Source organism: Falco cherrug, chromosome 1 (genome assembly GCF_023634085.1).
Source record: "Falco cherrug isolate bFalChe1 chromosome 1, bFalChe1.pri, whole genome shotgun sequence".
Taxonomy (NCBI): Eukaryota; Metazoa; Chordata; class Aves; order Falconiformes; family Falconidae; genus Falco; species Falco cherrug.
In genome coordinates, this window is record NC_073697.1 from 103,526,949 (window position 1) to 104,103,664 (window position 576,716).

A 576,716-nucleotide genomic window follows, 5' to 3' on the forward strand; every position below is an offset into this window, starting at 1 on the left:
AAACAAACAAAAACCTCCCCTCTCCTTTTTCTTCTGGCTAGGTTCATACCTTCAGTCTCAGAAAAATTATGTTGAATCCGACTGAGTGAGAAAATAGATGTTATTTCAGCCTTCTTGCAGATTTTCATTTTTTTTAAGCTTTGAGGTCTCATTATAGCCAAGAGTTTGAGGGTCAAACCAAGTCCCAGTTCCCACAAAAGAGATTCTGGGACAAGCAAAGTCTGTAAAGTCAGCCTTCTTTAGGAATAATCCCACCTTGACAAGCCCTCCCATGCTTCTCTGAGACAGCCCCCCACCCACTCCCCCAGCAAGGGACCATGAATTATCCCCCCGCTGGACATCGGGGAGGCTGTGCTGGCCCAGGCGGGAGCGGGGCTGCGCCTGCACCGAGCCACGTTCACCACTGACCCTTAGACAGACATTAACAAAAATGACTTATTTTCCATGCTGAAATCAAATGCAAAGGAAAAAAAAACCCAAAAAACCAATAAAAAAACCCCAACAAACCAAACCACCAGTCCTGAGTAATTTTGCAGCTTAGGAATATTTCACATACTTCTTTCACCATAATGTGAAGGCCAGATATAACTTTCTGATTAATGGGGGCCACGGAGTGCAGTAAATGCAGCTTTAAAGGAAATTCATTTCACAGCAAGCACAATCGGTCTTTCAAAACCCCACCCCCTGTACACGCTGGGTGTTTTTTTTGCCTGCAAATTTAAGAGAGCCTAAGAGAATTAGGTACCCAGCTCCCACTCGGAGTCGGTGGGGTTGGGAAGTTGGTGGGGTTCTTAGAAATGCTTCTTCTGCAAACCTCAGCCATCAGGCTCTGCATCCCTGGCTGCCCTCGCAGAGGAGGCACCTTGGGCTCCCTAAGATACGCGTAAAACCTTTTCACTAGTTGACCTTTTGTATTACATTTTACTACCGTAAAAAAAAAAAAAAAGCTGCTGGGGGGGCAAGCTGGGGTCCCAGGGAGCACCATGTGGGTGCTGCAGCTGCAGAGATCCCCCCCAGGGCACCCTCACCGCTGTGGCCAAAGCAAACCGAGCTGGGCAGGGAGGCGCGTCTCCTGTGGAGCTAGAGCACCGCTGGTGCTAATGACAGATCTTTAATTATCTTGGGATGTAGCTGATGGGAGATGTCTCGCTCTACAGACCTGAGCACCTCACAAGTTTTTCTGTGTTAATGCATTCATTTGTTCTTACTCCTTTGTAAAGTAGGAGGTTTTAAAGAAGAACTAGAGAGATTAAAGAAGTCAGGACACCCTCAGGTTTAAATACCACAGTAGGAGGGCTGGTTGCTGAGCGCCAGGGCTGCAAGGCTCCTCAGGCAAGCACCGGGTCCCTGCCTGCCTTGGATGAGGCATCTTCCATAAACCTCCTGCCTTTGACCCCCCCTTGCTGTTCTGCCCACTGACTCTCCCCGTTCCACAGCAGCAGAGGCGTCAGTAGGCACACTGAAGTTAACGAAGCCAGAGCACTCATCCTGCATTTTGGGTCTCCTTGCACCAGTGCTGTTCCTGCTCGGCCACTGTGGCCCCAACTTATCATAAAACCCCCTCAAGACTGGGCTCAGCCTGACAGTTTTGAGCCTTTGAGCCATTGACATATTGCAGAAACAGCTGCTATTTAGTGAGATGAATTCACTCCGCACTCCCTTCTGACAAACGTGAGCGTTTGAGTAATCTTTAAAACCAGTAGCATCATACGTAGGAGGTGCCACGAAGCATCCCGGTACCCTGCGACAGCCAGTGGTGGGCTGTCTTCTTTTGGGCCGGACAACGGCGATTCTAGCTTGGTTTTTCTGTAGTGAACTGGCACTTACTAAAACGTGGTTCCACGCTGTATAATTTCTATGGCTTTTATTAATGCGGACAGTATAGGCTCCATAAAGAAGAAAAATTACCAGTGGAAGATAAAACTAAAATACTAGTTGCATTACAATCACATTCTAGTGCTGCAATAAATTGCATGAAGCCAATAAAGCAAAACTAACTGAAGATATTTGACACAAACCAAAAATGAAATGAGAGTCATTATGCAGTCTGCTACAGGGACCTGCCTTGATGTAGTTAAAGCAATAAACTACCTGGGAGTAATCTTTACTTATTTTAAATTGCATATTCCAATTGCAAAGCTGTTTCTGGCATTTCTGCCACACTTACTTTACTCTGCTCAGAAAAAGAATTACATGTCTGGATAAGTCATGTCCTATTAAATGTGCATCATATCTGCAGCACTCATAAGTCACTTGAGTCATAATATTGTTTATTCTAACATTAGTCATTATTTTCTGTCATAAATTAGCTATTCTCCAGGAGAGTGGGAACGAGATTGAGCCAAGGTTGCAATTATTTCCCACATCCATGTTGGCACACGGAATAGATTAAGTGGCTATCTCTACAGAGGAATTATCATCACTGGGCCACGGGTCAATTATAACAAATGTATTCATGCCGTTAGCCCCCAGGTATCTTCAATAATAAGAGTTTGCATTCCTTTCTCTCCCTAATTATTCTCTTCCATGGTCTCGCTGACCCACACATGTGTCAAAATAAGCAGAAGCAATGCCTTTTGCGATATCCAAGGTTAAACCCTCCCAGCCATCCTTCCCTGCCAGCCCCCTCAAATACTCCCTACCCTACAGGATATTTACATGCAAATCAACGGTGGCACGGTGTGTCTTTTCCATGCAACCAGTCCTGCTGCTAATTAATTGTCTGTTATTCTGCCTTTTTGTGCAGAGGTAGCAGCCCTTGCCCCCCTGCTGGGAGAGAGGGAGGGGATTCAATTCCACTGCCTTTCAGTCATCCCAGTTTTAATTTGGCCAAGCGTGCTGGTGTTGGTATTTCCCTGCCTTTGTGTGGCTTGGAGCATGCCCAGGCCTGGCCCCTCCAGCATCCTCGCATCCCAATTTTGAACCCGCGCAGACCATGCCAGGGGACCCGCCAGGCTGCAGGTCGGGGTTCTGGAAGCACATGCTGATGGAGCAGGGAGAAGGGGCATTTCTGGTTGGGATGCATTAAGTCTTGTTTATATACAAAACCCTTTTAGTTAAAATGGAGTGTTTTGCCCCAAAGGGAGCAGGCCATTATAGCAGTGAATGGTGCTTTATTCCCTTAGGGAAGAGGCAATCACTTGCCCCAGCTGAAGGCACATTCGTACTTGAATTAAAGACCTTCAATAGCTATTTTTTTAAATTGCCTCTTGTACAGAACTAGATGCATTGCTTAAAAAAAAAAAAAAAAAAAAAAAGGGGGAAAGAAAAACAAAAGACAACCAGACAACTTGCACATCAGTTTGTTCCTTAGTAATGCATGTCATCTCCCTGGGAATTCGTGCTCATGGAGGAGCAGAGTTCTGCTTCCTCAGGCTTCAAGTGCCACTCACCAAAGTGGGACCAAGAATGCGGACGAAAGGCTGGGCTGACCCTGACCCACCAGCTCCCCTCCGCTGGGCTCCAGCACAAACACTCTTGCTCCCTAGGAACACCGCAGGAATTCCCTGCTTGCAACGCTGTCTTTGCTTTTCCCTCTTCTGAAGGAGCAGGACGAGCTAAGGAGTGCCGTGAGGTGGGAGATGTCCTCGCCCATGCCCTGGTGGGGCACCGCCACTTGCTGTCCTCCCCTGACCGCGGACGGCTGCGTCGCACGTTGCCACCGGCCAAGCCAAAACGCGGCTGTAACCGGCACAGCGAGAGGCCAAGCCGAGGAACCAGCACTTACAGGAGCTGCCTCTGCCCCTGCACCGTGGCCACAGCTCTGCACGGTGGGAATTGGCCCGGTTCACGTGAAACACCTTTTTCAGAGGGGAGCAGGGGGGCTCGGCCCCCTTCGCCGTTAAAACTCCCCCTGTGCTTACAGCAGAAGGTGCCCCACGCCAGCCCGCGCAGGTATCCTGCTTAGCTAAGCTCCTGCGACTGCCCTCAAGGGCTGGATGATTTACCTTCTGCCTTGCTCTAATCAGGGCTATTTTTGCTCTGCCCTCACCCAAGCTGCCTTGCTAAGGGGGAGATGAGGAGGTGGCTGTTGCGTGTGCCATTCCCTCCTGCCTTCAGCACAATGGGGAGGACCAAAGGTCCGTATAATATCCAGTTTGGGGCACTGACTAAGAGCAAGCATCTAAAAAAAGACTGTAAATCCAGGGCAAGCCCATATGGACAGATTCCCTGCATAGTCTCTCCACATCTGGTGATCCACAGCTTCACACCTCCAGGGACACAGATAATGCCATCACGTTTAACAGCCGTCGACAGATTTTTGTCCCACAGGTTCAAATCATAATTGGATAAAGTTGTGTCAATATTTTGTACCTGAGGTGTTCTGTGAGAGCAGCTGCAGCTCCACGGTGCACGAGGTGCAGCAGTACCTCCTTCAGCAGGACTTTGGCCCAGCCTCGTTTGGTGGCTCCAAGCCCACGCCTTCGAAAAGATGACTGAGTGGAGGGATGTCCCCTGGGCATCATGCTAAAGATGATTTTTTTAGACTTTTAAAAAATGAAATGGCTCTCAGGCACCAAAGTAACACTAAACTCATGTCCCAGGACATCACCTTGTACCTCACTCCTTTTTCCATGCAGCTTCCACTGCTTGCCCTTGCCAGACTCACTGTGCTCACTGCTTTACCTCATTTACAATTAAAATTAAAAAAAGTCTTCTACACCTAGCGAGTACCTTCTCTAGTGCCTTACAGAAATGAATTCACTGTCCTTTCTATGCTGTCTTGCTTGGCTTGGAGGGAACTGAGAACCATCCTTGCTTCCACTGAAGCCTGTGGTAGCACACGGACCAGCTTCTCCACTTCTCCGGAGAGCTGGGTAAGACACTCATGAGTTGATGGGAACCAAAAAAAAACAAAAGAGAGAGGAAACCCAAGCAGATTTCCTAGAAGGAAAATACCACTTTTCACAACCACCCTAGCTGCTTCTCAGTTTTGCTGATTTACATGTAATTTCCATATAAACACAGGTATACACACACACGGCAGGGGGAGGTGGGGTTCTCAGGATGGAAGGCGCCACATTTGCTGTATTTACATGACATTCCCAAGCTTTCTGACCATGGGATTGCTGTTTAAAGGCTGGGACTTGTTTTACCTGGCCAGTCCCACCCCACGCAGTGCCGGGCTATGCGGCTGCACTTGGAGCTGTTGGAGGCTAAAGCCACCTCAGCTTCTGGTACATCAGTGACTACTTATTTTATGAAAACGTTTGCCCATGCACAGCTGTTGAGCCCACCTGAAGCTGCCTTGTGAAGGTGGGTATGAGCAGGGCACGTGCTGGTCGGCCTGGGCACCCGGAGCCCTCCGCAGCAGCGCGCCGTGGCAGTAGCAGCCGCTCTCCCTGGAAGTGAGCGGGGCTGGAGTTTTTGCTTTCTGTTTGCAGAGTAAATAAGAGCCAGAAATGTGCAATTTCACTTCAGTGTGGGATCAAGAGGTCTCATCTTGCGACCGAAGCATTCAGAGTGCCGAGCACAGGTGCCCCCCTATTCACCTTTAAAGTCTGCATCCTTTCTGCGCTTCCCACGCGTCCTTTGCCTTCACCTCCAGGATGTCTGTCTTGCCTTTGAAATATCACTGCTCTCCTACTGTTAAAGTATGTGAAAGGATGAATCTTTTATCTCCCTTTTCTATTAGGGAGGTTGATTCTGGGTTCATTGGTTAGGTTTAAGATGTTACAAAAGCATCTGCCTGGTGGGATTTAAAGATGACAACCCTCCAGTGTTATTTCAATGCAGGTAATGGCAAGTAGATCCCCCTGCTTTCTTTACTCCCTGTTAGGAGGAAAAGCCTGTCTGGAATAAGGATGCAGAGATAAGAAGAGATTAGAGACTGAAGCTCAGGGTGGCTTGCTCACATGGAGAGAGCCCAGCTGAGCCCAGCTCTGCTCCCATGGGCAGCCCTTCGGCATGCAACGCCCCGGGAGCGGCTGCGGATGCACCTCCTGGCTTTGGGGGATGTTCCCCTCAAAAAGGAAGGATCCATGCAGATCCCCAGCCCGAGCCCTAGCTGCAAATCCTGGCCCGAGCTCCATAACAACACGCAGTAAACTCTTTCTTCTCCTCAAAGAGATGGGTCCAGCAGAGCCAGGCGTGGTTTGGGCTGCAGGCTGCCGTCAGGGGAAGCTGCTTTAAACCATCACGTAGTCCTGAAACGCTTCCCACTAGAAAAACACGGTTTTGGATGAAACTGAAATTGCTCAAAGAAAATTGGAGAGATTTCAGTGGCGTTTCACGTATACAGAGAAGGACTTATGACAAAATCAATTATTTTTGAAAAACGTTGATGTTGTTTCCAATGCACGCTATTGTTTTACAATTTCCTTGGTCGTAAATTTTCCGCTTTAGCCATACTGCTTGGCATAACCTGAGACCTTCACTCACGGTCTGAAGCACCACGCTGACTAACACTGCACAGCTCACTCCTGAACGCCTGCCCGCATGTAATAGCTGAGAGCATCTCCCACTTGATTTTCCTTTGCTTTGTTTCTCAAATGCTAAGGAGAGCTCCAGCTTCATACGAAGTTGAAGTCATCTAGTTTTCTGGATCAAAGTGTCTCCTGTTTTTGTTGTAATGAAGCAATTTGACACTTTTGGTAATACAAACATTCCCAACTCTAATTAGAAGGGCAGCTGTTTTCAATATCTCCAGAAAGCTTTTCCAGATTAACACAAGAATATGGCCAAAAAGCACAGGACACCAGAGGGTGGGAATATTCCCTCCGAGCAAGGCGCTTCCATGTGCTCCAATTCCCCATCCCCCAGCTCCATACTGACAGAGAAGCTACAAAAAAAGCACTGTGGTTGCAGTGCAGCAGTGAGGCCGTGGGGGAGCATTGGTGCAGGCTGATGACCAGTACTGAACTGGTCAGCCCCTTCAGGCTCTGCAGAAGATCCTCAGAGGCCCAGTGCCCATCTGGGTCTGCATTGCTGCTGCTACCCCAGAGCTGCCTGCCTGGGATCCAGGAGGGAAAGAAGCAGATCCAGGGAAGGGGAAATTGGCTGCCTTTGTGTCATGAAGCACCGGAACGGCTCGAGACGTGCCCAAGAGCTTGCCCTCAGCATCGCCGCTGGCTCGGGGCTACATGTCAGGATGGGGTTTTGGCTGCGGATGGGTGCTCCTGTCACCATCACGTCACGCACACATGGGGGCTGGGAGGAGCAGAGGCTGAACTCAGCCTTGGGGCAGGATGGAGCAAGGGAGCATGGAGGGGGCAACTTGAACCAAGACATGGAGCTATCAACCCCAAACCTGAGGGAGACAGGTTTTGATTCTGCTTCTCCACGAGCTGGTCAAGGACCAGCAAGCTGCAATCCTGCCTAGTGCCTCAGCTTCCTCGTGGAAATTGGGGTGACGACAACAGTTTGGGAAGACCTCTGAGAGCTGCTATTGCAAGGAGCTCGGTGGGGCCTTATTCGGGTTGTGTCCTGGGGAGATGAGCAAGGCTCCAGCCCGACCCTGCGGTGGGGGCGCGGATGCTGCAGGGCTGGATCCAAGCTGCGGGTGCCAGTGAACCCTTGCTCGCGCCTGCCTCTTGGCTCAGGCTGTGGCACGGAAGAGCGATTTATTCATTTTGTCTCCTGAACAAGTATTAAGATGAATATCAAAACATAATTGTCTCAACAATCTTTAGGCTTTTACTTATCAGCTGATGATAAGGCTATGCCGCAATATGTTCATTTGTCTGCAGATCTCTGTAATCCTATTAAGTATAGAGTGATAACTATTAAACTGTATATATACACCCCCATGTGCACATTTGTTGAGGGAAGTATTTAACACACACACACACACATATAGACACAGTCTCAGTAAAATTTACTGCTGTGCAGAGAGGGTAAGTGCCTCTGTATGGACAAGCGAAACAGCCGGCCTCGATTAGCACCGCAACACGCAGGACCAGGCACCTCTCCTAGCACAGCAGGAACACTGCAGGAGCTAAACCAGGCAAACATAAAATTGCCCTTTGTATGTTATTCTGAATTTCCTTCAGAGCCGAGGAAATGTTCCTGGCTCTGTGTTTCATGCCTGGAAGCCGTGGAACTGGGCTGGGGCAGAGCCAGCCTGACCCGGTGCTCAAACCCACCACCGGCGCCTGCATCGGCACTGCCCGCGGGCTGCATCCCTCTGCAGCACCCCTGGACAAATCCACAGGGAACAGGAGGTTTCGCTCCTCTTCCATGCCATATCTAGGTCAGGAAAGCCCATCCGTGGAGAAACCGCAGAGATTTTCACCCATCAAAAAACCAAACACCCCGGGCTTCAGTGGCAAAGGAGGAGGGAAGCTGGCGTTTGAAATCAAAACCTGGCAGTTTCTCGGTTGGGCTTTTGCTGCAAAAGCTGAATCCTCATAGTTGGTGCCCAGGTACAGAAACCTCGTGCAGAACAGCCTGACACCACCTTGGCCCAGCGGTGCAAGCCGCTGCCCGTGGGGACAGGGACAGGGACACGGCCCCGCTGTAATTCAATCTTCACGCCAGCTCGCTCCGGGGTCTCTGAGCAATGACCGTGGCCGTGCTGCCGCCACCGCTCCGGGCTCTCTGACACATCCGGGAGCTGCCGCCGCCGCCTTGTCCTTCTCCTCCTGACCTCGCCGTCTGCTGGGAACAACCCCCAGCCACAGGAGCCGTTTCCACATGGTGCAGCGCTGTCCTAGGGATTTGTGTGGCACCAACGCGTTGCTCACCCACGCGTGTGCTCCACATCACCTCCCTGCCCTGCCCTCCCAGGGCGGTACAGCCACACCAACATCCCTATTTACAGCCGGTTCTCCCCCCTGCCCCTTCGTCCTGGTTATTCTGGAGCACCTTTGCACTGTGCAGGCGTACAGCACTCTTCTAATACCTACTGCAGACCTTTTTCTGTATGTTAACTCCCTCAATTACTGTGAATTCTGCCTCAATGGTAGTTTCAGACACCTCCTAGATTTAAATACATAATTTTCAAAACAAAGCAATCGCAGCCAGCAAGCTGGGAATGAGGACTCACATCCCTCATTTCTCCCTCCAGAGCCTCGGCTGTTGCACGCCGAAGGAGCCGGACAAGCCTCACATGACCACCAAGCCAGCACACATCCCACTCACACAGCATCTCCCTGAATTTCCAGACTCGAACCTTGACTTCAGCTAGACATATTTGTCCAGGGCTTTCCATTTTTAACTCTCCTCTGCCCCACACATGCATAAATATCTGCTATATAGTGGCCCAAGGGCAGCTGGAGGTTGCCAGTGCCTTGGGACCAGGACCATCAGTAGCAGACAGTGTGGGACATTCTGGATTTTGAGCGTCGGTGAGCTCCAAGCAGCTCGCCGCTTTCGTTAGCGCTCAGCATCACTGGCAAACCTGGCTGCTGCAATGCTTTTACTGCCTACCATAAAAAAGCCTTCTCCCTGCTGTAATGTGGAGAGGGTGCCTGGGCCGTATTTCCTTCTTAATTGCAGCCTGAGAGGTACAAAGATACACTGAATGGAAATGTAATGCGCTGAGATTGGAGTGAATGGGGCTGTCAGGAGGCAGCCAGGAGAGCGTTCGTTCGCCGTGAAGTTGGCAGGCAGAGGAGCAGAGGCTTCTCCCAAGCTCTTGTTGAACACAGAGCTGAAATGCCAAGAGGTGATGGAGAAATATAAAGAAAATAACCCAGGAAGTAGCATTAGAAATATTGATAACTCAGGCAAATCACTCCTATGGACCTTCTTTGATTACATTATCTGTTCAGTCTTCCTTACAAAGCGCCGCTACCACATAAGCATAATAAAACAAGAATATATAAATGGAAGGAATTAAGAGTCATCCTATTGGGACCAATTTAATCTTTGCTTCATTTAAAAGGAGAACATGGCTCCCTTATCTAATGTACATAAAATCACTCTTTATTCCCCAGGTTTACATATAGATGACAGATCATATAAATATGGATCCGCTCCTTTTCCCTGTTCTGTTGTGAGAAAAGCCACCTTCTACCACATCTATTCTCTGCTCTAGACGCTTGAAGGAGAGTCTCCCTCCTGCCCTATGTTCTTACTGTGAATGGAGAGCACGAGGATACGGCAGCGTCCTTTGGAGGCTACAAGCTTCAGCAGCTGATGTTTGAAGCAAAAAAAGCAGCGAGAGCAGTCACAGGTTGCTCTCTTTCAGAGGCGTCTGACATTGATGGGAATAGGTTAGCTAGTCTGCAGCCTGGGACTGAAACCCAGCCAAAACCTGCCCTCCCCAGAGCTCTCCACTCCCATCCATCTTTGCTAGTTTTCCTTTTAGGGACTTTCAGAGTGAGCCCGCAGAGGTTTCCGTGCAGTACAAGACAGGCAGGAAACCACAAAGTCTCCTGTGAACTGTCATGTTTGCGCCACTCAGAGGGAAGTGGAAACACAGAGTTTTACTGCGAAGCTACCAAAAGCGAAGGCTCACCCATGCTGGGATGGGGGTCCTGCCGAGCTGCCACGTAGGTGGGAGCATCCCTGGGCAAATCATGGTCCCAGAAGTGTTGGGAGAAGGTTTAGAGCAAAGGCCAAAAGCCATTTCAGTCTTCACAGTTTCAGGTTTTTAAGTTAAAACTCAAAGTTATCCCCAGAAAGCAGACTTTCCCACACCCAAATACAAAACCTGAAGTTGAAATGTGGATCTCTGTCAAGTGCAGCATCCCTGCTAAACTTTTCACTGTTCCCATTACCACAACTGAATAAGACCCCGAGTCACTGTGAGTTCACATCCTTGCCCATGTGAAATCATGTCCTTTTCTACAGGACACATTCAGAAACGTGCACATGTTTCCTCTTTTCCTCACCTCTGAGCTGGGAAAAAAAGTGGTATTTGTGAATCAGCTATTGCTTTCTAACATGCTGAAAGCATCAGAGGACTCCCTGCTCTCTCAAACCTACTATCATAAGTGCAATTTCAAAAGTGTTTCTCTCTCCTAATATCCAGCAGCTTTTTAAAAAGCAGCTAACAGCAGTGCTGGAATGGCTAATGCCTAATTAGCTAATGGGCAACGATGCTCCTGTGAATGAGGCTGACATTTTACTCTATAATTACCATCTAGCCTCACATAACGTCCTGCAGCGGGCAGTTGCAGGTGCCTTGGGACAGGGCTAAGGAGCGGGCAGGCCTGCAGCCATGCTGCCCCCCCCCCCCCCCCCCCCCCAGGGCACCCACACCAGCCGGGTGCACCCTCAAAGCTGCGGCCACTGCTGCCGTTCCCACCTGGAGCAGCACAGAAAGCTGACCGTGGCTTCTGCATGCCTGGCTTTCCCCAGACGTACGCTCATTTTCCACTCCCAAGTTTATATGCCTGAGCTGAAGAAGAGGAATTTAGTCATTTTGTGGGGACTCGCAGCTGCCTGGCAGGTCTGCGTCTCCACCGAGGAGGCAGTGGAGGAGCTGAAGAAACCACCTTCTGCCTTGCCGCGACTCCTCGTGGAGCCTCGTCAAGTAACCACCTGGCGTAATCCCCTCAGGCTAAAGGCTCATATGCTGTATTAGCCCTCAAAAAGGCAAATTCATCTCTTTCAGAAGATTTGGGGTCCAGCAAAGTGTTGGGAAAGATCTGCTCATACCATGGGTTAATCTGCAGACCACCGTGTCTTCTTTTTTCTTTTACTACGGTAAATAACAAGAGCAACTACAGTTTGTTCCTCAGGCCATCAAAGCATGAACAGCAATCCACGGGCTTCAGGGGTGGGTGGGTAATTCCAGTGTGATTAAATGCAAAATCCACGCCCTCGGGTCCCCACTTTGCCCTTCCCCAGCCACTACCCTACCCACCCCGCCAGGACACCAGATGAACCTTCACCCTCAGGGTCCACTTCAAAATCTCCATTGCCAATTGCAGCTCTTAGAAAAAAAAACTCACTAGAAGATCTGCAAGAGGAAAAAAAAAAAAAAAAAAAAAAAAGCACCACCACTAGAAACTTCCATCTAGTTTTCTGGAGCTTTAGGGATGCCACCAGCCTCATGCTGCCACAGCGTGGAGCAGCTTTCCAGGAGCTGTGCCAGGGTGCTGAGCCTGCACCCTGGCTCTACTGCACAGACACGGCACTGAGGGATCCCAAGGCAGCCTGGTAGGTTTTTCTTCTATAACTCTTACAATCTGTAGTTTCATGCACTGTAAGTTTGACTTTCCAGCACGCTAAGTGCTCCCAGTTAAAGAAACTTGCTGCTTGCTGGAGCTGAGCATTTCCAAGGGCAGAACTGAGACACCCACAAACCGTGACACTGAAGCGGAGATGCTCATGAGCTGGGACAGCCTGCTCCTGCCTTCCCTTCAGCACACCTCGGGGAACAGGACAGGACACACACCTTGCACAGCCTTTTCCACTTCAAGTTTCTGCAGAAGGTGGGGAGATGTGTAAGTGCCGGCGGAGGCGTCAGAGGCCAAGGGGGCGGGAGTGAAAAGAGGAGTTCACCCAATACAGCACTTGATTGGCAGATTAAGTTAATAATAATAATAATCGTAATAATAATAATGTCAATAACAACAACAGAAATCCCACTATTAATAAGCAGAAGGAGCACATGGACTCCTGGGAGACACATTAGCTGTTTGACAGGCAGATATTTTTGTCCCTCCTTCCCCATGTAATCAACATTTATTTATTTCTTTATTTAGCTCAACACTCGCCCTTTCAGGAGAAGATGAACGTGTCAAGATGACCCTCTCCTTATCACACCCTGCACAAGGGAAAGCTTTGAAGATCTAATACGCAGAAACACCGGGCTCTCTGGTGACTTCTCCAGATTTAATTAGCCCGACCTTCTGCACGGATCCTGCCTCCTGCTCCAGACAGCCTTCCTCCCCCTCCCCAGCTGCAGATGAGCTTCTGGACTCGGCAAAATAGCAGCTGCTCAAGCCCTCCCTTTAATTCAGACCTTGGCTCTCCAAGATGAGCTAAAAAAAAAAAAAAAATGCCACCCCAAAGATGGAGCTGCTTTTAGCATTATACATGAGCTGCGACTGCCAAGGAAAGTTTATCTTGGAGCCAATGTGAGCCCTGTTGCTCCAAGTTAAATATTTCCATTTTAAAAGTAGAATGAACTATACTATGGGACTTCCAATTGCTTCCTGAAATATTAAGAAGGAATATCTTTAAACATTAATATTTTGTTATAGTGCTGAAGTCTTTCTAAAGGAAGGTTATTTTTTAGAGCTGTGTATTTTTCTCTGCATAATTGCAGCCTCTGATATGTGGCTGTACCCTCTGTTTCCAAAAGTCACTGCAAAATACATCCCTCCTTCCAAAGTAATCAATAAAAATCCTTCATTTTTTGTCTTCACTGTTATTCTTGCTGGTAGGAGGCACATGCAAAGGACACCCACAATAAACCCTTTGCAGTAAGTTCATCATCACGTCCTGCATCCTCAACAAGCCCAAAAACTGAGGGCTGCCAAAAGCCAGAGCTGTGTCCCTCTGCTCATTTTGGTGCATCTGCACCCACCAACACATCTGTTGTGCTGGGATGGGTATGGACGTGCTCCCACTGCCCATCCCTGATGGACCGGCAGTGGGAGCTGCCAGCCAGCCGGGTCCAGCGCATCCCCCGGCACTGGTGAGCGGTGCTGTGCGGGACCAGACACCACATCCCAGCCCCAGCACCTCTCTCTCAGCCATGCCAACGCACCAGGATGGGAGTGGGACAACTCCCACCCCCCTGCCCCAAGCTTTGCTCCACCACCGGCCCATCCATCCTCCCTGACACCAGGGGAGCAGCTATTGAAGCGGCAGATCAGGAGAGCAGATTTAATGCTGCTTTCGTGGTAAGGAAGAGGGGAAAAAAAAAAGAAAAAGAGAGAAAAATGATGTTACTTCCAGGCCATTTACATGTTCGTTTCTCAAGAGAATGTGACACTTTATCCTTTTTCTCAAATTAACTTCTGTGTCACATGCGGAATAAAAAGAGACGATAGACGGGAACTGAAACATAGCGAAATAAAAGGCTGCGAGTCTGCATGCACGGAGCATATGTTTGTGATCTATAGGAGCCGGGGGAGGGATGGGGAGGGGAGCCCTGCTATGTCAACCATTGTTCAGCAGCTTGGTATGTTGGCTTAATCTTACAAGGTCTCCCAGAGGTCCTTTTTTCCAGATTTTTTTTCTCACCCCCCTTCAGGGCAAACAAAGTGCTTTCCCCAGCAGGCAGTTGGAGCTGCTTAACCGTTCGCGTGCTAGCTGGGAGAGCCCCCAAGGATGAAGGGCAGGTCCTTGGCCAGGATGGTCAGCTCAGGGATGTCAAAGCCAATGGGCCAGCCCCAGCGCACGTGGCTGCAGGTAGGAGCTGGTCCTCGCCCGGGGGCGAGGACCAGCTCCTACCTGCAGCCACGTGCGCTGGGGCTGGCCCACTGATGGCAGGGGTTTGCATCAGAGATGCACATAGCAGCTATGCAAAACAGCAGAAAAAGTGAGAAAGGATTAGAGAAAAAAGGGGTGTTTAGGATGCACTAAGCAGGCTGACATTGCGTGACACTCAGCTAACATCACAGCTCAGCTTAAGCTCTGATTTTGTACCAAGAGCACCCACAGTGCCCTGCTGAGCCCCAGGACCCATCAATTTTGCTGTCCTTGGGTGACTACAGGCCCTTACCATGCCCTTTTGAAGCACCCCACGGCCATTACCCTTTACCTGGTGGGTCATCCTGATCCCAAATGTGCTTTCTAAAGAATAAGAGCAAAATGAACCGAGTCCTGCGTGCCTGTCCCGCAGCATCACTGCCCTGGGCAGCCAGAGCCCAGCTCAGCTGGTGGAGCACAGGATGGTCATGAGCAAGTCCTTAACCCACAGTCCCTGGCATAACGAGGACGTATTTGATGTTAATTAGTTGTATAAGTTTTGCCTTTCTGACTTTTGGCTTGGCTCTTGGCTTTGTTTTACAGTTTTAAGTAGTTTAAAACTGGTTTTGCTGTGGCCAGGGTTCCTGTAATTCTTGGGCGCTTGGTGAAACAGAGGTACCAGTATCATCCCCGAAGGAGAGATGGGATGGGGGCAATGCTCCCTGGCATGCTGCTCTTCAAGGCCGTTTGTAGAAGCCTTTTAGACACCTGTCAGAATTCCTTTTCACCTACACATACTAACCTAGCAAGTGTATTAAAGATTTAGTTACAAGCTCACATTGAGGAGACACGTCAGAGTTGAATGCTCTTTTCTGGCTGGTTGCAGAGGGTTTCACCCAGAGATTTTCCTTTAGGGAACAGCAAGAGTCAGAAATCACAACACGAGAGGCTGTGCAAGTCAGAAAGAACTGTTGCTCCTGCAAAAAAAGTCTCTCCTTCCCCATCCTTTCAGATGCTGAAAAAGGTGGCTGGATTTTCTTTGAGCTTCACTAAAAGTTGGCCAAGTGTCACAAGCGGGCTCGCAGGGACCACACTGGCCTCCCAAGAGAGAGGAGCTGTCAGCTCCTCGCCGGCCTCTCACCTGGGTATTGGACATCACCTACAAGGCAGCATCCCCCTCTGGAGAGGGCCAGAGAGGCTGCGGGTGCAGGATTGCAGCACGGCCATCCCGCTCCAGCTCCACAAACGCAGGGACCTCCGTCCCGGGAGGAAGGCTCCAGTCAGCTCGTGCAGCCCACCTTGCTCCTGCGTGCCCAGGCACTGCTCAGGTCGTTGCTCTCCCTGCTGCCAGCTCCCTTGGTTTCCCAGCTCTCTTTTTGTTCTGCACGGGGCCAGATTTGCCATAGCAGCAATGCAACCGTTGCACCCACCCCTGCCAAACGGGCTACGACTGCAGCTGAGCTGTGAGGTGTCTGTGCCAAGCTGCGGGCACCCAGGACAGGGCTGGGGACAGTGGGACACCCAGGCAGATGGACAAAGTCAGAGCTAGTGTCTGTGGTACGATGCCCTAGCCAGGCAGCAGGAGGTACACAGCATGAGGAAAACTGACTTCATTCCGATTCAGAGTGAACAATCAATGATGCTACACAGGCCTTTCATTAAGAAGAAGAGCCCCAGATATTTTGGGTGCCTCCTCTTCTTCCCTCACGCCACCTCTTCCCAAGGTTTTGGTTTGGATAAAGGGTTAAATCCTCATTTCCAACAGACACGTTCACATCTGGGTTAGGGCAGCCCTAAGGCAGTGGGCAGCTCCTGATGGGATCCTGAAGGGTCAGCAGCAGCCTTTCCATCATATCCCACAGCCTTGGCCCATCAGGAGCAATTTCTCTGCTAAAGGGAGCAGAAACCAAAAATCACTAAACTTTGGGTGTGGGTGAGGAGGATTGAAAATTTGCCTTTTAATTGCAGTTACCTGCATCTCAAAAATCAGGGGTATTTGGTGGGGGCTGGAGGGGAACAGGGAAGGGAGAGTGCAGAACAAGAGATTGTTTCCCTGGGAGGTTTGGCTTCTGGCTAGCTGAAGCACTGACCCCCACAGCTCTGCTAGAGGGAAGTGCAGCCAGCTCCTCTGGGTCACATATGGTTTGGGGTTTTTTGGAGTTGGGGTTTTTATTATTATTATTATTGTTACCTTGCGTGCTCATGCCCTCTGAAACCAAAATTCACCACCCTGCCTTCACATTTCCTTTCTGCAGCAGCAAAGGGTGTTACAGTTCATGCCTTCAGCTTCAGTTAAAGCTTCATAAACTACAACGTCCACTTCAACCACATTATCCTTCTCAGTTCTGTTAAGATGGCTCTGAAAAACCATCAGGTCTGAGGCAGCAGAAGCCTGTCTGTCCTTCAGGCATCCCCGTTCCTTGCTGAACGCAATACCTTGGCTATGTTTAGGATACCACGTATATATGTTTTAGGGACCTTCTGCACATCCAGCCCCATCCAGGTGGGCTGGACACCCATCACCATAGGCTGGCACGGTGCAGCCCCAGTGCAGGAAACCTGTGCTGAAAGGGACGAACCTCCAGCTGCTGTTGGTTTGGGGCAAGACAACACGCTTGGGCACAACAGGCAGCCGGGAATAATTTTGGCTGTCTAGAACTGGAATTAAACTCAAGAGCCAGAAGTGGTTAAGTACTTTAGTTCAGGGCTTGGTGGTTTCAGGGTGTGCAGCTGGAGGGACCGGAGAAGTGCTGATGTTTTGCTGGTGCACCCAAGTAGGGCAAGGGGGGGCTGGGCTCCTTCGGAGGGGTCCAAGGCATCCACAACATCACTCCAGCTGTGGGATTTAATTTGAGTATCCATATCTCGTTTAGTTATATCAGAGCTCACCTGTGCGTGCCTGGGGGAGAGTGGGTGCTCCCAGGACGTGACCCCCCTCACCTAACAGGGGCATGTCACATTGGACAGGAGGACTCCCATGCCACATGGCCGGTTCCTCCCCAGCGCTACAGGGGCTGCAGGACAGCCCTGGCAGAGGATCCCATCCCACAGGGTCTCTTTGCCAACCTCAGCCCCAGCCTTTGGTCCACCAGCAAAAAAGAAAAGCAAAATATCATTACTTGCAGTATTCAAGCTGAAGAAGGGAGTTTGAGGAGAATTTCCACTTTTGAAGAAGAAAATATATCTGCCACATCAACAGCACTTTCTAGTTTGACATTTCAACTCCCTTTTGCAGAAGCTTGAAAGAAGGGAAGCCAGAGAAAAAGCAAGGCTCTCCTGCTCCGCTTCCAGCAAAATTCAAATGGACGAACCTTTCCCACCAGCTGCAGTTTATAGGTCAAGTCATGCATGTGCTCTCTGGGACAGGGTGGAAAATTGGACAGGGACAACAGATGAATCTCCCAGTTCCCCTGCTTGGGCCATCCTCCTGTTCAGGAGAGGACAAGAGGGTAGGCTGTGTCTCTACCTTGATGCTGATGATCTCCCCACACCCAGGACCTGCACTGCTTCAGTCTGGAAAACAGCCCAAATCCTACCCCAAGGAAATCACAGCTCTTCTAGTTAAAAGGAGCCACAAAGTATTTTCTCCAGATCAAGTTCAACTCCTAATCAAAGACAGCTACAAAGGTAAACTCTGAGTTTAAACCAGACCCTAAATCCACAAAACACTTTTCAGCTGGCCGGCGTCATAGGAGCGGAAAGTGTTAGAGGAGCTGGGGAGCAGACGGCCACGGTGGCTGTGGTTTGTGTCTGCCCCGTGCTGATGGGCTCCCACCCCACCCAGATGGGGCAGAGGGCTTTTTGCATCTTCACCTGCTAAAAATATCCAAGGCTGGAAGTTAAAAGAAATTAAATATTTAGCAGTTGCATAAAGGCACCTTGGGATGAAAGCATTATGGATACAAAGCTGTCATCTTATCCCTTCATCATCATATTTTTTATGTAGCAGGCATGTGTCTTGTTGGCAAGGCAACTTCTCTGTTTTAAACCAGCCTCATAAATCGCATCAGGATGCCTCAAAAGAAGTCACCAATGCAAAAAAAAACCAATCCAGGAACAGGCCCCCTCTGGACCCCACTCCGGGTCCCTTAGGACTCTGCTCACCAAAGCTCTCAGCAGGAGCTTGTTGTACACTTCCCACTGAGATGTTTCACACTGCCTCGTGAGATGCCTCCAGCAGCACCAGCACGCACACCTTGCTTCGTTAGAAAGGCTCCTGCAGATGTAAAATGTGCATCGGGTCACACCCAGAGTTTGCTTCCCCACTGTAAACGCAACAGAACAAACCCACTCACCAGCTTGCGGCCAGCGAGAGCTCTGCACTGGCAACCTTGTCTGGGCTTCACATCCAGGTGGGTGAACAGGAGACGTGTTCTGAAGTTCAGACCAGCTCTTACACGTCCAATGGCAATGGCAGCCTTTCTGGATGTGCCACCACCAGGAGCTCCCTCCACGGGGAAAGGAAGGTGGGCTGACCCCTGGCCATTGTGAGGTCAGGTTTTTAACTGAGATGCTTTGGTTACCCTTAGGCAGAATTAAATAAAAACCAACTAGTTTTCTTGAAGGAAAGCAGAGCTGTGGAAAACACACTTACAGTTAGGAATTATTTTTTTTTTAAGATGCACAATATTGTATTTCTGGGGAATCTTTAATTCAAACTGATTAAATAATGATCTCCTGTAGTGATCTACCCTTTCAAATACCCACTCAAGGAGTAATTCAGCACGCTGGCAGCACAACAGGCTCACTGCACATCTTACAGGAACTTGCAGGACTTTGACAGATTCTCCTAGTGGTGATGCCTCCCTCTCCAACAGCACAACCAACTTCAGTGGTAGGTTTGAGCCCCAGATACGCTTTCTGTGCTCAGGCTTGCTGCCTCCATGATGTTTGGTGGCATCTGGCCCACAGCTGCTTCCCAGGGAGTTCCATCAGCCTCTGAGGAGCAGAGATATATCTCATTTTCCTGGCAGCAGAGTCCATGGGAGCCACTATCACCCTCATCCGAGTGTTGGGAGGAAGGGCTGCAATGGGGACGGATGGAGGCCACACTGCACCCGCAGGCAGTCCATCACCAGCCCATCTGCTGCATGCGTGTGCACGTGGTGCTTCATAGACAGCTGCATCCCAAATCAACACAACCTGCTGAGCCTCCTCAGAGCTCAGGATGGCATCTTACCACCAGATGCAGGTTTGCCAGAGATGTGCTTCTTAAAGGGAGCTCAGGTCCCTCTCCCTGGAGCTTGCTGGTCACACATTGATGAAAATGTTCCAGAAATTAGGATTTTGGGGGCAAGGAAGAGGAACATTTGTTTGGATGGAAACGTTCTCTCCATCTCTGGCTCTATTAGGAGAGGGCATTTCCATCTGTGAGGGAGGCAGCGTTTCCCAGAGGCAAAGGAGGCAGCTCCACAAAGACCCAACGCATCAGATTTGCTCTGCAGGGCGGCTCTGCCAGCGCTCTGCTTCCTGTGCCCCCACTTGCTGCACACTGGCCACTGAGGCCAAAGGAGGCAGATTGGGCATTAAAGGGAGGAAAAACGCTGCTGTACTTTGGTTCCTGGTCTGCAGCCTCCCCGAAGCCCCTGGGGAGGCAGAAGGCAGGGACACTCTCTGGCACACTCGGCTCTGAGCTTTCCCATGCCCAGCACAAGGCTTCCTGCAGAGGCATAAGCAGAACGGAAGGACCTTGATTTTTCTTTACTGGTGAAGGCAGTTTTCTCAGACCATGATTCATAACGATGCCAAGCTCGGTTTGTAAGATGCATTTATGTATTTTTGCCCAGGGCCGCATTTGGGATGCACAGTGCCCCTTTCCCTTGCTCACAGCACACCTCAGGGACCCACGTGTCGGATGCCAGTGGGTTTAGGAGGCATGTGCAGGGCCTGGCTGTCAGCAGAACTCCTGAAAGGAGCTTTTTTGGAGGCCATTCATCCCGTTAAACTGCACCCAGCTCCCTCCCAGTCAGCAGCAGGCACTGCCCACCCCCTGCAAAGGGCTTGTTGGAAGTTGCCCTCCCTCAGGTCTCCAGCGCTGCAGGATTTAGCAGGTCCTGGGAGGCCACGGCCACTTTTGGGGACACCCTTTGAGACACACTAGTGGGTTCACTGTTTTTCTCACCAATTTCATGTGCTTGGAGCAAGGTCAGTTGTTTTGTCCCGCTGACACAGGCAGGGCATGGCTCTGGGGAGTGGAGGAGCCTGTGCACCCACCCAAGCTCCTGCCCTGTCCTGCAGCAGTGATAGGACACCGGGAGCAGCCGGAGCCTTGCACAGCAGTACAGAAATGCTCAAATCAAGATGTTCCTGCACAAGCAGTCCCCAGAAGGTGGGCAGGTGTCCTGCTGAAAACCCTTTGCATGAAAACCCCCGGAATCCCTCTTCCCCAGTTTTCCCATGCTCCAGCCCAAGAGCATCCCTTGGCTGCTTGATTTATGCTGTGCATAAAAACGCCTGGCAGCGCTCGTCAGTGGGTATACCCGTTTCCATCACTAAACCATGTCCCACTGCCCAATTAGTGCCACGCTGCTGGTGCACAGAAAGGAGGCAGCTCCCAGGTACCGGCCCCCCAGCCAGGAGAGGCGGCTCAGCATGGCCTGTGGCTACATAACGCATCACACCTCGCCTGCTTCTTACTGTCTTAGGTTAGCTGAACCCCATGAATATTTCAATAGTCGCTGCCTGCTCAGGATACTATTAATTTTGGAGTCCCTATAATCCAATTCCTTTTCCTCCAAGTGGGTGGTGATTATTAATTTCACAAGCTATGCTTCCATCAGCTCCTTCCTAGTCCCTTGTGGCTAAGGAATATTAATCCACATTCATACTGTCATTCAGCTGCCCAGGAGACTCTGGTGTGAATAGTATTATTATTAATACCACTGCTTCACACGTGGTTAAAGCAACTTAAAGGCACACAGGCAGGTTGCAAAGGTCATTTGCAGAACAGCACCTCAATGCTTATGCTCAGAGGAAAAAAAAAATGGGATCCAGGTAATGGTTTTTGTGGAAGTTTCTCTGCATCCTGGACCTGCTCGATGCTGGTCCTGACCTGACACAGGGGACAGACAGCCCCCTGAGAAGGTCTGTGAGGAGAAGATCAACGGCAACCTCGTTCCCAGGCATCCTGGCAGCCAGCAAGGAGCAAATGCTTTTGTCTTTTTTAGGGAAATTGGGAAAAAATCTCCAAACAAACATGATCTCTCTACTTAAATAAATAAAGTGCTATGAAGCTCTGGAACGTAATCACTTTTGACACCTCAACCTTATTATCAAATCTGCTTGAAATTAGGCAATTCGTTTGAGTTCTGCTGGAAAGGTAGAGAGTGGAAAAAGGCAGCTGTTGTATTTCTTTGCAGAGCAAGACAGCCTTACCCTGTCAGACAGGTGATACACATTTCAATCAAATATCTCATGGAAGGATTTGACAACACATCAAGGACTTCTTCAACACAGGGCACAAAGTGGCAGAAAGATAAATAGGAAAAAAGAAAGCCAAGAAACAGTGCATTAAATAATAAATAGCCCTAGAGGTCTCCTGTTCACTAACAAGGGTCGGGGCATGCATTGCCTGACAGAGAAAGGAAAGGGTGGGAAGCGAGGCAGTGCGAAGGGAACTTCAATGGATTACAGGCTAAATATGTGGAATATCTGCATCACTGCTGGAGACCAAAGCTCGGATGCCCCAGACTGGCAGGGCTGCCCTGGGGGCTCCTGTGGAGCAGAGCATCTCCACAGCCCCAAAAATTCCCCATCACCCAGTTCCTCTCTCTCAGCCAACACCTGATGTGGTATTTTACAGCAAAATAAACAGGAGTGCCAGCAAGAGCCTGCCTCGCACCCTGGCTTTTCCCATTTGCACAGAGGTTGTCACACAAGTCTCGGTGGGAAAAGGCCCCTTCTCGAGATGATGAAGCCCACGGCCTCTGAAAACAGAGAGCATTTTGGTTTTGTTACTGAGCACTTCTGGCAGCCGAGATAGGCTGGAGACTTCACAGATGTAACTACTTTCCCAGTTTTTCCTCCTAGAAGAATGCAGCCTTCCCAAATTGTCAGCACTTCAGCCAGCACAGTCCCAGCAAACACACCAACGCAATTACAAAAGCAGAGGAGGAAAAGATTACTCCCTCCCAGCCCTCGCCCTGAAAGGTCGCAGACAAGGAGTCAAATCCCAGACCTGCTGAGCCCCACTTTGGGTGGCAAACTCTTGGTTTTCCAGATGTTGCACAGCCTGGGCTGCCAGATGTCCCAAATTCCCAACCCCACAGCCCCTGCACGCACAGAGCAACTTGGCATTGTGCAATGACCCAGATGGGATGCATCAGCCTAGCAGGGCTGATGTGGGCAGCCCCCCGAGCCAGCAGCCCCCCAAGCCAGCAGCCCCCATTCCCTTCTTGTGCAGTGAGTTGTGGAAGCCAAGGAATGAAACCTCTGCCTGCACCAGCGCAGCCGGGTGAACTGGGGCATGTTCCAGAGGTTTGGCACAACTTGGAGACCAGGAGCGGTGTGGTATGAACAGCAGAAGCTGGCTGATGTGCAGGGAGTTGGAGGGGAGGAAGGAGGGGAGGAAGGAGGGGAGGAAGGAGGGGAGGAAGGAGGGGAGGAAGGAGGGGAGGAAGGAGGGGAGGAAGGAGGGGAGGAAGGAGGGGAGGAAGGAGGGGAGGAAGGAGGGGAGGAAGGAGGGGAGGAAGGAGGGGAGGAAGGAGGGGAGGAAGGAGGGGAGGAAGGAGGGGAGGAAGGAGGGGAGGAAGGAGGGGAGGAAGGAGGGGAGGAAGGAGGGGAGGAAGGAGGGGAGGAAGGAGGGGAGGAAGGAGGGGAGGAAGGAGGGGAGGAAGGAGGGGAGGAAGGAGGGGAGGAAGGAGGGGAGGAAGGAGGGGAGGAAGGAGGGGAGGAAGGAGGGGAGGAAGGAGGGGAGGAAGGAGGGGAGGAAGGAGGGGAGGAAGGAGGGGAGGAAGGAGGGGAGGAAGGAGGGGAGGAAGGAGGGGAGGAAGGAGGGGAGGAAGGAGGGGAGGAAGGAGGGGAGGAAGGAGGGGAGGAAGGAGGGGAGGAAGGAGGGGAGGAAGGAGGGGAGGAAGGAGGGGAGGAAGGAGGGGAGGAAGGAGGGGAGGAAGGAGGGGAGGAAGGAGGGGAGGAAGGAGGGGAGGAAGGAGGGGAGGAAGGGGAGATTTCAGCCCCTCATTTACCTTCCCAAAGAAGTATAAATGGTTTGGTTGGAAGGGACCTTTAAAGGCCATCTAGTCCAGCTCCCCTACTATGACCAGGGACATCTTCCACTCAATATAGTTGCTTCGAGCCCCGTCCAACCTGACCTTGAGTATTTCCAGGGATAAGGCACCTACCACTTCCATATCAAGCCATTCCATAAATAATAAACAAACAACTCAAGGTACTCGTCATTGTAAGTAGCTGCCTGGTAGATGTTCATGGAAAACCATTGCCTTCCTCACTTTTCCTGCCAACACAGTGAACTCAGAGCTTCTGGTCTCAGTTTTTTCCTCCATCCCTGCCTGCAGAGCCCAGGCAATCAACAACTAATTAGCTTCCCCTGGTGTGAAGCTTGCCCTTGATTTCTGCTCGAGGCCCCATCACCTGAACACAAGAGGTTTTACCATGAGCTGGTGTAGCTGACCCGATGGGGCTGGAGTAAAGCAGCTCCCTCTCCAGCAGAAAAACTCTGCAGGATGGTTTAAGATGGCACAAGTCTTCAGCATCCACTTTTTTTGGTGTTACTTGCCGTCCAGGCAGGATAAGCTTCGGCTCTGCGGCCTCAGGTCCTAGCCCTTGGCTGACCTGGAGTCTGCTTGCACCCCTAAGCATTCCCAGAGCATCCCACGCCAACACTAATGCTATGCCAGGCAATGGTCTCATTAACCTCATTAACCCAAGTAGTGAGATTTTCTGTAAGGGCTCCCAGGAAGATGTGCTTCATTGAAACTACTACAAGGTTCCAGGCCTTCTCCAGAGGTTTGGAGAAGCACTATGTCCTGGAATTCCACCTCAAAGGAGCATCTCACCTCTGCACTGATCGTTCACACCAAGAGCTGTGCTAGGACACGCTTTTCCTCAAAACCATTATTTTAAGAAATGGAGCTAATCGGGATGACTGTATTGCTGATATTAGTGTTTTGCATACAACACCCTGCTCTAAATGAGCTTAATTACAATTCATGCACAGATTAATAGTAGGTGGAAAAAGGAAAACTATTTATTTTTTTATCTGTGCTGCCACACAGCAATGGGCAGACTCTTCCATCTCAGCCCTACTGGAGCCATCTCCTCCCCTGCATCCGCCGCTGCAAACGCGGGCACGTGGCAGGGCAGCGCGAGGCAGGCTGCTCTCTCTCTCCACGAGCACTCTAACCAATTACACGTATGTAAGTACATTGCAAATTCTTTACAGCTACACTAAATCAATTTTTCATACAGCAGGAGGAAGAAGTCAATGCACTGACAATAATGCCTCAAACCTTTCAGCGCTTCTCCACGCGAGCTTGGAGCAGCATTGGCTCTGGGGATTCCTGCAGCAGCTCTCGCTGCCTCCTCCGGGCACTGGGATGGAGCCGTGAGCTGGAGGTCAACTGAGGACAGCAGGTTCAGGGTCTGCACATCCTGTACATGGCATATATTTTATGAAAAATAGAGGGGCCAAGTGCAGGGATAAATCTTTTCTCTCCCCTTAAACTGTAATTTTGCTGGTGAGTTCAGTAGAAATGCAGCTGGGCACCGGGAACTCTTTTTTTTTTTTTTTTTTTTTTTCCTGCACATGAGCAATACTATGAGGGAGAGATAGGGTTTTGAGAAGTGAGCCCACAATTCAGTGTTTTAAGTGATACAGGCATTCAGGAATTAAAATCACATTGAGCCTCATTTGCACTTAGATTCTTGTATATCTAAGTAACATCTCAATAACATTTGAAGCTGATTTGGATGCTCATTATAGAATGGAATGGGCAGATGTAGAGTCCACGGTGTCTAGAAATCCTTCTGGGAAACAGAGGGAAACAAAACCTTTGGTCCTTAATCTGACTTCTCTTGAAAGATTATTTGGAAATCCAAGGAATCTCTTAAGCTGTGCCTGGAACTTTGTGAAGGTCCTGTTTTAACGTGGACCACATAGATGGGCATGGAGACCTTCACCTTCTTCTGCAGGCCCTCACATGAGCATTGGCCCGAGCACTCAGCTGCAGGACCCGGGCATCTCGCCGTTTTAATGGGACTTGCCCTGTTTCAGGGGTCTTGAAGGATGGGGTACAAGGCTGGAGCCAGTCCTGCAGGGAGCCTCTCCTGGAGCCTTGTGGTCCAGGAATGCGCTAAAACTCCCTCTGAAATGACACTGCCATTCATTGGAGAGTGAGAGATTTGAGCATGTCCTTAAGTGTTGGCTTTAGAGATATTTAAGCAGCTGATCATTACTTGTACATGTAAAAGGCAATAAAAAGGAAAAATTAAGCCAAGAGCGATGATCTCACTCGCTTTTATTAAGGGAGCCATTAATTCCGGCATGCTGTGGGTTGGTAAAGCCCAGTCTCACATGAGCACTGCTGTTGTCTGAAGCTGTCCCAGGGCAATGCCAGTTTGGCTCCAGCCTGCAAGGTGTGGGATGCAGGGAGAGGTCAGGGCTGCACCGCGCTCCGAGACCCAGGCTCCTCCTTGGGGGTCTGCACACTGGCGAGAGCCAGGGAGCAGAGCTTGGAGAAGTAAACTGGGTTTTTTAACTTTGTTTTCTTAGGGGAAATGGGAACGTCTGAGGGTTATAGAGGATATTTGGGAAAAGTGTGAATCCAGCTGAACCACACAGTCCTCTTTCCTCACAAAGCGGCAGTTTCTTTGCAAGGCTGAGCTAATTCAGGGCACTCACTTGCCATGTGGTCATAGCCCAATTCCCTAAGCCCTGGCTCAGTTTCCCCATTACAAAACAGATTATAGTCCCAGCCCATTTCACAGCATTAATCCACGATAGATTGCAGAATACTTTTTTGTTTGCTCTCTATAATTAGCAAGACCAAAACACCCTGGTACTATCACAGTAGAAACAGTGGGTAGACAGCAAAATGCAAGAAAGAACACCAGTTGCAATAGCAGAGCCTTTTCTGCTCAAGTGCATCCTGGTTTTGGCATCAGAAACAAGACACTCATGGACTTACAGGTGTTAAGAGGCCGAGTAAACACTGGTTTCCTCTGGCCTGCCTCCCTGCTGCTCTGGATGGGAATGCACTGGTTTATACAGCGTGCCTGACCTGACGGACTAAGGGGTACAGTGCCCTGCACCTCCTGCTCTCCTTGCCTGCTGAGCTGAATTCAACGTGGAAACAGTTGTACGTTATCTCCATGCCTTCCCAGAGCCAGAGGAAAACCAGAATGTTTTATTAAACATATTACAGCAATAACACTGTCTTGTTGGGATATTTCCTGGCAGTTAACATCTTGCTGGATTGAATACCTTTGGCTTTGCCTGGGGCCCTCAGATTCTCCAGCCATTTAACAGCCAGGAAAAATACCCACTCTGTTGGTGACTACAATTTAATTAGCAAAGCTTTTCTAAGGTGTAGGATCAGGAGACTTCCATTTTAAGAAACACCTTTCCCCCTGCCAAGTCATCCCCAAGTGCTTCACACAGCACTGAAGGATGATAGCAATAGTGCGATGTCCAAGCCAGCCAGCCCAGCAAGCACCAGGTATTGCTCTCACTCACCCAGCAGGAGATGACAGGATTCCTGAGGAGGACCGTTGTCCTAAAACTTAATGTTTTGCTCTCTAAATTTACCTTTGGTGCACTAGTCTCCTCCCAGGCAGGTTTTGCTGCATCCATCTTGTACTGATAATGGCCAAAGCCAAAAGGATGCTGGTCTGATAGTAGCTGTGAAGCTGGGTAAGCCTAAGGGATGAGAGGGAGTTCGGTACCCAAATTTCCATCAGTCTGTGCCCCTGGGGCCCTTTCACAGCAGTGGGTGGGGATGGGAACGTCCCCGAGCACCCAAACAGGTTCAGCCTGTGTCTGTGGTTAAGCTGCTGCGTGGTGCCTGACGCAGCCATAGCACCTGCTGTGCTCCTGGTGCCTTGGTAGGACTTGCTCCCACCAGGCATCCTGCACCTACCACCCCATTTCACAAGCTGCAGACACACGCACACGTGGGCCCTGGCATGTGAGCTTTTGTGCCCCGGGACAGCCCTGGACACAGATTTAATTTGTTAGCCTCAGTGCCACATACCTCCTTCCAGCCAAGTGCAGCGGTACCCAGCAGCAGTATCTTGGAAACACTGATTTCTCTTTATAACCTGTTGCAGCACTCTCCAAACTATCAAGCTGCAAAAAGGTCTATTTACCACCACATACCAACATACTCTTCACGCCAGTCCCTCTGCTGCCTTCTCCTCATCTCATCCTGAGCATGTGTTCTCTCTCCTCTTACTTCTTCCTCTCCCCACTTCTTCCTCAGCTGCTCTCCCTTCACTGGCTCTCAACCACTTCACTTAACCAGCCACACCTGCACCTTATCTACATCGGCCAACCCACCCCCCACCCCTGAAGCCAACCTACAGTTGTATATCATCAATGCTAATTAACCCGGCTTCATTCCACTACACTTTCCCCCTTTTTCTTTTTTATGTTTTTAACAATCACTCCAACCTTTTTACAAATAAGTTTTTCATATAGTCCTCTATAACTCCTCTACAATAACCCTTCTGTGAAGTCCTGCTCACCTTGCTTCACACAAAGGGGCAGCTGAGGCAAGGAAAGGCCAAGCATCTTATAAGACATTCACAACAAATCCCCACGCTGTGCTGGTCTCCCAAAACCTCATTGCATTAGTGGCAACAAAGGAAGAAATCTGATTCACCAAGTGTGCTTTTTCTGGTGTTAGGATTTAAATTCCTATAGGGCAAAAAGGCATCTAAAGAGTCGCTGGGGGCAAAACTCTTATTAAAACAGCGTCTGAAGAGTGGGGCTGCAGCTCTGCCTGCTGCCATATGGAAATGCCAAGCCCCTGCTCTGCCATGGAGCAGATTCCAGCTTCACTCAGCACCTCACCCAGCTCTGACGCCTGTAAAGAGAGGAACACACACGTTCCCAGCGCACGTGGCAGAAATTACAGAATGTATGGGACTGAAGATGATTATTTAATAGAGCTGAGCCAATCCATTCATTATTTAATGATTTAATTGATGACCACAGCAGAAAGCTGATAAAAGCACAGCCCTGGCCTATAAACCACCTCTTGCTCTATTTATTAAGTGCAGTGACACAACATATTGAACTGAATATATTTGAATGTAAATAGGGCATTCTTTAGCATACAGGTAATTATTGCATTTAATAACTATTGCTGCTATAGGTACCTTAGATGAATTTAGCACCACTCACACGGAGGGAGGCAGAGTGGGGTGTAAACACACACAGGCGTGAGCAGCTGCTCCTACAAAGGCACAGGAATCCCTTTACCCCAGTAGAGAAGAAGGGCACACAGCAGCTGCTTCATGCTTGCCCATCATTATATGCCAATGCTTCCACCCAGCACCAGTCGCTGCTGCTGCATCCTCCCAGGGTCACAACTCAGCCTTTATGGTCCCTGGCTCGCAGGGCTGTCCCCTACAGCTGGCTGTGCAGGCTGAGCTGCAAAAGCTATCACACAAGAGTGAGGTGGGAACCATAAACCACTTTGCTGATAGCAAATATGTTTTGCATTTGTTTAGGAAAGGTAATGAGGGATGATCTGTTGCTATTTACCTTTGTCCTTTGAGGAAATCCTTGTTCTGAGTGGTTTCCCATGCAATGGTGGTGGTGGTAGAGGCTCTGGGAGGCAGATGGTGTCAAGGGCTTCCAGCCCCAGCCTCTGGAGCCAGGAGAGCTGGCACGGGGCAGGGCAGCTGCCTTCAATCACCTTGCTGAAGCACCCTCCAGTGAAATGCTCTGCTGCGCTAACACCAGGCAGCCGCCTCAATCCATCACTCCTCTCTATATCCCAGCGTGAGTGATTCCTACTTTTCTACTACCCAAGCAAACAGCCGTTATTTATCTTTGCAATAGCCCGATGGGGCTGCAGAGCAGGACGTGACCCAACAGAGCGGAGCAGACAGGAGGCACCAACAGCCCACGCGAGCTTGGTATAACATGTATAGCAATGCAACAGCTGAAGCTCACTAGTACCCAGCCTGGCCATCCTGAAAGGTGTTAAGACACAAAGGAGTTTAAAGGCTTGTAAAACATCCTGTTGTTTAACAGGTTATGCTGCACCAGCAAAATATATCGAGAGCGTTGAAGCTGCTCACAGCTGCATCCAGAAGAGAGTGGTTCTGCTCAGGTTATACCTTTAATGTCTCTTGTAATCTGATTTGATGTTGTGCTGACGCAGGCGCTGACAATGTCCCTTCCTCCTTCCTTCCCCACCCCTGATCCTCTCCCCCTCCGAAAGGCACACGCACATCTGCAGCCCTGCTGCAGAACACAACGCAAGACCAGGGCTCTAGCCCCGCAGAAATCGGTAGGGAAATGTATTCATTAGGAAACACTGGGATGGCGTTAGACGTACAGATTACAGGTGCAATTTGAATGGCAATGCATTTTGGCAAGATGCTATTATGTATTTATTTGCACATGGTATAATAAAGATGACAATCAACAGATTGTGTCAGAAGCAGGGTGTTCAGAAAGGATTTCAATTTAGCAGAAAAGCCAGCACCTGGTTAACTTCTGACACCTGGAAATCACTCCCAGATGCTTGTGGGCTACCTTGGCCAGCCTGGCACAGCATCTTCATTGACATCAGCTTAGTATGATGCTCAGAAGGACTTACTAACTGCTTAATGCTTTAGAAGAGAGAGGTGTAAAGGCTCCTTTGTACTTTGTAGAGTAAAAAGTCACCATATTTCAACTTCCCTCCATTCCTCCCTGCCCCGACAGGTCCAGGCTGCCAAAGCAAAGGTGACCCAAAGCTGGAGGAAACTCATGTCCTGCATGCAAATATTCCTGTGAGAATTCCAAGGCTACCAGGAAAGTCCTTTTGAGTGGGTGTCAATGGGTGACAATGACTTTTCAATTACAGACAAAGGTGGATTCTTAGTAGCCCCAGGTGGCAAAGCACCTTCCTGGCCATGCTCACAAGAGATTCTCTGGTACACACTCCCTTAGAGATGGATGCTATTGCCATCTCACAGGTAGGCTGCATGCCTCACCACAGGTGCCATCCATCTGTCCAGTGATGTTCTTAGCACCATGGCACATGAACAGGCACGGTTACACCTACCCTGTGTCCAGCTGACATCAGTTTCTAGGGAGCAGTTCACTGTGAGATGCTGTAAGTCAACAGCCACGGGGTAAACCCTTGAGCATCCACATGTTGTTACTCACTCCACACTTTCCACTGGGGAAACCAAGGCACGCAGCCGTTGGGCTGTTATTTCTTAAGTTATGCTAATGCTTTTGGTCTTTAGTAACACTCAAAGCCAAGTGGATGGGATCACAGGAGACTGCCTCCTGTCCCCATGTCCCCACCTCCAGCTGAGTGGCTCCCTGGCAGCCAGCCCACCCTCCTTGCACCCACTCCCATCAGCATTATTGCTGCGGGAGCTCCCTGCCCAGCTTCTTGTGTTTACATGATTTCCCAAACCTTGGGCTTGCCTTGCCTGGGTGTGAAGTCCTTGCTATTTCCGTAGGTGTTCAAGGGAGGTGAAGGGAGCATCTGATCTTCAGTCAGGCTCGTTTTCTGTATCTGCACATGAGTATGCCCTAAATGAGAGAAGATAATACACCAACCTACTTTACATTTCACATTTCATCCTCTTAATGAACGACGGCTAATTATGAATTTCTAATTTCCACTGTTTATACAAAGCACTTTTGCTTTATTTCCTTTTGACTTTCTGTCTTCAGAAACCATAGGAGCTCGCGTAGCCTCTGGTGCCTTTATGCAACAGGAAATGCAATCAAATAAGGAAATTTATGTAAACCCTGGCTTTGCAAGAGGAAGATGTGCTAGTGTGTGTGAGTTGGCAATGAACAGGCTCTCATAATGTATTCCTCATTGCTTTCCTCTTCCTTTGCAGACAGTCAATACCCTTGAGAGAAGTTAATTAGATCCGCTTCACTCTGTTTGGTCCTACCACTCTAAGCGCTGAATACAGGGGAGAGGGAAATCCCAGCAAAGCAAATTGACTCGATTAGAGTAAGAGACCACTGAACAAACGTTTCCATTGTCTGTGATCACAGAGGATGATCTACTTTAAAAGCAAGCATGAAAATTTTAAAACAATTATTTTAAAATATTTGTGCAAAATCCCAGTTCACTAACAGGATGCAAGTGGAAATTTAAAAGGAGCCGTTTTCAAAGGCCCCGGTGTACACAGCATGTTCATAGAGCTGTACGTGGGGTGTGTAGCTATTTGAAACCACTCACCACGGATATTAGTATTTCTAAGTAGCCATTTGCACATCAAACTAATGAAGGTGATCTTACGTACAAAGCGGGCATCTAATGCATGTGCACTTCTGCCTGTATCGCTGTAAAATTGGCTGAACGTAATGAAAATGTACAATAAAATCACACTTCATGTAAATTTTTTTAAAGGCTGTTTAGAAGGCTGGCAACTTGGGAATACCCACCTCTGTTTTATTTCCCTTCCAACGGGAAATTATTTTTTCAGCCCACAATTACAGTATACATCTACTGTATTTTAATTAGTCATCCTTTAGATATGGCCTGACCAGCTGTGAGGACAGAGATAAAGATCTACAGAACAGCTGTCTGCATTGAAAACTCCCAGTTGCCTTTTCTTTTCTTTTTTAACAGGCAAATTACTCCTAAAGTCCCTAATCAGGACCCCATGGGACCTATACAAACACGAGTGACCTTATCAAATCCCAGGTGGCTGTGGCTGGCCTGGTTACAGTTAAGGCAAACAAACATCAAAATGAAGGAAACTTGTCTCAAATCATCCAGGTGATCCGTGAAAATAGCTGGGGCCCCAAGCTCCAGCAGCCCTGCTTGGCTGCCCGCACTCTGAGACACTCTGTTATGCAGCACAAGTCCAAAATGCACTTTGTAGGGCAGAAACAGTCTTTCTCGATGGGGTCAGATAAAAACCAGCTTCTTCAATGGCTTCAGTGTGGCCAGAATTAAGACTGGTTTTGAGTTGGTTTTCTCTGGTAAAAAGACAGATGCATACAGGTGTGCTGAAGGGAACAGCCTGTAGTTACCAGCACTCATTAGGAGAGATGAGCTGCCAGAAATTTTAACCAATTTGACAGAGGGGCAGAAGCCTCAGAGGCATTAAACTCCTACCAATGTTGTAACTCGGGGCAAGACTTGCTGGAAAGTATCAGCTAAAGCCCAGGCGCTGTGTAACTGTCAAGAGCAGGCTTGCTGGGGAAAGCCATGGGACAAATTCAGCCTTGGGGAGTACAATCCCATTAGAGACAATGAAACAAAAAATGTGAGGTACGAAGCACCCATGAGCATTAGGAGTAAGTCATCTCGTATGAGATACTCAGAGTATTTTACTGAAGCCCAGCACTGGGAAGCTTTGTTATCTCTTGCCAGCCCAACCAATGGGAATGGAAATGGCCTTTGGGATGAATTGGAAAGGATGGATGCTTGCCTGTTAGAAAACACCTGGTGCAGACACAAAGCAAGAAGAATTGCATGTACGCCTGACAAAGATGAAAGGAGACCTTTTACTAGGAAACTACACCCCATCTCCTGCCCTGGACTGGTCATTGTGGGTAAACACCATAAATGAACTCTTTGGTAGAGATGAGTTGGGTGGCTCAAGAGAAAACAAATCATCTTAGAATACAATTTCATATATGCAAAATATGTATTTTATGGTCTCCCTTAATGTCACTGTTAATCCATCACATCGGACTGCACCTGCTGCCTGGGCGTCAGTTGTGCTGCACCACAGCAGGCAGCAGCACCAGCACACTCCGTGCACTGGCTGCAGTCCTGGCTGTTGCACTCCCTCCATCCGCACATTTAAGCGGGACCAAGGTGGCGTCATGCCTTCTCCAGGCACATTTATTAGCTTTGCTTCTGGTTTTGGACAAAATTCATGCTTCTATAATTTGTGACTGATGTGGCAAAAGCGCCCAAGGGAGGTACCAGATCCTAATGATGCTGCGAGTTCTACAAACCCAAGGAGATGAGTCCAGACCCATTGTGTTTCCAACCTATTATGCTTGCAGTACCTTCAGTAACACCTTTCTATCATTTTCAGGGCAAAAGATTCCCAGCACCTGCTTTGCCTCTCTGTTTTTCTGTACTTGTTCCCCATCAAAGCTTTGTATCAGCAACCACCACCCCTCTGGGTAGGATTAGATCCATGTTTGTCTGAGCCTTTATTAGCAAAAGGTCCAAAATGCCTCTTGGAGGGTTTGAGTCCCAGCCCAGCTCTGCAGCGCTTTCCTCCTCCTTGACAGCAAAGTCCAAAGGTGCTGCTCCCAGAAAGGCAATATGGCCATTAGAAGAGCTGACTGCTTGCTTTTGCTGTTCCTTTCCAGAGCCAGGCACAAATATTTACTCCAGAAGGATTGCCAAAGGGCAGTCCTTAAAAAACAAACAAAAAAAAAACCCAACCGAAAAACAACCAACCCACTCCAAAATAGAAAGGCTGGGTCCTCTGGAACAAAGTCGATGCTGAAGAACAGGGTGAAGAAGCAGCATTGCCTTCAGGCTCAGCTTTGCTTTTATCAAAGCTTTTTGTTGTAGCGGATTATTGTAGTGTTTCTGGGTTTTCTTTCTCTTTCCTTTTTTTTTTTTTTTTTTTTTTTTTAATAGTAAGCTATCACTTTCTTTTCTTATTGTATGGCTGCAAATCCTACCTTAGAGAAGTAGCATTTCTGGGCAGAGGGCAGTAAAAAGAGAAACAATTAAGATTATATTTTCACTCTCCATCTTGGCCTTTTATATTTCTGCTCCCTCGTCAGGGCATGTTCTAATTCCCAGAGCTGCTTTCCTCTAAAAACAGACCCCTCTGCTCTCAAGGGCATTTCACTGTGCTGGGACTGTTACTGGTTTCAAGCTGTGCTGGCATCCTCCACGCTGGCAAGGCACAGGCTGGCACTGAGAAGGCACCACAATCCTTTCCAGAGCCCTGCTTCCACGTGGAGGCTCACGGACATCGCTCCAGCCATTCCTGAAGATGCCCTTTCATCTCTAAGGCTGCCAACATGTCATCTGTGTTCTTGGCGTGACGTTTGTCACAAGCATCACCTTTAAATTTCCATACGTTCCCCAGTCCCTGAATTAGCAGGATGCTCTTGCATTTTGCCCTTTTCAGCATTATGTGCTTTGATAGGCTTGCTCGCCTCCTCCTGCTACCCCCAAAGTCCCGCTAACCTCTGGGGAAAGGGACGAAAAAACTAGCCAATAAAAATAGGAAATACTGAAAAGGTCAAATCACACTATTACAATAAATTACCATAATTCAGAGTATAAATCAGGCATTAAAATGATGATATGTTGCAAGGCAGAGATTGGCATTAGACCTAAAAATGGCACAACATTAATGCAGCGTGAGGTCAAAGATCCAACTGGGAAATGGTAAACATTTTAAAACTAGACCCTTATCACTATAATCTTGTGATCTTCTGTGGCTGTCACGTCAGGCATTACGGAATGATGGAACAGCACATTGAGCTATGATTTATTTTCCATACTAAAGACTTCAAAGCCAACAAGTGGGGGTAATTGAAAATAGAGACACAAGCAGCACTGGGTAACCTTTAAATGGTTACCTCAAGCCTTCGACAGCTGGCTGATTTGAGAGGGTGACATTTATTCTGTGTAATGTGGTAGCATCTTTTGGAACGCCTCTCTGCTGCGGCTGGGGCAGGGGACATTTAATGCAATAATGATGGCATTCACAGTGACGTTACTGGGATGGCAGGGAAGGTCCCCCTGTCTGGGGGGGGCTGGGGCTCACACCATGCTGCTGCCTCAGCTATCCTGGGGGACCTTGGACAGGTTCACACCTCAGGGGCTGGAGATAAGGATCCTGCCCTTTGGTTTAGGTGTTTAGATAAGGTGCAGTGGTGTTATATCGGCTGGAGTCTCAAAGAAAGTAAATAGGTAAGCAGGGCTGGAAAGGAAAGAAAAAAACCCACACAAACAAAAAATAAGCATGTACAAAGAACAAAGGCAAGTTGCTGCTCTCCTGGCACTGGGAGAGATGCCCCACCAGCTCATCACCACAGTACAGACAGTCTTCTGTTCTCCTCCAGGCATCTCTTGACCATCTTTGCACAGTGCAATACAGACAAGAGCAAAGCAGGGATGAGCTCTGAGGGACCCTCTGTCTCCCCGAGCAGGAGCACTCAGCACAGCATCCCACAAAATCAAACCAAAACACCAGGTTACATGTGCAGGCTCTGCCTTCTCCAGCCATTTGGTTTTCCCCACAGCTTCCCAACATCTCAGCTAGCCCTCAACAAGTCCATGAATGCCGAACAAGATCCCCCCAAGCACTCAGCAGGGAAAGTTTGCTCACATTCAGGGTGGCCTTAACTTATCCTGGCTCCAGCTCCAGTCTCCAAACCCCACCTTCAACCCAGCACATCCCAGTTAGCCCTGCACCAGGGTGTGCTGTGGCCAGGGGTGTCTTCACCCCTCCACGTTCTGGAGATCATCTCTTACAAGCCTTTGCTCATCCAGCACTCCGGTAGAGTCCTCTGAGGCACAGAAGGACATCTCATTGAGCTTGACTTTTATCAAATGTGACAGAGCAACTTTTGAGCCTGAAAGTTTGGGCTTTTTCCAACTGTACAAGTCCCCCGTCACAAAAATATGGGGGGACGACACCTCCCTGCTTTTGATGGGCTATGGAGGAAGTGTCCGCTGTGGTCCTTCTGCATTTACCTAGTCCTTGCTAAGGCAAGACTCTCTACTTCTCCCAAGAAGTAGAGAAGCCACCTCTCACCTAGAGACTGTGCAATCCAGGGACACCAGGGGAAGATCCACTCCAAAATGAACTTCCTCCCTTGAGCCATGCTGCAGATTCCTTTGATAAACCCAAGATACCAGCAGGAAACAGCAGGGATGACTGTTTTGCTCTACATTGCTTACCAAGGGACAGCAATTGTTGGTGGCAAAAAAAAAAATAAAAATAAATCTGCCCCTCTCCTATATTTTCTGGTTAGTAACAGGGGGTAGGAACAGAAAAAATAAAATGGCTAATTTTCCACAGCAGCAACCAACAAGTATTTTAATCCACAAGTCACTCAGCTGCAGAAAGCTCCTATTCTGAAAGGATTTTCCATCTTTTAAAATTTTCTGTATCCCAGTAAAGCTCTTTCATTTCACACAGATTAAGAGTTAATTCAGGTCAAATAAGGATTAATTAGTCTGTGTAAACCAGCCCCAGACACTGATGCGCTGGAGATCTTTTTTAAATTAGTTGCTGTTACTGTAAGTCTGTATCTTCTGATGGCAAGACCTCTGGTGTATTATAAATTTGCAATCAGGTACCCCACGGGATGTGAGATGAGGGAAAATGTCAGTCTTAACAGTGTTTAAATCCCTCCTGCCGCTGAACTGCAGCCTCTCTCAAATTAGGTCCTGTTGGCAAAATCAGATAAAGAGATGGAAATAAATGATGTGAACAAAGGTCATCAAAGAGTATCATTTAAATTGTTATTGACTGTGGGCACAAAAAAAAGCACAGCATGAAAACATACTTAATAAGAGGAGATAATAGGACCATGGAGACAGCTTTTTTGATTTGAAGGAATAACATCAAATAGTTTGTGTGCTTATGCATGCTTTTTCACCTAGTTTACAGGTAAGGGGGAGATTAATACGGAATATATTTCACAGACCAGGCCAAATCGCTTTGATATGCCATATGCACCAACATCAGATATTATTTATTCAGAATTTGTTGCAGAAGATGGGACCAAACCTACTGCTGTTGGAGCCATTTCCAGGATCTCTCATGATAACCTAAAAACATTTAACAGTTGCCAAAAAATCCTGGTAACGTTTTTTTTTATTTTTTTTTAATGGGTAGAGTGTGAGAAAAACCTTTCAAACAAAGGCTTATCCAAGATTATGTAGTGATTCCAAGGCACGGAGGGCTGAGAGATAGGAAGGCAATACGTATGGCATGTTCATCGCTATTAAAGGTTTGTCTTGCAGATTTAGGGAGCAAAGGATGCGCTTGCCCATGTCTCCACGAGAGCTGGCTGCACATGGGGGTTGAAAAGGGGATTGACTTGAGAAAATTCAGACCTAAGCAACTTGAGTTAAAGGATTAAAAAACAATAAATGAAAGCAATAATCTCCTAAAGCAATTGTTATCTCCTAAGCGATTTAGGACTCTATATCCTGGTTTTGGGAACAACCTCTGTCAGACCCCAGTGGGTGATGGATGCCCAGAGCAGCACTGAGGCAGCAGTCGCCTGGCACAGCAGAAAGCCCACGCATGGAGCTGGGGGTGGCACTTGCCATCTCACAGAAAGGACTGAGCAAAGTCACCAGGGGGTTGTGTGACCCCTGTTACCCACCAAAGCTGGTATCTCCTGCTCAGTCATCAGAGCTGCTCTGCTTGCTGGACTCCAGCCCACATCTGCCAAGCAGAACAGGTTGGGGCCACGCAGCACGGAGCGCTGTAACAACCAGATGTACAACCAGAGCTCACCGGTGCACCTCATGCCCTAACCCCCCCAGATCACACAGCTTCAGTGAAGACAAGGCCATGTCCACCACCTGAAGGGCTGGCCCACCACATTAGCGGCCCCAGGTCTGCAGACCCAATGCCTTACAACCTCCTGAGGACCCAGAGTTCAGCTCCTGGGGGTGCCCCCAAGTTCAGGGCACACACATTGATCTGACCTGGGCAGGAGTTGCTCCGAGCCTTGATGGGTACCAAACCAACACCTGCTCCCTCTTTGCCTTCCTCTTGGTATTTCTAAGGGACTTTCTGCACTGCTTCTGAGCTCTTAGGAGACAAACTACGAGGACCTTGCTCCAGGTTTCTCATGTGCAGGCTTACTGGCATTTTGGGAGAGCTTGTGGGACTGTCTCCTTTATTGAAAGGTAGGTCCAGTAGCCTAGGTAAAGGTGATAAAAGCGTACCTTGGTTGTTGTGTTAACGAAGCACAGATTATGATTGCACCTTTTCTGGGATCCTTAATCCTTGCTCTGAGCCATCAGGAGAGCTCTGCTGTCCCAACAAGGAGCAAACAGCTTTTTCCCAGCTGTGCTGTTAGGCAGGGGGAGGCCAGGTGGGCAAGTTTTCTTTCCAGCTGACATACGGTAGAGACTGGGAAACCATTGTGCTCTCCAGAAGCTGTCACCAAAAAATGGAAGGGCAGCAATTAAAAGGAAAGATCCTTCAGAATAAAGTCCTGCTGAGAAGAATAGCTGACATACTAGTCTCACCGTTAACGCACCACTGAAATCACTCAGTGCTGTCCTGCTAGGAGTACAGGCACTAGAAAAGAACAGTCATTCAAGCCAGGAATTTGTAATAATATTTCTCCAGACCTCTCTCTCCTCTTCCCCAGAGTGGTAAGGCATTCATTTCCACAGCTTGTCTGCAAATACTTGCATTTACCTTGGAAATGGGCCCAACCTAGAAGAGGGACTGAGAGACTTTCATGCTTTGGAGACCTCCTGATCTGGGCACGACGGGACTCCAGATGCAAATGCCTTTGTAACACGGATGCACATTCAGCCCTGGATGTGACCAAAGGAGCTGGGGCCCATTTTTCCTGCTAAGAGAGAACTGTGCAAGAAACAGGATTTGAATTGTGCTTTTTTAAGTGACACGAAATGCAAAAATACCACCATGGGACAAGCACACTCATCTTCTGAATTGGACTCAGCTTGATCCAGCTCACCACTATTGACTGAGTGATATTTTTCCTCCCTTCATTACGTTTGACAGTATTAATCTGCTGCTGCAGAGAGCTTGATCTGATGCACAGCTCCCAAAGCGCTGGGGAGCCAAGCTTGCAAGAAAGCTCTCATCTGAGATGCCACTTGAGCAGCACCTCAGCAACTCACAGAGGCTTTCCTTCCCGGGATTGTAGAAGGATGCCACTTCTGTTTTACCTACAAAGACCATGGGCACAGTGTTTGGCTTTTCAAAGGCTAACTTGAATGATGACATGAGTTTGTGGCATGGCAACTTGTTATTCAGACAGACTGCATTAAGAGTCTTTCATCTCAAAAACTAATGAAGCCCAGGCATTGCTGCTTTGTAGCAGGATGAAACCCACCTACCAGGCAGAAGCTATGGATGCCTCTCTCGGAACAGACTGCAGCAGAGATGAGTGCACAGGATTGGAAAAGCTGTTGGAGGTTTTTCTAGCAAAACACCAGATTTTGCTTCAGGTGAGGCAGGTTCATCACACAGGCAAGCTTTTTCTTTCTGCCCTGGGATGCTACTCCAAGACAACAGGTGGATTAAGTCGGGCGTTTTATAGCCAGGTATGTTGAAGTACCCTAGTACTGGCAGGGAGGTAGATGCAGACATGGGTCACATATTACTAAGTGGTTTGGGGGCCACTTCTCATGCCCACTACCAAACAGAGCTCTCCCCAGAGGGGAGCACTGGGGATCACAGCCACTTCCCATCTGAATTTAATCCCTTGCAACCCTGAGCCAGCCCCTTGCTTTGTAAAATGGAGAAATGCTTCCTTTTCCTGTTGTGTCTGCATAAATTTTAAACTCTTCCCTGTGGGTCTCCCTCCCCGAACGTTCACACAGCTCTTGGCACAGCAGGCTGCCATGAGAGCGAGGACCTCCAGGCAACAGCATAACATAAACAGCAGTAAAGACACACTACGCCTGAAGTCTGAAAAAAGGTTGACTTGAAAAGAGAGAGGTTAAAAAGGAGATGTGAAGTTGTTTTCTTGCCCTTCAGGGCCATGTCTACATGAGCCAATTTAATACCTATTACTACAAGTATTAGCACAGACAAGGCTTAGGTATCTCCATGGAGCCAAATTATATCCCTGAGCTGGCATTTCTTTTTCCATCCTCTAGCTCTAATGACCGAATCATGCACTCATCAAGGGGGATACATCTTTTATGATAGCCCCAGTCTCCTGGAGGTTTTAAAGCCCAAATTCCTGCTGAAATAAACTGTTTGTGGCTCACCGTGTAGCAAAGTAGCAGGGAATGTTGACTCATCCCTTGCATCAGGGCCATGCTGATGACCCTGTGGGTGGGTGGTAGGGCTGGGCAGGGGACAGAGACTTCCAGGTGTGGGTCTGGGCACTGCAAGGGGGAGATGGGGAGCCACCAGCTGAGCCACTGATGGGTGCTCAGCTCCCAGGTGTCACAGCACCCACAGTGAAGGGCAGAGGAGTTTTTAAAGCTGGTCTGGTAGCTGTGATCCCAGCAAGAACTTACACATAGAGGGACCAAGCTGCCTGCAGATCACCTTTGCTGAGAACACCTGGATGTGCCTTGGTGACACCAGTGCAAGGAGCACTCAGATGGCCATCTGCACCAGTGGATCAGGTCTGTGACCTGCCTGGCGTGAGGGAGGCCAGGCCATGGGTCTCCAGTTCGCAGACCACGGGTCCTGCTGTAGACAGTCCAAATGCTTCCCATGCACAGAGAGACATCACAGAGCAGAGTTCAGCCCTTCTGAAACGCAGGGCAAAGAGCTGAAAGCGCTGACTGGGGGCTTTCTGACTGAAGAGCAGTCAGCAGGAAAAGTCTGGCTCAGGGCCTGGATGCATTTAGGCTGTCGGAGCCATGACTGTCCCCATAGCTCCCTTCCCAGCAGCTCCCCTGGGAGCTCCCCAGGGCAGCTCAGGATTAGTAAATTCCTCTGCAGAGGGCAGAGCCACTGTTTCAAGGGGCTCGTCAGCTCAGAGGTGGTGGGTACAAACTGGCTGCTTGCTGCTACACGGGAATCAGTCTCCTGGAGCCCCATAGGTCACCTCCAGACTTCTAAAAAATGGTTTTAATGACTCATATCATGTCCTTCAGATGAGGCACTAAACCACGCTTCCTGGAGGGTATCGAAGTGGAAGTTTAAGGCTGCACAGCACTTTTTCAAAAGCAAAAAGGATGCAGCAGCACTGGAGCAGAGTCAGAGGCACCATCTCACTCTCTCTATCAAACCAGCTAACTCCATGTGTGAACTCCTGCTGAACACCATGGGAGGCATGACTCCCTGCTTGGTCCCCAAGCACAGACAGCTAATGCAAAGCTAAAGCACATCATATTCATGAAAGACTTCCTCAGAAGACATGGTCCTCATCTTACTCACAGGTTGTTTTATGTTCTGTAGCACTGTGCAGGCACAGGGACATTTGAGGGAGCACAACAAGTCTCCCTTAGCTGAACGCCGCTGTGTTTGGATAAAGGCTATCTGAATAAGCCAGAAATTTCCACTGCGGGAAGCACAATTTAATTTCTGAGGAGGTATGCTGGATCTGTGAGCACTGGGTATTATTCAAACACATAAAATAGACACCAAACCCCACCCCACCCCCAAAGCAGAAGGAAGACTGTAGGTGCAATTCATTCAGCAGGCAGCATTAGTACCTGCCCCTCCTCCACCCCCTGGCAGCATGGAGCCAGAGCAAATAATAGCAATAATACAATGCTGTAAACCCTGCAAGAAAGCAGACATCTGTTGCCCATCAGATATTACACCTTGGTGACCATGAAGCTCAGCAAGTATGAAAGCGATTACTTATACTTTGACAGCATGACTGCAGCACAGAAATGGGGAGCTTTGTACAGCAGACTTGCAAGGAAGACCTAGGAACAGCAGGACCAGTCACCATTTCAGCTGTACGTCCATGTTGCTCCTACTGTTGCTGCGAGACATTCATTGCAAAACAGCTGCAGGTTGATGAAGAGCATATGGACCATCTCGGGTAGTCTAGATTTCACCTGGGTGCCATTAATCAGCAAGCATCTGCTGCAGCGCTGGGGGCATCCCAACCTCCCACCCCTGACAGGACTTGCACACAAAATCACTGGAGATGGTTGTAGCTTCAGCATCAAATCTCTAATGTCAAGACAAACATTATGTTGACCTGCGCAACCACCTACTAGATTTACCTCTGTTCAACAGCACAGATAACCCTTTCTTCCCCCTTCACCTCTCATTTGCAGTCTTTAGGCACTATAAGCACTTTTGGATCACAGCTAGGTAGACTGAAATACGTTCCCTGAAGGTAACTTCTGAAGGATTAAACGCAAGCCCCCAGTTCATTTTCTGCTGTGGCAGCAGAAAGGGCTCACAGAGAAGTGGGCAAAACCAGGCATGGAAAAAGCCCAAAGGATAAAAAGGTTTTTAGGTCTGACAGTTTGCGAAGATGAAGCATATGAGCCAGTGAAAATTGTGGGAGCCAGAAGCTGTTCTTTTTGATACAAAAGCAGTAAAGTGTTCACTGGATCTGAGGTGAGGAATGTAAAAACCAATAATTAATGGAATCAGATTTAATTTTTCTGTATTCTTCTGAATTAGCTGGAGGTTGCAAGTCTTCAAGGAAAAAGCCTGGACCAGAAACCTGATCTAACAACTATATTCTTATGCGAAAAAACTCGTCTAGTTTAGAGGTCCAAGGCTGAAAGTCTCATCCCACTGTCCAAACCCATCCTGAAATAGTCTTGAATGATGCAGAAATAAGTTCCACATCTTATTTTTCTTCCCCCAGTCTCACCTCAGAAGACAGATGTAAAACCCCTGTAATCCCAGCCAAGCCCTCGCTCTTTTGCAGCCACAGCAACAGCCCAGCCCTGTCTTTCAGAAAAAGAGACCCCTGAACCACCCCTTCAGAGGGATGACATTACCCTCACAAACAGTTCTGCCCTGGCTGAGGCTGGACCACAAAGGCACGACTCAGAGGGGCCTCTCAGGTCCTTTTTCTCAGTGTCAGCTCTGTGAGATCCAGCAGATGAAACACAGAGGACACAAGGAGATGCACACTATAAAGATACACATGTGGAAACCTGGCTTCTGGTCCAACCAAGTCTGAATTATGGGTTGCTGACAAGACACCTGGATAACGTAACATTGATGCTCAAGCATCTTTGAGGAAGTGAGATAACAGAGGCTTTTCTCCACCCTGCCTTGTGGCAAAGTTCCTCAATCCGTATGTTTTCTCTTCCCTACATCATCCCACCCCAAGCTCTGCGAATCTATACCTGTGTTTCTCCCGGTCCTTCTCCAGCTAATCGCCTATAAAAATTCAAATAATGAATTGCAACTCAAAGCTTTTCACAGGCATTAGGGGATTATTAAATAGGAAATTCTAAAACTAAATTATAGTTTCCCACTGCAAATGTTTTAAAAATATATATCTGCTTTTAATTAGAAAGAAAAATAAAAAGTCCCACAGCTGACTACACGCTCCTTCCTACCTACCACACATGCAGGCTCTGGCCAAATCCTCACTAGGGACAGAGCAACAAGATCCACAGGAACTGGTGCGCTTACATCAACGGGCTCCAGCAGAGGATCTGGCCCTGCTGGCACCTTGACAAGCTTAAAAAAAGAAATCTCTGCAGAAGATCCCCTGTCTCTCCCCTTCCAGGCAGCTCAGGTTCCTGTTGAGCATCTCACACCTCTCTGCCGGGAAGCTGTGATTTATTTGGCAGCTGGGCTTTCCCTCCCAGGGAGCTTCCTAATAGATCTGTGAAAGCAAAGGTTATGTGCAGGCAGCTCCAAGGATGAAGTCACTGGCTTTGCTGTGAGACCAGAGATTTTAGCCAAGCCTGATGGTTTCAATAAAACAAAGCCCACGAGCTTGCTGTTTGCCCAAGCAGGATGAGCTTTTCTGCTGCAGCACCGGGCAAGGATTTGGAGAGAGGACAGCAGCCCCTGCACAGCCTGACAGGGTGACAATGAAGTGCCTTGTAGTGACAAGCCAGGCACTTTCCCTAAGCTGCCTGCAATTGTGTGTTGGGCCTTGATTACCCCGGGGATTTAAGGCACCAGAGCCAGCACTGGGCAGGCAGTGCGGTCCCTCCACTGCCCAAGCCCTGCAGGCAGCATCACCCACGCAGGGACCCCGGCACTGGGGCTGGCACAGAGGTGGCACTGGTTACTGGTTACTTCTCCCATCTGTCTCACCAGCACTCAGCTGCAGCGTTTGAGCACGCTGTCTTTGGGGAAAAAAAAAATCCCAGATATTCAATATCAGTCAATCTTACTGATTGCCTGCAGTTATAGCGGTTCATAGACAGAGGCTGATAAGAGGTGAGTATAATCACACAGGAGAGGAGTTTTCCTAAAGCAAAAATGCATATATATAATATGCTGCTGTATACTAGATATATATGTAGGTGCGCAGCTGAGAATGGCAGCGTGCATAAAGGAATGCAATAACATTGTCTTTTTGACCTTCTCACCAACTCATTGCCTGCTAATCCATCTCCCCTGAGACTTATTCCCAAGTCCCCATCCTTTGAACAATTTCCAGCAGATCCTACCGGGGATGGGGGGTGGGAACCCAACATAAAATGTTCCTCCATCTCAGGAAAGCAATACATCCATAGCCAGAACTACATTGGCTTGAGGGTCTCACAGGCAATTTTCAGGCCAGGTCTTTTTTCATCTTAATTGAGCATTTGCTTTTAATTTTGGAGGATTCCAAGTTAATGCACTTTGCATTTTTTTTTTGTATTTGTGTATAATTACATGCTGTTATAGTGACTTAGGCCAGATCCACATCCCAGTGAAATTAGTGTGAATATTTCCAGCAACTTCAGTAAGAAAACAGAATGCCAGCCCTCACAGAGCTGATTAAATAGTTTCAAAAAACCAATCTTGTAAATATTTTTGTGAATGAAAGTGGTTGGCTGTGACCCACAAGCATTTGGAAAACCACAGGGCATTTGGGAAATGTTTGCAATTCCCAAAAGCTTCATGCAAGTCAGCACAAATTAGTGTTCACCCCAAGTTTCATAGTCTATTATTCATTGCTCCTTAATTTAAAACAACATGGAAGAAGCGCAATACTGTACAAGTCTGGTGACCTGTCGCAGACCATATAAAACTGAATCGCAAACGCCAAATGCCCACGGAGGACACGCCACAAACCACCCGCTCATAGCATCTTTCCAGGCAAAGCATCTGAAGAATAATTACAACTAAAAACCCTGAGTCAGAAACAGTTCCTGGACAATTCACAGAGGCAGAAACTGCACATGAGCTCAATCCAGCAGCTGCAGCAATACCCAAACCCCCAGGGTCTGTAAGTTGTGGCTGTATTTATAAAGCACGGGGTCCCCCCATGCCAGAGCTCTAAGGATGCCCTTCACACCTTCTAATATCTCTCACAAGGTTTCTGGAGAAGTAACAAATGCCCCTGATCTTCCTCAGTTTGGAGGGTGAGAAGAAGTTTAACACGGCATACATACGCAGGGGAAGGGGGCATAAATACCTACAGGATATAGGATTGGCTCCCAGCCAGTCATAAAAATCAGTATTTACATGAGCCATGATTTAATTCCATCCCAAGACCTGCAGAACAAAGGAGTCTTTCAAAGGAGACACACCAAGACTGTGAAAAATGCCAGATCAAATTTTTTCCACCGGAGAAATCTAAATTTTGATCATATTCGGTATGACTGGTCCTTTAGATGACCCCATAACATGGATTACAGGTTTGCATTGTTTCATCCTCCAAGAAGCTTGCCACGCTATCTCAGTTGTGCTTCAGCACTCACGGTTACAGGGCCTGAAGAATACTCTAGCTTTGGACAACAACTCTGAGAAAACATATGAGTATTTTTTCTACAGCTCCCTCAGTCCTGAGGCTACTTACAAGCTCCAAGAGGCATTTTAAGGAACAGTTAATTAATAACAAACCTGGAAAACAGCATCATGTTTTTTTCTGTAAAGCTCTCTATGCCTCAGTTTCCCCAACAGTGAAACACAATAGCTACACTGTAATACAAATAACAAATATTTGCAACAATTACTTTGCTGGGAGTGATTTTTTTCACCCATTAAGACTCAAAGACAGACCATAGCCATCAAATCCGACTCACTCACCAGGGACACAATTCCATATTTGATATACAGACAGAGGTCCCAAGGAGCTGAGCATAGCCCAGGTAGGTCACTGTTCCGCTGCAAGGGCATGGCAGGTCTCAGTGAGTGGAGAGGACACTGCCTAAGGGAGCCAACAATTGGAAACCCTTTGTAAAATATCCTGCAGAAGTGCAAACTGAAGGAAGCCCATCTTCCCAGGTTGCTCTGCAGCAGTGAAAAAGCAAGCTCCAGTGAGCCTGCCGGGACACAAGCTTCCCAGGCAGTACCTTGGCTCGTGCTGGTCCAGGGGAGACCATTGGACTCCTGCGTGGCTACTGCTTTGAAGCTCCAGAGGCTGCTGCATCTCCACTCCAAGCTGCTCCCAGCACCAAGGCAAGATGCTGCAGCCCCTATTTAAGGGCTCTGCCCCACATCCAGCTGTGCTGCGTGACAGTGCGATTACAGCACAGCTGGCTCCAGGCACTGCTCCATGGCAATCTTCACTTGGACCCTCACCAGTTAATCAGAGAAAGGAAAAGGGGGGAATGAGAGACTGGAAGTTTAAGTTCCATGGAGTCAGACAAGTTTAGGGACGAGGCGGCTCGAGCCCTGCCCAGCCTGGCCGCAGCTCCCACTGGGCCCCGTGGGGCAGCTGGCTGAAGTGACCTGGCTGCTGTTGCACAGGCAGTCACAACCTGTAATAAATGTATTAATAAGGACTTAGTCTTAATCAAATCAAAACAAGCTATTTCAAAGAGGAATAAGGGCACGGTTTCCTCTGTAGATTGAATGAATTGGTTCAAATATCACACCCTTCGTTAAACAGGTGCAGCATCATTTAGAAAATGCCTTAGTTTCCATCAGAAAGGCGAATTCTTGGGTTTTCAGACCTGCTAGTGGAACTGGAGGAAGCGGACAAGCTACTGGGGACAAAAGCCCCTCTGTTGTGCCCTAAATCTGAAACAGAAGCAGTTCCCATACTCTTCGCTCCTGGGCCCATGCTGACAACACTAACAAGGGCTGCACAAAAATTAGGGGGGGGTCATAAATATTTTGCATGCCCCATCGTTCTAGAAATTGGGTAGGGTTTCATTTGGACTGCAATGTTTGTTTGAAGAAATGAAATTCTCAATGTAATACACATGATTTCCTTGATTTTTAAAATATTCTCTCCAAAATTCTGGGAAAAAACCCTAGAAAACTCTTCTGGCATGTTTAGTAATTTTGATTCTTCCAGAGCAGTTGAATCTGTTCTCACAGGAAACAAACGGCTGTATTTCCTTGTTTTAATGACAGTATTTTTTAACAATGTAGACTTTCAGCTTTGGGCTGAAGAGACTGAATCTTGAGGAGATTTTCCCACCTGTCCCACCATGGCTTGGGTGAGCTCTAAACACAACCTGAAGCAGTAAACTCATTTTTTGACCATTCTGAACTCTGCTCTTGATCCCTTCCTACCTCAGGGTTTGGGGGCAGGAGTTTTTTTAGCTCCTGAGAGGTGCGAATATTCACTTCTCTCAGGTGATATTCCAGTACCATTAGTTACTTGTATTGCAAATATTTACAGTATTTGCAAACAGCTGCAATGAGTGACTGTTCGTCTCCCAAGCCCAACACTCCGTAGTGCTCACCCCGACCTCCCTGAAGCATCGCTTTTGCTGTGTAATGCTTCTTTCTCTTTAAACTGTGTGAAGCCCCCAGGAATGGAGCAAAGACTTGTTATTTATCTACAAGGGAAGCCAGGGTTTCATAGAACGTACCGTGTTTGGGAGGCAAAAAAACCCCATCGTCTGCATTTTCCTTGTCTATAAAGCCAAAAAAGAAACTCTCTGTAAATTTTAGATCTAATAGCTAAAGAGGGTTGGGGTGACTTGAATCCTTTCTGTGGGCGGTGAGTCTTGCAGCCATTGTGAGAGCCAGTGGGATCGTCCATCCTCACCATCCCACTAGTGACTGCTGGGCTTAGGTTTAGTTCTTAATTACGTGACAATAATCAGCCTTTGGAGGGTGTTGTCCTGGTTTTGGCTGGGATAGAGTTCATTTTCTTCTTGATACCTGGTACAGTGCTGTGTTTCAAATTTAGCATGAGAATGATGTTGATAACCCCTGATGTTTTAGTTGTTGCTAGGTAGTGCTTACACCAAACCAAGGACTTTTCAGTTTCCCGTGCTCTGCCAGTGAGCAGGTACCAGGAGGGAGCAGAGCCAGGACTAGCCAAAGGGTTATTCCATACCACGGAATGTCATTCTCGGTATAAAAACTGGGGGGAGTTGCCTGGGGGTCGCCGATTGCTGCTCGGGGACTGGCTGGGCACTGGGCAGTGGGTGGTGAGCAGCTGTATTCTGCATCACTTGGGGTTTTTGGTTTGGGGTTTTATACCTCTGTCTTTGTCTCTCCTTTTCATTATGATTGTTGATGTTATTATTATTTTATTTCAATTATTATATTGTTCTTCTGTCAGCCCGTGAGTTTTACCTTTTTCTGATTCTCCTCCCCATCCTGCTGAGGTGGGGGGTGAGTGAGCGGCTGCGTGGTACTGAGCTGCAGCTGGGGTTAAACCATGATGGGTTATTTTGATAAGGCACACCAGAGAGCTCACACTGCCAGTGAGTGGCCTTGTACAGCCACTGGGGATGTTGGTGCAGGGAGATGCTGAGACCTCAGATCCAGTGGGGTGGCGGGGAGGGTGGACCACCAGCAGCCTTGGCAGGACGAGGGGCTCAGGTCTGGGCTGGGGGACCGAACCCTTCTGGTCCCCAGGGCAGGGGGATGCTGCAGGCCCTGAGATCTGCCTGTAAGCCTGAACCCATCAGTGTCCTGAGAACAAGCCTGGAGCTTTTCTCCTTGTCCAGATCAACCTATCAAAGAAAAACATTTGCAGCCACATTATGAATGACTACGTTGAAACCAGAGTTTCAGAAATGCTAGAGCTAGAAGTCATCCAGCATAAACTCCAGCTGCTTCCACAATTTTCACTAGTGCCTCATTTAAATCTGCTGAGTGTATATAAAAAAGAGCCATCAGGTTTTGTAGCTTTGGCTGCAGGAGGAATCCCATCCATTCAGCATCGCTGTAGCCCATGCCTGGGCTGGGTTTCCAGCTGGTGTACGTTGGCACTGCTCCACTGGTTTTAGCAGATCTACGCTGGTTTGCATCACCCCAGGACCTGACCTCGGGGAGCAGGCTGCTGCTTGCATTTACCAGGTGAGTGCATCTCATTTTGGCAAGCAACCGCTGCACGCCAGTTAACAGCCTTTTCTATGCATAGCCTGGCACTGCCTGCAATCATGAGAAGAGATAATGTCATACATTAGGGCCTGAACCTCACTGTGACACCTTTATGCAGTTAAAAAGCCTGTTCTATATATACACCCAGATAAAAATGTATATTGTAAAGCAATGAGGGGGGCTAATCTCATTACAACCTCTTCAAAATGCAGTGTGAGAGCAATAAAAAAAAAAAGACAATAATTCTGTGGATGCTGATTTCTTGCGGTGAAAGGGCATTGGGAAGGAGCGCATTACGGGTGGGACGTCAGCCAAGCTGCTCTCCCACCCTCCCTGCTGGGCTCTGCGGAGTGAGCCCATCTTCCCCGCCACCCTCTACGTGACACCCACCCCAGGGGACACTGTGGGACTTGTTGTGGGGCAAGAAGGTGAAGAGATGGGTAGGAATTTGGGAAGGTGGAATGAGTCTTGGGGACCCAGAAACAGGGCGAGACAGCTGGGCTTAATGCAGGAGGTCAATGCTAAGGGAGCCACGGGGATGCGGTGGGGGCAGGTTGTGAGAGGCAAGTTTAGAGAATCACGGAAAACTGGGAGATTCTTGGAGTCCATGGGAAAAGGATGGATGTGATAATAAGGCTCAGGACCAGCCGCTTGTCCACAGAAATGAGTCGAGGAGCATAAAGGAGCCACAAAAGTGGAGGTCCCTCAACACCTCCCAGGCAGCACATAAGCCAGTCAGCCCAGGTGCCACGTGCTCTGTCCGTGCCATGGGACATGATGACAGCAGCAGCTTTCATTTTCCATGGGGTCAAAACGCTAAAACTGCTGTGAGGACTGGTAACAAGGGCTGATGGGTGACCACCAAATTAAGGCTCTTTGCTGCTGAAGTGCTTGTGATTCTTTAAGAATTCATGATGTGGTCTGATGCTGTGTGCTGATAAATGACCTGACCCCTCAGGTATCTACAGCCATTTGTTCGTTAGCGAGCCCATGAAGATTACAGGTTCTGGCTATGGGAAAGTGAAATGAGGTTTGATCAACACCAGCTCATCAGCAGTCACCGGGTCCTGCACCCGGTGGGGGATGGTGAGCAGCTCCTTTTGAACAGGCAACCTGTCCCAAGTGGGGTCCGCCAGGGATCAATATTGGGCCCAATATTGTTTAATATCTTCATAAGTGATCAGGATGATGGGATCAAGTGTACCCTGGTGAAGTTTGCTGATGATACTAAATTGAGTGGCCAAGTGGGTGCTTTGGAAGGGAGAGACACCCTGCAGGAGGGACTGGGCAGGCTGGGAGAGTGGGCTAACAAGAACCTTGTGAAGTTCAACAGGGACAAAGTGTAAGGTTTTGCACCTAGGAAAACATAATCCAGGAGGGCAGCGCAGGCTGGGAACTACTGAGCTGGAGAGCAGCTCGGTGGAAAGGGACCTGGGGGTGTTGGTGGACAAACTCAGTGTGAGTGAACAGTAAAGCCATCAGCGGGGCATCGCCAGCAGAGAGAAAGAAGCCATTATCCCCCGCTACTCAGCGCTTGTCAGGCCACTGCGGAGTGAGCCCATCTGCGTTCAGTTTTGGTCCCCGCTAGGCAAAAAAGATGTGGCCAGGCTGGAGAAGGTCCAGAAGGGCCACAAAGGTGATGCTCAAAGGACTGGGAAGCTCTGCCGTGTGAGTAAAGGCTGAGAGAACTGGGTTTGTTCAGCCTTGAGAAAAGGCGGATTAGGGGAGACCTTAGCACCATGTTCCAGCAATTAAAGGGTGGCTACGAAGAAGATGGGGACTCCCATTTTACAAGGGGTCACACGGAAAAGATGAGAGGTGAGAGGTAACAGTTACAAGTTACTCCTGGGGAGATTCCAATTGGACACAAGAAGAAAATTTTCCACAATGAGAACCATCAGCCGTTGGAATAATCTCCTCAGGGAAGGGGTGGATTCCCCAGCACGGGACACTTTTCAGATTCAGCTGGGCAGGGTGCTGGGGCATCTTGTCTGGACAGTGCTTTCACCAAGAGAGGTTGGACCAGGCCACCTTGACATCCCTTCCAACCTGGTATCCCATGATTCTATGAAGTCAAGGTGGAGTTTAGCAGCTACCAAAACAAATCAGCCCTCTAAACTAAAAAAAGGACATACAAAAAAGTGCAGAACTGGGCTGAGAGAAAGCAGTTTGCAGGACTGTGTTGATTTAAAATGGGGCATGTGCCCGTTGGTTTTGTTCACGGTTCTGAGGTTGCATTAAAAGCCCTGTGCATGGGAGAAAGGTGGTGACACCAGTTCCTGCCATGAGCGCGGTGCCAGTGGAGCCTCCTCCGCAGGTCGTAAACACAAGGTTTCTCTGCAGCATTTGCAAAGGAGTTACATGCCAGGTTGAAAGTCTTTATCCATCAAACATTTTTTGTCATGTCTTCTGCCACTTTCATTCTGATTTTCATCTTTAACTAGTATGTTGAATAACAACATGAGCGCAATCTGTAATATCTGGGCTGAGGTTCAACTTGCTTTAAATCAGCTTCCCTCCAGGGAGGTGCGTGGTGCTGCCCTGATTTACAGCAGCCAGGCTGGCCCTTGGCTAGGACAGGTACAAAGCTGGGGCACCCAAATCCTGTTGGAAATAACCTCTGTACCCCACTCCCACTCTCCCTCAGATTGCTCTTAATTGCAGAGCTGTGATGTGTGAGATAGGGCAGATACAGGGTCTGTATCTGCTATAGGGAAGCAAAATGTCTGCGATGGAGTAGCTGTGTGCGTTAACACATTTACTTGTCATTATGAAGTGCAGCAAAGCAGATAAAACCATTAGTTATTTAAAAATTAGTTAATGCTAGGATGCAATGATTTGGGCATTTGTAATGCTGTTTTAAATTGGATCAATATTTTCCAGTTCATTTTACTGTAGATTTTTAACCCTGCTATTGCACTTGAGCTCCAGGCTCTGAGCAGCAGGTAAACTAGCAGACATGGGAAAGATTTCTGCTGGGATGTGACCAGGAAGTGCGTCAGCTCCTGGAGACTCGCTAGGTACCATCTCTTTTATTCAAGAGAGCTTAATTGTCATCCAGGACATCTGGGACGATCTCTCAGGGGCTTGTGTTGACAGAACATTAACTAACACACGAAAGCTCTGGGATCCCATGACATGATCCATCACTGAGTAAAGACAAGTTGCCTGTATCACATAGGATGAATTCAGCAAGGAGCCAAATCATTAGCATAGAAAGGTCATCTACTTGTCTGTCATTATTGTGTGAGGCAGATAGTCTATAATGTGTGCAGGAGTTCCCCATGGAGCAGCAATCAGCCCCTCACTACACTATTTCATTGTTCTTTTTAAAGCTGGTAAAGAGCTTTCTCATTGAAATCTGCAGCTGTAAACACCTGAAAGGAAATGTATAAATCTTGGCTACTTCTGTCTTCTGCATATGAGCGTGAACACCCTGGGAGAAAAAAAGTTCCTTGCACGAGTATTTCTGATCTCCACTAGACACAGTCAGACCTAAAGGTTGGAAATGGGGTCTGTATTTATTGCTTGTAGCAAAATAAGATTTCAGTTTTAAACAGCAAAAGTCTGCATCTGGACCAAAAGCTCTATCCTATTTTTCTCCCTGGTTATACCAAGAGCTGTGCCATGTAGTTTGACCATGTAGCTGCAGACGTTCACCAACAAACGTCGATGCTGCTGGTTCCTCTGGCTGTGTCTCCCAGGAGGTCAGGTAAATCTTGCCAAGCAAGCACTAGCTGGACAATTCTTTTCACCTCATCAGCCAACCTGCTGAATCTGCAAATAACATCAAGAAAATGTCCCCAAAGCAACGAATTTTGGAACTGGACAAAGAAATCAATCATTTTGCTCCATCAGTAGTGAGCGTATGGTTTATGTTGTTCCATTGCGAACTTGGATATGATCCCATTTGGCACTTGAAAAATACAAAACCAGCAGAGCTATGAATATTATTTGATTGTGACTCAGGCTTTGCAGGTTCTCCACGCTGTTCCATGGTGCTCACAGCATGAGCCGCTCGCTCCCACCTCCCTCACCGTGCCCAGGCACCTGCTTTCTGGCCCAGAACACTTCTGCCCTCTCCTACCCTGAGTCCGTAGTTGCCTCTCTGCAGCCGAGAGCAGAAAATCAGTGGTAAACTGTATGTGGGCAAGTCAGTCTTTAGCGTGTCCTTGAAATGCTGTCTTAGGCAGAGCTTCGTCCCCCCCGCACGCCAGCCCCCTGCGCATGGGCTGCTTGGGCTTTCATGCACCGCTCGCCTGAGCGATAGAGTGATCACCCAGTAATAAAGCTGCATATTTCAGCTGGTCTGAGGGTCAGGTTGAAAACTTGACCCTAAACATCAATGACGCATGTCTATAGTGGTAGTATTTCACAGACTTTATGGGAAGACCTTGGAGGCTTTATAGTGCATCCTCTCGGAGGCAAGCTGTCCTGCCTGCCTTTGCGATAACCTTGCCGGCACACAGATCTATAGCACCTCATATTATTTCATTTCAGAGGTTCCCATTCAGAAAAGAGGCAGTGAAAATCCATAACAATTGAAATATAGTAGAATTCGAACCAAGGTCGCGCTAGCTTGAGAGATGACCTGCCGTGCTCAAAATTAACCTCGGCCGATGCATGTGCTGCTCGGTTTACAAGCGGTGCTCTGAACCCCTGATATTCAGAGTAACAGAAAGAGAAATGTTTGCAAGAGAGGAGGGTGGACTGGTGGATACGAAGGTATCAGTATGATCATGGCACCTAGCCTCGCAAGTAAAACAGGCCAGCAAACATCGCTGTGAAATTCCTCTGCTGAGATCATACATACTTCTCTGAGCTCAGTTTACCTCTGAGAAGAGTCAGAACAAAATCCAGGGGTGAAAAAAAAAATCCTATTGACCTCAATAGGGCCAAAGTTCCAAGGTGCCTAGGGGCAGAACAAAAAAATCCATGTTTTTCTGTGTTACAAGCGTAACTGCATCCCTGCCCCCTGCCTGGCAAGCAGGGGCTGGTCAGTTGTGTGAGCTCCATTAATATGCTATCGGCATTTTACGCACGGAAAAGGTAACCTATTGCTTTGCCTGTTAATAGATCTTCTGCCTGGGAATGTTTCTATAAACCAGCTAAAAAGTTAGCCAGCTTTCTCTGTTCTGAGTTGCACCAGTTGACCTCAGAGTGTTATTTTCCAAAGGATTTTGCAAACCTATTGCAGAACAGCTGCGTGATGTACTTCTATCAGTTTTGTCTTAATTGACATCGACTACAAACAGGCTTAGCGTAAGCCACAGTAAGTACCCTTATGCCGGGGGAGGCTAGGCACAAGGCTGGCGGTGTGCAGGGAGACTGGTTCCAGTTTTGCTGTGGTCGAGTTCCCGGTTAAAAGACAGAGGATTTTGTAAAATGCACAAAGGCAGCACGGAGGGACGCAGGAGGGACTGTGAGTAAGCAGCTGGAGATACCCACGTTTAAGGGAGATCAGGGCAATTGGGCTTCTTGGTGTATTAGTTGCTTTCAAAGGACAGAGCTAATGCTGCTTGAAAGTTTTCTATAAATGCAAGTTCATCAAAATGGAAATTTTCTGCAGGAATGTGCCTGCTTCAACGAGGGTTGAGTCTGAAAACACCCTGAAACAAAAAGCTTTCAGCGGCAGCAGACCCTTCCAGCTTGACATCACCGGACTGGAGCAGTCGGAGTTAGTTTCCAAATTATTTTTTTGGCTCCACAACCAGAGTGTGCTTTTTTATCATTGAAAGGAACGTGCAGCCCTTCGGGCCCCTTGAAACAGAAGTTCTGGTAGACCTAATCCCCTTTCTAATTCACTCTGGCAGAAAAACTTGGAAATATCTTACCTAGAGCCTAAGTCCATGTTAATATCTTTAATTTCAAACATTTGGATGCAGTTCCTAATTCTGGCACCGTCTGGTCAACCCAATCCCCTGAACCCCACACCGACCATCCAGAGGGATGCTGCTGGTGCCACGCTTTGCCGAAGCTGCTGCAGACCCCGCTGCGGGTGGGACACCGGGGTCCCCATGGCTGATGCTGATGGCCCTGTGGCACCGACAGCAGCAGCCAAGCAGTGCCAGAATTATCTCAAGCACTGTATGTCTCAAACAGAGCTGACAAATTCTGACAAATACTGGTGTGCTGGCTTGCATTTTTTTCCTGTTTCTTCTTGATTAACAAGAGGGGGGAAGGGGAGAAGCCTAAGTAATGGATTTTTTTTCTGGTTCATTTTACTCCCACCTTCTCTGCCCCCTGTAATCTGATTTTTTACACCTCATTTATGTGTTTTTATTCAGCTCATCTTTGTGTTTTCTTTTTTTCACACCTTCGGATCAGCTCTCTCCCCATGTCTGGCACCTGTGATTATATCCTTCAGCTTCACAATGCAGACTTGCAGAGCAGCATTTAATAACAGGGAGGATTTGACTGACTGGAGCTTTGATAATGGTGGTGGGAAAGGCACAATCGCTGCCTTTTCAACAGTATACTTTGTGCAAAAAACGTTCGACAGTGTCACAATCTATTAAAAAAAAAATCCCAGATTCCACCCATAATTATACCTTCTCTCCTTTACCTATCCACCTTCTTTTCAAAACTATGCTATGTGGGTGACACCAGTCTCCAGGGAGGTGGGGGTGGTGGGACACAAACCTGGTGAGAGATAGAGAGGAGGAAAAAAGTTCAATTCACGGTGATTTTGCCATGGCTCCTCTGCCTGCCCACACTCCTGTGTGTCTTTTTTCAGCTGACACCTTGTGCTCGGCCGCAGGCAGCCCAGCCCGGTCTGTGAGCTGTGAGGTTTTGGGATGTAAAAATATCATCTGACTGGTTGCATTGGTGGTAAGCCATGGGAAAAGGAAAGCCTGAAGAGTTTCCAAGAAATTAGAAACCCAGGTGAAAGAAGAGGTTGCCCAGTGTTTGATCATCAGCTCCACTCAGAGTCCCGGCTGGGAGGAGGAGGGACTGTGGATGTCCAGCTCTTGCCAAACATAAGACGTGATGTATGTGTGCCCTGCTGCCTTGGGGCTTCTCGGGATGAAGGACCCCGTGGCAGCTCTGACCCTTTGCACAATGGAGGTGGCCATGAGGGGTGAGAGCCATGGCCCTAACGCAGCGCACAGCGCTTCCCAGCTTTGGCTGCCTCCACGCAGGTTTAAACTCTCCAAAAGTTTATAGGCACATGATGGACTGTCCAAAGCTCTCCATAGGCACCCGTGCCCACCCCTGGCAGCCAGAGATCAAAGCCCATCCGATGCCCTCACCACCACCAAGACCTCAGGGCATCCAGCTTCTCTTGGAAACATCTGTGGGTGCAGGGAGGGGGCGGGGTGGTGACCCCAGCCCTCATCCCTCAGGTTCTCACCCCATGCAGGACCAGAAGCTGAGAACCCTCCATCTTGGTCTTCTGATTTAAGCCCGCTAGAAATCCAGGGGCTGGTGGGGCTGGTGGGGCTCGGAGGTGCTCACAGCGCTGCTGCAGGCAGCGGCAGGCGCTCGAGCCAACTGCTCTGCCTTTTGCTGCTCCATCTCCGTGCGTTGACTCACTGAGTTTCCAGTAAGCCAGGACGTTGCATCCATCAACACTGGCAAAGGACCAGCATCGTGAAACGGTTTGTAAGAAGCGTCCTTGGGAAGAGATTCAAATAACAGCTGTCCTGGCCGGTGTGGACAGGGCATACCCGATTTTAAATGGCTGGGGGAGCAAGGAACTGAGCAAACATCCAGGAAGGTTTTAACGATGGCGTTACTGGCATCAACCTCTGGCTAAATACAGTAATGTGGAAAAAAAATGAAAAAAAGCCACCCTTGTGACTGTCTTAGGGCTGCCTGTTGGCAGGAGGACCTGCCCTCTGGGGTGTGATCGATGTGTTGCTGACAAGCCCGGGCAGGTTGATGGTGGCGGCTGTTGCTGAAGGAGCTGCGGCAGGCCCAGGGCACGCAGTGCTCTCCCCCACGCCCCGGCAGCGCCCACCGGCACAGCATCGGCACAGCCGGCGCAGGCAAAACGCCAGACGCGGCATCACCCATGCCTGCTCGAGGATGGGGCGCTTCCCCCAGCCCTGCCGTGCTCAGTGTCGGGGCCGTAGCAAAATCTAACCTGGTCTTACAAGGGGACGTTATAAATTCCTCCTGGATTTTCAATGATAGTTTATATAAAAACCTCCTGGATTTTCTAAAGGCAGGCGCAGCTCCGGGTCCTGTAACAGGGGATTTCTAACCCACCGGCATAGCACGACGGGCTTCGGCGCCACGACCATCCCCACGCAACGCAGGGCTCATGCACATCCGAGTGCCCCAGTCCTATTTGCCCTGGTTTATGGCCAATCTCACCAGCCCTATGGCAAATATCAGACATCTGTGACTGGGCTAGGGGAACCACGGAGTTAAAAGAAAATGCTTTTTTGTTTTTACTGCTGCTGCATTCCTTTGGGCTGAATTAGGCATTTTTCTTTCTATTCAAGCTCATTTTGAAATAACATGTCAAAAAAAAAAAAAAAAAAAAGAGACCCCCAACTATCACTGAAAACAGAATCCATCTGGTCTACGTATATACTTGAGGTCTTACTTTTTAAAAGTATCCTTGTTTTTTAAAATCTGGTTTTAGTGTTTTTTATATTATGGCTAAGGTCATGCAAATGCTCTTGGGTAAAAGAGCTATTTGCCAAAAAAATAAATCCAAGCTGGGTAATGCTGAAATCTAAAAATTTATGCCAACATCAACACGAGCATTACTCTCAAACTATTGTTCAGTTAAAATGTTTTCTAGGCACAATGTGTTTAGATGTTCTTCTTTTATATTTACCTAAACCTAACTTAACGGCATAGCTGTTCTCACTGCTGCTCCCTTCCATTCCCCAAACCAAAACACTTAATTTGTTATTGAATGAGACATTTTTGGTAACTCTGTAACTACTTTTTTGTTGGGTTTTTTTTTGGTTTTTTTTTGTTGGGTTTTTTTTCATTCATCCAGGGGAAAAAAAGAAGGTTCATCCAAACCATTACATTTTGTTTAGCCAGTAAATCCAAAAGAAATCTGTATTTCACACAGTTTTAATGGGAGCTCTTATTTTAAATAACAGAGTGAAAAAGGAAAAACCTGCTCTTAAATTGTGAATTGTCTAAGAAGTAGAATATCAGAGTAATGAAACAAAAATTAAATGATCTTATTTTTCTCTGTGTATGGGTACCAGCCCACCTTCCAGTGCGGTTGCTTCAGTTACAGCCCTAAATTAGCCTCACAGCCATGGAAAAGGATGGTGATGTCAAGAAGCCAGCCAGACACTCGTTGTGCGAAGACAAGAATATGAAACAACTCCATGATAATCACCATCTTTGTTATGCCATTGCACTATTCATTTTGGGGGAATCATCTTTTTACACTTTATTACACAGCGCTCTGTCTTTCTCCATTAAAATCAATGGCAGGCATAGGAGGCAGCCTGCTCTGTTATGGCCTTCCAGGCAGCTCAGACACTTCTGGGAATCAGGAACAGAAGAATAATGCGTTTCAATAAGCAGCTTATCGACCAAGTAGGAGTTAAGTGAACCTGTGGTGTACTTCTCTAGTTTCTCTCCTCTCAGATGATTATTGCACTTTACTCGTGCTTTGCTTTTGTTCTTTTGACGATCGATACCTTGCAAGGACTTGTCCGAGCCACAGCCCAGCACGAGGGGTACAGCGGGGTGGTGGGACGGTGGGTTTGCCTCCGGGATGATGGGTTTGCTCCTGTTCATCCCACCAGCTCCTTCCCCTCCAAAAGGCTGAAGCACTGGCTGCTGCCCAGGTAACCAGCCCACCATGCACAGCGCTCGCCCGCTGGATCTCTAGCTCCCTGACCCAGCCCGAGCTCACCGCCCTGCTCCTCAGAGAGCCACAAGGGAGGAGGAGAGGCTGCGTGAGCTTCTAGTCAAAGAGAAACGCAGGAGCCCTTGTCCCTGTTTCCTCCTAACCCCTTTACACCATTGAAATAGAGGCACTGCAAAGAAATCCATGGAGAAGAAAAGCCAAGTCAGGCACTGGGTTTTTCCAGGGTTGAAATGGAGAAGCCCAGCAAGAAGCAGTCTGGTGAGTCACTGTGAGGCCAGAACTGGGACACGACAGATCTTGTGTTTTCTATCTGGGGCTGAACTGATCATCTTTCAGCTGCCGGCTGGTACCTGTACAAACTGTGCCAGACCGACCCTCTTGGGGGATGGACCCAAGAGCAGATCTTTGCTCCAGCATGCAGAGCTCTGACCGTGATGCCCCAGATCACCGGGCTTCCCACAGGCATCCTGAAGCAGAGGAAGGAAACCTGACCGCCCTTTCCACTCCCCTGTTAAGGGAGAGACCCAGCTTTGGCGCTGAGACTGAAAGGCTGTGGGACCTGGGAGCTGCCATCTGTGAAACACCTCCTGCAGGTGACAGAGCCTGCGCCCGCAGCACAGGCAGCTGCCTGACCACTCTTTGGTGCCAGGCAGGGCACACAGCCTTCCTTGGGGTTTGGGTTTTTTGTTGGGTTTTTTTTGTTAATGCAATTACATGATGCATTTTACAAGAGTTGTGAACAATATATGGCATTCTCCAAGACGGTACGTGCCCACATATTACAACCCGTACCCTACGGCGCCTCTGTTTTGCGCAAAATAGCACTAAAAGTGTTACTTAAGCTCTAGCCAGGGACCATTTTCATTGACCAAGACAGCTAGAGGTGAAATCATGTTGTGGGTTTCTCCTGTGCACAAAAGCTGCTCCTGTGCATGCGGTGTGCAAAACATCTGCTGTGCAGGGCACCTGCTGTGGTGCAGGAATGGGACGTGTGGGAAGATTTTAATTACTCACCATGGCAACCTACATTAATAGCTATAATCCCCCATAATGAACTCGATTGGTCCTTCTCCCACATCCACAGAAATACCTCCAGGAAGGACATTCATACTGTAGATACACTCTTGGGCACCTGAAGCCAAGATGCGGAGCCTTGGCATGAGACCCCATCCAAAACCAGCCTGTCCCATCCATGACAGCTCTTTGGTCCAACATTCCTGGCCAAATCCAGGGGCATCCCACCATGTCCACCCCAAAACCCACAGCACTTCCCTTACTCCCACACCTCTGGCAGCCAAAACAAGCTCATCTTGTTGTACAATGAACCAGTCTGTCGTTGTTTCAGGATGGTTTATCCTGAACTTGTTGATCTTACCCCATTGATCTAAGTCTGGACTAATTTGAAGCTGAACTTCTCCCATCAGTGAAGACGTCCCTTCAGGAATCAATGGAGATGGAATATTGTGTCCCTCTTGCTGCACCCGGCAGCTCTGCACAGAGACACCTATGAGACCCCTCTGAGCTGTGTTTGCAAGGTACCAACCACTCTCCTGCAAAGAATTACAGACCTTGGGAAGCCCAAGACAAAATAGAAAACCCCAAAGGAAAACAGAAAATAAGTTGCCAAACTGCCCAACAGAGCCTGCAGAGATGGATGAGGAAAGTTCTGCCAAATTCAGTATAGAGCTGCTAAACACTACAAACAAAGAAATGACACAGAGAGAGGACAGGGATGCATCATGCAACCACAGCTTTGATGTTTTTACTTCTCCGTCACCTGTCTGTCAGCCCATAAAGGTGACCTGAGCTTTGCCCACTGCCAGAACCACCTCAGCCACCTTTGGCTGTCAAGTTCCACTTCTATGGCACAAAACACACCAACGCTTCCCCCAGATCTCGTAAGGCTCCTTGGGAGCAGGCTGCGGGGCCGTGAGCCCTGCAGCACCTCCTGCCAGCTCACCAGAGCAGAGCACTGTTATTTGGCCAAGGTCAACAGCAGCGGCAGCTCAAGTTGCCCATGTCTGCAGCACCAACGCTTCACATCGGTGTACTGAGCCCATCCTGGTTTCTCTCACATGAAGCAGCAGAGGGCTGCAGAGCTGGAGGGACTCTGGAAATGACTGGAGCTACAGGACAGCCAATGTGAGATGATCCAAGGTTCTCCTCACCCTTACTGGGATGGACTTTTCCAGCTTTTCCCTCGGAGCAGTGTCTGCGCTTCATCACCCATTCTGAACTGTCGTTCTTCTTTGGGAGAACTCTGTGAGAAGGCAATGACAGCCACACGCAGGGGGCACGGTGCTGCTGGTGGAGCTCAGCACCTCCCGCAGACCCCATGCGGGATGAAGAATGACCCACTCATTTTGTTATTCACTCCCATGTCCTGACACTCCCAACTCACCACCTCCCCAGCACGCCACGGTGCCCCGTCCTCTGCAGAAGCGCTGGCAGAGGGTGACATTAATTATATCGGAGGCAGATGTCTGCTAAATAAACAACCTTGGAAAAATGACACAGCATTTCAGAGGCAGCATCCTTTGCCTCACCTTGCAGGCTCTCGGAAAAGCGCGTGGCTCACGGCACGGGGCTTCGGGAAGGACTGAGGAGGGGAGACGCGCCTGCAGCCCCGCTTCCCCCCACTCGTCCCAAGGAGTTTCGCGCACTCACCTCAGACTCAGCATTTTTTGGTGTTTTTATTTTTTAAATGACAAATCCACTGACTCCAACAAAGCAAAAAAGCTTTTGGCCAGGTAAGGAGTCAGTTCTTACTGCCTTCGCAAAAACACTTTGTGCAAGTCTAGTGCTTTTTATGTGAAGATTTTAATCAGTCTTCCACAGCACAACCCTGCGAGATGGGCCAATATACTTATTTTATGACAGAGAAAATAGAAACACAGAAACTCAAGTAACCCATTTAACAACATGCATTTAGAGACACAATGTGTGCCACAGATCCAAAGCTTGAGGCCTGGCGATACTGGGAGAAAGCAAAATTCACCTGGCCCAGATTCATAGAAAGAAGTTGATCTAATCCCCCTCTGGCATTTTGTAACCAGCCCGTGAGCTCACTTGGCAGGACCTGACCATTTGAAACCTGGATGTGAGAAGAACCCCCAAGCCCTCCCAGCCATGTCTAGATGATGATGGCAGCTCTAACCTCTTTCCAAACCAAAAAGCTCTTTTCGGTGGTGCAGGTGGGAGCTGAGAGCTTTTGAAAGGATTGCCAAGATTTTGGGTGTTGCCTGTAAGGGCCATTCAGGAAAAGGAGCTAGGAACAACATTGACATGGAGAGGGTCATCCCTGCCATGAGAAAAAGGCTTTGCCCAGCAGATACCCTTCAAAGCTTTCCCTTTGCCCACATAACGCTCCTTTCCCATGATCCTTTCATGGGGACGTGCAAGACTCGAGCCTCGAAGGCATCTATCTGCTGCGGGGATGCACGTGTACCCAGCTTGGCCTGCCCGCGCCTGCGCTGCACGTGCTGGAAGGCTTGGGTGGGCTGAAGCTGGAGGTGGCCAATATAAAAAGTTGGGAGGTGGCCAAATTCCCTATAAACCAAATAAGAGCAGCCCTGAACTGCTGCCAGGCCATACAGAAGACAGGTATTAGGCTCAGCTGGCTCTTTTGCAGAGGGGAGGTGGGGTGGGGGAGTGGAAAAGGAAAGAAAGGAAAGAAAGAAAGGAAAGAAGGGAAGGAAAGAAAGGAAAGAAAAAAGGAAAGAAGGGAAAGAAGGGAAGGAAAGAAAGGAAAGAAAAAAGAAAAAGAAAGAAAGAAAGAAAAAAGAAGGAAAGAAAGAAAAAAGAAGGAAAGAAAGAAAAAAGAAAGAAGAACAATGTTATATTGTTTATAGATTACTTACTTCTCTTTTTTTTTTTTAATTAAAAGTTTAAATAGAGCCCTGAAACTTGATAATGAACACTTCAGCAGAGGGTAACCACATGGAACAGAACCTTAAAAACCATGAAAGACCTGATTTATAAGAGAGGGCAATAAAAAAACATCAGTGGAAAAACCCAGCAGTATCTGTTAGGAGTAGACTGTCATCTTGCCTTTGACCCTGTCTTATACTGGTTTGTTTCTGCTGGTTTTCATCTGGAGTTACTGGTATAACTGGAACAAAACCCCAGGACTTTACTCGTGGGAAGGGGATCGCCCTTGGGCACCAGTGAGCACCAGCCCCAGCAGACAAAGTGGGTTTGTTGTGGGCCAAGGACCTCTTACCCCCTGCCACAGGCATCCGAGCCAAATTCCAGCAGGTGATGAGCCTGGGACTGCCGAGGTAAGGAGGGGACACTGGCAGTGTTTGAGGTGGGGGACGGACCCCCAGCAACCAAGTTCTGCTGGTTTTAGACTGGATCATGTAAGATGAGGGAAGGACAGGTCTGGCTTCAGCCCACTGCAAATTAGAAGACCCAGGTTATAAACCTGTGAAAAATGAAGTTCATGAGGGAGATGGCAACCACTCATTAACTCCGGCTGAGTGATGGGGCTGCTCAAACTCTCAAAGCAACTTCTTTACAACTCAGCAGATCGCTTTTTTGGGGGGGGCAGGGGTGCGCCCATGCATTTTAGCACAAATGAGTTTCAATCTTAAATATTGCCGTTTGACTAAGGTTATGAATGTTACAATTGTATGTGTATCTGGCAATTGAAATCAATACCCCAGAGGAGAGTTATAGGTATTTTGCCAGACCTGTAAATCAAGCTTGGGAAACAACCAGCTCCTGTTGCTGATCTCGGACACCCGACAGAGCTGCCGCAGGTCCACAGGCTGCAAAATGTAGCTCAGTCAGATCCCAAGGTAACCATAAGCTGAGCACTTCTGTCATTTCAGGGGACAGCTACATACTCAGATGTCATTTAAAGCCAAAGAAACTCAGCAACTCCAGGCATGGCAAGCAGCAACAAGGCACTCGCTTCATTTCAACAGATAATTTGTGGTTTTCCCTCTTTTTCTCTTTTTTTTTTTTTTTTTTGTCCAGACGGAGCAATGCAGCAGCAAGTGCAGAAGAAGAGTAAGAGCAGTCTCTCTTTAAGGCAACTGCCTGGTTCAATGTAGGTTGATTTAATGATAAGGCACTGTTTGAAGTTAATTGTAACTGCAGGGAACAACAAGAAAGCTGGAAACTCACTGTCAGGCGAGACGGGGAGCCAAAACTGACACAGGGTCAAACTGTGATATGACTCCTGGGAATACATATCATGATACCACTCCTGGGAAGTCTGCAGAGTTAGAGTTAAAACTGGTCCACATCATCTTAAATACAGGGCAGAGAACGGCTCAAAGAATGGGGCCATTTTAAACCTCAAAGTACAGAAGGTGGATGTGTCCTGCTGAACCGGTGGTGGTGCTGAACAGGCTCAGCACAGGCTGGTTCCAAATCCCTTCCCTTCCCTGCGGTTCGGCTGCGATCCTGCTGGCATCTGTGAGCGCTCAGGACCCTACAGGGGAGGGAAGAATGGTGGGTTGGGGGGTTGGCTATTTTGGTGTGTATTTTTGATTGTTAATTGTAAAAGCCATAGGAAATTCCTATGAAAAGATATTCCCTCCTGGTTCTTTCTTAAGTGATGTCACTTGGCAGAGTAATGGGAACTGAAGTTTCATGGGTACAGGCAAAAAAAGGTTTCTACCTTTATAAATACTTCATGTTGGGCAGTGAGAGCTGTAGACCCCAAAGAAGAAACTCCAAGATTAAATTTGATGGAAGATGTTTTTTCACTGAAGCACAGAAGAGGGAAAAAGCCGGAGTGATGCTGCTAGCGCCCAGCCTGGCAGCGGGGCAGGGTGGGAACCAGATCATGGCACAGAACTGGGGGTCTTCACCAGTTCCGCAGCAGACGGCTGGCGGTCGGGAGGAGGTCAGTGTCCTGGTCCTGCCCTCTGCCTGGGTCTTGGGTCCCCACTGGGAGGGCTGCACTGACCCTGGCTGCCCCACATCCCTCCCCACGGCTCTCAGCAGTGGAGCTCCCAAGGAACTCACGGGGATGCCCAGCCCTGCCTGAGACATCCCCGTGACATACAGGCTTGCTCCTTGCAAAAAAATTAAACCTCCCTAAAAGAAAGAGAGAAAAGAAAACCTGGGAGGCTTGCACGCTTCCCCCCCGGCATGAGTGTTCCAGACGTGAAGCTGCAGGCACCTGAGCAGCATCAGAGAACAGTAACTGCAAGAAATGCATCTAGCAAATGCCAAATCATTGCAACAGGGCAGGGGTTGTTCCTCAGCCACACGGTCCCTGACTCAGCCAGGGCCTGGCTGGGGTCTCCTTGGGCTCCTAACGCTGCTGGGGACCCCCACCAGGGAACACCTCCCTAAAGACTGGAAGGACTCACGGACATTAACAGGATCAGGTCCTCCAAACCATGAACAAACTGACACCCTGTAAATCAATCATTTCAGTTTGTTTTAAAGTGTTTTTAATAGCAGTAGATTTTAACAGTGTTGGGTTTTGGTGGGTTGTTGGGGTTTTTCTCCTCATGCCACTATACATCCCTTAAATAAGACTCTCTGCAACCAAGGGACTTGGTGGCCCCAGCCAGTACGGCCACCGCTCACCACAGAATGCTCTGAATTATAACAATATTCCAAGCAATAAATCACAGTGTTTCCTCTACTGAAAAGTGGAAGGTGTGAGGAGGGGGAGAGAAGGAGGGAGGGTAGTTAAAAAAAAAAAAAGGAAGCTTATCTAAATCTATTTACATGGAATGATTATTCAATTAATTTTTTCATTACACTTGCCAAAAAGAATTGCCCGTGTCTTTAATGCTGTGTGTGAGATTTCATTAATAATTAATCACAGCAGCTCTTTCTCCTCTGTTTAGCAAGTGGGAGCTTTTGTCTTTGGAGGTCACCCCCGGCAGGGCCGTGGGGATACAGCCCTGCTCAGCCGAAGGCGTGGGGACTCTGCAGCCCCCGAGGACAAACCCTGGTGCCCCAGTCTCTGCCCACGGGGTTTCGCTGGCTTTGCCATCGGTGGCAATGTCATGCGAGGCGAACAGGCGCAGGGCTGCAGAAATGAGCAAGTCCTGGTCCCCACCAGCACCCTCTCCCCACCTGGCTCTGCTCCTCATGCCCAGCTTGCAGAGCCCAATCCTGTCCCCCCAGCTTCTTTGCCCCCCACCAACCCTTTGCTCCCTTCTGCCAAAACCACCCACTCCCACCGCGCCGCTCAGTCCTGGTGCCACCAGCTCCACCTCCTTGGCTCCTGCCCCATCTGCAGCATCAGGGTCAAGACTCTTCTTACACCGGCTGGAAGAAACGAGCCGTGGAAAGCTAAACTGTAACGCTCACACCACAGCTGCCCCAGGTTTTAGCAGGATGCACAAGGAGAGGGTGGTTTGGGTGGGATGGAGGTACCTTCCCGACCTCCAGCAACAGCCCCACCACAGTGGCAGCAGCACGGAGCTCGGCATGCTGCTGGCAAACAGCCAAGGCTCCTGGTGGAACACAGCGCAAACCTTCCCCAGCCCCAGCACAGGCCCAGCCCCACGGTGCTGGTACGCCACAGGACCATCCTGTGCTGGGAGAGCGGAGGGGCTTGGAGATGCTCACGCCATGGCAGCCCCGGGACAGCACCACGCCGCTGTGCAATGTTTACGTGACCTGAAAGTTGCACCTTGCCTGCAGAACAACCAGGTTAGTTCAGAGCAGAGAGCGACAAAAGCAGAGCGAGTGGTGCGAGCAGCAGCTATAAATCACTCTATCTCCTTCCCAAACATAACATTTGTAAAAGAGCCCTGGGTTCTTATAAATATTTAAGTCAAATTTCAGCTGTTTATGTCTTACATCTGTCTTTATCAGCCTGTAATCGTTTCTCTGTTGCATCCCATGCTGCTGCCTGTGAATGTAAGCTGGCTGCTGTCGGTGCAAATGTGTTTTCTCACCTCGGTTTGGACAACCATCCTCTGAGTTCTTCTGCCTGGCGATCCTCTCCAAAGAGGCCTCCGCTGGAGTGGCTTTTCATGGAGCAGGTAAAAAGGAAAAAGAAAAGGCCTCTTGAGACTTAACAATAACTCAACCAAATCAATTAAAATGTACATGATATCCTTCCCTTGGAACAAGGATCATAACGTGGCCGGCTGTGCACGCCTGTGCATTTTATTGCTTCTCCTTTCCTTTTAGTGCCGCACAAGCTATGTATTGTAATGATCTGGTTTCTTCTAAGAGGTGTGTGCTGCTCTGTTCAACGTGGGGGAAAGGTGGAAGGGCAAAGTTTATCCGCCAAAAGTCAGCTGGTGTGGATTATAGCCAGGGACTGCCAATTTTCTGACTTTCTAGTATTTTTTAGTAGAAAGGAAAACAAAGGGGAGATTGTTTTTGAGAACCTCTTGAACCCCACCCCCACCCCCTCCCATGCTTTCCAAGCAGCCATAGGGCTGGTGAAAACCACAAGAATCTGGCAACTCTGCATATCCCATTTCATAGAGGGGAAACAAAGGAAGGACAGGGATATCACGCAGGAGGGGACGACCCCACTGAACCAAGGCTTTTCGGGGTCTCATCCCTCCCTCTCCTCTTGGTGGCTCGATAATACAAATCCTTTGGGATGGCTGAGGAAGGTCCCAGCATCCCCTTCAGAAAGACAGAGATACCTTGTGGCTGGAGGTGCTGTTGGGCTGTTTGCTCCAAGTAAAGTGCAGGGAGATGCTGCGGCACAGTAGGGAAAAAAAACCCCTCATTCAGTGCTATTTCCCTCCTGCTAAGACTCTCCTGATTGCCTGTGATCTCCCAGAGCCCTGGGAGGAAGAGAGGCGCGATGAAAGCATGAGCTTTTCCCCGTGAGCCTGGAAACCTGTCAGAGCTCAACTTCTAGCAGCTGATCAGGAGTGTGGCTCATGTAGGAGCACCCCACGAGGCCCGGCCATTGCCCATCACAGCTGGGCCACCAAGGCACAGTGGTGGCGGTTCACCCCCGACAGTGAGCTCAGCCCGGGGAGATCGAGCATCCCAGCTCTCTGCTCCCAGCGGTGGGGTGAGATTGGCTCCCGGGAGTGGGCAGATTGGAACATGAACCCCAGCAGACACCTCCAAATCACCCTCCAGACATGCCTCTCCCTCCATCAGGGATACTTGCCCCACTGCATTACCACAAGCCCTGGTGAACATTTGATCTGCGAGCTGCTGCAGGCAGGGAGCCCACGGAGGGGGCAGGATTCACAGCCCCACCTCCGTTGGGGAGCACCAGCATGTTCTCACCAGAGCCGTGAAGCTGCTGGAGAATGGCACCGGCTCCGGCAGGTCCCAGGAGCACCAGTACCACCACGCTGCCTGCGAGGGCTGGCACTGTGTCCTGAGCTGGCTCAGCCCAGAGCTCCTGGGAGCACAGAATCAGTGCCAGCAAATGATAACTCGGCATCCCCAAACAGTGCTGGCACTTCCACCACACTCTGGGGCTGGAATTTAGAAAATCCCCAGCTCGGCTACATGGTTTTTTTGTCCCTGTGGGCAAGCAAGTAAACCTCACTGTGCTCTAGTTTGCCTTCTACAAGCTGGAGTAAGGTTACAGCCTTTTTTCTCACCACTATTTTGACTTGTCTACTTACATTACAATCTTTTGGGAGAGGAGGCTGTACGTGCACGTCTACCAAATCTAATATAAGTGATCTAATCCTGGCAGATTTCTCTAGGTATTACTGTCATACAAATTCTGAGGGTTGTGTCTATATAGACAGCTTAACCCACTCTCAGGTGCCAGTAAGTGACTTATCTCAGCACTGTGCCCATGCACCAAGGTCTCCAGTTTGCTTTAAATTTGCATTTCAGAACCTCAGCTCCAGTTCTGCAGGATTACCAAGCCCAGAGACCTGATCCTGGCAGCCCACCCCACTCCTGTGGGTGTAAGCCATTGCCAACATTTGACTCCGGAGCAGGACCTTCCCATGCCATTCCGTGTCCGTGAGAAAAATCAGCCTCAGCAAATTAATTTATATAAACAAGTTAGGTCAATCACCATTTCCTACCGATTTTATTCATTCTAGTAAATGAGCCAAAGAGGGTTATTTCTTTCCTGTGCTTTGCTTGTTCTCTTTCAATCTTTGGGACATGACTTTCTTATTTTCCTACTTAATTAAGAGCAGGACTTAAACACTTGAAGTTATCAACTTCCATACCTGCCTCCCCAAGGATGACACCATCCCACCCACACTGGCACCTGGCAGCATCTGCCACCCCAGCACTCGCCCGCCCACCCCAGGGCCAACAGGGACCCGTGGTCCTGGCAGCCAGGATGCTTCGCCGGGGGGGGTGGGGGTGGGGGTGGGGGAGCAGCACCTGCTCTGGTACCCTTTATAGCCATTTCTGCCCTCCATTTCTCAGCAGAGGTAGCACCGACTATCAGGACATGCTGTGACTCTGCTCAGGGCTCTGTGGTCCTTTCTTTCAAATCTAGCCCGGAGCATCTTGCCCAGGGTCAACCTTGCAAGGCCCCAGAAGGCAAGAGCTGCTACTGCTACGCATCTGTCCAAGGGCGACCACGCGCTCTGGCAGGAAAGCCGGGCTTTCAAAGGGATTCACGAGTGTCACAGCTCGGAGCAGTAAATAAACATGATACGCAGCTGGGGAGAAGCAAGAAGTCGCTCTCACCTCCATGTCCGCTACACAGCTCTGGTGGACCATCCCCTCCCCTCCATCCCACTCTCTCCTTTGGGATGGCACAGCCTGTTCTCTGCTTTTAATTGAGAGAAAGGAAAAAGAATGAAAGAAAAGGAGAAGCAGCAGCCTGCGCAGTAACCAGCTCCTTGGCTGCCTCCTGCACAGCTTCAGCACGATGCCATGTTTGTTCGAAGGTAAAGGGGAAGCATTGGGGATTATGGACACGGCTTTGATTTTATTTTAAAGGCTTTAATATTTGGAGCTGTATTGATTTATCTCAGCATGCCAGTGTACCGCTGGTAACTAAGCAACACCGATCCTCTCTGTATTCTGGGAGGCTCCCGGGATTTTGCCTATGAACGATATTACTTTGTGTATATGAAACTAAATGGACCATAGGCACCATTTGTAAGTGGAGGATATTTGAGTTTCATATTTTTTTTATTTCTTCTTGCTGGGGGATGGACATACTCGCTGGCACAGCGCTGCACCCACAGCCCAGGCTGTGGAGCAGGAGGACCCAGGCGCACATCCCTCCGGGAGAGGCCAACCAGAACAACCAAATACAAAGTCATGTAGATGCACCAAAAAAATGGGGAGTAAAGCAGCTGGTGTGGCGCTGCCATGCTCTTCTTTTTGGTCTAGCTAAAGAAAAAAAAATAAATTACCCCGAAACCCAAAGCCTAAAGCAGGGTCAACTACTGCAGCACTCAGAGTAGCACAGAGGGAAGCTCAGCCGCAGAGAGAACCGAGGAGAGCAGACTTTTTCAGTTGACAGGGACCTGCAGTGATCATCTAGTCCAACTGCCTGACCACTTCAGGGCTGGCCAAAGGTTAAAGCACATTAAGGGCATCGTTCAAATGTCTCTTAAGCACTGACAGGCTGGGGGCATCAACCATATCTCTAGGAAGCCCGTTCCAGTGTTTGACCCCCCTCTTGGTAAAGAAATGCTTCCTCACATCCAGTCTAAACCTCCCTGGTGCAGCTTTGAACCATTCCCATGTGTCCTGTCACTGGATACCAGGAGAAGAGCTCAGCACCTCCCTCTGCACGTCCCCTCCTTGGGAAGCTGCAGAGCACAATGAGTTCACCCCTCAACCTCCTCTGCTCCCAACTGGAGCAACGCTGGCCGCGCTGAGACCCCCAGTGCAGCTCTGCAGAGGGTTCCCTGCCCCTCAGCCCTCCGTCGTGCCCAGCGGGGACCTTTGCCCTTTGCCTGTCCACTGCCATCGCCCCCTGCCCTCCCCTGTAGCTGCCGGCAGCCCCCGCACAAGCAGCCCCGGCTGTTTCTTTAAGACGATGGCATCTGTGTGGTCAAGTCAGCAGGCAAAAGAGGCACTGTCAGCTTGCGCTGTATGGTTCAGCGGTTTGGCGTTAATGATGTTTGTTTTGGAGCCCGCCTGCTGGTCTGACCCATTTAGGATCCTTGCTGTACTACAAGCTTGCCTTTCAATTACAAGGGGTGGCAGAAGGGGTCTTTACAATGAAATCGGAGCCCACCAAGTCCGAAGCTGCCAAGCGCCATCGCAGCAAGTCAGGCTGCCATTGTGCGCAACTCCTTCCCGCTGGCCTGGGGAGGTCACAAAATGGGAGGGAAGCAAGGCACCAGCTCTGGGTGGACAGCTTCTCCGGTGTGGGACAATGCTCCTCTGCAGCACCAAGAAACCACCTTTTTCTTCAAAAGGCTTTTTCTGGAGAAGGGAAGGACTTGGGTTTGGGAGGGACACAGAAGCCCTTTGACCTTCGATCGGTATCAGAAGAAATGAAAGCCCTGTGCTGCTGGGAAAGGGCATCCCCAGAGGCAGAGGGGACCAAGGCATGGGAGATGTGTGCAGGGAGCTGGGACTGGGGACCCCCACCAGCTCCTGGGGGTGTCTTACATGACCTGCTCTGGGTCAGCCTTACTCATCCCACACAGGAACGGGCAGCTTGCAGCTGCCAGAGCGAGAGCACCTCGCCCTACATACCCAGCAGGCAAGGAGTTTGCCACAGACCGTCTCAGTGGAGCAGGCAGTGGTGCATGGCTAAACCCTGCTTTCAGAACCTCTTTGCAAGCCTGTGTTGGATGCTCTGGTTGTCCTGATCTTGCTTCAGGCCTCTGCTGCCAGAGGAGCTCTGAACACCATCACCACAGACCTCCGCTAAATCTACCTTCACCGGGAATGTGACAGCAATTGCCAAGCACATGGGAGACCTCCTTGGCCTTATGCATCACCATAAGCATATTATTATTATTATTATTATTATTATTATTATTATTGCTATTATTATTATTGCTATTATTATTATTGCTATTATTATTATTGCTATTATTATTAATATTAACCAGACCCTCCCATGGAGAGAAGGGGACCAGGTGAGCGCCGCTTTTTAATCCTTTTGCACATAAAAAGGCTGTTGCTTTTTATCTTTTCATGGCCTGGGGTGGATCCTGGGCTGTGACAAGTCACACGGCTGGGTCTGTGCCCACCACAGCCTCAGGTATGATGCTTTGCACTGACAAATACTTCTAATTAAGAAGCACAATTATATGCTTGTCAAATGGACAAACAGTGCCAACAAAAGTGCTGTGGAGAGATCCTGTGGCCCTGGCCTGTACAAATTGGTTGTTACTTTAACTTAGCTGAAAGGAGAACCACGTAGATTAGGGGGCTGGGTGTTTTTTCACGTGAAAACTGAAACCAGGCAAAATGCACATCAGCTTTGCCAAAGACCTTCCCTGAGGTCTGCAGATTTCTCAGCAAGTCTGGACTGAATTAGAGAAAGTCAAAATGATGGAGGAAACACTCAGAGGGGGACCCAGAGCAAGAGCTTTCTCCTACTTCAAACCCAACCCCCTTGTCATGGCCTCCTCAGCTCAGCTCTTCCTTGAGGAGCTGAAAATGGTGCTTTTCTGTCAGGGCTGAGCTTCTGCAAGCACCTTTTGATAGTAATAACATGGATACATGACCTACAACGGGAATGCCCAGGATCAGCAGCTGCTGGTCCTGGGCGTTCCCGTTGTAGGTCGTGTAACCATGTTAATACTGGTTCTGCACATCAGCAGCGGTGGTGCTGGTGGGCTCCTTGCAGCTTCCCACGAGCCCTTCCCAGCAGCACTGGCAGAAACCAGCACACCTCTCGGAGCCCCCATTGCCACCATGGGCAGTCCTCAGCCTCTCACGGCCTCCCAGAAATACCGACAAACAGCAGGGGACATGTCTGGTCACCTCAGCCAGGAGCACACGGTCTCAGGGTACCCTGTATGCAAGCACACACCCAACATATGATCTGTATAAGCACAACATCACCAGCGCAAACAGAAAACTCTAGAGCAGCCCCCATCTCTTGTGCCTGTCCACCTTGGTTTAAAGCACCCAAAGCGATCCATTCCAAAATCCAACTAATTAAAAAATTATGGTAAAAAGGTAAGTACTTTGGGAACAGCATTGTTGATGTTTCACCAAGTTTCACTGTTGCTCAGAGCACTCTAGAATTAAGCAGATGCTTAGTTTTAAATTATCAAAAAAAATCTCACACCAGAATAATACTTCCCTTCATTAAAAAAAAAATAATAAAAATGTTAATGGCTGCTTACGCACCGTCTGGCAGCATAACAGAGGAGATGCTGGGATGCAGGGACAGATGAGCCAGTCTAGTGCATTAGGGACTGCAGGCTCCCAGGCACAGCATTGGGCAGCAGCAGCACAAACCCATCTCTTCCATTGAGTCACTGCGGCTCGGGCGTAAAATCCCATCACACTTCCTATTGCAGCTAATTGCTCAGTCTCTCCTGCAGCCACCTGCAGCCCCACAGCTAATGGGGAGGGCAGAGGCAGGTTTAGGTGAGGCAGCTGTCTACCTGCTGTTGGTACCAAAACGAGCTTCACATAAGCAACAGAGTAGTGATTGACTGATAATACTTTTCAGCAGCATGAGTTGGATTTGCACCAGCCATCTACCAGCAAAAGCCTCTGACTCCCAGTGAGACTTGATACTAAAAGACATCGGGAAGGAGTCGAGGCTCAGAGAGGAATGACCCTGGATTAGGGAAAAGAGAGCTCAAACCCATCAAGTGTTTCAAAGTGAAACAAAATCTTTGGATGCCGTTTGGCTGCTTTTATCTGCACATTGAGTTTTATCTGTGGGGGAAGAAAAATAAACCAGAAATGCTTATTACGGTGGAAAAAATAATGTTAAATTAAGCTTACAAAAATGTTTCTCTTTCCGAAAATCTTGGCTGGCGACAAATGGCTTGTGCCAAGTTATAAATCAAGCGTTGGGTTTCTTTTAACGCTCAGCATCCCCTGATTTATGATGCCATCACAACCTCTCGATTGATTTCTGACTCGGTGATCCATCTTCCTCCCTAGGTAGCTGCCCATTATAACGCCTTTTCCTGAGCAGGCGGCAGGTTTCGCTTCCCAGAAGGGCCTTGCAGCAGAGCGGCCTGCACGGAAGGCTGCATGCTGGCGGAGCAGGGAGCCGAGAGGCCGAGGTGGCCACAGAGGCCAGGAGATGGATGGGGGGTGTGTGCGGGAGCAGCACTGCTCACTCGAGTACATGCACTGAGGGGTCCCGGTTTGGTGGCCGTTGAACTGGCATGGCCCTTGGCAGCACAGCCATGCTCCTGGAGACCCCAGGGATGACCCTCCTTACCTGGTTTGGGTGACTACAGCCTCCATGCTGCCGTGGGGTTTAGTGCCCACCTCGGCCATCCCTCACGGGTGGAACAAATTGAGCCTTGCAAGCTAGAAGGAAGACTCAAGCTCTCCAAAACCTCTCACAAAACAGAAAAGCTTTTCCCTCTAGGAGCATCCAACCCCTCAACAAGGCCTGTTCCCACCAGCTCAGTGATCCAAGGACATCAGGGCTTACCTGGGACTTAGAGCACTGACACTGTGACAAACTCCCGTGTGCTGCAATGGCCATTGTGCACCTTCCATCAGGTACCAGCTGTGCGGGAGCTGTACCAGAGCTTGTCCCTGCATCCTTGCTTGGCTGCAGAGGTCACCAGCCTCACCTGTTCAGAGGCACCTCCCCTGGACATCGCAGTTGCACAGAGCACCCCCTAACCCACTTGGCCAAACAAGCCAGGTCACCACAGTGCAGCTACTGATAGCGAGCTTGTTTTAACCAAAGCGAGGGTGGGGGTTGTGAGCAGGGGGATGCTGGTGGGGAGCAGCTGGGAGCACTCACCCCCCAGCCCAGCCCAGCCCAGCCCAGCTGGAGGCTGTTAAGGAGACCCAAACACCTTGGAAATGAGAGATAACAGGGATGCCGAGGGGAAAGGTGGCAGATATTGGCCACTCAAAGCCCTCTGAGGTTTCTGGACTGCAGGGGCCCATGGGTTAGAGCTGTGTCCCAGGCGGTGCACCAGCCCTTGGGGGAGCCTCCGCAGGGATCAGGAACGGGGGCTGGAAATCCCTGGAGTGCCACAGTTCACTGGCTACGGAGCCATGCCTGTATCAGCCAGGTTATACAACTTTATCTAAAGCACAGTCTCCTAGATAAACAATTTCTTGGGGACTCCAGAAGCGGTTTGTCCACTCAGATGGTGCCTTTTTAACTTCCAAGATAAATAGGGCTTTTTTGTGTCACTATAAGGCATTATTTATAGTGCAAAGGGCCTGTAAATGGCGCATGCTGTCAGTTCAGTATGTAAATGATGCCAGCTCCGTTCGCTAAATCCCATCAATTATTTTCATACACTTTTCTTTGCCTTCGTCTGTCAGAGGAGAAGTCACCTTGATGCCTTGAAGTGGTTTTCTTCTCCCATTTCCTTTGGTGTGTGACTCTACTTTGAGGCTTGGCAGGGAGGAGACCATGGGATTTTCAGAACCAATTAAGTGAGTTGGGAGTACAAGCCCTAATGGCCTTTGGAGCTCCAGTAAGCAAGACTGAAGAGCTCTCGATTAAAAACTGTGTGCTACGGGGTTTCTTCGTAGAAGCTTCAAGGATGAGGTGGCCCTGACCTCATGGAAAGGGTCGAATGGCAATGCTCACACCAGCAGGGTAGGCAGGATTGGGCCCTCAGCATCACCCATGTGTATTTTTTTCAAAAAGCCTTTGCTCATCCCATTCTTGGAAGTGGAGTGCTGCCAGCTTCTACACTCTTGTGGTTTTTTCTCCAGGCTCAACTCTCTACTTTCACTATGAGTCTTTGGGTTAGACCGCCTACTTCCCACACTTATTTTGGGTGTCTGTCTCCCATTCCAACCCAGCACCACCAGATCACCCCCAGTTAGACCCTTAGCTGGTATAAACCAACTTTCTTGGCTTGGTATTAGCAGTTATGGACCTGACCCAGTTACCTGTCCCCTTACAGAGCACTTCACAGGGGTTCAACAAAAGGCTTGCAGAGTTTTTGAAAGCAGAGACATCCCATCACTTCCCCACATCCTTACGAGCAGGGCTCGTTTCCATGGATGACCCAACTTCAGCTGCTCTGTCCCCCTGGCCCGCAGACAGGCAGGCGGCAGCGCTGGAGCTCAAGGTGCTCACTCTCTCTTCTGATGTGGAGAGAGGGAAAAAATAAAATAAAACAAACCCATAAATCACAAAGCCAGCAAATGAAAATAAATACACTTAACAAATATTTCCATGCCGCCTTTTATTATTATTATTTATAATGGTATTACAGAATTTTGTAAAATTAAAGTAAATGTCAAGCAGAATGTAATAATTTTCCTTGGGGTTTGGCACATTTGTGTGCCTGACAGTTTCACATTTTTCTTTATATCCGTGAAGACAGGAGCCTGACAGGGCTATATTTTGTTACCCACTTTGTTCAATTTTGTCATAAATTGGAGCGAACAAAACAGTGAAAACACAGACACCAAATTAATCAAAGAAATTACATTTTAAAGCACCTCATACAAACATGTATGAAATAATCATACTGTGCCAGGAAAGCCCATGAAAAAACCCCAACGTTTCCCCCTCCCAACCACACGCACTTTGCCCCGAGAAGGGCAGAGACCTCATGCCAGAGCCGTTGGTGTTACGCACCAAGACGTTGCTCCTTGGCTGCTCTTGCCTTGCAGAGCCCTCAATTAATTTCTCTCCCATATATTTCTCTAACTGGACCTGAAGCTTACACAGATTTCAGCTGTTCCCATATCCCATGACCAAGGAGCTGCATCTTTTAACACCATGGTGGGTCCTTGACACGCAGCAGCTGATTTGGGGTGCCGGTGCACATGGCCACGCTGTGACCTTTCAGCGTGGTGCATTCAAGGTCACACCTTCATCCTCCCACTCCTGTAGCTGCCAGCAGCACCTGCAAACCCCCTTCACCAGCAGCACTGCCAGGCCACCTGGGACCCGCTGTTCAAAGCAGCGTGGCTGTTCCTGTTGTTTGAAGGGAGACATTTGCGGTGGCACGGGAAGAAGCATCATGCATAAAGAATTGCAATTTCCATGAGAATGACAAGGAGAAATGCGAAGCAAGTGGCAGGGCTATCCTCAGGCCAATCCTTTCTGCCTGAGTAAATTCGATTTGAATTCCTCTTGAAACACCAGCTCCGCAGCACTTGGACTATATTGAAAAGGTCACTGGAGGCAATGTCAGACATACTCTCCAGTTGCACTACGAGTGCACTGATAGAGATTCATAACAACGTACTACTGCAGCTGGAGATCCAAAGTGACTCTCGGAGGAATCCTCTCCACTTATCTGGCTGCAGCAGCAGACTATTTCATGACTCCCCCTTAGAGCCGGGGTGCAGGCATCAGTGCCTTCTCTCCCTGCTCCCCAAATGCTGACTTGGAAGCACTTCTCAGAGCTGGTGAGGAGTTGGTGGGGTCTTGCAAACCTGAAGTGTCTCAGCCATTGGAAAGGGCCGTGTTGGTATCTCAGTTCCCCTCTTCCTACCTGTCTGGGCTTCAGAGGACTGCTTGGATATCCATCCATGAGAGCAGGAGCCCTGGAAACTCACAGCTGCTGAATCAGCTGTCCCCTCGCATTGCGCGTAGCACCAACAGCATCTAAAATCTACCTCTGGCATGGGCAGAAGTCTTGTTATCTCCTGCTAGAAACAGCGATAAAACCTGAAACAGAAGATGTTTCCTTCCTTCTGAAATGTAGTATTTTGCCCCATGACCCTCTGCTATGGCAACATCAGTTTTCCGCGATACCAGCCAACAACCACCCCTCCCCTGTTGAGCCAGCGGCGCTGGCCACGGGCAGCAGGCGCGTTGCAATGGGTGCATGTGCTCACCCACCCCAAGGCGCTGGAGAGCAGCAGCATCGCACAGAGCGCGGCGCAACAAGAGGGCTGAGCAGCAGAGACCTGGAAAGCTGCCACCTTCCCTTGCGAATGTGGAAGGCGTTCAGTGGCAGATTAAGGGCTGGGGTTTTTTCTACCCAAACTACATATACCCATGAACATACAGCAAAAATGCATTTTAAGCTTATTTGTGTATTTATTGCTAAATACCATAATGGTCTCCAGCTGTATAGCAGGAAGGCCCACTCACTGAAATTTTACTGTTGATTTTATTTTTTAAAACATTTTTTGCTTTTCTTATTGTACTATAAATGCATTTCCTCCCATTTTGCTCTGTGCCTGTAGAATGCCTGACGTCTCCTATCACACCTGTTTTCTATTATTTGTCATCCATTATTTTAATTCCCCATCTATTGTGCAGAATCCGAAAATTGTCTGATAAATCCCGTTCTCTATTTAAAAAAAAAAGCCCACAAGATGGTTTTAATAAGTGAAATTTGTATTTTTCCACACTGTGTGCAATGAAAGCGTCCAGTGAATAACCCCCGATTGTCAGGTGTTCACATTCCCATCATCTAAGCAGGGGGATAATTAGCAGAGAAACGAAGGTTTACAATTCTGCAAATATCTCAGAAAGACCATTTGGCTGCTTGATTGGTAGAAGGATATTTTTAAAACTGCCATTTGAGGCTCAACTGTATTGCTAATTAAATGAGAATTTCATAAAAATAATCTGAAAAAAGTCTCTGTTAATTGGAGAACGATAATGAACAGACTTGCTAAACAGAGGCATAAACGTCAAACAATTGAAGAGGCATAATAAAGTGCCATGTTATCATGTAATGCCAGGCAGCTTTCCTACTTCTGTTTGAAGTTTTAACTTTTAGCCATTTTTTTTTTTTTTTAATTGTGAATGGCATCCAAAACTGTGCATTGCAATCGTAATTTCCAGAGCTTCAATTCAGTGTTAGCAAGGCATGGGTAACAGTCACTGTCGTGTTAACAGCGTCCTTGCCTTAAGACTCCTTGTGTTCTTAACCTTTTGTGTTCTGCAATGAATACAGGGGGGTGGGGAAATGCATTAATATTGTATGGATGTTATTCATGCAGGATAGTGGCGTTATTGAATTAGTGATTCTTTGTAATAATAATGACTTCCAGGACTGTATTGTAGAGTAAAATACACGGAGTCAGGAAGGAACTCATGAGCCCAATGGAAGACTCAGACACAGCTTTGTTGGTGCTAGTCAGCGCTTGGTTCTCACGCGTGCACATCGCTTCCCCCCACGCCATCAGATTACGATGGATCATATATTTATAGGGGCAGACTCTACCTATGCCGCTGCACCGCAGTAAGCGCTGCCAGGATGGTGCTCCTCAGCCACCCCGTAGTGGGATGAAGGTGCCACCCCAATTCCACAGCTGGCACGGGGTTGTGGTCTTGCATTAGCAAAAGGCTGGCGGCTTGCAGCCTGCACTCTGCCTTGCTCCTTCCCTGGCCCTCGGCACTGTGTCACAGGCACACAGCAGATGGCACAGAGCTGCACGGAAAACTTTGCAGGAAAACCTTCATGCCTTTTACACTGGCAGAGAGTTGTGCAGCGGTGGCTGCCTCCCGCAATGTGGAATTTGCTGTGCTGCCTTCGCACTCTCACAGCCCAGGGCAAGCAAGGGTGTGAAGCAAAGGCATCAGCCTGAGCATGAAGTGTCTCTTGGATATTCCACTTCAGTGAAAAAACCAAACCAGCTTTGTGAAAGCCCAGTGTAATGAGAATTGACTGCCCTCCATGAGAAATATCGATTAATTACTCTGCAGTGGAAAAAAAAGGCAACTGTGATGATACACATTTTCCAACTGCAGCACAAACAATTGGTTTTGAGGCACAGAGAGCCTGTGCTGAGAAACCTAACAAAATGAAGTCATCTCCAGGGTGGAGACCACAGCCAGGTTTACTGGAGTGCAGAAAAACAGCTAGAGAAGTTTTGGGCAAAGAGGTTTCCTTCTAACAGTGTTTGAGGCAAGATCATCTCCCGTGCTTTTGGCTCAAGCTCAGTTTCAGATTTTCTAGAAGAGTTTCTTGGTGGAAACGCATGCTTAAGCAGTTGCCTCGGTTCATGGCTCCTGAAGTACTCTCTGGGGAACACTTGAAAGTTTCTGCCTTGTTGCTGTGCTGGTGGCAGTGCCTGGCCATGCCACCCTGCTGCAGGCCTGCGTCACCTCCCTCATCCACCTACAGACCGCAATGGAGCCCCTGACTGTGACAGTCTGACCCACGCTAGAAGTAGAAAAATCATTGGAAAATGGTATTTCTGGGAAGTAACAAGAAAACTCAATTTTGCAGGGCTGGTCTGATAATGAGAATGGGAATCAAAAAGGCAAATGAAGGAATCAGCTGCACATCTGGTCCAACTGTGGACATGCCATGCCTCTCCTGGTAAGCCCTGGGAAATAGAATATGTTTCCTGGTGACCTGCTGTTCTCCGTGGCTTCAGAGGTAGGGCAGAACTTACAGCGGGCTCTTCTTCAACCGTGAAATCCTTCTCCTGGCATTACATCCAAAGCCTACGTTGTAACACTCAGTCCCTGCCGGGAGAGCCCCAGGCTCAGCTCCTCTCTCTGACACAGGCCCTGGGTGACCTTGGTCATGTCACTTCATCTGCCTCCACAGAAACTCCCCTTTGGGCAACTAGATGTAGTGCTTCTTCTAGGCATGCTGGGAAGAAAAACACATTATGGGTGGTAAAAAGTCAGGTAATTGGATAAAAGCCGTAACAGTGCAGAAGACAGATAGAAGATTCCCCCATGCCTTCAGGCGCCTGCTTCGTTCCCTCCAGGGACGGATTGTGTAGGATTGTGTAGGTGAATTATTGGACTAGCTGATTCTCGGCTGCATCTCGGGTCCCAAGTGCCACAGGTAGTAGCTGCTCTCTGGGAAGCACAAATTGCAAGGAACAAGCTAAATTTAATGTACACCTTTCTGTACTACACACTCACAAGGCAGGGGGGAAGCCTGCATTACTAATAATTTGCAAAAGTTCTAAGTTCATGTTATTATGGTCTACGTTTAAGCAGATTACCAGCCAGGTCTCTGCCTGCCAGCAGTGTGCCCCGGCTGCTGCCACGCTGGCAAGGTGGGGGTGGGGGTCCACGTGGTTCACTTGTGTCCAGACTCACAGTGGGACAGACACGAGGAGTGTCCCTCCGTGCCCCTCCCAGAGTTCCTCTGCTGCCAGATTTGGGGCTGGCTGTAATGGTGCAAGGAGACACCTGGCTCAGCCCTTCTGCAGCACCACGTACTACACTCCTTCAGGACCATGGGTCTTGGTCATCATCCCCTACAAGTAGCTCACAGGGCAGACCACAGCCAGATCACAGCAAAGTGATTTAAGATGTGGATTTTTATGACATTCTTATACCACCAAGAGCCTTATTGTAGACAGAATTATGTGGGAAGTGTTGGCAGAAACACAAGATCGGTGTCAGTGCCCTAACCCCCACCTCCTGCCTTAGTGATGGGACTTCTGAAGCCACCCGTCGGTTCCTCTGGTGCCTCAGGGAGAGTTTATGTGGCACTGCGTGGGTCCATCCTGGCTCCACACACTGGTTTCAGAGACACTCCAGCTTACCCCCACCGAGTGAATAATGCTGAGAAAAGCATCTTTGTACCAGTATCACTAGGTCTGAATCACAGTCACAGTATGTTCACTAGTGTTACGCATTGGGACACATGCGTGTATGTAGAACTACATTGGTAAAAGCATGTCCTTCTTTCCTCCCCCTGCCCGAGATCTGTAGCAGCATACAAAATGCAAAATCAATAAACTGTGGAGCATCTTCTTTTTATGCTTAGCAAATCTTTGAGCTGCCCACACACAGTCCAGTTATGAAGGTCACAAAAGGTCTGCTTTGTAGGTAGGCAAAACATAAGGCGCAGCCCTTGGACAACTAGCCAGAGAAATATCGTGTCATGAAGACACGTTGTTGAATCCTGGTGGCACCTTGATTAGACCAAGAGGCTAACCACAACCTTTAACTCTGTCTTTCCTCCCCAGATGTGCTCATGATGGCCAACATGGAGTTGGGAGTGAGGAAGGGATGGAGGACATGTGCCATCGCTTCCCCAGCGCTTGCTCCAGGAATGATGACCTCTCTGAGCAGCCAGTGAGTCCTGCCTGCTGGAGATCAAGGAGCTGTGACCCTAGGAAGCAAGTGGGATCTTTCTCCCACTTAGCTTCTGGCACATCAAACAAGTAATTCCAGTCAAAATAAGATCCTAACTGTACTGGCTCAGAAGGGCAGTGGTGGTCCATGAGAGCAAAGGTCCTGAACTAGTTATCCAAGATTTTCCTAGCCCGGGGAAAGAACAACAGGCAGGGCTGGATGAGAGGCTTATTTACAGCACTGTATGCCCAATATTTCCCTTTTTATAGTTTGCTGCAGTAGGGCTTTTTTTTTTTTTTTTTTTGAGTGGCACATAGTGATTCTAGGCACAAACCAACCAGCAATTAATTGGATTTGTGGGCCTCACTTCCACGCACCCCTTTGAAACGTTCCCTCAGGAGATCATAAAAGACAGGGACTGAGCAAAGTAGTCAGAGGAAGGTATAATGTGGAGAGGACCCTTTTGTTAATCCTGTTCTGCCTATCTTTCATTAGCACACCTTATTATGACATCCTATAGATTTGCTGCTTCGGCTCTGCTGGTGAGAGGCAAATGATGTCTTAATGAATGATGGTGCCTCGAGCTGATAACGGACTGCCCCTCTCTCCCACTGAAAAGACATTGTGTTCGGCACAGTATGTCCAACTGCACTTAACATAATTGGATGAAACTTGTAATAGTTTGTTCACTCCAGGTGGGTACAAAAGTCACGGCAAAAAATCCCAATGATAAAATATCAATTGCTCTCTCTTGCTTAAGGATGTAATTGTGGTTAGTGGTACTTGCAGCGCAGTGCAGAGCATATAGGATGGCAGATAATGTGAGGAAGGACTCACCCTGGCATGTAAAGCACAATGCAGAGGCATCTTCAGCACAAAGCCACTAAAGCAAGGGGCCAGAGCAGGTGACAGGTGTCCAGACACCAAAACTGCTTTGCAGACTGTCTCAGCTAAGCAGCATTTACTCATCTTGTGCTCAGAGGATACTCAGCAGTCTCGTGCAGCTCGGTCCCAGTATGCACTCCTTCCTGCTGCTCTGGGACACACCTGCTGCAAGAACGATAGCCATGCCAGTGCCCGCTCCAGCCCCGCGTGCCACAGCCACCATGGTTTATAGCACTCTCCCAAAGACATTACTTTTGCGCCCTGAATGATTACTTCATTTAGCACATACATCAGAACTAAAATACCCAATATTAGCTCATTTAAGTTCATGTTCAGTGATGGATTAATCGTTCCTGTTTTCTGGAGCAAAGCCCAGTCCATTTCGTCTAAGGACTGAGGAGAAATGTTCCCTTGTCTCTTGAAGTCTGAGACATCTGCTGTGCTTTGCATATCTGCTTGCACAAAAAAAACAGTGAACACTTAAATATATATATATTTTAAAAAAATTGCTAAAGCTATAGCTCACACCCATTTTCCCCCTGCTTTCAGAGCAGATGCAAAGAAAACATATCAGCAGTGCAGGCAGCGTAAGCCTGTGTCTCCTTTGAGGTTTCTGATGTCACATCATGTTGCAGTGGATATTGCTTTGTGATGTACTATGCTGCATCACAGGCCATACAGGAAAGTGCAGAGAGCAAAACAAGTCCTACACGGACAAATGCAGTGCTAGGAGACACCTCCATTAGCTCCGACCAGGCTGAAATGAAAGGATCCCCTATGCTAAACACCATGGCCAAAATAAATTAAAAGCAATGGGTGAGTGACCAAACCGAAACGCTCGAGGTTCCCTGTTCCCCAGAATTAACAGAGATGTTGGTGAGTCAGTGCAGTGAGTAAGTGATGGGAGGAAACATCCCTGTCTGCCATCCTTGTGGGCAGCAGACTTGTAGCAGGAACCGAGGCTGCATCTTGCCACGCATGCAGGGGGCCAAAACTGGAAGGCATTGCTGAGCCAAAACCACCTTGGCTCCAGCAGGTTTCTAACCTCGAGGACCTCTCTTCCATGGAAGCTGTGCTTGATGAAGCCCATTTTCTTCTAAAGCATGGGCAGCAGGCTGTTTCTTAAAAGTTTTTTCTTCTTCAGAAGAGCTGTGTGCTCTGGTGGCAATGAGACCTGGATTTCGGCGCCCCAGTGGCTCCTGGGGTTCACTCACGTTATTCATCCCCAGTGCTCAAGGTCTGGTCCTGGCAGCCAGGGCTGTACCCTGCCTCTCTGTGCTGGACGTGGTGCAGGAGCCACACAGCCCCGGTGTCTCCAGGGCTCTCAGGTCCTGCTGCCCTGCGCCCATAGCGAAACACGGCTGTAATTGTGATTAATTGGGTTTGTTCATCTGCCTTTTAGTGATCCGTAAAATATCAGAGGATCGTGAATGGCTGGTGAGGAAAGGGGCACACGGAAGTGGGGCGGGAGCTGAGATGTTCTCAAAGTGTCACTTTGTTATTGAGATCTCTCAGTCTTGATTGCCTCTTGGCATGAGCAGCAAACCTCTCCTCTTGTTTGGTCACAGACCAAGAATGCCGCTGTCTTTTTTGCATTGTGAAAAAAATACGGAACAAGAAAATAGTGCTGAAACATTTCAGACAATCTCCTTTATCCTGCGCTCAGCAATTACTCTTATTGTCAGCAGGAGTAAAGAAGCATGTACCATTTGAAAGTATTTAGAACCAACTGTGTGTTTTCAAAACACAGGATCTTTCAAAGGACTACTCTCTTCTCATTTGGTGACACAGGCAATTAAGTTTTTAAGAGGTTCTCTGTAGCATTAGCAGACTATATGATATTCTTGAAGGCACCTTTATAGCATCCTAAAGACAAATTGCTTGCATCTTCCTTGGAAAATAAAAGGCTAGATTCCAGTACTGGAAGCTGACCAAGTTCCACTTTGTGTGCAATCCAAGCCGGCCAGCTATGCATTGCTGCTGTTCCCCGCTCTGCCGTGCAGCCGTGGCTCTAATTCACCATGGGGAGCTGCTCCCCAAAACCAATGCCCTTACCGGGGAGGGAAGGCACAGTCCTGCCCCTCTGGCTTTGTCCTGTGTCCAGCTGCAGGGAGAGGGAGTCAGGGAACACCGGGGTCTGGATATGTCCCCTCGTTCAGCTCTAGCTAAGAGCAAGGTAGAAACCAGAGTAAAAAGAAGCAAAAGCCTATACCTGGGACTGGCCCTCAGCTGCTCTAGAAGTATATTTCTATTAGACACTGCCATCCTTCCGGGCTGTAATGTATTTCCTCATTACGGTAAACATTCACATGGCATTTGTGATCATTTCTGGAATGACATTGCACCAAGTTGGGTAATAAAATTGCCTCTGATCTCACAAAGCGCAAGGCTCAAGACAAATAAAGTCTGTAAACAGTTCTGCACTTCAGGATGTTTTATGAGCTGGACTGCCGTTTACTTAGGGCTAAACCTGAAGAAGTTCATTTCATCTCCTGGGAAAGGCACCGTGCCTGCAGGAGCCTTCGCTCCTTGGGGTGCATTGGCATGGTTACTACAAGCAAACTCCCCACTACCTTTTTCCCTTTGCTGCTTGCAAGTCCATGTCATTCATTCCACATTTCCCTCTCCCAGCAATACTTCCGTGATATTTAGAAATGTATATAAATGTCAGCAAGCCAGCAAAAGCCCACAGGACTCTGCAAGCAGCAAGTAGGTATGGAGTTCATCGGGACTGCATTACACTGAAACCCCAGTACTGCGGAAGGGGCTGACGTTCCCCTCCCAGCAGAGGCAAAACCCCAAAACTTTGCAGGTTGCCGGAGGGAAGTCCTAAGGGAAGCTGACACTGGGCAGCAGCAGATGGATTGTGAGTGATGGGCATCGCATCTCACCATTACCTCCAGCAGGGCCGATCTGATGTGTGCAGGTGATGGGCGAAGCCAAAACTATGCAGGAGATGAAGACAGACCCTTGTCTGAAGCCTCTGCACTGCTGTGGCAACTGGAGTGGGGACATTCATGTGAAGTGATGAGAACAGCATGAAGATGCTTCCTTTGCGTTGGGGCTCTGGGATGTTACTGGCCAGGCTGTGCTCCAGCTGAGGCCAAAAACCCTTTTGCTCACTCCATGAAGGCAAATGGCTTTTTGAATTTTAAAATACATCTGCCAGTTGGGGCACATTCCAGAAACAAAAGGGCAAGGCTAGCATGGCACTGAACTGCCCAGCCTGGCTGTCCCACACCCGTTCCCAGGGGCTGCTGTGCCCCGCACCTGCAGGGTGCTGGCTAATCACCCTCTGCAGGTAAGGGAGACTGAACATCTCACCACATCCGACAGTGAAGTCAAGAGACATCACCAACCTGTTCCCCAGGGTGGAGCTGCCATTGGGAAGCAGGTGGCTTAAAGGGTGGTGACAGAGTTTTCTCTTTTCCTGCTGGCTTTGGGAACGGCTTTTTGGTAGGGCGCCGTACCCAGCACCCCACTCCTGATTCCTGTTTTGAAGCGTTGCACTTGTAACACCAGCGAGAGCAAGGACAGCGCCAGCAAGACGCATCCTGCAATGCTGAATCAGAGCCACAGCATTCAGAAGTGAGTGGCCTGACCTGGCAGATTTAGCTAGGGCAGGACTGGGCTTCTGCTCGAAAGCTTGAACCTAATGCATCACTGCAGACTGAACCAGCAGTGTCATCCCCGGTGTCATACACAAGTCACGCCAGCCACAGTTAAACCCACGACCCCCAGACCAAGCAGCATCAACTTACCGGGTTGCCTTGTCCAGCTGAGTTTTGAACATCTCAAAGCCTGGAGATCCTACAGCCTCTCCGGGCCCCGTATCTGCCATTTGGCCATCTTTAGGGTGGACACTTTTTACACCGTATCTAATCAGAATTTCCCATGCTTCAATTTGTGTCTGTTGCCTCTTGTCTTGTCGCTCTACATGTCTGAGGACAGCCTGGCTCTGTCTTCTGCACACTCTCCTATTAAGAGTTATAGACAGCAATAAGAGGTCCCTTTTGCCTCCTCAGCCTCCCCATTTTTCTCAGCCCAGCCCAGTACATTGATGCCTTTTTGCAAGGGAAACCCCAGACTGGCCACGCTACCTCTGGTGTTGAAGAACACGTAGAAGCAGCCCTGGGATTTGCATCTGCAGCCCTTGAGTAGCTCCAGCTGTGCTGCACTAATTCATCACCCACTGGCGGGTGTCAGTAGCTCCTGGAATAAAGCAGAAGTCGGAGAACTTTCTCGGCTGGTTCCCCTTTGACAGATTTAAAGCATTCACTCTTCTCTCATCTGGCTATTTGTAAGGGGTTCACATGTCTATAGCCGCTCCGTTAGAGCTTGTCTTCACTGCTGGAAAGCTTCATTAGTCCAGGACAGCTAGTGCGTGTCTACTGTTCAGAGGTAAAACCAGCGTGTAAGACAAGCCACGTTAGTTCTACCGTGAGGGAAACTCATTAGAGTCAGGCTCAGCTGCAGACTTAGGCTGACTTTACCTTCCCAGTGTCTTTACCTTAGGATAGCAAGCCTTTGTTACACAGGCAAAAAAAAATAAAAAAATAATATTTTTTTGCAAGAGGCTACAGAAACCTCTTACAGATTATTTTGGGACACACCAAAACAGGCAAGGCATCCTGGAGGGAGAGGGAAGATGCCCCTAGGCAGCACCAACAGGGTGAAATGCCATTAACCCACCAGCTCCCCTGTCATACCACAAACCTTTTCCTTGGGAAACCCCAGAAGGGGCCAAATCCAGCATGTGAGAGGAAAAAATCCTGTTTCTAATAAAGCTGGGACAGATCTTTGTCCGGTTTACAATCGGTTCTTGCAGCTTGTACATACCTGGGATTACGCACGTGACACGGTTGCAGCAGATGCCATCTGGGATTCTCCTACACCTTTAGTGACTTTCTTCACTTGTTTGAGCACCAAACCAGAGATGGTGGAAAGACAGGAGGTATTACTGCAAATGGCAACCATCTCTCTGGAAAGGGAAAAGAAATGGCCTTTTGCAGGCCTGAGTGAAAAATGGAAAGTTCCCAAGTCAGTCATCCTTCTGGAAACCTCTGGCCTCAAAATACACTTTGCCACTGATCTGTCCTAATTCCAGGAACAACACACTGAGCTGAGGCTTAGACCTTGGGCAAATTCGCCTTTTGGCTGAAACAGCAAAGATCTTTAGCTGGAAATGCCTGCTGATGACAGCCTGCGCGATGGCTGCATCCCAAGCACTGCTGGCATGGCCCTGGTGGAAAAAATAAAATAGATTTCATTCCCCAATGGTCATGCTGTAATGGCATGAAATTAGAAACTCTAATCAATAGCGCTTTACACAGCATGACTCTCATGTCAAAAGAGCCCGTGGTTTAAAAAAGAAGAGTCACAAATAAATATGAAAATCAAGGCTGTGAAGCATCAGTAATGAAGTATAATTCTGTCAAGTAATCCCAGCCAGTGATTCTCTTCACAAAACCTTCACTCACCAAATCCTTCCTTCTCCACACCTCTCTGAACTTCCATCTCCAAATCATTTTCCTGTGTTTATTTGCCCTTCGCAGATGAAATGTCACTGATGTGAGTGTGAGTGACGAAACGGGGAAGGGAAGGTCTGCACTGCAGCCCTTGCTCCACCTCTGGGTCTTTTTTAATACTTTCACCTCTCCCTTGCTTCATTACAGGGCTTTGGAAAAGGCACCAACCTGCATCTGTTCACCTTGCTGGCGTACGCCACGAGACCGGCGACACAACTTAAGATGTACCTCTTACATTCCTGCAAAATGTAAATCCGACACAGATTATCATCATTATAATGACATCAGAAGTCATAGTTAGCCTATTTAAATCAAGACTTAAAGGCAGCCATGGTAAGACCCTTATTTTTTGCTTGTAAAGGAGACACACTGCCAGAAGAACCACCAGAGAGGTAAAGTATTCAAAAATAATAAGCAGAGCCCAAAGGGCATGAAGAACTGACAGCTACAGGGCTCTCAGTCTGTCATACAAGTCTTTCAGGAGCTGGCAGCGTTTTGTTCAGGGACAGGGGTTGGGATTTTTCCAGCACTTGTTTCAAAACTCCTCTCGCCGTGCGCCGCTAACATTAGCACAGCTTGGCAGGTGGAGAAGTGCCCTGAAAACAGCAAATTCTTGGAGTGTAGATTTTGTTAATTAGACCTTCTTCCTGCACACAGCCCCGGCTCTCCGTGCAGCTCCTGCGGCGGAGACGCAGTGATCAACCATGTGCTGGATGTTTTCAGCAGGAGAACAGATAACAGCTGCCTGACTTCAAGACATATAAATGAAAGTCCTCCAGAAAGACCTGTCTAATCCCAAGTCAGTAGGAAAAAAAAAACTTGCATGGCCTCAAGTGAAGGTCTAAATCTTTGTGATGGGTGTCCCTGGCAGCTTCTGGGTCCTTTCCCAATTTTGCTGCTGATCCACGTTACTCTGGTCAGTTGAGTTACCTGCAGCCTCATCTTTAGCACAGAAAGGTATGGTTTTTTTCACTTGAGCTCGAGATTTCACACAAAATCTCAGTGAGGACAAAGCAGCTGAGGTTTGCACACCAATTTCCTGGCCTGGCAAGGCTTTACACTGGTCAGGGAACTGAAGAGCAGTGTCTGGTGGGTGGGCAATGCAGGCTTGGCTGCAGGCAACATGGTCCTACACCGGAGCTGCACGCCAAGACCATTTTCCCAATGTAGAGAGACGTCTTGGCGAGCCTTGCTCCCAAGGCAATGTCCTCGGCTCCCCTGACAGGAGGCTGTGTGGGAGGCAGGGCTGGCAGCAGCTCCGCCACAGCTCTGCGCAGACACCAAAGCCTGGGTGGAATCAGCAAAAACACCCCCAAGTAACAGCCCTCTCCTCCAGCCATGCTGAATACCTAAAGAGAGGGAGGTATTTTGGCAAGGCCATGCCTGCTCATGCCTCTTGCTGCTGATGTGAGCCCCCAGATTCCTCCCGAGGAAGATGCTGCTGGCCCCCAGCAGAGGCAGGTACCACGGGTCAGCCCCAGCGGAGCCGTTGCCACTGTGCTGCCGGAGCGAGCAAGCTCCGAAGAACAGTTGCCTTCACTTCAGAGCAGTCACTTACATCATGCCACATCTGAAAAGTGGGATAAAAGCCCCAAAAAAATATGTCTCTCCCTAGTCCTCAATAAAACCAGTGACTTGTGCGATACATGCAAAGCTTTAACTTCGGGAACTTCAAGTCACCAAGCATCTGTTAATCAGCAACGCGCCCGTCCCCGGGGATTGTGGAGATGTTAAAAGGTTATCCTTCTCTCCCACACATTACGCTTCCGAGCTCCATTACACACAACTGGAGGATGATTTTATGTGTGGCAAAGAATTTTTGATTCTCTGGATATTATTTTAGATGTGGAAACCCAGCTGCTGAATGCTGCTTTTCAGGTTAAACAAAACTTGCAGCCAACGCTCATTCTCATACCATTAATGAAGATAATCTTGCCCTGCCATTGACTTTTTTCCAGAAATAGCAGAAGAGGGATTTTCAAATCCTTTCAGGTTTGCAAAATGTTATCTCACTCTATTCCTTTAATCTCCTGATGCTGAAAGATGGATCTTTTTCTCTTACGGCTGGATGTACTTCTATACTTCAGCAGCAAACCATGAAAGGGAATCAGGCTTAAGGACAGGAAAAAAATAAAAAGGAGAATTTGCAGTGTTAACATTTACTCAGGTTTGCCTGAACTTCCTCGGTGTTGAATTCCAACATGACTGACCAGACTGAATGTTACGCAGAAGAGACAAACAGAACAACAGGCTTTGTGTAGAAGGAAGGGAGAGAGGGAGAGGAAGGGGCTGAGCCCTTCCCTAGGGCAGCGTTGGAGAGACGAGAAGGTGGGAGCTCGGGAGCAGCCAGGGAGAGTGGTGGCTTGGCCGGGGGGAAAGATTCTTGCAGTGCTTCAGCACCAGCACTGAGTGCCGGGATACACTTGGGGTCTCAAGTGTCAGAGTTTTAAGAATGTATTAAGGAAATATGACAGGGCTGAAGCCGACTCTTCCCTGGAGGAAGAAGATGGCCTGGTAAACCTCTTGAGGTCCCATTCATTTTCTGGTTTCTAGAAAAGCACAGAGATGAACTGCACAGCTACAGTAAAAGGCAGCACATTCCCTGAGCAATTCCTCCTCCTGAATTGCACTGAAGGCACAATTCATAGACTGCTTTTTCATTTCCATGAATCTTAATTGTTCACATAATAATCGCAGAAGTATTTAATAATACAAAGCATATGGGCCAGATGTTCAACTGGTGTAAATCAATAGCACTCGGGAAGCTTCAGTGGTGCTGTGCTGGCGTAATCATTTGAAGCTCTGGCGCTGCGTTTTTAAGGTGGCTCTCAGGATTTTAGTACCTTCTTACTGCTTCTCCTAAAACCAAGTCACAGACTTTATTGCCCTCATAGAAATAGCCACCCCTCCCAAATGCTCAGAATCTAAGATCAAAAACCCAAAGCTCAAAAGAGATTGATTTAAGGTCACTTAAAAACCACTGTTTTGGCCTCTGCTGGCCATCATCTCCAAGTTTTCTCATGGCCACGTAGTTTTCCAAGTGACCTTACCCTAACTCTAGTAGGGATAGACAGAACTATTTGGTCAGATGTCCATACAATGCCTTGTTTAGTCTCATCAGCTAGTGTGAGAGCTCTCCTTTATTTGCTTCCCACTATTAAAAAAAAAAAAAAAAAAAAAAAAAAAAAAAAAAAAAAAAAGCAGCTTTTAATTCACTTCCTCCTGGGAGCTTCTGTGATGCTCATTGATCCACTCCACAAGTACTTTGCAAACACTAATGGACCTAGTGAAACTCTCCACTAATCTCCTTCTGAAACTTGGCACCAAACTGCTCACTTCTGACGGTTTCTCCTTTTACAGTTGTTTTACTTTGCTACCTGTTTCAGAGTCACTCCAGGGCTCATTAATTGTTCATCCTTTGTCCCTTGAAAATTTTCCTTTTAATCTTTCCAGTAACACGTTGGATACTGATGTGATACAGACTTCAATTTGCGGTCTTTCACACCTGCAAAGACACCATTTGAACTGATTGTGGCGTTACCAGTTGCACATGGATACATGTAATTGAACTGAAAAGCTTTGCGGGACATGTATTCATTGGACTTCTGATCTCATTTGTTAGAGAGCCTTAGGGAACGGGCAATTTCAACTCCTCAATTTATGACAACTGGTCATAGTTACTTAAATGGAATAAAATAAATCCTGCGACATGTGTCCCTTCTGGAAACCAGGTTGACAGTTGTGCCCAGAAGAGAATTATATTACTCAGTGACAGTGTGTATTGAGTGAAAAATATATACAGCAGAAAGTCAAGGTAAAGTTTTTTGTGGAGGTTCCCAGGTTAACATTCACTCCGCTAATGTGACTCACTGGTTGAGATTCTTGCAAATTTCAATAAATTGTACAGAGACTATGCAAATACGACGGTCTGCTGTAGTTGGAAATAACCTGCCCTTGTTACCGTTGTGCTAATTATATCTAGGGCTAAGCTTTGACCTACTCCACTTCCATAACTAGGGCTAGGCTTTCACCTGGCATTAACAGCTGGATTTTCAGAAGCCCTGCAGACCAGCACGGCTGGGCTTTTGGCAGCACAGTGCATGGAGGAGGAATTTCACTGGCCACCCGACTCTGACCATCAGCCCTCAAAATGCTGGTTCTAAAGCCCAATCAGTAAATCTCTTTTCTTTTATTCCTCTTAACAAGCAACTTTTTCTTTTTACCTTGGGTAGAAATTGCAATATCTGGAAATCAGAATAACTGTGTGGAGACTCAACCAACCAGCGTTGCAGCTGAGGTCCGTGTTGCCTGTGGCTCCTTGTAGCCCCCAAGCTCAGCCTGGCACCCTGTCGTAACACTTACATGGGAAGGACTGAGGAACTTGGGACTTTGCACCCATGTGGGACACCGCAGCAAGAATGCAAACTGAGAAACCCTCTGGACTTTCTTTGTCCACTCCATGTGCCGGACTGGCCTCCAGTTAGGGTCCTTAGCGGAGCATGGACCCTCTTCCAAGACAGGTTCTGTCATGCTGCAAGAGTACAGCTTCTCACCTGTCCTTGCTACCATCTCTCTTTGAGGATTTTAAGACAGATGCACCCTATGGTCAAGCAGCTGTGCTGGAACATGAGTTTTTTCCAATACCACTATTAAAAAGAAGCAGACTAAGGTCCTCAAGCTGTTCATGAAGGTAGCTGCCAAGCCCTCACTGCCACCCGAGAAGCTCAGCAACAGAGAAGCATTTTTCTCTTAGTGACAATGTCCATCTGGGTGAGACTTGTCCCCCTGGAGTAGACTTGTGCATGAGAGTTGGTGATGGCCTCAAATACTGCTGAGACCCCTGTCCCTCACCCCCGGGGCACAGACACCTTTACTGTGCAGCCCAAACCTCTCAGAAAAGATGGCAGTCTATCTCAGCAGCTCTGAGTTGTAGCTAGAAATGGCCCAAGCTCTAAAGGGTGGGATCTCTTTTGGCCTTTTAAGGAGGTTACCTGCAAAAAAAGGTTGGTTTGCCACTCCTGCCAGTTAGTGCCTGTCCCCTGAAGGCAGCAAAGGGGCAGCTCTGCTCTGAGCCCGCACACCACTGAAGGCACTTAGTCTCCTTCCCCTCCCCTAAATCCACAAGGCTGTTCAACTACACCTGCGGAACCTGGCCTGAAACGTGGCCAGGCCCTTCTGCCTTGTTGTCCTGCCCTCTGTTTCTGCTGGTTTGTTTTTCTTGTGCAAGTGCCCCACTCCCATCTCAAGTGTTCCCTGAGAAATGTGCACAGTGACCTTCTGGAGGGCTGAGAACCCATCCTGGGGGTCAGAGAACAGTTGCCACAGAAATTAATGTGCTCCTGTGTGGCAACACCAGTGTGGATCTATAAGATTATTTTAAATCCAAGCTGCACATTTCTTAATTATCAGTATTCTTTTCCTGTGCGAGAAGAATTTGCATAATTTCCCAGCAGTAGAAAACAGCAAAATCAAAACAATAGATGAAAAGATGCACCAATTCATCACGGAATTGCACATACAGTTGCTGGCATTCTTCATTTTCCTTGCATATCCCATGCAGACCCCAAGGAAAAGCGGATCCTCAACTTCGCTTCCACAGAACCACACTAACCCGTGCTAGCTGAAGAGCTGGCCCTGCATTAGCATGTTTATTCCACAAGTTCTTCACGGAGCCCAGATCATTTTGGCAAAGAATGCCAATTCAGTCAGTGATCCTGCAAATATTTAAGCACTGCACACTGTTGCTGTTACAGGCGGTGTTATTGGCACCAGCGAGACCGCTCCCAGCAGTGCAGGGAGCCAGGGGATACAGCAGGTTTGAAGCTGAGGGCTTACAGAGCAAACACATTCACCGTTTGTTTTTTAATAACGTGGGAACGGGTGGCACAGGCAGCATGTCCCCGGTGCCCAGGCAGGGGAGAGGGGCAGGGGGCAGGTTCCCGAGTCTAACAGTAGAAAAAGTAGGCAGTGGGATTTGCACAGGGACACAACTGCCTTCACCGTGGGTTTCACCCTCCAGCAGACTTGTGCTACAGCACCCTGGGGCACACGCACGCATCCTACTGCGCCAGGGAGCTCCCAGCACAGCCCCAGGCGGGGGTGGGCAGCCTGTGCCCTCCCCAGCCACTCTGTATCCGATGGTGACTTCTGCAAATGGGAATTAGGAACCCAAACCACCAAAGTGCTTTAATTCAGCATCACTTCATTGCTGCCCATTAAACGATAATGACTTTAAATCAATTTTTATCACTTCAGACAGTCCGGCTGCCCACGTGAAAACGAAACATGTGCTTTGACCCTGTCTTGTCTACATTTGTGAGTGGTTCAAACACTTGCCATCCTCACACCACATAACTCAAAACACCCTTGCCCCAGTGAGGTACTTCGAAGGGAGACCAGTCTCATGCTGTACTGTATCACAGGAATGGCAGGTCCTTGTGGTGGACATCAGCAGGAAGACGCCACTCTGCTTTTGTGTTTTAATGGCTCCAAGATATATCGTGGAAAGCGCTGCCTGATTCCAGAAACCTGAAGGCAGTCACAAGGTGTTATCGCCAAAATAAACCAGAAAAACTGGGGTAGATTTTGAATCTGACTATCCCATGACCATAGCAATAGGCAGGGGCGTCATGGAAGCATTTTCTTACGGTAGGTAGGGATGTTTCCTCACCCCTCCATCAGCTCAGCCCAGATGTGTGTTCCTAAAGCTATGCCTTCAGGATTTACCTTTTGCTTGATTTTTACCATATGCTTCAATCCCCTGGACTTTCAGTGGATTTGCACACATTTAATTTGCAGCACAGGTTTTGTTGCCATGCTACTTAGGGATGGTAATCTGGATTTTGTAATGCTGAGCTAAGCTCTGTATACTTAGAACAAGAAAAGGAGAATAGGGAAATAATTCAGCAAAGAGCAGCAAATATTTGTGAAGAACGGACACGATTGCCCGCTCACTGATATTTTTATACATCCCACCGGCATCAGAGGAGCTAACGTCAAACAAGAAGCTTGAAGCTGTAGAGGAGGTTCCACCGGTCCTCAACAGCTGGGGCCAACATGCAAGGAGGGAGCTGCAAGAAGTCGTGTGCCTTGTAAGGTCCAAAAGTGCTTGTGAAACAGATGACTACAATGTAAAGTCCTGGGTTTAAACAAGGGAAGAAAAAAAAATTAAATTCTAAGATTTCTAAGATGGCCCAATTATAGGGCAACTCCAAACCCCCAAAGTCAGATTTTCCATTTTAGAGCATCACAACGAGTGGAGTAAGCAGGGCAGGTTTCTATAACCTGCCCAAGTGAAACAAGAGTCTTGGCCAGAGGTGGAATTCCCCGTTTCTAATTCCATCATTTAACTACTGGCTCAGGCTCCATCTCCACAGATTTAAAGCCTGACACAGGCTTCTAGGCTATGCTATATAAAATCTGATTGTTACATTCAACGGGTTGTGATAAATTAAATTAACTATCAATAATAAGCTCACAGGCGACACTATCTTTTTTCAGTAAAGTATACTTCTTTAAAATATACCAGCAGCGTCAAATGTAACTAGATTTAATTTCATGCTGAAGAGTCTGTGAATATTCATTTTAAAATAGTCACCAAGAGCCTAATTTTAATTTGTGTGATGTTTCTGCTAATACCAATGCCTACTTAAAATATCCATTAAAAAGCCTTAAGAATATTAACAGGGAATTCTTACAGAAATGCACTAGAGTTTTATGTTTTGAATTAGCATTATAGGCTTTTTGGTTTAACTCTCGTTAAACAGATTTCATTATTAACAAGAATATGTGCAAATTAAAACAAGCCCATTAAAATCTAAAATTCCACGCTAAAAAAGATTAGGGACATTTGAGTTATTTTTCTTCTGAAGGAATAAATGTAATAAAAAGTGATAAGGAGTACAACCCAATACTTAGAAACACACACAACATCAACAGTGGTGAGAAGTTCTGGACGTACTTCAGAATAACTTGGTTTACACAGAGGCATCTTCCTTGGGGGTTTTGCTCCCCATCGCAAAGACATCACATTTATAAGGGCCTTGCCACAGAGCTTCCCCTGGCTCCGAGGTGCAGGCAGGGATGCAGCGGGTCAGGGAAGCAACGTACGGTCCCCACTGCCACCAGGGTGGGTTAGCTGGGCCAGAGAGCTCAGCCCAGCTAGCCAAAGGGTGGTTTGCAGCCCCCCCGCTGCCCTCTGCTCCCCTGGCTGCTGAGGGTGGCAGGGAAGGTGCCGACTTGAGCCTGAAGCCATGATCCAGCACTGGCCCTCTGAGGGGACATCCAGGGGGCTGGGCTGGGCTTCATCCTGCACGACAGGAACCAGGCGGCTCCACAGCTTCTCAGGAGCAGGCTCCCCTGGTAGGGTCCACTGCTCCAGCACTAAAATACACACACAGATACACTTCCGTGCGGAAGGTCACTCCAGGGTTTAGGGGGCACTTAAAGGACTTCACGCAGAAGTCGGGCGCTCCAAAACGCACTTCTGCTTCAGCTGCTTTTGGAGATTTTGGCTGGCAGCTGCTGTATTGATCCCCTCGGCTTCTAAATAACCCTCAGTTCAATACAGTCATCAATGAAAAGTCTGCTGTTCTAATAAATCACATGAATATTTACACTGACTTGTGTAAAATACATCTTTTGACCTATCAGTCAGGTGCTTTATATCCCTGTTCCCTGTCCAGCTACTTCTGGTCTTCTCTTTACCTGTTGCTGGGGGTCTGGGGGAGCCACTGACCCTCCCCTCAGCTCTGGCCATCCACAGTGAATTATCTGTGTGAAAACTCTCCTCTGTCAAGCTGCCAAATCTTTTGCATTAATCCTGAAAATTACAATTAATGAGTGCTAAGAGGATCTTTCCACCTTTATATATGGCTCTATTCAGTTGTAATGATCCCTGCTGCTCCATCAGCATCTGAAGCCTCTCATGGTCACAGCTTTTGGCTGTGGGGCAGGGCAAGGCACCCAGGAAAACGCGGCATGGCTGGTGGCAGTGGGCTGCTGTTTGGTTCTGCTAGGTATCCTGGGGTCAAGGATCCACTACACCAAAGATGGGAGAGACTGAGTTAGTAAGAGCCCACGGCCACTGAAGATGGGAGAGATCCGAGTTAGTAAAAGCCCATGGCCACCGAAGATGGGAGAGATCTGAGTTAATAAGAGCCCATGGCCACCGGAGCATGGGATGTCACCCCCATGAGAAAGGTCATGTCAACACTTCTGGAGTTCCAAGTAATTATCCAGATTTTCTGTGATCTGCTGTAGGTGAAAGCTGGGGCTGGTAAGGGGGTTGCTGCAGGTCTACAGCCCCACTTTGGCTGGCTGATATGACAACGTGCAACAACCTCACTGAGGCTCTGGAATTCAATTTTCCAAGCATGTTAATGCAGCTACAGAGACTTGGCTGCCTGAGGACTACCAAAAAAATTTAAATATGGTATTTTTAGTTATTAAGAACTAGAATTGGGAATCCCATTGACATGCAAAGTCATTACCCCTAAGTGTGAACTAGAGTTCTCGGTCAGGTGTGGATCAATTAACCCCCTGACGCAACAGGGAAATACTTGTTGTGATCTTTAAGATTCAAAGAGAGATCTGTCCATATTTTTAAGCACAGATATCGCCATTCTTGCATGACATTCCCATCTCCACTTGAGCTGCTGAACAGTCCCAGGAAGCGTTTCTCTTCTTCCTTTTTTTTCTTCGCTGTGACCAGCAAAAAGCTCGATGGGTGCTCAACCTTCACCGTGCAGTGAGTAACTTCCCCAGCCACCAGCAGCCACTGCCTCTCCTTGATTCACTACTCAGAAACTAAAGTATCTCCTACAATTCAATGGGCTGCTAAGTCTTGTGCTTCTACTTTCACAAACCTCTTCATTGACATTTCCTCTTCAGGACTATTTATCTGACACACTCCTTTTTTCCCCTCTGTGTGTTCACTTGACTCCAGGCTGAGTTTATACAAGGCACTTCACCGTGAATGGAGCATTTGTGCATTTCCCGTTTTTCAGTCCCAGAAATAACCCTGCAGAAATCACTAGAATTACACTGGGGAAAAAAGCAACAGATGTCACATGAGAAACAAGGTTTCTTTATTTATTTCCTTAGAGGGGAAATGTTAGATAACTAACTGCTTCCCCGAGTTAATAATTTCCACTGTCTTCAGTGGAATTATTTCCCATTTGAACTAATAATGAATTGAACTTGTAATTCCTGGGTTTAATCTATAAATTCAACTAGCAGCTCTGTGAGGTTAAGGACTTTTCCTCTCACTTTCAACGTTCTTTAAAATCAGAGGATGCAAACACAACCTGAAGATTACATCTGCTACTACAATCTACTACCCTGAGCAGACACCTGCTGGCACTATCTCTGTCAGTATAGGTGGGTACCTATAGATGGACAGGTGTCTGCGTGGGGCAGGGTTACCCGGATTAGCTCAGCACCCGGCAGTACGGAGCTGGTCAGGAGCGCACGTCCTCAGACTATGCATTCACACAATTTCAGGCACTTAATGGACTTCTAATCTCAGCTGGGGACTAGAGCTGCTGCTGTCACATAAAACTGTAACGATTTCAAGGCGAAGGGAGACATTTCACAGTAGTTATTGGTGACACTAGAAACATCAGCCACGTCCATACGCCATATCCAGGGCTGCATGCGGATGCACAACGCAGCTCTGCTACCAGGAGTTACACAGCAGTGCTGGTCCAGCACGACGTAGCTCTGCTACCAGGAGTTACACAGCAGTACTGGTCCAGCAACCTGGCACAGTGTGAGAGCTCTGGTGCCTGCACCGGTTCCTCCCGCATTCGGCTGGCTATGCCCACACGGCCATGTGTTGTGTGACACTCACAGACCTGGCTAGTCCTATTCAATCACAAATCCTGCACAGGTAATGGAGGCTTTAGTAGGAGAATTAAAACAGAGGACATTCAGTTCAACAGTGAACTGTGTTGAAGGTCTGAGCCTTATGAGCAATGCCCTCAGAGCTCCAAGCTTACCTGAAGCAGAGCGTTTTGGTGGCATTTGACACCAGTGTGTTTCCGTTAGTGGAGTCATCTACCGGGGTCACAAATGCATGCTAGGAGAGCTGAATGATTATAGAGAAAAGGCCAAGTGTGGAAATGGCAGTATTCTAAGAGGTTTGATTTGCAGAGACTTAAATACTATGTGGGAAACAGGTGGGATGGTGTGCACCTAAAAGATGTTGGATTTGGGATGGAGCAGGAAAGATGGCAGCAGTTACCTGACAAGTACAAAGACAGCAGAGCTCATCTCAAAGAAACTTTATAAAATGTATATTTTATATAAATTATAAAATGAGTCATTATAAAATGAGTTTTGTGCTACTTACTATGAAACAGTCATTCGGCCTTTCTTGGATGGAGATCACAGATGTGAGAGCAGGAGGTTGAGGAGAACACAGTGCCCACCTGAAACGGCTGGGTCCTGGGGAAGTGAGACAGAATTTGGCCAGTGGCTCCTGAATACAAGTACCACCATGGTGATGGGATCTAGTGTAACCACAAGATGGGCGATGGATTTAACACATCCTTTGATGCAAGAGGCCCTCTCAACACAGAGCATCGCTGTGCCCACTGCTCCAAAAGGAAACAGTGGTGTCTGTAAGATCACCAGCCTTCTTTACCTCCTGGCACTAGTTGTTTGGGTTGCGCGTAATTCCTCCTAGGAGAGGGAAAAATTGACTCCTTCCTGTGAGCACGCTGAAAAAGCATTTGTGGATGGAGGTGATGCTGGGATGGTAAAGCTAATAAAATCAGTGGAGAAACAGCATTTAGCAGCTGGGAGGGGAAGGAGGCATTTTTTTCAGGAACACACAAGCTCCTGCTTTGATGTTGCATTCAAGCCAAAGCAAGGGCATGTTTTAAATTCCCAGTAATTTGAGTTTCTTTTTAAGTTCCCAAGCCTGGCTGAGCTCTTAAAGACAAGAGATCTTGCTCCTGGGGTTGGCTTTCCTAGGCAATCGGAGCTCTGCTCAGAATACTATTTAAATACCAATTATTGTAATTCTCGGCAGAAATATTACAGGCATTCAGATATTTTTTTTTTAACAGCCAAAGGGAGACATTTCCAGCATCTATCAAACCTCTTTTATTTTAATCCACATTAAAATCTCTTTCCAGAAGGACTGGGCAATGGAGCATAATTTATCATTATGGTTTAAAGAGTTGTCATGGCTGCCCCGTGCCAAGCCAACCTGTCTAGAGTAACCTTCTGGGGGCAGAAGGATTGGCTGGAGAGACAGAAAGGTATTGAGGTTAACAAGTAATGGCGAGTAGGTAGGCGGGAAGCAGTAGAAGCGATACTCCATGCTTTCCCGCAAGGAGCAAATTCCCCATCTCCCACATTGTGGGGAACACACCCAAATCTTCCTCTGATTTTTTCATGGAAATGAGCAAGCAGGGCCCACTTGGGACTTGGCTGGCACCCAGTGGGCAGCCACACCAGTGAAGAACTGCCGTGACGCTGGAGTATCTCCCACCTACAGTCACCCCTCCACGAGGCCCCGGCAGTCCTCCTGCTCGCCCTGACGGGCAGGAAACCCAGAGCTCTTTGGTACCTTGCCTGCTGAGACCCTGTGTCTGAAGAACTGTTCTTCAGGGGGGTGAACGGGTCTCCTGCTGCCAAAAGTCATCGTGACGTATGAAGAGACTGCTCCAAAACCATCATTTTTGTTTCCTTCAAGGGCTGCCATCAAATCAGGGCGACTGCAATGAACGTCCTGGCACAAACATTGAGTCAAGGGTCCTGCAATGAAAGTTGTACTCGTTAACAGCCAGTACTATGAAGAATCGAAAAACAGATGTTAGAGAAGAGCTGCTGTGTTATACAGAAAAAGGTGCACTTGTAGCTCACTCCTCAAGCCAGGTGACGTCATGGACGTTGGCCACAAAGTGCAGGGAAGGAGCCTGCTCTGCTCCTGGTCTGTGGAGCTGCTGCTTCCCCACCCCAGCAGGACCCCAGCTCCTGGAAGAAATGGGGCTGGTGAGCCTGAGCTTGCCATCCAGCTGCCTCCCCACCGCCCGTTCCCCCCAACGGCTTCGGCCAGACACCCAGTCTCACCCAAATCTGGCAGAGGCAGGGGGTAAATATGAAGCCCGTGCAGGTTTTGGGGGAATCAGGGTAATGGTGAGATCCCCAGAGGATCCCGCAGAAGGGAAGCAGCACGGTGATCAGTCCGGGGGGCGCCTGCTGGGTAGGGGGGGCAGGGAGCGCACACACACTGCCCACCCTTGCAGGGGCTGGCACCCCGCAAAGTCCTGCAGGGATGCACTGCCATGGGAGCGGGATGTTCATGGCATAGGGAGAGATTCGAGCTTTGCAAAGAGGAGAAGACTTTCCAGTCACAGGGGCAACTGCAATGTTGGAGGCAGGGTAGGGAACACAAACCCCTTGCTCATGTGACAACTTGTTATTTTAACACGACAAAGCAGCCAAAACTGGAGAATGCGAGTCCTGCTCCTGCCTGAAACCCCATCAGCAACTCCCCCCGCTGTCTCCCAGCACTGGGGGGACCAGTGCCGGTGCCCCCAGCCGCTTTCCCAAGATAAGCAGAATCTATAGCTCAAGTTAAGCTCAAAGCTGTCTCTTTTCCTTCCTCTTCTTTCTTCAGCTGCACCCATTGTAAACTGAGCACAGCTGTGGTTCTGGCCCTCAGACTGTATAGGAGCTATAGCAAAGTGTTTAATGTATTCTTAGCTTTTAAAATACTATTCATCAGCTGCAATCAAAGAAGGGAGCCAGCATCATGTTGCCAGCCAAATTAATCACAGCTCCCCCATTCCCCGCTCCACACACACAGTCACGTTGTGTGCATCCGTGGTGGTCTCGAGACCACAGTTTAGCAGACACTGGAAAAGGCCAAGGTGGTAAATGTAAATCCTGGCTGCTCTTAATCATGTTCGTAATGACCATGTCATCAATCACAGGCCTTCTCAAGTGCTCAGCAACCACAGCCTAAGGGTATATTTTTCAAAGAATTCAATTCAGTGAGGTCTCTCAAAAGCTGGGTCACCAGTCTTCCCGCTCGCATGGGAGGAGGGCTGCTCCTGCCTGCCTGGCACTGACAGTGCAAGTAAGCTCAGCATCTCCCTCAAAAGCCTGACTGCAATGAGTAAAGTCAATAAAATTCATGCAACTGAAAATTTCACTGACCTTTAGAAGAAAACAAACTAAAGAAAAACAAAACATGTCAATGGAACAGATTGGGAAAAGCACAGCTTTTCTGCCATTTCCCTACTCTTGGTATTTTTCACCAGGGACATGGTCAAAACACTTGAAAAATTCAGGCTTTCAAACTTCCTAAAAATGTTGGAACATTGGGAACTAATGAAAATTTTAGTGGTTACAGATTTCTCCTACAGAACTCCAAAGGACTCGAGACCTCCTGGCTACAGACACATAACACGGAGATCCTCGTGTGAAACAAGCCACACGCAAGCAGTGCACATCCCAAATTCCCAGAAACGGTACAAAACAAGCCACACACCAGTCACCAGACACCATCATCTCCCACCTCAGCGGCAATGTGTTGGGCACGGCGTTTACATCGTGCCCCATTGCAAAGCCGATTGCGAAGCCCATCCATGAAAATATTAGAGACATTCAGTGCTTCCACGGAATGCCGGTTGTGCCGTGCTATAACAATGATTACATTTCACACCCCGGACAGAACTGCATCAGACCTGTTTGATGCCACTAGAGGAGCTGAAGGAGGCTTTAACACTTTGAGGAGAGTTCAAGACAATTTTATGGAAGCACGCCTTGGGGAAATTGAAATGTCAAGCATAATTTGGCACTTGAAACATGAAGGAGAGAGGCTTTTCATTTGTTTTCATCTGCATCTTCCCCTCCTCTGAACTGTACATGCTCCATTTCCTGCTCTTCCCTATGCTTTCATTAGGCAATGCTGAAATCTGTTGGATTTGAGGAATCTCCAAGGATAAACAAGTACCTGGTATTAACCTGCTCTGTAAAAGTCAGTTTGACATGTCTCACTATTCTTCCATTCTTGTTAGGGAAACTAGTCCAAAACAAGCCTTTCCCCTGTTATCTATCTTTTCCCATCCACTCATTTGATCTTTGATGTAAGACTGGAGGATTGGTACTCACTAGTCCGATTCTTAATAGGTAAGGGGGGGGGGGGGGGGGGGGGTGTCACTTTAAAAAAAAAAAAAAAAAAACAACAAAAAAACCCATTTGATCAAGGTTTCAGCCTGGGACCTGGTCTCTGGGGTTGCAGACACAATCCAGCAGCAGCAGTGCTTCAGCTGGGTCTGGGCAGGCAGCAGGAAGGCACGGGGCACTCAGAAAGACTGGGAAACAGATGATTTTGTTCATCCCCTAAAATAGAAGCGCTCTCATAGCTGTCAGCATGAAAGGTAACAACAGGAGTTGGCAAACAAGCCTCTGCTAGGTGCAGCTCCTGGGAATGCTGATAATGTGTTCTTGGGAGATAAATTTTTAATTCCCCCCGTCATCTGAGTAATTTCTGGTGAGACAGAGCACAGAGCCCCACGACACTCCAAATCCTTCCCACAAGGATTTTCCGTTAGGCAGCACTCACTTGCTGCATGGGAATTTTCTTGCACCAACTTTGCAATTTTAACTGACGTTCATTTTTAGAGAAAAGCCAAAACAACCTTTGATATTATAGAAACATGTTAATTTCTGATATCGTAGCAACTTCCTTAAAAATAGTCTCGTTGCATAGCCATCGTAAGATATAACTTTCAAGAAACACAAGAGTCACACCAATACGAAACATTCCAACTTTGCAAAGAAAAGGGTTTAATCAACTTGAAACATGGTTTGAGTTTAGAGGGTTTGGGACTGTAATTTTTCAGGAAATTTTTGTTCAAACGTTCTAATTTTTTGGCATGAGGATAAAAGTGGCTTTTAAGAATTCCCTATAGAGTAAAATAATCCATTTACTACAAGCCTTGGAAGTAACCTTAAGTGACCAATCTCATTTCCATCTTTGACAGGGAGCTGCAAGGTAAAGCACATTTAGTGCGAAATCCTGGCTGAGTTTTGCCTAAAAACAGAGGCAGTAAAATCAGCAAAATTTTTCTTTTAGCTCAACAGGACAATTTTATGAAGTATCACTTAAAAGCCCCTTCAGCGGCACTTGAGCAGCTCCTCTCACCTGGGGGTGCTTGCTCCATCAAGTGACCAGTGGTTTTGCATGGCTTCAGCGGCAGGAATGAATTATTTCAGGGCTTCCCTGTGTCACTGGATGCAGAGGCTTTACACTGATGACTGATTTATGTCAGTGAAAGTGGACTGGATTTGAAACAAAATCCATTGATTTTACATCACCACTTCACCCTAGCCCTGCCGCCAGAATTAATGCATGGCAGATGAAACTGTGGCTCCTCACTCCTCTCATGGAACCCCATCACCCCCCATACGCCGGGGCTCCCCTTCATCCCCCTGGCAGCTGCCAGAGAAATAACACTTAGGGCGGTGCACACCCAGCCAAACCCCCAAACCTGGGCTTCACTCATCACCCTGCCGCAGACAGCAACCCCCTTGGGCAGCAGCCCAGAGAAGCATCGAGCATTTGCCTAAGTCCTACGGGAACCAGCCTTTCGGGGTGTTTCTAGAAATCAGCTGCAAGCAAAACCAGCAGCAATGACAACACGGACCCCTGCACGCGTGGGAAATGTCCACGAGAGCCCGTCTGCAGGGCAGAGGTAAGTGGAAGGATCTGAGGTTCCACCACCCTGCCGTGGTTCCCTGTATGGAGGGGAAAAAACATTTTTCTCCGTGAGGCAGCAGGTTGTTTTACACCAGTTAAAAAAAAAAAAAAAAAAAAGTCTTTTGGGTATCGCTGGTAGACATGGCCCTGGATGCAGTACTTCATGGCTATCTCGTGAAAGGGAAAAAAATATAACCCACTTCACTGGTTAAGGAGTGTATTCCTCCTTGTGGGTAGATAAGATATCTCTCAAGTGAATTACTCTAGTATTTATTATGTCAGATTATACCACTTCAGTTACTGGTTCAGATTATAACAAAACTGGAAAAACAACCACTTACTAGATATTAATTTTATCTTACAGGTTCTATTGTAAATGGGACACAGGACCCTATGTATATACTACAGTCCTTAAAATAGCTCCATCTAAATGCAAATGTGGACCTCTGCCTAACACAGAGCTGAAAGCCTTCCCATTAACACGCCAAGAGATAGGGGAATTAATTTAATGCTTAAAAATTCCCAGGGATAAGAGGAATTTCTTCTGTTCATATCTAGCATCATTTTCTCTTCATGACCAAAGCACCCATAATATGATCATTTTTACCTTTCTCAAACTTACTGAGAAGGCAGCACAATCTCTCTATAGAAATTGCTTTACAGGCTGCACTCTACTGACCAAAGTGCAGGTATGTGTGTGCTTGGTGAGGGACGCCGGGGAAAGACAAAAATGACTACAGTGCGGAAAGGTTGTTGGGATTTGATTACTCATCTTTGCAAAGTAATCAAAAGCAGGCAGTGCTTGACAGCATCTGCCTCTCACCAGCACCTTCTTCCCTACCTGCTCCTCTAAGCCCATCAAACACAGGGAGCTCCCTGTGTACCTCACATACTCATGCAGTGTGAGATACTGATTTCTCTTTGGATGACTTCAGCTGTTGCTCAGTGGCACGTGGAAGGTGCACGTGGAATATATGTAATCCAAATTTCCTCTGCAAGAGTATTTTCGGGGGGGGGAGGGAAGAGTCATGCACTTACTTGCACGTGCATCTCAGTAGGAAGAAGCATCCACCTTACTACCCACACCATGAGGGTCTGGAACAGACATCTCAGAAGCCACAAGACTGGCAACCACTACATCCAGAGGTAGGAACATCATCATGCAGAAGCTGGACAAGTGAAAGAAATATTCAAGCCACTTGAACAGACTTGTACTCTGAGGTACGTCTCTTTCTCTAAATCAGTTCAGCAACCAAACACATTGCTGACAACGAGGTTGTCTTGATGTGAATGATAAATTACTGTTGTACTGACAGGGGAGCAGTAGTGAGTTACATCTCTGCAGGTTTGCTTTTGGATTGGTCTCACAAGTGACAGGTTGAACTTACCCCAAAAGCCCCTCTAGCAGGGCGCTGGGACAAGGAACCAAAGTGTTTCTGATGTGTTGTACATCACACAGCACTCCCCATTAATTTCTTGGGGCTGTTCTTATTTTCTGTCAGTAGCAACAGTTTTGTGCCCGTGCTGAACATGACTGGCCACTGAACTGCTCCAAAGGTTACAGCTTTCACAGCTGGGAACTCTGCAGGGGTGCCAGAGCTGGCTCCTCTCAGAAACATGGACATATTTTCAGAGTAATGAAGACATTTCTTAAGCTGTTTTCTCTCTGGACCTTGTATTTCAAGTGCTGAGTATTTTCAACGCAAGAATACAGTGGCTGGGTCTTTTGTGATTAATCATTTACAAGATAATGCCCTAAATGGCCTAAGAAAGAAAAAGATAACTTCTCAGGGCAAAGGGATGTGCCTCAATTTAGTGAACTCCACAGCTCCCGAGTACAGAGCCAGTGTTGCTGAGCATGGAGTTTCCTTTGGCAAAGCTAATGGGTCTGATCTGGCCTTTGCTCATCAGCAGCATATAATAGTGATTTAAAGAGACTTGTGAATTTTGGGAAACGAAAGACTCACTGCAGCTGTAAACTGATGAAGAGACCACTACAGACTGAAAAGATGGTGTAAAACTCTACGCCTAAGTCACTGTCATAAAAACATCATTTCCCCCAGACAGCTTTTGTTACTTCATGAAATACAACACTTTCCAGTTTATTCCTGTAATCTATAGAAGCTTTATGAAATATTGACATTACTGGCATTACTGATATTCCCATGGTAATTATCTTTCATAATAATTAAACAACATGGCATGGTATCTGGTGAGGGTTGCTCCTGATAACTGACCTTTTAGACCTAATTTACTTTCTTCTACAGAAACAAACATCTCCTTTCAGAGTCTAAAAATTGCCATTCTCCCAAATGTTTACTGGACTTTATATTAACAAGGACATTATGTGAAAGCAGGATTCTAGTTTCTCTGGGCCTTAAGCTTTTTTTCTTTTAACTATTTATTTAGCTCAGATTACATCAAAATATGAACTGAAACCAAAGACTGTGCTCAATTTTATACTCATTGAGGATGTTTTTCCAAATGGGAAGCTATTTGGAAATCCTCCCTGACCCCTACATTGCAAACACTTGCTTTGCAACAGAAGAATCTGGCCTCTCCCCATCCTCCTCAGTTTTGGGCCTTGTGGATTCCAGGTTTGGCTCCACTGTAGAGTAAAAAAATACAACATAAAGCCTTTCAAACAGTCGTTGCAAAGCACTCCAGCTTTACTAACAAGAGCTATTATTTATACCCAGGATCTAAGCTTGAAGGGATCTTGAAACATCAGAAGTAGTTGGTGAGAGCTTGAGACATTTTCAATGAGATGTGGGAGATAAAAAGAAGATACAGGAAAACCACAGGATAAAAGCTAAAGGAGAAAAGTGATCCCAAAATAGCTCTGTTTGGAGCGTTCTTCTGGAAGAGTTATTATACTGTTCAGTATGGCAAAACATCAAAGAGGGAATATTTCAACCAAATTACTTGTGAGCTGAATTTCTCATCTTCTTCCAGATCATCACAACTTGCTGGTTTTCTTAACGGGGCCCTGTGGTCAAACATGGAAGCATAGGGCTCAACAGGAGAGGGCTGTCTTGTGCCTCCAGCCTTGGCAACATGGGGACGGAAGCAGAACCATTAATTACACAGCTGCCCTTCCCCAGAAATCCTGCTATTCCACTCATAGCCACATATCAGCATGTCCTGTAGCATTTTCAACTCTGGCATTTTGCTCTGCAAGGGGCTTCCCTCTCCTTCCCATTTGCACACGCACACGGGCCCCAGCCCGGCAGGGAGTTTGTGCAAGAACCTACCTCCAGCCCCCTCCCCGAGCCGCACCGATACCTGCGGGACTGTCAATGCTCCTTCTGCTGTGGACCTTGGCTGGCTCCAGGCCTTGATGAGGAACCAGCCAAAGTACCATAAATTTCCTCTATTGCCAAAGATCAGTGGTGTTTTATTTATCTCAAGAAGTTCTAGTTGTGGCTTTAAGCATGTGATGTGATGTGTTGAGCTAAGCAAGAGATTTCAGATTTGAGCCCAGGACATTTTCCAAAGTGGACTTACAGAGCTCTCTGCCAGGGCAAACCCTGCCTCTGCATTCGTGTTTCCTCCTTGTGCCCCCCACTGCCTCTTGCTCTTGCCTACCCCTGCATTCATAGAGCAAGTCCTTGAGATTAACCACAATATGATTACATTTTAATTGAGGCCAGCTTAGTGTGGGGACATCCTTTTAACTCAGGAGGCCTCAATTCCACAGAACCATAATGAACTAATAATGAATGTGCTAAAGTCATTAAATCAAAATTCATAAAAGGGTGAATATTGCTTTCTTTTATAATAAAGCAATTAAAATCCCATACACTATAATAGATACTACTAAGGTGCACTAAGTGTTCTTTAAGGAGGTTAGTGTTTAATGCCACCACACATGAATTTGGGGATCTTTTCAAAATAGGACTGCTACACTATTAATAGATGATCAGAACTCTTTTCATGTCTTCTTTGGTTCAGCATTATTGCCTGCTTTAAGAAATACCAGCATGATTTCATTAGTAGGTTTTGTAGAATAGTTAGTTACAGGAAAACATGACTTGCAGTATAAGTAAGCAACGTTCGAGCAGTGAAGCATGGTACCATTACAGACATGCTGCTTTCCCATTTATGTTCTTCCACTGCTCCTTTCACGTGACATTCCCCTTCGCATCTCTCCTGTTCTGTTCGGGGTGTGTGTGTGTGTGTGTGTGTGTGTAACTTAACAGCCCCAATTCACAGCAGCAGAGAAAGCGTGCGATGGGTACGGCTGGCTTGTCGCAAGACAGGCCCGGCTAGAGAAGGAGTACTCCAGAAAAACCCATGTCCTGATTTATGATCACCTGCTTCTTTATGTGGTCTTTGCTCCAAGGAAGGCACAAATGAGAAGCCCTGGGCTGTCACAAATGCAGGCCTCACTGCCACAGGTATTGGAAAGCCAGTGGTTATGTATGTGGACTCAGAGAAGGAAAAGGTCAATTACCAGGTTTTTAGCTGCAGGTTCACCACGATGGTCTGGACACACCTTGTGGTTTACCTGGCCCTAAGGTGCTGCTCGGAGGTGGCTGATGGTGTGTGCTGGGAGAGGGCTGCTGTGCAGAAGCACACAAGTGGTGGCCCTGCCTGAGCCACCGCAACCAGGTGCCCACCGCGCCTGAAGTGGGGCAGGCTCAGAGCACTGTGCTCAGTCCCCCCTCCCCCTCCCCTTGGCCCTGGCATGAAACACCCCCCAGCTCCCAGCTCCACTACTCTGCTCCTGCTCAGCCCCGGCGGAGCAGCCACTACCAAAGACAGACCCCTGGGAGAGCTGCCCTCCCTGGTACCTGCACACCACAGACCCCTGCTGCCCAAAGCTCATCCCCCCAGGAGAGCCCCTTCCCTGAAGGGCTACAACCCACCCGTGCAACGGCTGAGAAGAAAGAAGAGGCACAAAGCCACTGGGGTCAGACAACCCCATCAGCAGCAAGCCAGAGCCACCACCAGCCCCCTGCTAGTGCCTGCTGTGCCAGACCTGGCTGCCTCCTGGCCTCCGTCCGGGAAAACAGTCATTATTGTGCGCCCAAAGGCCGGGATCTAAGCAGAAGACAGTTTATTGTTACTCACAAATTCACACAAGCAGCAAATGTTCTTCCTTTTAACAACACAGTCATGGAAACCTGAGACTTTGAAGACTGCGGAGGAAGAGAGACGATGGAAAGCACGTCCCAGGGCAGGTGGGCACGTGCGCCTGTATGAAAGAGAAGAACAGACTGGCAGAAAAAGAATTATTAAATAGTACATGGTGGAGTAGGGGATTATCTGGAGAACATGATATAAGAACAGACAGATTAAAGGAACACTAAATCTTTATTACAAAGTCCTTCATATCATATGCAATAATACACGCCATAGCTGCTACTGAATAATACAGGCAACAGCCAGTTGCTGAGATTGCTCTGTGAGTTGGATAAAATAGAATTAGAGGCTTTTATCCACTGGAGACCACGTGCTGTTATACATAATAATCAAAATCATTCTGAAAAGGGAGAGAAATAGCTTAGTGATTATTGTAACAACGTGAGACAAAACACACGATGCCCAGGTCACGGCAGGTCTGTGTCACTCGCAGCAGGGTGGGCAGGCGCCGGACGGTCACAGCCCTGCTTCCCCCTGCACGCTGCTGCTAGCTGAAGGGATGAGCCCAAAGGGATCCAAGGACTCCAGCCCTAAAAGGACAAAAATTGGGGGCTCCCGGTGACTCCACAGGCCAGTTCGTTGTACGCTGGCTTTAGGGTGAGGTACAGCATGTTTAAGCACAGCTGAAATTATTCTGGTTCTGTATTTCTGTACATGGGTCTGTCCTGGTTTCGGCTGGGATGGAGTTAATTTTCCTCTGGTAGCTGGTGCAGCGTTGTGTTCTGGATCTGGTGGAGAACAGCGCTGACAGCACACTGATGGGTTTGGTTGTCGCTGGGTCATACTTTTACTAAGTCCAGGACTTCTCAGTTTCTCAGGCCCTGACAGCGAGAAGGCTAGAGGGACATGGGGAATTGGGAGGGGACACAGCTGGGACAGCTAACATGAACTAGCCAAAGGGCTACCCCATGCCACTGAACATCACCCTCACTATATAAACCGGGGGGAGTTAGCTGGCTGATGGTGGTGAGCAACCGTATTCTGCATCACTTGGGGGTTTTGTCCCTTCCCTTTGGATTTTATTCCTCCCCCTTTTTTATCTCCTTTTCATTATTGTTCTTTATTTTATTTCAGCTATTAAACTGTTCTTACCTCAACCCTCGAGTTTTACCTTTTTTCCCCATTGGAAGCAGGGGAGTGAGCCAGCGGCTGCATGGTGCCTAGTGGCCGGCTGGGGTTAAACCACAACAGGGTTGCTGCACAAGTGCACTAGCACACTGTTTAGACAGTCTGACCCTAGACTTAGCAAGGAACAAAACATGTTATTGCAACCCAACTGTTTGTCTCACGAGCCCATTTCTTCTGTTCCACATACACCAGACCCTTTCAGCAGGCAGAGAGGATGTGATCTTGGGTTCCCTGGGTAGGTTAAAAATGAATTTACTTAAATGGAAAATCTCCTCGCTGTGGCAAATTAGCCCTTGACATCGACTCATATCTAACATGTTATACACAGGCAGGAAAAGAAAGGATTGTCAGAACAGAAGTAACCTGTCACCGTGCAGCTGCTTTGCATCTTCTTTCCGGAGCTGAGCCCCTCATACCGGTTTCACAGCATGGCCAGGAACTCCCAAAATGAGATTTCCATTTGGTTGTGCAATGATCACCAAGACCAAAGAGGTCCCTTTCAGCTGTGGGGGAAGGGAGAAAAGGGCTTGGGAAGCAAACTTTTTCAGGACTGGGACCTTTTAACCAGATACAGTGATTTTTTCAGAATTACTGCACATTAGTGGGTACTATCATGGAGGCAACTGGGATGGCGGTAAGACAGACACCACCACAGCCTGTGTGTAGCAGCAGCACACTACTACTGCCGATACCCCGGGAGCAGCCCCCCCATCACAGGACGGCACCATGCAACAGTGCAAGCAGCCGCACCGACTGACGCGGGCTGAGCCGGACCCCTGGCACACTGCGTGCAGGCTGCAGGCACTGCCTGCCAATATAACCCATAATAGTTAAAAAGGCCAGGTTCTCCGCTGGCTCAATTCCATAGATAAGAGTCTGGTTTATTGGCATTCAGCAGAGTAAACCTTCCCCTCTCACGGGGCTATTCCCCTATTTACTTTCGGAGGTTTTGCACAGGTGGTTCCCACTGGCACGGCAGAATTTCCCAGCGCAATCCAGCACGAAGCGAGGAGCGTGGGTCCCCAGGAGTATTGTGTTTCTTCGCTCCTCACACATAGCGAGGAGAGCATAGCTGATTCACCGCAGGAAACCCAGGTGCTGAATTCATCTAACAAACTGCTTAAAACTCTAAACAGATGTTTCTGTGTCTTTCCTGCTCCTTGAGCAGTCTGTGTGGAAGCACCAGCAGATTTACAATAAGGCAGATGCGTGAACCATGCGTGCTTTAATATCAAGGCCTGAGTCATTGGAAAATGGTTTATGACTACTGTGCGCGCATATAATTTGAGCAATGTGCCATAGGGATATCAGATCAACGTTGTCCGTAATGGAAACGTAGATCGACTGGGCTAGAGTCAGAGTGGAGGCAGCAAAATTCACACTGAAACTGAAAATTATACCTGTCTTGGTATGTTCCCTGCTCCTGCAATGACTCATGAAAATGCAGATTGGGTATTTAGGTTGGATCTCACCCAGTGCCCGGAGAGGTGTACAAACAACGCATTGATTTCACTGGGTATTTTATCAGGGTCCTTAACTTTCCAAAGATTATGGAAGGATCATAGATAGACAGTAAATACACTGAGAGCTATTAAAGCCTGGAAAAGCTAATTCTCACTTACACTACCCTTTTTTTTATACTCCCAGAGTGGTGAAAATAAGCCTCAGCATCCACAATTTCTGACTGCAGCATTACCGAGCCCCACAGTCCCCAACAGTCCTGAAACTGGCTTGAAGAGCAGACGTGATTTAAATAAACATTCCCAGAATTACTGCATTTTTGTGGTGTTTCCTGACCCTTTAGGATTTACTATTTGCAACTTCTTCATGCAAACTACTACTTTTGCAGGGAGAAGTGAAATCTGATATTCCGATGTGCTCAGATAACTTCAGGACTGAGCTTTAATGAGAAATACCAGTATCAGACTTCTAGGTTAGAGAAGGTGAATCCCACCTGAGATGACAACTGTCCCAACAGCTACACCGTGGCAGTGGGATAGGACGTGCAGGTCCCAGGTGGCCCCGTGACCTGGCCTTAGCACGCCTTTCTTGCCTTCCTTGTTCATGAAGCTGGGCCTCCTGAACTGTTATGATTATTCAAATGTTTCAACAGTGGTTCTTAAGGCAACTAGGACACATTCAAAGTAAGATAAATCAGCCAAGCACAAGCCCACAGCTCTAAGGTGGATTTAGAGATGCGTACATTTAAAATTTGGATTCCTCCCCCCCAAGTCTGTCCACGGATCAAGACGTGAGATGACGATGAGCCTTTGCAATATCATCCTGACGTTGTAAACAACTGGTTTCGAGGAAATTGCAGGTGGAGGTTAAAGTCCCAAAGCCTCAAAGCTTCTGAAGGTGAGGAGCACCTGAACATATGGTCTTCTAGGTCGCTGTGTCCCAAATTACTGCCTCTGCTGGAAGATACCATATTGACCACAAGCACCAATGAATCCTCAAGGAGCGTTTCACAAGCACCAAGCACACTGATGCCCAAGAATCACTCTTTTAATACACACAAGACAGACTTATTTTCTCAGGTAATGTGTGATAATAGCCAGTTATTAATCCTTTCAACCGTAAATTGGATTTTCTAGGTACTACAAGACATCGCTGACAGGGAAGTCACTGAAGACACTAGAGATTGCAGGAGAAATGCTGCTGTCACAGCAGTGCAGGGCGATGCTGTCCCTCTCATGGGAACATGATTTCACCTCTCCATGTGAGCTGCAGAGAATTCTACCAACAAGTCATCTCAGGCTTATCATTTCAAAGACTTTCTTCCATCACATATCCCAGAACATTTATAAAGTTATGGAGAGATTCATAGCAAGGAATGGAGACCTCTGCTTCAGTTCAGTGTTTATTTATACCCACTTATTTCACATGTTGCATTTCTTGATGAAATGTGTTCCATTATTTCTGAAATATTAAACATGAAAAGCAGAGCTATAATGTATGAATTATACAGTGTTGCAAAAGCTGTCATCATGTCCAGTATTTTTGGCATTTCAATGTGTAAATATTATACGAAGGAGCTTTTAAACTAATGGATAATTGCCTGCAGTGCACACTTAACCTTTGTCCACTTCAGCTGACTTGGTAGTGCTACCTACGTACATCAAACATCAATTCGTTCAAATTGACAACACAGGAAAGGCGTGTGGCCAGATTCCTGCTCTCCTGCAAAGCTCAGCTCTACAGGATTTGAACAGTGATGCAAAGGAGAACCCATGCCACTTACACTAATTGGGCTGGATCCTCAGTTAGCCCATTCTACTTATGCCAGGGGAGGTATCCTGAGTTTAGGTTGACGGTTAATCAGACACCATGAAAAGGCAGTTATTGGACCCAGGCAGATACCAATTAACTGCCAGTAAACAATCTCACCTGAGGTAACACACTTCTACTCCATCAAACACAAAGCTTCCTGGGAAAACAAACAAACAAACAAACTATATTTCATAAAGACAGTGCACATCCTCCTCCACGTGTAGAAAAGCCATGCTGACCTCTTCCCTCCAGGGAAAGAAAAAAACCTCCCTTAAACTTTCAGAGGAAGGCAAGATGGTAGGCTGCTAGAAATAGCCATTTGCTCCACTCCAACTCTTACACCTGTGCCCCATGAGAAGAGAGACACCGAAGTTCATCTTTGGCTTAGTAGTACCCAAGTGCACAGCACGGCCAAGCAGGAGACCAGGTCACGCTGACTCTGCTAACTCTTTACAGGGAGGAGCAAGACCTTCCTTTGCTCTGTATTCTCCGTTTGACTTTTGCCATGTCACATAGTCCCTGACTTCTTACAGGAAAGATGATTTCAGTGATTATCAAATGCCTGAATTCCCTTGTTCACACTTTTACTCCTGACCTGGAGGCTACTCCCACCTCCTTACCAGGACAGCAGAGATGATGCCACCCCTCAACCTTGCTGCAGCATCACACAAGCGGCTTCACTGGAGACTAATGCTCAAGGGCTCAAGTATCACAATAACAGGACCAAACGCTAAACAGAAAAAGTGGTTTATCTCAGACAGGGAGAAGAGTAAGCCTATATAACTCTTAGAGAATGGTCCTGGGAGCAGCTCCTTAAAGGGCTAGCAGGTGGTTCACATAGGAATTGGGAGGGCAGCTGCACTGTCTGGTTTGCTAAAGTAGAGATCGCTCAACAACTCCATCGTACAGCTTGGCATACACTAGGGTCAAATTCATCTCACTGCTCGTAGTTATTGAAGTGCAAGTGAGACGCTTTGGCTCCCTTCACAGTCAGCACAGCCCAGGGAAGCCTCACAGGGCAGTTCAACTCACCTTACAGCCACAGAGTAACCTGAACCCTGGAGGGGCTTGTTTTTCTCCATCAATTATAAAGGGACATTAAATGGCCCCTTGCAGTAGATAAGTCATCACAGACATCCTCTGGCTGCGCAGGCAGCTCTGCACAGGCCTCGAGCCTTGGTCTGCAGCCTGTCTAGAGATCCCCCCAAAGTGCCATGCAGACACAATGGAGAAAACGGGAGCTGAGACAAAACAAATACATCTGTCCAGTATCAGTACAGCGGTGTTCAGAAGCCTTTCTGCAGATAGAGGCTTTCAGTAATGAGAAGCAACCGCAGATAAATGACAGCCAGAAGAGCTCTCCTGCTGCCTGAGTGGTTTATGGATGGTAGCTGGCATCTGCAGGAAGACAAAAAGCTCATGCTCTGCCTCTCTCCTCAAAGATCTTACGGCTTCCTCCCGACCTCATTTAGCTCAGGTTGGTTCATCTGGGGCAGCATTTGAGAGGCTGATGAAGGTGGTGGACAAGCCCAGAACCGGCCCCGTGCCAAGGGGTGTAGCATGGCACACCAGGCAGCACACTTGCCATTACATCTGGAGGTACTGTGCCTGTCCAAACCCTTCCTTGCAGAATCACTTGTGCATCTTCTCTGCTTTAGTATTCAGCAGGGAGCGGTTTTCTTCATTTAAAAGGCAGGGTACCACGCTGCTGCTGAAGTGCATTCGTGACGCAGCAGAGTTCACCTTTCTTCCGTGCCGGCTCTTGCAAGAGGAGCACAGTGTCTTCCTTGGCACGTTCAGCAGGGCCATGCTCGCTGAGCACGCAGCTCCCCCAGGCCAGGCAGCGCAGCGAGCTGCCAGGAGCGCACTTACAGACTAGGAGACACCAAGCATGCACCCTCAGCTCCACACACCGCTGGTTGAGATCTACATTCCCGGTGTTATCTTTGCACTCTCATGAAGTGCAATTACCTCCTCATTTTGCAGCTCTTTGTGGCTGTTTAATCTCTCCCATTTTGTTTCTGACATCTCCAATAATCCAACCCTGACACTCCTTATAGATACGGCAATTACAATACAGAGCAGCTCTCGACAGGATGAGTTGTATTTTTGCTTCCTTTCTGTAACACTCAAGCCACCAAACATGGCTACGCGAAATGGCAAAAGAAACCATCACTGACGATTTATATGGGTCCCCAGCAGATAGTGATAGCGCTATATATCTGTCTTAGCCAATTAAATGTCTGGAAGCTACCCAGCATAGGCCAGCCGAGGTAGAATTTACATGTGTTTCTGTTTTCAGTAATAACTCAGCTGCTATTTTCCCTTTCCTTATGTTTAGGTCAGAGACTTTGCTGTTACCACTCTCCTGCCTTCCCACACCACGTCACACACTCCGCAACTGGGGGGACTCGTCCTCAGGTTTTGACATGCCCACGATGGTGGGAGGCACAGTGCAGGACATCAGAAGCAGAACAGTTCCCAGACCAGCCTTGACAATCGGGCTTTTTTCTTCAACCGTCACAGAAATGGGCCAAGGAATTAGCAGTATCTTCTGACTGATCCTGAAGATAATTGATGAGCTTGCAGCAAACATCTCCACACAATGCAAGGCAACATCAGATATTTTTCGTTACTCTTCCAGTTCCCTGTACATGCTGGGATGTGTCACATTCCCTTTTTTTCTTGGCCAAGAAACTACAACTTCCAGCTGCTTCAGCAGAATCTAAAGGGACCAGTGACTGGCTATAAAAACTGAATGGGCCTCATGGTAACCCCGACAGCTGATGTATTAAGGCTTTGCATCTTCCTTATGCCGCCTGCAGCAAAAACAGCCCAGCAAGTACCTACACAGATTCAAATATAATAGGTTTCCTGATCTTGGTGTCACTTAATCCCTAGCTAAGGTGAGATCTCAGAAATAATTGAATCCTTCCAGAACAGGTTGGATTTGTAAGAGGGCTAAAGGAATTCAGGCATTCTACTGCCACTGAGTGTGTTTACACCTTACTTATATAGACATTAATCCCACGCTTTGGGACTTCTAGCTACCTGCAGGAATCAGGAGGGATTATTTTCCCCTGCTGATGGCCAACTTGCCTTTTCAGCTGCCTCCTCATTTTCTGGCTCTCCTCCAAAGTGGTCATTTTAAACTCAAAAATACCCTCAAACCTGGAGTAAGTAGTCATTCCTACCTAGTGTGTAGGATTTGTAGCAAGACAAATCTCAGCCTTCAGCACTCCCAGTCCCTGCAGAGCATCATGCTGGAGTTGGTCCTGGCCAAAGGGACTCTGTAGGAGAAGATATCACACCTTCTCCATGAAGGAGCTCCATGCACCAGCCCGTCCCCTCAGCACCAGGGAGCTGCAGGCACCTTTTATGGACACCTTTTGGAGGGGTTCAAGGAGGGATTTTCTCCTGCAGCTCAGAAGAGGTGTGGGGATGGGTGGCTAATGAGGAGCCGGGAGCAGAGGCAGAGCCTAACATCTGTTTCTCAGCCAAGCAGTCATGCTCTCTTCAGGTGACCTTGAGCATGTGCCATCAGCAGCACACTTGGAAAATCCACTCTGCAGTGAGGATAATTAAACCGACCCGCCTCACAGGTGTTGGGGAGGCTTCTCCTCCATGGTGATTTGTGACTGTCATAGCACAGCGTACGTGCAGTGAGGGAGTAGGATTTGTGTAAGAAAAACTCAGCTGAGATTTAGCACCTCCAGGGCCCCATCCCAGCGAGGGATAAAGGACCGTGCCTGCCTTTGGGAATATCTAATCCAAGATGACAGGGCTACTAATGAACAGAAAAAAGAAACCGATTACCCTACCTGTATCTTAACAGAAGGTATCAGTAACATTAGGGTGATCATTTTTTCTTTTGTAGCAGTGTACTCGATTCTATTCCTTAAAATCAGGTTAAGTATTATTTTTTAGGGAGCTAATGAGTAGATACTTGTGGCATATACTGAAGATGCAAAGAACATACAGAGCTAGTGGGTGTTAAGGAAACCTCACAAGACCATATTAATCTTCAGAGGGACATATGCATACTAGGTGTGTTTGTTGCCAATATTACGACTGGACTAGTTATACCAGTGTGAAGTTTGCTTTCCTCTCACCCCCATTATAGTTCAACAAAATAATCCCTTTATTGATGATATAATGTGCATCCCTGTGCTAACAAATTATTTGCTGTGTGCAATTGATTTCTGCTGCTGTAATCACTACACACAAATATCTTCTGTATCATTGCTCTGTAGAAAAATATGCTTTCCAGCAAGATTATATAGAGTAATAGTGTGATTACTCAGCTTCTATAAAGTTATCTATCTGCTTAACCTCTGTGCAGCCTTTACAGAAGGTTTATACAGACATGCTTCAGAAATGTATCCACCTACACTTTGTAAAAAACCTTGTTAAACCACCTTCCATCTCAGCCTGAGGATGAACTTCCAACTACTTCACAGAGAGGGCTGTGTCTAAGAGTAATTGCTTAATTTAGGAGATCCAGCCAGCTTCTCTTTTTAATGATATTACTCTTCCAAAGTGAATTTCACACAGCTAAAAGTCTTGAAGCAGCAGCAGCTCTGTGGACTAGACTCCTCACCCGAATACAAGCCTGGTAAAAGGAGCAACATAGGTTCCCTCTGTGGCTGAAATCTGAGCTCAGCTGAAGGTAATTTGCCCCCTACACCAACTCAGATCTCGAGTGTTATACTGGGAGGATGGACAAGGTGTACAAGTTAACGACTCACTGCGTCTGCAGTCTGCTGCCCACTAGGACCATGCCATCGTTCCCAAGTGCACTGCACAGCCCTTTCAGATGCTTTTGTCCCACTGACCCACAAGAGTGGGTACTCCCAGCCTGCTGGTCAATATTTGGTCCAAGGGGAGAATTCCAGGGAAGAAGCAGCCCCTGGGTTTGCAGTGATGGCAAACAGCCACTGGCAGCATCCCTTGCGCAGTGCCCAAGCTCACCTGCTTTGCCTGCTCCACAGCAGTTCTAGATAAAGAGAGGTTTGTGGGGAGGAAGCATTTCTCACCAGCTCCCATGCACAGAGGCAGATGCCATCGATGTCCCAACCACGCTGGAAGCCCAGCTCCCAGGCCCGCTCGTAACAGCTCCTGCGTGATGTTTCTATAGATCTCAGTGGATCGGCACCTCAACTGGCAGCATCAGCACAGACAGAATAGTTTACTACAGCTGAGGTTCCAGCCCCTGTTGTTTATCCTGCTCTATAAAACTGTCTTGTAAAGGTTATTTGCCCTGCTTGTGTTTGTCACGAGGCCACTTTGCTCTGGTGTTTTCAGATGTGACTGATAAGCACTCCTGCCTGAAATGTTTCAGATCCACAGCCCCCAGACATTCCCAGGTAGAACAGTTACACACCAGTCAAAAGCAAATGCCTTTCAATCACAAGAAGAGAAATGTTTCTGCTGCATCATGCACAATTACATGCTCAACTGTTACGAATAACTCTAAAACTCCTGCTCCAAGACTATTACCACCGTATGTGCCGCTTGCTCAGCCTGCTCTCTTCTTAGAAAGGGAAGTGCATGAGAACCAGTTTTGCCCTTTCCTGCTGCAGAAACAGCCATTATTTAAATCAGCCACAGCCAGAAGGATGATTTGGGCCCTGTATGAATGTAAAATACAAACCATCAATTCACCTCTGAGGTATCAAACTGAATCTGAGCCAGGATCACGCAGTCCCAGCAAGCCCCACCATTCAAAATACACTTAGAAATCTATAGAACACAAAATGCCTACTCATCACAATTTCCTGTCTCAGGAAAATCTCCTCTTTTCCTCAACCAAAGCTGTCTGCCACTGGTACCTCTACAGCTAATGGTGCCTGGGATGCCCTGCTGTGATACCCAACCAGCCTCTCAGGAAAGGAGTCACCAAGTGATCAGCCTCCCCCCTGTGCAAGGCAGCCCAGACAAGAAAGAGCTCATTTAATTCTGGTTTGCTGGGGCTTGGTGCTGAGCTGTGAGCAATGCCTGCACACATCAGTTGGTTGACCCTGCTCCTATCTGCCAGTGTGACCATGGGTGCAATTGGTCCAGAGTCAGCGAGCCAGGCAAAACTAGTAAAAGAACCCCATCTATCTGCAGGATTTTAGGTTAACTCGGCTCAATGTGAGTCGATTGAGAGGGGAGGGATGGCACCAGCACTGCACCGGCAGATCGGAGGAGGTGGTGACAGCCATCAAGGGGAGCGCTGAGTGGGAGGAAAGGGGCCCAGCTCTTCACACCTCATGTTCTGGCTCCAGCATCACCAGCCACGTGAACACAACCATGAACACAGCCACTTGGGTCAGATGGAGCAAAGCCCACAAGCACATGTTTCAGCTCGTCCGACCTCACCACAGGCACTCCAGCATGTGCTTACCCCCAATCTAACCACTAAGCCCTCAGGACCATCATACAACAAGAACTGAACACACACACACATCCTTCCTCATCAGCTGTGCCAACAGGAATAAGAGCAATCCACACAGGGAGAAAAAAAAAAATGTAGCATTTTCCTTTTCTATACATGCGGCTGAGGAGCTGGTGAAATTAACTACTTTAGAAAAATGGTGTCTTCAGTAAGGAATTTTAGTTTCACTTCTAATTGTAAGATGTTCAACGATGCATTTAGGACAGTGGTATGTACCTTGTGAGTGATACACAAATGTTCACATACTCTGTTTGATACAGGAAGCCATCAATAATTGCTGAGCCTGCGAGTACGATTTGTCTCTTGAAAGAACTAAAAGACCTCAAGAGCACTAAGGAAAATAAAACTCAACTGGGAAAGACAGTAACCTGACAGTTTTTCCATCCAAAGATGTCTCTCAGACTCTTAATTGCTCAGATTGCTTCTGATTACATCAGGTAGTACCAGGAAGTAGGTTACTCTGCAGAAAGAGGTGACAAAATAAGCAGAATTCCAACTACAGTATCTTTGATCTAGACTCCGGTTCACCAAGACTCTCATTTCTGACAAAAATAGAAAAATTTGCATCATCACATGGCAACACCACCAGCAATGTGACTGCTTCATCCACACTGGTCCCTGCCTCAGGCCCTGGCTGCTCCTCTTGGGCACTACAGTGATGACCAAACTGGAAAGAGATTTCAAAGACTGGAAAACTACTGTACAAAATTTAGCAAAAATATCCTTGTTAAAACAGGTGGATCTGCAGGGTTGCTCAGTCCTCTGAGGGATGGGTGGAGAACACAAGAACATGAGATAAAAACATCATACACTACATCCTGAGAAAGAACATGGCCTTCATACAACTTCAGATTAAAAAATCAGCCAGCAAGGCTGGGATATATTTAGGAAAAAGGTAGGTGCTTACCTGAGACAAGCACAGCCAGCCAGCTTACCACCTCCCTGCCAGCGGTACAGTCAGGCATGAGGGTGCGATGGGTGAAGGTCAGGTTTGTGATACGGGCATGCCTCTTTTTGCTGTTTGTTCTGGCAGAGATGATTATTCACCATGGGAATACAGCTGTTGGTAAATATTCCTGGAAAGAAATCACAAAGAAATAGAGAGAAGGCATCTGGCTTTCCTTTTGCAGCCAGAGAAATTATATCCAGGATGGAAAATGGTGCCATGAACTCCCAGTGGAAGAGCACCTCGACTCAGCATCGCGGCTGTGAGAGCTGTGCCGGGTGCCAGGGTGTACCTGCTTTTTCAGGACATGAGCATCTCAGGGACTGAAATGGGCCCAAAAGTCACAAAAGCCAGAGGCACCGGCAACGTGCACAGCCTGCCTGGCGTTACCGCAGGCAACACTCTGTTTGACTACTTTCTGAACACAAACCATAAGCTGAAGGGCTTCAGTAAGTGGGTGCCCTCCTTAGGGCATGTTTGAGAAAGCTGTTTTTCACAAAGCACCTTGGGAAATGGAAAGAACTCACTTAATGTGTTTTTCTTTCCCTTTTTCCCTTCTCTGTCCTTTTCTTTTCCCCCTCCTAAGTTGCTGCATTTTCTAAGTCAAAGGCATGGAACACTCACCGTTTCAGGGCCAAGCGTGTCTCCCCAGCACTCCAGTGCAGCAGGCTGGGGATGGCATTTATAGACACTTAGCTGACATATCTTGCATGATTAACAATTAAGAAGGTCTGTTTTCTAGTTCAAATAAAAGTTCAAGTACGTTGTCAACTCCTTTTTGGTTTAATTCCATACCAGTCTACAGAATCCCTCAAATGAAAAGCAGCCTCACACTGCTGCCTCCCTGGCACACAGACCTCACCCTGCACCTCTTCCAATGACTACATCTCACAAAAAAAGAGATTTATTCCTTCCCTTCCCACCCCAGAGGCAAGGTAGGACACACCCGGATGAGCCACCCCAGAGACAGACAGAAAAAGCAAGTTGAACGAACACCAAAACCACCAAGAGGCCAGGAAGGTTTAGTAAATACCAGCCTTGGGTTTGGTGCTGCCACATTTAAATCCCTTTCGGCATTCAGGTTTGCACGGACTTTCTGAGGAAGTACCACTGGAAAGTGGTTTATGAACAGCAGAAAGTCACAGGGTCAGATAAAAACCATCCACAGGCGCACATGGAGGGGAAGGGGGGCTGCCGGGATAAAGGAGGAAATTAAAACTGTGGAATACGAAATTATATCCAGTGTCCTACACAATTCTAGGGTTGCTGAGTTAAAGGCAATGAATAAATAAGAGAAATCCAAAACCAAGCAAATCTCTAGGATGAGACAAAATTCATTCCAGGGTGTTAGAGCAGATTTGAGGAAGGAAATGTGTGTGCCAACAGCAATTACTATGGAGAACTCGCTGAGCACAAGTCTAGAAGACTGGAAAATTGGAAAATAACAAACCAAATGTGGTATCAATATGCAAAAAATGAGAGCAAGCCTGGCTCAGGAAATTACAGGGCTATCAGCTTAATATTCATTACATATAGGAAAATGCAAGGTCCCCATTGTATACAAGAGTGTAATTAAATCAAGGGGTTCTGCTGAAATCAACTGCTTGTGATGTTTATGAATTAGCAGCAGATTCCACATGCAGCCACAGCCTGAGCATTCAGCCCGGGGCCTGGTATTATTTGTTACAATCTATAAACCAGCCCTGGTGAGAAGTTTGCTCCTAGACAGTATAAGTTTAAAATCTCTTGTTCAGAGGTTTGGGGTTTTTTGCCTTTTTTTTTTTTTTTTTTTTTTTTTTTGCTTTGCATGTGATTCAGTGCTGAAGAGGATTAGCACAAACAGGCCATCTGAGGACAGTGTCTGGGGGAAAATGTTATGGGCTGATTTACGGATTAGTGCTTATTTGTTTGCTGTTTAGAGCAACGGCAGTGAAGTATACCTCTTATTCCTCCTGCTTCTGCCCCTCTTCCTCTGCCGCAGCAACATCTGCAGCTATCCACTTATTTCTTCCCAGTGCTGGGATGCAGGGCCAGACGTTTGTTACGTTTCAAAGGGGTCATTGCTTGATGCCCACAGAAACACCATCCTCCTCTTCTGCCACACACCCACTGCACCGGGTTTTTATTTGCAAAGACACGGCCCAGCTCTGCGCAGCAGGGAGGGCAACGTTCACCATCCCAGCCTTGTCTGCTGAACCAGCAACGCTCTGGCGGTCCCGTCCGAGGTCAGAGCCGTGTGGATTTATATCAAGACCTCTATTGCTGGGCAAATGTCTTCAGTAAACTTTGAATCAGGATCCCAAGTCCTGGGAAATACCAAGGATGCAGCTCAGCATTCAGATGAACTAAATGTGTTCGGTCAGGCCAGACGTCCCAAGTGATGTACATTAATCCTCACCTGCTTCTCCTCTGCAAGGAACATGCAGAAACGTTAATAAATATTTCAAAAGCTCCTACAGTGCACCTAGCTTTTAGAAATGCATTCCACAATACTTTATTACCTTTAATAACCTGCAAGAAAAATTACAAATGAACACAAAGAGCCTATTTTAAGTGTGCAGTTGCAAATACCAAACAGGATTTTGAAACATAGCAAGCAGTGCCAGAGAGAAAACACGAGTCTCTTCACTTTCATCACAAGTTTCTTACATCAAGAAAACATATGGAGAACTTACGCAGAACCTTACTGTGTTTTTTAACTCAAAGTGAGATTTTTGAAGAAATATCCCCTTTGAATCTCTGTACTTACAGCATCAACACTGGCTAAAAAAAAGCTTGCCACTCGTTTATAATGAGTTAAAATGAAAACCCCCACAACAGCCCAAACCTGGAAGGGATTTAAAATATAGATCCTGACTTCAAGATCCATTCTTATGTTTAATTCTGTCCCTAACTTTTCCCAAAAAACCTAGCAATATGGGGAAAAAAAAGAAATTTAATGGATACAACAGTTAACCCTACACTTGCTGGCTTTCTTTTGGCGAGAGGACTTGGGATTTTTTAAACCTTTCAGTCCTTTTTCTTTTTAACTCAGCTTTTAAAGAAAAAAGTCCCCTCCAACCTGATGCTGCCTCAGGAATGGCAGAAACGTTCCCTTTTCCCCAGGCACATTTTGAACCCCACAGCTGATTTCAGAGACGCCTGACCGAAGAATGAAAGCCCCAAAGAAGTGTTCGTGTGTATAGATACATTTACGAATTTCATGAAAACAAGCAGCTGGGTAGGCAAGATGCCTGGACATAGCAAAAACCAAGTCCGTGAGGGAAAGGCTACTGATTGCTCAGGACCCAGAGGGTACCCAATGTCAAGTCTCCTCAGTCCCCCACTCAGAACCGCACAGTATTTATGCATATGGGTTTGCATCCCCTCCACTCACAGTATTTACACATATGAGTTTGCATCCCCTCCACTCACAGTATTTACACATATGAGTTTGCATCCCCTCCACTCACAGTATTTACACATATGGGTTTGCCTCCCCTCCACTCACAGTATTTACACATATGGGTTTACATCCCCTCCACTCGCACAGAGGTGTGGAGCTGGTAACCCAACAGGCTCCAAAGCGGGAGGCAAAGGGCTCAGGTAAGAGCTTTAGATTAAACACGTTCGGGTGGGAGGCAGGAGATCGTGCTTTTCCAACCAAAGGTCTGGGATCCAAGATAAATCTGTTTGTCCTGCTCACCTTCATCTATATTAATAGCTCAGACTTCAACTGTGGGGGGCTGCCAGTCATTCGGGGGCTTGTATGGGTTTTGCTGATTGCCAGGTCGTTAATGAGTCTCTGGCAGGAGAGGCAGAATAAGAACTGAGCCGCCATCTCCCACGGGCGCACACGGAACAGGAACCGAGCAAAAGCAATGGCAGCATGTCCTGGCCACACAGGTCAGCACGACAGGCTCCGAGTGCAGCAGAAAAGCCCACAAGTGAAGAAAGGACCACTGCTGGTGGTCACTTCCAGCTACCACGGGGCCTTTGAGGGGCTCAGTCCTGCCCCAACCCCAACTCCCCTCTTCCCTGCAAAGACCGAGGCTGAGGCACTGGGAGCAGGTTTGGCAGCAGCTTGGGTAGTGCTGGTGGAATACGGTTTAGTTAAGACTCACCTCATAAGGGGAAAATTAAAATCCTTGAGGTCACAAATTAAAAATTGTGACTTGGTAGAACAACAATTTATAAATAGAAAGACCTATTTCTGGCAAAAATCCTGTGGACCGAGTACTGAATCAAGAGGAAAAATGCTGTTTTCCTGTTACCCGCAGGAAGGTGTTACTTCTCTAGCACTTTTTCTTTGGCACTAGTGATCAGCATAACCCTGTGGGTGCTCCACAGCCCCTCGCTGTTGCATCTCCTTCCTGTTCCAATAAAACACAGCAAGGGAAAGGGCAAAATTCATCACTCGCCATTCCTGTTACAGCACAGTAGCTGCACGCTGTCCTTCACTTCCAGATTATACAATCACGGACAGGAAGGTGGGAGTGCACCTAAAATGCTTTGCTAAAAATACCAGCGCCACCCGAGATGTCTTTGAATCAGCGACTTTCCCAACAAATTCATTACGAAGATCAAAAAGCAGCTCCCAGCCCAAGCAGACTTTGGCAGAGCCCCACACAGAGGTGGGAACCTCAGGGTCCACAGCCTGGGGACAAAAAGGGGGAGTGAACGCCGTAAAGGCAGCCTGGGCATCACTCACGTGCCATCTGAACAGCTTGGGTGGGATCTGTCTGCAGAAAGTCTTGGCTTCAGCTAGCAGAGAATCAGCTCCAATATCAGTACCACAGTGCCACGATGCATTAAAGCAGCCAAAAATCATCACAAAATAAAGTTCTCAGCATGGTTAGGGCCCAGATTTGCAGGGCGCAGAGCCCTTTCCCTAATGACTCCGTACCCACTAAGTAAAGCACACAAGCAAGAATGGGTGCTCTCTCTCACTTTGGAATGAAAGCCAAGTTCCCAAGTGGTTGCAACATGGATGGATCTTTCTGGAGCAACTCCTGCTGGATTCTCCTGCTGTTCGTTATCTCTGACGACATGGAAGAAGCATGGCCGTGGTAGACCTGCACTGTGGCCTTCCCAAGCACTGGTGGGACCAGCCCTGGGATGACTCACAGAGCAACTGGGAACCAGAAGAAACTTCAGAGGAAGGAGAGAAGGGCTGCAGTGCAATTCCGAACGGACAGGGAGAGGCAGGCTGCGACAGACTATGTGGCTGGTCTCAATCCCGAAGGTCTCTGGGCACCCTCTTCTAGCTGTGACCTTGGGCTGTCCCCAGGAGCCATCAAACCACTGTCCAGGGTCACCACCCGCCCCAGTGACCAGCTAAGCCGCACAGTTCTCCTAATTCCCTGCAGAAATCAGTGCAATGAGACACAACGTGGCCCTACAAAATGCCCCAGTTGAGCTTAGGGCTGTTCAGGGAAGGCAGTGTTCTTTTATTACCAAATTAACTTCTTTTTTAAAAAAACATCCATTTCACTTTCCACATCAAAGATCATAATCTCCATGTAAAAGAGAGGGTTGATGAAAAAAGAGGTACTTAGAAAACACATTTTAAAATTTAAAATGCTACTAGCACTGATTCTTCTTCCTTGTAAAGAACTCTGGCTTTTTGTCTTATAAAGTACTCCAAGATCTCATTTGCAAACTACCACTACTAACTACTCTGGTTTTTTGCTGGCTGCTCACTTACTCTTTGGGGATTTCATATTCTTCTAAATTTTGTAAATGGCCACTAAAGTGGAGATGAACATTATAAAATACATTTCAATCACCCTCACAATTTAGACTAATTCATTGGCAACTGTACAAAATGCTATTTACAAGGTACTTCCATCAGCTAGTATCTGGCATTAAGTATTTTGAATCAATCTACCATCATTTTCATCTCTTATTTTTCATACAAGGGAAATTATTGATCGAAGCTTTTCAGCCTCATTTAATATACTGGAATAGGCTTTAAATTTTCCCATGTAAACCTCAGTGGAGATTAGCAACTCTGTCTTGCTTAATGCAACACAAATCAGTCTCCCTGATGAGACCACAATATTGTACATGACATCATGACCACTTTACTTGTTGATGGGCCCTGAGACAGGCACCTGCTAGAAACTCCTCGGGGACTAGCGTTTGAGCTTAGTTTGACTTACTAGGCGAAGTTGGTGGCTTAAAGGGAAAAATGGTGCCTTCACCTCTCAGAGGCCATGGCAATACTGCAGAGTAATACCTGGGATGGATTGGCAGGGAGGCAGAATTTTCCATCGCTCCTATCAAGTTCGCATTCAGTTTTTGAATCGCATTCAATTTTGCATTCAGTTGCTATTGTGATGGGTGTGTTCAAAACACGAGATTAGATTTGTGTATGCTGAGGACAGAGAGCTTGGCTGAATTTTGATGAACTTGTTCTTGAATAAATAAGCAAAACATCACTGAATAAGATACTCAGCCAGCTTCAATACATAGGGTAGCGAAACAGCCAGCTAGACAAACAGGATGTATCACACTGGAACGAGCACTGATGATTTTGTAATGACTCCGGCAGCTTTCAGCATATTAGCTACTACTGTAAAAAACAACCTGCAAATGTCTCGGTCCAGTTTACAGTAAAAACCAAGTTATGCTCTTGTAACCAAAGTAGCAGTCAGTGAGTAACACAGCACAGCATGCACCCCTCTCCCTTATCAAAATCAGCCTAGAGCTAATCGGCAAGCAAGAGCTGGCACCGAGTGCGTGGGGTGCACCTTGCAAGGGTGATGCTCCCCCAGGCTGCCACGGCCAAACTTTGCTCTGGAGATCCTATCAGGTAAGGACATCAGGATGGATTGGGTGGGAATACAAAAGCATTTTCTTGGGAGGAAACACAAGACTGGAAATGCTATTACAAGCAATGCTTGTGATATAGTGAAAAAAAACCCTAAAACTGCTGCAGACAGAAGCTGCATAGACAACAGAAAGAAGGAAGGGCAGGAGCTCAGCACTTGGAGAAGGGACAGTTGGTACAGTTGGTAGATGAGGTCAACAAGAATGTAAATAAGGAGCCTTCTGATGAGGACAGGCTAACTGCTAAAAGAACACAAACTGGGGTAAAATAACTGTGGTAGTAATAGATCAGCGACCTCCCACTCAAATGGCCCCCACCCCAAAGATCCCCACCCGGGGATCATGCTGATATAGATTAAAACCAGCCCAGTGGGCATGTATTAGCTTGACATGTTTAGAGTGGACAATAAGGACTAATAGTTAGCAAGCAGATGTTTTAAGATAACGGAAACTAAATAATAAAGACTGCTAATGAGTGCAAAGATAAACAGGGACTTCAGGTACCAGGAAGATGAAAAGGACATCTTGAAGAGGTGCCAGAGGGAGGAGATTCTGAATGTTCAGAAACCTTATGTATGTAAATGACTTTGTGTAACAAATATCAGGCCGCTTGTTGAAACGGTGTGCAAGTTAGGAGGAGCGACCCCCCCTCACACCCAGCGCCTCAATAAACATACCTGCTTTGTAACTCCTCCAGTTGTACAGTTCGATTCCGCACATCACCCAACACAAGATACAAGAGCTTAAGGTTGCTGTGGCATCCACGATGCTGCATTCGCTGCAAAACAAGAGAGAATAAATGTGCTCAAGGGCTGAACTTCCAGCGGTCCATTTCATGGACTAATTTGTGTGCAGGCTGATACTTTCAGTACATTTCTCTACTAACAGAGAATAATCATAGGATAAGTAGAGCAAGGTAAGTACATATGCTGCCATTGTTTTCTTGCAGCATAATAGCATCACCAATGAAGCCTGAATGCAGCCCAATTAGCATACAATAATTAGAATCACTGCTGCTTTTTCATTTACTTTTGCACACTAGATGAGGTGTTGGTTGCAGTATGCAGGGCTGCAAACCCATAGATAATGCTGATTGCGCAAGGCATGTCTCCTGTTCTCCCATCAAAAGAAAGGAGGGAGACATTAAACTGCCTTAAGCTGCTGAAATTGCCATTTTGGCCTGACTCAGGAAAGTCGCCAGCTTATCCCAGGAATATCTCAGCGCAGGCTGTGCTCCCGAGGGATAGGCACACCTGTAATACAGGTCGCCTTTAAATGGGGGTTTTAATGAAAAATCTGATTTTCCGTAAGACACTGCCTTTTAGCCTGTAACTTTTAACACCTTGTTGACTGCTGCTTAAGAGCTTAGACAAGCCTTAGGAAGCTGGCTGAAGAAACCCTACGCAATTGTCCTGGTTTGTTATGCGGCTGCCCTTGGGAAGAGCAGATGGTGGATGTTTGGAGAGGGCTCCTTCAGCAGCCAGTAACCCGGCATTTGTTGAAGTGTGGCTCGACCGTGCACTATTTATAACCCATCTACCACTGAAGAGTCTCTTAATGCTTGTTCAGACTTAAATGGCTAACTTTTATAGCCCATTTATGGCCCATTTCAACAAAGCAGTTAAACATGTTCCAGGACTAGTATCTATATGTAAATAAAGGAAGTTGTACTTGGCTGGCACCCAGCTCCCCATCCCCACCTTCCCCCGCGGGCAAGCTGGCCTGCACAGCCCCGAGCCCTACAGCCACTCAGCCAGGCTTGGGGCACCAGGGCTGGGGACCAGCACCCGTGTGAAGAGCTCTGCGTACACAGCACCCCCTTTCCCTGCCAAATCCGTGCTGCACCCCCTGAACCTCACGGGCAGCAGCACAGCCTCGCTGGCCGGGGAGATGCCCTTACCTGCTACTCCCAGGACTTGCAGCACATCCCCTACCTCACACCAAGGGTCACACTAGCCAAACAGAGTTTAGTTAGGATCTATACCAAGGCTGGAAAGTCAGAGAACTGGTATGGAGTGGATTAAAAACCAGCAGATTTTTTATTTATTTTGTTCATACACCCCACAGGAGAAGGTATCACATGAGCCAGGGTGGAGGACATGGTACTTCCTAAGACTGGAAATGATGATACAGCAAGAAAGGGCACATAAGGAGAAGTATTGTGTAAGGTGTAGGTTTTACAAGCTTTATAAAGACTCTCTTAGCACTTGTTAGTGGCAGAAACCTCCCCGTGTGCCAACCAGTCTGAAATGGGAAGGATAGAAAAGTGCCTTCCATTTAAAGAAATGGGCTGTGAACATGCTGTCAATGTCTCTGATTCTTTTTATTGATTTACAGCGTGTATGCCATAAATCATTCTACCTTTTACTGAGCCTATAACTATGCATCACTCTGTCAGGGAAACTCCTCAAATTTTAAGGGGGACATACGTACAAGGAAACAGACTTCTCTTTCATTGACTCGCCTAGATGAGCTGCAATGGCCAAGGCTAGATTTAACACACACGGTAGGGTGGATACATATAGACAAAACACTTAATTTGAACAGCTGCCCATATCTGCCGCTCTTTATCTCTTGCAGGATTAATCTTTGGCTACAAGGGCACAGATGCAAGCCATACTTTCATTGGCAAGAACTACACAGGGGTTTGCTTCTGTTGCAAAACAGATTTCATGTGCACACAACGCCCGAAGCAGGGCAGCCCAGCTGCAGAAGTGCCTTGGTTAGGACCGAGCTAAGATGAACTGGTGTGGCTGGGGAGCGGATCTGCCCCTTGCAGCCACACTCCCCTCTGCCAGAATCTTAAAATAATAAAAATGTATTGATTGTGTTTTACAATAGATTTCAGGAGGAAAGCCTATGTTTAATGAATTTATAGACAGATTTCCAGCTGGCTTCAGTTTAAACAAGGATTCCACCTACTTTTTCCAGCTCTCAAGAAGAAGCCCTACAGAATCAGATAGCTCAGGCTTTGATCACCCACAGCATTCAGCAGTTACATTCCTGCTACAAAAATCTTACCTGAAGGCCAAGACTCAGCGAAAGACTCCTCCAAAATCCAACTGCTTTCTGCAGAACTCCCCTAGGTTCACTCCTAGCAAAGCCATGAAGTCCTCCTCTGCAACAGGAGCAGCACTGAGCCATAAGGATTTCGGGGTGCTGCACAAAACTGGGATCAGCATGAACTTCACCCATAAAGGGAGCTTGCAGGGCACCATCTATAGGCACTAACTCTTCCTCCTTTGGTAGGTCCTGTCATGCCTGGGTTGTTTTATGTTTTAAATAACCTTGCTGATCTGCCTCATAAGGCATTTCATTCTTTGTATGCTAATTTAAGCCCAAAGGCAAAAATGCATTCTTCTTCAGCAAAAGATGTATACACCTCCTTGAATCCAGTCCAGTATTGTGAGTCTGGCACAGGTGTAAAATTAAGGGTGTGATTTAGTGCTTTGCTGAGGAAGGACTGCTTGCTGCATGAGCACGGGACTTGCTGGATGGGGACCTCGCTGCTTTAAGGTTTTCTGATTAAACATCCCCACCGGATTACACTGCAGGAGGCTCCGAAGAGCAGTTCTCTGCCAGAGTGAAGCAACTGGGATAACTCAGCTCTTTTGCTTGCTCAGGTCTGATCACTGAAGGGGCAGAAATTAATTTCCTATAAACACAGGCATATTTTTTGCACTACCTTGCAAATGTCGTTGTAAAGAAGCCATTACAGGAGCTCATCTTTATGATGCGTGACGTTGGCTTGTCCCAACGGGGCATATTTTATGAGGCATTTACATAAACATATACAAATCAAAATGGCCAGCTGTGCTCTTCCTGAACCTGCAATGTATAGATACTTCAGCTAATTCCAGGTCTACATAACCAGCCACCCCGAAGTGGGATCAGGTCAGGTGTCTGGAATGCACAACCTGAAGCGAGATCTGGTATGCATCCCCAATCCCAAAACTGTGAGACTTTGCGTAGCTGCTCAGCACACAGCTAGGCACGCCGAGGCACTCAGAAATAACCAAACTATCAGACTCCCTGCGATGCCTGTCTACTGTTCGTCAGGACCCCACCACAGTTCCTCTAAAAGATGTTAGTTAAAACAGTTGGCCCAGGACTTATCTGAAAGACTTAAGAGTCTTTCTTGTTACAAGTATACTTTTGGCATCGCTTGATAGAAACTCAATAGTCAGAAAGTGTTATTGCCACGTCAGGATGAGAAACAGTGTAGGGATGAGACTGACAACATGCTTTCTCTCGGAAGACCTGGATGGTGCAAGACTTCATTTTTTAGAACTCAGTGCCTAAAACACTCCTTTGTTTGTTAAACTCGCAAACATTTATTCAGCTTGATCACCCTGGCAAGGGCAGGGAAGGAGCCAGAGGCAGAACCTGAGTCCCTGGTTTCTGCCCTGTCGTTTCCCCCATTCACCTTCTCAACTTCCATCTCCCTCCCAATCCCTTCTCTTTATCACAGTTGGCATCAGCCAGCTGGCCGACTCTTTTTCACTTACAACTGCTATTTTCTTTCAAAACATCAATCTTGGGCAGCTGATGTCAGTTCAAACACACAGACATGCCTTTGCCAAGATTCAGTCTTCAGCGGAAACATGTGCCTGCCCATCAGGTGGTTGCAAGTACCCAGATCGCTTCTACACCGTGTCCTCAAGCCAAGGTTGCTCCCGGATGGCAGCGTGTCTGTCTTTTCTGTTCCTCTGCTGATGTCCGTGGGAAGCCAGGCTTCTGGTAGGGGAAAGGGAAAAGTGCTGATTCAGCTAAACGCTGGAGCCATGGGAAGGTGTCTCAGAAGGCTGGTTGTCAAGCCAGGCTTAGCAGCTGATTTAGCTCAATTAAGTTCTCTGCCTCCTGTTTATTTCTTTAAATGACAGAGGGCCCCTTTGTACTTCCCGGTCAGGCTTGTTAAGCTTATGTCTGGCAATGATTCGTATTGATTTGACAGGCTTCCTCATGCTCACAGATCTACTCTGACCATTGAGAGTTGTTTAATTATAACAAAGAGATGAAGAATTTCTGGGAACCTAAAAGATTCATCTCAAAGGATCCAAATAGGAATTAACGCAGAAAAACCAGAGCAGTTCTGCAAAGTTACACCACAACTTCTTAACAGAGAAACCAGTTACTGTAAAAAGTAGTAGATCCTACAGAAAACAGCCTTTCACTAGATGATCTTGTAGAGATGCTCTTTCCCACCCCAAAGCAATGAAACACGCATGGGAGCTGGATGCCCCATACGTTGACCTTCCCAGGGAGGGGACCCTCTGCAAGTGAGATAACAGCCTGGCTCTGCACACCCCTCCTCTCCCCCACGGGAAAGGCACACACCGCTCACACAGCACCGCGGGGCATTCACCCAGGTTTGGGAACTACATGGACTGACTGAGGAGGACAAGGAGGCTGGTGTGTCCCTTCCGCAGCATGTGGCATGTTCAAGCCCCTTCTCTCTTCCCCCAGCTATACCATCGCTACACTCATCCTATTTGATCCCTGTTAATACATACAAAATCTCAGACCAGCTGCTCCCTGAGCATTCAGGAAATGACAGCTCAAGTCTATTCAAGAAATTAAATTCAATGAACGGGGAGAGAAAAAACACATCGCTTTGAAAGCATGGCCTGATTTCCTCTCCTTTTCCATCAAACGGAGTTCTCCAAACTCTTCTACTATTTCACCAGTTTTCGAAATAAGGTCACCTCCTTGAATAAGCTGTGTTTGATTTCAGTAGGCTCTGCAGCCTGATCAATACAACTGTCCCTCCTCACCACCTCTCCTGGTCTGTTCTCATTTGCTTGAAACTGCATCTGAACTGCACCTGTTTCTTCTTCATCTGCAAGACCTGTATCTATCAGAGAGGACCACTGCTTCCCTGCAGCTGCTGCTCCCGAGGAAGCTTAGGCAGCTCAGACTAGCCTTGTCCTCTGTAGTAAGACCGTTAACTGGTTATCTGGCCTTTTGATTACTGGTTTAAAGAACAGTAATTGGCTCCCTAGCAGGTCTTAGTATCCCAAAGGTGTAGAAGAGTGGGCTGAGGCTGAAAAGAACTTGCTGCACCATGGGTTGGAGTTGCTCTCACCCTCCTCCAGAGGCTTTCAGATCCCAGACTCTCAGTTCTCAGTGAGGCAGGACTAGCCAGGTCTGCTCTGGGACCAGATCCGGCCAGCAAGGAACACAAGATGGGATGGGACAACAGATATCTGGAGGAAGATTGCCAACTCTGGCATTTACAAGTGAAAGGGGAGATTCCTGATCTGTAACCGCCACGTATTATTCACGCAGCCCTACAGCTGGATGCTTCCCCATGCGGAAACCACCCAGAACACCCACACCCCACTTGCCTCCCTTTTACGCGGTATTTTAGGGTTGAACATGCTTTGTGCAATGTCTGGTGTGAGGTGAAGTTGGAGAAAGATTTAGGTAGCAGCTTCTCTGGATTTCTAGGACTGAAACACTCCAGTGCTTCCCTGCTGATGAAGTCTTTCCTCTTGCCCTCCAAGTTGGCTCTGACTGATCCGTGCAGGCAGGCTCAGATATACACAAACGTCAAGCCACTAAGCTTGATTACACTTTATAAATGCCACAGCGGCAGAAAGGGAAGCCTCTCCCTCTTCACGAGCCTTTAACCGGATATGAGTCAAACTGGAAAGCGGCACTGGTTTAAAATGATTCCGTAACACCTAACAACTGGGTTAATTTGAAGTTGGGAATCTGAAAGCTTTCCCATCAGTTTGCTGCTACAAAATAAACCCAGCCCACCTTTTTAACAGCTGAGCAATCCGAACACAGCATCAGTTCAAAAAGCACTCAATGGTAGTCTCATCCATCATTTTCTGTCCCTTTATTTATTTATTTTTCCTAAACTGGTGGATATTGATTACCCAGTCTACAGACTTGCATAGATCAATATCTGTTTTCAGAAGAATATTGTGCAAAGCTAAAGAAATTAGTTTATTTTGTAATGGGGAAGAAACAGGGTGTCAATCAGACCTTTGGACTTTCCTGTCAAGGCAGTGCAGTGCTCCACACTAAAGTACAAAAATATGAGACAGCAGAAATTGGCCAGGCTGGGAGGAAAAGGGACCTATGTTTTATAGGAAAGGAGGCAGCAAGGGAAGAGAAATGGAAGCATCAAGCAGAAACGCTGCCCATCCTGAGATCCTCCTGAAAACCTGCCACTCCTTTGTGCTTTCCCTGCCACATCTTTTCCTTTCCTGTAGCTCAGCAAACATGGCCCTTGGATTCGCAGTTATGAGCAATTTGTGGTTTCACCTGGAGCAGTGAGGAGGGTTATGCTTTCTTTAGTCATATGCACAGCAGGTAATTAGACGCCACCTACGTACTGCTGCAGGGCAATCAAAACCCAGCAGAACTTAAGGCTGAAATGTTCACATCTACCTAATTGCTAATAAAAATTAACAAGAAATGGAAGCTGACATCCCACAGATACCTTAAATTTCAAACTTAACACCAAAACCACAGGTTATCACAGTTCAATAGCATTATAAGAAGATCTAAATGTCACTGCCAAGACCTGGCCCCAGTTGTGTGAGGTTGTTCACCAGCACACGTGAAGAGACAGGACTTTCTCTGAAAAGTCTGACCATCTAAAGAATAGATTTAGGTTAGATATTAGCAAGAAATTATGCACTGTGAGGGTGGTGAGGCGCTGGCCCAGGCTGCCCAGAGCAGCTGTGGGTGCCCATCCCTGGCAGTGCCCAAGGCCAGGCTGGACGGGGCTGGGAGCAGCCTGGGCTGGTGGGCGATGTCCCTGCCCACGGTGGGGGGTTGGAACTTGACAATTTTTAAAGTCCCTTCCAACCCAAATCATTCTATGATCTACACTAACAAAGGTGGTGGTGTCATGATAATCTCCGTAATAACCAAGCAGAGTTCATATAAAGAAACAATACTTTATAACTGACTAAGCAAGCCTTGTAAGAGAAGAGATCTACCCTCAAAGTTTAGTCCACAAACAAGGACATCTTCCTGAAGAATTTACTTGCTCCTACCAGCCTTCTCCACAAGCAAGTTGTTTGTTGAATTTCTATCTTGGTATCACGTAGCCTGGGAGCAATTAGCCCCAGGAGACACGAGTTTTGCTTCTTTCATAAGCCCTTTCAGAGGAAAACCTTGCCAGGATCAGTGTTTGCAGTTAGAGTAGCAAAAGTCGCTGGACAGCCCACCTCTTTTCCTTGGAACTTGGTGAAGTCACCAAGGGAAAAAACCTACAAAAACTCTACCTGGAATTTGATACCGTAAAATGAATACCTCCAGCTGGCACAGGTGCTCACAGGAAATGATGCTTCTGCTGAGAAATTCTTTGGGTCCCCCTAGGTACAGCTACTTTTTTCTTTAATTTGCATCTCCTGTCCAGACTAGGCTTTAGCTAGCGTCCGTGCCACGCTGGCACAGCATTTCTATTACTCTTAAACTGTATGCCCCCTATGGGGTACAGCCAGTGCAACTGCTCTGTACTGCTCTCCAATTAAACTGCGTACCGAGAACATGTTGACATTGTTAAGGTTAATGACCTAATGATGAGCACCAGGAAACAGGTTTGCAATAAAATGGTCTGTACTGATTGCTTCCATGATGAATGCGAACAATATGTTGGACTGGGAACAATATGTTAAACAATATGTTGTGGTTTATCAATGTCACGGCGCAGCGCTGCCGCAGTGGCTGCTGTCTGGTGATCCTCAGGAGGGTCACTTTGAAACAAACATGAGAAACCGTCGGTTCTCACGGCGGAGGAATGGGTAGTACCAGCCATAAGGAAGGAAGGAGCAGAGCCTGATTCTGCCCAGCTCAGGATCATCAGGAACTGTGGGCTGGAGCTGGCATGGAAACACAGATTTGTTACACCTGCCACTAGAAATGAACCACCTTCCAAAAGGCTAAGTTAAAATAACACAAGGACTAAAGTTTAATGTAAGACAGATCTGCTGCCCCTGAGAACCAGGCACATTGATACAGAGGAATGGCTCAGCTGTTATGTGAATAGATATAAAAAATTCAAGAGCTGAAAAACAGACCTTCTAAAGTAGTATTTTCTTTCTTCATGGAAAAGTTCAATTTCTTGGGGGAAAAAAAATAATAATAAAAAAAAATCCTTCATCCTAAAAAATCTTGCTTGGAAAAGTAACAGCAGGGCCTTGGTGCAGGTGATGCAGAACAACAAAGGGCTACTTGGTACATCTCCAGGGCACAGCCGCAGAAGAGCCGGGGGACGAGTCAGCTGCTGCCACCCCTGTTGTGCAAATGCCTGCCCACCACCACCAAACCCCACGGGAGCAGCACCCACAACACAAACTCCCCAAACTCCAGTTAATTAGAACGACATTAGCATCGAGCGACACAGAAACCAGGGCACACAGCTGAGCAGCGTAACTCTCCAGCACCAAGCCGAGAGCAGAGGAGAGCACTGTGCTAACTTGGGGTGACACGCTCACGAAAGCCGGGTGTCAGGCAAGAAACAAACCTCCTGCACAGCCCCGGCAGCGAGCCCGGACCTGCAGCCTTCAGAAAGGGAGAAACACCGAAGGGAAACGACGCTCAGCTTAGCAAAAAGATGGCACTTCCCATCCGTACGTGTGAACTTATTTTTCAAATGAAGGGGAATAAAGGTAAACACACCATTAATATCGTACTAGCCAGAAGTTAGCCCCCAACTTTACAGCCTCAGCATGTACAGCCCCTACCTAGGAAGGGCACAACACACACCCCCACCCCCCCCAAAACCCACTCCCTCCCAAGCCCCATCCACTGTGGCAAGACAAACCTGAACCCCCTTTCGGCTCTTCTCCTCCACCCCCCCACCCCCCCAGGTGAAGCATAGTTACAACGTGGATGATTTCACTGGGTGAAAGGAGAATTCCAGCCTAGCTGTACTTGGGAGAGCTCCTTAAGCACGTCGAGCTCGGGGGCAGCCCCCAAAGGTTGTCTTCTAGCAGATGTCAGTAGTGAAAGATGGCAACCAGGTCTCCTCCTTGCTAGGAGTAGGTGGCGATTTTAGCAGAAGGATGTATCTACATCTGGAAGTAATCTGTGACCCCTTTGGCGAAAGACGTCGATTCAATAGTTTGCTCAGGCACAGATAACCTCACCAGAGAAGAGAAGCAAGACTGATAGAGACTGGCCAGGCTGAACCATGGGCTCCGGGAAGATGGACAAGGTTTTAGACACCTCAGCCCCGGATTAGGAGAGGGAAGGGCTTCTCCAGGGGGAATTCAGAGCACATTTGAAGAATGTGACCTTAAATCCCTGTTGACTATAAATAGACACTAACTCCTTAATTGAATTAAGTATGTAATATTTGGCAGTGCGACTACCTCCCCTCCTCCACACATGCTCTTCGTGTCAAGGGCTTGCGTGAATTTATTTGCAGCTCTTGTCTTCTTAAGAAAGGAGAAATATTAGAGCGTTGGACTGGGAGTCAAGAGCCTGTGTTTCTGCCCCTAGGTCTGAGTTAAGAAAAATCATTTAGCTCAGTGATCCAGGAAAACGAATGCCCTACATTTTGGCAATAAAGCTGGATAACAGTTTCAGATTTTCAGCTAATAGATCTTGGGCTCCTTGGTCACTTAGGAGCTTTGAATATGTTATTCTACATCTACGAGTGAGATGGATTTTATACACTGCTGTCTTCAATGCACTTGAGGCCTTCCTATGAAAAGTTCCCCATTAACACCTTTTATTTAGGGTCTTCTCTGGAAGTCAAGCTTTCCCTGGAACTCCAGCTTCTATGTCAGGTACAGAGGGGTCGACTGCAGCTCTGTGCTCTTTAACAGATACGGGCTCACCAGCATTAAGCACGTATCTTTTTTCACCTTAGTATCAGAGGGGTAAATTTTTCATAACATCTGACTTACAAAGTAAAGGAAAAATTGCATTCAGTGTAGAGAAAATGTACTCTTTGTCAATACCAATCAACTTTTAGAGCAAATAATTTAATTATAAATGAAAGAAAACAACAAAACTCAAGGAAAGCTAGTACTTCCCAGATGCAAGAACATGTCAATTTGTTTCTAACTGATTTTGACTGGTGATATATCCTACATGATCTCCAAAAGTCATTCAAGTATTTATAATGATGTTAGTTGAAACAAAGGCTTGGAAAGACTTTGGCTTTATGGAATAAATTTCAAAACCATATGCAGGGATTTAGCAGTGTGACTCCCATTAGTAGGTTCCTGGAGGCTAAAATCCTTGAGAACTGACCTCTGCCAACTTGAAGCCCTCTGTGCCATCACATTAAAAAGTTGCAATGCTAACACATTAATGCTAAAACACTCTGATGAGAATGAATAAGCTTAAAAAATACCAAGCCAGAAATCACCTTGTTTCTATTGCTCTGGAAATAGAAGGCCAGCTAACAAAAGCTCAGATTCTGCATAATTCTTGAAAAAAACTGCATCCAGTTTGAGCTCCTATCTGTCCTGAGGTCCACAGGCTTTCATCCTTTAGAGGTCTTTTAATTTCCAGCAATCTTGGAAATTCTGAGGGTTCAAACAGAGCAAATGGCGGGGGGGGGGGGGGGGGGGGGGGGGTGACGACACACGGGACGGGACACCTTGTCTTGGAAACTTGGTATGGAGCACCTGGGGGCTGCTGGTACTTCTGACCTCATGCAAACCTCTTCATCTCCCCACAGCCTCTTTTAGAAAAGGTGACGTGCTGGAAAATAAGTGCCAGCCACCCCGTGCCTTACCCGTATCTAACATCAGAGACGAGGGTATGTTGGAAAACGCGTTAACATGCTGTAGCTTACATAGTTTCAAACAGGCTGAGGCATTTTTTAAAGTATGTGTTAGATGATCTCGGGAAAGGAAAACAAATAGTTGACCAGCTCTGGTTAGCATGACTGCAAATACGATTTCCCTTGCCTATGGCAGGAATGAAAGTTTCAGATAGATGTGCTTTTAAAACTAGAAAGGTTTTAGAAACCATGACCCCTGTCTGTTAATTACTGTCCCCAGCTGCAGCCCCTGCCCAGGGGCAGGTCCATCTCCCAGCACCAGCGGAGCCTAACTGGCCTCAGTTTGCTTCAAAGTGGGTGAAGGGCTGTGACTCCCGAGCGGGGGCAGGATGGCTGCAAGTCTCCTGCCCTCACAGCAGAGTCTGCCCGCAGGCTCTGTCAGCCTCCCAAAACACTGCAGTTTGCTGCTCCCTATATCAAATTGATCTGGCACTGATTTAGGAAAGGAAACCTTAACGATGTCCTGCAAAAAGCCCTGCTCACTAAGGAGCAAGCACCAAATGCCATTCTCGAGGTCGCCTACCACTGGCATCTCAACAACGGGCATCCTGCCCGAGTTACCTGCTCAGAAGCCCTCCCCAGTCAATGGGTGATTCATCCCATCAGTCATGTATTTTGGGAGCAGATGAGTCACGCTCTGAGCCTGCCAAGCCTTCTCAAGGGAGCTGGGATGCCTGATTTTGAGAAGAGTTGAATTATGTAGGCTAGAGCTGAACTCCGGTTACCATAGTTATTATTTCATCCTCAAATCAAAAATGCAATTGTTGGGTCTGTTGTGGGGCCCTTCCCTGAGCAATACTAATAGAAAGAATCCCATCAAAATCAGCAAACGCCAGTAAAACTCATCAGCAAACAACAGCAAAAATCCCATACGTCAGGTGGGATTGGGCCCTGGTTCAGACTGGGATCCTTTCATAAAGATCACTAGTTACCCCACCAACACGTGCTTATCTACTGCTCTGCACTTTGGAAGGAAAGGGAACGGCACCGGTTCACTTCCTCCGTGCTGAGCTATTTGCCTTGCTAATGAAGACGGTGCATATTCACTTTTGATCTGCCGAGAAATGAGAAGTGAAAAATTAAAGCTGATTTCCACCACTAATATTGTCACTGAACATCACTGCACTGTCTCCTGGCTGTGATCTATATGCAGGCTACTGCCGCTGGGAGCTGATGCCACTGAAAAACATGTCAGGCTGCTTGGCCCCAATGGATGCCTCAAGTTATGAGCTCCCTGACACAGCACTGCCCCATCCTGGCTTGGTGCAAAGCTTGCCGAGTCCCGATAACAGAGGAACAAAGCCAGCATGTTCACACCAACACCTTCAATGTCTGGTTTAAAACCAGATCCCAGTCATAGGCATATATTAGGAAAAACCTGGCATACGGAGCATCCCTTCCTTTCAGTCAGGAAATCATTCCCTCTTGACCACGGTTGGTTTGGGTCTGTGATGTGGATGTGCAGTGCACGAAGGGGGTTTTGTCACTCCATTGCCTCCCCAGATGTCAGATGGCCACAAGCTGGTGGAGTCTCTTGTGGCTCAGCCTGAGGATGGGGAGACATTCAAGGGATGAAATGTCTGCTCACATAGACCGTGGACTGGATACGTAGGCGCTTCAAAATAAAATCCATCTCCCTTTAATGCAGCAAGTATCTTGTTCTTCTTTCCCAAATTTCAGAATAATGTCAACTAAAGCAGCAGAAATTGCTGTCATTCTCTGGAACAAAAGAGATCAAACCCTGTCCCACTGAAGCTCCTGGCTAAAAACTCGAAAAGCAGGCTCTGACCCCAAACACCTTGGGGGCTGATATAAAAGAAGTTAGCAGAAAAGCTTCTACGGCAGCATGACCAGAGCCTACACCGGGATCCTTGATCTGTACAAACAAAAGAGAAATTGTGGATAAAAGGGGCTAAAGCCACAGAAGGACCCAGCGTTTAACAGGGCTGCCTCTTCTTTTGTGTTGCTGAAATGGCACTGGAGGACAAGCACAAAGTCCACATGGTCACTGGGCGCTGGAAACAGGTTTGCTGAAGTCTGGGCTTTGGCATTTGTCACCTCTTTTGTACAGACCCTCCCCTCAGCCCTGTGCCCTGGAAGACACAAAATTGTCCCACACAGCCCCGAAGCTGCCCAGCATCGCCCCCCCCCCCCCCCCCCGCCCCCGCCCCGTGCACGCAGCATCATTTCATTCATGTCAAACTCCTTTTTATTGACTAGATCTGTAATGTGTGAAGGTCATTGCCTCACTTCACACGTCTCAGCAGTGCTGTATTTCCACATTTAGCCACTTCAGTTTGTCAATATTAACATCTGTTACTATTTAACACCTGCCACTGCTCTAACGCACGCGGGTTTTAGCACACAGACACACGATCCAGCCTGGCACGCTGCTCCGCGCAGCGAGAGGAGGAGGGATGAGCTGCCTGCTCCAATTCATCTGTTCACCCGGGTGCCCAAAGGCTGGCTCCCTCTTCCTCCCCAAGGAGAAAGGAAAACCCAAGCAGCAGCTCGGTTGCCGCAGGGACAGACGAGGATCAGAGCAGGATCGGTGCTGGAAGCTGTTGTTTGCTCTAAAGAAGTTGTAAGCAGCAGCTCTAGCCATGTTCCTGCCATTTAGCCAGCAGATCAATTGTTTGCATTGCAGTGGTGGGGAAAAAAAAAACAACTAACCCACAACTCCAAGCTGTGAACTTTCTGTCAAGGTTACCCATAGCCAGCATTTGGCCTCCCTGGGGTCCTTGTTATTATGAAAAAATAACAGTGTGTGAATGTTAGCAGCTCCAAATACTTGTGCAGCTCACAATTCGTGTATTTTTCACCTAACTCTTTACCGAATACATAATGTGGCCGTGACAGCCGAGTCATTGCTAGAGATGGGCTGATGCTGGAAAATCCCTTTCCGCACGAGAACCTTCCCAGAGTACAGTTCTGTTAAACTCAAAAGTTTTTATACCACCTTTTTACGTTGCTCCACCCTCACTGTGTACCACTGCAGGCCGCAGTTTTGCATAAAATCCTGCTCTCCAGCATTTCCTATTGCCCAGCATCAGCTCCCCAAGCTCCCTGGCCCAGGAGCTGGATGCTACAGCACATCACGTGGCTGCGCAGTGGCTCTCTGAAGCCCCCATCCCACCACGTCCTGAACCAGAGCGTCCCACTCCAGCTTCGTCAACACGGGATGTATCAGGCTTTGGACTCAGGCTAATGCTGGCCACTGAATGGGGCTCTCGATAGCCAAAGAGCAACTCCAAGCATTATTTTGACATTGCTTACATGGCACAGCAAAGCACAAGGCCTCTTGTATTAGCACAAGACAACTGGGAGTGTCAGATAAAGTAAGAACCGACTCCAAAGCAAACCCAGATGTTACAATTTCTCTCTAATTGGCTTTCATTTCCACGTGCCTTTGCATTTCCTGGTTGTGACTGGGAGCAGAAATACCCAGAGATAAGCCTGCTCCTGGAGAAGTGCCTGAGAAACACCCACATCCAAGGGAAGGGACAGCTAAACCGAGATCTTTTTCAACAGCTCCTTCAAGGCTCATCTGCCACTGCCCATCGCTGTCTGCAGTCATGGCAGCATCTCCAGTAGCCAGGACAAACCCACATAAATCAGAGCAAACAATACCGAACAGATGCAGCCGTTTACTGAACGCCTCTGTGACCATTGGGACAAATTCAATCTTTCTGCTGCTCGGCTGCTTCTGCTGATGAGGGCTCTTCATTTCTACATTCCCTTGAACTAGATAGGATTTCATTTTCTCATGAGTAATGTGTCTCATGAAAGCAATGTCCAACTGGGACATAATTACAAAGCCTCAAAACATTATTTTTGTAGAAAAATCCCAGTAGAATAAAATTTGTATACTACTATTTAATTAATAGTGTGGACAATTGCTTGCAGATTCTCCAAGCCATGGCAACCAGCCAAGCTCAATGTCTTTACAAGAGGTTTCAAGTATCAGAGTTTTCCACCCCCAAAACCCCCTCACTCCTCTGATAAAACAAATATAATTACTGCTGATTTACTTTACTTGTTCAGGTAAAAATCCAACATTTCCTTATAATTTCAAATCGCTGTCTTGAATTTCCATTTTTGTTTAATATCTGTTTGTTTAAAACAATTTTTATGTCTATTCAGCTGTGCCTGTCTTGTGGGAATTTTACAGACTACTGAGTCCATGCAGACAATGTCCACTGCAAACAGGAATGACGGGTCACCATGTGAAGCCATTACAGTGTTCCTGGTCCTCAGCTCCTAAAGGGGATGGGAAAGAGACAGAAAAAAAAAAGAAAAATAAGAAATAAAAAGAAAAGAAAGGGAAAGAAAATGAGGAGAGGGAAAGGGAGAGGGAAAAGCAAGGGGGAAAGGCAAGGGCGAAAGGGAAAAGGAAAGGAGAAGGAAAAGGGAAAAGGAAAGACGAAGGGGAAGGGAAAAGGGAAGGGGAAAGGGAAATATCCCTTCCCCCCACCCTCAGACTGCAGGAAAATGGCAAATCTCCATCTCTGTACAGTGATGGAAGCTGTGGCACAGCTACCCACAGCTAGCAGGGGCAATGTGAAGCAGCTGAATTTGGTAACTCGGGAAGCTGATCTTGAAGGAACCAGAAATCTAAGCGATCCTAAATGCTTTCTATTTCTGTCTTTCTCCCAGTGTCTCTTATCAAATTAGGGCCTTTCATATACAATGTTCCCCCTGCTTTCTACAGGAGCACCGCGATTCTTTCATATATGAGCTTGTCATACACTTCCTTTTATTCTTCACTAAGGGGCTGGAGGATATCGGAGGGTATCAGCTGCAGCATAACCCCGGGCACGTATTAGGGAGCACTCAACGGTCCTGTGGTGTCATCAGGGAAGTTCACACATGGAGGTCTCAGGGCCTCAGGGGAAGGAGTGATGCCTTGATTCAAAAACACAAATCTAAATGGCTGAAGCATAAAATGTTGTGAGCAAGAAGCAGTATTACAGACTGTAATGAGAAGCAGGCTAGAAATCTCTAAAGACCAGGTAAGATTCCCCGAGAGCTAGTCATATGGTGCTGCAAGGTGATGGTTAGAGCCCTGAAAAACTGAAGATGTAACAGGGAGGTTTCCAACAAATAATGCATAATACGAAGATGAAAGATTAAAGCTGTTGGTACAGTGAAGTTCAGCAGTGGAGGGGAAAAAAAGGAAAAAAGAAAAAGAGCATTTAGATAGATAGACAGATTTTCACTGGACTAGGATCATATGAAATAAAATCTGACTTTCAGCATCTTCCTCTGCTTCAGTCCTTGCTGGTAAACACAAAAGAAGAAATGTTTGGAAGATACTCTCCAGAAACAGGAAAACATACACTACTACACAAATGTGGCAATATCCAGATCTACCTCTGTCAGATCTTCTAGGGCTTAACAATTCCTCTACACAGATTTCCTCCAACTGGCCAGTCACCAATTCATACATACCCAGTGGTCCTTGACTATCCAATACCCTCAAAAGGATGAGCAGCAGCAGATTTTAGGCAGATGCCTCTCACTCACCCACCAGAAAACAAGAATTATTATGTGGAAAATGAACTCCACTAAGCTTTCAGGCCTGCAAATTGCTTCACTTGGATCTTACCTTAGAAGCAAACTCAACGCTCAGCAGCGTTAGCCAGTTCCAGGCCACTGGGTATCTGTCTTGTAATCAAAGTTTTCACCTCTCATCTGATACAGCTTTCTTCAGACATTATTTACAAACTAGAGAGAGCACCTAAATATAAATGTTGCCCAAACCAACAATTAAAAGAAGAAAAATCTTTAGAAATAAATATTACAGTTGATGGCAAACTTGTCCTGACAGTAACCCCAGCATCTTCCAGTTGTCTTCAGAAAATGGGAGATGAAAAAGGGCGAGACTTTGCCAGCATGTGGGCTGGTGGCGTCACCTTCCAGCCGATATTACCAGGCTGTGAGGACTGACAAGGCCTTCCCAGGGTGGAGAACCCACTTCTGAAACCATGATACACTCTGACCTTCAGAGCACCTCAGAAAGAAATACTCTCCATGAGGCAGAAGCAAATGCAGATCACAGGTACAATAAATTTCGTAATGGTGTGGTCTGGCTAACCCAATTCCAGCCCCAGTGGAAGGCTGATGAGGGCAAAGCCACCCAAACATTTACTCTCACTGCAGCTGTGATGCCTTCGTGGGAGGTAAAAGCAGATATTGTTTCCCTGGAAGGGAAATATTTGTTACTGTGGACAATGGCCTCTCCAGATATACTGACTTGGCTTGGAGGCCATATTTACAAGACATAGTGTTCCTCGAGTCCTTATTTCAGATAATTGCTCTCTATTTACCTCTGAAATATTCCCAGAAGACTTTGATTTCCAATGCAGTTCTAATAGTTCATGTTACTCCCAGAACATTGCAGAGGCGCACTGCTCACTGCAGATTTTAAAAGAGTTTTGCAAAAAATCAGCAGAGCCATAAGTAATACTCTTGGCACAAACATTTGCTTCTCGACTGTCTCCAGCAGAATTACAAACAGGAGGATGACTAAGAACATATCTGTGTGTGGCACAGATAGACGCACCTAATCCCACCAGAAGAAATACAAAAGGTGTGCACGAGAAAAGAAATATTCATCAGCACAAAAACATCGCTACCTGAGACAGGAGCTGGGGCTCATGATAGTCACAAAAATGCCTGGATTTTGCAGGGCTCTGGGGTCTGGCAGAGGGCCATATTCTGCCAGGGGTGGAGCAGAAAGGTGACTTTATAGGGACTCATCCCAAATAACAAGACTCATCTTTAGTATTCCCGACACACAAGAAGTAAATCAGGGTCTCCTGAGTAGGAGTTAAAAATAAGGAAACAAGCTTTCCTCATCTGTTTTTTTTTATAGAAGGGGGAAGGGAAGATGTGGAGTGACTACAGAATTACTTGTCCTTCCCAAGCACCACATGTAGTGTGCTGACAGTGGTGATCTTGGCAAAGGGAGCAAACTGGGGAAGATCATGAATGGGAATTTCATGGAATGAGAATTTTTTGGCTTTAGCTCTCCATGTGATGCTCCCACTCAGTTTTCTGTGAGCAAAGGAATTCATTTGCACGTCAAAGAGGGAGACTAGTCATACTTCTACCCGGAGAAACATGTCAGTCCAAAATGGGCATATGATATCCTAACGTAAACCTTTCAAAATGCCTAGTGATTTCAAACTGGTGACAAATTCCAGGGGTAAAAAAAGCTGTCTTTAAAGGATGCTCACTGTGGTCATCTAAAAATCAAACCACATCAAAGTGTAAGCATGACGATAAGTCACAGGTAAAAATAAGGCCCTTGGTTTTGCTCATCAAATAGCCACATTGTATGAAATGAGACTTCACCTATTCTACCGATACACACACAGAAATATAACAGTGATCAAAACTTGTAATGAGCAGAATTTGCACTGGCTTTGCCAAAAGCATGTAATGAATTAGTAATCCCCAGCAGAAATTAGAACACTCATATTCCCCGATAGATGAAAGAACGGCTGAAAGTTGTGGCAAAATGCTTTCCTACTTCAAAATGCTCTGCAGTATGGGAAAAAAAAAGGGAGAAAATGAATATGAACAAATTTTCAAGAGCAGTGTGCTCCCCTTTGATCAGCTCTGCTAGGTAGTAAATACTATATGCACAAGTACATAGCCACTAATTGAATCAGCTGTATGCTTTAATAATTGGAATTGACTGCAGAGGCTTTCAGTGGGTATTTTCCCAGGACCCCTCTCCTCAGCGTATCCGTTACATTTCTTGTCTTATTTGCTCACATTTCAATTTTAAATCCCGCCATTTGTAACATGACAGCAGCGCTTTCATGAGGCTGCCGGGGCCCAGAGAAGGCTGTCAGAGCTAACATGCTGATCCTAGGAAAGGGAGCCTGATTAAAAACCTCATTGTGTCAGCCAGGCAATCAGATGTTCATTATCCTATGACACACGACTACTGAAATGGAACATTCACATATTTTAAACTTGAGAGATTTGTACTTTAATATAATTATTTTTGAAAGATTCTTCATCAGAAAGGTTAATAAGAGCAATATAGGTTAATAACAGCACTAAGGCAGCTGACATAATCAGATAATTGACCTTATTGATATGTTAAGTGCCCTATGCTTCACCTTGGGATGTGTGACTGCTCTCCACAGTCAATTATCTTATAATGATGCCTGCTTCTTAAGGTCTTATTGCTTGAATATTGGACTTCATCCAAGGTTTTTGGTGTACCCCCCCTTTCTCCTGCAAACCCCCTCCTGTAGGATTTCTGCCCCATTTTCAGCTAGGACTGTGCTAACATGTAACAGGCACTTTTCATAAATAGGCTGATGCAGAGTATCATCGATTGCCTATAAACTCAATTGGTTTCCTTCAACAAAACTGGGGTGGATTCCCGTTGTCTCCCTTCAGCGGGGAGCAGCCCTCTGCTCCACACAGCCTCTCGGGAGCAGGGGATGCCCGGAGCATGGCACTGCCGATGCTCCTGCCCCTGTGACGGTCCTGCCCCGCTGGCTCAGCACACGCTGCTGCCCACCAGGCCGGGGAGATACAGCTCTTGAGCCTGACATGAAGGGATGCTACGTGGTGTATGAAGCCTTGCTCGCTCCCTGTTCATGGGATTTCTCCCATGAACAGGGCTGCTTGCTCAGGCTGACTTAGCAGATCCACAGTGATCCCTTTGCTCCGCACGTGTCACCAAGAATAAGAAAAAAAGCTGTAATGGTATGAAAAGGAACGGCAATTTCCCGCCCCCCCCCCCCCGTTTTTTCCTCCAGGTAGGTGTTGTGGCCCTACTCAAACCTGCCTCTCATTCCCAGCCTGACTGCATGTATGCTCACTCCAAACTGTGCTGAATTTTCCAACTATAGCACATACCCGTAGGAGTTATTAGAGTTATTAGGGACCCACCAGATTTCTGTGCTGCAGGAGAGAGGTATGGTGTTACCTGGCTTAACCCCCTCAACACTTCGCTAGAAGCAGCGTTCAGGATGCTGCTGTTGTTGATACCTGCCCTGTACTTGTGGAAAAGGACAGGCAGCCACGGTGGGGTCCCAAAGAGCTTTTGATGACCTGTCAGGGCATGGGCTGGCCTCGCTGCACACAAACGGGCAACGTCCTGCAGATGTAACACACCCTGCGCCACCCCTGCCATGACAGGGTGGTTTCTCTTCCTCCTGATAACCCAGGGAGAGCAAAGGAATTGCTGAGAAGCTGTCAGTGGCTAAAGGGCTCCATGGCCATCAGAAGGGGTCAGCACAGAGATGCTCCCGGCTCTCCCAGGCAGGCTGCCCCTGCCCAGTCCCCAGCTTCGGGAGTCTTCCCTTGAGCTGATTCTGCTCGTGTCCATGCCAATGGTGCTCTTACCCCAAGGGTGGCAACATGAATTCGTAACATGCCAGAGAGTTAAAAAGTTTTGCCTACCTTTGGGTTTCTTCTTCTTTTTACTTGAAACAACCTGTGCTTCGGGGGGAAGTGGACAGGGTTTTGGAAGAGAAACAGAAAGGCCTGAACTTTGAGCTACAGGTGCCAGGAGTTTGAAAAGCATCTGTGATCCCGGCCACAGCCTCGTGTCTCCCGTTCCCCCTCTCTACCTGCCGTCTGAGCTCCCTCCCAGGTGCCTCAACCATTTCATTTGCTCAGCACTGAATCCTCTTGTCACCTAATGGGCTTAAAATTGGGATAATATTCAGCTAAAAGGTATTAGTGAATTTTGTGAGAGGCTGGGTATGAATCGGCACTTCTGAGCACACACCAGACCGGGGCCAGCAAAGAGAGCTTTACCCTGCCACCACTGCGAAAATGAGGGTTGTAGGGGAAGCCATTATTTCCGAGGCATTTTCTAGTCCTTCCCCAGCACGTCTTTGAAGCGCTCTGTGGTATTTTAACCTCTAACTGATGTAAATGGCAGGCCAGCCTAATGCCGTCCTGCAGCTTAACAAATGTGACGGCAAAATGTAATGGCAGGCTGCTATTTAGTAACCTTTCAGGCAGGACCCTCCAGCAGCAATGTGCTGTGCTCCAGGCTTCTCACAGACACGAGAAATGAAAGATTACTCTGTGCTATTTATTAGTAAACCTGTTCTCTGCAGTTTTACCTGATGGGACTGCTCTGATCATCATAATTCAACAAATAAAATTTAATCTCTGTGTGTTGCTATCAGTTAATATCTTAACAGGGATATCTTTGCAACAGTCTTAGCCCAGTAGTCCAATTAAGTTGCACAGGCAGGGTATCTTCCATAATCTCAGGCACTTTGAAAGCTTTGGGGATGTATCTGCTGAAAGAAAATTGCCTCATCCTGGCACCAGCACTTTCAGCAAGACAATGCAGGGCTGTAGTTACCTCCATGAGCCAAAGAATAAAAATACAGAAGGTGGATTAAGCCGAGGCAAACCAAAATAGCCTGGGAAATACTAAAATAATTTCCAACTAAATTTCTGCCTGACAATCTCCTGCCTGCAAGGGCAGCGGGCACTGCCATTAGCTCTGAAGCCACGCTAGCTACGAACGTCCCCTTACTTCCCTCCCGAAACTGGCTTTTCATTTTCAGGGATGGAGGACAGATGGTCAGCTTTAGCTTGGCACTATCCCTCTTACCTTGCTGCCTTTCATTCATTTTTAATAACCACCCTTGGACTGCTGGGAATACCTGGGGAAAATGTAGATGTCTGTGATTAAGGTGATGAGGAAGAAGGGGAGACTACAGGATGCTTTTAGCTGCTTTCCAGCTCATAAGGAAACACATAACACAAGGTGATCATATCTGGTCTAGGCAGAGTACTTGTGATGGCAAGAGAGGTTGCAGTTGTGCAATATGCTTTAAAGTTTGCAGAAAAAGACTCCACACACTAATAGACATTCATATTTTCAGCACTCTCCAGTGATAAGGTTTTACAGTCCTTCTCATAACATTATCTATTAGTAGCCACAAAGCACCCAAGCAGAACAAATGGTTTTAAAGGAGCCGAGAAAAAATACGGGCTCAGAGCAACACATTTTGCTTCTGATCCATCACACGGTAGACCAGAAACGTGAGGTGAGCCCTGTTAAATAGATCATCATCCTAGGGGCACATGGAGCAGGGGGAGGCACACATCTGACCAAATCTGGTTTCAGGGAGTTACCTGTTCCACTGACAAGTAAAAACTTTACCTCAAAATATCCTGGTGCTCTAGCTCTGCTCTGAAAGGGATTCTCAGTAGCAGATCACCTTTACAGTGCTGCAAATTCCTAGTCCAGGCACTTCCCTGGGAGGAATGCAAACCAGCCAAGGATCTGGCCTGAGAAGCTCAGCTTGTCCCCATGCCGGAGAGCTCTGCTCCCATTGTCAGGGTGCTCCATGTCCCTGCAGCTCTGGCAGGCTTTCAGGGACATGCCCTGGGATAAATTTCAACCTGTGTGTGTGGCATCCATACATCTCCTCTCTGCTGTACCAGTGCATCTGCTAATGCCCAGTAATGCTGTAATAACTCAGAGGAGCAACTCCAGTGCCCGGTGTTGCATGCAAGCACTGGGAAAATTCCTGCCTGCCAGACATTTCAAGCTGGGGAGATACAGTGAACAGAGACAGCTTGCCCTCATTTTATGAACAAAAGGTTGGCTGTAACCCTTTGGATATGAACTGGATGGTAATTAAGAACCTGACTGACTTTTTAGACGCTGAAGTCTTTTGAAAAGCTCAGGGGTTTGGTTTGTTGAAATCAATTAAATTGATAGCTACTCACCGCAAATCTGGGCCACTGCCAGCGAGCTGCTGGGGCTCAGGGAGCAGCTGTAGGGCTCCTCTTCCCAAGGCGAGTCCACCTGTAGAAGGGATAAGATGTGCAGAACGGCTCAGTTGTCCTAACTCCATCCCTGATGATGCTCATGCTGGGTACTGAGTAGAGGCAGGCTTAGATCAGCCCTGAATAGCATTGACAATTCCATCTTTTCTCTTTGAATAAACAATAGCCAAACTAAGAGAGCTCATTTCAAAGCTCTATAAATATTGCTGAGTTTGCAAAAAGTAATAGCCAGCTCTCACAGAAATCACTAGGACTCTCTGGAGCTCATGAAGGGGAAAAACTGAGTAAAGTAGTGCCTTTTGGTCCACAAAATCTCCTTACAAACACTCCGGTGGGTTGGAGCTACTAAAGAAACCATGACCACATAAGGCTAGTGAGCACCTAGTCGCCTGGGAGGGAGGAGAAGGAAGGAGCAAAGTCCCAGTCTAAATGATTTGTACACCATCCCCATAGAGAAAAATGCTCCAGCATGAGCTGAACCCTAATTAGGCATGAAAGAAACCTGTGAACATCCTAATCCGTGCAAAACATTTCCATCAGAGTTCACACCACATTAGACATCAGAGAATCAAGACGAGGCACAAATCCCTGAGACAAATCCCTGAGAAGCAGCTTCAATATTTCCAATGCTTACAGAAGTGTCCCATTTGCCTGTTTTACTGCACTAACTACCAGGACATTTATGACAGCATACAAATAATACATAGCAGTGATTAATAAATAATAAAGTGAAGCATGGTACAAACTCTGAGGTGAATCCATTTCTTCTCCTGAAGTTCTACTGCACAGCAACTCCTGCAACTGTATTTCAGAAAACACACTGCTTGTACAAAAGTTGAAAAATACCACTGTCATAATTAGATTTTCCGTTCGGCTTGTGTGGCATAATTAAAAATGTAATTTCTCTGTAAGCACATAGCAGTGCTCTAGGAAAAGGGTGTCACTACGTATTAACGGCATATGCAGGTACTTTAGCTAACCACATAAATTGATTAAGTACCAAACTAGGCTATGGAGTCTAATTGTTTTGAACAAATACCTACTTACCGCATGTGAAAGGACACGTTGCCTTGCCTGTTGGAAAGTATAATTTATGCCAACAACTACTAACTTTACTGTTAAATGCCGTTTAGCATTTAGCTCTGCTCTCAGCTCCTGGTACCCAAGCATCCTTAGGGATGCCAGGGAAGCCACATGCAGTGTTATCAGACAGCAGCAGTTCTTGAAGTCAAACAACTCGGTTGAAAGCAAGAGTGTGGCAGGACTCCGTGGGCAGGACCGGGATGTTCCCTTGTCCCTCTGTGGCTCCAGGTGAGCCATGCAGCCGCTTTGGGCATCTATTTGCCCTCTGCAGACTGCAGATTGCCACAGCTTAACCCTCCTCTGCTAAGTACTAAGGGCTAACGCTCCTCCCTGTGTATTTCTCACTGAGATTTACAAAAGAGCAGAAGGGAGCCAGCTGTTAAAATCAGATAAGCTCCTCTGGAATTCCTAGCTGCTATTATTAGCCAGATATGACATAAATTTACTCAAGCAGGCAGTTGTGGTTTGTGTGAGTCCAAGTTAGGACTTGGTGCTCTGCTCTTCACAGGCATGTGGGACACTCCTGAACCTCAAAAAGCCTTGGAGGAGCCTCTGAAAAAAAAAACAAAACAAAAAAACCCAAAACAAAACCAACAACAACCCAGGGCTTATATTTCCAGGAAGGATTTCTGCAGTGTTTAGAAACTTGTAAAGCAGCAGCATTGAAACAATGAGCTACTGGCCTCTGCATCCTCTCGGAACAGTTATCAGATGAAAACCCATCCCCATTTTCACATGTGCCAGCAGACTGAAACATCATTTACTGCATGGTTCTGGTGTCAGGGCCGGTGACCTGGCTGAATTCCCGTTTGATAGCTCACCTGAATTCAAAAGCAAAGCTCCTGATGAGTTTGTTAGGCTAAATAGTCTGCTTTTTGTCGCTCTTTGCTGTTTCCTTAGGGCATGATGGTCTCTCTTTCTGCCCTGTCTTGTAAATATGGCCTCCAAGCCAAGTCAGTATATCTGGAGAGGCCATTGTCCACAGCAACGAATGTTTCCCTTCCAGGGAAACAATATCTGCTTTTACCTCCCACTAAGGCATCACAGCCGGCACTCGCCCACCAGTGCCATGCAGCTGCCCGCCTGGCTACAGCTGCCCCCGTGGTGTCCCAGCAGCACTTCAGGAGCTCCGGGAGAAAGCCGAGCTTCCCAACATCGACTTAAAATACAGCTGATGCACAAAGAAGTACCTGTCAGGCTGGTAGGACTTGAAACAATAAGCCTGATTCCCCTGGCACAGTGATTTCCTACTGTTGTGCTTACCTAAAGTCAGCTTAGCTTATCCTGTTAATAAATGAGAAGACAATCTGACCCAGCGTGTTCGTTGACAAGCTCTGCAAAAGAAACCTCAGGAATATTTTATTCCTCCCACATTAGGAATGTACAGAACATACAGAGAAATTTACCATCACATAATGATCCTTATTATGCAAAGTGAGGCTGACAAAATTTCCATCATTACATCCCTGACAAGTACTCAGAACTGCAGGGGCTTTCAGGCTTTCTTTTGAAAGAAAAGAGACCTGCAAAGTAGCTTTAATATCTTAAATAAGGAGCAGGAACTTCATCCTCTCCCTATTCACAAACACCTTAAATACATCTCCTTCCTTCACAGCTCGTTAATCCCCACTCCTCTGCTCTTCAGACATTTAAATTCCTTCGGCAGACCTAGCAGGGCAGATGTGTTTATATCATGTTTAATCAGCACTCCCCAGCTCTGGTCGCCCCTCATGACCTTACTGGCTTTTGAGTGACCAAAGATCATTACGAAATCAGCCAAGTACGATGGTGGAGACCTTGCCAGAGCCTGAAGCCCTTGTGCTGCTACCAAACCACACTCCCCTCGACACATTTTCTCCTATTTTTGCATCCAAAACTGCCTATTCAAGCGGTTCAATTATCATTGAAACATTGATTAAAATCCTGAATCTCAAGGACAAGCGGACTGGCAGCGACTTGCTCAGCATCATGTTGTTTTAGGGCAGCACAACCCACTGCAGGGTGCAAACCTGATCCTGTTACTCCTTGGTCTGGAGGCTCCAAAGGGGCCAACCCTGACCCCAGCCCTCTGACCGATGACACTGATGGGTGATCTGCTTTGTTAATGTGGTCTGCACACACAGAGCTGCCTTCCAGTGCCATTTTCATCCTCCCCATTGCCATTTGAGTACCAATATAAGAAAATATCAAAGAAACGTGTGTGAGGACCAAGCATGTGGGGCTCATAGGCACAGCATCCACTGGCTATGTTGCTTTCCTTGCCTTTCCCCGCCGCCCCCCGCCCCCGCCCCCCCCCCCCACACACACACTTTCTGTGTGCCCACATTTCCCCTCCTACCTCAGATCTGCACTTCTGCAACTCTGATTTCCTTACCTCTTCCACCATAGCTGTTCAGACCTTTTCAGCCTGGGTCTCTTTGCCTCTTTCTAGCCTTCCTAACCAGCTTTCTTCCCTCTGCTGCTCAGCAGAGGAAAGAGTGGAGACTAAGAAAGTTAATGAACATCACACCGGGAACACTGCTTCCAGCGCTCTCCCTCTTGTGCACACTGCAGGCCAGGGACACACATGAGCTCCAGAGCAGTAATTAAGGGATTTTAGGAGGGTAATGCCCTCAGAGGGCTTCAGCAGATTGACACATGGTATTTCTTCTTAATAATGACTGTCCTGAAACGTATCGGATCCGTGTGCTGCTGTGTTTCCGGCAATTTGTAGGAACTGTTCAATGTGTAGCCAGCTGGAATGCACAACAGCACATAATTGTTCTATTACTGCAGACTTCAATTGTTTCTCTTTTATTCATTAAATGGCCATTTATTGGAAGAAAGGTCCTTTTTTTAGATGCATTTTTACACAGCTCTAGATTTGACTTGCCAGGACTGAACAAGGGCAGACCTTCCCTTTCCTCACTGTGCTCTTGGAAGGAAAATGGGGAGCACAAACGCTGGAATTTTTGTTTTTTAATGGAGATGTTGAAAGCCTTTTACATTCTGCATTGAAACAAAAATGAGGCCTTTTGAAATGTTGCATGGGAGTCAAGGGAGAAGGCCACCCACACTGATTATGGGAGAGGCGAAAGCAAGGGTCTGCGTGGCAGCAGCCCCGAGTGTGTCTCCTTTGAATCGAGAGAGCATCCAAGGACTAACGTTAGGGAAGGGAGGACTGCTATTGCAAGAAGCCACACAGGACAAGGAAGAAAACCAACTGTCTGGGACCTACAGTGCTCACCTGGAATTCAGAAGACGTGACGACTTGCACTGAGGTCCCAAGTGAGTGCCCAGGTGGGAGATGGTGAGTCTCTGTTTTAGACCAGTGGTTCCACAACATGCCAGGGATTTCCTGCGAAGAAGCCTCACCAAAGCCCAAGAAACATACCCCATGCAGACTTGAAAAGCCTTATAGAACTGACGGCGCTATCTTGAGAGCTGTTTCCTGTACAACCAGTATTATCTTGATTTGCAAGTGTTTGATGCAACACAAGAGCCCAAACCCAAAGGCAGAAATCCTAGGTCTGAGATGCCCAAGTGCCAGTTCAGCTGTTGCTCCCCAGCAGAAGGTGGACACGTTAACCAGTGCGTCCTGGTCAGACCACAGGACCTGGCAAGCTGAGGCTGACCTAGACTTCACTCTACAACAAAAAAGTGAAACATCACATTAAAGCATATATACAGAAGGAAATGCCTCTTGCTCTCCTAGCCTTTCTTTAAGCTATTGAAATGGCTTTAAAAAAAAAAAAAAGAAAAGAAAGAAAAAAAGAACGACGTAATTGTTTCCTGTGCAAATGTTGTGCCAGACTTTATTTTTATGGGCTGTATTTATTGACTTTAGCTATTTTTCCAGTATGCTGCACAGCGTTAGACTTGGCAGGAAGTCCTACAAAGTGAAATAACATCTCTGAAAAAAGTGGGAATTCTCATTGTTTGGCGTGGTCAAAGAAAACTCCAGCCAAGCAAACTTATGACCTTCTCTCATGTCAGACTCAAGCCCAGGCCAGGCCAGCCACTAGATCGGACTCTTCATTCCTCTGAAGTCACCAGAAGATCCAAATTCAGGGGTCACCGAACGGCATCACCCAAGTGAAGCCATCTGTCCCCATCGCTCCTCTCCACACTCCCACCAAGAGCACCTATTTGCCAATGCAATTACAAGCAGAGATTTGTATTTCATGTCAATACCCGTTCATTTTCAGGGGAGCAAAATAAGACCCCCAGTCTCACCAGAAGTGTTTAGCGACTTAATTGCAGCTGTTTAAGACTTAGGTCTTAACATGCTTGTCAACTCCAGGCAGTTGCTACACTTCCCAGGATTTCGTATGCATCTGAGACAGATGTCTCCAAGGCAATCAGAAACGTCCCACAGTATACAGTGAAGAAGACAGAAGACAACTGAAGAGATTTATGTTGGATGGAATGACAAGCTCAAGAGTTTAACTGCACATGGCATTTCTGGAAGCTTGCCAGCTCCAAGTTTAGTGTGTTTTGTGTACTTCACTCATAAATGTTTATTGTGACAGGTAAACACTTGTTTTGAAAGCTTGCAGGCGTACTATTAAAACAGAAGTGTTCCTGACATAGTCAAGCTGTGCTGTCAAATGTTTATCTTTTGAATGATGAATGCTGGCTTTCCTTTTCTGCGTGGAACAGATTTGAACAGTCTCTCCCAACTTGTTTGGGCTCATTTCACCTGGGGGACATAGCTGAAAGCTGATGGGCCAGAAAGCAGCCCCGTAATTACCAGCCCATATTGCCAATAAATGAAGGTGATGCAGAGAACAAAGGAGGAACAATAGGGCAAGGAGAGCAAGCTCAGTGCCAGGTCTGTCTGCAAATGCAAATGCAGATGCTGAGCTTTAGAAACTAGACGACACTAGAGTTCAATGGGGAGGGCTATTTCCAATGCTTAGAGCTTCTAAGAGATGCATATTTCACAAGTCAGATTCTGGAGATTTATGCTAACTAAAAAAGTTAGAAGCAACTGTAACAAATTGTTCATATTAATTTTTTACCTTTTTTTTTTTTAAAAAAAAAAAGGAACTAGAAAATCTGGAAACAGTTAAGCCACAGTATTGGATGTATACATAGCCTGTGAAACTGCAGACAATCATAAAAGTTATTGGCAAAAATGAACAGTCTTAAGGGTGAGAATTAAAATTCTCCACTTGGTGCAAATACGCCTTCTACAGAACCAGCAGAAAAGTCCGTGAAAAAAAAAGACAGTAATTTCTGTGTATTTTAGTGTAATTGCGTATGCTAAAAGGCTGTGGAATTCAGCAATGATCCCATGGGCTTTCAAGTGGATTTCAGATATTTCACAGTGTGTCAGTTATAGATTGAGACATAAGACTTTGGGGGAAAAGTACAATCTTTGATTAGAAGAAATAGCATCAGATTTCCATGAAAATGCAAATGCTTAATGAATTCACTGCCAATGCACTTCTGCTGCTTCTTTGTTCTGTTGCAGTGGTGCTTCAGCCATGGGTTTGCTGACTTGCAACCACAGGTTTGCAGACCTGCACCGGGTGTAGCACCGGGGCCAATTTAACCAGCACCACTGTAATGGCTACCTGCTGGGGGCACGTGGACAAGAATGAGAAATCAAGAATTTACAACTGATTTGAGGAAATCAGTCTTACACACCATGTAATCTACAGAACTGCCCAGCACAGGAGGCATCGGAAGCGTCCATCTCACAGAGGAGTCACAGGAGGATTGAGTATTTGTCAGGATATTGAAAATATTAGGGTTCACAAGAACAAAAAATTAAAAACTGCTCCCCAAAAGATGTTAAACACCAAAGTGCAAGTGCTGAGACAGTATCTAATTAGAAGGGCAAAAGAAGAAAAGAGCCCCTATCACCAAATGTGTAAATTCAGTAGGTCCATGTCCCAGCTTGCTGTACAGAGGTCGGTCATACAGTAAAGCTTATACACTAAATTAGGCTATTTCAGCAGAAGGTGGAATTAGGACTTTAGTGCCTAGGGAGACACATATATTATACCTTTGATCCATGCTTAACATAGAGAATTTGTGCAGGGTTGTTACTCAGTGGAGTGATTGCTCTGAACCCATTATGGAGCGCACACATTGCATCCCTCTGGCAGGAACATCTGGTGACCCATAAACCAGCCAAAGCACCGAGCGGTGGCAGAGCCGCTGGGCAGTTTTATTTCCAGCACATCCCAGCCCAGCCGCAGCTCAGGCGGGCTGGCACTCCTGGGGGGTGCCACCACCCACCGAACGAGGGGGGTCAGCTGGCAGTGCCCGACGTGCAGCCTTCTCCAGCGGTTTGTGCCGCAGATCCCTTGGGCTGCCTTGCAGGCAGGAGAAGGGGCTGGGAAGACAGCAGGGAAAAAACCCACGGATGGGGCACAGTGGGAGCCAGACTCTGGTCAGTACTCCAGCTCCTCGTGGTTTTTGGATGAGCAGAGTGTGTGCTGCATTAGTGCTACGTGCCGTGTTACCCCGCAGGGTTGGGTATCTCAGGTCCTAAAGTCAGATTTACTTTTCCATCAAACCATGGCCCTTGTAAGGGGTGCAGTTTAGACACAGGGTGAACAAGCACTAGCCCAGCATTTACCTCTGTTCAATTTGCTCTTTCAGCCTGAAATATTTCCCCTTTCTTTCCCTCTTACAGCTGTCTCTTCAGGTGTGGCTAGAGCATGACATCTAAATATAAATCATCACAAGCAGCTGCTAACTTCAACGCACATCAGGAGTTACCACACCACGGCCAACTCCTTGGGTGCTGAGCATCAGCCCCACGCCGAACCCTGTGGAAGTTTGTACAGAAACAGGCTGGCTACAAAGGGGCTTCTGTCCTTCCTTCCCCCAGATTTAGTCATCAACAGAGCAAAATACTCCATCATTTTTTCTCCTAATGAAAAGTGTACCGCATCTCGTGCAAAACAAGAGGTGATCCCCGTGTCGGGAGTCTATGCCAACTATTGCTTTTGTCCTGTCAAATAAAAAGCATATGAAAAAGGCAGTAATAAAAAAGCATTAAGACTCACACAAGGCTTGTTCAATGATTTAAATCTTCATAATGTATAGCATTTTCCTGGTAATTAAGTTCGAGCATTGAGACGGGCTAAATGCTTACTACTGTGAGATAACACTTTAAATGCTCCCCCACAGTCAGATACATTTTCACTACCACAGCCCTGACAATCGAAGGTAGTTACTCTGAAAAGCCCAGGAATTACTCCCCATTGATGGGGAACAGCACAGCAGTGCAAAGTCCATTTCACACTCACTTTACACCACTGCACAAGCTCATTCAGACCCCAACTCGTGTAAAAAGAGATCTGGTTGGAATATGCAGCTTCTTTGTCAAAAAAAGAACAGAAAACTTGGAAAGAGAGGAAGAAAAGAGGGGTTCCATTTTTACGTGAAGTGGGAGGAAGAGGAGCTAGATGCTCTCTGCTCATGTTTCTATTCTATTTTTCTAAAGTTTGCACTGAAAACCAGTTTCAAGAGAAAACCCTGACCTGCCCTGGTAACAAGCTATTTGACCATAAGCAAAGATCAATGGTTGTTCCCATTTTCTTTCCCACTTCTTCCTCATTCTTCCTGCTGTTTTTGCCCTCCTATTTATCTGCTTTTGGTTTACACATTCCAGCTTTTGTTCTCAGCTCTTTCCTGCTTTCCTGCCCTCTCAGCATTCAGTTACATCCAGCTACACCACTCAACACATTCTTTACAATCCAGCTCTTTTTATTAGAAAAGCCTGATGCCTTCTACTCAGAAGTTCAACATTCAGATGGGAGCGTCTGGTCCCGTGCAGTAAAGGACAACCGTGCTCATCACACCTACACACATAATCCCATCACTCACAAGCCCATCTGAAACTGCATGTTGTCCAATTTAGACTGCAATCACATTTAATATTTCATTTTGAACACCACCAGGTCAAGGCAGTATTGCAAAATAAGCTAGCTAACTAGATGTGACGCACACATAAGCTTTGCAATTTGGTCAGCCAGCCTACAAAGCCCCAGCAGGCTAATTGACATTGCTAACTCTTGCTTGGCAAGGGAAAAAAATATTTAGATCTTCGGTAAATGCTTCAGGTGAAGCCTTCAACCACTTGAAGTTACACACAAAAATCTTGAAATTTAGTTCTATTTTCAAAATCCTCCCAGGCTGGCTTCATATATCATCCAAGTTGAAACTGCTCTCATGATATATTATACATGGAGACTGCACTACATCATCAGAGTTCTGACACTGCCATGTTCAGGGTATGCCAGGATACAACGTAATGAATTACAACAGTGGACATTGACAAATACACTTTAGGGGAAGTTTAAATTAATTTTTTTAGCTGCTTGCAGTTGGCTTAGAAAGTAATTTTTATTAAATAAACTAGTGGGAGAGTGGGCAGATTCAGAGCCCTTGAGAAAGGGAATGGCAGAGCAGAGAGAACACAGGACAGAGCAAGGAAGCAATTTCAGCTCTGAGATTAGCGTGCTCTGCAATTTTGGAGGTCAGCTGGGCCAAATCCTGATGGTGCTCAGCCACGAGCATGTAGCTCTGCTGAAGCCCCCACGTATCTGGATCAAACACGGATGCCAAGTTCATAGGTACAATCCCCCATCTGTGGACTGGGCATCAAACAAGTCCCACCGCTTCTGTGGGGTAATGTATTGTTGTAAGCACCTGGCATACAAGGTGTATTGTGTATCAAAGGGATGCAACAGATGGGCGCACACCTGGAAAATTTATAACCATCCAAATTTAAGAAAATAAACCAAACCAAGCGAGTAATAACAATAAGAAAAGGATAAGGTACAGCTGACAAAGCCAAACAAAAAACCTTTTTATGAGAAGCAAAAGCTAGCACCTTCAAGAAAGCCCAGAATACTAAACATCTTTTTCCTCTGAAGCAATCTTTTGTCATTTCATGGGGAATCAATTAACCACAGTGTCTTATTCAGGTAGACTTTAGATTAGTACCACATCCCTTCACTATAGATAATTAACCTCAGTTTCTGAATTAGCAGCAAAATAAGCCAGTTATTAGTTTTTATAATGACTAGAACTCAATATTTTGGGTAGTTAAACACCCAAGAGTTTAAATTAAAATAGACATCTGACAGAAATCCCTGAAGTGTTCTTCAGATCATTAATACTATAAATTCCACAGTAGATTGAACTGACAATGTTCCCTTCTCCTTCTGGAGCACTCCAAAGGGATGAGCAACTCCCTCGAATCAGCATTCAGTTTGATCTCTGAAATAATCTCTCCTTGATACCTAAAGCCTCAAGGCCAACAGCAGAGTTAAACTCATATCCTCCTCTTACCAGAAGTGTTATGTCTAGTAAAGCGAGAAGAAAAAGAAAAGAAAAAAAAAGAAAGAAAGAAAATCCTGCTTTCCTGGTCTTTCTACAGACTGCTCCATCCCAGGCAAACCAACAGGTCCTACAGCAAGATGTCAGCGAGGGTCACAGCCCCGGGCAGCCGTGCCGAGCGCGCTGGGAGTGGGGAGAGACCGTGGAGCTGCCGCTGCCTCCTGGGCCATGGGGAGAGAGTGGGCTGTGCACAGCGCCCATGGCATCCCACACGAGCCAGCGGTCCCCACACACCTCAGGGGTCCTGCGATGGAAGTGTGGGCTACAAGGGCAAGAAGCGCAGCCATGGGGCTACAGGGCTCAAGGATCTTGAGGAGATGCTGCTTCATCCCCCCTGCCCCACAGCGGTATCATCTCTGCATGTCTCATCCCTGGGAAATGCTCTTCCTCAGCATTCTCAACCCATGTTGAATGCTGCTGGCCATCAAAAAGCCTTTCTAACACCTAGCCTGCATCGCTTTTGCTGTAAAAGGAGCCTGTTACTTGATGTCCTACCTATATTTGCCTTTTATTCCCATCAACATGACAGTGAGACTTGCTGAACTTCTGGTCCAGTCTTTAATTTCCTCTACTCATCAGTTCCCTTTCTACAGAACCGCTGCCTCTTCCTCATCCTCTGTGCATTGATTATTCCAGCCCAAGTTTCATGCCTTGCACTTGTCTCTAATTTAATTCACTCTTTTTTTTCACCCCCAAACCATTTCTGCAATTTGTTGAACTAATTTGAATTCTCATCCTGTTGTCCAATATATTTGCAGTCCCTCCTAGCTTGGTGCCATCTGTAAATGCAATAAGCGTAGTATCTATTCCAGCATCCACGTTGTTAATGGAAATGTTGAACAGAACCGATTGCCTCCCTCCTCCCTGAGCATCAGTCTGTCTGTCCCTCCCGAGGGCTTCCAGGGGCTATTTCCCCCGCAGAGCTGCCAGTACCTCTGACCGACTCCTTGTGAACTGGTACATCTCCCAGAGTGGTCAGCCAGCCTCCAAGGTAGCAACACAAACCCTGAACACGCTGCTGAGTGCGCTGCAGGCCTTACCAGAGGTGTGCTTTACTTCATTCTAGCTCCAACCTGCTACGCAGAACACCAGGAAGGACGGAAGGAAGGAAGGACGGAAGGAAGGACGGAAGGAAGGACGGAAGGAAGGAAGGACGGAAGGAAGGAAGGACGGAAGGACGGAAGGACGGAAGGACGGAAGGACGGAAGGAAGGAAGGACGGAAGGAAGGAAGGACGGAAGGAAGGAAGGACGGAAGGACGGAAGGACGGAAGGAAGGAAGGACGGAAGGAAGGAAGGACGGAAGGAAGGAAGGAAGGAAGGAAGGAGGGAAGGAAGGAGGGAAGGAAGGAGGGAAGGAAGGAGGGAAGGAAGGAGGGAAGGAAGGAGGGAAGGAAGGAGGGAAGGAAGGAAGGAAGGAAGGAAGGAAGGAAGGAAGGAGGGCGGGCGGGTGGGCAGGCAAAACAAAAGCTCTAGGGGTTGTCCCACTGCAAGTAAAATGTGTATTCTAAAAGAAATTAATGTTTACCTTCCCATTTATGTGAATCAATTAGCGATAAAATATCCCCAGGACACAGAAAAGACTAACACAGATAACAAAGGATATGCCCCAAATAACTGAGGATTAGAAAAAGGCATACACAAGTCATAAAATACCAGCTACAGACGCCACTTGAGAAGATTGCAAAACAGAGAAGAGTAAGTATCTGAAGAAGGAAAGAAAGCAGAGGTGACGAGAAGATTGCAGTAGCAGTAAAGATAAATGATGAGCATGCTTTTTGAGTATATATGCTAGAGTTAGAAGAGTTCAGTGTAGAGCCAGGAAGGTCTCCAGGAGAAGAGAAGGGTAATTTATAAACAAAAGAGCCAGACAGGGCTTCCACGCCCCCCCAAAAAAGTCCTAATTTTTCCCCAGTTCTATCAGTTGCTCTAAGAAAAGATATTACCTTTCCCTACAAAGCTTACCTCTTGACAATACCAAAATAGAAAGATATATTTGCCCTGGCACTCTGAAAGGACAATGGGAAATAGATGCTGAGAGCCTAGAGAGAAAGAAACATTTTAAGAATGAAAAAGGACCAGAGTTAGAGCTTCTCAGGAATTACATTTTATCTCATGAAAAATGTCACCAAAAAGGAATAAAAATTGGTTCCCCTTTCTCAACAGCTTCATTTTTGCCAGAAAGTTTTTATCAAAAAATGCAATCTTTTCATCAAAACCCCCTAGGCCCCCAAACAAAACATATGTAGCTTTAAAGCAAACGGAAGGTTCCTATTTGGGCCTTTTAGGGTATTGTAGCATTATTGCAATACAAATCATGAAGAACGAGCATCTCAAGACAATTTAATTTTTTTTTTAACCCCCTCACTGGGCTTTCAAGATTGATTTTTCCTGGCTTTTAAGCAAAAGCAGTAATAAAAAGTGGAGAAAGGACAGAAGGTGATCTGGCTCCATGCGAGGTGGGTGGGAGATGCTGGGCCAGCGGGGCACAGGCAGCTGTCCACGGCTGGGCTGTGACAGGGGACATGGGCTTCTATAAGCCTTGCACTGGCAGCCCTTGGGGATAGGGCAAGAGGACACAGACCTCCTAGGTGTGGGCAGCATTTTAAAAGCAGGGATCGGTGCTTTTTGGTGCCAGGTTCACATATCCATCAGCATCGTCCTCTTCGGGATCTGGTCCTCCTTTGACACCCCCCTTCCCGCAGGCTCCATCTGGCCCTGGGTCACTCCCGCTCTTCTCCTCCCTGCTGCTATTGCTCTGGGCCAGCAACATCTCATCCTTGGGCTCATCTGACCCACCTGGCAGCTCTTCTACCTGGGTCTCGCTGACAGCAAAGAGCAAAAGGAGTAAACAGGGAGTAAGCCGGGAGGTGAGGGAAGCACTGTTTTCATTTGGGCTGTTTTTGGTTCTCAGCATGTCAGCAGAAAACTCAAGGCTTGTCAGGAGGCTGCTCCCAATCCAGCAATTACTGGAGGTGCCTCTAACTCGGCCCTGTCTTGATCTTACACTGTGTGATCACTTCATTATTCAGTTTTATTTTATTATTCAGTTTGATTTGGCAGCTGCCTGCGAAACCTAAGGCTACTAAAGCTGTATATTTTAAGTTATTTAAAATCTGTTGATATAAATTCTTTTAAAGTCTTCAGGCCTGAGTCAACATTGTTAATTCCGAAGCTCCAGCCCATCAGCTTGGCAGGACACGGGAGGCACACGCGCACACACGTACACGCACAGCTCGGCAGCAGCTTGAACAGGAACCTCACTGAAGAGCCCACGGCTCTTCCCCTGGCTCAGGGACATCATCTGAGGGCCTCGGCGGAAAAGAAAACATTCAGCCATTTGAAAAGTGCCAGAACTGGGCACTTACAGGGGAGAAAACATGATTCCTGGCAGGAAATTAAAAGTAAAACAAAAGCCCTGTTTACTGCACGGCTCCCTTTTGCCCTGGTGGGGATATGGGTGCTAACCTGCTGGGTCTTCCTTCAAGGCTTATAGCGAGATTTTCTCCGTCACGTCAAGCACTCTCCCTCTCCCCCTCTCTGTCAGACCAGGGGGAATTTTGGACCCTTCTCCAGGTGGAGGCTGTGCCACTGCAAGGATCTAAGAAAACCCCTCACCTCGCTTTATTGGGTCCTTGGATCTCATCTCTTCAAGGGAGAGATTTGCAGGTTGTTTAATGTTCAGGTTGGATTTCCTTCTGTACTTTGATTTCAGATTACTCGCCCTCCTCTCAGCCTTTTCATGATCAAAACTAAGATCCAGCTTCCCCCCCTGACTTCAAACAGTTTTAATCCTGCCTCCCTAACATCTATTTTCCTTCTAATTCCCTGAAGAATTTCTCTTCTGGGATCACCCCTGTTCACATTCTCTTACATGTTCAAAGTCCTTCACATTCTTCTTTCATCCATGCCACGCTCCCCCATCACAGACTCTTCTGATTCCACTTCTTCAAGGGCAGCAATGTGTATTTTCATCCACAACTTTAACAGGTTGGAAGAGCCGGATCCTCGTTGTCGCTCTGTGTTCACACATCAGAGGGCCAAAGAGAGCCCAGGAGACGATCCAGCCGCTCACACGGAGGCTTAGCCAGGGCTCTCCCGCTCGGAAACGCTGCAGCGGTGCCGAAGCCCTGGGCCATACCCAGAATTACTCCTAAGTGTAGCAGGTGCTGGCAGCCAGCTTGCACCTGGCAAGCACGGCACAGTAACCTCATCCTCTGTCCGCTGGTGGATACTGGAGGTCCTGGAGTAGGGGTCACTCTTTGTTAAAGTCAGGAGACAGAGGTGGAACTCAGCCACTCAGAATACATGGTTTTATCTGCAGGACTTGGTATTTCCTTTAACATAGCCCTGGCAAGGCGCTCACCTCATAGGCAGCAGGTTGAGAAGGTACATGTCACTGCTAAATTACGACCTACTGTTAGGTGGCTTTGTTTAACTTCTCATTAACACTTTCCATGCTGTAATCAGTCCTTTAATTAGCTCTCAGTTTGCTGGCAGCAGTGCTCCCCATCTCTTCTAGGCTTTCCAACGACAAAACCCCACCTGTGATGCCTCCTATAGGTGCCCTGTTTCCCAGCTGAGGGACCGGTGGCCCCGCAGCCCCATGCTACCTGCAGGTCTGAGCTCTGCTGCAGCTCCTGCCAGATTTGGCTGCAGCTTCCCCCCAGCTTTGACACTGCTCTTCTTTCAGCCTCGCTGGCTTGGAGTGGCTGTGGTGGTGGTAGCCCTGGGCTCTGCCCCTGTCCCCGTGCTGACCAGCGGAGACCATCCACACCAAGGCTTCCTCCGAGCTTTCACTTCACTGGGTCTGCACTGTACTGACCTTGCCACCCTCCTGTTTCCTCCATCACAAAGCCATGTTGTAGGATAATGCAGGTTGTTACACAGCTCTCTTTAAAAGGCCCTTACACCTTTTTTCCAGCAAAGGGCTTCTAACCTCCACCCCAACAGTGAATACATTATCATTTTTGCTCCTGGTGGGTTTTCTAGCAATGGCAAGCCATCTAGGTGAGGAACAGCCCTTACACAAACTGCAGTATCAAACCCCCGTTTCCTCTGATGTTCCCACAGGATAACGCCCAAAGGTTGGCAGAAATCAGTGCCAGGCCAAACCAAACCCAAGAAATCTGCCATAAGGAGTCATCCAACATAGGTTACAAGAAACAAGTCTGGAGCAGGTTGTGGTGCTGGGGAGCTGGAAGGCAGCACAAGGCACCGGGCAGCTCACCTGCGGGGAAGGGAAGCAGCACATCCCGAGCCTCGCCGCTGGCCCTGGGGAGCGTCTTCCTTGCAAAGCCTGTTTTCAGACAAGATTCCCACCTCCCCAGGTTTTAATACCTTGTGGATTCACATCATCTTTTACCTTTGAAAATATTTATGAGGGGCGCTTTCAAGGTAAAGTAGTGCTCATATTCTGCTGTTAATATTCTGGTTTAGCACTTGTGTAACTTCCAGTAGCGAATTAAGTAACGCCTAATATCTGTCATGCATGGCTTGTTCCTCCTCTTCTATGATAAAAGAGACTCCAAGTATCTAAGTATGAAATTTCCCTTTCTATTAGGTGGTGGTTTTTTTCAAGGAGACATCTGCCTAGTAACTTGGCATACTAGCCATTCTGAATCAGACCTACAGGATTATTCCTCTAGGCCATTTTTCTTCGGTGTGAAGGCACGTATATACGCATTTGGAAAAACATAAGACAACCCAACCTGCTGTTAGAACTAACAAATTCTGAGGCTATGATCCCTCTTGGCAAATCTTTCCCTTTAGGATGTAAGAGAGCTGCCAGCTCAGCATCCTCCATCATTAATACCGCTTTAAAGCGGTGCTTCTAGGTTTGCACCTGAGCCTCCATGACAAATGAGATGGCTCCGTGTTCAATAAGCACCTGATTTTCCTTCGTCTGCCTGTTGACTTCATCATATCATAGGTCAGGCCCCTATCTTGTCAGCCAGCTTTTGATGTGTGCAGGCACCTAAGACAACTGGAATCGATGAGGGTTGGATGTACGAGTATTTTGGAATAACCCTGTCGGTCGTTTTAGGGGCCCAGGTACCTTTTAAGATCTGGCCCTGAGTGATTCATCCACTGGAAGCAGATAGCTTAGCCGTGCAATTAACCCACTTGTACCCACTTTTGGTCTGGTGCTCTAACTTCCAAGACCATTCCTTCTCCCTGGTAATGCAGACGACAGAGAAAAGCTGTGTAAAGGATGAGGCATGCTCCCGTGGAGACTGGGGCAGCGTAAACTTTAAATAGCTTTTAAAATCATTAGACTAACAGTGTGTAAATGTATAAAACCAGTCAGTCTGCACAGCGCTCACAAATTTGCTATCTCTGGTCAATTGGAATCCCGGAGAAGTCAGCATTATGAGCCCTAATGCACAGTATTTAATGCTGCGGTGGGGCTCAATGTACTAATTACATGTAAGTTTTCCAAGATTTCTGCCGGGAGTATTTCACAGAAAAGATAATTGTTCTTTGGGGGGTTTCAGCACCGGTTTATTTAATTATGTTGGAGTTTTCATATATATTGTGAAAATGCTAGCAGGAAGAAAACTTAGCCAGACGTAGAGTATACTGGGGAAAAGGAACGCAGAAGAAGACTTAAAGAGGAGGCTGAAGATGATCCTGGCTGCTGAAGGCATTCAGGAGCTTGGAAGGGACCAAATGAAGAACAGATGTAACCTGTAGCAGGAGCTTCAACTTCCCAAATAGCACTGATGCTTCCTAGAGTATTACCCAGGGTGGGGAAGATACCAGCCGATAAACCCCTGCCAGCACCGCACACAGGTGTGGTACAAACACCTTCCTCAGCATCAGGTAGAAAAAATGGAAATGCTGCTAAAAAACTGCCATTATTTACCCCAAGAAATGCCTGGGAAGCTTCTGGTTTGATCCAGGTGTGCAATTGCCTTCCTCTCCTTCCTCCCACCTCCCACGTGAGCCTGAAGTGAAGGGGTGCCTCTTGTGTTTATATTTCACCCAACAGTCTTGTGGAGTCTGTTCTCCTTCCTTCTCACTTCAGTTACTAACCTGGATTAAGGACATCCAGAGCAGAAGGAAAAAAAGGCAAGTCGCAACAGCTCACTGGTGAGAAACTAAATGGGACATCAGTCTCCAACCTTGACTCAGGGTTACCTATATTAAAAGTACTGTCACATGGCAGACATCAGAAGCTACTCATTTCAGCAGCAGCTCTCACAGAGGGGAACTTCCCAAAATAGCACTGCTTTTGCATTGCTACCATTAAAAAAACAGGTTTAAACTAAATCTGCTTGCAGTCTGTCAAAGCTAGCCCTACAAAGGTCTAGTCTGATATTCACTTAATATGTCTCAAAGAGTTTCAAAGTTGCAGAAGCATCTCAATCCCACATTCTCAAAATGAAAGTTTCAGACCTAACTTTCTGCTTTGAAATAACATTTTTTAAAAAAAGTATTCATTTTACACCAAAAAAAAAGAAGCCGTTTAAAGGACGTCGAAGGTAAGGCAAAGCATTTTGTCTTACCTGAAGGAAAGGTTTCTGTTGGTCTGAACGACTTTTTCTTTCGTCATTCATAAAATTTACAAATCAGATTTTTGGGAGGAATCCTGGAGCAGGATGAGAAATCCTTTCAAATCACCCAACTTCTCATGAGTTAGGGAAGAAAATCCTAATCCTCACTGTAAGAAACTGAAGAAACATTTTGACAGGCAGCCTTTAGTCAAGGGTAACAGAAATGATTGCTGATGTCTCTTGCTGTTTCAGAAATAATCCACAAGAAACTGGTGGCTGCCAATGAGGAACAGCTGTTCATTAAGAGACCCAGTCAAACTGATAGCATAAAAACCCATTTTCTGCCAAATTAGAGGGGAATACACCACAGAAACACCTTTCATACCATGTAGGCAGCTTCTACATTTTCAAAAAGCAGCATCTGTGCCAATTTCATCCAGGTCATAAAACCAGTCAATTCTTTTTTGACTCCCAACCAGTGTAAACTGAAGTCAGTTGGATTAAGTGTAATTCTCTTACAGATCACGAGGCAATTCCTTAAACAAATGGTAGCACAAGCTAATAAAACAGAGCAGTAATAATAATGAATAAACTGCTCATTAAAATAATAATACTGCTATCACTAAAAGAATAATGAAAACCTCTTTTACATAATTCTACTTGCCCACAGGAGGTTAGACAAGGCATCTGAGGCTGCAGAGGCAGCCAAGTTGGGAAGGCAGTGAGCACCCACCACCCAGCTGACCTCTCATTCCAAGAACACCCCAGCTCACACTCCTGTATCCTACTGGCTTCACCTGTTTTTCCACTTTTTAATTAATTAATTAAAATAAATTAATCAGCCCTTTCAACTAAAGCCACCCAAACTCTTTTTTTTTTCCCCCCTAAACCCTGAAGTTTTGTCTCTGCCCACCCTTCCCTTTTCCTGTTCATCTCAGTGCTTTGGATAATTTTTTTTCTTGAAAACACCACGCTTCAAGTGAATGTGATATTCTTTATTTAAGGGTTAGTGAAATATTTAACCTCCTGTTTCCAAAAATGGGTGCTATATTAGCACCAGGAAAATGAAGCAAGCATGAATATTTGTAATCCTGGGTGTACTGACAATCCACTCAAGGCCGCGTACCTGCAAAACTTAAATGAGTTTCAATCAACTCGCCCCTCAAGGTTTGACTAAGCAAAGATACAGGCTCAGCTGTGGCTGGAGCCAGTGAGGCTTTGCCTGAGGAAGGGAGGACTTCAGGACTTGGCTCTGAACACAAAGCATTCTTGAAATATATTTACATTAACTGTAGGATTTTCAGTTCATTCTAAACCCCAAAACTGTACTCAAGCATTCAGTTTTCAAGAGCTATAAAGAGGCCCTTCATAACTCTGGTCCTTTACATACTGGGTTATTGTGGTGTTTCCTGGAGGTATGATGGTAAGTCAGAGCAGCACTCCAGAACATCAGGTTTATATACCAGTATGAAAGCAAGTACATCTGCCCTGTACAGAACTGCAGGAAGACGAACAGGTTCCACACCCAGGCCTCACGATTCCTCTCCTGACAGAAGCCTACAGCTACCTACAGGCTCACCACCCGCCCACGCTGGCTGGTCTCAAGCAGGGCGCAGGGAGTTAAGAAGCCAGGAAAAGAGTATACAAGAGCTTAGGGCAGAAAGAGAGACCATCATGCCCTAAGGAAACAGCAAAGAGTGACAAAAAGCAGAATATTTAGCTTAATGAACTCATCAGGAGCTTTGCTTTCGAATTCAGATGAGCTATCAAACAGGAATTCAGCCAGGTCACCGGCCCTGACACCAGAACCATGCAATAAATGATGTTTCAGTCTGCTGGCACATGTGAAAATGGGGATGGGTTTTCATTTGGTAACAAAATGAAATTATTATTATTATTATTTTATGTTGGACAAATATTTTTAATCCATCTAATAAAAAAATCCATAGCATTTTGAATGTATTATTTCTTTTGGCATTAAGTAAAACATTTCTTTTTAGTTGAAGATCTCACCTTCTTCTCAGCTTCCAAAAACTGCAGGAAACTGAAACCAAAGCACTTGTTAAGAGAACCGAATTATTAGAATAAATACTGAAATGGACTATGGTTTTAATTTATTCCTCCCTCTCACTGCCCCCCAATAAAGAATTTATTTTATTAAATGTTCAGTTATTTCCTTTGTTCAGAAATGTTCTCCTAGCTCTGATTAACACAAATTGACCAGAAGATAACCGACGCCCCAGAACTGGAGAACCTTGGCTTCCATAACCACGCAGCCCTTTCCCAACGCCTCCCTGTGCACGGGACTAATCCTGGTGCGGGGCTAGTGTTCCCCGGCAGCGGTATGGGAGGGAGCATCAGCTCATTAAACCAGAAACCTAAACTGCTTCCTATGGCAAAACAGTTTTAGTGAAGCCCCGTGGACAGTTTTATTAATACCTGTTGATTTTTAACAGCCTCTACTTAGCAGGAAGGGATGCACAGACCTCACTCAGGCAGCCCAGCCGTCCCCAGCGCCTTCCTTCAGGCCAGGAGTGACAATGGGCAGAGATCCTTCAGACACAGTGCACAAGGTAGGAAATAAACTTCCTAAAAGAAAGGTGGGCACACTCTACATGCAGGACCTCGGTACTGACCAAGCATTGTTTCCTTGCAGTTCAGGTCTGGAGGGGAGTCCAGAAGAGATGGGCTTTCTGCAGAACCCAAAAAAGATCAGGCTTGATCCCGCTTTCTTACCCAAGAGGACAACATCCCAACACAAAGAAAACCACAGGAGACTCTCAGGTACTCATTTCTCCCTGTTTGTACCAAGGTTGGCTTGTGTCCTATTTGTAAAGAGCCCTGGCAGTACATCTCTGCATACACAATCTACTGAGTATTTCCTAGGCAAGAATAAAACATTTATTTTAACTGCTGTACCATAATTCTCTTCTTTTAATTAGAAAGTGTGCTAAATACTCGTGTCCTTGGGGATTCTCACTGAACTAGTCAGGTTTCTGATCATGGAAGTTTTGCGTTAATGAGACTTTTAGTTTGACTTACAAAAGCTCTTTACATTTACACAGCAAGGCTTTTAACTTCAAAGTCCTTGAGAATTGTTGCTGCGCATCTGCCTTGTCTGGGGCCTTAATTCACAGTTCTGGTCTCTGTTTATTATATAGGGAATGTTTTGTTTAGTGTTTATAGATATATATTTACAGCATTTAGGGATATTAGAGCTTATACCAAGCTCCATTACTATAAACACTGATCAAAGAGCGAGTTAAGTGAAGCTGAAGCATTAGAGGAAAATATCTCTGCAGTCGCGATGGGAAAGGGCAACTGGGAGGAGGGGAAGCTGCCTACCTGGTTATGCCACTTCCAAACCCTCCAGCTCTTCTCTCTGCCACCTTCCTGCCCTGCTCACCTGCAAACCACTGACCCCAAGTGCATTTTGACAGAGCAGGGAGCACACCTCAGCTCCTGTGAAGATTAGCAAGCACACATCTGCTTGGCACTATCTATATTCAGGCGCATCCAGTGTGGCTCAAGCTCCAGAAAGCCTGTAAATACCAGGCAAGAGGCAGTGCTGAAGTTTCTGGTTTTATTATGTTTCCTCATTTCATTTTTTTTCCTGTGGGAGACAGAAAAGGAAATTGTTTTGGTGACCGTTTAAGTCAGTATAGGTCCATAAATACTTTTCCACTGTGTTTATTTATCTTATGCTTCTATGAATGTTTTCCTAGAGTCACACTAATGCCCTTGTAAGTCATATGTCACATCCATTTCCTCATCAATTTTCCTTTTAAACCCTGTCACTTAGGGAAAATCAGAGAAGTTGGTTGCAGCTTGAACATTATCTGGTTTTGGACAGTTAGCTTTTCAGTTTTATTCGGGATTTGGAGTGCAGATGCTCAGTTACTGCAGTGCAAGGTTTTGATACTGAAGTACTCACACACCTTTGCACACCTACTGTCACTCTTCCTCTGCAGTTTTCTAGATGTTCACTGCTCCTCTGATGTACTGAGGCCCCAGTTCAGACAGCTTTCCCCCACCACACACACGCTGATTAATGTTAGATAGAAAGCTCTGAGCATGGACATGACCTATATTGAATGGCTCCAGAAAAAAAACCAGGAGTTTTGGTAATTTAGGACCCTAAACGGACTCTTTCAAAATGCTGGCCTTAGATGTGGGTTGTAAGCACTTCAAAATGCATCCTTGAGGCCTTTTAGGAGGACATCAGTCTGGAATGGTAGCCACAGGGACCAGGTGGGAAGCAGCACTTCCCCAGGTGTTAGCCATGCACCCCAGAACTCCCCAAAACAGAGACAAGCAGGTACCAACTGAAAGCTGAGAGAAGATGAAGACTCACGGAAACACTGAGCAAACTTGGCCCCAGAGAAAGCTGGGGTGATACACAGGAGTGCAAATCCACCTCCCACCTTCACTGACTCGCAGCAAAGACCTGCTTGCTTCTAACAGGGCAGCCGCTCGGGCTTTGGCAGCTCTTCCCAGTGTTTCCCCAGCTATGAACTGGAGAAAATCATGTGTTCATCCTGGAAGCAAGAACCCTCCAGCAAGGAGGACTAAGCACCGTTTGGTGCATTCATAATATAGATATTATTTGGCAAACTAGTTAAACAAATTGTTTCCTTTCAGGATCCTAGTGATGTGTGTGGTTGGCAAGCCTTCCTCCCTGCTGCTCGGCCACCTGCTCTCCCTACTGCTTAGCGAGCTCCATCTCCAACCCCAGCTGCCTGCTGCAGGAGGCTGCCTTCGCTTCAGCCAGCAGCGCTGTGTCTGCTGCATATCCATGGGGCAAAGGGGTAGTTCATGCACATCACAGGCATCTTTCACCTGATGCATTATAGAATGGGCAACGTTCGCTGTCTCCCTCCGGGAACCCTGGTCGTATGGATGGGCTGGTGTAGGCATCACACCAGACTGGTCAGCGCTGGTGAGATTGAGTGGAGATGGAGTAGGTGCTGCTCCACCAACGTCCTGCCCAGGCTTAGGGTCTAGGGGCAGGGGCAACCGCAGCTCACGCTGAGCTGGAAGTGGGGAGGCTCAGACAGAGCAGCTGACACAGGAGCCCTCCCTGCCTGCCAGTGCCGAGGGCAGGGCGAACATCTCCTGCTGGCAAAAACCTCCCTCCCAAACCATTCCCTACTCTCTGTTGTATCTATTGGATTATTATTCATCCTTGTTTCCTGCGATGATAATATTATCTGAAGACCTTTGCAATCCTTACCTGAGGAGGTGCTTGTCTGCACAGCAAGACTGAAACACACAGGACCTGAAAAGCATGGACTTTGATCCTCTGCCTACAGGAGGGAAGTCCCACTGCCCGGTAGTTGGTGGTTAAATTAAATCTCTTAAGATGATAAAACTTTCTCACCAAGTGCATCTTTGTCCCCCTCCTGTGGCAGGATCTGATCATACACGTGCTGGGATGGTGGCCAGGGTTGGATGGACCCTTGGCAAGGAAAAAAGCAAATACTTCTCATTGATAGTAATGATACTTGAAGGATGCTCCTGCCTTGTCCTGCCTATATTCTTCTCCAGGGAGCAAGGACCTGAAGAGCTGGAGTGGGTGATTTCTGCTGTGGAAAGGAATCTTGCTCTCCCCCAAATACAAACTTCAGTCTCTTTGACTCTCTCAGTTCTTTGTTTCTCTTCAGAGATAACCAAAGAGTCCAGCCCGCCTCGGCTGTGCCAGCTTCTGCACTGGGCTTGCAACAAATGCATTCAGCCTGCCGCCTGCATACGCCTTTTTAAAATAATCCTTCTGCCACCTCTGAAGAGGAGAACATCCTTGAAAATTGTTAGAGCTGGCTGCCTTGTAGCAATGACTACAGCCACGTTAGGGAATTCTTTTAAAGTGTCTCTGGAGTTTGGTGAAATAAATAAATAAATGGATCATCAGGATGCATCTGCCTGGGGTTCCCACCATCCCCTGGGTGCAGCCATCGTGTGAACTCTTCTGTAACGGGACAGGAACAGAGGCATGCCAGGAGGATTTACCCTGACCCCACCACTGCCCTGCCTGACCCACCTTTGCCCTGTGAAGAGATTCTGGCAGCCAGCTCTTGAAAAACAGCCTTTTGTGTTCTTACTTTCCCCCTTTTTTGTTAATTTGCAGTCATAACCATCGCTATTTGATCCATGCAGCCAAAGATGTCCGGTTTCATTACTCAGCCTGTTTGCAGCTGAGCAGACTAGCAGGCCATGTGGACACACACACAAGCCCTGCAGGCCTCTGGGCAAGACACAACACTTGAAGTTTAACAACCAAGTGCCTTAGGATGCTGTACCTTTTGCAAATGCTTTTTTTTTTGGCAGTTTCTATGTCATTCTTACCGAACTTTGCTTCTTGAAGGTTTTTATTATGCAAGATTTTGTCACAAGAAGTCTGTGTAAAGACAGGGAATTAAACCCATGTCTCCCAAATCCAGATCAGTACCACAACCTTTGGCTCATCTTCTCGCCTCCCTTGTCTAGCAAAGGGTACGGTACAAAGGTACACAAGAATACATTACACCCCAAGGTCAAGAACACTGGATGAAAAGGATGAATATATACAAGCCCCATGTCCTAGAAATCTGCTCTGTACCCTCTGTGGATTTGCAAATAGCACTACTTAGCAGCAGAAATTAAATCCACAGCCTTTCAGCAAAGCAGGAACAGCACGTTGCTACTGCTGCTATTCTATGAACCTCAGAGGGTAACACATCCAACATCACCGCCAGCGCTAGGAGGGATGTGTTGGCTCTCTGAATATCCCTGATTAACACAGCTTTATCCCAGCATTTTGTATCATCTACATACGCACTGCAACAGGGCTTGTGTAGGCTAATAATATCTTGTACCAATACAGCAGCGGTTTCAATAATTGCTAATTCAAGTGGGTCTGCTGCCAGGCAGTGCTGCCAAAGCACGTGGAGACCACCAGCAACCCCTGTGGTCTGCGCTACAGCCGGGCCAGGAAGAAGACCCTGCGCTGCACCTCGCAGCCCCTCCGGCCACGCAGCAGGACCCTGCAGAGCCCAGCAGGTATTTGGTAACCTGGGAAAGTGCTTTAACATACCGCAGTTTCCCTCGAGCACTTCTGTAACCCGCCGGTGCAGAGGGGCTGCTGTGAGGTTGAATCCAGGCCCCTCACCTTGCCTAAAAACCCCACCATTCCTCTATGGATAATAATTCCTCTTTGAACAAAGGCTGAAATAGTAGGCACTACACAGGTTGATCGGCAGTAGAGTGGGTAGTGCTTGCTCTTTCTTACCTACACACCTTCCTTGCTCAACCTCTCCCTTCCAGAACACCAACCTCCTTCTTAAACACATCCTTGCTCTACAAGGCAGGCAACTCCTTGTAATGCAGAGAAAACCCAGGCTCCTTTTCCATGCAGGGGAAATCCTTCAGCAGCGGTAAAGCCCTAGGATGCTAATCTGAATCATCAACTCAGATTTTAAAAACAGCTGCCCAACAGGACCACGGACTCAGAGCTGCTTGGCTGCTGCTCTCCTCCAGCCCCCATGGGCTCCCCTGCCAGGCAGCCCCCTCCAGCTCTGCTGCAAGGGGCTCTTCCTCATCTCCACACCACGATTATAAATGGATGTCACCAGCGAAACATCTTTCTTTCAGGAGCTCTCAATGTCTCGCATTGAGTGGGCACCGTGAGCGTTAATTAATCACTGTGTGGGGGAGATTTGCTGGGTCCGCAGCAGCAAGTCAGTGCAACGAGGGCTCAGCCTGAAGGGAGGGCACCTGCAACAGCCAGGTGAACCATCCCGGGCACGGGGGGCTGGAGCATCTTGCTCTTTTGGGGGGTGGCAGCTTCTGGGTTTTGTGGTTGTTCCTAACATCTTTCCTTTAGGTTTCTCATAGGGAAATATCATCTCCTTTTCCTCAGATCAGAACCCAACTGTGCTGCTGAGGGGGTTGTCCCAGCCTGTGACCCTTGTACTTTCGAGACAGATGAGAACAGGGTGTTGTGTGTTGTGTGGATGTGTACCCATGTGTATAAAGTTGATGTCCCTGCTGTGACTTTGCCAGTTCATGGCTTCCTGCAGTGTTGTGGAGCAGGGCAAGCCCCGGGGAGGATGGGGAATGAAGGGCTGAGTGGAAAGCAGAGGAAGGTCAGGGGGTGAAAAAGGCTCCTGAGATGCCTACAGCCCATGGGCTCCTTCTGAAAAGCTGCAGCACAGACTGCAGGGTTTGTTGAAAGACCTGCCCCACCAGGACTGCTTACAGTAGCGCAAAGAGAAACAGAGAGCAAACAGAAACCTTTGACAAAGCAATGCTGGAAAAGAGTCCTGAGAGAATTGATGGGATTTTCAAAAGGCCTCGGCATCTGTCTGATTCTCCCCCACCTGCAATCAATGGGTGTTTTTCCGCTGACTCTGGCAGGAGCAGCAGTACGGCAAGCTCTGAGCCAAGCTGGTCCTAATCCACTTTGCACAGCCTCATGTCTTCAGTGGCCTGCAGTGATTTCCCCTCTTGCTGCTAGCAGTGAGGTGCACCTTCTGCAACTCTGTCCCTTCCCCGCACTGTATCATGCTCCATTACATTGGGAAGTAACCTCTACATTGCTCTCTGTTCAGGAATCAAGAAATTCTGCTGCACACCAAATAAGAGCTCAAATGCCCTCCTTTATACCACTGCTACTCGTCCCACCCTGCCAGCTCTGGAAAAATCACTTCCACGCTGGGCACTGTGCGCTAGAGAAGATCTTTTTTTCTGCAAAATGTTATTAACCATCTTTTTGTGAGCGCGCTACCTCCAAAATCCTTCCTTCAGCGTTAGCTGTTGGCTTCCCCCTGCAGCACTCCCTATGCCTAGTGCTGGCATTTGGTTTCAGCGGGAATTAATCACAACAAAACAAACCAAAAACATATTTGCTTTCCAAGATGGCTGCAGTGGGAGTGTGGCACAATACACGGCTCTGGGGAGCAGAGTTTGGTTCACTTAGCCCGAGTCTGAGGGTTGTGAATGTGAACACAGTTTAACATACAGGTCATCGGATAGCTGGCACAGTTCCCATGCACCTTTTGCCCTAAAGCCTGCCGTGCAGCGTGAGACAAGGGTTTGCACTCCTGGGACACGCTGTCACGCTGCCTCTTGCTGACACTATTGCCCTGAGAAATGGTGATCTCCAGGCACAGGGCTGGGCAGAGGCAGCACAGCGTGTGCCTCCCTGGTTTACCGGGGAATCTGGGGATCCTCAGCCTGGAACATAACTCTTCGTGGCTCCTGACACTTGGCATACAGCATGATTTCTGCCGAGCTTTTTAAAAAAGTCTGTTTTGAGGAAGACAGGGAAACGAGGTACATTGAGACCTGCAATTGTATCTGTGCTCTGTGTTTGGGAATGGTAGGGGTTGTCTCCCTTCTCAAGCTGATCTGACCCACAATGGTCCCAACACCAGTGTTGATGTTTCTCAGCTCTTCCTGCTCCAAAGGATGTTCAGGATATCCTGCCCCATGTCATGGGAAGATTCCCTACGGAATTCAGTAGGCCAAGGATCGGTAGAAGGAGCTCAGCCCACAGAAGACAGATTTTAGTTCAACAGAAAGGGCACCTGTATTTTCTGCCGTTGTGAGCAGTCCAGTCTGGCTTGCCTTGGAGGGCAGCAAGCAGCTGCTGCAGATGTCTCTCTAAAAAGGCACCAGTTTCACTCAAAAAACCTTAGGTTTCATTTAGCCTAGTTAAAACTACTCTGTTATGTTCTACTGCAATCATTTAAAACAAAGGAGTTCATCAACACATCAATTCTCCAGGTCATCACAGTGTCTGGGAATGGAATAAGGCAGTAGTTCTTTGTTTAAACACCAAAAGAGTGTCAGAAAAGATTAAGTGAATTTCTACAGAGGAAAGTGCTCACGGATGCAAGTGTCAGCTGGGCTGATGCTGTTTGCCACTGTAACAAATGAACACTGGCACCTATCCGTGCCCTGAACTTGCCACAGACAAAACTGAACTGCTGCAGCGATGACGGGGTATTCGCATGTGCCTCCACACCACAAACTGTAAAACAAGCAAGCAGAAGAGAGAGATGATTTCAGGGTACAAGGTGGGTGCAGGTATAAGCATTCCCATGTTTTGGTTATTTTTCATCTGCAGCATGAGAGGATTCTCTGAGGTTACAACAATCAGAGGGTTAGCAGTAAGGCTGGCTATGAACTAAAAGCCTGGACCGAACAGTGAACCAGGGAAACTTCTACAACCTGCTCTGAGATGTCCATACCAGTGAAGTGCCAACACATAGCACATCAGATACAGAGATGAGTTGCTGAGTTTCCTACACGAGTTTCATTGCTGAACGGACAGGTATACCTCTTCAGCTACCACAAAATTCCGATGCTACCACTCATGACTGTCTTGAACACCCTGTGCCACTATGACCGCCCCAAGTAAAAAAAAGAGATAATAGAACTGGAAAAGACACCAAGAAAGGCTGCAAGGACAATGAAAGGTATGGATCAGCTTTACAAGAGCAGCACTATCAGGAACACAAACACAAAGATGCAGAAACAACCTCCAGTTCAGGATGTGTTCAAATCCCTCCCTCCTGCAAGCTGGGAGGGAGAAGCTGGGAAGGGCTGCTCTGTTCACATGCTGTTTGTGCACTCGTTCTTTGAATAACTGGCCATTGCCGCAGACAGGTCCTGCCTGACTTTTAACCTAAACTAAATGCAGTTACTCATATGGCATTACACCATATGGGAATGGCAAATATTTCTTCCCCTTACTGATACAAGTCATTTTTCTGATCTCCATGCAAAGACTGGCTGTATATCAGCCCACTTCCCAAGATCTATGGGCCAGAAAAATAAATAAATAAACAAACAAACAAACAAATAAATAAATAAAAGCACCTAACAGAAATGAGATTTAGGCACCTGAACACCTTTGAGTATTTGGGTCGAGTTGTTTCCATGTGCTGCTAAAAGCTCCATCACATTCAGAGTAAACGTGAAGGCTGCAGCACAACCAGACTCGTGGTGCCACTGGGGCAGAGCCGAGGCATTTTTCAAAGGTTGTCATGTTATATTCCACTCAGAGAACAAAACGGGGAATTTCAAATTTTAATTTGTCATTTTCCATGTAAATTAAATGTTGTATATTTTCACAAGTGAATTCAGCCAGTATTTATAATAACAGAAATCTGCTGCTTGGATTTCTAAACAACAATTCCCCATGTTGCTTGTGCTTCTCTGCATGAGCTGTTTCATTTTAGGTTTTCTGTGTTCTCTCTTGGAGACTGTCTAAAAGAGTCTGTGGGGGCAAAGAAGGACTGAGCAAAAACAAGAACAACAAATAATTGTTAAGATTACTCAGCAGGATGGCTGGACGACATTTTGTCCCTGTTTTTGGTGAGCAGAACTATTGCAGTGCTTAAAATTAAGCACAGGCTTAAGAGTTTTGTTGATCTGAAGCCAGAATACTCAAAACTGTGTCTGATTAGTCTCTCCCAACCTGGTCCAAAGCCCATTAAACTGGTTACAAAACTTTATAGTGCCTAAAATGTGCTAAAGTGCCCCAAACATCAGTTGAAATCACTCGGTGCAACCACAGCCCTCAACAAGGAGACTGATTATATTTAGTCCCCTGGAAAGCAGGAGATGAAAAGTTAAGTATGTTAACATTTTCTTTCAAGAGCAAAGGAATTGGAAAAATAAAGCAACCATCAGGAAACGATGCCTTTCAGGAACCTAGAAAGACAATATTCCTCCCTGGGTTTTCCTCTGTGCCTCAGCGTTTCGTTACTATTATGTGGGCTATAAGCCACTTGGAAGGCGCAGCGTATAAAGCTGCATGAATTACAATACACAGAGATTGACTGGGTTGTAACCTGTAATGTATTACTTATTTTTTATTTTAATTGCAAGCAGTCTCTGAAACATTATAGAGCATATAGTGCTAGACACAGCAGAAGTAATTAAAGTGAGAGGGCCACATGCAGTCGGCAGTAAAACACCAAATGTAGGCAGCTTAGGAAAAATGTCATTGATTCAGCATCAGAGAGGCCGGGAGGAGAAGAGGCGGGATTGGGATTGTCAACAACAGATCACACTCAAAACACAGCAGCAACCGCTACAACTGTTTAAAGCAAAAGCAGCTGAGGAATGTATTGTCGGAGAGCTGCAAACGTCTCAAACAGGGGCTCTGACGTCAGCTCCTGAAGGTGGTTTCAAAGAAACGAGCCGAGCCTGAACACGCTGCTCTTCTCCCAGCTCTGTGAGGAAGAATCTGGGTCATGATTTCTCCCACAGGAAAAACGAAATGCTTGCACACCATATTAGAAATAGTAATAATTAACTAAAGGAGGTAGAAAAAGAATCCACGGCTGTTTGTTTGAGGGGGATGCAAAGCGATATAACCGCAGCTGGATTCAGAGCAAGGCCAGAGAGCTCATTCGAGGTGAGCCAGGAGCTGCTGGTTTGTTCAGGTTGCTTGTCGAGTGCTCCCTCCAAGCCGGACCCAGTGTGAAAATGACTTCAAAGCACGAACATACCCGTGTTCCTGCACACCCTGACAGGGTGTCACCCTGACTCGTGTTAAATGGCATTGACTGCTCTGAATGTAATTGGCTACAGCAAAGGTTAATGATCATTTCTACCTTTAAATAGTTTATGAAGATGTTTGATGCCTTCTAACAAGGCAGCTATTGGAACTTGCTGCTCTTTCCACCGACTTGCATATCATTGATCTTTCTTCTTGAAATGATTATCCCCAGGCAACCTATAAATCTCACTTACTCTGGCTCAAAAATGCTGGACAATATAATGAACTGTTACGAGGGCAAAGACAGTGGACAGGGTCACCTCTTACGAGCTAGCAGCGTACACACTTAGGCTGTGTGCTTGGACCTACACAGCTTTATGTACGTCTGAAAAAGGCAAGAAAGAAACATAAACCTTAAGGCAGATTTTGTAATTAAAGAGCATGCATTAGTTCAAAGCGCATCACTATATTACAGCTTTACATGCTGCTAAATACAACGGACTTGGTAGCAATCTACGGTATAATGTCACACCTACCATTTAATTCAAAAATTCTCCTGCTAAAAAAGTATCTGCAAGGGCAATGCCTTGCCCATCGCTTCACTTGCAATGAGCATCCTACAGGTCTGCATCAGAGACTGAGAACGGAGAAATTACAAGCTGCAAACGTCCACAGCAGTCAAAACTTTCATGAAAGCCCAAAGTCACAGTGCACAAGTGCTTGAGAATTTTACATTGAAGGGTTTTGATGGCTACAAGAGTCAGTAAGGTCCTGTGTGAAAACAAACCAAAGATCCTCAGCTATGAACTCTCCCCCCAGCTTCAGGTTGACTTCAAATGGGGGTGTGTGTGCATGTTTGGCAGCAGGGACAGTCATCATTATCTTTGAGAGGGAATCCACTGTCTGATAGGCAAGCAGTTTCAGGGACTTGGACATGTTTAGTTTCTGCTTCCAACCACTGAATATGTTCATGTGAGGGGTTTTTTTGGCAGATAGAAAAGCTGTTTATTTCCACATACCTTGAGAATAGCTTGTCAGCGAATCACTTTTTACTGCAGTAAACACTGCTTGCATTTTCTACATCTGGAGGATCTCTTATGAGAACTCTTGACCAGATCTGTCTCACAAATCCTTGAACTCCACACTTGAGCCAGGTTTTCCTTTGGAAGTTTGAACTGCTACATCCAAGACGTAAGCTACCTACAAGCTTAACACTTTTCTCTGGGGTTATAAGGAAATCAAGAATAATATTTCACAGGTACTGTTGGTCAGTAGAAATAACCCATGTTTTTATCTAGTTTTCTAGTTGGAATTGTCCACAATTGCAGGTGGTGATTGAAACAGATAACTGCAGCTCCAGTATCATCACCAGATAACAAGGAGACTGCAGGCTCAGCCTTTTTCCTTTAATCCCTCAAAGAGGAAGAAAAAGAGCAGGGAAAAGGCAAAAAATCTGCATAACATCAGCAAAGTCACGAAAGACAGAATTGAGGGAGGTGGAGGCAATGGGAAGATCCATGGATAAAGCTGGTATTTCTGCTGCCCACACTCAGGAGTATGAAGAGCAATTAATTTTACTCTCAGGGCTTCCCAGGTGTTAGGTGGATCATCACCGAGTTACCCATGCTGTGCAGCAGCGGGGGGATGAAACTGTTGCAGAGTGGTCTGCAGCTAGCAGGGAGCGCAGTGCAGTGCCTCCCTCAGCTGCCCTGTGCCCTCACCCTGATGCTGAGGAAGGAGCACTGCTGCAGGGCTCTTCCACCTCCTGTCAACATTTCAGCATGATCCAACAGAGTTAATCAGGAAAGATGTTTGTCCACACCATTATTTTTAATGAGTCCAAAAAGAAAAACCACGTGCAGTTCTTAAACCCTAGACAGTGAACACAAATATAAATCTCCCTAGGCAAACCCGGGTAAAGTCCTGATGCACTTTACAAGCTGTAAACGCTGCTTTTATTAGCCATTTATGGGCCACTTTTCACAACGCAGCTTTAATATTAAACAATAAAGGTCACAATACACTTACAAAGAAAAACAGACTCCCTCATTTACTCCTGAATTGGAAGTGTGGCACCCCTTGACCACATGAAATCAGCAGAAATAAGGTTATTCAGTTTAGGCTGCATATTTTTCATGCTTGATACCCCATGCTGTGCAGTGAGACAGAGAAGAAAAAGATCTGGAAGCCACTGGAAACCACTGTAATGAACTTTTGGAAAGTGTTGAGCAGCCCTGCTACCCACATCAGTATGCACAGACTTCAAGGAAGTATGTCCTTGTGGTTATGAGTAGTTATCATTTATAATGTGATACATCAGATCTCTCGTGTAAGATAAGGCCTGACTGTACCAGGGACTGCATGCAAAATAAGAGTAATTTCTTATTTTGAGCCTACAGCCAGAATGGGAAAGGGAAGTACTGCTAATCCTGACTATAAATGGCAAACAGGCTCAGGAGGTGAAGGGATTTGGCCAAGATTACACAGGAACCAGAAAGAGAACAAACCGCAGCATCTCACCCACACAAAATCTGTGCAAAACACGTGCTGTCCCTCAGCAGAGCTGATGCGAAGGTCACTTTGTGCCTCTAAAGAATTTCAACAGCCGGCCAGTGTGGGGAGTGATGGACACACTTGTGTGCCACCAAAATCACAACTGCCCAGGCTTTCTGGTGCAAGCAGGAGGATTTGTAATCCCACCGCACCACATGCACTGCTCTGTCCCTTCGCAGGCTCTGATCTGCTCAAGCTTGGCTTCAAGAAGGCCAAAGAAAATCCAGCTGTTGTGTTGGTTTTTTTTCAGCTGGCAGCCACACGGATGTACATACATTTGGCCACTCTTCCAACTCCAACCACGCCAGGCTGGTCGACAAGGCTTAGGGCTCATAAAAAAATATATAAAATCTCAAATCAGACGGGCCAGTCGCCCTGTACCTGGCGTTTGCTGAAGATGGCTCAGTTAACCAAAGCAGAGGGACTGAGATTCCCTTGCTCAGTAGGTGACTGCTGAAGCAAATCCAAGCTCCCAAATGAGTTTACCCATCACACTGCTGTGCACAGGCTTGCATTAGGAATATCCCAAAATAAGGAACAAATTTTAGTGTGGACTGGGCCTGGTTCATCCAGCTGAGGGGGAAAGGCAGAAGCAGCATGTTGAAGATTTCATCTATGGAAACAATTGCTCTATAGGGACATTCTCCATGGGGTCCTGCAAGTCTAGTACCTGGGTCTCCAAATCTCAGCTCATCCCATTTGCCCTCAGATCACTCTCACCCCAGAGCCCCTGAACCTAGAGGGTTTCTTTGCTTCATTAAACGAGTCTGTTCCTCCTCAAGATGTTTAAGAAACATCTCTGTTTGGAAAACAGGCTGTCCAGTGGTTTGTATACTAATTTCCTTAAACATAAAATGTTCTAACCAATTATGAGATGCAAATTTAGTGATAGAAAACAGGCCTCAACAGAGCACTGACCCAGAGTCTTCTCAAGTGTGGCACAGAGCACGATGTTATACGTGGGCTACAGTCTGGGTCTGGTGAGCTCTGCAAGCCGAGCACCAAGCAGTGCCAAAGCTCAGTCCAGAGCAGAGCTTTGCCTATTGACTCATTTAATATGATTATTAACTAAATCACATTGATACTAATTATTATGGAAAATTCCAATGATTTTGTAAGGAAATGTTTCTGAGAAAAAAATTCTACTAAAATCCAGATAGCTCTGGAAGGGAGGACGCAAGCTAGGCAAAGCCCTAGCTTCCCTGTGGTGACACTCACACACTCACCAAGTGCTCATGTGCCACTGCACAAGCCGTAGAAGTAGCAGTTAAGTCAGACTTAATTACAGTGCATATTCCAGAATGACTCTGCACTAAGTGTCTTTTGCCCAGGATGCCTCTAAAACCCTCTTACTTCCCACTTAGCTGGCCGTGTCCAGGCTGGGTTATCCACCTCGCAAGGAAAACTGTCTTCAATGGCTTAGTACGTGTTTACTCTGTGGGTGTGATACCTGATCCAAAGCCAGACAGCTGGCACAAGCCCACCCATCACCTACTTGTCCCTCACCTTAAAAGGAGCAGCGGGATCTGCCAATATGCTGCAAATATGCCCACCGTACTTACAGCAGTCATTTCTCCCCAGCCACCCAAAAGAAATGCTCCAGAATATTCAATACAACATGTTCATCCTGTTTTTTATGTTTTTTGGTGGGTTTTTTTTTTTTTTTTTTCTGGATTATTGGCTACAATCAAAGCTCAGTGCCCGGTGCCTGTGTCAGCCGCCGCCAGCGCAGGCTGACGGTACCCAGCACAGCAGGCACGGCTGTGTCCTGTTTGCACGGTGTCACCAAACAGTCGCTGAGCTGTGACCACGGACCCAGGAGGGTTGTGTTGTCTTTAATGACCAGAGAACAGAGACTGCTGTTTTCTCAACGGAGTGAGTGTGGCAAGCAGCTTGTTTTACATGGATTAAACAATTATTGACACTGTCACAGAAAAGGGCTTTTGGACTGTGTCTGCTACAAGAATAATAGAGTGAATGGATTTTTTTTTTCCCTTGAGCTCCCAGAATTTTTAGTAAATGCTGGTTATTAAAGGGGCCTAGAAAAACACTGGGGGGGGCAAAAGGAGCATGCAATTAAAACTGTGCCATTCCTAAACGTAGCCACAAATCAGTGACTAGGGAAAGAGGAAACTGGCCATTTAAAGACAAACTGCTTCTATTTAGTTAAGCTTAGGAGCTTGAAGCAGCCATTGTCAACAAGAGAATAAGGAATATTACCCTTGAAAACATACACAAATTTTAATTACAGTTGGCATTTTTGAGACTGGTGCTGAGGATTGTCATCAGATGGAAAATTGCTGTCATCTTTCTACCCTTAGGGACACAAAGACTCCAGTGGAAATGACTGTAACAGTAAACCGGGCTCCAACCTGCTTTGATATTGGCTTTGCAGTTGGAAAGGAAACCTTAAGCTGTCCTATTTAGACAACAAGCCCCTGTCCACCGAGCAAGACCTCTCCACAACGTGGCAGGGGGTGGTAAACCTGCAGCTCTCAGCAGGCAGGTCAGGTCTGGCCGTGTGGGGTGCGAGCCCCACCAGCTCTGCTCCTCCACCGCCTGGTCGCAGCCCTGGCTGCAGACACCCCTGCAGCACCGGCCATCACCCTCCAGAGATGCTGCTGCCAGGGGCTGGGTACACTGCACCCAGAAGGGTCCTGCAGTAGGGGAGGGGAGGTGGAGCTGTGCCACAGCCAAGGAAAGGGGAAATTATGGGGTAGCAGCCCGGCTCCGCCACTCCTGCCCTGGAAAGCTGCAGGGTAGCTTGGCCAGGGCTTCGCTGTCCCATCAGATGCGTGAAGCCCACGCTCCGTGTTTCCAGTCGTCTGATGACAAGTTTTCAGTGAGGAGAAAGAAGCAGCTGTGATAGTCAAAATACCAGACCTGCCTTCTAGGGACTGTGCTTTCCGAGCACCTGCCTTCCAGGGCAAACACCCACTTCTGCGTGGATTCATAGGCCAGTGGCCCACTTTGGCCTCCTGAGGATGCTGGCTCAGTCCCGATGGTCAGAGGTGGCTCTAGCAGGACCCTGAGCCAGTGCTTCCCACTGCTCCCAGCAGAACTCCCACCTAGGCACAGCCCTCACGGAAAATCAAAGCCTGATTTTTCTGAGTTTGGGCAACCCAATCCCACAATCAGAATTTTGCTAACAAAGCCAAGGCTGTGCTGCAGCACTCTGCTCCAGAACCAGAGCTGGTAACAGGGATGTGATGGCAAATTCAGACCTTCCATGCTCGCAGGTGCTATACAGAGAGCAAAGGCAGGCATCCCTGGAGGAAGGGGCAGCTACAAGACAGTGCGACTTGAAAATAGGCCCAAACTGCAGATTTCAGCTTCTGAAATAGGGACTTGGATTCCAGTCCTCTCCTTCCCTGCTCTTTCCAGCTCCCTGCAAGCTTGGAAGGGAATAATGCTGAGGAAAAAATGGATCCCAATGCAGTGTTTTACAGAGACAAACCTGGAATTACTATGAGCTTACTTTCAAAACCATCCATTGAGCCAGAGACTGAAAAATATCAAATTTCTTCTCCAAACAGGAGACGGGTCTCGAATGGAAATTTCCTATTTGAAGGTAGAAGGAAGTGAAACAAAGCAGCAGCAGCGCCCTTCATTTTAAAACCAACACAAAAGAAGTAAGGGGCTTTGGTATTGATAATAGCGTAAAAGAAACGTGTGCCGTCAGTGAGCTCAGCTTTTTGACCCACGAGACAGCTTGCCTGCTTTTCGGCGATGTCTCTGGGCAGCGTACCTGAGATCTAACACAAAGTAGTTGTCAGTTCATTGTGACTTTGACTGGAAATCCCAGTGCTGAGAGGGAAATCTGCTGGGCTTTGATACAGAGATTTTGGTGGTGTCTATGCCTTCCCATCTCAGAACACACATTTGATGTATTGTTGAGTAAGGTATTTGTTATCTTCTCAGAGAACATCCATGTAGCTTGGTAAATCTATTTCTTGTCTGCTTTCTAAGACAGATAATACAAGGGTTGTTTCTGAGGCATCAGTTTATCTGATACAGGGAACAAGGCTGGAGACAAATGTAGAGACCTCCAAAGTGTTAGCTTGACATGTCACTCCAAGGCCCTCCACTGGTTTCTTCTAGGTACGCTATGCTAGAATGCTGGGTCCCTTCATGTAAACTCTAATTTTATTTCTGTCTAGCACATCAAGGGTGTTAGGAGACAGTTCTCCTGGATCAGGAATATGTACTGGCAACAGTGGGAATGGCATGTCTCCCTCCAGGACGACTGCCCATCAGCACAGGCTGACACATTCCTATTTGGGGATGGACATGTTCCCATTGCCAGTGCCCCTCCATGCTCCAACCTAGCCACTACAGGATGAGACTGGTTACTTTTCTACCAGCATTAAATTGCAATAGGTTTTCCTCAGCCTCTGCCAGTCTCCCTCTTTGCTGTGCAAGAGGAGATCCACACTGGACATTTTCTTCTATAACTTCAGGAAGCTGAGCCTCCCTGAAGCTGTTTTGGCACACTGTCATGAGCCTCTCAGGAGGATTAAGGCACCCTGGTTGAGCAGCATGCAGCATGGCCATGCCAGCATCAGTGGTAGGTGGCAGGTCTTTTCCACACCGTTACTGCATTTCTGTTCACACCAGAGAGACATCAGTAGGTTTTGCAACAACCTTTTATGACTGCACAAAATGCCTTTGGGAAAACAACACGCAAACATCAACAGGGAAGGGTACCAACATACCTGGCCTGGGCCTGGAGTAGCCAGCACCCTTCAGTGCTGGTCCCCTAACCTAATCCTTTCATACAGGGTTGCTGTGAGGCTGTAATTCCCTGGGTCTTCCTTTGCTTTCTTTTGAGTTATCCTAGCAAGCCTCCAATCTTGCAATTTCTTCTTTTATTTCCCAGGATTTGTTTTACTAAGTTTCACCGCCCAGAGCTCCCCATTAGCTGGTGTAAGGTTTTGCTGGAGTTTTCTTGATCTTGTTCCCATGAAGTTTTAGAAATGCTTTTCTCTGTTCCATAGCACTTTTGGTATTTGTATCACACAGGTTGTGTACCTTGCCTTACCATGCAACAATAATATATAAATGAGCACCTAAGAATGATAAATAAATGAGAAGCCCAAATTATTTCACGAATGCTTAATCACACAGATAAGTTTATAATTACACCCCTTCCCACAAAAGGAAAACTTAGGCACTGGGAAAGTGTGACACCCTTCTTGAACGGGCAGCTCACAGCTGTCACTTGGGAGTGATCAAAATGTCCTTTCCCAGGAAATTATACAGTCACTGATGTCCACAGTTTGAACAATTCCTGCTTGCAATAGACCTGAGCTGCCTTCTCCAGCATGCCAGCACACCCAGAAAGGACCAGCCTGGCCTTGCCAGGAGATAAGCACCTCTTACAAAGGTACAAAGAGAGCCCAGCGTGTTTAACATCTTGCTGGATCAGCCTTGTAATGTATTTAAAACAATGGAAGAGGAAAGCATGTGTTCCTTTCAGCACAATCTGTGCCTTATAATCAAGTCTAAATGTTCACAATCCACTTGGATCCTAATGAGGAGAATGCCTTAAATGGCAGAATGTTCTGCTCTTTCTACAGGTTTACAAAAATGAAATTAAACATAGGCTTTCTATTACAAAACAATAGGCAAATTGAAGACCAATTATGCAAACCCATCAGAGAACCTGGTGAACTGTGGAGAATTTTGCATTTCTGAGGCGGAACGACTTTTCAGATGAAAAAAAAACCCTCTACTCCAAGAAATTGAGAACATCTGTGCCATCAAAGAAAGAATGCAGTGAATAATTGGACAATCATAGACAGGCAGCCATTTGAATATGAAGCTGTTTGTAATGTCGCAGTGGAAGGGAAATTACAGAATGCCAGCGTTGCTTGGCTGTCAAACGCCTGTGCTTTTCCCTTTGTGCCTATTATGGCATGTTGTGTGCTCACTTTACAAGAGTCTGCAGGGTTGACAGTGGGGTCTCCAGGGTTATCTGCTTCCATTATTTTGCACATCAGACACATAATGAAAAAGGAGCAGGCAGAGAGGTCCTTGAGCATTTACTTCCTCCAGCATCCAAGTTTAAGTACACCTTTAACCTCTCCCTGACAGACAGCCCAACCTGCAGCCGTCCCCCAGACAGCTGACATGCAGCGCAGAGCAAATATTCTCTCTCTGTCAGCTGACAAACTTCTGCGACCCTTTGCCTTGAGCAATGATATTATCCTCGTTTCCAGCAGGCAAATCCCACACGGACACTCCCGAAGGGGAGACACGAAGCCACCTCACCGCCTCCTGACCCCTCTGCAGAAGTGACCCACAGAAAACCCTTCATTGCACCAACTGATGACATCTAACCACGGGCTGGATGCTCCGAAACACAGGCTCAGGGGCCCAGGAGATCTGAGCAACACTTGAGGCCATGGTTCATCTCTGACTGCAACATCCAAAACTATTTGTTCCCAGGAACAAGAGACTGAGCTAGGCATACACTGTTCCCAGGAATGCGTACCTCTGCACCAGCTCCACGCTGCCCCTCAGCACAACCCCTCCTGCCACACAAACTCTGCTGCCACGTGTTGTGGAGCTACAGTAGGAGGGCAAATTTTTCAGGATATCTTCCAGGACAAAAAGGGGAAAATAAAAGTGATCAACTTAGTTGTGATTTCATGGCTAGTTGCACAGATATTCACATGTTACTTTGCACAGTCAGTCTAATAACCAGCTTTCAGAAGGACAGACAGCGTAATGAATGGGTTGTAAAACATGCTCATAAAAACATTATAGCATGTCTCAGAGCATTTGTTAGCTGTTTGTGATTTACTGGGCCCCCTGTTTTACATTTTCTTATAATTTGCACGTTTCCTATGAAAAATAAGCATTCAATGTGCATGCAATTTATTTTAATTTCCCTCCCCCCTCATAAGATGATAAAACTTTTACAGCCATGCAAGAATGGCAATATTGTAGTCATGAGGTTCATTATACAGTAATTAATACATGTTAGTATCCTGTAAATATTATGTTATAATGGCTTTAAGTAAATACATACTGTACATTAGCAGTACCTATTAAGTCAGCGCCACTTAAAATGAAATGTGACTAATTAATCTGTTTCAAAAGTCTAATGTCAACTTGGATATTCTTTAAAAATTACAGTACAATGTTGCAAGCATGAGCGGTGAGTCAGTCAGCATTTAATTACGGAACTTTGACATTAATGGTTACTTTCCTGGCTTATTTAAGTGGATCGGACACATGGGCCAGCATGGAAGGACCGAGAGGGGTAGAAGGAAGGTTTCATTGTTATGAGAAGCTAAAAAGCCCGAATAATACACCCCATTATCGTTACTGTGAATGGCTGCAAACTTGCACGTGGATTATTACCGCAGCATCTCATTGCAAAAGGCCCAGCCTGCCAGCACCCGATAACCTGCTCCACATGGACAATGCAGCCACAGTACTGCTGCCTTCGGAGGAGCTGTCGGGACTCCACTGTGGGTTTTGTCCATTTTAGGCATTATATCACTTTATTAAGGGATGGTGCCTGGCGCAGCCACACTAACAGAAGCGGAGGCTTTGTTCTCTTCTCAGCTAGAGGCTTAGACACTGCCTTTGTCCTGCACAATGTTTTCCTTCCCTTCATGAAAGGCAGCCCCTCACAAGACTATCAGCCTTTTAACAATTTCATTCACTCTCCACTGTCCTAAATACACAAAGGAGGAAAAAAAAACAGAATTCCCCCAATTCCTTCACTTACCCCCCCCCTACTTTTGCCATGAAGCACAAATGCAAGAGAAGGTGAAACACGCTGAATGAGGGGCCCAGGAAAGGTCATCTTTTCTTTCACCTACACACTCAGCAAGAATAGACAACAGAAGGCAAAATCTTTTCCAATGCATCTTATATGTATTAATTTTTCATAGAAGCCCTCATCTTAGGATGCAAGTGTCTAATGAATGCCTATCAGGTTAGAGTTACTTATTTACTGCTGGGGATGTACAGGTGGCCATCTTCAGTTTTATAGATGCCAAACCAACAAAATAAAAACCCACGCGGCTCTGTTGGTTGTAGCCTCAGCCTTTACCAGGAGGTGGGGGGCAGACATTCCACAAGCACACACTGAGGCTGTTATAGACCAAGGGATCAGACCCAGCTCTCCCAAGTCCCTTAACATCTGTAGCTCCAAACGGGTTATTCCTCTCCAAAGGTAACTTCACTGAAACATAACTAAGTTAACGGAGTTCTATCAGAAATGAAAGCAGTTTAAGAAGCTTGCTTTCCATTAACGGAAATTGTTAAAAAGTTCTTCTTCCAGATATTCAGACATATTGCCAGGACCACGGATGCAAGAGGTCTTGGACTCTTTCCACTTTTCCTTGGTCATTTCCTTCAGGTTTTGCCATCAGACAAAACCTGAATCAGCTTTCCTTGGAAGACAAATCTCTCTAAACATGTATGTAGTCCGCTGCTTGAGATAACAGTTTTGGTAATGCATTTTATGGGGTAACTACATCCTTCAGGGTGATGGCTGGAACAGACATCCTCCCTGAGTGGCCAGGGAAGCACAGCCAAGACAGAACTCCGAATGCTGGGAAGCATTTCAAGATGATGGGGATAAATGACAAGAGCTCAAGAAAGGCCAAATATGTGTGTGAAAACAGAAAACTCTGGTCTGGCTAAGCAATGCTGCACTACACCAAAGACAGGAAAGCAAGGTTTGAGCTGTATTTTCATTCCCCTCCTCCTGAAGCCAGCAGCCACTGTCTGGTCTCTAGGAAATCAGGGCAGTGTGAAACTATCTGAACTTATTTCCATCTGATACAGCCCAGGGAGCCATTTGGACAGCTGGGTATCATCTGGCTGTACTACCTTCTGGGCAAACCCTCTCCCCAGGCAATTACCCATCAAAAGAGATCACTTCAGGTGTGAAGCAGAACCTCTGGCTTTCTGGCTGCTTTGCAGTGAGAAAGTGGCTGGGACAGTTCTGAAACCTGGGTCCTCGATGTTACAGAAACCCCTGAAATCTTGCATTTTCTTTAATGCTTCAATATCGCTTTAGAAATAGGGAGAAGAGCAACATTCCGCAGCACGCTGGCAAATACACACGCATGGATAAACAGCACGTCAAAGGGGCAGAGCTAGTGGCTGGAGGTGGGGGATCTGCATCCCATGATGGGATCTACCATAGCTTTCTTCAAAGGTAAATCACTTAACAACCCTGTGCCTCAGTCTCCCTACTGCTAAATCACTATAACGTTTGGCTACCTCCTAAGATGTTGCTGGGCTTATCTAATTCATATTCACAAGGCATCCAGAGATAAAGTAGATTCATAAGTGTATTGTATGGCTTGTTATCTTTTGATGTTGCCATGCAAAGGAGATATCACAGAGCATGGAAATATCCCGGGAGACCTCCAAGTCTGCTTTTTACTTCCAGGAGCTCTTTTCTTGCAGTGACCCCTTCTTTTAGCAGCACATTCACCTTGGCCTCTTGTGAGTGGGAGTGATGTGCAGCATCCCCGCTACAAGCTTCCACAAGCCACGAAAACCTGCTGTTATGCCCAGAAAGAAGTAACCAGCACTATTATTTGTATCATTTGCTGAGGTTTGTAACCTAGAATTAATTTTCAAATTGAGTCCAAACGCTGCCTGTTTCACACATATCTGGGTAGCAGACAAGAGCCCTTTTAGCAACAGAAGCAAACAGCTACAATCAAGCAGCTCAAGGCACAACCCTCTAACAGTTCAGTAATCGGTAATCATCAACCCTTCTCTTTATGTTCAGGGAGACCTAATAGAACCCAGCTACTCTACAGTGAATACATTTTCTTTATAAGACTAAATGCAAGCATACGTTATCTACTTAATTAAAATCTAAATTCTCTAACTAACCATTTGTTGTTTCTCCTGGGTGCACATTACATACATTACTGGTGTTTCCCTGAAATCCATTGCTAATGAATTAAAATACCTCAATGAAATGTTTCATTTGCTGCATGTGGTTATGGAAGATTACAAAATCCTCTGATGCTGTGCATGTGGAGAACTCCTCTCCACCATTATTCCAGGACAGCAGCTCCCACTGTTTCTTCTTTTCTTTGGGGACAGGGAAAATGCAGCTCTCCCAAACACCAGTGCAACTGCTCAGGCTGGAAACTTACTTACAAGCACTCAGTCAGCAAAGTTTTCCTGAAAACTTCCACAGTACAGACCTGATGGGGCCACAAAGTCCTGGGAGCTAAAGTGAAAGGGGAAATGATAGCTACACAAGGGGAGAGATTTAAGATCCTAAATATACAAGTCTACTGTCAGGTTGGATAGGTGTGACATAGACCATATGGAGACCTGCACCTTCTGAAGTAGCAGCCTGGGAGCCAGGCAGGACACACCAGCACATCCCTAATGGCACTAGACACCCATCTTCAGGCAACAGAAACACTCCCAAGCATTCAGTCCCCTAAGGAGAATGAGAGACTTGGAGCATGGGAGCCCTCTCTATAAATCTGCCAGGCTCTGGGAAAAAAAAGACAGTAGAAATTAATTACCTGCCATGGTTTAAGTAGAAAGGAGGATTCCTATTACACGTTGTCTTTGGTTGTTTCTTTTTCTCTGACTGAATGTTGTTCCTAAAGTCTTTCTAAACAGGACTGCAGGGCCATGCTGAGTTAGTTCAGTTTGTGTGTTCGTGGCACTAGTCACCGCTGACCAGCCCATTGCCCTTGCGACCGTCGGTACCTGTGTTTGAGCTCCCAGGGCCAGAAGAGCAATCCCTCAGCATTTAAGGACTGCATTTTCCCCAGAAAGCTCAAACATCTGTAAGGATCTGAATGTCACTGCTTCACGGTGATGAAACTTCATTTCCTTGCTCAGAAAATGGGGCGCTTTCATGCCTCTTTTGCCCAGGTGAGCAGAGAACCTCCATCCACCCTCTGAGGGGGGATAGCTTCTCCAACAAAAGGCTGTGCTTTATGTCCAAATTATGAACATCTTCAAAGGATCACAATCTTTACCACTGGTGCTAAACCTGGCTCATTCTCTGGCTCTCCAAGGTTATGTTTTTTTGTTCCTGCATCTCCTTTGCATAGATGTTAAATAGCATCAGCTATTTTGAGTATCATGAAGAATCTCCTCCATAGGAAAGCAGGGAGGGGGAGAAGAGGGCTACAGGTGAGGCAGTATCAAATTAAGACTGACGGTTGCTGCTCTTGAATGGAAGGAACTTCCTGACAGCCTCACATCATTACTGCACATCACAATATTTATAGAGATGCCACCAGGAATTCTGCTTTGCTTCCAGCAGACACAAAGTAAAAGGGCACCTCCTTCAAGCCATTCAGTCTATTCTGCATTATAATTAAAAACAATTTCTATCCTCAATAGGGTTTTGATTCAGGTAACTCATTACCCCCAGGAGCCATTTATGAGACTAAATTGCAAATGCAAATTAAGGCCAGCTTTAACAATAATGCTTCTTTTTTCTTCCTTTCTGCCTCTTTTGCTAACTTCCATTTTTGGAAATTTTCTTGCCTTGGATATCAAGCTGGCGTCCAGAGCAGATTTACCAGGGGACAAAGAGGGTTCTCTGCCCCTCTTCTTAACAGATGCTCTTTCATGCTTCCTTGCTGCAACACTGCATGTCAGGCAACCCCAGCGCAGTGCTATAGCTTCAGTGAGAAACACAGAGGGACCTGCCCCTCCCCAGCTGCAGCCCTATTCCAGGGCTTTTCTCTGTCAGCTAAGAGTGGAGTCACTTGCTGTGGTTACAGGCAGGAATTCCCCTGGACATCTCCGCATTCCTACCCCAGTGAGCAATTGTTATGGATATTACTTTAATGCGAGTAGAAACATTCATGTATCCTCTGCAAGGAAACCAAACCTCTTCAACCATGGAGACTCTGCTCTGATTCCACCTGTACTTGTCACGGTTTGCTCTCTAACTAGATGTCTTCTGATTTTATCATGTCATTATATTGTAATTGTTTTGCATGCACTTCTTTGTAACTCCTGGCTATATATCCAATCTGATGTTGTCTCAAATCGGGCATAGCCAAAGGACGCCTGCTATCTTCACAAAGAGCAGAGCAGTAAATACAAGAACTGAAAAGCTTTGCTTCTGTTCCTTGCTTAGACAATACATGACCACAGTAGCAGCGTGGAGCGACAGAAGTTCTTGGATTTGGTTTAAAAGGGCAGGAGTGCATGCACAGTGATGCTGCATTGATCAAACACAGCTTACCCACATGCTCACATCAAAAGAGGAGTGAAAGTCCTCTGTGTTTCCCATCAAACACACACAAGAGGCCAAACAGGTAAAACTGACCAAATAATTATTGCTAAAAACTGGAACTAAGCCAGAAATCCTGACCCCAGGGGATGTCTGAAATGCAGAGCCAGTTGCTGCTGCTGGTCCCTGCTGGTGTCATAACAAAAAGGCAAAGTTGTTATTTATTGCCCTTTATTCCTGTAGCATTTGATGTCTTTAATGCAGTCTGCACACAGGAGTGTGATGAAGTGCTCTTACTTCCATTTCACGTATGAGGAAAGAGAGACATAGCCTCATATTCTCAAAAGGTACTTGAGCACCTAATGCCCTTGGAAATCAGTTGTAGTGGAGCTCTGAAATACCCAGAAAAAACCCATACGCCTGGCAGGGCTCATCCAGACTTCCCAACACTGGGAGCTGCGTACTGACACCTCATCCAGAGCCCCAAGAGGTGGCAAATGCCCCAGCAGCCATGCCTCCCAAGAGGAGACAGCAGCTCCTGGGGGCTGGTCTCTGCTCTCCTGGCATCCACAGGCACAGCGGGCCCTTCCCGGGGAGCCAGCCCCCCTGGGCAGGGGTGTACTGCGGAAGAAAAGCTGTCTCCCAAGCACGCAGAGCACCAGTCAGAGCACAAAGGCTGGGGGACATGTTTTAGAGCACCCCTTCTCCATGGCGTAGGTTCAGGGGCTGTCCCAGGGATTATTCCTGGTTTATAGCTAGTGGAAGAAATTTCAGGATCCTCTGACTCCTATGGGAGAATCCCAGCTCTGCTCCTGACTTTTCCATGGCCTTCAGCAAATTATTCTTAATCTTTCTGTGTCCCCATCTGGAAAAGTCAGCTACTGGTGCTAGCCTCAGATTTGATGGATTAACATGTTACTAATTCCAGTGTTAGACAAGTGCTGAATATCTCTTGCTAATCGGCAGAAACTTATTAATTCTCATTATGAGTGCTTCTCATGTCCTTTCTGATAAAGCTCACTGGGAAATACAATAGTTCTCCAGAACACAGGCACAGTCCCTTGGAAAATCAGCAGGCAAAAACAATCAGCCTATTTCTTTGCAAAAATAACTGCACATCATTCTGGGAATTTGCCCCACATTAGACTTCCAGAGGAATTTTCCACTCACTCAACTTCTTACTACGAGAGCTTTTTCCCTACAGAGAAACTGCCTTTTAAACCCACATTTTGTGGGTATTTGGACTGGAAATGGGTTTTTCATGGCAGAGAACGAAGCCGGCTCCTCCACAATGGCCAGCCTACACCCCAGAGGCTCTTCACTCTGTCCCTTGAACATGAAGCTGACGCCAGCTTTCCCAACGAGTTGCCAAATGCAAACATGGGTGCTCCATTCCCTCCCAGGACAAAGTCTCAGAGAGGATCCCACAAAGCAGAGCAACACAGCTGCTTATATTTGGGGTGAACGGTAGCATCTCCCGCTTGTGAAGGTTACCCATCACAGCTAGGAAACACCCCACATACAAATGAACAAGGTGATCTCCTGATTGAAGTCAAACGTCTAGGTCCAAATGAATCCCAACACAGAGTTAGAGACAATCCCCTCATAATGGTGTTTGCAGGATGCAGACTGGGATGCAGGTGGTGACATTAACCATACAGGGAGCTCCCACCCCAGAGCAGGGCTGGTCTCTACCGAGCAGAGACCTGGATGTATTGCCCTCTAACGAACACAGGCTTCTGTTCCCTCTCTGTGCCCCCTTTGCCAAGAACAGGAACAAGGTGGAGGGGTTGGCTTTTTATTTTGGTGGGTGAGTTTGTTCTTTGCTTTTGTTTATTTAAACCTGGCTGACATTTTGACTTTGGCTATGAGCTCCTTGGAACAGCTACATCTCTTGCTACGCATACTCATAACCACCATCTTTGCCGGCACATCAGTCATCTGGAGTAAAACAGTGGACCACAACAACCTGTGATAGCATCAGGCTCCCACCCTCTTCCAGTTGAGGTACCAGAAGAAACGATTTCAAGGCCAAGAGGGCACTTTTCCATACTAGAGATGGAGTTTTCAGTTTGACTCTCAAAGATAAAAAAATACGCACAAAACCAAACCTAAACATTTCTTTTTGATATTCTGGTGCAAAATTAACAGAAAATTGTATTTTTGGTAAAACACAGTGTTCATCTGAAGGAATACTGTAATTCTTTACCTCCCTGAAAAAAACCCACAAGACCTCCAGAATTATTCATAGAAAAAGCCTGTGTTTCACTTCTATTAATTAGTTTTCCTTAAATTCCACATGCAAATTATCCTACCAAACTCAGATGTCATTCTGAGTCCATCTATAGGAAAATCTTTCTTCCTTTTTGCATGCAACTATTACTGAAAACGTGTTTTGATTTGGAGTCTAAGTTCTCAGGCAAAGCAGTAAGCCCACATCTTGGAGAGAGAACAACCAGAACCCCTAATGTCTTGAGAAAAAAAATTAACAAGTCTCCAGATGATCTCACATATCAGGATGTGTCAGAAGCAGCTTCCTGAAAGAAAAGATTACGCAATTTACTAAATAATTTGTAAATTTGTATGTTTGGCATAAGCAAGAGTCAAGGGAGTCTCCTGAATTATAACAAAGGTCTCTTGCTCCTCCCTGCCCATTTCACTTGAATGAAACAAAGGCCAAGAGAATGTGGGCTGATTTGTCTTTTGGAACAAGATGTGACTCCCCATGATGTATGGGGGGGACTGGACAGATTTGGTCCCTAGAGCAGTTCTGCATGACGAAGCAGCAGCTTTGGCCTGTGGAGCTGCTGCCTGGAGTAGTTCAGCCCCTTGCAGCATTCCTTGCACCCTCCTATTCCTATGTACCCTCTCCTATATAATATTACATATGTAGTTGTCCCACTCATCCTTCCCTAACCCTTCCTCTGCCACCTCCAAATCTGTACTGTTCACGTTCCCAGTATGCCCTCCCCCTTACCAATTCCCCTTCTCCAAATGCAAGGGCCCAACAGGTCAGGGAAGAGGCTGGAGAGATGTGGTCAAACCCCATCATTTCCTTTTCAGCAGGCAGATGCTCCCTCCCCAGACCACATACCAAAATTAAGAGAGACCACCTCCCAGATGTTTTCCTGTTACCTGAGCACCCTGTGCACACCCTCAGTACCACCCATGAATGTCGAGAGTGAGAAGAGGGATGGCTGGACAGGGTGGGAAGAGATCCCAGGATGGGGAGATGTCTGGGCTTGCCACCTCTAGGCTGTGCAGAGCCTGGTGGTTTAAGAGCTGCCTGGAGGTGCAGTCCCCCCAAAACGCAGTTCATTTCCAAATCACCCCCCCTGGGCCAGGGTGGGCTATTTGCAGTTGCAGGCTCACTGCGGCAGCAGTATTTTGCTTGCAACCCAATACATAGAAATGTTAATAGGGTGTCTGAAGAGACATTTTAGTTGTGAGCTGTTGTCTTTCTTAGTTGAAAGCGCACCAGTGCACCCATAAAAGTAATATAATCTCTGGAGCAGAAGGAGCGCTGCTAGAAGGCTTGCTTACAGCCAGGCTGATTCCTGCTGTTTTTTCTCAGGAAAAATCCCCAGGATGACTGTGCAAGAACTACTGAGCCGGCTGCTGGGCTCAGGCCGGCTCTCACCGAAGGTCTCCTGGGTCCCTCTGCTCTCACAAGCGCTTCTCAGATTCTGCTCAGTGCCATCTAGGACCACGGAGGCTCTATCCTGCCGTATGATTAGATCCACCACCTTAACAATACATCCATTCTGTTTAAAGGACAGCTTTGGGAATCCAAGGTCTGCATTCAGTTCTGGTCCTGAAGCAGTCTTTCTGCATAACCTCGGGCAGGAGATTAAATACCGGTGAACTCCAGTTCCCCTCCTGCAGAACCGGGAGCACGCTGCTCTATCTGTTCAGACCGTCGTCAGCTCAGTGACCCAGAGATGGGACAGGGCTGGACACACACGGAACAGATGTGCATACACCAAGTAAATAACGGCGTGACCCTCTAAATATTACTGCCATACAACTGAACATTATTCTTTGGGGGCATAAAATAGATGTTATAGTCCATCCAGCCACCGTTTAGCCTAAACACTTTGTACACTTGCCTGTAGGCTCACAATTTCCATAGTATCTTTTACAGTCTACATAAAAGCCAGCAGAAAGAACATCCTGCCTTGCTAATACATCCAAGCAAACCCATTAAGCTATCCCTAACTGCAATCTAAAACCACGGGAACAGGCTGACAGCCCAGTGCTGCTGTTTTCTCTGATGTCTAGACCTCCTGTGCCATGATTTCCCCTGTGAGACCTATTGCAAGAACAAGAGTATTAGTTATGGTCACCTAGCATTATAACTAGGTCTTCAGGGAGTCTACAGCCTGCCTATCATGTGGAGCTCTAGCCTGGAGGATCTGCTAATCCACCCATGCTGATCAGTGGAGTGTAAGAGAAGCTTGCACATGGGGAATGGAAGGCAGTTTAGCCTCAGAGGTTGAGTCCTTTGACCCTGGCTGAATCATTTCACTCACTATTAAAGCAGCTACGTGCACAAAACCTAGATACTGGCCAGGGAAAGCTCAGAACTGTACCACAAGATGAATAAGGGAGGATAAAAATGAAAGCGTTTGTCCACAGCAAAAGCGCCAGGCTTCATCAGCCAAGATTTAGTTCCACGAGAGTGTTAAATTACACTCTTGCTTATGCCATCTATCGTCACGCTGCCATACCCAGCAAACTTTATTTCTGTGAGAAAACATGAGGTGCTTCCAGTGTCATTTTGAACTGGTAATGCCCGTTTCAGACTAGACAGATGGGACATGAGGACCCCTCCAAATGAGCTGGGAAACCGTTGGACCTGTCCCTAGACACACTCGCAGCTGCAGGAACTTGCACGTTTCCACTGAATACAACAGAGTTACTTCAGTTTACATCAGCTGAGAATCTGAATCAGACCAGCATTTTTCTACTCTCAGCTCATAACATTTGGATGGGATCTAACAACAAGGACAAAAACAGCTCAAATCACTAAAACCTGTAAAAAAACATCTTCCATCCCAGGGTAGAGAATGTATTTATGTTCTTCAGTGTTTGGGGTGGCTCAGGAGCATTAGTGGGGAACCAAAGCCCGTAAATCTAGACAAGGTGAATAAATCTACAGCTTGTCAAGCTGGTAAGGAAAAAAGGCGTATTTGTTTTCTGAATGAATAAAGTTCAGTTTAACCTTTGTTCCAGGAGGCTGCAATTCTGCAGAGTGTAGCAAATTCTTGCAATGGGAGCGGAGGGTACCCAGCAGGCCCCAAAGCTGTACTTTTGCGTGAATTAACAAAAACCCAGTGTTCTGTGCAAACCTTATCTGACTGGAAGCTGAGCTTCCTAATTGAGAAGCCACTTTTTTTTTTTTTTCTGAACTAGAGAACCTTTAGAATTCAGCTCTTGAGCCTTCATTCTGAATGACAGTTTGCCCCATTTCTATCATAAATCTAGTCCAGGTGCCATGCTGTCTCTGCTCTGCATTAAACCCATGGCTGCAGTGATAAGGGGCTCCCAGGGAGTGGGATGGTCATAGAAGATTCAGGTTTCAACACCACTAACACTCAAGGTTTGTCCTAGCTTTCTGCCCACGTGCAGCTCTCAATCAATCTTCCTGCTTCTTCTTCAATTAACCATGCACACCCAAGTCATGCAAATTCTCCCAGTCCCAGCTTCTCCTTGCATTTACCGTGCATGGGAAGCACAAACATCCATAACCTCAAATTAATAAGTTACTCGCTGAGCCCACTTCAAGATATTTATTTTGTCCTGACTGTGCCTTGCATGAGAGGTAGCACAATGTCATATCCCTGAAAATAGCTCCTGGGCTAATCCACGCATACTTCAGAGCAGCAGTGGTGGCACCGACAATGACAGCAACTTCAGTATTCTATGGGATCTAAATGCATTTTAGGTGCTCCTATTAAATGACAGCAACTTCAGTATTCTATGGGATCTAAATGCATTTTAGGTGCTCCTATTGCTAGCAAATGAACTCATTAGTTTGATCACTCTTTTGGATTTTTGGGGGAAAAAAGTTGGCAAGGGAGATGTGCCATCACCTGCAAGCTGAGCAACCTGTGTGGCTTTGTTCCTTCTCCTGAGCCAATCTCACAGGCACAGCTGAGATGTCATTTATTGCCCGGCTGCACAGAAGATGGGTGCGAGATGGTGAATCCACAAAGCTAGCACATCTCTTAACAGAGATTAAAATACTTTATACCTGCTGAACAATTGTTTACAATTACATTTAGTCACACTTATTTCCCATTAGCTCTTACAAGCCTTGTCTACATTTAAAGGTGCAGTGTTCTTGGGGTTTTTTTCCATTGTGCATGTTCTGTGGGGAGGGGGCTTTCTTTGTGGAGGGTGGATCTTTTAGTATGCTAATTAGGATAGTTCACACATAGTTCAAGTAATTTTCTGTTTGATCTCATTAACCATTTCATTCTCCTTGAGCTTATCCTGTTACGCCCCAGCTTGACATATTTATGGTGTCTATCCCCTCTGCCAAGGCCACGTTCCGCCGACTGGCTGTAACATCCTCTGTTTTTTAGACTCTCCTGTTCTTCACTACAGACATTCACGTATTTTGTCTAAATTTCAAGTTAAATAACAAACTGGCCTCGTATTAATCACTTATCTGCAAGCCAGCTGACTACAGCCCTGCACTAGTAAAGCAGCCTGGGGTGAAACCAGGAGAGTGGGACAGTAGGGAGAGATCCGCAGCGACAAGGAGTTACTGTCCTCCTCTCCCAAGGAGGAAGGAAAGCTTCCCACTACGCCTTGTGTAAAGGCCAGAGGAGAGGACTGGTCTCAGGCCATGTACGAGATGGGAGTACTGCAGCAAAATGGTTATTAAAGCAGAAAGGTTTGTGTGCTTCAACAAAAGTAATGAGTTTCACAACTTTTTAAGTGCTCTCTGAGTGGCATTACTGTGCATCATGATCTATGAAGAATCAGATGCTCTTCTGCTGTGCTTCATACTGGCTATTAAGAGATATATTCCAGGCTGCCAATTCGTTGTATGAAGCTATTCTAGTTTTCTTCAGAGGAAACCAATGCCTTTTCAACAAATAAAGAAAAAAAAGAGGGGGAAAAAAAAAAAAAAAGGGAAAAAGACTTCTCTTTTCTTTCTGCCATTGTTGCTAGCAATGACAAGGACTTCTAACTCTCTGACCAGCCTGCTCCAGGCTGGATCCTCAGACTCTGTACACAGGATCAGGTCATTGCCTTCAAAGCCTAACTAGCTTATGCCAGCTTGGGATTTGGCCCTGTATATTCAAGTCCGCTTCAGCTCTCTCCACATTCTCACTTGCTCTTGACTCTGCTGAGCTGTGGCCCATATCACTGTTTGCTCTGATTTTTTTGGTGTGTTTCATCTCCCTGACCTTCTTTGGAAGGGATAACAGCTTGCCTCCTTGAAAGCCAATAGTTTCCTTCACATCAAAGTAAGAAGCAAGGTCAAGATCCAGCTGCTACTAACTGATAGCTTTAAAACAATAGCTTTTGGTGGAGACCAAACTGATCTGCTCTCAGCCCTTCTTTGGGGATAGGTGGGAGGAGTGGGTTGAGAATGGGTCTTTACACCTTCTACTCAAGGCAGACAGACTGCTTTGGTGACAAACAGGAGACTGCTGATGAAAGAGATCATGGAGCTGATCACAGAGAGCACACAGGCAACCCGCCGTTTCCCACAGGAACTGATCCAATACAAACATTGCTTCAGAGACTAACTGCTTCACTTTTGCAAGAAAAAAAAATCCTTAAAAATCTACATATGACACAACCGTTGCCACAATGCTATATTTTGTTGCTTTGATGTACAGTCATACAAATTCCTGGTTTCCAACACAATCAAGATATAGGAGGTCAACACGAATTAAATCACATATAAGCATATGATGTGACCTAGTTACACCCTCAGGGATATAATCAGTTCATGGTGCTTTAAAGCAAGCATAAAAAAACCCAAACCGAAACAAACACAAACAAACCAGGAGGAATACCTGAGCCAGGAGCCAAGCAGCAGGAACATGGACAGACCCCAAAAGCCATCACTCCTGCTGAGGGGGCAGACCAGCCTGCTTGCTCAAACCAGTTTATCCAGCAAGCAGCCTGGCATGGTGTGATGGTAAGGGTTCCTCCATCGCACTCACATGACGTTCACACTAGGTAAGCCTGGGGAGCTGCTGGAACACACACAGTATGCTGGACTGCTTGTTAGCACAGTGCTGCTCCCCGTTAAACCTGCTCCTCCGACATGCTCTCAGCAGCTGCAGCTCCTGTGGGTTGAGGCATCCTCCCCCTTCCCCACAGGTGCCTTCTGATACCTGCTCAGATGCAGAGCTGGCTGTTCCCTCCGACCTTGGGAATAAGCCTGAAGACTTCAATAGGGTGTCTTTGGAGAATAAAGTAAAAGGGATTTTGGCCCTCAGCTCAGAGGGGTGACCAGCACGTCTTTCATCAACTCCCTATCTTGGGGGTTTTTCACTGGTCCACAGCCTCAACTTGAAACGTTGCCTCCTGAGCTGCTGTTGAAAGCCAGCTGTCTACCATTTATATTGTTAATTCATTAAAACCAGTTCTTTATCCTCTCAGGAAATCACGGCAGTCCTGCTTACTGGCAGACAATAACATTTGAGGACTTGCTGCTGCAATCGCTGACAATATCAATTATTTAGTTTTCTGCCAATTCCTATTAGACTTTTCAGGCTAGAGAATTTACACTGTGTTATTGAATTAAAAAACAGCTAAAAGCTTTAGGGAATCCAAACCAATTAGCCAGCATTTGTAAACCCCTTTGTTCATGGTAATTTGTTTACAAGAGTAGCTCAACCTTTTAATTATGGGCACACTCATAGGCCACATACTGTACCATTACAGGCAGGATTTTTGTTTGGTGCAAGAAGGGCAAATATGGGGAAGCTAATTTTGCTTTAATGAGCTGTGATGACCCTGCTTGGCACTGGATGACCTTAAAACATAAGTGTGTCTATAATTGTAACTAAGAACCCCCACACACTCTGGATGCTTTGAGTGGGGCAGAAAACATCAGCATCCACTTCTGTCAGCAATACAACTCCATGGCCCTGACTCTCACTCACGCTTCAGCATCTTAAAGATGTCATCTCAAGATAGCTCCTCACCCTCTTGCCTACTGCCATCTATTTGTTTTCTCCTCTACTTTAGACTTGAACGATGAATGGTTTAGTTGTTATAGAACAGGAGACATCCACACTTGCGATGACCAAGTGCCTGTTTGCACTTAACTCTTTGCAGCAGGTTGTCCTATTTGTGCTGTAATGTGTTGTCACAATCCATGACCCTGGTCTGCAAACCACTGCCACGGCAGAAGCACCATCAACATCTTACAGATCCTTTCCCTTTAGCGTGACAGTAAGGTTTTAGTTTAGAAGAAACACTACAGTTCTGACTGATACAGGATTTTTAGTCCATTAAGTAGGAAGCCGTAGGAACTGTTCGCTTTCTCTTTTGATCGCTTCACCAGACTGAGCTATCAAGCAGAACTGTTCATGGGAACCAGGCAGAAGTGTTTGGGCTGAGATCCCAGGAGTAGGAGTTTCCTGCCTGCAGCCTGTGACCATCTCTCCTTACTTACCAAGGCATGGACATGTAAATAAAGGAAGTAGCCAAAGAATGTTTCCCAGCTGTGAATGGTTTCTTCAGTGAAATGCTGATGTGCGAGGCTCCTGAGCAGACCTACTCAAAACCAACAGTGAAAATCTTAACATTTGCCTTGAAATTGACTAGAAATTCTGAACATGTTCATTTCTGGGGTAAGGGGTGGCAAAGAAGGGAAAGAAGAGGAAGCATGCAGCAGATTACCAGAAAACCTGAAATGGGAAAATTGCAGTAAAGTTCCTAGTTTATTTTTAATAGTTCCAAGAAACTTGTTCAGATAAAATCTATGTCTACATTTTTAATGTATCTATGTCTGCGTAATCTATGTCTGTGTATTTTTTACAATTTTAAGTATCAAACCTAATTTTAGAGGGAAAAATGCTAAGAAAATGTTCAAAACTGCTTCATCGCTGATACATATGTACTGCATTTGGCATCAGTTGGTCTGGTCTAACATGCTGAGTAGAGACCAACAGCCTCAGCCCCCGGGCTGGGTATGAGTGCACAGCAAGCCTCCCCCAGTCCCAGCGATGGACATGGCCCCATGGCCACCTTCACCCCTTCATCAGACCAATAACACCAGTTCAGGTGGGCCAGAGACACTGACGGCGTACTGCACGGGTGTCCTGTGGACACCATGGTCTAACCCGAGGACAGATCGGACCAGTTTTCTCCCAGTCTCTGGCACTGGTTTGCTGGGCCCCTAACCAGGTTACTTTTCCCTTCTGTTGTTCTGTTTTCCAACCTGGAAACTGTTCCCAGCTCATCTTCTATCCCACGCCTTTTAGGCACTTTGAGGTCTGCACGGATAGCGTATCGCTGGCTAAGCTTCAGTGTGCCACCTGACAGCATCACATTTAGCTCTGCTTTAAGGGCAGCTGAACATTATGTTTCAGTAGAGCGGCTGATTTAATCTCGTTAGGAATTTTGTTATGAGGCTCCAATAGCATCCATAAAAACTGAGATGGGCACAACTGTCCCTCAAACATCCAGGCCTTCCGGACCACATTTAGTTAAAATATCATTAACTGTGCAGCATGTTTGACAAGAATGTATGACAGCACTAGCCATATGGAAAGCATAAATATTAAATACTGTATATTGCAGCCATTTGCAAGAAACTGCATTAATCCCTTGAAGGTTAATGAGAATTATTCATGTGCATCTGAGGGAGAGAAGTACTTCACTTTAGAAATAGAACAGCTTGACATGCCTGATTTTTCACTTACCAATAAATATGAAAATGGAAAATGGATGGACATCTCAGCATTGTGCCTGAATGAGAAGCTCATTGAACAACTCGGAGGTTTGTTTTTTCAAATCAATATTTTACATCATTAATATTTTCAGTTCCAGGAATCAGCGAAACAATAAATCTTGACTGATCACGGAAGGTTTGCCACTGTGTAGATATTCTTGCAAGAGGGGAAACAGATGTCAAGCAGTCAAGAAAAACCCGGTTTATTTAGTTAAGTCCTGAGAGTAAAAAGGAGGAATCGATACCTGTGTAAGGCCTTGTTTGAGATCACATGTAAGAGGGAAAAGAGCAGTGAGGCAAAATTCTCCTTGACAGGCAAGAGGTACAACTGACAGCACGGAGACTACTCCATTCACACTACTGAAGCATCTCACCAGAAAACACGGACAGATTTCTGAAAAGACTTGAAGTGACTAACAAATGTAATTTCTTGCATTAATCACTATTAAAATGATTTCAAATGTTTTGGAAACAGCTTTGTTATGGTCTGTTTTTAAATGAACCACCTGCATCAGCAGAGCTATTAAAAACCTGAAATGATAAAATTTCGGTGTGTCTTTGATGAAAATAATTTCTTGTCAGGGAAATCCTCCAGCTGTGTTGCAAGGATTAATTTATAGAGATGGCTAAAATTTGTGGAGAGTCTTCTTTTAATTAAGGTGTGGCTTTTTTTTTAAATAGCATCCTTTGTAATGAAAAAACTTTCCCTTCCTTTTTCTTCCACCTTGTATTTTTTTCACAATACAGTCCCCATATTTATGCTGCATATTTTGGCAAATCCCAGCCATTATTGCTGCACAGTTGATGATATCTAGAAGAAATGAGCTCCGCGCTCACACCAGAGCCTGCGGCTCAGTATCTGTACTAGGCACGAACACCATCCTATGGAAAAGTGGAACATTTTGTTGTCTCAGCCAAGAGAAAAGTAAACTGTGAATAGAAAACACACCTTCAAAAGCCTTCAGGTTAGCTGCCAGAACAGATTTTCAGTTGATGTGAACAAGGGGAGTTCCTGCAGCTCAAAGAAGCAGTGGAGCTGGACTGATTGACACAAGTGGAAGATTTAGCCCTGCATATGCTTCCTTCAGACTTAAATGCACATGCTCCAAGCTTATTCCTGCTTAGCCTGAGTCAGGTATCAAAACAGATCATTGTAAAATACAGGGGACTGCACTATCTCTGCAGAAGCACCCGGGGAAGTGATGCTTATCCACCTGAGGAGTGACTATGGGCCATCACCGCTATAATTTGCCTGAACTCAGCCTTTGCCTTCACCACTGGCACCATGGTGTTGGTTTGGACATGGCAGCTCTCACTGGGGGCAGCAGGAGAGGCAGTGTTGAGGCCAGGAAAACCTAGGCAGTGGAAGCAAATAAGGCTGAAGCCTGCCTGAGGGGCTGAGAAACAGGGCTGACAGCCAGAGCGCACTGGGGACCCCCTAGAAATAGGGGCAGGGGAATGAGGGGGAAGCCGAGCTGATAGAGCAAACGTGTTGGTACGTCTCCGTACAAAGGGAATTGGCGAGAAGACAAAAAAGCTCCCGGGAGAAACACTGTGCTACTGGGAGCATCCTGCCCTATTTTCTGCACCAGAGCAGCCCTGCACTGGTGTGCAGTGATGCGTGTGGGCCAGCAGCAATCGCACATACAGCCAGCTACCGGTCCCAGAGGAACCCTACTGAAACATGCACAGATCCACACACAAATCTAGTCTTATGGTTATCATTAGCTGGACTTCCGAGGAATTAATGCACTTGATTCCTCCTGCACTGTGCCAAAGGTCAGGAAAGCAGATGAGTGAGAGTGTTTTGTATTAGACGTGTATTTATAAACAGCTTCTAAAGGGTTAGTTAAAGGGTATGTAGATAAGTAGTTAATCAATTTGCACAGATTATTATGAGACCAGCAGATGCATAGGTTGCTTATGAATGCTTTACAATATCAACCACAGATACACATATAACCATTTGATAGCTATTACTGAGCATTTATAAAAACATCACTAATGTGAATCTCCTTACAAAGTCAGTTAATCCATGAGACTCCGACTCACTGACCCCGAAACCGGGTACTTAGGAGAAATCAGGCAGGAGGTCTCTCCTCTAGCTTCCCTTTCAAGAGTGTCTCATTGCCCAGAAAACTGGCAATCTGTGAACTCCAGCAGAAGAGTTTTACTCTGTTTTCTTTGTCAGACACAGCACACAATCACTGTTAGACCGTACAAAGAAAAACACAGCTGGTGATTCTGGAATATGTTATATTTTTATTCTGAGTCATTTACCACCTCCTTTAAATAATCCCAGAAGCCTCCACAGGGATTTACTTTTACAGCACTGGATTGCTTAGGGTGAGTCTGCCTCTGGCCCTTTCCTCCTGCTTTTCAGTTTCCATTCTGGCCTGCCTCCACCAGAGGAGAAGATACACACAAAGTCACTCAGACGAACGTTTTAAGGCTCTGAGGATGATCCACAACTTGTATTAAGCAGAGCAGATCTGGTGGCTTCAATGAAGCCATGCACAGTCACACCAATGCTGGATCTTTAGCTTGTGAACTGGCACTGACACCGCTTTCCCAAAAAACGCAAAGCACAGCTTTGGCTGGACAGGAGATATCCCATTTCCAAGCCATGGCATGGCTTAGTTCTGTTTTGGGCCCTAGCCACAAATAGCTAAAATATAAATCGATGTCACCAATTGACACTGTGTGTTTGACAGCACTGACTGAAAATTTTAAATGCATGTTCAATTGTTCAAATCTATACTGTAGCTAAGTGCTGTTATTCTGCAAGCAAAGGAAAACAGCATATTGAATACCTAAAGATGATTTAAAAAAAAAATAAAAATTGGATGTGAAACTGTATATACAATCACTGAAATTTTGTCAGAGTATGTCATCACATCTACCAGCTACCAGCACTACCGTGTGCCCTAGGCTTCAGGTTTTATCTGGCTGCGTTCAGCAGCCAGGCTTTCCCTGCAGTAGATGGAAAAATGTCATGCACGCAGAGGGCCATTAGGTTACACAGTTAGAGGGGGGCATATCCTACAATTTTTCTTTGATCAAGTGTGGACAGTTTGGAATATCAATGTTCCAACCAGACTTCAAGGACATCAGCACACAGGTGCTACTATTCTGTAAAGGTATTTCACATGAGACACATCAGATCTTACTGCATCCTGCTTTACACTATATTTGGGTGCCCCATGAAGCCAGAAGAAAAGACTTGCTTTGCCTAAAATTCCTCTGGAAACCCACACATAGGGGGAAAACCAAAAAGAAATGAAAGTAAAGCCAATCCATCCCCTTCCTCTGCCTTGCTGCACAATATTCACTTGACAGGTTCACAAGGTGAATCTACCATGAGCTGCAAGATCAGAGACAGCTTTGGAGTAGGTGAATTTTCTACAGCTGTTTAATATTTATAGTGAGAATAACCTGTCCAGGAAACCAGAGTCCTTGCCTTGGATCTGTTGTGTCCTGTTTTGCAGAAAAGGAGCAAACAGAAAGTCATCCTGCCATTCGCTCCCTTACTGGCTTTTGGATGGGCTGCCCAGCTGTAACTAACTACAAAGCTCTGTGAAAACATGGATGCATCCTTTACAGACTGAGAATTTTTCTGTCTCACAGTTGTTTGGCCTCCAAATTAGTAATTACAGATACCAACCAGTTCTGAGTTTTGAAGCAGGTTCACCCTGTAAGTCATGAGAGAAATACCCCCTTATCCTTTAATCTGAAGGCTGGACCTTCCCTGGGAAGCGAGCAGCATCTCCTCTCAGGTTTTGTGTCTATACCCCAAATGCCATCCTCTAATCTTCCAGATGGTTAAAGCTTTCATTTCACTTTGGGGAAACCAGAACTACAAGAATCTGTGCAGTTAAAATTCAAGAAAGTGCAGCTCTTCTTTTCTCTGGGAGACATTTTGTGTGCTGCCCACAATCAGAGCAATTGGTCCCTTTACATAAGTAAAGCAATTCTTTATGGCAAATTAGCTTCTTCTTAATGAAGACTTGTTATTTTCAGTAAGTCAGCGCTTTTGGTGGGGAGATTTAATAAACTTTATTCTTCTTCCTCTCATTGTGATAAGCAAATTTAATTTTACTCGTATTAATAATATTAAGCATCTCTTGAACATGTATAGTAGGCAATTTGAATCAGTTTGTTCAGTACGAAAATCCTCTTTTCTGATATAATATTTGGGTAAATGGAAAACATTCAGTCTCTCACAAATGGGCGTTAAGGCAGAATGAAGACACACACGGCAGGTAATCCTGACCCTCGGGAAGGGGCCAATATAGGCCCACTCATTTCTAAGGGTATGGCTGATGTTCCCCTTGCCTCCAAAAAGGCAACCACTGAATAAAGAAGGCTACTGTCTTGAATTCACAAAGGTTATTTTCAAGCACTTCTGCCTCTGCCTAAGCTAGGGAGAGGTCACCTCAAAGCCCACATGCTCACCCTTCCACAGCCTGGATCCAGGCTTCGGTTGCAACACTTTTCCCAAAGATCACTGCAATATTAAACTTGACAATATGATGCTTTTGCTGTTAAGCCACAATGTTTTGTGCTTTTGCACACTGCAAGGCATTCAGTAAGGCATGGGGCTAAGATAGACAGGAGCAGAACATCATATATCCACACAGAAGCATTCTAGCTCCACCTTCGCTCTGCCCAGCTAACCCACAGATGTTATACCTGCTACCCAGCCAGTCTCCAGCACAGTTTTTTTTCCTGGCAAGTGCTTTCTGGGCTATCGTACCTGTATATCATCAGCCAGTGCACTCCCCAGGCTGGCAGCCAAAATGAGGCTGAACGTATGTTAATGAAAGGAAATATTCACCTTATGCAAAAGGTGAATCAGGGAGATAAATTCTAAAGCTTTCTGTGCCATTACTATAGGAAAGTGCTACAGAGTTTAATCAGGTCTAGAGAGAACTTAAAGGGATACAGAAACTAGTCTAAAAAAGGCTGGGTCCTATAGAGAATGAGACCTCTTCTGTGAGTGCCTTCCACCCTGGCCCTACTGCCTGGTTATCTAAAAATTCTGCATGACTGTTACGAAGGAGCAATTTTATACCCATTTCTACAAGGCATTAGTATAATGGCTTGATTGGCGGAAATTCTCCTTTTACAGAGCAATATTTACAGAGCCTAAAAAAATAATTCCTTCCATCCCTTGCTGACCTAACTATATCCTGGAGTTTCAGAAATAATCAAAGGCTTTTCAGTCACTTTGTATGTATGAACGATGGAGACTCTGAATGTATCACTTCTTCCCTCTTCAGAGAGACTTTTCAACATAACACCCTTCATTTCTTTTGGACGTACTCTTTTCTCTAAGTGTTACTGGCACAGAGACGTTGTTCTCCTTACCTCACTGTTACTAGTCATGCCTTCCTGGCTCATTTGGTCCAAACATGATAAATCAATTTCCATCCAATTAGGCTATGCCTGAAGAATTAATTTGCTACACTTTAGACTGTAGTATTTTGTATGTTCCTAAATGCAATTAGAAAACTTTAATTTAATCTTACATGCCCAATGTGATCGGCTGGTACATAAGACAATCCAGTTGCGGCTTGTACAGCATGCAATTGTAGTTGTAATTGATTAAAATTGTTTTTGCAAGTGTGTCTTGATGTCATGCATAACTTGATTTGCTTTGGGTCTTACTCTTGCAAGCACATACACATATCAGGAACTTCCTCTGTGTGAGCAGTTCATCAGACCCTGCAGGATTTTTGAGTAGAGATAGGCAGGTACAGGGCTCGCTGGCCCAAAGCATTCAATTTCTCCTCAAATACTGTTTCTGTGATCAGAGATGTAAGGACTAGATGGTAAAGATGCTAGATGGATTTTCAAAACAATGATGGTGCTTAGCCTGACATCCACAGACGCAACAGCAGGGAGGACTCATCTGCCTTGCTTTCAAAATCCGACCAGAATGCTGGGCTTAGGAGCCCAGTGGCCTTAGGATAGCTCTGTTCACAGCTGAGCGTTTCAGTTTGCAATCTTCTCCATTCGTGGTAACAGGAGTTAAGGGTGACTAGTCTTCAAAACACAACCTGGGTGGTTGATGAGGTCTAAGGGGATCCTATCAGTCCATGCCCTTGACCCCACAGCAGCGCACAGGGAACATGATCTTTAAAGTGCTGCAAGGGTCGGATACAGGAGAGGTTAATGCTTGCAGCTGAGACCACTCACCCTCAGGAGTGAGCAGCTGCCCCAGGTGGGCTCTGGCAGAGGAGGGGACCCCAGCTGCAGCTGCAGCTCCGGCTCCAGGCAGGGCTGCTGCTGTTGGCTCTGGATACACATCCAGACCCTCACTGCAACCCTTGCCAGGGGCAGATATGGCCCTCAGTACTTCTGTCACTTCAGACTTGCTGATTTTGGTGTCTAAAATTAAGTCTTGGAAATCCCACTCCATCACACATCAACGCATCTTGAGAAAACAGGCTCTAGTGTCACCAGAGAACTGGACATCTGAGTGTGTCCAGAAATGCTTCTAGACACTTCCAGCTTCTGTTCTAAATGCTTACCAAATCTGGCCCCAGGTACACAGACACTATTATAATTGGACCTAACTTTAGGTCTAGTCGTTTCTTAAAAGATCTGGAAGGATATTTCTCTCCTAGAATATATTTTACAAAAGAGCCATTTCTTTGAAACATTTCAGCAACAAAACAGCTGCTTAGCTCAGCCAAAATGACTAGATCAAAAAACCACTGCTTTTTATTTACAGAAGTAGGCTACAATGTGAAGGTTGACTGTAACCGGACATGACAGAATCCTAATGCCTTCAATTTTACTTACGCACTGCTGAGAAGTGTTTATATTTGAAATCATGGTGAGTTAACATGAGTTAAAAGCACATGCTCTCACCTCTCGATATATAAGTAATGGATTGTTCCCTGGATAATACCAGGGCTTGTCAGAAATATATAACGTAGACACTGTGATTTTTCACAGCATGTAGTTCTCACTATGTCAGTAGGTAAGAGAATTTCAGAGAGGTGGGAAAAAAGCAGAAGATACAACATGGAACTATTTTGTTCCACACAAGATATAGTGCCTGTAAGTTTGCTTCTGATTTATTATCCCTTGTTTTGTTAAGAACAGAAGCAAGAAGAGACTTTCCATTGCATATGTATGATATACTTTAAAAGACAGGAGGTTTATCAAGTATTAGACAGCACAATGAGACATGAAATGACATAATGAATGCCTGTGCTTAGGGAGACAGTTTGGGAAAGGGGGCAAAAATATCACCCAAACCTCCCTCAAAATGACTGAGAATCAGGGCCTCTGCTAATCTAGCTGTTGACTTGAAAAATATATATGCTATGTTCCTATCAACTACCACACAGCACTCTGAAAACAGAAAAAGCAGATGTTAAAATAGCAATGATTTTCTGCCCAAAGCTTCATACATTATTTCTTCAATTGAAAGCCAGCAAGCATTTTAACTGTTGTTCATTCCCTGCTGGACCATCTCAAACAGGCAGACTGGCAGCATGAAAGCCAAAATAGGAAGGTTCTGTCAATGACATTAGTACTGACATTAAATTGGCAGCACTTGCACCCAGTCCCTGGTGAGGACTGTGCTGACACCTTAGATGTTTGTGACAACACTAAAGAATAATCTACAGCCATGAATACGACGGTGCCAACAGTTCTTTTCTCAGCCCAGTATATAACTGCTGCTCCCACAATACCCAGAAAGACCATATAAACCTGTTTTTTGCTCCCCACTCCCAGCATGGTGCTTATCTCTGAAGAAACCTCCCCCATCCTACAGCCCACCTCGACTCAACCCTCCAGCCACTTCTAGTAAACTGGTGCCCCAGGCAAGGCGAACAACCTTCAGCTGGCCAGAGTGGGAGTTGACTAGACTTGGGGATAATTAACGTTAGTGTTATTGCTTTCAGCATCATGTGCCTGTGGGTGCAGTCTCCCGTGATTGCAGGAAGCAACGCTGCCCGACAAACCCTCCCAGAAACAGAGAAGCTTTGTTATAAGACTGGGTAAGCTCAATTCCCGCAGTCCTGCTGTACAGAGGCTGCTCCAGACCTTCCTTCCTGTGATAGCTGGAGGTTTGCAGTTTATTGATGGCCAGTCTATGCCTATTTGTTCTCTTCAACAGCTCTTTGCCATCGCAGCATAAACTCCCTTCCTCCCTGTGGGCTTAGAAAGAGCAACCATATCTCTGCTCAGCCGCTCTACCAAAGCTTTCTGTTTGACAGAAGCTCTTCATCTTCTTGATCACTCTTAACAGCCCATCTCTGAAGCTGTTCCAGCATGGGTTCATCCCTTTGCAGCTGTCTAACCTAAAAGTACTACTGAAAGCCAGTGTATCTACTACAGGTAAAGCCATGTCACATTTTTTTCTTTCTCTCCTTAACCTGATTTCCTGCAAAATGTGCTTGAAATTATTTTGCTTCCATTTTAGTTTCAAACCAACAAGATGGTGCAATTCATTGCAGTGAACCACTGCGGGCTGCCCACAATCCACACAGCAGAAGTCTAGTCACTGCTGTCCCACTCATGCACAGAAGACCAAAACCAGAGCAGCTCTGGCTACGTCTATCCACACAGCACCCAGATGCCCCGGGTGCAGAATAAGTCAGTCCTGAATAGGTGCTGTGTAACAGCTCTTTATTCAGTCACGCAGTCACTACTGCTCCTGCTCAACAAAACTTGTGCACCAGACTTCCCACCTCTGGGAAATTACACCGCTAAAAAGAGGCATTTCACTTTCTTTTTGAAGGGATATCATGGGGTAAAAAGAGACAATCGATGAGACCAGCTCCCCCACATACAGGGCCATCAAATAGTGGGTATGCTGGGAAAAACAAAGGGGAAAGCCAGGCACGGTATTGTAGCAATTTTTAAGGGTCCTATCCAGCAAAGTGTGTAAGCATATGCTTAATGTTGAGCCCTGCATATGAGTAATTGCACTAAAGCATCTTGTTTGCATTTCCCTAGGTGAACCAACCCTGTGATGCTACAGAAGGAGTCAGGCCAGTTTCCCGGTGCTAAACCACAGTGCATTATTGACATATTTTGCAGGATTTGGATCACGTCTTTTCTGTTTCTTTTTAATATAGCAGGTGTTAATATATCAGGTGCTTCAAATTGTACATCTAAAATATTCATTTTCCTGAATATTACATTTCTAGTCATATTATTTAAATGTATCAGGAAAGCTTCAACTAAATCTTTTAATCCCATTTGATCTACAAACAGAGCTGCAACATGACAGGTTGGATTAATGCATTTGGCATTTGTGAAATTATAAACCTCACATAGCAAACAGACAGCAACGGCTGCTGCTCTTTCCCTTCTGCTTTTGTAACACCAGGCTAAACCAAAATAAACCCTTTCCCTACATCTACATTTGATTGAAAGATAGACATGCAGGAAAGGGTGAAGTATCCTAAGTGATGGGCTCAGTGGGATATTGAATTTATGTCTACGCTTTGATGCTTCTGGGTTTCGTTTTCTCCTCCTGAGTAGAATTAATTCTGTTCCCCACAGGAGCCGATTCGGTATTCTACATAAAACCCCCATTTTATTGTTTTACATCCAACTTCCAGGGAAAGGCAAGAGGTCAAGGGGAGACAGAAGGAATGAAAGGTGGAGAGGGGACCTTTTACAATCCAAATGCTGTTAAGACCCTTTTAAACATACTAAGCTCCATTTTGTCTGTCTTGGTTTCAAAAAGAGACGAGAGCTCTTTTAAAGGGGCCCCTGAATTCTCATTTCCAATTCCATGTTCTCCCTGACAACCCTTTACCTTGTGTTCTTGACAGTTACACAACTGACAGCATTACTTTTCCCCTTACGCTCTGCAGCAAGAGGCAGAAACAAGATAGCCAGCTCCCCGCGGGGCCTGATCCAGCGTTCCTGAAGCCAATGGGGAAAATCCACTTGGTTCCAACCCCACGCTCCTGCACCGGCTGTGGTGAAGCGGGTGAGCTCTCCCAAAGAGCCCCAAACCAACAAAATGCTGCCCAGGCTTCCAGAGCCGCTCATCAGCATTCAGAGCAGGTGCCTCCATGGTGTGGAGGACATTTCAAAAAGTGTAAAAGCGGAAGAATATATGGAACAAAGCAATGAAAGGGAACAAAATAGGTGGTTGTGGGTAGGGAGGAAGAAAAGGACAATGCTATAACCCAAATGGTTTTGTCTGACAGTTTGCTTCCTATGGCCAGGTTGGAACATGATGTTGCTCCGGATTTTTCAGTGGTGTGAATGCTAAGCCAGCAGACAGCCATAGACTATAAACATCCAGGTTTCCAGACACAGCAAAACCATCCCTCCTCCAGCAATCACAGAAAACTTAAGTTAACCTCGCTGACAAGTAGCTACTCCAGAGGTGCATGCATGTGGTGTGAAGGGAGGTTTCACACATCTGCCCATTTTCTTTCCAACACACATGCCCCTGGACAAGCCAAGGCACCCAGGGCCCATGCCAGAAAGGTGCTGAACCCCTTGGCCCCAGTAGTGTCCCTGACCAACTGTGTGATCCCAACATCAAGGGATCCACAGCACAGATTTTTCCCACCCTTGAAAAGCCCAGAAAAGGGGCCTAAAGAGCAATGCCATGCCCAGGAGCTCAAAACTGGTCCAAGATCTCATCTCCTGAGAAGACCAGCTGTCCATTCATAAGTGGTCTGAAAACTAAGGACCCAAATATAAACAGTATTTACCTTGGGCTGAGTCTGCAGATAGCTTGATACAACATCTATGACCTGTACCAAATTCAAACTCTGCCTCCCCTTTGAAATCTACCGTTCTGTTGAAATTTCATCAGCAAAGCCCTCCTTCACAGGAGGATATATCCTCCTTCAGAAGCCGTGCAGAATCCCCATGGAGAGGCAGCAGGTCTATACAGGAGCCAGCATCACGCAGGCATGGACTGGCTGACCTTTCTTACCCCAGTGGGGATGTACCTATGGCCGTGGCAGTCAGGGATGCTCCTATTGCTTCCAAATTTGTTTAATCCTAAGGCCTTGGATAGCTTTAATGCAGTCCTACTTACAGCCCGCAATGTGCGAATGACTCTACTATTCTGGCACTAATAGTGTCAAATGGCATTAATTAAAACAAATCGCTTATAAAACAGGCTGGATTCATCAACAATAAGTGAGGAGGTATTTTTCTTTTTTTTCTTTTTTTTTTTTTTTAGAATTTTAATGAATAAACAGCAATTCCTATTCATTATTTATCTACTTCTGAATTTTAATGAATAGTTCCCAGTGCTCATTAACAAATCTCTGTATTTATGGAAAACTGGCACTTCATAAATATCAAATTGTGCTATTTTATGTGCTGGTTTTATATAAATATAGAAATTCTGTAATTATCACTCGAACTGATCATTAAAATTCAAAAGCAGATAAATAAGCTGAAGCTTTCTGCCTTATTATTCAGATAAAACATCTTTCTTTTCTTGTGTAAACGGTTCCCTGTCCCCCCATGCGTCATGCCCCTTCGCCAGGGTGACATGCAGCCACTGCTTGCCTTGCAGGTAGCACCTTCCTACCGTGCTATCTGCGTTTCTGCTCTGTGCCAGCAGCGAGGGACTCTTATTGGCGTGCACTGGCTTTCTCCCAGCCTCGTCACTCTAGGTCACGAGATTCCTGGTTGGCATTCTCATTCTGCACTGATCCGTCCATTTTTCCCCCTGACATTGTTATTGATTTTTGTATTATCACAGCATAAACCATTAGCCATTTCATGCAAATCCATGTGTTGAATGAAATCCGTGTCAAGCCCATAAAATCAAATTCCAACTTGCCATGCAACGTAAGTGTATAGAGCAGCCTTTGTCAGAAACAGCTGGGAGGAAAACCCATCTGATCCGATCCAAACCAAAGTAAACGAATGCAAGGTGCTCTTCATCTGATCGCTCTACTCTTCAGAGCATGGAGCAAGTCATACCCTGGTCTCAGATGTGTAAGGGGAAAGCTGAAGCCTCACTGCTGCTATCCAGAAAGCCGTCCCAGGTTTGTATCACCTCATTTCAGATTCATGCTTGTTCTAGCATCAATTATCCATATGAAGAAATAGAGCACTAACATTAAAGTAACACTTGAACGCCACACGGGTAACCTGCCCTTCAGCTGGCTATGCTACAAGCTGTGTGTAGCCAAATCCACAGAACGTGCCAACAACCTTCTAGATGTATGGTGTGATCCCATCACATAGGGCAAGGAGCTAAGGGGATGAAGAAGGTAAGAGGTATCTCCAGGGTCGCAGAGGGGTTCTGGCTCAGAGGCACTACCGCAGTGCCTGCTCAAGGGGACAAGCACACAGGCATTTAAAAGGCAGACAAAACTGTGACTCTTACAAAGCAAAATATGTATGTACCTAAAACGCAAGGAGATTCTGCAGGTATATTATTAGGGCACTGCAGCAACCGTGTTGTGTTAAAGGTTATTTCCTTAACTATCAGACCAATGAAAGCCACTGCACTTAAGTAAGGAAAAGTTTTATGTTCCCTGATTGCATCCAGCCGTGAAACCAAAGGCTGCCCAGGCTTCACCTCTCTTTTCAGAGAAGTCTCTGTGCAACATTTTCCCTAGTTTTTTGTAAGTCACACAATGTCCTTGCCACAGAGCTGGAGATATTTGTGACTTAAAAAAGTTAAACAAGATGTGATTGGCAAATGGAACAGCTATGTCTCCTTTTATTTTTAATTCTTGTTTCTTCTCTTGTTCAAAAAATTCTAATCTCTCTGGAGTTTTGCACATCAATGCACTTCTAATGAAACAGACTTCGGATCGTAAAGACTATGGCTCCATCTGAGCATCAGATCACTTATCAGGTTAGCCATGGGAAAATTCTTTTCCAGTTTCCTGACTAGGCTCAAGTGGTTCATAGTAGCTTAGTTCAAAGCTTCCCCTCGTGTGCTCATTGGTATTTATTTGTTCCCCAGAGCTAAATCAGACCAACACTGTTCCAAATTGCAGAGTCAACTGAGTCAACACTCCTTACATCACCTGTGAGAAGAAATGACACTTTTGTCCTTTTAAAATCCATTTTAATTGTAGAACAGTAGAGCTTGGAAAAAGTGTTGAGTTTGATGTGATTTAAATCTAGTTTTCCCATAGCTCTTGACATTAAAGAGGACAGGCGGTACACTAGTACTTCATTTCTTCCTCGTGCTTTCCTTTGCTTTAGATAATCTTTGCCTCTTCTCCTGCGCTGAAACTGTAACCATCCTGGAGCAGGAGGAGCGTGTTCAGTCTGTGGTGGCATGGCACCTTGCACGATGAGGCTCCGCTTCATCACTGCAGGCCCAGAAATAAAGATAAGACAAAAAGTAAACTGGATTAGCTGTGGCACTTCCCTGCAGTTGTTAAAGGCAGGCTGCAGAACCAGCTGGCCAGTCCCTGGGAGAAATCACTGAAATTCCTGCATGCAAACCTCATCTCCCAGAACCATGCCTTTCCCCACGAGGAACACTGCAGTCAGCTGTTACCAAAGGAAAAAAACCCAACTTTTTCTCTTACACACTTGTTTTCCCCTTATCCCTTTATTACTTTTTAACTCCAGCTCCACTTTTTCGGTCTGACCCTTTTTCTATTGTGTTGAGCTTCTCCACAGTGCTGGCAGCCGCTATTCAGAGAGTCTGCAAGGCAGCGGAAGGCTGAAGGTTTCATTATAGCAAAGCCCTCCTAATGTTGTGCATTGTGCATGGTTCAGCAGTGCAGTCATTAATCCTCTCCCACTACGCCCTGCCACCCCTGGGGGAGGTTCTCCTCCAGGACGAATATCCCCTTGGCCTGTCGTGTTGAGAGCCAGAAGCTCCTGAAATATTTTCAAATGTATCGTCACAGTTGCAGCAACAGAAAGACTTGACTTTTCTGTCTAAATCAATACAGGGTTTCTTCCTCTTTTTTTTTTTTCTTTTTCCTTTTTTTTTTTTAACAGGACACGTCTACACAACTGCTTCACTGCCAAGCTCTTCAAATGTGCAAACAGAGGAGAGATGTTGGATCATTCTGGTTGTAATTTCAGTAAGTCTTTAAATTGCCCATCTACAAGCAGGTCAGTCTTGTACTTTTCAACCGTATTTCCCCCCCCCCCATTCCAGGTTTGATGTTGACCTACTTTCCCATGCCGTCATTCACTAATATTTCCCTCAGCATCCAGACAATAAAGTGACAGGAAAAATCCAAATCCGACTTGCACTGAGCAATTATTTTCACGTCCGTCTGTATTCACTGTGTTAGTGCCAGGGTTTTGTTAATGCACAATAGAGGATAATGAGATCACTTTTTAATTCTCCATCTTCTTCCATCTGAAGCTCTGAAAGCACTGGGGAAAGACAAAAGCTGTCATGTTTTACCAGGGTGGTTCTTCAAACAGCAGCATGCCTCGTAGTGATTACGGCCATGTGTTTACAGGAAGGTGCAAAAAATAAGTGGATAAATAAACAAATGAATGAAAATCCTTCTGTTAAACATTTGACATAGATTCAATAACACCTCAGGCAATTTGCCTTCCTTGACAAATACTGATCCTTTAAACCAAGTCCTCGGGTAACCCCCAGACAAGACCAGCAGCAAAAGTGGGGAGATGAAGCAGGTGGGTTGTGTGAGAGACAGAAGGCTTGTTTTACAAACAGCCTGAGCTGCACATGTGAGAACACAGCACTGAAAAACATCTCACCATGGAGAATCTCTGCTTCAGGACTGTCCCTGGGAGAAGGATGCGCAGGTCCAAACCCTCCCGTCACTTAATGTGTGAGCTACATGGCGCAACGTCCTCACCCTTGTATTTAGTGCTGAAGCGAGCCTCTGGAAAGCGACCTGTGCTCAACTGCTAACTCAACTGCTAAGCCAGCCCTGGCCTCCCCTTCCCACGCCGCGAGCTGTGCCAAGCACAGAGCGGCTACCATGCCGTGAGTGGACAGGGATTGATAGGCCTTAGGGCCAGAAGAGACTGTGGTGAGCATCCAGCCTGACTCCACACACACCATATGCTGTAAACATTTCACAGATGTATTATATACTGCACAGGACTTCTGGAGGCTTGAACCTAACAGCTCTGTGTACCCTGGGAGTCTGCTGTCTGCGAGAGGCCATATGAACATTTATGACATGTTGGAGCAAAATAACGAAGCCCTCAATATTAAACAATGATATCTGAAGTATACCACACACGGAGAATGTAGTATGCTCGTAGTTTTCTTATTTCTCTGCCTTTTAGGGCTGTTATATTCCACAGCTAGCTGTCGTTTGCTCTCCCCGGTGATACACGATGCAATGTCCTCACCATCTGCTGCATGGAAATCTCTCTCCACTCCCCCTTCCAGGAGAAGACGTACATGAAATTTTGCATGCCTGCCCGCATGTGGTTTGTCCTGTGCCTGTACCTGCAGCAACCACTGCAAGAAGCACGTTTTTTGCTGTTGACAGAGGAGGCAGGGGAGTGCTGCGGCATCATGATGAGATGCGGACTTGGGAGGGAAATGAGTTTGCATTTCAGATTCCACAAGTTTTTGCAGCAAAGACTGGCTAGGACTCCAGTGTGACAAATACACACAGGCTGAAGGACATACTGGCTACATTCAAATCAAAGGACTTACGGGGGCATGCGACCTCCTCTGTCTCAAGTCACCAACAAGGATTTTCTAAATGATGTCAAAGTATGATCTTACCGATACTAGAAGCCCTTGACATAGAAGCAGAAGTTTTCCAAGCTATACTTTGTTTAAAGCATAACAGATTTTGGCTAATAAAAGCATAGTGCATTCAGAGAATCCCAAAATATGCATAACATAAGCCAGAAATAACTAGGTGAACTTTCAGATCAGATGTTTCATCATATTCTTCAAATACTTTTGATAAAAAAAAAAAAATTACTGAATAAAGTTCTGAGTAAACACAAGTGAAACAACTCTGTTGCTCTCAGTACAGCTGGGACATCTGTTTACCGCAGGATTAAGCTTGGTGCACACATTTTTACTGTTCTCAACGTCCTCTTTTGATAGAACTTCTGCATTCCTGAACTTTCAGGAAAATTCCAGAGTACAAATTCCAGGGGTAGGCAGAAAGACACTACTTCAGAAGGGAAGGTTTACTAAGTAACAAGAGTCAACTATACCATCTCTCATCAAAAATAAATTATGAAAAGCAAAATTTTACACCAAAACACAGGGTGTTTTTTTTTAAAGCAGGAGTTATTTTTAAATTGCCAGGTTAGTATAAACACAATATAGCCTGGATTTTTAATAAAAGTTAATTTTTCACTGGCAAAATGATTACAATATCTCCTCGTATTTTTTATACACAAATATTAACAACAGGTTAATCGTATGCCATTGAATCCACTTGTAATTGTTATCTCCATGCAGGCAATATTACAGTGCATGGTAGTTTCTGGTGCACGTCTGCAACCTCCGCTACTGGGAGAATTTTGTTCTGGCCTCACAAACGCCTCTAAGAGTTTTAACTGACTGGACTCATTGTCAGATAACTCTACATTATACAGATATTTAAAGTTTTTGGAAAAATTTTGAGTGCATGAGTAGCTGGTGACTAACAACAAAGGAAAGAAAGATTAGGGAAGATTTACTAGAGCACATGAGTGTGATATGCGCATAGAAATCTTTTAAATAGAATAATTAGCCTCCTCCTGCATATTTAATGATAAGAGAATAAACTCAGCTCCCAAGTTATGGTCCAAGTTCACAGCTCAAGTTGTTTCTTAGCTTTGCAGTTGGTACCCTTTCAACCACATCCAAATACAGCAAAATGTAACCTCCCAAATGCTGGGAACTGCCTGGGGGATGAGGAGACCCACCCTCAGCTGCATCTACAACCATGGCTGGACTGAAGTTAACCAAGCTCTCAGGCTTTTACTAGTCTTGCTGCATGGTCATCTGAACCCACCTTCTCCTGATTTGGCTGGGGAAGCTGTGAGCAGCTGGGAGAAATGGCCTTGGCTTCTCTGCAGCACTTACTTCTAACACAACCCCTTGATCACAATTTGAAATACAGAGCACGGACAGGCAGCCAGCCCAAACATAGGATGGCAAGAGATGCCCCTTGACAACTTGGAATATTTCAAGAGAGACATTAAAAAGTGACCATAGGAGCCAGGAACCCAAATCTTATTAACTTGTGTCCACACTGTACTTGACCTGAATGGCTCTGCGGTCCCGGTGCTTGACCCCGTGTGCCAGCCCCCACCAGCAGCCTATGCTCAGCTGGATTTCAGCTTGACTTTTTACTTTCTACTTTTTAAATCCCTTTTGCTCTGCAGCAAAGACAGAATCCTCTGGGAAAGTAATTTTTTCTGTCTGACACAGAATCATAGAATGGTTTGGGTTGGAAGGGACCTTTAAAGATCATCTAGATCCAATCCCTCTGCCATAGGCATGGACACCTTCCACTAGCCCAGGTTGGGATGTCAAAGAGCTGGAGACTGTGCAAGTGACGGGCCATGCCAGTGAAACCCATTTTCAGGATACTCTAACCAGTGGATGCACCTTGGAAATCCCATTTTCCCCCTCAGGAATGTAAACTGCAGCCTGCCAGACTAACAAGATATATATAGCAGGCCAATAAGGAATGAGAGAAATAGGTGTAAACTGGAGGCAGAGAAGATCCACCACCACCGGTACATGGCTGTGCTTCAGCAGTAGTACATTTACACATCCAAAGATAGATGAACTGTAACGTAAATCAAAGTGATATGGTTGCAGGATGAAGAGAATCTCAGGGGGAGTGTGAGCATCTCCTGGTGCCAGGACAGCCCCCAGAATGTTTTGCACATTTATTTGGAAACAGAAACCTTATGTAAAGAGATCAGTTGCAGCCTGAGACCTGTTAACAGTCATCCCAGACAGGTGCAGATCTTCACTGAATTTCTGAAGTTTCCACTAGGTGGGAAGTGGATTAAACTCAATAAATGCACAAACCTGTACAGACTGACTGACTGACATGGCAGGAGGTGGAACAGGGGGCTACGAGCTGCTGCTGAGTCACTTAGGCAGACAGCCCTCCTCTGAAGTTTTAAGTGTGGCTTCATCGAGCTTATGGATGCTTTCTCACCTTTCTTCTCAGGAACACCTGAACAACTCATGAATATTTTTAACCCTGTGAAAAGGAAAATACATCCTGCTTAATGTATGATTTTGCAGACCCAGGATTTCACCACTTCTGTAAATTTGGCAATTTTTCTGTCTGGTCACATTTTCCTCCCTATCAACCTGGGCAGTGTGATTAGTTGCCCTGGAAGAAAATCACTATTTATGTTAGCAGTACACAGCAGCAACAGTTCTAACATCTGACACAGCAGTAGTAAGTTCCTGACCTGACATTTAGAAGAGACTCTTTCTGACTCCAGTGCGCTTTGGAGTAAGCCCTAAAGACCTTGCCCATGCTTTTTACACCAGTAGTGTTGCTTGTGATCAGCACTTGACACTTCAGCTGCTGTGGCTCCTGGGGTCTTTTTATTCTTTCCGAACATTCAGCTTACAGTCAAATGTCAGCTCCTCAAAGATATGTGGTTGGCTCGTGGTTAAGGAATGGGAAGAAGAAGGCTTGGTTAATTCCCAGCTCGACCACAGAAATCCCAAATGAGACTGGCCAGATTGCTCGCAGTCTGGTTTATTCCAGAAGCACTCAACTCCCCTGAACAGAGTTGCTACCTAGTGGAGCTTTTATGTGCTCAGCATACTTGTAAATCAGGCCCTTCACATCTCTGCTAACATCAACAGCTGTAGGATAGTTACTACAACAATCCTACTGCCTTTCTCTCACTTTTTGTAAGCCGGAAGGTCATTAACAGGCACTGTTCTTTGAACTGCTTGTACAGCACTGAGCACACAAGCTCCAGTGGGTTTAACAGAGCAGCAAAAAGAAAGAGTCAAGGAGCAGAGACCCTCCCTATGAGAGGTCAGCAGAAGGGGTTCTCCCACACCCTGGGAAGCTGATCAGAACACACCAGAGGAAAAAAAAAAAAAAAAAAGATTATAATTCTCCTAAACACACTTGGAAGATTACACAGGCTGACTCGTGGGCACATTTAATGGGTTTCTGGCGAAGTGACTGTACCTCCTCATTTGAACTGCTTAAAATGAAGGCAGAATTTTAGTCACACAGAAATTACATCAAAAGGAAAAGCCAGATGTTTTGTGAATCCCACCACTAATGAGCTACAAGTGCTGCTTTTTCCATTGTACAAGAAAATTATGAATTTTTAAACATATACAAAACAAATTGTTTGCGATTACATTAGACCTTCAAAAGAAAGTGGGAACATAAATTCAGAGATGAATAGCATAATATTGGATGCTTGCCTCACTGCTTGACTTCAATAACTTATCTCAATAAATCCCCCAGCAGAAAGCATCTTATGTACTTCAAGCCTGGAGAAGATGAGACATGAATGCTGGAGGAATTACAAGACAGAGGGGCTTTCTTGCAACAGTGAACAAGCTGAAAATTACAAGGTAATGGAAACTCAGCGGGAGGCCCCCGTACCCTGCCATTAGCTAACTCCTACAACGATTGCTGCAGAAATCACTTAGGTTATGTAAGCACTGTACACTGCTTCTGCACTTTGCATCTCTCTCCACCTAAGCACACAGACAATTTAATTAGGCAAGAGGAGATACCTGAGCAACAGGGACTTTAGCTTGCAGATGAAACAGAGCTGCCTCCTCGACCGAACAGCAGCCCTTTGTCCCAACACGACCATCTGCCTGTCTCTGCTTTGTTGCACTTCCACACCAGCTGTACAGATAGGTTTATTAAAGCGTTTACCATTTTTAAGCCAATATAGCCCCGACCTCCCCAAACCACGGTACCACCATGACTGTGGAGCTCAGGAAAATGAAGAATTAACAGCAGGAGAGTATTAGGCTCGAGTTGCTTAAAGAGCAATTACTGCCTGTCCCTCATGCTTCTTATCATGGTCTCATCCCATAGAAACACTTGTTATTCCCACCTCGGATAATAAGTCAGCTTCATATAAACGTCCCTGTGCTGTGGCTCTTACTTTACCAACCAGGAGGTTAACGAGGATAAGGCACTTCTCCAGTATGAAAAGGGAAGAAGAAAGCCAACCCGGCAGGAGCAATACGCAGTACGACAGAGCAGTGTGGGAAGTGCACTTACAAGAAGGCACAAGAAAAGTGGGCAAGAAAAATCGCTTCCTCCAAGCAGATACAACACAGAAACAGATGAAATCCTCTGCTGAGAAGCTGGGAACATGAAGCATATACAGGAGAGATTATGTTAAGCTTTCCCCAGGAGCAGGGGAGGAGAAAGCAGTACTAATGGTTAATGGCATGTTACTTTGTATTGAGAAAATGACAGTGGTGCTGGGAGTGGACTTGCAATGCTGGCATGTGGAGGCACAGTGCCAGGACTGTGGAGCCAGGGCCTCGATTGGGGGCTCTGCACACTGCGGAAAGGCCCTCCAAGCCAAGGGGCCACCAGCAGAACATAGCTGCCTTGCTAATACTACCCTCTAAGAACCGCTCTCTTGCACCCTCCTTTACGCTATCACATCACGAAGCCATCAGCAATCTGTCCTCAACCCTGGCGGTTAAGGGTCATTTGGTCTCAGAAAAGCCAAGTGAATGAGATGCCCACACCAGCCTGAATTTCCTATCTCTTACCCCTCACTAAAAAGTTTAACCCTGCAAGGCCCTGAGCGCTGCTGCTGGCCATGTCTGGCTCTACCTCAATTGAGTTTTAGAGATGAAGACAGCTTCCCCTCCAGGGACCACAGCAGCCACAGAGAGAGGTTTCACTCATCATAGCATCAAGGAAACACAAGTCACAGGAGACCAAACCTGCAGCCTGTTTTTTTATCTTAGATACTTAAAGGATAGGCATCTAAATCCATATGTAGGTACTTACATGTCTCAGCGAAGTATTTTGGGGCATGACAGCAGAAAGCTTGACTCTGAGGAACTTCAAGCTAGGTATGACTTGATGCTTCTGATAGCTGTGATCTCGTACACCTGCACGTGAGTCAGGCCCAGCCTTGCCTGATGTCCCTCACAGCATCCTCTGGAGAGAGGTCAGGATCAAGCCCAGACTGGGGCTGGTTTAAAGCATGCCTTAATGGAAACTCTCGCCCTGCACGCGTAACGCTGTGGCTCTGTCGCAGCTCTCACAGAGAGCACTGGGAGTTATTTCCTCAGAGGTAGTGTCCTGCACGGAAGCCCCTTCCATGCTATCAGCATGCGCTATAACAATCAACAACTTCTCTGACACACTGCTTGCATTTAAACTCAACCCTCCTCCAGCATTTTCCAATCAATACTATGCCAGGATTTCTGAGATATGTTGGTATTTTCCAGTAACTACGACAGAAAGTATGAGATGTATTGCAAATGCCACTGAAGCCACAGGATGACATTTATCCCTGTGCTGGGTTCAAATTCAGTGGGACAGATTGTGTTCTTAGCTGGAGGAGGGATGGATTTTACTCTCTGTCTCAGAGATGCTTTTACGATGGTGACTGTTACACCCCTGGTACGAAATATGCAATTATAAAACCTTGTCTCTCACTCTATTTTAAAATAACTTTCTCTAAAATCAGTAAGATACTGGGTATTAACTATTAAATATTCTTGTCTGTCTTCTGTATCCAGCAGACAAGAAGTTTAGAAACATAGGTACTCCACATGTGAAAGTGAATCTCAGATCCCAGAACGTGCTTTGGTTTTTATGGGATTCATTTCAGGAGTTGGTTGAATTTCTAACTCAAATCAATAAAATGCATGGGTGCATTTACACACTCATCCAGCTTTCCTGGACATGTTAGAAGATTACCAAGCTTGCCTGATTTTAATTAAAAACAGACCAGTGGGCAATCAATTTGGCTTGCACCAACCTGTAATTACAACGTTTGCTTTACGGCTCTACAAATAAAGGTGGCAAGGGAGTAAGGGCTTCTGGGGGAATTTTGTGGTGCTGCCCTGAAGAACCTTAGAGCAAATCACTTGTGATAAGTTTTAGTATGAGAACTGCACTGTTTTAAAATCACCTCAGTACTACTTTATACAACAATAAAATGGAAGATGTGGGCAAGTAAAAACTGTAATATTCTCTATGAATCGCCACTTATTCCACTCCTCCCGCTGCCTGACCAGGTTACTTAGATGATGACCTGTTTTCTCTGCTTTTCATTCTGGCTGCTTGTTTACCTGCATTAGGTGTTTCTGTGAGCAGATCTCTCATTACTGCTGCTGCTTGACTATTTAAAACTGGAGTTTCATCCTCTTGTGCTTTTCCTCTTTCTCCGTCACTATTCAGGCTGTAATGAGGACAAGAAATGCAATCAAGTTCTTCAGTTCGATATCCACCATTCCCTTCTGAACTGCTTTTTTATTACGAGGATTACTGAAGAGTTACTTTCAGTTGCTGTTCGACCAGTACCTCAACTTGCACGGTCTGTGCCTGATTTAACCCAATAAGACTGTTTCCTTCCCCATCTTGGCACTTTGTTACAGCCAAAGAGTGTTTGCAGCCTCAGTGTAATATTAAGGCAAGACAACATTTCCTGTGCAATGCAGACATGATAAAGGGCTTCTTTTTCCCTGTTACTGTATGATGCTAAATTCCATATCCCACCCCCAGCAGTAGAAATCCATTGACAATTTCTCTTAATTCAAGCTCTGTCAATTAAATGACAGCAAATAAATGACAATTTTAATGGCACTCCATAACTAAAATGACTCTGCAACAATTTTTGCTTTATTGCTCACTTGTGTCATATCAAGTATCACACAATTTTGAAAAATATCCCCAGAAGAAGGAAAAAGAAATAAATGATGGAGGAAGGAAGCAGAAGTACTGAAAGAAGAGACCAGAATCTGCTCTCTGTTGTTGTGATCACTCCGTTTGTCTCTTCTCTAAGAGTGGGCACAGCTCAATCAGCTGATGAGGTGATTGGTAGATTCTTAGAGTGAAGCTGGTCTTTCACAGCAATTCACATTTCCATCTTTTATTTGTAATGCCATCACACTAAGCTATCGTCAGACACTGGGTCAACTCTGCATATTCAGAGAAAAAAAAAACACAATTCAAACTAGCAATTTAATAATTTGAAGTGCTGTACTGCCACTGCTCCCTTGGAGAGATGTGATGGATAGGAAAACCAAATTACTTACTGTTAACACTGATTTGTTTCACTGAGGATTCTTATTTGTTCTGAATGATCTTCAAGCACTGGAATGTGTTAAATGTGCAACACCAACCAGAAAATACTTCTAGTGATAGTTATTTGTCCTACATGCTCTCACCACTGGATGTGTGCAGGATGGGACCATGCAAGAAACAGAATCACTGAATAATTTAAGTTGGGAGGGACCTTTGGAGGTCTTTAGGCCAACCTCCTGCTCAAAGCTGTGCCAACTAGATCAGATTGCCAAGGACCTTGTCTGTTTTAAGTATCTCCCCTGGTAGAGATCCCATAACCTCTCTGGTCCTCTGCTTGCGTCCAATCACTCTCATAATGAAATTGGTTTCTTTATATTGGAAAGGCATATCCAAAAGGGTTATATATCTGAAAATGTTTCCTTGTTCCTTTTCCCTTATGTCACTGCAATTTCCTGCACCAAACACTGTATTAGTTACCTCTTCTTCTAGCAGAGGTAAAGCTAGAATCAAGCTGTGTGGAAACCTTTGACAGCATCAGTATCTTACAATATTCTGTAATAAGCAGGTCCTGTGCTCATATCTGGAGATGTGTTAACTCTTACCTGGATCTAAGGTCTAACTCTGAGCTTACTAAAGTTAATGAGAGCTCTCCCGTTAGTGATACCTAACATCCCTTGATGTCAGTGACAATTTGCGAATGCTCAACTACATTTCTAAATTATTAAATAAGGACTCCAGTGAAATCACTACTAGCTGGGATTTTGCTGGGCTATTGTATATGCTGCAGTAACTTGCACTGTCAACCAAATCCATGTTTTCACAAAAATAGCAGGGTGAAGAAGGATCAGTGAATTTACTAGAATGCCTGAAGCATGTCAGCACAAGAGACATGACAGTATAAGAACTGCTATCACCAGCTGAAGCATTGAGCGTCGTGGTCTGAAAGCAGCTCTGGCTGGTACTTTGCTTACCATTAAGTAGGAAGTTGTTCGGTTTCTCTCCCAATATTTGCTGCCGTAGACCTCAAATATCATTCTTTCGGAACAGGAAAGCACTCCACAGATGAATCAGTTCCATTCGCCACAAAGGCAAACTGGTCTGCTTCATAATTGATTTTCCACAGACAATTGATTTAAACTTTTCAAACCCCTCATGATAGTAGGATTAGATCTGAGTCTTTACAGTGCCCTACAGTTTGCAGGGCGAGCTCTGAGCTACATTTCTCTTTCACAGAGTTCTGCTTAATTGGACGAAGGGGACAGAGTTCAAGGGCAAGCCAACAGAAGGTGTTTAAACATAGCCCTAAAGTACTTGTAATGAGAAAGTGTCTCTCTCACTCCCACGTACAAATGACAGAAGCAATGTTTCAATTCCATTTACCTCTCCTGGCTGGGTGGTTAACACAGAAATCTGATGTATTTTATCCTACTACATTAGTTCAGAAAAATGTGTTTATTACAAGTTCCATTACAATATACTTAGCACAGCCCTTTCAAGTGATGACTAGAGGTCTATTTGGGAACTAATTCAGCACCAACTGCAGTTAAAAAGCAGCTTTCACATGTCAGTGGAAACTGCATTGGATCTTTACTGGCTGTTATAGTTAAAAATAATCAGTAATAGAGCTGAGGGAAAGCGATTAAACATTTTTACGTGCGGCTTATTGGCATAAACAGCGTTACTTCTCGCAGCGCATTATTGTTTCCACTAAGTTTTCTTATAGGATAGGTGGGAAACACCAAACCTCCATGGCTGCTCTGTGAATACCTTTCCTTCTGCCAAAAGTTTGGGTTGGCATTCCAGTGCTGGGAGTTCCCAACAGCTATTAGAAACATTTTCACCTGCATTAGTACGGTCAAGCAGCAGCAGTAACGAGACCTCTGCCCACAGGGCCACCTAGCATGGCCATACTTGGTTTGTGAGGGGATAAAAATACTAAAGTTTACCTCAATTTACAGAATATCCTATTTTTCCCAGTCCAATTGAGCACTCATGAATTTTGCTGTCCTGCAGGGGGGAGAAGTTATCATCCCCGCAGGCCCGAGTGCTTCCACTGGGAGTATTTACTGACTGGCCCAGAAAGGAATAACAGTTCTCGGTGAAGCTGTTTTAGAACATCTTTTAGATCAGTTACTGTCTGAGGTTCTCAGGCTAAGGAAAAAAAAAGACCTTGGGGATTTGGTGCCTGGCAAAGCTGACAATCATGTATAGTAAACATAGACTGTATTTATAAGCTATTTATGTTCGGAATACCATGTACAATTTGAAATTACCAGTGTTGGAGGAAATTTTCTGCAATAACGAAAATTTCTTCAAATTTCTATTGTAAACTAGCTGAGAAATATTGCTGTGACAGAAACCGAGGCAGTCAGACCTGTCAGGTAGATCAGCCCAGACCTGCTCTCCAGGACATCACAGAAGGGCTTTAACAACTAGCTGAGAAATATTGCTGTGACAGAAACCGAGGCAGTCAGACCTGTCAGGTAGATCAGCCCAGACCTACTCTCCAGGACATCACAGAAGGGCTTTAACAACCCCAGAGAGGTTTTCTTTGGACAGGGAACAGAACTAACGGCTTTTCTTTTTTTACAATACTCGGGACTGTGTGGATTAAATAAAGGTCCCCACTGTGTTCCTGGGGGACAGGTCCCTTTCCTTAAGGCTTGCCCTCAGCGTGGTGCTCAGCAGCTTGCACTCTGTGCTCTCCCCATGCTCGGCTCTGCGGTCCTGGCCCAAAGGTCTCTCGCAAACAGCCCCAGCCCACTCTGGGAAGGAAGTCTCCCATCCTTCCCAAGAGTTGGACCTGATGCAGTAGTTCCCTTTTTGAAGGCAGATTATTACGGACAAGGACATATAAACACTATCCACCACAATCAGACATTCCTCATTTCCTACTACCCCCTTTCCTTTCTCTGAATAACTCAACCACACTTCCCCTTAGGAGTCTGACCCAGAAATAGGCTTGACATTCAGAGATGAAAAACCCAGCAGGGATTTCCACATAGTCCGTCTTGCTTTTCCATCTGCAAACAGAGCCAGGGCTTGGTTTGTGAATGCTATCCCGGGGGTACTGCAGTATCTGTCTCCAGATAAAGTTGTGATAAATTCACCGATGGTCTTACTTGACCTGTCAGCCCAATGCCAGGAATCCCACTGGGTCTTCCTGATGGGAAGGGTGTCCTGTGCAGTGCCACAGGAGGGGTCCCTGCTTTGCAGGGCGGTGGAAGCCCCCAGCAGCTCTGCCTGCGTTTTTCACATCCATTTTTCATCTGAACATCCTGCAGTGCTCTCCAAACAGGCGATCATCTGTGTGCTCACTAGGGATGGGGAAAGCAATGTGGAAGGTTCCCTTGGGCTCCCCACAAGGGAAGCTGCGGGCATGGGCAGGGGGGGATGGTGGCTCCTCCTGTCCCTGACGTGGGACCACAGCTCATGGTCCCACATTTCCAGACCCACGAGGGAACACCTGCCATTGCACAGGCAGCGTCACCAGTGCTGGGTGGACAGTTGCCCAGATGGTTTCACAAGTCCAGAGGTGACCCCAAGACATCAATTCCTACCTGCTGTGTTCACATTCCTCATTCCTAAAGCACAAACTATAGCAGCCCAACAGCCTGACAATAGTGTCTGAGCCTGAGACAACCAGCTCAGGACAAAGGCAAAGATAATTGCTATTGCCTTCCCTATCATCATAGCCATGCTGGGAAGAAACAGGCTGCCACTGCCTTTCCTCGCCACATAAAATTGGGCTGTTTGTTCTTCTTCACATTGACACTATTACATTATTCAGAATTAATAGACAAGCCAGTCAACAGCAAGGTTGTTCCTTATGGCAGGCATGCAGGATACCCAGCTGACAAGGTATTTTTCACATTAGAACAGCAAGGTATTTAATAGAGTGTAAATGTCTTTAATCACCCAGGCTAAACAGTACTAAGCACAAGTTCAAGGTGACTCCAATGGTTCCTATTCAAAATCTGCATTTTCATCTTCCTTAGATTAATTCATATTTTAATTGCTCATATCACTGATTGAAGTGCTAGCGAAGGGAGCACTTTCATTCCTTTGATCTCCTGCTTTCACTACACACAGGCAAGGTTGGACGTTAGGCAAACCTACAAAATTGCTTTGCTTCAGGGAGAGCACATGGCACAAGTGTGGAATGGCTGAAATCACACAGCATGAGTGGCAGCAAGGCCTGGGGACAGGCTGCTTCATGTTTCCCCTGTTACCCCATACGTTTAATTGCTTTCACCACTACCAAAACAAGAGACACTTCATCAATTTTGTCAAAATGTGAACCAGGAAGATAGAGAATCCTTTTGTTGCAGCAAGCTTGCAAATTTCCGCACCAGGGTCAGTGCCCTGCACACAGTCTACAATGCAACCTGCCCCCCCGCCCCTTGCAACGGGTGGCCACAGCCCTGAGTCTCCAAGCCATCACATGAAGCTAAATACCAAAACAACTCCAAAAATAACTCTTCATATACAGAGACCAGTCAGTAAGCTACTGCTTTACAAAGGGGACAAACAAGAGCAGCTGCGATAAATTTAGATAACATCACAAGTAGGTTGGGGAAGGGACCATGAGACACAGCACACCACTGAGGAGCTTTCAAAGAAGTTGAAAGGAGGAAAAATTCAAAGCCAGCAAAAAGAAATATTTTTATACTGTGATTAGCCTACAGCACTCATTGCCATGGGATGTTCCTGAAGGAAAAGCAAAAGAGATATGAAAAGGCGTTGGAAATACATATGCCTATCATGGCTGTCTAAAGTTGATGGCTGTCAAAATGGGGGAAGGGATCTTAATATTTTCTTTCAGTGTGGGCTCCTGTGAGGCATTTGTTCCTCATCTGTCTGTCGGGGGTTTCAACACTTACAGTCAAATGTATCTGCTTCTGATGCCTGTCAGAGGGAAGACCCGGAGCTAGAGCTGCTGCTGGAGCACCCAGCCTGGATGGTCCTCTGTGGCTGGTAAGTACTGACATCAGTAACAGCTCATGCTGGTTAGCACAAGTACCAGCTGAAACATCAAAATATATTAAAAAAAAAAAAAAAAAAAAAGAGAGAGAGAGAGAAACACTGCATGCTTCACTCAGAAAAGCTAAGTACAACTTTTTTTCCTCCTTTTTTTTCTGGTTGCCCAGGTACTGTGGCATCCTGAGGGGCTTCCACTGAGGATGTTGAAGATGTGAGCACACCCCTTCGCAAGTGAAGCCTGATCATTTCTGAAAAATATATTCATGGTTCAAAAATCAATGTTTCTGTGTTAACAGAGGAGGTTTTGCACAAAGCACTGTGTGCACTAGCTATTTCTGCACATTTCAAAGCCCCAGTGAAGTTCTACGTACCAGCAACAGCACCCTCTCAGGCTCTAGACACGGGGACTGCAGTGGGGCTACTGTCTGCCCCTGCACTGGTGGCAGTTCTTCTGGTGAGAAGTTGCTGATGCCCTTGGGAGCTACCTCTGCCACCAGCCCCCAGTCCTCCTTTCAGCTGGGATGAAGATCTTTCACACCAACCTGTGCCTTCCTCCCTGCCAGACCAGTTTGCCCAACTTCAGATTTGCACTTCCTCCTTTAATTTGATTAGTGACAGCTGCTATTATCTGAGGAAATCTAAATTGCCTCTTCCTGTGCTAATGAATCACTGTACTATGTGTGTGGGGATTAGAGAGCAAGATGGATTTATTAATACACTTCTAATTAAAGGGACACTTCCATCCTTCCAGTGGCTTTCGGTGAAGGGGTTGTAGCGGGTTTTGGAGGTGGAGAAGAGAGCCACGGGTTGTCACTTCTAATTACAAACCACACTTGTACCGATATTTCTTCTCAGACTGCAACTAGTGAGTGGAGATACCAATTTACGTGCACAGAGCAGGGCAGCTGTATCAATGGGGATGTCACATTGAACTCTCTTGTCTGCAGGAACCAGTTCAGGTCCAGCATGGGGCTGCTGAAGCTGCACCACCTGTTCCAGCAGCCAGAATGACTTTAAACCACCAATTCTCTGGAGGTGGGAGGCTGTACCAAGGAAAGGGTCATCTTAAATTGACTCCTCTCCTACACTCCTTCTTAAGCATCCTTTATTATCTGTCACATAATAAATCACAGCTGTCTGATTAGATTTTGGGTCTGACTGAGGCCAACCACTCTTATCTAAGGTTTTTAAGTTACAATTGCTCAAGCCTCTAAAATGAGAGAATGTAATGATTTTGTTTTCAAGGTAACTGGGCACTTAAAAAAATCACCAGCCAGTTTGTAAAATGCTAGTGAAGGATTTTGTAAACTAAGCCTAATTACAGCAACAACAGACCTGTTTGCAAGAAGATGTGATCTGAATACTGATGACTCAAAGAAGTACTCAGTCTGCTCAGGAGAGTGCAAATTAAAAAAACCTGCTTGTATATATTCTTCTTATCTCATATCTAATGCAAAAAACTCTGAGAGATGTCTTCCAGCCTCCCTTTACAAAATATAACGGAGCAACATGTCTCCTGCTGTATAGCAAGAAACGGGACTGGTCCGGAGTGGCACTGCACCGTCTTCACAACCATATCCCAAACCAGTGTCCTGAAACCCCACTGATAAAAAGCACAGGGAAAAAGAAAGTCCAAGTGTACTCATGTCTCACTCCTCAAACCAGGTCATCCATGTTTTTGGAGAGGAGAATATTTAGTCTGGTGTGGCCATTCTTACACAATTAATTTCATGAGGGGAATCTTAACTTCTCCATGGGATGAGCCAATAAGGAACTCTAATAGAGGGAACCAAGGAAGATCTTGGCCCTACCTTTTATTCTAGTTCTTTTGGCTCTGATTTACCTAAATGTCAATGCAGTAACAGTAGGATTAAGACAGAACATGTTGTGAATAAAGCACATGTGGGAAGATGAGGTCCTCAGCTGTTCTAAGATGTTCACTGCAGCCTTAACTGTTCAGAAGAGCAATATTCACACTTAAGCCTCACCACACAAACAGTATTGCCTTAGGTGGCTGAGCAGTGTGACTTCATAGACTAGTAATCTTGACCCACTGAAATCACCAGAAGTGTCTTCATGGACTGTCTCTGGCTTTGGATGAGATCCTGATCCTCCTCACATGTAAATTCCTGCACCTCCACTGAAGTCACCAGAACTATGCGGGGTTAGGTCAGCTGATGTTCCTGCCCTTTCTTTCCACAGTAATTCAACATGCATAATTACTTGCAAAAACATTCTGCTGACAACAGCCTTCTCAAATGAACTATTTTCACTGCATTTCCAGGTTCTACATCTTCTCTAATAATGTACTCTAGGTGGACTATCCATCACCATAAAATCATTCATTCTTTCAGATACAGTTAATTTTAATGAGGCTGGCATGGACTAACAAGCTATTGATTCACATTTATGGATACAGTAAACAACTCTTGATTTCATTCAATCTGTACACTTGAGAGTGCTAAATAGTTTTAGTCAACGCTGCACACTGGACACATTCCCACCTTGCTACTGGGGGATACCCAAAACTTTCCTACAAAGTTATCATTGTGCAATTTGTCACAGAGGAAGAGAAACCAAGAATGAACAGACCTGCAGGATAACTTGATTTCCTGTAGTCATTTCAGATAAATGAACAAGATTTGCGTTTCAGTTATCGCATTGTAAAGCTGACTCATAGCTCCAGGAAAAGCTAAAGAAGCAGAAATGCTTTTCATTGTGGATTCTCTCTTTCATTGGAGGTTAAAAGATACGGGGAACCCAGACTGCTGTTATAACAGTCCCCAGCTTGACCCCAGCTAATTTTGCTGTTGGGGAGCTCACTGCTGTGCTCAGTAGTAGCTCACGTTGACAGCAGCAGAACTAGATGGAGAATCCTAACCCCAAAACTGCTCTTCAAAACATAAAAAGAAAAAAAAAAATTCTTCAAACACTTCTAAGCTACCTGGCCCAAACCGCTGTGCTCCATTCTCGTTTCATTTAGATGCCTGAATTCAGCCTGTATGAATCATCCTATGATAAATCTTTACCCAGACTTGATACAAAAATTATGCAATTTTCAGCATGTGAAAAGGGCAAGTCCTGGGCTTAGAAGCTAACCTGGGACCCAAAGCATGAGTGATCCAGTCAGTCTTGTATTACAGGGCCAGAAGGGTCTTCAAGACAACATATAATCTATCCCCTTACTTATCTGGCTGTATCCCGGTGTTATGTACCAGAGACTCTCACTTGCCCCAACTGCAGGGCCTCCCAGGGCCATCTGTTCCAATCCTCACCAAATATTTCACGAAAAGCTTTCCGGAGCAGGCCATCTGAATCTCCTTGGCTGCAGTATAAAGCCTAAATGTCCTTGTTCTATCTACCACAGGTAAGAAGGACAGATTACTCTCTTCCCATTTTTAAGTGTTTTAAAGATGCTTCCTCTCCCCTTATCCCTGCTCTGTCTTAAGTACGTGCTCTTCCACAGGCTCCTTATGCTTCTGTTCTTCACTGGGAATGATGGGATGGGAGCACTGTGCCTCCCTTCCTCAGAGGGACAAACACATTTAGAAGATGATGAGTTTCAGATACCACTGTAGGCAGTAGGGGTTTTTTCAAGGTACTTTGAAGTGATGGATAGCATTGTCAACTGTAAATTTAGCTCAAGCATCGGAAAACAACAGCATTTCCCTTACAACAAATTCAAGTGGTCTTCCGTATCACCCCAAGGTCATCACAGAAAAACACGCTGCAGTGTGCTAAGTGACTACTGCAGCGTTCCACCATCTCCAGCTAAAGTCAGGAGGCCAGACTCTGAAACTAAGTAATAGGAAACTTCTCTGAGAATATGTCACTTGCCTGGACATGCTCTACTGGTTTTTAGCTGCTCTGTTGAGAGGACTGAGCAGGAGGCATGCCTTGTGCATGAGGCTCCACTGGATGCAGGATGACCAAGTGAGGGGGCTCTGATGCCAAAATGGCACAGAGTAACTGCTCAGAGATCAGTTTTGTCTTTAAGCAGCAAAGGTATTTATTTCGTGCAACACTGGGGAGCTAGGCAATTCGCACCAGACAAGCTAGCTCCAAAGTTTTCAGTGAAAAGTCAGGTGTTTTATACAGTTTTCATGAGAGATTACACAACATCTTTAGATACATATTCATTTGATTTGGACACCCAATAATTCCATTCATAATAGGTGGGATCTAGGTGGGATAGACCTTTCCATTTTCTTTGTTCAATGGTTTCCTGACTTGATGGTCTCCTTATCTTCTTCAGGTGCCCACCTTATCTTTTCTAATTATTCAGAGTACATTCCTTTCTCAACACAAACAGAGCATCACCCAGAGCATTGTACCAAACTCATCCTGACTATTTTTTTTTTTTAAGACCTTGCTCTGTTTCAGCTCCCACTGCATGGACAGCACAGCGCGTGTGCTGAACCAGGCTCAAGTAACAGAGGAGCTCCAGCTCCTGCCTTCTATCAACAGGTGCATAATTCTGACATGCAATACAAACAACAATTTCTCCTTTGCCTAATTAAGACATGTTAATTTAAGTGTGGTTTCCAGTGTTTGCTTAAAGAAGCACAATTACTTCTGTTTTCACAGCATAAAGTAAGATTCTCAAATAAGTTCCAAAGACAGGGCCTTGGGTTTGGGGGTCACTAAACAAACAAACTGGCTTTGACTTCCCGGGATTCAGGGATCGTACAAATCTACTGCTTGTTATGTTCTTAGAAGACAAATTATCGAGTCTCAGGGGAGTATCTACTAAACACTATTTTAGCTCCTGCTCCCATCCCCAGCAGTAAGTTGATATATGCACAGATCAGACAAAACAAGATTTTAGACACTTAAGGAATTTGCATGTCCGTGTTTCCAGAAGGTGCAGAGCAAGAAAATGGATGGCTCCACTTTTTTTTAATAACTTAAGTGGGGCACTTAAATTTGAGTAGCATGGCTCCCCATATAACCTATGCAAGTAAGCAGTACTTGTTAAGGTCTGACCTGTCCTCCTCCTTCCCCAGACTACAGAGGGATCTCCAGGGTAGCCACGTTCCTATTTTCACTGCTTCAGTTCCGAGTTGGATAAACTTGGTTGTAATTGTAGCTGAGTCTTGAAGCAACCTGGAGGATGCCTCTCTTTTTCCCAAATCCATTCATTTACAAGGGAACAGAAATTACTACACAGACTATTTATTGCATTCACCTTGAGAGCAGCTGTCACACGATACATGGGTTTGCAAAAGAAGGCTTAAAGGAGGCACTTGGGAAGCATTTGAAAGGACACTAGCCCAGAGAATGAGCGTCTGGCCATTGTTGTTTCTTCCTTACTCCTTTATGCTGCAAGGCATGCAGAGAAGAGTAGAAAATGAAGATCCTTCTATGATGTTCAATAACAAGTGTAATCACAAAGTAAATATGGAGTGGGTACTCAAGAGAACTGTCACAAGAGCTATGTATACACATAACCCTCATCAGATCCACAGCAACGCTGTGCCCAGGGCAGTTTGGAGGTGCCCTAAGAACAGCCCGAGTACCAATGGGGTGCTGAGCCTGAGGCTCCCTCCTGTGGTTTGCACAGGAGGGACCTACCAGGGCAACATCCTGCAGTGTTAAATAAGCTCTTTAATCAGCACAGAATTCTATCCTGTTCTATAATGAAGGAAAACAGGACAAGAAATAGAGTACTTTACATTCAGGGCTCCAATAAACCAACACTGCAGAATGTGTCACTATCAGAGGGTAAGGAAAGAGAAAAAGAAGATAAACCTTGGTGGTATTAAACGCAAAATGTAAAAACATTTAAAGTGACACCTTCATGAAGAGACCTTTTAAATTATTCAGTCAATGCAATACAATCCACAGCTAATTACAGTCTATACATGCAAATGAAAGTAATGATAATCATAATTACTTTGCACTTATATACTGTAGCAGTTTTCGTCTGAAGACCTCAAAGTCTTTATAAACATTAATTAATCCTCCCATCACCCTGGTGTGCTAGGGAACTGTTACCATAATTCTCAGACAGGTAAACTGGGGTTCAAAGAGGCTAAGTGATTTGTTCATCGTCACATTTCGGTGCCGCAGGTGGGATCAGAATGGATGGTGATGTCTGGGCAGAGGGCAGCCATCGCACACCACTCCCTGGTTACAGGTGTCGGGGCTGAGGGAGGAGAGGCTGCGCTATATGGAGATGGGGCAGGCAAAGGGCAATTCTTCATCTGAGGAACAAGTCTGACAAAACCACTTCATTTATACTACAAAGACAGCACTACATTTACAGCGCACCACACTGCAGTAGTTCCACTGCTGATATCCATGCATTGACCCTGAAATGGTTGACACTGATTTTAAGGTTTGATTTTGCCTTACGTAGAGTTGTTTTATTTTGTTCCTTCAAAGAAAATGATGTCGTAAAACTTTGTCTAGGAGACAGGTTTGCAGAGAAAACAGCAAACACCAGAATCACTGCTGTAACCAGCTTTGGCTTTATCTAATAAAGACCTTTTATTTGGTGAGAGGATACGGTGCATTGCTGGGAAAAGGGCTGAATTTGCAAAAGTTTTTGGCACAGGGGTTCAGATTAAGCCAACCAAGTCAGTCCTGTGCATTCTGGTTTCTGCACATAGGTTTCAGGCTCTCAAGAAAGCTTCACCACCAGTTAAAGCACAGAAATTAAGGCAATTTGGCCTGGATGCTTCTGACAAGCAGACACCTATGGGCTTCACAAGTTAGGCATCTATTTCCCACTAACATCCCATTAAATTTTGAGACTCTGGAGGAAGGAACATTTATACTGTGCTTGGGCAGCACCTACCCTAGGGCAGCAGCGAGGCAACCTGAAAGGTGCTACCACAGTAAAAGTAATTGGTCTAATACAATGTAACCCACCCCCCCACCCCACCCCCCCAGTATAGGTTGTTGGTTCTTTCTTGGGCTAATGATCTGAGCCACAGGATGCAGATAAATAGACTTGAGAAACCCCCCTGGCAGAATATCTGACAATCCAAAAGCCAACAGAATGTAACTTCAAACTCCTCTCACCTGTATTTACTTTTCTGGATTTGCATGTCATGGCTCAGAAAATGCACTCAGATTTTGTCCTTACCCACATTTCTAAAAGCCGTTGTGTGTTAATCATTGTCTGGTACCATAAAATGCAACAGCCATCAATATCAAGCCTGCCAACTTAACAGACTCTTGTAATGGGTACATTTCTATAGACTACACAATGAGACTAATTGCATGGGCTTGCTGTAAAAGCCAGAGGTCGTTTGATTACTAGCTGTTTTGTACCATGAAAGTGCACATTAATTATTTAAAAGATGGACTTATAATTATTGTAAGCTCTAAGTAATTACCTATAATTTTGGCAAGTGTTAGAAAAACTGATAGTCTAGCAAATTCAGGTTTTAGTCATTAGTAAGCTCATAATTACATTTAAATTGTAAAATGAGAATTATGCAATTTATCTCCCCAATAATGCATAAACATTACAGTGATTGTAGGTTTTAATGGACTATATTATTACTATAAAAAGCAGAGCAGTGATGGGCAGTAAGGGGCAATTTGAGTTCATTGCTGTTATTTTACATTATAATTGCTTATCAGTGACTGCACCATGACGATTCTCCTCCTTGATTAACATGGGATAAGTCCATTCCACCTATCAAACTGTACTGGAAAATAACAAAACTTACTTAAGAGTCACTAAGAAGAAGTGATTAATCTTAATCACCTTAATACAAGACCAACTGCCTAGGTAAACAGACTAGGAATCACATGTTTACTGAGAAAAGCAGAATTCCCAAGTCATGCTGTTTTGGGTAGGGCTGCTTTTCCATTCAGACTTTTCAGGATCTGTTCCCACATACCCCTCACCCATGCCTGAGGCTACTCAGTGCAACTCCGTCACCTACAAAGGACAAGAATGAATAAAAAATGCCATCAAGTAATACACACACAAGAGGATTTTTCAAATGCTGCTATTCCAGAGCAGTCTGCGCCCATCCAATATGCCAGCATGTCAATGGCAAAATCCACTTCAACATGAGAAAAGCGGTATAACGACTAGATACAGCTTAGACAACAGAACTGCTCTGGAACGGTAAACTGTTCAGCATCCTTCCAGAAAGACGAACTTTCTAACAGTAATAATGCAAACCACCAAATCTGGTATTGTAACTAGGGATGTGTATGCTCTGATACTTGCAGATCACCATCTGCCTCCTCTTCAGCAGCAGGTGTTCACAAAAGCGTTAACCCCCCCTTAGCAAGATCCCCAAAGTCTTAACAGTGGCAGTAGAAAGCAAGTAGAAGAAAACGAGTAAGACCTGTCTGAGGCTGGGACACATTAAACTGGAGCATGGGACAGCAGTTTTCAAAACATACAGTGACGTCCTAAGAGCACTCTCACTTAATTCAAAGGAAATGTTACCATATATAGTCACAAGGGCAGTAAATTTGTTGGATTTAATAATGTCATTATTCCTTTGGTCTCAGGTGGCAGGTGAAGTGATTTCTACGTGTGGACTAAGGGCTTCATCTATCAGACAAAGGTGTCAGTCACACAAGATCTAAGAGCAATACTGGAGAAAAGATTAGAATAGAAATGTACGATATTTTATCCAGCTGAAAAGGACTGCAATTAATCCATGTTAGAAACTAGGCGAGGCAGACAGGTTTCTATCCAAAACACAGCATTTTCAGCCAACAGCACTCGTCTCTACAGCCAAACAATAATATTGGAGTTCAATACTTCCTGAAAAGAAAAGGCAACACCAACTGCTGTGAATCACTCATGCAATTTCCTTATGGATTTCCACCTTTCCTGTTACACGGACTTTACAGAAAATTGACCGGAGAGATTGGTAGAGGAGAAGACCATGCCATTTAGCTTGAAACTGGGACCTGCCCATGCAGCTAATCGTTTCATGATATCAGTGTGACTCTTGTCTACAATGGTCCCTCTTGCCATGGAAAACGTATCCCTTTATGTTGTAGAAGGAATGAAATGCTGGGAACGTACTTCCAGGCTTGTCTGCAATGAGACACTTTCACACCGTGTGCACCTTCGAAGCTGGAGTCTTGCCAGTACAACAGGCTTGGTTTGACACCAGGGAAATTTAAGAGCTGCTTTGCATTGTTATTTTACAAGCCCTTATACAATGTTTGTTTTAAATGATGTGCTGTGTGATTCAGTGGTGTTTGCTGAAATGATGAAAGCCACTGCTTGATGTGCTGCACTGTGTGACTCTTGTCTTCTCCTGGAGATGAAGTATTACTTTTCACCAGTCTCCCAAAAGGCAACAGCAGCTTTTTTAGCCTTTGGGGCACTGGATCTACTCCGACATTCCAAAAATAAAGTCCAAGGGAAACGAACATGCCTCTAGCCCAGCTCTGCACACCATTTAGCAGAGCAGCTCTTCCGGATGATGGATGGCAGGCAGCTGCCCTGCACGGTGGTTGATGCAGCAGGGACCCACAGCAGTGGTGGCAGAGCCACACCTCGGTGACCAGGGCGGTAATGCCAGCAGCACTGTAAGAGCCATTCCGAGAGCACGCTGGGAGCTTGCCCCTACACCGCTAATGTCACCGAGGGCTTTGTTACTTGCTTCTGGGAATGCAGGGTCAGGCTTTTATTAGCTGTACATTTGAAGGCCACGGTCAGATCATTTCTGGTGTCAATAGTCAGGCTGACCCCTACTCCCCTTTCTGTGAGCTGTGGCATGACGGGTCTTCTGCCTGGACAGCTTTGTTGAATCAGGCAGATCTGGCTGGTGTATATTTCTCTAACAGTGAGAACCAAAGTCACTGCCCCAGAGGGCAGATGGGAAAAGAAAGAATTACTTTTTGTCAAATGATAGGCTCTAGCTTCCTTAAGAGCAATACAGGACCCTCCCTTGGAACTCAAAAACTGATGAAATTCCTGCCCTGTATAACTTCCAGGTTGCTAAAGGGTGAAAAATGTGGAAATAACAGGACCCCGGGGACTTTGATGCTGCTCAAGAAATCTAATCCAAAACCTTCTCTCTGCCAATGCCCAGTATCAGGTGCTTCGGTGAAGATGCACTAAGCCTTACAGGAGGTAAACAAGGGATAATATTACCCCACAAAATCTACTCAAGGCTTCAGCCTAATCCCCATTTAGCAGAGTTCCATCCATATACTTGAGCATGAGAATTTATACACCTTCCAAGCCTTTTTATTAAGTAGCTTAATTCTGCATTGAAACATTCAATGCCTCTTTGCACCTCCCTAAATTCCGGTCCTTTGTAGGAACTGCCAATTTTTATTACAGACACATGAAGGCTTTGAAAAAACTTCCTTTCTCTAGCAAGCGCTCTTTGCCCTCTGGTTCAAAGGTGTGTCTGGTCACAGGTCAGTGAGTAACCAGAAGGCATCTTCAGAGAAACAACTTTTCAGCCAGTGAACATTTCCTCTTGGATGATGATAGTGATGGCTACGTGGGAACATAAGATCACTGGGCCAGCAGAGACTGAACGGATTACTGAGTCACATGCCCTGGTAGCAGAGCCCACTACATCACATAATGTTCATACACACTTCAAGCTGCATCTTTAGACAGTATTTTTGTCCTGTTATTCTGACACAAACGCTGCTCTGTTCTAGATTCTTCTTGCTTTAACGGCTAAATGATGTCTTATTTCCAGTCTAAACTAATGCATGGTTAACGTACGCCTCTTGCTTTTAACCAGTGCGTTCCTCTCACTCCGCTCTTTAAAATAGCTTTAAAAATACCTGTACGATTTTTTTAGACAGCAAGCAGACTATCTCTTGGTTTGCGATTTGCTAGACTAAACAAGCCAAACTCTTTAAGTCCCCCCTCACACAGTACATCCCACCTTCCCTTAACTGCCGGGTTCAAACCCCCCTTTCCTGGATATGACTGGCTGGAGTGGTATTGCCTCCGACGCAGACAGCTTGCACAGATGCTTCCTTTCCCTTTGAAGATGGCCTTCATCTGACAAACCCAACATCACATTGCCATTTCCATAGCTGCGGCACACGGGTGCTTTCCATGATCAACTAGCACAAAGGGAAATTTGCCCTATTTGTTTCTAACTGACGTCTGTTAATCTGCTATGAAAAAATCTTGCTTTTAGTTCAAGCAAGCACACACCTCTCACTTCGCATTTTTAAGTTTTAGCAATTAACAATTAACGTTGCAAGTTATTTAAGACTGTATTGGTGTGACAAAGCCACTTTTTCCAGCAAAAAACCGGGGGGGAGGGGGGGGGGGGAGGGGGGGGGGGGCGGGCGGGGCATGAGCCTGATTCTGATTGCTCAGATTCTTCCTACAGGTTTGGCTTACACAGCAGCAAGTTACCAGAAAAGTGCTCTGGAAGACCAGCTGCAGAAGAGAAGGAGATGTGGAGCCATGGCTTAGCTCATCTCAAGCGAGCTCCTCACTGTGAAGCCCTCAGGACTCCAGGGAGCACATAAAACACAGCAGCAGAGAGAGCTACAGAGCCCACTTTGCACGTAGCTTATGAAGGGAAAGGTTAAAAACCATTGTCCTGCCAGAACTGCAGAGTGTAACTGTCCATCAGGCACGTCTGGAAGGTTCTGCTTCCCCCAAAGCCACCATCCCTGCTTTTCTGGGCAACAAGCTCAGCTAGGCTGGTCTCCTTAGGGTTCCTCAGCAGTCTGTGCCACCCAATTACCCTCTGGAGGAGATGAGTTCTGTACACAAGGCCTAGAGCCAAAGCATTCATGAGGAGGTACCAAAAGGTTTGAGAGGCCTAATGCTGGTCTCAGTAACTCAAGTCCTAGAAACCCCAATATACAATTACTTTAAACTTACTTCTGTTCTTGCTGATATCCAGGGAAACATCTTCCAGGCAGTATTTGTATCCTGTGAAGTAGCATAAAGGCCCTTTCTTTGGTTTTACAGGCCCAGCAGCAGTAACCACTGACAGCATCTATGTATTAGAATGCACCAACAACAGAGGAGTTTTTAGGGACAAAGTCCCTGTCTAAAAAGCGAGTAATGTCCTCCAGGAGCACAGGAGAGATCTGCCTGTGTAAAAGCCACCAGTGACATTGCTGCCAGAGAGGCTCAACCACCAGGAGACTGAAGGAAACAGCTCTGAAATCCCCACCACCAGGTTTTACAGATCCCTCTCCAGCCTGTCTGGGTCTGAGTAAAGGCAGCTGAGCCTCATTAGTGAATCAGCCAAGCAGGACAGGTAGCCTCAGGTTACACTAACAAGCCAATTAAGAGGACTTATAAAGGAAACTTGGCTGAGTAACAAGGGAGGAGAAAGCCTGGCAGCACTGGTTGGGGAGGCAGAGCTGTACAGCTGAAGATGGGCTGCTGCATAATTACCAAAGCTTTTTGCATTGTGCCATTGGGGGAAGGGTAGCCTTGAAAGATTAAAGATAGCTGATTTGGGACTGTGATGTTGTTAATTTGTCCCATCAGAGCCTGAAGTAAAGCAAATAGCAGTAAATAATGATAGTCTTGCCCTATATGGCAGGATACCTTAGGGCATTTTGGAGGCAGTGCTTGACTGAAGCACCCCTGCACCCAGTGTCCCAGGACCCTGCCAATGCCCTTGTGGCCTTCTGAGGTAGCTGGATGGGAAGGTTGCCCAGTATTTTACTGCATGGTTTATTGTGGTGGTAGATGTGGCTCTACCTATCAGGCAAGGAATGGATGCTAGTTTACAAGGTTGTTGCTGTGTTTCACAGTCTGCTCAGGCAGATCCTCGCTTGCGTGCGGCGAGTCCTCTCCTCCTCTGCAGCTCTCTGCAGCCGATGGCATGGCTGGCCTGCCTTGTGGCTTGCAAGTCATTGTCAGCTGTCTGGGGTGGTGGTGAAGTCAGAATTCACCACAGTCAGGTGCTGAGATCAGAATACATACAACATTTTAAAGTAAGTGGTTTTTTCTATTAGGGAAACACTCTTTAGTCACCTCAAATTCTAAGGTGTTTGCTTTGCATTGCTTTTAAAGCTGAAGTTTCAGCTATTTTAATTGTGTCAAGAGATACACAGTTCACAGAATACCTGTGGTGTCCTGACAGCCTGGTGGCTCATGGAAGAACAATTCCATCATACAGTGGTTCCCAGTCACTAGAGACCAAATCCAAGTATACTCAGTGTTTTACAGAAAACAAACTCCAAATCTGGCCAAGTTCTCCTGTGAGGGTAGGAACTAAAACTGTGATTCCAAAGAACCTTTTCAACTTAATCCAGTCATCAGTCTGGACAGAAGATCATTGACAACAGTCTGGTGGGCGCAGAGGATTGCTGGGCTCTTTGGTTTGGGCTTGAAATAACTTCATGATTATGCAAACTGGCCTCTTTCTTTGTCAACCCATTTGCAACTCATACCTGAAGCTATTTTTAATGTCTTCAAGAATCCATTACAAAACAGAACACCCAGATCAATCCATTGGGATTTAATATGCTTGGACTGTTGAATTTCCTACAAGTTCCCTCCAGATCTGTGCGACAGATCTTTGGCCAAGAGTTAGGGGAAATTTTATGCATCTAGTCCAATGTCCTGTTTCATCCATTGGCCAATATCCAGTGCTCCTGAGTAACTCCCTCTTTACCAGCACTACTGGAGTCTGGTAAGCAAAAATGGCCCATAAAACCACATGATCATTTTACAGCCATATGAGAAGAACACAGAGAGCTCTGTTCTGAATTAAAGTTCCCAGAACACCGCTAGCATTAGACAAATAATAATAATAGCTGCTTGCACCAAGGTGCCTCAACTGGAAAGAATCCCAGCTTAATCTGATGGAACAAAGCTGCCTACAGGAAGAACAAACACAAATAGGTCCTGTGACACCTGACTGAGCTTCAAAATGCATATTCCATCCAGATGGCTATTTTCTGAGAGCACAACCTGGACTGGCAAACAGCAAAACCTGTGTTTGTGTTCAGCTCATCTGAATGATTGCATGACAGAGTGAAATCAGATCTACATGGCTGGATATGGCCAGAGAAATTGAGCAGTTTCACTTTTCAGGTGCAAGACAAGAAAACTATAAGCTCTCACTTCACAGCTTTTTCAATAAAGAATACAGATAGTCTTTTCTTATTTAAACAGATGGATACCACTCCTACCTGGAAAGAACATGCACTGTCCTTTGTAGCTGAATCAAAGTAAAGTTGAATGGATGAAATAAGACCTGCTGAGCACAAAGTATTACGGGGCAAAGAAAACAAGTGATAGTTCTAAGAGTCCTGGGTTTGGGTCTAGAAGAGGAGAAAGAGGGGAAGGCTTTCTTACAAAACATTTCAAAGACTACCAATTTGAAGGCTCCTCAATACAGCAAACACAGCGCTTCTAGTACATCCATTAGGATCTGATCTGGCTGTTCAGGATCAAAATCTCCTAAATGACTCACTGAATATACAGTTACCAGGGGGTCAATGAGTTTATCATGTAATAAAAGTTGGTATTTGACCGAATGACACTGAAAAATTGCAAAGTTTTACTAGTCTAAGGATTTTACAGAGGTAGCATATGGCTCAATATCACAGAGGATCTGTGAAATATTCATTAATATTCTATACTGTCCTTCACTGAACTCCTACAAAAAACCATTATATTAATATGTAGTCCTGCAGATATACTGAGGCTGTCAAAGCTGCCTGCAGAATCTGACATCCTAATTGCACCAAAGTTGCCAAAATTAGGTGTTCAGATATCCTAAGTAATTTTTTATAAATAGTGCTTAAAATAATACCAGAAATAAAACCACCAGAAGATGGCCTTGTGGCAACAGCACTGAGATTCAGGCAATCTAGATGCAACTGCTCTCTCCTGTACAAATTTCCGAGTAAACAGCAAGTACACTGCAGTACATAACTGTGTCCCCAATATAATATAGGGATAATAATTTTTCTCCATCTATTCTTGATTAAAAATAAAAGAAATGTAATGAGGACTTGGATAGTGTCTTCAGATGTCAGTATGTAACATTTAACTCCATACCCCAAGGATACTGTTAGGGATTCCATATATTAATCACAGAGGATGATAATCTGAGACATCACAGGCTGCTTGGCATTACCTTTTGTTAGACAAGCACAACAGATGATTAACGGAAAGGCGCTGCTTCTAAATCCTGCCTCACTTCTCTTCCAAGATCACCACAGTGATAAGAGTGTTACTGCTACTAACAACTACCTTTGCTTGAAACCCTCTTGACAGAATTACAAGTGGAATAAGAAACTTTCAACTGTGCAGGTATTGAAATAAACAGAAACAGATTTTAATATGAGATCTTCCATACTTGAACAAGGAAAAAATTCTGAAGACTTTTGACCTGCAATACTATTTCTTTGGTCTAATGTAGGTAAAAAGGTTTTCCCTTTCACAGAGTTCACAATGATTAAATCTCAGGGAGATCAAAAGAGACTCTGAATTTAATCTAAGAAATTTTTCCCCACATGGAAACATTTTATGAATCCTCTTTTAAACATGAATCTCTGAGAAGGTGAACAAGGAAAAGATGGTCATCTGCACAGGCTTTAAGTAAACCAGAAACATACAGAAGCTAATGAAACATTAAGTGAAAATGTCCCTATCCTTGGCTACTTAATTCCTCACATCTTGCTCTCTGGAAGCAAAACGTAAAGATAACAGGAATAAATCAACAGTTTTGAGAAGCTGACACTGAGGCAGCATTTCATGCAGATTGGCTCATCACTAGCTCCTGTTCAGTCATGAAGATCTAATCTCAACATCTTCTGACCCTTTTCCATAGTTCATTACTTTCTAATCACTTATGGCCCTTATCAAAGAACGCTCAGAGTTTCTTGGACTGGAACAAATCCATAAATCAAAGACAATCGCTTTTTTGCTTTCTTTACCAGCCTCTCTTTTCTTTATAATCTCATCCATCTGTTGCATTTGAAATTCACTTTGTGTACATGTATATATACTGCTAAAAAAATACAGAAACGAGGGGAAAATATTTTTAGTACAGAATAAATTGTCCATTGACTTTCTGAGCTAGTGTGAGGCACTAACCCTGGCACCAATCCAGGGAACCAAGGATACCTACTGCAATCTGTTATCTTGCTTTTCTTCAGCAGTTTCTCAGTATTCCTTTATTGATATATAGTTTCTTACCCATGGGTACACCATAGGAAAAAGGAAGGCTAACAAAATAATGAACTGACTATTTTGATAGTTGCCTGTAGTTCACATTAAAAATTTTGCAATGCAGATTAAGAACACATGCTTATTAACCATCAATCTTTGTGTCAACTTCTGAAAGCATATAACAATCAAATTTGATATTTATTTATTTTCTGGATTTCAGAGAGGGCTTTTTCCTCCTAATGCTCTGCAGTAAAATCATCCCTGTTGGGTCACATTAGGGACTTACAGATACTTTTCTGCTCTTTAAAGAAGATTACATGAGTGACATTTGTTCTAGTAATTATATCTCCTAGATCAGTAGAGAGCAACGCATTCAGACCCTTTAAAATGGAGCATCTCCCAGGGTTTAATAGATTTAACAGCACTGAAGTGACACCCAGGCAAAGAGGATGAGAGGGGCTAACACAAGCTAAGAAGATGAGAAGGGCTTCCTCTTCATGTCAGCTAGGCAAATAAAGACTACATTCTACCACTTTCAATAACAAACTTGCAAGACTTGTCAATAAAAACAGCAGGAGCTACAGCAGTGCAAAATGATGAGAAGATCTAATGTGCACTCTGCTCACCTGGGGTTTGGAGATGGGGGGATGGTCAGGTCTTTTTTTCCATATCGCTGCAAGAAGAAAGTTTTGTTTCGATGGAAATAAGGCAGAACCTGTCTAGTGAAGTAGTTCAGGAGCCATTTTATAGTTCCCTATGTGCAGAACTGACTGTATGGGAGGACAGTGGAGAGGGCAAGGAAGAAGAATATGCAGAAAAGGACAGATGGGAAATCTGCTTTTAAAAAAAAACGTTGCAAAGAAGGGCGATATAAAATGGGCTGTAAAAATCTTGTCCTGCTCTTTTTTGGACATCCCTGCCAAGCCTGGGCTGGTGAATGAATAAGACAGTCAAGCCTCCCAAAGCACACAGCAGCACAGGCCCAATGCAGCAGAAAATGCTACAGCATCTGCGCTCACCCCTCCTACTTCCTAGCTAATAAGAACAGCTCTTGTGAGATTGGTAAATCACTTTCTCTAATACAGGCATCTAAATACTCTGAAACTGGTGTTTTGCTTCACCTCAGCCTGGTTTTGAGCTGGGTATATTACCCTAGATACATGCCTGAAAAGAAACCCAGGCTCCAGTCCTGATTCAGAAGAAGCTGAGTTGATATATCTAAGACAAAACATCCATCTGGGGTTAAATTTACAGACTAAAAGCACTGGAAAGCAATAGGAATCCACAAAATAAAGATAATACAGTTCTGGAATATAGATAAATACAAGACATATACTGTAAATGGATTTAAATTTCTGAGGCAACACAAAATATCTCACCTCTGTGTTCCCTTTACCCAGACAACTTATTGGGATTTATTTGGAGCTGTCTAACGTTTTGATGACATTCAGACATCATTTATCTCCTGATGCACAGCCAGAGTTGGCAGTGTTATTTAGGAGCTGAGCAACCAAGGGATAAAAGCCCAGTTGCTTCTTAAGATCAGCCTCATTTAAAAGTACTTAGATAATTAATAGACAAGTTTACTCCTCCTTTTAAGTTCTTTGTTGTAAGTAAAACTGACAATGAAATTAAGCCTACTTGTAGCAATAGCAAAATAATAACTGGAAACACTGTTCCATACCCTTGGCACATTTCAGTTGCTGCACCAGCATGTGAACCTAAATACTTGTCTGGTGCGAGTTAGTCTGGATGGACAGCTGCTCTGCGCCACCCCTGAAGAAGCTGCATTTCTCCACTGGGCAAAATAATATACAGCTCAAGTACTTTATAGTTTTGAGACCTCTCTGGACAAACAATGCTATAAAAGATGTGCCATGTCTTGTCCTCAGTAATTCATCTCACTGTCAACTGGTTTCCATAAAATAAGACTCCAGAGCAAGTGAGGAGTAAGGTAAAGAAAGCCTGCTTAATAGGGGGGTGATGCTAAAAGTACGGCTTGTCATCTCCAGTGTTGGGTTATTTGTAAAAGTTCTGTCCTCTTTGGGGACCTAGAGGTAGAACAGATATATCTTTGAAATATATCAAACTCCTGTATCTTCCATCATATCTTCTATCTCTATGACTGTCATATTTTCCACCTTACCTTTTTGTTATATTTTTCCATGGAAAGTCAATAAATAAACTTTTCTTCCTTTGATTGTCAGCTACACTTCTGGAGCAGTTAAACAAAACCACAGCCCGCTTCAAGAAGACTATTTCATAGACTATAACATCGTACACAGACTCTCCCGGGCACAAAGGCAGAAGACTGTCATGTCCAACTTCTAAAGAGTGTATGAAGGATAACTTCCTTTACATGCTTTGTCTGACTCTCTTTCTTTTCCTGCTTTAAAGATGGTTTTCAGGTTTACTTGAGGAAAAAACATTTTCCCCAGCTGGACATAAAAAGCACAGACTATCCTGAGTTGTCACTATTGCCCAAAGCTCACCATCAGAATGCCAACCTAAGCACATGCCAAAGGGACACATTAGCACACAGTCTGAATCCAGTGAGACTCCCATGTCTGAGATGAGAATTTAGATGAGTTAGAAGTACTGAGAAGGAAGAGATCAATTTTTAGACTGTTCCCAAATGGCTTTCCCAAGCTGCATCTCCACAGAGGGACCAAGCAATAACCCAGGGGGGCAGCAGTCACATCCATCTATTTTCTGTCAACACCAACGCCCAAAGCACCTCCTATTGTTTGAAGATGCCACATGTTTGGCATGTCTGCCTGTGCACGAGAGAGAAAGAAGAAGGAAGGTTATTAAAAAAGCAGTTTGGCTAAATAAGGGAGCTCATTATGTGTGCTATTTTTGTTCCTCAAATGTCTGCCTTCCTCTCTTTCCCTTGAGGTTTCTAGAGAAATCTGACAATCAGGGCTGAGGTTTACTGTCAGCTTCCATTAGGCAAATCAACAGGGTTGGGGATGGGGGAAGGACAAGGGGAAAATTGCCCCAAAAGTAAGCTGATTCAGCACCAATAATGTCTTTGTGCATGTACCGACTACCAAAAATTACTCGGCTGAGGCGCTGTCCCGTAAACGAGTCCTTTCAGAGCCTCCTGCACTTCCCCTGTACCAGGACATGAAACACCGTTTTCTGTCAGATCCGCAGAGATGGGCACAGCTAACAGCAACAGCTTTCAATGCTCTGACAAAGCAAATGACCTTCAGCGTGTTCACCTGTCATGGAACTCATTTCCGTGTTGTAATTGATGTGTAAAAGTGATCTTCATTACTTGCACTGAAGACACGCGAGCCTGCAAAACAGAAGACTTTCCCAAGAATAAGAACAGACTCTCTGGACATGGAGCATTGGATTTGACATTTCAAAATCTCAGCATTAAAAAAAAAAAAGGAATTTTTTTCTCAATCTATTTTTCACTTTTCCTTTAGAAAATACTGATTTTCCATCAGTGATTTCACATGCATTTCATCATTTTGTATATGAAGAAGGAGTGTAAACTATTCTCCACAGAAGAGGTCCAGTTTTAAGCAGAAAATAGAAACCTCTTATTGTTTTCATTTACCATGCTCACAAAACAGGCCATTATTTCAGGGAGAGGCCAGTCTCCAATATATTGCCATTTGTCCTGGTTGTACCTTATATGTCTTCCAGTATCAGTCACTACACACACATATAGAATAGAAAAGAAAGATTGGATTCATCTGCTACAGAAAATACAGATCTTTCCCTGGTAAGAAATAGTGGGGGTTTACTGCAGAACACAGCTATTTGCAAAACTGCAGCCATCAGGGCAGGAAGGCAGCTTGTACATTATGGTTGCCACAGTAATATCACTAAGAAAAACTATTCACTTCTCCAGCTGTGAGATGTCTATGAACTGTAATCATGCATGTCTTCTTCGTCATCAAGCAGTTGTGAGGCATCATCAAATCAAACTCACAGTAAACAGGGGATTAAATTAAATTATGTATTTCCACACAGTCACAGAGTCATTTAAATAAGCCCCTGACCCACAGAAAATATCACCAGTGTAGCCACAAACATAAACCGAGATTTAGGAGCTTCCACACCACCTATGGCTTGAGGACATGTGTTATAAATGTTAATTAACTTGGCAGTATTGCACCTCCTTGGGACTATTACTGTTTCAGAGCAACATTGCATCCTTCCCAAAAATGGAAAGACATGCCTAAAGTTTTGAATTAACTGGAAATGGGATCTGAATTGAATTGCTTCCTGTCCTCCCATCCTTGTCTTGCCATACCTCCCTCTTCTCCACACACCGCAGGAGACAGCAGCAGCAAACCTCTCTCTGAGAAACTCCTGCTTTTCTCTGAAGGCTTTAGCCAGGACTTAAGTTTCCAGCCTCAGGAACATTTCTCCTCTCCAGTGTACTGAGGGATGATTCCCTTACCAACCTCCAAAGCAATGCCAGCCACAGAGAGCTACTGGTGAGATGGTGGCACAAAGGAGGAGATCGGGAACAAACCCTGTGAGCAGGGTAGGGGGACATGTCCTCTGCAGGGTGGTAATAGAGCCCCAGACAATGTTTCAGGCTCCCAGACAAGCTCCAGGGCAGGAATGCCACATGCGAAGAAACTCCTTACAGGAACTCCAGTTTCTCCTCAGCCAGACACCCTTGCAACTCCAGAGCCTCAGGGCTCGTCTCTGTTCCTGTCCTCATCTCCAGGCCACCAAGTCACCAATGCCACCCCTCCCTGCTGAAGCCACAGCCTGTGCGGTGGTAACAGCTGGCTGAAAAGCCCAAGCCAAGCCACTTAAGAGTCCACTGCTAAAAACTAACAGATGCTGTTTCTGATTCCTAAAGACCACTTGAGACTAAGCAGGAGGGACATAGTAATTGTCTGAAGCTCGATCTATACTGAGAAAAGCCAAAGTTTGGAGGATAAAGATTGTGTTTTGCCTCTCAATATGTTCTTCTTTCCTGCAAAGCCTACTGTATGCACAAGCCAAGTTCTGTAGTTATGTTTAATCAACTAAACCCAAAAATGGACAACTTTGCTAGGATGGTTTATGATGAGCCTCTTCCACTCAAGGATTTCTAAATTAATATTTTAAAGCTTAGAATAAAAGCTTTCCAATATATCTAAGTGCTTTGAGCTCCTAAGTCCCAAACCTAAGCATTTCAGTGGAAAACAAGTAATTTTAAACATGAGTCTCTTCCCATTAAAGAGTCTAAAATTTCAATATCCTGGGCCTGGATTTGTTTCTTCTTCAGGAAGAGTGCTGCTTCATTTCATGGGCTTGGAAACTGCTGCACAAAACATTAAAGAAATAAAAACTGCTGCATTTGTTTTTCTTTAGCAGAGCAATGGAAAAACAACCTTGCCTAAATCTTCATCTGTTTCTGACAGGGTTCCCACATCCTGCAAGTTAATCCCAAGGAACAGTCACATCTACCCAAGTGAACAGGTTGGGGATGGAGCAGAGCCTGCGCCGGGCAGGTCCCCCCCAGGCTGCCCCAGCTGGGGCTCAGTGTGGCCCGTGGGGCAGAGCTCCCCCACCAGAGATGCCAGGAGAGGCCTTTCTGAGGTGGTCCCATGCCACAGAAGAGAAAATTAATTTCTCCCACATGAGAGGACACTCCTGCTGCATGCTCTTGTCAGGAGTCCATTTCAGAGCTGAAGCTTACAGTGTAAACCATTCAACCTACAAGGAATTGTCAAAAAATGCAGCTAAATAGCAAACACATGTACGTCTCAGGCATTTCCCCGAGTCCCACTTGTTCTTTTTTTAGCCTCAGGAGAAAAGCACATTCTTCTGCATAATTTATTTCTTCAACAGAATTATGCAGAAAACTGCAACTAAATTGCTTTTCCTGATTAAAACTGGAGTATGTTATATTCCTTCCCCCCCCCCCTCAATTCTGGATTATGTGCTTTCTATCCTAGAGCCTCTTCTCCCTCTTTAATTTTGCCTAGAAAGAAAACAGAGCTCTGTCCGCTCCTACCTTTCATACCCCATCCCCAGGGGTGGGCAGGGAAACCTCCCTCCCACTACCCAGCCCCACCATAAACAGGGGTCCCGGCACCCCCTGCACTGGTTCGCTCCTGGCTCTTTGTGCTCTGGGCACACTTAGGTGAAGGAAGTCTGTTGATGAAAGGAGGAAGGTATTTTATCTCAAACAGTGAAACAGCGTTCTAAAATGGCTTATGCTTTTGGAATGGTGTTAGGAGGTCTGTGGGTAGGTGTTTACAGGGCTGAAAAAAAATGTTCTGTACCAGGAGGTGAACAACACAGGTGCTGGCACGGGCACTTCTCCAACAGCAGAGCCAGGTTCAACTGCTCACAAATCACCAGGCCCAAAATCAGTGTAAGAATGACCTGCATTTGGATCAAGTTACTTGCTGTTGTTCAGGTTTTCTGCTTGCGAATGTGAAAGACTCCTTTCAGCACATCTGGAAAAGGGGTTGGGGATCAGTGGTTTGTGGGAGAGCTGTCTCACCTCCCTGCAAACTCATTTCCTCGTGTAGTAGTGATGTAGTGCTTCCATTTGCATTTAGCTCTGGATGAACATACTGGCTCAGCTCTCCAAAAACTTCCCTTTAGAGACTGGTTCCAGTCCAGAGGCTGGTTATAAACCTTTACATGCCCAGTGCCATACTCTTAGCAGAAATAAAAAATGGGTGGACTTTCAATTTCATTTAACATCTTTGCATGGTACAAGGAATCTGATGTGATGAGTCAGTGCTGAGCCATGCTTTAAGGTGACTGCCTGCATATAAAAAAATAGGGCCATGGCAGTTAAGTGCAGGTACACTCAGTATTATTTGATAGGCTTTATTTTCAGAACGACGGGACTGTAGTTTTCTGGTTGTCTCTGCTTCTTCCACTGTGGGGTGTTCAGCAGCATCAGTGGAAATGAAAATGCAGTTGGTGTAGCTCTTTGGGGATCCCTGAGTTTTCATTATAGTAGTGTGGCCACCCCCCTCCTCATTCTTGTCTTTATTAATCGCGGAGTAAGTGGAAACAGGCTCCAGGTCACACTCCCAGATGATATGGGATGGGGGGCAGACAGGGGCTGTTGCTTGGCCATTAAATCCTCCTTGTCAGCTGATGAGGTTGTTTGGGTTGTTTCTAATTAGTGGAGAAAGATATCACTACTGGTCTTCTCTGCATCTCTCTCCAAGCCCATCCTTTCCCATAAACCAGGGAAAGCAGCCCGGGTAGCTGTGGTGTTTGCATTGCTTAGTGGTTGAGTGTCCTTTATTTTCAGGTTATGGAGTTACAAGACACAACAAAATGTCTAAGAAGCACTCTTAAGAGCACTGCGAGTCCCTTTCCTAAAAGGTGACCAGATGCTAGTAAATGGAAAGCCAGTCAGTGAGTTAGGCAAGTAGCAAACTATAAACAAACCTTGCTTAAATACAGAAATACATGCTGCAACCACTCAACACTCAGTCCAACTTCTCGCAACAAATCTGGGATAAAAAAATGGTTTTAAAGATGCGTTGAACACTTGTTCAAGGCCTTGTTCTGGTAAAGGGGAAAAGTTCTACTGCCAGGCATCCACCCTTGGAAAACACACATCCAGGAGTCACTTAATCATATACCAACACAAAAGCCATCACAGGAGCAGAGCTGACCTCTCACGTGTTTCTCTCTGCTCTACGAATGGGCTTATACCCCTCTACACTGGCTTGAGCTTATGGGTGCTCCTGGGGATTATTCCTCTGCCTTGCACTGACTGAGCACGACCGAGTCCCGAGATAAATATGCCAGGGGCCAGAATCCACGTGGAATAGCTGAGTCTGACCGTTGGACCTCTATCTATTGCCATCTGCATACAGCAAGTCACAACTTCAGAGATTTCTGTATACTGAGGTTGTGCTAATTTTATCATTGCTGGGTGAACTATGCACTTGGTATCATTCTGTTTATCATTCACGTCTCTACTAACAGGATACATCAGCTATTATAAACCCATCACGGCAGAAGCTATTGACACATCTAATGTGTCAGAAACATATCTCTCTTTTTGAGTAACAGATCATTAGTGCACTGATGCTGTCTTTCTTGCTTGAATCCATTAATCATTGATCTTCAGCTTAAAACTTCAAATGAACTATTTTCTCTAATTTGGCCTATTTTTTGCTCACCATTAACTTTGCTCATAATAGCATGATGTGGTCTTCTAGGGTTGTGCAAAGCTCCTGGTAGGAACGGAGTTCCTTTAACTGGAGAAAAGTAGGAAAAAAATATATTAATGGGGCAATTTTTGACCAGTATTTTGAATTAAGTGTAAATGGAGTGAGAATTCTCAAATTTCTCCAAATTAGTGACCTTTTTTGTTAGTTCCTAAGTCAATACATATGACGGCTCACCAACAGTAACTAAAGCAGTAGCCACAGATAAACATTATTTGTTGTTTTTATTTGCAAATTAGTCTGTATTATTAGGACAGCTTTATTTCTGATGACACCTCTGCAAGGTGTTCTCTGAAAACAGAACCAAAATCACGTAAGGAGCTTCTGCACTGTTCCCTTGGGAAATATTGGTTTTGTTCCCCACTTTAGACTTGGCATTGCATTATTGCAGGTTATAGCCTTTCAAGTGCAGTGATTAAATGCACAGGTTGAACAAGGCTGTACATATTGTGCTTTACATTCCAGCTGATTACATTAAATATTCCAGATTCACAGGGTCCTGCAATGCTCCGCTGAGCAGACTCATCATCAATATTTAAACGTACTTTCATATCAAGCTGCGAACAGCCCTATTTGATACGTAGCAATGGAAATAATGTATCAGATTGCAATAGGTTTCACCCTTTCACCAATATCTTCTGTAACTACAATCCCATTTTCTTTCTCCTCCTGAGCCCACCTCACTAAGGAATCTGACGTTACAGTCCACACACCTACTCTAATCCCAGAGACCCGCTGTCCTGCTAACAGAAGGCAAACGACCCCTTGATGTGATGTCAAGAAACTACACATCCATTTGACCTCTTGACTTAGGGCTTCTCTGCTCGATCACAACACGCTCCAAAGCTCCTCCTGGGCTAAGTGTTTCCTGGAGGCCTTCTCCTTCTTGCTGGAGGAGATGTGAAGCTGTGGCTCCCCTGTCTTTTAAGCTGTACACTGACTGATGTGGAATAGGCATCTTGGACCCACTTTTCCAAGCATGTTTCCCAGAATTTTTTAAAAGGAGGGGCTGCACAGCCTGTGCTGGACGGTATATTCAACGGGAGCCCATGTGCATCCTTTCCTGTGCCCTGAGACAAGCTGTAGTCCTGAGGCTTGAACAGAGACACAGAAGGGAAGGATGCTTCTCCACAGATATTAATAACTGAACTTACAGCAATAATAAAACATGATATGCTCCGTTAGATCTTTCATTTGAAATAAAATCCTGTGACACAGAAATATCATTATCATTTTTATCTCATCAGAAGTAACTATCACATTTGTGGGTAAATACAATAGATCAAAATGGATGCTTCTTAGCAAAGGAATCTGTATAAATACAAACAGTGGAGATTAAAGGACTAACAACAATGGTCTTTGCTGCTGAGGCTCCAGCAGCACCCTGTGTGCATCCCCAGCAATACATTTAAAAGGATGATTTAAAAACTAAATCTATGATATTACTTCTTCTCCCCTGTCAATAATGTGGTAGCCCTAGGCACACATGCCAATGGAAAAGCAGGCTGGAGTTCAAAGATGTGGCACATGAGAAAGTAGCAGGGATAATTTTCACCTGATATCACATCATCAGAAACTGCTACACAAAATTATTGTGAATTATGGGGGCCTGCTGTGCATTTGATTTCCCACAGCTGCTACCATAGCAGTCACTTTCCTGAAAATTAAGTGCATGTTTCATCTGCTCACAGGAAAGGAAGAGGGGGAAAAAGGTAAAGAAAGAAAAATTTATGATGGAAAACCCACTGAAAGCACCTGTGCCATACTGTGAAGCCACAGCCTGCTTCACGGCTGTACTCTGGGATGAGCGGGAGGGACATGTGGTACAGCGGCACTGGGCAAGATGGGCCGTGTCAATCAGAAGCAGAGCCAGAGCAGACCTACCAGGGCTGTGTCCAGCAACTGCAATATGTTCGTTCAATTTACATTCCCTGCAACTCACTTCCATCTCTTATCTCCAGCAAGGGACACTACACAAAGCAGATTATTCCAGCTTCTCTCCTCCAAAGCAGGCAGCAGCATTAAAAGTCCTTGCAATTGCCAGGAGCTGCGCAACAGCGTAATTAGAGGCTCCAAGCCTGTCGGAAATGAGGGGCCGTGGGGGAGTGAGGGGAGGGTGTTTCTTTCGTTCCTGCATGTGAAACTGCAACACAAAGCTCCTTCCTAAGCACTTACTGTGTGATCACTGTGCTTGATTTGAATGCCCCTGCTTGTCGGGTTGGTACTGCTTCCCCGTTGTGAAGCTGACAGGGCATAGCACTAGACTGACAGCCCCGAGCCTGAGCAGAAAGGGAATGGCACGAATGTATTTCCCTCCTCCTCCCATTATCATTCTGCTCCAACAAATGTTGACCGGAAAAGCCATGTGGTTATTTCATTTTCAGGCAGTTTTTACTAGCGTGGAAACAAAGATACTTCAATCGCACTTTTGTGTCCCAAGATCGCTGAGTGTTTCTTTGAGTGCTAATTAAATTTCACAACCTCCTCAAACAGCAGGTCAATCCATTCCGGCATCACTGTAGCTTTGTTTCCTATGGAAATGATGCAGAGGTGCCCATGCTGGCAGTCTGGGTGTGCATCTGCATGCTCTCCCCCCAACAGGTGCTGGAACCACTGGCCTATTTAAAGATTTGACAGAGAGGTAGAACTCCCAGACAAAATTAATCACCCAAATTTTTTGCGGCCCTGACCAGCATCACTTCAAGGTGCAGAAGAGAAAGGCTGTTGTGTGAGTTCATCAAGCAATGCAAGTAGAAAATGCTTCAGCCATGGAAAAGCTTCAGTCAAAGCCTGTGCTCACTTAGACAGTGCACTGAAAGAGAGAGATTCAGAGGAAACTGGACTTGGGACATTCTGGCTCATGAAAAAAAAATAAATAAAAAAATTACTGACCAGAGGAAGACGGACTACGTTAGCAAAGGGCCTTCCACCAGCTCATGCAAACCAAGCCCAGAACCAGGACCACAGTCCAGATGCCCTGACGTTTCCTTGGGCAGAGTGATGCCTTGAACCTCATCCCTGTGATGCTCACAGATATAATCACTACTTTGATTCTTTCACTGCTCCCAGCACCATAGGTTCAACTGTATGTAAAATCAGAAGCAATAAAAAGTTTTTCACTGGAGTTCTTTCTGTGTCTCAACATTTTCTTCAGCTGATTTTGACCCTAGGCCTTGAATTTTTAGCCTTTTCTTTTGAAAAGAAGATTGGTATGGGTCCTTAGAGTAAAAAGTGATAACAGTGTTTCTCTCAAAGACGACTTTTTATCAGGTAGAATGAATATGGATCCTGAGAAAAAGTGAATAAAAGCCACTGTGATTCCTGGGGCAACTTCACCCACGCAGATGGCCTTCTTCAGATCTTCCCAGGATCTCCTCTGGGGTCTGGGGTCTTCATCTTCATACAGGAGGCCTGAGAGGACAGGGTTCATCTGAGACAAGATAGGAGACTTACTGCTGCCACCTGATTTCCATCAGCACTTCTTTTGCAAAGAGCCAGGTCCTCCTTCACTACGAAGCCGAGGCAAAGAAGAAATTACTGGAACTCATTTTAATGGTAAATTTACTTTGGTATCAAGCTGGTATTTAAGACAGAAACACAGTTATTCTATGGGAGTAAGCTGAATAGCAACTGGGTTCTTCTATAATACGGGAAAGGGCTGAAAATTGGGGTTAATTAGGACTATTAAGTATAGTTAGAGAAAAATGGAAAAACAGAAAAGTGCAAACACATGATAGCATCTCCAGTATAGTGTGCAGTCAAGTGTGACATTTTTTTCCTGTCTGAAAGAGAAAAAACAGTTTGAGAGGCAGTGGTGGGCATTTCTGTGATCTGGATTGTAACTGGAGGGAGAGATATAGTGGGATGAGAAAAGAAAAGGAGTAGGATTTTGCTTTAATTCAAAGCATCTTGACCTGTTAAAAATTTTGGCCCTGTCTAGATAACAATAATGGAAGAAATTGGAAATCGCCACCCCTTGGCGATAAGTATCTCTTTTCTTTAGAAATTTCAATTCCAAAAAGCCATCCTCTGTCACTAATACGTCTGACCCCTAATAAAATAAAAATAAATACACCTCAAGAGCTTTTGCCACTTGCTTCGTTCACTGTAACCTGCTGGTTAACTTCCTGTCCCTAGAAGTGGCTGTCATTGCTCGTGTGTGCACAGACATGGCCTTCCGTCAGCTGGAACCGTTCAGCGGGAACAGCCATATCAGCCCCAGCATTATTCCAAATGCAGCAGAAGCAAACACAGAAATAACACTGAGCAGAAAACCCAGGATCATTAAGGGAGAAGGGGGGCTGCATTTCTCTGGCTTCTAAGACGGTATTGCCAACAATAGAGGAAAAGGGATTATCTTTTTTCTTCCAAGGTTGGGAGTCCTGTTTCAGGTTTTGTATAATAAGAATGGTACAGGCAGACAGCAATAATAACCTGCTCTGAAAGCTGCTCACTGCACAATGGCAAATTGCTCATGGGCAGTGATGGCAAAATTTAATCCCTGCTCTTAGAATGCAACCCACATAGCCACTCAAGACAACATAATAGCACTTTTGTAGCTCTCTGCTACAAACATCACTTTGAAAAGGATACAGCTGTGGAGGGGGGTCTCCACATGCGTCATTTTTGGCTGGCTACCAAGCTAGCAGAGCCTCAGACACACTGTGCTCCCTCATACAGCTCTGCCAGCTACTGCATAGTGACGCTTGGGGAAGGGAGAGGAAACGGATGGAGCTGTGTGAGCAGTAAATTCAAGATAAAATTAAGTTGCTTGGCCAGGTGAACAGGTTAGGAATTCATTTGCTGAAGAACTGGGATGAAAGAAAACTGGGAGACTAGCTCCAGTCTGGGATTTCATTTACAATCTATAAGGCACTGTATGGACTCACCTAAGTCTCTAAAGCTGCAGACATGTCAAACATCAGCCATTCCTTCATCAAATGCTGACCCTATGATATGGCCATGGATAGGGAATCCCAGACAAGACTAGAGACAGCACCAGCTATTTCTCTTCCCATCTTCCCTCCACTGCTTTCCTGAGCTATCACTCACACTGTTTCCAGCTACCAAATAAATCAAGTGACCAAAGGAGGCCAGAGCAGTTTCACCACTGCCGAGGTTCTGCACAACCACAGAAGTGCCCACGTGTTCTGCTCAGCAGTCAGAGCTGGGAGGACAGTAATCTCTAGAGAAAAGGACCAGCCTGGAGAGCAACAGCCTTTCCACTGTAGCACTTGTCCAAGGCCTTGAGTGCTGAGACCATGGGCTGTGCTTTGCTTGACATGCCACTGTGGTGCTGGGAGAGGAGCAGCCTGGTCCCCCTCCACTGGTGATCATCTCTCCGAGCCCTGCTAGTGAAACAGCTGACAGCAGCAGTGCTTTGCTGATGCCCTGGCAGAGCCAGCCAGTGAGCCTGGCAGCCAGCAGCGACGGGCTGCCTTTGCCTGCGGCAGGCTGGGAACGCTCACACAAGCACTGCTGGCACAGACATGTGTGTGTGAGGAACGGAGCTGATGGTCTCCAACTGGGGAGAAGGGATGAGCCGCTGAGAGCAGCAAAGTATCCAGCTGACCCTGACAGATTCAGAAGAGTCACTTCCACTCTGGGAGCAGAGTTGCTCCTGTGGACCAGAAGGAGCAAGAATTCTCTCCAGAACGGACCAAGGCAGCTTGCACTTTGAATCTCTACCAACCTGCTGCTGACTGTTTCTGAAAGCACCAAGAAGCATCAGCCAGAATTAGTTTATGAGTAACAAAACCAAGAAAACTGTGAGCTTCTTATGGATCACTCAAAGAAAGATAACGTGGCAGCATTTGTCATATAATACCACTTGGGCCTCTGCATCCAAGTAATAGTAGAAAGAATTTCTTTAGGATGGTCTGTTTCTCACACCAAACCTTTGGAGGTCTACTCTCCCTTCCTGGCACAAATAAACGATACAAGATTCTGAGAGAATTGCTTAGTAATTCTGTCATGAACTGAACTGCTTTCTCCTTCCTCCCCACCTCACCCTATTACTGATGGTAACAAGGGAGTTATTATCAATCAAGGCAAGCTACATTGTGATCTGTGCCACTGAAATCCATTTCAGATCAGAGGATAAAATGTGATTATATTTACACTTCCTTGACACAATTCAGGCAGCAAAATAACAGCCTTCTAGAGACATTTTTCTTCTTCGTATTTAGATTTGTCAGTATTGCAGAGCTGTGTGAGAAGAGAGGGAATTATTATAGCAGCTGGGATTCAGTGATACATTTTAGCTGCCTTACAAATGAAGATGTTCGGTTTATTGTGTTGTCTTCCCATCTTTTTCATCTCTGAGTTCCTTGAATACTGTCCAGAACATCCTCCAGATTGATGAGATTGCATTTCAATCAATACAGCTCTATGTAAATCTATTTTTGCTTTTGACACATCCCATAAATTATTTCTACTTATAACCTTAATTGGTCTGTATTCATCACAGGAGATGGAATTTCTAACGCATGCAGCTGTTTACAAATTAAATTTGCAATTAATGAAGAAAGTATGAGATTAAGCACTTCATACTTCCCCAATCTGAATTTGAAAAGGATATAATCATGTTTTATATGGTCAGCCTGTGCTTGGGTGTTTTTATGATAAAGGTGTAAGCTCCAAAAAATCCCAGAAATGCAGAAACTAACTTGACCCATGTAGTCTTAATCACCCAAAGGTTGGGCTTGACCTGCTGATGGGAACAAACACTGTAACAAAAGTCTCATTTCCAGTAAACAAGCTTATGTTGTCTTCTCCTTCCAACACCAGCAATGATTTTGAGCCTATCTCCTACCCAGAACACCAAAGGAGCCTCCCTTGTCATTTCAGATTAGTGCCTGACACAGAGTGTCCTAGGCACAATCAGAAAAATCCCCAAAGCTTTGCTCTAGTGTGAAAAACAACCTACTTTTAGATTTTTACATCTTCTCTTTTCAGGAATTGTATTACAACTTGTAATGTATTTCCAGGGTCTCTACAAAGTATTTCAGGGAAGGGTCATCTCCTGCTATCTCTTCAGATTCACAGAGACAGTTTTCAAATCAGTAGCAAACCTGAGAACAATTCAGTATTCTCCTCACAGCCACATGCTACGTAGCAGGAGAGCTGTGGAAAGGTAAGTTAACCAAAAGCATCAATAGCAATTTTTAAGGAACAATCATGTAGAATTACTGTTGAAACTTGATAATATGCCATAATACACAGAGTTCGTCTGCAGGATAGCACACTGAAACTGGGAAAGAATGAAAGCTCTTTCTTTTCTTTTACAACAGGAATTCAAGACCTGTTCATTGACCAATTTTCTAATACCTGCAATTTTTTTTCTCTCTTCTTCAGTGCCTTGTTCTTCTCCATCTTCAGCAGACTGCCTTAGGTAAAGCTGTGCTCCTCTCCATTTCAGTTTTTCTCTCTTTTACCTTTACCACCGAAATGGTGAATTTGAAACTACAGAGTGCAATTAGAAACATATCCTTGCCCTGTCATTTAGCACAGGCACAGAAAACTCAGGAGAAAACATAAATATATAAAAAAAATCAGCAGTCAAATTCCAGTGTAGTCACTGCTCATGGACCCAAGGTGACCAAGGCCTTCCCTGAAGACTTTTGTACAAGAACAAGTAATGCACTTGCTAATGGAAGTTTATGATATCGGTTATAGAGATGCTATACATTCCCCTACGTATCCTCTACATAAAAAATGAGATGTAGTGCTGCAAGCTTCCTCAAGTAATTCAGCTAATACAATTCAAGCGTGTCTATGTGTGTTACCTTGTGTTTAAAAAGGGCTCCACGGCTAATAATAGACTGGAAACTAGTTGGACATGGGTCTTGGGAATCACACTGACAGCTCTGGAAACCTGTCCTTATACAATACAAAAACCTCCTCAACTGAGAAACTGCTCTTTGCTTTTGGAAAGGAATGGGGTTCTGGTGCAGGAAGAAGAAAGGTTTAATAAGGAGCAGTGATTGCTGAAGGGAATACTGAGGGTAAGGAAGTAGGAGTCAGTAAATAAGCAGATGGTTAAAGAGGAAGGTTAAGTGGAGGTTAAATAAAACATTAGAAAGGCATGAACCGGAGGCTGAATCCTGGAGGAAACAGAAGTGTTAAGCAGTAACAGTGTGTCTATGCATGTGCATGTCCTGAGAGAAACCTCTCCGCTGGATTCTTTCTCCCTTTCTTTTACATCCACAGAAAGGCCCTGTGCACTTGGTAGTGCTGTACATGTCCATGGCATCTATGGAAAAGTACTGCAGGCTTTTCACAGAACCACAGCATGGTGGGGGCTGGAAGGGACCTCTGGAGACCATCCAGTCCAACCCCCGCTAAAGCAGGGTCACCTCATGCAGGGTGCACAGAGTCACATCTAGTTGGGTTGTGACTGTCTCCAGTGAAGGAGACCCCACAGCCTCTCTGGGCAGCCTCTGCCAGGGCTCTGCCACCCTCAGGGTAAAGAAGTTCGTCCTTTGTAAATGTTCTTTTTGTAAATGCACAAGACAGAAAATGCCAGGACAGGCTTATGGAAGAGGTGAGAAGTAGCTAAAAACAATTTAGGAGCTCCTTGTCTTGAAACGGTAACCTAAAAGGTTGGCCTTGTGATCACGAGCACGTTCTTGCTGGATTGGGTTAAGCCAGGGAATGCTCCTAACGGCCTGTGGAGGGGAGACGAAGCTTCGCCAGCTTATCCTCTCCAACCAACCCCTCCCTCTTCAGGGTAGCTGCCAGCAACACCAACGGGCCAGCACACACAGAAGTGTGACACGGACCATTCAGATAAAGCTAATACTCACCCCGCTTTGCAGAGAGCCCATGCCAGGCATCTGCAGAGCACCATGCTGAGCGAGGCCCACCACGTCCAGGGGCTGCCCAGGGCTGCCCTCTGCCTCCCCTCGCCTCCTGCCCCTCAGGGAACCTTCAGTTACCACATCCTTTTCAATCTCAGCTACTGACCCGTTTTCTAACTTTATCAAGCCATCTACGAGAGGAATTACTTTCTCCCCGACCTCAGTCTTGCAGATGAGTGTGTTCTGGAAGAGCAGTAACTTTGATAATGAAATACTCTGCAAGCCAGAGCATGCTCACTCCATGCTTTACCAACATATGGTTAAATTTTCCCTTCCATCAGATTTAATAAATAGTGTTTACAAATTCTTAGGCATGCCTCCCTAGCAAAATCCACTAAAACCACAACAAATATACTTATCATGGCATTAATTTGGTTAGAGATTTTCTCAGAGTATTGACAGCCATATCTAATTTCTAAGGATTTATTTTTATTTCAAAAAATGTATTTTTTTCTTTACCTACTACAATTCCTTTATAATGGTGTTCCCTCTGAAGGCATGAGGCAGCTGCTTTACAACCATCCACTGTTGGACTACATCCCCTCAAAAATATCCTTCAATAATTAATATTTTATATTTATTCACAAGTAAGAACTTAAACTTTCCAACACAGACCTGCAAAGCCCTGAGTTCATTCTTCCTACAACTGAACACTGACATTTCATGGTTCAAACACCACTCCCTGTTGGGAGATTATCTGGTACCATGGTCTAGATAGTAATATCTGCAGTCTGTGAAGTAGGCTTTAATAATCTGAAATATAAATTTTAATATAAATTCTCTCACTCATACTTGTTCCTTCATAAGAATGAAACCAAGCAGATGCCTAAAAAGCAGAGAGTTCAATTTATATTCAGTACCAGTTCCTGATGCATTTCCTTTCTCAGTCAATAAATTGGCCTCTGTTAACAACAAAATATCCGGACTAGTAGTGAACTAAGTGTCCTGCTGATAGACACAGATGCCTACATTTCTCCTAAAATACAGATGCTGGCTACCATATATATGCAAAACTCTCTTCCACCCCAGTAGTTGTAGCCTATCAGTATAGACACATCAGGGCAAATTAATGCTATCATGGCACAGACTAACCCACGGCAAGTTCCAGCATCTCTCCATTTCCCTACTTAGTTGGAGCCGGATTCTTCCTCACCTCTTTTTGCATGGAGAAACACTGCAGTAAAAGACTGCAATCAGTGAGCAGCTGCTTGGTTCCATGATAGAAACACCCACATGTCAGCCACAAGCAAAAGATTCCCACTGCATTTATACTGTTAGAGAGCTCCGAGAGTCCAGGAAAGTGCAAAGTGTTTATGATGAGTGAACTCAGGAACGGAGTTTCCTTCTGTTTGTATTTCTCTTGATGGGACTTACTTCCTCAGTTATGACAAACTCTGTTCTGTAGATGTCTGAATTGCTACAATTCAGTTAAAATGTGTGCAGCACCAAGTGGGAGAGAAATAACTAGCCTAGAAAGCAAGCACCCTCTGACATCTCGTCTTCCCCAAGGTGCTCTCAGGTTCCATCATGCTTCCCGCATCAGACTCTGTTCTTGTCCCACAAATCCACAAACAAACTTTGGAGGAGACAGAAAATCTAATTCCCTCATTGCAGTAGCAGATTCTATCAGATAAAACAAAACAGCACCTGAATTCATCCTCACACACCCTTTACCCTACTCTAAAAACACGACAGCAAACTGAGGCCAATACATCTTCCCCTAATAAATCTAACCACCTCTGTGGTAGGAATTTTCCTGAAAAAGAGGACGGAGGTTTTATCTTAGTAAATGAATAGTTCCTGGTCATCTGCTCAGTCCATTAGCAGCCAGACTGTTCTCCATTAGTTAGCTGACTCAAGTGCATACCTGGGATATTATAAAAAATTGATGTCTATCCAAAGATGATGTGAAATATTTCTAAGTATGGGGAGGAGTCCTGCAAGAAGAGTGTGAATAAAGAGTTGCTAATTTTTCATACACTCTTCATGATGAAAACTTCTTTTCTTCACTTTGATATTCAGTCATTAAGTTTCCAAGGTGAAATATTTAGGTCCAAAATTGCAGCTCACATGAAAGATCATTGCTGTATTGGTTTAGACCACTTCAAAATGATGGGCTTAGGCTTGATTTTCCCAAAGTCATGCTGTCTTTACAGCTGCTTTGGACAAAGGTTTCCCACAGAACCAGTGCTTCTCAATGACAGGAAATGCTTTTGATGTGGTTAAAAAGCTCGTAGCTCCAAGTAACCAAACCACAGTGCAAACTGCAACCTCGAAACAACTGGCACAACATTTTCTTCTGTGTTTGCACAATGTCTAGCACTGTGGAGGCCTGCTCTGTGCCACAGCCCATGGGATATTCCTGAAACAATAATTAATCACAACAGCTCTGCAAACAACAAGAACAAACATAGAAACAGTGGCACTTCGATTCTGGTGACAACATTCCCCTGAACATACCCAAACCACAGCACAGCTACCCCACAGGCTCTGCTCTATAACCCGTGCTCTTTCGGTCTGCAAGGGGCCACTGATGAAGGGGATTCAATATTATTCTACATTTGGCTAATGCAATAATCAGTAAATGTGAGGCATCCTTTACTAATGTGAACATTGTTATGTTCAGAAAAGGAGAAGTCGGTGAAACGTCATGGACATAAACATGTGCTGTCTTCCCAACCACAGCAATGTATTTTTTCCTTCCCTTATACTCCCCCTGTGGCTTATCTATTCACATCTGCTAAATACAACATACCCTTGGTTCAGTCCACAGCCTCAAAGCTTTTATGTGGCTTCTGCTCCACTCCAGGAATTTTGCAAATAAATTGCTGCACTGGATTTGTTTTAAAGAAAGCATTTGTTTGTTTTCAAATCGTATACTTGGCTAAATGGAAAGTATCTAGCTCTCTGGTTTCTCCCAGGCTGTTTGGGTTCCAGTAATCGTTTGCTGCTGTATGTTCAAAGGAGATGAAGGGGACAAGGGACAGGGCAGAACTGCAGAGTAAGCCCTGCTTCCAATTCTACATGACCTGTGCCTGTGGACAACAGCAAGCCGGCCCTTAGACCAGGGGAGAGGGAGGCTCTCTCCTCTAACAACAGCTCCTGTGCGCGTGTCAACACCTCACCCTGGTTTCAGCCAAAGGAGAAGCACATGCACTCCCAGAGCAGCTGATTCATCCTGCGTTTAGACTCCCACTGTAGAAGTGGAATTGTGCCTTAAAAGTGTCCATTGTTCTCTGCAGACTTCAAAGGGAATTTGAACAGTTAGCTCACATGAAGATGACAATGTTGTAGTAATTTTGGACTGATCAGTTCTTTTCCCAGTATTTTCCTTTATTATTTTAGTCTGTAGAAATAACAGGGATCTGTTTTGTATCTGGTATATATCTGCACCTGGGCTTCCTGCCCCCACCCCCCCCAGAATTCCCAAAACTGGTACTGACTGGACAGCTGATCAGAAAGGCACCTGGATATTTCAACTCTTTTAAAAGCTGTCTGTACCACAGATGACCATTAACATCTTAAAGCAAGTTTCTTTTTGATACTTCAGTTTACCCAATACATAAACAGGGATAAAGATATTGAAACTGATGTCTGATTTAAAGATCTTGTGCTCTGCAAGACCCAGGGACTATTAGTAGTAGTAATGTAATGGGCACAAGTAGCAGAATGAGATTTGAAATCAATGATTTCAAATGACTGATCAGAAGTTGTTTTTCAGAGAGTAGATGAGAAAGAATGAGAGCTCCTAAAATATGAAAGCTCCAACCTCAGGACCTTTGAGGACAAAGATATTGCCTGATAGGGGGGACAAAGTCATGAGAAGAATAACCTTGTAAATAGCACTATCATAATCAAAAAGATGTTTGTGAAAAGACACAGAACAAAACCACTGGAGTCAATGGATATGGGGCACATTTGGTGACAGAGGTATTTGCTTCTGTAGCCCTGAGTCATCTCAAGGTCAGGATATAAAGTTCACAGTCTGGGCACAGTCTGGCTGTATCACACTTTGATCACACACAGGGGAAACTGCTCCAGAAAGGAAGCACAGTTTTGTTTTATGCCATGATAACAGTAACCAGCACATCTCATAATTTCCCCTGTGCTTCAGCAATGGAACTGGCTCCTCCAGGTGAACAGCAGGGCAGCAATTATTTTTAGTGGCTAAAAAATTAATCTGATGCTCTCTTCTTGATGTCTTCCCATCTACCTCAGAGTTAGTCTCCATCAGGGATACGACTTCTACTTCCCTGGAATATCTTTAGCATAAGGCAGTTTCATTCTGACAGAAAGACAACTCACCAGCAATGTCCTTAAAATAGTACTTAATTTTATCATTAGGCTGACAAAATCAAGGTTGCAAATAGTCCAGGCTCAGAAGAAGATGCTGCTGCTACTCCATACCCACAACATAACCCTGCTACAATAACATATGCACATTATGGATTATCAATCCTGGAAGAGCAGAACTGGTATATCTCTTAATCAGCTGCTAAATTATTCTCAGATAGTCCCTAAATTAAACATTTTAACAGACAATCCTATAAAGAATGCTTTAGTAGGGGTTTTATGAGATCTTAAGAGCCTGATGTGCAGCACTGCGAAAGCAGAAAGAAGCACCAAGGGTTTCTGCTTGGCTTTGCCTAAGACTGGGATGCTCAGCACAGCTGAAGGTTGAGTCCGGGCAGGTATGTGAAAGGGTGCAGCTCCTCCCGCGCTTCCCTGTACAAGGCAGATACTCACTGCTACAGGAGACAGCAGGAGGGAAGGGAAGCAACTGCTGATCTGCTGGATGCCACCAGGAAAACCTGACCCTTTTTGGCCATATGTGTTTAAGGCAGGGCTGGGAACTAATAAGGATGCTGGTCTGAAGATGTTCACTTAGCCACTTAACTTCATGACCTTGTGCAAACTGCCTGACTAAGCACCATCTATAGCTATAAAAGTGGACACAGAACACAGCCTGGATGATATATTTGAAAGCATTATGCATGATGGGTGTCTGAAAGCTGCTCCTAAGCCATTTCAATACAGAAGGAAGCCATACTGTATAAAAACTTGCTACTGGCAGCCTGAGTAATTCTCTGCATCTAGAAGTTTCCAGAGGCACCTCATATTGACCTACAAACACACCATTCCCTGAAAGAATAAACACACAGCCAAATAAGAAGAAAAACGTACATATACTGAGGTATATAAATCTCTTCTGGAGGATGCAGTATAGTGACCTTTTACTGAACTATGCGTGGATTAGCTTTGCTATATTACTCAGATGTCTTGAATGAATCCCCTTCTGGAAAATCACTGCATATAAAACAAATAGAAGTGGAGATATTTAGCTGTTGCAGTATTGTTCACCTTTCCCAAAATTATTCTGTGCACATCTACATGTACCAGACTTTATTGAAAAGACACGAATTGATCTCACCTTATCCCTTTTTTGTTGCTGTCAGGGTATTTTTAATCACTTGTCTAGTATTATTAGTCATTGTATTTTCTCTTGTAAGCCCCATTCAAAGTCAAGGCTTCTTTGTGCTCCACGTGTGTGAGTGGGCCTGTTCCCTCCTCAGGCACCCCTCAGGTTATCCTCACTCTGCATATGGAACAGCCGCCGGCCACTGTCACTGCATTCTGTGGTCAGCAGGTCCTGGTCTTATTCAGGCTTGTGGGTCTTCCCCTGAAGTCACTGATTTGGCTTTCAGGCTACACCTGCCTCTCTGCTCCCACCTCCGCTGTTGCCCTACACTTACATCTGCCCTTTTCTCCTCCTCTTCTACCAGGCAGGATTTGCAAAGTGCATCTCAGGAGTGCATACACTGTTCTGAAGAGTTCATTGTCCAGGTGGTCACTGCAGGCAATGCCTGACAGAAAGGGATATTTCAACGACTGTTTGGCAACGGAGAAACTGGGGCACAAGAGATTGACTTGCACTGGGCCAAACTGGAAGATAGAAGGTGAACCCAGATTTGAACCCCACCTGAGATATCACAGCCACACAAGTATCCTTCTGTCTTACTGCATCTCTTTTAATCTGAATGCCATTATATTTACCTTTTTTTTCCTTGTTGGTCATAGCTGTTATTAGTTTATAGCATTAAACATATTATAAAATACAAATTAAATAAATATAAAATTATTAATATATTGCCTGTGTCTCTCCCTCCAGTGCACAGGAATTCCCAGTTTCACAGTGATCACAAAAGTACTGCATCTAGTGTCACAGACAACACCAAGCATTGTCGGTAAACACTCTAAAAGCAAAATGTGACTTCATAAAATCTCTATACTATTGATACATAAAAAGTTTTCCTTTAAAAAAAAAGATTGACTTGATTCCCCAGTGCTCATGCACCTGTGGAGTGGAAAATTTTCTGGATTGCTCTTGAGTGTCAGGAATTTTTTTACCCGCTCATATTTTGGTGCCTTTCATCTCAACTTCTTTCTGAAGCTGATCATCCCTGTGGTGCCTAAATGAGAGATGACAGTGAACCCATGGGGAAAATAAGGCTGATGAAATGCAAAGTAGCATTATTTATGCTGAGTCTGTGTACAAAGTGCATTTCAAACTTCCCTGATTTTTCAGTAACAACCAGTGTTGGGGGGATGGGGCAAGCCAATATTTGCATTTGATACTTCTGAATAACTCATATTTTTCTTCTTCCTTTGGCTCAGTGAAGCACAATTATTATTTTTTTTTCCATTTGACTTGAAGATCTGAGTGATAACTAAGGCTCTGCAGGAAATGTAACTAGCATCTTTGGGGTCCACAGATGGGAGAGGAAAATGGGCTGAAGAGGGTGGGTTCGGGCAACCCCTCCTTTCAGCCTACAGGAGATGAATGTCAGCTGCTCAGATTTTGAGGCATATTGCTGTGGTTGCTGTGGGAGCCTCACATTGCTGCTGTCAGTGTCATATTCCTGTTCCCCATTGAAATGAATTGCTTGACTTTGAAGTATTATCATGGTAGCTCCTCTTTAAACAAATATCCTGTCTTCCTGAACAAAAGACATCAGCTGTAAAGTGCTGCTCCAGAGTTGGCCACCTCCAGACAAGGCTGGGAAACAGCCAGCAAACCCCTCTGCCATACGCCGAGTCCAGCATGCCTTTGGCTAGGATTTTGACAGTAAAACACCAAACACTGCTCTGTCCAGAGCACCTACCATGCTCAGGACTCCACTGGTCTGAATCAGCACTATGTAAAAAATTCTCCAAAGGAGATAGGATCAATAAAATCCAGAGCTAAGTCACTCAATATTTCACCTTGGAAGTATGACTGGAGGACCCGTCTGCAAACCCAAACAGATCAAACCCTCTCAGATACAAATCTGTGACATCAGTGAAATGCATTGAGTCAGGCAGAAAGCACAAGAAAACCTTGTCCTGTTGATAATCTGACATTCTGCCTTTGCTCCTCATATTGCATAAATCAGGAGGGGCAGACTTCCTCCCACTGTTTGCATGAAGGGAGGCTTGCTAATTTTTCACATCTAGCATTACAAACACAGCAGTAAGAGAGGCTGAGACAGCCGTCAGGCACATACAATAACAGATTTGCAGCTCTCAGGCTCAAGGCTTCCCCACAGCGGTGGCTCTGTGCTTATGAACACTTGAAGAGCATCCCTAATGATCTCACCCAGCCATACAGACCGTCAGGCGGTTGCTGCTGGTTATCAGGCACGATGGTGGACTAGCTGCCCTGCTGCGCCACTGAGAATTGCCAGAAAATTGCGAATGGAGCCTCTGTCTGGGAGCTGCATTGTCTTCACCATGATTACTATACCTTTGTAATAAGCAGAAAGAAATCCAAAGGAGAGGTCTACAGCACCTTTGGTCACAGGAGCAGACAGGAATGAATCCAGTGTGTCCCCAGCGCTCCCATGGCTCTGTGCCTGCTTCCACTCAGGCTCCCCTATCCTCTATTTAAGACCCTGCAGATGACAGGGTCCCCAAATCGGCAGAACTGGCAGTTCCAAATTTAGAAGATAGCTCTGTCCCCCTGGAGTTTTGACTTGTTCCTAGTGGCACAGCAAAGGCCTTTCTTCTTTTCTCCCCAAGCTAGGCCAAGCAGCTAGTCCTCACTGAGATTTGTTTCCATATTTATGCTGTTTGTGTCACAGCCAGGCACTACAAGGATGTCCATATGAGCATGGTAGCTCCAGGCTCCCTGTTTAGATATCCCCAGAGCCAGGCAAGCTGTATCAGCTGGCAGGGAAACCAGCGCTCAGCAGTTGGAACAGGCCTGAATTCAAGCCCAATACTACAGGAATTATTGACATAACACCCCAGGCTGTGTAGTGCAGACAACTACACTAGAAAGTAGTATAGCCAAACAAAAAAGTGGTATAGCCATAGCCTAATTGTCATATTTGCATGAAGCTGAAAAAGTACGCTACATTAATATCCTGGTGCACTTTGCTGGTCTAAGTGCCATCCAAAATAAGGGCTTGATTTTACTTCAAACCATGCAGGCAATTATTTGCTTGCAACACAAACTAAATAGATTCTGCTTTAACTTTCCAAATTAACAACTCGTTGATCATCAACCAGGCATGAGAGATATCAGCTCAAACCATAAACATTTGTGAAATTTATGGTCACAGAACAGTACAAAGAAAACCATACCGCAGACATCCCTTGAAGGTTCACGTAGTGCCTGCTGCCTCCAGCTGCATCCAGTAGCGCAGCGCGGACCTCTGCTCCTCAACTGAAAGGCAACCCTGTTCTCTGGCAGGTGGTATAGGCTGTTTTTTCCCACTGGAACAGGCACCAGAGGGGAACACCACACTTCCTCAGTTTGTTGCACTGGCTTCCAAATACATAGCTGTAAAAACAAACTACGGCCTTAAAATTTTGAGTGAATGAATGTAAATCATTACTTCAAGCATGCAAACAGCAAACCTGCTTATAAGATTTATCATTGTCAAGCTGGGCAATTACAGCATGGAGTCAAGTTTGTGTTTTAATAAATGAAGTACCAAAGCTCTTGCCAAAAAGAGAGGAAAAAAGAATTAAGTCAAACTTAATCTGATCCAGATGGGCTGCACCAGGTTTTACCCAGCATGGTACTGGTTTGATAAGAGAGCTGGGTCTTCTGCCCAAAACCAGGAAAGGCTGCTCCCCTGCCTGAGGAAATGACACACTTTAGAATCCAACTGCAAGAAGATGCAACGGATTTTTAAATTACACAAATTAAAAATTAATTAGCTCTTTGGGTTTTTTGTTGTGTGATTGGTTTTGTGCTCAGGCGATTAACTGCCAGCAGGGTGGCGACCAGCAGAAATAAGCTCTGCTGCAGCCCCACAAAATGGCAGGGATCGGTAACAATACAGAAACAGCTGGTGGCGAGAGGCTCCAGCACAGCTTAAAGAAAGGTGAGAATATCCTCTCTGACTTGCCTAATTTGTAAAAGAAAACCAGTGAGACCTTCTGCCAAAGTAACTGAACTGTGTGTGTGAGAGAGAGACACTATGCTCTGTACTTTTTTTCCCTTACAAACAAGTGCAAGAGTAATACAGAAGCATGCTCATCCATCAGACACTGCCCACGGAGGAATATAGCTTAGTTTGCTTTATTTCACAGCTTCTTTTGCACAGACATACACAGCCATATCCTGACAATAAGGCACTGCTAAATGCTGTTTCGGTCCTATACCTGCTCCACAGATCTGGTGCCTCTGCCTGCAACTGAGCTCTGCATCAGCCTTCCCCCAGAGATCAGGCAGACTGCTCATGTACCAAACAGCTGGAGTCCAGACCAGAGATCCAACATCTGGGTTATTCTGTTACTGCATTTGTTTTGTCTCTTGTGGTAAAAGGATGGTGTGGACTGAACCTGCCAGAAACACAGGCATGGTTCAGCACTGTCCCAGATTAAGTCACTCTCTCACACCTCAGAGTCTAATGAAGCAGCTCTTACTTTCTGCTCTTCCTTCTGCCTTTCCTTCTGCAAATGTTTCTCTCAGGGGCAGCAAGTCCTCTCATTCTTACACCCTGACCCCACTACCATAACACTGCTAAAAAGACCAACATGAGAGCTGGGACTCCTAATGCTGACAAGGCAATTCAGCTGTGTTGCACTTTGTGCTGAGCCAGAGGATGGGGACAAATGGTACCCAAAACCCAGCAATTCTTTGCCCATTGTCACCAATGAAAATCTATTTTCTAAGAATCTAACAAACAGGTAAATTATGTCCTTGACTTGGCAACTTCTGTCCGAGTTCTATCATTGCCTTTTTTTTTCTTTTCTGAAGTATGCCATACCTTGCCACCATTTTTTTGCCTCGCTACTAGTCTCAGTGTTCAGGGTTGCAAGTAAATGAGACACATCTGCTTTCTATTTAAACCAGTAAGGAAACATTTATATTGCAGGAGAACCTGTGGCTTTGCTTGCAGTGTCAGAGGAGGCCATTCAATGTACAGCGGGAGCCTCCTGGGCACCTGCAGATAGCTAGCCGGGCTAGATCAACTCCTTTGTATTTAAGCGGCTGGCAGCAAGCCATTAATTGTGTTTGAGTTTTTGCCTTCAGTAGGTGGTTTCACTCCACTGGAGCCCAGCATCATGGGGGGGAAAGGGAAGGAAAACAGAAAGGCATCACCAGTGTATACCCAGTGTTCTGACATGCTAGTTAAGTTCTAAATTATGTTTTTAATTACTTGGCATGATTTATTGAGACAGTGCCTCAAGGTCATAAAGCACCACAAAGTGACACAAGTTGCCTGCCAGCTTGAATCTCTGCCACTGAAGTGCTCCCTTCTCTTCTGCTGACATGTTCCTTGTCCCTCTCCCCACACTACCCAACATCTCTGTGGGTGGATGGTATCAGACTTAACACTTCAGGTACGTTTGGGGGCCAGTTCGGTAGCTCTGAGCCAAGGCTGAAAAGGGAAGGTTTTGAGGATGGTAAAGCTGGACTGAAGGGTTGGGTTCCAAAGTGTGTGTAAAACAGGTCTGCCAAAGGAGTAGTTAAAAAAAAGCAATCCCATTATCAACCCTGTGATAAAGAAATGAGTACCCTAGAATGCAATCAGGTAGGAGTACAAAGGGGGAAAAAATCACGCTGCTGTAATGCCTCTCATGCAGCCAGTTCATGCAGCATGATATGGCCTGTCTGGGTAGATTAGAGAACAGACCTACAATCCACTGAACTTGTCCTGTACCAGCCTAACATAAGCAAGAGGATGGTCAAGGCCCTACCCAGTGCTATTTGGCCCCGAAGAGCTGTAAAGGAAAATTCACTGATCTTAAATGTACAGCAGGAACACCCCTCTTTCCACCCAGTGCACAATGCTGTGTTACTGCACTGCCAATTAAAGCTGATAACACCCTTCGTGCCTTTGGGAAGGAATCTGTGCCCTTCTTGTGGCGAAACAGTGCAATACGGCAAGGAAAAGACTGTGGAATACAACCCTGATGCATTTTAAGGCTTCTATAAATAATTAAAGGAGCTCATTAATTAATAAAAAGAAAGTGAAATTGAAAAAGCAGGAGGAGAGGGGCAATGAATACCCACTGGGGGATAAGAAGTATGTCCTACACTGCAGCTTACACAGACTTAAGTCTTTTAGGGAGAGTTAAAGTGGCTTTGTGGTTTGAGCTGAAGAAACAAATCTTAGCTGGAAGAAAAATCTTCTGGGAATAACAAAGCTACTTCCTAAATCCACGTTACACTTGGGAAGATTTTTCAAGATTTACACACTCAAGTGAGAACAACATGAGATATATACAGATGTATCTCTGTATTTCTCAAATAGATGAGAAAAAAAGGATCTAGCTGGTGCCTGAGGTTGGCTTGCACCAACAAGTCTTTGGGGAAGAGATAAAATACAGCAGTGCAGAGAAAAACATCTTTCATTAATTAGATCATTATTAGTTTCCTCTGGCTCAAACGTGGGCAGCTTTGAAACCCTAGCTGCTATCAAAGAAAAGATTTACAGAAGTTCCACAAAGACAGAAAGAAACAATAAAGTCTGGTAATATCCCAGTAGGCTAAGAATTGGTAGAGTACACTGACTGCAAGTTACTAATTACAGCAGCTTTGAAATCAGAAGCTTAAATCTGTGCTAAACAGCAACACAGTGCTTTGGGCCACAGTTTCAAGCGCAGAGAAGAAATGTGCCAAACACACACACCCAGGCAGAGACAAGTCATTCCAAAAGGAAATCAGGAAATTGCAGGTGCAGCTGAATGCTTGTGAGTGCACAATTACCCAGTGGGTGTTTGCAACTGCATATTTCATATGCGCAATTACCTCTTTGCACCCCTGCCTGCATATTTTTGTATGCAATTTAAATGCCTATCTTTAAGAATATGACCTTGGTATCTGAAAATACAAAACTTGCCCAAAGTGCTGATCTGAATGTCTAGTAGGCATCAGGGTTTTAAACAGGTGAAAGGGCTGTTTTATCTCCTATTACTGACACACTGCCTGACATGAAATTGGTACTTTGCCGCTGATGACTTCTCATCTCCTGAATATTTCCCTTGGAAGTTTTGGCATGCAGCTGGTGAGCCGTGCAGCACAAGTGAAGGGAGAGATGTATGTCTACCCTACAGGAAGGAAATGCAGAGAAAAGGTATTAAATGAGGTTGAAGCCTGCGATCTTGCCAAATCAAGAAAATGGAAGGTAATACAGGTGGCTGTGCTAAAGGGCTATCTTTTGCTGTCGAGCAGCCTGACATTTGCTCTGGTTTCAAATACTTATAATCTGTTGTGAAATATCCTTTGGATTTCACTGTCAGCGGCTCAGCAGAGCTGCGGGGTCTGTACCTGGGCAGGCAAGAGGGGGCTGTATGTGTATGCCCATCCCCTGCTGCCCACCCTGCAGAGCCTGCCCAGCATGGCAGCTGCCCAGCAGGGCCCAGTGCTCAGTCTCCATGGGAAAGGAGCACCCTTACCTTTTCAAACTCTGCTAGAAAAGCCTCCACCATGAAACAAACAACGTATGTCTGATGCAAAATGTATTTAAGTAGAGGGAAAAGCAGTCAATATGAAGACAATATCCTAAATAAAACTTTTGCTTCCTACTTTAGAGCCTGCATGGCTCTACACCACGACAGATGTTCAGTAACACCCAGCAAGCTATAATCAAATAGTAAAGAAGTCTTTCCCAGAGTAGGGCCAGCACAACCCTTAGTTCTAAATTTTCCTCCCCCAGTGTAAAAGGCTCAAAGCTAGGGTAACTTTCAAGTCTGCTACATCATCAGGTTTTATTGCTCTAACTCCACTGTACTGGCATCCCATGCTCCTGGAAAATGATACTTATCCTAAAATATGTGTCTGATGTAACATCTGTAACTAAAATGCTGCGAGAAGGGGTTGGGGCTTATTTGCGCTACTGCATTTGTATTGCTAGCAATCTGCCGTGTCTTCCAAGAAGGAGCAAAAGAATGGAACAGAACTTGAAGAAATCATGCTAAAGAATGGATATTAGTTGCAGAAAAGTTATATAGTTATTCATTACCACGCCACAGCAGTTTTAAAAGACTGCATAAATATAAGAATTGGTGGATGAAATGGAAAAAAAAAAAAAAAAGAAAAAAGATATTCCCACCTTGTAGTGGAAAAAAATCCCTGTCCAAAGCTGCAATGATTTATTAATATAAGTAATCAATAGCAATAGGTCCATATCAGTTTTACATCTAATTTAAACTATCAGGTCTCAATGTACTCATTAAATAATATAATAGATTTACATATTTTAATTATATTTTATGGATTCTGAACATAATGTAATTAAAAGGGTTTTTCAGCAGAGATGATTAATGAACAGGGCAGCCAGACGTTCTGTACAGCCATTGTATGAGATGGACTTCAACGCGGTATGAGCTCAACCCCTGATCTGAGCAGTAGATTCACCTACATGTATACCCACATAAAAGCACTGAACACCTGCATGCACTGAAACAAGGCAACCACAAGCCACAGTGAAGGTGCAAACCTTTTCGGCATTTTGCTCCTCCCTTAGCAATCAGTTACACCAGGAACACATCAAGTCATGGGCTTAGAAAAGCAGAGCCCAGAGAGTGTACGTTCGCTGAGTAGGACCGTGTGAAATATAGAAAAGATATTTCAGGTCTTCTGCCAAGGACCTATCAAGGTGCTATTCCTTAGACCAAGCACTGCTACTGCACACGTTCAGCTGTGTTATGTGTCTTAGAACTGGGAAACTGAGCTGTGGAAGACGGGGAATGAACTTGACCCAGGTCCTAGAGCAGGTAGGGGCAGAGCCAGGACAAGGGACAGGACTCCGTATGTCCACGCTTTTTATCCACCTGTTAGGCTGAAAGAATGATTTGACAAAAGGCTGCTGTGCCCAAAACTGCTTTTCCAACCCTATCAGACCAGCTAAGAAAAGATACTAAACCTTTCTGCAAACCCTGCATCTCTCATATCCTTAAATAGCCACATCAGTAACACCATTGCTATTTCTTCCACATTCAAGTATTAGCTATCAGTAAAACACATCTCCCTTGAACCAAGGTCAAAACCTACTGAAGTACATCCCCAAGAGCTTCAGCAACCAAAGCGACTGCTGAAGACAGAAATAAAGATTTGAAATAAAAACTGAAACAAAAACACAGAGGAAAGGAGGTCAGCCTTGCCAGCTCTCTTGACTCCACTAAGACTCCACTAAGAGTCTTTGATAATTCGTGTTTCCTCTACAGCTTCAGCTGTCTGGTCTTCTGAGCAAAGACATAAAGTTTCTGGTCCTCATCACTGTAGAGGAAAAGCTGAAAATGCAACTACAGGGCAATCAAACAAGAAAACCTGGAAGGCAGAGAGAAACATCCCAAATTTCATACTTAATGCGGCCCAAGGAGATTCTAGTCATAGTTGAAGCCTCCTGGTACTACTAAGGTATAAAACACTACTACAGAGCATAACAAAAGAGCAAGCAGTCACTCGCTTGTGATTTGTTGGCCCCTAGCATTTGAAAGCCTCTGTTTGTTGATTTAGTAGTCAATCTCCAATTACTCTCCAGCTTTCTTTTCTCCTTGTCTAAAACCATTCTCTAGCACCTATACCGAAAATACATGAATAGAACTCTGTAACAGCCCTAAAATCCATGATGTGGGATGTTTTACAGTTTTGAGATCCCGTCACTGATTTAGCAAAATGAGTCATTGTTCTCTTTTTCCTTTCTACTTCATTTAAAACAACTGTGCCCTCTGTGCCCTTCGCTGCTGTGAACTACACCATCTTCCTGCCTCGGTTACACACTTCCCTTCCCAGCAGCTCGCCAGGAGCGGGCTCAAGCATGACTGCAGGGTCTGGGGAACGCAAAAGTGGCAGCAAGATTTGGGGAAAGTAAAACATGGGTCACAAGTAGAGTTTTACTTTTACATTGTGGGGGAGAGAGACAAGGTAGCAAAAGCATTTATCTGACTGTCAGCAGTGCATAGGAGACCTGGTGAGGAGAGGGCAATCCCTCAGCCCTCTTGCCATCCTGCTCTCCAGCTGCACATTCAGGGGTTAATCAGAACACTTAGTATTTCTTGCAAGACAGACCCCAGAAATTCCCCTGTTCAGGATGAAATCTGGATTTCCTGATTTGCCATCATTTTCAGTGGCTTCCACTTTTTTTCCCCCGATTGTATTGCTTCCTTACTGTGAACTTTTGAGACTTCTGACATTCAGGTAAGGGACAAATCACGTTGGCCTGGCACAGGGGCAGACAGCAGCAATAAAAACACCCCTATTATTTCTGTTTTCCTCTGAGCCTGCTTCAGTGTCTGGCATTTGATTCAGTTTCATGTTACAGGCAGGTCCAGTGAGACTCTCAATGTGTGTTATAGCTTAACAACCTGTGCTGGTTTTGGCTGGGATGGAGTTAATTTTCGTCACAGTAGCCAGTATGGGGCTGTGTTTGGGATTTGTGCTGGCAGCAGCGTTGATAACGCAGGGATGTTTTCATTATTGCTGAGCAGCGCCTGCACAGCGTGGGGGCCCTTCTGCTCCTCACCCCACCCCACCAGCGAGCAGGCTGGGGGGCACCAGGAGCTGGGAGGGGACATGGCTGGGACAGCTGACTCCGACTGACCCAGGGGTTATCCCACACCATATGGCGTCATGCTCGGCATATAAAGCTGGGGGAAGCAGGAGGAAGGAGGGGGATGTTGGGCGCGATGGCATTTCTCTTCCCAAGTCACCGTTACAGGTGATGGAGCCCTGCTCTCCTGGAGATGGCTGCGCACCTGCCTGCCCATGGGACGTGGTGAATGAATTCCGTGGTTTGCTTTGCTTGCGTGTGTGGTGTTTGCTTCACTTATTAAACTGTCTTTATCTCAGCCCATGAGTTTTCTCACTTATGCCCTTCCAATTCTCTCCCCCATCCCACCGGGGGGTGTGTGTGAGTGAGGGGCTGTGTGGGGCTGAGTTGCTGGCTGGGGTTAAACCACAACACAACCCACAGACCTTTCCAAGCTGAGGCTGAATTTAAAAAAATCTGAGCTGGGCTTCAGACAACGCAACTGGGAAAACTGGGCAAATTAAGAACTATGAATAGCATCTGTTGACTGCTTTGGACTGTTTCATAGCAAATGTTCACATATAGTGAGATTTTTCCTGCTACTAGTCAAGATGAATTAGACCTGGCTCTGCAGAAAAATCACTTTAATAAGCTGCAAAACTTGAAGTTGGCAAGTTTTGTAAATTTTGCCTTTGATTTTCATGTATTCTCAGTTCACCATTACAGTATGCTGGCCTTTTAGTCATGGAATACTGTTTTGGGAGTAGCAACTACTGATTTAATTAATCTCTGTTACCTTCTACCCTCATGACTTCTTTCTCTATCACATAACAAGTTTATTTTCATGTTTAAATAATTCCTTGTTATTGCTCCTAATACCACTTCCCCTGACTACGCACACAGATGACAATTCAGTTTCACTGCTTTTCCTGAGAAGAAGGATTTTATATGAAGTGTAAAATATAACTAAACCACAACAAAGGTAGGAATTCCCCCCAAAATCAGCCTGTGATGGTTGAAACTGATACCCACTACAAGTTATGCTGTAAGGGGGCACTTCTTAAGAGAACATCACCAAATCTGTACAGATTCACATGGTACTTGTGTTCCAGCTCTCTGCTTGAGCAACCTCACTTTTACACAATTTCCCTGTAACAGAAAATATTAATGCCTTCTAACACACACATTAGTTAATCAAGGTCAGTCCTAGGGTTACAGCTGTATCCACTAGCACATCAGTTGGGCTTAAACATCCTCCTAGTTGAGACTGTGTCAGCCTTGACCTCTAGACAAGGTCTTTCCTTGCTCAGCTCTACCTTCAAATCATAAAGCAAGTTTCATTATCTTCTCTAAAGAACCTGAATGCATCACTTTCCCATTATTGTCCATGCTGTTACCATCAGAAACTTGTCCCCAGGGTCTCATCTCTCAGATGGCATCCCTGCTCCCTTCAGCCTTGGCTCCAATTCCAGCTCTCACTGATGTTTCTGCATTTGCTCAGTAAACACACCATGTTCTGTATAATGTAAAACATGAGCATCTCATACACTGATAAAATTACTTCTGTGCTTACACAGCTACTTAATTCCATTTTGCCATTGATTTGTCATTTTAAAGTTAAATAATAAACATGGATTGTAGCCAGGATACTGAGTGCTGCTTACTCCCCCTCTAGTTTTTGATTTATGTGTTGTTTATTTACTGATATATTTAAGTACTCCCTATTGCATTTCACACATAATCTGGCAAATCCTGAGGATTTACTTTTCCAATTGATTAGAAAAGTCAATGTTTTACAGATGGGATTAAAATGGAAAATATCTAGAAGCCTTGATGGAATCTACTTATGACAACTACTGTCTCCAATAGGCTCTCCAGCCCTTAAAAACCTTTGTGCATTGTCAAACATTGTGAAGATATAACCATTTCCTGTTACAGGTATTATGTCAATTAAAGAAATATACTTGCTCATTTGTCCATTGTGGGAGTGCCTTCTAGGCTTTTCATTTAATCAGCACATGGGAAAACATCGTTGTTTTCCATTCGCTGGTAGTTTTCTTCTCTTCAAAATTAAATCAGACAGGCTAGTAGGCGATGCTGAGGCAAGCAGTGCTTTTTCAATATTGTCACTTCAGTAATCTAAATTTAAAAATTCTAAAACTGTCAACATGTGACATTTTGTTTTTTCCTTTTTTGTTCTAGCTCCAAACCATGTATTACTTCTTCAGTTCTATTTACTTTTAAATCAGTGTTTAGAATTTTTTTAATGCTTTATGACATGGCAAACTGGTTTTTAGCTTTTTGATTCTCTGTCAAATGGTGAACCTGGATTCCTTTTGATCCACTCTCACAACCAAAACCAAATCAGTTATTCGCACACAGCTTGCTCCACAGCAGAATCATTTTCCAGATCATGAAATTTCAGTGCAGAGTGATAAAAAGATTAAGCTGGTGTCAGAGGGCAGATTACAGGCCAGCCTAGAGAAACGAATTAGATCTACTCCTAACCCCATTCTCCTGGAGCTCAGGTCCTCTTGCTTGGCCTTCACTGGTGCTGCTAGGTGGTGAAATTCAATTCTGTCGCACAGTACCATCGGTGGTTTGAATCATAAGAGGGGCTTTGTTTTGCTGTTCTTAGTGAATTTAATGCCAACATGTCGGGGGAAAGGAAGATGATTGTCTGCTGGGGCTGAGAAATTCCTAAAGAGAGCAAAGCATCACTACATTATTAGCTGACCACTGGAATTTGTAGAGGAACAATCAATATTGATTGACCTTGCCTGTTACAGAAAGGTCAAGTGAGCCGACAGGATAAGGTGATGGGAAAGTACTGTTTGTGTGCCTCGGTGCTAAAAAGTCATATGTAGCCAGAGACAGACAATGCATAGAGACCCACACAAGTCTAAGGCACTGGAAAACACCCCAATTAAGTGAAAATTACCATCCCCATTAAGTGGCAGCCATCATTACTTAACTGCTACCCAGGGAGGTATCCTGATTAAGAGCAGATGAAGTTTAGCACATCTCAGGCAGTGTGTTATTGCTTATATATAAAAGGCAAGGGAAGAAAAGGAAAACCAGAAATACAAGACCAAGGTATTTCAGTCTAAAGCTGGAGGTGTTCATTTCTGCAAGATCAAACCAGGGCAGGGCTGGGGATCCACGGAACTAGGCTATCTTTCCTCGCTCATAAGGCCAGGGTCTTGCAGGGACCGGGGCTGACACATCCCCGTTTTGCCATTTGTTTGCTCCCAAGTGGGAAAGGAGCAGGAGTTGAGTCCACCTGCTCCAGACAGACACTCAAACCAGCCCAGGCTGGACTGCCAGCCAGTCATGCTCCGGCTCTGCTTTCTCTGCGGAGCTCAAAGCAGCTCAAAACCACCAGCTAGAATCAGGCCCACTGTTCTCACCCTAAATCCCCTGGCCTCAGTGAAGACTATGGCTTTGTCGAGATAATGTGACCACTTCTTTTTTTTCCTAACCCAGGGATTCCTCTTTCATTGGAAGAGCTTTGACCTTTAAATGAAGATGCATGCCAAGGAACATCCAGAGCTTGTTATCAAGACAATCTGTGGCACAGGCTGTGTGGTAATGTCCTCCCGAGGTGATGAATCAGATCTATCAGTGTCTAGATACTAAGGCCTTTTTTATCCTTGCAAACTCAGGGCTTTCCAAATCTTTAAGCCTGATCAGAGATAGAGCACTACAAGAGCTTACTTAAATCTCAGCAAGCAGAAAAGAGGGTGAGGGGGAGAGAGCTCACATAAAATAAAGAATACCACTTTTTAAAGATAAAACATAACTCTAGGTACAATGAAAACCTTTAGAGAACAGAACAGATCTTTGTCAGGAATGTATCTCATTTAGTCCCATTGTTTCACTGCATGCTTTTAAGAAAGCCATCCATTTATCTTGCCGGGTTTTTTCCCAGGTTGGTTTTTTTCCCCCCTCCTTTCCTGATGCCAGTTTCCATTTCATTAGGAAATGAATCACTGATGAGGTGCTATTCCCGCCTCCCTGCAAGCAGATCTCAAAACCAGGGTAGTCAGGAAAAAGAAAATACAGACTTCTAACCTAAAACCTGAATGTTTTTACAAATACAGTTTTATTTATGCTGTGCTGTGTAATGGATAGCTGTTGTTTAGTGTTTATGGCATGCAGGCTAACAATTCCAAATCAGAGAACCTATGGTTAGGTACCTTCAACATGTGTTGAGGCCCAGAAGAAAAAAATTTTCAAACAGAAAAGCAAAGGAAAAAAACAGAAAAAAAGAAAAAAATTTCCACACGATTTCCCCTGTGGGTCCTGTGAGCTGAATCTTCCTGTTTCACAGCACATTGCTGGAACACTGTACCCATGTCCCTGAAAGCCTCAGAGGGATCTCTCATTTTCACAGTTGGTGTACTACACACACATTTGTCCGTGGAGTTATATGCCTAGACAAGGAGACAATCACATTTCTGTAGCTTGAGTACCCCTGTGATGAGGCATAATGCTGTCGTGGTTTTTGCACAGAGAAGCAAACTCCCAGAAAAGCCATGTCAGCTTGAGTTTGACCTTTCATTCAACAATGAAGCAGATCAGGATATTTTCTATGCAACACGGCTACATACTGAGCACACACAAGTTGTCAGATACGGTAGAGTCTACACCCAAACATCCTTAATCTGATGATCCCCAAAAGGCAAAGTCAGGACCCGCACAGCAGTTCATTTTGGCTACTTGAAGTATTCCACAGTGAGAGAGGAAGAGAGGGGACTTTGCTTTCCTATCCTCTGCACGAATTCATGCACCAGACTGAATTGGTATGACACACAAATGGAACTGCTACCAGAAATGCCCATCTTGGAGCTTGAAAAATGTGTTTGTTTTTCCCAGCAACATCAGTCTAATAAAATACACTTCTCACCACTGTCCTAGTCTCTTTCATATCCTCTGACAACACTTCTACATGACTATCATGATGCTGTGTGAGTCTTTACAGCTTCCAGCTACATTTTTGTTACATTTCAGTTGGATAACCAGAAAAGAAAGCAATTGCGTTTAACATTTGCAGAATCTTGTCTCTCAGCTTTATAAGGCTAAGATATATAATGCACACATTTATTTCATACAGCTTCTAAGTGACTAATCTGTTTCCTCCATTAAAGGGTAAGTAGCATTTTGCAAAAATGTATTGGATTGACCCACTCATAAGATGTCCATGAGTAGGACGCACCACTTTCACTCATGCCATCCAAAAGCTTTGAGAATTTTTGTACTGGGGGGTTGATCAAAGTCCTGCACAGCTACAATTCCCACAAGGACTTCTTGTTTTGATGATCCAGATTTACTAACCAGCAGCCTGATTTTCAGAAAAGCCAGAAATTCAGCAGCTTTCTGAGTCTCCCTTCCCTTTTTTTCCCAAATGCAATGCATGTACTGCATGACTTCTATTTATCCCTGCATACGTGGAATATGATGCCTAACTCCTCCACCTCTTCATACAAACTGCTTATAATCTTAACAGAGAACACATAAACAGATCAGGAACAACACCAAGAACATGCTAACTTGATGGGCACAGGCTGAGCACCTCAAGTGTTTGCAGTCAAAGATATGAATTCAGGGATGGTGACCCCAGCAGTCAGGAGCTTTAAGAACATGCAGGCTGGAAAAATGAGGAAAGCAAACCACCACCAAACCCAGAGAAAGAGGTAGCCTAGCAATGGTGTACTTAGTTGTTTGTCTTTGACCAAACTGCTTCATTTTTCCCAGAACCTCCTGTCAGATTTGTCTCATCACCCCTAGGAGAAAGCCTTCTTTGCACAATGTAGGTAAAAAGCCCAAGGTCATGGTGCAGTTCTAACTGCCTATATCCTATCAGAGCACAAAAGAAAACCCACCAAGTCACTCTTGGAACTAAATACTATGCCACCTTCTCCTGGAAAAAAAATCAGCTTTGCATACTGTGTTGCTTTCTTGCTTATTCTACAGTGAATTGGTTTGTATCTCAAACATACTTGTAACTAAGTAAACCTATTATACTGATTTTCATGTTTCATTGTTTCTTTGCATTCCCTGTCTCTCTGGCCTTCCTGCTGGCCTTTGCTTTCTGTTCTTACTAAAGCATTTCCAAGTCAGAGACTGTCTTTTTTCTATTCTTTGTTGTGTTTGGCTTATTTCCCCTCTGTATTTTCTGTGTTTCTGCATTTGTATAACTCATAGTGCAGTGAGTGTTCAGTAATGAGTTTGGATGTTTTTCCTCGTGGCCAGTTTTGTTTCCTCTGTTTTAGTTTTCTTTATGTTGGAGCAAAGGAAGAAACCTCAAATGAGCTGTGCATCAGCCCATTGATTAAGTGGAGTACCTTTCCATGCAGTAATTACCATTGCCTAAGCTATACCCAAGCACAGCAAATCATTTTTATTTCTGCTCTGCAACTTGGAGAAAGAAGCCCTAGTCATAGATAGGACAGCATATGAATTGCCAGAAAAATCCCAGGTTGTGTACAGATCATTTATAACCTAGCCAGCCCAGTGTTTGCAGAGGTTTCTACCCACTAAACATCTCATAAATCATTGACTTACTTTGAAAAGATAACAATAATTTCAAAGAGGTAAGTGGGATTGGTCTGGATCATTACGTTCTCCCTCTAGGGCAGGGAGTTGAAAGTTTTAATTTTCTTTCATCAATCTAAGTCATCACCCAAGGCTGAAGTGTGATGTTTGACTTTCGCTACTGGAAACCTTAGATAAGACGAGATCTGAACACCCTCCACAGAGGTCTCAAGTGATGTTTCTGTACTTGTTCAGAAATCTGTATCGTAAGACAACTGCCTGTGAGCAGAGTATTACAACCCTGTACCAAGCCCAGTGTGGGATCAAGGCCCAAAGCCACTAGCAACAGAGCCCACCGGCACTCGTCCTGTCATGGGTTTACAAGGAAAGAGAAGTGGGCAGGGAGATGTCATTCTTGTGACCAGGACTTTCCAAACAGGCCTGTGTGTACAGGCATTATACAGCTCAGCCACAGTGCATTCAGCATGGTTTTGGTAGCTTTGAATTCACTGCACATGTTCTGTAGAGTTGAACTGTGCCGGGAACATATCTGGGGTTTTCATGTCCGGCAACCCAAGCTATTCCTTCAAACTAGTTGAATGACATTCGGGAGACTGAATAATTGTTCAAAATCCTTCAAATCTAGGCAGAAAAAAAAACCCAAAACAAAAACCAACGGCCCCATAAACGCAGGTGTACACTACTCAGGGCAGGAGGGTTATTCCTCCCTAACAGCAGCTGAAAGCTACACTTACTCTCCCAGCATGTGACATGTTTGTGGCGGTGTATAGCCGTCTCCCCCACCAGCCCAGGACCGTATCCCTCTCAGCATCTACATCTCACTATCTGTTTGCCATTCCCATGGGCTCTGGCGCAGCAGTGGGCTTTTTTGTTACATCTGTGTAACAGAGGACCCTGGAATCCTTGTTTACAGTTTACGGCTGATGCTCTGATGTGCCACCATGCCAGCCACAACAACCTTAACAGAAACAAGTGCTGCCCTGAGCTAAACATTTTTTTTTCTGTTAATCTAGTGTGTTTTCTTTCTGCAAAATCTGAACACCCATTTACTATTTTCCCAAAATGTGCTAATTATTTAAAATAATTTGCTGAATAATTTATATGACTGATTTTCAGTATGTGCATTGTTCTGTGTTATCAACTTGGTTTTAGCCAGTTGTAATCATTCTTTGTATTCCTGTCAAGAACAGAGCACCTTGCTGATAGGAGCTGTGCAGAAAATGAGACACTGAACATCCCCTATAGTCCACAGTCTTATGTAAAAATACAACAAAAGATTGAGACAAGCAGAAGGCAGTAAACAGGGAAGCTCATAAGGCACAAGTGGGAAAGAAAAGTATTGCAGAACCACCAACGACCACTGCTTGATGATGGCTTACTTGGAGCTCCTGAGTGTTCTAGAGGAATCCTGGTAGGAAGAAGTTCAGCAGCCATACACAGGGGATGCTCCAAGCCTGAGGTACATCAGCTTTGAGCCTTCTCACGGTATATTTCACATCTTCAACCTGGAAAAGGAGATGCCATAATAATATATCAAAGGACAAAGCAAGGCAGAGCAGACAATGTTTGAAACCTATTTACTAACAATTTGACATTCTGCCAACAGCTTATGATGGCACATTGTACCAGCTACGTGAAGAACCACTTCTGCAGGCAAGGGGAAAATCAGGGCACCAAATTCATTGCTTGCTTAACCCATCTAGTGACATTGCCAACAAAGACCATCCTGCTTTTAGTACCAGATTTAGTGAGGTTTTCCAAACAACTTATTTCCTATGTGCCACAGAAGACAACTGGAGTGAGGGACTTCAGATGAGTGCAAGCAATGAACAAATCAGTCAGGTCCAAAGCACCTTTCCCAGCCTTGAAACAAGATCCACCTTTTCTGGCTCCTTGCAGATACAGAACTTGCTGGCAATTGCACCTGAGAATATAAATACAGGCGTGGCAGGAGACTTCTCTGCTGCAGAATCATGACCACACACCAGACCACGTATGGGTGCAGGGCTTAGAGGAGGGACTGAACTGCAATGGACTAATCTTCCCCACCTACTCTTAATTAAAGTGTTCAGCACCCTATTCAGGATACAGAATTGAGTTATAGTTCAATAGGAGTATCACAGAGTACTTAAATAAAACGTATTTCAATAAAAGGAAATTCAATCTGAAGAAGAGACTTGAAAAGGTACGATGCATTTCTCAGAATCAGTGTTTCTACCCTTACAGACTGATAACAAGTGATCTCTAAAATCTAATACCAACCTATAATGTTTTAAAAGGAGTATATTACATTTAGCTGCTTACCTAGATTTTCTTGTAAATTAAACTGAAGCCCTCAGTGATACTTATCTTCCTTTTGTTCTTTCCTCTCTAATTATACTGTGGCACTAATTATCTTAGGGCAGAAACAGTCTATAGATTGCTGCTGCTTCAAAAACTCAACCATTGCTCCTGCTACTCTCTCATACCTTATGAATACTTCCATTCAGTAAAAAAAAATGCAACAAAGCAAGCAAGTCTCTGACCCAAGTTTTCTCCTTTTTTGCAAGTTCTCTACCTCCCTGGTTCTCACCTGCTTGCTATCACTACTGATTCCCAAAGTTTGATTCATGTTTATCCTTGCTCTACAGCACTTCTCTAGACTAAAAATGGTACCTGTGCTCTAAAAAACATGACTGTTTCCTGAGTAACACAACTGAAATTGTTAGGAACTTTTCCTGTAGCTTTTATGCGGATGAGTAGTCTACCTCTAGTGTAATCCCATCTGGAGCAATTTAACAGCAGCTGTCAATAGTGTAACCACGAATTTTTTCATCTGAGAAAATGATTGTAAAATTGGATCATCATAGAGCACATTTCAGTGAAAACAGGAGCTTTTTTTTTTTAAGTATAAGCTCAATAAATGATGTTTCTAATGTTAAATCATGCAATGTTAACTTATTGCTAATGGCACAAACGTATGCTCACTTCACAAAATCTACCACATTAAGACCCTCTAAAGAGAGACAAAAAGGGATCTTAACAAATTTTTCAACTCATCAACTCACCATGAAGTCAACTTAAAGCATTGATTAATAGGACCCTTGCCATCCTAGCTGAACCCATAAGTAGCTTAATAAGACATAAAATATTCTGCTCAGGGTTTTTAGTTTAATATCTTTTTATTGATTTTTTTTTACCAGAAAATACAACAACATTGTGCATATAAAGCAGTCTGCACAAGGCCTTAATTTTGCACAGGCACATCAAAAGTAACACGCATTCATTTTGCATGTGTCACCGATCCACATGACCTTTAAACTGTTATTCAGCAAGAAAAATAAATATCTAGCAAAAAGCTTTGAAAGAACGATTCATTAGAGAGTACCTAGTATGTGCTACGCATTGCATCAAGTCACACACATACACACAGCTAATGGGAAACCATTGACATCTTTTAATGCCAGCGGTGAGCGTGGCAGTCTTTTTTGCGGTGAGGGGGTTATCTTGCTGTGCACACATAGGATGTAGTTGGGCATTTATGAGCCTCATGAGAAAACAAAGAAGTCATGCAACTGCACTGAGGTCATCCACCTATATGGCACTCACAGCTGTAGGGTCTCCGTACTCTGTACACATTTCATTCCTTGCTGCTCCGCAGCCCTGCATTACACAGAAAAGCCATCACGGCTGTCACCCTCCCCAGGCCTCCACACGTGTTCCCCACTCCAAACCCACTACACCACCTTCCCACCATCAGCTCTCTCTGTACCTCGAGGCTGTCTAACACGCCTACCCTCAACCTGTGCTTTAACCACAAGGCTTTCTTTCTGCCCTGCTGCGACCAGCCTCCTCAGAGCTCATTCTCCCAAACCGGCTCAGTGAAATAGCTGTGTGTTCCCCCAGCTTGCATCAAAGCGTTCAAGTGTTTCTGTTTGTTTGATTTCTGCTGGCAAGGATGAACGGCCTCATTCACCTCAAAGGCATCAGCTGCTTCCAACCACCCTCACAGCAAGCATCTAGGAGTGTTTCTACCTCCATTTGTCGTGGTGCCCATGCTACGTCACTCTGATGTCATTACACAGGGCAAGACAGGCAGCTGCCTAGAGCACAGGGCTGCTTAATGGGCGAGCAGGTTATTTTTGTTCTCTATTTTATCTCACTGTTTTTAAATGTCTTGCCGAGAGCAAAAGGCCTAGAGTCACCACCATTGGGAAGCCCCATCATCACACAGGGATCTTCTCCATGACTTGGAGCATAAGGCAGGTTTCAGACATGCTTATAATATCCTTAACAAAACTGTCTTCCCCCTGTCCAACAGTGACCCCTTTGTGACATTGCTCAATAACAAGCATAGACCTCGGGGGGGAGGGGATTGTAATCATTAAAATCGTAAATCCCTTTAAATGCAAAGATCAAAGGGAAAGTTTCAATCCAATGACACATAATTAAAAATGCAGACGTGAACAGCTTTGATTCATGAATGCTTATGTACTTTTAAATTGTTGCCAGGGAGATCAGGGCATGAGAAAATTAAAAACCATTACGCTTCAAAAGGAGAAATGATTTTCACAGCTTTCTAACATTATTTCCTGTTGCGCAGATTCTTGTGTGTTTTAACATTTCCCCCACCCTGCCTGGGCAGATTATTTCTGGAAAATGTTTTCCAGAAAATGTTCAGAACTCAATGAGATTAAAAGGAGATTAATGAACTTGTTGGTGGAGAGTTCCCATTGGTACTTAATGGCAAATGCTCAGGGCAGTTAGAGGAACCCCACCACACACATTTTACCCTTTTACCTGCATTGTAATTTGAAAGAGCTGTGACCTTTTAATTCATTATTCTTTTTCTAATTGAGCCAGTACAATACAATGTGGTATAGGCCATAAGCCAAGTCTCCCTGAAGTTAAAGGGATTCCCGTGATTGTAGTGGTTTCAGTCTGTTTGTTTAACATTTCTCCCTTGTAAAAGTCAAAGCACTTAACTGAAAGAAAAAGGCTGCTTCCCATTTCACAGATCAAAAATCGAGACATATGAAGTGGACAGAATTCTCAACTGTCATATCACAGATGCTAGACTAAGTCTAGGGCTGACAAGCTACAGCAAATACTCCCACTTCTGATCATGGTGTCTCAGATCTGCCCTGTTTCAACATGCAACTTCCACACTCTGTCCTGGTTTTGGCTGGGATAGAGTTCATTTTCTTCTTAGTGGCTGGTACAGTGCTGTGTTTTGGATTTAGCATGAGAACGATGTTGATAACCATGTTGAAAACCATGATGTTTTAGTTGTTGCTAGGTAGTGCTTACACCAAACCAAGGACTTTTCAGTTTCCCGTGCTCTGCCAGTGAGCAGGTGCCGGGAGGGAGCAGAGCCAGGACTAGCCAAAGGGATATTCCACACTATAGAATGTCATGCTCACTATACAAATGGAGTTGCCTGGGGGCTGCTGATCACTGCTCGGGTACTGGCTGGGCATTGGTCAGTGGGTGGTGAGCAACTGTATTGTGCATCACTTGTTTTTTCCCCTTAGGTTTTATTGCTTCCTCTCCCTCTCCTCTTCATTACAATTAATATTGGGGGGTTTTTTTGTTGTTTTATTGCAATTATTAAACTGTTCCTATCTCATGGGTTTTACCTTTTTCTGATTGTCCTCCCCATCCCACCAGGGATGTGAGTGGCTGCATGTTACTTAGCTGCTGGCTGAAGTTAATCCATGACACACTCCCAACTGGCACCTGAGATATCCTTTGAAGTGCTTTAAAATCATCCCAATCTTACTAGAGACAAAGAGTGCTGCCTCATATTTGCAAGCGTTTAGAATTTCTTAGACAGAAATGTATTGCTGAAGTGCACCTGTGACTTCACGGCTGCAATGAACTCTTGGACAGCATTTTTATTCGTGGCCTGAAAGTACATGTGAAAACAAGAAAATCTTTAATGCTTAATACGCATTGCTTCTTAACGACTGGCAACATGAAGGGTAAGTATGATCAGATCAAACCCTGAAACCTAAGCTAGATATTAGCTGGCCACCCTCCTCTCCCTGTATGGCTGATGGAATACAGGACTATTCATCTCATTTGCAAACACCAACTTATGTAACTTCAGATGTCTCCATATCATGTAGATGGTTTTGGTTCATATGTATAAAGTTACAGAGGACGAATCCTGCTATTCAAAATGTGCATCTTTGGGATGAAGGAGTAGAAACAGTCCCAGAGGCCCAGCTCCTCTAAATACACTAGAAATCCCATTCTGTTTCCGTGCTTTGGAATTTTGGGACTCCACTGTTTTTAATAAAGTAAGGTGCAGCTGAAATACATCTGCATCAGGCTGACTTGCTCCTGACTCTACTGTGGCATTTTTCAGCTGCCAGTCAAGCCAACGTTCACAAAATTTTCCCTGAGGGGGAAAAGCCAGAGACAAGTAGCAGCAGACTAACAGAGCACTGAACAGTTCAGCAGGCATTTGATGGTGAAAGGAAAAACCTTTTGTATTTACATTTGAACATATGAATCAGACATTGTTTCTGTTTCAGACTGGGCTGCTTCTGAAAAGCATCTCCACAGTGGCAGCCAGCTGAGTATCAGCAAAAAGGACCATCCCAAAAATGCACTGATGCCTGCCTTTGTTACCTACTGCATTCACTGAGATAGCTCCAGGAATAAGATGCCTCACATTAAGACATCTAATACATCACCCCTTTTTGTTATTTATTTCTATGGGAGTAGCAAATAAGACATGATGGATTTATCTTTTTTTCAGTTGGCCATTGTTCAAGAACACATTAATATTATTCTTTGTTTACAGTTATTGGATCAACAATGTTGCCACACAATTCTGATTCTGAAGATTTCAGTCAAAAGGAGATTTGCCAGTCTCAGTTTCTTTGTGACAGACCATAACACTCAATCCATTTAACTGCAATGCTTAGATCAGTAACTTGCATTTGACTAAGGTAAAAGCATCTGGTGTTGACTTATGGACTTGAAGAAGTAGAAAAGCAGTTTAATTTTAAGTGCCTTACTTTTTATGTGAATTTGGGCCTCTCTTCACTAACGTTGATGTCCCCATGAGCATTTTCTATGTGAAAGAACAAAACCTCTCTTCATGTTCAAGCACCTGGATCCTCTCGCAGACCTGGCTGTTGAACACTATCTTCTTCCACACACACTCCTGCAGAATGACTGTCCAGTCTTAAGGGAGCGAGACACCAACTCCTCTGCAGATTTAAATGAGCTCTGATTCATTACTGTCATCGATTTACATCACCCGTTCAGCCTTAAACTTGGCAGTATTGTAAGAGTAGGCGCTGACAACTACTGGATAGCAAAGACTCTGAACTGAGAAGTGCCCCCTCATTCATGTGAATACTTAAGACTTCTCCAAACTCCCTCAGGGAAGGAGCTGATCATACTCCATACCAGGAGGGTTGCCTGGCCAGTTCAGAGCTCCTTTGAAGTTCCTGGACCCATATACACTCAGTCTGTGGCTTAAAGGAATTCACTTAATCTAAGATGGGGTACCTAATTCTATCACTCTTTCCTGAAGCTTTTCGGCAAGTATCTGTATCGCTCTGCTCAGCACTTGCCTTCAAAAGCAATGTGCTCCTTTCAAAACAAGGAACAAGGGCGCATTTATTGCACCCCACCTCAGGCAACCTGAGAATCTCCTCTGTGGATCTGCATTGTGATTCTGCAACAGTACACTAAGCACAAGGTTTTTTCTCCTTGTAGCCAACCACCATGGCACACAGGGCCCAACATTTCAGGGATTTGCTACAATCATGTCCAATCTCATGTCTAGTTAGGACACTATATAAATACCAAGACTTCCTCCCACTCTATTTTCTGCTGCAAAATCTGTGAATTTTCTCAGAGTATATCTGTCAGCTGCTCCATTACAAGATCAGGTCTGGGATTAGAGTTTGCTGCTATTTCCTGCATTTCTTTATCCCATTCGTGAAAACACAGTCTTTCAGTACCACGACGACACCTTAATATGGTATGGATCAGGTTATGACTGACCTACAGACACAAAGAGGGATGGAATAAGAAGCTCTCTTCTGCATCAGGAGGGCACTGTCCTGAACGGTGCAGATGCCATTAAACTCCCCTTCCTCTTAGACATGGTGTACACAAGGGAGAAGGTGAACAGCAAAGATTACTTTGTCCTTCAGTACACATCTGAACTACACAGCTGAGGCTGGGAAAAGTGTGAAGGGAGGGAGAGGAGCCACAGCAATACCAATTCTCTCCAGCGTGGTACTGCTGCAATTCCAATTTCTGTTGATACCAGCTCTGTGCAGTAACGTACCAAAAGCATGTGTGCTGTTTGCATATTGGCTTGCAAAACCAGGGAAGACAGGCTCTGATAGAATAGATGCAAGGACAGTTTCCTACATCATGAATCTCTGCTCAGCCACCATGCCAAATATTGAACTATTCTGTCTCTTCCCCATAGTCAGAATCTGACTCTTACTAGGACTATAGCAGGAGCTAGCCAAGAACAGCTGTTCTGATTTCCAGCATGATTGAAAGCAGGGGCAACAGGAAATCTCAGAGCTGAACAAAATCCTTTGCTGTTTGTTTTTATTTATGTTCTTTCATTTCAGTAGCAAAACAGTGAACTGGCATTCAGACATGTAGGCCTGTTTCAGGGACCAGTGGTGTGACTTTCTTGCTCAATTCACATTAATTCTTGTCCCAGTAATGATTACTTTGTCCTAGGCTCATCACAAGTCCAAGCTCACTGCAAGTCCAGGAGAAGGAAAAGAACAAAACTAATGAATTCGAACGGTGTTTATCAGTAATAAATTTTATAAACTCCTTGACTGCAGCAGCTCCAATTTTCTGTGCTTAATTTTTTTTTGTAGGACAAAGGCCACCATACTTTCTGACACTCTCAGCAGTTTATCGGTATACTGTGGAAGAGATTTTTTTAAAACAGTTAGGTAGCCAGATGGCTAGTGTTTTCTTTTTCTTTTTAAGACCCCTTCATATTTGAAGCAATTATATTCCTTAACACTGTCAGCTTCGACAGGGCTAGGACCATTACCAAGGTGAACATGAAGAGGAAACCCTCATCCAGAGCCAAAGAGCTGCCACTGCCTTTTCTGCCCTATGGGAAATTGTATTAAGAGTTGAGAACATCTCTTATCACCTGCTAGAGTGGTTGGCAACTGACTGCTATGTCACAGAGGAACCCCAACCCACTCTTCTGTGCACTTTTCAAAAGATAACTGTTCTCCATGTTCTGCAGGTCTCCTTTACTGAACAGCTACTTAACAATATGCTTCCTCTAATCAGCTTTTCCTTGAGTTGGAGCGGTCGTTTTATACTAGGATAGACAATATGTTATAGATACGTTTTTCAGAAAGGCTAAATACATTACTGTACTGAAACTCAAGAGATTTGCATTCATCTTCTGACTCCGTCACTGGCTGACTGGATGACCTCAGCTTCATCATCTACAAAGTAGCGATGAGAATCATCAAATAGCTACTTGTGTGTCAAACACACAAAAGCTGGGGGTGAGCAGTGCTGAGGAACAGTGAGGCGTGATTACTAATAGCTTGCATGATTATTCCCAAAGACATGCAATCTCATAATATTGCCTTCATTTGGCATAACACTGCCTGAAAAAAAAACGAGAGGAAAACTCTGTTTTGCTCTAGTGTTTTATTGATAACTGGAAGGGGAGATACAAGCAGAATATCTGCACTGCCCCGGCAGACAAACAAAATCCCCACATCCCGCAGGTAATTACCATCTCCTAATTGGGTTTGAAAACAGGAGATTTGAGTCTGAATGCATGGAGTTTGCAACAAAATGAACAATTACTTGTCTGAGGGATTCAGTGGTTTCAAAACACAATAGGAAGAGACTGAACTGAAACTGAATGGAGCCTTTATAGCTGTAAGTTTGCAGATAGCCCTTACAGACCTCCACTAACAAGCTGACTACTTTTACTAGCAGGAATCAGAATCCATACTCACCCCTATTGTCATTTTTATCTACCACTCTAGACTCATTACATCAGTTTAACTAATGGCAATTAATATGAAAATTAAAATTGATAGCAAAATGAAGTACTTGGAAGACAGTCATTGTTGCTGCATAACTCTGGCATGCCTAATTACTGTTGTAACAATACCCCAGTAACCACCTACATTTTCCAGGCCAGCCCTGACCCAGCCCCAGACACCTCTTTCCTGCTGCACTCCCCAACCCAGCCCTTGTGTCTGTGAGATGATGCTCCCCATTCCTCCCCATTGGGTTCACTCACCACACCCCTGTGCAGCAGCCAAGTTTGAGAACTTCTATGATGCTGTGGCAGGCTAGTCCCCTATCTTGCTGTTGATGCATGCAAAAATTTTATAGCATGGCTTATAATGCAGAGATCAAAAATAGACATGGGCTTGTTCAATACCATCACAGACCTCTTCAGAAAGTCAGATTTTCTGCCAACAGACCATCAAAGTCCTGTACCGGATACAGGAGGAAAGGAAAACCACTAGACTTGTCCATGACCTTGGCATTTCACTTTTCTGTGGCTTGGTTCACAAAACAGCAATTTTGCCAATCCAGATGCTTAATTATTCAGAGTTAGTAGAGTAAGTTTGAAGGCACAAGCTGTATCCCAGAGTGTAAAACATTATTACAGACAGGGTTCTGATCTCTCCAGCCTTCACTCAGCAGCACTTTAAATGTTATTTGCACCAACATTATTGTGACAATAGCCTCTCACACTACATCATCAGGAATGTCCAAACTTTCCACCCATGACATACAGCTTAAAACTCATCTACTTGAAATGAGCTGGCAGAATTAGAATTATCCTCTACATTTTCCATCACCAAGGCACCAGACACACATTTTACAAACATCCTTCAGCAAGAGACTGTGTCAGTTTACTGATACAATAATCAACATAAATCTGCAAAACTCTTATGCTGACATTGTTGATAGGGAACAAAACACAGTGTTAAACATACTCAGCCCTCATTCCCCCAGTGTAGCTTATCTGGATTTGCTTTGTAGAGAGGATGTTGTGATTTTATGCCAGTGTATCCAATTTTATATTGATACCTGCTGTGTGTGAGTGGAGCTATAACTGTGTTGTGCCCAAGAGCTATCCTTACTATGCACTGACTTTGCTGTAACTACCTCCATCATATACTTATAAACGGTTCCAAGCAGCGAAATAACATCTGTATTGATCTAAAGAACATTTATTGATTAAAGACTGCAGAAGAAACCATATGAAATGCAGGCCCATTATTTAACAATGTCTTTCCAGTACCTGTGTTGGAAATACAGGAACATGAGGCTGTTAAATTTTTTATCAAATGGCTCCCATTGAGATTGCTGTTACGACGCAAAGTCAAATCACTAAGCTTTGGCTTCCTCCTGCTTCTATTCTCTTCTACAGAGGGAAAGGAAAGATCTACAGATAAAAAATGCTTTTGGATATTGACATCAAAAGGATAAGACAGGACAAAAGTGCATCTCCATACTTTCTAAGGCAAGATGGTGCACAGGTCTAGGACAGGAGGTTGGTGTTGTTGAGCAACCTTTTGGGAAGGACAGCTTATACAGATCTCCACTGGCCTGCACTTTAACAGCTTTCAATGCGTTTAATGTCAAATTAAAAAGCTATTGTGTCACACTGAAGGGCCATCCATCTTCGAGACTTTGTACATACTCTTGCAGGTAGAGGAGGGGGAGCCCTAGGTATGGCACATGAGGAGCAATTATCTATTTTTAAGGAAGCCCCGCCTGCAAGCATAGCCAAGTGTTTTCAGGTATAGCACAGAGCAGGAGAAACTTGGGTGTACAGGCACAGGGCACCAGCACAAGGCTGCCTCCTGGGAGCAGCTGACAATTCACCATACCTTTTAGTTCACATCTTACATTCCTGTTTTTCTCCTGAAGAGAAAGTCAGAAAACACCAACTGACATCTCTGCCAGGAAATAGGAAATGTAAACAAGCCACAACAGCTTCTTGGGAAATCCAAATTCAAAGGCTTTCAGACTCAATCTCCACACAGCTTCCAACTCCCCAAGACTGTGGGAGTCTGTTCTGGTATGAAAAATCCAGTATCAGTTGTTTTGCTATTGATGTGTTGTAAGGGGAAAGATACTACAAGAAGGTGACGAAAAATCCAAGTCAGGAAAGAAAACAAAATCAGTGTTTGGGGGACAGGAAGAACAGAATGTGGTGTGATCCATGATTCTCACTGTTCAATGGAGGTTTGGTGAGCTGTTACATTATGGACACATTTTGAATATTTCCAGTTATATTTATTGCAAGCAGAAAAAAAACTTGTGATTTTGATATGACAGGAATGTTAATACAGATTTTTTTTTTTAGTGCATAACAGCTGGGAGAGTCATGGGAGGAATGGAAGCCTTGGTAAAATTGGTAAAGTCAACTCCATGAAGACAAACTTTCTGGTTTGAGATTTTCTTTGTGTGTTTGTTTGGGGGGGGTAGGGTGAGGAGTGTTCTTTGTTTATTTGGTTTTTTCCCTATCTCCCTTCTGTAGTCTTTAAAACTTCTCTCTGTTGAAGAAATTAAGATAAATTATGTAAGACTGAGTGAACCCAAATTAGACAGTGAACTGAAGAAACCATTTGCTGTTCTGGCATTTCTCTGTACCAGAAATTCCAAAATACATCTTGCCAGGTTGAGACAGTGGAAGGCACTGCCAAAGCACACAGCAGGTAAAAGGAAAGGACCTGAACTGCAGCACCTCTGCCTCCAAAAACTCATTACGGTCTTTGGTAAGTCTCTTCACATCTCTTCCCATACCAGCACTGCAGATTTAATTTAGAATGGGAGACTCTGCCCTAGCTTTGTTAGGAGGTCTATTTTGAAGATTAGAAGTATTACAGAAATATTATTACCAGGGCTTGAAAGGAATTTGCTTTCCCAGGCAACACATTATCCTTTTAAATCTTATCCCACAGCACACAAAAACAGTTGTGTGTTTGTTGTCGGGTTTGGTTTTTTTTAAATAGACACACATATCTACTTAGCCTTTCTTGCACATACCCTTCCCAGATTTGGTATGCATTGATAACTATATAGAACATTTAAATAAATATCTTTTTCAGCCAGTTTGAGCTATATAATTTAAGTACTTTTGTAATAGTTTCATATTGGTATTTTTAGGAAATATAAAACACTTCATAAAAAATACTTCCCAGACAGTACTTACAAATTAATGCCTTCTTGCAGCTACCAAAAAACCCCAACAAACCCACTTTTTCAGGATAATAAACAGTAGCAAACATTCTTAGAAGGGCATTGTCCTTTAGAAATAATAGCATATGAAACTGGCAATTTAAGAACACTTTGTTCTATGTGTGAAAATATGTTTGGTGATTTGGAAGGATAAGCACAGCCTGAACATTCTCTCAAGCGATGGGTTGAACGTACATCCTGGATTCAATCTGGACTCCTCCTCAGGGAAGTGGAAATACTCTTCCAACTGAGGCACTGAATCAGGCCCCATTTCAGCTGGGTGTAGTTCCTAGCTAGACCTAAGATATCCTAAGTCATTCTGAACAGATAATTTCCCACTCTGTGATGGAGGGATAACAATGCATCTGTCTATTTTCTATAATGCAATTAGGTCCTCGGAGATTCTTGGTTTCTGGGGTACATGTGGTGCTCTGTATGCAAAGTTGTACTTAGATTAAATGTGGGGCAAGTCTGACAGGTAATACTGCAGACTGAACATGGGATCTGTAAACTCTGAAAGAAGTCTGAAGGACAGCGAGTATTTTAACCTCAGCAGTTTTGCCCCAGAAAGTTCATTGCTCAACCCCAGTTACAGCCTGAGCTGCTTCTGCAATGGCTGAATGAAATCAGAGGACTTGGAGGGAAGAACCTGTAGATCAAAATCTTTGGTGACATGCGTCCACTGAGGGAATGGCTGAGTCTGGTAGTCAGAATGCAACAAAACTGCGGAGATTCACCAAGTGAAATAGAGCAGAGGTATATTTACAGCCAGACATGAGGTCTTCCCCCCTGTGGCTCACCTGGTAATGTTTCAAGGACCTGGAAATCAACGTCAGATTGAGGACAGTGCTGAAATGCACTCAGGCTATGCAGCCTGGCAAACATGCAGGCAAGCCCCTTAGGGATGTTTAGACAATTTAATGGTGGAGGGTAATGCAAATGATGTGTTCAGAGCATTTACAAAACAAACTGATTCTCTCTTACTGTTTTGCCACTGGAAGGAGACTTTTTTTCAGTTAGTTACAGTTCATTAACTGCTACCATTGAATGGTTCTTATTTTAATTTCTTTGATCTAATTCAGATAGGTTTGTTCTTTTTCAGCATTCAGCCAGAGTGTAAGTTTTGGCTTAGTTAATGAAATATATAGCTAATTTACATTAATGACCATTACAGGACACCTAGAAACATTCAGACAGTCCAATCACTCAACACACTGAACATTTTAATCTCATCTCCTTGAAGAGAATGCTGCCTCATGCAATGGGAAAGCTAATAGCTCACTTTGGAATGAGCTTTGAAAGACGTGAATCAAAAAAATATGAATGTGTGGTTTTGGAGAGGAACCATGGGGACACTGAACAAACATGCAGTGATTCAGCCCAGCCACATAAAGGGAGACTTTACAGTGGTCCGAGATAGGAAAGACAATTTCCAGTCCGGCCTGACATCCTGTGAGAGCTTCCAGTAGTCAGGATCTAAAGGCCCATATCTGGAAATCTCAATGAAGGTTTCCAAGTCCAAGACCTGTGATACTCAGATCTAACAGGCTAAAGTGAAGACAATTTTGGAAAGAGAGCGAGTGGCTCCCCAACTTAGATTTAACTCAGTGTTTTATCACAAAGGTATTATCTATGCAGTGTATGTTCTCACAGGGCCCAGAAAGACCTTGTGTCATTTTCCTGTCATCTTCAGATTTGAAAAGTCTGCAGGAAAAAAGAGCTGCATTACCAAAGCAAGCAGACTTCAGAATGGAATAAAATGTTTGCACATTTGAGAAACAAATATATTAGTAATATTCACTCTTGTACCACACTACATACCAAGTATGGCCCTATGCAGAGCTGAATGATGGATGGAAGCCCTCTGACTGTGACAGCAATTACCATGTAAGAAAAAGGCAGGAATCAGCCATGCCTACATTTTTCTTCTTTTTACTTGAAGGGTCAAAATCTCAGAACTAAACAAACCGGTGGTGCCATGAGTCAGATGTAATAAATTGAGGGCTTCTATTAACTAAACAGAAGTTAGCTGCATAAAGCCAGCTCTTTTTATCTCTACTATCTCCTGATGCTTCCTCATGATTGAAAGGCAACTTAAAAGCCTTCGTATAAGAAAACACAGAGAATGTAGTACTCTTAGTTCTCCTGATTCAGGAGAGGGACTCAGGTTAGTACACAGAAACCCCCAGGAATTCCAAGGCAAACTTGTTGCTTTCCCATTGTTCGTCACAGGAGGGTCACAGTTACACAACAAAACAAAGCTGAAATAAGCAAAACTGACCAGGGAAAAGCATGTGTCATTGCAAAGACTGAAAAAACCAACAATTTATCCAAGTTTTATGGCACAAGTCTAACACTACTTTGGTTCAATTTTATACAAAAGAGGCAGATGGTCTCTGAAAGGGCAACAGTAATAAATATTGACAGACAAAATCTGTCCATTGAAACTTTTTCCTAACAAGTCCTCAGATCTTCACACCAGGCACAATTCCAGGGTGAGGGATCATGCTGCAGGGTAAAGCATTATACCACACGCTGATACAGTCACAATAAAGAAAAATATCAAGGGTACGAAAAGCCTTTGGAGTCCAAATTTTTAGGGGGACAGTTTATTTATAAAGCCACAAATGCTTCCAGTCAAATTCCTGTTGGTTTATATATGAATAGGGGAAGTGAAATAATTGTGGGAAAGGTGGAGTCTAAGGCAAAACAATTGTTTTGATTATTTCAACTACAACCACCCCAAACTAGTTTCCAGCTAATTTCATTGCAACTAAGCATCTGGGATTTTATTGTCATCATTTCTAGTAGTCAAAAGCTCTTTTTCTATCCCATTGAAGCTCCTCCTCCGCCTCTTGATCTCCCAGAACATTGTAAATGTGGGACAATGTAACATAAGCCTCAAAAGAGGCCATTACTTAAACAAATGGATGGGGTCATTTTCATTTATTTCATGGCAGCCATCCTCCACCCTTTGCTTTCCTTTGAGGTCGTTTTTTGATTGTCTTGTTTTGAAGCCAGGCAATTTGTCCCACACTCACTGCTGTTCATGGGCTAATTAGAATTTTTGAAGTAATTTAAACACCCTTTGCAGTGTGCTGTTAATTCCCTCCAGATTGCTGGGAACATTATCTTCAGTGTTTGTTTATTTTAACTGACTCTAAAATATCAAACACATTAGATGTTGCACCAGATTTGGGATAATTCACCTTTAACAATAAATTCATTAGAAAAGTAAGCATCCTACTTGGTTAGTATTGGCTTGCGCTCATGGGAAGCTCCACACCCCAAGAGGACTGTGTGGCTGAATCACACGGTAGCAGATCTCAGTGCAGCAAGAGGCTAAGCTGGGGAGGCACAGCCTCAGCACCCTGTAGTCACCAGAGCAGGGTCACGCAGGGCATGTGCAGACTTTACCTCTTCTTCACCAGCACAGGCTGCAGATCCAGCTTCTGGGACACCCCTGCTGCTGTCATCTGCGCTGACTGGACTGTCACTGGCATGTGTGGGTGTCCTGGTTTCAGCTGGGATAGAGTTGACTTTGTTCTTAGTAGCTAGTACAGTGCTGCATTTTGGCTATGATGTGAGAACATTGTTGATAACGCACTGATGTTTCTAGTTGTTGCTGGGTGATATTTAGACTAAATCAAGGACTTTGCGGTTTCTTGGGCCCTGCCAGTGAGAGGGCTGGAGTGGCACGGGAAATTGGGAGGGGACACAGCCAGGACAGGTGACCCAAGCTAACCAAAGAGGTATTCCATACCATATGACAACATGCTGAGTATATAAACTGGGGGAAGAAGGAGGAAGGGAGGGACATTTGGCATTATGGTGTTTGTCTTCCCAAGTAACCATTACGTGTGATGAAGCCCGGCTTTCCTGGGGATGGCCAAACACCTGCCTGCCCATGGGAAGTAGTGAATGAATTCCTTGCTTTGCTTGCATGCATGGCTTTTGCTCTGCCTGTTAAATTGTTCTCATCTCAGCCCCTGAGTTTTACATTCCTTTCCAATCCTCCTCCCCATCCCTCTGGGTGAGGGGGAGTGAGCAAGCAGCTCTGTGGTACTTGGTTGCCTGCCGGGGTCAAACCACAACAGTGGGCCACTTCAGACACCAGGTACACCTTGGTCTTTCTCATTTTTGCTTCAGACCCAAGCAGCTTGAACTAGGTGCTGGGTTTTGTATGAGAACCTTCCCCACCAGAAGTTAAACTCTGACCTGAGTCCACAGACAAGTCTAGAACCACAGCCTCCAGCACATCAAGCCTGAGCTATATCTGCTCTCCTGTGCTGTGACACGGTAGGCAACCCAGAAGGGCTGTCCCCCTCCCCATACCATCTCTCTGGGCTGCTGCAGTGCAGCAGGCATATGGCGCTCTGAGCACTCACCCAGGCTCCGGCACGGCTGCTGCTGAGCATCACGGTTCAGCCAGGCTGCGCCTCTGACAGCGGGCATTAGCCGCGACGGTGTAACATGGTACCAGAAACCCTGAACCAGATCAAACGTGGAAACGTTCTAACTGCCTTTATGTTGATACCTTTAACTGAAAATTACTGAATGCAAGTTGTATAAACAGAATTAATTGTATAAGAAATAATTATAGCAGGAACCAGCACCAGGAATTTGGGAAAGAATTAAGTAGAAAAAGATTAGCAGCAGTTTACAGGAAAGAATTAATACTATAATACATTCACAATCTGCAGAGTAATTTCATTTATCTTCTTCTACATGTCTCTTTGAAGAGAAACAATTTCACTTTAAAAAAAACCCACTACTACAGAGTCCCACACTTTGCAAATACCCTATTATTTGTGCAAACAAAAAGTTAGACTAATTCTTAGTAAAGATTTGACACCACTTTCCACAATAAGCATTATTATAAGCAATTAAAACTGAACTACACTTGTCAGAGAAGTGCCTACGGTATACATCAGCGAGCATAAACGACCACTTCTATCTGACATGTTTGCTTATGCATTAACACTCTCATTAAGTCAGCTAAGAACATCAAAGCAGCTGTACCTGGGTTCATCCAGCCAAGTACCTCCTCTTCAACAAGGGCCATAGTTGGCACCCAGAGATAGGTAAGAACTGTGCAAATGTATGTGGCACTTCCCATGTAGTCTCACAGTCTCTGACCATTTTCAAACTCAAGGAATTTCTTGATTCTAATATTATTTGTCTACCTAGTAACACTCAGTAGATGTCTTCTCCAAATGCTGCACAGGCTTTTTGGGTCCCACGTACTCTTTTCGCAAGTATGACAGTCTTTGGCAAGGGGTTTCATAGACCTACTAACACTTCTGCTGTTGGGTCTTTAGCACAGTCGCTTCAACTTTTAATGATATATTTTTATTTTTCACCTACTCCTTTTCTAAGAACTTTTGAATTTTTTGTTATTATTTGCTCTTCTGGTAGCTATAGAGCATTGAACTTGATGTTTTCATGGAATTCAAGTATACTTTGAATAGTGGCACATACTTTTTGTCCAGCTATACCACTTCAGAAATGAGCGATTTGACTTCCTAATGTGATTACCAATACATCATCGTAACTTTTAAAAGACCTAACATTTCTGTACCAGTGTAACCATATCTGTACTTGAGGGTGCTCTAATTCAATCACATTTGTACAACAGTTTTAAACTGAAACACTTTGCAAGGCACAAGCCGGTACAGAGACCAACCAAAACCAAACTATCATTTCACTGCCTAAGAAACACTGGCTTGAGCAGCACCACAAGTCAATCGGCACTGCTTCATCACAGCCACTGCACCCAGCTCTGCTGACATGAAACGCACTCCCTTACTTCTCCTCTGTTATTAATACTCTGCACTTTTTTTTACCCCCAAAAGAGCTTGTATACAGTGCTCAGAATCTAACACACACAAATCACATCAAAGTATTAATGAAGACTTTTTAAACTGTCAGGCTGGCATTGAAAGTTGAGAAACAGTTTCTCCCTCAGGTTTCCATGGTTACCGCATCTCCAAAGTGCTATTCAAGTCACTTATGTCATAATTTGCTCCAGGTAACTTCCCAAGCTGTTGCCAAAGTATCATCCCCCTTTGGATTAGTAAGTATATGGCAGGGACAGCCACTGTAACCCTAATTCTTCTCACTGATGTTCCTGAGCAGCATCCCAGGGGTGGTTGAAAGGTCTACTGAGCATGTCTTGCAGTGGGGTGAGCTGCCTTCTTCTGGGGTACAGCCAGTGAAGGCTCTTGCCATCGAGTTCAACAGGACCCACTGGGTTTTTGCAGGTTTTAGGTCAGATGTTCAAGGCTCAAACCTGGCCTGGCAGGAGGCAATGACATTTTGTCTATAGCTGAACCAGCTTTCAACTAACACATAATTACTGATGGCTTATATAAATCTGGCATTTTCCAAGAGAAAGCACAAGACTGTGGACAGCACCGCAGGCCCAGGTTGGTGACCTCCCAGGGCTGTATTTGACATGCCCAAAGGCCTTCGGGGCATCACTGTACTTCTGCAAATCCAATGTTAAAGCTCCAGAGAGCCTGACAGTCTAAAGCCAATGAGAACTCACTTAAAAAGCAGCATAAAGAAACATGAGAAACACACAGCAGCTTGTAAAATGCAAGTTTGTAAGTGTAGCTGGCAGATAACAGAACAATAGGTGAAGACAACAACAAGTATATATAAAAAAAGTCCTTAGAAAGCTGAGATTACAGATCTAATATTTTCCAGCTACCCAAGTCCCACAGATAATCCTGCAGTAATAGACATCACCAAGGAGACAATTGTGGCCCATGGGAAAGGAGCCTGTGTAGCAGAGATGCAGAAGGCAGTGCATTACAGACTAAAGCTTATAGGAACCAGTTTAAATAATGTGCAGGCAGCAGGGCACAAAGGTTCAACATGTGCAACACATTTGGGGCTCAGCCGTGAGATGGCAAGCAAGAGCTTCAGCAGATCAGTCTACAAGAAACATATCTAAACACTGATGTCCAAGAACATGGAAATTCTGTTACATATTCAGGGCTATAGTCTACCACCCCATCCTTCTCAGAACAGGGTGTCCTGTCCCAGAAACGGAAGGGCACTACCCAAAGCAGATGATCTCTTTATGAAGAACAATCATGCACAATCAAGCCAGACATTCCTAAAGTGAGATGTCATTTCAAGTTTCTGAGATTCAGGTATCTTGAAAGGCCAATTGTTGAGCTGTTGTCAGCTAAAAACAAGCCCTGCTTGAGCAGCTGAAAGTCTAGAGGCTGAGGCAGTCTTTATTCTTTAAGGATCATGGCTTAAGGAATTAATTCAGGCTGAAGGAAAGTATACTACCAAAGAAGAAATACAGGAAGGTAAAGACCTCCATGATTAATAAACACAGAAAATAATGTGAAACTTACTTCTTCCAAGCACTTTACTACACTCAATTAAAAACATTTTAATTTCTGATCAGTCTAGCTATGTTTATCTACAAACATATAAAATGACATTATATGTCCCTTCTGGTGGATAAACCGGCAAATAGTTAACAGCATGCAAAAATAATCAGGGCAGCAAGCGGAAAAAAGCTCTTTTCTACTAGAATTTACACATGGAACCTAGAAAGAGAGACTAATTGCTCCCTGGGACCCTCTGATTAGCTAAATCTGACTTGTAAACAGCTGCAAGATCATGATATCAAGGAGTGGGTACCTCTGTTTTCTGTCTCACTGGCTGCTTGTGATACATTTTTCCCCTGATTTGAGCTGATTGGGTCTCTCATTTACCAATTAGGGGATGAGACTGAACAGGGAGGAACAGAGGATGATTAAAAATCTGCTCTTTGCTATTTCTGCAACAACTGTGGACCATTCTCTTCCAAATTAAATCTGGCTTCTGGCTGGCAAGCTAACTGGCAAATGCAATCTCATTCCCCGAGTGCCAGAGCGCATCAGCTGTACATGCGCCATTTGTGGTCCATCTGCAGGAAACATGACATGCCAATTGCTTTCGGGTGGGCTGGGAGGAGGATGCAGCACCATCAAGAAGCATGTCCCTGAGCTTTCCTACTCCTCCAGCCCAAGTGGATAAGGTTTGGGAATCTTGTGAGACTGTGCTCTAAAACAACTTCAGCAATTCACAGTTTCCAAATACCCACTTTTGTCAACAGGTCTGGTTACTAAAGTATCAATCTTTAAACATGGAGACAGTGGCAATGAAATCTTTTCATTGTTTAAAAATTATTATAATGCGATCTAGGAGCTCTGGCAGGTGATGTTGTGGGAAGTGTTTGTTTTCTGTTTGTCCACTCTACCTCTTGAGCTAGGGTAGTGTGCAATGAACTGAACCCACACTCAGGAAGAAAGTTGAAACATTGCTACTTAAAATTGACTTTGAGCCAGATGAGAAGCTAAATATACATCCATAGGAAACCCATATTCTCCATAGGACAATTCTCGGGCACAGGCCTCCCACAGGAAGACTGAAGGCCGGTTTCATAACCTTTATAATTTTATAATCTCTGTTTTGGGAGGGGAGTAGTGCTCTGAGGAGTTTTTTTCTGAATAATTGTGTTGGGGGTTTTAACTCATTTTCCAGACAGAGAAATGCCATATTACATTTTATGTTGTCACAGCTTTTTTTCCAGCATGAGAGAATACTTTAGATGAATAACAGCACAGAGGTAGCAATGCCAACAGAATTACAGCTCCCTTCTCTAGCTCTGAATCAGTGAATCTGTAAAGTGAGCTGAGCAGCCTTACTGCTGTAACTGAGGCCCATTTGTCCCTCTCTAATTTGTCCTAATAATTTGTCCCAATAATTGTCATAATGGGCAAATTCAGGAGAGATTCAGGAGGAAAACTGTTCATTGTGCAGATTAAAGTGAGCTGCCAGCATTGCAAGGGGAAGCTAACAAGGCACCTGACTGTATTACACTTGGAGTAAGCTGGAACTGTCAGTCTTCCACTCTTGAGTACTCTCATTTGAGAAAAGCACAAGATCTTGAGTGCCTCTTGTCCTCTGTGATTGCATCTGCACTCTAGTGCTGCCATCCTCTTGGAGTTTGACTAAGCTCTGTGATCACCAAGAGCTTGTTTGCTGTATTCTCAATCCATTTTCTTTTTTTTTTTTTTTTTTTAATAAGGCCTTGTTTGTCTTGCCACTGCTGAAAGCAGATGCACACAGATACTGACATTGTCAATGAGGAAATTATGTCAAACACTGGTGCCCGTAATGTTGACTGCAGCTTAAGCCAAAAACTGCAGCAAGTGGCCTGACTGCACAGCACTGAATTAAAATGTTGTGCTTATTCATAAGCTTCTTTGACATTAATACGAATAAAATGGCAATAAGCCTATATTTTATATTGTCATTTCACTCTGCATGACTAGTACTGTAACTTTGTATGCTCCCACTACACTCATACAGATTACACTTACAAATTGCCCCTCTGAATAAAGAGCACTGCACAGGGATGACAAGTATTGATTTTCAATCTCCTTCCAAAATGACTCTATCATTGCAAGTAAGTCAGGCAATTTGCCTCACTTTACACTTCAGGCTATAGGCCTCAGATCACATTGACAGGCCTGATCCTTCAGGAGATGTTTAATTAGAAAAGAAATGAAAGGAATTACTGTAAATCAGCACTTAGTCAGTGGTGCAACAGAATTTGTAAAGCTCCTTTCCCACCGCCTCCCCACTTTGTGCAAACTGCCTAATTTATTCTCTTATCCTCGCCAGGAAGTTTGAAGCAGTTGTTTCACACAATTAGAACTGCTACCTTTTCTCCAGGAAACACCTCAGCACGGTCTAGCCTGCATTATACTCTCCGCTGACAGCTCATCCCACACCAGCCCTGTGGCGAAGGGGCTGGCCAGCACCCCCCAGGCCTGACGCGAGCCCACCTTCCCCACCCGCGAGGGAGACCCACACCGCCTGGCACACCTCTCTCAGAGCTATATTTGAACTTAATTACGACTAACGTGCAGTAAAAATACACCTTACTGGAGGGGGACTACAACGTGGTGAAGCGCTGCGCATGCTCAGGCTGCTCTTGTGCCCCTGCCCAAAGGCACCCTGCAGCTGCCCTGGGACAGACCCCCCCGCCCGCCGCGGGGCCGAGGCAAAGCCGTTGGTTAAATACGTTCCTTGCACGAACGACTGGAGTTTCTGACACTTTATATCGCACTGCTTTGAGATGCTCTGAGGTGGACGCTTCTTTTTTGTCTTTTTTACACAAACATGGGGTTTATCGGCTTCCTCCCCCGGCCACACTCCCGCCCGCGGGGCAGCCGCCCTCCTGTCAGCGGATGGCGGGAACGCCGCAGCCCCCCCAGCCCGAGCCCTCTCCGCCCTCGGGTGCGCGCCCACGCCAGGGAGAAGCGCCCAGCGACAGCGGGAGAAGGGCGTTGAATCCCGCCGCACGTCCAGCGGCGGCAGGGGAGCGCCGGGCCCGCTGAGGGGAGAGCGCGCCGGGCCCATGCCCCGCCACGCCGCTGAGGGGAGAGCCCGGCCGCGGAAGGGATGCGCTCACCTGCCCCGGCCAGCCTGAGGCCCGGCGGCCTCCGTCGCCTTCCTGTGCTGGCGGGACGACGCGCTGCTGCCTGGCCCGGCCGGCCCGGCCCCCGAGGGCAGCCGTGAGGCGCCGCTACTGGGCCTCTGAGGGGAGCCGTGAGGCGCTGCCGCCCGGACCTGCCCGCGGCAGAGCCGTGAGGTGCCCGCATACAGGTGAGAGGAGGCCTGCAAGACCACAAACCCCCTAGGTCGAGGCACACCTGACCCGCGGTGCTTGGCACAGCTGTGCAGCTGGGAGCGGTAGCGCCCTCCGCCCCCTAAAGCCCACGAGAGAGACTCCCTGGGGTGGGTGGGGGCACCGGGAGCCGTTGATTTGGGGCCCATGAAGGCTCCGTCCCCAGCTGAGGTGATTTAACAGCAGGAACCGAGCTGTGCACCTGTTGTGGGGGTGCCTGTGCACCCTAAAGCAGCCCCAGTACAGGTGAAGGCAGCTCCTATATTGACTTAAGCTGTGTAGCACTGGTTGCCCACGACTCGCACTGCACATCCATCCCTGGCAGCTCAGATAAACACGTGCAGAAGCCTTGGTTGTGCATCCACCGGAGAGCAGGTACCTCCTGGAAGCTGTCGGCCTCCACACAGCAGCACGCGAGGCCTGTGCTTGGTCCGGGGATCACAGGGTTGGCATCCACTGCAGTCCAGCAGTGCATCGGGCTCTCACAAAAAGAAAAATTAGAACCAGGCAGCCTTGAGTCCAAAATTTCCCTCAAAGCATGGTGCAAGTGCTTGAAACATGCCCATGCACACGTCCGCAGGGCAACAGATGGCATCATATGGGAAATCCTGGATGTGTGGTGGGTTTGCTGTAGTTTTTCATAACAAGTCAGTTTGTAGTTGTGTGAATGACCTATCAATCTTAGTATATGAAGAGACCACAGGAATAACCTCTGTGCCTTTTAACTACTCGTTAAAGACAGAGTATCTCTAAGCTAAGGAGAAGGATGTAACATCTGTGACTCTGAAAGAGGTTTTAAAAAATTACCGGCTGTTGGAATGCGGTAGGGAAGAAAAACCCTCCTGCAATTTTATTAAAACTTGTTACAAATGGTGAGTGCAATCATCCATCACCTTGTACAGATTACTTTTTCTTCTCTTTTAGTGTGAGAAATGAAACCACTTGTTTGTTGTAGCAGTAATACAACACAGAACTACTTTCAAAGCTTCCAGCTGTGCCCCGTCTAAAACTCACAATAGAAGGGACAAAAAAAAAAAATATTCACCAAAAAACCACCAGCCAACAGGTTCAGATGCTAACGGTCTGATAGTAGGCTGCACCTGAGTGGTCTTGTTTGTGCAGTACAGAAGTACTTGAAGGAGGGAAGTGTTGCATGAGCAGTTTTCAGCCTCACTGATGCAGGTTCCTCAGCCGCCTTGGAGTGGATGGAGCAGTGGAGGACTACAGGGTTCCTCCATGAATGGTGTTAGAGACTGTTCTGTGGCATGAACAGGAAGAATGCTTCTCTTTGATTCAAGGACAGCAAATCTCTAAAAAACCCCTCCAGATTAATTCCTATTTTTTCTGCAAAAAGTCAGGAAAAGGTCATTTTATTTTTATAAATGCACAGAAAATTTGAAACATCTGGAATCTTCAGTGTTTCTTTGAACACAGTGTTGTTAGTGTAAGCTCAGTTGAGCCTATGAACTTTTAACTAGTGCTTCGCTGTTAATTGGGGTCATCAAGGTCACCCAGATGACTTGGACTTCTTCCTTTGGCGGTATGGGGAATTCTGGCTGCAGAACAGCTTACTTGCTGTTGATGTACACTGACTATGTACGAAGGCTTTTAATAAATAGATTGAGCCTCATTCTAAAGCATGTGATAGTTCAGCCCTGAATTGTTGGAGTCAGTGGAGGAAATGCTGGGTAGATTTTTTTTTCTTTTGCCTGAACGATTCAAGAATTTAGAGAAGAGGAATCATTGTACTAAATAATAATAAAAACACAACACTATGAACTACTTTCAAAGTCCTTCATGATTAAAATACACTTTTCTACTCAGAATTCATTAGAACAAGAACCAAACACACACGGTGAACCTTCTGTGCTTTATTACTACCACCATTAATATTTTCAGAAATTTCCAACTGCTTCAACCATTTGTTCTGGCACTAAAAAGGAAAGCTCTGGTTTTTAGTGGTCTCAGCTAAAAACATCAAGTTTTTCTGTGAACAATGGAGCTAATGGAGTTGAGCTTCCTATGAAGCTGAGCTTTTTGTTCCTTTTTTTGCTTTCTCTTTTCACACAGAGTAACTGCAGCCTCCTTATGTGTCCTTTGTGAGAGCCACACTGAGCAATACAAGGTAGACGGTGACCCCCAAGCAGTATATATGACAACAGAGATCCACTTGCCTTTCCCCTGGCAGAGGTGCACATTCGGGTTCCTACTCTAGCTACACACTAATCGTCATAAAATTTGCAGAAATGTTGTTACCTTTGAATTGTCTATTCCTAAGTAAAATTATGTGAAGATGGGCTACCAGGTTCATAAATTTCTGGGGGGCTGGTTGTTTTACAGGTAGATTGACCACATGGTCACAAAGGCCTGTTTTCTTCAGGAGACTAGGTGACTGGATTTAAACAGCTCAAGTTGCTAGTCATTATCCAGGGAACTTCAATTATATTTTCAGGACATTCAGGAATGAGTAATTCTTCCTCACTATCAAACAGCGACTTTACACATGGGGTTTAAAGAAGCATAACGCACTGAAGGGAGCCCATAGTGTAGCATCACTGAATGATCAAGCGTACACAGAAATTTTACAGCCTGGGGTAAGAGGACAAAGTACATGATCTAAGTCTCTTTCCACAGCTGTGGAGGTCTGCTGAGATAGCTAGTACTCACCATCTGCTTCTGGAGGGATTTGAAGTCTCTGGGACTGCACTGTCTCTCCCACAGGTAGCTGTGGCTTTGTGCTGGGTAGTAAGCTCCTGCATTCGGCACCATCCTCAGCCCAGCTTGCTGGGGGTTGTTACTGCTGCAGAAGCTATGATAGCATCAAGATTACAACTGATGGAGGACATGTTTCTTGCTGCAGCTTCTGCTGATGTTTAGCTCTTTTGGAAAAGTGCAGCAGCCTGAGAGTTCCTTCGGAAGTCTTTCTAACCAAAACAAACTAGTTCTCTGTGGGTCTCTTTCCCAGTATGTCAGCAGTTTGCCATCTCTGATGGAGTGGCCATGCTAGCCAGGTAACATAAACTTAAGTTCTCTTGTCCAGACGCTCCCAATCACCAGTGCAAATACTATTTTAAAGTTGCAGAGAACATATAATTTTGATATAACATCTAATTTCATGCAGATGAGACCTGAGTGGTCCAGCCAAGTGCCTTTTCTCACTTGCACTCCTTTCCCCGTGGGGCTGCTACCATGGGATGGCTCTTCTCCCTATCCACTGGCAAGTACCAACAGAGAGCTCCCCTTCTGCTCCCTGTTCCCAGGACTTTGGCTTTCCAACATTACAAGAACATGCAAGGAACAAAATAGTAGTGAAGTCTTGGCACCTCCTTAGGATTACTTCTCAACAGATCTCTGCTGCGTTATGTGCAGACTGATTGTAAAGTCATTTGTACTTAGAAATATTTTCTGTTAGACAGCAGAATTCTTTAGCCAGTCACTTATTTTCAAGTGCTCTGTAATTTTTTATACCTTTTTACCTTAAAAAAATATATCGATCTAAATATGCCAGAATACAGGGCTGAATTTTCAGTGCAGAAGTTATTTATATATGCTGGAAAAGAGATTAGAATCACGCTTAATATAAATCCCTTTTTCCTTTTAAAGCTCTTATGATGTAGGTACAAGCTGCACTATACAAATAGGGAAAATGAGGACATGCGGAAAGTAAATTACTGAAGACCATGCAAAATTAGCAATAGTCCTGATTATCACTAAGTATTCTGTTGCCGTTATCTCAGGAAGAAGGGAGAAATAGAAAGTGTATATTCATTTCAAAAGCTTCAGATCACTGAAGAAGGAAAATGCTTTCTTATTGCCTGGCAGGAGTGACTGTTGGAGGGCATCACTGCGACTCCTTTGTTGTGCGACAGTTCTTAAATTCCATTACTCATGCTGCTGTTTTGGTTGTTTCTTGCCTAAATGCAGGCTCCAGCATTTGGATCCACTTTGGTGGATCACTAATACATGGGGTGTTGTGGGGCACTGTCTGCGCAGCTCTAACTACATGCGGTGGCTTTTGGGGCTGAGCCATTTGGAGCAAGAGCAGCCTAGTTTCTTTCCCTGTACAGCACCATGCACAGTCCTGCCTGCACTCAGCAGCCAGCACCTTCACTCTCTTTAAACTGGGAAGAATGTCCCAGCCTTTTTTTCCCCTCGCTTATTCCCCATCTCTGTCCCTTCTGTACTGAAGTAACTAACAATCCCCAGTCCCATTTCAAAGGGATATACACCTCCTTGTGCTACTGCCTTTCTTACTGAGATAACTTCCGAAGGAAGCCTTTTCATTAAACCAATTTCAGCATGCTCTATTTAGTTTTTCAGAGATTCTGTGCAAGAGAGGGAGATAAGTGACACAGGCTATTTATTGAACCAGTCCAAAATACTGCACTTTACTTAGAATTAAGTACTGAAAATGTTAACCTAATTGAAAGGATTAATTAGGTCTTTGTAAGTCTGCTCCTACTGAATAATACATGTGATGTGAGGCTATAGAGGCAAGTATTTGGATGATGGAAGAATAGCTAGTTACTAGTTGCTTACCATCTGGTCAGAGTAAGTGCTGACCTTGATTTGCACCAGTTTCCTTCCCCCAGAAAGACCCTACTTTGTGGTTTTAGTTGTTGTCTTCCTCATCAGTTTTGCAGTTTCCCTTTACACTTCTTCACTGTTTTGAGCAGTTTCAACTGATACTCTTCTCAAAGCACACCAGCCCTCTCCCACCACTACAGTATGTTTCTAAAGAGGAGAAATTTTTTTCTTGAGGGGACTCTTCAAGTCACTGGTTGTACTGGAAATCCCTTCTCCCTTCAGTAGCTGCTTTGTCCCACGTTCCTGCTCACCTATGCCTGTATATTTGGGATTCTCCCTCCTGTCTGGAGGCAAGGCTTGCTGTCATTTCAGCTGCGCTTGAGCCTGTGTGGTCTGAAGCAATCGCTTTATTTAAGCTGCAGTTTAAAAATAAAATCCTCTCCACAATAATTACAGCGTTGCATTAGAAAATACTGGCTGTCTACATATTGCATACATAGACTGTACTCTGCACTGAGATAGCTGCACCATCTGCTCTCCTGCACCCTGTTCTTCCTCCTGCAGACATTAGATAAACATGTTGAGAGAGCAGCAGGCTGTTTTCAATCATGACATATCTGAGCTGTGTTTAAAGTCAAAAGCCTTTATTTACAGCTCGGTGAAGAGAGAGGACTCATAATCAAGGGCAATAAACTAGATCCATAGCAGTTTAATGGTTCAAAGGGATGGAAGCCATGTATGTCAAACCTGTCACTTCTTTAAAATGGAGAAGGCTCCAACAAGAGAAAGAGGGGATGCAAGGCTTTCTGGTTACCATGAGACGGCCTCCAGGGCTGTGGGCTGGGTTTGGAGGCAGAGCAGTAGGACAAGTACGCACTGCTTCTCATGGACATCATAGAGTGGCCTGAAAAGAAATTCACTGGCTTTTACCCACTGCACAGGGCTGAAGCAATGAGATGTTGGCCAGAACACTTCAAGGACGACATCCCTCCCTGGGATAAGTTGCCACAGCTGCATGTAGAAAAAATGGAATTTGGGTCTTTCTTCATGCTTGGAAAGGAGGGAGATTAATGAAAGGGCAGGTGTATTGGCAGGGTGGTCCTGTAATGGCCTAGAAGTCAATCGGCCTGTCTCATGCTTCACTGCAGAAACCCACAGAAGTCAGTGTCCACCTTTGAACGTGAAGCTTGTTTTTATCAACTAACTTAGTCCAATATAGGCTCAGAGTACTTACAACTTACTGAGTAGCTTCTACATCTAAACTAATAATCTAAATCTTGCCTGAACCTGGGCACTGACTGGGTCTCTGCTATGTGAAGATGTAGTCGTGTTCAGTTGAACTCTTAGTGCTGTGAATCCAATGGAGTTAAATGTGTTGCATTGGCTGATTCACCTTTGCAGGAGTTGCTAACGGCTCTGGGATGTAGTCTTCTGATTTAGAGCTAGTGCTTATACCAAGGTAGTTGAGTAGCTAAACTGATCTGAGTAAGACTCTTACAACACAAGCTTGCCAAAAATCCCAAAGCCAGGTTTATCAAGCTGAGGTTCTCTAGCAATGTGTGTGCATTTCCCCCTGCTCATTCCATCAACCTTTCTAATTTTACTTGTTTTCTGTCTGATCCTTGGAATTCAATTGTACTGATTTCCTCAGCATTAAACATACATGAATGTTCCCCTAGTCTGCTTAATGGCCCTGGCAAAAAGTGTTTTGACTCATTGGCAATGCAATTGGAGCAATCACTGAACGCAATCTACCCTTTCAGGATTGGACATTGGAAACAGCTTTTTTTTTTTTTTTTTACAGTGAGTGAGCATGCAAAGTTATGATATTAGAAATGTCTCCTGAGAAGTGACAAATGGGCTTCAAAATGCAGCATAATGATCATTACAAGATGAGGTTGTATTTTGTTCTTGAAGTGCTATGCACATTTTATTGAGATGGGAGTAAAGATCTCAGAGCGTGAGGCTTCAGTAGCCAACCCAAACCCAATTTGGGCTTTGGCAATGAGGCATTCATGAACATATCTCTAGGATGGTGCTAAGAAAGGATGATGTGGCTGAGGTGGATTGGTGAAAAGTGTCTTAGAAAAGCTAAAGATGCAGAAAACTTCAAGTCTGGAGCATGTCACTGCTACAGCCTTGTAGTCCCTGGTGGTCCAGTGGCTGCAATATTGCAAAATCTCAGGAGTCTGAATTCTGAGTTCTAATTCTAAATTCTCTTTCTGCTGACTGAAGAAGCTGTTCTTGCACCAAACATTGTGTACTATGTACGCTTCCTGCCAGAGATTAATAAAATGGCTCTGGTAACTGAGTCACAACCTAAAATTCCAAAGATGCTAGTTCATGAGACTAGACCTATTACTCAATCAAGCTGAGCAGTTTCTTCACTCTGCTTCAGGAACACATCTGAAGCTGTTCCCAGGTGATTTCTGCTCCCTGCGCGTCTACCAGTGGCTCTGCCTGTAGGACTTTTCTTTGTTGAGCTTCATCCAGGGAATCTATCACTAGCAGGTTCTTTGCAATCCCAGAGTCCTTATCTGATTATTAAAGAAGGCAGAGGGGAGGCCGCAAAAAGCCTCTCATGGCAGTTTCAGAATGGCACAGCTGTTTTTCTGCCTAAGCTCAGTATACTGAGCTCTCTGTTATTATATGGTGCTTCTCTGCCTGCTCAGGCCAGGCAGCGTCAGCATCTGCCGGGAGGTCCTGCATTGTAGCATCATGTGGATACAGACTCCTGCCCTGGCTTCATTTGTAGCCAATGCACAGAAAGAAATAAAGGAAACCTTTCCCCTTTGTCCATCAGTATACTGATGATTCCTGTTCCTAGTGTGACTAGCGGAGAAGGCAGGACTCTCCCAAAGTCATGCTCATCAAATGCAGTCTGAGCTCTGAAGCAGAGGGAGCTCTGGGTTAGACGGCACATTCGTAACATGCACCATGCCCCCCAGAGTTAAAGCCTTGATTGTCCATATTAGTCCTCTGACAGAGGAGAAATCATCTTTGCCTGCAGAGGAAGAAGTGTAATGCCCTGTGTCCAATTTTATTTTCATTGCTGTTTTTATTATGGAAACAAAATGTTCACTGATTCTAAAATGAAAATGGAGAAAGCTAATTTTTGTAGTTCTTGCTAATAAAATTCTTAATGTTCTCTTCTCCCATTATCATAAAGATTGTTATGGTTTACTTTATCTCTGGAATCTTATTATTTTCCCCAGAATTCATTCATGGGCATTCCTTATCTTCAAACCTATTTTCATCTATTGAGATATTCCTCCTTTATCTTATCTTTATCCTCATAGTTAGTATGAACATATCTTTATTATCTGACTTTTGTTTTTGTAAACAGTAAGTAGCTATTGATCACAAAAGTGTCAGGGTCTTTAAGAAGATGAAGCAGCAAAACTACTGGAAGCACTGGGTAAGAATCTAAAGAAATTCTGGGTTTACAAGTAACCAAAAATCTGATAGATAGCAAGGTAATACAAATCAGTAATTCCAGTAGTGAGAAGTGTCAGCTTAATTTGCTGTATTACAACATGGCAAAAATTTACAAATGCTGCAGACAGTACATTGAGCTGGGGCCCTTTTCATACTGGCAAAATGCAGGTCTAGTGCGTACATCAAACATTACACGGTTTGCAGGTAGCCGAAGTATGATCTGGCTGTACTGAAGAAACCAGTCTGGCTGTGCTGCCTCGTGCCTGAGCTTACTTAAAAATGGGTTTCAGTGAGGGTTAAAGGGCGGCTCTCCGTTCATAAGCTGCTCTGCCCTCTGGAAATACTTTGTACCTTTAAGGACCTAAGTAAAACTAAAATGATGCAGCTGCAAAGATTCGTCGGGAAAACACCTCTAAGCTGGTTTGTACTAACATGTGTGATTTACAAGTACAAGAATTGTTCTGAGAGCAGGAAAAGTGAGTGTGGCCTACAACTCAGCTCCTGGTAGTGGGCACTGCTGCACAGATGTGGAGCACAAAGCCACTGATATTCTGAAAACTGAGAATGGGGGAGTTGGGCCTCTTTACAGTGATTTTCATCCCCCAAAAAACAAGAAAGAAAGAATCCAGGCTGGTTTTTAATTTGTATTGCACTTGCAGAGTGCAAGATGACTGCATTGTGTGGCCTAACCTTTGTACACATACAGTGGACGCACTGACCGCCTGCAGAGCCAAGGTGTACACAGGAACCGTCACGCTCGTCACAAGGTGTAGTACCGCTCCCTCACACTCATTCACGGGCTTCTGCCACCACCTTTGTTTGAGCTAGTCCCATAGTCCCGGCTGGTACCTACAGGAGACAATACAGTTAATCTTAAGGCATTGAAGCCTGTTTGACTGTATCTAGGTAGCAATTTAACAAAAGGAGAGAATCAGAATTGTCAAGGAATTCTGTGAATGCGAACTGTGAAATCCTAAAGCTTTTATCTGTCCTTTCCTGGGATGGCAGCAGGAGTCTAGTAATAAGCATGTCATGAAGAAAGACTGAAACGCCTCTAAGCTGTGCACCCCCCCACAGGAATTCACCTTGTGTTTCCTTTTGACACCCAGCCAAACGAGATGCCTTCTCCTGGAATAACCTGAAAGCTGGCAGCTAGGCAGGAGCCAGAGTGGTGATGGATTGCCCAGGCAGCCACTGCGACTTCAGTGTCAGCAGGTAACGAGGCAGCTGGAATCCTTCGTTTTCCAAATGTCCCCTCCATCTCCTTCGAGCCATCCGGACGTGCAAAGCACATGAAGTACAGCATGAATCAGACCAGCTTTGCTGACAGCACATGCTGACAGCAGGCGCTCTGGTTCAGACCCTCACTCCTGCCGTTAATCTTTCTTGCCCTGAGCCAAATGCTCACAGTGGCTTTTCCTCACCCTCTCTCTGTTGAAAGCAAACTGTTACAATTGCTGCTGAGGTGAGAAGGAGAGGACAGGGCAGCCTGTGCGTCAGAGGATCGAATCACCACCAGAAGGGAAAACATGCAGCCCTTGTCCTGCTTGAGCAAGGCTGGCCTCCGCGCACATTGCTATGGCAACCTCAAAGCTCTTGGGTGACTTGATGCCATCAGTGAAACCTGTAGGTTGTACTGGCTGCGAGGAGAGTGTTTTGAGGCCCTCGCCGCTATTCCTTTTCCCCACACCACTGAACTCAGACCACCACTGAACTTGCCAGCTGCTGTGAAGCACAAGCTGTAAGATTCCTGGAGACATAAGCTTTTCTCATTTCTTCATTATGGCAGTCTCTGCTACAATGTCCACACGTTGCTGTACAAAAAAGACAACGGAAGGATAAAAGCTAATTATAGCTGTTGGCAAAAAATGGTGGAGGCTCGCTCCGTGCTGGCAGTAGTTCACTTGATGCGTGATTAATGATGGTTAGTATGGGCACAGCCAAAGCTTGTACAACCCTAGATAAATAATAATGAAGTTTAAAAAGATCTATGCTCCTTGAGTTAATAATTTTAACAGGCTGTGAGAAATGTTGCTGTTCTCATGGTAACAGGAAACTGTAATTTCATCTCTAATTTGAGAATGCTTGTATAAAGTGTGCAGATAGCTTTCTGATGCGAACTTTTTTCTCTCTTCTTTAATTGAAGCCCTTTAATGAAGTGATATTATTGTGTAGTTTGGGCAAACAATTCAAAATGGACTAATTAGGACTAAATACACCATTGAAAAGTGTAGTCTGAATTATTTGGAACTAAACTGGTATTGCTGCTTGCAATCCCTGGTTTCTGTGTCAATAGGTGCCTGATACTGGTGTGCATGAGCATCTCTCAGAGCTCTTCCAGAGATTCTGAATCCATTTGCATCTCACTGGAGGCTGTATTTGTAAAGTTATATTCATTAAGAAGAAGAAATGCACCGGTCCCCAATACCTCAAGAACAAAGGCTCTCAGAGGTCAAATCAGCCCAAGGATTTTAACAGCCAATTTTTTCTATCATGGCTTTGACCCAGGTATCAAGACACACAAAGATGTCAAGAGTCTCATCCTTTCCATAGTAATCCTGAAAATATATGAATAAGGCACCTAAATATGCACTGCAGGTGCAAGACTGAGAATGAGGCTGTCTTGGAAAACCAGCAAGAATTGGGTCTGTGATTCTTTAGCACTTTTGAAAGTATTATCTGTGGTCCTTTTCAGTTTATTACAATGGCTTAGTCATGGAAACCAAATGACAGCATACATAATGAAAGCATTTCTGCTGGTTGTACAAAAGCGCCTCCATTGACTACTAATCTTAAACCATCTCCACTGCTCATTTTTCCTATTAAAGCTCTATATTCAGGTTTATTATTCTCTATCTGTTCAAGAACATTTAACTGCCAGATACTGGGACAGTTCCAAAGCAGTTTTAGAGTACTTAGAAATGTGAATTAGTGCTTTGCTTATAGGAAAACAAAATGTGACCTTGCCTCAAATGGATGCATACAGGGATTGATCTGGGACCTCAGTTACCCAGGGGTAGGAGTGGAAGTGTGGGTTGTTTGATGGGCCTTACTCACCGGAGGGAAGCTGGAGTTTAGCATGGAGGAGGAGGAAATTGCCATTTTCAGCTGCTTGTTTTTCTTTTTCAGCATAGACAGATTGACTTGTGATGAAACATATGCATTTCACAGTTAGCTTTTCAAAGGCTGTGTTACTTCAGAATCATTAACCTGGCTGAGATCTTTGCATTCTTATCTGCTTTGTTGAATATTTTCATAGCAGAAATTGGTGGCTTGCATATCCTTAAAGCTGCAAAGCTAGCATTTTAATTTATCCTAATTCAGAACCTAATTGTCTTGCACTGTTGGCTAATTAAATGTTCAAAGAAGTGATAAATTAAGCAGGTTGATCACTACAACACAAGTAATTAGTCAGTCCAGCTGAATCTGAGCCTTGAAATCCACGTTCCCTGAGATGACAGGAGTTTTGGGGATGTGCAAGAAAGCAAAGTGTGTGTCAAGGTTGAAGAAGAAAAAAACCCTTCCTTCAGTATTTCATGTGTAGTGTCCAAATTTCACATCAGTTTGGTGATCTTCAGGCTGTTTATTTTGTGCCTAAGGAATTATTGTTCTAGTGCCACTAAGAGAAGATGAAGTTCCAAGACAGCACCTTGAGATGCTGAGATTTGCAGCTAGTTTCTTGCAGGATTTGACATTTTCCTGTGTTAGGCACACAGAGTATACTTCGTGAAAATAGCTATGAGTGGGGGGTTTTTTAACAAAAAAGCAAAAGAACAAAAACTCCAACCCCCTCAACATTAGTTAAAGACCTAAACAGACAGTTATAAATGTAATCTTCCCTGCTAGGGAGCTTCTATTCACAAAGTTTTTCATACAGCGTTTTACCAAGAATTCTCCCTGGGGTCAAATCAGTTAAGATCTAAAGACCAAAATGTACATTCTGAAAATCTCAGTCTATCTGTGCACCTGCTCAAATTCTCAAGGCAACTTTCCACCAGAAAAAAACCCAACTGTACAACGCATCATCATAGCAACATGATATTCTTCCTGCTAATGTATCTAAGTGCTCTTTAGTCCTCCCACGTGGCCCAGCCTGTATGAAGGTGCATGTCTAGGGAAAGGGCATGCTGGCACGCTGTCGGCGGCACCGCATCATTGGGGACTGGCTGGAATGAGAACCTAGGGACAGTGTGCCTGGGACAGGACACCCCATCTCACCACTGAAAACAGGGATGAAAAATAGTTGGCAGAGGTACTGAGACTGTTTAATTAAAGCATGCAGGGGACCTTATCTGGGATTTTGCCTCAATAATTAGGCAGGCATGGTGCCTGGCTCCTGCCTGCAAGAGAGAAAGATGCCTCAGAAGCAATCCTTGGTGTGATCCTGTGGAATGCTGCATCCTTCCCAGCCCCTCTACGCTTTGCATAGTGCCTGGCTGTTGCAAGTCAAACTCCTCCACCCTGTCTTGCTTCCATACTGCTGATCCTCTCAGTGGGTTCAAGTCTTGGTATGTTTTTTTACCAAAAACAAATTAAGCAACTGTTTGCACCATCTCCACACAGAGCTGTCTCACTTTATTTGCAATTATATCACTCACTGTTTGTTTCATTAGTAGGTTTCTTCTCTCTCCCTTTGCGTTTAGGACAGCGAGGTTTGAGGTTTCCAGTCTTCTGCGGTGGAAATAACAAATAATTGTTAACAGCATCTCTCAAGGGTAAATTTCAAACCCAGGCTTCCCACAGGCTGTGTTTTTCTCACCCGTCCATGCTGGCGATGGCGTGGGACCAGCATTTAGATCATTCTCTCAGTGCTGCTGCAACAGCTAGACTGCTCCGTCTCCTTCTGCCTGCCTCTTCTAGAGGTGATAATAAGTTTTAAAGGTTTTCTGCTAGTCTTCTCACTGCCACAAAGAAAATGTCTTGTCATGGCTTTTCAGTTTATCTACCATTTCCTTGTGTAGTGGGTTATAACTTGTTTCCTAAACTCAGAACTCCTGCTTACTTTGCTGAATCAGCTGGTATTTCATATTGCAAATGATACTCTTAAAATTAAAGCTCCTAAAATGTTCTAATTTCTTTTTTTCCCCCCTGTGCTCTAATTGGTCTAGCTGGATTATGTTAATTATTTCTGATCAAAACTGCTTAATTAGCATGTCATGTCAATTAGTGAGGGCCTTTGGGGTTTAAGATAGTTATTTTATTTTTATTTTTAGTTATAGTGTAGGCAATTTATTGTTATACATTTTATGTTTCTAGAACTATCCCTGAATTAATGAAAAGTTAACAGACTGGGATATAAGAAAATGCTTCATAAGCATCCACCAATATCTTGCACTGGGGATCACTGGTACCTAAAATACTTCTTTAATGCTTCATCATGGAAATCTGTCTTGAAAGCAGAGTTCATGGCCTCGCAGCTGGCCCACGAGGGGGCAGGCACCAGGAGAGCCATGTACTACCCCCAGCCTGAGGGATGGGGAAAGCTGCAACCACAAGTGTTCTCCCTTCCTGTCCATAAAACACAGGGATAACAGTAATTTCCCATCTGTGAGATCCATTTGAGGAACTCCTTGTAAAATACTGAAAGGCTGCTAAACACCTTTATGCATCGGCATAGAGAGTGCCAAAGAAAAGCTGTCCATAGAATTAAGTCTCTCTCTCTGTTTTGGTTGGGTTTTTTGGTTGGTTGTTATTTTTTTTTAATATTCTAAATACTTGATTTACTTCTGTGAGCGTAGGTTTTCATCAAACCATCTTTCTCCTTAATTGAGCTAATAACTTTACTCCTGTCCTCCTCTTTGTTCCGTCTGGCAAGCAATTTCCCAGTCTCATCTCCCATCTCATATATCCACTTTTGATCTGATTATTAGCATTTAATCTGCTACAACATTCAGTGTATGATATTCAAGCCCAGCCTTATTTAATGAAGTAATACCTTTTGGTGTGCTCAGTGTCACACATTTCCTTTGTAAGGTAACAATTTTATCTTATGTTATTGCAAGTTATTTGCTCTCCATTTTCATTTCCCCTCCCCTTTTTTAACTGGTATATGACTCCACATAAGAAGATATAAATGGAAATGCAACTGCAGAATGAAAATTGAAGTACGCATAGATTCATATATGAGAAATACCCAATGAGCAAGCACTGGAGGATTTAACTCAGAAACACCCAATTTAGCTGCTTGTGAAGAAGCTTCTACCTTCGGGTAGCTCGTGGATTCATCCCCTAGCCTTTCCTTACTCCACAGGCAACGCACTGAAATGATTCCCAGAGGCCACCTGGTCAAACTGAGCTAAATTGTGTGTTACCACTGCTGTGTGTCTGGATTCATCTGTCACACAGACCTGTCTTCACGCTGATCAGTGTGGATCACCTTGCACACGTAATCCGCTAGTTATGGACTATCTAGGTGGGTGATCAGCTGTCTCAATAAGCCATACGCATGCACCAAAGTCAGGTGGGTGTAGTTAAGCAATTCTGTGCTAATTGCTTTTTATTCTGTTCCATGGCTGGCCCTTCAGCTTGAAGCATGGTGCATGCATGCAGCAGGAGAGGCAAGCTGGAGAAGAGTATTGCTGTCAGAAGCAATCAAAGCAAACCGCAAATATGTAATTTCTGGGCTAGCACAGACAAAACCTTTGGTGCACACGTACACATCACTCTGCTCAGAAACCTAACTGGGAGTACAGATCACTGAGGCTGACCATCCAGAGTTTAAGAACATTTAAATGTGGGGTGGGGTATGTGGAAATAATCAAATTGCAAGTCATCTTATAGCCAAGGAATTGTCTGTAGTGGAAGAGTATAGTGTGCACTGTTAGCAGTGGGCTGGTTTACTGAAAGGACAGATCAACTAGTGTTACCACAGCATGCTCACCATAATGCTGCTCCTTCTTCACTTACACATGTCTTTCCTTCAGCTATTTACAATAAATTCCTAGGAATCTGTTCTGAGTTTTTTCCTAGATGCAATTTGGCATTATATTTGTTTGCATCTATAAACATACATAAGAAATGGTGACGAACAAGAGGTGCGCTCTCTTAACAACTGCTGCACTGCTCACCCTTTCTCAGGCAATGACCATCCTGCTGTCACACTTGCACACTGCAGCTATCAGAAAAGATCAAAGAACCTTTTAGCAAACAAAAAAATATTTGGTACAAATACAGCAGAAAAAGCAATAAAATAAATGGCCTTCCTGCACTTCTAATTTAGTTGTCTTTCCATAGGTCTAGCTCAGCAGTCTGCCTCCCAGCCTGCATCCCAGACACATCCATTCCCCACTTCAGGAATCAAGGAACCAGATTACCAGGAACAATCTGCCTGTTAAACAGCCTAGAGTGACCATTCTTCATTCTGATAAATCAAGGCTTAAAACTTGCTAGAAAACAATTCTCAAAGTTAATGATTTGCTGTTGTTGCTTTCAAATGCATGCAGAGAATCCTTATCTGTGAAGCTACCCAATGGTCTTTCTTGTTGTTTCCAACTGCAATCCTGTCCCTATCCTATGTTGACAGAGTCTGTTTAAAACTAAGTAATTTATCATTAATCCTAGGTGTTACACAATTAACCTCCCAAATTAACAGGAAGAAGAGTTCAAAACCTATGACATTCTCAGCTCAAAGTCTTCTCTAAATAGTAAAAAAATGGAACACAATTGAACTTACCATTTAATAGGTCTTCTTCATTCAAATCTTTCCTGCAGTTATATTAAGAAAGATGTTTCCTTTGGGTTTCATATATGGCAAAATTTTAAATACAAGATTTTTTTGTTCCATGCAGATGTATTTAAGGGACATCAGTAATCAAACTCTGAAAAACAAGAGTACTGTAACATACTTCAGTACCCAACGTAGCATAGCTATAAATTCAGTAATTATGCAACAAATTAGGAATTCTTTTTTTTTTCCTCTTTCATTCCTTAAATTCATTTGTATTACAGTGCTCTCCTGATGTCCAAAGAGATACAACAATAAAAACTGCCAGTTCACCAACAATGATTTATGCATCAGACAGGCCAGTGGTGGTATTTAGAAAATTTTAGCAACAAACACTGTCAAGTCCACTCACAATCTTCACACTGGATGAGTTGGGAGACCATGGTCTGGGGTGGTTTTAGTCTTGCTTGTAAGGGATGGGATGTTGAGGGTGGGGTGGGCGGTGTTTAATTTCAGAACTGATTGGGATTGTAAATTAATAATTTGGGACTTGATTGCTAACAGCCAAGACATTATGGGACATTCTGCACTGGAAGATTTGAAGTGGCTGAGGGAAAACTGCTCCTAGTGATTAATAACACCTTTGCTCTACACTTCCTCCAGGCAACGTGCTCTCAAAATAATGTGTGGGAGGCCTGGGCTATGCAACCAGGCTCCACTGAGAGCAGGAGGTTTGTGTGCTCTTCACGCACCTACAGAACAGGGAGGAAAATCTTCGCCAAAGATGCAAGAGATGCATATTTCTTTTCTAACCAGGAAGGCCTGTGTGAATGACTAGCTAGGTAATGGTTTATTCTGGTAACTGTAACATAAATGCTTCCTCCCTGTCTGATCACACTGTTAGCTCCTCAAAGCATAACAATAAGCAATCAACATAGTAAGGCTGTGGCTTTACATCTTGCATACCACAATTAACACTTATTTTTGTCATCACAAATTCCAGTCATTCACTTGCAAGTGGCCTCCCCCTTGGAGATGATCACATATGTGTGATAATTTTTTTTTTTATTTACTTTTTTAAAAACTAGATCTTTTTCAAACAGTGTTTACTCCTTCAGTTATTCTGAGGGAAATGCAGGAGAATGTATTCAGAAAGTTGAAAGCAATTGGCTCCCATACCTGGTAATGCAGGTGGGGGGGCTCCGATTTTTCATATTTAACACTCTGACACATCGCAGTGTTACAGTATGTGTTTCGGTGCGATCCCAGCACCTCGTGGATGCTGATGAAAGAAAGGTAGCTCTCATTTATACTCTGGCAAATCCTGGTGCTATGCTTCCCCACCACATATCAACACAGCCTAGCTAGCCATTTAGCTTATCATCAATCTACCTAGATGCATATGCACAAAAATGTCCTGAAAATGCTTTGAGGCTTCTAATGGTCCTGACACTCTAGTCCGACTACAAACAGCTGTGTCAAAAATAGCAGATTTACTCCAGAAATCTACAGAAAGTGAATCTGTAACTGATAAGGAAACTGCCAGTATGAAACACTTACCATGGAACTATCCTGCCACTGTGATCCCACGCTGCTGATGTGCGCTGGGAACAGTCCCCTTCCCTGTACAAACCCTTCAGCCAGAGAGGAGTCACAACCTGCTTGTGTGAGGGATGAGAGCACTTTAATACCATGGACAGGCTGTCACTGTTGTCCTGTGGTCATTAGTGTTAATTGCAAGATATTAGTGAAGCACAAGTGATGGCAACTGGTGAGGAAATCACCGATCTTGCAACGGCTAGTTCTGTCTTTAGCTAAAACCATTTGGAGCAAAGCCCTGCCCTTTCTACTAGCTAGGAAGAATTTTCTATAGCCAAAAACTTAACCAGAAGCAGGACCAACACATACCTGGAGATGCAATCAGAGCTCAGGATAACCATCTGCTCAGTACAGCAGGGAGGGAAGTTAAAAAATGCAAAAGTATTAAGCTCCAAAAGTTTGAGAATCTGACAGGCATGAGATGGCTCACCACTTCTGGGTTTTTGCACACTAACAAAGCTGTATTCAAGCATAATGAAAATGCCTTTTTTCTCCTTCTGGAGAAACCATAATGAGAATGCAGCATTGTGTATTATTGTTTGGCTGTTTATTTTGGTTTTGGTGGTTCTTTCCTCAAATGTGTTTGTATAAAGTTTCAGGCACGGATTCTCTAACTTTTTATTGAAGTCTTCACAAGTACTCCCTCTTCAACAATGTATCTAAAGACATTTTGATGTGTAAAAGCTCATGAAGAGTGGTTAATGTGATAAAAGCAGAAGCTTGAAGCAATGACATCTAAAGAAAGTCTCAAGATCTTGAAATCAGATAGAATAAAGAGAAGGCTAAAATGACAAACATGTTTGATCTTATGTACTTCAACAGAAAATCATTTCTGAGCCCTGTCTTATCCTATAAAAGAGCTGATGAATGTCTTGGATTTAGATACATGTAGCTATATTTGCTACTGAGAAAATTACATACTTGCCCCTTTGCACTAGTGCTGTGTTTTGGGAGTTTGAGTTTATTGATTTAAAAACCCAAATCACCCACTTCATTCCTCCTCCCCTCTCTGCCTAAAAACGTATTCAAGTGGAAAACAGAAGTCAGCTCTTTTGTACAAGGAAGGAATTAATTTCCTTAAGGAAAAGCAATGAAATGCCTCCAAAAATGAAGTACTGAGATGATTTTTGGGTCAAGCAGGGAAAAGCAATGTATGCAGAAGGTAGCTGTTGAGTCAAGCGTTGTCACTGCAACACAACTATGCCATTTACAGGGGGAAGGGCAGATAATTAGAGTGAGAGAAGACAATTTCTATGGCATTAAACCTGTAAATGAAGGAAGAATATGGAGGAATAAAATGGCCTGAGCCCTAAACCTGTCATTTCTGTATTCACGTCTGGAGCTCACAGATCAAGACAAGCAGAGAGCTTGGTAACAAGGAGGTGAAGTTGATCATCCAGCCGACCTTACATTTACCAATGAACCTGTATAGCACAGACAAGCGTAGACCTAGAGCCCTTCCTTTAAACACATAGGCTCCACTCTTGCAGAATTAAAGGAAACTTGCTTAACATTTACTTGTACTTTGAAATACTTAATCCCTCAAGCCCATAAAGCATGTAAAGCCTCTAAAAATGGGGTTTTTTTTACACAAGAAAACTGATTTTTCTTCTCTGCATTCAAGAGGTTCCTAGTGCAACCCTTCCAGCTACAGAAAGGTTTTAGCATACTGCAGCCCTGATTGAGGAAAGTAGTAGTTGCTTTATTGTAAGTGCAGCATTACATGTACAACTGTGAGCTCCACATTCAGGGGCAAGGGGGCCTTGAAACTAAATGATGGTGCATTAGAAAAATTAATCTCTATTAAATGGTGTCCCGTTCTTTCATCTCGCAAGCAGGTGCAAAGAGAAGCACAGAAGGCTGAGACGGCAGTCTCTAGTGATGGATCCACCTAGCCAACAAAGTAGCCTAGCTTGTGCTTACTAGTACATTCCCTTTCTCATAAATCTGCTTTTCTTCCCCCCACCCCAGTCTCTAAAAGACCTATCTGTTCTCTTTGGTTAGTTACTGATGCCTCTGTCCACAGCCAAGCCGTTCCAACCTCCGGATGTTCTTGTCAGCAAGTCACTGTCCTAAATGCAAAGTATCTGCATACACAAAGTCTCCTAATTGTATGCAATAAAACCTGCTACAGAAGAGTAAGGAGGAAGCATCAGCTCCAGAGCAGTGGAGGCTGGGGCTACCTAAGCCACTGTGCATGGGCCACAGTCAGCAGACAGCAGCAGTTTTAATATTACTTGAGGGACTCTCCAATTCCTTACGCACCCACAACTCTGGTATTACACTGAAGTTACACTTGAATGTACAATATTTGCATTCCACTTGCTAATTCGTGTTGCTTGTTCTCTCTAATCTCAACATCACAGCACAAATCCTTTTCATGCTCTATTTCCTATGCAGTGCAGCCTCCTGGTTTTGTAAGCAACATTATTCTTCCCACTGAGGTTAATTCCTATACTAGAATATGTACTGGCTCTAACTTCCTCTCACCTTCCCCACTTTTCAGGAGGAGCTACACCAAAAAAATAGTCAAAGGAATTTTTTCTATTACCATTTAAACACCATACAGGCTACTGAAAGGGCACTAGTAACTTCTGTTCTTCATCTTCTAAGGCCTGTTTCGAAGCCGGTGAGAGCTGTTATATTCACAGGGTTGTGGACAAAACGACTTCTGACCAACAGACAATCAAAGCAGTTATAAGGCATCAGTGTGAACATACTACGGAGTCAGTTAAGGAAGATGAGAGAGACAGTCTGCTGAAGGCAGCCTTGCACCTGCATGGACTGAACCAATGCAGAGGAGGTAAACGTCAATCCTGAAGGTGGCAGGGGAGCAGAAGAAAGGTCCATGAGGAAAACTGAATGAGTCTGTGGAAGGCCATGGAGTGTGGCACAGATTTCGCAGGGTACTTTTCAATATGTGTGATGTCCCCCCAAAAAAGCCTTTTAACTCCTTTGGCTTTGCTGGCTAGGTGACACTTTCTGCAGCTGCCATGCAGGCCCACTTTTCAAAACAAGCCAACAGCTAAATGTACCTAGCCTAGATCAGCACATCAGTCTCTGTAAGAAGTTGTCAGCTGTCCCTGATGAACACTGACCAAAATACCCACTCCTTCAGTTTTGGTTTCTTTTCTGTGATGTCTGCAATGTCACATCAGAACTGGTAGATCTTAGCCTGTCCTGGTTTAAGGTCTGGTTTGGCACCCAGCGAAAGTCATGTTGAGTAAAGGCTCATTCATTAGTTTTGTATCTGCTGACTGAACACTAAGACATGATTTCGGGATGCATTTCCTAGTTCTATAGCAGAGAATATAGGATTTCTTACATACACAACTTGCAAATGCTACAGGAGAAAACACAGCCTGTGCTGTGCAGTGTAATTTAGACCATCTGTAATGACAAATCTTTCCAAGCTGTATTTTTGCTGATGCTCTCTGACATTTCTCTGTGCTGGGGTATGAGTTATGTAACAGTGATTCTCAAAAGACTTCAACAAAAGTGTCCCCAGCTTCAGCAACACTGTAGCTCTTTAAATTATGCCTCATCCGTGTGCGTGGACACATGCAATGGAAGTTGTGATATAGTCACCTTTTTTCCCTCAATGCTTGCTTCCCACTTGCACAGGAAAGGGTATGGCTTCTTCTTTTGGCTGTGGGGCAACGAGTTTTATTTCTCTGTGTTTCCTTATGAAGGTATCATTCCCGAGTATGTCAGGAAACAGCAGCAAGGCATTTTTGCATGGCTTATAATTAAAAATTCATCATGAACTTTACTTTTTACAGCATGCGGGGGCAAGGAAACATCCAGTGTTACTGTTCCAAGTCCACTTTATACTAATGCTTAATAGTAGCTACATGAGTGATGTGGAGTTAGTGAGCATTAACAGCAGCACATGCTTTAAATAGCTGCTCATTTCTGCTGTCTTCTGCGTGCTCAGAAATGGCTCAAAGTACGGCACAACAGAAATCAGCTCGGTTTTGTGTCTAAATTCCTGCAGGTTTTGCTGTGTTCAGTGAAGGTGCAGAGCAATCATGCTAGTCCTGCAGGAATAGGGATTGTATCTGTAACTTGTTAACACATTAAGTCAGTTTTGAAAGTATCCTTCTGTTGCCGCCCATCTGTTGAGGGAAATGTAAAAGGCCAAGATGCAAGGCTGGGACTCAGCCGCACAAATGTCACTCTAGATGCTCCTCCAGTTGCCACTTCAGATCAGCGTAGCTCTTTTGCAAGTCCTGTGCTACATCCCTTGGCCTGCTTTGGGTACCTCTGGGTTTTAGGCAATTGAACTTCAATTTTTAGGCCTTCAGATTGAATTTCCGGCTCTGCAACAAGTTCATCTGAGACTCATAGCAAATCTCTTGATTACTCTGCAAGACACAGGTAATGATCCTTTCTATTTAAACAGTAGGAGGCTCAAAGAAGAACAGTTACTACACGTACATCTAGATCCTAACACAGCAGGACCTCAATCTTAGCTGATCCTCATGCACTAGGCCATTGATATTTGTTTCATCTCTTTCCAAGCTGTCAGCATATTCTGGCCAAGAGAACAGCCTGCAGGCATTTCAGGGATGGAGACCGGATATTTTAAAATGTTAGTTCTGCATTAGGCTAAGAAATGTAACCATTCTGGGACAAGTCATTTTGCTGCTACTGGGCCAAGATCATTGCCACGCCACGGTCGGCAGGCTGTATTACAGAGGCATTCGACTTGAAATTGCTGACCCTTCCACTTGTGCACCTCCTGTTCTCTGAAGTACCACCATGTGCATACGAAGTGGAATATAGTACACAGCTGTATTTTTATTCTCTTCTGGGGAAAAAAAAAAGAAAAAAAAAAGAGGTGGGGTGAATTATCTTATCCCCTAGACAAAAATGCTTTCTACACAATGGTAAGCTGTCTATGTTTTTGCCTTACCCACAGCAAAGTTTCACGTTGTACTGACTTGTGGGAGAACATTAACAGAATACCCATTCCTGCCTCCAAAACAACTCCCTTTTTACCTCTGTCACTAATTCAAAATTGTAAAATACATAATTATACTACAGTTTTTCATTCTCTCTTGTATAGCACTTAAAATATTTTGTTCACTTACCAAATGTTTTCTTTCAGTATTTATGGTCTGGACGCTTTTCACATGTCTTGGACTACTATAGAGTCTCCAAAAACTCCTTTCAAAAGCCCTTATTTCTGAAACCACTTTTGTCTGTTTTTTTCCATTCACTCTGCTCTCCAGAGTACATCTTAACAAAGTCACCTGCTTTTTTTTTTAATATATATATCAACAGCAGTGCTTAAGCGTTTAAAAATAACAGATTACATTTTACTTGAGAGCCGACAGTATAAGCTTCAGCCAAACCATGAGAACAGTTTGGACAAACTGCCTTTTCTCTGGCAGATATTTTTTCAGACTTCTTAAGTGGGGAGGAGGGTGAGTGTGACCCACGCATGCGAAGTTGGGGCGAAGGGGGCAGCCTGTGGGCTGGAGCCTGCAGAATGGAGAAATTTGTGCTTTGCAAATCTCTGAGATGCAGCCAACGCAGGACAGTGATCTCTGCCACAGCCTGCTCTTTTGGAGAGCACTCCATTTAAAAAATGAGCTGGAAGAGTATGGGCTAGCAAAAGCTTAAACTGTTCTATTGAAAACAGACAATTTGCCAGGTTTGGCTGACAATACTGAGTAACAAACTAGGGATCTCCACGCCTTCTCTACATGGAAAAGACAGTTCAACGTATGGAGGCTTTTAGTGCTGTAATGGTTGAGCAGATAAAAATGGGAGGGTTATTCTCTCCTGCTTTTTCCTGTCAAAAAAACCAAGATGGGAGAGGAATCACCCTCTTCATCTCATTGCCGTGGGCAAATCTGAGTTCAGGAAACCAGTCTCTTCCCTCAGAGAGGACGGCACTGCTGGGCGGCTCCTCCCAGCCTGGGGGCTGTGGCACCTCCATGGAGGATGAAGCGACTGGAGGTGGTTTACTGCCATACAAATGTGATTGCTTTGTTGATCATCAAGAAAGATGACATGCCACTCACAAGCAGTGTGCTGGGAAAAAGAATTTTTCATGGGAACGTTTGTAGTTTACAATTTAACACAAAACCTGTTAAAGCACAAAAGCAGTCTGTTACAGTCCAGAAACACTGTGCACAGCAACTTTTGGTGTTTATTTATGAAAACAATACAGTGTGGTTCCAGTGGGAACTGATCAAGTTGCATAAAAGATTTAAGAGTCTATTCTGTAGCTGTAATAATGCTTTTAGCACTTTCTCAGATCCTTCCCTATATTCCAACATAGTGGCCTGTGGTAGTTTATCTTCTGGACCATAAACTATTTTATGCCTTCAGTATTTTGGAAGTGGTATCATGATAAAACAGATTTAAACCACAAAATAATACACACATTTGCTGTTTGGAAATGTGTTAAATCTGTTTTTGAGAAACTAACTGCATGTAAAGCCATTAGCACAGTATTGGTAATACTCTAGAATATCACTCTAAAAGTGATGGCAGGTTCTTATTAACAACTAATATGTTTTAATACAATCCTGTTGAAAAATTCATCATTGAAAAACCATGTTCAAGAAAAAAATGTGATTCCTCTTTGATATTTTAAAGCAATTTATTTTGGTTTGGTTTGGTTTTTAATAATTTACTCTAAAGAGTTCTTGGAGCTTTTTATGAAATGAAAACTAAGGGGTCTGAGGTGGGTTGGTTTTCTTTTTTTGGTTCTTCTTTAAAAATATAACAGACATTTGACCCATACCCACGCTTTTCTAAATGTTCAGCAGCTAAATATGTCAAAATTAAGAACTCAAATTTAACATTTAAAATAACAATACTCAAGGCAGGCTGATACTGTCCTGAGTTCCTGTTAGCATGGCCTCAGACAGGGCAGTTTCGATGTGTTACTCCTGTGAAGAGAATTCAGGTACTGTAGCTGGTGTGAAGCATTAGCATCGATATCCACGCTTTAGTAGGTACATGAGAAATAACCCCCTCTGCGGTGCTTAGGAGAAAGTAATTCCATTTAGGACTACATAAATTTTCAGTTTGTTAATTAGGTTAAGAGAGGAAAAATAACATTAGGAACTTTCACTGGAGTTGTATTAGCTTCAAAATTGCAAAGAAATTGAAAGAGAATTTATGTTATCCAGTAACTTTGGCAATCAGCTGTACTCCCAAACCAGAGCCCCAAAACACTAAAATCTTCACTAAGACATCTGTTCTTTCTTTTTTCTCATTTTTTTAAAATAATTTGCTTTTCATTATAATTTTTCAAAGACAAACAGCTTGTGAAATAGTTATCCAAATATATAACACAGAATTATTCTGAAATCTGTCATTTTAGGAAGCATTAGCCAAAGTAGATGTACTCAGCTCAGGTATGCCAGGTCACACATAGGAATTACCCCAGGGAAATGGCAGGCAGCTAAAGCCTCTTTTGAAATCATCAGGTCCCCCTTCAAAAATGATTCGGCATGCTGAGATCATGTCCTGTCATCATGTTAGCTTTGGTTGGGACTCTGGAAACTACTGTTAACAGGATCACCGATTGCCAGTAACCGAGATTCACTGAATCTCACTGAAAGATTTCAGGAGTGTGGAGGAATGGTCAAAAATGTTTTTGATAACGCAGACAGGAGTTGAGTCTAAATCAGAAATCAACTTTCTATTAGAAAAGTTTTATCAGTTTCAATGAGATTAATCCACTTCAAAAACTCACGGAATGGTGCTTTAGACACACACTTGAGAGGAAGAGCTTGACAAGTGGCCTTTGAATTCCCAGCTGAGGATCCTGATCAAGAGAGGGAGAAGCATGCATGTGTGTCTGTGCTGCTGAAGACCCTCACTAAGCCTTTAACTTCTCACAGGTGAAAACACATTTGTTCATCTATTCCAACATGGAATAAGAAGGACTTGGATCTCTTCTGAAAGTAGCCATGAATTTCTAGCTCAATACTTACTACGCTGAGGAAAAAAAGGAACCTATCCTTTAATTCAAATCCACTGGAGTAACAAAGCTGGCAAATGACCCAGACCTGTCTCTTGCTTACCAACAGTTACACCTGCTCTTAAAAATTCTACTTTCAGACCTGGGTAGTTGAGCTTATCCAGTGTGTTCACCACATGCCAGTTAAGTAGAAGTTCGAGTGAGGCATCAATGGCCTCACATACGACTGATAAGTCTTAGGGACTAAAGCTAGATGCCATCTCTCAGCATCTTTCTGTAAGCACTGACCCTCTTTCCGAGGTTCCTACTTCCAGAAACTCAACTTTAGGTGTTTAAGTGTTTGCAGTGGCTGAGCAGAGCAATAGTTTGCCTCAGGTGTAGGCCAATACATGACAAGTAACGTCTGCCTCGGTGTGATCCCTGTCCACTCTCCCTTTGCTGGCAGTCGAATGCTGGCAGCTCTCGGATGTGTTGCCTCGCTCGTGATCACCGGCAGGTCTCAGAACTTTTGAACCAAGCCCTGTCTAACACGGGAAATCTCAAACCAGAGCAGGCAGGATTTATCTGGGGGCAGGTTTGAGAAGTAGTCCCCTTCAGAAGACCCTCCATCAGGCTCTTTGTGGCCAAGGGTCCTTGTGGGCTGGGCTTGATAACCCACAGGGACCATCATGGGCAAAGTGGTCCTGGTGCAATCATACTTGCCACCTTCCTTAGGGGAGGAGCAGCAGGCAGAAGAGGGGGAAATCTGGGTAAAAGTTGGAAAACTGCTGCTCCAGTCTCAGGAGACAACCTCCCTTTTCTAGAACTTGTCAGAGAGGGTGCTGAGCTATGTAACGGGGGGTCACCGGTGCAAAGAGTATTCTGGCACGACTAAACAGCCTCACTTGGAACACAAGGCAGCCACAACTGCAGGAGTGCAACACAAGTACAAGGTATATACCTCAACACACTTCAGGAGTCAGCTCCATGGTGGGCATGATACCCTCCAGCTGTACTTATGTTTTCCTTTTGGTTTTTGGTCCCTGCTTGTCATCTGCAGCACATACTGAAGGGAACAACATGCACCTCATTATTTAGATTTACCGTTCTATTTGTAGCACTTCAGAGCAACACAGAAGGGTTTAATAATCCTCCCCCCACTAACTAAGGGCTGAGGAAATCGGTGGGGAACCACAGCCCCACTGTTTGCTTCCCCTGGTGGTGGGGGCTTCTTTTAGCTGCTGCCTGCCTGATACTGCTTTGTGTTCCAAGAGGCGTTTGCTGCAGTCTCTTGATGATTTTGCGTGTCAAGCAGGCATCTGATCAGACTTTTAACCTGGGGGAGGGAAGCAAAACAAAATTCTGGTGAGTTAAATTACCTTCTGCTGCATACAATCATCCAGCACAACACAGCTCGGCAATAACATTCATGTTTCCATTAATAGAAAACACTCTGATTGCACTCCAGAGATTATTTTTTTTTTCCTTTCGGTATAGAAGTGATCCATTCAGATTGGAACTGCCTGAACAAAGCCTAGGGGCTCAGACACCACCAGCAGCATCTCTCTAAATATCTCTGTCTTATTGTGTAATCTTGACATTGACTTGAAGGAAATGTGCCAATTGCTGAAGCTATAGGGCTCTGTGTATATAAAACACACTTAGCTGAGTGGCCCTATGGGGCAACATGAGTTATTTGCTGATTTAACTCAAGTAAATCATGATAATACTTCAAGAGAATTGTCTTGGCTTCAACAAAATCTGTCAAAGCATTTTTAAATAGAACATTTAATCCGTGCCTCACTCTCTCATGTTGTGAAGTAAAGAATTAAAACCATGACTATGCACTATGCTGGTACAAGCCTGAAAATTCCGATGAAACACTTGGGGGGTGGGGGTGGGGGTGGGGGAGAAGCAGGGCATTTTCTAACATGCTTAAAGATATCTTAATTTTTCTAAATAGATAATAAAAGCTTGTCTCAGGAGCTTTCAGTCATCTTGAAAAATGTATCAGTATATATAAGCATATATATAAAAACAGTAAGAAAGATGATATCAAAAGACCAGAATCCACATTTCATCCTGTATCTATAGAGGGACTGCCTCCATCAAGCTGACAGGTGCCCGTATACCTCAGAGGTAAAAGTGGCTAAAGTGCTGACAGCAGAGTAGTCACACTTGGCTGAAAGACAGCCGAGCTGTCAGGCCGTCTGGATCTGGCTGGAGGAGCGAGTGGGACTTGCAGAGGCTGGAGACTGTGGATGTGGAATTACATAACCTGGGATGTTACACTATTTTACATCCTCGGTCCCTGAAATGCACAAGGAATAGTTACAGTCCCAGCAGAAGGACACCACCCCTCCAGTCATTTTATTAATGTTTCTTTTTGGTTTAGTGATGGCTTGCATAGCTCCAGGCTGTCTGCTCTGTTAAAATCAGCAACCATGCTTTGTGATGGAAAAAATCATCCTGTTTTCTCAACGAAGGTAAATCATTCACAAATCAAGAAGGGATGCTGCAGCCAGCCCTTAATTGAATTTTGTGGCATCCTGAATGACAATGCATGAATCTCCTCTCCAAATCAGGAATGAGGAATTATTACACATAAGGATAAACGGGATAAAAATTAAAATTAATACTCCTGGAAAACAAATCAAGTACTTCTGTAAATCTGTTTACTGGCATTTCTGCTCATGGACTCGCCAGTTAAAAGTCTCTGTTATTGAACCCAGACCCATCAGAGATGATCATTGCCTAATTCCATGCCTTTTACTCCTGGTAAAAAACCATGAAGTTGCACAGAGCATTAGAAACATTACTTCAAGTAGTATGGTAAATAGACTGAGCTTATTAACCTCTGTATAAACAAGTAAGGTATGAGTTGGATTATGGAGGGTAAGACTCGTGTTTACACACATTCATCTCACATAATTAGACATCTAGGGTGGGGATAGGGTGTAACCACAAACACAGGAGAAGAAAATTGATCTATTCTCTGAAACTGCCCGCCTTTTACAGTGAGATCTAAAAGTAGATCCTATCAAGTAATAATTTGCTATGTCATTTACAACATTTAGAAATGAAAGTAGCAATTACCAGCCCTCTTTATATGTCAAAGGTTGCTAGACAAGGTTGGCTCAGCATTTTCACAGCAAAGAGCATTCAGGTCTCTCAAATTCAGATCTCTGTTGTAATCGACACCAGAGGAGTCTGTCATAAAATCAGCAGAAACAACCCAGGCAATCTAGTTTATGGACAGCTCTTCTTGTGGCAATGTTATGGAAGATTAAGGCTGGGAGACTTGCTTATTCCTCATTGCAGAAGTCCTTCCTTGTTAGCAATTTGGAAAACTTACTCTATTTTTGCTTTTACTGGGAATAGGAGTAAATAAGGAACTTCAATGAAGAAATTTTCTAATGTAGATCAACTCCACTACATACTTAACATTCTGTATATTGCAATGAGTTAATATGAGGTCACTGGCACTACTGGTGAGATTCTATCACAAGCTATTCAGGATTAACTCAGTCTCTTTTCAGAATAACTTGTTCTTAAAAACTGGGGCTTTTGCTGAGTAGTTATCTACTCTACTGAGATCAGGAAATAATGTTTGGGTTTTTTTTTAAAAAAAGTTTAATTCATAGGGTTTGTGGAAGGACTAGGGCAAGGGAATTCCGGGTAACCTGGGGAAATATTTTCTTTTTGCTTGGTCTCACTGTCTTTTGCCACACCAACTGTCCTCTCTGAAGCTGAGCTAACAAGTCAATACTTGAAAACCTCAGCTTGCAGTCTCTTGTAAAAGCAAATTGTACGCGAGTTTAGCAGACTTCCCAAGTGCTTCTTCTCCTAGCTGAAAAAAAAACATAAGCAAAACATCACAAAACAAAACTACAATTAACACTAACAGAACTTCAATATGAAAGCAATTTAATTGTAGGTTAAAAGAAATTTCACCTCAACAAAATACACTATAAAACAGTTGAAGCATACAGGATTACCCCTGTTAAGAGGTTAGGTATGTCCGTGAGATGTTTTTAAAAAATGAATAAAAAGTTGGTGAGGCTTTTGCTTTTCCTGTGAAGGATTTTTTTGCACCCATCTCATCCCTTAGGAATCTGTTTGTGGGAATGCAGGAGCAGCTGATGGCTTTCTGGGATGCCAAATATCATGTCTTTGGGGTGAGGTTATTATCATTTTCAGTTCTTCAAATGTGTTTAGTATTATCGTGTTTGAGACCACTACAATGGGAAGGGCTGTTTTACTGTGCTCCATGGTCTACTTTACACATGGGAGTCTGGCATGTTTGTGTAAGTGAAGATGGTGTCAAAATATGAGTTTCTCTCATGTAACATAGAATTTGAAGCCAAATGGTTAGGTAGATAGCAACTGGCTGGTACTATTGCAATTACATCTAATGAAAGACTTGGGTTTAGGTCTGACTGGGGTTTAGGTCTTTCCTGGTGTCTGTTAGCTGTCTATGTAGTTTTTCATTAGCAAACGACACCATCTGAAACCTTGCATTTTGTCAAAGGTTGTCTTTTATTACGAATTAATTCAAGACAAGACAAGGGGTATGTGTTAGCTGTACCTGTTGCAGGGTAGATTTGATGGTTCCTATATACGTCACTGTTCACAGCGGCAAGCATTTTCTGTAAGAAGTATATCTGAAAACCAGACTGGGAACCTTAAAAGTGCTGGGACTGGTGAGTGCCTCCTGCTCTAAGAAACAAGCCTGCTTTTTTTTTTGAAGAGGGTGCACAAGGCCACAGAAACCCAGCCCAGCAGTCTTAAGCGCAGTAGTGGGGAGATCCCTTTCCCTTCATACTGGTGAATGTGGGGGAGTCCTTCTAGCCTGGTACAAGGGTGAAGGATTTGGTTTGAAGGCTAAGCAATCAGCCTGAATCTCTGATCACGGCTCTTGACATTCAGGAATTTCAGAGCACTCATTTTCTCACATTACTTATTACTGTGCACAGCTCTAAACTATAGGATAAAGCAGGGTTAAAAAAAAAAAGCATTTCTGAGTCCCCAAGGCTTAGAAGAAATCCTCTTGTTGGGCGCCTGTTTGATGCAGATTTCCCTTTTTCTACATAGATTCCTGCTGAATTTCACCTTTTCATGATTAAGAAGGCAAAGTTTGTTCAGACCCTAAGAAGAGCAACTGCCTCTTACTCACTACTTGTGTGGAAATGTCTACATTCTTTAGATTCAGCAATGATTGTGGGTAAAAGGTCTTTCTTAGGTATGGCCCAATGCCCAAATGATTTACTGCATCAGTACTTTTTAATTGAGAGCTTTTAAAATTGAGAGCTGAATCCCCAGTTTTCAGTATCTCTACTTTGTGCCTGGCTCGAGAGCAAACTGAGTGTTCAGTGTTCCCAGTTTTGACATTCTGCAATTTTACACAATTTCACAACAGCGTCCTTTTTCTGTACACGGGTTTAAATATTTCAGGATTAAGAAAAGCTCACCCTGTGAGCTGACAGTCACACAGGGAGTGCAGCTCAGCATTCAGGAGCTGAGAAAAAAACCTTCGTATGCTGATTTTCTTCAGACTTTGGAATAGCTTATTTCTGGCCAGAGTGGAAAGAGTGAGGCTGTCAGACCGCCTTCTGCAGGAGGGAGCGACCTCAGCCCAGGGGAGGAGCAGGACAGCCATCCACGAACAGCTTGTGAGCGCTTCCCAGGCTGACTTCTGTGTCGGAAGGCGCCACAAACCAGAGTCAGCGACCGTAACAGTGCTCCCCTGCATGAGCACAGACAGCAAGCTTGGGATTCAGGACATGTTTCCCCCTCTTTCGTAGATTATTTTTTTTCCTCCCTCTGTTGTCAGCTTATTCTTAGGCATGATAAAATGAGGATGAGAATGGTCATATAATTATTTTCATTATAAAAACATTTGAGAGTTCACTACAGAGTTTATCTTTCTTTTTCCTCCCTTAAAAAAAGACACGGCCAAGAGCTCACTCCGCATAAAGATGTTTGACTCTTTCATATAAATAAGGAAAATCACTTTTGCCAATCAGTGCAGTATCAGCTTTGCGTTTGCAAGTTGGCTTGAACACAAAATGACCTTTCTACATTCATGTGTATCCACTTCTCTAGAATTAATCACCCATTCAGCTGGTAGTTTATTTAAACATAAACACACCAAAAAGGTGCAGTAAGAGTGTTTTCAGAATCCAAATATTTGCTTTCTACTTCTTTAACCACCTGCCCACCACAAGGGTGGAAGCTGCCAACTGGGAGCTGAAAGCAACATTTGGTCTTCGATTAGTCATATCTAAATTTCTTTTTTTTTTTTTTTCTTCCCTGTGAAATAGTGCCGCAGGGACGAATGTATAACAACAGAGGGCAAACTAGGTCACTTGAAAACCAACTCCTGGGGCATGTCTGGATTGTGAATGAGTTCATGACTTTCGTTAGGAGCTCTCGTTCTCCCATTGAGATTATATTTCCTGCAGACAGATCACGTTCAGTGAGCCAACAACTGCCTCTAGGCAACCAGGATATAACGCCGTGCCCTGAGCAGCACAACACTTAACCTTGTGGGATATTGTACACAGGGTTTGCGTGTGTGTGTGTGCGGGGAGGAGGGGGAGCCCTCTTAATATTACTAACACTGACGCCACAGAGCACTTTTGCAGTAGTGTGTGCTCTTAGTTGTCTGTTCGAAGGGAAAGGATCATGTGGAACATTTCGTCTCCCTCATGGCATGAGAAATGTATTTTACGGCTATTAATGTTAATCACTTGTGTTGCGGCTGGGCCAAGGATGCCCAGTGATAGACCAAGATCACGTTAGGTAGTTTACAGCAAAGGAAAAAGATTGCTTACTGAGACAGAGGCCAATTTATTAACTAAGTATCTAGGCTACAACTCTCTGTGAGCTCCAGGAGGAGCAGGGAACTATCCGGTATAGGAACCAACAAAAGAAATACCCAGATATGTGCTAATCCTGTTTGGGGAGCTGGGGGTTGGTGGGTCTGCATGTGGCTGAGCATGAGGGTCGTTCGCAGCTGGGCCTGCTGAGCCTGGATTTCACATCTGTCTTTATGAAGTCTGGAAGGCTTACCTGGAAAGATTCCCAGAGAAAGGAGCTGGATGTGACCCAGTTCCACAGCTTATTTTTCAAGGTGGCAAATTCCCATGGGGCTGCGTTATAGAAACAGCCTGGCCAAGGGAGGGGAGTGCATATCCTCCACAGGCCTGCTTAAAATTAACAAGAAACTTGAGTGTTAGAGTTGAGATCGATTGCCCTAGCACTCAGATAATTTCTATGACTAAATAAGGCATTTCTAGAAGTAGGGGCTTTTTCTGAAAGGAGGAAAACAACGTGAAGTGTCCTCAAACAGCTGCTTTAGGTCTGCTTTCTATGGTATAGCAGCGGCCTACATTTGGTGTAAGGTTAAACAACTAGAAGGCTTTATACTGTGCTGCGGCTGGTGGCTGTTAAACCCAGAATGCCTTAGAACTGTCATTAGATTAGAAAGACTTAGACCTGATTTAGATTGGCTCATCTGTAACTACTACACTATTTGGAAAGTTTCCTTGAATGTACAGAACCAGAATCTGGAAAGTCAGAGTTGCACAGCATTACTCAGCATAGGCCTACCCAAATTTGTGAACCAGCTATTGTCATTTTGTCTGACAGTAAAAAAAGTAAAGGTGGTCACAAACCCAACTTTGTTGATGAATTCAGAATGAAAACCAGTGAATTAGCACAAAATCCACAGGTATTTCTGCTGGGGTGGCTTTCAGGGCTATCTTCAAAGCCTGCAATGCTATTCATCTTCTTTGGCAAACGAAGCAGGATTGTTGCCCTGAAACGGAAAGCTTTACTACTGGGTGCAAGAGCTTCCTATTTGTGGTTGTGTGCCATGACAGCTAGGAGATGGTTCAGACACAACCAGCCACACAAAAGCTTTAGGTTAAACACTGCAGCCTAATTAGCACGTTAACTAATACCATTATCACAATAAGAAAGTTAAAGAAATAAGCATTTATCTTTAGGCCCAAATCTGCCAAATCTAAGCCTACTCAAAGCCAAATTTTCTTTTGACAATATTAGAAAATACTACAAACTCCTAAAACAGCACTACTGTACAGAAAGAAATTAGAATAGAACAGCATAGTTCCAGTGGGAAAGGGCTCACAACGGCGATCTAGTCCAAATGCCTGAGCACGCCAGGGCTGACCAGAAGTTAAAGCATATAGAAAACAAACCTCTTTGCATCACCGGCACACCTGGGAGCTCCCACTACCTGCACCGCTGCGTCCTGTCCCTTTGCAAAGGGCTGCATGGGGAACCTCAGGCTTGTGTGGGCTGCTAGGGGGACCTCCCCCAAAAACTTGGCTCCCCCAAGCTGGCTCACCTCAACAGCATCGTTAAGAGTTATCCCAGCTTCTGTACGGCAAACCGAACTGATTTCAACTCCTCCCCCCAGGCCTCCTCTCTACCCTCAGTTTTGAGAACTCAGACAAGCAGATATATTCAGCTTTCAGTTCTCAGTTCGTGCATGTTGCCAAATACTTGGATAGTTTCTCTGAGGAAAGCTTAAGAAAGCTCTAGAACAACTCAAATAGTCTCATTCATTGCAGAGCCCCCAAAGGATGTCAAATTTAAACTGAAGTCCTGCTTGGAGAGGAAATGAAAACAGAGAGGAAGGGGTTTGGGATAATCAGAGGGTTTTTAATTAGTTTGTGGTTGAGGCAGCGGAATTATGTGCTGTAATACCCCGGTGCCTGTACGTACGTTGTTCCCTCCAGGGTCAGCTCTGTGAATTTGCTGACTGACAAGAGGAAAAGGTAACCTTATTGCTTCCTCCTCCCGCACTCTAGTCTCAAATCAGCACAGCGCTGTTAAATTCTACTTTTACCTCTACCTCTCCTTGGCTTTACAAGAGTTATCCCAACGCAGCAGTGAAGAGAAATGACAGTTAGGTCATGTACATATCTCGCTTCTGGACTCTTCAACCACTATTGTGGCTACAAGGCCAGGTTGCTTTGTTTCGTTAAGTATTTAATTCAGTGATGACCTACTCTATCTTTTGTATAAGACAAACCACCTAGATCATAGCATCGTTTTTGTATTATGCCGCTGACAGAGAGCTGAACGTCACTCATGCAGCACTGGCTGCATGGATAAGAAAAGCAGCTGGTGAGGCTCTAACTTCCCCCAAATGAAACATGGCATAAATAGTTTTTAGCACTTGCTCTCCAGACACTGCTCTTTCGTAGAGAATGGGCTAAAGAGACATATAGTGATGGCAAACTTTCTATCAGCATAATGCCAGGCATTTAGAAAACTGACCTGACCTAGTTTTTGATTTGTAGAACCAAGTGACATGCAGTTTATTATGTGCAAAAAAAAAAAAAATCTTAATAAAAAAAAAATTATGTAGCATACATACTCCTTCCTTTCAATCTAATATTTCTATCATGCCGCGTATGCTGCTAATTCAAAAGGCTGATATGGTCACAGACAGCCCAGCTTCTAGGATTTACCATTCAAACATACTTGAATTGGCATGAAAAATGCAATAAAATAATTCTTTCAGACAAGTTTAGAGAGAGGTATTCCCAAAAGACAGAATTCTGGCTTCTAGTCACATAAAGCTTACACTTTGTCAATAACACAGTGAAGGAAGGCATGAATGAATTTTATTTCATTGGACAAGTGACTTGGAATACAGATAAGGCAGGGTGAGCATATAAACCTTTAAATAAATGTTTTAGCACTATCTGGAAGGGAGGAATGCAATTGATTCCAATCTTTTCTGACAGAAAATCAGTTCCTCTAAAGCTCTTGGGGCAACAAACACTAACTAAAAGCGTCTGTTACTAATAAAATCTTTAAGTACAACAAAACAAAATGTTGTCATTTGCAACTATTAGGCTACAATTAATGCAAATTATTGCTCTGTAGTTTAATTGAAATATTAAACTGTGATATGGAGTCTTTGTTTTACTATGACTTTAAGAGCCATGTAACTTTGAAGAGCTCAAGACAAACCCTGCAGAGAAATAGCTGACAAAGCCCCAGACAAAACACTGTAAAAAGCAGAATACAAAATACTCTGTTGCTCAAATGTTGGGATTTTTCTCTAATGAGCATAGTTATGTTACCTGGAATTACTACAAACAGTTAATAGAAAACACTGATCGATGATTATGCCCAACAACACTCTTTGTTCTGCATTGTGGGTGTTACTTTATACCCTTGTTTTGTGGGAAATCCTGACCTTTTCTTCCCTCTCTGCCTGTTTAACATGAGACTTTTGTTATTCTCTGCAGTGATACTACAAGCTGGAGCAGTAAAAACTGCTGTTATAATTCCAGTTTTGCTTTGCAAACACACATTATGCTTCAGAAAGAAGGGGTGCATTTAGTGTTTCAGGAGAGCCGTGTTTGGAACTTCTGCAACAGAAATCCATGGAAAGTGGCAATTTCTTCTACATTATAAATCTAACCTAAACTAGTATACTGAGTTGCAGTTTTATTTGCAAAACCACAGGTTGTTAAAATTCACAAATCAAACTCAACACTATTGTCTTAGGGGCCTGAGGACAAATGATATTGCTAGAAAAAGGAATTGTACTCGGCCACAACCTGAATTTCAAATAATATGGTACTTCATTCGCGCTGCCTATCTCATACCAGTTCAAAGGAGTCACTATAGTTTCAGTATTAAATGTTCTTTTCCTAATGCCTTCCATGATGGAAACAAAAATTGTGGAACAGAAAAAACAAAGTCTGGTGTTTGTATAAAGTACCTTCAGCTGCTTTAATGCTTTTCACCTAAGACATGTAGTAGTAGTACTACCACTACCGCAGTAGTAATCTGTTGATTAGTTTGGAGAAAAACAATTATTGGAATGGATTTGCTTTCAGATTACTACTTATTGAAATAGACACTAAGTTAGTTATTATAGCTAACATGTTTAAAAATGGAAAAAATCATACAACTTCAGGTACACGTGCTTGCTATTGTTATTATCTAATAAGGAGTACTCGTGGTTTGTTTCTGTGCCTCCCCAGCCCTTAAATCACACAACTTCAGGACCCTGACTTCTGCCTTACCACCTTAACTGCTCTCTTTATTTTTATAGATAACTATCCAACCTTTAAACTTCAGTGTGATCAGGCTTTGGCACCATACAAATGCAAAATACAAATGCTAAGGTCAATATAATAGGTATTATATAATATTATATAATAGAAAATAATATTTCTGTTTTCATACTTCTACAGTGAGAGAGGCAACAGAATCTGTTTCACTGTCTTGTTTCAAAACCAAACTTGCAGCACTCAGGGTAGCTATTTCTTAAGGGGCTGTTTTTCAGTTTTGCCAAAGAAAGCATTCAACAACTGCATGGGGAAAAAATACAAATCAAGTATTAAACAATGGCCAATGCTTTACTTATACCTTATGGGTGAGTCTATATGGTAATCTATACTTCTGCACTGCTGAACCTGAAATAATTGCATGAGATCTCCAGGGCTCAAGACTCATCTCAGAAACCTCAAAGAAATGTATCCTAGAACTGCTAACACCAGCAAAGGGTGGTGTTACGTACAACCCTTCCTCAACCTCCTCTCTGAATTGCTCATTTCTGGCAACAGGCACCACACATACATATTTTTAAAATAAATTCCTGGGTTTGAATTACACTAAAAAGTGCAAGTTTACATTCTGCAGTGAGATGACCTGGTAATTAAATCTACAAAAGAAACAGTCTTGTACTTTGGGAGCGTTTTTAATCACTAATTTTAACATTCCATTGACATGAACACAATTTCCTGCCTTGTGACAGAGGATTTCAAATCTGAAGTTTTCAAAATGTGTCTAGAGAATATCTTTCTGCTTTCATGGAAACCCTTCAAAAGTTGATTTCAAACAGAGAGGTACCAAACTTTGGTAAATCTTGATTTTCATCCAGCTTTAATGACTACAGACCTCATCAGTGATGGTGGGGTCTTTTATTTTATGCAAAAGCTGTAGGCAGTGCTGACACTGTAAATCTTAGAAAAAATCTCTTACCTTCTGTAAATTGCTTGATTAATGAGAACTTACTGAAGCTGACATGGAAAACTTTCAGTGGAGTAATTTGCCAAATATTTCCATCTTCAGTTGAAGGACACTTTTCTTTCATTAAATTTAGTTTTTAAATAGTTTTCCTTAATGCTGAAGAGAGCTAGTTGTGCTTCTGTACAGAGCTGGCTGCGGCAAATGATGGCATGAAGCAGTAATCCAGACAATGACTTCAATAAACAAAAAAAAATTCAGTGCTGCAGATTATAAAACCAGAAAACCGGTCTGACTTGTATCGCATTTCCTCTTTCAAAGCACTCCTGTTTAGTAGGAAAACATGCAAATGGAACTCTAAGGAAGAGGAAGTGTGCTTGGAAACCTAAATTAGCTAAAAGGTTGTGTGTACTGTCCTTACCGGCTGCATCAGGGCGAAAACCCACACCTCTCATCTGAAACGCCCAGGAGCAGCACCAGTTAGACACAGCTGTCCCCATCCGCACTGCACAGCGTCTGGCCTTTGTGCTCTCTAAGGCCCTGACAGCCACAGAACTTCCCTGTTCTTTCTGGTTTTGGTTCAAAATAACGGTGACTACCAGCACGGTGTGTTTACAGCACGATAAAGAGCGCACACTCATGACACAGCTGAACAGTGAACAACTACCCCGTGTCCTATCAAGAAACCCTCCCGGGAGGAAGAGCCAGCTCAGTGTTGGATATATCCTCATCATCTGCACAGAGTGCATAACCAACTAACCTTAAACCCAGGTTTATGTTTTCCTGCAGGACTACTGGGGCTCACTCTAGAAAGCCGAATGGAAGCAAACTGGTCTGTCTGCAGTATGGAAAACCGCCCTACAGCCAAGCCGGGAAATGAGGCAGACTTTGCCTTCTGTTCTCCCGCTGGAGGCATCTTCCTTAGCTTGCTGTGCCATCTCTTTCATTTCATATCCCTGCAGTGTTTCCTCTGATTTCCTGGCCACCTCCTGTTCGGCTGAGCTCCTCTATCAGCAAGTAAGCTTGTGCTAATGATTTTTCCAAATACAGCTAGTTGAAAATATTAAATGAATGCAAATCAATCATTTGTGCATACACTGAGGGAGGAATCTGGTTTTGATCAGCTGAAGCTTTTTTCAGAATGTTAAGTCTTGAGACGTTTCTGCTGACTTCATAAATAATTAAAACTTGTGGTGAGGGATTTTTATTGTTTGGGGTTTTTTCACTAGCTGCATCAAATAGTAAGGAAAAGCACCATTAAGATTTCAACGTACCCAATTGTGCATGCTCTCCTAACAACTAACCCAAACTGTTAAATTCCCTGTCAACAGAAGGCAATGATTTACGTGGAATGACCCTGACTTGCTGCACCTGTAAGTCTTTAAACAGCTACACTTTCAGCTGCAACAGCTTCCAGAAGTAAGTAATCAATCTGGAACACGTTGTTTCACAAAAATAACTAGGTGATTTTAAAGCTGCCTTTTCCCCATACCAGGCTACTGCCAAATCCAGCGAGCTGTCATTCCCATCTGCCTTCACGAAAGCAGTAGGATGCACAGTCCGCAAGGAAATCGCTGTGTGTCCCTTTAAGCTGGGAACCGCACTAAATCAGGAGGCCCAGTGGCACTAGAAGGATTCCCAGAACATAAGCCTAAAAACATACTATTACCAGGCAGAGCAGTGGTGATGATTTTGCTGTGTAATCCACGCTGACATCCCTCCAGTGCGTAAAATACCAGGCTAGTAGCAGCGTCACACAGAGCACTAATGACACACTTTACTCCTGCTGCTCTCGCTCCCTGCTGAGCAGATGAGGCTCAGGCTAAACCCCCGCCTTGTGAAGAGGGCAGTGCCACTCCGAATTCATTCTTCTTCAATTTACTGCAACACAGAGAGTGAAGTAAAACCCACGTGCAGTTTCACCATGTACAGAACTACACTACGTGTCCCACAGCCTCCGGCAGGTAAATGGCGTTATACAAACCGTACTGTTCTCAGCACAATGTAAACCAGCTGTACCCCAAGGGCACAGTTCTTACCTTCCTTTTAGGCCCAGAGAGCAGCCACAGCTGACGGCTGACGCAGACATCTAGCGTGACTGTGCTGGCCGCCTGCTCTCTGTGCTGCCTCTCACCCAGGCATAAGGCCAAGGCTCTTCCATTCCTGCTCTCCAAAAGTAGATGGACCCATTTACTGTTATTCTGCACAATCAAGAAAGAAAAAGACAAATTAATATGATATAAAGATGGAAAAGCAAGGAAAAGACAGTTTGACGAGTGATCTTAAGAAAACCAGTTGCTGTGCTGCCCACTCCCTCCCTTCCCTGCAGCACGGCTAGGAGTGGGTGCTTTTCTCTGATGTGGTTCTTGAGGGATGCTGCATGAGGTTGTCGTCCTGGACAAACACCGCTCACTGTGGCTGGATACGAGTGTGGTGGTACATCTCACCCCCTTCCCTGGGCTGCCCTACAACCTCAGGAATCCCTATGAGGCCTTAGTGTTTGAGCAATGAGTTGCACGGTTAAGCACCCCTTGATCATACCAACAACTCTTGCAGGACCACGGTGAGGAGCAGCACTGCCCACACCAGGAATTCCTGTTGCCTAGCAAAGGTGGTAATAAAAACAATAATCAGTCATCCCCTGACAGCCCTCGGACATTCCTGACCCGAACCATAGCTTGAGTGGAACGGTACCACTGGCATTGAAAAATGACCAACTCCGGTAATGGCCAGGATGGAATTTTATGGATGACTAAAGCCAGTCATCTCCAACAGTATAAACAGCGATCCAAGTCAGACCCTTTGAGCTCTCCTGGCTGCACCAGCATCCCTCCCTGAGCAGGACAGGGGAACCATCACTGAAAGCTGACGATGGAACCTGGGCTGATAGCCCTGCTCCTTGGGGTCCGACCCTTCGCCCACCGAGAAACGCAAAGGCATTCGACATGTGTATTTCACTGAGCGTGAGGGGAACTTTTTAACACATATCCCTTTGTACCACATTTGTGCATATATAATTCTATACATCTGTCTCTTTTGGTTTGTATGCATGTGTGTCTGTGCAAATTGATGTAGATAACTCGTAACCAATACAGCGTGTCATCATTTCAAATCAGTATTAAAACACTGTTATAATCAAAGTAAATCGTATTGAATCATTCGGTAAATGTTAAATTCATTGATGACTAAGTGCTGCTACAATTTTGTGATCAACCTTAAACTGTCAATAAACCCTCACTCTCGATATACCCTTAGATATAATCCATTGTCAAAGCCTGAGACTGTGACTGGATCTAGCGACACCAAAACTCTATTAAGAGTTTAGAAAACAAGGAGGTCCACTCTGAACCTCATCAACTCAACAAATTTCCTTTACTCCTTATATTCTTTTAGATATAAACCACTGTCCAAGTCTGAGACTAGGCTGGATCTAGCCACACCTGAACTCTATATAGAGTTTAGAAAGCAAGGGAGTCCATTCTGAACCTCGTGACTCCATGGAAGGGCCTTCCTTACTCTTTTATCCTACTCTTTGTATGTTTAGACGTAAACCATTGTCCAAATCTGAGACTAAGATTCGATCTAGCCACATCTAAGCTTTATCAAAGAGTTTAGAGAACAAGGGGGTCCTCTCTAAACCTCGATGGCAGGGTCTCTTAGCCCTTAGGTCTTTGATCCCTGTGTAAATAATTTTTGGCTTAATTTTAACTCGATTCTTAATCTGACTTTTCATTTGATTTTTAATTTGATGTTTCTTTGTGTGTTCTACCCGTGTAGTAAGTAATAGAGCAAACACTGCCATTGAACATAGTGAAGCCACACTCCCACAAACTCATGTGAAAACTATTTCGCTCATATCTTTGATGGTGATCCTTTAAGTGACTTAACCTAAACCACTCATTTGCGACAAGTCAGATTTTTTTGGCATTTGGAATGAGCGAGGCTGGCAGATTTCTGTTCCTGACTTTGGCACTGACCCACTGTTTGACTCCTCAGCTCATTTTCTGTGTTTCCAGACTAGAAAACCAAAAGTTCCTCCCTGTTCTCTCCTAACAGTGTCAGCTCTTGGTAGGTAGTAGTTACTGTGATCATATTCTCAATTTGAAACATTGCTAACAGTATGAAAAACAAGGTATGAAACATACAGCAGTGCATTATGGGTCAAATACAGCTTTAATTGAAATATTTTGTTGTAATTTGCTTGGCTTGGCTTTTGTTTCACATATTAAAAGAAACTGAAACAATGCACCAGAATCAAAGCAATGAATACAGCATAACTTTAAATTCTGATTAGATTTTCTTTTATAGAGGATGTGTGTGAGGAAGGAAACACATACATCATATAAACTGGCTAACGCATGAGGCATGGCATGCTAAAGCAATGAGGCCTCCTTTTCTTCTAGGCTTAATTCCAGCATTCCCCCAAGGACCAAACAAATGTAAAACCTGACTTTGTTGCTGCAACTTACTCTACTTGTTGCAAGGTCTTACACAAAGTGTAAGTGTGATTCCAAATTTCCCATTACCAATACCGAAAGGGAAACGTAATTATATACATTACGAATGAAAATTTCCTGTGCTTTGGAAGCATTTCTTTCAGCTTTTACAACTGAAGGAGGAGCTTAAATTGATATTAAATATAGCTTTATGTATCGCAAGGGCAATATGGCAAAGGCATTTTAAGAGTAAAATAATACTGACAGAAGCCTATCACCAGACTGAACCAGGGGCTGGGACATCCCAAGTGAAATCAAAGCATTAATAAAAGACAGTACAGACTAACAGAATTCATCTAAAGAAATGAGGACACAGACAATGAATCTGTGATGGGTTTGTTTCATTTTTTCTGGCCAGCTGAACTGACTATTTGAATAGGTTCTCTATTTTAACCCCTCACCACATCGATAATATTAACTAACAAATATAATGAGATCTTGTTTTTAAAGCCATGCTCACTGGCTGATACTAAATTATTGCATTTTGTAATACTAGTACTTTTAAAGTAAAGACCACGATGTTAGCATACAGCTACTTTAATTTACAGAAGAAACTTGGAAGGATGCTGGTACATTTGACAGGGCTTTGGGGACATTACGCTGCATCTGAAACACTGCTCCAACCAAGGACAGGACACTGTGTGATTAAAATTAAAGCCTCAAACCCCAGAACCTGTATCTGTTACCACAGGAACAAAATGCCAGCTAGTTGAGTGTGTGCTGTAAGAAGTCATAATTTTTGTTTACTCTATCTGTTAAATTATTTAGGAGAACTCTACATAATTTATTTCTTTCAACAAAGTATTTCCATACCTTGATGTTGTTATTTTTTACAAAACAACCTGTATTCAAAGCTAAAATTTAAGCATGAGTAGCTTTAAATATGAGTGTGTGGACTTGGGGATTTTGTTTGTTCGTTTTTTTAAAAGAAAAACTTTCAGTATTTTTGAATAGGAAATTCTGTAGAAACCAAATCTAAGCAGCAACAATACTCTGAGCAGTGTTGCTTGTTTTTCAAAAGGGCTTTTTCATAACCTGAATGTTGTTATTTTAACTACTTACTTTTAAAAATCAGATCTGTTAGTTCTCAAGGCACCAGAGTCCTCCATGATAGACAGTAAAGAGCATACACAACCTCCCGATGTCCAGTTCTAAATTTTTTAATAGGTAGCATTAATGTTCAGGTATCAGACACAGGCATCAATCCTGAATCAAACTGCTTACAAGCCCTGCCCTAGTCCTGAACTCAGGTGAATACAATTTTTCTCTTTCCCTGAACACATCATAGAAGACCACACAATTAAAATAAAGACCACACCTTAAAATAGAACATATTCCTTGTTACCTCCAGTTAAAGACAGTAATACGTTCTTCATCGTAGATCAGTTGACTGCTTTACCACACAGCCAACAATTAGTGCTGGTTATAACTCACCACTAGTTTACCTAGAATGAAATGAAATGAAATTGTCATTAAACTGCAAGACGAAGGCAACTAGCCAGCTTCTGAGTGGTTGTATTTTTTTCAACCAAGCATATCTAGTTTCAGATTTCTTCAAAGTTCTATCCTTAATGTTCCCTCCACAGGAATAAACTTGTCCCTTGTAAAGACGCTGTTCTCCTTCATAACTACTGTAGTAAGTGAGACTCTCTGTCCCTGTTACCTGCTACCAGTAATCAGAGTTTTCAAATTAATTCTCCTTACTGGAATGAAGTGCAGCCCTTACTCCTGGTTCCCCTTTGGGCACCACTATCACAGACACAAATACCCCCTGCACCAGTTCCGAGAGCTAATTCAGCTGAAAGTGAATACAGCAAAAAACATTTTAACTTCAGCCACACAGAGCAGCGCCAAAGCACGCAGGAGCAGGGCAGGGCAGGACAACAGCCACCTCGATTTCGATCAGCTTAACCCGTAACAGGATTATGTCCTAGAGTCCAAAGTCACAAACTGGTAGGACTTCAAAGAGGATGACACTTGCTGTGTGCAAATGACTTTACTGTGCCTTTTCTGCATGATGGGGCCTCTCCTCTGTCACTCTGTCCGGGTCCGGGAGTTGGTGCCTCCCTGAGAAGCAGGTCAGTGCCAATGGGCTAAACCAGCGAGCCCTGCCCAGTTCAGGTGCGGGGCAGCACTCCTGTGGCGTATGCTAACGTGCAGGCAGGCAGAAGCCTGCGATTGTGGGCTAGAGCCCAACCCACCTTTCTCCACCCTTTAGTCAATGCAGTGCCATCTTTTTATCTAATAACTTTATCTAATTTTATCTAATAACCAGGGCTGTCCGCATCCCCCAGCTCTGCCTAGATAACCTCTCTGACAGACACGCTCAGGAAACACCTCTGCACTTCCAGTTACTCTGACGTAGTGCCTGAGTGACAAGAGATCCTCTGAGCTGTTTGGATCAATCAAGACAGGAATATTTTTGGTTGTGGTCAGACTTGAAACTTTCTAGAGAACTTTGTCCAAAGAAATCAAGTGAAGAAATCTAGCTGAAATGTAAGCACACCTAAGCTGGGCATCAGCTGGGAGAGGGAAGGGCTGGGGATCACAGTTCTGAACAGGCTGTGTGTATTGGTCCCAGTTTAAATGCAGTTCTGCTGTGGGTCTGGCCTGAGCACTTTAGCCGATACACCCGTGTTTGAGCCAGCAAGTATCAGAAGACGTGGGATCCAACACAAGTTTACATCATTTCAGCTCACTCACATCCTTCCAACACATCTCTGGCTGCACAGAGTAGGGAGAAAGACCCACAGAGTATGGCAGGTGTGGTGAGAATGTGTGGGCAGCTGTGAGCAAAGATCAATGAAGTTCCACGCGCTGACCAGAGCCTTTCAAGAGAAAATACTGAAACCATGAGGCAATTTACAGTTAAACACATGCAGTTTGAAAGATATACTTTCATCTTCAAATTACTTCAAATCACCCATTTTCATTAGTTAGTGATCTTTCCTCTTTACATATAAAATCTGGACAAATGACGGCAGAATAAAACAGGTTATCTTTAAAAGGTGCAATATTGAGTGCTGGATTTGCAATTGCCTTTCCTCAGGTTGCTGCTAAAACTTTTTTTTTTCTTTCTAAAACTTAGCTCACCCTCTTCTGTGAGCAGAGCTAATGGAAGGAAAGTCAACACCACTCCTCTGGCAAGCTGTTGCTCCTGTCAGCTACTGAAAATTCATTAATGCACAGGTTGCACAACATCCCTCTCCCACTCACAGGCAGGCTCAGCCTTCTCGCTTATGAAGTTAATTTAGTGAGGTTAAATGATACAGTATATTTGCCTGCATTTTCTCACCTCCAGCTTCAGCCTTGTCAGGCTTCCCAGGTAAGAAAAGGAATGCTCTCCCTGCCTTGTTTTCATCCACGCTACAAAAGGGATTGCATTACCCCCCCCACCCCCAACCCCAATTACTAGGCTGTGGAAAGAACTCCAATTAAGTGGTTAGCCATAATAGCATGGCAGCCCTTTAGGAAACTGCTTATCTAAATAGAGATGTACAGAAGGCAGTTTTCTCTCTAATAGTGATGCATTTTCAATTTATGCAATACAAAGTGCATTGGTCTGCAGTGTCCCTGGCTACTGATGATTAATAGCCCATACACTGCAAGGGTCTACAAAGAAAAGTGCCAAGGGAAGCAGATGCAGCGGGTTTTATATTATCATGACAGCAACAAACTCATTCAGTGGTGTCAGCTCTGACTGCAGGATTCTGATTATGAAATATGATGCGTGTTGAATTTAATGGCTTTCTCTGCCCTTCTGGTGAGTTCACTGCTTTCCAATGTCATTTTGTGTTCTCATCTGAGTGGTAATAAAAGGAATATCATTGACTGTGCTAGCTCTGTAACCACTGTGTGTTTTACAATAAATTGTGTTTCAGGACCTTTCTACCCAGGAGAGTGTGCAGGGCCAGAAAGTAATATTCCCCAGTTTTCCAATATAAAGGCTTTCTGTGAGAGGACAGGAAATTATGCAGGACTGCCCTTCTCTTGAGGCACTCCTTATGTGAGCAGGACATCTCTTTTTTCAAGTGGTTATGTAGTAAAAAGGTCAGTTTGGATTGCAAATAATAAAAAAAGAAAAAAAAGAGAAACATCAAAATAAACAGCTACTGCCTTAGAGCAGAAATGATGATACCTTGCTGACAAGAGGATAAAAGTTGTTCAAAATAAAATTTAAATAAGAAGCCTGGGCATGTATGGTGTTAACCATGTAGGAATGTCAAGTCAGGGGAGACTTTAAAAGAGGGGTTTCTTTATGCAGCAAGTTGTTACTTTGTCCAACCCGTCAGCAAGCTGTGGCCTGCACTGCTGGGTTAAGGTCTCGTCCTCCGGAGAGCTGGTTTGGTGGATAGCTACAGGTGCTCCTGCAAATTCCCCCAACGCCTGCAAAGTCATTACACTGGGTTCTCGAACAAAGCAAGTCTCGCTACAAACGCACTGTGCCAGTATCAGTGTTGAAGAGCGCGCACACAAGACTTCTTCACACTGCTAACCAGCACTGCCCCAAGGCGGGGTGGTTTTACCCCACGAGGGACTATGCAGATCAGTGCAGAGAGAAAAGACAGACTCAAAGCCAAGGTATTTTGCAATGCCTGAAGGGATTACAGTATTTTCATCCCCTTTGCTCCCATGTGTCTCCTGTGTTAGCAGCTCCAGGGGCTCAGTCGCTCACACAGCTGGATCGGTCAAGGCAAAGCAAGTAACAGATAAATACAAAGAAACATTTTTGTTGAGATTCTCTGATAAATCAACTCATCTGAACTTTCCCCTTGGCTTCTGCTGCAGGCTACAGCCAACTTGAAGCATTGCAGCCACAGCTGAGTCAGAAATGGTGTGAGCTAGAATGCAAGCCCCTATATGCAGACAGGGTGAAACACAAGCGGATTCTTCCTCTTCCACCCAGGAAAAAGCAGAAATCAAAGTATTACTCGCTTCCGCACTTCACAATTTCATGACTGGCCAAATCTAGACAGCAGCAATGTCTAGAGGCGCTTCTCACACAGAGCAAAACCATCTCCAGAGAGGCAGGAAATCCCAAAACTGTACCTGAAACACCAATGGTATATTCCTCTTTGTTTATAAGGTTTTCACAAAGAACCTAGAAATGAAACTTCTACTTTTAGGGTAATCAAGAACATTTTTAACCTTGTTTTTGTCTCTAGTTGAAATGTCACTGGTATTCTCAATCATATTTTATGTATGAACACTTAAAAAGCTTTGCCTAAAGGACAAATGCGAATTTTCTTTCGTCCTTTCAGACTGTACTTCATATATTTTCACATAAAAATGTATTGAAACAAGATTTAAAACTGTTATACATTTTATTGAGATCTACCTCCAGAGGGAGAAGAAAAGCACATTAACATTTAACATGGTGGCTTTGTCTTTTTCCCTTTCCTTCACTGTTTGCTGAAAAACTTGCAACAGTTGAAAGGTAGAAATGTCAGACACAGATCTGTGATCTGCCTCAAAATTAAGTTATGTACTACCATAATAAAACAGAGCATTTGTCCTCGCTGGGATTCTGTCTCTGTAAAGAATCATCAAAGGGGTTACGAATATTCCCAGATGAAGAGATCACAGGGAACAAGGGTCCTAAGAGTATTACAATTAGCTTAACAACCCAATGGCGGTGTTTCCTTCTACACTCCATGACCCCGTCTTTTGATTTATTCTGGTATGTAGGTACAGGAAGGTGCATGGCTCAGTGCACGTCTGTGCATATGACAGCCCAGTGCAGCAACCCAGGAACCAGCCACTGTGCAGCTTGTGCTGGGGCTGGAGCTGATAGAGAGGCACCAGCTTCGCAGTTCAGCCTGCTGTTACCTGAGGAACAAAAGCAAAATCTCACGCAGAATGCAGGTCATCTTCCCTCCTGTTGTTTTCAGGGTGCTGGTATCTGCTGTCTGCAAGCACAGGAATTGCAGCCTTCTTGGAACGATACAGAAAGAGCTAGCACTGAAACATCTTCCCTGACAGAAACTGCATCCTGGAGCCTCCTCTGTGTAACAGCCCATGAAGCCCTGTTCTTAAATTTGTCATCAATGAACAGATAGACTGATTCAGCACCGAGAGGGCCAGAGTACGCCAAACGCATCCATGATGCTCCTCCCAGGCCAGCAGAGACTCCACACAGTGAAAATGAGCTCAGAAGGCCAGGGCATGAGAGTTTTAAGCAGGTAAAGCAAGGCTCAGCATGGCTAAGATAGAAGTTTCTTTAGCAGCTGGGTTACACTGAACAGGGGTGGAGGGAAGGAAGATGTGCTGCTCCCTGTGATGCCCAATGTCAGGCACGTTTCTTATTCTGGATGTATTTCTTATGTTTGAAGTTGCAAATCTGGTCCTTAATTTCACCAAAGCCTTTAATTTAAGCACTTGCCCTTATTGCACTGACCTCAGTGGGGCCTCAGAGCAGCGTGAGTGTCCCAGAGCAAGCCAACCTGTTTCACAGCCAGCGACCCAACCACTCATCCCAACACAACCACGAGGCTTACTTCACATTTACACCAATACCTAAAATTCCCTCTGTGGAAGCCCTGGTGTTCCTGCGTGGTACATGCCTCAATTTGTAAACCTCTTCCTTCAGATGAACACCATTAGCCAGGTTTCTTAATGAGCTCTGCATTTCGGGAGCTCCTGTACTTTCCCAGTAGAAGCACGAAGCCAAGCTTGATTTCACATGGAATAGCTGACTGTCAACAAGTGCTCATTAATAAGATCCAAACCTGCACAGTCTCGCTGTTTAATTTATGAAAGCTTTGTGATTACAATAAACCTGAGATGCTGGATCACTAGGGATTTTTTTTTGCTTGGGGCTGGGCAGAATTTTGTACCAATTAGGCCTATACAAGGGCACATGCCAAGAATTGTTATTTTGTTATTTTTTTTCCTTAAAGGCCATACCTGAAGTGCCCTGATAGGGAAACAGGGAAATCTGTCAACTTTCCAGCAATTCTTTCAAACAAATGAACCTTTGTAAATCTTTTAAAGCAAAAGCAGTGAACGTTCTTCCCCTTTTCTTTGTTACCATTAGATTTTCTCCCAAAATCTTGTTGTGACGTTGTTTAGCAAAACACAGCTATGAAACCTGGCATGCTTTGAGAGGGCTACACCATGTGCCCTCTACTGAGACACACTCAAATCGAGCAGCAGACTCTTCATAAAGACACGCAGGGTGCACAGTGTCAATTCAACGCAGGGGGAAAGGAGCCGCGTATTCAAGGAAGCCCCCGAGACCGTTCACCGTGTCCCTGGCAGGGTGGGTGACAGGGCAGGCGTCTCACCTCCCCCTAATCGTGGCTGTTTTAAACCAGTTGGGCACCTCGGTGCCGCTAAAACCCAGCGAGCAGGGCAGGCCTGTGCAGCCGTTAGAGAATAGATGTGCAGAACAGGGGGGATTAATATTCTTGGAGGTTTTCCTTAGTATGCAGGAAGCCAGCACAAAGGCACTAATAACCTCTTCAAGCAGAGTACATTTTCTCATGGGGATAATAGCTCAAGGATAGAAAGAGAGAGCTTTTATACTATAAAGGAAGATTATCTTTCTTGTATGAAAACTAACCATTTTTGGCTCTTCAGTGCAGAACTAAGCTACCTTAATTTTACCTGTGCATTTGCACCTGTGTAAGGATAATTTTGAAATGTCAACAAAATACGTTTTAAGGAGTCTATCTTATGCCTCCTCATTTGCACTTAATTTGTTTCATAACATAGGGATAGGAATTAAAGGCCTTCACTACAGTTTAGGCAGCTTGCCAATACCTATTTTATAGCAATAAAATATGTACAAATTAAGGAATCTCATGTGGAAAATTCATTCAACAGCCTCAAAAGCCAAATGAATGGTAATTACTTCAAACACAATGTGGTGGCAATCAGGCAAGATTGGATCATGCTTTTAAATGTATGTCTAAATTTTTAAGAACCAAGATAATTATGAATTATGAAAATAGCTCAGACAATGCTACAGCAAAGAGTGGTTGTGGAATAAGAAAGAGATCTTCTTCAAGGAACAGAGAAGACTTAATTCCAACACCTGCATGGGAATAATCAGAGAGCAAATGTGGGGCTGATATTTTATTTCCTTACTTCTAGCTGTCATGTTATACTTTAGGACGGCTCATGGATGCCTTGAGGTATGGAGCAAGTGGAAGCATATAAAATAAAATATAAGTAAAAGGATTTATCCTGTTTACTAAAAGCAATGGAAGTTCTTTCTAGTTCACATTCACATACATTGCAATGTCGAAATAAATTTGCCATCTTAGTTCTCGGTGTGAGTTTTCTTCAGTCTGGAAAACAAGCTTAATGCTCATCCACTTATGCAATGCCAACTGAATAAACACAAAGTGGGTTCGTTTCTCATGGGTAAAGCTGAACAGATTTAGATCAATATATCCATTCTTTTTAAAAGACAACTGGCAAACACTACCATACCTTTGTTGCCTTTTTGAGAAGCCTCTAGGAAACCTTTCCACTCAGGAAAAAGTGCAACAGAACAGGTCTACATTATAATTACACAATTCCAGCAGCACGTAATGAAAATATGGGTGTAAATCAAAATAGATACAAAATATCAATATTTTTTTCCCCATTGAAAAAATTTCCAGGACACTGCACTGGTTTTCCTGTAGATCTATAATCTTGTAAATTAGTGGTATCACAGAATAATTTCAAGGTGGCAAGGAGCTCTGGAGATCTCTTGGCCAATACCCTGCTCAAAACAGAGTCTACTTTAAACAGTCTGCTCGTGGCCTTGTACTGTTGGACAGTACTGTCGGTACGCGTAGCGCTGCAGTGCTGCCTCCAGTCCTTATGTCTGCACCCGAACGGGGCTGCTGACACACCAGAACGAGTGAAAAGGCTACAAGAACTCTGTGAAGTCTGCAGAGCCTCCACCTTGTGATGCATTTACAGAGAGGTCCACATCACCCCACACGGGAGTATGACACGACACCAAAGCTCGTAGGGTCAATACGGCTGCTTTAGTGGCACTACTCGCAGGCTACTTCAGGGTTCTGGCAAACCTGCCTGCGTGTGGCTGGCCAGCCACCAGCCCTCCTGCCCCCCCGGATTTACCGCTCCCTAAAGAGAGGTGGCAGAAGGTAACATGCAGCTCCGCTTCAGCTGTTCCTTCACAGTCCGGCATCAGGGCTTAACGTTTCATCAAAGTGGAAACTATGTTGGACAAGCACTCGTTTCTTCCTGCTGCCCTCCCAGGAGCACTGCCTGCTGTTACGGTGGGGGCAACAAGGAACAGGACAGCAGCACCCACTGAACAGGAGGCAGAACCACCCCACCGCCGAGGTGCATCAGCCCTGCCCAGGTGTCTGCACTGGCACTGCACTGAAGTGCGGCATACCCTGAAGGAAGCTCAGTCTACTTAGCTTTGAAAAAAAGAGCACTAAGAGGTCACTTGATCAATGGCTACAACATGTCATGTAGGGAGAGACCCTCGAGGGATAGTGTGTTTTCATCTCTGAGGCAAAAATTCTAGTGTGGTCCAATGCCTGGGAGCAGAAAGTAGGCACACTGGAACGGAAAATAAGGCAGACACTTAGGGGATAATTAAGCACCAGAACAGTTTACCTAATGGTACGGCTGAAATTCCACCTGTGAAATCGTTGGGACTGACCGTATGCTTTGGTGAGAACATGCCAAACCACAACCAGCTGTGAGGGGCTAGAAAACCCCTTGGGCAACGCCGAGTGTCAGACCGGCAGACAACAGCCATTCCGCAGGTGAGCAGCAAACCAAACCAAACAGTAAGTGTTGGGGCAGAAGGAGTGCAAGAGTGAAGTTTTCAAAGGACGGTTGGGCATCCTTAGAAGACAAATTAGGCCCAAGACTTTGAAAACCTCTCCAGAAGCATCCAGCACACTGGACCCAAACTGCGTATTCGTGCCAGGCTGGAGGGAACACTTACAGGTTTGCCTCATTTAGGTTGGTTTTGCCAAAAGACACACTCAGGGACTGAAGAGAGAATCTGCTACATGAGAAGCCTATGAAACTACAAATGGCACAAAAAAAGTGAACAAGGAAGGAAAACGTCTATTTCATATACAAGAGCTCTGGGACACCAGTGACATATTCTGGCAGAACAATTCAAATTTTTGAAATCATTCCCACAAGATGCTGTGAGTTTAAAGAAAACAGACTCAAAGAGGGATTGGACACACGTCGTGGAGAATAAATTGCTATAAAAAGTAATGGTGCAGATCTGGCTTCTGGCTCAGGAAGGCCGTACTCCTCTCCTTGCTGGGAGCTGTGGGGGCACTTCTGGGGAAAGCTCACTCACTTCCAGCTCTCAGCCGGTCCTCACACACACATTTTCTGCAGTGTCAGCACTGCAGGTCAAGTAATTTCTAAGGTAATTCCAATCAAGTCAATTCACTCCAGGGAGGGATTCATCCCATGAAATCATCTCCATCTGCAAGAACTCTTAAGCCAGCACTCTAATTTATCCAACTGTTGTACGTTGTAACTAAGTTCTAGTGGATGCAACCTACAGTGCGCAAGGCTGCAAATACAACTCAGCCAGGAGAGCAGTAGAGACTCTAGAAACCACTTACTAGGGAGGAAAAAAACATTTCTTTAGAAGTCTTTTAAAAAACCAGAATATCAAGAGACACCTATTCTCCCTCTCTCAAAGTCAGATGAGGTAGGAAAAGGTCTTTAACCACCAGACTGGGAATTCTACATTCTGTTTATTCCTATTTTTACCAGAAATTAAAATGGACTTCATAAAAAGGTCAGATAAAGTGTAAACACTGTTATTTTCCTGAGATTATTTGGTTTCACCAAAAATCAGCAGGAGGGAAAAAGACCAAACAGCAAGCAAATTAACAAACTTCAGCTTACTCAAGGTTAGCAAGGATGGATGCTTTCTTAAGAATTTACAAAATAAAACCAATCTGTAACTTACTAGCTCAGCTGTCAGCATCACAGTTCTGGACTGCAAAGCACTTTCACGTGTGCCCGGCATGCAGCCGTAAAGCCAACGGCCGGCAGAAGGCTGAGGAGTTGACACAACGCACACAAACAAGTACAATCAAAGAGCTGAAGAGAATAAACCTCCCACTGTCACCTTCAAGATCTTTTTTTAAAACCACGATTTTTAAGACATGCTTAAATCATAGGTGGGATGCAAAACCCATGCTGACTGTTTCATCCCAGTTCTGCACAGACAGACCTCCCCCTGCACACCGCAGTGCTGCGGATCAGGCTCCGGGACGCTGGTAGCAGAGGTGAGGTGGGGGCCCTGGGGCTGCAGCAGGGGGTTCGGGCAGCACGTGGCAGCCCTGCCAGGTGAACCTCAAGCTCCCTGCAGCGCCGCAGCAGCTGGATGGTGGTGCTGCCTTTGCAAGATGCTGTGCATCAGCTGCGCAATAGCAAACCCACAGTGAGATTTGCGTTGCGCATGCGCCCGGGAGCACTGGGAGAACACCGTTCCCCAACATCTCCATACAGCGCACCAACACCCAAAGCTGCTTGGAAAACCATAGCAAAAAAAATCACCCGTTAAGGTGAGGAACAGCCTAAACAGGTGGAGAGCGTCCTGTCTGTAACAAAGGGCCAGCTCAGGTACTTCACAGGCAGAACTGCTGGTTGGCTGGGCTTGCTACAGGTTGAACACAACTGCTCCATGTAACCTGAGAGTGAACCATTGTTTTCTGGGGAATTGTAATTATTTCCAAGGGAACCTTTGTTAACACCAGCACAGCAAGGTCTGACATCAATTAGAAGAAGCTAACACCCTGAGCTCCCGCTGATCCCCAGACCTCCCCGTCTCCTATCGCTGCAAACCAGCTGATGTGACCTTGGCCTGTGGTGCCACCAGACACAGTGCCCTCTGCTCACGGTGCTGGGGTGGCCGCAGCCTTCAGCTACAAGAAGGGAACTTAGAGGGTGAGCTGCGTCGCCTGCACCATGGGGAGAGGGAAACAGCTCCCGGACCCTCCTTCCTACCACCTCACCAACGCCCAAAGTAGCTGTTCACCAGTTACTGCTTCATACGCATACGTATCTGCTGGTCTTTAATTAAAGCTATCTAAATTAGCCATATCTGAGAAGCCTCTCCCTGTGGGAAGGCCTAGGATGTCAGATCACAGTGGACTCCTGTGCCAGCTTAATGCACGAGTGAGTGTAACCACCACTGGGTGGACTGCCACCAGCTGGGGTTAGGGGTGACCGTGACTGACATTGGAACAATCTCCCAGTGACAAACCTGGCCTACTTAATGCACCTTGGTCTCTCCGACGTGTGGATTTGATCTTACAGGCAGTTCAGCAGGTGCAGTACCTAGGTGCCCTGCTCGTGGGATCTTTTTTTTTTAAGCTCACTGAAGTTTTTCATCTAGAATCTCTTTATTTCAAATGCTTTTCCTCCTCTCTAGGCTATGCCATGCAACAAACATTGCTTTTCTCTTTTTTTTTTTGTTGAAGTCATAAGTGAAACCCAAGCATTTTTAGAAGATTTGCATACTTGAGGAAGGAAGTATTGCTGATATTTTTAATTATAATTCCCTCCCTTTAATCCCGTTAATAGAAGATCAATTAAGGTCAGGTGTGGGAAATATGGCTTTATTCTTTGCTGACTTTTTAGCCTCTAGCAAAGATACCTATTGTGAAACAGGAAAGAAATTACAGCTCTGGCAGTTCATAAATTCAAGAATAAAAAAAAAAAAAGGTTGGAAAGCATAGTAGCAAAAGAATAAATATGACAAAAATTTAGCCGTGAGGAAAAATTGGATACAATGAACATATTTCTTTTTCATTTAAAGCAAAACAATTTTCAAGAATACTTCACAGAGTATTTAAAAAGAGTGGAAAATTAGGCTGTCTCAACAGTGGAACTGTGAGAACATGATTATGTGATTATTTCGCTGCTTCAAACTTGGAATAGACATTTTCTTTTTCTCACCTACCATATTTTTTCTGGACTATACACATCTTCCACCTGCAACCTCTATCTCCTCCTATTGAAAAATCAAAATCATGTATATCCATCCTTGAACTCCTGATCATTTGTAACAAGAAACTTAAAACCAACCTTTTTTTGAAAAACATTCTACACCCATCATATCCCTCCAGTATTCAATCGCAGCTTGAATTCTTTCGCAGATCAGGCAACTGCAAATCCAACATGATGTCTCCTTGTTTAAGGATTTCCATTACATACCCAGTTATTGCTGAACCTTAGTTTCTGAAGCTGCCAAGTAAGTGTTCTGTAAAGTAATGAAAAGACAAACACAACGTTCAAGACATTATCTGAAAAACACCACAAAATACCCCTTTCGTAGATATTGGAAGTGGCAGATGATGCCTTGAGTGTGGAGGGAAAAAACCAAGGAGCTTGCAAGGGTAATTCTTGTCTCATTGCTAATAGATGCAGATCCAATACAAGCCCTGATTTTCCGGAGGGTTGTGCATATGTGTGCGTGGTTTAATTTAAACAGCTTGGCATTTCACAAAATAGATACCAAAATTGATTCTGCCTACTTCAGGCTAAACATGTGAAAATGCTGACTGACAGAACCACCTAAGGGTAATAAATCTGCCAAGTGTTTTGTTAAACAGCTATTCAGTTTGAAATGTATCCCGGTATTCTGGAATAACAATGGGCTACTGTAATGTATGGCGCATTAATTATATAGTTGACAAGAAAATTACCCTTCAAGCCAAGATTACTAAAAACTTTACTAGGCTTTTTTTCACCCTCTCCTGTTAAATACAGTGCTCAATGTAGCCCTCCCAGAGGTTTTGCCCACCTCCTCCTGCACAGTTAACCAGCATGGCAATAAAGTTCCAGGGAGATTTGCACTGATGTTTCACCGAGAACATCGGTTGCTTCTCCAAATTTTATTATAGCTTCTAAATGCTAAATGATGAATATAAACATTAAAAATGGCCTCCGCTTTCCTCAGTAGAAGTTTTTTCTGATAAGCAGAATAAAATGTTGATTCAATTTGTGACTGTATTTATATCCCACAACAGGAACGCTTGCAGATCTCTGACAATCTGTCTGGAAAAAAAAAAACCACATCAGTTTTCAAATGCTGGCTCACATGTTGCTGAAACAGGAAGAACTCTAGTCCTGGAGGCAATGCAGAGATGCTGCAAATTAGTATAAGAATACAACAGAAATATAAATGCACTGTTACAAATGGAACGTAATTTGTTGTTTTCTAGGCAAATACTTCTCTCCGATCCCTCTGACAGTTCTTGAAACTTTTGCAGTTCAGGGCTAACTCTGGACGCCCCCCATGGAGCAGTTGCAACGGTGCTTCTGCATATAGACACCTCACCTGTGTGCTGCCACATGTATCTACAAGCAGCTAAGCCGTTTTAGAAACATCTTCCCTAACAGCATCCTGGCTACAGGATGTAGAAACAGACACAGATTCAAAGGTCACAAAGGGTTTTGTTCTGTCATCATTTCTTCTAGTGTGTACTTTCATTTGGAAATTGTGGGATGTGAAAAATTCTGCGTACAAGATTTAAACTCTGCATCAAAGATGACTAATTCTTAATTTTACTATAGTACCTTTCTAAATGCAATTACCAGTTACACATCTGCTTTTTCAAGTTAGAAGCTCTCTTAACACACAGCACAATTCTCTAGTGAGAGTTTTCAGCATTCATGCACTGTTGCTGATATGGAAAAGCATTTCTAGTGTTGCCAAGACAGAAGTGCTTACTAGCAAAGAAATGTTCCAAAATTGTACTGAAATACACTCTACAGAGTTGACAACAACGTGTTACGACTAAAGAAAATATTACATGTGCTGTAAGTTGAATTAAAATTCCAAATCTCTTATAAGCATAAAACTGAACACTCTATTTCCTATAATTTGAGGTACAAGCATGACTTATAATCAAACACATCTGAAAAATGACACCACGGAGATTTGCCACCCTGAGGAACAGTCTGTAAGGATGCATGTTTTTAGCATAATGCCATGCTTCCCTTTAACTGGGTACAGAGAAATGTTTCAGATTTAAAGCATAATTTTAAGAAGTTATATCTTTTATAGTCTGCTTTACTGTAGGTTCTGTAAACTCACTATTAAAATAAATGAACAGGCATCATGGATTAAAAGACCACTACAGTTTCAACTGTTATAAACACCACTGTACCAAATCACATTACCTTGTAATTTATTCTAATGTAGTATGTATTTCCCGTTAAAGCCAATTTCTATTCCTCAGGCATATGACTAAATGCCTTTCTGATTAACCTCTCTGATCAGCCCACGTAGCTCAGGCAAAATCTTTCCATTTACCTCAATGAGCTGTTTATTATTCTCCTCTCCAGAAGTTGTGATGAGCTTGGTACCATGACAGTGTTTTCCTTCAAGGAAAGCTTCAGGTGAAACAATGGTGTGGACAAGATGCTTAAAGAAAGCAAATCGAAATAATGTACCGCGCTCTCACGATGACCAAGACGGGCTGTGGCACCAAAGGGAGATTCCTGAAGAGTAAGGTCAGTTCGTTAATATCGATAGATGTACTCTTTCAGGGCTGCTGTGAACAATCTGATGTGGGGCCAAGTTACAGCCTAGTTCTAAACGTCTCTGACCTCGAGGTGAGCACAGCCTGGATGTTACAGCTCGAGTCCTGTTCCTGTTTGCTCCAGCAGAAGTCAAGTCTGTCTGGTTTCAGTCAAACTGGCAAGCAGCTTCAGGTTCTTGTGTGTATCCCTGCACAATGACAGAAGGAAATGTTACAGAATTCCCCAAATGAAAGCACACTGCGCAGAAAGCCAGTTTAGGATGAGGTCTGGTTGATGGGTGGGAAGTTCAAGAAGAGATGGAAAGCAAAGGATGTGTTATGGTAATAAAACGGCACAGAGAGAAAGGAGCATTTGTCCGGGATAAATCAGTACCTGCCAAACGACGAAATATGAAACTTGAAGCCTCTCATGGCCAATGTTTTGAAGCCTCTTCCTGCCCATCCCCCACACACCCCCAATCAAAAGTACATATACACAGGCTGCAGCAGAATTTCCACAATGTAGCCCCACTTCATCAGAGCTCTCAGCTGACCTTGACGCTGAAGAGTTCTAAGTCAAGGGTCTATGCTGGTTTAAATGTATTCCCACCACCTGTAGACTTCTTTATCCCCAAAGACAGGTATTACTCACTTTAGAGAAGAGATTATGTTTCTCTTAGTCCCTGTAACATCACCTCAACATTTAATAATGCATCAAGAAAATCAACAGAGAATGGACCGAACCAAACCTACAGGCCTGAAGTCTTCCTCGCAATTTTGAGCTTACCACCACCACCCTGAGGACTACCTTCCACAGAAATCAGAGACAGTCACGCTACATCCTCAAACTTGTCAAATTTCACCTGAAAATCAGGTACATTGTTTTTGCCATCCCATCACTATGATTATCTGACTCAGTAACACAAACCAAAGCACTTGCTTCGCATCTTCATCCAACCCACAGCTTTGGCGATTCGAGCCTTGACTTCAGATTTCAGTAGCAGCCAATGCCCAACTCCCTGAAGCTGCTCAAGTGTTCAGTTACACCCACAGCCAAAACCGCACAGCTTAACCGTGTCTAGCTGTGGCTGCCCAAGGATGCTCTAGTGCTAACTTCAGCTTAAAGAGTCGTTATTATCACAGATCTCTTCCTCAAGTAATCTTTTATTCTTCTGTTCAAACAAGATAAAGAGATTAAGGGTCTAAGTCTCTCTTTAGATGGCATGATTTTCAAATCTTTCCTGTAACCCTTTCCCAAATCCTTTCCAATTTGTCAACATCCTTTCTGAAGTTCACACATGAAAATTGGACACACATTTCTAATAGTCAAGTAAAAACACTCTGAAGCTAATTACAGCAGTTCTATTTAGCAGTTTTCCATTTTACAGCAGTGCTCTCACCACTCGTTGCCTTTGGGCTGCACACACTCTGTTGGTCTACGCTTCATTTGAACTGGGCTTTCTTTGGTGGGAAGAAACAAAATGTAAATGCTTGCTTTCTTTCAAACACCGTTTAAATTGTGCTTGTAGTAGATCCTACACAATTCCATGACACCGGTTCCAAAATGAAGCATACTTAAGATTTTTGTACTGGGGGCAGGAGGAACACGGGGAGACACCAACACTAAAAAATAAAATAAATAAATCTTCCTTATTTCAGAGAAGAAATGAATGCCATGTGGCCCATTACAACCCAGACCACAGATGGCAGAGCTTTGCAACTGGCAAAACTCTCCATGAACTCTGTGCTCAGGAGCAGAGGATGCTGCCTATGTTGAAGAGGAATCTTGGCTGTGATGACTTTGAAGACATCAGGTTACAAAATGGAAAATCCATTCCCAATAGGCAGTACCGTTCCAGTTGGCCATCACAGTGCACAACTTCCAGGGATTACTGGCAACTTTTGTAGGCAACTGTGCAGCTCTGAAACATCTGGCCGTACTTCACAGGGCGATCACATACATCCCAGGCCCCGCTTCATAGTTCTGTAAGAGCAGCACTGGTTCCTGACAAATACTGCTGAGTCTCCAGGGCTGCATGATACTGTCCCAAATCAGAAATGCCACAGCAATCGAATCACAAGAGGCGTTTGTGCCAGGAACCACATAGTTCTTTTTCTCTCCCACAAAGTACAGTTTCTAGATGTCTTCCATGAGAATGCCCCCTGCACTGTCACTGCCAGAAACAACCAGACTCACTGTGACTAAACACAACTCAGGCCAGTCTTGCAGGCTGTATTTTCATGAGCTTGAAATGCTTTAATTGCATTAAATACTTAACTCCACTTACTATGATGTTAAAAGAGCTGCCAAACCCACAATGCAAAGCTTGCAGAAGGAGAGAAAGCACGAGCAGAGATTAAAACCAAGCAATAACTTTGAAGAGACGTAGCAATCGATGACAGCAGGAGATTCCAGGTACTCATTGTAAGTCAAGCATTAATGAAATAATAAAAATATCTACATTCTCCCCTGACTTAGACATAGTCATTTTCATACTCTCCCACTGAAGACAGTAAAACAACTTTAAAAGAAATGAAAAAAACCCAACAACTTTCCTACATCTACATGAGTGCAACAGTGAAAAACAATGAAAGCAGCCTGGCATTTTTATAAGACAGTTCAAATAAAAATTAATGGCACATGTAATAATAATTCCAAGCGTATTTTGTTTCCATTTATATCCAACTAAGAGACAATTTTTGGTGCATTTGATTTTATAGCTCTGTGTATATGCAGCAAAGTAACAATTCTGCACATGGGAAAATAAATAAGTGGCTATATGACTGGTTGACAGCAAGATTTGTAGAGCTAATTAGTTCAATGAATAGGAAAGGCACTCAAAACCAACAGCTCATCAAATAGTTCTTCATACAAGAGATATCTGTCACCCTGCCTAGGCTGAATAAATATTTTTACTGTCTTCCAGAGATCAATGCCAACAGAAGCAAATAAAAGCAACAAAACAAACCAGAAATAATAATAATAAAAAAACCCCAACAAAATCCCAGCACAAAAACCTGTACGGTGACCCAGGCTGCCCTCGCCAACGGCAGCTCAGTGGGATAAGAGGCTGCTGGAAATGCCAAGGCCAAACCCGGTGAGGGGCAGCCCCAGCTACCCACCACCCCAGTTCTGTAATAAACATGAACGCTGCTCTCAGTTCCAGCCTGGGGCTGGAGGTCGTTCAGAGGGCGTTCAGTGTGGGTCACCCCACACTGGTATTAAAGCCCTGAACAAAATGAACACAACAACGGGTAGGAAACGAGACTTAGCTCAGCCCCTCTGCTCTTGGTCTGTGTCCTGAGGACTCAAACCATGGCACAGCCTGCTGGATCTGCTCTAACTGCGGATGTCTTTGTAGGAGGCTCTGGGTGCATCTCAGCATCCAGACATGCATAGAACTACAAAAGCTGCCACCGTGCAGCTTGCTTATCCACCCACAAGCGTGCAGCTGCGACTGCAGGACACAGTACAATCTGGTGCAATTCAAGCCCCACTTCCAGCCGGCCACAACTGCTGGCAGCCCAGGGGGGCTGGTGGAGCCGAGCAGCAAGCACCTCAGCACCAGGAACCCAGGGACACCCGCAGAGCACCCCAGGCACCCGTCTGCAAGACCTGTTTCAAGGCTCAGGGTCTTGAAGCAAAGTGTAGCACTGAACAGATTTCGACCGGCGATGAATTACCTGTATTTTTCAGTGCTGCTCCTACTGCTGTTAGACAGCTGAGAGGAGGTGGTTCCTTAAAGGGGTTAGAAAAACTTACCTTAAAAATCTGCACTCCTACAACCTCGGCAGCTGCCACTGAAATCAAACTGCAAATACACAATGCAAAAAACTCCTGAAATTGCTCCCGGGCTCACTGAACCTGCTGTGCTGTTCCAGCAGTGGGGGGAGGGCAGCAGCGGGAGGGCTGCCCCCCGTGTGCCACCCCCAGTCAGCCCCCAGTAGCTCCAATTCGTACACCCCAATCTATGTCAGATCCCACCGGAGGGGAAAAAGGCAGTATTTACCTCTCTGTTTGCAGATGTTCTCAGGCACCACCACGTACCTCGGCCTCAGCACTCATTGCTGTTACGGAGGCAGGAGGCTCTGCCTCAAACCCCCCGAGGCAGCTGCCACGCACCCTGCAACGCGGCCATAGGGCATAGCCCGTCACACAGGGCACGAACCGCACGGAGCCCTGTTGAGCATTCAGCCCTTCCTTACGTGGGTCCCTGTTACTGACCTATTGTGTTGAAAATTATGATTAATTAGGAAGACAGAACACACCGCCAAAGCACACTCAGCCTCGGCAAAATGGCAACACCTTTTGTAGACATTTTTCAACTGAGAGTTTTCCGTGAGAGTTAGCTACAAAGTGTTGTTTCATCAAACAGAAACAGGTTTAAGCAAGTGCTTTTGTGTCAGGGGACCCAATGGGGCAATGTACTGCAGATTAAGGAAACAATCATGTTTTGAATTAATAACAGATTAAATGATAAAAATCAACAGTGTTCTAGGAAGGATGCTGATAACACTGTACTTCACCAGGGTTTTTAAAACCCACATATATCACCTGATTCAATCCCCTTCTCTAGAAAATTAGATTCTCAGGGACAGTTTTATTCCCTCGGAAGAATTTGTATGAAACACATAATTATGAGAGACAAACCAGGTTACAAGAAACCATTCTGCCCAGAACAGTTAGTTACAGCTAGCAAAATAAACAAAAAGTACTTGTCTATCTGTATCTCATACTTCTTGATGCAGAAAATAGCACACCAAGTTAATAACAAATACAAAAAAAAAAAAAAAAGAGGAAAAATAAAGCAGCAATGAGCATGCACCGAAGGCAGCTTGCTGAAGCCAAAATCAAGGACCCTACATCTGTCCTCCTCCCATCAGCAAGTGCTGAGCCATACAGAGGAGGAAAAATACACAGTTTGGAAGCAGCTGATGGGACGGAATCACTCACACAAACACCAAGAGACAAGCTCCCTCAAAAAGGACCGTGACAGCTACTTTACATCTGGCCATAAATGAGCCTGCCCCATCTCTAGCAGCTCCTGCCAGCTAGGATCAGCAGAACTGTCCCTGTTACAGAGAAATGTTATAATGTTAAATAGCCCAAAGTTATTCATGGCTTATACATTTGTATTATTGACATTCAAGTAAACCACAAGCTCCTCTGGCAAGCAATACTGCTAATTGATTTGAAATTGTGATATACCTATTATTCAATCAACCCAGTTTTGCAAACTAAATTGATATCTGAAACCATTCCAAGAGATATAATGAAATTGTAGCAGCTACATATTTAAAAGAGGAGAAAAAGTAAACAATCTGTTTGCTTAAGTATAGTAATACAAAATATATCCTTGCCATCTCTTTTGATTTTGCCACTTACTACTTTGAAGAACTACACAGAAGAAAAATGCTCAGGCTTTCATCGTACTCCCCAAATCTTAGTCCTCTCTTTTACAGCAAAGCATTACAATTCTATCCATCTTTTTATGCCTATAATCCAGAGTTTCAAGCACACCCTTGGATATAAAGAGCATCTGAGACACACACATTGGCCTTGTCTTCCAAGCATTTAAAATGATGACACCCATTTCAGTATTCCAGTTCTTCTAAAACTGAGGCACAGTAGCGAATGAAAGGAGAACTCAGGAAACTCACATCTGAACATTCATGTGTGACTTCATGTTTTTAGCACCACTTTGCCAAATCTTCCCAAGCTTCTTCAATAACAAAGCAGTGCAACAGGCACGTTTCCACCAAGCTATTGAGCCCGACTCTTAAAATGGTACAAAAAAAGGTGAATCATAGTTTCTATTTCACTTTCCTAGTGCTGACACTGCCCCCACTGAGTCCAATAACTTTTCTCAGGTTGACTAAGACAGGCGGCCAGCGTGAAGAAAGCCCACATTCACAAACTAATATCATTCATGACAAATTGTTTCTACCATGCTCACCACCTCATATTGAATTCTTCTTGTGTGTGAAAAGGTAGGCCATGGCCAGCGCTGCAACTGTAATTAAGGTTCACTGAGTTGCTATTTCCATTATCAAGCCCAATTTCCAAGATTTAATAAGTCAGCAGTTCCAATTGCACCAGGCTGAAATCTGACATTCAAGTTATCAGCAGAGACACAGTTTGTGCTTTATCTGTTTATCAACAGCACAATTTAAATCCACTCGGCTGTTGCTGAATCAGAGATCTAAAACATGTGGCCTGCATCTTCCTCTTTATTTGTTTAGGACTTATCCTCCGAACACCAAATTTCCCTCTGGCGAAAGCAAGCACTGGTGCGTTTCAGTGAAGGCATTAGAAATGCCTCCTGTCCAACAAACTTGGGGCTTATTCCCATTGCTCCCTGTTACTCCCATTGCTCCCTGTTTATTCACACAGTCTCCAAGGAACAGAACAAATTGTTTACTTAGTTTTGACGCAAGCATGCCAAAATTAAGCAAGCTGTTAATTCAGGGTGCATGGTGTTCATGACCTGATTGCATTAAGAGCCTACAACAGGCTGATAAGACATGTAGGACTTCCCAGGGAGCTCACGGGGTACGCTGACTGGGAAGGTCCCTGTGCACCCCTTATGCCAGCTCAGGGCTGGGTCCCAGAGCGAGAGGCAGCATCAGCAGCCTCGGTCACCTCCTCTCCCCCCACACCAAGGACTTAGCTCACTTGCCAAGCCAGCATCAGCTCGGCCCTGCTGCCCTGGCACCAGAGAGGGGCACGGAGCTGCGCCACAGACACATGCCTACACTGCAAACCTTTGAGCTGGTACAACCTGATGGAACTCACTCCAGGTAGGTGGGGAAACTGGGTACCGCTCTCCTCGAAATTAATAATCCCCCTGCAAACTCTGCAGTCTCCTCTGGGGTGCAAAGGCTAAGTTTGCATCTAGTCTTCCAGGGAACAGCATACTTACAACAAACACAGCCAGCTTTTTAGTGCTTTTCCCCATAATCTCTGAGTTAGGACACAATTACATTCTGAGTAAGAAAAAGCCTAACTTCTAAGTTTGGCATGTTACATGCATAAAATCAGGTAAAATTGCTAAACATAATACATACACATGCAAAAATGGAAAAGACATCTGCAAGTAGATAACACTTGGTATTCCAGGTAGCAATCTCTTCTTTGGACACAAAATATGGCAGTATCCCACAGCAGAAAGGTTATCACACATGTCAGAGTCAAACTATAAATGAGGAGCTAGCCAGTCTGATTTACCATGCTTGGTTTTAGCTTCAAAGTCTGTTCTTGGTACAGAGAGGGAATTAATTTCATGCTGCAGTACAAGTAACTGAAATGAAACACCAAGGGAAATATCTCCTAATTTCTGTCACCAAAACTATTCATATAGAATATAGAGAAAAAATAAAGGAAAACCTAATGTATTTTTTTGCATCATAAAGCAACACTCAATTTTATTTCCCAGGAACTGGAATTTTCAAAGCTGTGTATGTAGGTCAGGTATGCAAGCCCCACAGAAATGCAACAGCTTCACTAGGTTATTTCTGAAACACTTAGTCTGAAAGAACACAGATATGGAAAAATTCTTAGATAGTTAAAGTCAACACAGGCCTTTCCACAAGGGATGAAACACCAGCTGAGAGCTGACAGCTTTCATCTTTTCAGGTGTCAGAGTTTTGGCCTCTACAAAAAGGTGAAGTACAGAATCCCCCTGCACAAAAGAGAAAATGAATTCATTTCTCAGTCACGATAATGAAACCTGTAACCCTGAAAATGCTCCTTTCTCTGCTAGTCCAAACATTCAACGACTCCATCTTGTCTCAATGGCATCTTGGTGGCAGAAGAGGCAGGCACTCACAATGCAGTCCATGTCTAGCCCCAGAAGCGAGTGGGCTTGGGATATCTTGATAAAACATCCAGGTGTTGCTTTATACAGTTTTGTGTACATTGCTTTATAGAAAAAGGGCAACTGCCATGTAACTGCAACTGAACCTTTCTGCACTGGAGCAGCTGGGTGTAAATCAGGAGTAAAGCTACGCCTGTGTAAATGAGTGATGTTGTAAAAGGCAGCAGCGTGTGTCTTGTACAGGAGTGAAATGGAGGCAAGTCTGATGTACACGTTTAAGAAAGGCAACTGCAGCAATTACTCTGCATTTCTGTCAGGAAGTCAGCATAAAAAGTATACAACGCCACATGCCAACAGAGATGTTGCTTAGATCCTGTTTCACGTGTGGCAGTGGAAGAAAGAAAAAAATGGATCACAACACTGCACCCTGTATCTTTCTACAGCTTGCTTACAGAGGTAAAATTCACTATTTGGGAGTAAGTTCCTTTGCCTAATGCTATTTTGGTTTTAAGATTATTTCAGTCTGGAGTAACTCCCCTGAACTGTTGCAGCTGAAAGTATCCACAAGGGATTAAAGAAAGACTTCTGCAATATGAAGAAGAGTGAAAGATGATTAGCAAAACATTTCAAGAAGAAAAAAGTCCAGCCTTAGTAATAACAATCTTAATATGGTAACAACAGTAACACTGCTGGTATAAGCAGCATGTAAGTCTGTCATCTACTTATAATGTGACTTTCAATCTTCAATTTTTCTTCCATACTAGTGAGAATCCAGGGCATCTTCTCTCAAGCCAATCTAATTGTAACAGTAAAAAAGAGAATGAAATACTCAAATTTTGGGATTTTGTTCTCCTGCCTGCATTATGACACCTTCTTTTGTTTTAGTTGTGATTGTGAAAGCTAACAATGATGAAGCACATCAGAACCGAGAAGATGAGCACATATAACTTGCTAAACTATCTTCAATGTGTTATGTAATGTTCAATATTGATTTTGATTCAACTAGACTTCTATTAGAGTTATCTGTTCTAGCCAGCTGCCAAATATACCTGCTCAGTAATGTGTCCAAATTCATTAACAGTTTTGTTTTAATAATATTTCATTTTAAAGTTTAATTTTATCCACACATTAGCTTCATATTACTTATGCAAATAAAAGCTTTATGGCTATATTAGCAATAATTCATTATCATTCCCTACTGGCTTAGTGAAGGAATTTGTAACTTTGGAGTACATCCAGAGCTTTTAATTGAAGATACTAAGGGAAGCCTACATTTAGTTATAATCATTTGCATATACAAATTAAATATGATTAGCATAAGTCTCTCAGACTCTTTCCAGGCTCAAAGATAGATTGTCTAGGATTGGCTTTTTCCTTGAGTCCCGTCTGAAGGATAATGTATTAAGGTGGAATCCAATCCTGGGGAAAGGAGGCTGTGGCTGTTGAAGCTGGGACCTGAGACAAGAACGATCTGTTTATTGGAAGTTACTTCCCGCACTGCTCCACCTTCACTGTTAGGGCAGAGGTAACGCTCGTCCCTTCCTGTCTACTCATCTCCTGAACAGAGGGTGAGAGGAAAGCGGTGGCTCTGCCCAGCGCGATTTCCCCGCCGGGGACCCAGCCCAGGTAACAAGCAGTAGCAGGGAAGGAAGAAAATATCCAGGCTGTCTGTTCAGGTTGCAAAACCAGGTATGTTTTAGTTGCTGGGACAGAGGGGGTATGTTTTGGTGCAACTTTACTCTTTTCTGTTGCTTTACATCTTCACACCTAGCCCCAGGCAGGGAACATATAATGACTAAATATATAAAATACTGCAAATATATGGAATTGATCACAGTTAATTACCTTTTAGGTATTGCCACAGAAGTCCTACAGGGCTGGTTCTTCTAAGTTCCAGTGTTTCTATCTCCACTTCAAAGGTGAACGACTGGACCCTAAATTACTGGACCTCAAAGACTTGTTAGGAAAATCTTATTGAGGATACTCCTTTCTTTGTGCTCTAAACGAGCTCTTGTTGGATTAAGAACTGACTCATGTTTACTTTATTATGTCCCAAGTCACATAAGGACTGTGGGTATCTTCCCCATCTCCTACAGAAGATGTTTTAATTAGCCAATTATATTAATAAAAAGCAATCTAATTTCTAGGCCAAACAATAGCACGGCACAGATATTAAAATCAAATTAGCAAGACATACCAGTGTTTTCCTTTAGCATGCAAAAACGACCTCCTGCACAGATAATTAGCATTATGTCTGTGTGGTGATCTGTAGCAATGAAAAAACACAAACAGTGGTGAGTAATGAACACGATAACAGGTATAGGAATTTCCCTCTACTGTCTCTCTCCAGCTTTTGCCCTTTTAATTTCATTTATTAGTAAGCGTCGTGTGTCCTTTAAATATATATTTTAGAAAACAAACAGCAGTATTTGCAAACAAGTAGCAACGCTGCTTCCAGGAGGCAAGAGCTACACGGGATTCCAGGAGATTCAGTTCCTGGCTCCCCACAGGCTTCCCGTGTGACACCGGCGAGGCCACACGGTTTCTCTGCACCTCCGTTGCATGAGGACAAACATTTTCCCACCTCGTTCCTCCCTCCATTTCAAGCAAGTGTTGAGACAGAAGGTGCCTCGATGTGTACTGGTGTACAAGCCAGAGCAGTTAACCCCCAGGCACCTGCAGCTTAGTATGGTGAGGCACAACTGTAATGAGTTTTCTGAGAAAAAAACGCCAGCAACATAACCTTTACCTGTGGTGGGAGAAAGGAAGCTCTCCTCAGAAAACAGGCATTACAAGAAAGAAGGGGGAGAGAGGGAATAGATCTTAGAGCCTCAACTCCATACAGACTTTTCCTTTACTCACAACTACGAGTTTAAGCCGAAGCAGATAACTAAAATGCTTGATCCAGGCTGATGGGTGCTTTTGATTGCCAACTAGTGAAAGCTGAAAGGAATCTTTGAACTTGTGTCTAGAATCCACCTTCTGCAATGGAAACAGACTCCAAACTTGTTTATTTGTGAACTAAAAACCAGACATTTACAAAACAACTAGCTGCTTTGAAAATGCGTGTTTCCACCATCCCCTCAAAAGACAACAGAAGCTTGTTCTTCCCTGCCCTACAGAGCCACCTCCGCAGCATCGCGCTCCCGGGCAGCGGCTGTGCAGCAAAGCCAGCCCCTCTGAAAAGCAACGTGGATTTGTCTGAACAAGACATTTATCCTTCAAAGGCCAGGGTAGCAGCATGCCTCTCTTGGAAAAGCTAACAGATCAATTCTGCTTAACCCCTGAACTCTGAATCCTTATTACAACCTTTCACGGGTTCTGAGGTGGAAAACCACCCCTAAACAACACAGTAACAAAGTCTGCCATACAGTAAAAGGAAGAAGTGGAAGAAGGATGTTAATGTAAGAGCTGTAAGGGGCTACTGCCTGCAGAGCCCCTCGCCCTGCAGTGCGCCCTGCTGCACCAGCCTCAGCCCCAAAGGGAGGTTGGGCTCGGACTGGTCATTGCTCCCCCAACAGCATGGGACAGCCCAGAAACACCCAGGATCGGCACTGACACCCTTCTAATCTGCTCTAATACAGAATGTGATTAATCTCCCTACAAAACACATCTTAAAGATGCAGTACATCCACATATCTGAACCCAAGTTTAATCCGCTATACACTGGTGTAAGAGAGCGATTAGAGGACTGCAGGGATAATTTCTACTTCCCTGGCTGTTGCTGTATCACGTAATTCTGGCTGTATATACCGCACTGCTGAACAGAAATTCAGAGGGGATTTACAATCAAGAAGAAAGGCAAACAAAATACAAAGTATTTCAGCACTGTTCTGATGTAACTGCTGTCAACACTGCTTAGTTACTCTGCTGAAGTTAACAGAATTATACATATTTTATTTTGTCTGAAGGAGCATGAGGTCCCTTTATGATGCTTTGATCCAGAATTCCTTCCCCTTACCTCACCCAGTGTACTGCATACCTGCTGCCCTGAAAGAAACAATAGGATCATGCACTGGATTAAACCACATGTTCCACCAGCTAAACAAGAGTTGATAAAAAACTGAATTCTCTACAGGCTTTCTGGTAAAACTGCACACAGGAGTATCTATATATTTTTTGGAACTACTGACATTCAAACCTAGACCCCAGGGCTTGCTCCACTTGCTCCTGCTGAACAGTCTGTATCAATATTTTCTTAACTGGCTGTGTCCAAGGAGGGACTAACATTAGCCTCTTACGAAGACCATGGCAGTTTTCGTATTTATTAGATAGCACTTAGGTATATAATTTCTTTTGTCATTTGCTACCTACAGCAAATAAAATATTCTGAAATTACAGTTCAGTAATTCTGTAGAATTTCATGCAAGGGGCCTGCTTGCCACCTTCCCTTCAACCACGACATAATTTCTACAACCACCCCCCCAGAATCCTCCCTCATTCCACAAGGTGACCCTGCATTTTGCTGTATTTTTATTCTTGTCATCTCTGCCCCTCCTTCGACTCAAAAGGGAGTCACAGATATCTAGGCTGGGCTTAATAATCACCTAAACTAATGCTTACACACAGGAAATGCTGACAGAGCACACAGGAGGTAACGACTCCTCATTGCGTTAGCGTCCTGTTGCTGGTGTGACGGAGCACCTTTCGGCACAGCACAGATGGGCATTTCCGACACTTTGATACATGCAGATTGCCTGGCCCAGCAGCTGGAAAGCATTTGCTCAGCAATCCTCACACACATGCCCACACAAAGGCTTTGACCACCAGCGTAACTTCATTGCAGATACGTGCAGCACCTCTAGCCCTCTGTGCGAGGGGTCAGCTCAGCATAGCCACCGCTTTCCCCACAACCAGCAACAGAGGGACACGGGCAGCAGTGCCGAGCTCTGGGGATGAGCTTCCCAACAGTCCTTAAAGTGGGGACTCCAGAGGTGACCTGAGCACCACGCTGATGCTGCACTTGGCAGCATGTTGGCAGCAGGCGGCACGTTCCTGTCACCGTGGGGTAACGAGCCTGGGTGATGACCACAGTGAAGGCTGCAGCACGGGTTGCAGAAGTATGTCCACGGCACTGGGAAATGACTTGAGTCCTTGCAGCTCAGGTTTGTCTTTAGCAATCACACTTCTCACTGCAGCGTGACCAGGCCTTAACAGTGGTGAAGAGGGAAGGGAAAAATCAGTCAGGTCATCTTGGGCTTCTGCACCACAGTATGGGACTGGGATGGGCTTACAGAGACAGAGCGTACTGAGAGCACGCTGTGCAGGATCCAGTTGTGGATGCTCTGTAATCTAAGTTTTGGTGCCACGATTTTGGAATGAACTTCCCTCCCCCAGTGTTTAGCTGCAAAGTGTTTGAGTAAAGAATGCTAAATTACATGCAAGTCACATTAAGAACAATCAGTCTCATGTAATAGGGAATCTAATAGTTCATAAATGAGATGCAAATTCGTTTTTACGGGTGCACTATAATAAGCCAATTATTTCAGAGCTCTTCAATTATGCACTTTCAAAAAGCCAAATTGCTTAAAAAAAATTTTTTTAAGAAGCTTTAGGTTTTTCCATAGCTTACAAGGAAAAGAAAATATATCTGCCTTGCAAGCAACAACAACAAAAAAAAACCACCACCAAAACGCAACCCCAAAAAACATCATGCCAAGTTGCAAGCAGGCACAACACACAAACATAAAAGAATAAGCCAGCTGGCAAACCCCAGACATCGCAGACATGCAGACAACAGACCTCTGTGTCCCCACCAATTACAGACACCCGGGAACCTACAGCACACTGGGCTAAGTACGACAATGTCCTAGATTATCATCGGGAATTCTCAAGAGCAGCCCTGGTTTACCCTGCTCGCAGGCAGTGACGGCATTGCAGCTTGATGGCAATGTCTTACTGCCATCCAAACGGCCCTTTGTCACTTTCAGCACTCAGATCCTGGAAAGATATTTTTTTCCTTCGGAAAAAGAATCAACACTGAGATGTTCTTCCTGAACCCCCTGCACTGTTGTTCTTTGAAGAAACTGGGGACAGGAGAACGTATGTGTCAGTTTGGTTAAAAAAACCCAACTAATTGGAAAGATTACGCAAAGGGAGAACCATCGTCAGCTGTGCATTCTGTAAAAAAAGTGAAATAATGCAAGAATGTAACCAGGTTCTCTCTGACCTGTATGGTAACACAAAATGCAACCCACAGCAATTCAGCCCTAAGTTTGACTTAATATTTTTTCAAAGTTAAAGCCCCATTTGGAGAAATTTGACAAAACAAAAGCAAACCACTGCCTTCCAATTGGTGGCACAATTTCACTGAAATCTTCGTTTCTTCAGTTTTATTGCTGATGATTACTGAAGAGGGAAACAAAAGCATAACCAGTTCTGAACCAGAGATTGCATGAAGGAGCAAACCTCTCTTCATGATTTTATGCCTTTTTAAGGCTTCTGCTGCACTGATTGCTATATGCAGTGTTGTTCTCCACGGCACCTCACTACTGAACCTTGGCAGCTGGTGAGACATGGCTTCCTTTTGGTCTGTGATTTTCAACGGGGACAAAAGACTTAGAATATTATATGCACAACTCCTATCTCTAATACAACCCTTTTTAATTCACAGAGCCACAAAACACTTTACAGGTGTGGATCACAAACTGAACAACAATCAGAGTTGTTCAGGTCTTGGCCACACAACAATAATGAACTCAGTGTTAACATGATCGTAATGCGCAGTGCTGACCTCCATTTCTGCTACTCACCATCCTTCTTTATGCTGCTATTATTACTCATATTGTGGCCTCAAGAACAAGGAATTTTGATAAACTGTTAATACAGAACTCGGGCACTGTCCCAGTGAGGCTATAAAGTGCTGGACTCCTGCCCGATCTTTCTTGTTACCATTTAACCTTTTTCCATACAACAAATGCACATACATTAACTGAGGAAAGGACCTCCCTTTCTGTATAATGAATAGTTGCATTTTTCAGCCTTTGCTTGCAAAGTGTTTGGACCAAATAAAATGTGCACGCAGAAGTAAAAGCGCTATGAGAAATGGTAATTGCAGTGTAATGTAACCTGTACCACTCCCCAAAGGCTGCCACCACCGCTGCACAGGCTACGAGGCCAGCGGGCACTCAGGTACCCTCAGCGCTTGTTTATCCGTCCTGGGCTGCCGAGGTGACTTGTAGCAAGCGCGATGCTGATATCCACTGGCCCAAGTCACGCTGTCCCTCAGAAACGCCTTCTCCTGCACCACAGGCATTCAGAGCATCCGGAGCAGCCTCTCTCAAGGGTGCCACAACAGGAAAGCAAGAAATATATCCAGAAAAGTTAAGCTGGGACTCATATACAGAGGCCATATCCTAGACTGAACCAATTCTTATTCCTGGAAAATTTACACAAGCTTTCAGGCACATAAGCTCTTCTTTTCAGACCTGAAACAGAAGCAGCAAACTTGAAATCTGTTCTGTGCAATTGCTCTCCGGTTGTCTTTGTTTTTCAGAATTCAAGTAGGCTTACATGTCTTCAGCATATCAGCCAGGCGAGCAAAAGATACAGACTCTATCTGGATATCTTGTCTTAGTGCAACTTGACCACCAAAACTGTTAGATGGGGTTTTCTACCACCACAGAGATCTGTTTGAAGTCCTACAGAGTTACAGGATGGTGAAAGGCAGGAAAACTGACTTCTCCCCCCTCCTCTCCATGCCCATTGTAAGCCTTGATCAGGTTTGGTACCAGGCCTAGCGGAGCAAGGCTTGGTCTGACATCTCTGCCAAATCTTCCTGGACAGAACATCCTGACAGACCAAGTCACTGAGTAGCAGCAAAAGAGGCAATAAAGATAAATTATAACACAGCCTTCAATACTGTTGAAATTTTCTATAATTAATATAAAACTGACATCCAGATTTAGAATTAGTTGTTTAGCTTTGAAAATTCTTTTGACTAAGGCTTAGAACAATGAACATCAGAGTTTGAACACATGCCTATCCAAATCCACACGTACTGTTTAAAATTGGAAAATTATCCTCATTTTAACAAAAACTGTACTCAAAAACCAGAAATACAAAAAAATGTTGTGAAGCATCTAACATCTGGATCAGGACTTTTGTGACTAGAAACTGCAAAAGACTCAGAGGTACCTTTTGAGAAGGATATCACTTAGCAAAGCTGTCTTGAAAGCAGCCAGCTGACCTTCTGGGACAGAATAATTTTAATAGTATTCTGGCCTTGTAATGCTGTAAACTATATTGTGAATACATATATCAGTCTTCAGTAAGAAGCTTAATAATAAATTAGTTATTTTTTTTCCTTTAGCGAAAAGGCAGTGCAAGCCATAGCTTTATTTACAAAAGGTTAAGCATTCCTTTAATTGGATTGCTGGCATTTAAGTGTGCAGCAGAATATCCTTCAGCAGTGTCCCTTTTATTTGTGACTGGAGAAGTGCCTAGAGAAATGCCAAGGGAAGATTTCATTTTAATAAAAAAGAGAAGCTTAGGATCCCTTTGGAGGCTTATGTTACATCTCAAAACTACCATGAACTAATGAATTTAATCTAAAAGGTCCCCAACCACAGGACTGAAGAGAAATTGCAATGCGGGCGTAGCTTGACCAAGCTGGCTTGCTTTGGATGTTTGCAGTTGTATCTTTGTAACTCTACATTATGTTATGCATACAAACACAAACCTCTGAAGCTTTTAGTCATTTAAAAGATATTTTAAAATGAGAAATATGGTTGCCCTACAGCATCCTACAGACACTTCAAAGAAGCATTTGTGTCAGAGACTTGCACGTAAATAGAGCAAAAGAAAAATCCACAGCCCCTCCTCCTCCAAGTCACTGCTTTGGAAAAAAATCACATGCCAAAAATTGTACTGCCTGGAAGAAAAATAGCCCCTTGTTGGCTCATATGGGGGTCAAGCCAAGGACCCAATTCTGCATGGGGCTGGAAGCTGAGTGCACTCAGCACTGCTAGGCTGAGTTATTTTCTCACAGTTATTATATGCACGGTATGGAAGTCTCCAGGGAGAGTGGCTAATGTACGCTTTGCCTCCCTAGAAAGTAGGGTGGGAATTTACGAGGAAAGAAAATAGGGTCTATAAATTACACAAGGGACCTTTAAATAGAGGTATAGGTTTCATTACTGGAGCATGTTACTGGATGGGCAAAATTAAAAACAACTTCTAGAAAGTGGATTGCATTTAACTTTCCATTTGGGGGAAAAGAAAAAGAGAAACCATTTCAAACACAGCCTCAATTAACCAGGCAAGCTAAAGTATGAGGGCAAGTTTGCATTGTCAGTAACCAACATCTAAGTTACCATCCACCAGGTACCTCTACTTTAACATTACATTTTTCTTTCTAAAATGTGATAATTAGAACATTGCCTTAATGCTACGATGAATTTCAGAGCCAAAATTTACTTACTAACACTTTAGAGAGTATGAGTCTCTCATGCCTGGTGCAGTGGTTGACCTCTTAATATGCTGCAGCTGAAGAGACCTAGGAGAGAAGAGGCACCACTGGGGAAGAACGTGAGCAAGGACAATCCTGCCCCAGACTTTCCTAGCTCTGCCAGGATGAAGCGCAGCAGCCAGCCTTCCCCACCTATAGACCATCCCAGAATCCTGCACTCCTGAAACCCCTTACCCCATCAGGCCCACCTTGCCAGGTGGCAGAAACAAAGTTTTCTCTCCAGAAACAAAGGTTTGCCCCTTACTATACCTACAGTCTTAAAGTATTTCAACATAAAGAACAGCAGTAGTTCCAGGCATGCCAGCTCCTTTCTCTCCAGATACCAAAGCTTCCAGCCAGCATCAAACAACCTAGGAGAAACTTTCCTATCCTACAGATTTCCAGTCTTGCTCTACTGTTTAAATTCACAGCTCCCGTGCTTAGCTGACACCCCCACTTAATGAAAAAGTGAGTATTATGCCTTTGTCATGGTACAAAAAAGATGGAGAAATAACTGTGAGTAATCTAACAATCCAGAAACCAGAAGGCACATCAAAAGAATCCACAATTACATTAAAGCCATTGTTCATTATTTTCAAGTCACTAATGGAGTTTTTAAAAATTTGCAGTTTGCAGCCCTGAACTTTATGATTCTAGCATTGTACTTGAAGAGAGGAAGTCTCACCAGTCCGAAAAATCAAGATGCAGGTTTCTTTCCACCACCTTCACATAGATCTGGTGGCACTCAGACTTTCTTGGAGTGGAATAATGCAAATTTGAACAGAACACATTCATGTGTCTATTCCATCACACTGACACTTTGAAAAGATATCCTGAGAAAGGAAAAAAAATATTTCAATTTTTTTAAAATAGCATTTCACTCCAAAATGCTTATTGTTTTTAATCATGGATACAATATTTAAAACTACTTGAGGCAAAAATAAAATGTCTCATTTAAGGTTAGGCAAAGCATTCATTCAGCCTCAAAAACAATTTTTTCCCCTTAATTATTTTGTTTTCTCAGTCCTTCTAAACCAACGCTTCTGGTTTGATCTGGAATGAAAACAAATCTTTAGCAAGACACTTATTCATGCAGGGTCTATCCTCCTGTCCGGCTGTAATTCCATGTCCAGCTCACGCAAGTGGCAGCTTCCTTCTTGGGGGACAAAGTCAGTGAGGAAAAAAAGCCTGGCAATATCAGCTTTGGTTTCTTTTATTCTGTAGCCACATCTTTGTTCTTTGAGTCATGATTATTTGACTCTAGTCACCACATTCTGTACTGGATTTTGCATTTAATGAGGTTGCAGGCTGCTGCTTTCCACTATTATCCTTAATCAAGTTTTATTGATTACTGGGACGCAGCATCAGTAGAGAGAACATTACAAACAAATGGAAAAGCTGCCCAGAAGCTACTGGTATGCTTTTTGTGCTCTAGAAAAAAACCCACCCAATGTTAAAAAATAATGTCATTGCCTCTCCCATTCAATCCCGTGTGCTCCTTGCTGTGCACTCCCTGCAAGATATTCCAATGATCCTGCGCTATGATGTAACCCTGTAATCCTGACACTCCCTTGCTGAAAACCTGCTTGATGTGGGGAGACCGAACACACATGTATGCAGATGCTGAGCAAAGAGCTAGAGGCAGGAGGATCACTCATTCTCAATTTGATGTTGGCAGGTAAAAAACATGTTATTTTATACAGCCTCTCTCCCACTCACACCAATGTGCAGAAGGCTGAAGAAAAGGCTGGTGAAACACAAGGGTTATTTATCTTGCAGTTATCTATAAGCAACTCAATCATCTAAGAGTTAATGGCATAGAAATCACCTGGCCAGGTACTATCGTGGGTAACATGCTTGCGGAAAGGTAACTCATCAGAAAAAGTGACCAGTTATTCTCATTATGGAGGATTAAATGAAAATGTATTTAGTATTCTACTTTAAAATCCATGGGTAAAATCAGATACATTATAAATCCTTCATGAATGGCAGCGTACGTATTATCAAGGTAATGATAGAACAAAAAATAAGATAATTGAAGAATTTAAGATCACAATATAGTCGTGCCTGAGGGACTGAGCTAATTAAAAAAAAACCCTCTGCTATTTCTTAAACATTCATTATTATTTAGAATGGATGTTTGAATGAAAGCAGGGTAACAGCAGTGACCCATACTGACACGTGCATTTCCATGAACAGTGTTGTGAAAGGAAATGAGTTTGTTTGCAAGCCAGGATCCCATTAAACGCTGCAACCTGTTTAGATACAGGTTCTATCTCAGATTATCACACCATTCTTCAAACTCTTCCCATTCTTTTGTAGGTAAAAATTGCAATTTCCCAAGACAGTTCGAAGTAACCAGAGTTACTGCTACTCTGCCTCTACCACTTTCAACTCTTCTCTTTATTACTAAGGATTACTTTTGCCATGGGATGTTCTGTGCCTTTTAAAAACATTTTTCAAAGAAAGCACGGTTGAACTCTTGATTTCTTGATCATAAGATTCCCTACTGTATTGCATAAGATTAATGACTAACTGTTTTCTATGAAGAACAAACACATAACAAAGGGTCGTCTGCACAGAGTGGAATAAAACCTTACTTAATTTCATGTCATTTAAGTCCCTCTCGTGCCATGAAGGAAATGGATCTCTCCCTGTGCACCTAAGCAGAGATACACAATTAATAGTCAAGAACAGGGAAATAGAACTCTACATTTCTCCTTCATGCAATTACAGCGATCTAAGAAGCATAATCATACCTATGCAGTACCAATCATTACAGGAGATAAAGTAGCCAGATTTAAATAAATTAACTAGTTAAGTGCATGTCAAATGTACCAAAATCCTTATCATTATATTGATTGTTTCATCGACCTCTACGCCCTTTCTTAAGCTTCTGGTTGTTGTAGTGAAGAAAAAAATTTCAGTCTGTAGTGCTTGCAGACCGCAGATACTACGTGTTCCTTCCTACAACACTCTCGGATGGTGATGACGTTACCCAAAGAGGAACATCGGTGAAGAGGACACTGCTGGTATTCCCAGACAGCAACTTCCATGGACGTGCCCAGCCTAGATTTAAACTACAGTGTGTGAGAAGCACTTGTAGAAGACAGACCAATGCAGAGCTTCCCATCACTACAGACCTGGCCCTGAGCAAACCACCACTGCGGAGCCCTGTGTGTGCACTGCAGCCCAGATCCATCGGTGTAAGCCCACAGCCATGCTTCACCTGGGTATGGAGTGGGGCTTAGAAAGCTGAAAAGAAAGCTGAAAAGAAAGCAGAGCGTGTGCGGTTTGGAGACCACTGCAGTCTTCAAAGGTCTTGTCCTATACTTGGATGTCTTATAATTAGGTACTACCCAGCGCTGCAAGCAAAGAGCACCTTGCTCACAGCTTTGCATTACTTGTTAACACAGGTCCCCAGCCTTTCCTGGAGCTCCCCGGTGCCTCTGCAGTGGAAGTGAACATCTGAGTTTCATTAAATGGGGGACATTTTTTAGCTGTCCACATTATGAGAGACAGCAAGGCAGAGCTTAATCAGGCATGGACTGTGAATGTTTTCCAGCTGGTACCACTCATGCTCAGCACTAGATTATTTTGTTACATTTCTCTGCCCTTTGTTACTCTTTGTTCAGAGATGGTGGGATGGAATTTACCATATCTTTAAAGTGTCATTTAGTGATACAGCTGCAATGCTCATGTGCTTATCTTCTGGTTTGCAGCTTTTTTTTTTTTCTTCTGCTTTGTTTTTCTTACAATGTACATGTATTAGTAGCTTTCTCTTGAATTTGCTTTTTTAATGTGTGCGTTAATTCCTAAATTACAATGTGTCATATCCTTTCAACTGCTCATGAATGCCTTTGTAACTATGATATTTTATGGCAATTTAACTGTGGAGATTACAAATAAAATTATCAGCTAAAAACAGAATGATTAGTAAACCAAGATAAATGCTGTGAATTAATCATCATTTCATACATTGTACCAAGGTTTTAAATTTTCACATTAATATAGCAGATGCAAACTGTTGAGGTGAAAACAGTTGTAGCAATTTTAACTGTACAGTATCAGTCCTTAAACACAAAATACCCCAGAGATTGGAAATTTTTAGCTAACCTTTCACTCACAAATACTTCAGAGAACAATATCCATTTTTTAGCAGGTACTTGCCAAATCGCCACACAACAGTTATTCTGTCAGTTCCTATTCTTTGATTTTTTGGGGTTGATGTGTTGGAGAAGGTACCAATGACACAGCACGCACTGCAGCAACTGCCTCCTTTGGTCAGATTGGAAAGAATGAGTTACTTGCCTGCAAGCCTTGTTAGGACAGGACACGCTGCTCCTTCTCAGTTTATGCAACATTTGACCCAGGGGACAGTTTCTCACTTAGGAAAAGGGCCTCACGTGTGAAGGAAGCATTTTCTCCTGCAAAATACTGGAGGGAAATCTCTTAATATTAAAAGTTAACAGATGCATACCCTGATATCCTCTAACACGAAACATGCACACAACCATATTCCTCCCATCTCCAAATACAGAAACACACACACTCCCTCCACATTTTAAATTACACAGCATTGGCTCAGCTAGACAGAAAATGTGCAGGGTTACTCCCAGACAAAGATTAATCTTTCTTTGATATATTCAATACTTCACATGCTCCACATTATCTGGTGAGTATATATGCCTTGCCTTCAAGAATGTGATGTACTATGCCATACATCATTGTCTAATTTATTGAGTGCACCTTTGCAGCATGCACTGTACATCCCTGCCCAGGGTCAGGATCACATGCCAATCTTCAGTCTTGCTTTTCCCAGCCCAGGGGCTCCTCTGAGCGCCAATACTGCTATGGTGTGTACAGCCAGCTCTGTCTGCACCGCTCACCTGCACAGGCCAACACTGCTTTTTTCAGGGCAGGTGTACAATCAGCGTAAGGCTGAACCCAAAACAATCCATGACACTTGTTAAAAGCAATATCCTGGGAAAGACATTAAGTAATAGGAAAGATGGTACCCCAGCAGGAGCCACTGGAACACGCAAAGCACCTGGACCTACATCCTCAGACACCGGCACCCGAACACAGACTCTCCTAGCTTTATTTTACAGAATGAAAATCCAGCTGGGGCAGTTGAGTTTGCCATTTGCTGCACTGACCTACGGGTATGACAGCTGTCTTTTAAAGATGAGGAAACTGAGAGGCAGAAAGATGACCCTGACTCACCCAAATCAGCTGCATCTTCAGAGAGCCTTCCATGGAAATGGAGCAGAAAGCTCTTTGCATTCCTCTCAAGACACCTGCTGTGCCCAGCACTCTTCCAAGAGGTGCTAACAGCCTATATGGTTAGAAATGGGAGGAGGGAAAAACAAACAGATACGAATACAGATTTCTTCTACGTGCAATTCAGTTTATTACTCTGAAGACCTGGGGCTTCAGCAGTGCAGCAGCCTGGAGTAACGTCTTACAGTTCTTTGCTATAACCACAGAACAATTAGCCTTGTGTCATGTAATGGACACAATGCATAATGGTGTGATTAAAAAGACTAACCCCACATATGCCTTGTTCTTCGGTGTAGATACGAGCATTGTCATCTACAGCTGCACTTAAATGGAAGCATACTGCATAAATATTGATACTTGCTGTGATTAATATTGCTATTTATATTAGCAATGAATTGGGTTCACATAAAAATAATTAGCACAGCATGCCTGGGTATTATTTGCTCCTAATTATATCACAGTTCATTTCACCAACAGCAATGTGTCACCAAGTCAATAACAACCAATGATTAATACACAGAATGTATTACCTTCAAATAATACCCTGTGTAACTCCCTGTGTTATGATGGAATACTATTAGGAAGTCCCTGGATAATTGCTTCAGGTGAGTTCTGGAGTGGAGTTACTAATACTGACATAAACTGCAAATGCAAGGATAAAACCCCCAGGTGTTACTCAGCATTTCTGTTTTTCATTTTCTTGCCTGTATTCTTTTTTCCATTATTTCCTTTCACACATCAAGAGTCAAGGGTAACTGGGTGCACCAAGGCATCAGCACTACCATTCTGCAACTTGTCACCCGCAGCAGTCCTACCCCTCGGTCTGGGAGCAAGCCGGTGTCATCCAAATTACCCCATTACAGAGCAACCAGAGCCACTCCATCACCACCCCGAGAGCTCTAGATACTCTCTCAGAAAACACCTCGCAGAACAGACGGACTCAGGCAATTATGTCCCAATCACACCACCCAGGCAGCAGCATAAATATAACAAACATGTAATAAACCCAGCCAACAAAATCATCCCCAGAGTCCGCCTCCTACATCTGCCCAGCCTCACTCATCTCCCAACTCCCTTGAGCAAGTCATTTAACCACTCTCTTTGCCATCTGGAAAGCTGGGACATTGCTGCTGCTACAGTACTCACAGCTTATCAGGACACTCTGTTTACTGGAGTTTGTGAAGAAAACTGAGATTCTAGGATGAGATGAGTTGTCACGGGCTCTATTCTGCAAGATGCTGGCTCTGGCCCGGATCCAGCAAAGCACTTAAGCACTTGGTTATCCCTTAAAAAAATAGAGCAACCTTTCCACTAACTGTATCACAGAAAATATATTCAAAAAAGCCTAAAACAAAGCTTAGATTAAATAGGGCAATTTAATACAAGTGCTGATTCCAAGTCACAAGAAGAATGGTTTCATGTTGCTCCCAAAAGCAGTTTTTTCACTTTTGGCTTCTGATGGCACCTGCAACATTTAAACAGATGAAAACAGTCACATGTCAAAGTTGGAATCAAGAACTCTGAAGGATAAAGAGTCACAGATCATTTTAAGACAGCAAATACAAACTTCTCTTTGCTCATCACTTATTAGTTAAGACAAACTTGGATGTAAGTTAATACTTCTTGCCAATAACTGTCAAACATGCAGCCAGCTAACAAATATTGAATATCCCACTGTATATCGCACACCCATAAATCAACCCGGCCAGTATTACCACACTGCGGATCTTTACGGTGTGCTACTGCCCCCGTGTGCAACACACACTCCTAACAGCAGCCCTAAGACTGAGAAATGCTATCTTGGTTTTCATTATTACAGAGCTGGCAGAGTGTCGGAGATAAAATATCCTGGTTCCCTGCAGCTGAAAAAGAGAAAAAAAAATAATCAGGTGAATATTTTAGCGCAGGGATGTCTGGCTTTTTCTTAACCTGTTAATGTCAGGACAGCACTGTCCCTTTTCATTTATTCTCTAACAACTTTATACATCTAGAACAGACATTTCTAACAATCTTGTTGCAGCATAGAAAACAATGGAACTTGAGACACTTGGGTGATTTTTTTCAGAACAGTTCAACTCTTATTTAGGTACAAAAATAATCAACAGTTGAAAGTTTTCAACTACATTACCTGAAGTGCTTTTAAACATGATGCTGAGCATCATGCAGAGCCTGGCACAGCTCTAGAAATGCCTCAGTGATGGGCACAAATACCCAGTAAGAGAGAAAACGTACAACTCTCCACAGAGGCAACAGAAACTCTCAGCTCTGATCAATCTCTATGTAGCAAAGGTTTCTTTCCAAGCAGAAAGCAAGACTTTTCAGCTGCTGCTCACCCAGTGATCTCCATCTGCAGACACAGCTAAAAGTAAAAATCCAGATAAAGTCAAGGAATAAAAAAAAAAAAACCTTAAGAAAAAAACCACGTGAATCATTTAATTTTTCTTTCAACCAAAACCAATACTTTTAGCCTTAAGTGTTAATAACAATGTCAAATGACAACAAAGCAGCCCACTTTATTGTTTTGAGAACGTTAAAAAAGGGCACACTGAAATTAATCAAAAAAGGAAATTACTGCAAAAAATCCACTACCTTCTCTTGCCTACAAATCCAGTTTTATAATCAGCGTTTTTTGATTAAAAATAACATAATGGCAAAAATTCTCAACAGCTGTACTTGGTACCTTGAGAAATGAGCTACTCAGCAAGTACTTCATTTAATTTATGAGAAGAAAAATGAAGTGGCTAAAATTTGCTTCTCTTACTTTCTAAACACCTATTTCTCCCACCTAATGTAAATGAAAGCAGAGCCCATGCTCCCACAGCTGCCCCAGCTCCACTGTCATCGCCAGTCTCAGCAGGCTTGTCCCCAGCAGTGGCCCTGCAAACCAGAGGGCAAAGGGGACACAGACACTTCCCATGTTCAGAGCATCACTTGGCTCCCACTCCTGGGAGACTGGCCCAAGCCATGTGCCAAACACTGTTTGTGCCAATCTCCCAGGTGCAGTCCCATTTACAGCATATTTTTAATGAGTTGAGAATCAGTACAGAGCTGTCCTCCTCCCCCAGATTCCCAGGATTTAAGTACACGAACTGCCGTCCCTGCAGCTGAAGCTTTGTTGTTGGGGTTATCACTCTGGCCGACTGCACATCCTCGATCGGCCAAGGCAGCACCAGCATGCAAGGGCAAGTGCTCAACAAGGCCCCGTGTCCCCAGTTTTTCTTAGGACACTGGATGACCTATCTCTTATTCCCAAGTCATAGGCACTTGCCTTTTTTCCAGCAGCAGATAGGGACCGAGGAATCCCCTGTTTGCATTTGTGATCCTTTTCAAAAAGGAATCAGACCACTTGCACTACCTTCCAATGAAGTCCACAGAGCCCTGGGCACCTATGGGCTTGTTCCAAGGGAGCCACTAAAATAACTAAGAAAAGGACATTTTCTTTACCCACAGGCTGTAGAGTAACTTGCACCTATACAGGAATGCTTTTAGAGGTTACATTGGAAAAGAACGAAAAGTATTATTCTACTAAAACAGCCTTATATCCTCAGTTCAGGCCATGGGGGAAGATCTTTAACAGTCACCTTGAGTGCATCAGTGTCAGTGCTCCGAGAGCGAGCGCCCCAAGCTGAGCTTCTGGAAATACTGCAAAAACTATTGCATTTGGAGTTCATACTATAGAAATTAAGTTGCAGCTATTCTGCAGGAGAATCCAGAGCGCCAGCCCCAGACAGGTTACACCAGAAATGGTGGTGTGCCTCACGGCCAGCTCACCAGCACCTTCCCGGCTGATGTGACCTACAAGGGACCAAAGGAAGCAGAGGCTGATCCCAGCATCACACCTCCTCCTGCTTATGCCAAAGGCATAAACCCACGGAAAACAGGTGCATTTGAAAGCTCCGAAACAGACCCTCATCTTCTGGCCAGCTCTTACCTTAGCTAGAGAGTATCTCAGGTGGCAACAGGCCTCTCTGCGCCCTTTCCACCCAGCAGGAATATTCCTCTATATTCCCATTTCGCTTACAGACTCTTATCTTTCACGATGAATTAACCCTTTGATTGCAAGATTAATTTCCCAATGGAAAGTGCACACCTAGAGACAGTCAAAGTGATAATGAAGACCAACACGTCTGCCAGGTAGAAGCAACAGCCTGATGGATCGCTGCAGAACGTTTCAAGACATGCAGTCCACCGCCTCCACCATTCAGACACACATACAGCAGGAAAGACAAATGATACATGGTTACCCACAGAACTTTATTAGCACATTCCGGTTTATGAAAATATGCAGGCTAAGCTTTTTCAGTTTTCTTCTTTTTTTTAAATAAGATATTTTCCACTAACAAAACTGATTTTTAAGTATGGAACAGTCATTTGCCAGGTTTTCAAAGCCATCTGTTTTCAAAGCCTACCTTCCTTGTTGTTTACCACAGGCTGTCTATCTGTTTTAACAACCTCCACTGGGATTTCACATACCTCATTATGCAAAATCACTACTTATGCATTCACTCCAGCACTTGTCTAACTAATCTGCACTCATAACACCTTCCATAGAAGATGCAGCATCCGTCTTCAGAGGCTGCAGATCAAAAACAATAGTAGCTGGTGTCGTAGCAAGACAAAACATAGCCTCCTGTGTATTACTGTTGTGATACAGGCCTAATCTAAGACTGCTCAGAGCTGCTCAAGTATAATAAAAAAATATCATATCACAAGAGATTTTGTATCATATACAAGATAAAAAGCATCTATTTTTAATGTTGAGACTTACTCTTTTCTTCGTCAAGAGGATTCTAAGTATTCTGGTCTCCCACTCCTCATCCCTGGCAATCTGATGAGCACCCTCACCCGCCTCGGAAGTTCTCCAGAACCTGCTGTTGAGTTCATCCCAGGCAGCACACGCTTTTCTTGCCAGGTTTCCATTTGTAACAGGCAGCCCTGACACCTGACAGAGCTTAAGCTGCTGTTCACAGCCTCCCTCTGCCTCCGCTCCACCCTTCCTCCAGGTATGTCCTATAATCAGCGGATCACTGACAACAATAGACCTTCCAAACTGCTTTGGTCTACGGTGGCAGTGCCTGCTTGGGGACCCTTTAGCCACACATCATTGATACCATCCATCACATTAAGAGCTTGCTGGGGGATGCTTTAATTCACGGATTATTAACACAATAGACTATAATGTCTGGTGCCATTATGGCTGGCTGTGTCACAGAACATCCTCAGGTAGGTTAAAAACCAAAGACAGAGGAAGGGAGAGGAAAATTCTCTCTACTGGCATATTAGATCCACTGTATATAGTATTCTCCAAATATTTTTTTTAAAATCAGATTTTATTAACATTATTTTCTTAAAATTAATTCAATAGCTCATCTTCCTTGGAAAATACAGCCACTATCTCTGTTTCTCTGTATACTGCAAAATTTGAGAGCTAAATGTAAATGTAAAAGCTGCCATTCTTACATCTTTAAAACACATCTCTAAATCACAGCTGCAATGACACTGCTATGGTAAGATTTAACTTCAAAATTCAAAAAGACAAAGTGACTTTAAATTATGTTTATTTTACATGGGGAAGCAAGGGGAATTCCTGTTGAGCAAAGCACAAGAGATTGAAGCTAGCAACAGAAGACAGTGAGATTTCATGGTTGAGTTATGATTTCCCAGAAAAAAACAAAATACAACAGCCCTATAAAAGGCTTTTCATTTATGAAACTGAAGGCATTTTCTGAGTGAGGTAAGCACCACATCACTATCACATTTCACACACAAAAAAAGAGACTGGAAATAAAATCAGGGGGTAGACCTTTGCAAAAATGTGGACGTACAGTTCTGGCTGCACCTGAACTATGTGCAAACATTAAAGCCATCAACCCTGCTGCCCTCAGCTCCATGTCCTACCCCAGGACGCTACTGCATCAGTCTCAAAGCACTCCTCCAGGTCACTCCTTTTGCATAACACAGCAGCAGCAACATATTCCAGGATCAGGGACTTCCAGGTCAGGGCCTCACTCACCACACTGGGTAGCAAAGGTGATGTGAAGAGAAGCTGCCCGCTTAGACAGGCATTGGCAGCAAAACAGAGGCAGAAAACAAGGGCCGGCTGAAGGTGGTTTTAACAGCCAGTTTGGGATCTGGCTGAGATTTTAGCTGAAACTGCATCCAGCAGGGCCAGACAGCGTTGCCACAAATCTGCCAACGCCTCGTAGCAGCCTTGGTCCCCTTGAAATCAAAATGGGCTTTTCATGGAGTGAGACTCCAGAAGAGAACTACCTGTGATGTCCATGCTCGTATCTCATAGCACAACAGCGACAAACCCAGATTCAGTATGTGTATTTCTTTGTGTCTTTGTTTTCCTTAGACACAAAATGGAAAGCATACTATTCACTCACTGTTGCAAAACATTTTATGATTAAATATGCTTTTGTTTATAACAACCATTATATTGGGAAAAACTGAATTTATATAGCTGCATTAGCATTTTTAGATTCTTTGTAAGAAAAAAAAAATCACTTAAACATATTATTTGGAAACACTAATTAAGTTTGTATACACCTGTATTATACATCTCCACTATAGCATAAATTACTGTTTCTTTCCCCTGCATTTGCTTTACTTGGCTGGTCTATTGTTCTCCACAGTGCAAGTTCAACAAGTACTTGTATTTTGCTAGGTGAACACCTCTTTTACTGTCGGGTGACACAACTCTGCCAGCAAAGATGTTCACAGTAACAGCTCCACAGGCTTGATCTGCCCTGTATGCTTGCGAAACGTGTCAGGCCCATCATTAGGATTAAACACTGTCAGGCACTAACATCAGGAGACAGCAGGTATGGATCAGGATTATGCTGGGGTAGGCACTGGATAAATAGGGAATAAAGAGCAGGCCTTGCACAAAGTTGTCCAAATGATTTATATGAATGCCAGCTACAAATAGGATCAGATTAACTTTCAGCTTCGGTAAATTACTAGTTTCAGTGGAACCAAATCCTCTGCTTCTACAGACTGCTAGAAATAGCAAGCTAGCTATCCAAGACACGTTACAATTAAAACACTTCAGAATAGTGGTTAGGTGGCCCTAGGGCAAAACCCCATCAGTTTAGATTACAGGTCAGATAGCTAGCACAGACCTGTTAAATGTTTGGATTTAAACTAATACACTCATCAGGAACAGTCATATTCTTCACTGCACAGCTGGTTTTCAAAACAGCACAGAGCAGCAGAAAGCATCTTAGCACTGTTCTTAAATATTCCTTTTTAGCTCACTCACAGTGTAAGTTAGAAAACTGTTAGAATGGGAATCAGAACTGCATTAAACAAACAACAGAAGTCAAGCTGCTGGAGACAAACATTACATAAAACAAACATCCTGTAAAAAAATGAAAGATGTGGTGTCAGGAGCCTCAGCTCAGTGCTGTCTGAAGTGTTAAAAGAGCAGGCGCTGTGACACCAAGGGAGGTGGAGCACTCAGCTGGGAGCCCAGGCATCCCCAGCACAGGGGCCAGGGCAGCTGGTTAGGGCTCTGAGGAGGTGTGTGTGCTCCGCATTGTACAAACTCTCAGAGGTGTAGTTACCCAAGCAGCAGCAACTCCTCCTCCTGAGTTGATTCATGCTGATTCTGTGGTAGAGAAAGGCATCACTGAGCGTGCTGCACCGCATGCCCCATCGCTGCCCTTGGCACGGGCCAGGTCCTGCTACTCCCCTTTTCAGCACACGTTTTGCATAAGGCAGGGGCAGGAATAACCAAGTAAGGTGCCAGCCAGCATAACCGGTTTGCAGAACCAAACCATTTTGATCATAAAGTGGCCAGAGGAGGGAGGCGCATCCCTCAAATGTACTGCTGGCGCTACAGCAATAGGAACTTAGGGTTTTTTTAAGTTTAATGTGAGATTCCTGTCAACATTTATTTAACAAGCACTCACTCCCCATCTCCTCTTTGACCCCTGAAGCATTCCTCATTCCAATATTTAACCACCACACTAAAACAAAATACCAAAGGGTCCAAAGTATAGCACAGAAGATGGATATAAATATCTGTCCTTTTGCTTCTAATGGAGCTTGAAATTAACACCACTTTTCTATTTCATCACCATTTTTCAGAGCGTTTAAATTTTTTAGGACAAAGACCGCTTCCTCTTCCTCCTAGGTCTGCACAATTGTGAGGGTAAAAAGATGGGTCTTGACTACTGCAGAGATGATCAGAGGAGACACAAAGACTGCTTACAAAATACTGCCATATTGGAAAGCACAGAGAGAATGCAGGAGATATTTAATATATATGTATAAATTGAAAGATAGTTCTCTGCAGTTTTTAACCATTTCCAAGCAGAGTAACCTTCAGTATACTACTTTTAAAATCTTCACTAAATCATCAAGTGGCAAAGATTAAGCTATAAAATGCAGTTACTGAGCAAACTCCAGGAGTCAGGGTCACAGATGAGCCTTAGAATAAAGTCTGGCAGCAACCGTTGGGGAGAAACCAGATAAAACATTTTGCTCATCTGTCGGGGCACTTTCGACTCCCATGACCACAAGGCCTAACAGCCTCCCAACTCTACTCTGTACATCCTCATCCTCAGCTAGAAGAGCCTCCACTGCCATTTTGCAAAGGGAAAAACTACGAAGATTATACTATGCTGCACTAATCCAACCTACAGTAACACTACAACACCTCTCCTACAAGTATCTGCAAAGCATGGAAGATGGGGAAGTTCTCAAAACCCTTAGAGCACACAGGGAGCTTAAGTCCCATTGAACCATCAAGGATTTGTGCTCTCAAGTCAGATAACTTGTTTTAGCTGCAGCCTTGTAGGGGCTTCTCTGCCCCAAAAAGGCTGCCGAAGCCTCCCCTGCTCCTACACATCCCTCACAGCCAGCCTTGACAGTATGAGGTGAGCTAGAGAATACTTGCTGCTTACACTGCCCGCTTCCCTGCACGCCTGGGGCTAGCTTTTCAAAACCTCAAGGACCTACATCCAAAAGCTTAGAATCCAGTCACAATCTCATAAGTCACTATGTTTAAATAAACTAATAAAAAATACCAATATTCAGTAATCTTTCTTCCCTGGATAAGTCTAAACCCAGAGAAAGTGCTCCCTGATTTCTCTTTGCAAAGTGTGATCAACCAAATCTAAAGACTCCTGAATACGCTGGCGTAGGTTGGTGGCCACAGACAAGTTACCAGCACTAGTAGGAAGAAGCACTGGTGATTCACTGGAGAAACCTCGTGGCAAAGGGGTACAGCACATTTGATGTGCTCATTTTTGATACTAATAAACACTCCGGTTTCCTAACAGCCCTTCAGAACCTTCCAGTGTCAGAAACCTGGCACCAAGACTGAACCTATGACGTGTTCATATTTAAATCTTGACATCATAGGAATTTATTAATTAGACAGATGTGGGTTTGGATGAATGTTTTTGCCCCAGTTTAGTTCTAGAAATGAGTGGTCTGAAACTGCCAGCATTAATATGATGCCTTTATTGTGTAATTTAAATTTGGATTTTGCAGCAAAGCTGCAGAGAATTTAATTGACTCCTTTTATAGCTTAACTCTCAGCTACAACATCAATATTAGAAGAGGAAATGTCATTTCTAATTTAACTTAATTTTTAAAGAACATGTTTCTGTAACCTTTGGTATGTAATATCTTCTTATTTTAATTGAAAAACATCTCTTTTAAGTGATAAAGTAGGCTAATTTGAAAGCTGATATTCAGTTAACCTACATTTTCAAAGTAAACAAGCACTTTTCACATAAATGGAGGCCATCAGTCAGCTTTGGTCTAATTCCTCTGAACTCAAAAATATTACCCCAGAAAGGAAGTAGCTAAAAAACATTCTATGCAGATTTGAACTGGGGTCTTTGTGTAGGCAAAGACAGCTGCTGTCACCACAAACCATGCCACCAGTGCGTGGTGTTCTCTCAATTTCAGGGACTGTGGGCATATTTATGATTTTTAAAAAGCCAACATTCTACCCTGGGATTAGAAGCTATACATTAGCTGACTTCAATTAAAATATTTAAGCTTGGGGTTTAAATCATGCTAGCAGCTGAAGCCCAAATTCCTTGCTTCTAAGGTTCTGGTCCCATGCGAATATGTAATGCACCATGATAAAGAACAGGGAAGCAAAATCAGAACATATGTGATTTTAAAAGCACACTGCAACCATTTTAAAACTAATTATCTCTTCCCAAAAACCTAAAGAAGGGATAAAACCTCCCACTCTAAAGCCTAACTGGACTCCATCCAGTCCCCTTAGCCCAGGAATTCAAAACATGAATGCTGCCCTTCTCTAAAACCTAAACTTCTTGTTAGATTTCTCCTAGCTATATCCTTTGGGTTAAGATGGCAGCCTTAAAATGGATATTTAATGAACATAACATGAAGTAAGCTCACATCAAGTTTTGATGAAAAATTCTAGTCTAACCTTTTCTATGCTTTTGCAGTTACTGCCTCTCTCAGTTCCAATTTTCTCTCCTTTATTAACAATTGCCTTTAAATAACGTAACCATAGCAATGCTTTTCAACCTTGATGTCTTTTGTTTAGTTTGCTTGAAGACGAAGTCACAACATAATTTTCATCAACAACTCTTATGACAAACTTAATTTCAAGACTAAGACATTCTCTCAAGTGAGGTATGAGAGACAGGGGGTTTCCACAGAAAATAATAATTTACCTTTAGCTGTAAAGAAATAGAACACACAGTGTCTGGTAGTACAACATTCTTACCTCAATAATGGAGCTGATTTGAATTCTCCTAAAATTTTTCAGTCTCCAGACAGATACATACAGCGAAACAGAGGAAGAATGTGAATTACACTCTGTTGTTAGCAGTTCCTTAATGTCTGTGATAGGACAGAGCTCACAGGGTCATAAACCACACTATATGCCCATGTACTTCCCATGTACCAATGGCAACAAGTCAGCAAAAACAAGCTTGAAAGATCAGTAAAAGACTATTATAGGGGTCAAAGGATTTTATTAGCCATTTCATTGGCTTTGATAAAAATGCAAAAGACCTCTAGCAATAAGTACATTAAATTAAAAAAAACCAAACAAACAACAATTCAGCTGCATTTTTTCAGGCATGGCATAAAGTGGTTACATATAAACTCTCCTTCCATGTGGCTCCATGTACCACGCAGAATCTTGAGAGGTTTGAGAGAGCTGTGCTTGTACTTGGTCCTGGCTACACATGCGTACTCCTTACAAATCCATTATGTAACATGCAGTACCTATAATCACAATCTTACTTAAAAATTGTGTTCCTAACAAATTTTGGCAAAAAATATACTTAGGATTCTAACCTACAGAGTAGACCACACAGCTGAAATATACCGCAGATCTCCACCAAGAATATTTTGGATTAAACTGTAAGAGTGGAAATGCTACCAGAGGAAAAAATTAATTGTAACAATATAGAAGTCTGTTTTATTTAAAAACACCTTGCTGGTTACCTCCAAACTAAAGGTCACCATGGGAATGTATAAACATTCTTCAGTCATCTTTTCACTCCCTTGAGGCTGTACCAGTCTTAGCACACAGACATGGTCCTACAGAAACTGAACCATCACTTCAGTTCTGTGTCAGTTCACCAACTGGACTCCAGCCTAGTTCTACCGACCATAAAGCAGAAACACCTTGCCTTTGACAGAGCAGGAATGTTCCTTCAAACTCTTCCTACTTCTCCTACAGGTGCTACGTTGTTAGGTCACACAAACACCTACACTCAGATCTAACAAGCCACGGTCCTTGCGAACCGCTCATGTACATAAATCAACTTGTGATTAAATGCATGCAGACCCAGGAAGTGAAAATCTTTTATAATATTGGTTATGCCCAAGAAAAATTAATTTTAAACTAAAGGGGCACTATTTCCAGCTTATTGTTGGAAAGATGGACCCACTGCATGTTTTAGTACTCTTTTCACCTGAAATTAATACTATCACATTATCATTCTGCTCTGATCTTTCTTCAAAGACTCTTTCCTGACCTCCAGAAGACCCCTGTTCAGTGTTACTCTCATCCTTCAGACCAGTCACAGGATTCTCCTACACACTTGCAGGCCTCCTCTCTTTTCAGATTACTCATCACAGTAAACTAAAATCTACTGAAAGTACTAGGCTTTGTACAGACTTTGGATCAGACCTCCACACTGGCAGCAAAACCTATATGACATATCTAACAGTCTGGACAAAATTTTCCTGTAGTTTTTCCAAGGAAAGAGAGATCCAATGGCTCTTTCCAAAGGGATTTGTTTCTCACTCCTGCTAGTAAAATGCTTACTACTGTGTAGGCTGCACAAAATATTTTGCTAAGGCAACTTGCTCTTGCCAGTTGAGACCTCAGTGTTTAATCATAATACACAATCATCCACAATACACATGGGCTGCTACTACATTTCATGATTGCATGCAAAACACTGAACCCAGCTACTGCAACATTTATATTTATTTCGCTTTTTTCCCTGCAACGTCCCTACTTCTCTCTTGTATGTCACATTTTTACCTTCAAGCAAAAGTGCTAAGTACATTTAAGACTGGTAATTGCCCAGGCCTGTATTTTTTAAAAAATAAATCAGATTTTCTGCTGTTACAGACCATTTCTCTCATCTCCCTCCCTCTGGCAACAGCAACTGCAAATGGAAAGCTGATACACCAAAGCTGGTTTCCTGCGACAAAGCTCAGTGCCAGGCATTGTTCTAGCAGCATGTACCTGCTCGACTGTGTTCACATTTAGTGTTTCTGAATGCTTTCCTTCCCTCCATGGTGACAGCTCTGAACAACCACCCTCTTACCATACTCGCCAAACCTCTAATTCTGCTACTGCCACAGTTATCTTAATCAACAGGTCAAAGGCACAAGCTCTCAGCAAACAACTGAAGCTAAATACCAGCCTCCCTGGTGTGAAGCGGCTTCCCACCATCTCCTTTTCCTTTTACCTTCCATTGAAAAATCTTGAGAATCTTGCTTGCGCTCTGCAGATGTTTGCATCTCTCCCCTCTCCCACTGGTCAAAATCTGGTTTGCTTTAAAGAACTGTAAGGATGAAAGGAAAATAAAAGTCAGACTGTGGAACTTAGCTCTGCTCCTTCCCTGCCTCTCTGGAGAACCTCAGTAGCACTGATCCTTCTGCAGTGGCGGGTGCTTAGCACCTGCATGAATACGGAGTATGTACAGAGGGGGAAATGTTCTCCTGTTTTGGAACTCTTGCAAGGCTCGTTGCTAAATCATGGCCTGCAAGCTTGCTTCAGCCTGAGGGAAAACAAAACAAAACAAAAAAACATGCCTTCTCCCCGAGAATCGCACAAAGTGCCTGCAAAAAGCATCACAAGCTGAGCTGAGATGGCCTGAGGCCACCATCTGATGCTGGATTTTGGCTTTTGCCAGGCCTGTCGCAAAGAGGACTGAACATGTTGCCTTTTACTGGAGACAGCGGGACAGAAGCTTTCCCAGTTTGCCAATCCCAAACATATCTGGCATTTCCCTCAAACCACCTGCACTTGAATGTTCAGGAACTAAGCTAAGGAAAAGCATTGCCTAATTTGCAGTATTGCTCACAGTAAACAATCTCAAGATTAAAAGTTTTTTTAAAAATGTGGTGGGTTGACCCTGGCTGAAGGTGGGTGCCCACCAAAGCTACCCTATCACTCCCCTCCTCAGCTGGACAGGGGGGAGAAAACACAAGGAAAGACTCGTGGGTCAAGATAAGGACAGGGAGATCACTCAGCAATTACCATCACGGGCAAAACAGACTCGCCTTGGGAAAAAATTAATTTATTGCCAATCAAATCAGAGCAGCATAGTAAGAACTAAACCCAAATGTAAAACCCACCTTCCCCCCAGCCCTCCCTTTTTCCTGGGCGCCGCTTCACTCCCGACGCCTCTCCCCGTTCCCGCCAGCGGCGCAGGGGACGGGAATGGGGCTGGGGTCAGCCCCTCACACGCCGTCTCTGCTGCCCCGTCCCCCGCACGCTGCCCCACTCCAGCGTGGGGTCCCTGCCCCGGGAGCCAGCCCTGCGCCCCCTGCTCCCACAGGAGCCCTTCCCACGGGAGCGTCCCTCAGGAGCTTCCCCGGGGGGTCCCCGCGGGGTCCCCAGCCCTGCCCCAGCCCGGGCTCCTCTCCCCATGGGCCACGGGCCCTGCCAGGGGCTGCCCCAGCGCTGCTGCCCGCGGGTCACGGCCTCCGTGGGGCTGGCAGCTGGCTGGCATCGGCTCCATCAGGCACGGGGGAAGCTTCTGGCAGCTCCTCACAGAAGCCACTTGCATGGCCTCCTGCCACCAAAACCTTGCCACGCCAACCCCGTACAAAAAGTAAAACACAGACTCCTAAACCACCTTTGTGGATTAAGCCAGAGTTGAAGGGAAGGAAGGAGTGCAAACCCCAACATGCATTCCTGAAAAAAATAAAAAAAAGGAAGAAGCCAAAACACAATGTCCAACACTCACAGGACCACCAGAAGAAACTCAGAAGAGTGTTTTGTGTCCATGGAGAACAATTTGTATTTTTCTCATGGCTCCCACCAAATAAGGCTGTGGGAGAAACAAAAGGCACTTGTCATCACCCACAGCCCACCCACTGGGCACAGGTCACCAACCAGCTCATTGATGTGCTCCTAAATCAAGGCATTTTCTTCCCCTAAAACCCAGAGTATTTCACCTAATGCCACACTGAAAACCTTTTATTATTGTATTTCAAATGTTTTTATAAAATTTTCTCTAATTTATCCAAATATCGGGGGGGGGGGGGGGGGGGGGGGAGAATCTAGCTTTCCTAAGCTATATGCCTATTTATATATTTTAATAGGACAACAATCAAATATTAATTAAGACCAAGCTTCTAACAATTTAAACTTTCATCTGTGTAGGTGCACTTTTATGCTCATTACCTGTCTTACTTGTAAGTTGCTGGTTTTATTATGCTTTTTGTCTTCCCTACAGATCAAAAAAGAGATATAGATCATATACCACACATGGTGACTAATAGTACAGACCAAAATTCAAACATACATATCTGGCTCAGCATTTTGATTTCCCAGTTAAGCTCACCTTAGTAAGCGTGCAACAAGCAGCCTGTCTTACACTACAGGGATTTAAACCAGCAGAGATGCATGTTGTGTCTCAAGTTGATTTACGTCTAAGTAATATTTTATTTACTTTAGAAAATGAGTATTTTATTTAGGAATGGAAGGGGTGATGCAGTTTTTTATTAATTTACTGTTTTGGCTTTTTTTATGTCAAGAAAACAAATGGAGCAATATAAAAATAGCAGCAAAACAGCTAACATGGGGGTCTATAATGTAATCATAAAAGGAACACTTTCAAAGCACTTGCAAAGTTCCAGCCACATGATTCCCATTAACTGTAATGAGCACTGGACAGATAAACTCACACATGTTGCTTTGAAGATTTATACTAAATTGGCCTCATCTTTGTTAGCACTAAAGGAATACTGATGCTATACAATATAGAAGAGAAATCTTTCAATTTGCCCCCTGCAATTTTATTCATTATCCACAGAATTCTCCAGTAGCCAGTCATACTACAGATTCATAATCTTTCCAATTTTACAGACAATTAAAAATATTAACCATAGCACAACAGTCAATCTCTGCAGAATATAGTGCTAAAATGCTCCTCTGTTTAAAACACAGGCCCAGCTAGTTGTGTTCTGAAGCACATCAAAGGCCAGAACAAGTGGAACAGCACAGGGAGAAAGCTGCTGCTGTAGAAGCCAATCCATATTACCTTGCCAAATCTTTAATTGCTATGCATGTACGTTTGGCTTGATCTGTGCTGCTTTGAAGTAAAGATATTAGCTTCAATTAATCCTAAAATGACCTGAAGCTTTGGGAAAAAAGAAAAAAAAACAAACCAGAAAATGGCACAGGAGCAATGTGAGCTGCTTGCCCTTTTATTTCCTTCTTTTCCCCCCTTTCTCTTGGCTGTTTAAGAATAGGACTTAGTATTCATGGACAATGCTAAACAGACCCAGCAAATAAAGCCTCTTCTCCTCACCAAGAAAAAAGAGCCTCAAGCTGGCGGAGCAGGTAACTCCCCGCCAGCATTCCTCAGACTTGCACTGTTCTCCGTTGCCACAAGAGATGCTGGCCTGTGGCTTGAAACGTGGCAAGTGTATCACAAACACCCTTAAGCTGATGCACACAATCCAATGTCAACAACCATAAATCATGAAGACGAAACCGAAGAACCCAGGGATCCAAAACTGTTGCTTCCCATAAAGGACTTTCTAAAAGAGGAAGGATTTAACGATGTTACAGGAGCAAGCCTGCTACCAAAAGGGAGCAAACGGCCATACTATTGCTACTTCTGACAAAAGCCCTCATCACCCTCTTACTATCTACTATTTTCACCCCCAAGTTCAATGCTTCTGAAATTATTCATTTCTGGGTTTTAGAGAGGACACACCAACACTGTTAGAACCCAGATTCTCAGCCTGAAAAATCTATATATGGCTTTGCTTAACACTAGGGGGAAAAATCTCCCAATCCACCAGAAATTCTAAGGTCTCAAATAATATTCCCATACCGAACTGAGTCAGAAATCAAAACAGCAAGCATGTGCTGACAACATGCAAATGTTACATCTTCCAAAAGATAAACAAAAAAAACAAACAACCCCAACTCAAAGCACTATAAAGAAACAATTCTCCTATGCCTTTTGCTTCTGCTGTTGCCATATGCACAACTCAGACGACTGGTTCTGCCCAGAGTTGAACATCTCCTGTCCTGCAGAGTGCCTTCAGAGAACAGCAGGTGCTCTTTTTCTTCAGGATGTCACCTTCACAAGAAAAAAACTGTTTCGTATTTTAAAACAAGTAGTAAAATTGAGTATGTCTGAAGCTTCCCCTCACCCTGTTCTGTGTCCAGCAACGCACAAGGCGCACTCCTTGTGCACCGACTGCAAACAGTGCTGTGCTCGTGCGCTACAGCTAAAGCAGGCAGTAGCAAGAATAATTGCCTACTTAAGGTTTCTACTGGTTTCCCTGCATGCATTTTTCTTAGTTGGAAATTTTTTTGTTTTCTAACGTGATGACATTTTTGTGCTATTCCTTCTGACACATCAGATATAAACGTTACTGAACCTGACTCATATTTCATAGTTTCCTCCAAATCAAAAGACTGCTGAACTACTTGGAGTTATCTCTATGTCAGCACATTCCCTCGAGGGCAATTGTCTTTTTCCCTTGTCAGTTAATTTGTTCATTGCAACACAAGTTTATTGAAAGCACTCTGAGTCTTAATTAGTGCTCTTTAGTTGCTGTTTTCCATAGCTGCTGTGTCTCAGTATCAAATGCTGTGGAGCAGAATTAGGCAGAAATTTCACTACAGCTTTGGCTTAAACATTAAATACTGTAAGTACCTATAGTAACATACTTGCAACTAACTTTAAGGCGTGAAATTAAAATATTTATAACCGGACAAAAACCCCAAACATCCTTGCAATTGTTCATGCATGGACATACTCATTCTCAAAAAGTCTCTCAAGGCCAGGCACATTTCCATTTATTAACACAGAAGGAGGAAGAGTGTTCTCCTGGGTCACTGAGATCTGTCAAGCATTGAAACAGACAACTATATCTTACAGTTAGTTTGCTAACCACCACACAGGATTGTAAAAGCACATACCTGCACTGCCACTGACTTTCCTACCAGCAGATGGTTCTAAGACGTCTACCCTAAAATGCCCTAAATGCTAGAAACCTGTTCCTAGAAGTCTAAACTTGTGTTTGTCAATTTATGTGCCCTTGACCTCGCACTACTGTCGTCTATGACTTTTAAGACTTTTTCCCCCTTCTTCAGCCTTCTCTCCTGACATATTGCAGACAATGCTCGCACCCTGCCCCAGCACTCACTCTGCAAGGCAGAACAAGCCCCATCTTCTAGCTCCATCTCACAAGTCAAGCTCCTCGATCCTCCTGGTAGTATTCTCTGTAGCTGTTCCTATGTAAATTCATTTTTCTTGAATACAAGTGACCAGAGTTGAGCACAGTATTCCAGACTCAGCCTCACTCATGTCTCATACAACTGCAATATAAACACCATGGTTTAACTATCAATGGTTTGCTGTATTTACTGTAGAATTTCTCTGGTCTTCAAGATCTTCAGAGACTTCTAAATGCAAGACTCACTCACAGATGAAATCTTTATTTCTAGCCCCTAACCACTCACTCAGATTTTATACTAATATATTTCATAGTTTATTATTTCAGTCCCTAGGACCAGCCTCTGCTTCCAGTGTGATGTTCTGTTCTTTTACCTGATCTGACAGAGCTCCCCAACATCGCGTTGTCAGTAATGTCAGTAACTTCTAATTCATTCCTATTGTAACTACAGTTAGTCACATGTTGTTTTGAGGGGCATTTCAGCTTAATCTTCCCCCAGCCCAATATCTACCTTAACATCACAAAATGGGGTTGCTTTCTAACTGGTTCCTTGTACCAATGTCCAGTTTAACTAATAATTTCCCATGTGGCTCTGCAGCTAATGCCTTACTGAAATCCACACAGATTACATCTTAGAGATTCCAAAATCCCTTCATGGCTTTGAAAATGACACCAGCAAGACCTTACGGTTAATGCTATTTTGTTTATTTTAATTATGTGCTTTGTTGCATATTAGAAGAAAGCAGTCTTTCATGTTTCCTGCTCTTGTGATATGACTTAGAGCTCTCTCCTTAATGAATCTTGGGTCTGCAGGTGAGGGAGCCCAGGCATCAGCTGGAGGTAAATCAAGCACTTCTTCCACTATAAAAAAACAACCATGTTCTGCTTTTCAGAGCTCTGCTGCTCTTTGTCAAAAGCTCCGAAGTTACAATGACTGCCAATGAAAGGTTTTAGAAGAACAGGGCAATTTTTAATCCCAATGAAATAACAGATGGATGGAGTGGGAGCAACTGCTACCCGCTCTCTCAAATCCTGGCAGCTGCAGTACCCCTTGGAGCTGCAAGCAAAAAGCCTCTCCTGGATTACAGTAATTGATGTGATCTCAGAGTGCTCGAAAACTTGACCCTGACCATGCCCGTCTCCTTCCTCCTACTCACATACACTAAATTCCTAAGTATCTGCATCCATGGAAGAGAAATGCCCAAATATTTGGGCTTGCATGAAACACTAGTCTAACCTGCCTGCCTTAAGGCAGCCAAACAACAACAGAAGAGCACAGACTTCACATTGCGGGCTTGTCAAGCATACTGTAGATCTATGGTAGCACGGTATGATGTGGATTTTTCTGATGACCCACACACTAGTTTGTAACACAGGAAGCAGCCATGCTGCCATACCCATGCTGGCTGCGACGCTGTGAGCCAGACACGATTCACACACAGACAAAGCGAGGGGGAGAAACAGAAAAAATAGACAAGCTCTCAAACCAGGACTCTGCAGCGCTGAAACCTGCATACCACAGATTCTCGCCATCTCTGCATCCACCTGAGTTAGCAACAACACTGTCATTTCTCCTTCCAAACACTGTTGTCATGTGTTGTTTGCATGCAACAGGATCTTGAAGCCCAAAACACGGCTAAGGATCACACTATGCCAAACTTCCACAACAAAGAACAAGAAGTATAATTTCAAGCAATTTTGGGAGAAATTTGAAAGAAGTTTAAATTAGCCTAATAAAAATACATAACCATTGGGGGAAAAAAATATGCTTTCAAATGGCTCAATGTTTCAATGCTTTAAAAAAACTATATGAAGACTATGTGAAAAAAATCAGATAAAGAAGCTGATGTGAGAGATCCCCTGACTACATCTTCTTCAACAGAAGAAACTTGAGTGAGCAGAGTGGGGGCCAGCTTTACACTTCCCTTGGGTTTACTTTAGTAAAGGAGTTGGAGACACAGATTTTTGGTTATGTGGCTTAGTTTACAAGACAACGTATTTCCCAATATGTAAAGCATTTTGCATGTATGGTTATGCTATTCCCATTAATTTTAATCTGTTGCTCAGAAAATGCATAGTTTACCAATCACATCATCATCAAAATCCTTCCTTCCCCAAGCACAAATTTAGTAAATCATACCTGTAATTTAATTCTTAATCAAGAGGCCCTTGAGCCCGACTCCCAAGACTCACTTTATGGATTTTGTTATGCATAGCATGAAAATGAAGCAGAAATTCTAGACTTTGAACTGTTCTGGGTTCGTGCTCCTGCCTTCTGACTTTCCACCATTATGAATCTAAAAGAAAACACTATCTGGTATTCATGTTCCAGCTGTTTAAGAAATGAATTTTCAATGGAAAATATTTGCTACAATAAGGATACAAACACCACAAATGGTTCCAAGCTGAGCAAGCTCCCTGGTTCTAATGTTCTGTGACCAGAATTGAAAGCAGGATTTTGAAACAAGTTTTGCCTTGCCATTGAAAACAAGAGATGACAGTTATGCCTGGACAAACTGGGGGTGGGGGGCGGGGGGAGCGCCACCACCAAAACATCCAAACTTGCCTTTTTTTAAACCAAAACTTGGATTGGAGTCTGTAAACTATACTCAGTTGTTTGGGGTTTTCTAATAGGATAATTAATGCAATTGGTCATTGCATAAATGAAATATTTTCCTTACTTGATGCAAAATTACATTGCACTAAAAAAAAATGCATGTCTCTTTACTTATGCTTAGAGGGTGAGGTGGCAAACCAGTTCAAAATAAACCAAAACACTTATTTCACACACACACCCATGATTTCTTTCAACAATGCTGGGGATAAAATACCCAAAAGCTAGCTTTAAACTTTGAGGGCTGCAAGTAAGCAGTTTTCATTTCACGCTGTTGCAGCTCTCCCATTGTTGCCCACAGCACTAGCAGCTGGCCCAGCAGCCAGCACACGTGGACACATCTGAAGCCAAAGAGTGATGTCAAGCTGCACAGCCGGGGAGTCAATGCCACCCCATGTGCTCCCAGCTGCTTTGGAAGTAAGTGAAACAGCTCTGGGAGCCTTATTACTGCTTGGTCAGGCCTCCAGACTAATGGAATATGGTTAGGATCTCACCCTAGGAACCTCTCCAAGAACTGGAAGGGCCCAAATTTAAGCTATTTTTATTTACAGAAAGCATTTCCTTACCTGAAGTGCCCCCCCTTGCCCCAGCCTGTTATAACAGGTGGTGAGAAGCATGTGCGAAACTGGTCCCTATGGGAAGTGGCTAGAGGAAATCCTAGTAAGTCCTGTTTGATGAAACAGCTTGGTGTGAAGGAAGACGACCTTGAGTATGAATGCCAAAGCTTTCTGCAAAGTGATACAACAGGATATTCTTAGGTCTGATACTGCAATTCAAAAATCAAAATCCTGGTGATATAACTACATAGTAAAGTCCATGTTTTACTAACAGTCCAAAAAGGGAAATATCAGCATGGTGAAGGAACTTGTTTCCATGATTTCCAGACACAAAAGGAAAATTTAGAGCAATAAGCATGGAAGTGTGTGTGTTTTGTATAGATGAAATTATACCCACACCTACAGATGTGACAACACAACACTGCAAGTACACCTACTATGACTGAAAAGTGTTCTGCCACAAACCTAGCTTGGGTGATCTCTTTCATTAGGAACACAAGTCTTTGCATAACTAACAAGGGATTAAACCCATTTAGGTTCGATATCTTCTTAATCTGAAGATGATGCACCAAAATAAATGAAGTAAATAAAGAGGGAAAGATGTCCTCTTAAATAAGTATGTTATCTCAGTAAGCAACTTATTTTGTATAAAGATTTTCAATAAATAATTAAAGATAAAACATCCTGCTTTCCAGATTGGCACAGATGTTGGAAATGGTCCCACCAAATAAAAGAAATCAGTACCCTAGCTGTGTGGAGTACAAAGTGAACATTTTAATACAATCAATAATCCCAAGATAAAGAGGTGATGGCTACACAGCATCAATCAGTAGGATATAGATTTCAGGTTACAAGTCAGCAAAGATGTAATAACTCACCACAGCTGTAGCATATTCCTTGGAGGCCTACTTGCAAGCTCATTCACCACGCACAAACATTCTCAAGAGCAGATCTAAACCAGTGAAGGATGATCCTTTGCACATGCCACAGGAGAGCAGAAAATACAGTCACTGGAGCTCAAGTCACGTGGATCCCTAGAGACATGAGCCTTATAAATATGAGCAAGCGACATGATGCATCACAACACCGACTTGAGGAGCTGAACCTGAGTAACTCAATCACTGCAGCAGGGAGGTCTGCTATCCTCACCCAATAATCACCTTCACTAATCAGTGATTAAACTAACGGGGCAAGTCCACACATTATCCTCCTTATGCACCCATCTCCAATGAATGATACCTATAGACTCAAACCAGGACCTGGCACATACCTTGCACGTGAAATTCAACCAGCATCTGGAACCACAATTCGTGAAGTGTTGGTCTGACACATTTTATTTCACGTAGTACTGTTCCTTCAAATGATACAGCAATCAAATCTCCTAAAACATTTGCCAACATTTGTGAAAAGCTTCCAGAGCTTTATGGCAATTTCATTTCTTACTGCACAGGAACAAAGCTTTTGCATTTAAGACTCTGCAGGGTTGGCAGTCTACACCAGAATGAGGAGTAACTACCCCTGAAGGCATGTAAAACCACTCCTGACTGAACACATCTGAGCACAGTGGATACTCAGCAACATATCTCTATTTTTATGATTAAAATTTTTTATGGCATTTTATTGTATAGTAAGTCTCTCTAGAGTCTAGACAGAGCTGGAATCTTGTCTAGCTTGTACAGCACTGGTGGAATTGTTAACAGAGTTTTGCAGAGCAAAATTCTTTCAACTCTCCACACCTGTGTGTTTTGCTTTCCATTTTCTCCCCAGGACATGTCTTCTGCAGCTGCTGCTGCAGACTCAGAGACATTTTAGACTCCATTCCTGCAGAGCCCATTCCCAGCAGCTCTTACCAAAGTACCTGCCTAGGCATGAATCCAAGGACCTCAATTACTCTTCCTGTGCCAGTATACTTTTATAGAGGTGGTAAGCCGCTGCAAGGCAGTTAGCCACTGTTCGTATACGGAGCACAGCTATCTCTCTCGCTCTTCCTCTGATCCCTTCCCATAATCTTTCCCTCCTTAAGATAAGCACAACTGGTGGGCATAATTTAATGCACACGGAGTATATCAGTTAGTGCTTCTATACCAGCCAGCAAGAATTAAAACATGGGATTTGTACAAGAAGCACATCATGAATGACAAATGTTATTTTTAATATGATTTTCCTGCCCATTAATGGGAAACCAGGACCCACACCAAGGCAAGAATAGATGACCTTCACCATATGGAAGTTTCATTGAACAGATGAATTTGTACAGATTTTTGTAATCACCTTATATTTATGAACTTAACAAAAAGTCAACGTTAAATAAATCACTCACATATTTGAGACATAGTAAAACAGTTTACAGCATGTTTCTTCTGATTTTCAGTAACAGTTCATTTCATAAACTACATTATAGATTTTTGTAAAAGATTCTCTTCTTGTGATTGAAGATGGCAGTCACGATGTCTGCATTATCCAGATCATATTAAGCAAATAAATTGAAACAACCAGCAACCACCACTGGAGAGCTGTAATAAGATGCACAGGTCCTTGTGGCTGTTCTCAAACTTTCCAACAGAACATTTTCCCTTAGAAAAAAAAAATAAAATCAAGTTCATCAAAACATCTTAGTTGATTAATTTGGCTAAAATTCTGCTGAAAACCAGGCAGGTTTCCATTGGAAAATTACTTCATTTCCTCATAGCTCTGCTGCAATCATCCCAGCAGGCCGATGGAAACTTTGGGGATAAAGAAACCCTAAGTCTGAAACTCACAGACTAGCAAATCCACAAGCCAAGTTTGCAAGGCTCCCTGTCAACTTGGTAAATCACCAGGCAAACTGCCTTGAATTTACAGTAACCCCACTGCTTCTGAAGTCTCCAGCTCCACAGAAGCCCTTTACAGCAGTATGCAAGCCCGACTCCAGGACTCCCAGCCTTCTGGGTTTTAAGCACTCCAGGAATTTGGTCAAAGGCTGGATACATTTATTAAAAGAATCCATGTATTTGCAGAAGTAACCTTCAGCATTCCCATTCTGCAGGAAATTTCAATGCTTCATGTTTTCCTGCCATTTAGAGCAACAAATATACAATTCAAACATCTGCAAAAGAGGACTTATGCTTTCCAAGGAGTTACTGGTATCTGTTGTCCAGAATAGTAAAAAAGTCATAATGCTCTAGTTCTTTATTCAGAAGGCAACAAACTGTGTGTGGATGAAAGTCAAAGCTTCAGTTGCTGCTGACCCATTCTGAAATGACTGAACACTTACTAAATGAGGAACTGTTTCATAGCAAGTCTACTGGTCACTGTGCATCCAAACACAAATGCATGTGCCACTTTCTCTGGACTGCGTAACAGGCATGCAAATGCCACAGTAACCAGCAGTGTCTTAAAAAACTGCTGCCAAAATACATCTACTACATGACAGCTGCAAGTCTCTTCTATTCCAAACAAAATTAAAACCAAAGGAGGTAAGAGTTTTATCATCCTCATTTCAGAAACTGGGAAAACACAGCTTCTTTGTTATTCTTTTATTTCACAACTATCCTCCCCCCAAACCTTTGACAGTACATAAGCCTGAACTGGCACAGATTGTAGCATGTATTCCCATGGATGAGAACATTCCAAGCAAATTATTATAGAGTCTCTAAGAGCAAATCATAACCAGACACAAAAGGTGGACTGAAGCAACCTTTGTTCACATGCAAACTCATTTCAGACAACTGGGATTTCTGTATGAAAAACAAAGTACACCCAGTCAACCACTTTTCTTTCAGAAAAGAAAAAGACACACTTAAATTATTAACTTTTATCCACTGCACTTCAATGAAATAAGAGTATTTTTCCATGGAAAATCAATTTCATGGAAAATTTACTGATTGGAATACATCTGTCTCCTATCATGTCAGTATCTTGAAGACACTTAGAATCAAAAATTTCACACAAGCATAGCAATGCAGCGAGTTCAGCCCTGGAACATGCCTATTGTTGCACAACACAGAGCTCTGGAGAGATCCCAGAGCCAGCTCAAAACATGCCAGCTTCTGAGCCAGACTAGTAGTAGGAGAGAACCAGTGGTGTGTCTCACCTGGGCTGATTAACACCAGCCATTGTACTAACGAGCTGCTCCAGGGATGCAAATTGGCCTTTCCATATAACACCCCTGCAATACAACAGGTAGCCTGTGCTGGGACCAAACACTTGGGTGTAGACAAATCATTTTACCTATAGTCTACTGACATTTTTGCCATGCTTTACTGTAAAATCTGACCCAGAAAGGATGACACAAAACCAAAACTCAGGAGAAGATAATAAGTTTATAACTCTAGAACTGACTGACTGCACTTCATTTAACCGTGAAGTACCACAGGGAAAGGATTTATTCCAGGCCTAGTAAAAAGAGCAGAGGACATCCCGAGTTTAAATCCTAACATGCACAGTGACTATCCTTCAGCAATGGTCATCTTTGTTTGTGTTAACAGTTCTAATTTCATACATTAGGGCTTGCAAAGGGATCAATATTTATTGAGCATTGCCTCATTTGTTAACATCTTACGCTCTATGCTATCACCATACAGATGTTCTTTGTCTAACATACAGATTCTACATATAAACTCACTGTATTTTCATTCTCCAGACTTGTGCATCTCTGACTTACAAAGGCATGAATTCATCAGGGTTTGGGCAATACTCCAACAGGACACACCAGAAGTGCTGAGACTCAGAACACCATTCAAAAGGGGAATGAAAATGCACAGACTTGCAGCACCACATCTCTTAGCTGGAATTGTTAAAAATGTTTTTTTCTAGTTCTGTGGCCCAGATCTGCCAGCTGAAAAGGAATTTAAAAAAAAGAAAGAAAAAAAAAATCGATGCTCATAATCAGCTCATCTGCCTAGGTTCATGAGATCCTGTGGGAAACTTTTTACACAGTATGCTGTCTGATGCTGCAAATGCGAACAGCTACATGGCTTGCCGTGCCATCCATGTTTGTTTGAAGAAATGACAGGTACAGAAGCTACAGGTGGAAACCCTTCTTGTAGACCTCCTCTATGAGCCCTGCATTTTATGAGCCTCCAGTTTAGAGCTTGTCCCATAAGTCCAGATTTGGCAGAGGAAAAAGAGCCTGGAGCTGCTGAAGCAATAATACCTGTGACCAAGGAAATACCAAGGTAACATTATCACATCATACACCTTACAGAGTGACCCAAACACCTGTTTCAGGCAAACATGCAGCAAGGTATCCTGCTGATACATGGAGCTGCGTCTAATGGGCAACTAAAATACACTGAGGTGACACAGGCAAACAAGTCTTCTAGCTGTTGGCATGCATTGAGGTTTACATAAAGCAATAGGCACTGCACTGAAAGGAGACATTTGACTCTGATGAGTAGCTCCTTCTGTTGAGCACACCCATGCATAGTCCTTGGGCCTTGTATGCAGAGTTCCAATGCCCATACACTCTGTGGGTCCTGAACCTGTCTGCAAACATCTTTTTCCCCAAGTATACCCAGGCACTACATTATTTTAAATGTTTCACTTCCAACCAAGGGCAGGAACACGTGTAAATATTAGCATGCTGGAGAATTTGCTCTGGTTTGGAGGGACGCTAACATCCAGAGCTTGTCCACATCGGGGAGGTATGTCAGAGTGAGCTGTGGGATGTTTTACCAGGGAAAAGGTGTCTGGGAAGGTTACAGGCTTCCTCCATTCACCCTTCTGTGAAGCACATCCTCCTGGTCTCGCAATAAGAGAGTTGCCAGATACACGCAGAGCCCATGTGTACCTCTTTGTCCTGATCACAGCTGGATTTGGTGCCTGTGACACCTTGGAAAAAATCAGTTCCCTTGTATCTTGTCCCCAGAGCATCTGCACAGAGACTCAAGTACAGTATAGATAAAACACGCAGAGTTCATACCCTGCTCGCTATCTTCCCTACATAGGTCAATCTGTAAAAGTACAATAAAGCAGGGTAACCAAGAATCACTCAAACCACTGACAAATAACCAAAGCAACTCTGTATATTTACTTAAAGCCTATAAGGCCTCTTCTTACTTGCCAGAGAATCCCACAGCCTTAACTCACTGACTATATGGGCTACTGCTTATAAGATTACAAAAAAATCACAGCTTCCCCATTGGTTTAATATCTGAATACAACCTGTCATTAGCTAAGAGGGACAAAATAACTGAGTTGATCAAGTCAATCTCATTACACTGTGCTCCAGCTGATTAATATAAGCTATTTAAAAAAATTAAAAAGCTATTAGACTATTGAAAATAGTTTTGAACAATAATCTCTGGATGGATTATTTCCATGTTTAAAGACCAACTGGTAGAAGCATGACTGCTAATACAGGCTGCCTAAAATTCAATAACTGGAGATAATGGTCGATTTCTCCAATGTTACTGTCTAATTAGAGAATTCTACTTCAGCTGAAATCCATTTAAGCAAGCAACATCTGCACATTGTAAAGAAGGATTAAGAATACATTGGGTCAGGTCAAGAATCCTTATGATATGAGTAGGCAATTACAAAAGCCATCTCTGATTTACCACCTCCACCTCTTTTATTGTATTTTCTGCTGTGTCAATACAAAACAGTGGCAAGAATTGAAATCAATAAACCCACTCCCCACTTTCTTTTTTCCCAAACTGTCACAGTAGGAAAAAATAGACAGCTACCAAAAAGCAAATCTTGCAAGAAAATGCAAATCTCTGCTCTCTAAAAAGGGGAAGGAAAGAACAAATATTAGCATTCCCTCTATATAAAATTGGTGGCAAAATGGGATGGAATGCTGTACCCAGGGGAAAGGGTGTTTAGCTGTAGTTTATGGACAGCCAGTCTGCAAAGACCTAAGGTTGAATTCTCATAAAACCAGCCCTGCACATATATATGTTCATCAATAAGAACAAGTGTCTGAGGTTCAAACAATGTCCTTTTCTAAAGGCCCTTATCTGATTGCCAAGCACTGCAACAGTCCCACTGAATAAAGCAAAACGTAATTATTTCCAGCAAATTTTATAAAATGAGACTGCTGCCTAGTGCTCTGGGTAAGAAGATTTGTTTAGAACAAAGGGCAGCCACCCCAGGAACACCAGCAGAGAAGGAAAAAGTTCAAAATTTGGCAGAAAACTATCAGAAAACTGATACAATACAGCCCATAGGAAACAGTTATTGAACGATCAGCTCTACGAGGCATAAGGCTACACTCTTACATCTCTGTAATTACCCTACCTTCAAAATCCATGGAAAGCAGCATGGGATTTGTAAATCTAACAGTCCTGCAGTGGTAAGAAACTATTTTCCATGAGACACAATTGCATCATTTCATCTTGAGGCAGAAATACAACCTCACATGTCATTAATAGCGGGCAAATATACAGTTTTCTTGTGCTTTCAAGAGTATGTTATTCCTTTTAGTTTGATGTATCAAAGAAAAATGTTTTAGAAGTTCTTTGAATTTACTGACTACTGATGAACTTTTGCACATACCTATAGTTAAGACAGGGTCATGGCTGTATCACTTGCAATGGCAAAGTCTCTTAACAATTTTCCTTTCTTCCTTAACCGTGACATAGTTAATAAGAGCAAAGTAAAAGTTAGAAGTTCAGGTATTTGCAAAGTTTCCGCAACGGTCTTTCATTTCTATTTGGGCTGAAACTTCATGTATTCTGAATAATAGAAACAATGTTCAAAGCAGACTTCCCCCAACCCCCACCCCCCAGCATTATACTTGCTTAATAGTCCTTTACTTGTGATTTTGTGCATTAATTCCATATAAAGGTCACCTTTAGGCTGAAAAAAAGGAATGTGTTTCAACATGTAAAGCAAAGCTAAATAATACTGTACTGCTGGGCAATTTTCAAAGCCATATTAAAAGAGTATCACAGGAAAAAGAGGCAATAGTTACAAAAACACTACATGGCTCCTTCTCTGTGCTCTATGATTTTAAGATACTCTTTTAATCCAGCCATTTACAGTGACTCTCTCAGTAACGTGAAATCAGGCTTTATAATGTGGATTAAATGTTATTTCTTCCCCTAACTGACAGATCAAGTTTGGTGAATCTTGACCTTCACATTAGTTCCACAAAAGCCATGTTATGCTGTCATGAAAGCATTGAGAACATTGGGAAAACTATAGGAAAATCGCCTGTTTCCCTGGTAAATCACAATTGTGGCAGGATGTCTATCTATCTATGGGGCAGAGGGATACGGGTTTCCAGGAAATGCTGACTAAAAGTAATGCAAAACATCACAGGCTAGAATTCAGTGCTGTTAACACTTAAACATGCCTGTGAAACTTTCCTCATACAAATAAGCCCTATCGATGCATTCAAAAGACAGGACCTTGGCCTCCACATGTGCATCATCTGAGCACTTCCAGGATTAGGTCCATCATTACAATCACACTGCACATGAATCGTTCTCCGCCCACCGCTCAAAAAAGAACCAGAGTTGCCTTTAGAACCAAAACCACAAGACACTCTTTTGCATTTCACTGTCCTGCTGGGGAGAACACTTGGAAGAATCCAGCTCTACTTTCATACTACCCAACTGATTCTCAAGGGCTATGCAAACCAAACTTATGAAGTAGTGCTCAGGAATTTTTTTTTCCCCAAACCCACCATAGCATGAAACAGATCATGGGGCACCCCTGTAGGTGAAATACTATTAAGTACTATGAAATAAGAAAAACAAAACCATGAGATTTCACAGAAGAGCATCCAATCTCAGCTGCTGATCACTTTTGAAGCTTATCTAACCAGCCACCTGTCCTGCTCTCTTTCTTTCAGTTCAAGGTCTTTTGTAGGTCACCTAAGACCACAGTGAAGTGCAATTACTGATGTGTTATTGCAGTCTCCCTAGAGGACAGAAGTGCAGTGCAGGCAGGGCTGTACCACCACCATGTTCTTCCCTGGTGCTGCAGCTTCACCACCTCTTGGATGCAGAGCCCAGGAAAAGTTGTCTGAGAAGCCCAGAACCAGAGAAGCTATAGTACCGTAATCATCAAAGGTCTGAAAAAAAAGCCTTGCACAAACCATGAGATTTAGTAGGTCTGGCCAGGTTTTGTTCAATTTGCTTGAATTACTGTGTTCTGTGAATAACTGTCTGGGAATGGTTAAATATGGTTTCCCATACCATAGTATCCTTGGTAAAAGTCACCAAGGGAAGGAAAAAAAAAGGATGAAAAATCAAATGGCTTGCTTACCTTATCTAAACTTGCCATAAACCACTAAACAGATTCATTTAAAAAGCATAAATAAAGGAGGATAATTCAACTTCCTTGAAAATCATCATCCCTCTCTTCAGACAGTCTGTCAGCACCAGCTGGTCTCTAGATAACAATCTCTTTGCTCTGTCCAGGATCTATTTTTCAGGTTGCTTGGCTGGGTTAGCTTGCATGTTCCATCACCATCCCTCCTACTCATTCATCTCCGTCTCAGACACAAAAGAGAACAGATAGAAGTGACATTTTCTTAAGCTTTAGCAGAGGAAGAAAGGAAACACATGACTGCTATCCAGCTGCTCAAGTTGTGCAGCAGCTTCAGTACCTGAGCTCTGGGCAAGTCCATGAACATGTCAGACAATCAGAAGAGAGAACACATTGATACCTCTGCGGAACAGAATCAAGAACTACTATATGGTGACCCTAGACATAGCCCTAAGCAAGCATTATTGGCCTAATTTACACTGCACCAAGGTATCACGCTCCAGGCCCAACCCAGCCAGAGCTCCATCCCTGCTCTCCTCTTGCTTTGAGGCAGGAAGGTTGTTCCAGTAGACCCCCATGCACCAAGCAGGAACAGGCAGCACAGAGTTCAAGACCAGTTTCTTGCTCAGCTATATACGAGCAAAAACTACACAGATCTATACATTGGATTGAACATTTGGCACCTAATGCTGGATAAAGTAGCCCAAGGCTTAAGAGGAGGTTCCTTAAGGACCACACACATCAAGTCAGAAGGCAGCACTGCAAGTCTCTAACTGCCTTTTAGGTTTGCTGTCCTGCAGTGAGTTAAGAGGTGGATTTGTTCCTTTAAAAACTAAAGATCACACTGTCCAAAATCTTTTTCCAAATACTGTGCTCCAGAGCCTGGAAACTTCTAGATTATCTAAACTTGGGATTTATTCCACTGGCTTCTCTGTGGGTGCATGCATGTGTTTAATACACATATTAGATTTTAAATAGATTGCTTTTAACTAATCACATCAAGTGGCATTTTTGCAATGTAAATATTTGCTTTGTTCTTTCAACACACTTTCAATTACACTGAAAATTTCAGGGAAATAAAATTACAGCAGGCCGAATGTTAAAAGATAGGGAGGGAGAAGAACTAGAAACTAAGCTTCAAAGGGAATTCTACACTTTGATTTTAGTTTGCGTATTCCAAATGCTCACATTTTGCTACACAGATGTCAAACCAGGAGGTAGGTAATAAAACAGGTTCCTTTAAGACTAAAAAAAAATGCATTTTAAATGATCAAATCAAACCATATTCCAAGTGTGACAGAAGTAAATGATGTATTACTAGTTCTTCCCTGAACCTCATTGAACCATCTCTTTCCATCGTAGCAGGGGTCTGTCAGCTATGCAGGTCCTTGCCAAAAATAAAGAATGGCAGCATTCCCCATCTGCTGATGAGTCCAATCTAAGGAAAGACAAAACGCTGATTTTATTTAACTCTGTTCCAATTATTGTCAGGCAATACAAACAGTCATCATGACACACAGCCAGGTTTATTCATGTACCCGGCAAGCCAGGCCAGGCATAATAAAGAGATTACACACTCCGTTTGGAATACAAGCAACTTGGAATGGCTTTTATTAAAACTTAAAGCATGGGAAATACTGGGTAGTAGATTTAGGTATCACACAATCAGAAATACGTTTGGCTCAAAACCACAACACATGGCATCTTTAGCGAATGAGGGCAACTATTATTACAGCATAACAGGCCTGCCTTTCTCTCCTTGCCAAAAGAAAAGCTTGGAATAGCACAGAGCACATGGCACTTTAAACTTAGAAGAGAGAGCCTGGCAAGAGCTTTACAGAATATGAAGGGAAAAAAAGAAAAAAGGAGCTTTGTAAAGTATCTGTCCCCTTGAAAGACAGTTGCTCATAAAACATCACCAGTCTCTGTACTGAAGCGACCTTGGAAGAGAAAAGGCTCTCAACATCAAGAAACAGGACAGAAGGGGCAACAGTAGGGCTCTGCTTGATTTCTAGGGTTCTCCTGCTTCTTGCTGGCATTAACTTCTCTACCGGGCACAATAAGAGACCTGGGGAGACCGCTCAGGGCAAAGAGGTTGCTGATGTGCTGAGAGCACGTACTACCACATCAGCCAGTTCTGCCTCATCGTTTCCCTCTGCTACTCCCTCTCTATTTGTGCCCATCTGTTGTATTCTTTCTGCTAAACACTCTGGGCTGGACCATCTGCCCACCCTGAGGTTCCACAGGTGGCATACAATGTGGCCCTGACTCACAGGTAGGATCCCAAGGCACAACCTACGTAACAGCTAAGGATACGGAATTCAAAAAGTGAAAGCCTGAGATTACGAATGTAAGTCAGCCATCTCAGATGTTTACAAGTTACTTTAATCTAACCAGTCACAGTAGAACATTTTCTTGTGTAATAAGTTTCTTGCTTGTTTATTAAAAAAACCCTTCACGTGCACATAGATGTTACAACTTCTGTGGGAGAAAACATCAGTTTAAGGAAAGACCTGTAAAATAAAGGTTTCTGAGGTTTTTTTGACCCACGTCAGTGAGAGTTCACTTGTTTTGACAGGGTGGTAATCTGTGCCATGGATGCAGGAACAAACAAGGGCAGGAGGCTCTCAGCAACTACAGGGAAAAAAAAAAAAGTATCTCTGCTTGATGTAATGCTGACTGATTTTACTTCAAAGCAACCTCATATGGCATAGGAGGATGAGATGCCCAGCAACCACACAATGAGGAAGGCAGCAAGATTCTCTTTGGGGTCCAATCAAATGGATTAAAAATCTGCTGATATACAAACTACTACTCCTCCACGCAGTTCACATTCCTAACTTAACACTACTTGTAGTTTCCTCAGTAACATGTCAGTCTGTTCATTCTTCTTATTTACAACGTTCTGTCCTGTGTCTGTGTATCAAGGTGTGCAACAACGACCTTTTTACAGTCAGCAGTTGATAGCAACCTTACTCTGAATAAATCCATAACAAGACAGATGAAGTGTCTAGACAGATTTAATCCAGGCAGTAAGTATTCCATAAGGCAACAGGGTCAGACTTTAACAGGGCTGCAGCTGGGGCACAACAAAGATCAAAGAGGGCTACACAGTGATTAAATTCCCTTAACCCAACCAGAAGGTGTCCAGCCTGCACCCAGTCTTTCATGGACTACAACCACTCAAGGAATCTGCCACTTTTTTGTCACCAGTAGTTAAAGGAAGCGTTTTCACCTGTAGACCTCAGTGTGTGTTACAAAAGTGGGCATGCAACCTGGGGAAAAGAGGCTGGACAAGTAACCTGAGGTTAAAGATGAAGCTGAGAGGCACGGTGAGGCTTACAAAAAGCACTGGAGCTCTGCGACTTTAGGAACATTCTCTCGCCTTACGCACACGTGCCTGCCGTCCCAGCAAGATGGCAAGCGATAGCAACACTGCCTTCAACAGTTTGACATAGCTGCAGCTCTTAAGACGTTTTTCTCAGCCTGCTACAGCAGTCAGGATGCAACATGGGTCTCAGCTGTGGAATATGTGTTTGCTGCAATAACTGAGGCATATAACAGTTTCAAATTTAAAATCTGGTTTAAGCTGGAATATAACGTAAGTTACAGCAGATATTACAAATAGGAAAAGGCTGGAGGGCTGATTTAGATTAGCGTATTCTTGAGATAGAGTATTAAAAAAAAAAGGGCAAACAAGATGAAAAAAAGTCAGACAAGATGTTATTTGTATCACAGAATCCTTTGGGTTGGAAGGGACCTTAAAGACCACCTAATTCCAACACCCCTGCATGGGCAGGGACACCTTTCACAAGACCAGGTGGCCCTGAACACTGCCAGGGATGGGGCATCCACAACTTCTCTAGGCAACCTGTTCCAGCATCTCACCACCCTCATAGTGAAGAATTTCTTCCTTATATCTAATGTAAATTACCCTCTTTCAGTGTAAAACCACTACCCCTCCTCCTATCACTATACTCCCTGATAAAAGAGTCCCTCTCCAGCCTTCTTGTAGGCCCCCTTTAAGTACTGGAAGGCTGCAATAAGGTCTCCCCAAAGCCTTTCTTCTCTAAAGCTAAACAACACCAACCATCTCAGCCTGTCCTCACAGGGGAGATGCTCTGGCCCCTTGATCATCTTCACGGCCCTTCTCTGGACATGCTGGAGGAAGTCCACATCCATCTTAAGGTGGAGGCCTCAGACCTGAATGCAGTACTTCAGGTGGAGTCTCATGAGAGCAGAGTAGAGGGGGAGAATCACTTCCCTTGACCTGCTGGTCACACTTCTTTCGATGTGGCCTGGGATAAAACTGGCTTTTTGGGCTGTTAGCACATATTGCTGGCCCATACTCAGGTTTTCACCCACCAGTACCCCCAGGTCTTTCGCCACAGTGCTGCTCTCAATCCATCCACCCCCCAGCCTGTATCCATGTTTAGGATTGCCCCAACCCAGGTGCAGGACCTTGCACTTGGCCTTGTTGAACTTCATGGTGTTCACATGGGCCCACTTCTTGAGTTTGTGTCCAGGTCCCTCGTCTCAGCTTGGTGTCACCTGCAAACCTGCTCAGAGTACAACTTAATCCCACTGTCCACATCCCTGAAGATGCTGAATAATACTGGTCCCAGTACAAACCCCTGAGGGGCACCACTCATCACTGTTCTCCACGCAAACATCGAGCCACTGACCACAATTCTTTCAGTGTGACCATCCAGCCAATTCCATATCCACCAAGTGGTTCACCAAGAAATCCATGTCTCTCCCTTTTAGAGACAAGAATGTTGTGCAGGACAGTATCAAATGCTTTGCACAAGTCCAGAGAGCTTACATCAATTGCCCTTCCCTCAGCCAACACCGTAACCCTGTCATAGAAGGCCACCAAACTGGTCAGGCCTGATTTGCCCTTAGTGAAGCCATGCTGGCTGTCACCGGTCACCTCTCTGTTCTCCATGTGCCTTAACACAGTTTCCAGGAGGATCTGCTCCACGGTCTTGCCAGGCACAGAGGTGAGACTGACCAGCCTGTATTTCCCTAGGTCTTCCTGTTTTCCCTTTTTAAAAATGAGGGATATCTTTCCCCTTTTCCAGTCACAGGGAACTTCACCAGACTGCTTTCAAACAGGATGGACAGTAGCTTAGCAACTCCATGCTAAGTTCCATGCAGGTTTGGGTCTGGGCAGATCTTTCAGTTCTTGGGAAGTCAGTGTGGGTGTAGGTGTCCACACAGGTGTTGTTCACCTCACTCCTCCACTCTGCTGCAGACCATGCCAGCATGGGGCTGATCACCTCAGTGAGTATCACAGTAGAGAGCAGAATTTCATTCAAAAACATTATCCAAGGTGGAATTGTATAACATCAGAGTTTTTATTTTATCAACCACCATATCTGACCACAGTCCTAGGCAGGTTGTGAGATCTTCGGGGTTTGGCTTTGTGCACTAAAAAAAACAATAAAACACCATAACACAGGCTGCAGCCAGGAGAGATCAGAACTCAGCAACTCCTGGGTCCTAGCTCTGGGCATATCTGTTTCGGTTGGAGGGTATTTGTAATTCTCAAATGTGCACTGGAACAGAGATGTGAAACATCCTGAAAAATCTGGTAGGATTAAGAGCTCCAAATTTCCAGAAGAATGAATTTCACCCTAATTTCTCATTCTTAGGAATTATCTTTCCAAGCAGCTAAGTAATGACTGTATCTGATTACAATTCAATTTAATAAAAACCCTGCAGAATACCCACACATACTTGGAACAGAAAAGGGAAATGCAGTTATCTGAAATTCTCCATTCATTCAGAGCACAACGCTGCTGAAACCTGGGCTTCAATGTCTCTCACCAGTGCTCACAAGATGGTGTTGTAATTGATGCCAAAAATTCAGCAGCTTTATCATATGCAATTTTTTCCTACTGACAAAGTATTCCACGGAGCTGTATTTCAATTCTGATTCCATATGTCACTTCAATTTCTGATCAGAGCTTGAACATAAAAAAAATTATAGCCTGCCTCAATGGGCCAATAAAAAAAGGATCATTTCTTTTTACATATCAACATTTATTAGTTTCAATCATTTCAGAAATATAATCATTATAGTCCCTTTTACTGAGAACAGCTACTCCCCACACACACTCATCCTGGAGGCTCCTCCATACAGATGCTCTTTTTTCTTTTATTTCTGGGGGTGGCATGTTGTTCCCCAGCAAAATCTGCTATCATGCATAATGAAAAGAAAAATTAAAAAGGGTTGCGGGGTTTTTTTCTTATTCCCAAAACCCTGGCTCTTTAATATTACTATTATTTCCTACCCTCTCCCCCATTAAAATGAACTTTAACTAAAAAGTCAAAGGCAGGGAAATTTGAAGTCAGAAGGAACGACGGGGTTGACTATCCTGAACTCTGTATTTCACAGGCCTTTCAGTTTCTGTCGGGGCCAGCTGTGTTTAACCAGAGCATGCTCACAGCTGGCTACGGCACGTAGTCCAGCAGCATACAAGGCCCTAGCTGGAAACCATCAATACTTAGATTAATCTTGGTTTTCAGAATCACTGATCATATCTGTTTGTTTTATGCTCTTTCAGACTCTTCCCAAAGAAATTGATCCATCCTTACTACTGAAAACCCAAGATAGAGAGGATGCTGTTTTCAAAGAGACTTTTACAAATCCCATCGATACTGGAATAAAACCAGAAAAAACAAGGCAGCTTTATTGATTTACACATTAAAATAACATCTGCTTTTTGTGCATGTGTAGTCTCCCATGAGTGATAACTGGACTTTTAAAGAGAATCTAATATTGAACCTGTAAGTATTATCCATCAGTTCTCCTCCCCCTTCTCATAACAGCCACAAAAGATTATAGAGATAACATGCCTAATTAGAGTAGAATGATGTAAAAATCATTGCCTGGACTGAAACATGTGGTACAAACAAGAAATGATCTCTAGTCAACAAGAAGCTCAGTTAAATCAAACCTGGGATCTTTGTGTGTCTGGATACAGAACTGGAAGGTGGACATTTGTATGGCTTCTGCAACACATGAAACTTCTTAGTGAAAATCTTATTCTCACTAAAGACATTTGGACCAATTCTATTACTTCCACTAAAACATTTGATCATTTTCACTCAAAATTCATGTTCTTGTAATTCAAGCAACCTCAGCTCAAAAGAATTTTATCTCAGCATAGACTAATCCAAGTATTGCATGAGACGGAACAAAACCAAAACATGTTCCCATTTTCCAAGGGTAACTGTCCAGCTTCATGAGTTAGAGCAGAAACATTTAAGGATCATACTTAAGCTAGACCTAAGTTTCTATGCAAAGTAAAGCTAAGTTAACTGCAGTCTCACTTCATGTACTGCTGTTATCTCCAAAATTCACATCCTCTGCAGGACATATTTGCTAACAACCCATCATCCATAAAATCTGGAGTAAATACTGAACACTGAAATAAACTGCATGTGCTATATACATCACCCCAATCAACACCACTCATAGACAGAAAACAATTTCATAAAATAAACCAAGGATTCTGGGGTTAGGGCTTTTTTTTTTTTGTTTTGGTGGGTTTTGTTTGCTTGTTTGTTTTGGGGGGTGGTGGTTTGTTTGTTTAAATACAGGATCAATGCAGGATTCTGAGGACTTTGTTCAAGGCAGACAGAACAATATGAATCAACTGAGCTGAAAAATCATAAAGTGAAAAAATGCCTCATTAGTGGTCCCACAAGCATAGCTCTGCCCCGGCACAGAGCTGCCACAGAAGACCAGCAGCACCCAAGACTGCTTCCAGAAACGGGTCACCCAGCTTGAGCTCCCACCCCTAGTTTAGAGGAAAAGCCCCACAACCACCTTACTCTGCACAATTTTGTCCATGCCACAGTCACAAACTCGGGCACCTCCTGACTCACAGCAGGTATGGCATGGAGGACTGACCTGCCACACACAAGGAGATGCATTACCTGTCTGTGCACCATGGCAGACAGACCCATGCAAACAGGATGAAGGCAGTGGCTGTCAGGTTCCTGAACCCCAAGCATGGAGAGACTACATTTCACATACCACAGGTCCTATGCAATTTTAATTAACACTGCCTTTATTTAATAGGAGATATGGTACAACTATACCAACGCATAGCGGACTAAGACACACAAATCTTATTTACAACCTTGTCTATCTCATGGCAGCCGCCCTGCCAAACACCCTCCTGCAATAACGCCCGAAGCGCTGCCTGCTCTGTGAAGGCCACGTGTGTACAGGCAGCTCCTTTCTCTGCTCTCAGCAGGCTTTATATTGGTTTGTGTCTCAGCTTAAGTAGAGCAGCATTTTGTTTTTCCGACAGTCCTTGCATTGTCGTCACACAGCAGGTGCTTCCACATCACTACACAAGCAGTGACGAAGCCACTGCAAGGCTAGAAAAGCTGCTGCCCCAGCAGATTACTGCAATGTTTTGTAACGTATCTGCAGCAAACAGGATTACAATGAAATCGTGGTGTTTTCATTTCCTTGCAGGTTCATGAGCAGGCCTATGACCACAATTTAATTTAAAAAATCAACAAGCTAAAGACCCTTGCCTTCTGACTCCTGCCATTCTCTTAGGAGCTGTGGCCTAAGGAAAGAAAATTACTGATAAATTCCCCTCTCTCGTTGCCTCAGTGCCGCCCTCTTAAATGAAATTTTGCCACTGGCTTAAATGGTGGCAGAATTGGTACCAAGGAAGTAGCTTTTCTTTTGAAACCATAGTGTTTAAGGATGGTTGGCATGACGTAACATAAGGTCACAAAAGGAAACAGGCAGTTTGTTTTATTTACATGTGTGCATATACATAGATAGTTTTCACACATACACTACAGATGTGTAGTCCCCTTCTAGATCAGTTTAAGTTAGACTTGAATTTACAGAAGATCATCTCTGTTCAGGACAGTATTTAAACTCATAGCTTTACACTTCAGCAAAAGTCCCTGATGACTTAAAAAAAATAAAAATAAAAATTAAAGTTAATCTTCAGCCAGCAAGAAGAAACTGAAGATATGATTGCTGAAGCCTCCTCTCCAACAAAGAAAAGGAATGAAACATGAACAAAGAACGAAAACCTGTTAGTATTATTTGAACTTCTAATTTTCCTATGAAGGTTACCAGAGAGCATGATGCCTCCTACAGACCCGAGTAGGGACAGATGATCTCTGCTAGCTCTGCAGTCTCTCAGCTTTTCTAACTGACTTAAGCGACTCAGAAGCAAGAGCAGTGCTGTCAAATGCAAGTTTACTTACTGCTAAACTCAGCCAACAAATTGCTTGTTTTTGACAGATGTTTCTGTTTAAAGCCACTAGGAACCGTATGGATCATTCCACCTCACCAGTCTCAAGAGCCAGCCCAGCAACTCTGAGAGCCAGAAATTTGCTAGGAACAACAACAAAAAAAGAACCCTAATTAGATCAATAGACAAAATTTGGATCAAGATTAGAGGATCTGACATGACAACGGGATTAGACTATTAACAAGACATAACAAGGTTTGGCTATTTATCATTTCACAATCAGTTTTCACAGTACAAGGAGGAAGCACTGGCAAATCAGCATGAAAAATGTAGACACGAGAATATCCTTGTTTCAGTTTAGCGTGTGGTCCCTTTTGATGCCAAGCTCTATAGAACCAAACAGTCTATTCTTTGAGAAAAAAAACACTGCAACAGCAAAAGGAAGAAAGAATTAGAGGTAAACCAGTGGACATAAAAATAACAAAATCCTTAGAGCCAGATACTGGTAGTTGCAGGTGTACAAAAAAGCTAAAAACTAAATAAATCATTGCAAACACCACAGTTTGGAGCTCTCCATGTGGAAAAGCTAGTGCAGATAAATGTCTGGGTAGACTTTGCAATGACATTGTCATTTTTGTCTTCTCTACCTCTGTTCCAACCAAGTACTTAAAAAATGAGGTTGAAAAACAACAATAAAAAAACCCACCATTGTTGCTTCCCCCTCTTGACAGCTTGCCTGAGGGACTGAACAGGGTTTAAGGGGGGTGACTAAGTCAAATGAACCTCAGCTTTATGCCAAACTAGAAAACAGCAATGTCAACAGAGCTAACCACCACACACCATGGTTGGATGAACTAAGCTCCATTTCCTACCAGCTGGCTGCCTTCGCACAGCTCCCAAGGGATGCTCTGCTCTGACTACTGATGGGTCAGAAGATGTCTAGGTGGTATTTAGGCCAAGCAGAAAATGCCCCTGCCCCGCCCCGCCCCCAACAGTCCTTTTGTCTTATTTCTCTTCAGATACTCCGCACCTTCACCTTCTGCTCCCACATCTGGGAAGCCAAGCTTGGAAACAAACCAAGTAATCATGCTTCTTCAGCAGAAGGAGCCTCTGCACATTGCTTACCTGCTCACTGCCTCTTGTGTCACAAACAAAGCCACTTGAGTCTGCCTGGAGGAAGCTTGTTTCCTCCAAACATTCTCTCCTTGCTCATCTGGGGAACAGAGATGCAGACAATGCACTGCCTGCTTTACACACAACAAAACCATCTGGTCCCATCCCAGTGCAAACCCAAGCTGGTTTTAGGAAGTATGTTATCACCAGTTTATTTCTATTCCTAGCATCAGCCACAGAGACATGGTCAGATATGACAACATGGTTTTAAAGAAAGGAAATTAAGTCACAGAGCACTGCAGAAAAAAATTACAGATAGTGACATGTGGAGCTACGTCTCTACAGCACCAACAAGAAAAAAAAAAATGTCCCACATGTGGCTCCTCACTCTCTGCCTGCTAGGTGTCTTTTGCTTTGTATTTTAATTGCAAATTGAATTTTAGAGCAACTTTTTGCTCTAAAAGTGCACAGCATCGAGTATGCTGGAAGTCCCAGTGCACATCTGGAGAGGCTAGTAACTTAACTTACCGGCAGTAAGTTAAAATCCATTACCAGCACAAGGTACCTTGAGAAAGGCCTCCTCACACCCAGGCTGTGCTGCTAATCCTGCCAGTGATGCGTTTCCCAAAGCCTGCACACGTGATCCTGAAGGCAGAAGCAATCTCAACGTACTTGTCATCCTCCAACTCAAGAAGCTTAAGAAAGATTACAGGAGTATTTACAGTGTGTCACTAACCAAACTGCAACACCAAGCAAAGTAATTAAGTAATGATACACTACAAAATATAAATATTTCTGGGATCTTGAACTACATATCACCGTCTGTATTAAGAAGAAAAAATGTTCACAGCACAAGGAACTGCAACTTTGATCGCCTGGATTTAAAAGCTTATTTCAAGCATAGCTGATGTCAATTAATGAGGGTGTGTGCTCCACCCCAAGGTATAACTGTCTAACAGGATGGACACAGTAGCCAACTACGGAAGGTTTGGGCTGGAGATAATACAAGTGGCACAGCAATAAGGGAGAGACAAAAGATGAGGTTTTCCCCTCAAACTGCTTCATCACATCCTCAACTTTAAATGCATTACTAAAGATAAAGGACTTAACATCTGCGTCAGCGCTGAAAGCAATAAAAGGATACATTACAGCAGCAATGTAAGTACATTTACTCTTAAGTACACTGTTAAATCCTTCCACACATGTTTAAAAAAAATTCTTTGTCCGTTTACGTATGGGGTTTTTTGATACAATTAGCTTGTTACCTGGAGCTCTGGTGGTCCTGATATTAAAAGAATCTAGATACACATCAGTTCTCACTTAAGTTCTGCATTTAAAAACAGAAACAGATAAAAAATAAATCCTTCCAGTCAAGCCTATCTCTTCATAAATCCTATTAACAAGAGATATTCAGAGGTAATTAAAACAAGGCACCAGCATCTCTCCTTTCCTCAGTGACTTTTGATCTTATGCATCATCATGACCATGGAGTAGCATCCCTGTCAGTGCTAGCACCTATAAATACCATTTTTCTTTGTCTTTCAAGTAAATAATGCCTTTTGGCTTTTTTTAAAGGAAGTGTGTGCACATGAAATGAACAGGAGAGAGGAGGGAAACTATGAGAAAGGAGCAGCTCTTAATAATAGCTTTTTAAAAATATATTCTCTCCAAGCCCATGGCAACTACAACATTTCAACAGGGCACAGAAAAAACAAGTTCTGTGAGTGCCTGAGCTATGAAAAAAAATGGGGTTTTCGGGGGGTGAAAGTGCCTGAAAAGGGCAGAGCTCACACTACCACCTTTCCTTATGGAGTGGATTAGCAGGAGGGTCTTTTCTTCCCTGCTCAGCTATAGGAACCTGATAGTTTTAACTCCCCTCCTGTTCTGCTACATTTGGTGGAAGCTGGCCATTGGGATTCAAAATTGCCAGCAGGCAGGAAAAGTAGGCAGACAGCTATACAGTCACACATCCAGCACTGGCACAGCACCTTCATCTCCTTAGGAAAGCCAACAAAAACTCAATCATAGGGAACGTGTCGGAGATGTCCTAGACAGCATTTTTCAGATACATCTGGGCCATTTACATGGTTCTGTACAAAAGGACCAAGCTGTGCTGCTCAGCTGTTATGCACAAATGGTACCGAGTCCTTCTGTAGGACCCACAGAACCAACTGTCTACACAGGCTTCAAATCAGATCTCCTACAGTTCAAAACTCGGCTTTCTAAGAAATTCAGCATTTGAAGTCTGCAAACCCACTCCACATCTACTGTAGCAGAAGATAAGGCAGACCATTACAACCTGTAAAAGGTTCCTCATATTCAAGTATAAGCAGTTAAGAGTGGTAAACAAAATTAAACTAAGTTAATATGTGTAACTAACAAAAACTTCTACAGAGCTAAAATATTCCAATTACATCCCAACACCAAAGCTATGAATTTTAATTTCGTTGAACTGCTGTTGAGAAGACTACGGCAAGTGTCTTACACCAATGCAGTTCCAGGGTTGCAGGTCTTTGTCTCTCATGTACTTGCCTTCTGCACTGTGATGAATGCCACTGATTGACCGTTTAGCTACTTTTGATGCATAGCACACAAATATCTTCACCATAAAAAAAAAAAAAACAAAAAAACCAACCAAAAACAACATAAAGAAGACTCTTTATAATCACTGGCACTCATGAGGGCAAAACATGCTAAGAAAGGCTTCTCCACTTAACAGCTTAAACGTGACAATTTTAGCAGCCACATATGTACTCAGTATGGTTCAATTTCCCCCATAGATACATTTCTGATCCTAGGTAGGCAAAGCAGCTCATTTTTCCTAATTCTGAACCAGTGCATGCTAGTCTCCTTCAATCTCAATTAGCCAGTAGGAAATTTATTTAGAAAGCTGACAGGAACTATTTGGGGGATTAATGATCACTGATTTATGAATATTGAGTAGCATTTCAATAATCCAAGCAGGGTAATCACTTGTAGCTGAAGCCAGTTCTCCCAACCATTATAGTCTGTAGCAATCACTCAAAGGCAGTTAAATGATTCTGATTTATGACCTTAACCTACAGGGCCCAGTACATTTGCTCTATCAGTGTGTAAATTCTAAAAACGCAATTCCCTGCACCTCTAGAGAGCCAATTTAAGTCAACATTATGCATGAGCTGAGCATGCTTGAATTCTCAGATCTCTTATTTCACTCATTAAATTTGCACTGAACATCTTGCAATTAAAATTTCATATAGATTTTTTCTTATGATTGACATTTGGCCTTGGCAAAATGAGTTTAAATTTTGTTTCTCTAAAGACTTAGAAGGAGATAGATTGATCTAGACATTGTTTTCTGCAAGATGATGATGATGGAGCACTAATGCTTTTATTAGCATTTTGAAAAGCCTCCCTTTTTGCTGGAAGACTGTCTATCACTAATAAGTGAAAGTAATTCAGTAACCAAAGCCAAAGCCACAGCTAGTACAGCAGCATCAAAGGCGTTGCTGCAGTCTTCATGTGACCCCTTCCTGGTTTTAGGCCAACATCTTTAACTGGGGTGGAACAAATTGGGCCTTCCAGTACAAACCAATATGTGCTCATCTGCAATGAATAAACAGCAGTTCTATTATGTGATTTTGAAAATAAGCCCAGGACAACTAGAAAGAGCAGAAAAGTGCTGAAGTGATTTCAAGTCCTGATCTGAAATGGTGAACTGTTTGGATTGACTCAAACACTAGATTTCTTGTGCTAAAATCAGACAACTCCTTTATTTTATCTCCTCTTCTGTCCCTCAGGCAATGAGCTCAAAGGAAGAACAGTTGTACCCCTCGGTGACCCCGTGTACTTACTGTTTACAGAATACCTTCTATGCAGTAGAAGCATCTGATCACACAGAGACAGTCTATGCATCAAGGAGTCCACAACGTAGGGACAAACACAACAACTGAGTGAGGGGAAAAAGAATAATTTATGCCTCCACACACCAATGGCTTAAGATGACTGCAATGTTAAGAGCCCATGGACAGAAAGAAAGCACTACACAGTGCAACTCAAGGAAATACAAGGTCTTTTTGTAGAAAGGCAGCTCCTAGCACAATGCTATACTGATTTCATATAGGACTTGGAGCATCAGGGTCATGTCAATGATAAATAACCACGTACAGGGCTGCAGCAGGCATGTTAATATTAACTTTGTACCTTAAGAAGCTAATCAAGAGGAAAACATTTCAAAAACCTAAGGAGCTGACTAAAGGAAGCATCCCCTGAGCTGGAGAAACATGAATACACATTCACAATATCCAGTTAGAACCACAAGTCATGGTTCTAACCTGTAGATGTTAAGCTGTACTGGAGATGACATTTTAACTTCTTCTTCCCAACTTGCTGGCCAAAACATCATTCACATGTCAACACAGGTACTTACACACACCCAGCTGAAGCAGGACCCAAATGCTCACTTACTGAACATGCAAGTGGTAAGAGAAGGTACCCTCCTTATCACATCACAGCAACATTTAAGACGCTGCAGACTGTCATCCAAACACAGGGAAGAATGCTTAAAACCTACATAAAACACTTCCAGTTTAACCACTCTTCATTCCATCCAGCTGAGCACAGTATTTGCCTTTCAGTAAATTATAAGCAAAGGAAATAAGTAAAAATTTGTCTCATTATGGGAAGAGATCAATAGTGTACCTAAATTCCATTATGTAGCTAAAGGAAAAATCCAGTGTACTAGCCCTGGAGAATATCAATCTTGCAACAGTACTCAAGGCATATTTTACTGCAGAATAGTAAAGTCTTTACAGTCACAGCATAATTACACTAACATACCGCTATTTTAATATCATCTCTCTGAAATGAAATTTTGTTTCCATGTCCAGTCAATAATTCTGTCTCATCTCAGTGATGAATAGAGCTTAGTGAATAATTTGTTATGAATAATTTATTCACTGCATTTCACCTTTCATGTCTCTCTGAACATTTTGCGAAATTCTGGAGTGTATTCGTTACACAAAACTGTTCACGAATAGCTCCTGCTTGCAGACTGTGTGTTGATAGCTCACGGAAAATATTCAAACTGATTTGCCACTTGGTTACATTTATGAGGTGTTGTACCTGCTCCATCACCAGTTTGGCTCAGTTCAACCAAGCTGCATTTCCAGTTGTTCAGACAGCTGCAGCTCAAGTTCAGGCTCGGATATTCAAGCTTGGAATGTACACTATGCATCATTTCTCCCATTTCAGGATCTAGAGAGGATCCTGTTGTGTTCAAGGCCCCACTGTTCTAAGTGCTGTGTTAAGACTGACCACAAGAATTGAGCAGGCAAGACAGTGGGAGTTACCACTGGACTATTTTACAGATAGGAAACAAGTATTACTTCATTAAGTTCAAAGAGAACCTGTAGTAGAGAGAGAAAGCACCAGCTCACAAACACCATCAGTTTTCTACCCTAACAACCAGACAAGGCTGTAAAGCCGTGAGACTTTCCAAAGGCGTGTTAATTGAGACAGTTGGGAATTTTCCCAAGGAAACACTTTTTGTCAAAACAAAGATTACTACCTCTTCCTGTACAAAACAGTTGCTTGCCATTTTTTTGCCGCAAAAAGGGAAATTTTCCAGTCCAAGCTCTGAAGGAATTGTTACATTTAGAGCTGGATAGACCCAACAAAAACAAAACAAAGAACACCTGCCCGCCCCAAACATCTTGTTCTCCATCAGTGTAACAAACCATTACATTATGGATCCAGGGGTTCAAAAAAGCAGTTTTCTCCCAGAGGCAGCTGACCCCTTCCCAACCTCCTAGAAAATAAAAAAGCCATCACTACAATGCGGATTTTGAGGCAAGACGAGCAGTATTGTCTAGCTGTAACTTTGAACCCACAGGGACAACAAATCCTGAAGTAGAGAGGCTCCTGTAGGCAATTTGTCACTACAAAACAATTCCATTTAGTATCACACTACATCATGAGAAAATACTTTGGCCCAGATCAGTGCACTGGAATCCCAGGTTCCAAATCCATTACCAAATCTAATTTTTCATACATCTTGTTCTGTGAAAATTTAGTTACATTTCCATTTCTTGCCCCCTCCCAAGAGAAAGAAACATTGAAACACCTTTCTCATGACATTTGTCCAAGTCTATACTCACGCCAGCTAAGCAAAAAAATTGTGGCTGTTTCTCTTATGAGGACAGGAACTGCTTTATTTTAATATATCTAAGCAAATAAAATTCAGAATAAGATACACTGACAAAATTTATGACTGTTGGAAGGGGCAGGTGCCTGATCAATTCTGCTGTCCTGCAGAGTAGGGGGTCACATATCCCATCACAGGATTTGGGTGCTCACATCACCACTCACAGTTTTCAGCAGGCTCACACATAACAAGCTGAAGTCTGTGTCACGTGTCTTTGTCACAGAAGTTCCCATACCCACTTCTGCTACATCCACATTTTTATAGCACTAGAGGTACAGCTCTGGCTGTAAACAAAGGATATATGATAGCCATACATGTGAAAGGCATGCATGGGAACAGACAAGGAATATAGCTAACTTTGCAACCCAAAAAGGAGAAAACCTGATCTCTCAATGAAAGACTGCACGAAAGGAATGGTTAATCACCGGCACAGGCACCTACAGAAGTTGTGGAATCTCCATCTTTGGAGATAGCTGACACTTGACCATCCAACACTGAAGTTAGCCCTGCTTTGTGAAAGTGGGTTGGCCTGGATCATCCTCAAAGGCCTTTTCCAACCTAGATTACTTTATGCTGCTCTATGATCTCTTCAAAAAAAGAACTCAAAATGGCAACAAGCACAATATCAGCTCAGGAGCAGCAGAAGGCTCAAAATATGATCTTTCTTGCATCCATCTCGCACAGATAGTACTGGTGCTAATATGTTCTGATTGAGTTACAAAAATAAAGCTTTGTTTCATATACAAATGGATCATTTGATCCAGTTGAAACAGACTAGTTGTTTTCTGCAAAGCACTTGTATTCATTCATTCACACAAAGCATTTATACTCATACTACAGGTCTGCAGCAATGCAGTCCTGCCATGCACACACCCTGAGAATAGACTTTAAGTTTCAGGAAAGATAAAAGTAATGTACATATCACTGCAAGATTATTTCCTAACAACAACATGAAATTCTGTGTTAGGTCTACTAGTCTGTGTAGACACACTCTAAAATTCATAATTAGAACAGGAAAATTTGATGTGGAAATAAAAGGTGACACATTAACACCACAGAAGGGAAGAACCAGGTGCATTTTCAGAATCAAAGGGCTGTGACAAGCAGTCCATCCCACCCTCTCTGTGCTAAATAGAAAAATCTTAAAACTTGTATTCATGCAAATTGCACTTATAATTTGTTCTTGTTATTATCTTGCACTTCAGACTGTCCTTTTTTTTTTTTTTTGGTAGTAAAAAAAAAATCTAGGCAACATTCAGTACGCACTGAAGAGCAAGGCACTACTACAAAACAGATGGTACAACTGAATATTAAGCAACCTTGTATGAAGAACACTGCTTTTAAGAACCCAATTTAAAATTAATAGCTTATAGACTGTAAAACTGACTAGCAAAATAAAATGCATCTCAGCTTAGTTATTATTATGGGAATCTAAAGGAGAAGCTAGTCTCTGGTTTATGCAGTTGGTGGAGTCCAGTGTCCTCTCCAGCTGATGGAAAGTCACACGCCCAAGGTTTAGGCACTTAGCATGAATCTGTAATACAAACTCACCGTGCTCACCTCAGTCCCTAGGCATTTCACTACTGCACCCCGCTGCTTTGTGGAAAAGAGATGAGCCAGATTTCAACAAATTAGTCTGCCATAATCAAAGCTTTCCATCCACAAGATCACACTCCTTTAGGACTATTACAAAGCAAAGACACTCCCGAGGCTCAAAAACCTGAAAAACTGAGTCTGCTTCCTTGAATATAGCGGGAATCAAAATATTGCTGCCCTCAGTTTCCATCCTTTTCCAACCAGGGTTTAGTAATCCTCTACAGCTGCTGCCTTTACCTTTCCTCCCTTTTGCCTGCTATTCCCAGGGGCACACACACACATACCCCACAATTCCAACCAACAGAAATGAAATGCTCTTGTCTGCATACGCTATGGGTCACGAAAAATAACCTCCCTGTAGAGAAAAACAGCTACTGCACCAAAAGCAACAGGTTAGATTTCTGTGCTTATTAGTATACGAACACTGAAGGAGAAAGAATGGGATAGGACCATACAACATTTTACTATATTTTTTAACAGTTCTAATTACCTAAACCTCAAATTTAAGCAATAATACTGTGCATGCAGGGAGATGAACTGCCCATTTCCAATGGCATACCAGATTAAAATGCACAGATAACACACTCATTACACTCAAAGTTATGGATTTAAACACAGCCCGAGTCACAAGTGATGGGTGGTTCTTGGCACTTGATGGCTGATAGCATATTTTGAGTGAATCATCATTCTCACTCCATGCCTTTAACTGGAAGGGACAAGTATTCGGTGATTATCTCAAGCCATCCAATAAAGGAATAAGTAAACTTCAGGATTCCATCTCAGAGACACTAATTTGAAGCAGACCCATGGGACTACAGCTGAAATACAGATTACCAAGGCCTTTTTTTTCAGTGTCTAGGGACATTTAATTTCATCCTAACAATGTTAGCCCAAGATTTCTCTAAAAATAAATGTGTTCTTTATTTAAGGGAAATAAAATACAAATTATTCCATGAACAGCAGAATAACAAAACAATTTCCCACAGTGTTTTTCTTTTTTCCCCCTCTCTTCAAGGTTGTTCTAACAGAACTTGAAATCTTTCCCATGGTTAAGATATTTCTAATCTCTTCATTGCTGTCAATTTTCATTAAATTTGACACCACAACTTAAAAAATAACTTTGTTAAAATCTGCCAAGAGGATCTGAAGTTGTGAGTGGACAGGACGTGCTTAATACAATGAGGCTTGCTTGTTTTGGAAATCAGTCGAAGGGCTAAGCAGCACCCAGTGAGATCAAGCGACTGATGTCTGGACTAGAAAAGAGCAGCAAAAGAAATACTTCTGATAATTCCTTCTAGAAAGTTATTGTAGTTTGCATATACAGATGGAAAGCATGACACACACATACTTACTGTCGTGCAGTAACCTCAGTAAAAGGTACTTTATAATGAAATTGATGTTGTTAAACAAGAAAATTAGTAAGCTATATGTGGAATTAATCACCCAGAAAGGTGGGAGTTTACAAATGCATTGTCCAGCCTTTTTCCATGCGTTTCCTACCTAAAACCATAGGGTATACATGTCACAGCACTCTCCAAATTAGACAGCTGCAACAAGGTCTTTCACCATCTCATACCAGCATACTCTTCATGCCAGTCTCACTGCTGCCTTCTCCTCATCTTGCCTCATCCAGGGCATATGTTCTCTCTCCTCTTGCTTCTTCTTCTCCTTCTTCCTCGGCTGCTCTCCCTTCACTGACTCTCAACCACTTCACTTAACCAGCCACACCTGCACCTTATCTACATCGGCCAACCCACCTTCCCTGAAGCCAACCCACAGCTGTATATTATCAGTGCTAATTAACCCAGCTTCATTCCTCTACATACATACGAAGACAGATTTCTGCTTATGACAGGCAAGTCTGTTTTAATGGACTTCCAGGTACTTAGCCTGCCTGGTTTGCCTTTCTAGCCACCATGGCACCTCAATCTGAGGGGAAATCAGAAAAAACAGCAATAGGCTGACATGCAACAAGGGAAAAGAAAAAGAAAAAAAAAAAAGGAGTCATGACAGAATTCTAAATTCCCTTTTGAGTCCAGATTTGAAGTGTTTTGACCATCACCCACCAAGAAAACTAAATACTACTGGAATTAATCAGGTGAGCAAGCACTTTAGAATCAAGACCAAGGGTTCTTAGGCTCATCTGATTGAGGTCAGCACCCCAGTCCTTGAACTGGGCTGATAATCACACAATCAAGCCATGATCCAATGGAGGCTGGTTCAGAATAATTCACCTATTTTAGGTGAATTTTAATTTACCTATTAGGAGAAATTAGGTAGAAGAGTGTCTTGAAACAGTCAATATAGCACAAGGGGACAAGTGTAAGGAGGGAAGGCAGGTCCACAGCTGGGAATGGAGCATTCAGCATCTCAGGTCATTTAGGTGTTGAAATACTGAGAGCTGCAACTCTTCAATTCTATACAGACTGAGAATATCCACGCCATCTAAGCATCTAACCTGAGCATGGTATCTCTTCTGAACCGCCATCAAATCGCCAGCTTAAAACATGCAAGTGAACAGCCACCAAAACATAAGCATTAGAGAGCTAATGTGCAGATACACAACCACCGCAGCCAATGTATTTTCAATAGTTGTGGTATTAAAAATTGAGCATACACTGTTCTGCAATGATCCACAACACACAGCCCCACTCGCAAGGGATATAGCATGCCTTTGAAGACTGCCTGGTTAATATACCAAAACTGGGGGGAGGGAGAGAGGGAGTTATGATTTGGTGGGGGGAAGGCTTTTTTGGTTTATTTCTACACCTACCACTTCCACTTGGTACTATGTGGCTTTAGACACTTCATAGATAATGTAAATTAGCCAACAAAATAACATTCTACAAACCTAAATTAAGAACGCAGGCTATGGATAAATAAATTCAGTGTTTAGTCTGCCCTTTAAACTATGGTTATCTATAACACACATTTCATTTTCTATCGCCATGAGTTGCTCCAGAAATATTAGATAACTTCACCAAGCAATTAATAGTTATTTAACTTATGGAAGTTGAAATCTTCAGAATTATGAGGCTCTATTTCATATCTGCACTATAACAACAGCAAGATTTACAGAACTGTAAAGAGTAATTTCTTAGCTTCACATTCGTGTAATTATCATAAAAATTGAAATGTCATCAATGATACAATATGGTCATAAGTAATTAACCACCTAATTAAAATCTAGAAATTAAGAGTAATTCATGTTCAGATAAAATTGTCCTTCACGGCTGCATTTCAGTAGTCTATGAACCTAAGCATTACTGAAAATGGAAGAAATTAGAGATGCTGAACTCTTTTTTTGAAAATTTGCAATGTGAAGCAAAAAGAAACAGCAGGATCATAGAATCTAGAATGGTTTGAGTTGGAAGGGACTTGAAAGATCACCTAGTTCCAACCCCCCTGCCACGGGCAGGGACACCCCCCACCAGCCCAGGCTGCTCCCAGTCCCATCCAGCCTGGCCTTGAGCACTGCCAGGGATGGGGCACCCACAGTTGCTCTGGGCAGCCTGGGCCAGCGCCTCACTGCCCTCACAGTGCAGAATTTCTTCCTAATATCTAATCTAAATATAAGGAAGAAATTCTTCACTATGAGAGTGATAGATGGAAGATCTAACATGCCACGATGATTAGTGTTCTGTTTAATCAATGTTGAGATGTATCAGCAAGAGATGGCAGGTGTCACTTCATCGTGTTAGAATGAAGTCCGTTTTTGGAAAGCAGGAGGTGAGGAAGATTAGGTACACAAAGAGTTTCTGCAGTACTGGAAAAATCTTTGCTTATTCTGAACACATACAATTAAAACTATACAGCATTACAAAAACCCAATAAAACCAAAAAACCCAACCAACCAAAAAGGGAGAAGAAACTTTGGAAAGTCTCAAACATTAAGTTGAAAAAGCCATATTTCTTCTCCTGTCCAGCACTCTGTATTTGGTGTGGAAAAGCAGTAGCCCCCTAGTGCATAGCATCAAAGCGTTCCTGTATTTAAAGATCACAAGCTGTAGCCTACCAGGGAGAAATGAACACATTTTAAAGTATTATCTAGCTTTTCAACAAAACACTAGCAACTGACAGTTGTCATTCTATAGTCACAAAACGAAGAATTAACCACACACGCACTACTGACAGTTTCTGTGTATTCAGAGACAATGTTCTGCAACAGGTTAAGACAAATTGCTGTGATAAAAGCAACTGAAAAATATATTGTAGCTCAGTTCTGAGGTCAGGCATTGCAGGAAGCTCCCACATTTAAGTCAAAGTGCTAGAGAATTATTAATGTCAAAATTTACATAGGCCCTTAAATAAGATTTGTCATCATGAATTCTAAACCTTAGATTAATGGCAGAACTTCAGTTTAGTTGCAGGGTAATATTCTGTGCTTGAAAAAGACTCTGTGTGTTGCATATCAAATGGGAGCCACTGACAACGAGAAATTAGGAGACGCCATGCACAGTATCCATACAGACAAACTGAGGACCCCATCTTACAAAGAACTTGATGCACTTTTGCTCCAGTTCATTAAAAGAGTTAAGCATTGGCTTCAGGTTAGCACCTTTTGAGTCCGCCTGAGCACATACTCACCTCTAAGCACTCCCATAGGTAACATGGATGTCAAGGGCTTTTAAACACACACATACATGACCTCCTGAACAGATAACTTTCTAACCTGATTTTGCTAGAGTCCTTTCCTGCTGGGCCACAGCAAGACTTGTGATGTGGTTGCTTTGACATGCAAAACTTTTCATAGACTACTGGCCACCAACAACCTCTTCTGCCTGAAACACTGTTCTCTTCAGAAGGGCTAGCAGAAGACACATCTGGTTTTTACATATTTAATGTCAACTTTTTGCAGTATGGCTGATAATTAATCTGAGTAATTTCTTTCCCCCATCTCTCCACCCCATTCTTTTTACTTTCCGAAGTTTTATGGCAATTTCTACAGAACTGTATTAATCTTTCAATATACAATATATTACTAGAACAACTGTCTGCTATAACTACTCAAAGTGAATGATCTTTCGCATCCACTGAATACCACACTCAAGGAGTCTGAAATTTTAGTGCACATCTCAAAAAACCCAAGCTTTTATGTCTCCAAGTATGGTCACTCACAAGCCACTTGGAGACAAGCAGACAACGTATCATTAATGATTATGTTCCAAGACACATCTTCCTAATGCAGTTCTCATCATTACAGTGAGAACTACATTTTGCTTACTCTTATCCCACCCACTGAAGTTTACTGAAATGCTGGCTTACTGCCTCACCTTCCCCACCACCCACATGCTAGAAAGCGGCTGCAGAACAGCCAGACCCAGACACTGGCAGGCCTGTTCTGAGCGCAGAATGAGGGACTGAAGTTTATTGCAGACTTCTTCCAGTGAGATCTGGATATTTCTCAAAACTGTCAGACTACTTTGCTAAGTTTCTGTCTGCTCATTTTTAATCACCACTATAATTTCAATCTTCTCCACCTACTGTGAACAATAAATTAAAAAGAGAAGCTATATAGTCAAGGGAAGACTTTATTATTCGGGTTTTTTTCTGATTTGAAATACCCATAGCTTGCCATGCTGACTAATGTTCTTTGGTCAGTAAATAATACCACCTGCTGAGCCAAGTATGTGCTCAGAATGAACATGTGCTGCTAATTGATTTAAAAAGAACATTATTTTCCCTTTCAGTTCCATGCTTTTTTCTTAAAACAGAATTTACAGCACCCGTCTCATTTTTAGGAGCAGAGAATGCATGGACCACACATGGGTTTGTATAATAACTCTTGCACAAGCTAATTAATCCAGGCTTTACCCTAGCACCCAGCACGGAAGGCACATAGTGGCATGAAATGAGTTGCATTTCACTGCCCACAGATGGAGATCAAAAAGTTGCTAGTACTCACTCTTCCTTCTCCGCACACTGTCCTTCTGCTCCTGAACTATAGTAAACTCTCTCTGGAGCTGGAAATCCCAGAAGAGGAGCACAGTACTTCATCATTAGACTTCTCAAATGTCTGCTTGACCTTGTTATAGAAAAGGGTAAGCCACAGTCACCTGGCTCACCTTTTTACCCCCATTATTTCACGGAGTTGCTGAGGTTGGAAGGCACATCTGGAGATCCTCTAGTCCAGCCCCCTTGCTCAAAACAGGGTCACCTACAACAGGTTGCTCAGAACTGTGTCCTGTTGGGTTTTGAATACGTCCAATGATGCAGTCTCTATAGCCCCTTCAGATAATCTGTTCCAGCATTTGATCACCCTCTTACAGTACAATAGTTTTTTCTTACAATTAAGTAGAATTTCCTGTATTTTGATTTGTGCCCAATGAAGATCCATTTTATCTGCCTTGATCAAACCTCTCTTTTAAAGTGACTTTTCTTTAAATATCCCAGGGGTCATTATCTGTACCAAAGGAGATGGAAGGAAATTCCATTAAGACTTATAAATCCACATCACACCAGACTGCACAGCTCAGTGATCAAAATTGTTATACACCTTGAGAAGATGTAGCCCTGGAGAGTTTCTCTTGCCCCCCAGCAATCTTCAAGAGGCATTTGCTTCTAAAAGATATTGTCTCCTTAGCTGCCCTTGAGCAGTTTAGATCAATGTTGCTCCTTAGTCTGGTCAAGGTCATTTATTATTTACTCTAATGGCCAACAAGTTTAATTTCATCACCTCTGTGTAAGCTGGTGCAGAGATGAGTGAAGTGGATTACAAATGCTACCTGTTTTCCAATGCAATTTTAGAAGTGATTAGAAGTGGCAAGAAAATGCAGAATGATATTGCAAGTGACCCTACAGCAGGAATTGTCAGGAACAAGTCTGCAATGATTCAATTCTTCTGTCATCATCAGGTATAAGCAGTACTAGAATATTAACTCTGCAGTTGTATACTTAGCAAGAAAATCAAGTAACATAGCTAATAAGTTCTCTGAGGACCCTTGCAAAGCTGCACTGCAAGAAACAAGCAGTTCAGAAATGCAAATTGAAATTATTATTACGTATACTAAGAAATGTCCCCTATAAACTAGAAGAAGAAAATCATCTGTACTAGTTTGTTATACAAAACAAACAGAAAGCTCTCTAAGCACAATATTTGTTTTTACTTTACAAGGCAAGTCCTTAATTTTCTTCAATTTTCTCACCATGTAGAATTTACTCTTGGTTTTGTCTGTTCTATTTCTTGTTTTCTTCTTAAAAGCTACAGATCACCCATAGCAAAACAGAAAAGAAGAAAATAATTTTAAATGAACACTTCCATTTTATTAGGAGGAGCCTCCATCCTTGAAAACCATTACAAAAGAAGAAATAGATAGGAGCCTAGTAATAAATTCACATCCCCAAGTGAGACCAGCAAAATAATTTCTTATCATACATTAAATGTCATTGAGGTTCACCATGCTCACGAAGGCTACGACTGCATGGATTCAAGGGACAAAAGGAAAAAGGCCATGCATGCACAGACGTCCCCTCAAACACGCTGAACAGACTTCTCTGTAAGGTCTCAGATCTCCCCACTCCCTGCCAAGCTTTTCTTTATCACCATCTGCCTTTCCTCTATTAACTAACTTCTACCCTGAAGATTCTAAAGCTGTTCTACTTTTAAATAATAAATTGGACATTTCACAGTGGTTTAAAACATATCGCTAACTTAGTAAGACTGATTTTTCTTTGGGGAAGAAAATGAAAAAGCAACAAATGCACTTCAGCAACACTGTGAAAGAAGAGGCTATACAAATAATACATAGTTACATAGTTAAAGCTTTTTCTAAGCTGCATAATTAATTTTAAATTGTTTTATTAACTTCCACTAGTTTTAAAACAAACAAAAATATATAATTCTCATATCACACATGAAAAAAATTCCAGAGTTCTATAATATACACAGGTTAGTTAACAGCTGTGTATCTTTGCTCCTTCTACAGCAATTTTTCACGTTTAAACACAGGAGTTGGGGATATTGATTATTAAGTCTTTCAATCAAGTTCCATACACTTAGGATGTAAACAAGACTGAAATCTGCTAGAATTAGAGCTCTATAGCCTAATTTTCCCCATCACTATTTTCTTTGTTGTTGACTTCTTTTTAAAAAGCAGGGCATCCCAAAATCTTTATATGAGCAAAAAATAATTTTGAAACAGGCTGTTTTATAGCACCTGACAGCCCTAGTCATGGAGACCCTCTCCAAGACATGACTGTTGCTGTGCAGGTCAATGACAAGACAGAAGACCTGGAATGGTTTATAAATGAGCTTGACAGTATGCCAAGAAATTGTTCCCAAGCAGATTTGTGTTTGATGACTAAATTGAAGACCCAAGAGGACAGCAACGTAGCTCTAACCAGTGAAAGCACTCATCACACCTGTGATGCAATACATCACTTATGTGGTTTCTTTTACCTTCCTTTACATAACATAGGAAAGAGAGGCAATGCTTGGGGCAATTGAAATCATGTACTGGAAACCCCGACAGGGTATTTCTCTGCAGGACACCACAGCACCCCTTTTCCACGAGCTGCAGGGCTACCAGAGCTCTCCACACACCAGCAGCAACCAGGGCAGACCAGACACCCCTCAAGCAGCACAACCTGGAGCCAGATGGGAAGAAAGGTGGGTTTTGTTGGGTGCGGCTTTTTCTCCCCTAAAAGAGAGGGTTTAAAATTACAACTAAGCAAGCAAGTCAGCTGGAACCAGTTTGTCAAGCAAGTGCTCAGAGCTTCTGAGGAAAAAGACAGGTCCTGGGTATGGCTGAATCTGAACACGCAGTCAGACCTAAACAAATATTCATGGCAGGTATTATGCCATATGCACACAGCTCTGCTGGTAAGTAGATGAATACAGAAATTAGGAAACAGATTGTCCTGGGCTGGTACACAGGCATCTCAACACAAGTGTCCCAACAGGCCGTTATTTACAATTAATGGAAAAATATTTGACACTGTTTTTCAAGCACAGCCAAGAGTCACTTACGAGATTCCCACTCAGATTCACAACAGGGACAAGAGGCTGCCAAGGAAGGGTCACAGCAGCTCCCCATTTTCAGGATGAATTCACACCACGGCAACTCAGACTTTAGACTCTTAATAGCCCTTTAACACCACTCACTTGGCAAAGACAGGACGCACTCGCTCCCACTACACCTTCTGCTTCTAGACAGCTTCCCCTGCAAATTCCCAGCTAACCAGCTGTCTTCGGGTTGAACAGGAATCTGAGCTGGTATATACATACCTGGTGTGCAAAACTCCAGTTATTTTGAGCATGAACCAGCTAATCACAGACATGAAGGGTCAGCTAGGCATCCACATGCCTACTCTTTAGGCAACTATGACTTCTGAAGGAGGAGAGAGGGGGTATAGCATCACAGAAGTGTGAAGCACACAGTTTTCTCACTCTCCCCTTTGGTCAAAACAACTCCTCTTAACTGCAATATACCGTGTAGCTATAATGTCATTCTTCTTGGAGGGGAAAAACAGAGACTCCCTGCTGAGAATTAAATGATCTATTTAAGTAATACTTTCTAAAGATACTGTAAACTTTTAAATTACCAGCTCAAAAGTGTGGCATAAATAAAATACCAACAATGGAAAACCATGTGTAAATCATGCTGTTATGCAGACAGCTGTAGTGAAAAGTATACAAAGCAACCAGACCATATCTATTATTTTTTTTTGGCTTTCAACACATTCACAAACAGTAAACTTGAGAATAAATGGCCTTACCTAAACAAAAAGTGTGTGTATGAGCAAAGCATTCTGGAAAAGTTCCTAAGGGTCTAATGATAATGTTTTCCAGTATAATTCTGTTAACGTATCTAGAGTGACTTCCTGGGTCCTCTGAAGTCAGCAAGAATTTTGTCAGTGATTTCAACAGAAACAGGGTATCACCTCTGGACTTCCACACAGGGCTTAATGCTCAGAGGGAAGCTAGCTAGCCACAGAACTATGTAATTAATATTCATTCATATGGGCAGCAGTGAAATTCACATCTGTAGTTCAGATTAACCTAGGCAATAATCATATTTTAAGAAAGTATGATTCAAGCAGAAGTATCTGATCACCTTCAATCTCTATCAGTTTTAGAATAAAAGGATGGCTCAATTATCCTAAAGGTGCAATTTGTCATTCCTCCCAAATCCGAAGTCCCACTGAGCACATGGAAAGCAAGATGGGGTCCTTTGAATACTGTGGCATTGAGGTTAATGGGAGATTTAAATGCACAAGAGATGCAAGATCTGGTCATAAGAGTATTTGAAAAAGAATTATAATAGTCATAAAAATGAAAGGATATTTATTCAAAAATGCTTCAGTATCTCATAAGTTATTTCTTTTTCCATACTGCCTTCTCAGCTGGCTCACTGCTGCTTCTGCTTTCCTTAATCTTTCCTTTCTAATTCTTCTTTTAAATATTTATAAAAAAATTGCACAGATGGGGAAAAAGCTGAGGATCTGAAACAAAATTAATTTAATAAGGAAAGGACCAGAAGTCCATTATTGGTTTAGGCAGCTTCTTTTTGTGCTGTATATTGTAACTAGGAATAATTAATTTGAAAGTCCTTGATCTTTGGGAGCTTTTTCATTAATATTATTATTAATAATAATAGCAATGCACATTCACTCTTCCCACTTCCCTCTTGCTGGCTGCAAGTCCTTCAGTGCCTCTAGGCACCCACACACTGCCACAACACAGAAGGCTGGATTTAAAAGCTATTGCTCCCTTAGATGGACTGTAGTGCAGGCAGACTGCTGCAAAGACCTCTTAATGTACCCTAACGATAGCCTGTCCTGTTCTACAAGTAGGTAACCTGAATGGTGCACTGCGGTGCATTAGCAGACCCCCAGTCTGGGTGGCAGGACAGGGCTGAAGCATTAGGATACTCGCTCTTGGCTAGGCTGGGCGTTGCTCAAGAGTAGCTGGGAAGCTTTGGAGCGCAGGCCTGCACTGAGAGCTGGAGCAACACCACAGCACCTTCCTCACTTCACACATCTATGCAACAGGCATAGCCTGAAATGCAAGAGAAAACAGACAGTCCTGTGTCGCAAACGCACGAAGTGCCAGCACCTCAGCTGGCGCATGAACAGATCCAATGCTGCCAGCAACAGCCTCAGCAGATGGGGCCTGGAGCTAAGGATGGCAGTTTGCTGGGGGGAGGAGGGGGGAACAAACAGATCTTGACTTCAGTCCCATCACCCAAACAAAACCCTTTGCCACACTCTAGTAAGATGCAGAGACTACACATTTTTTTTTTAACTTCAGCATTTCCATTTGTTGTTTACACTATGACAGCAGTTATCTTTGTCAGAAGGTACAGCCCCTTACCATCATATACGTGCCCATTGTCGGCAGGAGCTGAGAAAAGGACTGCATGCAGTGCAAAACAATTCCAAAACCAGTTCAGAAGGACAACTGGCAAAGCAGCCAGCCACAGAGCACTGGATCAACTGTCCATGGTCAGCAGTAGTTCTGGAATTAGGTGCAGCATCCTCCAAGACCCCTGGGAAAATATACTCCACATTGGACCACACTGCCTGCTTCCTGTAAAGCGTCAGGTAGACTGCCATCTCACCCCATACTTACTGCCACAGGGCTCTATTCATGACTGTGGCTTCTTGGTCTTTATTCTTGTAACATGAACAGTTTTCTTCTACCTTCATTTTCAATGATCTTTCCAGTCTTATATATCCTATTAACGTACTTTCTAACACTGCCAGGACACAGCAATTCTGCCTTTACGTGAAAAAAACCCAAAACTATTCTCCTTCCGCAATTTTTCTAAAACCATTTGCAGATGCAAGGCTTTTGAATCCATGCCTTTCTGGATGCCTATCTCAGCAATCCAAAGCAAGAACCTAAAAGGCCCTCAACGTATCAGCAGTTGCTGCAGCAAGGAATGGAGGTAAACCTATCAACATATCTCAGAAACTCGACACAATTCAATTCATCCATGTTGCATCCCACTCCCATATGGTAGTGTGAAAACAGAGAAAATGTAAGGCCTCTGTTTCTCTTTGGGTCCCCGCCATGCAAAGAGAGAGAAGCAACATCTGGCCTGCTTGGAAGATTTAGCACCAGCTGTGTTGGCAGCTTGAAAGTAGCCCCTGGATGTGTCACTCCATGAGGCAGTGGATTCACCATCTGGGGTCTCTCTCAGTGCCACACACAGGGGGTTTTAAACTCCTGTTTCCTGTTAAACATTATCTACTTCTGTCTGCTTGTGAACAACAGTTGATAGAAACACCTCATGAACACCTCTCCCCAAGTTCCTGTACAGTTGCTTTCTTCCTAACTTTAAAGACAGGAACAAAACATAATATACATTTCACTTCCCAACTGAATTCCTCAGAGGAAAGAATTCCAGCCCATCTGCCACACACATACAGACTTCTTTTTATTTTATTCATGTGCAATATAAGGCTTGTATGTGCCAAAAAAAAAAAAAGATACTACAGACAAATAATCCCCTCTGTTCCCTGGCTAAACTACTAAACTACTACAAGTCAGAGCTAATTATTGAGGTTACAACTCTTCAAGTAAGGCTGGAAGAAGTGTTGGTTGCAAGCAGTTGAATCTCAGCAGTTACCTTCCTAAATTGATGAATCATCAGGTCAGCTCAGCTTCTTTCAATTTAAAAAGCAATTTGTCCAAAGCCTGAAAATAAGTGATATAGAATTATTTTGTACTCAACAGTAGACACTCAGATGTAACACATTCCACTAAGTTATAAAGACAGATATGCAAAACATAATGGTGAACCAAAATGATCCAAAATGTTAACTTTCCGAGTTTTGAAGATACTATCAACACTGGTTCATGGAGGTTTCTTTGATTTTAGAAGTCAAATATAGGGGGTTTGTTTGATTATATGTTAATTCTTCTGATACTCAGAACCAACCAGATGAGACATCTCTAGCATTAGAGCCTCAACTGAAATAGTAAAGACACAAGATACCAACACCCACACGGAACACCCCCCACAAGCAAAGGTCTCCACCAGAAAGTTCAGAGGGAATTCCAAAAGGGGAACAAGTAGCAAACAAACAGGGTTAAGGAATAGGAAGGATGGCTAAAGTATTGCCCAGGACATTTTCTGTCTCCTGAGCAAGCATACAAACCTCTCTGAACAACACAACTTAGGTATTCCCTTGATCTACCTTTTGATGCCTGAATCAGTATGAAAGTCCCATCTAATCTCTCTAGGCAGTCAATCACCAGCAGTTAATTGCACAAGTCTAAGCAAGCTGTTTATGTTTTTCTTAAGCTTATGCAGAGAAGTGGGTATGTCCGGAGGGAAATTCATCACCTATTAAGCAAGGGGTCTAAAACACTTTGGAGTATCTGAAGGGGACTCCATGTCTCCTCTGCTTGTAGAGAAGCTCAATTCCCCATTAGTGAAATGGAGCTAAAGCACTTCAGCATCTCACAAAGTGTTTTCAGGAAAAGCACAGCAGAGAATTGTACAGCATCCAGGTACTAACCATAGCAGAGTGTAAGTATGCCCTAGGTAGTTGGTATGAGCTAGTTTTGCAGTGCTCAATTTGTTTCCCTTCCAGACAGCTGAAGCAGATAAGTAATGCACATGCACTCTTCACAATGCTCTAAACCTACCATCTAAGCTGACAATAAAGAAAAATAAAAGACTAAGCAAGATTATAAAATACAGGTCTTGGGATAACACTATGGTCCCTGAGTGCAGCTGAGAGACAACAGTGGATCTAAAGAGAGAGGAAATCCATCCAAGCAGGCACTGGACTGCCTGTTGACTCCCACGGTCACTTTGCTGGTCACTCTTCTACATGTACCCAGTGGGTCAGAGGTTTCCTTCTTTTTCATAAGGACATTTGAATCTTGCACTTCCATGTGCACACAAACTACTTTTTGCTTTTTCTTAACAGACTTTTTAATATTCTAGAAATAACTGCAAAATAGACAAAGCACCACTTTGCAGGGAAGAAGAAATTCCCAGAGAATGTTTTTAAACATTCGTATTCTGTGAAATTTGCAAGATGATTGCAAAATGCATTTAAATAAGAGCAAAGCAATCATACAGTTGCAAAAGAGCATTTTCACCCTCCTTCAGAATGAGGCTGTTTCAACATACTTTTTCTTTCCTGTTTGTTTTGGTCACATTTTTTATTATGCCTTGAGGTAGGACTTCTTTCAGAACAAACTTTCTGTGGTTTTTTTTTTCTCAAGATGCAACATTTAGACCTATTGATTATTGTTCTTTGTAAGTGTTTATGCTCTGACTCCCATCATATTTTAATTCAGGAGTGTTTTCCAACTGCTAAACAATTTATTAAAAAAACCCTATTCCTGTACTGCATTTTGTCACACTGCTTTTATTCACCATAAATTAAGAAGAAAATACTATAAACTCCAAGATATGTAACCGCTCTCTAACCGAGAACTAAATACTGTTATCTTTTTCTTTTGAAGCCACAGTCAACTCCCCAAACTGTTCCCTTCACTCAAGTACTTCCAAATTTTAATTAAATTACTACAGTTTGAGGAAAAAGTTGAGTAGGTGGTATGATTTTTCTTTTCCCTGGGCACAGGTAAATTCATAATGGACCAGAGCATAATCCAGTGCTGAAGACAGACAGAACTGGTTCCCTTCCTTCAACCCGCCCAGAGCCACCAGGTGAAAAAAACAACTTGTACTGACCGTTGCCAGATCATTTAGCTGTCCCTTGTGGGTTGGATGTAGCCTACAGCTCTTAGTTTAAAAGCACTACTCTAAAGCAGAGATTACAATCTGTATGAAAATGCTCCTAACTAGTGTGATTTTGCAGCTAGCTATTATAGATGGTAACCAGCTTTACTGACAAACATTTGTGCAACACTTATTTGAATTCCCATACTCACTCTTCTTTTTTCAGTCACCACGTAACAGGCCAGTGCTGAACAGGTGCTTATTCAGACAAGACACACATTTCAGTGACACACAGAGCTTGCTCAGTCACCTACCTGTGGCACATTTCATTCAGAGTCTATCAAAAGAGCAGCCCATTTCACTAGGATTAAAAAAACCCAGCCAAACAAACAGCAGAAGTTGGATGAAATTATATTCTAACAGCCAACATGGTTCCATCAACCTGCTCTCTGAAACGAAGTCACGTTGCTGGGATTTGTCTTTAGGATAAAGCAGGGAGGAAAAGTGCTCCCAGTCCAACAAAGGAACTCAGGGTCCATCATAAACAAAATTGCAACATTATGCCCAATTCCACTGGTTTTCATATACATGGGGCTCCTTGGTAGGTGAAAGAAAAACCTCAAGAGTTGTCACCTTCATGGTTTTGAGACACTCCATCTCCCATCAGGTTCAACTCAACCCAACCACTCCGTCCTGATACCTGGGAACCACAACAGTACTGATACCTGGGAACCACGGTAGTAAACCCACAAATATTGATAAACAGAACACTACATATTTCAGAAATGATATAAATGAAAACATTTGTGAGAAAGACATACTTGTGAAAATGTGCATCTCTCATATGTGACTCATTGTGATCCGGTCACAAAATACCCTGCTCTAACACCTTTTCAATCAGTTGCCTGCTTTTGCTTACAAAGAAGAAACCCTGCAGGACAGGAAATCACATTTATTCATCCTATTTGTACTCTTACCCACAGAGTAAATTAGAACATTTTATTACCACCAGCACTGCTATATTGTTTGAAATTCCAATCCAGCAGGACTCCAATCATATGATTAGTATCAGTCAGATATAGTACTGGCTTGCCCCAGGTTGGAAAAAAACCCAGAAAAATAATGATTGTTACAGATATAGGAAGTGGCACCTTGTTTAAAGTCGCTGTGTGATACTGGGACATACCATACTTCCACGAATCCTCCTTTTTCTGGGGGAGATATATAACCACAAAATGTCTGTAGCACTTCTGAGAAGAGCTGAGTGGTAATGTCATTTCTTCAGACTCCACACACATAAACGGACCCTGAAAGCACTCTACCAGGTTTCAAATGGTAGCAACATTCCCTATTTCCAACCCATAAATCATTGCGTAAATGTTGCTGAGTCAAACCAAACCCCACAAAAGATCTGCTAGGATGCCAGAATTGACTGCATAGGAAATCTTACAGTTTTGAGCTTCTACTTGTACGAAACATGCTACATTAAAAATTATCATCACTCTGATGACCAATAATAATCCATTTACCTTAGGTGTAATTCTCCCTCTCTCTTTGATAGCTGAAACGAACAACCATTTTAACTGCCTCACTTAACATGACTTACCTGTTTCACTAAAACACTCCGTTTTAAACACTCTCCAGACTTATGGAATCAATGTGCCAGTGTAATTGCTGGACAGCCATACCCTGCTTCTCCAGCAATCTTTGTAACAGGCAAAATCAGCTAAAAAAGAAACACTTGCTACAAATAAATCATACCTTTAACTTGGTGCAAGTATTTTTGAATGGATTTAATGCAATGATAAACTAAAAAAATGGTGGCAAAGCAAAACCACAATGTTAACATTTGACTTCTATAAGCATTCGGAATTTTATCATTAGTTAATGTGGGTTGGGGTATTTTTTTTTTTTGCAGGCAGACAGCTTTACTTTGTATACCTTGTTGCATAAAACTATCATTAACAAGATATATTACCTAATTATGCTGTTCTGTTCTACTTCTAAATAGGATTGCAGCTATAAATTTCACACAGTCTATACACTGTGCGCAAAGGCTTCTGACAGGATCCCATGACCATGAAGAACAGAATATGGAGAGATAGTGTCATTCCATTTGACAAACTGACTGGTATCACTGTCAGCATAATAGTCCCAGATCTGCAGCAGAAGAGAACAACACTGATTGTCAACATCAAAAGGGTCAAGATAAATTAAATATTTATGGCCCTGGGCTGTGTTGACAGCTCTTGATGTGTTCTCAAAGCTGATCACTCCAAGCTGATACATTTCTTCTGAAAGTTGTCCCACTAAATCTGCAGTGGTTTCTGACGTTTACGTATTTATTTTCTATGCTACTGACAGCCTTGCATTGCAATGAGCCAGCAGTTCACTTCAGTCCTCCAGGAGGGCACATCTGAAAACTCTTCACTTTCTCCTGTTTTCCTTAGCCATAACCATGCATTCCTTTCCATAGGGGAGGTAAAGTTATTAGCTTCAATAAAAACATAATAAACCAACAATTGTTACACAGGACAAAAAAAAAAAAAAAGAGAGAGCTATAAAAGGAGTTTTGTACATCTACTTTTTCCAAAGCGGATGAAGATTCATGAAAAGCCTCACTGTCCCAAAATTCAGGGAGAAAAAAAAAACAGCAACCCTAAGTGATACAATTAATTTCAAGCAACACTAACCCCCGATTCAAGGCTAAGTTTGTGCATTTCCAAAGATTGCAAGAGTGATACCTTTATTCCAATATTTAATAGTTGCAGGTGAATGGAATGATTAACATGGCATTCAAGCAACACAAGACAAAGCCAGAAATATAATAAATGCCAGCAAAAGTTATTTGCTGGAGACTAGCTCTTGTTCAACAAACCTGATTTTGTCTTCCAGTTCGGTCAATAGTATAAATCATTCATATAAGACCTCTAAATTAGCACCTGAGAATACAACATGACTAAAGTACACATTAAATGGATTAAAAATATCTACCTAGCTTGAAAACATCGGCATTAATGGGGACTTGACATCTGAGGTGCCATTACTAGCAAGTTCCCAAAAGGATTGGGATGAAACCCTTTACAAAGGAATGTTTCCATCAATAAGAACTAACTAAAGCAAACTCAGCAGAGGGAATTGATATTACAAATACATGCAGACTGATGAACGAGGAAGAAATGAGAGCACTGACAAAGAACTCAGAGCCAGTTGGGAAACAGGACCCCTTTGAACAAAATACGTTTTAAATGAAAACTCACAAAAACACCCATCTGGGAAAAATACTAGAAATTCTGAATGGAAAGGTCTATGAATCACTCAAGCCCATCTTCCTACTGAGATCTAAGCCATCCAGACAGATATCTGTCTTTTTCTTGAAAATCTCTAACGATTGAGATTGCACAGGCCTGGCAAGTAAATCTAGTCTCCCATTTTCCTTCCTAACTTGAAAAGTTTCCCCCTCACATCTAGACTGAAACATCCTCAACTGCAATTTCAGGTCACATTTACTACTTAGCCAGTCCTGAGGAGGTATGAAGAACGAGGCACACTTTATCCTTGCAACATCCTCTTTCAACAGCAGCCTGCAACAATCTGTTAGCTCATCTCCCCTCAGCTGTCTTTTCATAAACAGTTTGCTCAATTTTACTTCCCTGGTCCTGGTTTCAAGATTAAGGAACAATATTCAGGAAAATAATAGTGGAAAAAGAAAGCAGGGCTTGTGGCAAAGAAGTGACCACATGAGCTCCAAGCACAGTTCTGTGGCAAATATTTGATCCATTTGTTGAAAATGTTGAAAGGAGAATAGGTAAGACTGCCTCTGCTTATAACTAGCTTCCACATTTGAAAGGAAAATACTGATATAACATATTTGGAAACAGAAAATTCACCTCTTTCTGGGTAATCCATCTCACTGTTGAAGGCACTTGCCTTACTTCCAATCTGAATTTGTCTAGTTTCACTTTCCAGCAACTGCTTCTCATTCTTTCTCAGCTAGATTGTTTTCTGCCCATACTTTACCCATCTTAGTAACCCTTCTACTACTCCAAGGGAACAGTTTCATGAGGAGGCAGTAAATTTCTGTTGCTCCCCTTCAGCACCCATAGCACTCAGGCTAACTTCTCATCACTTGTATAAACAGGTGCAAGACTCCTCAGCTTGTTCCTACACTATGAACCTCAGACTCCACTATCAAAATCATAGTCCTTCCAAGCGAGCAGGTCAAGGGCTTGACTGACAGTCAATAAGCCTGTTGACCCTTTTCTCCTTTGTTCACCTCCTTTTTCAGCCAGCTGTGCTTAGAGAGTCACGAGACTGTCTGTCCTGCTCTCACTTGTCTTTCACTTTAGCACTCGTACACTTGTACCTTGATTCTTCTCAATTTCTCATCTTTTTATATTTGATCATTCATTTTACCACTTACTCTTAGTCTCTCTCTTTTTCTACCTTTTCCCACCACTGCTTTCTCTTTACTCAACACCTTGTCTCTGTTCTGATCTTTGCATTCACCTCTTTTCCACTGCTGCTATGTGAATACCTTCTGGCTGGCACCTTCCTTCCTTCCCCCCAAGTATTACTCTCTCCCTTTCACTTCAATTTGATCCAAGACACAGTAAAGGAGAAAAGGACCTTGCCTAGTTCCAAAGCATATTTTCAAGCTCAAGAAGTCTGTCACACTTAGTTTTACACTTTATATTTAATGAATGACTTTGACGAATAGCAAAAAAGGAGCAAGGCAAAGAACATACAGCAAGAATATCTGTGCAGCCTAAGTACTACCTATCCCCATGAACATCAGCAGCCAAGGGCTGAGGGCATTCCCCAGGGAAAAGCTGGAAGCCCAAATTCTAGTCCAGCTGGCAATCATGTGGAGCAGGGCTTTGAATCTAGATCTCCATCACCTGCAGCAGGGTTTCTCTTATCTCCCTTGGGAAGCAGTTTTGATGTCACCTGCCCACTCAGTTTGCTTCCCCATCTCCTCAGTGATATTTTAATTCATGTACATAAGCTTGTGCATAAAAAGACTGACTTGAGATTATCTGCATTTGCCAACTGAAAATGCTTTAAGCAAAGTTTCCCCACCAGTTCCTACAGTGGAGGAATTAATACTAACACTACGTTTCATTCTCTGATCTGCATACAGAAGAAAGCATTTTATTTAGAAAAAAATATAATGCAAGATTACTAGGTAACAGTTAATTTCCTAATTAACTGCACAATATCTTCAGCTTTTTTCTTTACATTACTGAAAACAAGGTTAGGGCGGAGAAATGCTTTTCTACATTAATGACATCTGGTACCAGCAATTTGCAGTTATTTTGACTGGTACAGTACTTAAATTACTAACAACACATAAAACTCAGTGAGCTAATAGCATTCTGTGGCAGCAAGAAACACACTTTGTCAAGATTATATTTCCACAGGACCAGATTAAATTAATTACAATTAATATTTTTTTAGTAAATGGCACCAACAGACAGGCATAGCAAATAATTTGCGTATAAATTACTCCCACTCCTGCTCTAGATGTTATCAGCTCCAAAAAGCCACTTACAACTACGTGACCTCACTGTCACTCTCAATCATCGTATATGAAAATGTGGGCAAAATTTTGTTGAAATAATATACATCTTTTGCAAATACCATGTGTCTGATACTTCCTCAAAGGCTGCAGACTGGGCAAAAAGAAAGCAGCATTTGTTGTAACAAATGTCGATGTTCATTCTTGGCAAGACATCCCCTCCTTAGACAAGCATTTTTTAAGAAATACCATAGATCTACATTATCAGAAATAGCATCCACATGAAATTATTTTAAGGGTTCTTTGGAAGAGAATAGAAAATATTCATGGGTTTACTGTAGAAACACCTCATTGAAAACAAACACCTGTGCTGGCAGCATGGCTAACAGCACCGGTTGCCTGGGGATTTGCAGTCTGTGGCTGGGAATCCCCCCCCTCCACCTGCTTCCCATTGCCCAGGGGCTCCACCTAAGCTGAAGCCCAGGCCTTTGGCCCAGCCCTGGCTGAGTCACAGCTGTACCTGTCCCCAGCTCCGACCCCAAGTTCAAATCAGGATTTCCAGGAGTGACATTAGATCTGGTTGTTACCTTCACTTCCCAGATGTGCTCATCCAGCCCAGGTGCTGTGGGGCTCTGCCCTGCCAGCATGGCAGCCATTGCCCACCCTGTGCTGTCACCATCCTTGGCTACTGCCTTGCCCTGCTCTTGCTGCTGCCTGACATGGGAACACTTTTTCCACAGGTTAGGCATGCAAAAAAGCACTTTCCCATGGGGGGTCCAATGCGTGAAGTCACCACACTGTAGGCTTTTGCTCAAAGACTGTTCTAACCAATTAACATCATGCAGGAACACAGTAAGTCTGAGTTCCTTTCTTCAGATCTGGTTAACACTGGTTAAAAGATGCTAAAGAAATAGTCTAGGAGGGGCAAAGAGGACAGACAGACACACAGATACCATAGGACTGTATGAACAGCTGCAGTAATAATTTCATGTCATTTGTGTGTTCTTTTCCTGTCCTCCATCTTCTTTCCATTGTGGTGTAAACAAGGGAAACTCCTTTTCCTACCTTAACCTTGCCTGAAGTGGCCAAGTTCTGATTTGCAAAGTATCTCTGGTTTAAGCTGGTTTTAGATATCTAAATTAGCACTTTAAAGGCTCCAGTAGGTGAACTGACAATACCTCATGACAGCTCCTTCCTGCTATCATGCCAAATTTGTGTATTATTAATGCTGCAGACACCTCCACTTCAAAGAAATCTATGGTGCTTCAAGGTGCAGTCTCATGTATACACCTGAAATACTTTCATGATGGTTTATACATAGTTCAGCAACACTAACTGGAAGGTGCTTCCTAATGTTTGGGTCATGGTCATTTGGCATTCAGATTTCAACAGAAAACAAAATTCTTACCACAAAATTGCTCGTTACATTCTATCATCAAGGCTGTTCTTTTAGGTAGCACACAAAGCAGAATCAGGAAAAAACCTCAGGAGGTAAACACTTGAACAAATTAAAACTCAGCCAGGTAACAAGCACAGCACTCTCCATGCTGTATTTTGCATTCATAGAAGCAGCAGAGGCCATCAGTGAAGAACACCCCAGTCAACAAAACTGGAAATTATCGGTATTACCATCATGTAGCAGAAGTGAAAAGTCAACCCAAACACACCCATGCAATCTATGTGGAAGAAAAAAAGAAGAAAAAAGAAAAAGGGGGTGGGGTGGGGACGACAAAGCAAAAGAAGGCACTGGAGACTGTTCAGTTAACAAGTCAAGTGCATGACCTAATGGGGACTTTCAAGGTTTGAATACAGGATTTTAAAGGAGGAAATAAGAGTTACATATGACAAAGCTGGATTAATTCCTATGATCCCTTACTCAACAGAGATTCATAATCACTTCTCATAGCCTGTGTTTTACTATTATGTAAAAAAAATCCAAGATGATAAATGCTTGGAGAGCATAATCTCTTCCTGTAGGACTTACTCAGTGATTCACAGGAAGCCAAGCTGGAGATTAACATATGATGAACACAATTATCTTCACCTTCTCCAGCATTTCTGTAATCTGTAAGATCTGTAAAATGTAAGATCATTCATTTCATACTCAATTGCCAAAATGTTGTGATATCACATTATTAAGAATATTTTGCCAGTAGAAAATAATGAGAGGAAACCAGAGTTCCTCTAAGGAACTCTTAAATTTAGGCACCTGATTTAATGACACGCCGTCCAAAGCTGTAGAGAGCCAAGGTTTTCCTCAGGTGGAAACACAGGATGCAATAAGCAACAATGATTTCTAACCCTTAGCACTGGTTTTATTTTTAGTTGAGCCCCATTCCTTGACAGTAAAATGCAAGTTTTGACAAAATGCAAAAAAGAACAAAGTGGCCTGCTTTTGCCCATCAAACTAGCAGCACAGGCAGCAGGAAAGTGTCTTCCAAGTGGAAACATTTGGTTCTCCCCGTAAGCCCCCGTATTACACAGCTCTCTTTCCACCTCGGTTAAAGCAAAAACATGGGGGGGGGGGGGGGGGGGGGCGCGCAGGGAATCTTAGAAATATTTTGTAACATTTGCTTCTCTCTGCTTACATCTGAGATTTTCCTCAGTACTTTCCATTTCTCTTCAAGCTTTGACTCCACCACTGTCTGATCACTTACCCACTTCTGGTTTTCTGCACCTAAAAGATTCATAAATTATTGCTTTAAAGCTCCTTTTGAAATTTGTACTTGTTCTATAAACTGAGATTACAGTATTTTCACATAAACAAATTCAGCCTAACAAATTAAGACGGGTATACCTATGTTGTGCTTCAACTACTCATCCCAGGAAGGCAGTCCATATTTCCTATAGTACAAATTTACTCAACTAACAATTTCTGCAGGTGAGTCTCCTACTACCTACAGATTAATATTAGCCCCCTCCTTTACAACTCAGTGTTCCCTATCATGAGTAGCAGTGATTCAACAAATGCACCTTATCACCAGGTCTTCAGTTGAATCAAGCCAAAAGCAACACTAATGTCACAGAAACACGTGTCTTGTCTGAAACATGCCCACTGACAAAGTAGGTTCTCTCAAGGCTCCTCATAACACTTGTGCTCTAGGCCCCTCACCAGCTTTGTTGCCTTTCTCTGGACATGCTCCTGCACCTCTATGTCCCCTTGAAGCGAGCGACCCAAAACCAAACACAGTATTTGAGGTGCAGCCTCACCAGTGCCAAGTACAGGGGGATGGTCACTGCCCTGGTCCTGCTGGCCATGCTATTTCAAATACCAGCCAGGACGCTACTGGCCTCCTTGGCCACCCAGGCACACTGCCGGCTCATGTCTGGCCGGCCATCAACCAGTACCCCTAGGTACTTTCCCACCAGGCAGCTTCCCAGCCACCCTGCCCCAAGCCTGTAGCTGGGCCCACCAGCCCAGCCTGCCCAGACCCCTCTGCAGAGCCTCCTGCCCTCCAGCAGATCAACACTCCCCCCAGCCTGGTGTCACCTGCAAACTGACTGAGGGCGCACTCAATCCCCTAGTCCAGATCATCAGTAAAAGACATTAAACAGGACTGGCCCCAGCACTGAGCCCTGGGGAGCACCGCTTACGGCTAGCCACCAGCTGGATGTAACTCCATTCGCTACCCCCCTTTGGGCCCAGCCATCCGACAGCTTTTACCCAGTGTAAATATACCCGTCCAAGCCATAAGCAGCCAGTTTCACATGCTTAGGCATACCAAAAAAAAAAAATAATATCCAATGCCCACACAGAATAACAAATAAAAGCTAGGCATATACTGACAGGTTACAGCTATGCACAGAACCCTCCTGCAGATTTAGGTGAAAATTAGAAGGTAAGAGCTTGTTAAAAGAAAAAAGTTGCAAAAAGCCACATGTCATTTGTAATAGTTCTTATTTCTAATAATTAGCACCCCTAACCTCTAGCACCTGAACAACACATCTAATAACATTCTTTGGGGGGAGGTGGAATAAATAAATCCACAAAAACTTTCCACAAAAGTTACAAGACTACCTATTGAAAAACACTGGCCACATCAGAAATTCTAACAGCAAGCCGTTTCTGTACAAAGATTTTGAAATGTAAACAATTCAGTCACATTGTAAGAGCATCATTTTTCCTTTATAAATACACACACAAATTATTCATATTCTTACATGACAGACAGCTCAATGCATTCACATCACAGCCTGCCAAGATGGCTCTCTTTTATAAAGATATAGAACAAAAGAGAACAAAAGTACATAATTGCTTTACAAATGGCTTCATAGACTAATTATATCATTAGTCCTGAGTGGTTCCAGCTTCCAAGTGTTCTGCCACTAATCTTTTCAATGCATTTCTGTTCGGAACTAAGTGGGTATCACTGGAGAAAAAACTTGCATAGTGGAAAGCATATGGCTGACTCCAGCTCCACCGTTCATTGCAAAGGAGTGATTTCCTGCCCCCACTGCCCTCCAAGCCAGCCAAAGGAGGAACACCTGACAGCTGCTTATCTGTACCAGCTTCACAGCAACTATGCTCCCAAAGCTTCAAACCTTGAACTTTATCTGCCTCGATGCAGTCCATTGTGGGCAGAGGACTTCCTACAGCCTGCCTACCAACCAAGACTGAGATCAGTCTCAAAACACCAACAGGACACAGGGACCAAAACATCTGTACAGACCTGGATGTACTTGAGATCCATCACTGCCAGCTTACACAGACTCTGCAGTCACCTCTGCAGGAATGCATACCTGCACCTCTCTGTACATCCAGTTCCCTCTTCCACTTCAACTTCTGGGTAAGGTCAACTGCAACTGTATTAGCACATACCAGAGGTTATAACAGACACATCTGCAGCTACCATGACCATCTGCTACCTGATAGTCCAATACAACATGCAATAAAACACATCTGATTAGCCAAAGAGGGCTGATAAGAGATCAGTTCAACACCTGCTCCCTCTCAAAATGTTCACTTCTACAAGACCATTTTTTCCCCAAGACTACTAGATATAAAACAACACTTTGACATGAATTATTTCTATTTCTCCAGGCCTTTGTTCCTTCTTCTAAATATTATCTTTTCAGCTTGATATTTTGAATGAAAGTCCCATTTAGCTTATTGGGACAAATCTAGAGCTGCTAACAATACTTCTGACTTACAATACACTTTAGTATCCTTTGCTTTGGTTTCCTCCCACACATGGAAAGCCTTAGCTAATACCTCTGTAAAAGTTATCCCTTTTTAGAGCATGTAGGCAGAACAAGAATAAATAACATATTATTAAAGTAATGTAGGTGCTGTTACCGTGTACAATTACACAGGCTAGTCAGGCTGGCACTGAAAGCAAAAAGCTCAAACTCCCTTGCAATTATTCAGTGCACAGACAAGAATGTCTTCAGATTCCAGTTCTATCTCCTGAAGCTGTCTTCGTCAAGAGATCCCAGTTGCTACCTTATCTCAACATAAGAACCATATTAATCATGTGCAGCTCACCATGATGTAACAGCCAAATTTAATAACAAGCTGCATTTTATAATCCCCTTCTAAAATTTATAAACTATTCACTGCCCAGGAATTATTTGCTTTAAAAAGAACAGAGCAAGCATCATTTGCATACAAATAATTTCTGTAGGGAATACAGATATCACAGAATGGCAGAATAGTCACAGTTGGAAGGGACCTCTAGAGATCATTTATTCCCACCCTGCTCATGGAGAGTCAGTAGGGCAGGTTGCCCAGGACCCTGTCATCCAGGCAGGTTTTGACCGTCTCCCAGGACACATCCTTGTTTCTGCTGCACTGGGGAGCTCAGAACTGGAAGGACCACCTCCCCCTCAACCTGATGGCTACACTCTTCCTAATGCAGTTGAAGACACACTGACCTTTGCTGTCTCATGCTCAACTTCTGGTCCCCGAGAACCCCTAGGCCTTTTCTGCCAAGCTGTTTTCCTGCCCAGCAGTCCTCAGTCTGTACAATAAAAGGGACCGTTTCTTTCCCAGTTGCAGGACTTTGCACTTTGCTGAACTCCATGAGGCTCCCACTGGCCCATTTGTCCAGCTCACCAACATCTCTCCAAATGGCAATACAGTCATGTGGTGGATCAACCATTCCTCCCAGTTTTATAGATTCTGCAAACTTGCCAAGGGTGTACTCTGTCCCATCATTTATGTCATTAATGAAAATGTTAAAACAGTATTGTCCCAGTATCATCTGACCCTACTTCCACCTCTTGTATGCTTTTTATGTTTGAGGTTGGTCAGGAGCTCCATACTTATCCGTGCAGACCTCCTGTCACCTACGTTCAGTTTCCTGCTCATCCAGTTGGCCCACTCTTGAGCTTGAAGGAGATGATCCTTGAAAAGTAATGAAGCAAGTCCACGAAGAGGCCAGAGTCTGCTTTCCTGAAGCCCACGGCTGCAGTCCTGCTGTTTGCCTTGTTTCTTTCCCTCAGGATCCTGAGCTCCATCTCAAGCTTGCTGTATCCAGGGACACCCCCCAAACTCACATGCCCAAGCAGTTCATCCTTGTCTGTAAGTACAAGCACCTCCCATTGTCAGCTCCTTGGATTATCTTCGATCATCAATTTTTCAAGAACACACTTCAGGAACCACCTGCATTGCTTGACCTTGCCGCGTTGCCCTTCCAGCAGGCGGTTATAGCCCCCCATGAGGACCAGGGCCTGCAAACATGGGGCTTCTTCCAGTTGTCTAAAGGCAGCCTGACTTGTTTCCTCTTCCTATACAGACAGCCCACGGCAGACACCTGTCACAATACTCTTGTGTTGTCTGCCTGTTAATAACCTGACTGCAAACCCTCCACTGACTCATCATGTGCCTCAAAGCAGAGCTCCATGCATTCCTGCTGCTCTCTCACATACAGAGCAACTCTTTCACGCCATCCCCCAGCTTGACCTTCCTAAAGGGTTTCATCCATTGCAGCAGTCCAGTTGTGTGAATACCTTAGTATACCTCTGTGATCCCAATGAGGCTACAGACATAATTCCCAAAAGTGAGAGCACATCCCCCATCATGCTGTCCTCTCAGCAATTCTTTGTCTGTAAAAGTCATTTTTACAGCAATTAAATAAGACCCCTGGGGTATATCTCCCTCAATCACTTTGATCACAGGCTAAAAATGCCTCGCATGCACGGCTTAATACAGCCTGTACCTGACAGGTATGAACAGAGCCATTATATTGTCACATTCAATCTTCTGAAGCCATTAATGCATACAACATGAGTGACAGTGTCAGAGGCTTAGCAAGGTACAGGGGAGACTAAGCACAGGAAGCTTAAGGTGAAAAAAAACATTTTGGGGACAGATGAGCTGAATTCACTGTTTGCACAGGTCCAGACAGCAATGTTCAGAAATGCAGGTCAAGCAATCACTCAGGTGCAAGACCTAACTGGGATTTTACTTCAGCAAACCTGATCGTTTTGCAGACAAGGTACTTTTACCATGCCATAATTAAAAGACACCTGAGCAATCCCTGGAAAATTTCTAGCTTTGTAGTTTGTTCCCTCTCCTACTGATAAAACAAGCACAAACTGTATTATCTAGGCTTTGCTAAGAGAACAAGAGTTATCAAATTACCCTGAAGGTGTACATCCCTTGGTGTTTATCCAGATGTAATGGAACCATACGAAAGCTAAGAAATAACCTACGTGGTAATTACAATTAATAGCATTTACCTCTTACTGAGAGCTTTACATTTCTTAAATGTTTTCCAAACACTAATTAATTACTAAGGCAGGAGGGAGAAAAAAATGTCATTGCATTACACAGGAAAACAAGTATGTTGTGATATACTAACTAATGTATCTGTACCACTGCCTTATACTCCCTGACACCTGAGCCCTTCCGTACATATAGCCAGGGTGGTAAGTGTAGCTTGAGGTTGTTCTCAGCCATAAGGGCAAAGAGCATTTTTGGATTTTTTTTGTTGTTGTTTTTTGTAGTCTGCTTCCTTCCAACCAAAATTGCCAAATACAGATTACTCTATAACAGGAACAGTGACCGAAAAAATAGACTCCGACAAATACAGTGCCCCGGGAAGCTTCACTCTAAATTTACCACAGTGTAACATACCATAATAGCCAAACAGTTCCACAAAGTTTTCAAAACAATAAGACAACACAGCTCTTTCCACCTCAAAAGGCTATACCACAAATCAAAGACCACGTCTGCACTGTATAATCACTATTTCCAAGAGCAGAAACACATAGAGTTAATTTATTCTTTTTTAGTTACCCAAACAAATGCCTTGAAATGAAGAATGCCTATGAATCCTAGACATCATTAGAAATACTGAAATTAGTATTACTACTTTTCATCAAACTACCACTGTTTTTGAGCGTACAACGGAACGAAATTTAGTTATCAATTTACAAGACTTCCAAATGAAAATTTAATAGAACACTGCTTATTTCAGGCAAAAACCTGACTAATTCTCAAGGAAACAGCCTGCAGAGGACAACCTTTATCATTCCCCATCATTATTAAATGTATTTTTACAACTCTGGCACTCATACATCCTCCAAACACATCTCACCATTTTTCCAAGCGTTCTTTCTCATCTTTGCATAGATTAGCTAATCTACCTCTTTGTAAAGAGTCCTATTTCCTTGTGAAGCTGTTATTAGGTCTCCTCAGAATTATCTTCCTGGGCCAAGTCTGTTATGACTGTTATAACCTCAGTAAGACACATAACACAATTTAGACAAAAAATGTGAAGCCTATTGCAGAACTTAGTCTTCCAGGTTCCCAAAGGGCTTAATCTAAATTCAGATAGCACTTCAAAAGCTTCTGTAATAGAATTAAACTGCAATACTTAAAACAGCAGAAGGTTCCACCCAGAGCTCCTCACCACAGACTTCTCAACAAGATGGAAGCTCTGAAACCAAACTGCTGTGAGCATTTTGCTTGTTACCAGTGTCTGAACTCTGACATGGTAAGATAGTTTATCAATATACTTTCCTAGTGCATCAGGACAGAATTAGGGGCATTCGCTACCCCTCTTCCACCTAGTGTTCATCTTTGCCCTCTCCTTTGAAAAAAAATTGTTTCCAAGCTTAACATCAGTATATGGTTTACTTTCACAACTATCATTTTACTATAGATGCTGAATTTGAAAATCCAGTTAAAAATCCAATGTTTCAAGCTTGTTTTCATTAGTTTTCATCCTGCCTGACAATCTGAGGAAAATTAAACCCTTAACTGTCATTTAAAGATAGAAAGAGAATTGGTTTAATTTAAGGAAGTTGCTTTAGAGGACAGTTGTGTCTGAGTCATATTTTTAAGGACTTCACATGCTAAGCATTTCAATGCCCTGTTTTGTACAGGGCTGTTCAAGCCTGAATTCTGATTTTACCCTTTTGCTCATTTTGTAAGGAAAAGTTTTGGCAAAACTGACAAGCAATGGCTACTTCTGCTCCACTTAACCTGAGGAGGCAACGGCAGACTCACAATGCTATTACGATGCAAAGAACCCCTAGTTTAATTCCCTGACTCATGAGGCTCTTGGGGAAGTTAAACACATCACATGGATCAGTTCTCAGAAATACTTAAAGCTTAACTGAAATAGAAAGCCTTTAACAGTTTGAGATATATTCAAATAAAAATGCAAAAAGAAATAGGGAGAGATTTTGCAGCTCCTGAAGAATTCTTTACATCTTCTGGTGACTTACCTACCTTTACAAGTCTTGCTCTACATTCTCCATTTGCCAAAAATGGAGAATGTGAGCGTCTCCCATTCCAGAAGCATTTGTGAGGACAAAGTGCAAAGCAATCAGATATTAGAGTGGTAAGGAACATGAGTACCCAAGACATCATAGAAGTGTACTTCTCAGCAAAGCACCTAAAACAAAATGGGCTGCTTCATATGAACAGGCACAGACTGCCCCAAAATATCTTTCTTGATCTCCAAATGGATGCCTTATTATTAAAATACTGTTGCCTCTATTGAGCCCTGTGAGAGTACACACAGCACAGCAGCACTGAGCCCCATTCAGATTAAATAGCACATCACTTGCTGCCATCAAGGCCTGCACTTCAGCCACAGCTGGGAAGCTGAGAGACCTTCCCAGCTAAAGTCCACTCCTGTCTTTTTACTGACATGTCAGAGAATGTCAGAGAAGCCCAGATAACTCACTGGCCCTCAGTCCCCTCCTCAGCTGTCACGGAGGCCTTGCACTGAAGTTAACAGTGACACAGTTGAACAAGGGCATGCTTGAGGCAGTTTGTGTTAGCAACAGAACACTGAACTACCACCCAACTCTACCTACGGGTCAGCAGCATCAAAAGTTAATGAGATCACTAAAAAGTGGAGTACTATAGTTTCCAATAGTGAGAGAGCAAATCATCGTTTAGCAACAGAAATTCTTGAATGAGGGCAGCAACCGCATCTCTTTCCGTACAGTATTACTCACCCAACTCAGCAAAGCTCCAGAACACTGACTGCTGAATCTGCCAGGGCACAACCAGGAAAGGACCACTCTTACATCTTGCCTCATTTCTTATACTCTTCCCCTAAGCATCTGCTACTCACCACTCCTAAAAAGATCCTAGGACTTCTGTCCAACATGACACAGATGCTTGCATGTTCTAAACCAGACCCAAGACAAGGGGGCTGTTTGGTTTTTCCATAGGCTCTCAAGCACAAAGATTAAGGGCAAATTAGACAAAGTGAGCCCAATATTTTTCTTGTCTCATACAAAATCTCTTTACACATGATCCAACAACAGAAAATGGTACTTTAAGCTGTATCACGAAGAAAACTCTCATAAAATCTCTCTTTCAATATCTTGTCAAAATCAGCATGCTCTGTGACTAGACGACTGTCAGGGTGATCTATAGCCCCTAGCTAGCACTGTAATATAAGCTAAATTGCCTGAGTCACAAGCAATGATAGAGTCATTCTACAGGAAATTGGAAATCAATTCTTGTCATCACTGTACATAACTCCTTTATCAGAGTTCCAGTTCACCAGTGTAATGCAAGGGAAAGAAGCTGGGAACTGACAATCATGACAAGTTGAAGTCACACACACACACATATTTAAGTGCAGAAATTCTGTTTCTGGAATAGTGCTTTGCATATGGTACGTGACAGGTGTGAGCAGCCTGACTGGGTAAAATATCGAAGGTTAATGGTGGTCACACACCAGCATGCAGAAAAAATTGTGGGTGTGTTGCATCATGTTATGTTAGGAGGATGTACATACCTAGGGTGCGAGCCTGAAAATTGAGGTCATAGCCAATAAAGTGTTCTTTGTGCAATGACCCTGGCAGAAAAGAAGGGACAACCTTCTGCTAAGTCTCACATTGGAAGCCTTTCAGAAAGGTACTGGGAGATTCCTTCATAATCATGATCAAGGTGTTTCAGAAACCAGGACAGAAATACCAGCGCTCACAAGCTCATTCACAAGTTTTGCCACCTCCAACACTTTTGGTCAGGACTCAGTTGCTGGAATCAAGTGGTTAAGTCAGCTTTTGTTACCAAGAAGGAGATTTTGAAACCAAAAGAGGAACCAATAGCTGGATTCTAAAAGCTAAGAGGAAAAGGAGAATCCAGTGTGATGTTATTCTTAGGGCATGCAATTACCCTTCTGGCACTGATGTTACTCTGTACAGATGCTCTACTACGCCTCATTTTACCTAGACTCACCATCTAAACTCATTAAAATGAAGTATGAAATTTGTTTCAAAACATATGCAAATTAAGAAAACACTCTATGAAACAAAACATTTCTGCCTCCACATCCTGAACTATCCTGCACAAAAGCAAACTCATCGAGCTTCCAAATATATACAACAAAACCATAGACATTTCTTTATATAAACTCACTTTCAACTAAATACTGAAAATCTGGGATACAGGAACATGATCAGCACATGCAGAGTACAGCATAGCAAGATTCTCATCTTAATGCAGGTTCTAACCTAAAATAAGGACACCTTCCAAAACAAACTCAAATAAAGTTTAATACAAAGTATTCTGCTTAAGTAGGAAAGACAACCTTCTGCTACTATCTGGCCTGTTTGGGAGAAAGTAGTTTCTTCACATAACAAACATTGAGGATTCATCTTCATGAGAGCTGAAGAGCAGCAATCTCCTCCTCAGCAGGGCACAGCCCGTGAAGCAAACAACCCAACCTCACCAACAAATGACCCACCCATTCACCGCAAGAAGGGGCAAAGCCTGGAACACACTACAAAGGGGGCTGTCCATGCTCTGAAAGCTCTAGTTTAACACTGACTGCAACAATGTCTGGCATTAATCAGGCAAGTGGGGAGCCAACAGGCTATCAGAAGACAACTGAGAAACTAAATGCCATCATCTTGTGTTAATTAGCTGAATTTAGTTTACATAAGCCACTGATCTTTTTATCCTTACAGCTCTGCAATTCTAAGTATGATATTGTTTATATTCTTGTAACTATGTCTGGACAAAAACTCATTCATATTCAACTTTTGAAGTGTATGAATACTTTTCAGCTCTTCTGCTCCACTATTCAGAAATACAACTGTTCTATATTCATTTCTTATTTTTTATGTAGAGAGTAGTTGGGAAATTAATCCAAGTTTTCTGGTGAAATAGTTGCAAAATTTAAACAGTTTGTGAAGAAAAATACCTCTTTCTCCTTCAAAGCAAATTGAAATCCATAATACCCCAGAAAGACACCCACTTCCACTGACAAAGTCCTACTTCGGTTTAAATACACTACCCGCTTTAATGATATGCCATTATTCACTAAACTAATACAAAATTAATCTGGTAGATAGAAATTCAGTCAGATGTTTGTTTAACATCATTACACAGTTTTGAATCCATGAACCAAAGAAAAGGGGCTTTTAATTAAGGCATGCTGAATAAGAAGGGCATGAAAGCATAACATTTAATTTGCAGGGTATAGTTACACGTGTATCCCTTGGTGGCAAAGACAGCATGAGGAATTCCTTCTCCACTCCACCTCTTCCTTCTTGTCCCCATTAAAATGCTGCAGTTTCCTGCTCTTCCTTGCAGCTGTGTTGACATAACTGAATATTGTGATATAAGTTCATCACTGCAATAACCTGGGATATCATTCACTATCTCTTTAATGGTACTGGAATTCTTTTAACTGCTTCCAGAACAGCCCCATAAACTTCTCACTTTGAAGGCAGCAAACACTGGTTTGGAAACAGAAGTGACTTGATATGCAAAAAAGGTAACTCAGTGGTCAGTGTCCATAATGTACCATTGCATTAATATTGCCCCAGTTCATTATGGGCTGGCACACTGTCCTAACAAATAAATCCAATATGATGCAGCTTGCTCTTAACCAGCACTGCACAAGCCAATGGCTTCCTAAAGCTCATATTTGAATGCGCTGTCTTTGACAGGGCCAACACAAAAGTTCACCGTAGTCTGTTACCAGGGTGGCATTCTCAGGTTCAGAAATATGTGCTGTCATCTTCTCTAATGCTTCATGCCATTTCTTTTGACAGTCTCTGAGTCAGTCTGGAAGTTCCAACGAAGATTTCAGCTATCACAGGAAGCTGGGCAATGTTTGTGCCCCTGAGGAAAAGCGGCCAGCTCAAACTAGAGATATGTCCACCAGCAGACATTTCTTTCTTGACCTGCACTCTTATACGCAGAGAACATCCTTAGCTACCAAAGAGCACCAAGGTTAAAAAACTGCTAAGTGGTGACAACTGCAAATGGATTCTGGAAAACCTACAGAGGATGAAAGACTAGATGCCAACAGCATCTGTCAGCCAGCAGTTGCAAGCTTTTAACTACCCTGCAACAAGACAAAGGCAGAACGGTATTGCTTGCTAGTATGTGTTATGCACACAGACAGAAGGTATGAAGTGATCCAAAAAGCCTAACAGTGTCCGAAACAGCTCAAGCAATAGTGGGTTATTGCTTATGAAAAACTAACTGAAAAAGCAGCCTGTGGTGTTAATTATATTCATTACTGGGTCCAATCCTTCCCCCCTCCCAAACTGAGGCTTACTTTACATTACCAGTTAAAGAACTCAGGAACGAGCTACGCCCAACAGAAGTTCTACAAGTTATGAATCTTCTCCGTAACTGCCATCATAACCATGGGAAAGTATTTTATAGCTGCAGTAATTCCCTTTAAAGGAGATTACCGAAGTTAACAGCCATGATCAAAGAGTAACTGGTTCCAGCTTTGTTTCAGTCCTTAATTTAGACACTTTGTTAACTGCTAGTTATTGCTGAAGCACAGTGAATTTTGCTTGGTAAATCATTTTAAAGAGTGTTCCTCCATACATTAAAAGGCCTGAAAGAGAAGTTAGGAAAACCAATAAAATTTAAAGTATGGAAAGCTACAGACACAGAGAAATCTTTTATCAATGCACAGCATTGCAGTGACACACATCCCAACATGAAAAAGTAATTTGCATGTTTACTGATGCATTGTGGATATTTGTTCAAAGCCTTTAACATAAGCTGTTAGTTACGCAGCACTGATTCATTTAAGTTCTGATGATTTCTCAAAGTTTTAATTAGTTCTGAGAAAATGTTTTATGTAGAAGTCACAAGTCACTGCAAAGTAGACCTTCCCCTCCCTTCTTCCTGTGATTCAAAACCTCATGGGAAAAATCCTGCATATTAGATTTGGGCAAAGAGCGATAACACTCCTTAAACAGAAAGCTGCGGCACTTCCCTGGCTGCCACGCAGCTCCCTGCATTTTTTAGCACCCAAAGTATTTTACAAATAGCACATTTATCCACATTTTACAGATTAACCCAAGATGTAGAGAAATAAAGTCTTTTTTTATGGACCAATAGCTATGGTGGCATCAAGGGGAGAGAAAAACAAAAGGGGGGGGCGGAAATTGCCAGCAAAGGGTTTTCTGAATGTCAGAGCAGCATGGCTGTGGCAGTCTGGAACCCAGCGAGATGAGCAGGTGGGCTTGCAAGGCCCCTCTTCAAACCTGTGCCCCACACTGCCATCCACACAGTATCCCTGCCAGGTGGGAGCAAAGCAGCTCACATTCATCCACGCATGTTGGTACTAACACCTCTAGTGCAGCTGATTTGCTGCCTGCCTCCATCTCCGAGCCTCCTGCTCAGAATACTGCTCCCTTTTTTTTTTTTTTTTTTCCTCCCCATCTCACTGCTTTCATTCCCACGAAGTTCTACAGATGATGGTGAAAGCTGGCTTTGGCATGTGTGATTTGATGAGAACACAGATCTTCTGCAAGCTTCAGCATGTTAGTTGTTTTCTTACTCTCTTGTTTTGCAAACTGAAGTAATTCAAGCGCATTTTCATGGCAATTCAAAAGACAACTTTTCTGAAAATTGCACCTACCAGAAGAATTAAGTAGAGCAAACCCCTCCCAAATGTTTAAAAGCCTAATAAGTGCACTTTGTACATAAGCCTTTATAATCTTCTACAAGATCTCTGACATTTGAATAACATCTAATTCTTGTTTTTCCATTTGCTTTTCTATTTCCAGTTTCCACCTCCAGATTGTGTTTAGTACTAGAGCAGCAGCAGAAGGAAAAATAGCTCATGTCTTGTTGTCTATAGCCTAGTTAGATGGAAACACAGGATCATCTGGCAAAAAACTGCAGTTCTGCAAGAATCAAATTTCTACATCAAAACCATTAAAATACTGTAAACCTGAACAGCAAGCACCCACATTTTCAGATGCTTATCCAAGCTGAACTAAACCTCTGTATTCTGCCATTACTGTTAAAGATTACTATTCTAGTAATTAACACATTTTCAAAGCTTGGGTACATAATGATTCTAGAAAGCTCTGAACAGAGGAAGACTGTCATATCCCATGACAGACAGAAAAAGTGAATTAAAGGTTTCTTTAATAAGTGTCTTTAAATTTTTTTTTGTCTGAAAATGTACATCTTATATCAGCCACAATATCAATTATTTACAAAAAATCTGCACATTAGCTGCGTCACTAAACATGTTAGCAACCTCAGTACACAGAATCAAGACAGAGCTCCTTCACCCTTCTCTTTTCTCACCCCATTGCAAAGTTTGTTCAGTTTTTCTTGGATCTTTCCGGACACATCTTATTGCCTGGTACTATAAGATAGTTATTACCAATACAACTCTGGTTTTGTTTAAACCACCTGCCCCGCAGTTTAATAGGTGATTCTTGGATACTGCATTTCCAATCAAATACAGATGACCAGGCATTTCTCTGGTCCCATTTATTGCTATTAACATAAAATATACAATTCATTCAGAATTCTTACACAGCACAACAGTGGCATACCTCTTTCATACAGCGATTTCAAGTGTGCTATTTGAACAGTGTCCCTTTTTCCCCAGTAAGTGACATAAACTTAATTCAAATTGCAATTGTGTAGAAAAACCACAGTGTGATCACAGGGTTTAGTCTATCCTACTATAATCACATCAGTTCAGTCCCTGTTTGTCACATTACCATTTAGGAACATGTTATCCCTCTGTGTATAACAAGATGCTGAAGTGCTCACAGCCTGTTACATCCAAGCTAAAACTAACATGACTACACAGACAGCTCTTAGCAGGCATCAGCTATCGATTCAAAAGTTTTCAGTGTTTTTTTTTACCTTAAACCGAATTCTCTTCTCACATTTCTATCAGCAGGAAATCATTGCTATGATTTCCGGTATGGAGTCACATAGAATACCTATACATTGGCCATATTATTAAAACTACTACTATTACATTCTCAAAAGATATCATTAAGCATTACTGGTTTATCCTTTAGGCCTACTTATATGATTGCTGACAGACTAATTACTGTACCTGTTATTCTTAGGGTTCCAGCAAACACAATGAACTCCTACTCTGAGGGGCATTTCAGCTTATATTTCTGAAACTCTTCCAATTTCCACACAGATTCTACAGTCAGTGTATGACCATGGCAGAGCAGACCCTCTACATGCTGATACAGTGACACTTGTAGCATCATGCTCAGCAAATACCAACTTGCAAAGCACTTGCAATAGAAATTTTTAATCTTAAATAAAAATCACTATTAGAATCTGGACTCCATAATTCTTTACAGTCCTGCCACTTTATGGCTGAATCTATGCAAACCCCCTGCCCTTGTGGTTGTATTTGCTAATTTGCATGTGCACTCTCAATGCCATCCTGTCTATCCGTTTTCAATAAGCCAAGCAACCAAAATAGTGAAAAACCTAAAGTGAAAAAAAAGCAAAGGGATGACAGACTTCACTAGTTTGAAGGAAAACCAGAGAAAATTCCAGGTGATGCTTCTTTGTTACTATAAACCATCCAAAATTTTGCACAGCAACACTGTAACTGAAGAAAACCTACCCGAAAGAAGCATCTTTTGTCTAAGCCCTGAACTGACTGATAACAAACACACTTTAACAGCAAGGTTTTTGGATGCACTGATAAATCATTCAACAGTCATCCTCTTGGCAGCCTTTTCCCCAGCCATCAAAGAAAACCCAACTGGACAAAACCACTTGATGGCATACTTAACTGACTGTTACAGTGCTACTGTGTCTCAAATAGGAGAAAACTTCATTCTGAAACAGTTAAACTATAAACTTCTTAACAATGCCCTGGGTACTACTTGATTCTTTACAGTCAACTTTGGTTGAGAAATTTTAAACAAGCACTGACTTGTGGATAAACCCCTAAAGACAGTTAAAGGAATTCAGTAGGGGTGCAAAAAGCTTAGCTGGGAAATTTAAGTTACCACTGAGATACCCAAGTATAGTATACAGGGAAACTGCAATATCCTTAGTTATCTACATTATCATTGCTCTGTGCTTAAGAATCACACACGCACAAAAAACCAAAGGTGAAAAAGCCACATGAGTAACTGACCCGCACCTGCCTGTACATATCAAGTAAAAGCAATTATTTAGGACCTTACTCTGCTTATGCAGCTTTTCACATTGCTCTGCTAAAAACAATATGATGGCAATTACCGAATGCCATTGCAGGGCTCACAAACTGCTAAAGAAAATACTATCTACTACAATATAATGACACATGATGGTAGTTAAACCATTTACATTCACCAACTAGGAGCACACAGATGGTCAACTGTTGAAGTTTGGCTGATGAGTTGCTTGCTAAGCCACTGTAACATAGTCACTCAGGATCTTAGGAATAAATGCTAAGAGCTCCCACTGAAAAAAATCCAGGTGGCTTGTGTTCCTAATTGCTTTGGATGCCTTTGATTATCAAGCCTCAGTAGGAACTGTGTTGCTCTGTGATGCTTCAAAGAAAAGGAACCACATATTTTTCTAATGCTTCTACACATGCTCTTTGACACCGCATGTTGCATCCCATTGCTGTACCGTGACCGTCTTCTTGATGGTTGTTTCCCTGCTATTCAACATGCGTCTTGGACACAACATGCTGATGTTTGCAGAGGCTAAAGCAATAGTATCAAACAGTTTTACAGGACACTTTCCCTCTCCATATAGTGGAGCTGATTGTGTGCGTACACCACAGTAGTACCAAGCACTCAAAGGTTAAGATTATCCCCAATTTCCCCTAAGAACTGATGCTGCAGCGCCAGCCATTCTTCACTGTGGGTCTTGCTCTGTGGAGCAGGAAGCAGTTTTCTTTCCACATCACTGCAAGTCATGGCCAGAAGTCCCAAGTGACACAGCACTGCAGGGCTAGCATTGCTGATGTATCTAGCTAGAATGAAGGCTCAGTAACAGCCACGTCAAAAAAAATTATTTACTACAGCGGGGAGAATTTCTGTGAAACCACAGCGCCATCACCTGGTGAAATGCCTGTAGTGCTTTTTGCTCTTCTCAACAGCTTATTCTGAGCATAAACATTTTAATACCTATTCTCAGCATCTCACAGGACTTTACATTGTAATGTAACACATTTCATGTAATTATGTTTAGAATGAAAAAAGCAATTTGCTCAGTATTCTTTTTTACCATATTACCACTGTTTTTCATGCCTTTCTAGTTCCAGTTCCATTAATTCTCCCTTTTCCATAAGTCTCACAGGAGGGGATTTTCAAAAGCAATAGATCTTCAAGTGAGTTCTGGAAAAATCCCTCATCCAGAAAAATACAAATAAATCCCTAACCAGCTTTGTTAGTACAATGAGAAAGATAAGCATAAATCCAACTGTGGCTCAAATTCAGTCTTTTTACAGCCTAAAGTCTATTGGAAAGGAAGACCGATGGCTGCTTTACTGCAAGTTACCTGTACTATTATTTTTAAATATTTCTTAACTTTTAAATTAGAGAGCCATTCCTGCCCAGCGAAGGTTTAACTCTCCCTCCCTTGCAATCAAGTAGGATGTGATGACTCCATCTACTACCTCATTCTCTGAGGTACCCTGTAAACCTGCTATGGGAGAACAGCAGAACAGAGAGCTCTTGCCAAAGAGGAGCGTGCCGAAAGCAGACATTGTTAGATACGGGCTGGGAAATCAGATGATAAAACCCCTCAAGTCCTGTTGCCCTGAGCACCCTGAGGGACCGAAATAGCACTCTACTTGCAACTTCTACTGCTTGATCTGCCACCCCAGCTCCTCAGCCGACCCTCCCTCCCTCCCCTCTTTCCCACTCAAACAAACCTTGTTCACATCCATATGATGGGCCAGAGAAGCAACCAGGGAATTTTCTCATCCTGCATTAACAGATCTCAGAGAAACTACTACAACCCACTCTACTGTCCTCAGCTTTAGCATACCATACCATACATGCACCCTGTGTTCACTGTACTCTTATGCTGGCGCTGAAAAGCTAACCTATACTAGCAGCTTACTGCACCAGACAGTGCACACAGTTACTGGTCATCAGTCACTCCCCTTTACAGTTTAGAACCCAAGCAGACAAAACAGAGAAAGAGATACACGTGCACAGCCAGCACATCCCAGGTCTTCCACATGCAAAGGCTGCCTCCTGCTTCCATTCATGACATTTACCAGGCTGCTCAACTTCGGTCCTCTGACTTGGAGCCTCCCAGCACTGAGGCACATGACATGCTACATAGATTAGTAGTCCAGGTCACCACTAGCTTAACCACCTCCTTTATAATTATAATTATAATGCTGTGCTCAGTATACACTTATTCTGCAAGTGTACCCTTACGATTCATGTATAGCACTGGGGCCTAGAACGGGCACATGTGAAACGGGACCACCAACAGCACTGAGTCCCCTCTTCTGCTATCAAAGACAACCATAAAACACAACCCTTTGAAACCATGCAAACAAACTGAAACACAGTGGTTTTAAAGTAATCCAAAGGATTTAGACATAAGTGTCATTTAAGCTAAACTTGCTAGCAGGAGTCAGTATTAGAACATCCTTGTAAACACATTAAAAAAAAACAACCCGAACTATTCATTGGCAATAGCCTTCATTTTAAACTGCAAGCCCACCTGGATGCCTCCTTCTCTAAATAAAGCACATGAACTTCTATACTCGTGACTTCTGTTGCCCCCACCACCACTCCCGCTGCTAAAAAGTTAGGTCAGCCAATACCAGAGTTTGCATGCTACTGCTTGAAAGAGGGTTATACACAGAGCCAGCCCTGTACGGAGCTGGAGACAACGTGAGGGGAAGTAATTTTTATACACACGAGACAGGTTAAAAGTAGTCTGGCCTCTCAGCCATCCAGCTGGCCATAAGCAAACCTGCCTGCAACACAACAAATTCAAACCATGCATAAGGCTTTTGGTACCTGTCTCCAACACATCTGAAATATCAGATCATCCTGGTTCATGTCTCTTCTAAAGGCCTGACGAGAACTTCAAGCTGTTCAAACTTCCTTTGCTTTCCTTACTTGACATGCTCCCAGAACTCCCAAAAAGTAGGGGGGACAGCAGTGCAGTATACCTCACAGTACTGAATCACTGTAGAACTCAGCCCAGGCATCAGAGTTTGATGAACCCTAATCACAGAGCACTTGGACTGATGAGCAGGGACTGCATAGCTTTGAGTGGCTAATGAAGTTGCAGCGGGGCATTTACCAAGTGATTTTTAAAGTAAACATCATTGATTTCCTTGCTGCAAAATGTAGTACTTAAATGACAAATTCAGAATGGCTCAGCTACCTGGTCCCAGGGGAGCAGGGAAGTGCCGAGGACAGTAACCTTGCCAGTCACTGCAAGCATTGCTGTCTCTGTTGTCTATCCAGCTGTTGCTTCCACCTGGATTAAAGGACCATTTTGATAAACCAAAGCAAGGACTTGAGGACGTCCATCTTCCATCATGGATGAGTGCTCTGACAACCAGGCTTTTGAACTGTTACAGGGGTGCATCTCTCATGTTTGGAAGACTCACCCTAGGAACCCTCCTTAAAGGTTTTAACAAAGCCAATATGCTTCAAGAAAACATTTTTCTCATTTTGAGAAGCCAGCATTTTCTAGTATAAAAAACAAGTCACTGAAAAGTTCACAACCAGCTCCAATTATAATCCTAAATTATTATCCTATTCCTCTGGGCACCCTGGGGGAAAGTCATTTCATCATGTTTCGTAAACATTTTCAAACTTGCTCTATCCTTTTTACTTGGCCACTCTGCTTTTGCGCAGTCTCTTCAGTCAGCAGCAGTTCAGTTCTTCTGTGGCAAAGGAACAAGAGAACTGGCTGTGTTTGCTAACTGTGGGAGGTAACGCACACTCCCTTGCCTTGGGAGACTGGGCTGCTCTCAGCAACTAGAGACAGTTTGCAGTTCCCCAGCCAGAGTCTTTGCAGACTTTTACAATCTCACTCCCTTTTCCAAAAGGAAATGAGCTTCAGAACTGTTTTTCCCCACAACCACCACATGGTTCAGTCTCTTTTGAACCCTTGCACAAGCAGGCCACAAAGGCCAGTCTATGCAGTGGTTTTTCAGTATGGATTTCCATTACTTATTTCTAGTCTCACCTGAAATTATGTCAAACTGGTCTCAGCTGAATTATGTCAAACACTCACAAATGGGGCTGGTGGAAATGAACAACAGCCACATGGAAATCACACCCAGACCAGACCCAGCTCATAGGCTAAGGTTACAAAAGACAAATTGCTGCAGACCATTAGCTTATAAACTAGAAGTCACAAAGTAACAAAGGCAGTTAAGCCCCTTGAGAGTAAACCCACTGATGGAGAAGACCATAAAAATACAGTGCCAAAACATAACAGCTGCATGCGCGGGTATTACAATAGATGAACACTCTATAGCATCTCACAGATTTGTTACTGCTAGTCAGTAACCAAAACACATTTAGTAATTGAGCACAGTAATGCAGTTAAGAGCACGCACGCAAGAAGACTATGCTGGCACTGCACAGCTCATTGTTTTAGGTCACAATTGACAAGACTCCACTGATGCAGATTAAATGCAGCTGCAAGACCCAAATGGACAAGATGGACAAAGTGCTGGGGAAAAGAAACAGAAGAATGCGAAATTCAGCAGTCATATGTTATTCATGAAAGGCTATTTAGTGAACATTTCAACATGCATCTTTGGTTATTAAAGGAAAAGCAGAATGTACATTTAAGACTTAAATAAAAATTCATGAAAAATAAAGCTGCACAAGAGCACTACTTATCTGCACTAATGGCTACTAAGATATTGTCTCTATCAAGCACTTGTGTTAAGTAATAGCCACAGTCATGATACTTTGATAATAAATGAAGGATCACTGCAAACTTTTAGAGTTGCAGTGTTTCTCCTAGACAGATTTTGGAGTCTGCAGGCATTTATCTCAACTCACTAAAGCAAGTACAACTGTCTTCTGCTATATCAAAAACTGAGAAGCTGCCAGCAATACTTATGCATACTACAGAAAACATTCTGCATGACTTCCATCTGGTATTCATCAATCTAACTGGATGTAAGGATGGCATATGTTAGTGTTCTCCCACAGCCTAGAGAAAGTAATCATCTTGCCCTCCTTGATGCAAACATCACATTTTTTTGCATCAAACAGATATTTTTGTTTAGCACTTTTTAACAGGCAACAAACACTTCTATCTAGGAAAAGACCTTCTGGGCATTCTTACTGGAAGTACCAGACCTCTGAATGGTGTTACGCCTAGTTCTTCCAAAGCAGAAGTCTGTCTACAAGCAAATCAAAGAACCACGCTACAGAGAAAGTGCCAGGTGGTTTGCACCACTAAAAGATGTGGGGCTGTCACTTTGCCCACAGGGTAGAAGTCAACCTCTCTCTAAATGAAAACCAAAATTCAAACACACTTCGTTTTCCATCATTAGTAATGCCAAATTTGCTGCAAGTCTTAAACCACATGGACAAGCTAAATTTTCCAAGATTAAGGCAATAAAATTCCAAGTGTAGACCTTCCAGCCAGCTTTGTTAGAGAAGGAAAATAGCTGTCTGTGCAAAGTTAACAGCTAAGGTGTATGTATTTACTAAAATATGGAATGAAGTTTTAAAGAATTTATACCATTGCGTTTCTAAGTGCAGAACAAATGGATGAGCTAGCTGAACTAAGAACAAAAAACCAAAAACACAACACCAAAAAAACCCCAAAACCCACAAGGGTTCATATTTCTGACTGATAAACCACTGCTACAGAGACAGTGTGAAGTAAAGCCCAGTGAACTCATGGCAAGATTCTCTTCCACATAAAAGGACACCAGATCAGGTTCCAGGCTCAGAGTACGAACACAAAAAGCCTGCTCAAGTTTCAGCTAGCAGATGTGTAGCAGAGTGCTCTCTGTCAAGGAGGCGCAAGCTCGGGTTTTTGCATTTGTTTTTTCTCATTTCTTATTGATTTTGAAAGTATTGCTATTAAATAAATTAAACAACAGGAAATCCCAGACAATGTTGGGGGAGTAGACAAAAGAATCCAACTATTAAAAACCAAAACCAGCAAAAGAAATCTCAATGTTTTAGATTCTATTGAAAACAGTATTTTTTTCCCCTCACAACTATTTTCTTTGAATCTAATGTCCCAATCCTGCTCTCTGCATTCCATGGTATTAAACTCCTTGAAAATGAATGAGAAACACACAAACCCAAAGAGCAAGCTGGCAACAAAATTGTACCAACTACAGGGAAATATAATACAGCTTTCAACATCACCAGCCAAGAACAATCCAGTAAGGATTATTTCTAGCGCTTCGCATTTCACAAGGAAGAAGAATAATTTTTCGCCAGCATGGCCAGAAAGCGTGGTGTGGAGGGAGCACCAGTGCAGAAAACCTCATCCAGATAGTGTTTTCTGGCCCTTCCTGCTTTCCCAGAGTTAGCAGTGTATTTACCACTGTAGGATATGCTTCAGACATTTAAACATAAATATTTGTTTTTGAGAAATACGGACTTTGCTGAGAGACTAGGCTGGCAAGATAGAAACCAATTTATCTGAGCATGCTTGCAGAGCACAGGGAAATGCCACACAGCAGACACTTGAGCTAGCTCATTCTGTCTCCTGTTACTAGCTCTTCATTCCCCATACTGTAGCTGTAGCCCTCTTTCCCCAGTCCCAGCGTGAATTCATCTTTCTCGAATGGCAGCTTATACTTTTCTGACTACATTTTAGTTAAGGTCCTACCAACACAATGGACAATACTGTTATTATGCCTGATCTTTGTCCAATTCTAAAAAATTGGGGGGCAGTGGGGGGGAGAATATTAAGTGTCAGTCTTTTCAATGGACAATACAACTGTTTAACAGAAAGTCCTCAGAACAGAACAGGAAAGTCCCTCATTGGAACTGGAGCCTGCTACTGGCACATGAAGGTGCAATGCCCCCCAGGAAGGAAAAGCAGAGAAAATTACCTTCAGGATCCCACCTCCAGTCTACTCCTTGTGGAAAGCATTACTTAAAGGGGGCTGGGGTGGTAAAAAAAAAATAAAAAATTAGACAGTCAGATTTTAAAGTCATGTGAGAACACAAAGTCTTACCTTTTCAAGTGTGACACACAGCTTCAGCACTGTATTCCTGCGACAGGAGCATAACTTGTGTGACAATTTCTTTTAGGATTAAAGTAAACTCCTCAGTGAAGGATCCTCCTTCCCTAGAGGGATGTCCTTCTAAGGGTTAACTACTTTCAATGATAAAATTTTATACCAAATTCACAGTTTCAATACAGCAAGTTTCAGATTCTATGTCAATGAAAAACACAGGCCAATTATAACAAGGTAACAGTGAAAGCCATTTTAGGAGCAGAGCAATGGCCATATTAGTTACTGGCACCCTATTTCCCTACGAGGCTTTTGTTGTTGTTGTTGCTTTGTGGTGGCTGGTTTTTTAAATGGCAAAATCTTCAACCATGACAAGCATCTTCAAAAAGCACAGTTATCAAACTGCTGGTTCAGCTCAAAGCAATGCCTCAGAGGGAAGAGCACACCCATCTGCAGAGGTGGGGTTGTACTGCTCAAACACCCCCAATCACCAGAATCCAGGTGATGCAGATCTTAGCTCATCACATCTCTCAGGTCCCCAAGAGGTCTTCCTATACATTCTCCTTTTCTGTATTTTTCAAGACATATGCATATGAGAAGGGATCAAAAGGTAATTTTAATACAAGTTGCGAGTTATTTCACACAGACATCTTCTATAGAGACTTATCTCATAATTCTGAGAGGAAATCTATACTGCCTATGTTTAGGTTTACTATATTAATGCTTTGGAAAAAAAGCAGCAATAGCTATTGATTTCAGTTATAACTGCCCATTATTCAGTTTTCAGCAGGACATAGTTCAGTAAAATGAATAGAAACAGGAGCAATGTTCTATAGCAGTATCACATTAATGATTCGGAGACTAATCATGTCTTACCGAGCTGTGAGCATCAGCAAGCCAAAAACATAAAAATGGAAGATATGTCCTCAAGCTGCATATTTAGTCAATCTATTTAACATGTACTTTATTTTTACATCATAGCACTATACATGTTCAGTTGTGTATTCTCCAGAAGCAATTAAATCTTAATAAATTGACACCTCACCATGACACTCTCCTGTTTTGCCATCTACATTTTACATCAAGCGAGTAATATAAAAGTGAATAAAAATCTGTGAAGGTCCTTTTAACCTTGACAGTCTGTTGCATTGTGAAAATCAGAGTAGATCAAGAATTGCTCTTATTTTTCCAGTCTTGCCTCTCATCCGAACACATGGATTTAAACATTTACATGCCTATTCATAATTTATCGGAGCATTTGCAGCTCATGTCATAAATACAGGTCTAGCCTGCAGGAAAAACAATGACTAATAATTGAAAGAAAGCTTTCCAATTAGTCACCATGAAGTACATCCATGCTTACTGCCTGGTCCTCAGGTGCCGGTCCAATAGGGAAGTCTAACATCAAATATGTCATCCAAAAAAATTCATCACTTTCAAAAAGCGACAGCAGTTAGATCAGAGAGTGTGATTTTTCTCTCCTGGTACATACCAGTAGGAAGACTTATCTTTAAAGAAGTTCCCAAAGATCTGAACCCCTTAAGGAGGCTGATGGGGAAAAGCTGTGCTCCAAGTTGTGCTCCCACCGCTGGGATATGCTGCATTCCACTTCACAGGGCCTGTGCTAGACTATGTTTTCCCTCTCCAATTTCAGTGTTACGCATGGAGACAAACACCGGCGCCAGGAGATGCTGCCTCTCAGATGAAAGCTGTCACTTATCCACCACCTCGTTCTTGTGTAAGATGAGGATCCCACTCTGGCCATGCTTGCAACTCAACAGGACATGGTAATGAAGAGACCCTGTTTCCCTCAGCTGTTTCTCCTGTCACAACATGGCAGCCCTGCCAAAGGCCATTCAAAATTTGCTTGGGTGCCATCTTTGGAAACCCTGCCACAGACTGTTGGTCCTTAGATTAACAGGCTAGAAAACACAAGTGTCTCCTCACTCAGTCAGGAAGCATTTGCATGTCTCCAAATCAGACTTACTGATGAAGCCTTCTGCTTCAAGATTGTGTTCATCTCCACAGTCCTCCTTCCAAGACACTGCATCTCCAGCCTAAATCCAGACTTTAGAGATAAACAAAACCTACAGTTTGCTTATGCTCTGTAGACTTACAGCAACATAAAGCATTTGCAAATAAAAAAAATTCAAAGACAAACCAAAGGGGATGTAGATTTACCTGAGGGCTAAAGGAACCATGATATATTCCCCCACCACCACTTCCTCCCCCTTATTATTAATAGTTGGCTTAGTATGTGCTACATCATATGCCACAGCCATGGTCAGAGGCTGTGCGATCATGCTGTGCAGATGAGGACTGTGCCTGCTTTGGTTTCCAGTTGCATATGGTCACGATTAACAGCTTGCTTTAGAAAGACACAGGAACCCTGGAAACAGTGCATCTGGAAGGGGTTCCTCATATTAAACCATCTTTCTATTGCACTGAATGAGTTTCACATTAAGAGATTCCACTGTACTCTAACAGTCCAGATGACATTTCTCTAGGATTTTAGTATAGAAGGGGTTTACCCTCTTCTGGAAGATCAGGCATTTATGGATCCGAGATAGGGCCTGGTCAGTTTTTAAGTCAAGGCCCTTCTGTCTGGACAAGTGGCTAGCAACAAGGTCAGAGCACAGGGATTTGATGAATTCCAGCAGCCGCCTCCGTTCAAATAAAACATATGTTGTGTTCCTGAATACATTATGCTAAATCTGCATGTAAATGAGAAATGTATAAATAGAATTGGGCATTAACTGACATTAGATTTTTTTTTAATGGGGAGGAGGCGGGGGATGTTGTTATTAAAGGAGTTAAATTCCAACATCTGTTTTTAATTCTACCAGCTTATTTGTCTGTTTATACCTACAGGCTTTCAAGACATCATTCAACACTGCTAATTAAAGCTGACAAGTTTTGTTCACTGCGATGCTTTCTTGTATCCCTGCAAGCCACTTACTCACATCAGTGCTGTCATTGCAGGTGACACTGCTTCTTGATGCAGAGATGACAAGAGGCCAGAGTGCCTCTGTAAGGCATGAGAAGAGGTTCACCTTGTCCCATCAGAACAGGGAAGAAGCGATAGATGGCAGTGACCATCGCTCTGTCTGCAAGCCTTTGTCTCATCTCCAGGCTGAGTCAGAATCCTCCAATTTTCTACCATGGCTGACTTAAAAAAAAAATCAAATCCATGGCAATATTCTCTAGCATGTTTCTAGAATACCATAGAATTGGGACTCCAATTTAATAATATGATACCAATTATATCTGGAGAAGACATGCCATGTTAAAACACACATGAACACACATTCTATTTTTTCTTAGCAGTAAGGACCCCATGTGTAGTCATGCCCTGAGGAAACTTGCTATTTTACTTCAGCAAAAAACAGCACAATGCTGATTCAAGAGAGTAGCAGTGCATATGCAAGTAGTCATGCCTATGAAAGAATTTGTAGAAGTGGCTGATTTGGCTCAGATAAAATGATGCACTTCATAGAAGAAACCATGAGGAAAAATGCCAACAAGTTTATTCATTGCTTCATATTCTGGACTCTGGACTTCATAGATTCAGACATGAATATTATTATTCAGCCATTTACATACATTTTCCTTTAAAACAACCCCCATGCCAGCCAGAAAACACTGGTAGAAAGTCAAGCAAGCAGGCCAGGGATAGCCCATTACAAATCCCAGCCTTTAAACTCTTCTCATCACATATACTTTTCACTGTCCTAAGCACACCATCACTAATGCAACAGTCATATGGGCGATTGCTGTGATCCACATTGGGCTGAACAGACTGCAAGGCATGCAAGAAGGAGAAAACCCAGAGAGGTAATGAGTCAATCAATAGCTGCGCGCATTGTGACTCACTTTTTGCCACACAAACATTTTTCTTATTTTTACACACACAGGAGTTTCACAATTAGAACAGACTTTTTTTTCCCCCCTCTTCTATTTTTTAAACAACCAACATGCTTTCAAGCATATTTTTAAAGCTGTTTCAGTCTGGAAGAGGCCTTTTGTTACATAGGCATACAGTGCTTAGTACCTGGGGGCCTAGCTCCCTGGGTGAGGTGTCTAGACATCTCTGCAGTGGAAATAATGGCACAGCCTAGCACTGTATAGAATCCACTAGTTTTAGCATCAGGAGTAATTTCATGCTGCAGGTTGCCATAATCAAACACATCTGTTGCATGAAAATTATCCACTGCCAACCTGAGTGCAAAGCACAATACACCCAAATTATCTGTGTTCTCAAGATCAACTTTACCTCCTAAAAGACTACGTTAAATACCACACATCATAACATCATCAACACCACTTCAGTCACTCTGAAACTCACATGAAACTCAAACAGCTCTAAAAATCCACTTTGAGGAGAGATGGACTTAAATCAGGAATGGTAGCTTTGACAAGTAATATTCCAACAACTACTGCGCTGCATGCTAGGAATATAAAAATCATGTAATCCAAATACTTTCACAAAAACAGATTAAAGTTCTTCTCTCAATCCTCTAAGAAACCAACAGTCATAAGGAAACCAACTGTTAATTTAAGCCAGTTTTAGCTTCATTTGTCTACAGCTACACTTTCATAGTTCAATACACAAAAACATTATGACAGATATGCAAATCTGATATTTTCACGCAGGAAAGGTGAAATCCCTATATATGAAAGGTTGAAGTCTGATCTTTAAAAGAAGCCTGCAGCTGGTTTCTGTCATCTTAGTTTTTCTCCTTGATTCAATAGGCAAACCCACAGCTTGGGGAAAATGATGATTTTGTCCACACGAGGTAAAGCACAATAGACCTCCCCAGACTGAGGTGGGAAAACACTGGCACTTCTCAAAGGAAAAAAGGAGAGGGGGCAGAAATCAAAATCAGACTCTTGAGGTTTTTAGATATAAATTTTGCAAGTAAGAAAGAAAAAGAAAATCATATACAAGTACTTCCCACTTGAAAGTTTTTTCAGTTATTTCGTTTCCTGCTTTCTTTCCTCATCTAGTCTAGTCTAGTATTGGTACTGCTTTTCCACAGTCTTTCAGCTGAAGTGGAAGATACTTTTGGAAGTGCCACTTTTGCTCTGCAGAATAAAAGTAAATATTCTTTCTTCTCACTTTCCCTCCTCATAATTACAAGATTATTATTGCATAGTTTTTTCCAGCCTCACGTCTAAAAGAGATCATTTACATAGTAACGCTACATTCCTCAGGTCCAAGAGGCTAAAAGCACATGAATCTTGTTTAAAAAAAAAATTAACTTTTTTTTATTTATATATGTTTTACTCAACTGGTTTGGGATGCTGAGAGCCTCTGCATTTCTCTTTCAAAGATAAAACTTTGAATTTTTGAAGACTGTGATGACACAGGGTGTCACACTCTTCATTTGTAGGGCTGTTCATTATCAGAACATTTCTCTCACTGTGGCTCTGCTCTGTCCTATTTTCCCTCTTCCCAGCCAGTGCAGCTGGAGGGCTTTAACAAAATAACTTATCCAAGAAACACCAACCAGCAGAGCACTATCAGCCAGCAGAAGTGTGGACAAGTGCATCCACTAGCTAAAATTAAGCTCTTCAGCCACCTTGGAAACTCAAGTTAGGAGGCTTCCACCACAACAAACCCAAATTAACAAGGCCTAGAAAGTCCGTAACACAAAACCTCAGAAGCATTAGGCTCTCACACCAAGGAAGATACACAGCACATTCACACACAAACCTCAGAGCAGGCTGCTATACCCATTTAAAGAGTTAAGAGTTGCAGAAGAAGTTCCTTAAAGAGTTTTTGATGCATTTTAAATGTTCAAGAAAATTAACAGTAACTACAATTTTACCAGAAAATCATCACAAACAAAACATTCAGTCTAGAGGAGGCAATAGAAAACCGGCAAAGCACTTCTCCATTTTAGCAGTGCTTTGGGGATGTGAATACTCTACATTTTCTTTATAAATGTTGAGTTGCCTAATTGAAATGCAGCTCATACAGCACCCAGGCTTACTTCTGGATCACTAAGAAATTGGTCCGATTTGAAAATGTCAGGATCTGGTTAGCAATTCAAATGACCACAGCAGTAATTACGGCTTTTCATGTTCCAACATGTTGCACTGCATCAAAACTGACACAAATGCCTGGTTTTATAATATCACAGCATGGAAATAAATGTCCAAAATGATATGAAAATGTACTAGTAAGAGATTAATAACTGTTCTTCTAGGAAGAAAGATGGCTCTTTTCAACCAGTGTATTTAAAAAAAAAAACCTTCTCTGATAGCATCTCTCCTTGAGGGAAACTGAATTATATTATCACTCATAAGCTATAATCATCTCTGTCAGCACCAGTCAGAATATTTGAAGGAAAAGAGGACTAGAAACAGGGAAGAGGTTGGGGAAAATAGTGCAATGTTATAAATAAGTCCAGAGAGATACTACTTAAAGGTTCCCCTCCAGCATTTTGTTCTCTCTCCCACCCAGCAGACTAGAACATATTTCAAGTGTTTTATTTTGATCATAAAGTGGAGGAACTATGTGGATAGGGAGCAATGCATCATAAGCAATGTGCTCAGCTCTACAATCTTTGGTACCAATGTGTCATTTTGAAATATGGGCCTAAAAGCGGTATGCGTTAAGGGAAAGTTTTTTCCTTTTCAGGGAAGGGGAAGGAAAAAAGGTCTTTTGAAGTCTAATGTGCCCCCAGAAGTCTGTTTATGAAATAAAATAAATAAAGCAATGTCTTTAGTAGTTCTCTTGTGCAGCAGCCAAACCACATGCCAGACTCAGTCAACTGCCTTCTAGCTATAAAACAGTTTAAACAGAGATCAACACTTGGTACTTCTGCCTTTTGCTGAAAGTATATAGTGTGGAGATACCAGTCAGCACATCCCACGAGCAGCTTCAGTCCTGTTTTTCATCTGATAAATTACAACACACTCTCTAATCATATAGTTGACTGAGAACATCACAAATAGACTGCTGCAATGTACTCACAGGTCAATGAGCCTCAGAAGAAGACCTGTGCTTTCTCTGCAGTCTCATATTTCCTGTCCACCTAGCCAATAGGCTGGGTGTCTGTGTGTTTATCCCTGAAGTTGATGGAGAGATGTTGTGTTGCACCACACACACACACCCTCCAGTGTTGTCATTTCACAGGGCTGGTTTGTTCTTAGCAGTACCTGTATTCCCTGTAATTCAGCAAACAACAGGGGGTGCTGCTAGAGCTGCAGGTCCCTCAGCATGTTACCCCATCATAACCTGACCCTGATGCCAAAAGGAGCGGTTTTGCATTATCCATGCCTCTGGTCTCTCTTTGTCACTTGTCCTGGTTTCAGCTGGAAAAGAGTTCATTTTGTTCTTAGTGGCTAGTACAGTGCTGTGGTTTGGATTTAGTACGAGAACGATGTGGATAACACGCTGATGTTTTAGCTGGAGTAAGCATTACTTCAGCAACATGTCAAGGACTTTTCAATTTCCAGTTTCCCATGCTTTAGCAGTGAGCAGGTGCACCAGAAGCCGGGAGGGAGCAGAGCCAGGACAGCTGACCTGAACTAGCCAAAGGGCTATTTCATACCACAGAACATGCTCACTATATAAACTGGGGGGAGCTGGTCAGGGGATGCCGATCACTGCTCAGGAACTGGCTGGGCATCAGTCAGTGGGTGGTGAGCAATTGTACTGTGCATCACTGGGGTTGTTTCCCCTCAGGTTTTACTCCTCTCTCGATCTCCATTTCAATTACTGCTGGGTTTGTCTGCTTGGTTGTTTTTTTCCTATATTTCAATTATTCAACTGTTCTTATCTCAGCCCACAGGTTTTACCTTTTCCAGTTTTCCCACCCCCCTGGTGGGACAGGGAGGAGGAGAGTGAGCAAGAGACTGCAGGGTACTTAGTTGCTGGCTGGAGTTAAACCACACCACCACTCTGCCCCCTCTTAACACGAAGATACATGTTCTTGCAATCATCCTGGGAAGTGGATCAAAGCCGACTGCCCCAATCACATGAATCAGGAGTGGAGAGCAGGAGGCAGTGCAGGTTTGATCCACTTTGTCATGTGGCTTACAGGGGCATAACATAGCTGGCCAAAGTGCTCAGGAGCAGAATGTTTCCTCCCCTAACAGTGCTAGCTCAGACCACGGTAAAATTTAACAAAACTGAAGCAGAAAAAACAACAGGCATTTACTAGTCTCAGGAGGTATCATATCCACTTAGAAAAAACAGACTCAAACAGGAAAGTTTCTGCCTTGCAGAGGGAAGAAACACTCCGCAGGAAAACAGTCATGTGCTCAATACCATACAAGACACACAAACACACGCTGATACGCTAGCAGCCATGATAAGCATAGAAAAAACCCTAAAGGAAAGGGAATCTTTAGGTTCCCACCTTACTGTATGAGGCTCTTTAGGCATTGGATTAAGCATCAGAGAGATGTCATTTTCTTTCACACACCCTGCCTCAATTTCCCCAAAACAACTGTACGCATATTTTTCTGCCTTAATGACTATTTTAAGAGAAATTAAGTGTATTGGGTTTGGCTGAGCCTTCCAGCAAACCTCACAGGGCTGTGCTTGTCTCGGTGGCTGGAAAGATGGTGGTAACACACCAGGGCTTCCGCTCCTGCTGAGCAGCGCTCGCACAGCATCCAGGCTGCCTCTCCAACCTCCCCCCCACACCAGTAGGCTGGGGGTGGGCAAGGTCTTGGGAGGGGGCACAGCCAGGACAGCTGAGCCAAGGTGACCAAGAGGATATTCCATACCATATAGCATCTGCTCAGATATAAAAGCTAAGAGAAAGGAGGAGGAAGGGGGGCATTCGTTATTTATGACGTTTGCCTTCTGGAGCATCCGCTATGCACAATGAAGCCCTGCTTCCTGGGAAGTAGAGAATAGCATCTTCTGTTTTCCTTCATTTCCAGACGCACAACTTATGCTATTGCTTCATTAAACCACCTTTATCTTGATCCACAAGTGGGTTTTTTCCATCTTATTTTCTCCCCTCCTGTTCTACGGAGGAAGGGAGTGACAGAGTGGCTTGGTGAGCACCTGGCATCCAGCCAAGGTCAACCCCCCACACTAAGTGAGGAGTCTTCTTTTACAACAGAAGACTGAAGTATCTTCTCTACTGATTATTTGTGAGGCGGAGCTGCCATCAAGACAAAAAGTAGTAATCAAATTCAGTGAAAGTTTGTCAATACACAGGAAAAATCACAGCAAGAGAAGCCCCTGCCACATCCCTTCTACTGGATAAATGTGCCAAGAACTTGGATCCTTAAGCGAGCAGACAGTAGGCATGATTTTAAGACACCATCAAGTGACCAACACATACCAGCCTTCCAGCCTTACTACACTAGGCTACTGAATTAATCCTACAACAGTTCATTTCCCTGTCTCAATTTTACAAGTACAAGTCTTCCAGGGACACAAATTCCACTAAGGAGTTCAAAACTGTATCCTTACAGAAATATGGCTTTTTCCTATTGGAGGTGCAATAATCATACACCCTTTCCTTAATTAAAGCAATGCTGCTTAAGAAAGATTCTGCAGGAACTAGCACTTCATCTAGCTCATTATCTGCTGAAATTTATTAGGCACATCTTCACTTTTAAACATGTGTACATATTTTATCTGTACTTTCCGTAAAATTTCACATGCACATGAGGTGCAAACAATACACTGACATACACCAATGACCTGATCAAAACTGTCACACCATGGTTTGAACTGGACTTCAAAGAGCTCTAAAAGACATTAAGAAATGAAAAGTATTTGCATGCTGGGGGGAGACTGCAGCACATCGTAAGCAAGCCCAGATGCCGAAGACTTCCCTGAACTTTATTTCTCTGCAGCTAAAGAGGTGTTAATACTTACTATCACCCCAAGAATGTCTTCCAGCATTTTCAGAGGGGAGGTAAATTTTGCAGAGAACTGACTGTTAACTTTACAGCTCCTTCCAGACTTCAGAGAACTACAGCCAAGTCTGCAAACTGAAGCTCCAGCCTAGCAAGGTACACCATTATTGCTATGCTCAGCCAAAACTTTCATACCATCTCTGCAAGAAAAGAGTGTCTTACTATGGTAAGACACAAACCACCATGAAAATTTAACTTTTTCTGTTCCTAAAAAAATAAAAAAAAATATCAAAAATATACTAATTTCTCTGTGTAGACACTGCTTAATGAACTACAACTATTCCACCACAACAAAAAAAATAATCATATAGGTAAAAAACACCTCTTGCACACTCTGCAAACAGGCTTCTTCTGTCCAACATCAAGGCTTTATTCTACAGCTGGAATATCATAACATATTGATTAAATACAAAACCAAGGAACTCTGGTGAACCAATGGGACTATGCAGGAGGAGGCATGCTTATCTGGTACAAGATTTGGAGCATTTCTTGTCTTTAGGGCATAGGAAGTAATTAAAAAAAAAAATAGTCATTTGGAACCTGTTTCTGCTAGGAATGTTTTGGTGAAGAAAGGAGCTCATAAATTCATACACGGACAATGAACCAGTGCATAGAAGCTTACAACAGATTACAAGATATCTACATGCTCTCTAATTCTTCTTCCACCTTTAGTTTCAGATGCAGAAGTAAAAATATTTAAATCTCAGTTTAAAAAATATATTCTCAAACTGTTAAAAGGTAGAGATTCCCCACCAGGTTAATATATCCTTTTTAAAAAAGAAAAAAAAATAATCACTGTAATTTTCATTTATTTGTTTCTGTTCTAGTTTACTCAGTGTGAGTGAACAGTGTGCTGCTGCAGCAGAGAAAGCCAACAGGGTGCCGGGTTACATCAGCGGGGCATCACCAGCAGAGAGAAAGAAGTCATTATCCCCCACTACTCAGCGCTTGTCAGGCCACACCTGGAATACTGCGTTCAGTTTTGGTCCCCACTAGGCAAAAAAGATGGGGCCAGGCTGGAGAGGGTCCAGAAGGGCCACAAAGGTGATGCTCAAAGGACTGGGAAGCTCTGCCGTGTGAGCAAAGGCTGAGAGAACTGGGTTTGTTCAGCCTTGAGAAAAGGCGGCTTAGGGGAGACCTTAGCACCATGTTCCAGCACTTAAAGGGTGGCTACGAAGAAGATGGGGACTCCCATTTTACAAGGAGTCACATGGAGAAGATGAGAGGTGAGAGGTAAAGGTTACAAGTTACTCCTGGGGAGATTCCAATTGGACACAAAAGGAAAATTTTTCACAATGAGAACCATCAGCCGTTGGAATAATCTCCCCAGGGAAGCGGTGGATTCCCCAGCACGGGACACTTTTCAGATTCAGCTGGGCAGGGTGCTGGGGCATCTTGTCTGGACAGTGCTTTTGCCAAGAAAGGTTGGGCCAGGCCACCTTGACATCCCTTCCAACCTAGTATTCTATGATTTAAACTATCACGATCAGAATCATCAAATTATTCCTCCCAATTTCAGTTCTTGAAAAAAGTAAGCAGAATATATTGTTCAATTACCTCAGAAGGCTGGTTGCAGATCAATGCCTGATGCCTTGGCAGTTTCTAAGACTTCTGCTTGGAAAAGGAGTCTGAACAGGATACAGGCAGAAAAACCTAAGCAACAGAAACTACCTCTGAGAACACAATTTTAAAATTAATCTCTTTGCATCAGCATTGTGATACAAATGCTTCAAAGATGTTCAAGTAGGTACGAAAGAAATAGGGGCACACATTTATAAAGAAGAGGTAACCTGGTCATGACACACATGAATTACACATTTAAGTCCAGAAAAAGAAACACGTTTTTATGTAAGAGATTCTCTTGCTATTGCAAAGTGCGAAAATCTGAACTCCTTCACCCAAGCAAACTACCACACAAGACAGCACCTCAAAGCTGACAGCTATGTGCAGCAGCTGACCCTAGTACTCCCGTTCCAATTTGTAAAGATATACTCAGATGGCTATCACCCTTATTTTGTCACTAGAACAGAAAAATAAAAACTAAAAATTGTAATTGAATATAAAAATAAAATAAGTTGGTCTTGTATAATACAATACCAAGCAAGAAATTCTGAGCCTTAAACTATAAACTGCTGGAGCAGAGACTTTTTCCATACAGGTCTCAGCATAAAAGGGGCCCACTAACGACATAGGCTCCTACACGTGAGTTACAAATAATAACAGTAAAAGAAATTTAAAAGAAAAAAAAAGCAAGCACAAATAGGCAGATTGGATTCCCAGTAGATGAACGCAGTCTAACAATTTACAATGAACACATGTTTGAAGTCAACTTCAAGTAATATGCTAACAAGAATTATGTGCATCTGTTTCATGCTCCCTGAGAATAATGCCATCAAAACAGAATTCAAATGTTTCAAAGCTACAGAGAGCCTGAGCTTGTCTTTGACTAATTAAAATTAACCATGTTACTGAGGTTACAAGCTCACCCCTTTGGACATTAGCAAATTCTGGCTAAGGTCACTTCATCAAGCAAAATAATGAATGTATGTGTTCAAAAGGCATGAACAGTATCTTTTTTTAATTAACATATTACTAGAATGAGGGAGATTTATAGAGTTATTTGAATTTCGGAAGACCCACAATAGCACTCTTCAGTCATAATACTACAGAGACATAACAATATGCAATAAAATTATAAAAAAACAGGTCAACACTGGAACCTTAGCTGAATTATTAATAAGGTTAAAACAGCATCTGATAAGAAAACAGACTATTTTTACTAAAGAGTATCAATCAGCTTTCATTTTCTTTAAAATTCAAATAGAAAAAAATGTAGCTTTAACTCTGGTTTGAATACTTATTACTGAGGCCGTTGCATCTTCCAAGTTCCTTACATAAATTATAAACATTCTTTTCCTAGGTCAAATGTAAAAGGGGACAGGAGAATCAGGACTGGTCTCTAAACAGAAAGTTCAAGGTACCGCAACAGGTTTTTTCCAGTCTTCATTTTTATATGTTATAATATATAATGAGAACATTAAGATCATGATACAGAAGAAGATTAGGATTCTCAAACTGCACTATGCAGAAAGATTTGCTTAGTGATAATGGATTAAAACTCTGAATCTACCAGTAACACCGCTGTAACAGACAGGAGGTGCTGGGAAAGCTTAGCCAAGGTGTGCAATTACCATCAATTGTCCCCGCACCAGCAGTTCCACTTCTCTGTGTAATCGGTTCCCGATCAGGAGCGGCCTCTGGGTATCACTGCAATATAAATAAATGTTTAGGTGAGAAACTGACAGTTTTAAAGACCATTATTTCCTTTGCAAAGCATGGAAATCCATGCTAAAGCATTCCCCGTGGGATCTGTTCCTGTCTGAACACAGATTTACTCACTGTGTTCCAACTGTCCCACATGACTATAGACAATTTATTTTTATATTTTTTAGCATATTGGCACTAACAAACTCCAAAACCTACTAAATGAAAATAATCTTCTTATGTCACGAAATAATAATAAAAAAACCAACCACCCTCACTTTACCAGATACTGATCTGATTATTCTAAGAATAAAGCTGATCAGTATAATTATACAGTTTAAAAGTGCATGCTGTGGACCCACAGATCACCACAGACAATATTTCTCTAGGTGCCAGCTGTGATTCAGATTTGCTAAATGTCAGTTCTCTTGTAAAGTTCCTTAAAATAAAAAACTAACACACATTGGTTTCAAATTATTCTTTCAAATTAGAAGTTTCCTACCATTTGCTTTTCAATCAGAACATTTTGTCAAAGGCTTAAAATTTTGAAGGTGAAGCACAGTAATTTCATGCATTGTGTGCTACATCAGCAAAGGGCTGGATTTAGAAATCCAGCGTCCCACTCAATTGCCCTGAGAAAGCCAATCAGCAGCTTATTAGACTACTACAACATGGATGTTATCTGCATCATGTAGTATTTTAGCATTAATATGTAAAGCTTCCAAGCAATTCTAACCACAGAAATATTGTTCAGATTTTTTTGTTTGGTGTGGGGTTTTTTTGTTTTTGTTTTGTTTTAAAGTAACCCATGAGGTACCCAGTAGCTTTATCTATTCAACCAGAAACAGATCAGGATGTACTACTATCACGTCTATAGAGACATGGGTCCCTGTGATAGCCTTTTCCCTTTTATGCCCTGTGGCAGGCAAAATTTGATCAAAGACTTCCCAGAAATTCATTGTCTGTGATCTGGAATTCCAGCTTTACCTTTACCCAGTTAATCCAGCTCTGAGCTGAAGTATCAATGACATTCTCTCGCATACAGGTTCAGCAGACCTGGGTTGAAAACCACTTTGACATTTTTGGCTTGGTATCCTGCCCTCAACAAATGCATTCGATGCTCATGTGTAGCCTTTTGGCTGCTTGCTTCCACAGCCATCTGGCAGGATGGCACGCTGCCTGCTTACTAGGTGATGTGCCAGTTTCACTAGGGCAGAGATGCCAAGAATAGGTGGTTTTAAATGCACAGCCAGCACATTAATTCACTGCCATCTTGTCTTGATGCCTTTCCTCCACCATCCCAATGAAGGCAAGAGTAGCCATACAAGAAGAGACCAGAAGTCCACCCAGAGCCTCCTCTGATTCCAGACACAGGTCATTAACACATGCCTTAAAACAAAGCAAGAGCATCAAGAGCTGAACAATTACGAGATAACCTGCTCATCAAAAGCCTGGAAACATTTCAGCTGAAAACATGCATATGGGCTTCTCTGTAGAAAGTGCTATAAACCCTGGAGTGAACCCTCTCATTTAAAAATGAAAATGCCTCAACACTGTTTAACATGTAAAACAAATTAAAGCCACTCCAGCAATGACACAGTGCCTGTATGGCGAGGTTTAACACAATTAATTCAATACACAGTTGAAATTATTTTGAAATTACTTTTCTGTGTTGTTTCCTGTGTTTTATCTCCACAATGGAGACAAGCTTTAAACTGAACTATTTTATTGCCTGAACATGATTAATAGAGATATAAATACAACTACTTTTTCTGTATCTTCATTCCTACAAAGTTTAAAATCCTGAAGAATGAGCACCAGTGCTTAATTTTCATGCCTGTCCCTGTAAGTCTTCACATGTCTCCCTCATCCTAATACAAAACACTGAACAGAGAAACCATCTGCAAGACCGAAGCCTTCACTGTATGTCATGGGTACGGAACCTTTCAGCTGGGGAGGTCAGACAGCCTACGGTGAAGATAGTTCACGCTCCCACGACTCCCCCAGCCCATGACAGAAGCCAATTCCACTTTGTAACGAGATAGGCAAACTTTCACAGGATCGGGAAGGACCATAAATCACTTCCCACTCACATTTAAGGAATCTGTGAAGAAAAGACCAGCGAAGAAGAGGTAGTTGCAGAACTGTAGTGAGAGGAACTGCCCACATGCCAAGTTTTATGTCAGTGCTATAGCTGAAGCAGTGAGCAACCAGGTAGAACGTGTTATCCATTGCATGCCTGCCTAGCCTCTAAGCCATCTGACTGACAGGCTCTATATTGCTGGCACACGCAGAGCACGTATTCAAAATTAGCCTCAAGGCTAACAGCAACAACACAGGACAGATCAAATCACACAGCATTAAAAAGCAAAGCTGACGGAGTTCCAATACACACATGGGGTTCCTCTGAGGAGGTGAGATCCAGCCAGCGCATATAAATATGACTGACCTTTTTTGGCAGAAAAGAGATTTTTGTAAATACATTTGATTTCCCCAGTTATATGGCACACACAGGTGCCAATTTTGAAACACATTTGAACGCTGGGTACAGAACAAATGCTTTCCAGCCCTGAATTAGGAGTTGTATCCTATTTGGACAAAGACCATTTGGAAAAAAAAAACAAAAACAAACAAACACAAAAAACCCCAACAAACAAACAAAAAACCCCCAAAGTCAACAAACCACAAACCAAGACCTCATCCTTATTCTACTCAGACACCCAAAAAACTGACCTTCTCTCCACTCGTCCTTATGACTTTATCTTTGTTTCTTTTCTCCAGATCTTTCCTCCACCCTTCCCATCCCAAACTCCTGTCCAGCTCTCGGATAACCTAAGGCCAGAACTCCCAAATACACAGTCACCTACATTTGTCAAGTCAGCCACAGCAAGCTCCCACACAGACCTCTGTCTGCTGCACCAGAAAGAAATGCTGATTTGAGCCCACAGTCAGAAACACCAGCTAGCATAAGTTCACTAAACTCTTCGAAGATTTACCACAAGAACAGAACAATGTTGATTTCTACCAGCTAAGCCCATCTTCTGACAAGAAGGGCCAGCACTTCAGATCAGACTACTTAGCATTTGCATTATTGCATTAGCAAACTATACGTACAAAGCAAATTTCTTGTTTGTTCCATGCAGTAGTTGCCATATTTATGGATGCATTTCAGCTCCTTGCTATATATAACTGAGTATTATTAACTAACAACACTCAAATGTTTCAATAGAAAGGCACTTTCGATCATAATTTGTTTGTGAAAGATACAAGAGCTGTGAAGAATGTCTTTATATTTGTAGTTCTAGTCATGAAAAAGCATTTAAGGTCTTGCTACAATTGTTTATGCTTTTGGGAAGCAGGCCAAGTATACTAACTTACACCAGCCATTTCAACACCCTCACACTTCCATAGCACCACCTAGACTCTCCCCTTCACACAGCCAGATGCAGGCCCTTCACAAGATCCCTTGTAAGTGGCAGACAAGGCATGTACACATGCTTTTACTGAGCAACTAAATTCTCTAACGGAGCAGGGGAAGAAAAGGTCTCCACAAGGCACCACAGCTACTCTCTCCACCTGTTTCTGACTAGTGCATTAGATTAGATGGCAGAGGAATGTCTCTGGGACTTGCCCAGATAGCTCTACAGCTAACCAGGGCCGTTACCAGATAGCTTAAAACCAGTGAGGCTCATCTAATGTGCAATAAATTGATTTTGAGCTCTAGGATAAGGAAAGCAAAACAAGGCTTTCTTCCTTCAGCCTTTCAGCTCTGCTCTCAGTTCTTTGATGGGACAAACAGACCTGACCTCGACACACCTGTGACAAACAGTTAGGGGATCTTCACTCACCTCTTAAAAAGAGGCAGCAAAATTCCAATGCATTCCTTCCAGTGCTGCCTGCTCAGGAAGAGGTCAGCACACTCTCTGGGCCAGGACATATTTTTCATTCAGCGTATGCATTGCTCAATTTGTGTACAGTTTCCTGCAATATCTGTATTTATCTCTCATTTGAAAACTCAATGCACATTAAGCTAAATTCCTTCCATTCTTGCTATTTCTACACCATAATTACATTACAAATTTCATAAGCTAAAGCTGTGAAAAGCAACAATCCACTCTATTTGAATGGAAGCAGATTACACTTGCTCAAAATTCTATAGAATTTGTTTATGTTTGCATGATTTGCAAACCGTTGTGGGGAAAGAGGATTACTGTAACCACCATGTTTGTTTGGTTTTTAAAGTGCTTGTTTTTCCATCATGTAGCAGATAACATCTGTAGTCATCATGCCTTAGTATACTGAGCCTCCAAGACAGATAATTATAGCAGACAAAAACAAGATAAGACTTGTTGTAATATCTCAGCTGATACATTCCCCTGCAAGCACAAGAGTCTCCAATGTTACTCTTTATTGGTACCCTGTTCAACTTAGCTCCTCACATCCCATAAAGACAATCTCCTACCCTTTCCCTTTGAAAATGTTTGTTTTCAGAAAATTTCTCTCCTGCACACACACCCACCCGTGGGGGGGGAAAAAGACCACAACAAAAAAACCCCAACCAACAACAACAACAAAAAAAAACCCACAACCAACAAAACCACAAAACAAAACAATGACATCTTCCTTTTTTTATGCCCTTGTGAGAAGGAAGCATACCTATCCTGGGAAGCAGCAGCAGAGTCCTAGGACAGGCAGTGACTGAGTTACCTGTGCTCCTGAGTCAGAATTCCACTATCCTGCTTGTTGAGGACTTCACAGTCTTCCTTCCACATGAGGGAGATGCCCTTCCCCATCACCTGGGGCACACTGATCTTATGTGACCCTCTTTTAAACAAAATCTTCAGAAACCCTGCCTAGCATTCATCCTTCATGGAACCATACCCAGCCACAGAGCTCAGCAAGGCTGCTGCTTGAAAGCTCCCTCTGAAAACAGTCACATGCATGTACTTACAATGGAAAAACATCTCAATTCACAGTAACATAACCCCTTGCAAAGCACCTGTAATCACATTACCCAAACTAGAGATTTAAATGAACATCAACAAAAAAGCCCTCCAAGAATTAATTCCAGAATACCAAATCATTTCTAGATACCTCTTTTCCTGTACGAAGATCAGACTCATTCCGTCAAGTGATGTACTTCAGAAGGGTTAGTACTGGGCACGAAAAAACCCCAAGCAACTTTAACAAGGTGAGTTACCAGGACAAAATCATATTGGTGCTACAAAGCATGCAGAGCTAAGTTACACAAAGCTGCATGTCGTAGCCTGATACAACAGCAACCAAACTCACAGAGCACAGAAGATGCCACCACACTACACAAAACTAGACATTAACCCAGGGTATCCATTAAGCACAAAATGGTGAGGGGGGAAAAAGTCACTCAAAAAAAAAATGTTCAAAAGGTTTAATAAAGTAGTTATTGAAGTATAAACTAAACCCACCAAATATTAAGCAGGCAAGCAAGCCTCTCTGAACACAAGCAATTTTTAAAAGCCACTGCGTGCAAGAAGCTTATTTTTGATTCTAGATAGGTCTCTAAATGTGACATCCAGCTAAACAATGGAACAACTGAATCCTAGTAGAAACAGGAATGTGTGTTCTATCTCTCTCTCTCTCTCTCTCTCAAAAAAAAAAAAATCAGAGAAAAACTGTAAAAGTGAACAGCTCTATTGCTGTTCAGATCTGTCTGCAACAATGCTGCAAATAGGACTGCCAAGGGGCACATGACATAAGGCATTTTGCTTCAAATCCGTATTTTGAGTGTCCAGAAAGGACCCCAAACCACTGCACCGTGGTGGTACGCTGGATCACAGTGAGGGCAGCAGTTTCAGCATTACCCCCTGGAATTGCTGCAGTCACGGACTCACAGGTAACTCATGCCAACTATCATCTTTGCAGTCAGGCACAGGACTTCTGTCCTCTATGTTTTAAATGCCTCTGGTCTTACTGGTACTCATTAGAAATCAGACACAATGATTTGCACCTTCCTGGATATAACTGACAACATGAAATACAGTAAAAATACAACAAAATCTAAAATTTCCACCTAGCACTAATGGAAGCAACCCAGGAGAAAGCTCCGTTACTTAGCATGGTAACCTGCTACAGCTCCTACCTTTTATTCTGTTCATGTCTTATTACAATGTCAGATTTTGCAGTCTTTCCTCCAAGGAAAGTCTTAATATGAAGGGTGGAAAGCTAGTGAAAATAAAGATTAATGTATAACACACGGAGAAAATGTTCTTTTTAAGTAAGATCTCCAAGGACTATATTTTCACTAAGACACCTCATTCTTTCCTGTAGAGAACCTGAAAACTTTGACTAAATATACCCAACCCCACTGGATACATTTGGGCTTGGAAATATCATTTCACTAATCATAAAACCATTAATATATGAGAAGAACTTGTATTACTACAGTAGTACCATGCTGCCAGAAGTAATTGCACATTAGTCAGCATATAGCCCCTGTAAGAAATGTCCATATTACTATACAAATTACCTTTTTGAAAATAAAAATTAAGCTTTCATACCTCCTTATAATAGCAACACTACAGGTCCTTGGAGCATTTAAAATGGTTTAAAAATCAGCTCAAATTTCCCAGAGTTTTAAATTGCTTCAAGCTTGACCCAGCAGCTGAGCAAGGAAATAGAAATATAGCAGCCATAATTACAAGTAACTTTGCTAAACCCATGTGCCTGGAAAAATCCAGTATCCATTTTAAGAAACATCAGCTTAGAGGAGGCATTAGTTCTGCTATCCTCAAGACCTAACAACAGTCAAAAAAAAAAAGGCCAGAACTGGAAACAACTTACTGTCCTACAGTATCTCCTAAAAATGTAACCCCAAACTCATTTTGCATATAAAAATAGAAGCACTGTAAAAAAAAAAAAAAAAGCAACAAAACCCCATGAATGCACAGGATGAGAACTAGCTTCTTTTCTAAAGAGAAATTAAAGAAGGTAGATGACCACTAAGATTGGAAGAAGGGTAAAAGTATAACCATAACCACTTCTGATATTACCAAAGACAGCATATCCAATTCATAACTAATGTTTAAGCTATAAACAACAAAATATATCTAGACCACATTTACACCCAGGTTCAAGGCTGCTACATTCAAGATAGCTGCTGCTGGACAGAAGTCAACTATGAAAGTAAATATTTTAAATTTTACCACTTCCATATTCTCAACTCTCTTCAAAACCTCTTTTCCAAACTACCCAAATGTCAATCAGTGCAGAAACGAACAAGTCCTTTGGTCCAACTGACACATACATAGTCAGTTCTGCCATAAAAATCAGAACTTTTTCTTCCTTCTGCAGCAGTCACTATTCTCAACATTAAAATCCTGCAAGAAGAAAATGACATCTCTGGTTAACAGAGCTGTCAGGGGATGTGCGGTGGAAAAATGATTAACAGAACAGTGCAAGGTGAGATGGGGAAGAAAGGAAAGCTGGCTGGTTTTGGGGGTTGTTTGCACCATTTTCTTGGTGAAACAGAATGCCTCAAAAAAGCTGCAATGTTAAGGTGAAAAAATAAATTTCAGGTGCTAGCTTACATTTTAAAACACACCTAAATCAGGGTGACATTTGAGACAGAATAAGAGTAGTGAAACACTTTCAGCTGAAACAATTCATGGAAGTTGGCACAAATTTTTCCAGACTTTGGTCTAAAACTGTACTATTTTGGAAAATAAATCATCTTTGTTCTGCCACTGCCACAGTTTCTGAGTTGCATAAATATCTTTCCTTATATTACCTCCATTTAAAATACATCCCTGTAACTGGCTTTGTTCCCAAAATGATGACCAAAAACTCATTAAGAATTCTGAATTAGTGTGACAGGGATTAACACCTACATATGATGAAAATTAATTTTGTTATTCTGTGAGACAGGGCACCAACTTACTGCACACATTGACTTTCTAAATTTAAAGGAAAAGATCTAATTTATATGACAGAAGTAGAAAAATCTATCCAAGTAGAAATTACCAGCAGAGTATCTTAAATAAACAAAATCCCTTACTGTTTCTGCCATGGCATCTCTCCAATTGCCCACCAGTTTCGCTTCCTGTTTTAACCAGTTTAGCTTCCAAACTTGCTTTTCGGGTTGGTCCCCATGCCCCCCACACTCACCCCAATGTTTACCATAGGTAAACTTAATATATGCTACCATTAAACAACAGCAGCCTCCTCAAATGACAGTCTCATTTATCATTAGAACTCAGGGATTCTTCAATCAATCTAAACAGAATAAATCATTAGCCTTTCCTACTCTAAAGAAGCTAGACAAAGCCATTCTCAGCCCAGAAAACAGAAGACACCCATGAGGGATACTGTGGATATTGAGGATGCTGGCAGGAATGGCCCCAAAAGTTCGCAGATCTACAGGTTCCCAGGGGCCACATTGCCGGTTGTTCTGGGGAATCAAAGTCTTCATCTCATCACAGAAAACACTCGGTTAATCATCAGACACTGGTTCCACAAGGCCATAACCTTTTCTGCACACAGCTCCATTCTTTATCTTCCCTATTTCTGCATCTCCAATTTTCCTCCTTCAAGGATGTTAAGCTACTCCAAACAGAACATTGTTTAGCTCTTTCAAAGCAGAGTACTTCATACCTCTACACCTGAACACATTCCTTAGTACTTTTGTACAGATAAAAGTCAAAATGACAGAAAATATTTAGCATTTGCAATAAAAAAAATCCATGCTACATTCAGCCTAACCCATATTGGTGTACAGGACAGTACATAAATGGCTTTAATGTCTTTTAGCTATAAATCAACTACGGCTATTGCAACGATCTTCTACCAAGTTTTCAGGGCTTCCATGCTCAGGCTGCAAAAGCTGCAGAAGGGTAGATGAATTAAATGACAAAGGCTTTTAATCCAGCTGAACAAACACCAAACCCCACAATCCCCACAGATTCTTCGTATCCAGCATTTCACATAAAAATAGAGATTTAAATATAGACAAGAACTTCCAACATTATAAAAGGTGAGAAAAGTCATTCTTCAAGGAACAATAATCAGTCCCCAACAGTGAGCAATTAGAGAAAGAAATTTATTTTGTACCTTTTATCATAAGGAAAACCACACGCTCTCTTGCAAGCAGGCACAAGTTTGCTCTGGCCATGCTCCAAGCTAGCTGGAAAGCATGCAACGATATTAGCCTAGCACTAAGCACAATCTAATAATCCCTGCTCAAAGACAAAGACTACCAGCTCGGTTTCAACATGAGCTAACTCAGTTTCCAACTCAAGAGTGAGTCCATCCACCAATGGTTGGCCTAATCTCATCTGTCTCTAGACAGAGCTCTGATCCACATGAAGGGTAGGAATTCCTGGACAGAATCCTTTGACAGGAGCCAAACTTGCTGCCGATGCACATACTGGTGATGGATAAGAACCATCTTACCAGCTGTGCCTACTGCTTGAATGCTGCCAGCATCTAGACATACTGGACAAATGCACTGTAACAGGTTGTTCCTGCACGGCAAATGTCTCCTCAGCCTCCCCAGTAAAACAATGCCAGAAGCCTGTAGCCAGAGCCAGAGTAGAAGGCATTAAACTGGATTCACTCGACCTTTGAATCTGAACCCTCTCTCTCAATTTACCCAACAAGATAAAGCCATGAGCTTCAGGAGAGCAAAGTTCCAGACTATTGGCTGCAGTTTCAGGAAAGGTCATTCTGCACCTCAGAGAAGGGGCTTGGAGCATTTTGATAGTCTCCCACATCCTGTGGGATGGACAGAAGGGAAGGCTGCTCCCTTTTAACAGGGTTTTTTTTGTTTTACTCTATCACAATACCTTCTTGGCACCTTTCTTCTTTTCACATACAGTTTTCTTTTCAAGAAAACACAGGTACCTGAAAGATCCACAAAGGTTTCTAAGTTTAAGACACCATTCTTTTGTACCCACTGTGCCACTAAGGCAAGTCTTATCCTGTACCTTAAGCTCCACACCACCAGGAAAGCAGCACTACCATGGATGTCTGTGCAAGGCAAGGCCAGCTGGCCTTCAGAGCCTGGATACGATGCAATGCACTACCAGTTCAACAGTGTATCGTAACTGTAGTTCAAAAGGCAGGTTCCTACATTTTGATTAAAAATCCTGGACAGTCAACCAACAGATTTAGAAAAAGATCATAGGATAGAACGAATTCTTCTTGCCAGGGGGGGTGTAGGGCTTCCATGCAACAGTTCAGGATGGGAACTGCTACCTCTACAGACAGCAGCAACTGAAGTTATTTACAGAAAAAAAACTACAGGAAAAAAAAAAACACACAGAGAAAAAAGAAAAGAAAAAAAAAGAAAAACAGTTGTGCACTGCACAAGACTTCAAGAGAACAATACGGCAATAGAGACACCACTAACTCCGAATCAAACACATGTCAATATCTGCCCCGCAGAAAACCTGCCAGTTCCTAAGAAAACAAGTAGGGTTTGCATACTTACCCCATTCAAATAACTGACAGTAGTCAATTTTGGCATAACATAGTTACTCAAACAACTGAAAGCAAAACCTTGCTAGATATATTTCTTTCTTAAGCTATATGGGAACATCAATCAATACTTATTTCTCCCAACTGCAGTGAGGTGTTTTCTATGCTGTTACTTGTTTGCTTGTTGGAATGAAAGCCCCGTTTCTCAACCCCAATTTCTAAGTTACACTCACTGTAAGCAATGGTTCCTATCATCTTAACATCAGGATCAAAACTGAGATAGTCCTAGTCCACATACAGAACTACAGGCAGACTATAAAGAAGCCACACTTACCACTAGCACATGGTGGAGCATGGAAATAATAAATGACACATCAAAGACGGCTTCCCAGCTGTAAAGGATTCTCCTTTTTAATTCATCAGCTCATTCAACTGCCACATTACTTTGTTACAGTTCATATTCAATACAAAGTAATCACAAGTGTTTTACTGGACTAAATATGGAATAATTTGTAGCAATTTGATCCAGAAGACACTAATAAAGTCCTTGGTATCACCTTTTCTGTTATTAGAAAGCACTTTTATGATAAAAGCAAAGTTTCTTGACTTTCAGTAATACGCCATTTGGTCCTAATGTACTTCAATGGAAAAAATCCATAGAGGTTTCAAAAAGCCTAAAATACAGAAACATCTGCTAAAATTTAGGTGCAGCTGTTTAGTGAAGAGGTCCAATGCTCGAAAAGCCAGTATTTAAAGCTCCCTCTGCAATCAATAAAAAAATCTATTTAAAATGTCATGGAACAGGGTGAAGTATTTGTCCAGGTTCAAAGTGATCTTTTTGGTTTGGTTTTGTTGTTGTTATTTTTTGGGTTGGTTCCTCTCCCCCCCTTTTTTTTTTTTTTTTTTCCTTTTAAAGCACTGACATCTTTTGGTCATCAAAACTTAGAAGGATTTTTTAATTTAGTGTCACACAGGTGTTTCAGCCAATTTCCAACCAGGCAATAGCTTGCTGCTTTTCCAAATCAAAGCTGTTTCAGTTATAAGAATAAAGATCCCCAAAGCAGTTTAAATTTTGGTACAGGAGGAGGCCTGCTGTATTTCCTGCATAGTAACTGCACTTCAGTGGTGAACAAAATGTATCTACGTTAAGCCTATTACTAGCTTTAGGCTCTTTTTAACAACTCTATACAAATTTCTGTGCAAAGCATCTTACACAGCACAACTACATTGTTTTATGTTGTGGGGAAACCCACATTATATTTATGTAAAAGACTACCCCATATGACCCTGGCATAATGTTGGGCCAGGGTTGTGGAAGTGTAGACTGTTATAATCCTTAGCCACAACCAAGGAGGGTGGTGTCTCTCCAAGCTGTTGATTTAATTTTTTAATTGAAATTGAAAGAGACAGACAAATTCCACTTTTTCAGCAATAGCATGAATCATTAAACCTCTACCAGGCAGGTAACATTCCTGCTATAAAGGGCATGGATTGTTACAATGAGAAAGCTCTGTTTTTTACTGTACCCCAGAACAATCTGAGCACACCAAAGAAAACAGCAAAAATAAAAAACATGAGACTCAACCACGAAGCTTACATCTGCCTGCCTAATGCTATGTAGTGCCTGTGAATATAACGCATAAGATAAACTACCTTATATAAATTGGAGAATAGAGTTAAGAGTTGATTTAACAAGGAAAAACAGTAAGTGATATTACAGCCTTTGCCAGTTACCAAAATCAATGACTAGAGCAAAGCTACAGAGACTGTCACATTTCAAACACTGTAATCTCAATATTCCTTGTACAGTTTGTACAGGCTCCAAGCACTTCATCAACATAATTTAAATAATGACAATAATGCAGTAACATTGTTTAAGAAAATTATAAAACTTGAATGCCCTTTATGCTTCTGCTGGAAGAAAGAACAGAAAGGATTAGAAATGTAATGAACAACCATAATGTTGGTACATGGAACCACAAGCTACTCAAAAGATTTAGATGTTCTTGATTCATGGTAACTCTTGCGGTTTGGTATCCTGACTGATTTCATCACCACCAATGCTGATTTCATCAACACCACCACCACTCCCCCCAAAAAAACCCAAAACCAAAAAACCCACCAACCAGAAAACGTTCTTTCGGCCTTCTAGGCTGGGAAAGATTTGAGCACAAGACTAATAAGAATCTATAGAGAAACTGTTTCTGAGCTGCCAGTGACTACATGTTTCCTGATCAGTCCCTGTGCCTACACTGACACAAGTCACAGACACAGCCATGTCTTCCGTCTTCTTTGGATATGGGTTAGAAGCACTTTTTAATATTGACAAATATCTATGTTGCCTTCCTGTGTTGTTGGAAAATGTTGACCTACAGAGTTAAGTGCATTTTGGGAACAGGGATGTACTTTTTATTGATCCTTTGCAAAATATTTGTGCTTACTCTCATATCTCCTCAAAGAAGCTGTTCAAGCACAAAAGTAAAAGAGCTAATTCAACTTTGAAACACATTCCCTCCCACACAAAAGACCCAAAACAAAGAACAAATCCCACGCTCAGAGTTTCTATGGAGCTTACTACTGTCTTTGTCAGATCACAAGATCATCGATCAAAATAGAACTTTCCAAAAGATAAAACATTTGTCAAAGATGTACAGGTATCAATAACTTCTTCACAGTCACTTGAAACGTAAACTTCCCTGGTTACTGCTGGGTATTGGGAAGAACAAGAATTCTCTCATCTCAAGAGCTACGTTTTCAGGCGAGGGATGTTACAAAACTGAACTCCAGGGCGCTCTCCCCAAAACACCCATTTTCCTTTTACCACAAAAGCTTTGTGAGCAGATAGTTTAGGTACATGAAGAACAACTTCTGCATGAGGAACAACTTGAGCAGATGAGGACTTCGCTGGTGGGAAAGGAGACAGCAGGGGAGAGCGGGAGTTTGAAATCACATGAAGCATAGGGACAGCTCCTGTGAATTCCTCAGCATAAGAACTAGGGAGCACCAAGTGAAACTTCAGTGAAGCACTAAATGCAACACAGAAATAGTAATTACACACATGTAATTGACCTCTGGAACTTCTTGCTGCAAGGGCCTGTGGGTGCCTGTAGCTTACATAAGTTCAAAAACCAAGTAAATTCACATGGCTCAGGAAGGCTCTGAGCCACAGACAGCTGACAGAGACAATGCTGAAGAATGTCACTGTGGGTTTGCACTATTCCTATACTCACCCCACGTACCCATCACTGGCCAGCACTGGAGACAGAGCACAAGCTCAAGGGATTTCCCATCTCATCTAGCATGGTCCTATGTTGATGGTTCTCCTTCAGGGAAAACCAGTGCAAAACACAGAGTGCTGAAGATATTCAGGATAAAACACTCATTTCTCTGCTGACTTTTCAGATTAACAGCAATGGACAGAGGCAACAGTTTTATTTTTATTTGTTAATTAATTGGGTCAAAAGAAAATGTCACTGTTAACCTTTCTGCTGCACAATGCATGTCTGTGAGCACAAACACTACCCAGAATATCCAAGTGACTTTTAAAAGACTTTTATGGATATTCTATTCTCAAAGGATGCTGGACGAGATCAATGGACGCCAACCACGATCATTATGTATGACTTACCTTGCCCATTTCCTTCCCTTTCTGCCTTTGAGGCTCTTTTAGTGAACTGAATGTCTTTCTGGGGAATTTCATTTAATATCTTGGCAGCATACTCAATTCCTCCTGTCAGATCCTTGAGGCAGTCCTATAAATAAAGGGCAGAATGCTTTATTACTAGAGTCAGCAAAAGAATTGCGCACAATGATGTCCTTACTCATACCACAACGTTATTAAAATGTGCACACTGTTTCTGTGGTTCAGAGGCAAAGGGAGTCAAGCAATTGTAACTTAATGGCTTCAGTTCTCTCTCTCCTCTTAGATAATGTGTAACACTGTATTTTGAATTCTGCTCCACATGAGCTGCTGTCTCTGCCTCCTCTACTTCTGTTCACTCACACAGGCCCACACATCACCACTTTTGCTTGAACATATACTTCATTTGTGTTTAACACCAATACGTGATTAGTATCAACTGCAAACTGTGCGCTTCAAGTCCTAGCGAATGGCAGCCTGCTAGGACAGTCAGTGCTACCTTAAGGTTAGAGCTCAGGACTCCTGACTGACCCTTTTGTCTCCAGCTGCCCCTAGATTGCAAGAGACCCGCAAGAAGTCTCATAGGGTGCGCCCCCCATTCCACTACCCACTGAAACTTCTACAGCCTGTTGCTGCAGAAAAGTGGTCTCAAAACTTTGATCCAAAGTAAAATACAAAGCAGGTCATGGCTAAATGTGCTAATTTAAAACCAGCCTACTTGAAAAAGACTTCAAAGTACTTGCTAGTGTTACAGAACAATCTATTCAGGGATGACTTACAAACACACATTGCAGCCAGACTCGTGATTTTATCATGATGCTCATCCTACTTGCATGCACTACACCTATGGGCTTACAAGATAAGGAAGAATTTTATTTACTTTTCAAAAAAAGAAGATAGCTCTAACATGAGGAAACCACTAAAATAAAACCAATACCTATCATTTCACCATTCAGAAATTACAACCCTACAACTATCCAACATCAAAAAAATCAACCAGTTTTGAAGTGGGCAAAGTTGCTTAATGTATTTCTAGCATGATTCTCCCTGATCATTAAAAGTACTTTCATCTTCCTATTTTAAGTGATTAAGTAGTATTTATTAAGAACTTAAAACTTGATGTTGCCTGGTAACAGAGCTGCAAGAAAACAAAGTCCAAAAAACCCTCAGCAGCACCTTACTCAGGTGCAGCAGTTTCAGGTAAGGCAAACACATACAACCTATGAGCAGCCATTTGTCTTTCTAAGTAGACAGTACATATTCCTCACCAGGGAGGGGTGCAGTGTGGTATGTAAGCTAGAAGCAGAAGTATTCTCAACACTCTGAGGCAGGGCATTACATTAAGAAATTAATTTCAAAATAGTTTATATTTAAAGCTTATACAACTTTAGCAGAACATTATGTCTTGACAGTGATACCATCCAGCAAATGCTCCATATCAACCATTAGCAGCTTCTTCTGGAACAGAGAGAAGAAGGAACAAAGACATGCTCCACTCAAATGAGATTTTAGGAAGTTAATCCTTGCTACAGGGGAATATCCAATTGTCAGATTTTGTTCATTTTATGACAGAGATACATATATTTCACCCAAATTATAGCTTTCTAGAGTGAGCAGAAATTCCACTAGGCCAGCTCCTTATGAAAAATACCCACAAAGGAATGAACTATCACTGTGTAAACAAAGACATCCTGCACACACCTCTCCCTTTCTCTCCCATTCCATTTTTTGTTGCATGCAAGCTGCACAGGCCAAGAAAGTTACTCGTACCCATACTCCTGTCCTCTTGACCTTGCCTCCTCACCCAAATTGTTAAAACTGCTGCTCTACAACAGAATTTTATGGGAGGAAAACAGGATTCAACTGGCCCGAAGTCCCCCATCAACTAGATTATATATGTATTTCTGAATGTGGACTTTGGGAAGACCCATTTAATTAACTCCTATTTAATTAACTGCTGAGCTCATTTCTGGGCACGTGAGGGGGGTTGAATATCAATGCTTGCAACTGGTGTTGTGTAGTCACTGCCTTGTTCAGCTTCTGTTCACAGCAACTCTTAAACATGGAACAGAGGGAAGACGGTATAAATGTTATTGCTATGATGTCTGCTGGCACAGAGGATAGGAGGGAATAATAAAAAAAAAATTAAAAAAGTGTTGCAGAAGATAGACCTTCCAAAAGTTCTAAAAAACCCTCTGTTTTTAGAGCTACCCTGCATTACTATAGCAGCACCTCTAGTTAAAAGGAAAATAAATGATCTACCCTTCATTTACACCCAGTGCCTTTCTGGATTTCAGTACAGTTGCACTGGTTAGGTCAAGATGACTCAGTTCCACATACGTTGCACACAATGAGGCCACGAAAGACAGAACATCAGTATGGCTTTCACTTTGGTCCACCTCCAGCAATGCAGTTACCAGTCCTCTCTTATTGCATAACAAATAAAACTTATTTTGCAAATCCAAAATTAAAGTAGACTTCCTCTCATTAAAATGCTCACATAAGGAATAAAAATGGTGTCAAATAGTAAAAATATTGCTGGTCTAGGCTCTTAGCTGCTGCAGATCAATATGACTCCACTAGGCCTTATTCACTCTTCACTCAATAAAACTCATTCTGTTCAGATCAGTCACCGGCTCTCTCCCAGTCTACACCACAACATTCAGATCCTAGATTTTTAATAGCAGGCTTCCACAAGGACTTCAGTTTTAACAGAACTTCATTAAAGCGTAGTAATACAGTTCAAATAGACTTCACTTATGCACATGGGCAGTTTTTGTCATGCAGAGCCATGAGGAGCACTAACATTAGTAAGCACTATGACCAGTAATATGATTTCATCCATACTAAATGCCAGAATCAAAAGAATTTGTGATTACTGCAGTAATACAAATAACAGCTGCCATGCATTAGCACAAATCAAAATGTGGGAAAATAAAAAGCACCATTACACATGGTTTCTAATTATTACAAGCCACACAGTAAACCTGCATAAAGTGACATCATTGTTTGAACTGCATCCAGATTAGTTTCATGTCTCTTATGTAGCTCTGTGACAAAAAAAAAAAAAAAAAAAAAAAAAAAAGAAGAAGAAGAAATTAACTGAATACTTTAGAGCAAAAAGAAAGGTCTTTTCACTGGACATCTGTTGATGGCACATGGAAATGCTTATTTCCATTTATCTTGACAACAGCTACAGAAAGAGTGTCCAAGGTCTCAAGAGAAAAAGTTTGTAAAAGTTCATAAAATTACATCTTTAGATTTGTCTGAAAAGCCAAATATAAACATAGAAGCATCAAAATAAATTATGCATCAGTAAGATGAATTTAGCAACTGACAAATGCAAATATTAAACATGAAAAAGTAGGATGTTCGCACAGTTTTAATTTTTTTTTCTTATATTCACACACAAGTCATATATATGTGTGTGTGTGTATATATATAGTTTCATAGTCATTAATTAAACCAGCACTGTGGGGTGAGCTGCTTTTCAGGCATATTAAGTAAAAAAGATAATGCTTTAAAATCATATGCATGCATTTTTAAATACAAGCATGCAATAACTCCTTGCTGCCTTTAGAACAGGTATCAATGTCAAACTTGGGGCTGGAATGTCATCACTGCTGGCAGGGCACTACTGCGAGGACACTCATGTATGCAGTGGTCCCACTGACACCATCAGGTGTTGTTTATGCATGATCCAAGTCTAGATGTCAACGCAAAACAGACGGAGCCAGCAGGGAATATACCATGGAAGAAAGTGGTAAAAAGAGAAGGATTAGCTACATAGATACCAATAAAAATCAAAATATTTTTTCCCTTCTTTTTCAAAGGGGAAGTTAAACACAAAACTAAATTCTAGTGTAAACGTGAATATCCTGATATGAAAGAGTTGGCATGTAGGCCTTAAACACACTTGAAACTCAGATATACTTTCCTACCACATTCATATTTCCAATCTCAAAAAAAAAAAATCTTAACCCCTGTGTTTAAACAAAATTTTGCTATATTCTGCTAAAACATGGGCTCTTTTTGCAAGGGAAAGCCAACAGGAAAATATACATTTAAGTACTTCCCATTTTTTAAAATGAGCTTACCTGCACATTACTTTTACTTTAAAAATTTATCCAATTTTGAACCACAGAACAGCTTTAAGTAGAAAAGTAACTAAAAAAAAAACCAAAAACGACTAGACATCTCTGAAACCATTCTCAGAAAGCATTCAAATAGTTTTGCAGAGGCTTATTGTTTCATTGCTTAAGCAGCTAAACCCATGGTGCCAAAAGACTCTCTGCTTTTTAGACTAGATGCATCAATGTGCAAAGCAGTTCCTCTGTTGGGGAATCAGACCACATTTCAGGAGATCTGGAGTCCAACTTCTTATTTTCCCTGGACTGGCTCTCCTAAGGGAGCTACAATAAGTCACTTGATTTCTTCCAGACTCAGCATCCCATATGTAGATAAATTTATTACCTTGCTTCCCCTCTGCACCTGCTGATTTGTATTTCAAGGTGTGCAGATTTTAAAACAACATTCGTGCAGCACTCTAGGATCCTGGTTCTGTTTGATTCCCATTGATATATGCTAACATAGAAGTGTATAAAAAGCCCTACCAGTTAAAAGAAAACTGTTAGATATACATCTGGGTTTATACCTGCAACAGTACCAGCACCGTTTAGATCTGGATGCAAAACTGAAGAGCTTGGGGTGGTGAGAAGTAGCACACTATAACTACAACAACAGATCATACTGCAGGCGCAGCTTTCCTCTCCTCTGAATTTGTAGGATATGGAGCAAGGAAGCAAAGCGGTAGACCTTTACGAAAAGGTTACAGAATTGTTTAATCATAAAAGTTGCCCTACTAGATTACCCCAAACAATAAATATACATTCACTGATCTAGTGGAGTACACTGCCTCAAATTCCCATGAAGGATCAAGTCACAGGATTGCTGTAAACATCCTTCACTCTTAGGTAAAACACTGCAATGCATTAACTTGCGTGATTTCCCTTTACTAAGACCACATTAGCTTTCCATAATGATGAGATATACATTGACAAACATAAGAGACAAAACTAGCCTCAGTGCAGGGCACATGTTGATCGAAATCAAACTAGATAAAGTACTATCAGACATTAAATCTGGCCAGAGAACAACTGGTTGAATTATTTGTGCAAAACCAGTGCCATCTTGGGACAGTTAGCTCCCCCTTTGTTAAAATTCACAAGAGTCCTCATTAAAGAGATGAAGGTACATTAAATGAAGGCAAAAATTAGAGCTAATTTTAAATATGCACTGGTTTAACAGAACCTTGTAATCTGCTCAGGTGCATTACACTTGTGGTTTCCTTAATGTTTCTTTAATGATTTTGGAAGGTAATTCTCTGTTGCATTGCAAACCAGTTTTGTTCAGACACATTCAAGTTTTCCCCACAGTGGAGCAAGCAAGTTATCAAGAGAACTAATTAGCTTGACCTTCTGTTTGCCCAGTAATGAGAAATGCATCAAACAGGTCTCTCTTTTCATGTCTGAGTCTGTCAATTAAAGCTCTGGCTTTCCATTCATTGCATCCTCCTCAGGAATATTTACCACAAGCACCGCCAATATAAGCAATGCCCTATCCACTCAACTCTTCACACTACCAGGTAATAGCTTTGGATTTTCTTCAGAGGAGGAAAACAGCAGCCAGAAAAGAAACTTCATTTGCAAAAGCCAGATAAAATCCTTCTGAATTCAGAGTTCCTGAGGCAAATTAAAAGCTGCGGACTCAGACACTAATAGACACTACAGGTAAGAACCACCCTCAGAACAGTAACCTTATCTTGATTTATCAGAAAATTCAGGAATTGCTATATTTGAAGGAACTATAGATCCTCATATCTCTAACACTCCAATAACACATTTTTGCAAATGTAAGCCCTTAGCTCATACATTCAACCTCCTTTTACATATAAAGCAAGTCAGAAGATAAACCAGCAAACCACCAAAATCAAAGGCTAAGATCTGAGGACTAACAGGAGCAGGACTCGGATGTAAATTATTCCTCATACTACTCAGAGCAGCTCATAACAGTCAAGGTTACAGGGGAATGAATCGAGAAAGGTTATTTTGGAGAGAAAATAAAGTAGAAAAAAGGCAGACAACACCTTAAGATAAACCAAGTCACATGTGAAATCCCAGCATTTCTGTGAGACCCCTACATAATCACGGAAAATGGATTTTAAAGGCCTTAGCTCCCCAATCTCAGATCTATACATTCATGACATCTTCCAGACATACCTTTACAAACAAACTCAACAACAGAACTTGACAGTTTCTCTGCATAAGAAACTTCTAGGCCAGTTGGATTCAAATTCTCTACCCATTTCATACTGGGTATGCAAAACACTCCAGTTTCACAGCCCTGATTACTCTCCGTAAGTGTGCAACTGAACTGCAGAGAAGCCAAGGACCAGCTCTCCAAAGAGACTTTTTTTGCAATGAAGAGCACCACAGATACTTAACCCATTTTCACCAGCGCCATCCATCACTGTGAATAAGGCTCTTTAAGCTCACTGAGTGCTCCATGGAGAAAATCAGCACATCCAAGTGGTATTCACAGCAACCCTCATGCTGAGCTAATGCCATCTAAATTGCCTTTTTCTGAAGGAGGTGTATCTTGCTTCTCCTGCCAGAGTCCATCTTCCTTTTTTAGAGTTCACACACCTAACAACATCTTTGTGAATTGTCCACTTGAAGATCTTTCTACTGAAAACCAGTCATCTATCACTCTTCTCTCTGAAACATGGCTGACATTGGATGTAATGGCATTTCTCTTTCTCCCAACACCCCAGTGATCAGAGCACACAGCCAAGATGTAGGAAGTCCAATTTCAGTTTCCTTCTCTGCTTAAGAGAGGTTCAAACTTGCACCTTTCACTGCCCTTCCAGATAGGAAACCTCAGAGCCTGGGAATTTGCAGTCAGTCCTGGGCAGAAGATGATGCAGATTTAAGCTGGACACAGGCAAGTGAGGGAAATTAATTGTGAGATTTCTATTTGCAGAAGACTGCCATAAATGCTAAGTCACACATAAAAGAATATCACCATCTTCTCACCCCTCATTTTTCTTCAGGTTTGAACTGACTTTTGACTGATCTTGTAGTATGCATTAATGTTTAAAACATATCCCACAAGACGTCTCTTGGAAATAGAAAGGCTACAAGCAGCTTAGTGGAGGACTCATGAGGCAGAGACGAAAAGGCACTGTGCTGTTCTCAAGGCAGTCCAGAGCCCACGTGGGGCCTTGTCGAAACTCCCTCACTACAACATATGCCTGCAGGCAAAGAGTGGATTTTAAGGACTGTGCTTCCAGGCTTAGATACCTGAAATCTGCCAATGTTCCCGTGTTAGTACCTCAAAGCTTTGGGTACCACTTCTCAAGTGATTCCTAACAGATCTAAGAGGCCAAAACAGTGTTCTGACTCTCATCCTCCCTCCTATTCTACTTGACAGAACTAGCCTACTTCTGTAAATCCATGCCCCTATTACTTCCTGAAATAAAAAAAGGTTGTTCACAAATCACTTCAGTTTCCAGCAGCTTTTGGCAGCAGTCAGTCTTAGCTGATCAGATATTGTTTGCTGTGCAGTAAGTACACACCAAACTTTGGACAATAATGATCAGGCATCAGAATTCAACTGGTGTTAAACCAGCTGAATTAGGACCAATGTCTTATGGTAGAGCACTGTCTGTGATCCAAGTCTCTTTCCTAATTCTGCTTTAGAAGATGCTTTTAAACCTCAGGGAGGTCATCAGTTCCTCTTTCTCGGACTAATTCTCCAGCTGATAAATGGAGACAAATACAATCTCTGTTATAGCATGCTTTGAGAACTACTCAGTTCTCAAATATTAAGATTATGTTACTACTAAGGGGTAATCAGCATCTTACAGTGTTCCTTCAAAGCACATCGTTTTAAATAACCCTCATGAAATCTGTTGGTCCAAAATCCCTGTTCTCTTAATTTTCAAGATGAAAGCAGACTGTTGTTTGCTCTCTTGGGTATCATGCCACCTGAGAGCTGATGCTGACTGCTCAGGGTCCATGGCAGAACATACTACAAAGTCAGAAGCAACTCTTGAGTCCTTAAACAGTTTATTTTTTTTGCTCATGTCAAAACATGAAAACAAAAAGCCCTTTACCTTAAAAAAAGAAAAAGTCACTAGACAGAGAAAACACAACAGAGAAGAATGTTCTTGTTTTACAATTAGAAGGTAACATCTTAGAGAAACATATTACAAGGGCACCTGTCAACACGATGGAGCCCTCTCCCTCACAGACATTATCCACATCATCTAATGAGAACAGACAACCAGGACTGCTAGGTCAGTATGCTGCTAGTCAATGGCTTTGATACGCAACTGCATTCACATGCCATTGTGTAAGTCAACGTGAGAAAGACCAAAGGGAAGTTTTCTGGTTTAAAATGGGCAAGTACTATGAAAGAAAACTACTTTGCAGTATTTATATGATGTGGAAAGGAAACAAAACAGAAACTGGAAACAACTTTTAAGATTATAATACCCATAATGTTAGCTGCATAATCGAATGGCAAAACTAACCCATTTATTACATGACTATTTCTTTCTTAGTGCCATAAATTAAGCATATTTTTTGGCAGTTCCCCCTTGCCAGGAACAATTCTTTTATTCATGAACCTGCTCATTTTAAAGGCTGAGTCTTTAAAGCCCATTAGAAAACCATCATCAACACATTTTGGCTTTTTAATGCAAGGAAAGAAACATTAAGCAAGCTGCTGTTCCCATTTTTCAAAATAAATCTGTTCTTCTCTCCTATAGTTATATACCAGTACATAAAACATTGATTTCAGCAGAGTTACTTCTGATTTACATGGCTGTGGAAGCAGTCACAAACCCATAGCATACGTAAAGATATTTCTGTAGTGTCTCCTTATGCTGCTGAGTCGGCATGCATCTAACCTAGGACAGCGGAGGAATTTAAAGTGCTATTATGCTGCAAAGGGAAAACGTGCCTTGCTTCCTAGGCTAAGGATTATTATTCATATTGCCACAGTGCCCTGAGAGCAAGACCTTATGTGCTAGCTGCTGTACATATCTCAAGACAAAACATTTTCTGAATATTTACCACCTAAACAGATAACAGCAAAACTAGAGTTAGGAAGCTGAGACAGAAGCCTCCACCAGGGCTTACTCAAGGTCTCCCAGTGTGCCTGTGACTGGTGTAAGTGCAGCTCAGGGCCACAGCATCGCATTCCCTCTCCACTTTGACTGCCTCTGGACAGGACAATGCTTTCTGGTACAACCTGGTATTGTTCTTCAGAATGACGACACAGACACAGCCTTAATTTTTTAGCATGGTACATTAAAACATCTCATACTTTAATCTTTTCACGTATTTGTAGGGAAATGACCTTACTGGAAAAAAAAAATATCTTTACTTTTAGAAGTGCATACATATCAATACTTGCTGGTATTTTAGCGCTCTCCTTTTAATGACAAATGGGGAAGGGTGGTGGAAATCAAAGACACACATCCTTATCATTCAAAGGTATGAGTTAAAAAAACAAAACACAGCAGACCCAAGAGGTGGGTTTCTCCATGGTGATTTCAAAATCCTGCATGTAGGTGGCTTTTCTGTAGACAGGAAGTATTCCTGTGCAAGTTCTTGGGTCAAACAGATTCAATGAGGCATTGCAATTTATCAGGTACTTTTAAAACACAATTTTCTAGGCATTCATGGAGCTCCTGCCTAAAACCACACACACTCCAGTTGGTTAAGCACATTATTAAAACATCTAGCTCCAGTACTTCAGTTAGTTATTGACTTTACACCAACCAAAATTTATCGTCAGTATTTGTTCATGACTCACACCTTTACCAAAAACAAAAAAATACAGGTATGAATAATTCAGTTCTTATTTCATGCTAACAGTACATTAATTTATTCATCAATTAGTCACAGACAAGAAGCAGAAGAAAAATATTTCCTAGCACTCCCAATACCAGACTTCAGCCTGAAATAAAACAGTTCTCAGACATCTCAGAGGCTACATATTTTAAGAGATGCCATCATTTTTTCCAGCAGCCTTAGCATCAAATTCATACTATTCTCCAACATACCAGCACAATCCAAATTCCATATTTCCACCTCCAATAATATAAGAAAGAAATACCCTCCTACCTCCTCCTCTTCCCCTCTTTATTGTGCAGGCAGAGTCTGGTTTGTCTTGCTTAAGGCTCAGAGCAAAGTGAATCTGGAAACGCCAGCTGGCTTAGTACTTGCACCATGAACACAGGTTGTGTAAAAACAGACCTTCCCTTCAAGCCTAGTAGATACGTAACATCAGGGCACCAGCAACCTTTCTTCTATTGCATGCTTTTTGTAGGACAGATTTTTCATGGATCAATGGCTATATTAAACACAAATATTTCAATTAGGAGGTAACACATTCCACTTTGTGAGATGTTTGACTTGGGGGTCTGTGTCCAGCTGGACATCTGAACAGCTAGCTATAGGCTCCAGTCCTATGCTAATCTTTGACATTTGACTGTGGTCCTTTAGTGGCAGAGAGGTTTCTCTGGGTATGTTCTGTGCGAATGTCCAAGTTCCACCGGAATCCAAAAGTACCAAATAACAAACATGAGTTTAAGCTGGGAACAGTCTACTAAACCATGGATTTTACATAGCAGTTTGTAGCTCAGAGACTGCCTCTCCCTAATAGTTAGCTGATGCATAAAACAATTTAGCTTTGTGTTCCACAACTTCTATTCTAAAAAAGTCAAACACGAAGCATTTGCAGCCGATTCACTGATATCCCCCCACGCCAAAGCAGGTATGTCATATGAATTCAGTTAAACCCAACTGACACATAGCTCTCAAAGCTGTACTAACTGTAACCTCTCCTTCCACATGTATAATAGTGACACAGCTAATATCTGCCACTAGGTTTTTCTCCTTTAACAGGTGAAGGGCAACCAAAATGAAATTTCTGCTAGAACTGATCCTTATAAGCACTAGCTGAACAGACATATGAGAGAAGAGTCTAATTCACATCTCTGTCTACCTCCTGATTCAGGTCACAGGACGCAGGTCTGACTTCTTCCACATCTGACGGAAGAAGCTCACCAAACGTGCCATAGCTCCCAAGGAGGAGACACTCAATTATGTTAGTGCCAAAATTCAGTGAAGTCATTGCCGCCTAGTTCTTTTTCCTGCTTTGCTGCCTGACTTGGACAAAGAATATTATTTCATTACCTCCTGCCTGATTTGTGTTTACATACATGTACAACAGAAACCCATGTTACCCTTTTGTAATTAGACACTGTGCAGCCACCTGCCAGACTGTCTGTGCTCCAACAACTCAGCATGTGCTTGTATAACCAAGGCACAGAAATCACTGGAATGCTGCACGGGGTGACAAACTGCAGTAAGTATCTCACAGGGAGGCAGTCTGTTTACTTACATCTAGGATATAAAACTCTACGTACAACTCAAACAACAATACCTAGTGGTAGAAAAGAGGAAATAAACAGACAGGCAACGTTGTTCTCTTTCCTTAGCATTTTCTAGACTTGTTTTCTATCTTATTTTACCTAGGGTATAATGTTTTTTAAAATGTGTTTCTCAGTCTGTGGGCACTATGAATGTATCATCACTCTGTGAGGGTGTTTACATCCATATTTTATAAATAATGAACCTTGAAACCAAATACAATTTTCCAAACCAATCCTTGATATGGGAGTGCTCAACCTGAGGATCATTAGAGAAGTCTTATTTTCAGCATACTGGGGGGTGGAAGGGAGGGATCAGGCCCTCTCATAAGCATGTACAAAAAGCCCAGAAATCACTGTCTGTCCTGAAAGTGGGCTTGCATATTATGCCCACCAAGGCATTATTGAAATATCAGTGACACCACTTCTGTGCTTAACTAGGCATTTCCTGATCCAGAGCAAGAACTGCTGAAACCACCTCCCTCCCAGGAAAATCAATGAATCCCTAAGAAATCAAGAGGATTTGAGCTCCTCAACAACATTAAAGCTTTGGCCTCAATACCACAATTTTTCACAGAGATAAAGTGGCAGCCTGTGCATGTGTTTCATAATCAGATGACCCCATAACCTATTTTTTTAAAAGCATATTAGGTATTTTCATCACATATGCAAGCACATATTTCTATTGGAGGACAGCAGAGAGCAAGCAGGAGCTGAACTCATAGATTCCCAGTCCCCAACACGACACTTAAGTTTTCCCAGCATGTTACTTATTTTCTCCTACTAGCTCCATAGGCCAAATGCACAGCAATCTCATTGGAAATTGGGTCAGACCTTTACTACCAAAAGTGGCCTTCAGCAAAAGGTGCACTATGGCTGGTGACACCTGGTCCTAAACAGCACCATTTACAAAAAATTAGATTCATTCTCTAAGAAAGGATGTTTGATTTCACACTGCATCAGACCAACAGCTAGAAACAGAAGAAAAAGCAGAAGAGAAGCCTCTCTGTAAATCCTCCTAGATAAGACGCTGACCTGGAACACAAGAAATCCAATTTCACTTGCTGCTTTCACCCACCTGAAGCAGGGTGTTAAACCAGCTCTCTTCAGCGTTTGAGCAAGGGCACTGGCCTAGCAGCTATTGCTCTAGGTTGGACACACTTTTTGCAATGCAGGGACACACACACACACACCCCAAACCAAAACCAAACCCACCCCGCTAAAGCTTAACACCTCCTTACCTAAATCTCTCAGACTAGAGACCATCTAGCTTTAAAACATGCAATGTTCAATTATCAGTTACATTCCATATGCAAACATGTATGCACTACACCCTGCCAACTACTGTGCTTCCACATGAGAGATGTTATCAGCCCTGTAGGAAAAAGTGCATTGTTCTTTGTCACATCCATTTTCATTATGCATCTGTCTATCGATCCATTCAAAGACCAAGTTATTTCTATAGATGAAAATAGCCTCTTTTTTCTGACTGAAGAGTAGATAGCCTATCTAGGACACTAACAGAAAAACTTCAACTCATCTATCATATGCAAGCAGTTTGTCTTCATAAAACAGTCCTAGTGCAATAGATTGCCCCAACATTCCTTTTCTCTGTACTGCTTCTAAGTAGTCAAGTCAGAGGGTGCAAAGCACATCTGAATGTGGTAACAACGAACAAAGCCCAAAGAGCAGAGGAGGCTAAGACAGATTGCATACTCACAGGAAAATACAGAACTAACAACTATTTACAATATCTCCTGTACAATAATTGCACCTACAGTGCATTTGACTAGAACAAGGGAACCTGCAACAACTGCCAGTCACATACACATTCCCGTAAGTAACTGCTGTTTCCCAGTAAAGCTTCAACAACTTTCAGTACTGGCTTACAAGCCTAACATCTCCTTCCCTAGCTAAGGCAAACTGTAACCCAAATAGCACTTCAGTTCTTCAGTGTGGATCCAGTGATTCCCCCTTATCAGCAGTATTTCCATACTCTTTAGCACAAAAAAATATTAATAAATACTGAACTGGAAAATAAAAATTTGTTACAGAAAAGGAGATAGGCATGTATATGACCTCACTGACAAGTGCTTGGATCATGCCTGATTTGTAAGTGATGGGCCACTCCAAGACAGTCTTCATAGTAAAATAAGTGCATAACAAAAGCAAAAGCTCTCTCTTGTAACAAGGTTCATGAAGGTCACCCACTCCTTTCAAAACAACAACTCAACAGGCATGCAAGAAGGTGATCAGCCCCTTGTCCAGCACACTTGAAGACTGTTTCACATTGCTTATATAAACCTTAAAGGACTGCAAGTACTTGCAGTGGCACCCCAGGCAATGGAAAGTTCACAGGGTTTAAAAGACAACCATGCAGGCAGGACATCAGTTACAGGATACTATTAAAACTTGAGTAATAAGCTCCAGGAAGATGACAAGCTCAAAGGTATTAAGATGACAGTTTTAGACACAGTCATTATTCAAATGGCTTTCTGCCACTGTGGGAAATTTATTACAACTTTCAGTGTGATCGCAGCAATATGTAAATTGGACTGCTGGAATGAGGATATATGGTGGCGATGTGTGGTATGAGTCACCAACTAAGAACTGGAAGTAGGGATGAAAAAATGATGCGATTACTGTGGTCAGGCATTCTGAAGGCCTTGGTTTAACAGATTGAGCAAGATGTACTACATCAAAAAAAAAACTCTAGAATATAGTTGCTCAATAATTATAATAAAGCATCTGTCTTAAGTACTGAGCTACGGAATACAGTGTATCAAAACCAGGTTATTATAGAGAGAGAGACATAAAAAGACAGGGAAAATAGAGGAGTCTTATGGTCAACAAAATACAGATTCTGCAAGCAATAAAATTTATGAAAACTACCAGATTGATGTTCCTGAATGGTCACTGTTTCATCTGTATCGCTGTTCTGATGTGAAGAGCCATTTCAAAACAAGTGATTATACGTTTGAGAAAAACAGGCAGGCAGTGTTAGCCAGCCCTACACTACAAAACAAATCATTGGGCTCCATTTATTTATTCTTTTGAAACACTTTTTTTTTTTAGTCTTCTACGAGGAAAAAGAAGAAAGTTCTCGTTACAAAGCAAGTCCACTTTCACGTTACTGAGAGTTAAGAACTACAGCATGAGAAAGCATGTTTTAATATCTTTCAAATTTTAATGGGGAGGCAATACATGGAGTCATACCTATCCAGGGACTATCAGATCCTCCACTGTCACTAGTCAAGACACCTTAACAAATCTCTATTTTCATAAAGTGCCAAGTATGCTTGCCTTCTGAACAGCCTTAAAATCACCTCTGATACCTCATCCCTGTATTGGCATCTGACCTTACCCACAAGATAAGCGCTGACCACCACTGTTGTGCCTGTATGTGAACAGGAATCACATTGCACACAAGCTGCCAGGAAGCTACATGCTGAACTGGACAGATACTTATTTCCATAGGTACTTACAGACACCCAGCAAGCAGCAGGCAGGCAACTGTAATCACAAGGAAAATGCAGAGCAAAAACGCAGCGGGAGCTGCAAAACAGATATCATATAGATTACAAAACACAGTTTATATCTTGCAGAAACAGTCACTTTCCAGGCAAGTACAAATCTTTAAGAAGTGGAATAGGCATCCTGGAGTCCTATCAAGTCACCTCAGCTAATAAAAGAACGCCGGATTTTAAGTTACAGTGAGAAAATACAGACTCATCTCACCAGTTACTCCATGACTACACCCATTTCTGTTGGATCCTTCCCTCATTATCTAGGTCATATTTCATCTGGCCACTTTCGACACACACACGTGTATCAACAACACATGAATGAAGCAAAACAAATGAAGCAGGGTTTTATAGCATCCATAAACACCACTCTTCAGATTGCTTCATAGCCCTGAACAACATGGATGCCAACATGGGTTTTATCCCACCACCCTCAAGGCTGATGAGCAATCACACAGAAACTTTTAAGTTTTGAAAGGATGAAAACCAGACACACTTAAGGGCATCTAACCTTGCCCGGGTCCAACAGACATATCACTTCCCTGTCACTGGCGCAGAGATCAAGGCTGCAGGTTGAGAATCAGCATTGATACCTGGCCTGTGTCCACAGCAGTGAAGGGCGTATGTGCCACAAACCTCTCTGGCAAGCTTAGCATCCACCTGGATCCACTACAGGAAGGCAGGAGCTTGAATAATCTACCTGCAGTCCTCCTGCAGTGGCTGACTGAGCAGCTATTCATGATAACTGGAAGTGACAACAACAGTTGTTCAGTAAATAGCAGGTGTATTTCCTTAAGATGAGGGGGACTAGCTATCTTTTGTACTAAAGCTGGCACTGAACATGAAAATGCTGTGTCTAAACACAGAAATCTATTGAGACTTTTGAAGGATTGTGACATTAAATAAATCCTATGTAACAGAAGTAAGCATTTCAGTCTAACATTTTAAACTGGAAAATAGGGGATATAGTTATAGCATCTGTATTCTTGGAACTGCAACTAGAAAATTCTGAAATCTGGTATCGTTATCTGATATCTAGTTCCACCTTAAAGTAAGAGCAGAGGGTTTGTTCTGGCTAAATACCAGATTCAGTCCTCAATGGCTTTAGACCCGCAGAAGAATGAAAGAGCAGAAATAATATGGAAGGGCTCCCAAGAAACATCCATCAGGATCTGTATGGCCCAGAATGAGAGGGGGAAAAAATTAATTATGAACCACAGTATCTGTTGGTACCCCTACAAAAACAGGAAGGCTTCAAAATGTAAATCACCATGCTTTTGCAAATGGCTTGCAACCCTTTTTTTCATGCCTTAACAGAAAGGGTCCTTTTAAGGTACCTCACACAAAAAGAACTAAAGAAAAGAAACCTTGCAGTATCTCTATTGAAAACTCAAAGTTGACTATATGCCCTGGTGACTGGCGTAAGTCAAAAGAAATCAATTACAGTAGTGAACTACCTTCGAGGTCTTATTCAGCACATAAGAGAACTTATTCCAGACTAGGATATAGTGATGCAAGACAGCTGTTCCTGGATTTGGTATTTTATAGTGACATTTGGCACAACCAACCACAAGACGATGCACATTGAAAAAGTAACTTATTCTGTGAATGGGTTCCTCTAAGGGCCATATTCACACAGCCTAAATTACACCCAAGTACCTGTACTTTATATTTTCTATAAGTGGATTGTGGTTTAATAACATATTTCAGTCCATTAGTTGGGTTTTTTCAGCAGTTGCTCCACCAGTGGCTCTGTCACCACCGACAAATTACAAGGAACTTACATGATTTTAATCCATCTCTTAATGAAGTTACATGATGGCACTTCTGGGATCATCTTCTAAACACAACAGGCAGTGACTATTACTGTACTACTGCCTACTTGCTTTTCTACAGTCTTCAACAAATACCTTTTTTTTTTCTCAATGATTTCTCTGAATCCCTGTCATCAAAAAGAAAAATGCATAAATGCACATTCCCTTTAGAACATAATTAAGCAGAGGCTGTACCCTCTTGATGCTGAGATCTCAGCAGTGAATCTCCAGAAATACCACAGCAGAATCTTATCTGTTGCATCCTAGGGCTGAATGGGGGGAAAAATAATAATAATAAGCAGCGCCTTCAGCTTCAATCAGCAGCATGTTCCAAGATTGCAAATTGCTACTGTGTATGAAGAAGGATCTGAAATGCAAATGATCAAGAGGCCATTAGAGACATTAAAGATTTAGCAGACGTATGTTCATCCTGGTTTTACTGGGGGGGGGGGGGGGGGGGGGGGGGGAGAGAGGCATTAATTCCAAAGAAATAGATAATGAAATACAGCAACCATATTCATCCTTTCACAGAATAGTTATGTGTCTCATTAAAAGCATACTTACTGTCCAATCTTTAATTTTTCATGTGGACGAAAAATATTAAAAACAAATATTCCCCATTCAGCTCTAACTTTAATGACTGTTATTTACGTCAATAATTTTGCTTATAGGATTGAGAGCTACCCTAGAGTTGCCTCACTATAGACTAACCTTCAGATGACTTTCCATTCAATTGGGCTGGCCATACAGTCTCCTCAAGGGGAAGAGCCTCCAGATTCTTTCACTGCCTACACTAGCATAGCATCAGGACTGAACAGCGTGATCTTGCAATACATATTTTGCAATCTGAATTCTCCAAAGCAGAAAGATCTAAACCTATTCCTCTTCAAAGGGCATTCCTGACATTTCCTGCTGCCAAGACATAAAAATAATCCTTATTCATAAAGTCATTCAACAAATACCTACACATATGTGTGAACAACTGGAAGAACTTTCTTGGGATTCCTTTAATTTCCATATGTATTAATCTTTATGATCAGTCTCATAAAGGTTAAAAACCCTAGTTTTCAACTAAAATTGGACCTAGAAGCTTCTATTTTCCGTCTGTAGGCTTTGGGACTGTGTTATTGTCACAGTCACATCATGTTATTTCCACCAAAACAGCTGGAGGTTTCCAGTGTAGGAAGCAATTATTATGAAAAGTGTCAACGTGTCATTCTCCCCAAGTCAAATGTTTAACTTCACGTTATAGCATTTGACAAGTATCCAGCTCTCAGTCTCCACCAAGGAAAAAGGAGAGCATGCATGCAAGTCACAAGAGAAAAGAACAGTTTACCCAATGCTATGCAAGCAGATTTAGACATTGCTGACTGATGTCACAGTTGTGCATTTCTAGAATTTAATTGCTTTGGCAGAAGGCAGGCTTAGGTCTGTAATGCATGAACAAACACACTGTTTGCCTTGCCCCGACAATGCATATACAAAAGGTGTCAGTCTAAAACAACATGATAAATAATTACATGTTCAATAAGTGGTGCAAGCACTTTAGGAGGCAATAGTCACAATTCATAGCAGGGACAAGAGAAAATGTTCTGCCTGTCAAACGCACAGCAAAGAAACAGAGGTACTCTGCCATACCTTTCAGGCCTAAAAGGCTCAGCTTAATGACAGTGCTAGGTACAAAGGACCACACACATGCCTGAAGCTTCCTCACACAGTGTCTTCCTAGGGTATGTCCACACAGAAAAATAAAGGTGTGGTTGTAACCTCAAGCAGGTCTATCTATTAGCGTATGGCATCTCTACTAGCTTAACCCATGTAGTCCGAACAGTTGTATTAGAAAACAATAAAGCACAAAACCAGACAATAACAAGCCAGCAACCTGGCTACGCATTCCCAAGAGCTAGCAGACATACCCTCCTCTACGTACCCCCTATGTCTGCTGACTAGTAGGCACATTCAGCTCACTCCAGTATCCCACAGCACACTGCAGTCTGACCCTCCTTCAAAGGCACAGACATAAACTTGATGCCTTTTCCTCCCAAGCAAGTGGCCCAGCCAGCTCTGTGTGAGCAAGGAAGCCTCGGGTCATGCCAGTCAGTACATCCCAATGACCAGTTCTCTGGTTTCAGGAATCTGCACAAGCCAGACTGCATACCAAAGAACAAAGTGTACAGGTAGCAAAAACCACTCCAACAGCTTGGAGTGCCAATATCTTGTTCTCCCATTACACTTTGGCACCACAAGGACCATGCTATTGATTTTGAAGCTAACAGTTTATGAGGGAAGTTTAAAAAAAAAACAACCAACCAACAACAACAAAAAAAACCACAAATCACAAATGGTGGACAGGGGAAACTTTACCAAAAAGCACTTCAATACTTTCAAGCTGGAGTCAAGACAAGGAAGTTATACAAAGCATATGAGATCCCAAATCCCAGCTCTGCTTACAGCAGAAATCTCCTGTTAGTATAGTATATTCTCCAGCTATGCATGGTATATTAAATTAATAGAAATGCTGAGTTTTAGCATATGTTTAATAGCTACAGTCTGCTTTTCTGAGCAGTGATATGACTTTCTTACTGTACACAACAAAACATATGGATGCATTTACGTATGTCAGAAATACCCATGCAGGCTTTGATATTACTCAACAACACACATTGTCCATGGTTAAACGGCGCTTTAGGCTGTATTAAGCAATGCAGAAGTAAGCTGGTAAAAGACATCCCCATTCCTCAGAACCTAGAAAAATTGTTTAAAAAAGAAAATCAACTATCAGTCAGGAGAAAGATGTTCTCCCACAGTCACTCTACCTCCAATAAGCCTTTGCTTTTTCCACAGCAAGGCCAAACCATCATCTATAACCCAGACCTCTCACACACTCGCACAGCTGTAAAAGTCTGTGGGACACACTAGGGCAAGGGACATTTTTTCAGCTATTTTTCAGTCTACAAACTGAGCGTCACTAACTAGACTAGGCTCGTTTGGCTAACCCTTGGTGACAAGACCCAAGGCAAGAAACTCAAGATCTAATCCTCAGTACGTGCCACCCAGAAGGATAAGGGTGACATCATGGGCACATTTGGAAGGTGCCACATAGTGAAATACATCACAAATTAAATGTTGTTGCCAGTACACCAAAATAACCGTGGAAATGTAATTGCTTACTCAAAGTTAATCAGACAGATAGAAGGAAATCACAGATGCTTTTTAAGTCATGGCATGCTATTTTGCACAGGCACTGCATGGATTCATCTGAAACAGCTATCTCCATAAATCATACTACATTTGTGTTCCCAAAAGCCAGTAACTGCCTGGTTGGGCAGTTAAACGTTGTACACCCAGCCACAGGCACACCACCGTGTTCTCCTCCCATGACACAAGCTGCTGAAGCAAAACACTGTACCAGAACACACGATAACCACACCAAGGTAGTGTCACTGCTGCGTGCACGGGGGACTGCGGAACACGCAGCTTTCTCCCGTGCGCCGAGAGTGACCCCTGCCGGGGCTGGGGCCGCTGCGGCGACAAGCGCTGAGCCCGGCCCGGCCCGCAACGCGCTGCGGGCCGACACCGCGGGCTTTGGGCAGGGCAGCCCTTCGTGTGTCACACGCGCAACTGCCAACACTTCGGAGGGACCGGATCCCCACACGCTCGAGGGGCTCCCAGGCAATCTGCTAGCAGACCGTATCAAAGCCGTACAGAGCAAAAACAGGGCTTCGGCGTGCATCAGGAAGAAAAGGGAACGGTGTCGGCTTTGGAATGGTGAAAGAGACAAAAAACACGATGTGAAAAGGCAAAAACATTCATTGTAATCATTCCCATCTCTGTCCCACAAGACTTACAGGGGCAGTGACACCACCCCACAAGTGGAACAGAGAACATCGCCACAAGGAAAAAAAAAAGAAAAACAACAACAACAAAAAAAATCCACAAAAAACACAAAATCAAACCACAATACCTTCAAACATTACTATCTTAATAGTTCAGACAAACATGTCTCATATCTGGCCTTCAGACCCAATATTGGATTGCCACTTGGAAAGAAAACAATAGGCAATGTTGTTGCAACCAGATGTACGCCACGTACCTGCCCAAATTTACCAAAAGGATATAAAATTGTCCAAAGACAGAGTCTTGTACCACAGTGTCTTGTCTAACGGCTAACTGTAAACAAGTTTCATCCCTCTAGTACTTTTTTCACCTTCTGCATATAATATGCAGATATTGTTAAAGCAACCCACCCCACATCTACTCATGAGAGGACTGCAGACACTATCTTTGAATGAATGAAAGCCTATTTTCTGTGAAATTATAATTTGAAACAGATATTTTACAGTACTGACAAATTCAGGAAGAGTGCCACAATGGAAATAATTGAGTTGTTAGCAGGAGAAGCCAACTCAAGGCATTGGGGCAGGAGAGCAACTCCACAATGACACAGTCAACTCCACGACAGCATAGTCACAGCATTCACACACCAAGACCAAACTTCTGCACAGATCAGCTGAAAACAATGGTGTTTATGGCCAACACTGTGTCACTCCTGAGCAAAGGCTACAAGAGGTCCATACCCAGATCTGTTCTGAAGAAGGCCTCTAGAAAGCTCAGCAGAGAAAAACATCCCTTTATGCAGTAACAGAGAATTAGATGTACAGCAGTGTGCTTGAGTACTCCTTACACTTAGATCTCAGTCCATGGTATCTTTACAGCGTCACTCCTGCGCAGCTCTGTGGGCCCTGTAGGTAGCACAGGTTTTGCAGTGACAGTAGGGTTGGTGAGTACATTTTAACTAACCCTAGGAACTCACTCCCAGCCATTTTCCTACAGCACTAACCTCAAATGTATTCGGTTCTCTGCAGTTTTGAGATAGGAAGTTCCAGACAGACTCAAGCCACAAGCATTTCCCATTCTGTCCCACCCTACCCACCCCCAGACCCCAGGGAAAACCAGGAAGAATGAGTGGGGGACCAAGGGGGAGATGAAGTAATCTCCAAGGAAAAAACAATCTCAGCTCAGTATTCTGAAGCTCTAACTTGGTCTTCAACTGCAGGAGAGTGAAGGCACAATAGTAGAGCATTACTGCCACCTTGTGCTACACGGAATCTCTGCAATCAAAGGTTTTCTTTTTGCCTTCCTGTTTTGTTTTTTTTTTTTTAACCCCAAAACCAGAACCAATACTTGTATTAGGATGTTCAGAACAGAGGGTGAGCAAAACTTTCCCGTCTCGCCCCGCAAAGGGCCTGCAGTTGCCTCTCAGCCGAGTGCCCAGGCCCGGGGGCACCGCTGGCTCTGCTCCCTTCCAAGGCCTGGGGCACGGCCCCCAGCCGGAGCAGGTCAGCCCGCCGTGCCCAGGGGCCTCTTCAGCCAAGCACCGCCGCAGACAGCGCATCTCAAGGGGCCAGCTCTCCCCACTCCCCTTTAACCAAAAGGCACAGATGATTTGGCACCTTTATCAACACTATTCAGTGGTGTAAATCGCCAGTGCCTTTATTTATGAAATGAAGCTCATCAGGAACACTTAAAAGATGGCCTGGCTTTCGTTGTCCTGCCCGATGGGAGGCAGACAGCCTATATAATCGCTGTTCATTGACAGCAATCAGAGGTTTTGATTCTGCCTGAAGCTGAACCAACCGACCAGACACCAGCGCTTACTTTACAAGGACTGCTGGTTTGGCACGGTTTGTGTTTGTTTCCATGCTCAGGCACAGTTTGAATAAAGTCATATTCTTATGGGGGGATTTTTGCTACATTAATTTCCCGGAAAGGTGTTTATAAAGGGGACCGCATTATACTGCGGATCTTTGGCAGTCACATACAGATCCTTTACAGAGCAGACCCATACAATTACAGATGAAATTGAATAGTTTCTTCATAAACGACATACAAAAGCCTCTAAAAGGATAACAGAAAATTACAGATATTCCTACAGATGTTTTAAAAACCCCTGAAAGCTTAATGGAGGAAGATCAGAAAATTCTGAAGGAGAAAACTGCTTTTCACAAGAACACACTCCTGAAGAAAGGCTATCTGAACACAACATTAATGCATTTTAACTGAACCATTTGTCTCACTGATATTTTTGACAGTTGTTTTTTTTTTAAAATTGTGCTTGTTATCTACTTTTATCCCTTGTTTCTGAGATAAATTTCAACTAAAAACTAATTTTAAAAATACATAATTGTGATTGTTCTTTAACAGCAGCTTAGCATTAACACAAAAATGATACCCTTGTCCAAAAATGCCAAAATGTTTTCCATTTTAAATCTTAGTTTAAATAAATGCTATCACAGAGCTAGAAAGGCTCTGGTGAACCAGAAAATAGAGGAAATTCTTGGGCCTTCATTCCTGAACCACCCTAAAGGTCTGTCACAGGAGGGTCTCCAGATTTTCTTGACTCCAAGCAGGTATTGGAAACCACCTTCAAAAGCTAGTGTTACGGCTCTCCTCTATGATTCTTCCATCAGAAAATCTTCCACTATCAGAAAAGAAAACCTGAAGGTTCCTCCACCCATTGCCACAGGAAACTTCACAGAACTGGCAGTCTCCTCATGTAAAATTCTGTTTGTCTTATCCAACCCAAAGGATTGGTTCTAGCCAGATTTGTTCTGTATCCAAACCAGCTCATGGGCTGCTCTAGCACTTCTTTCATAACACTATTTAAAAACACAAAAAAACCCAACCTAAACCTAGGAACTGTCACAGAATGACTTTTTTGATGTTTTCCTTCCCTCCATTCCCCTTCCTTGTTCTGTGCTAGACACTGACATTCAGCAAGACTTCGTGTCAATTACAAAAAACTGTACAAAAGAGTGGTTTTACTTCAGTTTTGTTACTTCTCTTTACCTGTTCTGATAATTCACCATTATTTTTCCTATTCGTATCCCCCTTCCCTCGCATCAACAGTCTTTTCTCTTTTCCTCCCCCATATACTGATTTTATACTGCAGAAAACCAGCATTTAGGCATGTGAAGTTGGGCAAAATCTATTGGGGTGTACTGACCAGGGAGACAGTCATTCTTGTCCCTGCTCAGCCTCATTTGCAGTGATGTGGGATGAAAAAAACTGCACTCTGCATGAATGAGAACAGAAACTAAACATGGAGCATCCCATGTGCCAGTCAGTCATGCTAGGGCTACAAACTACAACCAAAAGGACACACACATGCATAACTCTCCTCAGTGCAAATCCATTTTCACAAAATCTTCTTCAAAACAGCATGAAAACTGTGAAGCTTCATTCTGCTCCAGCAAGACTGTCTCAAATGACCAAGGTACCCAAAGGCTGTGTAAACGTTTCCAGTCATAGAAAACCTTTATTCACAAATACAGTTCTTTTTTTTGTTATTATTCCTAATTGGAACTAGCAATAGGGCAAGGTTAGAGTTCAGGCAAACGAGTTGTGCAAGGTAAGTGCATAACTGTTGTGCCTTTCTTTTCTCTGTACAATGGCTGCAGCTCTATGGTAGACACAGGCAACCATTTTGCATTCACACCAATTAAAGGCAGTCTCACCGTGTGACTCTTCCACAGAATGCTCACTGACAAAGATCCCGTGGTTTTTTCTAATCCAGAAGAAGTAGTTCTGACAGAGCCTACAGACGGCCTTTGTGTATGGAGAAAGACACAGCATCACTGTTCATGTCCATCCTCTAGTGAACACGCAAAGCATATGTGTTGTGACAGCCACCCACGACAGAAGTTTGGCTCTGAAGCTGTTGGCGCTCATTGTTTCAGCTCTGGAGTCCTCCAGTTCAGCCCTGGAGCATGAGCCAAAACTGTGGCTGCAACACAGACATTGTGGGAATACCAGCAGACAGTCAAGGGTCTGAAAAACAAATGCCCAACTCAGACATATCCAGGGAAGAAGACACAATGGTTGGACCCCTCCAATATATACCACAGTGCAACTTCTAAAGAAAGCAATTACAATTTTATCCTTGCCAGCTGCAGAGAAGCAACTCTCTGACAAAGTGGTGACACCTCTGACACAGCTGCCTCCTACCTGACACATAATTTTGCTGTATTACAAGCGCCAACTAATCTTTCTCATTACAGACTTCAATATTATAATGTAGCTACGCAAGTCCTATTCAGAAAGGTCATTCTCAGCTTAAATAAAACATTTGTCTCCTAAAACAGGATCGGAGTAATGAATATTATTTTAGTTATGGATTAAGTGTGTTAATAGAATACTTCACCCTAATCCTGTTTTCTGAGCAGCATGGCTACTTACAATCTCAAAATGAACTGTGTAATGAAAGCAATTTCATACAGCATCAGGCTCCTACAGGTTTTATGCAAACGTCACAGCTGTTGTGGTTAACATCCACAACTGATGATCTGATTAAGCCTGCACTGAGCGGTACTGGAACACACTATGAATTAATTACCATCAGAAGGGCGAAGGGTTGAAGGTGGTCAGAATTTAAATTTTTTATGTTTATACAAATAAATCAGAAATAAATAAATACATTGAAATACTTTAGGTTTTTAAAAATCAATCTGTTTCTGTAGAAAATAAATTAAATTCTGGATAGAAAGCAGTAAGCTCTAACATACACAACACAGATTTTCATTGCAAGAAAGGCAACTTCCACCTTCTATTTTCAGTTACGGTTATAAATTCACGAACAACTACTTGAATCCTTAACTCTTGTTCAATGGTATCATGGCACACAGGAGCATACACCATACCAGCTAGTGTTACTGGGTAGGACCATGGAAAGGTGCTTAAAAGCCTGCACAGCCCTCCTTCATATGAATTGCCCCCAGATGACATGGGTCATATTGTGATAATATAACTGTAACATACCACTCCAATCATTTCTGCCATGGAGAAATGGTGAAAAATTGTCCATCCCAAAGCGTGCATAGAGATAAGTAAACTGTAACTGCTTAAGTGATACCAGTTCACATAGAGATCACAGGGTAGTCGTCATACTTGCTTCTGTCAAGCTGGATTCCCTTGAGTTTCAGCCAACAATGAGGAGTTAAAAGCCACAATCTTGCAGTGAAGTTGGGGAGGCTGTTCAGTGGAAACCCTCCTATCAGGAGCAAAGAACCAAGTCCAGATTTTCTAACAAAACCACATCGAACTAAGAGGCTACCGTGCTTTTCTAGCAAATCAACTTCTTCCCATCATCAAACTTAGAACTGAAAATACCATCAAGAAACTATACTTTCCTGGACCATGGCCTTGCATACTGCCGCTCAGGGAGAGGATCCACCAAGATCACAGTAACTTACACCAGCCAAGCTGCCACTCTCTACCAAATAAAACCCACAAATGAAGATGGTCAGGGCACCTGAGGTGACTACACTTCTAACACCTTATTTCATCAGCTGCTCTTAAGATCCAATGGTTTTCCAGTATGCTCCATCCTCAGCAGAGGAGGGAACTGCTAAACTCTGAGATATTGGAGAGCACCAAAGGCATATTCAAAAGTAAACATTTTTCAAAGTTCCGATTCCTGGCAGTCTAAGACTCACTTAGCTCAGCTTTGTTGTTTAGAAGTGCTGAGGTTAGCCTACATGACGCACTGCAACACCGCCTGGCAGCCCAACAGCTATAACAGGTACTTGAGTCAGGGCAGTGGCACTTAGATACCAGCTCTGCTGAAGCCATTACAATGCAATGCAGCACACCAGCTGATGAGCAATGCTTCCTGCCCTGGGACCAGTGCAGACAGCACCAAACAGCAGCTCTGTGCTGGCTAGGCATAGTGTGGTTGAGGAAAATGCAGTCACGCAAGAGTTTTTTAGGCCCAGTTTTTTAAGGCATTGCTCAACCCAGCCTTCCATCATCTGTGCTGTATTCCAATGCAAGTCCCCTGCTATATAATTCAGAGCAAAGAGAACCAGCTGCAGATAGATAACAACAAGGAATGATCTACTATTCCCATTTTATATTTGGCCTAAGTTAACAGCAAATACACAAACACAGCAGGATCACACACTCAGGTGCCATTCTTCCATGAGCAACCTCTTCACTTCATAACTGGATTGAAGTCCCACTGACCTCATCTAAACACACAGAAACAGCCAGCAAGAGAGCTACAGTTTCAATGCAGTCTCCTAGCCCTACACTGTGGCTATGAAACAATCTGCTAGAAGAGGATAGAACCTGCAGAAAAATAAATCACATTCCAAAAGGAGGCAAACACGTACAACACACTTTGGAGCGGCTCCTTGCAGCCCGAGCATGTATTTACTTCAGCCAGAACTTAAAAGCCTTACCTCCAAAGCTATTTTCCTCTTTCAGAAAACACATTTTAAAAACAAACAAAAAGCCAACCACTACTAAAGTCTACATAGCATTGTCCAGCCCTTCATTCCACAACCCCACATACAGGCTTAAATCCCACACAACTGTCCCACACCCCGTTTTCCTTTAAACCCCACACTTATGGCACATGCCAGGCAGCTTTCTGTCAGCACTTCCACTGGAGTGATAGTCCTAGCAACAGCCAAGCATCCCAAAGCTTAAACATACTATAAGAAATAATATGCATGCACATAAATGTTCTTGGACATAAGCTGCAAACTGCTATTGAAACACCAGGAGACTAAGGGGGTGTCTGCTTGTCACCATCTAAATTCTTCCCAGTTTTGACTCCTGCAACAAGCACAGCTGCTCCACATGAAGACCACCATCCCTGCCCTAACCTGCATTACTTGTGGTCACACAGGTAGCATCCAAGTGGCATCCACAAACAAGAGTTCAAAAACTTCCATTTCTGACCTACCCTAAAGTCAGACATATACAACAACAGCATTTCACTTTTTTCCTCCAGCTGCAGCTATCTGAGGAGCAAAGCAGAGCATTAAACTAGCAAGTTCAGACTTGCTTTCAAACACATTTTCCTTCACACTTCAGTCCTTACAGCCTTGGCTAATAACACTCCTACACCAGCAATTTTCATCCTGTGGTTCACATTCTTCTGGGGGGCAGGGAGGGGGACTACAAATTATTCGTGAGAGATCCACAAAAAGCTTCTAAGAAAACTGGGTTTGTGCCTACCATATAGCAACCCACATAAAGACCCATAAAAAGTTACATGCAAGTCTCTTGAAATTTGGAGGAGAGGCTCCAAGAGCCAAGACTGAAAGCTACTGTCCACCATGATAGTCCAGTATCATTAGAGAAATCACTAATTTAAGAGTCAAAAAATTCCAAGTTATTTTACTAGCTCTGTCCCTCCGGCACAGTGACAGACAGGACCCATCACTGTTCTGTGCCTCAGTTTCTCCACCTGTAAAATAAGGGAGAAATCCTTGCATCTGTTTTTTAAGATTTAAAACCTACCTGGGAATAAATACTATTTAAAAGGTATGTGTTGCTACTGTTCTGCCTCTTAAATTCACCTCCATAAATCTCTGCTCAGTATGTCAGGTAGTCACCTTGAATTCCTGAGTCTCCTGTAATCAAACTCTGGGATTCAGCACCAGATGCTACAGATCTATAAACCATTCCCTTTGACTACATATAAATAATGGTTGTTGAGTTGCTTTGGTGTTTACACATTGGGGGGGTGGGGAGAACACCACAATATACCAAAAATATGAATGTAGCTGGTGACAGTACACATTCCAAGTCATATGCTTGCAAACAATTCACACACATATGCCAGCAAACATGATCACATAAAAACAGAGCAGGAACAGAATGCATTGGTCAAAGTAGGGTAAGTCATGCTATACCACCATTATAACACCACTGAGACAAAACTTTCCTAGCAGAACTACCCAGTCAACACAGGGACAGAAATAGATTTCATGTAGGAAAGAGAAATACATTAACACAAATATTTCTGTTGCTCCCGGCTCTTCCACAGAGCTTTCTAATGATCTAAACCCTACATATCTTCAAGGGTGCCCTGTTACTTCAAACCTTGAAGGACGTTGTTTCTTCAGTTTGCTAATTTATTAATCATGCTTGTACAAGGACCAATAAAACTTTGTGCCAGCTGCTGTACAAACACAATTTTTTTAACATTACCCCTGTTCGGGCAAGCATAAAATCACTGGTTTAATAATTATATGTGTATTTGAGATCTCATACGCAATTTTCCTATGTTACATGACTCGGCCTTCACACAGCTTTATTTTAAAAGCTTCATCTGTATTCCTACTGCTTTCTGGAGGAATCCCATGGAAAAGCTTTTGTATATGCTTACCACTTTTAAAAATGCATGACTTCATTAGAAGCAGACTCAGTTCTGCTCTGTAGAAGCATGACCCAAAACCAGTTAAAAATCTGTGGGAGCTTCCCACTAGGTAGCCTGGGCCTTGAAAAGCCCTTCTACCTCCCTGATGAGTCATCTAACCTTTGTTATGTTATGCACTAATTTATACAGCAAATGAATCCTCCTGCCACTCTTCTCCATCCCTTGTAGTATGTTTCTTCAACTTCTACCTTCCTGGAAGCATCTGTCGCTTTTAAAATATAAATGTAAAATTCTGTTTTGACCTCATTCTCCCTTACAAACATCACAGAAATCAATGAAACTGGATAGGCTATCAGCACCAGTCAGGACTATGTCCTTCCTCTAGCCATTGCTTCAGCTGCTACTTCCTACAGTGCAAGCAGTTCATTCCCAGGCTTGCCCAAACATGCATGGTTTCCACGTAGAAAGCTCTAGCTGAGCCTCTCTGAGGAAACAGGACACAGGTCACAAGCTGCCACAGCTACAAGACCCCAGCTCACAGGTATCACTCTGCAGAGACTGTCTGCTGAAGTGTGCTGGGTATATCTCTTCACAGAGACAAACCCAGCAGGGCTCTTCCCAACAGAAATAATGCAACCTTAGTAAAACACAGACCAATGGAGGAGAAAGAGGAAGGACACCATGAAAAAACTTTTAAAACAGTGAGACTACAACTCTCATCCTAAACATTTATGTTAACTTTGGCATGCTGAGCAAGATCTACATCAGTACAGTGTCCTAGCTTTAGAAATAATACAACGCAGCTGTGCCACACCTCCCACAGCTGTGAACAGGGCTACAAAGGTGCTTATGCTGTTCTAACAAGTCTCTTTAAGACAAACAATTAGGAAATATTTTACTATTTGAAAAACGACTGGCCTATTATAGTGCCCCCAGGGAACGTTTGCACCCAAGTCTCTTGTCTGTTTTCAACCTGCAGCAGAATGAGTACTTGAAGGGTCAAACTTCATTCAGTACAGAAGTTAGAAGCCAACTTCTTTCATACGTGTAATAGTCTGAAGGCCTTCACTCAGCTGCAGCATCGCAAAACCTACCACATTATGTGAAACCCACTTCAGCTTTAGACAAAAGGGTTAATGCCTGGGCAGCATGCTGTTACCTCTGAACATCATTTCCCCCACAAGCGATGTAACCAGGTTTTCAAAGTGAGCATATTTGAAGATTAAGGGATTAATGTCACCCTAGAAAACTACCATTCTGATCATGGTATTATTCCCTCTGCCTGAACCAGATCCTTGGAAAGCTCTATTGATTCAAGTCAGGAGTTGACCTGCAAGCACATCTGCCTTCCAAGAATACCCCCTTCCTAGGAATTTACTAACAAATACAAACACCAAGCTAAGCTATGGCTCAGTCAACCAGATAGGTCTTCTTGCCATTAATGAGAATTGCTTTCACATACAAATGCCTTGAGGATGAAATACTAATGGTAACTTGTGGGTGAAGTAACTACTATAGACTTCTTAGAACCATATATAAATCTTCAATTTAAAAAACAAATTACTAAAGTGCACAATGTTCTCTTTTTGCTTCCGGACAAAGAGAAGCAAGAAAGAAGGCAAAATTGCTCCATACTTGCATTTTACTCATTTTGATCATTTCCACTTCATGGTAAATCAATTTGTGCTGCTCCCATGAGGGTTTAGGAGTTCACATTTCCTTTCATCTAGCAACCAAATTCTTATCTAATTGTCCTGTACTATCAACTCTAAAGCAGTGTTCCTCAGGGATGGCTTCAGGATTATCAGGCTGTAACTATCTAGCACAAGAGGTTTGGTTTAGATTTGATTTTTTTTTTTTAAATATCTCTTTGAAGGATTAAAGCTGAATGTTTCACACACACCACCAATAAGAATTCTATCTTTAAAATAACCTCAATGAGTTAAACTTGGGCAGACAAATATTCTTATTCAGCAAGCTTTCAACATGGATTGGTAGGAAGCCAGGAACAAGGAACAGATACCTGTGTTATAGTAAAACGACAACTGAGCTTGCTAAATCAACACAAGTTCTACACAGCAATAAGCAGGATCAGCAACACCATGCTGCTACTAACTACTAATCTTTACAGGACTGCCAAGAGAAAACTTGAGCAGGATTTAAAAAAACATACAGAACATGAAAAATGCTTTTAAACATCACATTGTTCTAACCTAATACCAATACCAATAAAATGCAAGAAAGGGATAGTGCTTTGCTTTTGAATTACAGCACAAAACAAATAATATGGGAACCGAAGGCTAATGAGGTACTGCCGGTATACAGTGTTCCTGACTCACTGATGATCTTCCAAAATATTTCTTGATTCCATGCATTTACTGATTTTGCTAGCAGAAGAGGTTTTTTTCTTTTCTTACAGGTTTCTCTATAGCTCCCCATTCACTTGCTATATTGCGTATGCTATTCCATTTATAGATACAAGAACATACTGCTCCATTAATGCAGAAAAATCCTTGATCAGGGAAAAGACTTCTAAAGAAAAAAAAAATCAATTCCAACCAGGAAAGCATAATAAAGCACTAGAAATCTGTCAGATAGGCACTGAAATGAAGGTGAGCCAGGCCTTAAGAGGAATGTAACATGCTGCAAAATTCAGTGCTACTATTTCATGTTGTGTGGCAAAAAACCCAGCTGTATTGGGGATTTATTTTCCAAACCTTTTTTTTTTTAAGTCCCGCTCTCCTAGAAAAAATTATTTTTTTTTCCCACGTGTATTTTAAACATCCACTCTCATTTACCTCAGGTTGAAACCTTTGTTACTTTGACCGGCAAAACAGATTGCGAGGAAGTCTCTTAAAACGCAGCAAGAGGTCAGTAAGGAGGCCCCCACCGAGAGACCTCTGACCCAGCCCCCCTGAGGGGCGGCTGGCACCATCCCTGAGGTAAAGCGGGCCCCACGCCCCGGCCCTCACCACCTACCTTCTCACAGCCTGAGGGGAGCACCAAGGCTGACACGCTTTGGAGATACTAATGCTTCTGCCACAGCTGTAATCATCCTAGGCTGCCCAAAAGGTTTTCTGACTTAAAACAACAACAACGAGGATACCACAGTGGAGCAGAAAGTGCTCAGATCCGCAGCCGCACGACATCCTGGAGGCTGGTCTCCCTCACAAGTCACTTCAGCGGTGACTTCTAATCTGGTACTTAGGCTTTCATGAGGTAATTTAACAAGAAATCACCGCAACTTCATCTTCCCTATGTTATGTTAAGCATCTCAGCGGGTCAGGCGGCTGCCACCAGTATTGCTGTTAGCACCACCTCGCTGAAGGTGCTGCAGAGGCCAGGATGCGAAAACAAAATGGCGTCCCAGCGCGTGGAGGTGAGGTCAGTGTCGCTCCCTCAAGGGAAATGGAGGGCGGAGAGGAAGACCTAAGGAATCTTCATTTTCCTGCTAATTAAAGCGCCAAATCCTTAAAAATGGATGCGTCGGGCGCTTTCAGAAAGTTTCTTAAGGAGGTGGGTTGCATTGTCTCTTTGTGCCCTGTCAGTGAGTGCTGGAATGGTAGGACTGGCCTGTTTTAGCAGCTGAGTCAGCTTTTAGTACCAACAAGGTAATGTGAATTCCTGGTTAGAAAATTATCGTTAGTCTAAGATGGTGCTAGCTATATAGATAAGTGTGCTGATTATTTTTATTTTTCTTTTAAATGCTGTAGGTGGTGGTGTGTTAATAAACTGTTCAGTAGTCCCACCTCAGTAACACCAATAAAACAAACCTGCTGCCAGGGGAGGGTAAAGGTATAAGGCTGCCATTGTCAGACAGGAGTTTGCAAACATTCAGAGATTAAAACCTCCTAAGAAGCCTAAGATGAACAAACTCCCTCGGGTTTGCCCTGCTTGTGCATAGGGCTGGCTTGTAGGACGGGGGCCCTTAGAGCTGTAGATAGCAGAGGATGCTGAGCTCGCTGCTGGTGATCAGGAATGTTCTGTCCCTGAATCAAAGGGTTCATGGATAAGGCTAATTTGTGATTTGTGATACCTTCAGGCCAAATTCCTCTGGCCTAAGGGACTTCCAATTTTCTTTTAGTAATCTTATTCAATGAAATAGCACAGGCATTTTCTAACGTAAACAGCTCAGTTGCTTGATACTGTTTAGATGCAAATAAGGAAGAAATTAACAGGGGCTGATACTATTACTGTTTTTTCCTCCCTAATTTTGTTACTTGAAATCCAATTATGTATAAAACGCTCAGATTGGGGATTATTTTTTTTTTCAATCCAGTACTACAGGCAGTGTATGAAACCAACTAGTGCTGTTGTTTCTAGTGCAACAAATTTTTTTCACATGTGAGTACTGCTAGCCCTGATACAACTCATAAGCTCTACAGTGAGCGCTGGTCTCAGAACTAGAGCTTGCAGAGAAATCTTTCTGCACCGAGTAGACTGCTTTTCTGAGGCTACAAGCTGTTCCGTTCACAATGGCCAGCAACACTTCTATTGTGCACAGACGAACTACTCTAAATAATGGTGGTATTCCTCTGGTGTTTTTCCATGGTAAGTATTAGGGAGAAGCAGAACTGAGTGTGGCACCCAAAGTTACTCCAGATCTCTGGTGTGATTTCTTTATGTGTATTTTTTTAATCTTCCTGTGGTGCTGTTTTCTGTGCCAATCACCTGATCTAATACTATGGGGAAAACCTACCTATCTATTTCTGTAATCCTTATTATCATTTCCACAGCCCTGGAAGGGATTTTTTTCATTGCCTCTTAGCTATTGTCATATCACCAGGCGTTAAACTTATTTTTCTCCTATAAAATACAAAACAAAAGTTAAAATAAATGGCCAGATTACAGTAGTAGACACTACCAAAAAAATTGTCTAGTATTTCAGTTATTTTAGAAACACCATAATAGGGAAGGAGGTGCTGTGAAAATTACCCATTACTCCAGTGGAGAATTCTGCTCCTACATAACCTCTCTAATGTGCTGATTTTTTCCATGCCTACCATGACTCCTACGGTCTCTAAATGGAAAATGGTGAACTGTGAATAACTTTCGGCCCCTTTAGGGATTCTGGCAAGTCTGAGTAATGATCACTTCCATTCTGAAAACAGCTGCAGCAAGGAATGCATTGGATTGCTAAAGATTTTCCTGACTAATAATCCCTTCACATTTCTTCTGTGTATGGTAGAATGATGTTGTCATTTGTATAGTATAAAATATTCTAGAGCTTTGTTGCCCAGTGAAGATATAAAGCACAGTAGATTTTTACTGTCTGCATATGAAACACCTGTATGTAACCTATAGAATTTAAAAGATAGTCCTGGGATTTCATATCAGCTATTAAAATAATAACTTTCAGTGGGGAAACAACATAAATCAATGCTGCTTGCACTGGTTGGCAACTTGCTAATTTGTTCTAAACCAAGTGCTAATATTTCACTGTACTGGTGAAGCTCAGTGAAAATGTCTTTTTAAAGCTGGGAGAACATACTGTATCAGGAGTAAGCCAATCCCCAGTGTGTTTGTCTCCCTAATTTGCTGCCTGTAAACCAGTTATACTGTGCAGCTGTTTGATAAGGGTGTTGGGAAAAGCTCATGCATTATTTGCTCAACCTAGAGAGTGGGGTGGTTAGCTCAATTTTCAGGCATGCTTTAGAAAGAGGTTTTGTAGTACTTATTAATACAATACACTGTTCAACACACAGTATGAGAACAATTAGTCCATTAAGAAAAATGGTAAAAATTCTTTAGTTCAGAATTAAACCTAGAAAAATGTAATGCATAAGGAAATTTCAAATGTATACAACTTTCAATGGTAAAGCTTGTTCCTCTTGTTCTTCTCTATCAGAAAATTGTTCATCTCTTCCAACAAGTTCTGCTAAATAAAACAGTCAGTGTAATTCACCTCCTTAAGGATAATTCATCTTTCTCCCATGGATGTAGTATGAACTACTGAGGTGACCTTTTATGAGCTTAGGCACTGTATACCTCTGTTGCTACCTGGGTAATATTGTAATACAATACCTGTATATTACAGCAGGTATCATGTTTTAAATTGTTAGACTGAAACTCCCATCCCTAAAGCCAGACAACTGAATACAGTAAATTTTTTTGCTGGCCCATTACAAAATGTTTGCTAGTCACTTTAGCATAATACACCTTTAAAAATACTTTTAAATGCCTTCTCTAATGTAATTCTAGGGATCAAATCACTTCACTGATTTGATGCTTTTTTTCTTTATCGCGTAGCAAGGCATTCTAGACATAGACATAATAGTGCCAGTCAAGGAGCTTTAAACTTGCTCCCCTTTATTGAAATGGTTTTGCATTGTATTATTCTGTTTTCAGAGTGCAATTGATACTTGTATAAAGTTGTCATGAGTCATGTTTATCATCAGGCTGTCATCCTTAGACAGGCTAGGGTGATACTCTTCTCCAGGAATAGTCCTGGTGGCGTCAATAGCATAAGTGAAATGCTGATTGTCTTGATTATCAGTAGAGGAATCTGAACTTTTGCTCGAGTTCAGTGTTCTACTCTTCATCCATGTTGAATAGTAAAACTTTAGCACTCCTTGCCATGCATTATGTAGCCATTAAAAGTTAGAAGTAGCATGTATCAAGCCATATACAGACTTAAGAAAGAGCTTGAAGGGTCATCTGATTTATCATCTTCTAGGGAAGAATCATTTCTCTTCTAATTGCAAAACATGGAATGTGATCTAGGCTCTGCAAATATCAAAATACAGTCTGAAGATGAGTGTCTATCAGAGACAATTCTCTTGAGATTGTTGTGGTATTTCTAGTTATGAATTCTCGGTCTGTTTTGCCCCAGTTTACTGTCACATTTACAATGGCAATCACTTCATGTTTCTTGAGATAAAAGTATCTATGCTATTCTGAGGCAAAGCTGTGAGTCCTCTGGCAAGCAGTTACCCGCTGACTCAGTGAACTGGAAGTAAGGAGACTGCTTACCAGTATGAGTAGAGGTTTTGCAGTCTGGACATTTTACAAGTTGCACTGTTTGACCTTCAGCTTGGGTGGTCTGACCAATCTGCCTGACTCTTATTTAGTGTGTGGGAGTCGTGCAGTGCAGGATTATGCATATGTTTATCCCTGAAACCGAGGGAGTACATTAGTGAAGCTGCATGCACAGCATTGGCTGATAATGCAGCTTATGCTGGTGATGGAGTCAATGACTCGAAAGGGATTATGTTTGTTGACAGTGAGCACATCTGGCTGCCATACAGCTGTGCACTCCAGAGGTCTAATTCTGTCCTGATTTACTCCCCATCCGGTTCATGGCTGTAAGTCTTCCAGATGTGCCACATGTTGATAAATATAATTCTTTTATCAGTGACTAAATCCAGACAGAACTTGGTCTTCTGTTTGTGCCTGTAGATTTTAATTTAATTTTAGTGATATACTTGGATTTAGGAGGCTGAATGTAAGCACTTGCTGTGTGCCTAGATCTGTAATGTCAGTGCTTCTTGACCAGAATACATAAATACTGGAATAAGGCTCTCAAAGTCCCTTGCTTTATCTAGAGGAGTGTTTTTTCTCTTTAAAAAGTTTAATTTCTAGGATATAAAAGTCGCACTTAAAAAAAAAATATATATGTATGTGTGTGTGTATGTCTATATAAAGGATGATTATAATGATAACCTTTTGGCCACCCAAAAACTTGATGCCACCCTAGTGTCAAATGTCAGGATTGCTCAGTGTTGCAGTGAGAACAGAACTGGAGTCTGGAACTTTCTCTCTTTTGTAGATAGGGATTTTTAGAGGGTTGTGCAGTATCTGTACTTGTTCTTAGGAGTGATGCTACCCATTTGAGACTTGCTTACACATATGATAGAGAGCAGCAGCATAAACTGTACCTAAAAAAAAAAATAATAAAGAATAAGTCATGGGGTGATAGCTCCTATAAACATGCATAAAATCCCTTTTTCCACCCTCAGATGGCTCAGATAAGTATGGGCAGTTCTAGTAATAAATTTCTAAATTAAATATGTAATTAATCTGTGTCATCATTCATTCTAGTTTCATTTTTTATGATTACTTAAATTGCTGCTTCTTTTTATGGGTGCTTGTCCAAGATAAAGAAGAAAATGTATCTAGCATGTATTAAAGGAGCTATGATTAAAGTTGCATATCTACTTTTTACCATACTACTGCTGATTTCTCTGTGCTTTCTTAATCAATTTAGCACATTTATTCTCAAGAAAGTTTTTGTTATATTTTGTTCTTCATGCATGAATTCACAGTTTCCATTCTACCACTGCTAGGCCTGGAAGTTACGTGAAAATCTCATGGACTCCTAGGACAATGACAGTGCTTTCAGCTAGATGCAGAAAATCTTGTGGTTGTTGAATTTAGGAAACATATTTTGGTAAATGTATTCTGTTTGCTTACATGTTTTCTATGACAGTGCTACTTTTGCACCCTTTTTGGCCCTCTGGTGAAGTAAAGTGGAGCTACCCTTTTTGCAGATGGGGAAGGTATTTTTGACAAACTGGCAAATCTAGTTAATTGGTTTTCAGGCTTCCCTGCTCATTGATGTACTTCTAATATTTCATACTGTATTTTGATAGAATTCCTGTTTACTTCACTTTAGTAACCACAGGGTGCTTTGTGTACTAACTGTGAACACAGGTAGCTTGCATGCACATTGCCCTTCCGTTTGTGTCATGAATGTAGAATACATTCATGGAATTGATCTGGTAAGCATGATCCAGAGGAATGAGAATGGATCTTGGAGACATATACTCCTGAGTTTATATTTAGGTGATGAGAAGAATTAACTTTCCTACTCTTTTTCTGCCTATAAAGTAGGGATGTTTACGTGATACCATTCTAACAAAAGATTTGAGTCGCTTAATTACTACGTTGAACATGACAGCTGCTAATATGGGTGTTGGATCATTAATTCTCTAATTGCAGCTTTCTTTAGAATTTCATGGGGATCCCAAATTTGATAAATCACCTTTTTATTTCTTGTGAGGAGTATTCCAGTAAGTCTGTGATGTTTGCTTTCTGTTTCTTTTTTTGTTTTGTTCTTTTTTTGTAAAATGTCAGCAGTTTACAAGTATGTTGTAACTAATTTCTCCACTGTAGTTTCCTTATGCTGAACAGACTCATTCTTCAAATACCAGGCTCAGCAAGCTCATGAAGTACCTTAATACATAGTTTGCTGTTTTGAACGAAATACAGTTTGCTGGCATTTTAAGAAAAGTAGTAAGGACACATTGGAAGACTCAGAGCTTGTTCTTTTACTTACTTTTCCCAGTGGCACTGTGCTGCCCTTTGTTGTTTTTCTCCCTTTAACATCTTCTGACGCATACTTCCTACTTTCTGAAGTCACGTAGGGAGGCAAATGATAGTGCAACATGCTGTATCAACTTTGAGCAACCAAGGAGCCTGCAAACCAAGTTCTGTTGCAGAAGGTGCAAGGACGTTCATTAGTGGTACTCTGGATCACCCAATTTTTGCTTGGCCACATACAGGCAAACTCTCTGTTTAAAGAAAGTGTAGCATGAAGATCTTGATTCAAATGAGAATCTAATGCCTTCAAAGATCTTTTTAATCAATTCAGTAAGTTGTAAAGGTATGAGCTATAGATGAACAGCCAGGTGGCTGTTCAAAATTATAAAGACAGTGGGTCTATATTTCCTTTCCACCACTTGGAGTTCAGTTGTTTTAACTCCCCTGACCTCACTGGAGCTGTGTGTAAAGTAGCGTAATGCAGTAGAGAATCTGGTCTACAGAAATTCTGCAGAAGTCTAAATGATGCTTAATTAAATGATAGCTGTGGCTTCCCTAAGAAGTCTATCAGATATAGGGTAATACTACTCATTTTAACTGAGGTAGTTGAAATCTAACCAACCTCATTTATTTGCAGTCATAATTCTGGTCATAATTATCAGAAGCTCCTTCCATGCGTACTGTGCTGAGCTTTGTTCAGCTGCCACCATTTCAAGTTCTCTCATTGCTTCTCCATATAATTAGCCAATACTTTGTTTGCAGTCTGATTCCTAGTCATGCACTTCACTTAGAAATTGTTTTAGCAATCTGTCCCCTAACATAAGTCATGATGCATTTTGCAGGAGTAGACATACTCAGGGTTACAAGAAAGGATGGATCCTCTTCTGGCTTTGAGATTAATATCTCTTTAAGAAATAGAACTGTGTTCTATGGCTACCTGTTGTGATAGGCCACAGCTGTATGTCTTCAAGGACAGAATAGACAAAAGAGGTTCCTTTCCTTATCTGCTCTGACCTGCTTGTTCCCTGCTAGTGGTTATCAGTTTCATAAATCTGAGAAGTCCTTTGGAGGACCAAAGTAAATCAGGCAAATAGTTTAATACTTGATTTCTAATGTCTTGGTTCATCTTAATTAAAAGTGCAGCCAAATCCAATATTTACTTACTAATAAAAATTGTGTGCTTTTTTTTGCAAAATGGAGGTTAAATATGCTTATGTTTATCTCTGTATTACTTATTGTATCCTCTTGACATAATATAGGCAAATATACCTAATAAATTGGTTTGTAAAGAATTTGGTTGGTCACACTCATATTGTTCAGACATGATAGTGTGGGCTTCTCTGTGTTTACAATAACAATGAGCTAGCTTTCATGGATACTGTTTAGATCTGATCATTTAAATTTTTGTAGGCAGCAGTGAACGAGGCTACTTTAATTTGTGTGGTTCAAAGTCACAGCCAAATTCTTGTTGCTGGATACTTTCTATCATTTTTAATAGACAAAAAGACCATTCTACTTACTCTATGTGTATACTCCCTGTAATGGATCTTTTGCCTGGGTATAATATGTTTTTCAAGTGTCTTGTGTAATGAAAGTGACAGGTTGCTTTCAAGTAAGGCAGTTGGTAGGGGCTCATCAGCTCAGGGCACTGCAGAAGGTGGTATATTTTCTGAACAGATAACTAGGAAGGAAAATTGGCTAGGTGCAATGCAGTATGGGTCTTTTCTTCCCTGCGTAGAGCAAAGATAAGTCTCCTGGCCTCTGCTGTGCCCAAATAAGCTGACAGACCTGATGAATGGAAAAGCCTTGTATCTCAGAGTCACGGAAAGCACAGAGGTGAACTCAGCAAATGTTCTGTTCTGAATGCGCTTGAATTATCAGCTGTAGCCTAACAGCAGCTGAGCAAATGGCTCACCCTTCAGAATACAGCCTTCTGAATCAAAGCCAATGATGTAGCCGTGGATCTGTCAGTCAGATGGGTTATCTTGCCTTAGAAAAGGGATGTCAGTGGCAGGATGTATTTGTGATACTTTTATAGTTTGCATCTGTTTTTTAAGGAGGAACGCAGCAACTGTTTGGCTCTAACACTGTTCTCATGTAAAGAATTAAACAACAGTGATTCTCCTCAAAGTAAGTATACGCTCCAGAAAAGCAACTTTGTTGCATGTCAGTGTTCCTGCCAGCATTTGCGTTCTTGGGAGCACCTCTGGCTACTGCTCATTCAGAAGCAGTGGCTTGGTGAGCAAATATGAATGGGAGAAGAATTTGGAGCTGTACGCATCTCCCCACTTGCTCCACAGGATACTCCAACAAGAAGCAGGAGGAGGGAGAAGCTTGTGATACAGAATCAGAATTAGAGATGATCATTAGAGATACGCTTAAGGCCTCAAGGTTAAATACTGCTCTGTGTGCAGTGTTACAGGTCATATCCATGACTTTTCCAGAAAGAGCAGAGGAAGGAAATACAACAGTATGTCTGCTGCATGTTTGGGATTGTAACCTAGTGTAACTCTGAATTTTTTTTTTTACCTTAAAGCTGAAGAGGATGGAGGGAGTTGGCTGATTTAATATTACCATTAAGAATAAGAAATTAATAGCTGAGCTAAAGACCTTCGTAACTTTTATTTCAGGGTCTGTATATGGTAAAGTAGCCCAAGGCCTTTAAAGAAGACCTGAAAGAAGGAGCCTCAGGTGAGTTTTGCAAAGACTGCAGGAGAGAGGAAAGGTGACAGACTTGCACACTCAGCTCCAAGGCTCACAGCTTTGTTACTTCAGAAGAACTGTGTCTTTGAAAACAGTGTATTATATTTCTTAGCCAGGCGATCAGTGCATTGCATAAAATCTCTTGGCTGCTTATTTCTGTCTGTCTTATCTTCCAAACACATGAGTTGTCCTTAAAAAATATTCAGTCACATTTGTGTTCCCTTTATGGCCTTCTCATCCTTTTTCCTATCTTGTTTGGTGTATCCCACTTAAAGACTTCCCTGTTCACGTCTCTCACATCTCACTGAAGTATATGCTGCACTGTCCCATGTTTCACTTTGTGCAACCTTCTGCCTGTCACCCTTGCATTAATCCTTGTTACTCCTTGTGATGTGGTGTTACATCACATTACCAGTGATGATGGCGTGAGGTTTTACTCAAGTGCGGAAGTGGAAGGATAAACTGGGAGCTTAGAGTTCTGCTTTGTGTTTCTGGCTGTGCTACTAGCTGACTGGCAGACTTCAATGTAATCCTTTAACTCATAAGAATACTGAAGTAAAGAGGGGTAACCTCATGAGTGACTTCATCTCTCTGCTTCATTGTTGCAGTATTTTTAACAGAGGTGATTATTTTGTGGTTGTTCAGCCTTGCTCAGACAAACTGGAGAAGAATAGAGGTCAGTTCATTTGGAGTGATTAAAACTTAGTGGTGGGAGAGATCAGGGTGTTCTCTGAGAGGGAGAGAGATGCTTTTTTGACCTTGATTTCAGCTGCGTTTGGCACAATAAGCTGGCTGATAACACAGGTGCCCAAGAGCATGCCTTTCTCAAAATGAGGATCTTCCTGTCAGTGAGATTATCTTCATTTAGTAAATTAAAACCTACCATTGCAACCCAGGGCATGGGAGGAGATGGCCTCTTCTGCTAATGATTTTGTTGATTACAAGAACTTGTATTTAATTGCAATGTGCGTGACTGGTATGTTCCAGGCAAACAGTGTGTCATCAGAGAAGTTGGAGAAAGTGAGTTGTTTGTTCTGCCAATAGGTCAGGCATTTTTTTCTTCATTCCTCCCTGTGATCTCTTTTGTGTGTTCTATATGCATGCATATTAATCAATGTAGGCAGTCATTAATTATAGGCAAATGGTACTTACTGCTTGCCAAATCAATGTGCCTTCTAAAGTAGGTGCTATAATAAAAGAAAAATTCTATGAGCAAAATTGAAAAGCTCTGCTTTGCACTAGAAGTCACCTTCACTGCCTGCCAAAGTCTCATCTGATCCTTCAAGCAAGTCAGCTTCAAAGGAAAGAAAATGTATTTTCTTAACTCTGTAAAACAAGGGACTGATTTACAGCCAAATGCTTTTTTTGTTTGATTGGAGGAAAAAAGGACCAAATATATTGGTGAGGTGTCTTTCAGAGGAGAATTTTCAATATATGTATTCAGTGAATGCAATTAATTATATTGCACTTTGGCCAAGTTCCTTTGACACTGAATGTATGCCTGTACAGAGGATCTGTAAGTAGAGGCTTGCAAAATGACTCTTAGTTCCACTGCTGTGCTTTTAGTTGCCCTGCAGCAGCTGACTGTGGTCATCTTAAATAGTATTAATCTGGTGCACTTCTCCCAGCTCCAGGCAAAGCTGGGTGTGTTGGGGGGTATAGGAAGTTAAAGTTGTATGTGCATGCATCTTGCATGTTTTCAATGGAAAATTACACGCTAATCACTCTGAACGAGTTAACTTGTTTAGACTGTAACAAGGACAGCAAGCAAGGTGTAGATAATGTGTGTTAATTAATATGTAGCTTGCTATTTACAAATATGAAAGAGTGTGGGCTTTTTTGGGGTGTGTTACCTATGATGTTATGGACACACTTTCTAAGTTCTTATTCCTTGAAAATTCTTTCCCATGAGCTGGTAACTACTTTAAAATTTGAAGATGGATTTCAATGGTTAAGATGTTTACTTTAGGTGAATGTTTCCTCTGTAAATTGAAGGAGTGTGAGCTGTTATAAATGAAATGCTCCTTCTGAAAGCACAAATCTTTCCAGTCTAGGTTTCCCACAGTGCAGTATACAGGATACTCTGCAACATGAAGATAAACACAATGATAGTTTTGAATATACATCAAAATGTGTCTAAGCTTGCCTAATATTTTTCACTTTAAAAACTGGCATAGTTCAATATGGGAGGGTTTTTTTTGCAAAGAAGTGGAAGGAAAAATGTCTTATCAGCATGTCTGGTTTTAAAAATCCTGAAATATGAAAAAGAAATGAAACTCAGCTTATTTAGACTCTGTATTCCTTATTTAAAATGTTAGATGACTTTTAAAACATGACTTCTGAATCAAACCCAGCTAGCTATAAAAACAGAAGGGGGGGTGGGGGTGGTGTGTGCAGAGAAAGTTGGCAGCAAATAAAATCACTATCTTTTTTATCTTTAAATTTGTTGTTCTGCTTTCAACAATATCTAAAAATCACTGAACTGAAACCTAGTTTATGCCCCATGTTTAGGCTCCATGCAGCATGTGGATGATTTGTACTTAAGATCAGTAGTCCAGTTTTCTGTTCCTTTGCACTTTTGGCACTGATGTATACCAAAGAAATCGCAGATAAGGTTTTGCCTTACCAGGTCAATAGTGTCAGATCCCTTTATTGTGTTTGTCATTGCACTGGGGAACCAAATATGGACAAAGATAAAGGGGTTTGTTTGTCTTCTGGTGATACCCAATAGTATGGCTGTATTATCTTCATTGTGCATGATTCTGCAGTGTTTTCTTGTCCTATACCAGCCTCTGCAAATTAATTCTAGTTTCAAAGTATAGTGTGATATTGCCTAGGTTAATGAGAGGCACAACGTGTGGACATTAATCTTTGGAAAGAGGTTATGCATTTATTTATCTCTCTGCATTTTTCCTGACCAGGACTTGTTAGAGCATAGAATGGCATTTGCATGTGAGGCTTTCTTTCCTCCAAGATACTCAGGGCAGTTACAAATGGTTAAACTAGATTATAAAATACGTATTTAATTGTATGTGTGCACATATATATATATATATATATAAAAGGGAGAAAGTGCTGAGGTGTTTTGACCAAGACATGACGAATGTATTAACTGTCCTCCATTGTCCTTGGTGGCTGTAGCATTCTCCCACTTCACACTGCACATATATTACACATGGTCAGGGGTATCAGATATAGCTCTGTACTTTCTTCCCTGTTCATCATGTCTGAATCTAGCTCTGAGTCTTCACTTGCTTAATTCACTTCAGACTTAAAGCTACTAAAATGGTCTACCTGGCAAAACATACAGCTATAGTGCTGCCATCAAAATCATGGTAAGCAAGCAGTTAACTTGTAGTGATGTTTTGCTACATTGACAGCTGATACAACAGTCTGATGCATTATAAATGCACATTTTAGAAGTGTACTTAATCCTAGCATTGAAGTAGGTAGGCTCAACTCAAACATTACAAATGAGTACATGTTGTGGATTGTAGCAGTAATGTGTTTTAAGGCTGGTGGTATGGTTTTTAAGGTGAGTAGTAAGAAGCTGTATAGACTTAATTTATGCAAGGAATTTGGCAAGAAGGCTAAAGGTAGAGAGGTGATTAAGTTGTCCTCCCTGTAAGAAACACTGGCTGACCCCACTAATTGGATCCCAGATGCAGACTGACACAGCTAGCTGTAAACATTAGAGATTTCAGGAAAATCTTTGTCAGATATAAATGAGAGTTCAGCATTCCTCCAAGTCAGTTATTTGATGCACAACTCAAGGGAGTTTGAGTCAGACCTTTGAAAACGTGTAACCCTATTCTTGACTGACCTGTCAGACAAAGTTTTAGGCACCAAAACTGGGGGACTTTTGACTCAATAGACCTTTGTCTATGTGCCAAAATTCTTCATTTCTCTAGAATACTGTAGAGGAATTGAGGTCTCTGGTCAAGCTTTGTTTACGACCATTTGTTCCTGCTACATTGTGTTTTAGCTTACTAGCAGGAGTTCATGATTCATATTAATGTGAAATACATGCCTGCTAATGTAAGTCATCTAACTTGTACCAAACCCAGGGTCAATACCATGACCATTATCACTAATGCTATGAGGAGAAAAGCTGCTAATGTGAACAATCTTAAAATGAATAGTCTTTTTAATAGGCCCTGATTCTGTATCTCATCCAAAAGGCAAGCACATGTTCTGATAAATTAAAAGACTGCTTAGCTCTTGTGAAAGACGTATCACAGAAGCTTGTAAATTGCATATCCAACATTAAACAGGCTTCCTTAAAAATTCTACATTAGTAACCTTTGCTTTAAATCTTCTGGCCCTTATCTGACTGCACAGGGCATTCTCTCCTATTGTACCACTCATCCATGATGCAGTGGTCGTGATCTTTGTCACTGAAAGATCTGTAGAATTAAGATCAGGAACCTTTACAGTTTAAAACAAAATAACATGCTCTCTAGCTGGAAGCTAACATGCGTTCACATCATCTGTGAATCAAGTACAGAAGGAATAAGCCGTGTATAACTGAATAGTGGGGTTACATCACTTCCCTCTTCTTAAAGCACTGAGGAAGGTAGAAATCTAGTCTAAAGAAAGCATCATGTGCCTTATTGCAAATTTTCAAGTCCCTCCTGATAAACTGAGAATTAATCTGCTACAGATAACACTTATGCCATTTCTGTCTTACAGTAATTTGTATCTAGAAGTTACTAAAATTTTTGTAATGAGTACCATAATAATAAAAATAATAGTAATAATAGCACGTTACAGTCGCTTCCTGAATTTTGTTCTTGGCTGGGGAACAGAAGTGAATGTGAGGTTTGAGGCTGGGATTTAGCTGTTCTTTGGGATTTGCAGGGATTGGCATCCCTCCTTCAGACAAAGGTTATAGGGAAAGGGGGGCAGGAAGGGGGAAGATCAATGTCAGGAAGGGACTCATGAGTGAGACTGGCAATTTAAACAGAAGAGCTTCAGTTCTGTTAATCTACCTTTATGAACCCACATTTTGCTTTATCAGTACCACTGGACTTCATCCTCCTACAGAAAAAGTCTGCCAGTTTGGTTCTGGAATTCATGACAAATACATCCTCAGGCAGGGAGAAGATCTTTTCCAGGTTCAGGAAGAAGTGAATAAAAACTTCACAACACAAATTATTTGCAGGAATTGTTTCTCAACAGTAAATGGAGCAAGTCCTGCTCTGAATTTAAGTCTAACTTAGTAAGCCTTAAAGCAAGCACCCAGAATGTTGTGGACAGAAAAACACTTACACGGCTTAACCAAGAAAAACTTACTGTGAAAAACTAATCAAGAGTTATTCAATGTGAGGAACCATAGTTTAGGAAGTTACCTCTGCTGCAGGTCCCTTGAGGCTGGAAGGATGCTGGGGATGAACAGCTGTGTTTCTCCCCTTCCTGTGTTTCCCAGGCTACTGTGTGTGTCACGGTACCCTGCTAGTCGTATGGGTTTTCAGAAAAGGCATGATAGGTAGATGTAAAACCTGTACTCAAAGTATTGTCTGACTTACATTGCCTGGCTTTACCTTAACCTATGCAGACTTGTGTCTTTCTCTTGTTGTTAGAACATGCCAGTATATTTTATGAGTGGGGTAACTTTCTGTCTGGGTGGATTTTTTTTTTTTTCAGTTCTGTTAGAATCCATGAAAGATAGCTAAAGGAAACTTTGGATCTTGCTGTCTGCCCCAGTAGCTCTATTGTTATGTTAGTTAGAAATGAGACTAATTGAAACCTATGTCAATTTAATTCTTAATGAGATGCCCTGTGTGGCTGATTATTTTTAATAGTTTCTTTATGATCCTCTGGGAAAATTTAATTTCTTAACTACATTTATAGGAAAAGGTTTTCATGTGAGCAGCAAGAATTGGAAGGATTTGAGTCCTGAATCTGAAAAATTAGGGTTTTTTTAAGCTAAAGTAATTTTATTCTGATGGTGATCTCATAGTTAATCTTAGTGGTTGTTTTCTGAACCCACAACAGTGTTTTTCTAAGATTCTGAGGTGGGTCTTGCTAAACATTAATCATTACACAGCCTCTTTACTTTTCATTAGTGCCAAACAAAACCTAGCTCTAAGCTGTAGAGACTCACAGAATCATCAGTGCTTGGGCAGAGAGGCAATAGGTTTTCATCTTCTGCTCTATATATCTCTTAAAGACTGTACAAGCTTTGGCAAGCTAATTTGTCATGGGGGTTTTCATCTGAATTTACCTGAGGATTTAACTGAGGTAGAACCAAAGTAGTGGGAACCAGGTGTATCTCCAGGGGAGCAGTGCTAACAAATACACAGCACCCCAATTCAGCAAACTGCCCAAGTCAACTAATGCTACTAGGAAACTAGGCTAGCTTGCCCCTCACCGGCGAGATGATGCACATACCCCATTTCACAATGGTATCAGAGGCTGCCATGGCAATCTTAATATAAAATCAGATTGGATGTAGAACAAATCCAACTTTTTTCCATTCAGTCAAGAAGGATTATGGACTAGGTTTGGATATTTTCCAGATCCCTTGAACTCTACCTTACTTTGTCAAGAGTCTCATTGATTTGAAAGCAAAGAGATTATTCCGATTAATCCCTATGAAATCTGTTCTTTCATCCAAACAGCACATTCCTAGGGGAGGTTCATGGGGGTCCTTTTCAGGCAGGCTTGCTTGACACGCAGGAAATGCATAAAATCTGCATAGGTGTGCTTAACGAGTCATGATTTTTGCATGTCAGCAGTAAAATAATGGATAATACACATAATCTTTGCACATCATCAGAATCTCAGTGTCAGGATGATTGTCAGGACTCTAGGATGCCAGTCCAGGATTTCCTGCTGCCTACCTAGGTAGTCTGGTAGTGATTTCCACAATCTTACTTAATTGATTTAGAAGCACAGGAAAGTTACCTTCACTATCCATCCCTTCCACCCAGCCTTGCAGCTTGAGACGGTGTGAAACCCTCCCTGACACGTGGACGTGGTGTGAGTACACCCTGTCTGTTACACTGTGGGCAGCAGCTGTATGCTTTGCAGGGCTCTTCTCTGCATGTTCTGATTTGTAAGATCTATCCTCAATTCCAAGGCTTAAGACAGGCTTTAGTGCTTAGAAAAGACATGCAAGAAAATACTTGCTTGATTGGCAAATGTGCAAGAATTGGGATCACTTTCCAATGGGAACTTTGTTACATGGAGAAAACCTATGCCTACCTCCTTTTTTTCGTGCAAGTTAGCCAAAAATATTTGCATCTACAGCAAATATCTGTACACTCAAGACACATGGATAAGGTAATTTTTTTAAATTTTTTTTTTTTTGCTGTTAATCATGCATGTGGTTAGATCTTGATCTAGATTCCACTTTATCAACAGAAAATTCACTTACTCAACAAAGAAGTATATCTGTATGAAACTATTCTTTGCATGCTCCTATCTTTCTGCAGATATGGCTTTTTTTATTGCTGTTTTGTTTAATTAGTCATCTCTGATGTTTTTAAATAAAGTTTTTAAAAAACCTAAATTTGGTGCAAAACTTGAATGGTCAGCTGTTCAGTAGCTGGTCTCTCTTTGTAAGTTGTGCTGACATAGCCTCTATAGATCCATTGTGCTTGGACAGATGGTGTTTATGTTCCTGATTAAATAAAGAATATGAATGACTGAAGGATGAGTGGAATGGAATGAAGAATGAGTGGCTGAGGGAACTGGGGGTGTTTAGCCTGGAGAGGAGGGGGCTCAGGGGGAGCCTTATTGCTCTCTACTACTACCTGAGAGAAGGGTGTAGGCAGGTGGGGTTGGTCTCTTCTCCCAGATAACAAGCACCAGGACAAGAGGAAATGGCCTCAAGTTACACCAGGGGAGGTTTAGATTGGATGTTGGGGAAAATGTCTTAACTGAAAGAGTGCTTAAGCATTGGAACAGGCTGATCAAGGAGGTGGTGGTATCACCATCCCTGGAGGCCTTTAAAAAACATACAGATGCAGTGCCTGGGGACATGCTTTAGTGGTGGGCTTGGCAGTCTAGGGTTAATGGTTGGACTTGATGATTTTAAAGGTCTTTTCCAACCTAAATGATTCTAGGATTCTATGACTTCAGCTCTTCTATAAGGAAAAAGCTCGATTTTGAGTTTGTTTGTTAGTGCACTGGCATCCGATAAAATATATATATATTGTGTGACAGATTTCAGGAAAAAAAGTGAAGAAAAAAACAGAGGCTTTTTTCCCTCCAGTTCATTGCTATCCAGGACCCTAAGATCCATGTGAAGTTTTTTACATAATGTTTTGGAAGTTTATTTTCCTTTCAGAGTTAGAGCTTAAGTGCAGTTGACTTTCTGTGCATGTGGTTTTCTGAAATTAAGTGATCACAGGTTAAATGCAGTCAATGTTGCGTGTGCAGATTGTGGTTTTTTGATGACAACCACTGTGGCACCTTTTATCTCTAAGTGGCATACAAGCTTTTTTTGACAAGCATGTTATACAAATTGCAGAAAGGGAAGCACAGTCTTGGGGTTGAGTATTGTTCAAAGTATTTCTGTCGACTGTCCTTTTAATTAACTGAAAATGTATTGAAGGACTGTATTGCCCTTTTTGGAGAGGGAGTTAATCAACTTTCCTGTATGTGTGTATTCTGGAAGGAGAACTATTTAAATGCAAAGGTTTAGGCAAACATATTCTCAACTGGCTCTTGATTTGTTAGGCTCATAAAAGTAGGTGGGGAACTGGAGCTAGGCTTGGTTGAGTTGCATGGGTTTTGCATGCTTTTTGCTTTCTGATGCAGCAGGAGCAGCAGCTTCCTATCATCCTCTTGCTGTCTGTAGGCACCTGATAAGGAGGAAGAAGCACTACCAGATAAGAAGATGGAAACTGCCAGAGTTTTCAGCCTTGAGCATTTGAAGGGGCTGCTGAGTCTTACACTGAAAATCGAGTGCTATTTTCTTGTAATACCCTGTTGGAGAGGGAGAGCGTTGGGAACGTGATGCTTCTCTCTATTTCTTAGTGTGGTTCCTTGTACAAAATACTAAAGTAAATCTTGAGTCTTATTATATGTTAAGCTTAGGCCTCTTATGACCCAGACTGAAAACTATGTAGTCTCCTATAATTTGCTAAGAGATTAAGTTGTCTGAGTATTTAGCTTGTTACAGTTATTTTTTAGAATAAGAAAGTCCCTGGCTGAGTGCAAAGCAAATGGGCAATCTCCCAATAAAGTTTTACTGTGTACAGTCAGGAATAGTAGATTTGGGCTATGAAGTCCCAGTGTCTGCTCCGCTGTTAGCGTTTGCTGACCACCAGAAGGAGGGTGTCAGGACAGTCCCTGGTTAAACAAGGTACGGTACAATAAGATATACATACACTATGCTTCTGTGTTTTGAAGGACAAAGAGCAAAGGAAAGTCAATAAGCAATCTGTCCTCTCACTGTTTGGCATGTTACAGGAGAGATTAATTGCTTGTTTTCCTTTTTAATTCAGTCTGTTAAGGGATACTCAGTTAAACTTGGTAGAGGCTACAAGGCCCAAGTTCAGTGTAACAAAATATTAAAACATCAATGAGGCCTATAATCCTTTTCAGAAATGCCTGCTTGATGATGTTATTTGTAAGCTTCAAAAAATTGTTAGGTCAGCAGACGGTTATGTAGCCGGTTCTTTTTACTGCCGGCAGTTACTATCAGTCTATCTGTATAGATATGATCCGCTCACAGAGGCGTGAGAACCTGTACTAGCTCAGGGGTAATTATTTTCCACAGGCCAGAATAAACAGCTTGTTATACTACATAGCACAAATACAAGGATACCAAATATTCTTAGTTCTTCCTTCTGTTTCCTCTGTATTGTCTCCAAACCTCCAGTGGAGGAAATAGAAGTGTAGGCATTTCTCAGCCTGGGCCAAGCACTGCCAGTGTAAGACAAGCATTGCAGATGGCAAAAATAGTCTCAGGCTTCTGGAACTGTGCCCGAGCTCTGATAGGGGTGGACAGGTGATGATGTGTCTGGCTGATATTTCTGGGATAGGCCCTGAGCTGAATAAACTTTAATCAATACACTGATTTCTTTACTCATGTCATGAGGAGAACATTTATCTGAGGTTCTGCTGCAGTTTACTTAAACCAGAACAAATGCCCATTTTCTGCTTTTAAATTAAATGAAAAACAAATTGGGGACAGGCCCATCAGAGGATATGGCTATGCTATTTATGTCTAGAAGCTGAGGTAGTAGTGTTTCATTGCTTTAATACATTTTGGTGTGAGAACAGGCTTCTCCTTTCCCTGATTTCAGAGAGGAAACACAGTTTCTGCCTCTTTAAAAATATATTAATCAGTTTATTGGTGAATGCATTGATGAAAACTGTCTCTACAGTAGTTAACTGCCATGAAGGAGATTTCATCACCTATTTTGAAATTTTGATTATGCATTTCTATTGCATGTTGAAGAAAAAAAACAAAGACAAAAAGTATACGTGAGTACCAATTGAGAGGTGCCATGAATCATCTTTGCAGAGTGATAAGAATGCTGTAATCGCATTATTTCTAAGAGTAAGTCTGCCATTTTACTTCACGGCCCTGCTCTGTAAGTGTCTTATGCTCTTTAAGTTTACTTGGGGATGACAGCAACATTAATGTCACAGATAAATAGTTACATCTATCAAATCATATAGAAAGCAATAAAGAAAAGAAGTTATCACTGTTTTTTCCCCAAAGACAAGAGCAGCTTGGCAAATTCAAGGTCAGGCATGAGACTGGCTAGACGACGAGTGACTCAGTTGCTTGAGAAGGGGATGTTTGCTGCAGTGCCCAAGTTCAGATCATGTAGTTGGAGTCATCTGTCTTTTGGAGGCCTCCTGAAAAACCATAGTGAGGCCAAGGTCACTGAAAAGTACTTGGATAATAGATGTTTTCTCCATAGTAAAGGGCAGGGAATTGCTGAATAGGACAATTAATGGACACTATCTGGGAGCAGGAAGATGAGAGGGGAGGGTCAGGTGAGCTTTTCTCAACAGAAAGTTTAAGTGTCCTTTCATGGTAAAGGTACTTTCAATGCTGAATGGTACAAGGCACGAAAAGGGGAAAAAGTCTTTCAAACTAAATCAGCTGCATCAGACTAGGTACAAATCTTCTGTTACATTGGCCATGTGTGCTCTATTAACATGCTTCATTTTCTTAGTTAGCCAGACTTGGAAACTGCAAGTTCCATTGAAGATAACACATGCTTAGATGTGTCTGATATATTTTGAAAATCAAACCAACACCTCCAAAAATAATACAACTACTAACTTAGCTTCCGTACAATGGGAAACACACAATTGGGGTAGTTTCTGAGCATGCTTGTAATTACTGCTATCTTTAACTTTTAATTTTTTCCATTTTTAAATGTGTTATCTTGAACATCTGCAATGAAGAAATTTGGGATTTGCAAATAACAGAAACCAACGAGACCGAAGGATAGAGAAGCTCATTAAAAAACAATGTGCACTACTGCACTGTCATATGGTCTGATTTCTAAGAATTACTAACATGCTCAAATGAAACTGAGAATCCCAGATTTTCTGGGCATTGTAAAAAATATGCTGGTTATGGTTTTGCTGAAGCCTGATTCTTCAGTCCCAATATACATTTGAAGGTTCATGCAATGAAATCTGTGGAAGAGAAAGAGCGCAAAATACATTCTTGCTCTTACCTACTATTGTTTTTTGTGGCCATTTCACAACTGTTCCCTTAAAAAGCAAAGTTACAGAAATGGGCATACTTTTATGCCAGGGAAAGCTCTTCGTGGCTTAGTTGCTGCAGAATTAACTCTTCTAGCATAGCTATCCAGTTTTCACTCCTTGATCTAAAATTAATGTGACTTTTATTTTGCAGGAGTTTGTCGAGCTGCTCTGAATAACTAAACTGCACTGAAAGGAGTGTTGTGAAATAGTTATTCTGTAGTAAATATGTAGCTGTTTCCCCTACATATAGAAAAGCTTAATTGCCTTCAGCATCCAAGCAGCTCTGGATATAAATCAACATATTTCATTCTTGAAATTCTACAAAACTGAATTTGAAAATCCAGCTGAGTTATACATTTTAAAAGTATCCTCAGTCTTTAAGGAACTTAAATTAGAAAAAAGGCATGTTAAAAAACATTAGTGAAAACTATTTATAAGCAAAATTTAAACAAAAATAAAAAGCCAAAACTGTGATGAAGCATACAATCTAGAAATCTTCTGTATTAGATACCAGATAATATTCTTTAAGTACTTCAAACCCCTTTTGCATCTTTCTGTCCCAGCATATACGCACTGGTTTCTAATGAAATACGATCCTAGTAAATCCTGGGTTTATGATGCATTGAGAGCAATCCCAAGCATCCCATTTTTGAGGGGTTTATGTTAAGCCTTCTGGAAGATATTTGTTGTCTTTCATTGCCACCTTCAAAAATAACTTCTCAATCTGTTGAGGCCAGTATTCCTCTGACCGCTTTTAAGCACATGCTTCAGTTCATGTGTTCAACAGAGCCTTCAAGCACATGCTAAGTTCCTTTAATATCAGGAAGACTTTAAGAAGGGGTTAATGGTAAGCATATGCTTAAGCACTCTGGTAGATGAGTGCAGATGACTACTACTGTCACAGTTTTAGACATCAGCTCTGTTAGTTGTACGTAGCATTTCTTGGCCAGATGCTTCTGCTAATCCATTCGAGTGGCAGGAGAACCGCCTATGTGTGGAGTCCTGAGCCATAGCTAGGAACTAAGCAGTTCGTAATACCAGTTCAAGCTAAGATGCTAAGTGGTGATGTGCAGCTGCTCTGGAGCCAGCACACAGGTAATACTGCTGGAAAGCTCCAGGGAGGACAGCAGGGACAGTCACATCTTGTGACAGTCCAGAGGAGGGCCATGAAGATGATCAGAGGGCTGGAGCACCTCTCCTAAGAAAACAGGCTGAGAGAGATGGGGTCATTCAGCCTGGAGAAGAGAAGGCTCCAAGGACACCTTCTAGCCGCCTTTCCATACTTCAAGAGTGCTTACAAGAAAGATGGGGACAGACTTTTCTAGTAGGGTCTGTAGCAATAGGACAAGGGGGAAGGACTTTAAACTAAAAGGGGGTAGATTTAGATTAGATATAAGGAAGTTCTTCACTGTGTGGCTGGTGAGGCACTGACACAGGTCGCCCAGAGCAGCTGTGGGTGCCCCATCCCTGGCACTGTCCAGGGCCAGGCTGGATGGGGCCTGGAGCAACCTGGTCTTGTGGAAGGTGTCCCAGCCATGGCAGGAGGATTGGAACTAAATGATCTTTAAGGTCTCTTCCAACCCAAACCATTCTATGATTCTGTGATCTTCCCTGGCCTTGGTCTGACGGGCAGTGCTCACCTTCTAAAGCTCTTGGCATTTCTTGGCTTGTGCCTCTGGTGCCTCCTTTCTATTGCCAGCAAGAGAGCACACAATTCAGTTTGGTGCCTGTGTTTTTGGTTTTGGGGAAGCTCATCCTACATGGAAAAAACCTATTTGTTTAAAATGGCCTGTAATGAAAGATGACTGCAATAATTGCAGGCTGTAAAATTTGCACATTTAAAGGTTAATTCATGTACTGCATTCAGACACAGCCAAATATCCAGGACAGATGATTATGTTTTTAAAAAGCGACTGGTTATTACAAAACAAACAGGTGAATAGTGATGAAACAGCAAAAGTCCACCAGATTCCAGTACTATAAAAATGTCAATGACATACAGTAGGGAACCTCATGCCAGTTTAACTAGTGCTTTTCTTGTAGAAAGTGACAGAAACAAGACTGTGCAGCATAAGGCTCAGGATCTAACAGCATGCTGACACCAAAACAGGGGTTCAAATCAGCTCCCTATGTCTGAGCTCACTCTTTTTTTCTGGATGTGAAACTTGTGTCGTAGCCTGATAAAGTAGAATATGGACAAGTGAAACCATTAGATGCGTGTCCAGAATGGTTGTTCGACAGCACTTCCTCAAGGCCTGCGATCAGAGAAGAGGGCTGTATGTACAAAACAACATGTAACACACCATGGGGAGGGAACAAGTTTCTTGCAAATGTGTACACATGTGTCTATGTGCAGAATGTATCTGAAACGCTGACCTTTTCATTCTCCCTATAAAGTACTGGCAGTACTAGCTTATTCATTTCCTTTTTTGCTGTTGGCTGTGTGAGCTTGCAGCGGTGTGGCCTGGCTGCTACTTTGTAGTTTATGCTCTGAGAGCCAGATATTGGTCCCAGTGAAATTGAGTTGTGTCCTGCAAGGGAGGGGTAACCTCTCTGAGGAAGATTACAATTTGGCCTTGATAGTATCCAGCAGATTTAGCCAGCAACATAAAAATCATGCCAGAGCTCTGTATTTCCTTCTAAACATGGCTCTCAGTAGGATTAGTTGGTGGAACATGCATTCGTTTTTATATTTGTTACATTATATAATCTTCACAGAGAATTTTTTAAAACCAGATACTGCATTTACACAGATCTTGTGTACATCACTTAGAAAGATAATATTACGCTTTGCAGCTACATGAAGTTGAATGCAGAGATAGGGAAGTGACCTGGCTGGCTGTTCACTGAGCAGAGTGTTTCCCTGTGAATACTGGCTGTGGTCAACACCGGGTTTCTGTTGACGGGAGTATGTGGTGTGGGATACATGCTTTCTGCAGGAGGGAAAAGGAAAGCTATTTGGTCTTCAGCTTTCCAGTTAACTGTGTTTCTTTGTGTTTAATGTATCTTGGTTTTGTTATCTCCACCGTCTTTTCAGCAGTAGAATTCACTCCCTTTGTCTCGATCTAGATTATTGCCTTTCAGTGTTTGATGAAAGGAGCCTCAGGCCCCAGGCAAATGGGAGGAGAGGCAAGATTGGAAGCAATGGGATGAGTGATTAGTCAATGATCTTGGATTTATTGGGGGCCAATCCTGCCTTATCTTTCTGTGGACTGCTTACAAGTATTCAGCAGCTCCTGCTGGGCTTGGAGAAAACTGCAGTGACCCTCTGCAGGCAAATGCTGTGATCTGTCTTGGAAGAGAGGTATTTATGCATAACTGTTAATACCAAAAAGACACCAAACCTGTGATTCTTAGTCTCACCAAAGTCTTCCAATGCTGCTAACATCTATCAGAAAAAGGTTGAGTGTTTGCCTTGTGCAGCATCTCTGTTGACCCTCCTACATTCCTACTTGCATCTTTCCAAAACGGATTCGCTTCATGGAGTGGTATGTTTGGACCCAAAATAGTAATTTGCGTTAGCGTTAGTAGAAAGAAACACCATGTGGTTATGGAGGAAAACACATGCTTTTAATTTTTAGCAGTATCTTGTAACGTTCTCTTGTTGCAGAAATCATCACAACGTTGGTTCTTCTTTGGGTTTTTTTGTTGGCTTTTTTTGCCCAATAAAAATTTTTTTGGGGGTGCGAGGGGGGAATCTGGCTTGCTCCAATTTGAGTGGTGTTAGAAACAGTTATTTCTTTTATTGTGAGCAGATAAATAATGGGTTTTTTCATTGCTGCTTTATAGAAATAATGTCTTCAAGGCCTGACCCTAAGGAATGCTAAACTTCTACTTTCAGTATGACTAGGCATGTAACTGTTTCTTAATAGTGTATTCCTACTGTGTTTTCTTAGACAAAACGTAAGCAGATCATGGAAGCAAATGTATTCTGCTGTGCTGTGGCCTTAGGTGTCTAATCCATCCACTTCATGCACTCACGCATGCTTTCTTTTCTTCCCTTACCTTTTTAATGAACAGTAACACAGCAGACTATAATATGTAGCCCCTTGTCTGTTCTGAGGTATAAAGCTGAAAAGAATCTTATTTGCAAGGTATGCTAGCTGTGGAAGAGATGAAAAAGATGTCTCTTCAGAGATGAATGGAGGTTATAAACACGAGATTTGAAAGGCATCCTTGATGAAACTTCTTGACTTAGACATATAGGTGGATCTTTTAAATATGTTCAACTCATTGTCATCTGATCATACAAGCTTCTGTTCAACAATGAGCTGCAGAAGTGACCCTTTGGAACCTATATTAATGTTCATCTGGCAAAGTCTTGGAATTTCATGATCATACAGTTGTTATGAATATGTTTTTCTTTTCCTTCCCTACTCATCTATTAATGGCGTCTGTATTCTGAGAAGATCTTTCAAGATAATTTGCTGCTGCAAAATGAGAAGTGATCGAAGTCTGCAAACCTGTATTGAGAGAGTTTAAGCCATGTAGAAAGACTTCTATCTACCTGCTTGAAGAAGGAACATATGAGTGCAGGAGTGAGTAAGAAATTGTACATTTGCGTGCTGGTTGTGGATTTGAAACTTGCAGGAGTGGGAAGGGAAGAAACTAAACTGCAATACTGACACTTGGACATTGCAATTAGGTCTGGCTTATTCTCTTGCACAAAACGTTACAATTTTACAATTTTCCAAGTCATTGGCATAAGCATGGAAAATAGACGGTATAATGTATTGTTAAATCAGCTTTAGTGGAAACTTCTCATCATGAAGATGTAATTGAAGCTATTATTTTCATGGTAGCTTAGTGTTATAATGGCAGCATACTCCACTGATGAGTGGAATCTCAAGATTCAGAGCATGCTCCCTGCTCACATACTTAAGAAAAGAACATAACTTCAGATACAGCCATGCTCTAAAGAATGAATTAACTCACTCAGCATATATCATCAATACAGATGCAGAACAGGATAATGTGGAATGGGTAAAGCCACTTAATGCACTCTTCTTGTCTTCCTTGTTGAAGAGCATGCAAAAGGATATTGGAGTGACAAGTGAAAATAAAGCAACCTCCTTTGTTTTGGCCTGATTTGTCAAGGGCATGGGGATTGCATTGTTCTGTTGTCGTGTTGAGAGGAACGCTTTCTTCGTACTTCCTTTGAGGTTACCAGAGTGACTCATGAAGGAGAAGTACCCAGGTGGCTTTGAGCACATACCTGTCTCTAGCACTCTTCAGCACACTTGCACAGTAATTCCAGGCTTATAGATAGTAAAAGGATGTTCCTTCTTGAGAGGTTATTGGAAGGAATTAATCAAGAATTTCTTATTGAAATGTCTGTGTTGTAAAATGATGATTCATTAAAATCAAACCTTTTTTCGGGAGAGGATTTGTTCTGAGACTATCCTATCACATTTTGTCTTTTTAAATCATTTTTACAGGAAAGGTTTTGACATTGTAGAAATGTCTGCTTTGAGCAATTTCTTTTATAAACTGTACTAGTTCAAACACATAAATGGAAGCTTAAATTGAAAAAGATAAGACAAAATGAGTAGTTGCAATAAAAAAATTAAGTTGAATTTTTTCATTCTAATTTAAATGAGGAAAATATTTTTTAAATGCCACATTTGTATTGGCTGGAAGAGTGTTTCTCATTCTATTCTAAAAAATCAAGAGATGGGAAAATATCTGGTTGAAAATAAGTAAACAGAACAAAATATAATCTAATTTCTGCTCTTTGTAAAGGGTAGAGGCTCTTTAACACCTGGTATCCGTATGTTAGCATATGATGTTATAGTTTACCATGCAGAGGACCATAAGAGTCCCAACTAGTGTTTGCCCTCACTGTGTTTCTGTTCATGTATGACCTTTAAAAGCAAATTCTGCACACCTCAGTCAAAACCCCATGAGAATTCCAACTTTGTAAAGATCGCAGGTTCAGTACTAAGGATTGCTTGCTGCTACTCTGCAGTAAATCTGTATTTCTCGTCCTATTTCAGATGCAGCTGTTGCACAAAGTGACGAATTAGCATAGCAGGAACCAGGCCCTAGATTAGTGAGGATACCATAAGAACATACTGGGTTAACAAGCAAGTCATTTGTACATCAGTAAAATGTGGTACAAGAAAGCACAGAGTAACAACAGAAAGACATCAGTCTTTAAATCTCTTAAAATTGTTTCCACCCATCATACTGGTAGTTAGAGAATAAGCCTGAAAATCAGAGCTGGTGTAAGTTAGTGCTATCCCAGCAAAGTGTGGGGGAGTTGTACTATTCCATACTAGCTTTCAAAGAGGGACTTGCAGAAAAATGGCCATAATATGGAAGTGGCAATGTTATCCTGACAGCCTAAATTTGTTGCACCTGCTGTTGGAGCAGATACAACTGGATGTAGTATAAGCCATGCAATGTCTGGGAGGCAGCCTGCATTTGGTTTTTTCAATACTTTAGCAATGCTGTTCTCTCCAGAAAGACTCGGGGGTGTGGGGGTGGTGCAGGGGGGGAGCAGGGCATGGCGTGGCCCGAGGGAATCAAGATAGTAATTTCGATCAGAAGTTCTTTTCTGAGTGACAAAAATGAAAAAAAACCCCACCCAACACTCTAGCTTTGCAGCAGTGGTGAAAACATGGTGCTTCTCCTCATTATCAAGCCATCTTTGTACAGACAATTTGAATCTGTGGCAAGTCTGCATTACTAGCAAGATACCTTTCTGATAAAGAATCTTTGCCTCTGTGCTGGACAACAGTGTAACAGTAATGCTCTTCCTACCTATCAGATGAAGCCTTCTGTGATCAGCTGGTTGATGCATATCTTCTAATTTGTCATTGATGTTTCTGTGTTTACAAGGAAGTGTTTAGGCTGAAAGTTGGGAAGAAACAGACTTAAAAGGCTGCAAATATGTGTCTGTGATTCTAAATACAGAGATGACAAATGTGCCAAAATCTGATTTTTGAAGTGTGACTGAATCAAGCCTTACAGGATTATATTATGGGTGTTTCTCCTACCAGTAGTCAAAAAGCTATAGCCAAGCTATAACTTCCTGTGAAACTTCTAAGTATTTAGACTGGATTTTCTAAGCAAGTTGGACACTTACATTTGCAGGAAAAAAAATCTTGTGAAGCAAAAGGAAGAAAGTATAATACATCAGTTATTGGCATCAGTCAGACATTCAACATCTGCATTTT

The 576,716-nt window shown here is 43.6% G+C and overlaps 2 long non-coding RNA genes across 6 annotated transcripts; both read right to left on the reverse strand.

Moving 5' to 3' along the window:
* Positions 1-76,400: 76,400 nt before the first annotated feature.
* LOC106631224 (uncharacterized) lies at positions 76,401-393,586 on the reverse strand. Its single transcript, XR_008732814.1, has 32 exons — positions 393,510-393,586; positions 391,595-391,742; positions 373,733-373,853; positions 373,437-373,624; positions 371,922-372,175; positions 371,204-371,378; positions 359,496-359,595; positions 355,694-355,855; positions 353,703-353,890; positions 343,760-344,402; positions 331,503-342,963; positions 329,195-329,336; positions 319,138-329,106; positions 293,909-294,034; positions 230,944-231,053; positions 152,583-152,661; positions 133,585-133,813; positions 129,754-129,854; positions 124,204-124,672; positions 122,225-122,393; positions 110,406-112,108; positions 108,255-108,377; positions 106,368-106,498; positions 101,187-101,374; positions 99,960-100,054; positions 98,473-98,650; positions 95,561-95,744; positions 88,775-88,845; positions 87,918-88,059; positions 87,179-87,290; positions 86,840-87,055; positions 76,401-85,406 (listed from the first exon to the last, which is right to left on the reverse strand). It is a non-coding gene; the product is annotated as an uncharacterized LOC106631224 (long non-coding RNA).
* A 1,633-nt stretch (positions 393,587-395,219) lies between these two features.
* Positions 395,220-436,974, reverse strand: LOC114016009 (uncharacterized). 5 transcript variants are annotated; one of them, XR_008730629.1, is made up of 7 exons: positions 419,588-419,880; positions 418,538-418,648; positions 418,146-418,301; positions 417,277-417,438; positions 397,339-409,229; positions 396,136-396,247; positions 395,220-395,346 (listed from the first exon to the last, which is right to left on the reverse strand). It is a non-coding gene; the product is annotated as an uncharacterized LOC114016009 (long non-coding RNA). The 5 variants fall into 5 exon arrangements; XR_008730627.1 differs by lacking the exons at positions 417,277-417,438; positions 418,146-418,301; positions 418,538-418,648; positions 419,588-419,880 and adding exons at positions 435,727-435,856; positions 436,839-436,974 and having other exon boundaries at positions 397,339-398,551; positions 409,134-409,229; XR_008730628.1 differs by lacking the exons at positions 417,277-417,438; positions 418,146-418,301; positions 418,538-418,648; positions 419,588-419,880 and adding exons at positions 435,727-435,856; positions 436,839-436,974 and having other exon boundaries at positions 397,339-400,384; positions 409,134-409,229.
* Between the last annotated feature and the right edge of the window lie 139,742 nt (positions 436,975-576,716).